A 576,716-nucleotide genomic window follows, 5' to 3' on the forward strand; every position below is an offset into this window, starting at 1 on the left:
TTCCAGTAAATACTTTCAGCAAACATTGAGGCTAAGTAAAGTGAAATATCGTTGGATAAGAGTCAGAAGTATTGTTGATTTAAAGGATTAGTTTTCAATACCAACTAAAAATAGCAATACACTGAAATAAAATTAAAAACTTTTAATCTTAGTTCTATTTAAAATACCATTTTATGTTCACCCATTTATAAGAATGGGTACAAACATGGGAGTAATAAAAACCAATTCAATTAATGAGCTTGTAAATTCATGTAAATTGGGATTTCAAATCCCATGTTCCTTACAAGTACTAAGAATAGTGAATTATTCATTTAGAATTCAGTTATCTATAAGTAATACATTCAATAATTCCATTTTAGCCACTAATTCCATGGCATATCACACAGCCTCCAAATGCCTTTTCCCCCCTAGTGTAAAGTAGAAAAATATTAGTCAAAATCTTCCTTTTAAAAGTTATTGTGCATTTAAATATTCAGACTGAAATTTAACACCAGCATAATGTCAACAGAAAAATCACCATTTGGCAAACACCACCTACTGTCTCAGTCAGGAACCATGAATGCTAAAACTGGTGTGCATATGATGAGGATGTTTGCCTCCTATGGTTAAATACAAAAAGAAAAATTACAGCTTTTCATTGGACAAACCTGGCAGACACCACCTTAACAAAGTAATCAATTAAGGTCACCATTAATGACACACGGATATCATGTGCCTCTTGATATAATGTACTGGGAAGGGTACAATATTACCTCTGTGATATTTTTGCCAAAAAAAAACTATAACTTAAATAATGAGAAAATACTAAACAAACCCAAATTGAAGGACATCCCCAAAATAATTGGCCAGTAGTACTCTTCGAAAGGGTCAGTCATGAAGAAAGACTGAGAAACTGTCGCAGATCAGAAGAAACTAAGTAGACATGACAACTGAATGCATTATGAGATCCTGGATTGAAACCTAGACCAGAAAAAAAAAAAGGACATTTGTTGAATAATTGTAGAAATGTGAATAATATCTGTAGATTAGTTAATAGAGTAATAGTAATACTAATTTCCTGTATATAATCATTTATTATGGTTAAGTGTTAATATTTAGGGAAGTTGGGTGAAGGATACAATGGGATTCTTTGTACCATTTTTGTAACTTTTTCTAAGTTGTTAGTTCAAAATGAAAACTTAAAATAAAAAAATTAACATCATGTGGTCATACAAATAGAAAAACTATGGTACACCTGTTTAGGAGAAAATAGATATATTCTATAAACATTTTATCTTAATTTGTATCAAATATGTTTTAGGAGTAATGGCTAGTTCAAATGTTCAGGTGCCTGTGAGTAATTACCTGTTTTCAAAATGTTTCCTCTTTGAGAGTGGGTTTGGAAGGTAGATTTGTAATAATGAGAAAGGCTGTGAGGACTCCTCAGCAAGGGCAAAGACCACTTGGAAAGACTTCGAATAAGAAGGTGAGGGGGAAACAGGTAGAGTAGTGAGGCAGAGAGAAGGGCGAGTGGGAAGAAGCTTTTCCTGACTCATCTCTTGCTGGTGCTCTGAGTCTGAGCAGGTCCCTACCTATGGGAAACAAATGGATAACCAAGCTTCCCAAATGCAGATTTTTTTTTCAATTACATGATCACATTTTCATGCTATAATGTTAAATAGCTCAGAAATGTACAACGTACAAAGTAAGCTCCCTCCATCCGCTCTCCCAAGCTACTCCTTTCCCCAGAGCATCGTCAGACCTTTTCCAGGGCATTTACATACGTACACATAGATAATTTGGCGCTGTGAATCTTTCTACATAAGTGGGATCTTACTATACTTATCGGTTTTGCAACTTGCTTTTTCTACTTCACTGATTTCAATTGCTTTCCAGAAATGCAAACCGGAGAGCTCCTCACCCCCAACTCCAACGGTCGGTTGTCGCGTCCCTCGGGCCGCTGCTCCTCCCGCCGGGCGCCCCGCCTCCCCTGCGCCAGCCAGCCCGGCTCGCGCCCCCAGCTCCCGCGCGCCAGCCCGACCCTCCCTGCGCGCTCCTTACTGGACAAAAGGGACGGTTGGGGTTCGCTCCAACGGTCCCCGGGGCACGTGCCCCGCCAGGTGGTGGGTGGGGAAAGCGCCACGCTGACGGGCATGTATCCAGCTCCAGCCTGCGTGGGACAGGAGGGGACGCTGGATGAAGGGGGACTTCCCTCACTGCGGAGGGGCGAGGGGAAAGGAAGGGAAGGAGACCGTCGTGTCCTGGACTAATAAACTCTCTGAGCGTGACTGCTCCCCAGAATATACAGCTCAAAATAGCGCTGGGGAAGGAATCAGTGAATCCCTTATAATTCAGACTATGAGTAGGACTCTAAAAACGTAACCTGAGAAGGTTTTAGCAACGTAAAAAAGCCTCAGTCAGAAGAGCAGTCAATAAAGCACGTCACCTCTAGCTACATGACATTATTTTTCAATTATAAGTAGTTTGTGTATACGCATATTGTCCCGTTACTGAATGATTTCTAAGTAAAGAGTCTGTCCTTTAAAATGTCTTTCTCCAATACAAAATAATATATGGTGAAGCAAATAACTTATGATGTATTGCAGTGAAACTCTCACCACAGTCACCAAAAAGTTTAAGAACTGAGCAGAAGTTCAAGATATGAGAAAGTCTGGGTAACTTTGTAAGTAACTCAATAATAACTAGAAAATAAAACTTTCTATTTTAGGTGGTTGTCCTGATACTTTCTAATTACCTTCTTACCTTATGAAGTACTTCTAAAGTTTTCAATAAGTAGATTTAGAAAGCATTAGAGATTAGATTAATTGTACTAAATGTATGTATTAATTTAGAGATAATTACATATTATAAGATAATTTCTTCCCATCCGAGAACATGGGATGACTTTTCTTTTGTGCAGATCTCATTCTGTCTCTCAATAAATGTGCTCTCACTTTGTTCAAAAAAATAAATAAAATAAAATAAAATGTCTTTCTCCATCCATACCCCAACTAATGAAGATGGAGAGTAAAGTCTGCCCAGCTGAAAGCACGAAAATCATTATATCACTTCACCTCCAAACACTTCAAGCATTTTCCCCTTCTCTTTTTCTCTGTGGTATAGCTCTTGCATAGGGTACTAAGTTACTTCCCCACGATTTTAAGGAATGTAAGGAAACTATCAAACTGAAATGAGTACAAATCTGTATAAAACAACTGATGAAGTCGGGCTTGTGAACATGGTACCCTCCTCAAAGAAAAGAGGGCTCATAAATGCTCTAGACCTGATAATCCTTTTACTACCAGCACTTCAAATACAACATAATCCAAAACAGAATTGAGAATCTTTCCCTATTCCCATTCTCCCCAAACCACCTATTCCTCTGCATGCACCTTGTTCCCAGTATCACTTATCTTCCTTATGCAGCAAAGTCAAAGCCAGCCTTAACTCTCTCTTTCCCATGTGCCCAAATTCAACTATCAAAGACAGTCATTTTCACCTCTGTAGTATTGATTACATCTGTCCTCTTCTTGAATGATTACAAGAACCTAACTAATAATTCAACCTCCAGTCTATTCTCCTCTAGTCCATTCATTTAATATGTTTATTTGCACCCAACAAGTGCCATGCACTAGGCAAAGTAGTGGAGATCCAGTGACAAAACTATAGAAGGCAATAAACACTATCTTGTGCTGATCATATTTCTCCCCTGCCCCAAATCCATGAAAGGATCTTTCTTACTCATAGAATTAAGTTCTAAACTTTCTAGCTCACATACAAGTCCTCTATTATTTTAACATCTCTCTACCTTTCTTGCATCATCTCCCACAATCCCACCAGCATCTCCGGTCCCCCACAATGTAGGTAATGCCCAGCACTCTCCTGCCTTCTGGCCTTTGCTAAGGCTGCCTCACCTTTGGGTTCTTTTTCCCTATCTTCTCCTGGCAATCTTACCCATGAAATTTCAGTTACCATTTCCAAAAAGCCTTCTCAGATCTTCCTAGTTGGAATTTTTTTCTCTTCCCTAAGTTCCCATAGCATATCTTTTGTACTGTTTGTCTACTTAGTTCCAGCTTTTGTGTGTGTGTGTGTGTGTGTGTGTGTGTGTGTGTGTGTGTTCTCCACTATGTTGTAACTCCGAGAATACAAGGATCTTGTCTTTTCATATTTGTGTCCTCTTCAGAGAATGGCTGTCTTGTATATAGTAAGCTTTGTACATCATTGTACAATACAATAAATGTTTGTTGAATTGATTTGTAGATGAGATTAGTACCTTTCCTAAATCATGGAACTAGGATTATAGAGTCACAAAAGAAAACCTTAATATGGCTATGCTTAGAATGTAATAAACTCAATTTTAAGAAATTTGTGAGTTAAAAGGTGTAGTGGAAAGCAAAGGTGCTTGGGTAAGGTAGACCTGGGTCTTCCTAGGCCTGCCACTTGCTAATTGTGTGACAGGTATTGAAAATGATATTTTGCCCCTTTAAGTCTCAGGTTCCTCATCTGCAAAATGTGATAATTATTTTCTACTGTACATATTTATGATGAGAATTAAGATAAATCATAGAAAGCCCCTAAAATAATAAATTTTTGTTTTGAGATAAAGTAATGGTACTTAGATGTCTAACTTTAAAAAGTATTTGGCAGAGGAAAAGAATATACAAATCAATTTTCACTGCAAAGTAAAGGAGCTGTTACAGTGGAGGATTACTGGACTGAATGTCAATGTTATGACATAGTATAAGTGTGTTTCATGTTTGGTAATTGCAATCATTGTTGCTTTTGTTGTGGTCATCCATGTACAATGCTTGGTGTCAGTCTATCTATCTCTTGTAAAAATAAAATACAGTGTGTGTGTGTGGAAAAAAAAAAAAATTCTAATATAAGTAATTAAAATGACTAGAAATAATAAGGGAAACATCTCTGTATGCAAGGAAAGTAGGATGTGTGCTTTCAAAAAGAAAATGTATGAGAAAAGGAGATATATTTTGGTTAAAAGAAGGTAATGTTGTCCTAAAGTATAGATGGTTACTTCAGAATGGGAAAGAAAAGAAAAAGGGACAAATTATGGACACAAAAAGTTGAGGAGAGAGGGAGACAGACAAAGAGGGAGAGAGAACAGGGATCTTGTGTGGTCAAACTGGCTAAAAATTGAATTATAACAGTTTTAAAAATAAGCTTTAATACCTATACTGTACTTATATTTAAAACTAAAACTTAATTTTCTTTCATCTGCTAAAAAGAGAAAGCTTCATTATTGGACTAATGTTCTGCTCTTGATAAGCTACTGTGAAAGGTTTCCGTTTTTAAGTAATCTGCCTAGAAAGTAACAATTTTGTGTTTTATCAAAATAAAAAAAAAAAAAAAAAAAAAAAAAGTATTTGGATAATAAATATGTCTCTATAAAGCACTTGGCCAGAGAACACGATCCTTGGGCCCAGATCCTACACATAGTAGATTCTTTTTTTTTTAAAAAACTCAGTTATTTACTTTTTTTTTTAAATTTACTTATTTATTTTTATTTTTGGCTGTGTTGGGTCTTCGTTTCTGTGCGAGGGCTTTCTCTAGTTGCGACAAGCAGGGGCCACTCTTCATCGCGGTGCGAGGACCTCTGACTATCGCGGCCTCTCTTGTTGCGGAGCACAGGCTCCAGACGCGCAGGCTCAGTAGTTGTGGCTCACGGGCCTGGTTGCTCCGCGGCATGTGGGATCTTCCCAGACCAGGGCCTGAACCCATGTCCCCTGCATTGACAGGCAGATTCTCAACCACTGCACCACCAGGGAAGCCCCATGTTTATGCCTCTTGCTGTGGTGTGAGTAATGAAGTCCTTTGTTCTCATCTGAAGAAAAAAAAATTATAACTATGTATGGTGACAGATGTTCACTAGATTTATTGTGGTGATCATTTCCCAACATATACAAATATCGAATCAATATGTTGTAGACCTGAAACTAATATAATGTTACATGTCAATTATATTTCAATAAAAATTTTTTAAAATTTTGTTTAAAAGTCCTTTGTCTCTGACACAGGAGTCTTGTGTCTTTTGCCAGCACCCATTCAACAGTAATAGGCTAATTTATTAGACTGTATACAGGATAAAATCAAATCAAAGACCCATGTGCTTAAGTGAGAAGTTTCATGAGAGACTAAAAGAGCAGAAAACTGAGTCTCCTATAGCCATGGAATTTTTTATGCTTTCTCCTTTGTATCATTTTCATAGTTTGATTTCAAGATATCTGCAGATGGCTAGAAATTTAGATGTCAGAGAAATTTAGTTAACACCCAGGGTTAGTAAAATATTAACAAGATCAAAATTATTATTTCAATCTCTGCAGAATTTATTTTTTTTTAATTCTGAAATTATTTGGATACCTTCATTAAAAGTCAGTTAACTCAATTGTGACAGATAAGAATTTTAAAAGCCCAATAAAATGCATTAAAAGTTTGCATTCTAAATAGATGACACTTGTTCCATGGTTGAAGTTTTCAATGTAATTTCATTTAAGCCATCATATCCTCTTATTATCCTAATTGAAATAATGTGTTCAAAGGACGAAACTGGCCTTTATACTCTATATTTTGATTTAAATTTTTAATTTTATTCATTACATACATTTTAGTAAGAATGAAATAGGTCATATTCAACAAAATCATTTCTACTTGATTTGTTTTTGTTTTAAATTCTGCATTGTTCTACTTAGCAAATTAAGGCATTTCCAAAGACTAAAGCTTGGTCTTTTAATCATTTTAATAATTTATGGAGTGTGGTGATACAGAGTCTTTAAAAGAGGGAAGCATAGTCTTTGTTCAGTGACGGAAGACGTTACTCTCTGAAATCCAGGCTCATCCATCTCCAGTGACATGTGAGAGCTTCACTAATTTAACTTCTAGTTTCTTTCACTATAACTTGACCTTTAGTCTGAACAATTCTTGGTACTGAGAACCAGAAATACCAATAGCTTTATTGATTAAATAAGAGGATTTCCTTCATGAGGATATTAGCCATTTTTCTTAATTTTTTCAGTTGCATTTTTTTAATGGAAATTATTTTTTTTAATATAATGTTACCTTTAAAACATTTATTCTGCACATGAGAAAAATCTCAGGTCTTTTTTTTTTTTTTTTTTTTTTTTTTTGGCATGTGGGAATCTTAGTTCCCGGACCAGGGATGGAGTGCAGAGGCTTAACCACTGGACTGCCAGGGAAGTCACCTCAGGTTTTTTTTTTTACTTAAATCCACACATGGTACTTGGTTTTTAAAAATGTTCATTCAAATACTTAAGCCTATACGAAGCACAACATAATGTCTTTGTTCCCATGTAGGAATTATTAAAGCACTAAATTACATAAGTACTCTAAAAAGCCCTCTTCTTATCTGAAATCATGTGAGGTACTTGGGATCATTAACATCCCAAATTTTACCTTCGAAAAATTAAAGGCAGGATATTATAAACAGAGGGTCTGCCTATTTAAGACTTCACTAGCCCATGGCTTATCATTTGTATTTTTTGTTTGTATAGTTGTATAGTTTGCTTTTAAGGTACTGTTCAATCATCAAAAATACCCATAAGAGTTGAAAGAGTCAACATGTCTGGAAGAATTAATTCAGTAGTATCAAAATCTAAAATTACCTCTCCAGGATGCAACAATGTGCCAAAATAATATTTCATCAAGCTAAATATAAAATCTACACTTATTCTTAAAAAAAAAACTCACAAACTAAAAAAACAAAAACAAAAACCATACTCTTCCAAGCAAAGGATGATTATGATGGAGAAAGAGAAGTAATGTTTAAAAACTACTATCATATAAGAAAGAATTGGGGGTTTTAGTTGACTACAAGTTGGTATGAGTCAGCAGGATGATGTCAATGTGGCTACCAAAAAAATGCAGGTTCTATTAATAGAAATGTAATGTCGGCACAAAAACAGAAATATAGATCAACGGAATAGGATAGTAAGTCCAGAAATAAACTCACACACCCATGGTCAACTAATCTATGACAAAGGAGGCAAGATACACAATGGAGAAAAGACAGTCTTTTCAATAAGTGGTACTGGGAAAACTGGATGGCTACATGTAAAAGAATGAAATTAGAACACTCTCTAACACCATACACAGAAATAAACTCAAAATGGTTGAAATACTAAATGTAAGGTCAGACACCATAAAACTCTTAGAGGAAAACATAGGCAGAACACTCTTCGACATAAATCACAGCAATATCTTTTTTGATCCACCTCCTAGAGTAATGAAAATAAAAACAAAAACAAATGGGACCTAATTAAACTTAAAAGCTTCTGCACAGCAAAGAAAACCATAAACAAAATGAAAAGACAACCCACAGAATGAGTTGAAATGGAGAAAATATTAGCAAATGAAGCGACTGACAAGGGATTAATCTCCAAGATATATAAACAGCTCATGCAGCTCTATGTCAAAAAAACCCAATCAAATAATGGGCAGAAGATCTAAATAAACATTTCTCCAAAGAAGACATACAGATGTCCAAAAAGCACATGAAAAGATGCTCAACATCACTAATTATCAGAGAAATGCAAATCAAAACTACAATGAGGTAACATCTCAAACTGGTCAGAATGGCCATCATCAAAAAATCTACAAACAATACATACTGGAGAGGGTGTGGAGAAAAGGGAACCCTCCTACTCTGTTGGTGGAAATGTAAACTGGTATAACCACTATGGAGAACAGTATGGAGGTTCCTTAAAAAATTAAAAATAGAGCTACTGTATGATCCAGCAATCCCACTCCTGGGCATATATCCAGAGAAGACCATCATTCAAAAAGAAACATGCACCCCAATGTTCATTGCAGCACTGTTTACAATAGCCAGGACATGGAAGTAACCTAAATGTCCATCGACAGATGAATGGGTAAAGAAGATGTGGTACATATAGACAATGGAATATTACTCAGCCATAAAAAAGAATGAAATAATGCCATTTGCAGCAACATGGATGGACCTAGAGATTGTCATACTGAGTTAAGTAAGTCAGAGAAAGATGAATTTCATATGATGTCCCTTATATGTGGAATCTTAAAAAAAAGGGTACAAGTGAACTTATTTACAAAACAGAAGTAGAGTCACAGATGTAGAAAACAAACATGGTTACTGGGGGTAAGGGGGGAGGGAAAATTTGGGAGATTGGAACTGACATATACACACTACTATATATAGAAAAGATAACTCATAAGAACCTACTGTATAGCACAGGGAACTCTACTCAATACTCTGTAATGGCTTATATGGGAAAAGAATCTAAAAAAGAATGGATACACGTATATGTATAACTGACTCACTTTGCTGTACACGTGAAACTAACACAACATTGTAAATCAACCATACTCCAATAAAATTTTTTTCAAAAATAGAAATGTAGGGTTTCCCTGGTGGCGCAGTGGTTGAGAATCTGCCTGCCAATGCAGGGGACACTGGTTCGAGCCCTGGTCTGGGAAGATCCCACATGCCGTGGAGCAACTGGCCCCGTGAGCCACAATTGCTGAGCCTGCGCGTCTGGAGCCTGTGCTCCGCAACAAGAGAGGCCGCGCCAGTGAGAGGCCAGCGCACCGTGATGAAGAGTGGCCCCCGCTTGCCGCGACTAGAGAAGGCCCTCGCACAGAAACGAAGACCCAACACAGCCATAAATAAATAAATAAATAAATAAATAAATAAATAAATAAATAAAAGAATGTACAATGCTACTGGTATGAGAATACATGCAATTAAATTTAAAAAAAAAATAGAAATGTAGTGTCCTCAGGAGAGAAATGTTACTCCTTCCTTTGTATGAGGCAGAACATATCTGCAGATATCACTTTTGAGTATCATACTTTGCAATGGTTATCAATTGTCATAACCAGAGAAACCTCACAAGTATATTAAAGTATCTAAAAATCATGTCAGAAAAAACATCATAAACTAGAAGGTAAATCTGAGAAAAATAAATCCAAGTCTGCCTCCTGGGAAGCCCAACACGTGACACCATTTTCCTCATTCTCTCCTATGCAGTAGAGAAAATAGCCCTTCTCCTAAGGTTAATTTCTCTAGGAATTTTACCATCATCTCATCTCGGGATCCATACTATAGTAGTAGTATCTCCCCAGCCCTCCCTGTCCTACCTTATTTGCAACCTTTCCCTTGGATTCATCCAATAAGCACTGAAATGTGTATAAATCTCCAGCTATTGTTCTAGACTATCCTCCCCACAGCTAAGCTTCTCAAAAGATTTGTCTATACCCCAGTCTCAGTTCCTGACTCCAACTCACTCCTCAACCTACTCACTATTACTTCCCCATTGCTACAGCCCATAGGTCTCACTTTTCATCTACTTGATAAAAGTGAGCAATATTTGAGATTACTCATCATTCCCTCCTACTTGAAATTTTTTCCATTTTCAGCAACACTACACATTCTTGGTTTTCCTCCTTCTGAGTAGTTACTACTGGTTCATTCTTCTTACTATGCTTTTGAAATGTTTAAGTTTTATCAGTGGCATGCTTATAATCAGCTGGGAGGCAGGGAGAGACCTAAGATTTGAAGTTTTTGCCAATTTCTGTGGTGTACATACTTCCACCATTGCCTATTTCAGGTTACCAACATGACATCATGCAGAGCAAATTGGCTCATGGAGCAGTACAGACCAGCTCCAGCCCACCACTAACACTGTACCTACCCTCCGTGGGTAATCTCAACCTTGTCCACAGTGTCAGTGACCCATACCTAATCCAGACCAATATGTTTCACAGGCACCTCAAACTTCTAGCTGGTCTGAACTAATGACCTTCCCCCCAAATCTTGGCCTCCTCCAATATGCACCAACTTAGTGAATGTGCCATAATCCATCCAGTGATATAAGCCAGCATTTGAGGGGTCAGCCTTGACATCTCATTCCTTCTCCCTGTTCAATCCATCACAAGGTCCAGTCAATTTTACTTCCTAAATTTTGCTCAGATCTTCACAGCCATCATCTTAGTCCAACATACCATAAATTCCTTTTTTTTAATTGGAAAAAAAAAGATGGTAAAAGTCACAAGAGTAAAGTAAATGGGAAAAAAAGACTAAAAAATTACAATGAATTTGATGGTCTTCCCCTAGTTGGATGTATTTCCATTGAAAACATACAGATAGTTTGGAATCTTAATCTATAAATGATCCCTTTCAGTTGCCCTCTTAGAAAAAGCACGCATAAGTTTTAAGAGGTCTTGATCTGCTAATATCAAGAAATGAACAGAGCAGCTTATGGATCATCTGCAACGTGACAAGTGAAACCTGGGACACAGAAGATGAGAGAAAACGGATAAAGATTTCCAAAGGAGGAGATAATGAAAGGTCTGGGATTTGAAGCCCTATGGCCCAAGGCTATGTATGAAACTAGGACAGGAACCCACCACTCTGAGATGTCTTCAGCTAAGTTTGTGAGAACCTTCCTTTAAGCAAGCTCTTACCAGAAAACCGTAGAGATTCTGCTGTGACATCCTCCTGCCCCTCCTCCTCGACCTAGTTAACTTCTGCCCTTATTCCAGAGCTCAGTTCAAACATTACTTCCTTTCTTGACTTTTCAGACAATATCCCAACCCCCAATTATTTGATGTCATAGAGCCCTCTTCTTCTCCTGCTTAGGATTTATCATAATTCATCCCACCCCAAATGAAGTGGTAAAATACATGAGACTCAGCTACAGAAGATCATGGACAAGTCATTTAACTTCTCTTTTCCAGGAGATCTTGGCCTCATGTTTCCCAACTATAAAACTGAAAGTTTGAATTAAAGCCCTACCTTTTCTACATAGCTCTGATTTCTGTGATTCCAAGTAAAGGTTATTCCATGAGGTACTATAATGTAGATATTAAGAAAGTGGGCTGTGGAGTCACACTTGGTTCCAATACCCCCTCTTATACTTACTAGCTGTGATATCTTGAGCAATTGTTTAATCTCTCAATTCCAGGTGAAAACATAAGTGATCATGGAACTTTACTTGAAGGTTTCTTATCAGCAGTTAGTACAGGGCCAGGCACATGGTATGTGCTCAGTAAATCTATCATTGTTATGAGTGCTACTGCCACTATAATATGTAGGCTCTAGAGCAGTGCTACCCAAAAGAAATGTAACACAAGCCACTCATATAATTTTAAACTTTCTAGTAGCCTCATTAAGAAAATTAAAAATAAATAGGTGAAATCAATTTAAATAATTTATTTTATTTACCTAATATAAAGAAAACATAATTTCTACATGTAATCCATATAAAAATATTAATAAGATATTGTAAGACTTTTTGTGTGTATTAATCCTTCAAAACCCTGTGCATATTCTACTCTTGTAGCACAGCTCAATTCATACTATCTGCATTTCAAGTGCTCAGTATCCATATGTGGCCAGTGGCTATCATATTGCACAATGCAGCCTTGGAGAGGTCTTGCAGCTCTTCCCCTTTTCCCCCAGGTTGTTTAATCTGAACTACTCCAGCTTCCTCAACCAATTATTCATCCATTGGGTACTATTCTAAATACTAAAAGTAATAGTTTAATTTCATGTTTCATTCAATATAATAGAAAATTCCCTTATGAGACTGATTAAAGGAACAAACTATCAAGGGAGACTGTTAAATCTCCTGTATATAACATTAAAATTGCATACTTTATATATTATAATGTAAGTATGATGTCCTGAAAGAAAATAAATTAGAAACCATACGCATTCCCTTTCTAATCAATTTTTTAATGCCCCACATCAAAACTTTAAAATTACAGATTGATCTTCTGCATTAACACAGCCAGGCAGAAAAAATCAGAGTAGATATTCTCATGATAATCAATTAAACTAAAACAAACTTTGTCTTTATTATGCCTAATCTTCAGGTATTTGACGTAGCTCAATCCAATAAGGATGTATTTGCACTAAATTAAAACGAAACTTGTCTTTCCTGAAGGTGGCACTGTGAACAAGAAAAAGTAATTAATTCACTAAATTCTTCAGGAAATACAGGACTATCTTATTAGGTTTAAAAAAAAAGGCAACAATATGCATCCTGGTGCCTTTGATTTCTTTTTTTTTTTAATGTATTTATTTTTGGGTGTGTTAGGTCTTCGTTACTGCACGCGGGCTTTCTCTAGTTGCTAGCTGCAGCGAGCAGGGGCTATTCTTCGTTGGGGTGCACGGGCTTCTCACTGCGGTGGCTTCTCTTGTTTAGGAGCACGGGCTCTAGGCGCGTGGGCTCAGTAGTTGCGGCTCGCAGGCTCTAGAGCACAAGCTCACTAGTTGTGGCGCACGGGCTTAGTTGCTCCGCGGCATGCGGGATCTTCGCGGCACCGGGGCTCGAACCCGTGTTCCCTGCATTGGCAGGCGGATTCTCAACCACTGCGCCACCAGGGAAGCCTCTGCCTTGCATTTCCTAATTGCCGTTTTCTTTTCACTTTGATTCCTCAAATTTATTGTCTATTGTAGCTGCACCCATTGACTTTTTGACTAAGTTTTTAGATTAAGACATTGTCTTCTTGAAAAAAACTAATGGCTAGAATTTATTGAATGCTATGTTCAGCCACTGTACTACAAACTTCAGCAGTGGACTAAAGAAAGGAGCTATTTTAAAAGAATATTTAACTCCCACAACTCCAAATTACTTGGTTTTGCTAGGGAATTGAAGCGTTTATAAACTTGTTTCTCTGCTTTTTTTTTTTTTTTTTTCTGGGACAACATGTAAGGAGTCAAGGTATGATGTTTGCCTTTATTAACTGGAGACTTGACTAAATACGAGCCTTTATTTTGTTACCTGCTACCAAACAAAAACAAAGATCTCATCAAGGACGTTTTCTGTTTCCTGTTAATAAACGCCAACCAACTCACACCAGAATCAGACCTACTTTAGCACTGTACAAGCCATCTAAATTATTTTGTCATCAAATGTAAGAAGTTGTGATTCAAACAACCTTACTGCTCAAAAGGCTGGTAAAATTTACAACCGCCCTCAAAGTTGGAGAGCATAATTTGACGACATGAATTGGCTGTGTGCCATTCTTAATTTTTCTTGAGATTTCACAGCTTTATCTCCTAGATATTTAGTTTTTTAAAATACCCAGAAAACTTGAATTGTATCACTATGGTGGAAAACTTGCCCCTCAGCTGCAGCACAAGAGGGTCAGATCATCACACTTAAATGAAACACTTCCAACTATGCTTATCCAATAAGTAAATATACCTGTGTAAATACAGAAGCATTTAGTTAACATTTCGTACAGTTCAAATTAGCAAGTGGGTCATAATTTCAACACAATTGTGTTTACATTTCAGTAATATTATACACAAGGACCTGATATACTAGAGTAAGGCAGCAAGGAAAAGCTTAAATTATTCTTCATAGGAATAAGAAACACACAGTAGCATACTAGCAATATTTACAGAGTCACATGGCTGGCAGTTCCTTCAGAAGCTTATGAAGATTAACATAGTGACTGTAAGCAGGGCTAAACTCTGGTTGCTCTCTATTTCTTTGAGATGTCATGATTATGTTCAAATCATGTTCAATAGACAGCACACACTACAGGGTAAACAGAGAAGTGAGATCATTTCTGCCCTCTGAAAGCTCTCAGACTAAAAGTAAAGAGGAGACATGGACAATAATAATTCTAATATTGACAGACTGTGAGAGTGACATAGGAAAATACAAGGTGTTGTGGGATATTCTTTTTATATAAATAAATATATAGTCATCTGTAAGCTTCCTCTTCTTAAGGTTAAATAATTTCAATTCCTGTTTCTCAATGCTTTGTTTACTGTCTTCTGAATCCTCAGCTTTCAATATTTATCTTAGATTATAGAACTCAAAACTGTACCACCACTATAAAGGCCTGAAAGGCTGAATTTTGGAAGAAATGCCTTACTTCCCTTAATTTCCTAGCATTTTGTTCACTTTTGAGATCATTGTAGAAATGTGCATGATCCCATGCAGATTTGTTAAATATCCAGCCACAGGTTGTTGGTTAAATAAATTACTCCACATCTGTATAATGAAGTGAAGTCGTTAAAATATTTCAGAAATAAAAATCATAAAAGAGTCATCACTACTACCACAATGTTCATTGCAGCTCTATTTACAATAGCCAGGACATGGAAGCAACCTAAGTGTCCATCGACAGATGAATGGATAAAGAAGATGTGGCACATATATACAATGGAATATTACTTAGCCATAAAAAGAAACGAAATTGAGTTATTTGTAGTGAGGTGGATGGACCTAGAGTCTGTCATACAGAGTGAAGTAAGTCAGAAAGAAAAAAACAAATACGGTATGCTAACACACATGTATGGAATCTTAAAAAAAAAAAAAAGGTTCTGAAGAACCTAGGGGCAGGACAGCAATAAAGACGCAGACATAGAGAATGGACTTGATGACACGGGGAGGGGGAAGGGTAAGCTGGGACGAAGTAAGAGAGTGGCATGGGCATATATACACTACCAAATGTAAAATAGATAACTAGTGGGAAGCAGCCGCATAGCACAGGGAGATCAGCTCTGTGCTATGTGACCACCTAGAGGGGTGGGATAGGGAGGGTGGGAGGGAGATGCAAGAGGGAGGAGATATGGGGATATATGTATATGTATGGCTGATTCACTTTGTTATAAAGCAGAAACTAACACACCACTGTAGAGCAATTATACTCCAATAAAGATGTTTTAAAAATTAAAAAATAAAATTAAAAACAAAAAAGAATCATCACTACTGTTAGGTAGGAGAAAAAACAGGTGTACAATGGGATGATTCCTGTTCTTTTAAGTATATATTTGTATGTATATATGTAACAAAAATGTCTGAAGTCCCCATCAAAGTGGGGAAATATGTGTGTTTTACGTTACTCTTTTCACTTGCAGTCATTGATTTTGTAACAAGAAAAAAAATAATAATAAAATACTTCAATTTGTAATAAAATTCTCAGAATTAAAACAGATTTTAAATCTTGGTTTATTAGCATGAGGCCTAACAAATCTAAAGAAAAGAAGTGTAAATTGCTTTTTATGAGAAAATTCTTATTTTTTTAGGACTTATAAGCTACCTTTAGAATAGGCACAATATACATGCTAAATCGTAATAAAAATCAGAACCCTACTGAGGAGTGGGCAGATCAGGCTGCCTCAGTAATGCTATGTAATGGCAAAAGAAAAAGATACTATTGTAGAGTTGCCTTTCCTTTGGATTCCACAAGCTTTCTTTGGTTTTTAAGATTTCTCTTTTAACATGGAAATTTTCTTGGCTGGGTCACATTATTCAGTGTTATTTATTGACATCTTAGCAGAAATTAGGTAAAAGTAAGAATCAAATAGGGTTAAACAGGGATGAGACAGAGTGACAGACACCAGGAGAGTCTCGAGTGCCAAAAACAAGCTGCTCAAAATTTTACTGAGGCAGAAAGAATGTAAATGTCCCGAATACTTGTGTTATCAAGTGAGAAAATGTATGTAGGGTACTTTAAAAATGTTAGAGCTCTCTACCAATAATAGCTAACATTTACTGAGCTCTGACATGAGCTCTGTAACTAGTTCCGGTTGTACCATTGGGTTTCGCATAAAACCTGTGTACTCCGCCGGTGAGTGAAGCAGCCCTGCCAGTATCTCCATTTTCCAGCTAGGAAACTGAGGCATGGAGAGGTTAAATAACGTGCTAGATTCCACAGCTAGAAATGGTCAAGCCAGGATTAAAACCCAAGGGCTCCAGAACAGCTCTTAACCACTCAAAATTTTTGCTTAAATGTTAGTGTTAAGGTTTTCTTGCTACTTTCTTCAAAGACACTATTTTTGGTGTGTTTTAACAGCTGCATTTGCATAGCATAAAATTCACCGTTTTAAAGTGTACAATTCAATGATTCTTAGTATAGTCACAGAATTGTGCAGCCATTACCACAATCAATTTTAGAATATTTTAATCACCTCCCCCCCAAAGAAATCCCTTACCCTCGAGCAGTCGCTCTCCATTTCCCCCTTTCCCCAGCCCTAGGCAACCACTAATCTATCTTCTGTCTCTATGGATTTGCCAATTCTGGAATTTCATATAAATAGAATCATTCAATATGTGGTCTTTGTGACTGGCTTCTTATATTTAGCATAATGTTTTCAAAGTTTATCCACACATTGTATCATGTATCAGGACTTTATTCTTTTAAAGTTTTTTTTTTTTTTTTTTTTTTTTTTTTTTTTTTTTTACTTGATTTTATTTATTTATTTATTTATTTTTGGCTGTGTTGGGTCTTCGGTTCGTGCGAGGGCTTTCTCCAGTTGCGGCAAGCGGGGGCCACTCTTCATCGCGGTGCGGGGACCGCTCTTCATCGCGGTGCGCGGGCCTTTCTCTATCGCGGCCCCTCCTGTCGCGGGGCACAGGCTCCAGACGCGCAGGCTCAGCAATTGTGGCTCACGGGCCCAGCTGCTCCGTGGCATGTGGGATCTTCCCAGACCAGGGCTCGAACCCGTGTCCCCTGCATTAGCAGGCAGATTCTCAACCACTGCGCCACCAGGGAAGCCCAGGACTTTATTCTTTTTATTGCTAAATAATATTCAATTGCATGGCCATACTATATTTTATTCATCCATCAGATGACAGACATTTGAGTTGTTTCCAACTTTTGACTATTATGAATAATGCTGGTATGAACATTCATGCAAAAGTTTCTGTGTGGACATGTTTTCATTTCTCTTAGGTAGATACCTAAGAGTGAATTTTTTGGGTTATATGATTACTCTATGTTTAACTTTTAATGAACTGCCAAACTGTTTTCCAAAGTGGCTGCACCATTTTACATTCCCACCAGTAATATATGAGGACTCCAGTTTTTCCATAGCCTCACCAACACTTTTTAACCTGTCTTTTTTTTTTTTTTAATCATAGCCTTCCAGTGAGTATAACATGGTATCTCATTGTAGTTTTGATATGCATTTCCCTGATGGCCATGCTTGGATTATTTCTAAAACTTAAAAAATCAAGCCTTCAACCAATAGTTAACATGGCAAAGACTCTAGCCAAGGAAAGGTCACACTTAGACAATAGGATCCTGGTCTCATTCATCTTGGAGACTTTCTCGGCACAAAGCACCATTCTTTACACAGCAGAGGTGTTCCATGACTGTTTGCTGAGTTGCACGCCCGATGTTCTTTTGTAAGTCAATTGCACTTTCCTACAGACTTAATTTTAAATGGTATTTAACTTCCAAAATTAATCCACAAAACCTTTTAAACCTATAATGTAGCAGAACCACTGTATTAATAATACAAGTCTGAGTCCTGGGTGCTGACAGAGCGATGTAGTACAGCAGAGAGTGAGACTTTCTTAAACCTCTCCTCCTGTGGTCAGAGGGCCAGACCTATGGGGAAAAGCTTTTACTTTTTTACTGATACACACATAAAGGGCACTAATCTTAAGTGTATAGTTTGATGATTTATTTCGCACGAATACACCTGTGTAACCATCATTCAGATAAAGACATAATATTTCCACCACACCAGGAGGTTTCCTCATTCTCTTTCGCCAGTCAGTACCCCTCACCAGAGGTAACCACTACTCTGACTTCAAAACCTGCAATTAGTTTTATCTAGAAAAACTTTTTATTTTGAATTTATCTTTGCCACCCTCCCACCTCCAATTCTGGACCACTTTCTCTGGTACTTTGTGGGAGAGAATGGTCATGCTTTTCACAGCTCTGCCCTGACCTGTCCTGGGTCCAAAGTACTCCTGGATCCAAGCAACCTGTCTCCCTCCTCTTCAGTCAAACTGCTCATTCTTTCGTTGATACAGCTTTTCTCCAGTAGACTGTGAGCTCCTCAAGGAGAGGAGCCTGTGCACCACAATGACTGAGCCTGCGCTCTAGAGCCTGCGAGCCACAACTACTGAGCCTGCATGCCACAACTACTGAGTCAGTGTGCCACAACTACTGAAGCCCGCGTGCCTGGAGCCTGTGCTCCGCAACAAGAGAAGCCACCGCAATGAGAAGCTCTCGTACCACAACGAAGAGCAGTCCCCGCTTGACGCAACTAGAGAAAGCCCACGCACAGCAACGAAGACCCAACGCAGTCAAAAATAAATAAATAACTTAATTAATTTAAAAATAAACCTTCAAAAAAAAGAAATGAGAACATTTAAGGTCCATCTGGACTCCTTGGGAGCCAGGACAATGGAGCCTTCAGCCAACTTTCACAGAAACCATTTTAAATAGAGCTTATACAGTTGACCCTTGAACAACATGGGTTTGAACTGCACAGATCTACTTATATGCGGATTTTTTTCAATCGTAAATACTACAGCATTAAAAGATCCACGATTGGTTGAATAAGATGCAGAACTACAGATACAGAAGAACCACTGATAGGGAGGGCCTACGATAAGTTATAGGTGGATTTTCCACTTTGCAGAGGATTGGCACCCCTCACCCCTATGTTGTTCAAAGTCACCGTATAGAGGAGAGAAACCTTTCCTCCTACATCACAAATGCAACCACAGCTTGGCACTTCCCATGGGAAGCAGCCCTTTATCTCCTCCTTGTATGCTCTGCCCATAAGCACTGAGAGATGCATATATTTCTAGACACCTTGTAACTGGAATTCCCTCTACTGTGTTGAGCATTGATCAATCAGAAAGATAAATATTCAGTATTACATGGACCAGATTCTGTTGCCACCGAATGGCCGTCCCACCCTCCACCTTCCTTGCTAACATACCCGATTTTATTCACCTCCTTCAGAGCAGCTTCATCCTTCAGGAGAAACCAAAGTTATCCCGAGTATGACTCTTTTTCAGTCAAAGGCAATCCTGGTATCTCCATTGCCATTACCAATAAATGGTTTAGAAATGGATATGAGATGCAATTCCAGCCAGGGGGACGTGAAGGGGCATGTGGGAAATACGTCTTTGCTCATGAAAATAGACATGTGTAGTGGATGCTGGGTGCACCACCCAGACCCCCCTTCAGGACAGAAGCTCTTACTCCTGCAACTTCCAAGAGGTCTATGGCCAAGGTTAAGCCCGCATCCAGTGACTGGTCCACGTAGAGGCACATAGGTCCAGCCTCTTGTCTCAACTTGGGAAACTCAGGATTCAACCAGCTCTAATGTGCCCTGTGGAGTCAGCTGAGGTCTCTGCTGCAGCTGCATCTTGGCTCAATTTTCTCTTGCTGGCCAGTCCTGTCTGTCATCCGTATCAGGTCCTGTTCCTGAAAGCAATCACCCATAACCTCCCTGAATGCAAATTTCCATCCCAGGAACTGCTTTAAGTCAACGTGGGAGAAGAAAGTTCCCTTTTCACTAGAAGATGTTGCTTTCTGCACGTGGAACTACAGAGCCCCAAGGGGACCATGAAGGGAACCATCTTAAGAAGACAAGTCAACAACCTGAGGATGATGGAGCAAAAAGATGGACGAGCGAGAAGACAGCTGTCTATAAGCCAGGAAGTGGGGCCTTACTAGACATCAGATCTGCTAGCGTCTTAATCCTGGACTTCCCAGCCTCCAAAACTGTGAGAAATAAATATTTATTATTTTTTTTAAAAAAAGAGAAGAAATGAGAACAGAATCAGCCAGCACGACAGAGTTTAATTAATGGAGTCTCTGTAGTTGAGGTAGAAAGTTCATATTTGAAAGACTGAACTTTAGGTCACTGTGAATAGATTGCAAATTCTGCAGTTAGCATATCACTTCAGATACAAAGAACTAATCAATTTCACATGGACTGGTGTAGACAAGGAATGATACAAAAGAGGGAGATTTTTAAAAAGAAGAGTCTGGGTCAAGGACAAGTTACATGAAACAGTCTGGCCCAGGGCTTCGTCATCACCCTGCTGAGAAATGACTAATTCTTTTTTTTTTCTAACTTTTAAAAATTTAATATGTGTGTGTTTTAACTTTTTGTTTGACATAATTTCAAACTTACATAAAAGTTACAAGAATAATAAGAGGGGGCTTCCCTGGTGGCGCAGTGGTTAAGAATCCGCCTGCCAATGCAGGGGGCACGGGTTCGAGCCCTGGTCCCGGAAGATCCCACATGCCGCAGAGCAGCTGGGCCCGTGAGCCACAATTACTGAGCCTGCACGTCTGGAGCCTATGCTCCACAACAAGAGAGGCCGCGATAGTGAGAGGCCCGCGCACTGCGATGAAGAGTGGCCCCCACTTGCCACAACTGGAGAAAGCCCTCGCACAGAAACGAAGACCCAACACAGCCATAAATAAATAAATAAATAAAATTTAAAAGAAATAAGCAAAACATTCTCTCTATAAATTCGATCTTTAAAAAAAAAAAGAATAATAAGAACTCTTGTTTAACTTTTATCCTGATTCACCAAATTTAACATTTTGCCTTATTTTCTTTATCATTCTAGATAGATAGATAGATGATACATAGATAATAGATAATAGATAAGTGTATAAATATAGATATGTGTATAGTTTACTTTTCTAAACCATTTGAAAGTGGTGCATACCTCATGTCTCTTTTCACCCTTCATATTTAAACATGTATTTCTTAAAAACAAAGAAATTAACCTACATAATCAGGGTATGGTAATCAAATTCAGGAAATTTAATACTGATACAATACTTTTATCTAATATGCACCCCTTACTCCACTTTTATCCATTGACCCAATAGTGTAATTTATAGTACATTTTTCCTCCAGTACAGGATCTGGTCCAGGATCACATATCGAATCAGCTGTCGTGACTCTTTAGTTTCGAGAAATGAGTAATTCTTTTTTTTAAATATTTATTTAATTTACTTATTTATTTTCTTTATTTTTTTGGCTGTGTCGGATCTTAGTTGCGGCATGCGAGATCTTTCATTGTGGCGCGGGCTCTTCGTTGTGGTGCGCAGGCTTCTCTCTAGTTGTGGTGTGCGGATTTTCTTTTTCTAGTTGTGGCACTCGGGCTCCAGGGCACGTGGGCTCTGTAGTTGTGTTGCGTGTAGTTGTGGTACCCAGGCTTAATTGCCCTACGGCATGTGGGATCTTAGTTCCCCGACCAGGGATCGAACCCCCGTCCCCTGTATTGGAAGGCGAATTCTTTACCACTGGACCACCAGGGAAGTCTGGAGTAATCTTAACTGCAAACACACTCTGCAGCTGTAGGCCCTTCATCATCTGAGAGCTGTGCATATACTTTTTTGCAAATGATATCTGATTCATTTCATAGACTGTGGAGTCTCTTCAATCGGTCTTCTCTATAACTTCTCAAGGTAAAACAATCTCTTCAGGTATTTTTAAGGAGAAGCACTCTGAATTAGTAGAGCCAACAAATATTCATAGATACCATTCTGGGCAAGATCTTATGTTCAGCCAAAATCTCCTCACTGTAACTGTACCCCCCAAAATTAATTAAATAAAAACAAGTCTAAGCTAAGAGACAGTAAGACCTTTTAATAAGCCACTATTTACCTGATTCACTGAAAAATCTCCTGTCAATATTACCTACTGTATTAGAGTCCATAAACTGGTCTGATAAAATGTGTTACCAATAAATATAACACATTTAATAGAGTAAGGACACTTATTCTATTGCATTTTGACATTCTTAGTTTTAATTTGTCATTCTGAATTGATTTAGTAGTTCCATTTAGTTGATAGGTTTCCAATCTAGCTATAAAAGTTCTCCCTCCAATATAAATCTATTAAACATTTTTGTGCCACCGTGTAGCTAGCTTTAGGGTGCTTTAAGTACTTAGTGCAGAAGATAAAATAACTTCTTGAGTAAATCATTTTCTACACCAAACCCAGATACAAATGCCATTCTCCTGTTATAGATGTGATTTTAGATGCTCGAATTTCTTTATGTTACAACTATACAAAGATTTTTTTTCTATAATATAACTGTTTTCGTTATTCATTTAACAACTTTGAATTCATTTAAAAATTTCCGTAAAAGTAAGATTAACACATAACTCCATTTCCTCAACCTCGTTCTTCATGCCAAGCTCCCCCTCGGCCACTCATCCTCTTCTCTCCATTCCCTCCAAGTAGCAGAGCTCTCCATTCCTGTTATACACGCATCATGGTTGAGCCACTTGCTGTGGAGTGTTTTTACTTTTAAGAATAAGTATCGCCAAAACTTTCTAAATTTAAATGCAAACATGTCTTGCTTTCAATACAGAAACAAGAGAAACTAAAGGTAACGTTTCTCTAAGTAGTAACACCTGTAAGTTCTTTATTTGTTGCTGGATTTGCAGTTTACATTTTGTTTGTGCAATACTGGTGTTCATCTTGCTTTCAAAGTGATATTCTGATTTTTCTTTCTAGTTTTTGCTAAGTGGTGGTTTCCAAAGCATTGCAGAAAAATCTAGCTTTAATTTCTTCCCTCTGGACAGAAGTGTGTTTAAAGTTCACTATTCAAAGACAGGGGAAAGTTAAACTAGAGGACCAAAAGCAAGAAACAAATGAAAAAGATTCTTTTTCTTAAAAGTCTTAAAATTTACAGAGACAAACCTAACAAGGCCCAGTGATGTGAGGGCAAAGCTAGGAGTCAACTGTAGAGGCAGCTCATTCATTGGTTTGCTCTGAGAACTTAGTAATGGCATTTAACTATTTTGTTCCTTCATCTCTAAAATAAAGTTAATAGTGTCAGCATGTAGACTAAATCATTGCAAAAATAAATAATAAAAAGTTATAGAGAATCTTATTGTAAAGTTTTAGGTAAAAGCCAAATGTTAGTCAAAATGAAAGCAAATATAATGAACATTATTCCACTCAGATTTAGATTTAGATTTAGATTTAGAAATAATACTGAGTCTTTTAGAGCAAGATAATTTTTATTAATTTTGTTTGTTTAACTTGAAAAGGAAAGAGCTGATAGATGATTGAATGGGTAAATAGGTAGATAGATGATATATAGATAGATAACATTGATAAAAATGATATTGTGGAAAAGAGACAAATTTCTCATGCAGAAAAACTCCAAATAATTTATGTAGATATTCCACCCCAAAGGAAGGAAAGCATAACTCCCCATTTCTTAAGCATGGGATATACATAGTGGCTTTCATAGTGAGAAGAAGAAAGAGTAATTTTATAGTGGAGAAACCTGACAAACACTCCATCAGCCAAGTGATAAAGTCAACATCAATAGTCATAGATCATATTGATAGAATGTACCCTTGATATGATAGGATGAAAATGGCACTTTGTATTATCTTCCTCCAAAAAACACAACCCTCCCTCCCACCATCACAAGAAGAACATTAGATAAATTCCAGTAGTAGAGGGGCATGCTAAAGTATACCTGATCAATACTCCTCAAAACTGCCCAGGATATCAAAAGCAAGAAAAAGTGTTAGAAACTATCACAGCCAAGATAACATGGTAATTACCACAACAACATCAGCCACCTTAATTGACATTTAAAGAAGACTACACCCAATAAATTCAGAATACACATTCTTTTTAATGCATATGGTACATTCACCAATTTAAACCATAAGCCAGGCCATTAAACAAATATCAGTAGATTTCAAAAGATCAAAATCTTACAAAGCATGTTCTCTAACCCAAGCAGAATATTGACATCATCACAACTAGATAAAGTAGAATCTTTGAAGGTGAGGCCCACATATTTGGTACTTGTTTCAACCACCCCAGGTGATTCCAATGAGGGCCAGTGTTGAAAACCAACGATTTAGATATGGCAGCAACTAGCGCGGTGAAACAGCCAAACGAGATAAAAATGGCTGTATCTGGTGAGTAGAGTGGGAATGGGAAGATGAGGAGAGGCAGATCATCATTTTTCATATAAGTTCTTCTCTATTTAATTTTTTTAATCACGTGTATGTTTGGCTTTGATAAAATTTCAAATTTAATACTTACAATTCTCTTCCTCAGAGAGGCATTCCCTGAGCTCCCTCATGTAAGTGGATTCTCTGCTATTATTCTCTATCTCTGGACTCTCTCTTCAAGGTACCTATTCCAATTTTAAATTACTTTTTTTATGTGTTTACTGTTTATTGAATATCTCATTCTCTAGCTTCTGAGCTCCACAGGGAGGAGATCCACACCTGTTTTATTCACCAATATATAACCAATACTTAGCACAGAGTAGGTATTCAGCATATATTAGTTAAATTAATGAATTATTAAATGGCTGGATTTATCTTTCTTTTTTACAATAAACATATATTACTGTCATAAGAAGAAAACTAATGTATTTTTAATATAAATAGTTATATAAATCAGAATGAATGTGGTAAGCACATTCATACTTACTTAAATTCCTTTCCTAGTTTAGTCAGTTAAAGATGAAGAGATTCTCACAAAGAAAAAAAAAAGATAAATTTATGAAGTGTTAGATGTGTTAATTAGCTCAATGGGGGAGAATACTTACACAATGTGTAGCCACGTATATCAAATCACCACAATGTGCACTTTAAATGTCTTACAGCTTTGTCAATTATACCTCAATAAAGCAAAAAAAAAAAAATTTTTTTAAATGAAAGAAGAAATACAATGCACTTGCAAGGCTCATTTTACGTTTTCTAAGGTCCTTATGCTTTTATTTTATGATCTCTTACTCATAAATATTTTTATAAAATCTAAAGATTTGCAGGGAAGATGGAGACACTTAGATTAAATTTTCATGTTTAGAAGTAATTCTATATATGTGTTGCTTTTGAATAGTAGTTTGCTATTTTTCTACTTTTAGGGAAAGATTAGTTTATGGTTTGTCCAAAAAAAAAAAACACATTTCTCTCACTCATTTCTCTTTTCTGCTCTATGTACCTAATCTCTAGGGACACTAAACTGACCTAGGTTCATGGGAAGGATGACAGCTGTTTCAACCTAGTGACCTTTGGAAGACATTTCTCTCCCTCCTACCCATTCCTCCCGCAAATGTAGTAAATGGTGAAAGCCAGTCAACAGTAAATTTTTTAGATTGTTATGCTTCTTCAAATGTTATTAATATTCACAAGAAGAGGATGCCTTAATTTTGGTCACAGCTTTATAAATGTCCTTTTATTTACACCAAATTGTGAGTAGGAGGCATCAAAGTACACAATGGATTGGTTTTTGGGGTTTTTTTAATTTTTTGTTTATTTATTCTCTTATTTTATTTTATTTTTTTTATTTTTGGCTGCGTTGGGTGTTCGTTGCTGTGCGTGGACTTTTCTCTGGTTGCGGCGAGCAGGGTCTACTCTTTGTTGCGGTGCTTGGGCTTCTCATCACGGTGGCTTCTTTTGTTGTGGAGCACTGGCTCTACGCATGTGGGCTTCAGTAGTTGTGGCTCACAGGCTCTAGAAAGCAGGCTCAGTAGTTGTGACGCACGGGCTTAGCTGCTCCGCGGCATGTGGGATCTTCCTGGACCAGGGCTCGAACCCGTGTCCCCTGTATTGGCAGGCAGATTCTTAATCACTGATGGGTTGGTTTTCGTTTTGCACCAAGTATGCAAGTCCCCTCCAGTGTGATGATGAGCAAGCATGTTTACCATCCACACTGTGTCTCAAACCAAATGCATATTCTTCTGTCAACAAAAGCCACATTTTGTATTTTGTGATTTAAAAGTTGAGCAATATATTATACCCTTTGGAATTAATTGAAATCTAAGATTTACAATAGGCTGAGAAGATTTAATTGCATAAAGATAATATTCACAAAGATCAATAACAATTAAAGCTGTGGTAGTTTTAAAAGGTTATCATTTTCTTAAAAAACAAACTCTAAGAAAGCAAAAAAAAATTTAAGTTATAGAAACAATATAGTTAATAATATCATAAGGTTTCTGACTATTGTAATTTTTTTAAGAGGACTTTATACTGCAAGTGTTCCTGCCTTTAGTGTAAGTAGGAATATCTGTTGGTTTCCCCCCAGAGCCTTGAGATCACTGAGGAAGAATTGTTTTATCCGGGTATCAACAATTCCTTGACACTCAGCCGTAATCCAAAGGTCTCCCTCTTCTTTGTACTCAGAAGAAGGAGAGGGGTTGTCCGCTCCTTAGCTGTCAGTGTCTTTCTACCCTATACCTTTCCCCACCCCCTGAAGTGGCCGCTCCTTTACATGAAGAGCTTCGCTGGCTTCTCTTAGACAGGGCATCTCCTCCAGGAATCAGAACTCACTTCACTGATGGTCACCACCTGGAATGCTCCACTATGGACCTCTTCCCTGAATGGTGCCTACCCCCAAAGTTTTGATGTTACCAAGTTTTGGATCTCCTCCCCAGCATTTTGCCATTAAAGTGACTACTAGTCTCTAAACCTAAGTTCCAAGGTTGAGTTTTCCCAGGAAAGGGAATTCTGATTGGCTTATTGTACATCAAGAATCTCTTGGGTCTAAATATCAAGATAATAAAACATTTTAACAGCATAAAGGACAAAACCCACATAAGTTATATTTCAATAAATACCCCAAAAAAGCATTTGACAAAATCCAATACCCGTTTATTAAAAATGTTCAGTAGGGCTTCCCTGGGGGCGCAGTGGTTAAGAATCCGCCTGCCAATGCAGGCCACACGTGTTCCAGCCCTGGTCCAGGAAGATCCCATATGCCGCGGGGCAACTAAGCCCGTGCGCCACAACTACTGAGCCTGTGCTCTAGAGCCCGCGAGCCACAACTACTGAAGCCCGTGCGCCTAGAGCCCGTGCTCCACAACAAGAGAAGCCACCGCAATGAGAAGCCCGCGCACCACAACGAAGAGTAGCCACCCCGCTCGCCGCAACTAGAGAAAGCCCGCGCGCAACAACAAAGACCCAATCAATGCAGTCAAAAATAAATAAATAAATAAATTTAAAAAAAAAATGTTCAGTAAAGTACGAATAAAGGGAACCTCCTTAACCTGATAAAGGGCATCTATGAAAAATCCAGATTAAACATCATACTTAATGGGGAAAGACTAAATATTTCCCTCTAAAATCAGGAAAAGCAAAAAGATGTCTGCTTACCCCACTTCTATTCAACTTTGTACTAGAGGTACTAGTGAGGGCAATTAGGCAAGAAAAATAAATAAAAGATATTCAGATTGGAAAGGAAGTAGTAAAACTATCTTTATTTGCAGGTGACATGATCTTGTATATAGAAAATCCTAAGGAATCTATTTTTTTAAAAACTATTAGAATTAATAAACTAAATTACCAATATTATAGGATACAAGATCAATATACAAAAATTAGTTGTATTTCTATACATTGGCAATGAAACTATTTGAAAATGAAACTAAGAAACCAATTCCACTTACAATAGCAAAATGCTGTTACAAAAATAAAATGCTTAGATAAAAATTTTGCAAAAGATGTATAAGACATACACTGAGAACTACAAAACATTATTGAAAGAAGTTAACAAAGATCTAAACAAAGGGGAAATATCCATGTATCAGAAAATTTAATGTTGTTAAGATGGCAATATTCCCAAATTGATCTATACGTTCAACACAACCCCATCAAAACCACAGCTAGCTGGGGTTTTTCCAGAAAATAATAAGGTAGTGCTAAAATTCATTTGGAAATGCAAGAGATCCAGAACTGACAAATCCATCTTGAAAAAGAACAAAGTTGGAAGACCTCACACTTCCTGATTTCAAATTTATGTCCAACTGATTTTAAACAAGGGTGTCAAAACAATCCAATGGGAAAAGAATAGTCTTTTCAACAAATGGTGCTGACATACCTAGATATCCAATGCAAAAAGAATGAAGTTTGAATACCCACTGTGTACAAAAATTAATTCAAAATGTATCACAGACCTAAACTGACAGATAAACTATAAAACTCAGAAGAAAATACAAGAGTAAATCTTTGGGATTTTTGAGTCAGGCAATGGTTTCTTAGTTATGACACCAAAAGTACAAGTGACAAAACAAAAAATAAACAAATTGGACTGCTTCAAAATAACATTTTTGCTGCAACTGGTAGCATCAGGAAAGACAAACCAGAAAGAATGGGAGAAAGTGTTTTAAAGTCATTTATCTGATAAGGGACTTGTATCCAGACTATATAAACAACTCTTACAACTCAACAATAAAAAGAGAAATAATCTAATTTTAAAATGGGCAAAGGATTGAAAAGACTTTTCTCCAAAGAAGATATGATGACCGATAAGCACATGAAAAAATGACGGATAAGCACATGAAAAAATGTTCAACATCATTAGTCATTAGGGAAATGGAAAGCAAAATTATAATGAGATATTACATCACACCCACTAGTGTGGCTATAATCAAAAAAGACAAACAATAACAAGTGTTGGTAAGGATGTGGAGAAACTGGAACCCTCATACACTTCTGGTGGAAATGTAAAGTGGTGCAGCTTTGGAACAGAGACTTTGGAAAATAGTTTGGCAGTTCCTCAAAATGTTAAACATAAAGTTATCATTATGACCCAGCAATTCCACTCCTAGGTATTTCATTTCCAAGAGAAATGAAAATACATATATGTCTACACAAAAACTTGTACATAAATATTCATAGCAACATTTTCCATGGTAGCCACAAAAATGTCCATACAATGGAATGTTATTTGGCAATAAAAAGGAATTAAGTACTGATGTGTGCTATGACATGGACGAATTTTAAAAACAGTATGGTAGGTGAAAGAAGCTAGGACTTCCCTGGTGGCACAGTGGTTAAGAATCCGCCTGCCAATGCAGGGGACACAGGTTCGATCCCTGGTCCAGGAAGATACCACATGCTGCAGAGCAGCTAAGCCCGTGCACCACAGCTACTGAGCCTGAGCTCTAGAGCCCGCGAGCCACGACTACTGAAGCCCGTATGCCTAGAGCCCATGCTCCGCAACAAGAGAAGGCACCGCAATGAGAAGCCTGCACACGGCTACGAAGAGTAGCCCCTGCTTGCTCACCACAACTAGAGAAAGCCCGCACACAGCAATGAAGACCCAAGGCAGCCAAAAATAAATTTTAAAAAAAGAAGCTAGTCACAAAAAAATACATATGATCTCATTTATATGAAATGTCGAGATTATGAAAACTATAAAGACAGAAAATAAATTAGTTGTTACCCAGGGCTGGAGGATTGGGGAGGAAAATGAGAAGTAACAGCTAACAGGTATAGTACTCCTTATAGAAGGGACTTTTTAAATTAGGTTGTGGGGATGGTGGCAAAACCCTTGAATATACTAAAAAACATTAAGTTGTACATTTCAAATTGGTGAATTATATAGTATGTGAAATATATCTCGATAGTTCTGTTTAAAAAAAAAGAATCTCCTTGTTGGTGATGTGGATGATGAGGGCAAGAGGAGGGAGACAACCTAAACTAAACAGACCCAGCCCTGTGTACTCAGGTCTCTTCCCAGAAAAGGGGCGATCATGATGAGTTTGGAAGCACCCCAAGAGGGATTTTCTACATTAGGAATTTCCATTATAAACAAATAAATGAAAGACAAATCTTGAAGCCTTGAGAGTTAGGCATGATCTTACACAAGTGCTCAAAGCTATCATTATCCCTCACAGAACATGGTATTTGTATTTGTTTTAAACCATGGCATGGCTTAGAAATAATTGAATTTTCCATATCTTATACCTAAATGCAATTTCTAATTATTACTTGACTGCCCATATAAATCCTAAGTAAATCTGTGGTGTTTCTTTTCCCTTACATCAGTGCAATACCAATAAATGTAAATAGTTGTCATGTCTGATTTACCTTGTTTTGTTAAGCAGCTAAAAGTAAATATTGAAAACAGTTGTTAGTTATGCAAGTTTGAACAGGTGTTTGCCTAAAGGAAGGCTATAGGTCTTTAAGTGTAGGAATGATTGAATCAAATCAAATTATTACTACCCTAACTAGGCTGATTTCCTTACATTTAATGGTACTCAACTTTAACTGCCGTATTTCATGTAAGTTTTCATTACAAACGGTCTCAGATCAATTTTGGATGTAAGTGGCAATAAAATATAAACAACTAGATGAAAATAATATATAGAACCTCAATAAATTAGTGAATTAAACTTCACTCCAGACAGAGAGAGGTACTGGATGAAGATGGCATTCCTTAATATGAAAATGGAATTTCTCAGAAAAAGATCTGTTAGGTACTTGGGATGGCAAGAAAAACTCTGTTAACCCAATGAATTAGAAAAAAATGTAGAACTTTTAAATAGCATTTTTAACAGGCTAGTGGTCACATTATAAGGATGCATTTTTAGGCTTGGGCAGAGTCGCAGGACATTGAGATGTGCGTGAAATGCTCTCTTCTCAAATCAGTGCATCTTTTCCCAACGGGAAATTTTTGCACAGCATCAGGACAAAGATGCCTCCAGGACCCTGGCAACTTTCCTTCTAACTCAGTCTGAGGTACCTTGAGGCAGGGAATTCCACTGGGAAACAAGAACTGGATTTATTTCCCTGTTTCTTGATTTCCTCCCCACGATTGTCTAGAAGGGTTAAGAAACTGTTGTGAATGTCTTCAGCACTCATTAATAAAGCTGCTCTCTAGCTTCCTCTATTTGACAAATAGGCTCCAGAATTCAGCCGTGAGCAAGGGCACCATTTTTGCTCTCTAGATAACCCATGCCCACACTTTTGACATCTAACTCGTGCCTATAGCTTTACTTCTTGGGCAATTTTCTCCAGTTGGAAGCAAGAGAGAGATACAGCAGAAGGGAAAGTCAGAGAGCTTCCAGTGGGAAGGATTTGACACACGTTGCTGGCTTTGATATATAGGGGTCCAAATGCAAGGACCAGAGTGACATCTGTAGGAGCAAATGTGGTGGCCCCCAAGCTGTAAGCTTATTCAGCTTTCTGCTTTCCGGAGAACTGCTTGTCTCTCTCTTGGTATGCACTCCTGACGCTGCGGTATTGAGCGTAAAAAAGGAAAATGGCTTGCGGCCAGTTTCGCTCCAGGTGCCTGCTCTGCATCTAAGAGCCCCTGGTTGTTCCCCAGAAGAAGGACGTGCTGCCCTGAGGGGGAAGTCTGTATCTCCAAAGAATGGCCCATAAGGCATGCTGACCATAGATAGTGGTGCATAGATAGTGGCGACAGAATTATGCGGAAATACAAGGTTTACTGATTTATTGTCTGATATTCGTTCCGTACTAAACCTATATATACATTCATGCTCTTTGAATAAACTTGCCTTGCAACCATCAGTTGTCTTGGCCCTTCTGACCCCATACTGGTGCTTTTCAGTTCCTTACCCCTCACCGCCAGGAACTTCTAGCTTTCTGCAGCCGGTCTGCGGCAAGTGGCGCCCGCACAGGGACCTGAGTGCGTGAGGCATTTCGGAAGATTTCAGGTAAGTAGAACTCTCGAGTGAGATAGTGTGGCCACAAGAAATAATTTCGTTTTTAGGACGGTAACTCGAGAAAGAGTCAGAAGTAAAATAATATGGGACAAAAGGGCTCTAAAGAGCGTGATTTATTTGCTCAGGTTTTGCTTTCAATGTTAAAAGCCCGTGGAACTAAGGTAACTATCTCACAACTTTTGGAATTTTTGCAATTAGTATATGATGCTTGTCCTTGGTTCCCTGAAGGAGGATCAGTGGACTTAGCAATTTGGACTCGTGTAGGAGATGAGTTATCTAAATATCATGAAGTACATGGACCATCTTCTGTTTCAGATTCCATTTTTAGCTTGTGGAATTTAATAAGAGATTGTTTTAATCCAATTTATGATTCAGTTCCAAAATTAACAGCTAAATCTGTAGAACATATTGCTGCAGTAGCTACTGCTCCTCCGTTGCCACCGAGGATAAAGAGTGTTAATTCACTTGATGATGATGACTTTTCTTTTGATTTAGCGGGTGAAGAAGCCAAATATGAGGCTGAAAAATATCCTGATGAAAATATTCTTCCGCGGTTACAGCAATTACATGTCTCTGTCCCTATCCCTCCTAAGCTTAGTCCTTTACAACAAGCAGTACGGGGAGCTCTTAATAGAGGGGAGGATCCTTTATTCTGCTGCCCGGTGGTGGAACGACCTAATCCTCAAAATCCACAACAAAATAATCGGGAATATCAGCCTCTCTCCTTTAAGGTTTTGAAAGATTTAAAAGCAGCCTGTGCACAATATGGGCCTATAGCCCCTTTCACTATTACTATGTTGGATACTATTGCAACAGAAGCATTGCCTCCAGCAGACTGGAAATCTATTGCTCGTGCTTGTCTCACTGGTGGCGACTATTTACTTTGGAAATCAGAATATTATGAAAAGGCTGCTGAACAAGCTGAAAGAAATACTGCACATAATGTGCTAGTAAATTATGAGATGTTGATTGGGGAAGGACAACATCAGTTATTACAGGATCAATTAGCTTTCCCTTTTGTGGCTTATGCTCAGATCAATCATATAGCTCTACATGCATGGAAACATTTACCTGCCTCCACTAGGACTGAAGACCTTGCTAAAATAAGGCAAGGGGCAGATGAACCTTATGCTGATTTTGTGGCTAGATTATTACAGGCTGTTAATAGAATTATTTCTGATGGTCCTTCTGGAGAAATTATCGTCAAACAATTGGCTTTTGAAAATGCTAATAATATTTGTCAAGCAGCTATACGTCCATGGAAAAGGAAAGGAAATTTAGAGGATTATATTCGAGTTTGTTCTGATATTGGATCATCTTACTTACAGGGAGCAGCTATAGCTGCAGCCCTAACTAAGGCAGGATTTGGGCCAAATGCTAAAAGTAAAAACTGTTTTAAATGTGGGAAGCCAGGTCATTTTGCAAAAAATTGTACTGTTGATACTCCTAATATGCCTGTCGTAAATTCTATGCCTCAGGGTAAATCTCCTCCTCCCACAATTTGTCCCCGATGTCAAAGAGGACGGCATTGGGCTAAAGAATGTCGATCAGTGACTCATAAAGATGGAACTCCCTTGTCGGGAAACTTCCGGAGGGGCCTGCTCCGGCCCCGTCAAACAATTGGAGCAATGTCAATAATCCCCTCACAACCTGCTCCACCGCCTCCAGCTCAGACCTTTGTTCCTCAGGGAATGGAATCTCCTCCCTTCAAAGGGCCACGCCAAATAGTGCAGGACTGGACCTCTGTGCCTCCACCCAATTCTTATTAACCTCGGATATGGGACCCCAAGCCCTTCCTACGGGAACTTTTGGGCCTTTACCCCAGGGAACGGTTGGTATAATCCTTGGAAGAAGTAGTATGTGTATGAAAGGCTTAACTATTATTCCTGGGGTGATTGATGCTGATTATGAAGGGGAATTAAAGGTTATGGTTCAAACATCAAAAGGATCTTTTCTTATCACGCCCGGTATGCGAATAGCTCAGCTTCTATTAATTCCATACATACCAGAAGGAAAAATTTTACAACATAACAAAAGAGGAACTGGGGCTTTCGGTTCCTCTGATGCAGTTTACTGGATTCAACAAATTGGTAGGGAAAGACCACAATTGGTATTAAAAATAAATGGAAGGCCTTTTTCTGGGTTATTAGATACTGGTGCTGATGTTTCTGTTATTTCGTTTATACATTGGCCAAAAAATTGGCCCGTGCACCAAACCATTACACAGTTGCAAGGTATTGGCCAATCTAATTCTCCACAACAAAGTTCGCAATACCTACATTGGCAGGATGCTGAAGGTAATCAAGGAATATTCAAACCCTATGTATTGCCCGGATTGCCAGTTAACCTTTGGGGAAGAGATATATTACAACAAATGGGAATCCTATTGCTTAGTCCCAACCCTACTGTAACTAATATGTTGTTAAATCAAGGGTATGATCCTAGGAATGGTTTGGGAAAAAATCAACAGGGAAATAAATTACCCTTACAGACTGATAATAAACGGGATAAAACAGGCTTGGGTTTTTTCTAGGGGCCTTGGATTCTCCTCCACCACATGCTGACCCTATAACTTGGATTTCTGATAATCCTGTCTGGGTGGACCAATGGCCCCTTTCTAAGGAGAAATTAATGGCGGCCCATAATATAATTAATGAACAGCTTGCTTTGGGCAGACTAGAAAAGTCTAATAGCCCTTGGAATACTCCTATATTTGTTATAAAGAAAAAATCGGGAAAATATCGTTTATTGCAAGATTTACGTGCTGTTAATCAAACTATGGTAATTATGGGAGCTCTGCAACCAGGTTTGCCTTCTCCTGCAGCCATACCTAAAAATTATATGATTATTATTATTGATCTTAAGGATTGCTTTTTTACTATTCCTCTATTTCCGGCTGATAAGTTGCGATTTGCTTTTAGCTTACCCTCTTTAAATTTTATAGAACCTATACAACGTTATCAATGGAGAATGCTGCCTCAGGGTATGGCTAATAGTCCTACTTTATGTCAACAGTTTGTAGCTCAAGTTATTGCCCCTGTTCGTAAACAGTTCCCTCAGATATATTTTATTCATTATATGGATGACTTATTACTTGCTTATTCTGATAAACATATTTTACTTAAGGCTTATAATTCCCTTCAAAGTCATTTGTCACGATCAGGACTAGTCATTGCTGCTGACAAAGTACAGATGAACCCACCTTTCTCATATCTTGGTAAGTATATCACAAATTATAATATTACACCTCAAAAGATAGAGATACGGACTGACGTTCTTAAAACTTTAAATGATTTTCAAAAGTTATTAGGAGATATTAATTGGCTGCGACCTTCTTTAAAGTTAACTACGGGTCAGTTACAGCCTCTTTTTAATATCCTAAAGGGAAGTCCTGATCCTTCTTCCCCTCGTATTTTAACTTCTGAAGCTCAACAAGCACTCAAGCTTGTAAACAAAGCAATACAATCTGCTCAGCTAACTAGAATTGAGCCTTCTTTACCTATACTATTAATAATCTGTGCTACGTCACATACCCCTACCGCCTTATTATGGCAAGAAACAGGAATTCTTGAATGGATTCATATGAAAAATACGCCTAATAAAGTCATTACACCTTATTATGAGTTAATAGCAACCCTTGTTCAGTTGGGTCGTAGAAGAAATATTCAGTTGGTAGGATATGAACCAAATTCTATTATTATACCTTATACTACTTATCAATATTCTTGGCTATTATTTGTCTCTGATATTTGGGCTCTTGCTTTTGCTGGATATTCAGGAATTATTGATAATCATTATCCTTCTAATAAGCTCCTTCATTTTGCTACTCAACATCTATTTATTTTTCCTAAAACTATCTGTTCAACTCCTATTCTCAATGCCCCAAATGTTTTTACTGATGGTTCTGCCAATGGCATCGCTGTGGTTATTTCTGATGACTTACTTCATAAAGAACAAACAGATCATACCTCTGCCCAACGAGTTGAATTACATGCGATTTCCTTGGCTTTTCAAATCTTTTCACACCGTTCTTTTAATCTCTATACGGATAGCCATTATTTGGTTATTATTTTGCATAACATAGAAACTGCTATAATTGGCAATACTGTTGATTCTCAGTTGTTTCAGACTTTCTTTCAACTACAAAAGATTATTCGTCAGCATGACTTTCCTGTAGCCATATTACATATTCGAGCCCATTCAGGTCTCCCTGGCCCATTGTCTTTGGGAAATCAATTGGCTGACGAAAATACAAAGATTATAGCCTTAAGTTTATCTCAACCTCAGGATCTTGCTACTCAATCACATAATTTACATCATCAATCTGCTGCTATGCTTCAAAAACAATTCTCTATTTCTAGAGAAACAGCCCGATACATTGTTAAGTCCTGCTCTAAATGTTTACCCCACCTTCCTGTTCCACAATTTGGAGTCAATCCTCGGGGTTTACTCCCTCATCATCTTTGGCAAATGGATGTTACTCATATTCCCTCTTTTGGTAAATTACAATTTGTTCATGTAACTGTTGATACTTACTCTAATTTTATATGTGCTACGCCTTTGGCTGGGGAATCTACTAAATATGTAATTACTCATTTATTTCATTGTTTTGCATCTATGGGAATTCCTAAAGCTTTAAAAACAGATAATGCTCCAGGATATACGAGTAAAGCTTTTGCCAATTTTTGTGCAACTTTCCATATTTCACATAAAACAGGCATTCCCTACAATCCTCAGGGTCAAGGTATTGTAGAACGTGCCAACCAACAATTAAAAATTACATTACAAAAAATAAAAAAGGGGGAATATGATAGATCTCCTCAGATTATGCTTAATCATGCTTTATTTATTTTAAATTTTTTAACTTTAGATGCATTTAGTCACACGCCTTATGAACGATTGTTTACAGGTCTTTCTGGAACCCCTCCTGAAAAAGCGCTTGTTAAATGGAAAGATCCCATGACTAACCTTTGGCATGGACCAGACCCTGTTTTAGTATGGGGCCGAGGCCATGTTTGTGTTTTCCCTAGGGAGGCAGACTCTCCGCGGTGGCTCCCGGAGCGCTTGGTTCGACATTATCATGCCATCACCAATAAACACCCTGACTCGAAGAATGCGTCGCCTGAGGCTCTCGCAATCGACCACAGCACACCCCAACCGGTTCCCCCGGCGGACGAGAAGAATGCGGCGACGGAGTAGGAGACAACTTGTCAGGGAGGCGAGGGGAGATCGAAATCAAATTACTTGGTATCAATTGCAATGTTTAGTATTTCAAGCACGTAGGATTATGGAGGAGAGTGCTCATCCTCGCTCTCCTCTTACCTTTTTTTTAGCCATGATAGCTGTATTGGCAGCCCCACCTATAGAGGCTAAATCTTATTGGGCTTATGTACCCGATCCTCCTTTATTACAACCTGTTACATGGTCTGAAGCTGACCTTCCAATTTTTTATAATGATTCTACTTTTGGAAGAGTGCTAGGAAATTTGCCTATTACTAATACTTCTGTTAATTACTCTAATTGGTTTAATACTCCCCCTGTTTGTTTAAGTCCTATGAGTACCAATTCGGGTTGTGTTAAGGCTGTTGCTTTAGAACATGCTATTTCTTATCAAACCACTGTAAATTCTCAATTTTTTACTCATTTACGTAAAAATTATAAAGCTGTGGGATCTAATATTTGTCTTCCTTGCAAACAGACTGTTTCTAGACGAGAAGATTTATCCACCTTTGTATTTTGGTATAAGGATAACGTTCCCATTCACATGAATGCTAGAGTAACTAAGCTTGCTTCTAATACTTCGTTGGATCATTCTCTATGCATATATCGCTTGAGGATTGAAGATACTGGACATTATTTGTGTATTGAAACTACCATAGGTAATCAAGGGACGTTATTAGCTGGACATCAAATTACGGTCGTAAAGACTGTCACAGGACTACAATTTCCTGCTTTTATGGCTTCTGAATTCCCGCAGTTTGATTTTCCTGTTTGTAATGATACATGGACTAAAGCCTCTGTTTGGTGTACTTTAGATTATGATAATGGCACTATACTAGTTTCTTCTGTCCCCGTTAATAATAACAGCCTTGTTTTTTACAAGCAATGGGAATTCTGGAAACTTGCCTTATCCTTTTCTTATAGACCGGTGATTACTTGCGTTGCTCCTCCTTATGCTTTATTGATTGGAGATTTAATTGTAGAAAACACTATGAATCCTATAGGTTATAATATTACTTGTGTTAATTGTATCTTTAGTAGTTGTGTTTTGCCCGTTAAAGGATCTACATCTGTTATGATTATGAAGCAACCTTCTTATATAATGTTACCTGTTAATTTGTCTGAACCATGGTATCATAACACTGGCATGCAAGCCTGGCTGGAATTGACTGAAGCATTAAAACGACCAAAGAGATTTATAGGTGTTCTAATATGTGCAATCCTAGCCTTAGCAGCTTTAACTGCTACTGCGGCCACTGCTGGGATTGCTCTTTCACAAACTATTCACCAGGCTCATTATGTTAATCAGTTATCTAAAAATACTAGTGTAGCATTAGCCCTACAAAGTCATATTGATACCCAACTAAAAACGGAAGTAGATGAATTAAAAAATGTTTTAATAGGAATAGGGGATCAAGTTATGGCTTTAAAATTAAAAATGCGTTTGATTTGTCATGCCAAATATACCTGGATTTGTGTAACTCAACATTTATATAATGATTCACAATGGGATTGGGAAAAAGTAAAAATGCATATATTAAGTGTATGGACTGATGGACACATTAGCCTTGATATTCAAAAGTTAAATGCCGAAATACAAGCTATTCAAGAGGCCCACCTGGACGAAGATGGACCCCAGAATTTGATTCAAGGATTATTAGATCAACTACAAGGGCTAAACCCGATACAATGGATTCATGGAGGGCTCTCAGGCCTGATATCAATTGGTGTACTACTTTTATTGGTGATCGGTTTATTACCTTGTGTTGTTAGATTTGTAATGGGGCGCTTCGCTGTCTTGCGTCAGGATGTTCATGGCTTAAAGCTTCATTATCAAGCTTTAAAAAATAATAAAAAAGGGGGAAATGTGGTGGCCCCCAAGCTGTAAGCTTATTCAGCTTTCTGCTTTCCGGAGAACTGCTTGTCTCTCTCTTGGTATGCACTCCTGACGCTGCGGTATTGAGCGTAAAAAAGGAAAATGGCTTGCGGCCAGTTTCGCTCCAGGTGCCTGCTCTGCATCTAAGAGCCCCTGGTTGTTCCCCAGAAGAAGGACGTGCTGCCCTGAGGGGGAAGTCTGTATCTCCAAAGAATGGCCCATAAGGCATGCTGACGCATAGATAGTGGTGCATAGATAGTGGCGACAGAATTATGCGGAAATACAAGGTTTACTGATTTATTGTCTGATATTCGTTCCGTACTAAACCTATATATACATTCATGCTCTTTGAATAAACTTGCCTTGCAACCATCAGTTGTCTTGGCCCTTCTGACCCCATACTGGTGCTTTTCAGTTCCTTACCCCTCACCGCCAGGAACTTCTAGCTTTCTGCAGCCGGTCTGCGGCAAGCAAAGACAAGTCCCTGGCTTGCAGCAAGCCAGGAAATGGGAACCTCGGTCCTGCAATCATAAGGAACTGGATTCTTCCAACAATCAGACTGAGTTTGGAAATGGAGTCCTCCCAGAGCCTCTAAATAAGAACCCGGCCAACACCTTGATTTCCAAGAAATCCAGAGCAGAGAACCCAGCTTAACCATCTCTGACCTACAGAATTGTGAGATAATAAATTTGCATTGTTTTAAGCACTAAGTTTATGGTAATTTGTTATAGCGGCGATAGAAAACTAATACAAACAGATAACTATAGTGTTCATCATGTAACAGGTACTGTGTCAAGCATTTGAGATGCATCACCTCAATCAATCACACAACTTCTATAGTCCCAGTTTCAAAACTGAGGAATTCGGCCAGCTCGCAGACTCAAGTCACCCAGCTGGCCCATCCCAGCAGGGCCAGGATAGCAACCGTCCATCTCTATGTGACTCCAGAACCCTTGACCATTTCTATACAATGGTCAATTGTTGCTATTCAATAATAATATGTAGGGACTTCCCTGCTGATGCAGTGGTTAAGAATCCACCTGCCGGACTCCACTGGTGGCACAGTGGTTAAGAATCTACCTGCCAATGCAGGGGACATGGGTTCGAGCCCTGGTCCAGGAAGATCCCACATGCTGCGGAGCAACTAAGCCCGTGCGCCACAACTACTGAAGCCTGCGCACCTAGAGCCTGTGCTCCGCAACAAAGAGGAGCCACCGCAATGAGAAGCCCACGCACTGCAATGAAGAGTAGGCCCTGCTCGCTGCAACTAGAGAAAGCCCAAGCACAGCAACGAAGACCCAATGCAGCCAAAAATAAATAAATAAATAATAAACAAATAAATAAATTTATTTAAAAAATAATAATATGTATAGAGGATCCAAGTTTTAAATATACACAAACATACTTATGCATTCACATATGTATATACATTAAAAATTTCTGAAAGGAAATATACCAAAATATTCAGAATAGTATCTTTAGTTGGTAGGATTACCACTTGTTACTTCACTGTACTTTCATTACCACTCGTTACTTCATTGTATTTACAATGAGTATATTTTCCTTGCATAAAATTTTTATTTCCATTTTTTTAGTTAAAAGATGAAGATGAAATTTATTAAGGAGAATCCAACCAGAGTACCAATCACTTCCTTCATCTTATTCCCAGAGGCTCCCACACTCAAAGACTCTCATCACATACCCAGGCCTCAGGCTCCAGCTGCAGCACCACTCTGAGTGCTTCCTTCCCTTTCAGGCTCCCAGGTCCCCAAGGGAGGCCGAGAACTATCCTGGGCCCTCTCTCAGGATGGAAGCCCACCTCACTCCCTGCTGGGGAGGCCAAGCTCTGGTGTCAGGGTCTGAGGGACACATTTCTCCTGTCTTTTCTCTTTAGGTTTCCCTATATTACCGAGACCAACTAAACCTCTGTGGCAGATACTGTTAGTTAGATAGGGTAAGAGCTTTTCCCAACTCCCTTCTCCCTTGCCTACCTCTCACTATAGTGGCTAGAAGAGTGAGAAACTAGATTCCCAGCCTCCCTTGCAAGTAGGGGTAACTGTGTGGCTCAGGTCTGATTATGAGACTTGAGTGAAAGTCCACCTGGGGGTTTTCTGACAGAGTTTTTGTCTTCCCTTTCAATCTGTGAAAACTTGTACTCTTTATTTTTATCTTGAATGAAGACATGATGTCTGGAGCTACAGCAGTAACCTTATGGTCATGAAACATTGAGCATGAGGACAAACTGCTAACAAGTTAGGGGGGCATAAAGCAGAAAGATAAAGTCTGGTTCATTGAAAGCATCATTAGCAGCTGAAACAACTGTTAGCAACTCCTGTCTCAACTTATTATGTGTTAAAAATAAACCCTTATCTTAAAAATCGAGTAAACTCCATTCCTATCTCAACTGCCTGGCACAGACTTTATAGTACTGGTGCTCTTTTCTGTGAGACGCAAAGATCAGAGAGAGAGAACAAGGGAGAGGGGAGAAGGAAGAACTAATTTGGGGAAACCTGTTTGTGAGTGCTTTCAACATGTAGGTGGCTTCAAGCCCCTAATTTTGTCATGTCCCATAAATCCCTATGCTGAAACCAAGACATCATGCTTATTGCTTATGACACAGATTTCATCCCACAGTGTCTACTTCAAGGAGGACACAGTAAGATTAACAGATTAGATTCAGTCATGTGACCTACAGGATCATGCAGCCGATGATTCTTGCTCCAAATAATCTTTTTCATGAATAACTAATAAAGTGGAATGCCACAACTTATCCCTGTGGCATACTAAGGGCCACCTGGAGCAGTCTGTCTACTCCAAGCGCCAGCACTGAGAGGATACATTGTCTGGAGACTTTAACAAAACAATAAAAAAAACAACTACAAGTCTTTGATGTAGGATGGGCAATTCTAAATATCTGGGATAAAATGTTCCTATCTGAAGAAGTGTTTTGTTGGCTGGTGTAAGTTCTAAATTCTGTGGTCCTTGTTGAATTTTATTACTATAGGTGGAAGCTTCAACTTAACACACTTTCATTTCCTATCCTCTTATAAACATTGACAGTTAATCGGGATAATCCCCATCATACAGTCATTGCTCAAAAAACAGGGACTCAATTACATGTCTTCAAGAGAGAGAGTTCCTAATGTTTTGAGCTCTGTGAGCTTGCTTTAGTCAAAGCTCATGTCATTCATCCCTGCGGTATTGCATTTTCTTGCATTTAAACAGGAGATTAAAATTGAACATTGCTGGCACAGTGAGTGACTAAGCAAAGAAACGTAACTTGAGTTATTTCAATTCTCTCATTTTAAGTGAACGGTTGGAATTTTCACATGTATGTAAATTTTTAAATAGTGACAACCAGTGTAGAGGGGGCGGAGTCAAGATGGCAGTGTGTGAAGACAACGAGTTAGTGTCTCCCCACAACTAGGGCACCTGCTGGCCACTGGTAGGGGACCCTGACGCCCAAGGAGATGGGAGAAACCCCCAAGTGAACTGGTAGGATGTGTGGGGACAGAGAGGGGAGGAGAAGTGGAGGCCAGACAGGATCGGCGCCCCTGAGGCCAGGGAGATCAGGAGAGGTAGGTGGGAGGGGCCCTCCAGGAGGAGCAGGAGAGGAGCAGAGGGCAATCGCCTGGCCCACTTGGGCTGGGGAGCGTGCTGAGCTCCCAGGCCAGTACCCCCACTCCAAAGCCCCCTCCAGGCCGTGTGGGTCCTGGGGGCATAGGAGGGAGGTGGGGGAGATCAAGAGAGGCAGGTGGGATGGGCCCTCCAGGAGAAGTGGGAGAGGAGCAGAGGGCGTTTGTCCTGCTTACTTGAGCCCATGAAGCCTGCTGGGCTCCCAGGTGAGGTCCCCTGCCCTCTGAGACCAGAGGTGGGGGGCACGCCTGGGCCCCTTCTGTTCCTTGAGCCTAAGCCCCACCACCCACAGCCCCCAGGGTCTTTTCCAGCCCTGTGGGTCCTAAGCATAGGCCCCGCCCACTGCCCAAACCTCGCCCTTGCCTAGGCCCCACCTTCCACAGCCAAAGCCTTTTGCCCCCTTTTTTTTTTTTCTCTTTTCCCTCCTCCTCTTTTTTACTATTATGGTACTGTTGTACCTTCTGGTTGTTGATTCATCTATATGTTTATTTTTATATTCTTATCTAGCATATCTGTTAGTTTCCTAGTCTAATTTTATTTTTTACTTTGTTTTTGTTCTCTCTCTCTCTCTTTTTTTTTTTTTACCACCCCATGCGGTTTGTGGGATCTTGGTTCATGAGCCAGGGGTCGGGCCGAAGCTCCTGTAGTGGGAGCTCCATGTCGGAACCACTGGGCTAACAGAGAACCTCAGATCCCAGGGAATATTCATCAGAATGAGGTCTCACAGAGGTCCTCATCTCAGCATCAAGACCCAGCTCTACCCAACAGCCTACAAACTCCAGTGTTGGAAGCCTCAGGCCAAACAACCAGTAAGACAGGAACACAATCCCACTCATAAAAAAACAACAACAAATGAGATGGCAAAAAAAATACGTCACAGATCAAGGAACAAGGTAAAAACCTACAAGACCAAATAAATGAAGAGGAGATAGACAATCTACCCAAAAAAGAATTCAGAGTAATGATAGTAAAGATGATCAGAATCTTGGAAATAGAATGAAGGCAAGGATTGAGAAAATACAAGAAATATTTAACAAAGGTCTAAAAGAACTAAATAACAAACAAACAGAGATGAACAACACAATAACTGAAATGAAAAATACACTAGAAGGAATCAGTAACAAAATAACTGAGGCAGAAGAACGAATAAGTGAGCTGGAAGACAAAATGGTGGAGATAACTGCAGAGGAGCAGGATAAAGGAAAAGAATGAAAAGAATTGAAGACAATATCAGAGACCTCTGGGACAACAATAAATGCACCAACGTTCAAATTATAGGGGTCCCAGAAGAAGAAGAGAAAAAGAAAAGGTCTGAGAAAATATTTGAAGAGATTATAGTTGAAAACTTCCCTAACATGGGAAAGGAAATAGTCAATCAAATCCAGGAAGCACAGAGAGTCCCATACAGGATAAACGCTAGGAAAAACACACCAAGACACATATTAATCAAACTAACAAAAATTAAATTCAAAGAAAAAATATTAAAAGCAGCAAGGGAAAAACAAAAAAAATAACATACAAAGGAATCCCCATAAGGTTATCAGCTGATTTTTCAGCAGAAACTCTGCAGGCCAGAAGGGAGTGGCAGGATATACTTAAAGTGATGAAAGAGAAAAACCTACAACCAAGATTACTCTACCCAGCAAGGATCTCATTCAGATTTGATGGAGAACTCAAAAGCTTTTCAACCAAGCAAAAGCTAAGAGAATTCAACACCACCGAACCAGCTTTACAACAAATGCTAAAAAAACTTCTCTAGGTGGGAAACACAAGGGAAGAAAAAGACCCACAAAAACAAACCCAAAACAATTAAGAAAATGGTAATAGGAGCATACATATCTATAATAACCTTGAAGGTAAATGGATTAAATGCCCCAACCAAAAGACACAGACTGGCTGAATGGATACAAAAACAAGACCCATATATATGCTGTTTACAAGAGACCCACTTCAGACCTAGGGACACATACAGACTGAAAGTGAAGGGATGAAAAAAGATATTCCATGCACATGGAAATCAAAAGAAAGCTGAAGTAGCAATACTCGTATCAGATAAATAGACTTTAAAATAAAGACTGTTACAAGAGATAAGGAGGGACACTACATAATGATCAAAGGATCAATCCAAGAAGAAGATATAACAATTATAATGTTTATGCACCCAACATAGGAGCACCTCAATACCTAAGGCAAATACTAACAACCATGAAAGGAGAAATTTACAGTAACACAATAATAGTAGGGGACTTTAACACGCCACTTACACCAATGGACAGATCATCCAAACAGCAAATAAATAAGGAAACACAAGCTTTAAATGACACAATAGACCAGATAGATTTAATTGATATTTATAGAACATTCCACCCAAAAGTGGCAGAATACACTTTCTTCTCAAGTGACCATGGAACATTCTCCAAGATAGATCACATCTTGGGACACAAATCAAGCTTTGAAAAATTTAAGAAAGTTGAAATCATATCAAGTATCTTTTCTGACCACAACACTGAGATTGGAAATCAATTACAGGAAAAAAACTGTAAAAAAACCAAATACATGAAGGCTAAACAGTGAGCTACTAAATAACCAAGAGATCACTGAAGAAATCAAAGAAGAAATTTAAAAATACATAGAAACAAATGACAATGAAAACATGATGACCCAAAACCAACGGGACACAGCAAAAGCAGTTCTAAGAGGGAAGTGTATAGCAATTCAATCTCACCTCAAGAAACAAGAAAAATCTCAAATAAACAATTTAAACCTATACTTAAAACAACTAGAGAAAGAAGAACAAAGAAAATCCAAAGTCACTAGAAGGAAAAATATCATAAAAATCAGAGCAGAAATAAATGAAATAGAAAAGAAGAAAACAATAGCAAAGATCAATAAAACTAAAAGCTGGTTCTTTGAGAAGATAAACAAAATTGATAAACCCTTAGACTCATCAGAAAAATAGGGAGAGGATGCAAATCAATAAAATTAGAAAAGAAAAAGGAGAAATCACAATTGATACCGCAGAAATACAAAGGATTATAAGAGACTACTACAAACAACTATGTGCCAATAAAATGGACAAACACGAAGAAATGGACAAATTCTTGGAAAAGGTACAATTTTCCAAGACTGAACCAGGAAGAATTAGAAAATATAAACAGACCTATCACAAGTATTGAAATTGAAATCATAATTTAAAATCTTCCAACAAACAAAAGTCCAGGACCAGATGGCTTCACAGGAGAATTCTATCAAACTTTTAGAGAAGAGCTAACTCCGATCCTTCTCAAACTCTTCCAAAAAATTGCAGAGGGAGGAACATTCCCAAATTCATTTTATGAAGCCACCATCACCTTGATACCAAAACCAGAAAAATATATCACAAAAAAAGAAAATTATAGACCAATATCACTGATGAACATAGATGCAAATATCCAGAACAAAATACTAGCAAACAGAATCCAACAGCACATTAAAAGGATCATACACCATGATCAAGTGGGATTTATCCCAAGAATGCAAGGATTCTTCAATATATGCAAATCAATCAATGTGATACACCAGATTAACAAATTAAGGAATAAAAACCATATGATCATCTCAATAGATGTAGAAAAAGCTTTTGACAAAATCAACACCCATTTGTGGTAAAAACTCTCCAGAAAATGGGCATAGAGGGAACGTACCTCAACATAATAAAGGCCATATGTGACAAACCCACAGCAAGCATCATAGTCAATGGTGAAAAACTGAAAGCATTTCCACTAAGATCAGGAAGAAGACAGGGATGTCCACTCTCGCCACTCTTATTCAGCATAGTTTTGGAAGTCCTAGCCACGGCAATCACAGAAGAAAAAGAAATAAAAGGAATACAAATTAGAAAAGAAGTAAAGCTGTCACTGTTTGTGGATGACATGGTACTATACATAGAAAATCCTAAAGATGCTACCAGAAAACTACTAGAGCTAATCAATGAATTTGGTAAGGTTGCCAGAGACAAAAGTAATGCACAGAAATCTCTGGCATTCCAATACACCAACAACGAAAAATCAGAAAGAGAAATTAAGGAAACAATCCCATTTACCATTGCAACAAAAAGAATAAAATACCTAGGAATAAACCTGCCTAAGAAAGCAAAAGACTTGTACTCAGAAAACTATAAAACACTGATGAAAGAAATCAAAGATGACATAAACAGATTGAGAAATACACCATGTTCTTGGATTGGAAGAATCAACATTGTGAAAATGACTATACTATCCAAAGCAATCTACAGATTCAATGCAATCCCTATGAAACTACCAATGGCATTCTTCACAAAACTAGAACAAAAAATTTTACAATTTGTATGGAAACACAAAAGACCCCGAATAGCCAAAGCAATCTTGAGAAAGAAAAACAGAGTTGGAGGAATCAGGCTCCCCAACTTCAAACTATACCACAAAGCTACAGTAATCAAGACAGTATGGTACTGGCACAAAAACAGAAATGTAGATCAATGGTACAGGATAGAATGCCCAGAGATAAACCCACGCACATATGGTCACCTAATTCATGACAAAGGAGGCAAGAACATACAATGGAGCAAGGACAGCCTCTTCAATAAGTGGTGTTGGGGAAACTGGACAGCTACATGTAAAAGAATGAAATTAGAACACTCCTTAACACCATACACAAAAATAAACTCAAAATGGATTAAAGACCTAAATGTAAGACCAGACATTATAAAACTCTTAGAGGAAAACATAGGAAAAACAGTCTTTGACATAAACCACAGCAAGATCTTTTTTGACCTATCTCCTAGAGTAACAGAAATAAAAACAAAAATAAACAAATGGGACTTAATTAAACTTAAAAGCTTTTGCGCAGCAAAGGAAACCATAAATAAGACAAAAAGACAACCCTCAGAATGGGAGAAAAATATTTGCAAATGAAACAACAAAGGATTAATCTCCAAAATATACAAACAGCTCATGAAGCTCAATATCAAAAAAAAACCAATCCAATTAAAAAATGGGTGGAAGACCTAAATAGACATTTCACCAAGGAAGACATACAGGTGGCCAAGAGGCACATGAAAAGATGCTCAACATCATTAATTATTAGAGAAATGCAAATCAAAACTGCAATGAGGTATCACCTCACACTGGTCAGAATGCTTATTATCAAAAAATCTAGAAACAATAAATGCTGGAAAGGGTGTGGTGAAAAGGGAACCCTCCTGCCCTGTTGGTGGGAATGTGAATTGACACAACTGCTATGGAAAACAGTATGGAGGTTCCTTACAAAACTAAAAATAGAACTACCATATGACCCAGCAATCCCACTACTGGGCATATACCCTGAGAAAACCATAATTCAAAAAGATACATGTACCACAATGTTCACTGCAGCACTATTTACAGTAGCCAGGACACGGAACCAACCTAAATGTCCATCAACAGATGAATGGATAAAGAAGATGTGGCACATATATACAATGGAATATTACTCAGCCATAAATAGAAATGAAATTGAGTTATTTGTAGTGAGGTGGATGGATATAGAGTCTGTCATACAGAGTGGAGTAAGTCAGAAAGAGAAAAACAAATACCGTATTCTAACGCATATACATGGAATCTAAAAAAAAAAATGGTACTGATGAACTTAGTGACAGGGCAGGAATAAAGACGTAGACATAGAGAATGGATTTGAGGACACGGGGTGGGAGGAGGAAGCTGGGGCAAAGTGAGAGTAGCATCGACATATATACACTACTGAATGTAAAATAGTTAGCTAGTGGGAAGCAGCAGCATAGAACAGGGAGATAAGCTCGGTGCTTTGCCATGACCTAAAGGGATGGGATAGGGAGGATGGAAGGGAGGCTCAAGAGGGAGAGGACATGGGGACATATGTATGCATATGGCTGATTCACTTTGGTGTACAACAGAAACTAACACAGTATTGTGAAGCAATTATACTCCAATAAAGATCTATTTAAAAAAAAAAAGAGAGACAACCAGTGTAAACTGCAAACTATTGATATAATGATTTTCTTTAGTTAAGTGAACATTTTGGCTTGTGCATGAACTATTTTTATGAATTTGAATCTTTATTATCAAAATTTAGTATCTTTTTAAAAATCTTTTATTTTTATATAATTTTTAAAAATTACTTTCCACTTACAGTTATTACAGAATATTGGCTTTACTCCCTGTGCTGTACAATACATCCTTGAGCCTATCTTACACCCAATAGTTTGTACCTCCCACTCCCCCACCCCTATATTCCCCCTTTCTCCCTCCCCACTGGTAACTACTAATTTGTTCTCTATACCTATGAGTCTGATTCTTTTTTGTTGTATTCACTAGTTTGTTGTATTTTTTAGATTCCACATATAAGTGATATCATACAATGTTTGTCTTTCTCTGTCTGACTTACTTCACTTAGCATAATGCCCTCCAATTACATCCATGTTGTTGCAAATGGCAAAATTTCATTGTTTTTAATGGCTGAATAATATTCCATTGTATATATACCCCCACATCTTCTTTATCCATTCATCTGTTGGTGGACATTTAGATTGTTTCCATGTCTTGGCAATTGTAGATAATGCTGCTATGAAAATTGGGGTGCATGTATCTTTTTGAGTTAGTGTTTTGGGGGTTTTTGAGTATATACTCAGGAGCGGAATTGCTGGGTCATATGGTAGTTCTATTTTTAGTTTTTTGAGAAACCTCCATACTGTTTTCCACAGTGGCTACACCAATTTACATTCCCACCAACAGTGCACAAGGATTCTCTTTTCTCCACATCCTCGCCAAATTTGTTATTTTTGTTCTTTTTGATGATAGCCACTCTGAGAGGTGTGAGGTGATATCTCATTGTGGTTCTGATATGCATTTCTCTGTTGATTAGCGATGTTGAGAATCTTTTCATGTGCCTGTTGGCCATCTACATTTCCTCTTTGGAAAAATGTGTATTCAATTCTTCTGCCCATTTTTTAATTGGGTTGTTTGTTTTTTTGATGTTGAGTTGTATGAGCTGTTTATATATGTTGGATATTAATCCCTTATTGGTCATATCATTGCTCCAAATAATTTTAAATTCTTTAAATATCATTGTACTGCCTAGTTCTCCTTTAGGTTAAACATAGACACAAAAATATCATTAGCTAATATTATAAATTAATGATACCATAATTCTTCAACTGTTACATATTATTCTTCTAAGTGACCTTTGAGTTAATTAGGAGAATTAGGACTAGATCCTGATCTCTCTGCCCACATTAGGGGCCAGTTGAATTGAGCTTCTTTAACACATTTCATAAGTAATTTTATTCAGACTCTTCACACTTCCCTTCAACAAGTCCTTCATTGAAGGTATTCATTTCATCATTGAAGCTACCTTCTGGGTCATCTAACATCATTTTTCAAAGCACATTATTATCACTTCCAACTTTTTGAAATATAGCCCTTGTTTGAATGTAGTATGGTTTTTATCATTAAAAACTTAATCCTAAATCACAAGAATTATTTGCATAACATCAGGTAAATTGGTTTTTGCTTTTTTTAACCTTTTTGAAGTGATCTTTAAAAAATTTCTTTACAACAGTGGTCTCAAAGGTGGCCCTAGACCCAGGCATCAACATCACCTGGCAGCTTGCTAGAAATTCACATTCTCAGGCTTTACCCAGACTCACTGAATCAGAAACTCTGGTGATGGGGCCCAGCAAGCTGGGTTTTAATAAGCCCTATAGATGATTCTGATACATGCTACAATTTAAGAACCACTACTTTAGAACAACATCTAAGTGTTGCAGTTATGAGGTCATTTCTTTAAAAAATAATTCAGTTAAAGTGTGTGTGCCTCTTTTTTAAAACTGATTTTGCTGCTATAGAAACTGTTTAGAAACACTCCAACCATGTTATCTAAAATAATAATTCCTGTCACATCCTATCCCTAGACCCTGCTTTATTTTCTATATAACATGTTAATTATCAGACATTATATACTATTTGTTCAGTATCTGTCTCCCCCACTAGAATGCACGCTTCATGACAGCAAGGAATTGGTTTTGTTCATGACTATCTCCCGAACACTTTGAACAGTGCCTGGTCCTATTTGAAATGAAGGAATTATTGGGATAATTTCAGGCTAACATGTCTTCTTGAGCTAGGCTAGATTACATAGCTGAATATAGGCTCAAAGAATCATGGAGAAAATGGCTAAGATTTGGTTTAAAGTTGCTCTCACTGAGGTTTCCTACTAAATCAGCAACAAGCAGTACAAAGAATTCGCACCATGTAAGGAATGTAAGGACATAAATCAGTGGGCACAGCTCCCTTCATTGCTAGTATAAGCACTCAGTCATTGGATGGTTAGCTTCCCAAAGAAGTGAGGAAAACACCAGGTCAAAGAAGCTCTGGTTTGTGGGCTCATTCAGCATGGGGAAGGCCATAAAACCACCTACTACCACGCACAGAAGTCTTGATAGCTCTTGTAATTTTTTAAATTCCAGGCATAAGACAAATAGAAAAATACATATAGATAATTTTTTAAGTTTTCTGTCATTGAAGCCAATGCATTATGAAGATACTAACTGAGGAGTGGAGAGGAAAAGAACTTTTAACAAGCTGATTGTTTCTTGAAACAAGGGGTTTTGTTTTTGTTTTCTGTTTCTTCTGATGCTGAACTGTAGTAACTTTATATTTACGCTGATGAAAAGATTATGGGGGCTTCTTTGGTGGCCAAGTGGTTGGGAATCTGCCTGCCAATGTAGGGGACGCGGGTTCGAGCCCTGGTCCGGGAGGATCCCACATGCGGTGAAGCGGCCAAGCCCGTGCACCACGACTACTGAGCCTGTGCTCTGGAGCCCGTGAGCCACAACTGCTGAGGCCCACGTGCCTAGAGCCCATCCTCCGCGAGAAGAGAAGCCACCGCAATGAGAAACCCACGCACCGCAACTAAGAGTAGCACCCACTCGCCACAACTAGAGAAAGCCTGCGTGCAGCAATGAAGACACAACACAGCCAAAAATAAAAATAAATAAATTAAAAAAAAAAGAATTCTGAACCATCCAGTGTATTTTGTAAGAGTCCATTTGTTAGACCAAGTATGAGGAAATGTGCTCTATTTTATCACTTTCTTGTTTGTTTTCAAAATGGCCATTTAAATACAGATAACAGTTACACAGGACAAACTGGAGAAGCAGGTTCCGACAGACTGCCCAGCTCACCTGTTACCTGATCTCTCCATTCAGATGGCATTCGGATGGCAGAACCAGCAATGCGGTGTAACAGGGTTGGACACTTGCCCATGCTGAGCCCCCAAATGCAAGAAGCAGCCCTCTTGTTGAGAACTGTGGAGTTTAGGACAAATCACGACTTGACATACTCTATTAACAAAACTTCACAACAGAGTAGAAAAAGGAAGCCCACGCAAAAGGGGATAAAGAAAAGGCAAAGCGAAGGCACCATATAACACCTAAGTTTTTCTTAGAAGATGAAGCCAAGAAATATAAAACATGAATGTGTACCCCAGTTTTATCCATGGAATTCAAATAGATAGTTTTACTTTTACCAAGGTTTCCACACTTGGTTTCTGCCCCCCAAAAATATGAACACCCTAAAATATGCACATTCTTTTTCAGGTGGGATGTACCATTTTCTTAAAACAATGTGTGTTTCTTACTAAGTTTGCTTTTTCTGTGGTTATTCTGTCTAGACAAATAAAACTATACATAATTAATATAAACATTTATCATAAATCTTACAAAATTATGTAAATGATCATTACAAACAAACGTGTTTAGCACCTATTTTGTCAATAACCCATCGACTCTGAGAATCTTCACTTTCCTCTGTTTTATTGCCTGCCCTAAGACAAGGTTTAGGAATTCCTAACCCTAACCTCTCCTAATTTTTTATTCTGGCAGCTAAAATGAAAGATTCCAATCGTAACAAAATTAAGTGATCAGGGGAAGTGAGTGATGTATTGAAACGTTCACCCAGAGACCTGGCCTCTGGACCTACAATCTTTAAAAGACTAGCGAGAGCACTTGGAAGGTTCCCATGACGCTTCTTTTTGTAGAAAATTGCTTAACTTCTTAGAGCCTCCTTTTGCTTCGTATGAAAGTAGGGCATTATTATAATTATAAAATACCTAAGTGGTTTTTAGGTCCCTTCCAGCTCTAAAAAGTACGTAATTCAAAGCTGCTAAAAACAAATACTTTAAAAATTGACTGTGACATATAAGTGTATGTATACACATACATATGCAAGCACACACACGCACATACACACACGGTTTCGCTGTGAAAAGGGGAGGGACTAGACAGTATTTTGTACCAGAATTTTACAGTGCATCAGTATCAAAACGTTTTTGTTCCTGAAAAAAAAGTCTCAGGCTGGCGTCGGCCCTGCAAGTGGAGTTCTTCTGAGAAACCAGGTTTCAGCTACTCCCGTTTAGCCTACAGGGGCTTCAGTTTGGATAGAAGGCAGTGTTTCGGAGGACCACATCCCAGCTCAACTGGGGACCCAGCGGAATTTGTAACCCCCGTTGGCTGTCCGGATGGTGAAGGCATTGCCCTGGGGGAAAGCGAGGGTACGGATGGTGCTATGGCTGCGGATGGAGGTGCTGAAGGAGCCGCCCTCTTCCAGCTCACTGTGGCTCAGGTTCAGCGCGCTCCGGCTGCAGTCTGTGCGCAGCCCCCGGAAGGCGCCGTGCAGGTTCCCGGGCCTGCCGTCCGTGCTCGGGGGCTCGGGCTGCAGCCGAAGCCGCTTGGGATCGCGGCTCTGCAGCGCTTCATCGCAGCGCTCAGAAATCTCCCTCAGGATGGCGTCCACTTCCGCGCAATCCTGCCCCGCAGCGCTGAACAACTCCTCCAGGCTCCTTTTGGAAGTCGCCTTGAGCAGGATAGGCTCGGCTGCCACCCCGCAATCCCGGGACTGTGTGATCATCAGCTTCTACAAAAAGATGGGGAGGAGCGCCGCCCTGGAGCCAGCCGGACTCGCCTCGTGCTGGGCGCTCAAAGGAGACCTGGGCGCACGTCGAACTGCGCGACTCGGCCGACTTAGGCAACACCTGCAAGTGACTCAGCGAGCTCCCAGCGGTCCTCTCCGTTCCCCGACCCCCGCCGGCTCCCAACACCAGGAGCTGGGTGGGAGGTGCACAGAACATTTCCGACTTCCTGCAGTGTTCTACACGCGCGCGCCCCACTTACATCCAACACCGAGGCCAGGTGCCGTGTCCGACTGGCGAGTTCCTTCAGTTGCACGTTCCGCTCCTTCAGTGAGGCGATCTCCTCCTGTTTCTGGGTCAACGTCACGTGCAGCTGCAGGCGGAGACCCAAACATTCAGGGATAGGCTACCGTGCTCGGTCTCGCCTGTACACTCTACATAAATTGAACCCAGATCCTAACGTCTAATTAGAAACTGGGGCCCCAAGGACGTTTACACTGGTGAGAATGATAATTTTATTTATTTATTTATTTATTTATTTTTACAGAGCACTTAGACAAAATGTTTCTCAGTTAATCCTCAGTGTAGCGGTGAGGAGTGCTGACTTGGGCAACAGGCAGATACAGAAGTTCAACCTTCCTATAAGTCAGTTTCCTTATCTGTAAAATGGGGCTGGTAAAAGTATCTAGCTCAATGGCTGTGAGTAATTAATGAGGAAAGTAAATTGGTAAGCACAATACCAGGCATATAGAAAGCCTTCAGTAAATATTGGTGGCCCTATTAAAAATCTGGTGGGTAAGATTATTCCCACTTCGTGACGTTGTAAACTGAGGTAGAACCAGTGGAGCAACAGCAGCTACGTAAACTCGTCCACTGGTTCTAACGTCCAAGGGGGCTCATTCCCGCTCCTGCAACTCCGCTTCCTCCCGGGGCCCCATGCCCTGCCCCCGCCCCAAGGACTCCTGGACGCCAGCCCAGTGTCCCTACTTGGTTATTCTCCACGAGTGCGTCCCCCAACGCCCTCTGATTCTGGTCGGCCACCTCCTTCCAGTACTGCTCTGGCGGGGGCACGTCGGGAGGGCGCAGCGGCGGTGACTGCAAGGCTTGTGGGGAGAGACAGGGACCAAACGGCAGTACGTCGCAAGGAGAGAAGGGGAAGTCTCCGCCCGCCAGGGGAGGCGACATCAAAGAGGATGAGTCTGATGAAGAGGAAGAGAGGGAGCTGGGTTTGCAGCCTCAGACTCGTGCCCGGCTAACTGCAGGGACAAAATATCACGCGGGTGTAGGGTTTACGTGATTTTTCTTTATTAATAAAGCACCCCTCACTCTGCAATCCCTACGATCCCCAGGCTCTTCCTGATATCCTGTACATACACAGCAGGCGCTCAATAAATGCCTGTTGAGATGATCTGAACTGAATTTCCACGGTGGCCAGGGCAAACTTGCCTGAAGTCACACAAATGCCCTACTCTGCACACTCCTGTCACTCAGCGTCTTCCAGCCCACATCACAGCGTAGGGTTCTCTCTCCCAGAACTCACACGGGCAAACTGAGAAAGCGCTATAGATGCAGCGACTCATCTTCTCCATTAGGAAAAGGGGGGGGGGGCTAAATATGGATGAGCCAGACGCTTTGATGAGTTGCTGGCGAGTCGTTGACAGGTACAGGGTTTACCACTTTCAGGACCGAAGTAGTCAGATTTGAGGGGTAGAGGACACCCCCGCCGTTATTTAACTGCAAAGAGATTGCACTTGCCTGCAATGAGATCATCCACGGTGTCTCTGAAATCCTGCAGATCGAAGTCCGCTGCCGTTTGCAGGGAGTGGTTCTGAAACAAACCAGAGGTACAAACTAGTTAATGTTGAGTCTGGCGGGTCTGGAACACTTCCTAGACCGACAGTTAACCTCCCGGGCTCGATGGCAGGTGTGCATGCACTCGCGTTCGCAGCAGAAACTTGTACCTGAAAATCAAAGCCCTGCCCGAAATACGGAATCCAGCAGGCCTGCACTGCCATGGTGGGTAGAGGGACGCACGAAGCGGGGACCCGGTCGCGAGGGTCCTGCCGGGCGCTGAAACTGCGCGCTGCTGCGTCGCGCCTCGGTCCTGCTGCGCGCAGCACAGCCGCCCCGCGCCCGGGCTCTGGCAGCCGGCACAGTCCGTCGCCGCCTCATTGGCCGGTCACCAGCCAACCAGGCGCGTTGCTAGTGCGCCCGCAGACCTTCAGCCCCGACTTACCTCCCACCGGCCAAGGAGCCACAGCTCTAAGAGCTGGGAGCCTGGCGTACGCACACACCGTCCTTCCTCCCAAGACCCGCCAGCGTGCAGCGGCATCCAAAGCAGTAACTCGAGTCCACATATCCCGCCAGGGCTCAGTCACAACTAAACCACCTCTCCCCATACAGAAAGAGAAAAGGTAGGCTAAGATATGAGGGGCCAGGGATGCTATGGAAAGTGCTTCTGTTCAGCACGCAGCAGGCGTGGCCCCTCTTGCTCTTCTGTTTCTCAAAAAGTCGGAGTTGACTTTTCCCTTACGGCGTGATGCATCACCAGCATCTTGGACTGGACACTCTCCTCGGTTCCTGCAACGTGCCTGGGTGCGTGAGACGGAATGAGACTGTAAAAGGCTGGTGACCAGGAAACTTCTTATTCCCTTAATTCGTGGACAGAGTTGACACAAACTTTTACATCGAGTCTCTCTGTTAATTCTCACACCAATGTAGGAAGCAGGCAGGGCCCAGGAAGTGACTCCTCCCATGATGGAGAAGCTGAAGCTCAGAGAAATCGCGTTGTCGAAAGCCACCCAGCTCTGAAATAGTGAAACTGGAGCTTCTGCCCCAGAATGCTGGTGCCTATTTCAGTCCTCTTTCCTCTATACCTCATTGCCTCTAGCTTTTATTTCTCTTTTAGGAAAGCCTGGTTTCCAATGAAGACAGTTCTGGGAAGGGGAAGGAAGCCTCTCAAGGAGCATGGTGTGATGGGTGCATCCAGTATGCCCATCAGAAATATCTATTCTACTGATTCCACTATTATCAATTTTTTTATTCCTTTGGGTTAATCATATTCTTCTCCCAAACACCCTTCTTTACTATTCAAATACTTCTGAGAAGAGGAACTTATTCTGACTCTAACTTCAAAGAATGTGCAAGTATCAGTTTCCTTCAGGGAGGAGAGCTTCAACCAGGGAGACCTCTAGCACCAGTTGAGAAATGAGGCTGTAAGGGGAAGGGAGCTTAGAAAGGAAAGACTGAGGGCCCCAGACAAATCCTGAAGCACAAGTTCTTCCCTGGTTGAAGGAGTCAGAAATGAGACATTTCCCAAGGGCTAAAAGGTCTCCCTCTCAGTAGAGAAAAGCCTTTACCATGAGGAGACTAGAGGCCAACTCAGGGACAGGCACCCAGGAAATGCTTCCTCCTGTGCTATCCCAGGTCTTAGCCCATTCTGGACCTCAAACACTTCTAGAGCACTTCCTCTCTCTGTCCACTTTCCCCAACAGGAAGGAGAAATGTAACCAGAGTGTGCACTGGCCAGGGGGTTCCCCCACAGAATCTTCCCCTAGGGATATATCTCCTTCTGTACCAGTTCTGACTTCCCGCGGGAAAAATCCTGGACCTCTTGCTTGGGCCATCAGGCATGAGCTCTGTCCTTGAAACTTTGAATCCTATCTTCCCAATTAGGTAAAAACCTGGCATTTCTCCAACACAAACAGCAGCCAAAAAACAAAAACAAAACAAAACCAAAAAACAACGCAGAGCATGATGTCAAATTTAAGTTCTGTATACATAAGCAAAAATTCAGCAAGAGCCTGCTTGGTTTTGTTGTTGTTGTTGTTTGGTTTGGTTTGGTTTGGTTTGGCTTTTTTCTTGCAAAATAAACATGTTGGAGTAAGGGCGTGATGTAGCCCTCTGGGTCCGTTGAAAGATGCTTATGTATTGTCTTTTTTCATTTGAGCATCCAGACCCTAAAAGAACAGGAGAATGGCCTTTGCAGGGCAATTCCCACTCTTACCTGTTGCCTTTACAATCTCTGCTCTCAGTTGCCACCTACCCTGAGTCTCCTTAGGCTCTATCCCAATTCTAAGAGGCACTTAGAGAGGCCCTGGGAAGCTTTGCTCCACCACACCAACCCCAGTTCTAGGAGGTGGTCATTTCCTCTGGAGAGTTCTGTACTTGGTCTATTCCCCGTGGAACCTCATATCCCCAGCACGTGCTGCCAGGAACCTGGAACTGGCACCCTTCCTGGAGGTTGCATCTAGCTATTCATATCCATTCATATGCATCGATGGATGCATTCATATCCATCGATGAGGCAGGCTTCTGGCCTCCCAGACACCAGTGCTGGGAGGCGCCATCATCTGGCTGGGGAGTCTCAGCCCTGGCAAGTGGTAGAAGTGGGATGCAAGTAAGAAGATAGGTTTTTGGGGGGAAATGCCTCTTTGCCCCATGGGAGTAAGTGACAGCAGCCTTTGCAGGGGGCGACAAGGACTTTTATAAAGTACCCAACTGCTGAAGGGCCATCTCTGTAGAGAGCAACGTTTTCAGTCAGATTTCTTCGAGTCATTTGTCACTCTTCCCACTTCCTCCAAATGTAAATTCTCTTCGTTTTTTCCAGTCTTGATCGAGAAGTTATTTCCCGATCTCCACACTCCTTAGACATCCAGGGAATGAAAACGGTTAATGAATGGCCTGGAAAGGCATGTTGGGAGAACAGAAAGGTGCCCAGAGAGCAACGTTGCTCCCATCTACCCACCTGGTCCCTCAGTGCGCAACCTCCACGTTGCTTTATCGCAGTTCCAAGGAATAGATGGGGAGGGGAATGGGAGACCCGTCTGGCAGGGGAGCCCTCCAGATGAGCTTCCCTGTCCAGAGTTGGTCAAAACAGTTCTGAGAATGCGGCCACCGTTAACATACTAGGAGGGAGGAGGAAGTTCTAATTCTAGAGGCTTGGATTTCTGCAGGACATCTCCCCCCGCTAGCCAGATGTGTCTGCGCTCCCCACCCAAAAGGATTCTTTGAGGAAACTCGAGAACTGACTCCCAAATCGAAGTTTGGGCTTCGAGAGGCCGCGAGTTTCCGCCAGGAGAGGTACCTGTGAGGCGGCCGAATTACCACTAGGCGGCGCGTCGGACCCGAGTAACGAGGAGCAGTCAGCGAGGTCCTGCAGGTCTATGGTGGTGAGGGCTGCGCGGGGAGAACCGGAGACACGCGCCGGGCGAACCCTAAGCCTCCCCGCAAGGGCTCGCCGCTGGCATCGCTGCCAGGACTCCGAAACCCCAGGGAGAAAAGCTATTCTGAGCCCCGCGCGCCCCACCCACCTCGCGCGGGGAACCCGAGGGGTCGCGCAAGGACCACCGGTATCACCTGGTAGCGCAGCGGGATCGGCGTCTGGGGGATCCTCGTACACCGACACCGGGCTGCTGCCGCTGCTACCGAGAAAGAGCTTCTGCCCAGGGGCGAACTAGCCGGGCACAGAAACGGTGAGCGCGGGTCAGCCCTCACTGCCGGGAGCGTGAGGACCCTGCCCGGCTCCGTCCCGCGGCCCCACCTTCCTCTCCAGCTTCCCGGGCTTGCCGAACGGCCGGCCTCGCGGATCCAGCATCCTATTGGGGCAAATGCTGTCGAAGGCTCGGCGACCCGCCGCGGTGCCCCCGCACGCCTGCATCCTGCCTCCCCGCCCGCTTCAGGCCTGGAGCCCCGCGTCGACTGCTCGGAGGCGGCGGCCGGACCGGGATGGCGACCCCACACCCAGCGCTCCCGAGGCTCTGAAGCCGGCCAGAAGTCGGGGAGGCGCGTGGCCGGGGTGGGGCTAAGGGGCGACTGTGAAGGTGCGGAGGGAAGGCGGGGTGGAGTAGGAGGACCGCCGCGCGGGCGGGGCGGCTCGCGCCTGAGCGCCAGTGGTGGCGCCTTCAGCCCGGGACAATCTGTGCGCGGGCGGAGGCGTTAAAACCCAACCTGGCAACGCGGCTTCCCCCGGGAGCCGCGAGCGCGGGGCCCGGGCCCGCGAGCGCTCTTTTGGCTCGCGTTGGCGCCGCAGCCTCCCGGCCACGCCATAGGAAGGGAGAGGAGGGGAGGACAACCCCTACTGGTCCCTAACGCTGGGTACCGCCTTTCCGCGTACGGACAGCGGGAATGTGGAAAAGTTAACGATTCTTATTTCATTTTCTTCCCACGCCAGCCACAAGGCACGAAACAAACTTGGAGTGTCAACTGCCAAAGTCAGACCCCGGCGTTTGCCCCACCATGTAAGATTTGCTGGGGATGTATTGTAGAAGTCCAGCAGGGACTCCCCAGAACAGCCCCAGATTACGGAAGTCCCCTCCCCCAAGGCTAGAGAGCCCTCCTGGTTTTGACATCCACTTGGTCTGATGCCTAGAGCCCCGCTCCGTACCCCTACCCGGCACTTTCTCAGGCAGCAGCACCTGAGCACAGCCTTTAAAAGAGAGGGTCACACATGTCCACAGTGGACAGCCCCAAATCCCCTAAAACCCGGTCTCTTCCCCGGAAGCCTCAGCTGCCGCTCGAGGCATTTGGTCACTCTCTGTACAACCGGCCTTGCTTGCTCAGCCGGGGTCTTGGCTCCTCTTCCCAAGCCGGAAGCCTCTCCCAGGAAGGGGCATCTCTAGATCCTTGGGTGAGGGGTCTCTTTCAGGACCACTCTCATATCCATACAGTTTGAACAATCATCTGAAATTGAAATCTTTGTGACCCCCTATTGGGCACCTTAAATTGGTGCCTTATACCTCATAGGAGTAGTGAAAAATCCTTTTTTATTTGCACCTATTATCTGGATTAATAAACAACATCCCCCTAACACTGATGGAAAGCAATCCAATGATATAGTTAGAATAGACTTAGAGACTCTCTGAGCCATCTATAGATGCAGGAACCAGTGAGGTCAGCCAGCTAGAGTTGGTGTGGTGTCGCTGATGGTGAGGAAGAAGCTCTGGCTTTAGGGTCGGAACCCAGGCTCCACCAGATACCTGAACCCCAGTTCTTTTGGAAAAACATAGCACTAACTTCAGAGGAGTTGCTGTGAAGATGAGATTGTTTATGTAATACGACTGGTGCTTGGTGTGGATAAATTAATGTTGCTGTTTTGAGGCGCCTTTTCAGCTGCACCTCCAGCCTCCCACAGCCTCTTGCTGGCTTTGTCTCTTACTTCCTCTGGTTCCTGAGTAGCCTAGCCACTAGTCAGCCCATTCCCCATCCCTATCCTTAATGACTTCCCAGTCTGTAAAAGGAGTAGGGAAGCTCTTAGCTGAGTTTTGGGGAGATCTTTACACATGGCAAGATCCAAAACAGGCCCATTTTCCATCAATGAGTTCCACACGGCAGTAGGAAAATACGGGCATTGTGCATAAAAATGTACAATAGATTGTCTGTGGCAACAGGAGCTGGAATAGCATGATTACATGATTCCTGGTCTGGATGATTCTGGAACCAAATCACCCATATCAATCTTAGCTGAGTAAAGGCTGGTGAAGACAACTCCCCCCAAAATCACTCTTTTGCAGAGGTACCCCATCCCCTAATAGCCAGGCTGAGAGCTCCAGATATTTTGGAACTTGGAACAGGTGATATGATTTTCCTCCTTTTCACCATCACAGACCAGCATTTCCTCAAACAGCTCGGGGATCACCACTTCCCTCTCCCTGAGCCAAGGAGGAGAAAGTTCCTGGAGAGCTTAGCATATCAACATATCAGGAGAGTAGGGTTCGTAAGGCGCTCCTGTCTCTGGAGAGTACTTGGGTGCACAAGAAGTGCAAGGAAGTTTCTCTAAGTATGTTTTGAGTTTGCTTTTTATCTGGGCCATTTGTCATACATGTAGATTTATTCTAAATGCAGTAGAACATGACTGAGTTTATTCCACCAAAACTTTATTTTTTCAACCATACAGAAAATTTGAAAAACACAGTACAATGAACAACAGTAACATTAACATTTTCCTGTATTTGCTTTCTATTTTTTCACCGAGTTTTTTTTTTTTTCTGTGTAACTCCTCCCCAAACCCCATCACTGTGCAGGCTGCCACCAGCTTTTTTTTTTTTTTTTTTTTTTTTTTTTGGCTGCGTTGGGTCTTTGTTGCTGCCCGCAGGCTTTTCTCTAGTTGCCGAGAGCGGGGGCTATTCTTCGTTGCTGTGCGTGGGCTTCTCATTGCAGTGGCTTCTCTTGTTGCAGAGCACGGGCTCTAGGCACGCGGGCTTCAGTAATTGTGGCTCGCGGGCTCTAGAGCGCAGGCTCAGTAGTTGTGGCGCACAGGCTTAGTTGCACCGCGGCATGTGGGATCTTCCCGGACCAGGGCTCGAACCCGTGTCCCCTGCATTGGCAGGCGGATTCTTAACCACTGTGCCACCATGGAAGCCCCTAGCCTTCTTGAAGACTTGCTATGTGCCAGGCAGGACCTGTGCTGAGGGGTTTGTAGAGAACATCTCATTAAATCCATACCTCAACACTACCAGGTAAATGCTACTGTTACTCTCATTTTTACAGGAAAGACTTAAGCACAGATATGTGACTTGCTTAAGGTCACACAGCAAATTGACTCCAGAGTCCAAGTGTTTAAGCACTACTTTATACTACCTCATAGCAATCTCATAATAGCTTCATAATAGCCCCGCTATCAGTTGGCGGTTGGGCTCAGAGAGGTTAAGAAATTTGCTGGAGGTTACAGATTCAGGGTCTACAGCAGATTCACAACAGTGAGAATGAAGATGATGGGACAGCTGTGGAGTCACAGAACTCCAGCAAGCCTCCGTCGCATTTCTTGACTCACTTTTCCCATCTGTAAAATGACTCCTGTAACATGACCGGAGGCAAGGACTGTACTGGCTCTCCAAATATGTTCTCCATAGTCCCTATTAAATGGAGGGCACCGAACAGATCACTTGTCCCACGCTTACCTTGGGAAGAGAGTTTTTTTTGTTGTTGTTGAGCATTTCCAGAAACCTGTAAGTGGAGGAAATTGAGCATGTGGCAAAGGGTGGAACTCTGGACTCAGATCACCTGCCTTCAAATCCTGGCTGCTCCACTGTTGCTTAACCTCTCTGTGGCCCAGTGTCCTCTGTAAAATGGGATAATAGACTCTGCCTCGTAGAACTGTTGAAGGATTGAAATAATGAATGCTGAACACTGTGCCTGGTACATGTAAGCACTCAATGATAGCCATGGTTACTAGTGCACCATTGTTACCATGGGCTCACACATAGTAGGTGTAAGACAAGAGAGAACTGTTCAACCATGTGATTGCAGGATAAATGGACTCAATTTGTAATGGCCATAACTGCCTGCAAAGCCTTCATTTTCCCACATCTGGCAGTTGTCAGGGTAACTCTTGGTTGCCCCAGCTAGTGGGAGTGTGCAGTCCCCAAAGCTTCTCAGCCTGGGATCTTCTGCACCAGCAGTGTGCCCCCTGGCCCCGCTAGACAACATCGACTGCTGTGGGTTCTTTTCAGCCTCACACCCCACCTCGCCCTTTGAACCTCTAGGAGTGAGCAGTCCTCAGCCTCCTAACAAGGTCACCAGTTACAGGCCAACAAGTGACCCTGACTCGTCTTGTAACTGGAACCTCGGTCTACAGGAACCTCTCCAGACCTGGTGTTCCCAAACAGAGATGCCTGGGGGGAGGGAGGAGCCCTCCATGGTTACTGACCGCCTCTATTCCCAGATGGCCTTCACCTTCCCTCTTCGTGGACAAACACTCGCATTGGTAGTATTCAGACAAATCACCGCAGACAGCCTGTTTACTGGGGAAAGACTCCTCTCTTCTCTCATGCGCTGTTAGCAAAATAAATAAACAATGAAACGCTACAATCGTACACTATTTACAACCTGCAGGATGACCTGGTGACCAAGTGGGAGGCCTGAACCCCTCTCTGTGGGCCAATACTGCATTCTTTCAAAGCAATGGGAGAGGTCCAGCAGCCAGGCCAGGGGATCAAAGGAGACCAAGGGTCTACTTCATTTCAAGCTCGGGGACAGGCTGCACTTCTCGCAGATCTGGAGGGGCAGCATGTGAGTCAGGGACGTTCTGTTTATGGCCACCAGTAGCTGCAGCTTGCCCAGGCAGTCCTGCAGCGCCGCCTCGGGGTGCCCGCCCAGGCGCAAGTCCATCGGGCGAGGGAACTGCAGCATACGGTCTGCCAGCGCCAGGCAACAGATGGCCAGCAGGGAGGGGGTGTAGCTGGTGAAAGCGTAGTCAGCCAGGCTCAGCTCCGCCACCCCGCGCGCCAGGGCTTGCGCTTCCAGGGCTTCGGAGACCTCTGCTTGCCCGGCCTCCACGCGTGCGTGCGTGAAATGCTCCAGGAAGAAGCTGATGGTCGGCGCGCCCAGGCTGAAGTGCAGTTTGTGCAGCACGATGCACTCGAGATTGCAGAGCTGCTGCCGGGAGAAGGCGCCGCAGCACAGGGCCAGGAGCTGCTTCACGCGCGGCGGGTGCACCTCCACCTGTAACACAGGGGCGCTCATCCCTCGCTTCGCAGCATCCAGGGCTGGAGGCCCACCCAGTCTCACACCCGGGAGAAAACCAGGACTTCCCCCATCCCTTCCAGCGAGATATTTGGGGCTTCGCCTCTCCATACTTCCACCGTAATCATCTGGGGTGTCCTTCCAGCGCAAAGCTGAAAACAGGTTTGAGAAATTTTGAAGATTTTTTTTTTTTCGGAGACTAGAATAGAGGGGCTACAGAGAGCTGTTGACACGTGGCCTATTTCTTTGGGGGCTGGGTGAAAGGATTGTTCGTTTTGGGGGGAATTCTGTAGTTAAGGCTGTGGGGCATGTAAGTTTGCAAAATGAGTTCAGGGAACCCAGCACTCAACCGTGTGCGCTGAAGAGCCGGGCGGCCAGAGAGCGGCCGGGAGTCTGGCTGGCCCCCAGACGCCGCGTGGAGGTACCTGTTTGCAAGCGATGAGCAGGGACGTGACCCCGAGCAGCTGGAAGCAGTCTGCAGCCACAGGCGTGGTGATAAGGAAGCGGTCCAGAGTGTTCACCGTCAGGCACAGCGACTCGAAGGAGAGGCCGAACTGGCGGTGCACGGGGATTAGCCAGCTGAGCAGCTTACAGCGGGATTCCGCCGTTACCTGCCGGAGGGAGGAGGGAGGCGGGCCAGCTGAGCCTAGGGCTGAGAGCGGCTGTGGAAGGGACAGGGCACGAAGACCTAGGGAGCGTCCCCGGAGGGAGGCAGGAAAGAGGCAAAACCTAAAGGCGCTGGAAACGGAAAGAGGTGGGCAGCGCTGCTGCGGAAAGAGCACAGGCAGGGCTAGGAGCCAGGACGCCGGGATTCGTGCCTGGCGCCGTGCCGAGCGCGGATACACGTTACCTCGTGTAATCCTCTCAGCAATCAGCGGGGGCAGGGAGGTCACCACTTTGCAAATGCAGAAACAAGTTTAGGATCGTGAAGTAACTTGCCAGAGTCGGTAGGAGTCTGGACTCGAACCTAGAAACTGTCTTAACTAATCTGCATTCTACCGTGTCCCTGCTAAACAGTTTGGAGACTTCGGGCAGGTCACTTAAGCCGTCTAGGCCCCGCTTTTCTCCATCTGTGAAATGAGGCTGGTGGCCCGGCCCTCCAAAGCCCCTTCCCGCTCGGACCGGGGGTAGAAGCCGGGCTGGCGAGGGCCGGGGCGCCACGGAGGGCAGACAGAGCAGAAAAGGAGAGAGCCCGGGAGAGGAAGAGGAGCGGCGGTGGAGAGCTGGCTCTACCAGCGCCTCACTTGTGGCTGCCGCGCCAATGACTCCCGCGGGTGGTAGTGGCTTTCCCGCGCCTTGCGGAAGGCGTAGCAGCTCTGACCGTAGTCGCGGAAGGTCTGTAGATCTAGCTGCACCAGCTGCTGGGCAGGACCGGGTAGGGGGCTGCAGCCTCGCGCCGCGGGGCTGTCTGCGCCATCCGAGCCGGAGCTGGGGGACTCGAACAGGTCGCAGACGCCAGAGTCTCCGGGTAGCGGGCACGGGTTCAGCGGCTGCAGCGGCTGCTTCCTCCGGAGGCGTGGGCGCCTGCTCTTCTTCACCGGGGCACGGAGGTTCTGGTCGTCCCGCCTCCCAGCCCGGGCGGCGGGGCTCATGGGGCTGGTGGGGCAGGGCGTCACCATGATGAAGCCGGGTGGCCGTTCTCCGACTCCCCGGCTGCGGTGGGGTGGACACTCGTGCGCAAGAGTGCGGAGAAGGCCAGGCCTGAACCGCGGCGAGCCCATAAGTACTCTGCCTGCAGGTTGCCTCAGCCACACCCCCGGCTTCTCACTGGCTGAGCCCAGAGCGGCACGAGAACCGCGCTTTCCCGGCTAAAGACCCGCTCCCGAGCGCGCTGCTGGCACACTCAGCTACCCGGGTCTGCAAGGCGGAGGAGGAGCTACAGCGCGCAGGGCGCACTCGCGTTGCTCGGCCCGCTCCGTGTGCATCCCTTGTTACCCGGGCAACTGAGCTCGGGTTGCGGCAGGAGCTGAGCGCGCGCGGCGTGGGGTAGCGGTGGGGTGGGGCGGCAGCTAGGCCAGGTGGACGCCGGATCCAGATGAGGGCATCTAACCGCGCCCGGGAAAGCGATTCCCCCGGGGGGCATCTCCTCGTCCTTGGCCAGATGGTTTTGACAAGTGCGAGCACCTTCTATGCCGGCTGTAACCAGGTCGGTAATTTTGTAAAGGTCCGCTTCCGAGCTCCAGACGAAGGCTCCAGCTAGAATTCTGTCAGCACAGACGTTTTCTTCAGTGACCCATACGAACAATAATAATTCAGTTGCGTTTGTGATTTTCGTTTTAGGCAGGACCTGAGGAGCCAGTATCCCTCCTTCCGCCGGGCTGGGGAGCACAGCCTCCGCAGGTTCCTCCGCAGATGCTGCTGCGTATCTAGGGGCCAGTCCAGCCAGCCAGCCGGTATTCGTGCTCCAAACAGAAGACTGCCCGAGGAACCTCCAGCAGCAGGTCTGCAGCCCTGTGATATTTTCTCCGCACTTTCCCCTCAAACCAAGTAAGCTGCAGCGGTTTAAGAACTTATCATTGTTGGAGGGTTGCATTTCTAGCTTTATTAAATTGCTCACCGCCTGCTATGTTCTAGGTCATTAGCTTCTGACCCACTGCCCCGCGCGGCCCAATCTTTCTCGGTTATTCCCTGCTTCCTGTTTCCGCTCCTTCAAAGTGGAAGTTTCCTTTGAGGAAGCTTCCCTCAGAAGCCTACGGAAGTAGAGCTGGAGGGGGGGCGGTGAGAGACTGGACTAGACCTGGCAGCTTCCTGTTCTAGGAGAAGCGGCAGCCCTTCTCCGGCCTGAGTGAATCTCCCTCGGGCTCAGACCCTTCAGGAGAAGGGGCACAAGTAGCATCTAGTCAGCCATACAGGCATCTCCCAGCGGCAGAAAGCCCGCATACCCTCCGGCTGATGAATTTTGCAGAGGTGCTCGAAGAGGTGAGTTACTAGGTGCTGTTTGGCGAGCAGGTTCAGCCATTTTTCATTCCAGAAGAAAGCTGACAAATATATGTAATCAAAATCTAAATCCTTGTCCCCAGAAATTTAGCGGAGTGTGGGGTGGTGTCTTCTAGAGATTCAGGTACAAGAGAAGGGACAGATTTCGGGTTCCAGTCAGTGTTACTCCTGTTTTCCTGTAATTCTGAGCAAGGTCTTTAGTCTTCAGACCTAAATAATGTCATTTATAACATGAGAGATTAGCTAAGACTTACCTGTATTTCAAAATACAGATGCCAGGCCTCCCTGTCTCCTCTCAGGCAATTGTTGGGAAACTTTTATAGGAGGAGCAATTAAAGCTGTGGAGTGGAGTCAGGTATCAGACTTATTCTTTGAGAGGGTGTCTAGGTGAGGAGGAAGGACCTAAGAATTCTGATTCTTTAAATTGGCTCAGATGGCCATGTGGTATGGTGGGAAGAGTGCACAGTCAACTCCTCGGGTTAAAATGGTCGCTCTCTTTGATTGGTCATCTTGGGCAAGCTGCTTACCTTCTCTGAGCCTCTGTTTCCTCACCTGTTATTTGTGGATATTAATACTTGCCTTAAGAGTCAAGTGAAATAGGTGTGAAAACTCAAAGTCCTTTTTTGAATATAAAATAGTGGGGTCACCTTAAAATTGTCATTGGGGAGTCGATATTATCACACTGGAGATATTCTGAAAAGCAGTACCATCATTTTATCCACCTGTGGACATGAGGCTAGTGGTACCTTGTTGAAAAGGCTTTGTCCTCCCAGAGAGTTTGCCTGCTGTTAGAGTTAACTCGTAATAGGGGGTGCCTGAGCTTTGGCCTGATGGCTCTATTCCTCAGTACTTGTGGAATGCCTGCCATGCCAGGTCTAAAACAGTTAGCAAGGCTGCCTGGGCCCTGCCCTTGCAGAGCTATCACTGTAGTGGGGGAAACAAAACCACTTGTCATACTTTTTAAATTACTGAAGTGTGGTAAGGGTTATGATGGAGGATCTCCCGGGTGTGGGGTTGACAGATGAAATACAGGACTCCAGTTAAATTCAAAAGTCAGATAAATAAGTGTTTAGTATCTCAAATATTGCATAGTACCTATTTATACTAAAAACTCATTCGTTGTTTATCTGAAATCCAAATATTGCATGGGGCATGCTTATGCTAGAAGAGTATTTATTGTTTATCTGACATTCATATTTAACTGGACCTCCTAACCTCTGGCAGTCCTACCTGGGGCCTTGGGGGCCCATATTAGAAACAACTGGCCTGGACTGGAAGGGCTTCCCAAAGCAAGTGGTGGTTAAGCGAAGATAGAAGGATGGGGGTGGAAAGAAGATAAGAGTGAGATTTGGCCGCAAGTATTTAAAATAGAGACACAGGATGTGGGAAGGTCTGGAAGCATGATTCCTGGGACGTTCTAGGGCCTATCTGATGCAGAATGGCTGGAACACAGAGTTGGGGGGGGAAGGGAGGAGAAGAAACAGGGGAGATAAGAGATAGTAGCTAATATATAAAACTTCTTATGTGCCAGGGATTGTGTTGTGCTTTTTATATGTATATATTATACTCACTTTATCTTCCCAACTCTATGAGATGGATTCTATTATTATCCCCATTTTACAGAGAAGAAAAACTGAGGCATAGACAGGAAAAGTAATTTGCCCAAGGTCATGCAGATAGTAAATGGCAGAACTGGATTCAAATGGAGACAACCTAGCTCTTTGCTCCATAATCACCATGCTCTACTCCTTCAGTAGCAAGATCGTGCAGTTCCTTGTAGGCTACATTAAAGGTTTAGACTTTACCTGAAGCGACTGAAGATGCTTGACCAAGGGAGAAACACGATCTGTCTTTTGTTTTAAAAAAATTACTCTGATATGTGGAAAATGGATTGGAGGAAAAGAAACTGGAGGCCTTTAGGTACAGTATTTGTGGTTCAAGCTAAGGGCATTTTATTTTCCCTATGAAGGGTCTTTAAAATTAATTTCTGTTTTTTAATCTTTCTGGGACCAGGGCCCAATGCACCTTAAAGGCACTAGGCAAACCTAAAATACTTTAAAAATGTAAAACCTAATTAAACCCAGGCTGCTATGATGAAAGCTGCTTAGCCACGATTTGACACTGCTTATTTTCAGGTGTTGTTTATGAAATCTGCAAGTGAGTATTAATATAATGGAACCAACCTTGTCTTGTTTTTTATTTTTATTTTTTCCAGTTTAGCACTTTAGCTTCTGTCAAAGCCCCTACCCTCATGCTGCCCCAGGTCTAGGATTGGGGGACTGAAGTAGGAAGATCGCATTTCCTGACAGTACCTTGTTTCAGCAAACAAAGCAAGTGGGTTGCTACTTAGATATGGACAACTTTGTTGGCACCTCACATGGTCTTTAAACTCGGTTTTGATGTCACTAAAAATACTTGCTTAAGACTCTATTTTCTATTAATGTATTTAAGTGCCCAAATTGAGAAGTATTTAAGGTACTTGAAATCAGACAAGTTTTGCTGGTATTTAGTAAACAAAGGGCAGGAATTTTCAGCACATTTTAAAAAGCCAAACATTTTACTTACACGTCTAAATGTCCACAGGCATCCACACCTGGGGAAAAGGCCATCTCTTTGTTACCTGCCTTCCTGGTGCTCTGCCAATTACCAGTTCATTAAGGGTTCAGTACACATGCTCAAGTGCATTGCTTCTCCCTTAGTGCATATGTGTACTTTTTCTCCCAACTCACATCCACCTGTGGCAATCTGCCTGGCACAGGTGGTAGCATGTAATGGTTAAGAGCTTTGGCTCTGGAGTCAGACTCCTTGGGTTTTAAGCCTGGGTATGCAGTACACAAGCTCCGTAAACATGGGCAAGTTACTCAACCTTTTTATTCCTCAGTTTCCCCAGCTGTTAAAAAAAAAAATGAGGTAGTAAGAGTATCCCATAAAATTGTTGTGCGGATTAGATAAAGCATATAATGTGCCCGCATAGTACTCAATATGAGTTACGTGCTGCTATAATTATTGAGTTTTTCCAGCTGAGGTATGTGGGTTATTTTGCCATCCAGGGTGGCTGAGGAAAATAATACCTGTCATCCAGTTTGTTGATACGTATAATATATGTATTACATATATATAATATCTCATATGTATCTGAATTATACGTTGATATATGTTTATAGCTGTAAGGAGCAAGGAGGCTATTCATACTACAGTTCCACTGGACTTAATTTGAGATGTGAGGCGGGTCTTTGGAGTGTTGAACTAAAGATATAGCCCTACAAATAAGCATTACCTGGGCTAACATTTAAGAAGTTTTATTTCTGTAAAGTGTATGTCTTTTTGCCACATTCAGATGCTGAATTCCAGCTATGAGAAGGAAGATGTAATATTGGGTTGGGAGGTTCTCCAGCAGCAGCCTGTCCTTCCAGGGCCTGGATCAGAAAAACTAAAATAGTAGTAAGCACAGTAGCATAATTATGCTTGAGGCCAACCCAGGCCCCAGCTCTCTTGAAATCTAGGAGACTAAGTGACTTGCTTCAGTGAGCCTTCAAAGCATTTCCTCAAACTGTGATTGTAGTCTGATACTCACTCTGCTGTTTTCCTTTTAGATGGTGGGGTTGCCCATGTAGACTCAGGGGTATCAGGAGGGAACAGCCCTTCTAGCACTGTGGATATAACATTTAGGGTGTTGACATTTACTTATGAAACAGTCAAGATGTTGTTTTACTATCAGACTTGTTTTAGGAATGTATTATGTAGCTTTATTGAGCTACTACCAGTATATAGAGAGCAGAGTCTTACCTGAAGACTGAGGTCATTCCTGGTGTTGTTTGCTTGGAGAAAAGGTGTGCCTTCCCCAAAAGAAACCACAATAAGGGGGAAATTTTTGGTAATCTGCAAGAAGGAAATGTTTCTCTCTTGTGCTTGTCCCCCCAGGTAGTGAGGTGTCTAAGGAGATTTGCTCATGATGGTAGATATTAAAGTGGCATGCCTCAGATTTTGTGATATTCTCAGAATGGGTAATTATGACACAAAACCAAGAGACTATAAAAGAAAAGATTGATAAATTTGATTATGTAAAAGTAAAAAAATGTTTTTACAGGGAAAGATGTATTTTCAGTCAAAACTGGAAAAATACTTGTAACTTATGTCACAGACTTGAGCCTAATTTTCTTTTTTTCATGTTTTATCTGTGTTAGCTGTTTCTTTCCTTTTTTCTTAAGCCCAATTTTCTTAAAATCTAAAGAACTTCTATAAAATCAGTAAGAAAGAGTGGCAATCTAATAGAAAAATGAGCAAATGTTTGAATAAATAGTCCACAGGAAAATGTGTCTCATACGAAAAGATGCTCAAATTCACTCATAATAAGAAAAAATGCAAATTAAAACCATCCTGAGATATTATTTTGCACTTAATCTGATTGATAAAAGTCCAAACCTTTGATAAGAGGATATAGGGAAATAGGGCCTCAATATATTGTTGGTGAGAGTGTAAATTGGTACAACCATTTTGGAAGACAATTTGGCAAGATCTGTAAACATTTATAAAAGGATACTTATTGCAGTATCCTTGTTAAAAGCAAAATATTGATTTTCTTCAATAAGGGACATCTAAAAAAACAGAATATTGTGTAGCCATTAAAAAGAATGACGAAGAAGCAACATGGATGCAACTAGAGATTATCATACTAAGTGAAGTAAGTCAGAAAAAGAAAGACAAATACCGTATGATATCAGTTATATGTGGAATCTAAAATATGACCCAAATGAACCTATCTATGAAACAGAGACAGAATCACAGACATAGAGAACAGACTGGTGGTTGCCAAGGGGGAGGGTATTGGGGGAGGGATGGAGAATGGGAGGTTGGGGTTAGCATATGTAAGCTTTTATATATAGAATGGCTAAACAACAAGGTCCTACTGTATAGCACAGAGAACTATATTCAGTATCCTATGATAAACCATAATGGAAAAGAATATAAAAAAAGAATATATATATATATGTATAACTGAATCACTTTGCTGTACAGCAGGAATTAACACAACATTGTAAATCAACTATAGTTCAGTTTAAAAAAAAGAATGAGGAAGATGTTTATGGACTGATAGAGAAGATTTTCAAAATAGAGTGTTAAATAAAACAAGAAGAGGGAGAGGGACTCTTTACTGTATACCTTCATCTAACTTCTGAATTTTGAACTATGCATATGTGTTATCTGTTTTTAAATGCCATTTTTCATATGCAGATGAGCTGAAAGTTAGAAAGCAGGGCCCCTAGGAGAGGCCTGAAAAGTGGCAATAGCTCTCATGTGGACATTAGAAAAGAGTGGGTAGAATAAAACAGGACCTGGGTACTCTGGGAGCAAAGTTGTATTGCTTCATATGTGAGACTTTTGTTTTGGAACTTGGTTTATATCAGGGAACAGAACTGACAAACATCCCTGCCTTCATGGAGCATATATAGGGTGGTGGTACAGGGAGAAACAAACCATATAGGCACTGGGGCATTGAGAGTCCTGGCATGCAGGTTGCAGGATTAAATAAGTTGGTCAGATAAAGCTCACTGGGAAGTTTTGAGCAGAGACCTCTAGGAAGTGGGGGAGTTGGCCAGGTGGGCATCTGGGGGAAAAGCATCCTAGCCAGATAAAATAGCCAGTACAAAGGCCCTGAGGCACGAGCAAACCTAGCGTGAGGAGGAACAGTGAGGAGCCCAGTGTAATGAGTTGGAGTGAGGGGATTAGCAGGTGAGGTAAAAAAGATAATAGAGGCACATCTTGTAGGAGCCTGTTATTGCCAGCATTCGCTGCGTTCTTATGCTTTGTTAGGCTGCACTTTTATTTGCTGTAGCATTTAATCATCACCTGAACCGTATGAGCTAGATACAGTTATCGTCCCCATTTTACAGATGAGAGACTCTTTAGAGAGGTTAAGGAGCTTGCTTGAAGATTCACAGCTAGTAAGTGGAATACCAGGCCTTAAACCTGAGTCTGTGATTCTAGTCTGGACCTTTATCCTGATGCTGTTCTGTGTTTATGAAGTGCTAAGGGAGAACTAAGGGAAGGCTTTGAGTGCACCCTTGGGCCACTGCGTTGAAGGAGGACAAAGCTGAGGGGATAGAGCCCCCAGAAGAAGGAGGTGCCCACAGGGTCAGAGCTAGTTGCACTTTCTCATGATAATCCTTGGAGGCTCTGCAGTCTGGTTTAGCAGGCCAGCCAGAATTGTCTTGCCCAAGTATGTGCCTAGAGGTTCAAGCTGAGCTAGAACTGAGAGCTTGGGAAAGGAAGCAAGGCTTTGAGGCCAAAGGAAGTGTGAAGCCATTTGGAGTGTGATGAGCACAGACTGTGTCTGATTCCTGTGACTCAGCCACCTCTTAGGAGGTGATCGTGTAACGAAGTGACAGTTCACTTAGCTTCTCAGAGAAAGCACGGGTACTGAAAAGATGAGTTTAAATTGTCTGGAGAGGGAATTCCCCGACAGTCCAGTAGTTAGGACTCCTTGCTTTCACTGCCGAAGACCTGGGTTCAACCCCTGGTCGGGGAACTAAGATACTGCAAGCCGCGGTGTGGCCAATAATTAATAAATAAATAAATACAGAAGTTAATTGTCTGGAGGGTGTAAGTTCTGCTATCTAGTGGCCTTGCTAGGAGTAGGAGGTCTCAGAAAGCAGGCTGACCTGAGGAGTGAGGGAAGTTGGCACCTTTGTTCTTTAGCCGAGACTTATTGCCTGTTAAAAAGTGCAGCTTTCTTCCCACCTTCCATTCCTGGTGCAAACAGTGTTTCACGTGAAGCAGCAGATCAAAGACAATCACTAAAGGAAACTTTTACTTTTTTATTTTTAAAAATATTTATTTGGCTCTACCGGGTCTTAGTTGCAGCATGTGGGATCTTTGTTGTGGCATGTGGGATCTTTAGTTGCAGCATGTGGGATCTTTAGTTGAGGCATGTGGGATCTAATTCCCTGACCAGGGATCGAACCCCAGCCCCCTGCATTGGGAGCGTGGAGTCTTAGCCACTGGACCACCAGGGAAGTCCCTAAAGGAAGCTTTTAAAGAGTTGTCTTGTTACTTGAATATAACTGTACCTGAACACTGTAGTTGTCTGTCTCTGCTCCTCCACAATCATTATTTAATGAATACCTACTAAGTGCTGGACATTGCTCTAGATCTGCAGCAGTGGTAAGACACACAAGGTCATATAGAGGGAGGAGAGGGGAGGTTGAAAGTAAAACAATAAAATATAAACGATAGCAGGCCATGGTAAGTTCTCTGCAGAGATTTTAAAGTGTGCTGGCTTAGAGTGTGAATGGGTGGCCACTTTAAACTGGATGGTCAGGAATGCCTCTTTGAAGAGAGTTCTCACTTCATGTGTTGCTAAGGTCAGGATATCAGTCTTTTTCTTTTAATGTTGTGCAAATCCAGTGCCTAAGTGGGATTTCTCATAATGTTGCGTAAATTGCTAGGCCATTGTTTGGCAGCAGTGTTTTCTTGGAGAGGGGTGGAGGTCCTACAAATGTTTAGATAATGATATTTAAATCCTCCTAAAGTAGTTATGTTGAGGCGAACTGCAAAGGAGTGAGAGTGTGAAGTAGACTTACTGTATACGATGGATTTTTCCCAACCAAGTGCGAGATAAAGCTAGTACATCTCTGTGTTTATTAGTGTTATTTTAAATGATGAAGGTCTAGCTTGCAGAAGGGTCTCCTTCTGCCCAGTGGGGCGTCCTATGTTAGCATAACGTCAGACTTCTCTGTTAGATAGGGGCAGATCTATCATATCTTTTCTTTCTCTACCACATAGAAAACAAAGAAGGCAGCAATTAGTATCTTCAGTCCATGGTAAAACAACCCCCTGTCCCAAACATAAAGCAAAGCTGGTCCTATTGAAAAACAACAAAGGGGAAGGCTGAAGGGCACAATATGTAATGCGCCTACTTGGATGTCAAATCACAGGGTGCAGATCAAAACAGAGCAGCTGGTGAGGGACGCCTGGTCATATGTTTCTTAGAATTCATGAGAAAAGGCACCAAGGGCCTGCAGTTAACAAAGGCACTCAGCATGGAGCAGGTCCAGCTGCCCTACTGGGAGGCACCAGCCAGTCTCTGAGTGTGTTCAACTCTGCGGATTTGAAATGAATGGACGGAGTGGTTGGATTTTCTCCGCATGAGGCAAGTCTGGGTGTTAAAGTTATATCCTTCAGGAACAATGTTTCCTAGTACTTTTGGAGACTGACAAATTTTCATTTTTCTTCAGCATTATAACCTGCATTTCTGTATGTTGATTATGTCTGCTCTTTCTGCATCGGCTTGGAGTTATACGTGTATGAACCATTTGTGGAGAATCTGGTTTTTGTTCCAGACATTGTGCTCTCCTGTATTTTATGTTGTAACATCAATTTGAAATTCAAAGACCAATTGGAGGTTGTCTTTTTGGTGATATTCACAATACAAGTTTAACATACAAATATGGAAACTGTAAGTAACCAAAGTAACATGTTTAGAGAATGCGCCTGACTTATTTTGGAGATGTACAATCACTCTAAAATATCTAGGCATTCCAGGAAGAGCAGTGACAGTAGCATGCACCCCTTGCTCCAAGATGGCAATCAGATACTCACCGGAATACTTTTCAGTTCATCCACCAGTGTTCATTCAGTGTCTGCCCTTAGCCTGGCCTCGTGCTTTTTCATTAATAACATTTGTTGTATGTTCCTGACGAGAAAAGTAATGTCTGTTTATTGCAATAAAATTAGAAAAATCTCATAATGAATAGAGAATTTAACAGTTACAGTTTTATAACAGAAAACACTGACATTTCAGTATGTATCTTTCAGTTACCTGTGTGTATATATCCAAACACATACATGCAATACATACATATATATGTTTTTGTATATACTTTTTATTAACAAAATTAAGCTTTTCATATATATAGTTTGGTATCCTAGTGTATTCGTTGCCCTAACAACTAAATCTAATCTTAATGGCTTAACAGAACGAAGGTTAATTTCTTGTTTTTAGCACAGTCTTGCAGGTCAGGCAGCTCTCCTGGTCAGCTTTCCTCTAACACCGAGTTGGAGATAGATTGATCAGAGCTGCTTCTGGTTTGCAAATCACCATCTTTGGAGCTCTATGCTTCCAGCCCTGTGCTTAGGAGAGTGAGCTTGGCAAATTTGCAGTGGTTCTTTACTGCCTAAGACTAGAATGTGATTCATGATTTTTGCTCACATTTCCATTGATGAGAAATCCAATCACATGATCCCTGCATAACCCAAGGGAGGCTGGGCTGTAGTCTTCTCGTAAGCTCAGAAAGAGGAAGGAGTTCAGCCAACATATCACACTGTCTCTGTCCTATCTGCTTTATCTCACTTAACATTGTATCATGGCATTTTCCCCAAATCATTAAATATTCATCAAGATCATGATTTTATTAATTAATTTATTTATTTATTTTTGGCTGTGTTGGGTCTTCGTTTCTGTGCGAGGGCTTTCTCTAGTTGCGGCGAGCGGGGGCCACTCTTCATCGCGGTGCGTGGGCCTCTCACTATCGCGGCCTCTCTTGTTGCGGAGCACAGGCTCCAGACGCGCAGGCTCAGTAGTTGTGGCTCACGGGCCCAGCTGCTCCGCGGCATGTGGGATCTTCCCAGACCAGGGCTCGAACCCGTGTCCCCTGCATTGGCAGGCAGATTCTCAACCACTGCGCCACCAGGGAAGCCCCAAGATCATGATTTTTAATAGCCTCAGAGTTTCCCATCAAATGGATATGCCATTCTTTACTTAGTTAAAGTATTCCAGGAAGTTTTGTGTACAGTGACATACAACCCTCACTCCAAAGTGATTTCCTGAAGCCAACTAATCTAAGGTTTTGGACATTTAGTTTTTTGGCATTTATTTAGAAATGTTAGGATACTAATGTTAAAGATGCAACGGAAAAATTTCTCTCTACATTAGCACAAACTTTTAGGGCCCAAAACCATAAACAGAAGGGCAAAGCTATCTCCTATATCCTCAAATGCCCCATCTTTTCTATAAATAGAGTGTTTCCCTGCACCCTCCCATTTCTCCCTACTATTGTCTCTCTTCATTCACACCCTTTTATTTTCTTCTTTCCTAGGCAGATTCCACCCCCCCAAAACCAACTAATCTTAAGTTTACACTGCTCAGTTTTTCCCCTTTTGCGCTATATTTCAGCTCCCTCCTCAACCCCTCTCAACACTCTCCCTCCTCCAGAGGTGCTGGGCTTGCCAGCTTGTGTTACCACTCCCCTTAGGCCTTTGTCCATAGGCAGCGGTCCCCAACCTTTTTGGCACCCGGACCGGTTTTGTGGAAGACAAGTTTTCCACGGACAGGGTAGGGGGGTGAGGTGTGGGGTGGGGGAATGGCTCAGGCGGTAATGCCAGCAATGGGGAGCAGCCGATGAAGCTTCACTAGCTTGCCCGGCCCGCTGGCCTCCTGCTCTGTGGCCTGGGGGTTGGGGACCCCTGTCCATAGGGACTTAGGATGAATAGAGATAATGTTAAACCAGCTGAGAAAGAGAAAGGGCTTGTGTAACCAAGCAGAATAGGACTTGCTTATTAATAGCTCTCAGCAGACTGTGGTTTGAGGTAAATTAATAATTCCATTTTACAACTAAATGTGAAGTGTGTGTGTGTGTGTGTGTGTGTGTGTGTGTGTGTGTCTCCACCAGTCTCTAAATTCTGTCTTCTACGTAGAAATGAAGTAGGTAATAAAAATAGCCCCGCTGTGACCTTTTGGAAGGGTATAGGTCATTTGTTTTAGAATACTTTATCTCAAAATGACTGTAAGCCAAAATCGATATAGCTTTTGGATTTATCAAAATGGGTTAGTAAAAGATGTCAACTGAAAAAAATGCACGAGCCAAAAGGTGAGAATTATGTTTTATTCAGGGATGTTACAGAGGACTGAAGCCCAGAAACAGCCTCTCAGCTCCGAGGAACTGTTCCAAAGAGGTACAGGAAGAGCCAGGATATATAGGAATTTTTGCTTCAAAGAAAAACATGTAGTCTAACATCAAAAGATGACTGCTAATCACAAAAAAACAGACTTCTCAAGTTAATGATTTTAGTGCTTTTCTATGTATGGGAAGATGCAAGAGTCTGGACTCACTGAAAGTATTCCTTTGATATGCATCTTAACTTCTAGGGCCCGTATCCTGTTTTTCTCCATCCTGAATTCCCCTCGGGGTGCACTGGGGGGGGCGGGGTCAGGGGGCTGGGGTGGCCCTGCAGCAGCTGATGACTTGATGGCGCAACACTCCGTGTTTACTCAATGGCAGGCAACATTTTTTTTTTTTGTCCACAAAGGAAAGCCCAGTGGATTAACACGGGCAGACAACCCTGATTCTGTTTGGCCTTTACTTCAGAGAGTCCAAATACTCCCATTGGACCACAGCTGCCTCACTCACCCGACCCTTTTCTCTTTTGTTTTCTAGAGGCTGAGGTAGAATCTTTTACAAACATATTGACTAGAAAACTGAGGGTAAAGCTCTACTAAGTAGCTGTATGACTTTGTCCTGATCTAGTTGTTTGGACTCCTGGCTAGAGAGAATTTTAGTTTGGTGCCATTATTTACTCTAGTCGAATTCCTATTTGCTCCTAGATTATATTTCCTAGTCAGTGTTTTCCGGGTATGTGAGGTCTCTATGCTAGATTGAATTTTACTTGTTAGACATCTACCCTACCCATGAACCCCATTATATAGCAATTCCCTTTCTATATGGCCTCAGAGATTCATAACCTGAGGGCCAGTCTGCCCAAACCTAACTTTAAAATCTCTTTCTTCATCTCTTTTAGTAGTTCTTTAAGACTATCACCCCATAAGCCCTGCCCTTATCCTGGACCTATTTTTCTTGGTCTTCTTTGGTTTGTCTAACTAATGCATACTTATCAGCTAGTTCTTAAGGCTGGTACTTTGGTGAAGTTGTCTTCTTTACCTATGACTCTAACCTGACACTTGGATTGGTCTCCCTAGTGTCTGAGTGGCTGGACTGAGTTGACAGGGCACTCTTCATTGGAATCTGCCTTTTGTATGAGTCAGCAGAAAATACTTTCTCTGTTTATGTTTCAAATTGTGTCCTCCCTAGTGGACCTGTCATCAGGGTCTGGTTTCTTGTCCAAGAAATACCTCCAATTTTTCTCACCCCAGAGCCCAGTGAATAATTACATCTTTCCTGGCATGTCTGTCTTCTTTTTCATTTGCGTAATTCATTCTGACACTTCTGGAGGAGTGACTCCTTTCCAGCATCTCATTGTATAGTTTTACTTTAGTAAAATATAGATGAATTGATTATTGGAGTTTGTAGACAAGGACTTAAAATAATTATTATAAGTATGTTAAGGAAAACACATGGCATGGATACACAGGACAGACAGAGAAGAATTTCATCAGAGGATTGAAATCTATAAAAAATAATCAAATGAGCATATTATAATTAAAGAACACACTATGTGAAAGTAGCACTCATTTGATGGCTTTAACAGCAGTCTGGATATAGCAGAAAACAGGATCAGTGAACTTGAAGACAGATTCATAGAAACTATCCAAACTGAATTATGGAGAAAAAAGAATGGCAGGAGGTTGGAAGCACAGAATATAAAAACAACACATTTGGGGCTTCCCTGGTGGCGCAGTGGTTGAGAGTCTGCCTGCCAATGCAGGGGACACGGGTTCGAGCCCTGGTCTGGGAAGATCCCACATGCCGTGGAGCGGCTGGGCCCGTGAGCCACAACTACTGAGCCTGCGCGTCTGGAGCCTGTGCTCCGCAACAAGAGAGGCCGTGATAGTGAGAGGCCCGTGCACCGCGATGAAGAGTGGCCCCCGCTCGCCACAACTAGAGAAAGCCCTCGCACAGAAACGAAGACCCAACACAGCCAAAAAATAAATAGATAAATAAATAAATTAAATTAAATTAATTAAAAAAAAAACAGACTGACTTTAAAAAAAAAAAAAAAACACAACACATTTGATACAGAAGTATAGTCTAACAGTCCAAAAAGTCTAACATACATGACATTGGAGCTCCAGAAGGAGAGAAGAGAGGGAAGAGTTCAGAAGCAATTGTTGAAGAGATGATGCTTGAGAAGTTACCAAAACTGGTAGAAGAAATCAGTAGATTCAAGAAGCTCAGTGAATCCCCAGCAGGATGTATGTGTATGTATCCTAGCACTTCATAGTCAAACTGCTGGTAACCAACAGTAAAGAGAAAATTCTCACGAGCTAGATAGTATGGTTGGGGTGAGGGTGGGAAGACACATTAACTTTCAAAAAAACAACAATAATACTAATCGATGTCTTTTCAGTAGAACTCATGAAAGTCAAAATACAATGGAATAACATCTTTAAAGTGCGGAAAGGAAAAAACAAAAACTGCCAACCTAGAATTCTATATTCTGTGAAGGTATCCATAAAAAAAAAGGTGAAAAAAAAAAATGAAGGTGAAATAAAGACATTTTCAGGCAAACAAAAGCTGAAGGAATTCATTACCAGAAGATCTATACCATAAAAAATACTAGCAATAGTAACAATAATCTTTTGGTGTTTAGAATACCTGTGGAAGTAAAATATGTGATAACAGTAGCACAAATGGTGGGAGAGTTAAATGAAGTTAAATGTTGTAAGCGTAATTGTTTTATTTATAACTGTGGGATTTTAATTTATGGAGTTGAACAACATGGAGAAGCCAATGCCATTGAAAAAAAAAATTTATTACTTATATTTCCTGAGAGAAGGGGGCCTGTCATGCCATGCAGGGCCATATGAGGAGCACCAGATTTTCATCAGAAGGCAGAACTAAGAGTGAGGGGAAAGCCTAGGTCAGAGTCTTTACTGGGGTTTCTGTGGGAAAGGCAACCCTCAGAGTAAACAGCATAGCGTTGGCTAGTTTGAATAATTCCAGTTAGCTGTGGGCTACAGGGGTGATCTGTTACTGCCTAGTACCTGGCCTTGGGATGATTTAGTTCAGGGGAAATACTAGCTTGGTCTGCAAGAGTTAGGTAAAGGGGGTCATTGGGAATATAAACTCAGGATCGGTTGGCTTGCCCATGAAGGGCGTGCTCCTACCCAAGGTCTTTGCTGTCTCTAAGAATTGGCTAGCCCCGGGAAGGGCAGTTTCTCCCTGGTGAGCAAGATTTTTTAAATGTCAAAACATTATAAGATACAGAAATAAAAAACATGATTAATACAATCAGGCACTGTTCAGGAAGTGGTAAATGTAGTGATTTAGGGTAGACTGTAAGAAGGCAAGGATGCATATTTAATGTCTAGAGATGTGCTCTCCAATACAGTAGCTACTAGTCACATGTGGCTATTTATGTTTAAAGTTAAAGTAAAAATCTAGTTCCTTAGTCATACAGCCACATTGAAGTGCTCCATAACCATATGTGGCTAGTGGCTACCACAGTGGAGAGTGTAGTTACGGAACAATTCTATCACGATAGAAATTTTTATTGCATTATGCTGCTCTAAGGTAATCACTAAAAGACTAATACAAAACACTTAAGTTAATAGAGTAGATAAATAGAATAACAAAAATACTTGATTAATCCAAATGAAATCAGAAAAGAATAGAAAAAGGAACAAAGAACTGATATGACAAATAGAAAACAAAAAGCAAGATGATAGACTTAACCCCAAATGTAAGTCAACATATACATTTCAGTTAAAAGGGAAAGCTAATAGTACATAAGTCAGAATAGTGGGTCCCCCGGAGCTGTGGGAGGCATTGACGAGGAAGGGGCAGTACAGTACAGTAATGCATTACAGGATATGTAAACCAGTGGCTTGGTGAAGGCAAGTGGGAGGTTTACTTTCTCCAGTTTCCATTCTCTACTTTTTAATAGACTTTTACTACCGTTTATTTTTCATTAAATGTTCTATGAAAAAGTGTCACAACACCTTTTCCTTTTGGGAGTATTAACAGAAGACTGAGTTTATAGAAAAAAATTTCTGTGATTTTTTTATTATAAACACATGCTTCTTGTTGGCTCTGTGGAGAATTTAGGTGGATAACACTGAGACTGAATGGTCAGTCAGTGCCCTCAGCTTTATCAGACAGTCTTATATGGCTTCATTCTTAGTGGGATAGCATTCTACTGCCATGTGAGGACGAAAGGTAACCTGTGATCACTCGGAATTAGACGCTGCTCTGACAATATTTTGTAAATTCATACTAACCTTTCCATGTTCCTAATGTATTTCTAGCCTTCTTTTCAACATCCTATTTCTCATCCAGCTTATCTCCACCTTTTCCCAAATCTGATTCATTCCTTTAGCTTTTTGCTGTATCCTTTTTGGACCTTTGATTCTATTGAGAGTAACAGTCCAGTGCCAGGACTCCAGATCTTCACTCCCAAAACTGCTCTATCCACAATCATCCTTAAAATTTCTCTTTGTTTCACACCTCACACCCAAGCCATCAGCAAATCCTATCAGCTGTATCTTCTAGAATCACTGTTTTTCACCCATATCCAGGGCTACCACCCTGGTCCCAGCCACCATTGTTTCTTATTGCAGTAGCCTCCTAAAGAAACTCTGTTTCCCTCTTGTCCCTTGCCATTTATTTTCTATACAGCAGACTGTATGATCATTCTAAAGTCCAAGTCAAGACTATTTTACTCATTTGTTCAGAACCTGCCAGTTTCTCCTCATTTCACTTAAAATAAAAGCCAAAGTCCTGTAGATCTTTTTTTTTTTTTAACGTCTCTATTGGAGTATAATTGCTTTAAAATGGTGTGTTAGTTTCTGCTTTATAACATAGTGAATCAGCTATACATATACATATATCCCCATATCTCCTCCCTCTTGCATCTCCCTCCTACCCTCCCTATCCCACCCCTCTAGGTGGTCACAAAGCACTGAGCTGATCTCCCTGTGCTATGTGGCTGCTTCCCACTAGCTATCAGTTTTACATTTGGTAATGTATATATGTCCATGCCACTCTCTCACTTTGTTCCAGCTTATCCTTCCCCCTCCCCGTGTCCTCAAGTCCATTCTCTCTGTCTGCGTCTTTATTCCTGTCCTGCCCCTAGGTTCTTCAGAACTTTTTTTTTTTTTAGATTCCATATATATGTGTTAGCATACAGTATTTGTTTTTCTCTTTCTAACTTACTTCACTCTGTATGACAAGACTCTAGGTCCATCCACCTAACTACAAATAACTCAGTTTCATTTCTTTTTATGGCTGAGTAATATTCCATTGTATATATGTGCCACATCTTCTTTATCCATTCATCTATTGATGGACACTTAGGTTGCTTCCATGTCCTGGCTATTGTAAATAGTGCTGCAATGAACATTGTGGTACTTGTCTCTTTTTGAATTATAGTCCTGTATATCTTATTTTAATTTTTATTCTATATTGGAATATACTTGATTTACAATGTTGTGTTAGTTTCAGGTGTATAGCAAAGTGATTTAGTTATACATATACATATATCTATTTCTTTTCAGATTCTTTTCCCATATAGGTTACTACAGAGTATTGAGTAGAGCTTCCTGTGCTAATTATCTATTTTATATATAGTAGTGTTTATATGTAAATCCCAACCTCCTAATTTATCCCTCCCCCCAACCTTTCCCCTTTGGTAACCATAAGTTTGTTTTCAAAGTCTGTAAGTCTGCTTCTGTTTTGTAAATAAGTTCATTTGTATCATTTTTTAGATCCTACATATGAGTGATATCATATGCTATTTTTCTTTCTCTGTCTGACTTACTTCAATTAGTATGATAATCTCTAGGTCCATCCATGTTGCTGCAAATGGCATTATTTCATTCTTTTTTATGGCTAATACTCCATTGTATGTATGTACCTCATCTTTTTTTTTTTTTTTTTTTTTTTTTTTTTACCTCATCTTCTTTATCCATTCATCTGTCAGTGGACACTTAGGTTGCTTCCATGTCTTAGCTATTGTAAATAGCGCTACAGTGAACATTGGGGTGCATGTATCTTTTCAAAGTATGGTTTTCTCCAGATATATGCCCAGGAGTGGGATTGCTGGATCATATGGTACCTCTATTTTTAGTTTTTTAAGGAACCTCCATACTGTTTTTGATAGTGGCTGTACCAATTTACATTCCCACCAACAGTGTAGGAGGGTTCTTTTTTCCCCACACCGTCTCCAGCATTTATTGTTTGTCAACTTTTTGATGATGGCCATTCTGACTGGTGTGAAGTGATACTTCATTGTAGTTTGATTTGCAGTTCTCTAATAATTAGTGATGTTGAGCATCTTTTCATGAGGTTTTTGTTTTGTTTTGTTTTGTTTCTAAAGATTGATTGATTGATTGATTGATTGCTATGTTGGGTCTTCGTTTCTGTGCTAGGGCTTTCTCTAGTTGCAGCAAGTGGGGGCCACTCTTCATCGCGGTGTGCGGGCCTCTCACTATCGCGGCCTCTCTTTGTTGCGGAGCAGAGGCTCCAGACGCGCAGGCTCAGCAGTTGTGGCCCACGGGCCTAGTTGCTCCACGGCATGTGGGATCTTCCCAGACCAGGGCTCGAACCCGTGTCCCCTGCATTAGCAGGCAGACTCTCAACCACTGCGCCACCAGGGAAGCCCTTCATGTGGTTTTTGGCCATCTGTTTGTCTTCTTCAGAGACATATCTATTTAGATCTTTTGCCCATTTTTTTTTTCCATTTTTTGATTGGGTTTTTTTTTTTTATATTGAGCTGCATGAGGTGTTTGTATATTTTGGAGATTAACCCCTTGTCAGTCGCATCATTTGCAAATAGTTTCTCCCTTTCCGTGGGTGGTCTTTGCATTTTGTTTATGGTTTCCTTTGCTGTGCAGAAGCTTTTAAGTTTAGTTAGGTCCCATTTGTTTATTTTTGTTTTTATTTTCATTACACTAGGAGGTGGATACAAAAAGATATTTCTGTGATTTATGTCAGAGTGTTCTGCCTATGTTTTCCTCTAAGAGTTTTATAGTATTCAGTCTTACACTTAGGTCTTTAATCCATTTTGAGTTTATTTTTGTGTGTAGTGTTAAAGAATGTTCTAATTTCATTCTTTTATGTGTAGCTGTCCAGTTTTCTCAGAACCACTTATTCAAGAGATTGTCTTTTCTCCATTGTATATTCTTCCCTCCTTTGTTGTAGATATATTGACCACAGGTGTGTGAGTTTAGCTCTGGGCTTTCTGTTCTTTTCCATTGATCTATATTTCTGTTTTGTGCCAGTACCATACTGTTTTGATTACTGTAGCTTTGTAGTATAGTCTGAAGTCAGGGAGCCTGATTCTTCCAGTTCCGTTTTTCTTTCTCAAGATTGCTTTGGCTATTCAGGGTCTTCTGTGTTTCCATACAAATTTTAAGGTTTTTTGTTCTAGATCTGCAAAAAATGCCACTGGTAACTTGATAGGGATTGGATTAAATCTGTAGATTACCTCAGGCAGTTTAGTCATTTTCACAATATTGATTCTTCCAATCCAAGAACACAGTATATCTTTCTATCTGTTTGTGTCATCTTCTATTTCTTTCATCAGTGTCTTATAGTTTTCAGGGTACAGGTTTTTTGCCTCCTTAGGTAGGTTTATTCCTAGGTATTTTATTCTTTTTGATGTGATGGTAAATGGGATTGTTTCCTTAATTTCTCTTACTGACCTTTTGATGTTAGTGTATAGAAATGCAACAGATTTCTGTGTATTAATTTTGTATCCTACAACTTTACCGAATTTGTTGATGAGCTCTAGTAGTTTTCTGGTAGCATCTTTAGGATTTTCTAAGTATAGTATCATGTCATCTGCAAACAGTGACAGTTTTACTTCTTTTTTTCCAATTTGGATTCCTTTTATTTCTTTTTCTTCTCTGATTGCCGTGGCTAGGACTTCCAAAACTATGTTGAATAAAAATGGTGAGAGTGGACATCCTTGTCTTGTTCCTGATCTTAGAGGAAATGCTTTCACCTTTTCACTGTTGAGTATGATGTTAGCTGTGGGTTTGTCATATACGGCCTTTATTTTGTTGTTTTTTTAAAATTATTTTTTTAAATATTTATTTATTTGGTTGTGCCGGGTCTTAGTTGCGGCAGGCGGGCTCCTTACTTGTGTCTCGTGGGCTCCTTAGTTGCGGCACATGGGCTCCTTAGTTGTGGCATGCAAACTCTTAATTGCAGCATGCATGTGAGATCTAGTTCCCTGACCAGGGAACATACCTGGGCCCCCTGCAATTGAGAGTGCAGAGTCTTAACCACTGCACCACCAGGGAAGTCCCTATGGCCTTTATTATGTTGAGGTATGTTCCTTCTATGCCCACTTTCTGGAGAGTTTTTATCATAAATAAGTGTTGAATTTTGTCAAAAGCTTTTTCTGCATCTATTGAGATGATCATATGTTTTCTATTCTTCAGTTTGTTAATGTAGTGTATCACAACGATTGCTTTGTGGATATTGAAAAATCTTTGCATCCCTGGAATAAATCCCACTTGATCATGGTGTATGATCCTTTTAATGTATTGTTGGATTCAGCTTGCTAGTATTTTGTTGAGGATTTTTGCGTCTGTGTTCATCAGTGATATTTGCCTGTAATTTTCCTTTTTTGTGGTATCTTTGTCTGGTTTTGGTATCAGAGTGATGGTGGCCTCATAGAATGAGTTTGGGTATGTTCCTTCCTCTGTAATCTTTTGAAATAGTTTCAGAAGGATAGGTGTTAACTCTTCCCTAAATGTTTGATAGAATTTGCCTGTGAAGCCATTTGGTCCTGGACTTTTGTTTTTTGGGAGTTTTTAAATCACAGTTTCAGTTTCAGTGCTTGTGAGTGGTCTGTTCATATTTTTTATTACTTCCTGGTTCAGTTTTGGGAGATTGTACCTTTCTAAGAATTTGTCCATTTTATTGGCATATGGTTGCTGTAGTAGTCTCTTATGATCCTTTGTATTTCTGTGACGTCCGTCGTAACTTCTCCTTTTTCATTTCTAATTTTATTGATTTGAGCCTTCTCCCTTTTTTTCTTGATGAATTTGGCTAAAGGTTTATCTATTTTGTTTACCTTGTCAAAGAACCAGCTTTTAGTTTCATTGACCTTTGCTATTGTTTTCTTCATCTCTATGTCATTTATTTCTGCTCTGATCTTTATGATTTCTTTCCTTCTGATAACTTTGGGTTTTGTCTGTTCTTCTTTCTCTAGTTGCCTTAGGTGTAATGTTAGATTGTTTATTTGGGATTTTTCTTGTTTCCTGAGGTAAGATTGAATTGCTCTAATCTTCCCTTTTAGAACTACTTGCGCTGCATACCATAGGTTTTGGATTGTCGTATTTTTGTTTTCATTTGTCTCTAGGTATTTTTTAATTTCCTCTTTGATTTCTTCAGTGATCCATTTGTTGTTTAGTGGCATTTTGTTTAGCCTCCACGTGTTTGTGTTTTTATAGTTTTTTTCTTGTAGTTGATTTCTAATCTCATAGTGTTGTGGGCAGAAAAGATGCTTGATATGATTTCAGTTTTCTTAAATTTACCGAGGCTTACTTTACGGCCCAGCATGTGATCTATCCTGCAGAATGTTCTATGTGCACTTTCAAAGAATATGTATTCTGCTGCTTTTGGATGGAATGTTCTATAAATATCAAGTCCATCTGGTCTAATGTGTCATTTAAGGCCTGGGTTCCCTTATTGATTTTCTGTCTGGATGATCTGTCCATTGATGTAAGTGAGGTGTTAAAATCCCCCATTATTGTGTTACTGTTGATTTCTTCTTTTATGGCAGTTAGCATTTGCCTTATATATTGAGGTGCTCTTATATTGGGTGCATATATATTTACAATCGTTATACCTTTTTCTTGGATTGATCCCTTGATCATTATGTCGTGTCCTTCTTTGTCTCTTGTAACAGTCTTTATTTTAAAGTCTGTTTTGTCTGATATGAGTATTGCTACTTCAGCTTTCTTTTGTTTTCCATTTGCATAGAATACCTTTCTCCATCCCCTCCCTTTCAGTCTGTATGTGTCCCTAGATCTGAAGTTGGTCTATTGTAGACAGCATATATATGGGTCTTGTTTTTGTATCCATTTAGCCAGTTTATGTCTTTTGGTTGAAGCATTTAATCCATTTACACTTAACGTAATTACCGATATATAGGTTCTTATTTCCATTTTGTTAATTGTTTTGGGTTTGTTTTTGTAGGTCTCTTTTCTTCCCTTCCTCTTTTGTTCTCTTCTTTTGTGATTTGATGACTATCTTTAGTGTTGTTTTTGGATTCCTTTTTCTTTTTTGTGTGTATATCTATTGTCTTGATAGAGTTTTGGTTTGCAGTTACCATGAGGTTTTGATATATCTGTCTATATATATACAAGATTGTTTTAAGTTGCTGGTGTCTTAATTTCAAATGCATTTCCAATATCCTGAATTTGTATTCTCCTCATGATTGCTGGTTTTGATATCATATTTGTGTGTGGATGATTTCCTACCTTTAATGTATGTTTGCCTTTACTGGGTGCTTTCCCGTTCATAATTTTTTTATTTCTAGTTGTGGCCTTTTCTTTTCCGCCTAGAGAAATTCCTTTAGGATTTGTTGTAAAGATGGTTTGGTGGTGCTGAATTCTCTTAGCTTTTGCTTGTCTGTAAAACTTTTGATTTCTCTGTCGAATCTGAATGAGAGCCTTGCTGGGTAGAGTATTCTTGGTTGTAGGTTTTTTCCTTTTCATCACTTTAAAGATATCATGCTACTCCCTTCTGGCTGGCAGAGTTTCTGCTGAAAAATCAGCTGATAACCTTATGGGGATTCCCTTGTATGTTATTTGGTGCTTTTCCCTTGTTGCTTTTAATATTCTCTCTTTGTGTTTAATTTTTGTCAGTTTGATTAATATGTGTCTCGGTGTGTTCCTCCTTAGGTTTATCCTGTATGGAACTCTGCACTTCCTGGCCTTGGGTGACTCTTTCCTTTCCCATGTCAGGGAAGTTTTCAGCCATTATCTCTTTAAATATTTTCTTAGGCACTTTCTCTTCTCCTTCTGGGACCCCTATAATGTAAATATTGGTGCATTTAATGTTGTCCCAGAGGTTTCTTAGACTGTCCTCATTTGTTTTCATTCTTTTTCCTTTGTTTTGCGGCAGTGAATTCCACCATTCTGTCTTCCAGCTCACTTATTCGTTCTTCTGCCTCATTTATTCTGCTGTTGATTACTTCTGGTGTATTCTTCATTTCAGTTATTGTATTGTTCAACTCTGTTTGTTCTTTATGTCTTCTAGCTCTTTGCTAAACATTTCTTGTACCTTCTTGGTCTGTGCCTCCATTCTTTTTCCGAGATCTTGAATCATCTTTACTACCATTACTATGAATTCTTTTTCAGGTATATTGCCTATCTCCACTTCACATAGTTGTTCTTTTGAGGTTTTATCTTGTTCCTTTGTCTGGAACATATTCCTCTGCCATCTCATTTTGTCTAACTTTCTGTGTTTGCGGTCCCACAGGCTTCAGGATTGTAGTTCCTCTTGCTTCTGGTGTCTGCCCCCTGGTGGGTGAGGCTGGTCTAAGGCTTGTGCAGGACTCCTGGTGGGAGGAACTGGTGCTGCTCACTGGTGGGTGAAGCTGGGTCTTGTCCCTCTGGTGGGCAGGCCCATGTCAAGGGATGTTTTTTGTTTGTTTTTTTTTTGGCCATACCTTGCAGCATGTGGAACTCCTCCAACCAGGGATCAAACCTGTGCCCCCTACATTGGGACCATGGAGTGTTAACCACTGGACCACCGGGGAAGTCCTCAAGGGGTGTGTTTAGAGGTGGCTCTGGGCTCAGGAAGACTTTAAGCAGCCTGTCTGCTGATGGGTCGGGCTGTTTTCCCACCCTGTTGGTTGTTTGGTCTGAGGCGTCCCAGCACTGGGGCCTATGGGCTGTTGGGTGTGTCAGGTCTTGGCATCAAAATGGCTGCCTCCAGGAGAGCTCATGCCAATGAGTACTCCTCAGTACTGCCACCACCAGTGTCCTTGTCCCCACAGTGATGCATAGTCGCCCCCTACCCAGGAGACCCTCCAAGACCAGTAGGTAGGTCTGGTACAGGCTCCTATGCAGTCACTGCTTTTTCCCCTCGTCCTGGTGTTCACAAGACCTTGTGTGTACCCTCTAAGAGTGGAGTTTCTGTTTCCCACAGTCCTGTGGAGTTCCCATGATCAAGCCCCTCTGGCCTTCAAAGCCAAATGCTCTGGGGGCTCCTCTTCCCTATGCCAGACCCCCAGACTGGGGAGCCTGACATGGGGTTCCAAACTCTCACTCCTGTGGGAGAACCTCTGCAATATAATTATTTTCCAGTTTGTGGGTCACCCACCCAGCAGGTATGGGATTTGCTTGTGTTGCGAATGTGCCCCTCCTTCTTCTTTGTCTTTGGAAGTAGAATATCGTTTTTTGGTAGGTTCCAGTCTTTTTTGTAGATGGTTGTTCAGCAGTTAGTTGTGATTTTGGTGCTTTCATGAGGGGAGGTGAGCTCAGTTCCTTCTACTCTGCCATTTTGTCCTCAGTCCAAGATCCACCTGGTTATGTGGAGATCTTTCTTGAGATTTTGGGTGTTTGAAATATTCTTCCAGCATTCAGTATGTATTTTGTAAGAATTGTTTCAGATGTAGATGTATTTGTAGAAGAAGGTGAGCTCCACGTCCTTCTATTTTGCCATCTTGACTGGAGCCTACAAAGTCCTGTAGATCTTAAAAGTTCTCATCATAAGAAAGAACAAAAAAGGAATAAAGAAAGAGAAAAAAGAAAAGAAGAAGAAAAAGAAAAATATTTTTGTAACTATATGTGGTGATGAATGTTAATAAGACTTATTGTGGTGAGCATTTCACAATATACAATTGACCCTTGAACAATGTAGGGGTTGGGGTGCAAACCATCCGCCTACCCCCTGCACCATTGAAAATCCACATATAACTTTTGACTCCCCCAAAACTTTACTAATAGCCTACTGTTGACTAGAAGCTTTACTGATAACATAAATAATCGATTAACACATATTTTGTGTTATATGTATTATATGCTGTATTCTTACAATAAAATAAGTTAGAGAATAGAAAATATTATTAAGAAAATCATAAAGAAGAAAAAATAGATTTACAGTACTGTACTGTGTTTATTGATACTGTAAAATTACATTGTTCTGTTTATGAGATGAATTGTCAGTACCTACATCAATATTGTCTATTATGATACAAAACACTGTAGATGTTATACATATTACTAACACTAAATATCAAAAATGGAAAGATAATGTGAAAAGGAAATTCATATTTATTTACAGGTATAATGATTCATGCATTGATAATGAAGAAGCAGCAATATGATAGTTCAATGGTAGCCTAGTGTAATTGATACAATTGCTTTGCTATAGCCTAGCCTATACACTAATGAATGAATCATTATAAAATTTTTATGGCATACAGTATTACAGTCATATTCATAATATAGCATTGGAAACATTGTTACTTAAAAAAGATCCCCCTTATCTAATGCTGATACACAGTAAGAAAACTACCACATTGTTAATTTTATATTAAATATCACTCACCTTATGCCTATATAAGGGTAGCCTATCCACTTTAATACTAGTCTTGCACACGATGTTCTACATGATGAATACTTAGGTGATGATGATGATGTCAGAAAAAAGTCTCATACAGTTCTTGCTGTACAGTTATTAGATTTACACATGAAGACACACACATACACAACAGATAAACTTATTAGCTGTATGACATGATGATTATTTACTATTCATTAAGTAGAAGTGGGTCATCATAAAGGTCTTTGTCCTTGTCATTTTCACATTGAGTAGGCTGAGGAGGAGGAGGTGGGGGAGTGGTTGGTCTTGCTGTCTCAGGGGTGGCAAGAGGTGGAAGAGGAGGAGGAGGTGGAAGGGGAGGGAGGAGAGGCAGGCACACTTGGTGAACTTTACAGAATACATTATAATTTCTGACGTTTTTGCTTTTTCATTTCTCTGAAAATGTTTCTATAATATATGGTACCAATCTTTCTTCTACCATTTGCTTTAGTTTCAGTGCCTGTATCACAGAAGGGTCCATGTCATAAAAGGAGTTAAAAGCAATTTTGAATAATTGGAACCCTCTGCCAGATTGTATAATGTCAATTTGTTTTCTGACACTGCTTCTTTTACATCTTCTTCCTAATTGTCTGGCACTGGTTCAGAAGCACTCACCTCCATCAAGTTGTCTTCTGTTAATTCTTCTGGTGTGGTGTCTGTTAGCTCTTGAATCTCTCCAAGATCCATATCTTGAACCCTTCAGCTTCCACTTTTTTTGTCATATCCACAGTCTCTCTCTTTCATGATTTCCTTGACCTGCTATGTAGTAAATCCTGTGGAGTCATGCTCAACATCTGGACACAGTTTTCTCCAGCAGGAATATATTGTTTCAGGCTTGATGCTTTTCACAGCTTTTTCTATAACAACGATGGCATCTTGAATGGTGTAATCCTTCCAGACTTTCCTGTTGTTCTATCAGGGTTCTCTTCCATAGTGTGACAATCCTTTTCATAGAGTACCATGTATAATTAGCCTTAAAGGTCCTTATGATCCCCTGATATAGAGGCTGAATTAGAGACGTTATGTTTGGGGGCAAGTAGATCACTTTGATGCCTTCAATGTTGAACTCATGGAGTTCTGGGTGGCTGGGGGCATTGTCCGATATCAAAAGAACTTTAAAAGGCAGTTCCTTACTGGCAAGGTACTTCCTGTCTTCAGGGACAAAGCATCGATGGAACCAATCCAGAAAAGGGGTTCTGGTTGTCCAGGCCTTCTTATACCACCAAAAGACTCATTCTTTAATTGGATTGTCTTTTCATTACTGACTTGTAAGAGTTCTTCATATATTCTAAATACAAGTCCCTTATCAGAGATGTGACTGCAAATATTTCCTCGCATTCTGTGGGTTGTCATTTAAATACTTTCTTGATAGTGTGCTTTAAATGACAAATGTTTTTAGTTTTTACACTTAGCTCTATGATCTACTTTTAGTTACATTTTGTATGTGGTGTGAGGTAAGGGTCCAGATTCATTCTTTTGTATATGGATATCCAGTTGTCCCAGCACCATTTGTTGAGAAGACTGTTCTTTCCCCATTGAACAGTCTTGGCACACTTGTTGAAAATCAGCTGTCCACAGACAGATGGGTTTACTTATTTCTTTTTTTATTTGAAGTAGAGTTGATTTACAATATCGTGTTAATTTCAGGTGTACAGCAAAGTGATTCAGTTGTATATATTTTTCAGATTATTTTCCATTATAGGTTATTATAAGATATTGATATAGTTCCCTGTGCTATACAGTAAATGGTTGATGCTTATCTATTTTATGTACAGTAGTTTGTATTTGTTAACACATTTTTGAACTCTCAATTCTATTCCATAGATCTAATATGTCTATCCTTACACCAGTATACTGCTCAGATTATTTTGGAATGGTCTTTTCGTTTTTCCTCATTAGCTGAGCAACCTCGGAAAATTTAGTTGCTTAGCGTCAATTTCCTCATTTGTAAATTGGAAATATATTATCCATCTCCCCTCAGGATTGTTGTGAGGACTAAACAAGAATATAATAAAGCTTTTAGTTAAGTGCTTATCACATAATACTCCATTAAAAAAATTTTAATGGAAATCTACTTTCCATTCATAATATTTCCTTTCCTTCTGGCTAATCCCCCCCAATATAGACTATTCCTTATATTTTAAAATGTCTTGTGGGTTAGATTGATTCAGTGAGAAGAGGTGGGCATATTCCTGTACCACCACCAGGATTCAACAACCCCTAAACTGAAGAGCATGCATTTTCTCATATGACTCTCTCCTTATTTTTTATTTTTATTTTAATTTTTGCCACTGTGTATTAAGCTCCAGGGCACCTTCCCACTTTCCCCAATAACCATAGCAACTGGCGTGGTCTTCTCCATCCTTTTCCTGCATCCACACTTATGAACCAACGTGCTGGCTATCCTGCTTCTGGACCTACCTTCAGTGTTTCTTATCTCCATTTTCCTCTCCACCAGCAGGGAAGCCCTTTGGGTTTATTTATTGTTGGAACAATTGCATCTCAGATTTTAAATTATGAAATTCTCTTCCTTAATCAGTTTCCTTACTTTTCACTTACAATGAATTTGGGATTAGATCCTGACCTCTAATCTTTCAGCCTCTCCCTGTTTTCTTGGTCCATGGCCTTTTTTCTGGACCCATTTGCCTGTATGTAAGCATTTTGGTCAACCATTTCAATGAGACAGTCTCTTTCATTCTAAGAACCCAAGGTCACTTGAATGCAAAAAAGCCCTTTATTAACTTTAGAGGCTTATCTCCTCAAGTCACTAAGCATTGCTGGGTGGGGAAAGCCAAAAAGCCTTTCCAAGTTGTTCCCTGTATTCTTCTTTAGTCCTTTCTTGGGCTCCCTCCAATGCTAATATTATCTTTACTCTCTGCTAGTTATTTCTGTTTTGTCTGCAAATCAATGAGGGTCTTTCCTATCCTAAAATATCTCATTCTTCAGCCTCTTATGTGTTCTCTGTTTCTTCATCACATCTGTAAAGAGTATTCTTTACTTGGTGCACCACCTTTTGGTTTGTATTCATTCCCTAAAAATTATGCTCTGTGACTGTGCAGGGAAGAGTTTTTAACATAGCAGGCCTGAGGTTGCTGTCTTTAGAAGGGCCTACTTTGCAGGGTTGGCTTTTGGCTGGAGCCTGAGAATTTGGCTTTTGAAGAGTTCCTTGCTTCTCAGATAACACTTTTGCCTGCTTGGGGCACTGAATGCCTGCTTTCCTTCTGGGTGTCTGGAATTTTGATAGTTATGATTATGGTCTTTGTGCCTGTAACCAGCCCTCAATAAAATCCTTGGACTCCGAGTCTCCAGCAGGCTTCTCTGGGCAGAGACATTGCACAACACGTAGGAGGCCTGTGCGTAGATTCCTCCAGACTCCACGTGATGTGTCTTTTTCCCTTTATGATCCTGTTATATGTCTTTCTCTGCAATAAATGATAGCCTCTGAGTCCTGCAAGTCCTTCTAGCAAACCACCAAATGTGTAGGTGGCTGTGGGACCTCTTATAGTGTCCTTCCTCGCCACCTTTAATTCAAACTGCTCTCAAAAGCTTGATCTATTTATGAAATCTGGAAGTCTTTTCTTAGTTTGTAACATCTGTTGCCAATACTCTTGCTTCCAGAAACTTTCCTTTCTCTACTTCGGTAAGAACGCCCTACCCTGCCTCTCCTCACACCTCATTCATCTTCAGCAGACATTTATTGAATGCCTGGATGTGCCAGGCAGTGGGCCTGGTACACACCAGCGAGTGAGAACAGTCACGGTGCAGCATATGGTCTAGTGGGAGAAGACAAGCAGCAGATGGTACGTTCTGAGAAAAGTACTGTGTTGTAAGAGTGATTAAAAGGGGAGACCTACTTCAGAAGGGTGGTCAGTGAGGAAGTCCATAGGATGGTCTGTGGAGATAGCAAAGGGGCAGGTAAAGTCTATTTGGTAAAGAACCAGAACAGCAGAGAACAGCACATGTAAATGACTAAAAAGGCACTTGGCATCTTCTAGGATTCAAAAGGAGTCCGGTGTGGCTGGAGCACTGTGAGAAGAGGGAGAGTGGAGAGGAGTTTGGAGGGTAGCAAGGTCCAGATCACTTAGAGCTTTGTAGGCATGTTCAGAACTTCATACTTTAGGGGCAGTGGGAGGCCAGTAAAGGGTTTATTCAGCCAAGCAACAGATATCTTTTCAAAAGATCATTCTTACAGTTGTAGAGAGAATGGATTAGAGAGGGGTAAGAAGGGGAGAGCCTAGTTTGGAGATTACTAGTGATGTAGGTGAAAGATGATGGTGATGTGGGTCTGTGTGATGGCTGAGGAGATGGAAAGGAGTGAATGGACTTGGAAGTACGGAGTTCTCCAAGATTTTAACCTTACTTATCTTCTATCTGCTCTCTCCTTTGGTGATTATCTTCATTCCCACATTGTCACCTATCACCTCTGTGTGAAAGACTCTAACCCTATGATCCTAATCCTGATGTGAGCCAGTTTCACATTTTCAAAGGAATGGTTACATTTCAGAAATGTAAATGGCTCCAGAGCCATAATGCTTCTGCCACTTACTATCAGTGTGATCTTGGACCAGTTATTTCACTTCCTCATGCCTCAGTTTCCTCATCTGTAAAACGGGGATAATGCATTACCCACCTAACAGGATTGTTGTGAAGATTAAATGAGTCAGCAAACAAAAAACATCTGGGCAGTAGCTTGCACTAAGTAATCTATCAACATTAGTTCCACCAGCAGGACTCCACAATTTCTCTGTCCCCATGAGTCACAGGTGGAACTGCCTCCAGCACCCAGTCTAGCTCTTTCACCTAACACTTCCATTTCTGTTAATGGCACTAGCCAGAGATTCCTAACCACAGTCACATTTGACTCCTTGCTGTCAAGTAGAAACCTAAAATTACCGATTGCTACTAAGTATATTTTCAGTTTCATCTGCACATAAAGTGAAAGTTACAGCTTCTTTTATTCATTCATCAACAAATACAGTTGACCCTTGGACAACACAGTTTTGAACTGTATTGTGGGTTCACTTATAGAGATTTCTTTCAGTAAATATACTGGAACGTTTTTTCGAAGATTTGCAACAATTTAAAAAACTTGCAGATGAACCATGTAGCCTAGAAATATCAAAAAAAAATTAAGAAAAAGTTAGGTATGTCATGAATGTATAAAATATATGTTAGATATACAAATACATACAAAATGTATGTTAATCGGCTGTTTATCAGTAAGACTTCTGGCCAACAGTAGGCTGTTAGTAGTTAAGTTTTGGGGGAGTCAAAAGTTACAAGCAGATTTTCAGCTGCATGGAGGGTTGGTACTCCTGTGTTGTTCAAGGGTCAACTACATTCACTGAATGCCTACTATGAGAGTCGAGCAATTAGACTGCATTCCCTCAATTCTAATCTTTTGTCCCTCAGATACAATTTGTGCCTTTGGTTTACACAAAAATATACTTTAAGTTCCTTAACAATCTTGACGGAAAATTCCTCTACATAATCAATATGGAGTTTCAAAGATACTCAGTAAGTGAAACAAATGAAACCACTGAAAAATTTCTAAGCATGTTTTACTATCTCAAAGTTACCGACCTTATCAATCCAATTATGGGTAAAAAAAGGGTTCAAGAGCAGTGATATCAAAGCTTATGATTGAGGAAAATGGTGCAAGCTACTCATCCGTGAGTTGACAGTAGCATTAGCTATAGCTGCCTATCCTCCAGTACTATGTCTTTGTACTTAGTGAATGTTACTGATATAGGTGGCATCTATTAATAGTGTATACCTTATTAGGTTTTGACTTTGAGTATCAAATATTAAATAAGTGAAGTTGTTCCTTTTTGTGGAAATTAAATTACAACTGGTTTTGAAGCTCATTTTCTCCTCTGGGTCAAGAAGGTCTAAACTCTCTAGACATCAAGGACTGATAGAGAGGATGAGGTGGGTACAAAGAGAATCACAACACAAAGTTATAGATACTATAGACACAGACCTTGCCCATAAGGCACATAATGATGTATACAACATGGATGATACCAAAGAATTTATTGTAAATGTAGTGGCAAATACATTGAGAGTAATCATCATCAAAAAGAAATTAGAAAATTACACGTTTAAAGTATGTGCTTTTTTCTGCCACCTTTACATTATGGCTAGTACCAACATTTTAAGTACTGAAATACTTAATGGGATGGTCCATTTTCACATAATTTCATGACTTTGCCTTCATCTTAATTTTTAAAGCAGTTGACCATGAATTTCAGTTTCAATTATTCTGTTTTTATCAATTCGGTAATGATCTGTAGAATCTTGTCATCTGGATGGAAGGAGAAAAAACTCCCATGAATAAATTCAGCACTGACTAATTTTCCAATATATACACATGTAAACCACAGATATACTTCATTAAAAGATTCTTTTAAATTAGAATACAGAATTAACAGCAATATTCACTATAAAACCAGAGATGCCTCTATAATATAATTTGTTGCCCTACAAATATTTTTTTAATTATCATTACAGTTGTATTACACCTACTTTGATAAAAAGTAGGCAAAGGCCTGAAGAGATGATGTGATATAACTGTTGGTCCTTTATAAGGAATTATTTCCTTAAAAATTCTTTTAAGACAGAAGTTTCCTAACTTTTTCACCTGGCTCAAATATACTAAAGGTTTTTTGACTCTTCCATATACTTCAGAACGTGTCAGGATTCCAACAGTATGGGCAAGGAATAAGGAACTCTTTATCCATTTCTCCATGTTTAGTCCAAAGGAAACAAAGAAATTTAACTGGGAAGTGCTCTTGGAGAGGTGTCAATGGCAAAGTGACAGACCTCTCCACACAACAAAGGAATCAAACACCAATTAATCTGATGAATAGACCAATAGAGGCTACATTATTTGCTAGAGGTTTTAACAGCTGCTTCCACTTTTAAACAGTTGGTCTGATATTGTGACTTCCTAACTACTCTCTGGATAATTGTAATTATCAGGGCTCCAAGACTGAAATTCTGTATCTTATTAGATACTTCAGTAAGAGAATGGTCTATGTTTCAATGATTGCAATGGAGAATTCTGATAACGGGGCCCATGGCCTGACACTCTGGTTCTCAGAGGCTACAGTGGCATTTAAAAAAAAAAAAAAGGAAAAGAAAGGTCACCTGCTGCAAGGGGAACACGGCAGGTCTAGAAAGAACCATGATTTTTAGTCTGAGGAAGAGTAGAGTAAAAGAAAGTACAAGAGTAACTTCAGTTATTTCTTTTTCAACAGCTTGGTGTTATATCCCAACTTTTCTTATTATAAAGTCCAGAAAGAGGACACTAATGTACTTTATCCTACCCCCTAAGTCAAAAATATATGCTTCATCAGAGGGCAAGTTCTGCTTTCTCTTTTATGGCAAAGAGAAACACTGAAATCATTTTAAAATTCATTTTTCTTAATTTAAAAGTTGAGGTTCAACCTGTCCTTTATATAATGTAATTTTTTCTAAGGCTGAGTTGTAGTGCACAAAGTTCCTCAAGAAAAGAGCTCACATCTCTTAATATGTCAAGACCTGATCTAAGTTTCCAGCAGTATAGGAAAACTAATACAGTTTAGCGCTTATTCATTCACCTTCAGTTATGCAAATAAACATAGAGTGTGAGGCTTCAGGGTAGTAGCACTAGACCAGTAGCTCCCCACCTTGCCTAACTATGAGAATTAACTGGGATACTTGTTAAATATAATCACATTGAACAAATAAATCAATTCTTAACATCATTAAAAGCAGGAAAACCAAACTGATGTGATGCAATGAGAGGAATATAGCACCAACCAAAAAATATTCTTTTCCTGAAAATCTGATTCTAATCAACTCTCTAGATATAACTACCAGTTTACAGGAAATATAAGAAACAGAGGGACTTCCCTGGTGGCGTAGTGGTTAAGAATCTGCCTGCCAATGAAGGGGACACGGGTTTGAGCCCTGGTCCGGGAAGATCCCACATGCTGCGGAGCAACTAAGCCCATGCACCACAACTACTGAACCTGCGCTCTAAAGCCCACGAGCCCCAACTACTGAAGCCCACGCGCCCCAACTACTGAAGCCCGCCCACCTAGAGCCCGTGCTCTGCAACAAGAGAAGCCACCGCGATGAGAAGCCCGTGCACCGCAAAGACGAGTACCCCCCCATTCGCCGCAACTAGAGAAAGCCCACGAGCAGCAATGAAGACCCAGTGCAGCCAAATTCAAATAAATAAAATAAATAAATTTATTAAAAAAAAAAAAAAGAGAGACAGAGAAACACATTAAATCAAAGCATGAAGATGCAACCACCCAAATCCTAAATGTCAGAAATTCTACCAGAAAAATAACCTAGTTTATTAAAAATTTTAAAATGGGGAGGGTAGTAGAGGGGAAGTGTTACAGATTAAAAGAGATTACAAAATAATAACATGGCCATCGGCCTCTCCCACAGAGGAGATTCAGTATGCCTGGAGTAGGTCTTTGGACTTTGTATTTTTAACAACTGCCAGGATAATTCTGATTATTTGGCAAGTTTGGGAAACACTATACCAGACTAAGTGGCAACTCAGGTGTCCACTGCAGATTTCTGTTGAAGGATAATGTACATATTTTATACAGACTAACAGCTCTGCATTTGTGAGAATGGTAGAGAAAACATGCTGGGAACCTCAGAGAAAGTCCCTCTTTCTTATTTTTTATAATAACTATCACTAATTTACTAGTATGTAAACTAGTAGCAAAATTACAAATGCTCAGTTTTATCATCCTTTTTCTGTGAAATGACCAGAAGTTTAGAAGTGAAGCATAGAAGAGGAAGGAGTAAACCAGAAGAATCTTAAGAGAATAACTAGATTGTGAATAATGAAGAACTGTCTGTGTCTGATGGAATTCAGCATAAAATAAATTTTATTAAAGTAATTTTTAATCACATGGAATTTAAGCCTCAGTGAGCTATAGTGTATGCCAGTGTTTAAAAGTATACTGTTTTCTACCTACATTATAATCAAACACTTACTTTCAAGGGACATCTTAGGATTTTCAAGCTTTTTTCTTAAAACAGAATCAATGAGAATTCTTAGCTGCTTGAAAATGACAGCTATCTTAACAGGTGCCTATTGAGAGGAGATAACAAATTGAACAATGTTAATCCCAGGGAGTGGGAATGTGCTTAAGTAAAATCAAAGTAATCATGTATACCTTACAATATGCTTTAGCACATCTTGACTTTAATATAAAACGTTATGGGAAAAATATAAATAAATCACTTCCTGTAGCTAAGATACATAAACTTCAATTTCCTTATTAAGTACCCATAAATTTGATATCTCTTTCCAAAATAAAGCAACCATTATTTCAATTGTTTGTTTTCTTCTCTTACTACAGTTTTTAAAATGGAATTTTTTTAAAAAGCTTTATTGAGGTATAATTTACAGATTATAAAAAATTTACTCATTGTATACAATCCAATGATTTTTAGTTAATTTATAGAGTTGTGCAACCATCACCACAATCCAGTTATAGAACTCTACTACCACCTCAGCCTCTTTGTGAGAACTGCACCTATTTTTTAAGTTGCCTTTAAAATTTACATCTCCAGTTTTAGACAAACAGCTCTCATGGTATATCAGCAGAATGTATTAGATTTGCTTAAACCGGTCAATGTTGATGAGTTACAGAGAAATAGACTTATTGCCGGTAGCACTGGTTGGTCTAATTTTTCCAGAGAAGAATGAAGAATGTGACAATATGCATTTAAGCTATGAATCTGTGTCTCTTTATAGGTGCCACAATATAGCGGAAGGAGCATGAGTTTGAGGATCAGATAGTTCTAGGTTTAAACCTTGCTCTACCATTAACAATCCATGTAACCTAGGTAAGTTATTTAACTTCTCACTGAGCTTAAGTGCCTTGTCTATAGAAAGAAACTATAGAAATTATCTAACAAGACTGTTAGGGTATTAAATTAGGGATAATCCATGTAAAGTTAACTACTGAAGTATACAACACATGGCAAATTATAATTATTACTGACAATAAATGAAATCTGTAATAGCAATATAATTTGATTTTCAAATTAAACAGATTTAAAACCATATAGGCAAGATAAAATAAGTAAGTCTTCTATTTTAAGTCAAATTATTGGAAGAAGTTACGCAAACTCCAATAAAATTTAAAAAAAAAACTACCTCAGTGGTACTGGAAGTAGAAATTTTAATATAATCAATAAGATCAGTTGTAGCATGTACCTGAAAATAGATCCAGCCATCAACAGAGAGAAGACGTTCCCGGTGTTGAACTTCTATGTCACCACCAAAAAGTAAAACTGGAAAAGGGGTTATTAGGGTAGTTTCCCTCAAATATACTCGGGCATACCGTATCTGCATAAAAACAGAGAGGAAAAAAACACTTTACAGCCTAAAAATATAAAAAATTCATTTATCTGTTTCATGTAAGCATTTTTCTATAATTTGCTACTATATATTTTAAGTCAGGTTTTATAAAGCTAGATGTCTACATTCTCTTATGTGCATAATTTGTCAATTTTATAATAATCAGAGTCACCACCTGTGCATTTATACTATTAAAAGGATTTTGAACATTAATTGTAAGGCTGAATTATATACCTTGAACATAAATGAGACTATGAACAAGCAATTTTATGCTAATGCTGTTAAATAATTAATGCAACAATAAAATTATGATTAAGTTTCAGAGTGTCTGGTTTCTAAAGCAAGGTTCAGCAATGGCCATTAGTCAGGAATTTGTCACGTTTTACACATTTAAGTTTGATGATATGCTGGGAGTTATTCAAGCCAATGCTTGAAATTATGGATCTTTATTAATTTAATGAGCTATGACTCAAAAGGTTGACTGTTTTAATTGTAATCTACAAATATTTGCTATTAAATTATCTTAGGTTGCACTGTGACTCAAACTGTTGCCACATCATATATAGTTCTATCCCATCCCTTATCTCCCTTATTTGGAAATGTGGAAAAAAGACATGTTACATATTTTTGTTGAGAAACCATGTACATCTTGATTTCGAATATAAACAAACATGAATAGCTCAATTTAAGAACCAATTACGATATCTGCTGGGCATCCTAATTTCTAACTGATTTCTAGAATAATGCCCTGAATATTGGAATTCAAGAATGAGTACTTTACCTTCTCCTGGTATAAAAGCCATCCATAAGTTTGCAAATCTCGATTTACTGAGGATGGATGTACTTGTGCTTTGCCTTGGGCTGTCTCCACAATGCAAGCCAATTTTTCTGTAACGTCAACTGATTTTGTATAGATTATCTTCCCCACATTGTCATACAGTCCAGCAGTAAGTACAGCTTTAAGAAGGGCAATTTCTTGGAAGGAAAGGATCTGTGAGGCTCTGTTTCCTTCCAAGCCACTGGAAGTTGTAGATGATAAAAATCCTGCTGCCTTAACCAACTTTATTAACTCCTGCTTTACATCCTGGATTGGTTTGTTGAAAAGAGACAAGATCATAATTAAAATAGAGAAGGTGCCAACCAACCTTGTATTTTATATTACTGTTTCCTATCAAAATTGACAGGATGCCAAAAAGCTAAAAACAGAATTACGACATCATCCAGCAATCTCACTCCTGGGCATATATCCGGAAAAAACAAAAACACTAACTCGAAAAGATACATGAACTGCAATGTTCATAGCAGCACCATTTAAAATAGCCAAGATATGGAAAAAACCCAAATGTCCATTAATAGACAAATGGATAAAGAAGATGATGTATGTATATACAATGGAATATTACTTAACCATAAAAAAAAGAATGAATTTTTGCCATTTGCTACAACTTGGATGGACCTGGAGGGCATTATGCTTAGTGAAATATGTCAGACAGAGAAAGACAAATACTGTGTGTTATCACTTATATGTGGAATCTAAAAAATAAAACGAGTGAATATAACACAAAAGAAACAGACTCACAGACATAGAGAACAAACTAGTGGTTACCAGTGGGGAGAGGGAAGGACGGAGGGGCAAGATAGGGATAGGGGACTAAGAGGTACAAACTACTATGTATAAAATAAGTAAGTTACAAGGATATATTGCCAGCACATGGAATACACCCAATATTTTATAATAACTATAAATGAACCATAATCTTTAAAATTTGTGAATCACTGTGATACACCTGAAACTTATTAATACTGTAAATCAACTATTCCTCAATTAAAAACAGCCTTTGTGGAAATTTGGCATGCTAAAATTTTTCATTTTTAGCCTTATTATAAATATTAATATTTGTTAAATATTTTCCTAGTCCATCATATTACTAAGTAAAGCCAGCAGCATAAAGTATATATCTTGGGCTTCCCTGGTGGCACAGTGGTTAAGAATCCACCTGCCAATGTAGGAGACACAGGTTCGAGCCCTGGTCCAGGAAGATCCCACATGCCGCAGAGCAATGAAGCCCATGCGCCACAACTACTGAGCCTGTGCTCTAGAGCTGCGAGCCACAAATACTGAGCCTGCATGCCACAACTACTGAAGCCCACGCTCCTAGAGCCTGTGCTCTGCAACAAGAGAGGCCACCACAATGAGAAGCCCACACACCACAACGAAGAGGGGCCCCCGCTCGCTGCAACTAGAGAAAGCCTGCGCACAGCAACGAAGACCCAAAGCAACCAAAAATAAATAAATAAATTTATTTGTTTAAAAAGTATATATTTTTGTGCATTAGTCTTTGTATAAATAATATCTTGTTAGTTTAGCCAACTGTTCAGATTATGTATTTTATTAATATATCAGTTTATTTTCAAGTTTAGCACCAGCCAATACTTGTGAAGAAATGTCTTAATATATTACTATTCCTCAAGTTCCATAAATATCTAATATTATAGTAAAATTTTAGACGAAAGACGAAAAGACAACCCTCAGAATGGGAGAAAATATTTGCAAACGAATCAACGGACAAAGGATTAACCTCCAAAATATATAAACAGCTCACGCAGCTCAATATTAAAAAAACAAACAACCCAATCAAAAAATGGGCCGAAGACCTAAACAGACATTTCTCCAAAGACATACAGATGGCCAAGAGGCACATGAAAAGCTGCTCAACATCACTAATTATTAGAGAAATGCAAATCAAAACTATAATGAGGTATCACCTCATACCGGTCAGAATGGCCATCATCAGAAAATCTACAAACAACAAATGCTGGAGAGGGTGTGGAGAAAAGGGAACCCTCTTGCACTGTTGGTGGGAATGTAAATTGATACAGCTACTATGGAGAACAGTATGGAGGTTCCTTAAAAAACTAAAAATAGAATTATCATATGACCCAGCAATCCCACTACTGGGCATATATCTGGAGAAAACTGTAATTCAGAAAGACACATGCACCCCAATGTTCATTGCAGCACTATTTACAACAGCCAGGTCATGGAAGCAAACTAAATGCCTATCGACAGACGAATGGATAAAGAAGATGTGGTACATATACCCAATGGAATATTACTCAGCCATAAAAAGGAACGAAATTGGGTCATTTGTAGAGACGTGGGGGGACCTAGAGACTGTCATACAGAGTGAAGTAAGTCAGAGAGAAAAACAAATATCGTATTAACACATATATGTAGAATCTAGAAAAATGGTACCGATGAACCGGTTTGCAAGGCAGAAATAGAGACACAGATGTAGAGAACAAAAGTATGGACACCAAGGGGGGAAAGCGGAGGCGGCGTAGAATGGACTGGGAGATTGGGGTTGACATATATACACTAATATGTATACAATAGATGACTAATAAGAACCTGCTGTATTAAAAAGAATAAAATTCAAAAAAAATTTTTAGTAAAAATAAAAATGAAATCCTGCCATTTGCAGCAGTGTGGATGGATCTAAAGAGTATTATGCTTAGTGAAATAAGGCAGACAGAGAAAGACAGATACTGTATGATATCACTTACTAGTGGAATCTAAAATAAACAAATGTATACAGCAAAACAGAAAGAGACTCACAGATACAGAGAACAAACAAGTGATTACCAGTGGAGGAAGGGAAAGGGGGAGGGGCAAGATAGGGATGTGGAATTAAGAGATATACACTAGTATGTATAAAACAGACAAGCAACTAGGATATATTGTACATCACAGGGAGTTATAGCCATTATTGTGTAATAACCTTTAATGGAGTATAAACTATAAAAATACCGAATCACTATGCTGTATACCTGAAATGAATATTATGTTGTAAATCAACCATACATCAATTAAAACAAGATTAACAGTATGCCAAATTTTTAGTTAACTACAGCCCAAATTACATTAGGGAGGAAGATACTGGAAAGTCAAGGATTAAATGGAGTCATCTGATTCTGTAACATCAACTGATTTTGTATAGGTTATCTTCTCAAGACTTTAGATGTCATAAAATAAGAATGTCTAAAATGTGAGAGCAATAAAAATGTACCTGAACGCATTTTCATTCAGTCTATTTACTTCCACAGTAGCTCTCCTTTCAACATTTTTACTCAATAAGGATGGTCACATAGAGAACAGTAAGGAAGAATTACAGAGGACTCTGATCCTAGACTGCAAGAACCTTCTTCATTTGTCTCTGGGAAACATCTTAATTTCCTGAAGAACTCTGAGAAAGTTTATTAATGGCAACAATCTAAACTTGTTGCCTAAAATCTTTCTCTACCTCTAGTAGTGCCAATCAACTAAAACACTACAGGGAGGATAAGCATTTTAAAGTAAACAGGATACAAGTGATTAAAAGGTGAAGTGTACATTTACGATTTACTTTAGGCTTCTGGTTTGGGACTTAAGGGACTTTAAGTCCAGGAGAGAAAAGGCCAAACAGACAGTTGCTGCCACACCACAAAGCTGGTAAAGAGATTGAAAACCTTGCAGCCCAGGGGAGGTGAAGAAAAGGCTCATAGAAGGAAGGGGGTGGGAGGCAACTTGGAGGTTGGGAGGAAGTGGAGTGGAGATAAAGGAGTGTTGATTAGCTCTCCATATCTTGAACCCCAGTCAGCTGGCCCAGAGGCATCTGTTTCTTCAATTTATCCCTTTTTCTGCTTCAAGAAGGACAAAGTTTATTCCACTTAGCAAAGTCCCTGCTGTCATCTCTGCAGTTATTTTATTTTTATTTATTTTTTCTTGCATTCTTCAAGTCTACTGCATATCTGACATTATAGAAGTACACTGTTAGGCTAATCTAATAATCTAGTTTTTATTCATTAGTTCAAAAATATTGACTAAGCACCTAATAGATGCTTAGGTACTAGGTTCAGCAGTTATTTTAAATTACACACACAAAAATTGGTCAAATTATATGGGAATAAAAATATTTTTTAACCTTTTAAAATATGAGCATAGAATAGGGGAATTATGTGAGAGGTTATGGGAATTGGGTGAGAGGTTATGAATACTTTTATAGCATGTCTGCACTAAACACCATTTCCCTTTAAATGTACTAAACTTGAGACATGTCAATCAATGTGTGGACCTTGTGTGGATCATGATTTGAACTAGCTGTAAAGAAACATTTATGAGATAATCAGGGATATTTAAATACTGTATAGTTGATGATATTAAGGAATTATTTTTTAAGGCATGGTAATGTTAAAGAAAAAAATAGTCCTATACTTCAGAGACATATAACAATCTGACGCCTGGGATTTGCTTCAGAATAATCTAGAGGGCAGATAGTGGATTAACGGGAGTATAAGTAAAACAAGGTTGAGCATGTGTTGATAATTACAGAAGTGGGAAATGAGTACCCAGGAGTTCCCTATACTATTTTGTATGTTTGAAAATTTCCATAATAATTAAAAATAACAGCTGATTATCAGAGTTAAGAAAAACTACAGAATATCCCCAATTCAATTCTATTTTTTAAAATGAGAAACTGAGACTTAATTAACCTTCCCCAAGCTGAGCTGCTGAATAGACAACTATCCTAATTCCCAAGCTAGTGTTATTTCTATGAAATCATGTTGCATCTTTGATCATTTCCTGAATATATTATGATTGATACATACTATTTTGAATCACTGTGTAATACAGGTTAACTGCTGGGATAAACAAAACAAAAAATCACAAACTTATTAATTCAGCAAATGTTTATTAAACCCTTACTATGTGTCAAGCACTATCCTAGGCATTTCTTTTTCCAAATGAATCCTATTGACTATATGACCCTGAATTAAGATAGTTGCATTAAGACTTACCTCTAGGGTTAACAGTGATGTTCTATTAAGAAAGTTCCTCCGGCAGTATGCTATTTCAGAACGATAGCCTCCTTCTTGCCGTGCTTTCTTCCATCTACATAAGTAAAATGACCAAATTTTAATATGTTTCCAAACTCTTTTTCAGATGTACTAACCAAAGCTTTAATTACATTATAATCATATCAAAAGAGGAAGTTTTAGGAACTAGCCAATTGTATGTAAGAATTTCAATTACAATACAGATATTTTTTGTTCATGTATAACAGTAAATTCATAACTTCAAATACAAGGTAATATACACATAATAATACAGAGTACATTCGTAAATTTTAGGATTATAAAAATGTGAATCTTTAAAATGACTCAACTTGACAGATGCAGTAACTAAAAATAAATTTAAATCTTAAATGTATCTTTTTAATAAAAGTCAAAAATAAATTTTTTTAAAAAGTAAATACCCTCAGGTTTGACCTACTGACAAAACCCAGATTATTTCTTTACCCCAGATATGCATTGTAGATCGTCAGATGGTCTGAATCTGCCATAGCCAAAGCTGATTTTGCAAGATCTGCTTCATCTTTTCGACCAATTGGTGTGGTAAAAGGAGACTTCTCTGTCATAACTGCAGCTAGTGTTGCCTATCCATAAATAACCAAAAAATTTGTCATTAAAGAGGTATATATTGAAAGCTGATTTGAAATAGAAAGCAAATCATAAAACAATTGAACTTTCAAGTTGCACGTTTCTTCTTTTCAATTTATCGTGTTCTATAATAGCTACATATTTTCATTTTAATTAGTTACTTTTAGTTTCATTTTATGGAATTTTAAACATTTATCACTTTACTTTTACACCATCTTTGTGGGTAGTGAAGTAATACCACCAGAATCAGAGATTTTAAAAAATGAATATTTATGTGATTTATAGTCTGTCACACAGTTAAAAGAAATCCCTTAACCACAGCTCAGGATCTTGACTCCTAGCCTGAATTTCCATTGTCTGCAATGCTCTTTAAATACTTCTTACATAATCTGGACTACATAACAACCCATTTGTTGTTGTTGTTGCAGCTTTTCAGATCAACTGTCATGGCAGAGGATATTTCTTGGACTCAACACAATTCTGGTGAGTATCTATATCTGATACTAGAAAAAAAGAGACTAGAGTAAGTCATACTCTCTCCATTTCATTTTCAAACAGCCTTGATTTGTAGTCCCAGAAAAGGCCACAACTTGATATAGCTGGAAAGTTGGAATGGCAGAGCAGGCATATGAGCCAAGAGATTCAGAGTCACAAAGTTTGTTAATTCTGAGATAATTTGAGAAAACAGAATTGCTGGTAATTGCTAGCTCAGAGGTAACTCAGAAAAAAGGAAGTTTTGATTCTACTTATGTGTGGAGTTCAAAACGCTCTAAGAATCACTTACTATATATTCAATTAAGTAAATATTTCAAGTGGGATGTTTGATAGCAAAAGTCTAGACAAGCCAAAACCCTTTTACAAAATAGTACCTACAGTACACTTAGTAAATGGATGATTTTCTTGTATATAAACATAAAAAGTTAAATATTCAAAAATTCTCATTAAGCATTTAGATTTCCTGGTTTTAATGTTAGTACAGACATTCTGTTTAGTTAAAAAAAAATAAAAGTTAAAATTTGTTTCTAAACTTAATATGTCCCCAGCCAAAATGATATTTACAGTGAAGAAGCAGCAGTGTTGTTTGTCTTACCACTGGATCAAGACAGCCAAAAATGGCACCAAAAATAAGCATCTTGCCAATTTTGACATTCACAGGCAAAGCTGCAAGGTGTTGGCCCAATGGAGTCAGTTTAGGCTCATTTAGTTCACAAGCTCCAATTTTTCGGAGTAAATTCATTGCATTGCTGATTACTTGAAGTTGAGGAGGATCTAAAGCTTTGGAGAGGAAATCTTCAGGAGAACCAAGATTGCATTTCTGCAGATTGAAAAAGTGATAAATTAGTATGTGATCAGAAAGAATTAACAAAGAGATGGTCAAACTGGAACTAAATTTAAGTAAAATTTTAAGCAAGGAGGATAAATGTCTGTGTCTATTAAGGGAGTAGCAAAGAGGATGAGATCTTCCAGTCCATATTTTTAGTTTCTTCATCTCTGATTTTTATAGAATCAAAAATCTGAGAACTGAAGGATATTATAGATCTGTCAGAGTAGGAAGCCTTTGGTCTAGGCTAGGATTTCTCAAGTCCAGCTCTATTGTTATTTGGGGCCAGATAATTCTGTTTTAGGGGACTGTGCTGTTCATTGTAGAATGTTTAGCAGCATCCCTGGCCTTGACCCACTAGATGTCCATAGCATGGTCTCCCTCTCCCCCCAGTTCTGACAACCAAAGATGTTTCTTGACATTCCAGTTTTTCCCTGGTGAGCAATATCGTCCCCAGTTGAGAACTACTGGTCTAGGTTATGAGTCTATATTTTCATCTAAAAACTATGGGTGCCTATGGCAGACTTAAAGCACAGTGGGTTTACTTACAAAAGATGGGGGAAGGGGGCATTTATTAAAGAAGAGTAAATAAAATACTTGAAAATCTAGAGCAACAGAAGGTAAGATAAGTTTAAGTCTTCGTCCCACCCGCCCCGCCCAGAAAGGGGTGAAGAACAAAAAATTCATCTAAGTTCCTTTGGGAATACCATAATATGAAGACATAATTCCTCCAAAGGCACACGCAAGATTTCAGGAACAGAATAGTCCATAAAGCCTTCAAATCTGAAAAATAAAATAAAATAATACTAAATACATACTATCAGAAATGTCACACTGTACTGGTTTATGTGTTTTTAATTTCCGGGCTATGCCATACCTTTCTCTCGTGTACATTCGGAAACAGAAGCCACCTCTGACGCGCCCAGCTCTCCCCTGGCGCTGCAGAGCACTTGCTTTGCTGACAAACGTCTCCACCAAAGAACTCATCTGACTGCTTTCATGGTACCTAGAGAAATGTTTTAGGAGAGAACATGTAGATAACTGACTGAAATCAAAATCTGAAAAAACTGGAAATATTTGACTCTAAAATTAAGTTGAAGATTAGAGTGCCTCTTAATTATGCAATAAGAATTCTGAGAGTTTGAGAAATGTCGCTGTGAACGTTACAATTCAACGCACCTTTCACAAGATACAGTTCAACCCTGAAAACACCTCCTCTACAGGTACAATTAAAAAAATCAAGAGTTTATTTTGTACTGGATAGTCACACTCACTTCCAAATATTGCTCAAGTTTCCTAATATTAGGGACAGTCTATATAGATTACAATAGACTACTAAGGTGGTCTCCCTTATTTGTGAAATATAAACATTAAAACATTTATAAAGTAATAACCTTTCTGTTGAAGATTCAGTTAAAGTTATCTATTATGTGCCAATTACTGTACTAGGCACTTTCAATTATGAAATTTTAATTTTTCCCATTTACATATGAGGAAACTGATGGTTATAACTGATGCTCATATTACTTGCTCAAGATTATAGATCATAGATTTATAATCCAACTCTGATTCTAAAACTCATGCTCTTTTTTTTGTAATCCCATAAATAATGCTTTTGTAAAACATTAATTTATAAACTAATTTATAAAAATTTATGTTCTGAATATTTTCTCAGCACTTTTCTAAAAGTAGCAATACATTGACATTACTTATGGGAAAACTGATGACATGAATTTTAACATTTATTCTCAGACATTTTAAACTTCCCTACAGTTTCTCTGAGACTTTTTGTGTGGGCAGAATTAGGACATTTGAGATTTTCCTGATATGATTCTGTGATCTAATGCTTGCTTCAGCAGCACATGTACTAAAATTGGAATGATTCTGTGATGTCTCCTAAGAATTCAAGGGTCCCAAGCCCTTTGCAGGTTAAAAATGTTTTGATTTGGAAAATTCACACTTACTTATTTTCTTTCGTTCTTCCGGTATCAATTACAAATACAACATCTGGAATAGTGATACCCGTCTCTGCAATATTTGTTGCTAAAACAATCTGAAAATAAAAAGCCAAAACATTTAGGTAACAACTTTCAGCAATGTGCCATCATTTAAACTCCTTTGGGTAGTTTAGCCAATGGATTTTAAAAAATGAATTACAATTTTATTTACAGAAATTCACAATCTAATTGCTATTACTGTGTAATTTAAATTTGCTCTAATTAATTTTATCACCTTAGCTTATTAATTAAAGTTATAGATTCTTATTCCAACAAAAATACCAGTCCCCTAATTCTAGTCAGTCATCTTAAAAATGACATACATGGAATGGGAAATTGGATCAGAGAATGGAGACTGCTCAGCAGAAACTTCACAGTTAAGTAGAAAAAAAAAGTAATAGTTCTTCAGTAAGAAGAACTGGTGGGTTGTTGCCCTGGCTCTGCTACTTATTAGCTTTGTGACCTGGGCAAGTCATTTTACCTCTCTGGCCTCCAATTACCTGACCTGCAAATTACAAGGTAGAAATAGATGACTTCTTAAGTCCCTTTCTAGCTCAAAATTTCTTAATGGTGATGGCTGAATAGTGCAATCTTCTTGTGGCTTTTTTGTTTGTTTGTTTCTTCTTTTTTTTTTTTTTTCTGTTGAGTCCTTGGAGGTAAAACATTTAGGAAATTCTAGGTCAAATTCAATATATTAGCGCTCTATCTCAATACTGAGTGCTTGCTTTTCTTACTCATTTATCCTAGGAAACAGAACCCAGATTATTAAGATTTAGATGGGACCTAGGTGATCGAATTTTTTAGAGGTGGAATTCTTTTCTTAAGACAAAATGTTACAGGGAAGCCAAATGTTACAGATCAGAGCACACAGCCTCTGAACCCCTGGAGTTTTCAGAGCACAGTTAGAAAACCGTAAGTTTAATCCAGCTCCTGGTTAAAGATGAGAAAGGAAGCTGAGTGGGTTGCCAAAGGTCACAGACATGGCAGCAGCTTAGGGACAAGAACCCAGGCCTCCTGCATTAGAGTGCAGGCTCTTGCTGGGAGCTCTGTGTTCCCCAGAGTTTCTACATTGTGCTCTTTTTTGCCCCCCGCCTAAGAGAGGGTCAAAATCTGAGAAACTCTGTTTGCCAAGTATCTCTTCGTTCAGCATCCGAACAGAGGAGATGATGAAAATACTTAGATTGTTTCCTAACCTAATGGTCTCTGTATTGCAAAAATAATCAGGGATGAGTAGCAAAGAGAACAAAAAAGAATCCTCCCAGGATTCAAGTAGCTCCTGATATCCAACATCCTTTGTGATATCTTCTTTAAGGAATAGTAGTGATTTTTCTTTTCATAAGCAACATCCATGCCATATTTTTAAACTACCACTCCCCTAAAGTTATTAATAACATATAATATAAACATAAACACCTAATATAAATTGAATTTTAATACTGGGTTCACTTTTGATTATGTTAAGCTGCCGACCATCTGGAGTCTGCATGCACTATAAGGCACTTAATATTAACAACTGTCTTTGATGATAAAAAGTCATAACACTTTTATGAAATATTCTCAGTTGGATCACATATAAATTTGCTGTACTGAATTTTACCTTCCTGACTCCTTGAGGAGGAAGTGTGAATGCTGCAGCTTGATCTTGAGTTGAAAGAATAGAATGCAGAGCTATCACTTTATATCTGAAAGTTAAAATCATAGTTCTTAGCAAGAGTTTCTCTTTAGAAGACACTGCAAAGAATAACAAAATTTATTTGCAAATAGAAAGCAATTTTTAAATTTTTTATTATGAAAAATTTTAAACACACACAGAAGTTCTGAAAATGGTACAATGAAACCCCATATATACTCATCAAAGAGAAAAAACTTAAATATATTCTGATGCTGAAGTTATAACCATAACAGCGGTAATAAACTGTATCAAACCAGGCATAGTAAAAAGCCAATTCAATATGCATGGATGGGCTTCCCTGGTGGCGCAGTGGTTAAGAATCCACCTGCCAATGCAGGGGTCACGGGTTCGAGCCCTAGTCCGGGAAGATCCCACATAACCTGGAGCAACTAAGCCCGTGCGCCACAACTACTGAGCCTGCGCTCTAGAGTCCACAAGCCACAACTACTGAAGCCCGCGCACCTAGAGCCCGTGCTCTGCAACAAGAGAAGCCACCGCAACGAGAAGCCAGCACACCGCACCGAAGAGTAGCCCCCGCTCGCCGCAACTAGAGGAAAGCCCACACGCAGCAACGAAGACCCAACGCAGCCAAAAATAAATAAATAAATAAACTTATTAAAAAGAAAAAAAAAGTGCTTCAAAGATATTTAAAAAAGAAAATGTATGGATGATAAACTGCAATGCTGTTAGGGTTCTGCACCATCCAGTGTGCTGGGGAGGGGAGTCACCATCTTACTCTTAACCACAGGATTCCCTCTGCTTAATCATATTGAGAAAATAAAATAAATGTAGAAATAGTACCTAAACATTTTAGTAGATAAAATGCTATAATAGAAATGTTAAAAGAAAATAAAGAGCTTTGCCATGGACAATTTTAACTAAAGGTGAAAAGACTTTGAAAGTTCTGATCAAGAGTTTTAATGTGCAAAAGATTTTTCTGTTTTAAAACTACCAGGAATATAATGAAGATTTGTAGTTACCGTTCTGAAAAAAATCTTCTGTCAGTTGATAAGAGATCATACAACTGTTGAATATGAGCAAGGCCTGGTAAAAAGATCAGTACTGCTCCTTCAACATTTTTGAACTGGGGACTTCTGTCTGAAATTTTTAAAAAGATACAATATTCAAAAATAAGGAACAGCGTATAAGATATTAATAGAACATCTCCAGTTAGAAAAGTTTTATCAAAACAAATGGAGACACATTAGAAATAGATACATACCTAAATATGTAAGAAGTTCCAAAATGAGATCCAGGTTGATTTTATGAGGATTCATGTAGAGAATAGCATGCTGAGTGCGGTTGCTGTACTTTTGGTAAAATGGATTTAAATCATCACTTGTTCCAGTCTGAACTGGGATGTATTCCTAAAAGAAACACAATCAGAAAAAGCTGAACAAAAATATTATGTATTTTTATAAGACAAAGAAGGAAAAAAGGAGCTATTTGCATTCATTCAAATCTGTATTTTTCTCATTGTCACTATTATTTTGTTAAAATATAGCAAGAATACAATTTTTAACAGAATTAAAGTATTACAAAATTTCATCTCTCCTATTAATTTCATTTCATACAGCCCCCTTAAGTATAGCAAACCTTTTTATCTTGGCATGTAAACCCTAAATTAAAAAAGAAATGAAGAAAAACAGAACAATGGATGCATTGTTCTGTGGCAGCTGAAAAGCAGCCTGGCCAAGAGAGGTAATACTAACTTTATTAAGTAATTTACACCTGCCTCATTCCTTCTAGATTCTATTTTGGTTGCTGAATTCCAATCATCTCCTTTGAAATACTACTTTTAATTTTTTAAAGTCTTTCTTTAGTTTCTAATTTCTATCTTTGCAGTTTTAGGGAAAGATTTTAGTTTTTGCTTCCTTGGTTCATCTGCTTAACTAAAGGATAAAGTAACTTCTACTTTGTGCTTCCATTAGATGAATGAAATATTGTGGATATAATGAAAATACTGTGTATAGTACCACTGGCCAAAATGCAGGATAATGTAGCTTTTGTGATATTTCTAAAATTATGTCATTGAAAGTAAATTAACTCTCTGTGAAGATCCGTGCTTGCCCTGGATAGTATAGAGCTAAGGTTGGCTCATGTCAGGACAGAGGCTGCTAGGAAAACCAATGGCAAGGATCTAGATTTTGGTCCTGCCCCATCCTGACTATCTAAGGTGCTGAGATAAAGTAAATATCGTAAGCCAAACACTAGAGTCAGTGAAACAAAGATTTAAAGAAATGACCTTTAAAATTTGCTCATAATCATATCTGTTCTTCTTCTACCAGATTATATTTGAATGCACTGTGTCAGCCATATTTTTAAACTCTTATGGCAGTTTGTTCCCTGGATATCACAATCAGATGTCTTTCAAAAATGTTTTATTTTTACCTGATACTTTTTTATTCCCCCTGCTTTGCTTGTAACATTAATGGTTATTTCTTCTTCCTCCTCCAGAAATTTCTGACAATATTCTGAGTCTTTCTCCAGGACAAAGCCTGTTTCTTCTATTATATCTTCAAGATGAAAAACCTGCATAGATTAAGGCATATAAATAGTGAACTCAAATTCATTTCAGTAAATATCATTTTAAAGAGAACAAGGGATTGTTACCTTTTGAATGTCACCAAATGCTAATTTAGAATATTACGAAAAAAGCTTTTTTCTGCATTTATTGGTAGTGAAGAACTTGGCTGATGTAGATGGATCTATTCCTAGTAGTCTCAGGACAAAGCACATCATGGTGTGTATTTTTTACATGTGAAAACCAATTAAAAGAGCAGCCTTTATCAGCTGAACCAAAAGGGCAAACATTAAGAATAGAAGGAAGCTTCAAAGACAAGCCTAAATTTGAGGGATGGGTGAAAAAGGAGTTCCTTATTGCTAGGCAGCTACCCCCAATCTGGATGTAATGCCTTTGCTATGGAAGTGTGTTTTACGCTGTGTACCTCTGAGGTATGTCGTTCGTCAGCAGAATCCTCCTTCCAGCCCACTCACCCTCAGTCAAGGCAGCACCAGCCATCTGATTCCCAAGGCCATCTCCAGGTCCTCCCTCTCTCTCTCTCTTTTTAAAATTAATTAACTTATTTATTATTATTTATTTTGGCTGTGTTGGGTCTTTGTTGCTGTGCGTGGGCTTTCTCTAGTTGTGGTGAGTGGGGGCTACTCTTCGTTGCGGTGCGCGGGCTTCTCATTGTCATGGCTTCTCTTGTTGCAGAGCATGGGCTCTAGGCACGTGGGCTTCAGTTGTTGAGGCATGTGGGCTCAGTTGTGGCTCGCAGGCTCTAGAGCATAGGCTCAGTAGTTGTGGCGCATGGGTTTAGTCACTCTGTGGTACGTGGGATCTTCCCCGGGCCAGGGCACAAACCCGTGTCCCCTGCATTGGCAGGCAGATTCTTTTTTGTTCATAAATTTATTTATTTATTTATTTATTTTTGCTGTGTTGGGTCTTCATTTCTGTGCGAGGGCTTTCTCTAGTTGCAGCGAGCGGGGGCCACTCTTCATCGCGGTGTGTGGGCCTCTCACTATCGCGGCCTCTGTTGTTGCGGAGAACAGGCTCCAGACCCGCAGGCTCAGTAGTTGTGGCTCACGGGCCTAGTTGCTCCGCGGCATGTGGGATCTTCCCAGACCAGGGCTCGAACCCGTGTCCCCTGCATTGGCAGGCAGATTCTCAACCACTGCGCCACCAGGGAAGCCCGGCAGGCAGATTCTTAACCACTGTGCCACCAGGGAAGCCCTTCAGGTCCTCTCTTGAGTTGCACTACCCTAGGAATCGTTCTAGGCTCACACTTAAGGGCCTGTCTTATGGTGACACTCACTGGTGGGAATGTAGTTTCTGTTTACATATGCATTATAAAGAAAACTTACCTCAACAGGATAATTTCTTCCTGAAATTCTCAGAATAGGGCAGTGTATGAAATAGCTAGAAAACTTTTCACTGTCTACAGTGGCACTCATTAGAATCAAATGTAGATCAGAACGTTTCTGTAAAATTTCCTTCAAGATAATTAGTAGGAAGTCTGACTGGACACTTCTTTCATGAACCTAGCATAAGGGGAACAAAAAAATCATAAGGTCAAGTAATAGGCTAAAACAATCAGACACTCAAATCTACTAAAAGTTAATCAATATTTACATATAGTCAGTACATGCAGAAAGAGAAGCTGTATGTTTCAAATAAGGCAGATCTTCAGAATTGAAAATAAAGTCACCCTCTAAAATTGAAGTCGGTAAAAATCAGCATATAATGAACAAGAGTAGCTATGATAGTAGGACTCTACCTTAGGAGATGTTTGTAAGTGTGCAGCTGATAAGATTAGGGTGTCTCAAATTTCACTTAGAAGCTAGTGTAACTCTTAAAGCACTGCTACTAATACACAACTGAACAGACACAAAACTGCAACAAGACAGATGGTTTATCTACTATGTAGGAAAAAGGGGAATTTGATTAGTAGGAATCTGACAGGTTCTCTATCAACTGTCTGAGAAAAAGGCTCTTATGCCCTTCCAACAGATGCATTTTAGGGACGAGCATTGTAAACCTGCTATAGAGCATAAAAAAACATGGGACATTGTCAGAACTCAGTAACTGCTGGATGTACCAGTCTATATTCCAACTTCTTGTACTGGAGTTATTTCTACTCCATTTTATTTTATGAGATTAAGGCAGCATACAAAAGATAGAATACATCAAGATAACAAAAATTAAAACGGTTTTGATCATTCATTTGCTCGGAAGGGAGGCAACAGCGGTCAAGTGTTCACTACAAACAGTACTAAGCATTGTGCTAGATGCTGGGGATTAAAAAATGACTAAGATAGTCTTTTCATTTCAGAGTTTACAGCCTTGGAAGAGGATACTGTAGAGGATGGTTTGAAATTACATATGAAGGGTAGTTAATTTTTTTTGGGGGGGGAGGGGTCTAATATTCTTTTTTTGTTTGTTTTATATATATATATTTTTTATTGGAGTATAGTTGATTTATAATGTGTTAGTTTCTGCTGTACAGCAAGGGGTAGCTAATTCAGGTGGTCAGGAAGGCTACTAAGAGGTATCTGCCATCTGTGCTGAGAAATGAAATGAGTTTTAAAAAAAGGAGGAGAAAGGAACAGTATGATAAAGGGAGAAAAAGTAGTCATGGGACACAACTTGTGCAAAATCATGGTGGACAGGGGGATAATTATACATTTCAGGAAATGAAGAAACAAAAATGATGCCTTGAGCATGGGATGAGGAACGGGCAAGAGATAGAGCTGGCGAGGTACTCAGTAATCTGCCCATATGAGGTCTTGTAAACCGTGTTAAGGAGTTGAGACTTTATCCTAATGAGTCAGGGTAGTGAGAAAGATATTTCAAAGCAGGGGGATCATGTGGTCTGAATTTTGTTTTAAAAAAGATAACTCCAGCTATAATTGAAGAATGTAGTAGAAGAGAGCAAAACAGAAAGTAGGAAGTTTTATTAGAGGCTTTTGTACTAATTAAAAGAGATAATGGTAGCCTATATGAGGGCAATACCAGTGAATATGGAGAGGTAAGTGAATGTGAGAAAAGTAAAATCAACAAAGTCTAGGTGATTGGATTTAGGGGATATGGGAGAAAGAAGAAGGAATAATCTTGGATGTTTTTACTTTGGTAGTTTGACCAGGATATTTATATCCGAAGCTCAAGAAAGAAAGATTTCCTGATGGAGAAACAGATCTGGGGAACCTCCTCAAATAGATGGTAATTTATACAGATACTGACATTTTTTAAAAAGAAAATTAAAAATGAGGATAAAACATAAAATAGAGCTAATAAAAGTGTATGCTTTATTAAGTACACTTGGAAGAGGTGGGCAAAAAGTTTGGCTGTAAACATACCAGCAGCCAGAGGAAAAGCTACTTAACTCACACACTGACCATAAACTAAAACAAATCGCACAACTATTCCTAATAAGAAAGCCAGAAGTATTATCCTGAGCATCTTCATAAAGAAGGCCCTGAATAACGTAATGAACTCTATGCCAGCATCTCTTACATCATTATATTTAACATGATGATGAATTTCACTGGGTTTTTTCTTACTCTTACTGTACTTCTCAACAAGAGGTTGACATTATCACACTGAAGCACAATTCAGTAAATCACACCTACAGACTGCTAATACTAAAACATCAAAGAAAAGCTCCCTGAAGTTGGTCTAACTTTTAAATTAGGGTTCATTTTGATATATATTTATCAATCAATTTTCTAATAATTTGGGGCTACAAGAAAACTTACTGACTGGCTGATATAAGTATTTCATCTTACCTAGCAGTAAAAATTTCACATTATAAATAGATAAATTAGCATTTTGACTTAAGTTGATTCTTGAGGATATTGATAAAATCTAGGTCTTAGCCATGCACAGCTACAACTGTGACACCCCATTCCCCACCCAACACTGCCAGGAGCAAGTTACCAATGGGCCTGCTCAATCAAGCAGCCATACATCCTCTTTCTTTTTGACATCTTAGTGATAACAGTACAACTCCTTCTCCCACTGAAGATTAAAGACTCCTTAGATAAAAATGAATTCCTATCATTCATCTATTACCAAAATTATTATATTTAAAAACATCTTACCCTAAACTTGTCCAACAACAGGAAAATGGTTAAATAAATTATGGGATATCCAAATTATATACTTCTATAAAGCTATTAAAAAATAGTGTTTTTGTAGACTATCTAATGATGTGAAAGAATTATAAAATAAATATCACACATGCTAAACATACACATATATAAATGCACAAATGTCAATATTAATTTTTTTTCTGGATGAGACTACAGATAATCTTTATTTTCATTTTTGTATCTCTCTATACTTCTAATACTTACTAACCAAAATGAGGAAAATAACCCAATAATCTATGTATGGTCTATTAATTAAAAATCAAAGAATGACTGAACTTTCACTAATGCCTTCTGAACTTGGTGAATTAACAGACATTCATAGAAACTTTACATCAGGGAACATAGAAAAAAATTTTTTTTGAATAATAGAAATGCTGTATATCTTATTTCTTTTTCAAAAAATTATGTACAAAGCAAGTCAGTTTAACATATACTAGGCTAGTATACCATTTTAAATAATTCTAATGTGAAACTTTTGGCATAATTCAATTTTAGTGTGCATTCAAATTTGATTCAAGTAGGGGTATATCTATAGAGAAAATGACATACTGATGAGGATTCCTTGTTTTTTATAAGAATCCGAGAAAATCCTTTAACAAATGTAGTTGAGAGGCAGCAGACTGGTAAGAGATGGCTGCAGATGTACTGCCTGGGTTTGAACCCCCAGCTGTGGAGCTTATTGGCCGTGTGAATTTGAGCAAGCTATTTAACCTCTGTGTGCCTCAACTGTAAAATAGGGATAATAATATCTACTTCACTGGATTGCTGGAAGGACTAATTGAAGTTGTATATATGAAGTCCTTAAAATAGCACCTTGCATATCGCAAATGTTATACAGCATTTGTTAAATAAATCAATTTACAGGAGACACATTTGTTAGAGGAAATTAATTATTATTTGTAGAGGAAATTAAATAATTATTATATGTAAAGTGTCTGGCATTTAATAAGCATGAAGAAAATGTTAGCTAGTTTTAGAAGTAACATCTTTTTAATACAAAAATGTTTAGAATTTTTTTCTGAACATGACTACAGAATCAACTCACCTCATCTACAATAACGTGAGACACATTAGTTAGGAGACCATCTTCTTGAAGTTTTCTTAGCAAAACCCCTGTTGTACAGTAGAGTAACCTGGTAGATTCACTCACTCGAGACTCCATCCGGATCTGATATCCACACAAAGAATTCTGAAGGGAAAACACAAGGCCAAGATTAGATTCTCACAAATGATCTAGGAAACAAGCTTTAAAAAGTACAGGTGCTGATCCTGCTACTATATGGAGCAGTCTAAGTAAATCTGTTTAGTGCAATTTATTACTTTCCCATGGTCTTCAATTATATAAAACTATAAAATTAGTTTCGGCAATTTTAAACAAGAAAAACCTTTTTTCAGTTTTGAAACAAAAAGCTGTTCACCTGCTTTGAGTACCATTAACATTATTACGAAAATATTAATAGATTTAATCAATTTCTTAATAAGTTATCTTGGAGCAAAATATTGAGGTACTGAGGAAGAGAATTTTAGAGAAGCTCCTACAATTTGGTCTACTTTTCTATCAAGATCTCATAAAAGCTGCAACCATTAAAAACCAGTGGTGCCTGATGGGAATCCTGAAGTCACTTCTATTCCCATCACATTTACTTTCTGTCTCCTTCAGTCATTCCTTTGTTATATTTGTAAACATGTCTGCCATGCCCTTAATGTAAATTCCTTATAAGACAGAAATTATGTCCTTTTTCCTCTTACATTTCATGAGAGAAACCAAGAAAAATTGCCAAATAAATTTTTTTTTAATGAAGGGATACCTAACTTAAAGATAGAGACAAAGATGTTAAGTATCATATTTATAAAGAACAATTCAAAGTAAACTGAGTTATATGAACTGGGAATTCATTACATTTGGTTCTAAAGCAATTTTATTAATTCCTATACTTTACAGTCACTCCGGTTAAAGTTTGGCCAGTTTTGTGTATACTTTTATCGCAAAGTGTGTGACAGTGGATATTTAAGTACTTTTTCTATTATTTTTTTATATACAGGATTTGAAAATAGTCTGGCATTTTCTTTTATATTGTTTTTTCCTTCTGTTCACTGAACTAATGAAAATCATTCAGGAATACATCCCACAGAAAAGATTTCCAAATACTTGAGATATCTGATACTACAGTTATACTTGCATGTGTTTATATTCTTTGAATGATCAACTTAGTATGTAATATATTTGAATACTCAGTTATTAAAGTGAATATATTTTTCCTTTTATGTGAGAATTTTAATGATAATTACTGACAATCCTTTTCATATAAAGGAGAGTGGCAGAATATCACATCTAGCCAAGAAAACATGAGAAACACCTGAGATACGCTACTGAACAAACAGCATCAGTCAAAATTCATATACGGCACAGGCTCCATTTGGGTCCCAAGGGCACAGGTTGAGTGAGGTCAGCGCTCTCTGAGGTGAGGCTGGACAGTGTCTCACCTTTCCTCCAGGTCCATTTTCACAGCCCAGTTCATCACACACTCTTGTGGCTAAGCTCACCGCTGAGACCCGCCGGGGCTGGGTGCAGACAATGCTGCATCTACTTGTTTGCCACTCGTTCAGAAGCAGGTCCTCCAACAGGAAATGTGGCACTTGAGTACTCTTGCCGCTCCCTGTTTCACCTGCCACCACCACAGCCCGGTGCCTTCTAAGAGTTTCGACAATTGAGTTCCTGTGTTTGAACACGGGTAACTGTTGCCGTTCCTTTAGCAGTCTCTGGTACTTAGGTGTGCTTTGCAACTTTCTAAAGAGGTTTCTAACCGGCTCCAAATCTTCTGCCTTTTCTGATTCCAAGGACAGTGCAGAAAAATCCTCATCAGAAACTAAATTTTCCCAAGATTCCTCAGGATCTTCAGAGGTTTCTCTCGTATTCTCAGAGTGCTGTTGTTGCTGTTGCTGCTGCTGCTTCAGTTTATTCAGAAGTCTGGCAATGAAAAGGTCACGTGGTTTATTGGTCTCCATTTTATTTAACTGTTCCTTTCTCTTTTCCGCATCACTCCACTCCAGCCAGACATCTCGGTAAGTGGGTGGAAGTAACTGATGAACTGACTATAAAGGGAAAAAACAGTAGTTATGTCATTTTCACTAACTACTGGACACCAAAATTCAATAGGTTAGAACTTAAAAGGACAGCTGCCTTCTTCTTAAAATGTCTCTTAAACTAGTAAGTTACTACTTTAATATAAGATATACATGTATATGATGCAAATTTATAAATAGCATATCATATTCAGGCTTCTAGACTTACTAGCTGTGTGACCTTGGGCAAGTAACTTAACCTCTTGGTGTCAGTTTCTAAATTTGTAAAATGGGGCTAATAATAGTACCTCCCTACAGGCATACTCTGAGGTAAACTGAGTTAATCGTGTAACGTGCTTATTCCTGGAACACAATAAACTATTAAATACATGTTTATTATTTATTCCTATAGTGGTGCTATTTAAATATTCAGATGATCCATAAAGCATCTCTAAAACAAAGTTCCCTCTGAGATTCCAGCAGTTGTATAATATTACAGGTCAAAGTATTTTAAATGAACTCCACTGGATGAAACTAAGTTATCTTAATTCTGTGTTATAAAAGAGCCCACAATTATTTCTGTAACACTGATAGTCACTTCCATCAATTAAGCTTAGCTTATGATACCTTATTCCACAAAATGAGGGAAATAAAGACATTAAGAACTTTTACTGACACAAAATGGAAAAGAATTATTGTTGGAGTTCCACTTAATCAGTGCCTAAATTTTCAGTAGTTCTAATTCCCCATGAAGAAAGACATATACGTTTATTATAAAAAGGAAATGTTGACAATACCCCCCAACCAAAAAAAAGAGCATTGTGTTCTCTTAAAAGTGCTCTCTTCAGTAATACTTTATTTTCATCTTTCCTTAAACTGGAAGCTTACAGTCAACATAACCTAAAAGTGAAAACTGGAACCAGTGTCTAATTTTTTAAAGTTGAGAGACAATATAACGTTAAAGGAAAACAAATGTTTAAAAACTCTCCTTAGGGCTTCCCTGGTGGCGCAGTGGTTGAGAATCTGCCTGCCAATGCAGGGGACACGGGTTCGAGCCCTGGTCTGGGAAGATCCCACATGCCGTGGAGCGACTAGGCCCGTGAGCCGCAACTACTGAACCTGCGCGTCTGGAGCCTGTGCTCCGCAACAAGAGGCCGCGATAGTGAGAGGCCCGTGCACCGTGATGAGGAGTGGCCCCCACTTGCCGCAGCTGGAGAAAGCCCTCGCACAGAAACGAAGACCCAACACAGCCATGAATAATAAATAAATAAAATTAAAAAAAAAACTCTCCTTAATTCAACCACTCTAGCACAACTATTTTTTAACCTGTAAATTAGTATAGCTTACAAAGCTGGACCAAATGGTTCAGAGCCTCTGGTCTAAGGAGAGAAAGACGGAACTATGTTTAGAAGTGAGAGGAAGTCAAAATTATAAATAAGCAGAAACAAGGACTAATCAGAAGAAGCATACAGTAAAGAGAAAATTGGCACAAAGGGCCATAATTAAAAACTAACTTCCACATGCAGATACAGTTTTATGTTGACAAAATATACCCATTACTCCAGAAATGATTTTTGAAACACTTAGGTCTAAAAAGTCTCACCTGCCCTTTCACTAAACGATAAAGAGCTAAAGTAGCTCCCAGGTGCTGAGCTTGCATGCCATCCTCTGTTAAGATTGTAGGGCATACTACCAGTACATCATCTTCAGACTTGATTACCCTTACCCTACAAAGAAGCCAAAAACATTTTAAAATAAAATTGATGAAGTAAAAAAGGTCAGAATTCCATTAACATTGAACTGTAGTTTAATTATTTAAATTAAATATTCCCATGGAAGATATGATACTACATAATGACTTATAAGCACTATCAATCTGAGATGTGGAATTAGCCTCCTAAATATCTACTTAACTCATCAGAAAAAAAAGATTTTCATCTTAGATTTTTCTATAAGTTCATTCAGTTAACCAAAAACATACCTACATTTCCAGTATCTACCTACTGCAACTTTTTCAAAGGAAGGATTTGGACTCTTGGGAAGATTCTTCCTGACCCAATCGATCAGAAATTGTTTGGGAGATTTTCCAGTCCAGCTTCGAGCAGTATAGTCAAAATTTCTTACATCATGAGGTTCTTTCTTTTTCTCTAAAATGATAAAAGATTGGTTCTTTAAAAATGGTTATGTAGTAATATACAGTCTCTTTTGAGAGATTAATGTTCTCTCACTTTTGGGAACAGACTTTTAGAAGAGGATAGGTTTAAAAAAAGACAGACAGAAAGGCCTGCTCTTCTTTAAGTGATGCAAGGAAATCCTCTTGATGGACAGAATCAGTGAAAATCTGGATCTTTTTAAAAAAGTATCTTAAGTTATGTGTTATTGTAAAATATCTATGATATAATCCATGCGATGAATTGTTTAGAATACTCTGAATTACAATGTTTGGTAGACTCTTTTGAAAAGATATAAATCAGATGTCCTTTCTCTGCTTAACAGCTGCCACTACCACCACTGTCAATGGCTTCATGTTGCCTATAAGATAAAGTCCAGATTCTTCACTACTGCCTAAAAGCCCTCTGCGGCCCATCCGTGCCTATTTGTTGTCAGTCTTCCACCATGCTCACTATGCTGTAGCCCACACTGGTCATGAGTCAATTCCTTAAATGCTCTAAGCCTGCCTGGCCCAATACAGTAGCCACCAGCCACATGTGGCTAAATTTAAATTAATTAAAATTAAAATTTCAGTTTCTCAGTTATACTAGTCACATTTCAAGTGCTCAATATAGTTGACCCTTGAACAACACAGGTTTGAACTGTACAGGTCCACTTATATGCAGATTTTTTTTTCAATAAATATACAAAAACACACATGAAGAACATCATGTGTAAGACTTATATTGAAGTGGATAGCCTATCCTTACACAGGCATGAGGTGATAATATAAAATTAATAATGTGTTATTTTCTTTGTTTTATAACTTTGCTTTCAAAGAATTACCTTACCTTACAGAATCCCTCTCTCTCATAATTGGAGAAATTGCATATCAGCCTATCATCATAGGTAAGTGGTTTTTTAAAAAATGTTAACAATGTTTCCAATAGTATATTATGAATAGTACTGTAATACTGTATGCCATAAAAATTTTATAATGATTCTTTCATTAGTGTATAAGGCTAAACTAACAGTGACGTGACGCAGTTGTATTGATTACACTAGGGTACCATTAAAGCAATCGTATTGCTGCTTCTTCGTTATCAGTGCATGAATCATTATACCTATAAACAACTAAGAATTTCTTCTGCACATTGCCTTTTCATTTTTGATGTCTAGTGTTAGTAATACATATAACATCTACAGTGTTTTGAATCATACAAGACAATGTTGATACAGGTACTGACAGATGATTCATCTTGTACATACATAACATAAACTCACAATCTATACAGTACAGTACTGCAAATGTATCATTATGATTTCCTTAATAATGTTTTTCTTTCTCTAGCTTACTTTATTATAAGAATATAGTATATAATACATATAATACATATACGTATATAATACATATAACATACAAAATATGTTAATCAACTGTTATCACTAAGGCTTCCAGTCATTAGTAGGCTATTAGTAGTTATGTTTGGGGTAAGTCAAAAGTTATACGCAGATTTTTGACTGCACAGGGGTCAGCGGCCCTAACCCCTGCGTTGTTCAAGGGTCAACTGTACTCATATTTGGCTAGTAGCTACCACATGGGATAGTGCAGATACAGAACATTCCCATCATAGTGTGTTCTGTTGAATAGTGATGCTCTAAGCTCTTTTCCACCTTAGACTTCCAATGTACTGTCTCCTTCCTTAGACGTTCTTTCCACCAACTCATTACCAGGCTAATACCTAATCATCTGTCAGATCTCAGAGCAAGACCTCAGCAAGGTTTCCCCAGTGCAAATGAGGCCCCCTTATTAGCTCTTATTATTGGAAGCCAGTTTTCTTTCTTCGACAGCACACATCAGTTTGTAATTGTGTTTCTGTGTCTGTTTAAAGCTTACATTCCCTGCTAGACTGTATACTTGAAGAGGGCAAAGATCAAGTTATTTTGCTAATAACTGTACATGTAGCACCTGATATTATGAACAATAAAAATTCAATAAATATTTGTAGAAAGAATGTACAATTAAAAGAACTGACAATTTAGTGTGGGATTCAACTGACTATATTACAGAGTGATAAATATACTGGCTATATCAATAATTTACCTATGAGCACAAAGAAGAGCACACTTACACACCTCTGGTGGCACAGCAGGAATCAGGGAAGGTTTAAAGAAGAGGTGCTGTTTGATTCAAGCCTCTTAGCAAGGGAAAGGTTGGCCAAGAAGGGGAAAACAGGATGAGCAAAGTCATGGAGCCATGAAACAATATATGTTTTAAAGAATGATGTAGCTGGGGCTTCCCTGGTGGCGCAGTGGTTAAGAATCCGCCTGCCAATGCAGGCCACACGGGTTCGAGCCCTGGTCCAGGAAGATCCCATATGCCGCGGGGCAACTAAGCCCGTGCGCCACAACTACTGAGCCTGCGCTCTAGAGCCCGCGAGCCACAACTACTGAAGCCCGTGCGCCTAGAGCCCGTGCTCCACAACAAGAGAAGCCACCGCAATGAGAAGCCCGCGCACCGCAACGAAGAGTAGCCACCCCGCTCGCCGCAACTAGAGAAAGCCCGCGCGCAACAACAAAGACCCAATCAATGCAGTCAAAAATAAATAAATAAATAAATTAATTAAAAAAAAAAAAAAGAATGATGTAGCTGTAGTACATAGCTGGGAGAATAAGGTGGAAAGGCTCTTCAGTGCCATGATACAGGGTTTGAACTTGCTAAGTGATTAAAATTTTTAACAGGAAACTCACATTTTGATCTGTGTTATGGAAAGATAATTCTGGCAGGAGTTTGGAGGAGGGACTGAAGAGAGATGAGGCCGAAGCAAGATGTTTGTAATTACAAAACGCTATACAAGTTATCATAATTATTACTTTTCCAAGACAGTATGTGGAAGCATAACTTTACTGCCATCTTATGTAGTTTGCTGGAATACAAAGTAACAATTTCTCAATTATATAGTCCTTGACATTTTTCTATTTACAAATTATACCCTGGAACACTTTCCCTCCATTTTACCTTTCTCTTCTTCAGTAGCAGCTGTAGATTTTTCAAATAAATTAAAGTTCAAAGCACTTTCCCCTTCTGTGGCTACAGGAGGCTTCTTCCTTTCATTCTGTTGATGTGAAATCTTTATGGCTGGATTGAATACTGGATGGTCTTCTAAAGTTTCCATTTCTACCAAAAAAACCATGATGCTTATTTTTGTTTTATTTGTATTTGTTTTTCATGCCTTTTTACTTTGTAAAAATTGGTTTAAAAAAACAACATTCCTTCTTTTTCCTTGTAGTCAATTATTCAACACTTCCTACTAGGAATTTGTGCTAGAAGTCAGAGGCAATTTATTTTCACATCATATACTAACATTTTCAGAACAATTACTTAACAGATGTAGAAGGCCAGGAAAAACATCTTCACTAGAAATAAATACTCATGGAATTATATCCACCTCTTGTTCTTGAACGGAGATGGTATTTTATGGTATACATCTGAGGTTAACAAACTATGGCCTGCAGGCCAAATCCAGCCCCGCTGCCTATTTCCATATGGCCTGTGGGCCAAGAATGATTTTTACATGTTTAACTGGTTGAAAAAGACAAAAAGATATATTTGGTGCCATGTGAAAATTATATATGAAATTTCAGCATCCATAAAGTTTTATGAGAACATAACCATTTGCTTATGTATCGTTTACGGCTGCTTTTATGCTGTGACAGCAGAGTTAAGTAATCATAACAAATTGCAAAACCTAAAATATTTACTATTTGGCTTGTTGCAGAAAGTCTGCCAATCCCAATTATAAACTGTTAGGAAAGAGCAGACATTAAAAAGAGGCAACCTCCATCCTAGGAAGGCCAATAAAGAAGAGATATTTATACGTCTGAGAATTTTAAAGTGTTTACCTCTTTGAAATTTCCTTATTTTTTCTTGAGCCTCTTTTTGGCCTTGCTTGTTTTTTTCTAATTTAAAGGTAGCTGCTTGCTCCTTTGCATCCAGAAGTTTTGCTGCAAGGTGCAAGTACCTTTCATTCTGTTGTTCCAAATAAGATGATGATAAAGAAATAAAAAGAAGAGCAAGATTAGTTTATCTATTGTCAATGTATTATATCAAAACCTGTGATCTTTTGATCTTATTCTTTGATCCAACAAATCTTTTAGAAATTTTTCATAGAGAAATAATACAAACGTGCAGATTTGCAGGTACATAGATGTTTACTGCAGTACTGATTGAAAAGGAAAACTGGAAATCAAGCGTGGTACATCTCTACAGAGAAAACGAGTCAGCTATAGGGAGAAAAAGTGAGGTAGCAAAAGAATGAGGGTGATCCACATGGACAAACTTCCTTGACATGTTAAATAAAATAAAACAAGCTACAGAATAAAATGTAAGTATGAGCTCATTTCTGTAAAAAGAAAAATTAAATTTTTATATATTTTATAAATACATGTATTTAAAGGATTGCATATGCAATAACAGGATAATACTAATTTCTGAAAGTTACCTTCCCATAATCTTTATCTTATGGAAGATAGCCAGGGACATTAAAAAAAAAGGCCTCTGGGGAAGATGGGTGCCATTAAACTTAAGGACTTAACTCTGCTGGGCAAAAACTGACAGAGTTAAAGCTAAACTCAAATTACTGTTTTTTTCTTTAGGTTAGGTTGATAGCAGATGAGAAGCATTAAAGCTCGGGGTGGAGAAGAAGGCATGTGCAGTGCTGCCATGAAAGACAACCGCTGAGACGAAGGGAAAAGAGACAACTAAGGAAGCACAACCACCTGAATTCTGGGACCATTTTGTGTAGAAGCAAACATCAATACAGTGTAACAGATAGAAGGGTTGGCTATCGCCTCAATTTCACCTAAATCACACTCATTCTTTCCATCTTTCCTATCTATGGCACTGATACCACCATCCCTCCACCTACGAATCTCGTGCTGACTTTGGCTTCTTAACCTTTATGTTCAGTAAATCATCAATTTCTACTGATTCTTGCTTTAAATGTTTCTCTTCCAAATTCCAATTTGGCACCTTATTATTTCACACCTCAGCAAGTGCAAGAGCTGCCAAAATGGCCTCCCTACCCTTTGCAAATCACCTTAAACACTACTAAATTTGCCCTAAAATGTCAAATTCTTCTTGTCGGTCACCTGCCCCCATACTTCTAGCAACTCTTCACAATCAGTAGGAAAAGTTGTCAAATTCATTTTCTGGGCATCAAAATCTTCTAGACTCAGTTTAACTCACCTGTTTACTCCTATTGCTCACCTACACATTTTATCCTGTTTATTGTTTAATACTCAAAGGCCCCTTGCACAATTCCACTGCTGTACCCTTATTCACATATTTCACCCATCTGGGTCATTTTCCCATTCTTTGTTGCCTATGCACACTTCATGCATCCTTCAAGTCCCACTTTTTTCTTTGAAGTATTGACCTAATGCTCCAATCAGAAGAGACCTCTTTCTCTGAACCTCAAAGTAACATGTGTACTGTCCTAAATTATTTTTGTTTATATTACTTTAATACAGGCACATGGTTAAAAAAACTTATGAGGATACAGAGGAGTATAAAAAAGAAGTCTCCCTCCCACCCTACCAACCCCAGTCCTAATCACTAGTAATAGCTTCTTGTGTATCTCTCCCGATGTTTCCTTTGCATACATAAGAATGCAAATATATGTGTGTGTGTATATTGTTTTACTCAAATGAGTTCATTACACTACACATGCTGTTCTGCAACTTCCTTTTTGTCTTTCTAAATCAACTTTATAAAAGTATGATTCACTTCTAATAAAATGTCATTTTAAGTGTATAAGTGAATGTGTTTGACACATGTATACATCCACGTAACCATCATCATAATCAAGACATAAAACACTGCCATCATCCCCAAAAGTTTCCTCATCATGCCTAACAGTCAATCTCTTTCCTCCATCCCTGGACTCAGGCAACCGCTGACCTGCTTCCTCTCACTAGAGACAGATTTTGCATAGATGACTTTTCTAGAATTTAATATAATGAAATTGTTCAGCATGTACTCATTTTTGCCTGGCTTCTTTCATTCTTATATAATGTTTTTGAGAGTTGCTTGCAGTGTTTGGCTGTTATTAGTAAAGTTGCTATGAACATTTGTGTACAAGTCTTTTTTTGTTGACGTTTTCATTTTTCTTGAGTAAATACCTAGGAATGAAATTGTTAGGTCATATGGTAAGTGTATGTCTAACTTCATAAGAAAGTGCCAAGCAGTTTTACCAAGTGGTTGTACCATTTCATTTTATACTCTTACAATCAGTGTATGAGTATTCAGTTGCTTCACATCCTCCCAACACTTGGTATTACTGATCTTTTTAATTTTAGCCATTTTGATTGATATATACATAGTGGTATGTCACTACAGTTTTCATTTTCATTTTTCCCATGACTAGCGATGTTGAACTTATTTTTACATGTTTATTGGCTATCCATATATCTACCTCTGTAAAGTGTCTGTTGTCCTTTTAAAACTTCTTTATAAATTCTAGACAGAAGTCTTTTATCAGATATATGTATTGTGTTATTTTCTTCCTACAACTTGCTTTTTTCACTTAACCTAATATTTTTAGTTTATCTTATGATATGTAAGTTTTCTCTGTCCAGGCAATGGGTTTCCTCTATAAAGGAAGGTGCTTTTTAAAATTATCCAAATAATTTAGCATACTCCTTACACAGAACAATCATTTAAAAATACTTGGTGATTATCTCTTTAAACATGGGAGGAATGTAATTAACATATATTGAGCAGTTATTTTGTGTCATGTTTTTGCCTAAGTGTTATTTTATTTAATCCTCACATAAACGCCTAGAGGTAACTATTTCCTCAATTTACAAATGAGGAAACTAAGCCTTATAAAAGTTAAATATTTTGCCAGGTATATCCAGCTAGAAGCCCAATATAAATTTCTACTCACAGGGTCAAATTTTTCCTCTTCTAAACTTTTAGAAGTCTCACTCTTTTCTTCTTCGTTTTGTTGTTCAGCGTATCGCAAAATCCATTCTTTCATATTTACTTCCAAATTTTTTTCTTCCTTTTTTGGCTAGAAAGAAAAAACAAATATCTGAAAAATCAAAATTAGAAAAAGGTGTCAAAACTATCATCAAGTGTCACTGCTTTTATAATTTCTTTACACTCAGAAACAGTAGACACATAAGCCTCAAAAATCACATTCTTTACTGTTCAGTGAAGGACAAATGAATGGAACTCAACATTAATTAAGTCTAAACTTCCATGATCCGAAGAATACATTTACATAAAGAGGCAAAAAAATGAAAGAACTGTTAAAAACTAGTGTTGTCCTTAAAAACAGTGGTTTTGTGGGGATGATGTTTCCACAGAATTTTGCTCTATTTATTTTTAGGCTTTACTGAGGTATAACTGATAAATTAAAAATTGCACATATTTAATGTACATATTATTAAAATGTTAATTATTTACTGTATATATACATATGTATATATATAGACTCATCATTTTGATGAGTTTGGACATATGCATACACCCATGATATCATCACCATGATCAAGGTACTAAACATATCCATCACCTCCAAAAATTTTTGTGTGTTCTTTTGTGTGTGTGTGTGTGCAGTACTGTACTGTTAACTATAGGCACTATGTTGCATAGCAGCTGTATAGAACTTACCTATCTTGCATAACTGAAATTTTATAACCATTAAGCAACATTTCCCCATTTGCCCCTCCTCCCTTTAGCCCCTGGTAACTACCATTCTATTCTCTGTTTCTATGAATATGACTACATTAGGTACCTCATATAAGTGACATAATGTAGTATTTGTCTTTCTGTGATTGGCTTATTTAGCATAATGTTCTCTAGGTTCACCCATGTTCATAGATGTTTTATGATATGCAGAGTAGTTATGTGTAATGCGTAATGAAGTGTAATGAAGTACACCTTCCAGTATTAATGCCTTTCTGTAATCCCCTTCCATACAGATTTTGAATTGGCCACATGACTTGCTTCAACCAATGGGACATTAGCAAGAGTGATACAAGCAGAGGCTTGACAAAAATTTGTACACTGGTGCTTACTATCTCGAGATACTTGCTCTTGGAAGCCATATGTCAAGTAAGAAGTCTGACCACCCTAATATCACCATGTAAGAGGAAACCTAAGCTAGTCATGTGGAGAGAGAGATGCCTTGCTAGCTCCCAGCTGAGGCACCTAGTCATGTGAGTAAAGAAACCTTTTTGGATGTTCCAGTCTGAGGAGACACCTCATGGAGCAGAAGAACTGCCTAGCTGAGCCCAGTCCAGACTGCAAAATCAGAAGAAATTCTTGGTTTAAGTCACTACATTTTCCGGTGGCTTGTTATGTAGCAATAGATAACTGAAACCGACAGTGATAGAAGAGTTTGGCAAACCCATTAGACATTTTCAATAAGTAAAAACATTACTGTAACCTAATATTTATACCCTTATGAACTATTACATGTGCTTCATTCTGATTTTATACAACTTTAAATGTTTAATTCTTAAATTACCTTTATCTTAGGATCTTCTTCCTGTTTTTTGGTTTTAGATTGCAGTGGAGGTGAAATAGTGGCTTGTATTTGAGGAGACTGGAATTTTGGCCTACTTAGAGGTTGTTGCTCTTCAAATTCCTGACTGAATCCTTCAGGAAGTGCATCTTAAGAGAAATTGGGATGAAAATAAACATGTACATGATACATAAAACACACAAATATTTATTAAACACTCACATAAACCCTGTCTAGACAAAGAGCACCTAATTTTATTCTACTGCTCATCTCCTAGGAATAGAAATCCTATGATGAACCTCGTTTTATTATCAAACCAGTGGGAACACTCTCTAGATGATAACCAGCCCACCTCTAGTTGACCATTTATTTCACCCCCAATATGCTAGACTCCTAAATTTCCATAAGAAAATCTTAACCCTCCCCTCTCTTTGGTTGCCTGTCACAACATGTGACAGTATCCTTAATCAGTCATAGAAGCAATATGCATTCCAGGTTCTTGCCAAAGATTACAACCTTGACCCTCTGCTTAATTAAATATTATTTATCCAAAGCCAGACAGCCCTAATTTCTAAACCAAAACGAGGATACACAGCCTGACAGGTTACAGACAGGCAAACTTTGAGAATCTGCTGTATTATGTGCATTGTAAAATGGCTATCAAAAACTGAAAGCAGCACACAAAAAAATAATTTCTTCTTGCACAGACTACAACCTTTAAGAATATACTAAAAAGACTAGAAAAGTGTAAGAACATTCTAAAAATAAATAATTATAACAGTGAAAAAAATTTTAAGTACAAGTCAAAAGCTTGATACAAATATCATAAACATTGAAATTATTTCAAAAGGTTTTATAAACTGAAAGACATTTATGACAATACTGTTTACCATCTGAAAGGTTTAAACAGAGCCAATCCAAGGCAGAATGAAGATCACCTCCGTGTAAGAGTGTGTTGGTCATGGCATCTTCAATGTCCTTAGTCTTAAATGAAAATGCTTGTAAAGCCATGTATAAATCCTATGAAAGGGAAATGTAAAAAAGTCATTCTGTCAATTTTCTCTTTTTTCATTACTAAGTCTATTCTCCCATTCATTTTAAACTAGAAACTCTGACACAAATTATAACTTCAAAAATATCTTTTTTTCTTTTCTTTTTTCCAGTTAGAAGAGTTAAATGTGCTCACTGTATTGAGAATCTGAGAACTATAGATAAATAAAAAAGGACCAGGAGAAACTGCTCATATTCTCACTATCTAAAGATACTGTTTGCAATGTAGTATGCTTCCTTCCTTTCAGTCATTTGTCTATGATTTTGTAAAAACAAACTTTACTTAACATTATAACATAAGCATCTTCCCAAATTATTAGAAACTGTTCATCAGTTTTAATAGTTACAGAATATTCCACTGGGTAGACATATCATAATCTATTTTCCTATTGGTGACCACTTAAGATGTTTTATTATTATCAGCAGTGCTTCAATGAACATGTTCATACATAAAGCTTTTTATTGTACTTTCTAAAGCATGATCTTTACAGCTGGGCAGGACTGGGTTCAAATCCAGACTCTGCTTACTTTGCTCCTTAGTAATTAAAAACCTCAGGCTATAAATTATGTAATCTTTCCAAGCCTCATTTCCTTCATTTGAAAAATGGGGCAAAATACCTTCCAGGATTGTGTGTCAGAGAAAATGTAAGCAAAGTGCCCACCACAAGTCCAACATAATTTTGGGAATGTAATTTAGTTTTCATATCACTATTTTAATGCATGTACTTATTTTTGGCACAGCTCCTTCCTTATTCTTGCAGATGGAACTAATCTACATGAAATTTCAATGGAAGTTGAAAAGTCATTTTATCTCACATGTGGAGCTGTCTTAAAAATGCTCCACTAAAAGTAAGTAACTTAAAAAAAAGTTTGCAAAATACCTGTAATTTTTTGGCAGTAAGTCTTCCAGAAATCACTCCCTTGTCATTATTTTGCTTTTTATGCTCATTTATCACTCCAATAATTTTTTGCTCTAGTTTGTTATTAATTACCACCTGTTGAGACCAAAAAGGTCATATCAATTAGAAGATGAATTATTAAATAACATTTAATAATTAAATAATTAGAAACAAATCACACAGTTTTCTATATCCCTTCCAACCAAGCCCAGAATTTCAGCTGAAATCAGATACAGTGATTATCATATATTGGAATCCCATTCACTGGACCACAGTCCTACCATATATTTAAGAAAAAATGGGATACGGAAAAAGCAACAACATGTGGCAAGGCAAAAATCCTTTTATAAAGCCTCTTGAAGCCGTATGTCTCAAGACTCTGTCCTTGGACCACCCTTAGATTGCCACCACAAAGACAGATTCCTAAGCCCTATCCTAAACATACTGAATCAGAATCCTTGGGGATGGAACCCAGAAATTTGCCTTAATGTAAACCAGCCCAAGCACATTGCCTGAAAGAATGGATGCTACACTAAAAAGAGGGCAAATCAAGTAGAAGTAAAAACTTATATAAATTGTAATAATTAGATTACACAAATTATTTTGGCTTCCAGAGTTTGTTTTCTATTTTTTCCTATTGGCCATTTTACCTTCTGCTGTTTCCATATGTTTAACCTAAGATTATACAGCCAACTACCTTCAAAAATACCTTCTTTTGATCACATCTTTACTGAATGCTCACTACGAGCAATGCACAAAAACATACTTCAGGAATTCAGTCTAGCACAGGAAACATATATAAAAAGATAAACCGTAACCCAGCATGTCATTATTTAAAAAGATGGAAGAAGTGCTGATGGAACCACCAGGAAAATAACCTGGTGAGTTATGATGGACTTCACAGAGGTTACAAATGGAGAAAGGGAAATAGAGCATTCTAGGCTGAGAGCCCATGGACAAAAGCCTGGAATCGTTAAAAATCATATGGGATTTGGGGGAACAATGAGATATGAACTAAAATTTTAAGTGGAGAAGAGTAATGGAGAGGAGGCTGGAAAAGAATACTAAGTCAGACCTGAAAGGGTGTGTATGATATACTTAGAAGTTTGGACCTTATCCAGCTCTTCCTTAATTTCTTACAGGCTCTCAACAGATGTGTATGATTTACTTTTATTTAATATAGATGAGGAATTATTGTACTACTTACAAAAATTTTAAACACCCCATCATTTGCTTACATTTAAGAGTTTATCTTTTTTTTTTAAGGTAACATATCTTGAAATGACTCAAAACCTTGATACTCACTTTCAAAATAGATTTATCCAGATTTGCAGGACCACCAGAATCATTTGCAGAATTAAAACTATAAATTTTTGGACCTGTATATAACAGACAATAAAGAGTCAAGGTAATTTAATGATTAATATCCATTACACTATTTTAATTTTCCTCTAAAGATCGCTAAACATTAAATATTTGATTTCAGCTCTTTCTTTTCCACTTTACCAAATAACTCAATCTGGAAGTCAGCGATACTTCTGCTAAATTTGCAAAAACATTCTACCGCTTAGCACTCTCTAGGTTAACTAGTTTCTCATAGAGTGCAAATGCTTGGCACTTTGCTGAAGTAAGACCTCTCAGAGGGTATTTGATTCCTGGCAGAGAAGATGGGTAATTTTGAAGAGAAAGCCTCCTCCTAAGGCAAAAAGGAGGTGGGAGTTCCTATCATTCTCTCCTACTGAGTATAAGGTTGCTATATTAGTTTCCAAGGCTGCTGTACAAACTTGGTGGCTGAATATACAGAAAAACTCTCTCTCAATTCTGAAGGCTAGAAGTCCAAAATCAAGGTGTCAGTAGGACCATACTCCCTCTGAAGTCTCTAGATAAGACTCTTTTCTTGCCTCTTCTGGCTTCTGGTGACCCCAGGCACTGCTTGGCTTGTCTGCCTCGTTAAAATGGGTCTTCACATGGCCTTATTCCCTCTGTCTCTCTCTGTGCAAATCTCCGTCTCCTTTCTCTGGACGCTAGTCATTGGATTTAGGGCTCTCCTTAAATCCACGATGATTTCATCTCAAGATCCTTAACTAATTACACCTGCAAAGATCTTTTTTCCAAATAAGATCACATTCTGAGGTTCCACGTGGACATGAAATTTTGGGGGACACTACTCAACCTACTACAGTTGCCAAGTCTGTTCCAGTCAATAGAAATGCTATATATTAACAGTTTTCTAACAATGAATAACCGGGAAGGAATACATTTTATTTTCAAACTTTGGTCTCATGATCTCCTTACTCTCCTAAAAATTATTGAGGATCCCAAATACTTTTTGTTTATGTAGGTTATAATATTGATATTTATCATACTATAAATTAAAAGGGAAATTTTATTTATTTATTTTTAAAGACTTATTTATTATTTATTTTTATTTATTTTTGGCTGCATCGGGTCTTAGTTGCCGCACGTGGGACCTTCGTTGAGGCACACGGGCTCTTCGTTGCGGTGCGCAGGCTTCTCTCTAGTTGTGGCGTGTGGATTTTCTCTTCTCTAGATGAGGCGCGTGGGCTCCAGTTGAGGCATGCGAGCTCAGTAGTTGTGGCACGCAGGCTTAGCTGCCCCGCGGCATGTGGGATCTTGGTTCCATGACCAGGGATTGAACACACGTCCCCTGCATTGCAAGGTGGATTCTTTATCACTGGACCACCAGGGAAATCCCAAAAGGGAAATTTTTTTTTTTTTAAAGGAATTCCTTTATTTTTATTATTTATTTATTTATTTATTTATTTTTGGCTGTGTTGGGTCTTCGTTTCTGTGCAAGGGCTTTCTCTAGTTGCGGCAAGCGGGGGCCACTCTTCATCGCGGTGCGTGGGCCTCTCACTATCGCGGCCTCTCTTGTTGCGGAGCACAAGCTGGATCCAGATGCGCAGGCTCAGTAGTTGTGGCTCACGGGCCCAGTTGCTCCTTGGCATGTGGGATCTTCCCAGACCAGGGCTCGAACCCGTGTCCCCTGCATTAGCAGGCAGACTCTCAACCACTGCGCCACCAGGGAAGCCCCCAAAAGGGAAATTTTAAAAAATATTTATTAATTCATTAGAAATAAACCTACTACATGTTAATATAGTACTTTTATGAAAAATAACTATATTTTCCAAACCAAAAAAATTGTTTTCTACTTTTGCAAATCTCTTAACATCTGGCTTCTGCATTCAGTCTTCTGTAATGTCACACATCATGTAGTCACTGTACACTAGAGAGAAAATGAGCATGAAAATGGCAAATAACATTTTAGAATTACTATGAATATAGTTTGATCTCATTAAGCCTCTGCTAGAAAGGTCTCAAAAATTCCCCAGGATCCCCTAAGCATACTTTGAGAACCACTGCTATATAAAAATAATCCTAGAATCGTACAAAACCTTGTTACTCTGCTTTTATAAACCTTAAAATAGGATTTTTTTCACTTTGAGAAACCTAAACATTAAAGAGTTGCTTATTATAAAGTCCAGGATTTTAGTCTCTGTTGACTTACATTGGGTTGTTCATTTTAAGATGCTAGTTAATATAATGAGGCATTTAAAAAGGAAAACCAAAGTTTTTGAAAATAACTATTTACATTTGAGCAGTCTGAACTAGGAACATTGGTGAGTCCCTGAATTACTTCTGTGCTATCGTTAAGAAGGTACCCAAAGCTACCTAGAATACGTTAAAAGATAATAACAATTCTGGTATAGTATGGTTTTCCTCATCTTTTAGTCTCAGACTTTACCTTAATCCTGGTAACCTTGCTCATAAACTCATGTCAATGGTTATAAAGGAGAGTATATATCAGTAGTCTTTAACCATTTCTGGGGGGTCTTATCAGTTGTAGTAAATTCATTCACAAATTTAGCACACTAATCAGTTTTAGAGGTCCCTAAACCCATGGAGGGGCCCGTTATAACCCTTTCTGAAAAGGTACAGATGGATGAATGTTTCATTACCAAGACAATACTGAGAAACAGTTCAGGTTCCTGTGTTACTGACAGAGGTAAGATTGTAAATTCCATTAGTAAGTGTTTTTTGGTTTTGTTTTTTGTTTTGGCCACGCCACACAGATTACGATATCTTGGTTCCCCAACCAGGAGTTGAACCTGAGCCCCAGCAGTGAAACCTCCGAGTCCTAACCACTGGACCACCAAGGAATTCCCAATTGGTTTTGTTTTTTAAATTAGTGAATTAAAGATTGCAGTCAGCTCTCATTTTTCTCCTCCAACCATTCCACCTAAAACGTCCAACCATTTCACTTCCTTGAGGTCAGCTTATACTGCAAACTTCCAGAGGGCAAATAAAAGATCTAAGTCCCCAGACTATCAGGAGGGGAATGAATAACCATACTGCTATGCATTCGCTGGGTGTCGATCAGGGTCTCTAAAAACGGTATGTTTTCATTTTATTCAATACTCTGAGGAAGTGAAGCAATAATGAGATCTTGCCAGGGATATTACCAATTAAACCAAGTAAACCAGTAAGGCCCTTTCATTTTCAAATTCTTCCTAAAACATGTTCATGTAAGATTTTTAGTCAGCATGAATGAAAACTCCAAAATCTGAAATGCATTTTAAAACAATGATAGAAATCCTAAACTGTATTTACACTTCCTGCCATAATACATACAATAAGCAAAATTCAAAGCTTTTCGTGATGTTATTACTTATTATGAGTATCTATGACTTTGCTCAGAGGCTTGCAGAGGCTACCCAACTCCCTGAGACTGCTCTAATTTTCTATTTAGTGATTCTTTGGTCTTCTCTCCTGTCAGCTGCCACCTTTCAGAATGTCAACCTAATAACTCCCCACCCCCAAATTCTAATCTGTTACCTAGGAAAAAGTGATGGTACCAGAAGAAAATAGATACTGAAACTTGTAAATGAGTAACCCTATTTTCAAATACAATTCTAAGTCAATAGGCCATGGAATAAAAATGGTCCCCATTCTTCTGCCAAGTAATGTGCATAAGATTTATGGCAGCTACCTTTCTTGCTGCTTAGAGACCCTTCTCCACAAGTTTCGGTTTTGTTTCAGATGAAGGGAGTTATTGGAAATCTGACTGGAAATAAGGAAGTTAGTGTGCAGAATGTATCCCTAAGGCAAAAGCACTAAGGGTTTCAAATTTATAATGACTGTTCATGGAACAAAGGAATATACGTAACTGGCTCTCAAAAATATTTATTGCATTAAAGTTGAAGCACAGAAAAACTAAGTGATTTCCTCAAGATGACTTAGCAAGAAAAAAGAAGCATCAGCCAGAATCAATTTCTTGTTGCCCGATACTCTTTCTTATAGAATATATTCCTTTTATACGGTATTGCATTTTACATCCTACAGTGATTGTAACGACCCGCTATCACTGAAACATTCACTTTGAGGTGCTGGTGCTGGTGATAGGTGCACTGAGGCACAGTGGCTCCCTTCTGCCCAACAGTACGCATCTGCAAGGGGAACCAAACCAGCCAAGAGATCCAGTCAGGAATAAATAAGACCCAATCTTGTCCTCATAGAGCTCATATTCTGGTGGAGTAATTAAGCAACTAATTACCCAAATACGCTATGAAGGGGAAGTACAGCGTATCTGGAGAATAAATTAGAGTTAGCTGATATAGTCTAAGCAGTCAGGGTCTGTGAGGAAGTCCATCCATACTGCCAAAACTACCTGACTAATCTTAGCTAAGGTCTCTTCCCCATTTAATACAAACACCAGTCCCCCCTCTCTCACTCCACCCATACAGACTTTCTTCTTGTCTTCCTGCATCATGCCAAGCTTGTTCCCACCTTAGGGCCTTTGCCCTTGTTGCCTAAGCCTCAAACATTCTGTCTCCAGATCTAATAACTGGTTGCTTCAAATCATCTCAGCAGGTTTCCTCAGAAAAGCCATCTCTGTTCTAAACCAAAACAGACCCCACCACCCAATTTATTCTTTACCAAGTCACTGTTTTCTGACGTTCATGGCACTTTTTCTATTTTATTTTGGTGACCCTAAAAATTATTTACAACGGTTTTTATGAACTTATTCATGACATCAGTCCCCTAGTCTTATTTCTCTCTTAAGATTTTAAGTCTCAACTAGGTTTAAGAATTTTCACAAACACAAGCCTTATGGTTGTAAGCACCCTCCACCAGCCCCCAATAACGTAAGCCCCTTGAAAGCAGTGATCTCAGTCTGTTTTGTTCTTGTGGTATCCCCAGTGCCTAAAATCTTGCCTGGCACATAGTAGCTCTTCAAACATTATTTGATAAACGAAAGAAATGATAAAATAGGAGTGGAAGAGTGCCCAGGATTGTACCAAGAACCATTTCGTGGCACCAGTCATTTTCTACTTCTAGATGACAGTCCAATTTTGAGAAAGTACGCTACGTACAATCCTTCAAATTGTTGGAAAAGCCAGAGAGAGAGATGGAAGCAGAGTAAAGCAATTACATTTACATTAGGAACAACAAAGAGTTCAGAGATAATTTTTTCTGTGTACTTTTCCACTTTTTTCTTCCAAGGAGGCCTATTATATGTAATATAAAAATATCCAGACAGAAAAAAAGAAAACAAACAAAATCATGTGGCAATCTTGCTGCAACATTTTATTTATACTGCTATGTATATTGAGTTACGGTTATAAAATATTCTCTACAAATTTGGTAGATAACCTCTCATTTTCTCTCTTTTGATTTCTTGGTCTTAGTAATTCCTCTGAAATTTTCCTTGTCACTTACCCAAGAAATTTTTTGGATGACTATATTCAGAGCATTTGACTAGATACTGAGGGATGTTAATACATAACCATAAAACTGTTCCTACCTCCTACAATTTTATAGGATAGATAAAATGTATAATTGCTCACATAGGCAAGATCTAAACATCAAAAAGAATGATTCAGACAACAATGATATACATGAGCTGTGGAGACAGAAGAATTCAAAAAGTATTTGATATCTGCGGTGGGTATTACAGGATTCTCGTAGATAGCTTTAGGGATAGATAGCATTCCAATGAGAGAAAACGGCAAAAATAAACATGAGGAGGCAGAAAGCCAACAGCTGCATTTGGAGCAGTGAAAATACACCAGATTTGCTAGAGCTGAATATAGGAACTAGGAAAAAGGCTAGAAAGGGGGTCTTAGACAAGCTGAACGGTTTGTATTTTATCACAAAGTCAGTGAAGACGCTGTAGAAAAAACCGGTAAGTGACGTGATCAAAGCAGTGGTTCTGAAAGATCAATCTGATGCTTTATGCAGGACAGACTGGAGGAGGAAAAAAGAGTACAGCTAGGGAAACCCATTAGAAGGCTGTGTTGGTACTCCAGAAATTCATGAGTGCCTAAACTGAGGTGTGAACAGTATAAATCAAAAGTGAAAAGGGCATACATAGAAGAGAAATAAGCAAAGACTGCACAGAGCTTGACAACAGATTGGATGTGAAGAAGAAAGGAAGACATAAAAAATAAATATTGACATTGGATACAGGAATATGGAAAAATAGAAACAAAGAAGTCACAGGAGAAGCTAGTTTGGGGGAGAGAAGTATAGTTCAGTATTAGCCATGTTATTAAATTTGATGTGCTTGCAAAACAGGGCCAAAAGTCCAAGTAAATGTAGAAATGGCTGACTTGAGCTTGGAATAGACCAGGATTGGACATGTTGACTGAGGAGTCATCTACAAAAGAAAAGACAGAAGTAATGGAAGTAGATGAACTCTCCTGAAAGGACTGTAGAGAGAGAATCATACTGTCACAGACTGACACCTTCGGTAATGGTCATATTTTGGGGTTGGGAGAATGGGAAGCCAAAGAATACAACAAATGACTATTAGAAAGTTCAAAGAATTCAGAGGAATATCAAGAAAAGACAGAGAGTTAGAAAGAGGCTGATTCACAGAGTAAAAGTGCCACAGAATACTTAAGGAGAAATTCTATGTACTTGTAATTGCAGGCATAATAGCTTTGTAGTTAAAGGGTTACAATATATTGTAGGGCAATGAATTATTATTCACCTTCTAAGTGAAAGTTTGTTACCTGCCTACTTCTTCAGTCTCATCTCTTTTCCTCCTTAGGCAGTGCTTACATTCTGAGTATCTTAAAGACCCATGCTCTTTCCTGACTCAAGATCTTTGCACAACAGTGTTCCTTACCTCAGCCAGGAATACTACTTCCCCCATTCTGTACAGCGTTAACACCTATTCATCCTCCCGATACTGTCACTTTCTCAAAGAGACTGTCCATTACTCCTCCTTTTCCCCAGTAAAAATGAGATTACGCTGTTAAATTCTCTTCCTTAGCTTTTCTTTGTGGCACTTATCAATCATAAAGCAACGTTTGTGTGACTACTTCATGGCTGTGTGCGCCATTAGATTGGCAAGCTCCAGGAGAGGCGATTTGTCTATTTTGCTCATCCCATCCCTAACTTCATGCCAAATACACAGTAGGTTTTCAACAAATATTTGCTAAACTTACATTTCAGTAAGAACTACAAGCAAACAAGCTAAGCAGAACAAAACACCGTATAACTGTCCAAATCAGCTGTAATAGTGGCCTGCTGATCTGCAGCCAGAACCGGCAATCTCCAGATTGAGTTATCAAACCAAACTGCACAGTAAGCAAAAATGCATTGCTGCGGTAAAGATCGCTGATAATTTTTGCAATAGGTTACCCATATTCGGTGTGTACGTGCTGAAATTCTTAAGTACTGATTTTTTCCATAACACGTGAAAACGCTACATCGTGTCTGAAAATGGTTTGAGAAGCAAGTAGAAAATGGGTCTGGCTCTAGGGCGTTAATAATTCCACACACTACTCTGCATTCGCCTCGCTAGTTTAGATGACGGCTCAGGACGGATCCCCACTGAAACGGGAGCTAATGCAAATTTCTTTTGTTCTCAGGAGATGAAGTGGAGGTTAGGTGGGGGACGCTACCGTCGGAACTTTGAAGGCCCAAGCAGTTCACACCGATCTAAAACAAGGCTACCCGATGGGGAGCCAGCAGCTCCGGGTGTGAAAGATAGAAATTTTAAGACCGAGGGTCCGCCCAGGTGCGAAGGCTTCTCCCTCGGGACTGGCAGTAGCGGTTCAGGAGGAGGCCGGGGCCCGACCGCTCGTACCTTGCTTGACTCGGGGATCCCTGGTGCTAGTAGCGGCGGATGGGGGCGGCCTGACCACAGGCTTCTTGTTTTGGGCCTCCCCGGCAGCTCCGGCCTCGGCGGATTTGGCTCTGGAAGCTGATACAGCGGCCCGGACCGCCGCGGCCCCCGGCGCCTTGTGTTTCTTGTTCTTGCCGCCCATGTTGCAGCTGCGGCAGGAGATTCCTCCCGGTCCAGGTCCCGGAACCACTCCCGCACCGCCTCCAGAAGCTCTTCACATTCCCCGAGTCCCAAGCCGCCACCTTCCGTCCTCCATCCGGGCTTCTAGGCCCTGCTACAACCGCTGCTTCGCAATTGGTCCGACTCACCAAGGTCCCGCCTCCTCTCCGCCCACCTAGGCGTCTGCTGCGTGCCGGGAACCCTCGCCTCGCTCCCTCTTTAGCCAAGGAGCTGCCTGTCCGCCGGTGGTTAAGAAAGGAAAGGTCGGAGGAGAAAAAGGAGGCAGGGAAAAAGTCTCCGGGGCTGCGTGACTCGACTAATTTTGTCTCCCACGGGGCCCTGTTGAGGCTCTGCTTAGCGTCACTGTCGGTGCGGTCGCGGAGCATCGTGGGTAGGAGGGAGATTCGGTCTCGCAGCTCCGAAAGATGGCGGACGCTTTCGGGGATGAGCTCTTCAGCGTGTTTGAGGACGACTCGACCACTGCGCCCGGAGCCAAAAAAGACAAGGAAAAGGAGAAGGGGAAATGGAAGGGGCCGCCAGGGTCTGCGGAAAAGGCCGGGTAAGGAAGATGTCCGAGATGTCTTTTTTTCTTTCTCTCTCTTCAGTGCTGAGGGAAGAAAATCCCACTCTCTTCTGAAGACCACGAGAAGTAGGATGTACGTTAGTGGCGTTGGGAAGTGAAGGGGGTTGAGAAGAATGTTGAGGAGGGAGGAAGAACGTTGGTTTGGGGAAGCTGGGTCTTGGCGTTCTCCGGTGGCCGCAGGCAGCGTGGACTTCTGCCGCTGCAATTTCCCTGACGCGTGCGTAAGGCCTGACTACAACCCCTGCCTGCGCCCTGGGGTCGTGAGGGCAGGTCAGCTGTCTCTGAGTTTCTGTACCCCCAGCTCCAGCACAATACTGGGCACAATACAGGAAACGAATCACCAGTTGAGTAAAGGGTTAAGAAGCTTAGAAAATGTGACTTGGATTGACTCGGAGGGGAAAGGGCAAATAGCAGGAGAAGGGAGAGAGATTCAGTCTCCAAGCTTCAGTTTTCTTGCCCATAATGAGGTGATAGCGCCAACCGCTAGTGTTTTTGTGAGGAGTTAACGAGATAGTATGTGTAAGCGCCTAACAGTGTTTAGCACATAATAGATTCTCAAATGCTGGCTTTCTTTGATTTTATTTAAAAAAATTTTTTAAATTACTGGTCCCTGAAACTTAAAGTAAGATGATTCATTAGTTTACTCTTGACCTTGGGGGAGGATACCCAATGGATGCTTGAGTTAAATTAGACATGATTTTGCTCTCAAGGAACTTTTATTTGAGGTAAGGAGGTGGTACAGATACATATTTTAAAGAGTTAGTAGGAGATTGAAATACAATAAGCTGTATATACAGTTAAGTGCTATAAAAGTTCAGGAAAGAGAGCTATTTGTTATGTCTAGAGAGCCTTACATGCAAGAAGCTATTCTGTGTTGAGATGATTCCTTATTGACGCTGAGAATTTTTTTGATTTGTTTTGTTTTGTAGCACAAATTGGGCTAGGCGGAGTGTTTGCTTAGGGACTACAAGAGATAAGCCTGAGAATATAAATTGGTTTTAGATTATGAAGGGCCTTGAATAGCAAGCATATGAGTTTTGATTTCATTTTAAAAACCCAGGTGAACATGTGTTTTTTTCCTAACTTGGTGACTGGATAGGTAGAGTGATAGTTTAGAAAAATTAATTTGGTATCAGTAGTCAATGTATGGAAAGAGGAAAGACACTGATAGTAAAAACTAAATTAAAAAGTATTTCAGTTATCTAATTATGAGATTATAAAAACCTCAACTCAGGAGGTCACAAAAGGAAGGAAAAGGAAAGATAAAATGTTGTGAAGGAAAAAATTGACAGGCCTTATTTAAGGAGGACAATGGAAAAGGTCAAAAGAGACGTTTTGAACTTGGATATCAGGAAGAAGAAAAATAGGGAAATTTATAGGAGATTTTGATTTCGAAATTAATCTGGCTAGAGACAAAGTGAAGTGATAGTATATCCATATTGAAGTGTCCATTGGGCAATTTTAATCTGGGTTTGGAGAAATACCAGAACTGTAGGTATATATTTGGATGCTATTTCAATTGGTACTGCTTGAAGTGGAGATTCCTGTGGGAAAGTATAGTTTTCCCACATATAACATAGAGATTAGAGGGATATTAGAACAATCAGGAGTTTGAAATGTCACATAAGAGTGAAACAAAGGAGAAAAATAGTCTTCCTCTCTCATTGAGTTAGAGGGTGTAGTAGTCTTGGAGAACTTTTCAGGGAAAATGAGAAAGGAGGACAGGTTCTTTTTATTTTTTTCCAAACAGGAATAATTAATAATTTCTGTAGTTTGAATGGGCAACTATGATGTTATGAAGATGATACATGTATAATTTCCTACTGCGGTAAATATTTTGTTTCAAAATTATTCAGGTAAAATTCACTTTGCAGTGTATTAGGGGTAAGCTGTTTCTGCAACCTTCCAAAGTGAAAATTTGTAGGATATAAAAACAATTTATATTTTAATTTTACTAGGAAATATGTGAACATTGGAGAAAGGAAATACATGAGAAAATATAGACCATGATTAACTTACGGAACTTTGTTTACTACCAACACTTCCAACTAGGCCTAGACGTCTAGGTATTTTTAGGGAAAAATCCAATTTGCCTTATTGTAACTATCATACTGTCATAATTATTTGTATCTAGTCAATATGTATAGCATGATTTCCATCTGATTTGTATAACACAGAAGGGCAAATTCTGGAACTTTAGAGGATCTTGTCTTTTGTATTGATATTTAATACTCTAGACTAAGTGGGTGCTTTTTAAAAAAACTTTATGAGAATTGTCTGGAGAGAGAGAATAATATGAAAAACTCCATGTACGCATAACTCAGCTTCAGTATTATCAAGTCATGGTCAATTTATTCCCACACCCTTTTTTTGTAAATCAAATGCTACTAATCATGTTATTTCCCCCTAAATATTTCAGTATGCATCTCTTGTTGATTATGACTTTTTTTTCCGATATAACTGTCATGCCATTGTTATACCTAACAAAATGTACAATAATTCCTTGATATCATTGAATAGTCAGTCCACAGTAAGATTCCCCAGTTGTCTCAAAGGTATTTTTTTGTAGTTGGTTTATTTGAATCAGGTTCCAGACAAAGCCCTTATACTGTTTTGGTTGTTATATCCCTGAAGTCTTTGATTTTACAACAGTCCCTTTTTTCCTTACGCTATTGATTTCTTTTGGAGGGGTGGATGAGAGGAGAAACCAGCTCATTTGTCCTGTATAGTTTTCCACATCCTGAATTTGCTTTCTTATGCTGTCATTTTACTAGCTTTTTTATCTTCAAGTATTTACTGTAAACTGTCCTTATATCCAGAGCTGAACTATGCAATCTATAGTAGTCCCCCACCCTTATCTGAGGGGGATAGGTTCCAAGAGCCCCAGTGGTTGCCCGAAACCTTGGATAGTACCAAACCCTATATGTAGTATGATTTTTCCTATACATACATACCTACGAAAGCATAATTTATAAATTAGGCACAGTAAGAGATTAACAATTACTAAAAATAAAATGAAATAATTATATCAATATATAAGTTGAGAACTTTCACCTTTTCATTTAAAGTAAGCACTTGACGGCTTCTCTTTGGCATTGCCAGCATCACTACTCTTGTGCTTCGGGGCCATTATTAAGTAAAATAATGGTTACTTAAACAGAAGCACTGCCATAGTACAACAGTGATCTGAAAACTTAGACAGCCACTAAGTGACTTAATAGGCTGGATACTGTTGGTAAAGGGATGATTCATGTCCCAGGCGGGATGGAGCAGGAATATGCAAGATTTCATCATGCTACTCAAAAAGGCATCCAGTTTAAAACTTACGAATTATTTACCTCTGGAATTTTCCATTTAATATTTTTGGACCTCAGTTGACCTTGGGTAACTGAACTCTTGGAAAGGGAAAACACAGATAAGGGTGGACTCCTGTAATAGCTGCTACCTGCCTGTAGCTATTGAGCACTTAAATGTAGCTAATCAGAATTGACATGTTCTGTGAATGTAAGATATACACTGTATCTTGAAGACTTGTTATAAAAAATGTCAAATACATCATTTTTATCTTTATATACTGAAATAATATTTTGTATATTTTGGGTTAAATGAAATATATTAAAATTGGTTTCTTTTTTAAACTATTTTAATATGGTTACTAGAAATTTAAAGTTATATAGGTACTTGCATGTATATATCTTGGACAGCTGCTGATGTCGAGACTTGATTAGATTCAGATTCAATTGTTTAGATAAGAATACGGTTGAATAGAGAGTTGAATATAATATTAAAGAATAATGGAGCTCTTCTGAAGGAAAGTATTCTGCAATGAATTTAGGTTTTAAGCTTCTCAAAGGTATAGGAATGATGTTTCTTTGTTTTATAGTTGTCACCAACTCCTAGTAGGTTTAATTACAATGCTTTGGTTGATGCTTACTAATTCAGACAGAATAATAAAATGTTAGAACTAGAGGGATCATAATTATCATTCATATGTCTTCTTTTACTGAGGGCCAAGGATATTGATCGCTTGTCCAAAGGAGATTCATGTAAGTAATATGGGACAACTGTGAATGCCTATTCCACTAAATGGGGCGTGAGAGGAATTACATATTTCAGGTTTTGCCAAGCATCAAGGAATAAACTTCATTATGGAAAGGTTATTCAAGCATATAGATCAATACTACTGTTTGTTGAGTCTTTTTTTAAAAAATTTTTCTGTTGAGATAAAACATATTAAAAAAAAGTGCGAAAGTCATGGGACAAATTTTCGTAGTGAACACACCAATGTAAGCCCTGTTCAGGACAAAAAAATAGAATATTGCAGAAATCCCTCTTTTTCCCCCAGTAAAGTGACTAACCTCATAACCACATGTGTTAGTTTTTTTTCTGTTTGTAAATATAATGTAAATGGATTCATACAGAATATGTTCTTTTGTTTCTGGCTTTTGCTCAACATTGTTTGTAAAATTCTTAACTGTAGCTCTGGCAGTACCTTTCGAAGTATGATTGAGGTTTGGTGTGGGATCAGAGGAATATTCCCAATTATCTGAAAAGCCTGCTCTTTTTCAACTATAGGAGACTGAATTTTTCTTCACATACTTCAGCCAAAAACTGTATCACAACAAGTTGAATGTAGAGATAGATGAGAGTCCAGCTGCCTTCTATTAAGCCAGACATTAAAGAGACTTGCAAAAATATAAAACAATGCCATTCTTCTCATTAAATTTTTTTTGGGAAAATACTTTTTTTTAGTTTTAATATTTAATATGGTAAACATCAGTAGATAAGACTACATAAACAAAATTCCTTGGAATCCTCAGTAACTTTTAGACTGGAAAATCAAAATCAAAATCTCTCATTTCTGAGATCAGTAATTTTGGAGCCACTGATGTAATATAGTCTACTTTAATTTCCATTTTCCTGGTAATTAATGGTTCTTGAGCTCCTTTTCGTATGCTTATTGATCATTTGGATATCCTCTTTCGTAAAGTGCCTGTTCTAGTCTTTTGCTCATTTTTTTATTGGGTTATCTTTTTTTTTTTTAATCTGTAGCTGTCACTTCCATTATTTTAGATACATATGCCTTTTGTCAGTTATGTGTGTTTCCTCCCACTTTGTCTTTTCTCTGTACTCTCTTAATGGTACCTTTTGATTTACAGAAACTCTTAGTTTCAATGCAGTCCAATTTAGCAAACTTACTTTTTGGTTAACAATTTTATGTTCTGTTTAGTAATACCTAAAGATAATTTTCTCATTTTATCTTCTAGAGTCTTTGTTGTTTTTGCATTTCACAATTAGATCTAATATCCATATTGATTTTTGTGTATAATTGGCATAGGGGTCAGATTGATTTTCCCTATGGTTATCTAATCCACAAAGCACCGTTTATTGTCACTACTTTTGACCAGTGAATCCAACCACATAAAAAAATTTTCTCCCAAATAGTAATATTATGCCATTAGAAAAGCATTAAATGTTTATTGAAAGTGTTCACGTAAATGTCTAATGGTATTTTACAGTTTTTAAGAATGTTATATTAGTAATAGTTACGTTAATGTGAGTTGCAAAATATTTTTAGAACAGAATTTCCAAGAAAATATGAAATGAAAGAGGAGTAGTATTCAGTTTCATTAGTTAAAATAAGAGTATTCTGGGCTTTAGCCACTTTTGATTTGTAATATCTATTTACATGACTTTTTATGTTAATAGTATATATTATACATGGGATAATATTTTACGGAGTCACCCTTAAAGTAAGCAGTGCTATTGCAGAATTCATTCTAAACCGTTCACTTTTCAGAAGACGTTTTGATGGTAAATTACAATCTGAGTCAACTAATATTGGAAAAAACAAGAGAGATGCAGACTTCGAGGGCACAGATGAACCCATTTTTGGAAAGAAGCCCAGGGTAGAAGAGTCAATAACTGAAGACTTAAGGTAGTATTTCCATTGTTATAAATGTTAGTAACTCTTAGGTTGGGTGGTTGCCTGAAGTTTTGAAAATTGCTTGTATGTTGTTACTTTATGAAAATATTTGTTGAATTAGAGAAATGAAAATAAATATTCTTTATATCTTCATATAAACATATAACTGTAGAACAATTAGGTAAGTTTGGGGAAATGGAAAACAATATAGAAAAGAAAGGCTTTTAATACTTTTGAATCCAATTTTAAGAAAGAATCTTGAAGCCTGATTTTTTTAAAAAGAAGAAATGCCATTTCATTTATTCATTAATGTCTTAGAAGAGGATCACTGGAAGAGTGGGATAAAAGGAAAGAATAAAACTGACACAATGGAAGGGAATCCTTGAGAAGGAGCATTAGAAGGAATTAGATTTTCACTGTTGCATGTAGCAGTAGAGTGGCTATGAATCTCAAGACTACTGTCAATGAGGGAGACCCATGGATATGTGTGGCTGAAATAGCTGGGTGTTTCTTTGATTTCAAAAGTTGGAACTTTCTAGAAATTAATTCCAATTTCTTAGGTTGACCTGTTTCCTCTCGTAGCGATGATCATGACTTTGCTTTTCCCTTCTCATTTGCCATATTCTAGGTTGGCACTACAATAAAGAATTTACTCCTATGGTTTTTTTTTGTTGTTGTTGTTTTTTAACCGGTTAGCTGTTGTTGTAGCTAGCAAAAGTAGGTACTATAAATGGTGGTAGATGTATCACTGAAATACTTAAGATGCACTGTTTGTCCGAACTAGTGGAATAGGTTACAAAATAATACTGATAATTTAAAATCATTGTTGCTTATTGTAGTAATTCTTGGGTTTTATCCAAAGTATGGTTATTGATTTAAAGTAAAAAATCAAAAGTACAATCAATAATAGTGGATCTAGTGCAGAAATACATCTATTTTTCTTCAATTTATCCACAATCATGTCTTTTCAGAGTCTAAACAGAGAACCTAGATGAGTATAACTTAGGATTTTGATGAGAAGAGGGAACACTTCTATAAATTATAGCAGCATCTGTATTAGGCTAGTTTATTTTATACTTCCTATCACATAATGGTTTTTATAAGCAGCTTTGTGTTTTGAAGCAGTGATAATGCTTTTGTAGAGGTACTTTTTATCCAAAATAGTTACTGGAACTAAGCTGACATAATTATTTGAATAATCCATTTGGAGTCTGTTTTGTATTTGTAATAAAAGATGCTAACTCACCATTTTGAATTCCCAGCATATATAATTCTCAGTAATTTATTTTAATGTAATTTTAACAATTTTTTTTTTTTAAGTTTGTCAGACTTGATGCCCAGGGTCAAGGTACAATCAGTTGAAACTGTTGAAGGGTGTACACATGAGGTAAGCACAAACAGTGTATGGTAAGTTGGTGTTTTAAGTGGGATTTTGCTTTGGACTATCTAGTCTGATGATTGACAAGCAGTTTAGCCTTAAGGGCTTTGGAAACAATATGTAGTTTCTGTGCAGTCAGCTTACATAGTCTAGTGGAAGGAGCTGGGGGTTTGTATTCAAACCTGAGCTCAGACACTGATACAGCGCTTTTCCCAACTACAGTCTTGGATAAATTTCTTAACCTCTTTGACATTGTTTTTCTAATTTGTAAGTTTAGAATAATGGGATTTACATCTTGGGGTGGTTGTGAAGATTATGTAAGAAAATTAGGTAAGATACCCAGCACAGAGTAGGGTTTTTTTGTTGGTTTTTTTGTTTTGTTTTTCAGAGGAGGAATTTAGTACATGTTTATTCCCATGCTCCTAAAGTCAAGTAACAGTGACATTTTGCAGGTCCCGTGCTTTTTTGTGTTTTGCTCTGATGACTGATATATTGCAGTTTCATTGTCTGCCACAAGATGGTGGTCACTGATAGCTTGTAGTAACCGTTTATCAGTGAGCATTTATAAAAATATGGGACATAAGGAAACTAACACTAGTTCTTTCTATTAAGCCTTCTGCCTTTACCATGTAACCTTATAAGTTATTACTACAGTTAATTGGGGAATCTTATTAAAGACTTTATCAAATAAGCAGAGTAATTCCAAATTAACAAAAATTGCTTTTGATGTAGATCTGGAACCTTATTTTCTTAAACACCTGTTTTTCTACTTGAAATTTCCTTATGTTCCTTTAGAATAGCACTTAGTTTGGCCGGTATGATATCCATTAGATCATTCATTTAACACTTATATTAGACCCTATTTGATGCTGTGGTCTTAAAAAGATGGGGAAAAAACCTCAAACACACACAAATTTTTCTCTCAAGAGGTCAGAAGTTCTTTCTGTCCTCCTTCATGATTATCCTCAAGCCCTCCATTCTGTTATCTCCTCTCACATTTTTAGCAGGTAACCTTACCTTTTACTTTATATTAGAGGTTTGAAGATATCAAGTTGGAGTCACATCCACTCAAAGGACAAGGCACTGCGTTGTTTAGGCTGAGGAGAGTTGTTCTTGGTTGTATCCTATCCTGCCTCCACAAAGACTTGGATCATTCCATTTTCCCTTGACTGTTTCTGGTGTCTCCTTTTCTCTATTTTCCTTTTCTTATCAGCATATGAATATTCAAAAGCTTCTCTTTTGTTCTTTGTTGCTTTTTAGCCACTGTGTTGTGTTTCTTCTTCCCCATTGTAGTCATTCATTCAGTACATATCTTTCGGGTGCCAGGTATATTTTATTATTCACTGAATATAGAGATAAACAAAAAAAGTTATGGTCCCTTTCTTTTCAGAGTTGTTATTGAGCGCTCTGCTTAGAAAATCCCTGCTTAACTTCCTAACTTTCCAGTCATCTTTTAGTCTACTATAGTTAGATTTCTTCTTTCTCCATGTCTTTCAAACTGCTCTGGCAAAAATCACCAATAACTAATTGCTAAGTCTATTTGACTCTTGATTATTCTGTTGGTTTTCTATTTTTCTGACTCCTTAGTCTCTGTAGGCTTCTCTTCTACCTATCTGTTATAAGTTAGTGTTACCCAGACTGTTTTCAGAGAATAAAAACAAAACTCTGATTCTCATACATGTGAAAACACAATTTGTTGTTGCTGCTATTAAATCTCAGAAATGTTAAAATCTAAATTGCTTTGTGTTAATGTTTTTTGTTCATGTCATAGCAAGTATCAGGAGAGATGTGAGGGAGGTGAACCAAGTAACCAGGTATGGCCCCGCAGGTTGATCATACCTTGATGAGGGTCACACCATGATTTAGGGTCTAGTCTTCAGATTTTCAGATTCCGAAATTTGATTTTGTCAGTGCGCCAGAGGTTGTGCTTTTTGGATAGAATCACTTTCATCATACTCATGGTATGGTATAACAAAAGAAGGACATTCCCTTAAATTAATGGATAAGTAGTCCTCTTATTGTCAAACTACCTAGGAGTCAGAAACTACTTAGAAGTTTCTTGGCGTCATAATAAAGGGGAATATGTAGTCTCAAGGGGAAGACTGATGAAAACTATTCCTGTCCCCGGAAGGGTTCATTCATTAATAAAAACAACTCAAATTAATCCTTTCGTAATGTGTGCTGGATAAACTACCAAATTCTACCCCTTTATAGATTCCATTTAGAGTTTCACATTGCTTCTAACACAGTTATTATACTGGGTATTGTTCATTGAGTTTCATAATTTATCGTTTCACTTAATTACAGTCAGGTTCTAGTTATTCCTTTTTGAAACACTACACACATCATCTTGATTGTAATAGAATTGCAAATTTACCAACAATCTCTCAGTATTTCTAAGACAGCTAATCTTACCTCATACTTGTTTGTTGAAATTTTGCTCTTAGAAATTATTTCTAACTTCTGTGTGTACCCTTACTTTGCCCTTGTTGATTATTTATACATTAATTCGCTTACGTATTGTGAATTTAGATATATTGTGAACTGCTCTCCAGATCTTAATCTTCACTGGAGGAAAATTAGTTTCCTGTTGCAGGGAATAATACCATTTTATTCCACATAGTTTTCTTTCATATAGTGGCATCCCTTTTTTATGTCCATTCTGCTTTTTTGAGCATTCATTAATGTCAGGAAGTACATTAGATATAGAAAATACAAAGATAGCTGAGATAGGTCCTAGACCTTAATAAACAGTTTCTTTTGGGAGATAGACTTAAGTGCTTTTAATTAGATTACTATCAGATAAACACTAATAGAAGTTTTTTGAATGTTGTAGCTTTTGCATTTTGACTTTTTCTCAAAGGTGGTTATTTAATTTTACAGTGTCTAAGACTGTCAGAAACACTTTAGTTCATCACCTTTATTTTTCAAACCATCATTGATTAAGGAGTGTTGAATGCATCAATTCTCGAATAGTAAATTGATTTTTTTTTTTTTAACATCAGGTTGCACTTCCTGCAGATGAAGATTATCTACCACTTAAACCTCGCGTTGGAAAAGCTGCAAAGGTTTGTACTTTGGGCAGTACGGTTTGTACAGTTTTGTGAGTCTGTTTTCCTAAAAATCTTAAAGATAAACTTTTAAATGAAATTCTTATACTTCCCAGTGTGTGTGTATATATGTGTATACACACATGTATATGTACAAACTAAGAAGCCGCCACCTGAAGTCAAATATGGTGAGAACCAAATCAATAACCATGCTGAAAACCAAGTATCATGTGATAAGATTTTTAAAAATTAAAATAATTCTCAACCTTTTTAATGAATCTAATGAAAAGTACTGATCTTTCTCTGGAAAAAAATGCATATGTACAATCAGTTTTGCATATAGTTTTGGGAGTTGAACAAGCTTCTAATGAAACTTAAACTCTTTGCTGATAGTAAATGGATTTTGAAACCCTGATAGATGGTGAAAGAGTAATATAAATTTTCCAAGTCATTTTCTTAAGTAAAAAAGGCAGTATGGTGGGGTAAACATGAACTCTTCAAGTCTACTAGATATATTATTCTGCCTTTGCTGAATGAACTTCATTGAGGCCTTGCCTTTTCAGAGCCTCAGAGTTCCCATCTGTGAAAAGAAATTATACTTACGTTAGGGGTTGCTGTGAAGATTAGTATGTGGAAAATGTGTTGCACAGTGCCCACCATAAAGCATGTTCTTGATAAATGGTAATGATTATTGTGTTGTAATTAATATATATGTAAACATATAATAATTGAAAGATCAGATAGTAGAAATAACTTCTATGTTGTCTGGTTGAAGTTTTTTTTTTAATTCTTCCTAATTTTCTCTAGTGGGTGGCATATTTCCCATATAGACTCATAAAGAAATGCTCCCAGAATGCTTCTAGGGGTAGCGTCTCTTGGTTTTAAGTGTACTATGATGTGTCTAGGTGTCTTCATACAGATACTAATTTTTTTTATAGGAATACCCGTTCATTCTTGATGCTTTTCAAAGAGAAGCCATTCAGTGTGTTGATAATAATCAGTCTGTTCTAGTATCTGCACATACATCAGCAGGAAAAACTGTATGCGCTGAGTGAGTAGCTTTCTTTTTAAATGGAATTTTAGGACTGTTAATATTTGCTTTATACTTTAGGTGTTCCTATGTTGGGTGCATAAATATTTACAAATATTATATCCTCCTGTTGGACTCACCCCTTTATCATTATGTAATGCCCTTCTTTGTCTCTTGTTACAGTCTTAGTTTTATTTTTTATTTATTTATTTATTTATTTTTATAAATTTATTTATTTATTTTTGGCTGCATTGGGTCTTCGTTGCTGCACGTGGGCTTTCTCTAGTTGCTGCAGGCGGGGGCTGCTCTTCCTTGCGGTGCACGGGCTTCTCATTGCGGTGGCTTCTCTTGTTGCAGAGCACAGTCTCTAGGTGCCTGGGCTGCAGTAGTTGTGGCTCATCGGCTCTAGAGAGCAGGCTCAGTAGTTGTGGCACATGGGCTTAGTTGCTCTGAGGCATGTGGGATCTTCCCAGACCAGGGCTCGAACCCATGTTCCCTGCATTGGCAGGTGGATTCTTAACCACTGCACCACCAGGGAAGTCCTTACAGTCTTAGTTTTAAAGTCTATTTTGTTTTACATAAGTGTAGCTACCACAACGTTCTTTTGGTTTCTATTTGCATGGAATATCTTTTTCCATCCCTTCACTTTCAGTCTGTGTGTCCTTATATCTGAAGTGAGTCTTCTATAGGCAGCATATAGCTGCAACTTCTTTTTTTATCCATTCAGCCACTCTCTTTTGATTGGAGAATTCGTCTATTTACATTTTATTATTGATAGGTGTGTACTTACTGCCATTTTGTTAATTGTTTTCTGGCTGTTTTGTAGTTTGTCTCTGTTCCTTTCTTCTCTTGCTCACTTTCTAGTTTTAAAATGAAATTTTAAAATAACTTTTTTATTGTACTCTTTAAAAGTTTAAATTTTTTCTATTTGATTTCTGTAAATTTAGACTCTTACCTTCATTTCATTTCTTCTACTTACTTTGGGCTTCATTTGCTCTTCTTTTTCTAGTTTTTTAAAGGAGGAAAGGTGAGATCCTTGATTTCAGACCTTTTTCTAATACAGACATTTAGTGCTGTAAATTTCCCTTCAGTCATGAATATGTATCATGATTCACTAATGCTGTGTTCAGTTTTTGTGCATTTCATTTCAGGTCTTTTCTAATGCTCTATCTTCAGATTCATTAATCTTTGCTTGTTCATTATCTAATCTGTCCTTAATCCTATTCAGTGCATTTTTTTCATCTTGGACATTATAGTTTTCTTTCCTGGAAGTTCATTTTTGTGTGTGTTTGTTTTCCATGTGTCTACTTAACTTTCCTCCAGCTTTTTGAGCATGCAGAATACAGTTTAAAAACTGTTTAAATGTTTTTGTGACTATTACTTTCATTTGTGTTACTCCCTGATCTGTTTTAATTAATTGACTTTTCCCTTCATTATAGGTCAGTATTTTCCTACTGCTTTGCATACGGCTCTGATGGGATGTTTGGCTGTTTTTTAGTTTCATCACTGACTTTTGGCAGTTTAATTATGATGTGACTTTACATAATTCTTCTCATGTTTCTTATGCTTGAATTTATTGGGCTTCTCAAATCATGGGTTTATTAGTTTTCATCAGATTTGGGAAAATTTCAGCCATTTTTTATGTCAAATAGTCCCCCTTCTAGTAATCTTAGGACTTCAGTTGAACTTAGGTTGACTTTAAGTTGTCTCAGAGCCTAGTGACACTCTTATTTATTATTGTTTTTTGGTGTTTATTCTCTGTGTTTCATTTTGGACAGCTCTTAAATGGCTTTAACTTTATTCATCTTTTTTTCTGCAATGTCAAATATGCTTTTAATCCTACCAACTTTATTTCATCTTAGATTTAGATTTTTTTTTTGCTGAAAGTTTGGTTTGGGTCTTTTAATATTTTCCATATTTCTTCCAAACATGCTGTTTTATTTTTTCTCAATTTTCTTGAATATATAGAATATAGTTATACTATAGTAACTTTCACTATCCTTGTTTACTATTTTATATTTTCTGTCTCATTTTTGGATGCCTTTTTACTTACTTATTTTTACTCATATTATAGGTTGTATTTGCCTGGTTCTTTGCTTACCTGATTATTTTTTAATGCCTGCCGGGACATTGTGAATTTTACCTCCTTGGGTGATGAATATTTTTGCATTTCTATTCACATCTTTTTTTCTATTTTTAACATCTTTATTGGAGTATAATTGCTTTACAATGGTTTCTTAGTTTCTGCTTTATAACAAAGTGAATCAGCTATACATACACATATATCCCCATATCTCCTCCCTCTTGCATCTCCCTCCCATCCTCCCTATCCTACCCCTCTAGGTGGTCACAAAGCACCGAGCTGATCTCCCTGTGCTATGTGGCTGCTTCCCACGAGCTATGTATTTTATATTTGGTAGTGTATATATGTCCATGCCACTCTCTCACCTTGTCCCACCTTACCTTGCCCCTCTCCATGTCCTCAAGTCCATTCTCTACATCTGCATCTTTATTCCTGTCCTGTCCCTAGGTTCCTGAGAAGCATTTTTGTTTTATGTTTTGTTTTTTGTTTTTGTTTTGTTTTTTTTTTTTTTAAAGGATTTTCTTATTTATTTATTTATTTATTTATTTATTATTTTTGTCTGTATTGGGTCTTCGGTTCGTGCGAGGGCTTTCTCCAGTTGCGGCAAGCGGGGGCCACTCTTCATCGCGGTGCGGGGACCGCTCTTCATCGCGGTGCGCGGGCCTTTCTCTATCGCGGCCCCTCCCATTGCGGGGCACAGGCTCCAGACGCGCAGGCTCAGCAACTGTGGCTCACGGGCCCAGCTGCTCCGTGGCATGTGGGATCTTCCCAGACCAGGGCTCGAACCCGTGTCCCCTGCATTAGCAGGCAGATTCTCAACCACTGCGCCACCAGGGAAGCCCTGTTTTGTTTTTTAAATACATTTATTTATTTTTGGCTGCATGGGGTCTTTGTTGCTGTGCGTGGGCTTTTTCTGGTTGTGGCGAGAGGGGGCTACTCTTCATTGCGATGCACGGGCTTCTCATTGCGGTGGCTTCTCTTGTGGAGCATGGGCTCTAGGCACGCAGGCTTCAGTAGTTGTGGCACCCGGGCTCAGTAGTTGTGGCTCATGGGCTTAGTTGCTCTGTGGCATGTGGGATCTGCCCGGACCAGGGCTCGAACAAGTGTCCCCTGCATTGGTAGGCAGATTCTTAACCACTGTGCCACCAGGGAAGCCCCCATTTTTGTTTTTTTCTAGATTCCATATATATGTGTTAGCATACGGTATTTGTTTTTCTCTTTCTGACTTAACTTCACTCTGTATGACAGACTCTAGGTCCATCCACCTCATTACAAATAACTCAATATAGTTTTTTTTATGGCTGAGTAATATTCCATTGTATATATGTGTCACATCTTCTTTATCCATTCATTTGTCAGTGAACACTTAGGTTGCTTCCATGTCCTGGCTCTGTAAATAGAGCTGCAGTGAACATTGTGGTACATGACTCTTTTTGCATTATGGTTTTCTCAGGGTATATGCCCAGTAGTGGGATTGCTGGGTCGTATGGTAGTTTTATTTTTACTTTTGTAAGGAACCTCCATACTGTTCTCCATAGTGGCTATATCAATTTACATTCCCACCAACGGTGCAAGAGGGTTCCCTTTTCTCCACACCCTCTCCAGCATTTATTGTTTATAGATTTTTTGATGATGGCCATTCTGACTGGTATGAGGTGATATCTCATTGTAGTTTTGATTTGCATTTCTCTAATGATTAGTGATGTTGAGCATCCTTTCATGTGTTTGTTGGCAATCTGTATATCTTTGGAGAAATGTCTATTTAGCTCTTCTGCCCATTTTTGGATTGGGTTGTTTGTTTGTTTGATACTGAGCTGCATGAGCTGCTTGTAAATTTTGGAGATTAATCCTTTGTCAGTTTCTTGGTTTGCAAATATTTTCTCCCATTCTGAGGGTTGTCTTTTCGTCTTGTTTATGGTTTCCTTTGCTGTGTAAAAGCTTTTAAGTTTCATTAGGTCCCATTTTTTTGTTGTTTTTATTTCCATTTCTCTAGGAGGTGGGTCAAAAAGGATCTTGCTGTGATTTATGTCATAGAGTGTTCTGCCTATGTTTTCCTCTAAGAGTTATAGAGTGTCTGGCCTTACATTTAGGTCTTTAATCCATTTTGAGTTTATTTCTGTGTATGGTTTTAGGGAGTGTTCTAATTTCATTCTTTTACATGTAGCTGTCAAGTTTTCCCATCACAACTTACTGAAGAGGCTGTCTTTTCTCCATTGTATATTCTTGCCATCTTTATCAAAAATAAGGTGACCATATGTGCGTGGGTTTATCTCTGGTCTTTCTATCCTGTTCCATAGATGTATGTTTCTGTTTTTGTGTCAGTACCATACTGTTTTGATTACTGTAGTTTTGTAGTATAGTCGGAAGTCAGGGAGCCTGATTCCTCCAGCTCTGTATTTCATTCTCAAGATTGCTTTGGCTATTCGGGGTCTTCAGTGTTTCCATACAAATTGTGAAATTTTGTTCTAGTTCTGTGAAAAATGCCAGTGGTAGTTTGATGGGGATTGCATTGAATCTGTAGATTGTTTGGGTAGTATAGTCATTTTCACAATGTTGATTCTTCCAATCTAAGAACATGGTATATCTCTCCATCTGTTTGTATCATGTTTTAATTTCTTTCATCAGTGTCTTATAGTTTTCTGCATACAGGTCTTTTGTCTCCTTAGGTAGGTTTATTCCTAGGTGTTTTTTTCTTTTTGTTGCAGTGGTAAATGGAAGTGTTTCCTTAGTTTCTCTTTCAGATTTTTCATCCTTAGTGTATAGGAATGCAAGAGATTTCCTTGCATTAATTTTGTATCCTGCTACTTTAACAAATTCATTGATTAGCTCTAGGAGTTTTCTGGTAGCATCTTTAGGATTCTCTGTGTATAGTATCATGTGACCTGCAAACAGTGACAGCTTTACTTCTTCTTTTCTGATTTGGATTCCTTTTATTTCTTGGATTCTTTATTTCTTTGGATTGCTTTTTTTTTTTTTTTTTTTTTTTATTTATTTATTTATTTATTTATTTTTGGCTGTGTTGGGTCTTCGGTTCGTGCGAGGGCTTTCTCCAGTTGCGGCAAGCGGGGGCCACTCTTCATCGCGGTGCGGGGACCGCTCTTCATCGCGGTGCGCGGGCCTTTCTCTATCGCGGCCCCTCCCGTCGCGGGGCACAGGCTCCAGACGCGCAGGCTCAGCAATTGTGGCTCACGGGCCCAGCCGCTCCGCGGCATGTGGGATCCTCCCAGACCAGGGCTCGAACCCGTGTCCCCTGCATTAGCAGGCAGATTCTCAACCACTGCGCCACCAGGGAAGCCCCTGGATTGCTTTTATAGTGGTGAGTGTGGGCACCCTTGTCTTGTTCCTCATCTTAGTGGAAATGGTTTCAGTTTTTCACCATTGAGGACGATGTTGGCTGTGGGTTTGTCATATATGGCCTTTATTATGTTGAGATAAGTTCCCTCTATGCCTACCTTCTGGAGGGTTTTTATCATAAATGGGTGTTGAATTTTGTCAAAAGCTTTTTCTGAATCTATTGAGATGATCATATAGTTTTTATTCAATTTGTCAATATGGTGTATTACATTGATTGATTTGCGTATATTGAAGAATCCTTGCATTCCTGGGATAAACCTCACTTGATCATGGTGTATGATCCTTTTAATGTGCTGTTGGATTCTGTTTGCTAGTATTTTGTGAGGATTTTTGCATCTATGTTCATCAGTGATATTGGCCTGTAGTTTTCTTTCTTTGTGACATCTTTGTCTGGTTTTGGTATCAAGGTGATGGTGACCTTGTAGAACGATTTGGAGAGTGTTCCTCCCTCTGCTATATTTTGGAAGAGTTTGTGGAGGATAGGTATTAGCCCTTCTCTAAATGTTTGATAGAATTTGCCTGTGAAGCCATCTGGTCCTGGACTTTTTGTTTGCTGGAAGATTTTTAATCACAGCCTCAATTTCAGTGCTTGTGGTTGATCTGTTTATATTTTCTATTTCTTCCTGGTTCAGTCACAGAAGGTTGTGCTTTTCTAAGAATTCGTCCATTTTTTCCATGTTGTCCGTTTTATTGGCATGTAGTTGCTTATAGTAATCTCTCATGATCCTGTGTATTTGTACAGTGTCAGTTGTTACTTTTCCGTTTTCATTTCTAATTCTATTGATTTGAGTCTTCTCCCTTTTTTTTCTTGATGAGTCTGACTAATGGTTTATCAATTTTGTTTATCTTCTCAAAGAACCAGCTTTTAGTTTTATTGATCTTTGCTATTGTTTCCTTCATTTCTTTTTTTTTTTTTTTTTTTTTTTTAAATATTTTATTTATTTATTTATTTATTTATTTATGGCTGTGTTGGGTCTTCGTTTCTGTGCGAGGGCTTTCACTAGTTGTGGCAAGTGGGGGCCATTCTTCATCGCGGTGCGCAGGCCTCTCACTATCGCGGCCTCTCTTGTTGCGGAGCACAGGCTCCAGACACGCAGGCTCAGTAATTGTGGCTCACGGGCCCAGTCGCTCCGCGGCATGTGGGATCTTCCCAGACAAGGGCTGGAACCCGTGTCCCCTGCATTGGCAGGCAGATTCTCAACCACTACGCCACCAGGGAAGCCCACCTTCATTTCTTTTTCATTTATTTCTTTTTTTTTTTTTAATTTTTAAATTTATTATTTATTTATTATTTTTATTTTTGGCTGTGTTGGGTCTTCGTTTCTGTGTGAGGGCTTTCTCCAGTGGCGGTGAGTGGGGGCCACTCTTCATCGCGGTGTGCGGGCCTCTCACTGTCGCGGCCTCTCTTTGTTGCGGAGCACAGGCTCTAGACGCTCAGGCTCAGTAGTTGTGGCTCACGGGCCCAGTTGCTCCGCGTCATGTGGGATCTTCCCAGACCAGGGCTCGAACCCGTGTCCCCTGCATTGGCAGGCAGATTCTCAACCACTGTGCCACCAGGGAAGCCCTTTCATTTATTTCTGATCTGATCTTTATGATTTCTTTCCTTCTGCTAACTTTGGGGTTTTTTTGTTCTTCTTTCTCTACTTGCTTTAGGTGTAAGGTTAGGTTGTTTATTTGAGATGTTTCTTGTTTCTTCAGGTAGGATTTTAGTGCTATAAACTTCCCTCTTAGACCTGCTTTTGCTGTGTCCCATAGGTTTTGGGTCATTGTGTTTTCCTTGTCGTTTGTTTCTAGGTATTTTTTGATTTCCTCTTTGATTTCTTTAGTGATCTCTTAGTTATTAACTAGTGTATTGTTTAGCCTCCATGTGTTTGTAATTTTTACAAGTATTTTCCTGTAATTGATATCTAGTCTCACAGCATTGTCGTCGGAAAAGATACTTGATACGATTTCAATTTTCTTAAATTTACCACGGTTTGATTTGTGACCCAAGATATGATCTATCCTGGAAAATGTTCCGTGAGCACTTGAGAAGAAAGTTTATTCTGTTGTTTTGAATGGAATGTCCTATAAATATCAATTAAGTCCATATTGTTTAATGTATCATTTAAAGCTTGTGTTTCCTTATTTATTTTCATTTTGGATGATCTGTCCAGTGGTGAAAGTGTGGTGTTAAAAGTCCCCTACTATGATTGTGTTACTGTCGATTTCCCCTTTTATGGCTGTTAGCATTTGCCTTAGGTATTGAGGTGCTCCTATTTTGGGTGCATGAATATTTATAATTGTTATATCTTCTTCTTGGAATCCCTTGATCGTTATGTAAAGTCCTTCTTTGTCTCTTGTAACATTCTTTGTTTTAAAGTCTATTTTGTCTGATATGAGAATTGCTACTTCAGCTTTCTTTTGATTTCCATTTGCTTAGAATATCTTTTTCCATCCCCTCACTTTCAGTCTGTTTTTGTCCCTAAGTCTGAAGTGGGTCTCTTGTAGACAGCATATGTATGGGTCTTGTTTTTGTATCCATTCAGCCAGTCTGTGTCTTTTGGTTGGAGCATTTAATCCATTTACATTTAAGGTAGCTATCAATATGTATGTTCCTATTACCATTTTCTTAATTGTTTGGGGTTTGTTATTGTAGGTCTTTTCCTTCTCTTGTGTTTCCTGCCTAGAGAAGTTCCTTTAGCATTTGTTGTAAAGCTGGGTTGGTGGAGCTGAATTCTCTTAGCTTTTGCTTGTCTGTAAAAGTTTTAATTTCTCTGTCGAATCTGAATGAGGTCCTTGCTGGGTAGAGTAATTTTGGTTCTAGGTTTTTCCCTTTCATCACTTTAAATATGTCCTGCCACTCCCTTCTGGCTTGCCTAGTTTCTGCTGAAAGATCAGTTGTTAACCTTATGGGGATTCCTTTGTATGTTATTTGTTGTTTTTCCCTTGCTGCTTTTTATATTTTTTCTTTGTATTTAATTTTTGGTAGTTTGAATAATATGTGTCTTGGCGTGTTTCTCCTTGGATTTATCCTGTATGGGGCTCTCTGCGCTTCCTGGACTTGATTATTTCCTTTCCCATATTAGGGAAGATTTCAACTGTTATCTCTAAATATTTTCTCAGTCCTTTTCTTTTTCTCTTCTTCTTCTGGGACCCCTATAATTCGAATGTTGGTGCATTTAATGTTGTCCCAGAGGTCTCTGAGACTGTCCTCAATTCTTTTCATTCTTTTTTCTTTATTCTGCTCTTCAGTAGCTATTTCCACTATTTTATCTTCCAGGTCACTTATCCGTTTTTCTGCCTCAGTTATTCTGCTATTGCTTCCTTCTAGAGAATTTTTAATTTCATTTATTGTGTTGTTCATCATTGTTTGTTTGCTCTTTAGTTCTTCTAGGTTCTTGTTAAACGTTTCTTATATTTTCTCCATTCTATTTCCAAGGTTTTGGATCATCTTTACTATCATTATCCTGAATTCCTTTTCAGGTAGATTGCTTGTTTCCTCTTCATTTGTTTGGTCTGGTGGGTTGTTACCTTGCTCCTTCATCTGCTGTATGTTTCTCTGTGTTCTCATTGTGGTTAACTTACTGTGTTTGGGGTTTCCTTTTCCTAGGCTGCAGGTTCATAGTTCCCGTTGCTTTTGGTGTCTGCCCCCAGTGGCTAAGGTTGCTTCAATGGGTTTTGTAGGCTTCCTTGTGGATGGGACTAGTTCCTGTGTTCTGCTGGATGAGGCTGGATCTTGTCTTTCTGGTGGGCACGTCCATGTCTGATGGTGTGTTTGGGGTGTCTGTGACCTTATTATTTTAGGCAGCCTTTCTGCTAGTGAATGGGGTTGTGTTCCTGTTTTGCTAGTTGTTTGGCATAGGGTGTCCAGCAGTGTAGCTTGGGTCGTTGAGTGGAGCTGGCTCTTGGCGTTGAGATGGAGATCTCTGAGAGATTTTTGCCATTCGATATGATGTGGAGCTGGGAGGTCTCTGGTGGACCAATGTCCTGAACTCGGCTCTCCCACCTCAGAGGCACTGGCCTGACAGCCGGCCAGAGCACCAAGATCCTGTCATCCTCACAGCTCAGAATAAAAGGGAAAAGAAAGGAAAGAAAGTAAGAAAAAAGAAAGTTTTTAAAATAAAAAATAATTATTAAAAATAAAAAAATTTACAAGTAATAAAAAACAAGAGAAGGAAAGAAGAGAGCAACCAAACCAAAAAAGAAATCCACCAGTGATAAAAAGCACTAAAAACTATACTAAAAGGAAAGAACAAAAAAATAAGCGTGCATACAGAACCCTAGGACAAATGATAAAAGCAAAGCTATACAGACAAAATACGCACAGAAGCATTCACATACACACTCACAAAAAGAGATAAAGGAAAAATATATATATATTGTTGCTCCCAAAGTCCACCGCCTCAATTTGGGATTATTCATTGTCTATTCAGGTATTCCACAGATGCAGGGTGCATCAAGTTGATTGTGGAGATTTAATCCACTGCTCCTGAGGCTGCTGGGAGAGATTTCCCTTTCTTTTCTTTGTTCACACAGCTCCTGGGGTTCAGCTTTGGATTGGCCCTGCCTCTGCATGTGGGTCGCCTGAGGGCATCTGTTCTTCGCTCAGACAGGATGGGGTTAAAGGAGCAACTGATTTGGGGCTGTGGCTCACTCAGGCCAGGGGGAGGGAGGGGTATGGATGCAGGGCTATCCTGCGGCGGTAGAGGCCAGCATGACATTGCACCAGCCTGAGGCGTGCTGTGCGTTCTCCCGGGGAAGTTGTCCCTGGATCTCAGGACCCTGGCAGTGGCGGGCTGTACAGGCTTCTGGGAGGGCAGGTGTGGATAGTGACCTGTGTTTGCACACAGGCTTCTTGGTGGCTGCAGTAGCAGCCTTAGCATCTCATGCCCATTTCTGGGGTCCGTGCTGATAGCCGTGGCTCACGCCCGTCTCTGGAGCTTGTTTAGACGGTGCTCTGAGTCCCCTCTCCTCGCGCACCAGGAAACAAAGACGCAAGAAAAAGTCTCTTGTCTCTTCGGTAGCTCCATACTTTTTCCCAGACTCCTCCCAGCTAGCTGTGGCACACTAGCCCCCTTTAGGCTGTGTTCACGCAGCCAACCCCAGTCCTCTCCCTGGGATCTGACCTCTGATGCGAGAGCCTCAGCTCCCAGCCCCTACCTGCCCCAGCGGGTGAGCAGACAAGCCTCTCAGGCTGGTGAGTGCTGGTCAGCACTGATCCTCTGCGGGAATCCTTCTGCTGCCCTCTGCACCCCTGTTGCTGTGCTCTCCTCCATGGCTCCGAAGCTTCCCCCCGCCCACCCCCCATCTCTGCCAGTGAAGGGGCTTCCTAGTGTGTGGAAACTTTTCCTCCTTCACAGCTCCCTCCCACTGGTGCAGGTCCTGTCCCTATTCTTTTGTCTCTTGTTTTTTCTTTTGCTCTACCCAGGTACGTGGGGAGTTTCTTGCCTTTTGGGAAGTCTGAGGTCTTCTGTCAGCGTTGAGTAGGTTTCTTTAGGAGTTGTTCCACATGTAGATGTATTTCTGATGTATTTGTGGAGAGGAAGGTGATCTCCACATCTTACTCTTCCGCCATCTTGAACGTCCCTTTCTTTTTTTTTTTAAGTTTTTTTTTTTTTTTTTTTTTTAGAAATTCACGTTCTTATATTTATTTATTTATTTATTTATGACTGTGTTGAGTCTTCGTTTCTGTGCGAGGGCTTTCTCTAGTTGCGGCAAGTGGGGACCACTCTTCATCGCGGTGCGCGGGCCTCTCACCATCGCGGCCTCTCTTGTTGCGGAGCACAGGCTCCAGACGTGCAGGCTCAGTAATTGTGGCTCACGGGCCGAGTTGCTCCGCGGCATGTGGGATCTTCCCAGACCAGGGCTCGAACCCGTGTCCCCTGCATTGGCAGGCAGACTCTCAACCACTGCGCCACCAGGGAAGCCCTTGAACGTCCCTTTCTATTAACATCTTGAGCTTTGTTCTGGGGTATAGTTTCTTGGAAAAAAATGTAATCCTTTCAGGGCTTGTTTTTATGATGAGTTTAGGCAGGACTAGAGTAGCATTCAGTCTAGGGCTAATTTTCTCCACTATTTAATATATTTCTTGGTATTCTAGCTAGTACCTTGTGAATTATAAGTTTTTTCACCATGACCAATGGGAACCTGAATAACTCCCAGCCCTGTGAAGATCTGGTTATTTTTAGCTCTGCTTCATTTGGTTGGTTTCCCCCTGGCTTTGGGTTGTTTCCTAACACTTATTCATTGATTATTACTTACTTGAAAACACAGGAGTGCTCAGCAGATGTTCAGAGCTTTCCCTCTGTCCAGCTGTCTTTTCTCTGGTTATTTTCCACTGCAGTGTAGCTGCCATGGCCTCCCCAGGCTCCCACCTCTGTCTGCTTAACTTAGGGAAACCTCCATGGTCCATCTCCTGGAACTGTGACTTGGAAACTCTGTGGACAATAATCTGGAATTACCTCATTTCCTTCCACCTTCTCCAGGATTACTATGCTTTTATTCAGTGTCTGAAATCATTGTTTCATATATTTTGTTAACGTTTTGTAGTTGTTTCAGGTGGATAGGTAAAGCGAGTCCTTGTTAGTCCGTGTTGCAAGTAAGTATTTTCTACATTATTTTTAATGTGTGTTCTCTACTACTGCAGTAGTTATCTAATTTTGTAAATAAATATGCATATATTGCCTGTGTTTTAAATTTTTTGATAGGTATCTTTTCTTCTAAACTGTATTTAAAGGCCACAGTTCTGGAGTCTTGCTACTCAAAGTATGGTCCTGCACCACATACATGAGTATCAGCTACAGACTTATTAGGCAGAATCTCAGGACCCACCCCAAAACTACTGAGTCATAATCTGCATTTTAACAAGATCACCAGGTGATGCATATGTCCATTAAAGTTTGAGAGGAACTGGGCCATTCTGAAAGTGGATTGTGCTCTTTCACGTGGATGGGATTTTGCAATCTGTTGTAGATAGGCTTTTGTGGGTTAACTTTTTTTTCCTTCATATGTGCTGCTGTCACTACTATCTAGTTCGCGAACACCTTCACCATGGCAAAAAGAAACCAGGTACACATTAATCAGTCGTTCCGCATTTCCTTAGCCCCAGTTCCTTTCAGCCACCAGTCTGCTTTCTGTTTGTATGACTTTACCTTTTCTGGGCATTTCATATAAATAGAATCATACAATACGTGGCCTTTTGTTTCTTTTATTTCACTAAGCATAATGATTTTAAGGTTCATCTGTGTTGTAGTATACATCAGAGTCGAATTGCATTTTATGACTGATTAATTGTGTGGTATTAATATACCACATTTTGTTTATCCATTCATCAATTTATGGGATATATGAGTATTCGCAGTTTTTTGGCTATTATGAATGATGCTGTTGGAAACATTGATGTACAAGTTTTTGTTTGAACACATGGTTTTACTTCTCTTCAGTATATACCTAGGAATGGAATTACTGGGTCATGTTTAATTCCATGTTTAACTTTTTGAGGAACCACCAAACTGTTTTCCACACAGCTGCATCATTTTATTTTCCCAGCATCATTTTATGAGGGCTTCAATTTCTCCATATCCTTGCCAACACTTGTTACTACCTTTTTTAAAAAATTGATTATATAGTAAATTTATTTTATGATTGTTTTAAATAAAAACTTTTTTAATGTGGATTTTCAGCATAATACAAGTTAGTCAGAATAATGCAAAGCATTTTTAAAGGTGAACTAATTAGGTTTCTGAAAAGAATTCCAGAAAGAAAAAAAGCACAATGATGTTACTTATTTCTAGACAAGATTAAGGTTCTCTGGGTATTAGTATAATCCTATATTATGTGCATTGTTTCTAGATTCTGATCATGTGAAGTTTATTATTTTTAAATTATTTTTTCTTCCAATTTTATTGAGATACAATTGACATGTAGCACAGTGTAAGTTTAAGGTTTGCAGCATAATGATTTGACTTACATGCATCATAAAATGATTATCATAATAAGTTTGGTGAACATCCATCATTTCATATAGATACAGAATTAAAGAAATAGAAAAATTTTTTTTTCTTGTGATGAGAAAGAACTCTTAGGATTTACTCTTTTAACAACTTTTTAATGTAATCTTCAGCAGTGTTAATGATATTTATTGTATTGTACATTACATCCCTATTACTTATAACTGGAAGTTTCTACCTTTTGGCCATCTTCATCCCAACCCGCCCCCCCACCCCCCGCCCTGACCTGTGGTAACCACAGATCTGATCTCTTTTTCTGTAAGTTTATTTTGAAATGTAATTGACCTGTAACACTATGTTAGTTCCTATTACACAGCATAGTGATTTGATAATTCTATACATTTCAAAGTGGTCACCACAATAAGTCTGGTTACAATATGTCACCATAAAAAGATATTATGTAGTTATTAGACTATATTCCCCATACTGTATGTTTCATTCCCATGACTCATATATTTTGCAACTGGAAGTTTTTACCTCTTAATCTCCCTTACCTATTTCTTTCCTCTCCTCACCATTCTCCCCTCTGGTGACTACCTGTTGGTTTTCTGTTTCTATAACTGTTTCTATTTTGTTGTGTTTGTTCATTTGTTTTTTAGATTCCACATACAAGTGAAATCATACAGTATTTGTCTTTCTCTGTATGACTTATTTCACTTAGCACAATACCCTCTTAGGTCCATCTATGTTGTTGCAAATGGCAAGATTTCATTTTTTATAGTTTAGTAATATTCCATTGGATATGCATATACCACATCTTTATCCATTCATTTATTGATGGGCACTTGGGCACAGGGGTTCCCTTTTGTCCTCATCCTCACCAACACTTGTTTCTTGCCTCTTTGATATAGCCATTCTTTCAGGTGTGAGGTGACATCTCATTGTGGTTTTGATTTGCATTTCCTTAATGACTGATGATATTGAACATTTTTTAATGTGCTCTTTGGCCTTTTTATTTCTTTGGAGATACGTCTGCTTAAGTCTTTTTTTACTTGTTCATTGGGTTGTTTGTCTTATTGAATTGTGGTAGTTGTTTTGTATTCTGATACTAGTTCCTTGTCAGATATATGATTTGCAAAACTTTTCTGTCATTCTGTAGGTCATCTTTTAACTTTCTTGAGTGTCCTTTCAGGTACAGATGTCTTTAATTTGACGAAGTGCAGTTCATCTGTTTTCTTTTGTTGCTTGTGTCATTTTTAAGAAACCGTTTCCTAATCAAGGTGACGAAGATTTACACCTATATTTTCCTCTAAGAGTTTTGTAATTTTAGCTATTATATTAGGTCTTTGATCCATTTTGAGGGTTTTTTATTTTTGTAGGTCCAACTTCATTGTTTTGCATATGGATATCCAGTTGCCTCAGAATTTGTTGAAAGACTGTTTTTTCCCCTCAGTCTTGGCATCTTTTCGAAAATCAATTTGAGTTTGCAGGTTAACTATTAATAATTTATAATATATTTTATTTCTTCATTATGGAGAAATTACAGCTTTCCTATTGAGCAGCTGAATTAGGTATTCTTAACAGTGATCACCTAAAGAGTAAAGAAGATCATAGAGGAAGAAAACTTAAAAATGGCTCCAGTCTCCCTATTCATCATTGCCTTTACCTTGGTATAATGGTGGATATATTTCATGAGTTCTGGAATATTGTCCTTTGGGATAGTCAGGGCCTATCTGGTTATTGTATATTAGTCTTTCCAGACCTTGGCTTAGATGTAACTCAAAATTTTTCTCTTTGCAGGGGAGTTAGACAAGTGAAGCTTTGGATCTTAAATTATCATTCTAATGGCATCAGCCAATTGCAGATGAGTCTTGATCTGTTTCTGAGATTCAAACACATTATGGTCAGGTACTGCCCTAGTTTTGTCCAGTGGAGTAGGACTAATTTTTTTATTGGTCCACTTTTCAGAAGGTGCTGAAGTCAGAAGTTAGTTTCCTCCTAAGGCACAAATATAGAAGAGGTTTCACTATTTTTAGTTCAGTTATTTTATCTCACTTAGAAAAGTGTACAGTAGTTTGGTGCATTATCCATTTAAAGGCAACATATATAGTCATTAGAATTCTGGGCATTAGTGTAACTTTGCTTTCATTTTTCCTACAAAAGCAGACTGATTTTCAGTATGGGAAATTTTCATGTATATGCTGAAACCTGCTCTCATACTCTGGGTTAGGAGAACATAAAGAGATGTTTAAGAAATTCACCAGGTTTATAGACACTTTTGAAAACCTGGTGAGGACTGCTGTGGAAACCAGTCTGGTACTTATTCAAAAAGTTAAATGTAGAATTACTATATGACTCAGTAATTCCACTCCTAGGTATATTACTGCAAAGAATTGAAAACAGATACACAGATACTTACACATGAATGTTCATAGCAGCACTATTCACAGTAGTGAAAAGATAGAAACAACCCAGAAGTCCATCAGTTGATGAATAGATAAATAAATCTGGTTTATCTGTACAATGAAATATTATCCAGCTGTAACAGCAGTGAAGTACTGATACATGCTACAGTGTGGGTGAACCTCAGAAACATGCTGAGTAAAAGAAGCCAGATTCAGTAGGTATGATTCCATTTGTGTGAAATATCCCATATGACTTCATTTATGTGAAATATCTCAGGTAAATTCCTAGAGACAGAAAGATTGGTGGAGGCCAGGGGATGTTGAGAGGAGGGGAGCAAAAAGTAACTGCCTAATGGGTATGGGGTTTTTGGAAGGATGAGAATTATGTTTCAGAATCAGGTAGAGGTGGTGGTTGCACAACATAGTGAATGTACTAAATGCCACTGAATTGTACACTTTAAAATGGTTAATTTTATGTTGTATGAATTTTACCTCAATTAAAAAAATGTGATGAGGTATGTATTTGTATGTACATACCATATTTTATAATTTCAGGGAGTGGTTCATGGATCTCAGATAAAGATTTCCCCTAGGGATTCAAGGACTTAAGGTAAACTCCAGCTTTAGCTGGTAACTGTAGCAAATATAATATTTTATTTATAAATCTGGTGCTAGGGTTAACATTTTGGTACCAGATTATCTATGTAATTAAGTAGTTTTCTGGCCCTGATGGTTTTTTATTTTATGTAAAGCTTTTTTTAAAAGCTTTATTATTATATAATTTAAATATTATTAAACTCACCCATTTAAAGTATACAGTTCAGTGAGTTTTAATAAATTTGTACAGTTGTGCAACCCTCTCCAGTTTTAGACTTCTATACATACAGTTTTGTTATGTGTGTTTGCTTTCAACCTACTCCCACCTCCAACCCTAGGCAAACACTCATCAGCTTTGTCTAAATAGTTTTGCCTTTTCTAGAAGTTTCATGTAAATGAAATCATGTAATGTGGAGTCTTTTGTGTCTTTTTTTTTTGCTGTTTAGAATAACATTTTTGAGGTTCATTCATGCTGCATATATCACTAGTTCATTTCTTTTTATTTATAAGTAGTATTACATTTTATGGATACCTGACATTTTATTTACCTATTCAGTTGATAGACATTTGAGTTGTTTTGTGTTTTTGATCATTTTGAGTAGTTCTGATATAAACATTAATGTACAAGTCTGTGTGTGGACATGTTTTTATTTCTCTTGGGTAGTACCTGTAATTGCTGGGTTTTATGGCAAATATATATTTAACTGTTCAGTAAATTGCCAGACTGTTTTCCAAAGTGGCTGTACCATTTTGTATTCCTACCAATAATGGATGAGGGTGCCAGTTTCTCTATGTCCTTACCACCTCTTGTCATTATCTTTTTTGATTATACCTATTTTAGTGGGTATATAGTACTGTCTCATAGTGGTTTTGAATTTCTACGATGACTAAAAATGTTAAGTATCAATTTCCTGTGCTTATCTTAAATGAAATATCCATTTGTATATCTTAAATGAAGTATCTATTTCAGTCTTTCGCTGATTTTTAAAATTGAGATGTTGGTCTTACTGCATCATAAATAATTCTTTAAACTATCTTAATGGTATCTTTTGTAGAACAAAAGATTTTTATTTTGATGTTCAGCTCAGTTTTTTCTTTTATGGATTGATTGATTATGCTTTTGATGTCAATACTTAAGACATTTTTGCCTATCCCAATATCACAAATATTTTCTCTTATATTTTCTTCTTGAAGTTTATAGTATTAACTCTTCCACTTAGAGCTATGATTTCCTTTGAATTAATTTTTATGTATGATGTGAGGTAAAGGTGGGGTTTAAATTAATCTTTTTGTATGTGGATAATTGTTCTAGTTGAAAAACTTATTTTTCCACTAAATTACCTTTGAATTGAATTGACTATTGAATTCCTAGTGAATTGACTATAAATGTATGGATTTGGTTTTGGACTTCCTATTCTGTTGATCTCTGTGTGTATCCTTCTACCAGTACCACACTATCTTGATTATTGTCGCCTTAAAGTCAGTATTGAATTTAGGTAATTAGAGTCCTCTAACTTCAGTCTTTCTGAAAATTGTTTGGGCTCCTCTAGGTCCTTTGCATTCTTCAATAAAATTTTAAGATTAGTTTGTTAATTTCTACCAAAAAAGACTACTTGCATAGGGATTGTGTTGAATTTATAATTTGGGGAGAATTTTCATCTTAACATTATTATAGACTTCCAGTCCGTGAGCATGGTATATTTCTTCATTATTCACATCTTCTTTGATATCCCTCAGCAGTATTTTGTAGTTTCAGTGTACAGGTCTTACATTTTCATAAATCTCTTTCTAAGTATTTTATTGCTTCATGCTATTGCAAATGGCATTCTTTCTTAAGTTCATATTTGTATTGTTAATGACTTGTATACTAAAGTACAGTTTATTTTATTTTTTTAAACATCTTTATTGGAGTATAATTGCTTTACAATGGTGTGTTAGTTTCTGCTTTATAACAAAGTGAATCAGCTATACATATATCCCCATATCTCCTCCCTCTTGCATCTCCCTCCCACCCTCCCTATCCCATCCCTCTAGGTGGTCACAAAGCACAGAGCTGATCTCCCTGTGCTATGCGGCTGCTTCCCACTAGTTAGCTGTTTTACATTTGGTAGTGTATATATGTGCATTCCACTCTCTTCGTCCCAGCTTACCCTTCCCCCCTGCCCCACACCGTGTCCTCAAGTCCATTCTCTACGTCTGCGTATTTATTCCTGTCCTGCCCCTAGGTTCTTCAGAACCCTTTTTTTTTTTAGATTCCATATATATGTGTTAGCATACAGTATTTGTTTTTCTGACTTATGAAGTACAGTTTATATGCTGATATTTTATCTTGTCACTTTGTTAATATACTTGCTTACTAACAAGTTTTAGTAGCTTTCATATTCCATAAAATTTTCTACATAGGTGGGCATATTGTCTGAATAAAGACAGTTTTTGCTGCTTCTTTTTGATATGTTATCCCTTCAGTTTCTTTTTCTTATTGCATTGGCAATATCCAGTACATTGTTGAATAGTAGTAGTGACGGTAGATATCCTTGTCTGTTCCTGATCTTAAAAGAAGAACATTCAGTGTTTCACCATGAAGTGTGATATTAGCTATAGTTTTTTCCTAAGTCCCTTTTATCAGGTTGAGGAAGTTCCTTTCTATTCTTAGTTGGGAATAAATGAAAAAAATTTAAAAACACCTGTTTGAATGGCTATTATCAAAAAGATGAGAGATAACCAGTGTTGGCAAGGATATGAAGAACAGGGAAACTTTGTGCACTGTTGTGGGAATGTAAATTGGTACAGTCACTATGGAAAGCAGTGTGGAGGTTTCTCAAAAAATTAGAAATAGAGTATAATCCAGCAATCCCACTTCTGGATATATATCTAAAGGAAATGAAATTAGTATCTCAAAGAGATATCTGCATTCCTATTATTCACAATACCCAAGACAAGGAAACAACCTATGTCCATCAACAGATGAGCGGATAAAGAAAATGTGATATCTATCTGTCTGTCTATATCCATATACACACACACTGTCGATCACAATGGAAAATTATTTAGCCATCAAAAAAAGGAAATCCTGCTATTTGTGACAGCATGAATGGACCTTGAGAGCATTATAAGTCAAATAAGTCAGAGAAAGACAAATACTGTGTGATCTCACTTTCATTTGGAATCTAAAAAAGCTGAACGCATTGAAACAGGGAGTTGAATGGTGGTTGCCAGGGGCTGGGGTGGACAGGGTGGAGGAGGTAGGAAGATATTGATCAAAGGAAACAAACTTCCAGTTATAAAATGAGTAATTTCTGGGGATCTAATTTAGAGCATGGTTATTATCTTTAAAAATACTGTATTATACACTTGAAAGTTGCTAAGAGAGTAGATCTTAAATGCTTTTACCAGAAAAAAACCAAAAGGTAATTAGTGAGGTGATGGAGATGTTAATTAACCTTATTGTGGTAATCATTTCACAATATATATGTGTAACAAATCTTACAGTATATAGTTTAAACTTATACAATGTTATATGTCAATTATATCTTAATAAAGCTGGGAAAAATAAGTGTATTGAGGATTAGAAAAGAAGCACTGTATTTTATCAAATCCTTTTTCCATCTATAGAGGCAAGGATATGGTATTTGCTTTTTACTCTGTTAATGTGGTGTATTACATCAATTTTTTGTTAAACCATCCTTATATTCCTGAAATAAACCTGGTTTATGGCACATGATCATTTTATATGATGTTGCCAGTTTCAGTTTGTGCATATTTTGTTCTGGAATATCTTTGAATCTTATCTTCATGAGGGATTTTGATGTGTAATTTTCTTTTCTTACAAGGACTTTGACTAGGTTTGATACCATGTTAATACTGACCTGATAATATAAGTTGGGAAGTGTTCCCTCCTGGTCTGTCTTCTGAAAGGATTTGTGTAGTTTTGGTTATTTTCTCTTTAAATGTTTGACAGAATTTACTAATGAAGCCATCTAAACCACCTAGGCTTTTCTTCATGGGAAGATTTTTTAATTCCTAACTCAGTTTGCTTTCTTCTTGAGACAGTTTTGGTAATCTGTGTCTATCAAGGAATTACTTGAAGTGGAATTAGATTGATTTTAGATTATTCTTCCTGTCTAATGTGTTTAAAACTATAATTTTCTCTCTTAGTACTGCTTTACATGCATCCCATAAATTTTGGTAGTTACATTTTATTTTCAATTCAATTCATTTTTTATTTTCTCTTGGTTTCCTCTTATGTTTACTTTTCAAGCATTTGGTGATTTTCCATACACCTTTCTGTTTTGGTTTCTAATTTAATTTCTTTGTGGTTGGAGAAGATACTTTATGATTTCTATAATTTGATTTAATGATTGATGTGGTTGATTTTGTTGTTTTTCAGTAATGTGTCTCATGTCTTAACAGGCTTCTATTATATTTAACAAATTTTTTTTTTTTTTTAAAGGATTTTCTTATTTATTTATTTATTTATTTATTTATTTATTTTTGGCTGTGTTGGGTCTTCGGTTCGTGCGAGGGCTTTCTCCAGTTGCGGCAAGCGGGGGCCACTCTTCATCGCGGTGCGGGGACCGCTCTTCATCGCGGTGCGCGGGCCTTTCTCTATCGCGGCCCCTCCCGTCGCGGGGCACAGGCTCCAGACGCTCAGGCTCAGCAATTGTGGCTCACGGGCCCAGCTGCTCCGTGGCATGTGGGATCTTCCCAGACCAGGGCTCGAACCCGTGTCCCCTGCATTAGCAGGCAGATTCTCAACCACTGCGCCACCAGGGAAGCCCAACAAATATTTTTTAGTATACTATTTTAATTCCTCTGTTGATTTTTTTTTTAGCTTTGAGTTATGTTTTTAGTGATTACTCTAGGGCTTACAGTATACATTTTTAACTAAATCACAGCCACAATTTCTGTAAAATATTGATACTTTGCTCTAATATTTCTTCCTCCTTTTTTTCTGCTATTTTTGTCACATGTATTTCAACTATATGTTATAAATCCAGTGTAATACAATGTTAAAATAATGTTTTTGCTTTAAACAGTCTTGTTTTTAAAAATATTAATTGAAAAAGAAGCACAAACCCTATACAGTCTTGTATTTACCCACATATTTATCATTTTTAGAACTCTATTCTTTTCTCTGTATTCGAGTTAAAGAATTTTTTAAGACTATTTCTTCTGGGGTTGATGTGTTAGCAGTGAATTTCCTCTGTTTTTATTTGGAAATGTCTTTATTTTGCTTTTATTTTTGAAAGGATAATGTCACTGAATATGTAATTCTGGGTTGACAGTTTTTTTTCTTTCACCATTGGATACTCATTCGGCTGACATTGTTTCATTCTACTCCATTATTTCCCATCAGAAGTAAGCCTTAATTATGGTATTCTCCTGTTATGTTTTGAGTTGTTTTTCTCTTGCTGCTTTGAAGACTTTCAGCAGTTTGACTATGTTTCTAGGTAAGATTCCACAGTTTTTCCTGCTTGGGTTCATTGTGCTTATGGTATGTATAATGTTTTTTTTTTTTTTTAAAGTTGGGCTTATCCTTTTTTATTTATTTATTTATTTATTTATTTATTTATTTATTTATTTATGGCTGTGTTGGGTCTTCGTTTCTGTGCTAGGGCTTTCTCTATTTGTGGCAAGCGGGGGCCACTCTTCATCGCGGTGCGCGGGCCTCTCACTATCACGGCCTCTCTTGCTGCGGAGCACAGGCTCCAGACGCGCAGGCTCAGTAATTGTGGCTCACGGGCCCAGTTGCTCCGCGGCATGTGGGATCTTCCCAGACCAGGGCTCGAACCCATGTCCCCTGCATTGGCAGGCAGATTCTCAACCACTGCACCACCAGGGAAGCCCGTATAATGTTTTTTAAAACAAATGTAGGAAGTTTTTTTATTGTTATTTTTTCAAATATTTATCTTGCGTCTTTCTCAGTTTGGAACTTATGTTTGGACACTTGGGGTTGTCGCATAGATCTTTGAGTGTCTGTTTATTTTTCTTCTATTTCTCTCTTTAGATTTGATAGTTTCTATTGATCTATCTTCATATTTAGATACTTTCTTCTGCCATCTCAGATCTTCTCTTGAGCCACCTAGTGGATTTTTCATTTCAATTATTGTACTTTTCATCTGTAGAGTTTTCACTTGGTTATGTTGTTATAGTTTCAGGTATCTGTTGAGATTGCCTGTTTGTTGAATCATTGTCCTATTTCCTTTAATTCTTAGAACATGGTTTCCTTACATTTTTTGGACCTGTTTGTTATAGCTTCTTTGAAGTCTTTGTCTGCTAAGTCCAACATCTGGGCCCACTCAGTTTCTCGTGACTGCTTCTTTTACTTAAGTATTGGTCACTTTCCTGTTTCTTTTTACATCTTCTAATTTTTTGTAGCATCTGTATATTTTCTCTTTCATGTATGTCTCTTACTATTCGTATTTGATCATGTTTGGACAACTTTTAATTTTTTAGTTGTTTATTTCACGGGGGGCATGGTTGGGATAAATTTTTTTTAAGTAATTAATTTATTTTTACTTATTTATTTATTTTTGGCTGCGTTGGGTCTTGGTTGCTGCACGCGCGGGCCTTCTCCAGTTGCGGCGAGCGGGGGCTACTCCTCATTGAGGTGCACAGGCTTCTCATTGCGGTGCACAGGCTTCTCATTGCATTGGCTTCTCTTGTTGCAGAGCATGGGCTCTAGGCACGTGGGCTTTAGCAGCTGTGGCACGTGGCTCAGCATTTGTGGCTCACAGGCTCAGCAGCTGGGGCACACAGGCCTAGCCACTCCGCGGCCTCTGGGATCCTCCTGGGCCAGGGATCGAACCCGTATCCCCTGCAATGGCAGGCGGATTCCTAACCACTGTGCCACCAGGGAAATCCCATATTTTTATTTCCGCAAATAGGTTATAAGCCTGTTGTGGATAGGAACTGTATCTTAAATAAGGAGGATCTACCATGCTGCTAAGTTTAGTCCTGATTTCGTGGTCTATTTTTAAATACTTAACTCTGCTGAATTTTCTTCAAAAAAGAAAAACTATATTGCATCCTATTAATCTCTGCAGAAGAATTATTGGAACCTGCCTTAATTTCCAGTCAAGGACAGACTTGATGGGACTTCCCTGGTGGTCCAGTGGTAAAGAATCCATCTTACAATGCAGGGGACGTGGGTTCTATCCCTGGTCATGGAACTAAGATCCCACATGCCACAGGGCAACTGAGCCTGCATGCCACAACTACCGAGCTCACACGCCTCAACTAGAGCCTGTGTGCCGCAAACTACAGAGCCCGTCTGGAACCCATGTGCCCTGGAGCCTCCACGCCACAACTAGAGAAGAGAAAATCCACACACCACAACTAGAGAGAAGCCTGGCACCGCAACAAAAGAAGCTGCATGCCTCAGCGAACATCCTGCGTGCTGCAACTAAGACCCAACACTGCCAAAAATAAAATTTAAATTTAAATAATAAATAAATCTTTAAAAAAGAAAAAGTTTGCTGACCAAAAAAAAGGTCAGAGATGTTTATTAAAAAAAAAAAAAAACGAAGGACAGACTTGATAACTAATACATGTGGGGAAAGAATACATATGGATTAACTTATTTGTGAAACTCAAAAAAACTCATTTTCCAGTATTTCCTAAATATTTATACTCTGTGTATGTATAAATTGACAGGCAGAGGCTCTGTAAACTTTTGGAGGCCCATCTAGAGAAACAAAGGTGTTTTACTTCCAAGGAATAGGGTAATAATAACCATTAGTAATCTATTGGTATTAGTAATTAAGTTACATTAACTCCAAGAGACCAGAGTTTCAAACGTTCTTATTCATTTAGACCACTATTCTTCAGATTTATCATCATTATTACTATTATTATAGTTTGTTGAAAGTAAATACAATAAGACATTAATATTCTGCAGAGTCTGTTTAAGATACGTAATTAGGGAAAGTTTGGACACAATTTATATATTAATAGAATTTTTAAAATCACATACTTCTAAAGCCATGGTTTTGTAAATTCTTTATTCTTATTTGTTTTCACATTTTTAGATATGCCATTGCATTGGCCTTAAGGGAAAAACAGCGTGTAATATTTACTAGCCCAATTAAGGCCCTGAGTAACCAGAAATACCGTGAAATGTATGAAGAATTTCAAGATGTTGGTCTGATGACTGGAGATGTTACTATTAATCCTACAGCATCTTGTCTTGTTATGACCACAGAGGTAATTTATATGGCGTCTCAATTTAATTAATTTTCCTTTTAATTAATGTGGCAATTCATTTAAAACAGCTAATGTTTTATTACTTGCTCTATATCGATAAAAATGTAACATTTTACTGTCTGAGTAGATTTACTTGAAAGGGATAGAGTTCATCTTAAAACAAGTTCTAGTAATTGAATTTAGTTGTAAATTACCAATATTTCTGCTATTTGTCATAATATAGATGCAGTTTTTTCTTCACAAAGTATTTTTAAAGGCGTATTGTCAGTGACATGAAAATAATTTGATGGTTTTGTATAATTTCAAGGATTTGAGTACATAGTTTCGAATATGTAGTGGCTCCTTGTTCTGTGTGATTTTTTTTTCTTCTGTATCTGAGTGTTGATACAAATAGATAACTAACTTTTAAAAAAATACCCAGTTATGTTTAGCTTCTTTCCATAATCACAGTTAAGTTTTGCATATCTTCATAACATCTTACACTTTGGACATTGTTAGCTGTCTTTACTAAGTACTTTTGTACATGCTTGAATTATATTCTTGCATTCTACAAAGACATGGTACACTAGAGAGCATAAATTAGCTTCTAGTTTTTAGAGTTACCCAAAAGCATTGCTCACTTTTCATCTTGGTGCCTAAAGTAAGTTTGTTTTCCATTCCCAAAACTTTCTTGCATCCGTGGAAGATTTCTTTAATTCAGAAATCAGAATAACGGTTGCTAGAAAGTATTCATATTGTTAAGATGAGGTAGAAAAAAATGGATATCAGTATAAGATCCATTGTGTTAGATAGAAGATAACTTCAAGTTATTCTCATATTCTAGCAAGTGTAGGTCTTGGCTTAAGTGCTGTACATGCAAGGAAGTGGCTTCTTATTCAAGATAATGGATATGGAGATGATAATTCTCTCCATGGATTATATCTGATTACTTACTTGAGAAATCATTTATTTTGGATTTGGGAAAGGAATATTATGTATTTAAGAAATATGTATCTCCCTAAAATTATTTTAATCGTTCCGTTAAAAAAGAATATCCAAAATTTCTTTTTAGAAAGAAGAGCTTTTGGTATGTCAGAATCCTGCTAAATCTTCTCCTTTTTCTTTAGATTTTGAGAAGTATGCTGTACAGAGGTTCTGAAGTTATGCGAGAAGTTGCTTGGGTCATATTTGATGAAATTCATTACATGAGAGATTCAGGTATATTCTGTAGTGTTGTTGAGATGTGAGCATGTATTTTATTTAAGAATGGCATTAGGTGGGGCGGAGTCAAGATGGCGTACTAGGAGGATGCGGAATTCGCGTCTCCTCACAACTAGGGCACCTACCAGGTACCAGTGGGGGACCACGGACACCTAAGGGACAGGAGGAAACCCCAGTGACCGTGTAGGATGTAGGGCGTTGGGGGAGTGAAGTGGGAGGAGAAGTGGAGGCAGGACAGGACTGGTGTCCCTGAGGGGCGGCTTGGGGAGGGGAAGGGATCCCATGCCCAACAGGGGAAATTGGGGAACCATTGGGAGGGCAGAGGATCAAAAGGGAGCATGTCCAGGTTTCCCCTGCCCAGTTGGACCCCCAGGAACTTGTTGAGATCCCGGGCCTGATCCTCTGCCCACCTAGTCTCCCTCCAGCCACGTGGGTCCTGAGGGAGTGGGAGGGAGGAAAGGGGGAGCAAAAGTAAAGGCCGGACTTCTGGGACGGCACCCCTGAGGGGTGGCTGGGGGAGAGAAGTAGTTTCTACACCCAGCAGGACCCACCCACGATTAGGGGTCCAGCGGCAATGGGGGAGACCCCAGGGGAGATGGTGGGGGAGGTGTGCGAAAGAACAGAAGGGAACGGGGCCAGTGCTTTCCCTGTCCACTTAGGCACCAGGAAGCCTTTTGTGCTCCCGGACCTAATACTCTGCCCTCGGAGCCTCCCATCTACAGCACAGAGCCCAAGCCCTGCCACTACACCCCCACCCAAGGCCCTACTTCTACACTCGGAGAACCCCTCCAACGAACTGGGCCTAAACCCCACCCACACACCCTCACTCAGTGCCCTACCTCCTAACTCCTGAACCCCACACTCCAGAGGCCCTCTTTTCGACTTGCTGCCTCTCCCCTTCTGCACAGGCCCCGCCCCACGCTCACCCCACCACCCACCTAGGTCCTGCCCCACCCTAAACCCTGCCACTTCCTAAGTTCCACCCCCTGCCTAAATTCCGCCTGCATAGCCAAGGCTTTTTTTTTTGTTTTCTTCCCATTTTTTTTCTTTTCCTTTTTCCTCTTTTAGATTGGGGTTCTGTTTTACGTTGTTGATTCATTGCTGTTGATTCTTCTATATTTTTATTTTTCCTAATCTTATTTTTCTAATTTTATTTTATTCTTTATACTTTGTTAGTGATAGCTCCTTTTGGCTTGTTACCCTCCCCCCCCTGCTTTTTTTTCCTTCTGCTGTGGTTTTATTTTACCTTGTTGCAGTTGTAACAATTATAGTTTTATTTTTCCTAATATACCTTTATCTTTCTGATTTTATTTTCTTTTTCATTCTTGATATTGTATTGCTCCTTTTTCTTTCTTTCCTTCTTCTTTTTTTTTTTTTTTTTTTTTCTGCACCACGAAGCTGGCAGGACCTTGGTTCCCAGGCCAGAGGTTGGGCCTGAGCTCCTGTGGTGGGAGCTCCAAGTCCAAACCACTGGACTAACAGAGAACTTCAGACCACAGTGAATATCAATCTGAGTGAGGCCTCCCGGAGGTGCTCATTGCAGCATCAGGAACCAGCTCTATCTAACTGCCTGCAAACTCCAGTGCTAGACTTCTCAGGCGAAACAACCACTAAGACAGGAATACAGCAGCACCCATCAAAAAAAAACGAAAAAAATGAAATATGTTACAGACGAAGGAGTAGGGTAAAAACCTACAAGACCAAATAAATGAAGATGAAATAAGCAGCCTATCTGAAAAAGAATTCAGAATAATAGCAAAGATGATCCAAAATCTCGGAAACAGAATGGAGAAAATACAAGAAACATTTAACAGGGACAGAGAAGAACTAAACAGCAGACAAATAGTGATGAACAACACAATTACTGAAATTAAAAATACTCTAGAAGGAATCAATAACAGAGTACCTGCAGCAGAAGAATGGATAAGTAAGCTAGAAGATAAAATGGTGGAAATAACTGCCAGGGAGCAGAATAAAGAAAAAAGAATGAAAAGACGTGAGGACAGTCTCAAGAGACCTCTGGGGCAACATTAAATGCACTAACATTCGAATTAGAAGGGTCCCAGAAGAAGAGAAAAAGAAAGGGACTGAGAAAATATTTGAAAAGATTATAGTCGAAAACTTCTCTAACATGGGAAAGGAAATAGTCAATCAAGTCCAGGAAGAACAGAGAGTACCATTGGGATAAACCCAAAGAGAGACACACTGAGACACATATTAAACAAACTATCAAAAATTAAATACAAAGTAAAAATATTAAAAGCAGCAAGGGAAAAACAACAAATAACATACAAGGGAATCCCCATAAGGTTAACAGCTGATTTTTCAGCAGAAACTCTGCAAGCCAGAAGGGAGTGGCAGGACATATTTAAAGTGATGAAAGGGCAAAACCTACAGCCAAGATTACTCTACCCAGCAAGGATCTCATCATATTCGATGGAGAAATTAAAACCTTTACAGATAAGCAAAAGTTAAGAGAATTCAAGACCACCAAACCAGCTTTACAACAAATGCTAAAGGAATTCTCTAGGCAAGAAACGCAAGAGAAGGAAAACACCTACAATAACAAACCCCAAACAATTAAGAAAATGGGAATAGGAACATACATATTGATAATTACCTTAAATGTAAATGGATTAAATGCTCCCACCAAAAGACACAGACTGGCTGAATGGATACAAAAACAAGACCCATATATAGGCTGTCTACAAGAGACCCACTTCAGACCTAGAGAAACATACAGACTGAAAGTGAGGGGATGGAAAAAGATATTCCATGCAAATGGAAATCAAAAGAAAGCTGGAGTAGCAATTCTCATATCAGACAAAATAGACTTTAAAATAAAGACTATTACAAGAAACAAAGAAGGACACTACATAATGATCAAGGGATCAATCCAAGAAGAAGATATAACAGTGTAAATATTTATGCACCCAACATAGGAGTACCACAATACATAAGGCAAATGCTAACAGCCATAAAAGGGGAAATAGACAGTAATACAACCATAGTTGGGAACTTTAACGTGCCACCACTTTGACCAATGGACAGATCATCCAAAGTGAAAATAAGGAAACACAAGCTTTAAATGGTACATTAAACAAGATGGGCGTAATTGACATTTATAGGACATTCCATCCCAAAGCAACAGAATACACTTTCAAGTGCTTATGGAACATTCTCCAGGATAGACCATATCTTGGGTCACAAATCAAACCTTGGTAAATTTAAGAAAATTGAAATCATATCAAATATTTTTTCCAACCTCAACGCTGTGGGACTAGATATCACTTACAGGAAGAAATCTATAAAAAATAGAAACACATGGAAGCTAAACAGTACACTAGTAAATAACCAAGAGATCACTGAAGAAATCAAAGAGGAAATCAAAAAATACCTAGAATCAAATGACAATGAAAACGCAACAACCCAAAACCTGTGGGATGCAGCAAAAGAAGTTTTTTTTTTTTAAACGTGATGATCCATTTATTTATTTATTTATTTATTTATTTATTTATTTATGGCTGTGTTGGGTCTTCATTTCTGTGCGAGGGCTTTCTCTAGTTACGGCAAGTGGGGGCCACTCTTCATCACGGTGCGCGGGCCTCTCACTATCGCGGCCTCTCTTGTTGCAGAGCACAAGTCCAGACGCGCAGGCTCAGTAATTGTGGCTCACGGGCATAGTTGCTCCATGGCATGTGGGATCTTCCCAGACCAGGGCTCGAACCCGTGTCCCCTGTATTGGCAGGCAGACTCTCAACCACTGCGCCACCAGGGAAGCCCAGCAAAAGCAGTTTTAAGAGGGACGTTTATAGCAATACAGTCCGACCTCAAGAAACAAGAAAAATCTCAAATAAACAACTTAATCTTACACCTAAAGCAATTAGAGAAAGAAGAACAAAGAACCCTGAAGTTAGCTGAAGGAAAGAAATCATAAAGATCGGAAATAAATGAAAAAGAAATGAAGGAAAGAGTAGCAAAGATCAATAAAACTAAAAGCTGATTCTTTGGCAAGATAAAGAAAATTGATAAACCATTAGCCAGAATCACTAAGAAAAAAAGGGAGAAGACTCAAATCAACAGAAATGAAAAAGGAGAAGTAACAACTGACAATGCAGAAATACAAAGGATCATGAGAGATTACTACAAGCAACTCTGCCAATAAAATGGACAACCTGGAAGAAATGGACAAATTCTTAGAAAAGTATAACATTCCGAGACTGAACCAGGAAGAAATAGAAAATATAAACAGACAATCACAAGCACTGAGACTGTGATTAAAAATCTTCCAACAAACAAAAGCCCAGGACCAGATGGCTTCACAGCCAAATTCTATCAAACATTTAGAGAAGAGATAACACCTGTCCTTCTCAAACTCTTCCAGAATATAGCAGAGAGGAACACTCCCAAACTCTTTCTACGAGGCCACCATCACCGTGATACCAAAACCTAATGAAGATGTCACAAAACTACAGGCCAACATCTCTGATGAACATAGATGCAGAATCCTCAGCAAAATACTAGCAAACAGAATCCAACAGCACATTAAAAGGATCATACACCATTATCAAGTGGGGTTTATCCCAGGAATGCAAGGATTCTTCAATATATGCAAATCAGTCAGTGTGATACACCATATTAACAAATTGAAGGACGAAACCCATATGATCATCTCAATAGATGCAGAAAAAGCTTTTGACAAAATTCAACACCCATTTATGATAAAAACTCTCCAGAAGAGAGGCATAGAAGGAACCTACCTCAACATAATAAAGGCTGTATATGACAAACCCACAGCCAACATCATTCTCAATGATGAAAAATTGAAACCATTTCCTCTAAGATCAGGAACAAGACAAGGTTACCCACTCTCACCACTATCATTCAACATAGTTTTGGAACTTTTACCCACAGCAATCAGAGAAGAAAAAGAAATAAAAGGAATCCAAATCAGAAAAGAAGTTAAACTGTCACTGTCTGCAGATGACATGATACTGTACATAGAGAATCCTAAAGATGCTACCAGAAAACTACTAGAGCTAATCAGTAAATTTGGTAGAGTAGCAGGATACAAAATTTATGCACAGAAATCTCTTGCATGCCTGTACACTAATGATGAAATATCTGAAAGAGAAATTAAGGAAGCACTCCCATTTACCATTGCAACAAAAAGAATAAAATACCTAGGAATAAACCTACCTAAGGATACAAAAGACCTGTATGCAGAAAATTACAAGACAGTGATGAAAGAAATTAAAGATACAAAGGGAGGGAGGCATATACTATGTTCTTGGATTGTATGAATCAACATTGTGAAAATGACTGTACTACCCAAAGCAATCTACAGATTCAGTGCAATCCCTATCAAACTACCAATGGCATGTTTCACGGAAGTAGAACAGAAAATTGCACAATTTGTATTGAAACACAAAAGATCCCGAATAGCCAAAGCAATCTTGAGAAAGAAAAACAGAGCTGGAGGAATCAGGCTCCTGGACTTCAGACTATACTACAAAGCTACAGTAATCAAGACAGTATGGTACTTACACAAAAACAGAAATACAGATCAATGGAACAGGGTAGAAAGCCCGGAGATAAACCCACGCACATATGGTCACCTTATCTTTGATAAAGGAGGCAAGTATATACAATGGAGAAGAGAGCCTCTTCAATAAGTGGTGCTAGGAAAACTGGACAGCTACATGTAAAAGAATGAAATTAGAACAATTCCTAAACCATACACAAAAATAAAATATATTAAAGACCTAAATGTAAGGTCAGACATTATAAAACTCTTAGAAGAAAACATAGGAAGAACATTCTGACATAAATCACAGTAAGATCGTTTTTGACCCACCTCCTAGAGAAATGGAAATAAAAACAAAAATAAACAAATGGGACCTAATGAAGCTTAAAAGCTGTTGCACAGCAAAGGAAACCATAAACAAGACCAAAAGACAACCCTCAGAAAAGGAGAAAATATTTGCAAATGAAGCAACTGACAATGGATTAATCTCCAGAATATACAAGCAGTTCATGCAGCTCAATATCAAAAAAAAAAACCCAATCCAAAAATGGGCAGAAGACCTAAATAGACATTTCTCCAGAGAAGATATACAGATTGCCAAGAAACACATGAAAAGATGCTCAACGTCACTAATTATTAGAGAAATGCAAATCAAAACTACAATGAGGTATTACCTCACACCGGTCAGAATGGGCATCATCAAAAAATCTACAAACAATAAATGCTGGAGAGGGTGTGGAGAAAAGGGAACCCTCTTGCACTGTTGGTGGGAATGTAAATTGATACAGCCACTGTGGAGAACAGTATGGAGGTTCCTTAAAAAACTAAATATAGAACTGCCATACGACCCAGCCATCCCACTACTGGGCATATACCTTGAGAAAACCATAATTTAGAAAGAGTCATGTACCACAATGTTCATTGCAGCACTATTTACAATAGCCAGGACATGAAAGCAACCTAAGTGTCCATCGACAGATGAATGGATAAAGAAGATGTGGCACGTATATACATTGGAATATTACTCAGCCATAAAAAGAAACGGAATTGAATTATTTGTAGTGAGGTAGATGGACTTAGAGTGTCATACAGAGTGAAGTAAGTCAGAAAGAGAACAAATTCTGTATGCTAACACATATATATGGAATCTAAAAAAAAAAATGGTTCTGAAGAACCTTGGGGCAAGACAGGAATAAAGACACAGAGGTAGAGAATGGACTTGAGGACATGGGGAGGGGGAAGTGTAAGCTGGGACAAATAGAGAGAGTAGCACTGACATATATACAGTACCAAATGTAAAATAGATAGCTAGTGGGAAGCAGCTGCATGGCACAGGGAGATCAGCTTGGTGCTTTGTGACCACCTAGAGGGGTGGGATAAGGAGGGTGGGAGGGAGATGCAAGAGGGAGGGGATATGTGGCTATACATATGCATATAGATGATTCACTTTGTTATGCAGCAGAAGCTAACAGCACTAAATCGTACTCCACTAAAGATGTTAAAAAAAAAAAAGGCATTAGGAATTTTGAACAAGTAGTTGTTGATCTTCCATGTGAGTAGAGTTCTCATAAACTAATTTGTGGATAACGTGATGTGATATTTCCAGTAGGATCTCATTCAGTTACAGCTTCTTAAAATAACTTCTGGGTAGAAAATGCAAATTCACATTTTAAAAATGGAATTAAAATTAGTTCCCTTTAAGAGAGAGCTCTCTAGTATAACTAATGTTAAAGAATTTCCAAAATTTGTAGCCTACAAGGTTAACGTTCTTGATTTTTATTTATTTTTTTTAAAAAACTAAGTGCATGTTTATGGGAAAAAATAAAAGGATTATGAAATAAAAATGAGCAAAATATTTATCCCTTTACTTGAACTATTGCATTACTGTAATGGAAAAAGTAAGTTTACTTGGAATTTGGGGTGGAACTTGGAGGGTGAAAGTTAACAAACACATTTAAAAGTTAAATGTTTAGTATGTACACACTTAAAGCTTAGTTTTTATTTGAATTAAAGCAGTGAGTTAACCTGTATTCATAGTGAACGTAATGCAGTTTAAGAAATCATTTACCCTTTTTAAAAATTTCACTTTTGTGAAATTCATAAGATTAGGTTCTAAACAGAGTTATTTTGGTTTTTAAATCATGAATCCTGTATTGATTTGTTCATTTATGAGAGTGAAATTCTCACACGGATTTTTCCTTTTTTTTTTCCATCTGACTTATAGTTTTGTTTATCAAATCTTTCTGTCATCTCTGGAGATGATGATGGTAATTTAGATGAATGATGCTATATGCTGTAGTAATGGTGTTTCTTTGAAATTCGTTACTGTGACTTTCTATAAGCCAACAACTTCTGCTTCTCTAAGTGAGATGGAAATACTATTTCCATTGTCCTGGGACTCTTGTTAGGCTGTTTGAACAGGATTCAGTTTGGCACTGCTTTTTTGCAGGCTGTTATTTCAGAGTACATTGTGTTTATAGTGGTTTAGTCTACTGACTTTCTACTAGATGAATTCATGGTTAGAACTAAAGTAGTTTACAGTAAGGGTCTGTGGCTAAAAATTTCCTTGTGCAACATGGTCTGTATTTCTAATTATTGAGCTTGAGAGAAAATAATCAAGTGACATTGAATTCCAAGGTGTATTTGTATTTTTCAGAGCGTGGTGTTGTATGGGAAGAAACTATTATTTTGCTTCCTGATAATGTTCACTATGTCTTTCTTTCGGCTACTATTCCAAATGCTCGGCAGTTTGCTGAATGGATTTGCCACTTACATAAACAGGTATTTTCTTTCCCTTTTTTGATGTTTTCAATATTTAAAATGTTACAAGTTGGCCTTACTATATCCTGTACTTTCTTTCCTGATGCTGCCTAGAATAAAGAAGACATTTTAATGTGAAACTACTTTTTAAATCGAGCAAGCTTATCAAAATCAACCGACTAATTTTTTTATAAGTGTGAATTTTCTGAGTCCCATCTCAAACCCAATACATCAAAATCTCTGGGAGTAGGGTCTTGGGTTTTGAAATCTTTAACTTTTAAACGCTCCCAAATTGATCATGATGACCTACCAGGTTTGGAAACTACTCTATCTATTCATACAATGAACCACGAGTACACAGTAGAGAATTTTCTCTAAGACCTCGGTACTGGGAAAAAGCTGGGCATTTCCTGAGAGTGTGATTTGATTGTTCTCATGTGAACGCAGACTTTTTACTGACTGTATTTCCTTTTTGCTTTTCTAGTCTAATTTTAGCAGCATTAAAGGACCTTATAACAAGCTTTTGTTCATGTGTACTAAATTTATTCTTGATTTTATTTTTCTGCCCTTATTTTTCCTTTATACCAGAATGCTGACAAATTTATTTTTTATCCATTTATAAGCTCTCTAATGGTATTTTTGTAACATCCATGTTGCTTCTGTAGGATAGAAACACAGTGGATCTTCTGGAGGAGTTAGATCAACCTGCTGTTTTAGTAAGGCTTTGAAAAGTCTCTGTGGGCTAGAAAAGTTCCATTTTACCTCAGGGAGCATTCTGTGTCACCATTACTGCTGCTACAGAGAAATTGAAGTCTTCTTTAATTATGGCATCACAGGTCTAGGGTATGGATCCAAGATCATATGGAAACTCAAATCATGTATTGCTACTTATCCCTGGTTAGGGAATTAGTAAAATTGAACAGATGGTAGTATAATTTGATAGACCTCATTTTTCCCCCTTTTTCTCTTCCTGACTTAAGGGTTTTTTTAAAAAACTTTTTTCTTTTTGAAATGTTGAATTCAAAAGTTTGTCTCCTTAAGGTCTGTTAGGTATGTCATATACATAGTATTATTTTGAAGAAATAAAATACATGGTTAATTACTTTTCTTTGTTTTTACAGCCTTGTCATGTAATTTACACAGATTATCGGCCTACTCCGTTACAGCACTACATTTTTCCAGCAGGGGGAGATGGTCTGCACCTTGTGGTTGATGAAAATGTAAGGGAGTAATAATAATTCTTATATCTATAATATCATACTTTGCTGTTTATACCCATTTTTCTTTAAACTAGAGAAGAATGGCAGAGATCTGTTTTTTTTCTTAAGTAGTTTTGTGGTCCAGAGTTATTGTTGGTTTTTTGTGTATGTATTTTTATCTCAAAAATTATATTTAAGACTCGTATTTTTTAATGCATGAATTAGATTTCCTTCCTTTTCCAGTATTTTTTAAATGCCTTGAGAATAAGGGGCTCTGGACATGTTTCAGGTATCTTATGTTTTGCTTTTCCCAGTTATATTATTATATTAAATTATTTATTATTTGAGGAAGCTTTGTTTTGAGGTATGAACAAATATTTGCATTATGATTAGGTGTTAATGAAGTTACATAGAAAAATTTTGTGATTCCAGGGTGACTTCAGAGAAGATAATTTTAATACTGCGATGCAGGTACTTCGAGATGCTGGTGATTTGGCAAAAGGAGATCAGAAGGGGAGAAAAGGAGGAACAAAGGGTAATTTGGAACTTTGTTTTAAGAGAATTTTACATGTAAATTGTGTTTTCAAATTACATTTTTGGGTTTTTTTTATTTAACTTTTTCGCCTCAGGGAGCTGTATAAAGATCTAGATAGTGTATGATAAAATTGGATGAATAAAGGTTTAATCTCTTTTTCCTCTATGACATTTACTGAGATATAGTTCATATACAATTCACCCATTAAAGTATACAATTCAACAGTTATTAGTACATTCACAGAATTATGCAGCCATCACCACAGTTTTTTTATTGAGATACAATTCACGTATCATAGAAGTCACAATTTTTAAGGGTACAATTAAGTGGATTTTAGTATATTCACAAAATTGTGCAACTACTATCTAATTCTAGAACATTTTCATTAACTCAACAAGAAACCCCATACCCATGAGCAGTCATTCTTCATTTACTCCCAACCTCTTCCCCACCACCCCTCAGCCTTAGGCAATCCCTAATCTACTTTCTATTTCTATTTTCCTTTTCTAGACATTTCATATAAATGGAATCATGAATGATATATGTGGTGTTTTGCAACTTAGCTTGTTTTCAAGGTTCATCCATGTTATAGCATATGTCAGTACTTCATTCTTTTTTATGGTCAAATAACATTCCATTGTATGATTTTAACACATTTTATTTATTCATTCTTTTTTTTTTTTTTGAACCATCTTTTTCCCTTTATTTATTTATTTTATTTATTATTTTATGGCTGTGTTGGGTCTTCGTTTCTGTGCGAGGGCTTTCTTTAGTTGCGGCAAGTGGGAGCCACTCTTCATTGCGGTGCGCAGGCCTCTCACTATCGTGGCCTCTCTTGTTGCGGAGCACAGGCTCAGTAGTTGTGGCTCACGGGCCTAGTTGCTCCGTGGCATGTGGGATCCTCCCAGACCAGGGCTCAAACCCGTGTCCCCTGCATTAGCAGGCAGATTCTCAACCACTGCACCACCAGGGAAGCCCCTATTTATTCATTCTTCATGAACAGTTAGGTTGTTTTCAACTTTTTGATTGTTGTGACTAATGCTGCTGTAAACATTTGTGTACTACAAGTTTTTGTGTGAACGTGTTTTCTCATGAGAATATACCTAGTGCAATTGCTGAGTCATGTGATAATTCTATGTTTAACCTTTTCAGTAACTGCCAAGTTATTTTCCAAAGTGTCTGCCCCATTATACATTGTCATCAGAAGGATATGAGGTATCCATTTCCTCCACATCCTTGCCAGTACTTTACTGTAGCCTGTCTATTTGATTATGGTCATCCTAGTACGTATGAAGTCATATCTCAGTGTGGTTTTTATTTATATTTCTCTGTTGGCTAATGAAGATCCTGTACTTACTGGCCATTTGTTTATCTGTGGAGAAATATCTATTCAAATCCTTGGCCCATTCAAAAATTACATTGTCTTTTTGTTGTTGACTTGTAAGAATTCTTTTCTACTCTGGATACTAGACCTTTATTAAATATCTGATGTGTAAATATTTTTTTCCATTCTGTGAGTTAGGGTTATCTTTATTGTTGGTGTCTGTTGAAGTACAAAAGTTTTAAATTTTGGTGAAATCCAGTTTATCAGGTTTTTTTTTCTTTTGTGGCTTATGCTTTTGGTATCATATCTAAGAGTGCTTTGCCTAACCCAACATCATGAAGGTTTACTCCTATATATTTTTTAAGAGTTTTGTAGTTTTAGATTTTACATTTAAGTCTATAATCCATTTTGAGTTAATTTTTGGATATGGTTTATGTACCTTTTTTGCAGGACCATCAAATGTGTTCAAGATTGTGAAGATGATTATGGAAAGAAACTTTCAACCTGTAATTATTTTCAGTTTTAGTAAGAAAGATTGTGAAGCCTATGCACTTCAAATGACCAAATTAGATTTCAACACAGGTACTATATAATTTCAGTATAGTTTTAATGTTATGTGAAAATTAGTGTAAATATATTTCTGGTAAGACATTTTTGTGTATTGCTAGAATTTGCAGTTCACCTTACAGTTACAGCAGTAGTTACATCACATTTGTAAAAGCTTTAAGGTCCTCAATTTATCATTTCTTTTCCTTTCTTCAGTCTTCTTTTATTGGAAGGTAAGTATAATACATTGTTCTATATAAGACCCAAAGACCCCTAGTAAGAAATATTAGACTCATACCTTCTTATACTGCATTGCCATAGCTCTTTGGTTATTGTGGTTTTCTGTCTGATTACTTAAGGTTAGTCTCTTGGTCAGACTACCTTCTGTTATGTTTCATTCTTCTAGAAATCCAAACAGGGAAGACCTGCCCGTGTACCTAACTGTGGTATAATTTTTGAATAAAGTAAAATAACTTCTAGCAAATGAATATATTATTCTCATGTATTAACTGTAAATGTAACCATTTAAAAGTCACACAGCTAGATAGTAGCATAGCCTAGGCAAAAATTGCAGCATGCCAAATACCAACCCAGTTGTCATTCATTTCAGCCTTTTACATATCTAATCCTGTGCAGTGAGAAGTAAATAATATCTTCAGTTGTGCAGAATCAAATTTCAGTTGTCTTGTTTTCTTTATCAAGGCACAGAACTAATCCCATGATTTTAAAGCTAATTTTTACTTATCCATGGGTAAAAAATAACCAATGACAGATAACCCATATACCCTCCTAAAGCCAATAATATTTTATTTTTTTTGACTGAGTGAATTGCTCTACTTAGAAATGTTTTCTTATAACTACCAGTGCTGTATGTGCTTGATGTTGCAGGGTTTTATATTGATAAAGTCAACAAATATTTATTGACAAATAGTCACTTTATAAAAAGGCAGTGTAATGGTTAAGAGCATAGTCTTTGGAATTGTTCATGTAACAGTTAATACCAATGCCCATTATTTGCTCTATGCCTTACTTTCTTTAATAGTGAGAAATAATAATCCCTGTGTCCTGTAATTTTTTGACTTAAATAGATACCTAGCGTAGTTACTATTACTGCTTTTATAAGATAGTACTTTCATTCGTGGACTAACTCTGCTAGATCTGTTTTGAAAGGCAATGAATTTTATTAAATAATTATGTAGAAAATTTGATCTACTTTACCTTCTGCCTATCTTAAATCGTGAGTCTTTTACTCTTTATAGACTCTTATTCTTTGCTGTGTGTGAAATTTGTTATCACTGACTCATTTAGATACTTATATACACTTGGGTTTTCTCTCTTAGATGAAGAAAAGAAGATGGTTGAAGAAGTATTCAGTAACGCAATTGACTGCTTGTCGGATGAAGATAAAAAGCTCCCTCAGGTGTGTGTTTAATGTCATTAAGTAGACTGTGGCTATTTACAGATAGTATATATTCACTTTGTATTTCCTGGATTTGTTGCTATATTATATATTGCACTGTTTGCACACTGCAATAAATATGTTGCATTGTGCACTGAAATGATACCTTGATTCTTATTTTGAACTTCTAAGAAGGTGACAAAAGGAAACATTTGCTGCCTTAAAGAACCTTTTCTCTGAAAGCTAGCATGATCTGGAAATTACTGCTTCTGTTTCTAATACTACAAAATTTTTAATGCTAATTTTAAGTCAGTGAATTTCTTAATTCATAAGTCTACCAAACAAAACAATAGAGCAAACCTAAGTTTAGTGAGAAATTTGATTTCTACTTTGCTTTAATTAATTAAAGTGTTTTTTTTCTTTTGACTATTAGAATTGCCTTAGGAGTTCTAAAATATACTGATGCCTTGTTGCCACTCCAGAGATTCTGATTTAATTGTCTCGCGTGTGTCCTGTTCATTAGAATCTTTCAGAAACTCCCCTGGTTGGTCTAATGTGCATCCGAAACTGAGAACTAATGCTTTAGCCCAACCTAATACTATATGAAAGTTTTATTTTGTGAAAAGAAAAATTGGAAGGTCATACTCTGCTTACAGATGATTGCTTTGATTTGTGTGGGATTTATGATAAGACTGCAATTGCATGTTTCTTGGTATTTAAAATGGTATTTAATTTATGAAATCTTATAGTAATTTTTCTTTCCAGCTGAATTATTAGTATCTAAGGGCTGAGCCATGTCTTTATACATCTTTGTTATCCTAGCACACTTCTAATAGTAAAATTTAATGGCATTTAATAGTGTTAATGAGAATGAACTCTTCAGTAATTCATTTGTTTTTAGATAAAGTACATATTTATATTAAATATGCTTTACAGTTATTTATTTTCTTCTGGTTTGAGTTGGCCAGTATTTTTTTTTTTTTTAATTTATTTATTTTGGCTGCATTGGGTCTTCGTTGCTGTGCACAGGCCTTCTCTAGTTGTGCCGAGTGGGGGCTACTCTTCATTGTGGTGCACGGGCTTCTCACTGCGGTGGCCTCTCTCGTTGTGGAGCACGGGCTTTAGAGCGCAGGCTCAGTAATTGTGGCTCACGGGCCCAGTTGCTCCACGGCATGTGGGATCTTCCTGCACCAGGGCTCGAACCCGTGTCCCCTGCATTGGCAGGCGGATTCTTAACTACTGCGCCCCCAGGGAACTCCTGGCCAGTATTTTTTAAGTTTATTTCGTGCAGATGCAAACTTTGCTGTCATAACCTTTAATTTTTTTAGAGGAGATGAAGTGATGCTGGAAAATTTGAGGAAGCAAAACATTTATAAAGTTTATTTAAACATGCCTTTCATATTAAAGCTAGGATAGAATTATATTGTGTTTTAAGTTTAATAATTTGTGGGAATATGGGTTTGGTTTCTAGTTTTTCTGGGAAAGTTATATAACATTTCTTTAAACAGCATTCTTTCTTGATTACCCATTTTTCTTAATTTTGTTAGTTTCACATTTTAAAAGTTCTTTTCCTCACGTCTTTTTAAAAATAAAATTGAATCCAATCGCAGGTTGAACATGTACTTCCTCTCTTGAAGCGGGGGATTGGTATTCACCATGGTGGTTTACTTCCTATTTTGAAAGAAACTATAGAAATTCTCTTTTCTGAAGGATTGATAAAGGTATGATTTTATTTTATTTATTATGCCCTAAAATTGTGTTGTGTGAGCAATTTGAAAGTTATCAAGAACACTGTTTGTAGGCAACTTTTTTTTTTAATTGTTACTGTTTTTTAAGTAAGTCGAACAGAATGGCTTAGGTAATGAACTTATTTTTGTATACAGTGTTATACTTCATAAATTTTGGACTATAGGTAAAAGTCATTTGTTTCTCTTCCTAGTTTTAAAGTAAGAAATGGTATCATTACTGAATACAGTGTAGAATTTTCCAGAATGTGCTGTTTAATTTTCAGACCTGAAGTTGATACTGTAAGTGGACTCCATTCTGTATACAGATTAAAAGGACTAGTTTAGAAAAGACAAGGAGAATTGCTGTTTAGACTTATGAAAGAGTTTTTAGGATGTTCTCATTTAAACCAAAGAGAGTCTGATTTAATTTTTAATATTATGTCGATGTCTGTACCCAGTAATGGGATGTTGAAAATGGGAAACAACTCCAAAATATAGTTGTAAGCCTTTATATGACTCATAAATTATTTAATGTTTAAAAATCAGATTAGAGATTTGTCATGAGAACTTCAGCACTAACTAGGATATTTAAAAGAAACTTACTCACCCTAAAGACCATACTTGAGGTATTTTAGGTAAAGAATTGGTCACTATTTGTACCTGGGTCCTGGTAAGGTCCTGTTGATGTCCTCATATAGATTGCATGTTTTGTTGAGACCCATTTGAAAGAATCTTTTAAGTGATACTTGTGGATTGTAGAATTCAAATAGAATAACTGTACATAAAGTGAAAAATTAAAGACCACCATTGCCCTTCACTTTCTAGAAATATCCACTAGGATACATACAAATAATATTTGATTTAGTTTGTAAACAAAAGTGATTATATTACCCATGTTATTCAATTTCGTCATATGCATTGCTATTCATTCTTTTTAACAGATGAATAGCATTCTGTTAAGTTGATGAAATAAAGTGTTTTTATATTGTTACCTATGGATGAAAATTTAGATTATTTAACAGTACTTCAGTGACTTAACTTGTACACATACCTTTGTGTGCTCTTTGTTGGTAAAGTCTTAGATGTGAACATGAAGTGCCACTGATTTTGATCTCCCCTCAGAGATTTTAAAGGTGTCTCTAAAACCACTGCATCATCAATGAAGAAACCAGGAAATGTGACTGTGTTTAGAAAAATATTCTCCAGCTTAATAATGCTTTGTCCATTAGACCAGTAGTAGTCTCTCCAAGTTATCACCACTGGAATTACAGAAAGAAAGACTATTTTCCCTCAATTAAAAAATTTCTGCAATGCAAGGGACATTAAATATTATAAATTTACTATAATATACATAATTATGTGTCAATTTAATAATTTTGTATATAAAATACTGAAATACACCTGGGGTAGCATGTCTTATTTTTGTAGAATTTCATTAACAACTAATTTTTAAAATTAATGATTTATTTATACTTGAGTAATTTATTAATGAAACTAGTTTTTCAGTTTAAAATACGTGTTTAATTGTATAATTATTTATTCATTTAGGCCTTATTTGCCACTGAGACTTTTGCTATGGGGATTAACATGCCAGCTAGAACTGTTTTATTTACAAGCGCCCGAAAATTTGATGGGAAGGATTTCCGATGGGTAAGTAAAATAATTCATATATTGAAATAACTTTTAACTTCAGTTGTTTTACCTAAGGTGATTTTGGCTCATGTAGTCTTTGAGATTTTCAGTTCTAAATACTTTAAAACTTGTACCTGAGCTAATATGAGAAGTTCATCAAAGTTTAATTTCAGATCCTTTGTATTTCTATCCTTTAGCCAAAAACAAAAACCAAAAACTACTTTAGGTGAAAGAGTTTGGTGATGAGGGATAAGTGTGCAGATGAGTCATGAATGCTTTTAATGCATTTAAAATACGTCTAGAATTTTTATTTCTTCAAATTTTAAGTTATTTAAAGCACCTTTACTGTAGTGGCTACAGTTGTAGCTCACTGTTTTACTCTTTAGGTTTAAAATAGAGATTTTTTTTTTAATAGGTTTGCACATATGTCTTTTCTAAGGCAAAAGTTGGGATCATGAGTGAAATGGTGAATTGGAGTAAAAATAAATCCTTAATCCAGAAGCAAGTAATCGCTTCTTACCAAACTTAAACTATGGGCCTAGAGCTATGGTAGATACTAAGAATGCTAAATTTAAAACAAAACCAAACTAATCCCTACTGTGAAGAGACTTAGTGCAGGTGGAAGTTTATTTTATGGGCTCTGAGAAGTATGTATAGGAAGAATAGAACACAAGAAAAGAAGTCACTTGTATATAAGTGGTCAGGGAGGCGTCATAGAGAAGGCCTCTAGGTTTTGAGAAGGCCTTAAAGTTTTGAGAATGCCTCAGAAACTTTCTGTAACTTGTGACTTTTTTAAGTCAAAAGAAGATTATTTCATGTAGAATATAATTTTTAATTGCAACGTGGATAAAGTCTTCCATATGTTTTATATTTTAAGTTAATGTAAATTTTAAAATTCTTCATCATCAGTTTAAAATTACTTAATTCTTTGAATAAAACTGATGCTACAAGAAAACAAATAAATAAGTTTTTCGTGACTTTACATGCTCCTTGGCATCCAGTGGACCCCAGGGAAGGGTATGTAGTAAAGCGGGTAATTGAATTTAAGAAAACAACCATTTCTTGATGATTCAAGATCCTAATTATGAAATCTAAAAATCATAATGTGTCAAAATGTAACGATGACCTTGAGCGCTGTTGAGATTTTATTGGACTGCCTTTTTGAAATGTTCTTTTCTGATCTTTAAGGTTGGTCCCAGGTCGTTAGGTCTGTTTTTGATGCTATCAGTAATATGCCTTCTAGTAGCACAGTGGTTTGTAACTCTTCTTGAGTCAGACATTTTTTGAGAGTCCGAACACGCTGGACCCTTTCCACAGGAAAAAAGTATACATGTACTTAGAGATAAAACTTTGCCCAGTGTTCAGGTGGTTCAGTTTTACCCTTAAAGACTATGCATGGGAGACTTACTAACTTTTCTCCCTTAGGTGGTTCTTAGTGATGAATGGACTCTTCTGAATGCCAAGGACATACACTGAGAAAATAGAAATTGTGCTTTTTGTGTGTGTTGATTTTTATATTAATCTCATTTGGAAATTAAGAAAATTTGTTATAATCAAGACAGAATTGGTATTTAATAGAGTTTGGGTCATTGTTTGCTTTCTTAAACTTTCCTGTTTTCCAGAATATATAGTTCAAAGATATCTTTTATGCCATTGAATTAGCCAGTATTTCTCTATAGCTATTTGATCATTTTGGAGCTAAAATTTAGTTTTGCAACATTATTCTTAAGTGTTTTGCATTTTTGTCTTTTTACTTAAACTTTCCTAAAAGTTCATGTTTTTAATCTTGTTTCCTTTCTTGGAATGTGTAGCTTGTGCTTGTGAACTTTATGATAAGAATAATTTTAAGAATATGTTTTTCACTAGGTTTTCTCCTAAGCTTTTCATTTTTAATTATGTTCATTCAGATTTCCTCTGGTGAATACATTCAGATGTCTGGTCGTGCTGGAAGGAGGGGAATGGATGACAGAGGAATTGTAATTCTTATGGTAGATGAAAAGATGAGCCCAACGATTGGAAAACAACTACTTAAGGTAACAAGTTAAGCTTCTGTGCCTTCACCAGGAATTTGAGAAACATACTTCAGGACCACATTGAAATTAATTGTGTCAGTTCAAGTACCTCTCTGAGTAGATGAGTTAATTTACTGAGCTATCTGGGCTTAGGAAGGTGGAAGAGGGTAACTGCTCAAATTGCTGATACTTTGTACCCTACTTTCTGTTCTAATAGGAAAAGAGTAAGTCGTGCAGTGGAGGGGATGGAGATCTGCAGAGGGCAGAAATGTTTACTTTGCCCTCCAAATTTGAGATACCTCTATATTTGCCCACTCGACTGCACAAACCACTTCTCACCTATCAGCGCAGGAAGTAGGGCAGATATTATCAGTATTATGCACAGTTATCTTCCTATACCTTTGCAAGCCCAGATAGCTTAATAAATTAATTCTATAATCTACCATTCTAATTCATCCTGTTGCGAGATTATAATATCCCAATAATAAATTTAAATTTATAAGCTTTATTTCAAATTAACCTTTTGCTTGCTTAGTATTTGTGTTTTGGATTGTCTAAGATTTTTGTTTTATTTTGAAGAGCTTCTCAAAGAAGTTTGACCTGCCTGATTGCTTTCCTTCTCCTTCTCCATGTATTGATAGTAAGGAATTATTAAGCATATCCATAGAGAACACTGTCAATAAGATAGGAAACTTAACATGAATTAAAGTATAAAATTAACTGCCAGCTGATTAGCTACTTAAAATAAATCTTCGAAACATGTTAAGACGTGCATAGGTCAGTATCTCTGAAATATACTGTGTTCAACTTCTAAGACTTAGAAACTGCATGGAGAATTTGAGATATGGTTGTAGGAAGCCTGGTATGCTGAAGCAAAAATAGGTAAAGTTCTTTTTTCTTTTTTTTTTTTTAAACTTTGGGTTCATTTATTTATTTATTTATTTATTTATTTATTTATTTATTTATGGCTGTGTTGGGTCTTCGTTTCTGTGTGAGGGCTTTCTGTAGTTGCGGCAAGTGGGGGCCACTCTTTATCGCGGTGCGCGGGCCTCTCATTATCGTGGCCTCTCTTGTTGCGGAGCACAGGCTCCAGACGCACAGGCTCAGTAATTGTGGCTCATGGGCCTAGTTGCTCTGCGGGAAGATGTGGGATCTTCCCAGACCAGGGCTCGAACCCGTGTCCCCTGCATTGGCAGTCAGATTCTCAGCCACTGCGCCACCAGGGAAGCCCCTCTTTTTTTTTTTTAAATGTTCTTATATGAGTAAAGACAAAGCTTATCTGTACATATTCATAGAGTGATCTTATGGTGTCTTATTTTCAGTTTTAAAGATTAACACTTGGAAACCCATCTTTAAGTGTCCATATAACTTTAGTTCTTTGTGTAAGGAAAATGGTCAAGACTGAAAATTTGTGTTATTTTCTTTAAATGTTGTCGCATATAATAAACACTAATTTTCTTACCTCGTACTCTGTGTATGGAAATAATTGAGTCAGGAGGTAATATTTTAATGGCAGCATCTGGTTCCTTTAGTACAGATTTTTTCATTCCATTTACTTGACATCTCTAGATTTGTTAACCCTATAAGTGTAAATTTCTATTGTCTTTCATTTCATTTAAAAAAAGCGTTTTTAAATTTTATTGTGGAAAGAACCTTTAACATGAGATCTATCCTCTTAATAAATTATGATGTTGTAAAATATGTTGTTGTTGACTGTTGTATAGCTAATCTCTATTTATCTCACTTGACTGAAACTTGATGCCCTTTAATTAGTAACTTCCCAATTACTCCTCCTCTCAGTCTCTGACAACTACCATTCTACTCTTTAAGTCCATGAATTTGACTATTTTAGATATCTCATATAAGAGGAATTATACAGGATTTGTCTTTCTGTGACTGGCTTGTTTCATTTAGCATAATGTCCTCAAAGTTCATCCATGTTGTTGCATATTGCAGAATTTTCTTCTTTAAGAGTAAATAGTATTCTGTGTATTTACAGTCCTCCCTTGGTATTCTCAGGGGATTGGTTCCAAGACCCCCCACGTATATTAAAATACCAAAATGAGAGGATGCTCATGTCTCTTACATAAATGGCACAGTATTTGCATATAACCTACACACATCTTTCATGTACTTTAAATCATCTCTAGATTACTTATAGTATGGAATACAATGTAAACGCTATTTAAATAGCCTTAAATACAGTGTATATAGTTGCCTGTGCTGCATGACACATTCAAGTTTTCCTTTTTGGAACTTTGCAATTTTTTTTCCCAAGTATTTTCCAAACCACAGTTCATTGAATCCTCAGATGGTGAACCCGAGGACACTGGGGAACGGCTGTATAGCCATATTTTATAGCATCAAATTAGGATACTGTAATACTGAAAGAAGGGACTATTAATAATTATATCAATATATCAGGTATAAGTTGGGGTTGTCCTGGGGTCACTTGGATATAATGTTAAAATGCGATGTTGAGTTTAAGGTGATGGAGAATTCAGATAGGTGTATTCTACAGCAGTTTGAATATAGAAGCAGAGCTTGAGGTTGGAAATAAACATTTGCAATATTGAAGCCCCACATTTCTTAAAGGAGGTAATAGTAGAAAAGAAAAATAATAGAATAGTAAAAAGTTGGTCTGTTTGTAAAATTATGAAGTATCTGAAGTTGTCTTTCAGTCCTCTCTTCCTCAAGAATGTGATTTTCATACTAACTCCACATCTCACTTTGGCCCTATTTTCAAGGAAAGTGCATAAAAATTAAGGTTTTAGGGACTTACTCACTAACCCCCTAGGGTAAATGGCTCTTGATTTTTCAGGAGTTAAGGAATACCACCATTTGAGACTGTTGAAAGTTCTGCTCCTTTTCCTCATAAAATCCTATATTCATACATTTATAATTCTGAATGCAATAAGGCTGGCTTATGAACCTCAATTTAAAAGCCTCTGAATACCCTAACAGTATTTGTGTATTTTGCTATGCCATTTAAAGATTTGCATGTTTTGTGACACTTCTAAATATTTCAGCATGTATCTCCCAAGAATTTGGTCATTCTCATTTGGGCACTACATAACCATTTTCAATCTTAGGAAGTATTTGCATTTAGAAAAAAGTATTGCTGGGCTTCTCTGGTGATGCAGTGGTTAAGAATCTGCCTGCCAGTGCAGGGTACACAGGTTCGAGCCCTGTTGTGGGAAGATCCCACATGCTCCCCTTAGTGGAGCAACTAAGCCCGTGCGCCACAACTACTGAGCCTGCGCTCTAGAGCCCGCGAGCCACAACTGCTGAAGCCCGGGCACCTATATATAACCCATGCTCTGCAACAAGAGAAGCCACCGCAATGAGAAGCCTGCTCACTGCAACGAAGAGTAGCCCCTGCTCCCCGCAACTAGAGAAAGCCCGCAAGCAGCAACAAAGACCCAATGCAGCCAAAAAAACATATTAAAAGAAAAAAGAAAGAAAGAAAGAAAAGAAGAAAGTATTCCTGAAGAAACGTTGTAAGAAAAGTTTAGATCTCAAGGAAGTATTTTGGACATAAACCTTGTTGCAAGTTAAGGTCACACTATTGTAACTAGCTCTTCTTTGGTAACAGCCACAAATAGGAGGAGAAAGGAATTACCAAAGTGTTGACAAAGACTGGTCTGTAAGTTTTGGGGAAACATTTTGGCAGTTTTATGTCATTTCAGGAAGCTGAGAGTTTCAAAATAACTAATTTTTTCTGAATGTCATTCTGAAATAAATTTAGTGTGCTCTATTAGCATAGGCTAGGTTATGCTGCAGTGACAAACCTAAATCTCAGTAACTTAAAGGTTTGTTTCTCTTGTTCATTGCACGTTTACAAAGGTGACTATGCTTATTATTGTTTAGGGATTCAAGCTGATAGAGAAACCACCATCTTGAACATTCGCAGTCACTGTGCCAGCAGGGAAAATGTAGCTTTTCACACCAGCGGTTAAATATTTGACCAGGAAGTGATACATTACTGAAACTTATTTGCCCTCCCCACTGAGGGCAAAATGTGTAATCCTGTCAAGTACCTAGATAAGGCAGAGAGCTAAACATACTTGGCCAACAGTATTTTAACTGCTACTGTCCTAGTTAGTGATTTTTTTCCCCCCTTCACTTTCCCAAAGATCAACTGTTTTATCACTTTGTGTTGGTCATTTAAAGGAAAGAACTTAATACATTTCTGTAGTATTCCTTAGTGAAGACTAAACTGTTATGCGGTTCAGGAGGTTAAAAATATTTTTATGAATTTATTTTTAACATCTACAACATTGACATGTTTTTTTCTCTCAGGGCTCAGCTGATCCTCTAAATAGTGCTTTCCATTTGACCTACAACATGGTTTTGAACTTACTACGAGTAGAAGAAATAAATCCTGAGTACATGTTGGAAAAATCCTTCTATCAGTTTCAGCATTATAGAGCAATTCCAGGAGTAGTAGAGAGTAAGTATAAAATTATCATAACAGCCTCATTTAGCTAGGGTAGACCAAATAGCAAAATTATTGTGTTATTGACTGCTTTGGCCATTGATTTTTTTCTGGTAAGCCAAATCATTGTAACCAACTAGAACATTTTAAAATGAAAGAAAACACTATCAGGACATAATTCTATGGTTAATTCAAATTTAGTATAATTTATTGTTATAGACATATCACATGATAATTCATATTCATGAATAATGATATTCAAAATTAATATAATGCTTTCTAAGTCCAAAAAATAAGTGTTCTATTGTAACTATGTTCAAGTAGAATTGTGTATTGTGTGTTGATCCTTATTCTAGAAGATTGTGGCTGATTATCATATAGAACTGATTAAAATCTAAAATAGAAGCAAAGATTTAAAATTTTGGTTTGGGTAAATCTTGTAAAAATAATGCATAGTTGTAAAGAAAAACAAAACCCAAATTTGGCAAAAGATACAATGGAGATTTAAGACCATTTGTAATCTCACACAGACAGCCACACAACCACAGTTAACACTTCGTGGCTCTTCCATCTTTTTTATTTTTCAAAGTCAGGATTAACAATGTTTTGCTAATAACAATGATGTTATTATAGTTGATATCATTTGTTAAACATTTATCATATGCCTAGCCTTGTGTTAAATGCTTTACATTCACTAACTCACTGATTCTGGCTTTTTAAAATTTAATTTCAATTATTCTTTGAAAGTATGGTTTTTCATAACTGCCTAATATTTTTATTTTATGAATGTACTATGATTTATTTAACAATAAAGGCAAATTTGAGATATCTTTCTATCACAAGTGGATAGGACAGTACCACTCTATTTTATGCACCTGAAAGTAAATGAAGTGTAACAATATACCTTAAAAAAATGAAAAGGCTTGGAACATCCAAGTAAGTTAAATTCTCATTTTTTTTTACCCTTACCTGGATGACATCATAATTATTTCCTCTTAATTTCTTTGGTCTTAATTAAGAGAGCTTCTTCATTACAAACTATAGAGCTGGAAGAAGCTTTGGCATCATTTTACATACATAAAAAAATAATGCATAAGAGAAGTTAAGTCTGTATATAAGGTTGCACATTTGATTGATGGCAGGTTTGACTTGGACTCCTGTTCCTAACTAACCCATGCTGTTTTTATTAAAGTGTGGGTCATCCCTTTTTAATATGACGAGAATAGATGTAGTAACTTCTCCGGCTGAAAAAAAGACAATGATGAAAAAAATCTTGAGCTGGCTGATATTAAGACTTACCTTTGGGCTTCCCTGGTGGCGCAGTGGATAGCAATCTGCCTGCCAATGCAGGGGACATGGGTTCAATACCTGGTCCGGGAAGATCCCACATGCCATGGAGCAGCTAAGCCCGTGCGCCACAATTACTGAGCCTGCGCTCTAGAGCCCGTGAGCCACAACTCCTGAAGCCCGCGTGCCTTGAGCCCATGCTCCGCAACACAAGAAGCCACGGCAGTGAGAAGCCCGTGCACCGCAACAAAGAGTAGCCCCCGCTCGCCGCAACTGGAGAAAGCCCATGCACAGCAACAAAGACCCACCACAGCCTTAGATAGATAGATAGATTAGATAGATTAGATAGGTAAATTTATATATTAAAAAAAGATGTCAGATTTTTTTTTTAATTACTTTTTAAAACATTGAAGTATAGTTCATTTACAATATTGTGTTGGTTTCAGGTGTACGGCAAAGTGATTTCGTTATACACATATATATGTATATATCTATGTTCTTTTTTAAAAATTCTTTTCCATTATAGTTTATTATAAAATATTGAATCTAGTTCTCTATGCTTTACAGTAAAACCCTGTTTATCTATTTTATATATGGTAGTGTGCATCTGTTAATCCCATACTCCCAATTTATCCCTCCCCCACCCTTCCCCTTTGGTAAAGTAAGTTACTTTTTTTTTTTTTTTTAAAGTTTAATTTTTATTTATTTATTTATTTATGGCTGTGTTGGGTCTTCGTTTCTGTGCGAGGGCTTTCCCTAGCTGTGGCAAGTGGGGGCCACTCTTCATCGCGGTGCGCAGGCCTCCCACTATCGCGGCCTCTCCTGTTGCGGAGCACAGGCTCCAGACGCGCAGGCTCAGCAACCGTGGCTCACGGGCCTAGTTGCTCCGCGGCATGTGGGACCTTCCCAGACCAGGGCTCGAACCCGTGTCCCCCGCATTGGCAGTCAGACTCTCAACCACTGCGCCACCAGGGAAGCCCAAGTTACTTTTTAAACTTCACTTTATATTATTCTTTTGTAATTCCATAGAAAATATCCCAGATACAGCAGGGGATAGAGGGAGAATTCTCCAAGTAGTTTCCCATTTATTTAAAGCCCTTAGGACTTATAGCTGGGCTCAGATTATTCGATATGACTTTGAACAAGACTCTGCTACCCACACTGTGAGCTTAAACATTGCCACCAGGACTTCCCTGGTAGTCCAGTGGTTAAGACTTCACCTTCCAGTGTAGGGGGTGCGGGTTCACTCCCTGGTCGGGGAGCTAAGATCCCATATGCCTTAGGGCCAAAAACACCAAAACATAAAACAGAAGCAGTATTGTAACAAATTCAATAAAGACCTTAAAAATGGTTCACATAAAAAAAAAAAATCTTAAAAAAAAAAAAATTGCCACCATTTCTCCATCTCCTGTCCTGTGTCTCCCCAAGCCCCAACTGTTGTTGCTGTTGTTTTCAGTGTGGTTCTGATTTATGTTTTAAAAGGATTGTTAGCATAACTTCTGACCCCTGGTGTTGCTACCATATACTTGAATCTTCTTGCAATTGAATTATCCTTGCTTTGCCTATCTCTCTTTTTATAGGGGCAAGACCTGTTTTGCTAATATTTGGAACCAACAAATAGACTAAATATCAAAAGTATAACAGACTATTTAGTGGAAGAAGTAGGAATTTAAGTGATGAAAGTGATAATTGTGGGGTAGTTGCAACACCTTTAGTATTTTGCAGGGCTGAGCTGTGTGACCAAAGAGCATGTAGTGTAAGAGGAGATGGGTAGAGGTGATAGGGGCTATCCTCTGTGCTTTTAAATTGCAAAATACATCTTGAATGAAATTTATTTCCATTTCACTTATTACTTGGAAGAGTATGATTCCTTTTGCTGTCGATACATAGAATCTTTTCAAGAGACCTGGTGTTATTTTTACCAGCTTAAGTATACCAAAATTAAAATGTAGACTGTTATCTTTGGAAGTACAGAATTAATCTTTATTTTACAAATACACTGCTTTAATTTTTACAACAAACTTAAATGGCTGTCATACATGAGATGTTTTTCATTTTGATTTACTGAATCCACAGTAGATTTTCCAGTGAGTCATAAGAGTAAAAATTCTTGGGGCTTCCCTGGTGGCACAGTGGTTAAGAATCTGCCTGCCAACGCAGGTGCATGGGTTCGAGCCCTGGTCTGGGAAGATCCCACATGCCGCAGAGCGACTAAGCCTGTGTACCACAACTACTGAGCCTGCACTCTAGAGCCCGTGCACCACAACAAGAGAAGCCACCTCAATAAGAAGCCCACACACCCCAATGAAGAGTAGCCCCCGCTCATCACAACTAAAGAAAGCCCACGCACAGCAACGAAGACCCAACGCGTCCAAAAATTAATTAATTAATTAATTAATTATGTTAAATTCTAGGATTTCACTCTTCCTTTACTGGAAAGAAAAACGCAGATTTAATTTTAATCTTTTTGTTTAGTTTCATTAATAGATAATGCCATGGTTAATAGCAGGGGCTGTGGAGTTAGACGTGGGTTTGAATACAGACTACTGCAGCCTTAGTTTGCTCTTTTATGCAATTGGAATAATATCTAGTTCATCCAACTCATGAAAATTAAATGATATCATTTATGTTAAATTCTCAGTAAGTGCTTGTTTTAATTAATGATAGTAATGCCATACATCAGTAAAGCCATTTAAACTTTAACCTTTTGTAAAATTTGCTCGGTACTGGGAGTAGCAGTCCATTTCCCCATCACTCACAGGTCTGTATCTATTGCACGTTTTATATGGTACAAATATAATTTTGGAACCGCATCGCCCCTCTCCCTCAAAAGGGGTAAATTGATTGCAGGCTGTCTTAAGAGTTTATGGGCATATCTCACATGCTGTTTCCTAAGATACTGAGGCTTTCTTATGGCGGTACACTGCAGGAAAACCAGCTTATTATACTGAGGTTCCTCTACTTTTTGATTGGCGTGCAAGATATCCTTTCCTTAATTTGGGAAAAAGCGGGCTGCACCTAAACTAACTTCCTGGAGTAGTATATATCTATATTTAGAGTCCTAGATACAAAACACATGTGATTTCTTAAACTGCCTCTCAAACTTTTGATTCATTAGTTAAGTGGTCTGAGAACAGAAATGATTTGGAGTGGAGGATGGGAGCAGTATTTTAAGCATCAGGCAGAGTCTTTGTGTATCATCTCTCCTGTCAGTGCTTATTTAGTATTCCACTGATACCTGCAGTGTTACTTTGTAACTTTTGGTAAGGCAGCAAGATGAGCATTTCAGTGTATATTTTTCGTTTTCATATAACCTCTTATTGACTTTAGTCTACCAAATTTTTTTAGTCATTTCTTCTTCTGATAATGTTTACTCTCATAACGTGTTAAGAATAGCCTTCTATTCTCAAATGAAAAGAATACAGTTCATGTAGAAAGTAATGCAGTTCATTTAAAAATAACCAGGATGATGCAATATGCCTAAGAGAGTACAAAAGACCAGAAGTTAGAGGTACGAACAGAAAGTGAAGAAAAGATTAAAAATTCCAGAGAACATGTCTCAATACTTCAGCAGACTTTTTGGCAGATCTGACTCTGGTGTCACTAAAAATAAGCAATTAATACAAATAAATAGGCTTAGAGGAGGAGGACATGGTCTGCAAACTCTGGGTCTCCTCACACATCCCTGATAACATTTCAGTCTCTTCCTATAGCTCCTTTTTCAGCCAACTTTTTAAATGTCTAAACGTGTCTTTCTTAAAATGTGGTGCCCAGAGGTAAATAGTATTTTCTATGGGAGGTCTGACCAGGGACAAGTGCAATGGAAGTATTGTTATTGCTCTTGTTGACTTTTCTAAGAAAGAGAGAAGTCAAGTGCAAGGAGAGCTGTAGAGAAGAGTGTCACAGTTGGTGCCAACTGTTGACCCAGTAGATTGCATGCTGAAAGTTCTTCGCACAAATTGACCTAAGCCTCCTTTCTACAAATGCAAGTGCAGGAACTTAATAATAGTATATGTTATAGAGATACATATATCCTATTTTTTAAACAGATGGTTACAAAATTGTGGATTTAAGTTTTTTACCAAAATTATTTATGAAATTATGGTCTTCATCAACAGATGCAAATTTATATGTAAGTATTTACTTTGGAAAGATTCCTGAGCAGCTGGAGATAAAATGAGATGGTTTGTTCATTGTTAAGGATGAGGGAAATCCTGGAACTGGACCTTAGGGTTCTAATGTTTGGTCCTGCTCCCATGTGGCATGTGATTTGGGTCAGGTCTCCTAATTGTGATTCGAGTCCCAGAATAATATAGATATTATAATAACTATTTTGAATACTTAAAAGCATTAGGAGGCTCAGATTAAATAATTTTTAAAACTGCTTTTTCCGCTATGAAGTTCTCACCACATGTGAGCTCCCCTTGCTGTCATACACCCTCAGTTAGCTCAGTCTCTTAGGGTTTCAGCTTGAGTCCAGATGTTCTGTGGAGCTAATTCTTGCTCATTCTGCTCTGCAACCCTCCTCTATTTACTTTTGATAAAAACAAAAATGGTACCAGCCACCATGTAGTTGTTCTCTATCTCTTTATAGGTGGGAAATGCTGTTAAGTTGCCTTTTTTTTTTCTCTTGGAGTGCTTTCTGAATGCATATTGTTTGTTCTATTCTGGTCCACCCCTCATACCCCAAGATTATTCTTTCATACCTCGGTTCTATAAATCTGAACACAAAGGTAAGAAATCCTCAGTGATTGGAAGAAGAGTCAAGAGTTGTCTGGAAGGCATATTCTTTTCCAAAAATAAGTCATTTTCTAGGATTAACAGTGAAATGAGGCAGGAGGAAGTCCTCCTGTCATTGGAAGTGGCTGTACCTTCTGCAGGAAAGGACTCATGGATAAACTCCGTGTTGAAGCCCTGGGGGCCAGGCTATACTGAATACTAAGGATATAAGGGTGTCCAGGCGAGGGTTGGCTCACAGAAGCTTGTAGAAAAACTTGAGGGGCACAGAGGTAAGCTGAGGGCTGGCAAGGCTGGCAAGGGTTCTTGAAGCTGAGTCTGCAGGAAGGAAGTCCCTTGAGGCAGAACTCTCTAGTGGTCAGCTCACAGGAGCAGGATGCAGGGTTACAGTGTGCCAGTGGAAATTAGGAGCTGCCTATGAGGCAGGTGGGTACTCTTCAAGAGGGAAGGAAGAGAAGTGACTTCTAAATACTTTCTTTAATTTTTTTTTCTTTTTTTACTTTTAAAATGGGATACCTCCTAAGTGAATTTTTAAGTTGGTGTCATCTACTTAGAATAGATGCAGAAAGGAAAAGACCTGGGAAATTGGGGAGAGAAACAAACTTTTAATAGTTTTTTGTTTGTTTGTTTTTAATCAGAAGATCATGTTGTTGGTGACGACATCTTTCCCTTCTGTCTCCATGCAGTAGATTGGATTTCTTGCTGTGTATAAGGATGACTGTGTGGGGTGGGAATGCAGCCAGAAGTTGGATATGCGTGGGGTATTAAGGAGGGTTCAGGAATCAAAAACTTTGCTTCTCTTATTCCCATGCCTGATATCATGGTCCTAGGCTATCACATTTACCTCTTTCTTCTTTCCGTCTTTCCAAAAGAATAAACTTAATGCCTAAGAGAGTGCAAAAGACCAGAAGTTAGAGGGAGCAGTCTGTGAGAAGGTTGAAGATGATAATTTTAAAATAATAATAATACAGTAATATTCTTCCTCAGTGTTTACAGTGTGCTATACTGTTAGCTAAGTACTTTCCATATGTTCTGTCAGTCTCTAACTATAGCCTTGTGGGGGTATGGCTACTATTGTTATCCTCATTTTGTGAGTAAAGAAACTAAAGCACACAGGTTAAATACAGGAGTTTGGTCAATGGCATAGAATTGAGAGTCCAGAAATAAACCCATATATCTGTGGTCAATTGATTTTTGACAAGTGCTGCTGTGATAATTGATAGCCACATGCAAAAAAAGTGAATTTGGACCCTTACCTCACACCATATACACAAATTAAGTGAAAATGGCTGAAAGTCCTAAATAAACAGCTGAAACCATAAATCTCTGAAGAAAACATAGCTAAAAATCTACATAACCTTAGATATGGCAGTGGTTTCTTACGTAAGATACCAAAAGTACAAGCAACAAAAGAAAAAATAAATAAATTGGATTTATCTAAATTTTAAAACTTTTGCACTTCAATATATACCAACAATAAAGTGAAAAGAAAACCCACAGAGTGGGAGAAAATATTTGCAAATCATGTATCTGATAAGGATCTAGTATCCAGAATATATAAAGACCACTTACAACTCAACAACAAAAAGCAAACAATGTAATTTCTTTTTCTAAACATCTTTATTGGAGTATAATTGCTTTACAATGGTGTGTTAGTTTCTGCTTTATAACACAGTGAATCAGCTATACATATACATATGTCCCCATATCTCCTCCCTCTTGCGTCTCTCTCCCACCCTCCCTATCCCATCCCTCTAGGTGGGCACAGAGCACCGAGCTGATCTCCCTGTGCTATGTGGCTGCTTCCCACTAGCTATCTATTTTACATTTGGTAGTGTATGTATGTCCATGCCACTCTCTCACTTCATCCCAGCTTACCCTTCCCCCACCCCGTGTCCTCAAGTCCATTCTCTATGTCTGCATCTTTATTCCTCTCCTGGCCCTAGGTTCTTCAGAACCTTTTTCTTTTTTTTTCTTTTTTTTTTTTTAGATTCCATATATATGTGTTATCATACGGTATTTGTTTTTCTCTTTCTGACTTACTACCCTCTGTATGACAGGTCCATCCACCTCACTACAAATAACTCAATTGCATTTCTTTTTATGGCTGAGTAATATTCCATTGTATATATGTGCCACATCTTTATCCATTCATCTGTCGATGGACACTTCGGGTGCTTCCATGTCCTGGCTGTTGTAAATAGAGCTGCAATGAAAATTGTGGTACATGACTCTTTTTGAATTATGGTTTTCTCAGGGTATATGCCCAGTAGTGGGATTGCTGGGTCGTATGGTAGTTCTATTTTTAGTTTTTTAAGGAACCTCCTTACTGTTCTCCATAGTGTCTGTATCAATTTACATTCCCACCAACAGTGGAAGAGGGTTCCCTTTTCTCCACACCCTCTCCAGCATTTATTGTTTGTAGATTTTTTGATGATGCCCTGACCGGTGTGAGGTGATACCTCACTGTAGTTTTGATTTGCATTTCTCTAATGATTAGTGATGTTGAGCGTCCTTTCATATGTTTGTTGGCAATCTGTATATCTTTTCTGGAGAAATGTCTGTTTAGGTCTTCTGCCCATTTTTGGATTGGGTTGTTTGTTTTTTGATATTGAACTGCATAAGCTGCTTGTAAATTTTGGAGATTAATCTTTTGTCAGTTGCTTCCTTTGCAAATATTTTCTCCCATTCTGAGGGTTGTCTTTTTGTCTCGTTTATGTATTCCTTTGCTCTGCAAAAGCTTTTAAGTTTCATTAAGTCCCATTTGTTTATTTTTGTTTTTATTTCCATTTCTCTAGGAGGTGAGTCAAAAAGGATCTTGCTGTGATTTATGTCATAGAGTGTTCTGCCTATGTTTTCCTCTGTGAGTTTTATATTTTCTGGCCTTACATTTCAGTCTTTAATCCATCTTGACTTTTACTTTTGTGTGTGGTGTTAGGGAGTGTTCTGATTTCATTCTTTTACATGTAACTGTCCAGTTTTCCCAGCACCACTTATTGAAGAGGCTGTCTTTTCTCCATTGTATACTGTTGCCTCCTTTATCAAAGATAAGGTGACCATATGTGTGGGTTTATCTCTGGGCTTTCTATCCTGTTCCATTGATCCATATTTCTGTTATTGTATCAGTACCATACTGTCTTGATTACTGTAGCTTTGTGGTATAGTCTGAAGTCAGGGAGCCTGATTCCTCCAGCTCCATTTTTCTTTCTTGAGATTGCTTTGGCTATTCGGGGTCTTTTGTGTTTCCATATAAATTGTGAAATTTTTTGTTGTACTTCTGTGAAAAATGCCAGTGGTAGTTTGATAGGGATTGCATTGAACCTGTAGATTGCTTTGGGTAGTAAGTCATTTTCACAATGTTGATTCTTCCCATCGAAGAACATAGTATATCTTTCCATCTGTTTGTATCATCTTTATTTTCTTTCATCAGTGTCATAGTTTTCTGCATACAGGTCTCTTGTCGCCTTAGGTAGGTTTACTCCTAGGTATTTTATTCTTTTTGTTGCAGTGGTAAATGGGAGTGTTTCCTTAATTTCTCTTTCAGGTTTTTCATCCTTAGTGAAGAGGAATGCAAGAGATTTCTGTGCATTAATTTTGTATCCTGCTACTTTACCAAATTCATTGATTAGCTCTAGTAGTTTTCTGGTAGCATCTTTAGGATTCTCTGTGTATAGTATCATGTGACCTGCAAACAGTGACAGTTTTACTTCTTCTTTTCCAATTTGGATTCCTTTTATTTCTTCTTCATCTCTGATTGTTGTGGCTAAAACTTCCAAAACTATGTTGAATAATAGTGGTGAGAGTGGACATCCTTGTCTTGTTCCTGATCTTAGAGGAAATGGTTTCAGTTTTTCACCATTGAGAACGATGTTGGCTGTGGGTTTGTCATATATGACCTTTATTATGTTGAGGTAAGTTCCCTCTGTGCCTACTTTCTGGAGGGTTTTTATCATAAATGGGTGTTGAATTTTGTCAGAAGCTTTCTCTGCATCTATTGAGATGATCATATGGTTTTTCTCCTTCAATTTGTTAATATGGTTTATCAGACTGATTGCTTTGCATATATTGAAGAATCCTTGCATTCCTGGGGTAAACCCCACTTGATCATGGTGTATGGTCCGTTAAATGTGCTGTTGGATTCTGTTTGCTAGTATTTTGTTGAGGATTTTTGCATCTATGTTCATCGGTGATATTGGCCTCTAGTTTCCTTTCTTTGTGACATCTTTGTCTGGTTTTGGTATCAGGGTGATGGTGGCCTCGTAGAAGGAGTTTGGGAGTGTTCCTCCCTCTGCAATATTTTGGAAGAGTTTGAGAAGGATAGGTGTTAGCTCTTCTCTAAATGTTTGCTAGAATTCGCCTGTGAAGCCATCTGGTCCTGGGCTTTTGTTTGTTGGAAGATTTTTAATCACAGTCTCAGTTTCAGTGCTTGTGATTGGTCTGTTTATATTTTCTATTTCTTCCTGGTTCAGTCTCGAAAGGTTGTACTTTTCTAAGAATTTGTCCATTTCTTCCGGGTTGTCCATTTTATTGGCATAGAGTTGCTTGTAGTAATCTCTCATGATCCTTTGTATTTCTGCAGTGTCTGTTGTTACTTCTCCTTTTTCATTTCTAATTCTACTGATTTGAGTCTTCTCCCTTTTTTTCTTGATGAGTCTGGCTAATGGATTATCAATTTTGTTTATCTTCTCAAAGAACCAGCTTTTAATTTTATTGATCTTTGCTGTCATTTCCTTAATTTCTTTTTCATTTGTTTCTGATCTGATCTTTATGATTTCTTTCCTTCTGCTAACTTTGGGGTTTTTTTGTTCTTCTTTCTCTAATTGCTTTAGGTGTAAGTTTAGGTTGTTTATTTGAGGTGTTTCTTGTTTCTTGAGGTAGGATTGTATTGCTATAAACCTCCCTCGTAGAACTGCTTTTGCTGCATCCCATAGATTTTGGGTTGTCGTGTTTTCATTGTCATTTGTTTCTAGGTATTTTTGGATTTCCTCTTTGATTTCTTCAGTGATCTCTTGGTTACTTAGTAGGGTATTGTTTAGCGTCCATATGTTTGTATTTTTCCAGATGTTTTCCTGTAATTGATACCTAGTTTCATAGCATTGTGGTCAGAAAAGATACTTCAAACGATTTCAGTTTTCTTAAATTTACCAAGACTTGATTTGTGACCCAGGATATGATCTATCCTGGAGAATGTTCCAGGAGCACTTGAGAAGAAAGTGTATTCTGTTGTTTTTGGATGGAATGTCCTATAAATATCAATTAAGTCCATCTTCTTTAATGTATCATTTAAAGCTTGTGTTTCCTTATTAATTTTCATTTTGGATGATCTGTCCATTGATGAAAGTGGCATGTTAAAGTCCCCTACTATGATTGTGTTACTGTCGATTTCCCCTTTTATGGTTGTTAGCATTTGCCTTATGTATTGAGGTGCTCCTATGTTGAGTGCATAAATATTTACAATTGTTATATCTTCTTCTTGGATTGATCCCTTGCTCATTATGTAGTGTCCTTCTTTGTCTCTTGTAATAATCTTCATTTTAAAGTCTATCTTGTCTGATACGAAAATTGCTACTCTAACTTTCTTTTGATTTCCATTTGCTTAGAATATCTTTTTCCATCCCCTCACTTTCAGTCTGTATGTGTCCCTAGGTCTGAAGTGGGTCTCTTGTAGACAGCATATAAACGGGTCTTGTTTTTGTATCCATTCAGCCAGTCTGTGTCTTTTGGTTGGAGCATTTAATCCATTTACATTTAAGGTAGTTATTGATATGTATGTTCCTATTACCATTTTCTTACTTGTTTGGGGTTTGTTACTGTAGGTCTTTTCCTTCTCTTGTGTTTCCTGCCTAGAGAAGTTCCTTTAGCGTTTGTTGTAAAGCTGGTTTGGTGGTGCTGATTTCTCTTAGCTTTTGCTTGTCTGTAAAGGTTTTAATTTCTCTGTCGAATCAGAATGAGATCCTTGCTGGGTAGAGTAATCTTGTTTCTAGGTTTTTCCCTTTCATCACTTTAAATATGTCCTGCCACTCCCTTCTGGCTTGCCTAGTTTCTGCTGAAAGATCAGCTGTTAACCTTATGGGGATTCCCTTGTATGTTATTTGTTGTTTTTCCCTTGCTGCTTTTAATATTTTTTCTTTGTATTTAATTTTTGATCATTCAATTAATATGTGTCTTGTCTTGTTTCTCCTTGGATTTATCTTGTATAGGACTCTCTGCGCTTCTGGACTTGACTATTTCCTTTCCCATATTAGGGAAGTTTTCAACTATAATCTCTTCAAATATTTTCTGAGTCCATTTCTTTTTCTCCTCTTCTTCTGGGACCCCCTATAATTCGAATGTTGGTGCATTTAATGTTGTCCCAGAGGTCTCTGAGACTGTCCTCAATTCTTTTCATTCTTTTTTCTTTATTCTGCTGTGCGGTAGTTATTTCCACTGTTTTATTTTCCAGGTCACTTATCCATTCTTCTGCCTCAGTTATTCTGCTATTGATTTCTTCTAGAGAATTTTAAATTTCATTTATTGTGTTGTTCATCATTGTTTTTTTCCTCTTTAGTTCTTCTAGTTCCTTGTTCAAAATTTCCTGTATTTTCTCCATTGTATTTCCAAGATTTTGGATCATCTTTACTATCATGACTCTGAATTCTTTTTCAGGTTGACTGCCTATTTCCTCTTCATTTGTTTGGTCTGGTGGGTTTTTACATTGCTCCTTCATCTGCTGTGTGTTTCTCTGTGTTCTCATTTTGGTTAACTTACTGTGTTTGGAGTCTCCTTTTCGCAGGCTGCAGGTTCGTAGTTCCTTTTGTTTTTGGTGTCTGCCCCCAGTGGCTAAGGTTGGTTCAGTGGGTTGTGTAGGCTTCCTGGTTGAAGGAACTGGTTCCCGTGTTCTGGTGGATGTGGCTGGGGTGTGTCTTTCTGGTGGGCAGGACCATGTCTGGTGATGTGTTTTGGGGTGTCTGTGACCTTATGATTTTAGGCAGCCTCTCTGCTAATGGGTGGTGTTGTGTTCCTGTCTTGCTAGTTGTTTGGCATAGAGTGTCCAGCACTGTACCTTGCTGGTCGTTCAGTGGAGCTGGGTCTTAGAATTGAGATGGAGATCTCTAGGAGAGCTTTCGCCATTTGATATTACGTGGAGCCTGGAAGTCTCTGGTGGACCAGTGTCCTTAACTCGGCTCTCCCACCTCAGAGGCACTGGCCTGAAACATGGCCAGAGCACCAAGACCCTGTCAGCCACGTGGCTTGTGTTACTGCAGAAATTATCCCAGTCCTCAGAACAGTCTCTCTACAGCTTTGAGTGGAATTCAAACTTCAGTGCAATTCATGTAAAAACAAGCAACCCTAGTTCATAGATCACATTGGTTTCCATCCACAGTATTCAGGGTCCATGGAACTCCTGACCTCCTAGTGTTGGAGGTTCTCCTGCAGAGGCGAGGAGTGGCTTGGCTCACCGTGGGGACAAGGACACTGGCCCTAATTTTTAAATGGACAAAAGATCTGAATAGACATTTTTCCAGAGAAGATATATAAGTACATGAAGAAGATATATAAGTACATCTTTTCATATAAGTACATGAAAAGGTGGTCGACATCATTAGGGAAATGCATATCATAACCACATTGAGATACCTCACACTCCCTAGGATGGGTATTTATTTTTTTTAGGTAATTAACAAAATGGTGTGGTTGTTGTAGAAAATAGTTTAGCACTTCCCCAGCAATTTAAATATAGAATTACTCTAAGACCCAGCAATGCCATCCACTCATGGTATATAAGCAAAAGAATTGGAAATACGTTCAAACAGAAACTGGTGCATGAATGTTCATAGCAGCATTACTAACGGTAGCCAAAAGGTAGAAATAATCCAAATGTCCATCAACTGGTAAACAAAATGGTGTACCCATATAGTGTGATATTATTCCACTATTAAAAGAAATGATGTACTGATACATGCCACAACATGGATGAACTTTGAGAAGGTTATGCTAAGTGAAGGAAGCCAAAGATAAAAGCCACACATTTTATGATTCCGTATATATGGAATATCTAGAATAGGCAAATTCATGCAGACAGAAAGGTTGCCAGGGTCTGGTGGAGGAAAGAATGAGTAGTGTTTGCTTAAAGGGTATGGAGTTTTGGGGTAGTGAAAATATTCTAGAACTACATGGTAGTGATGGTTTCATATATTGTTAGTATACTACCTGTCATTAATGGTGAATTTTATGTGTGTTTTACCCAAGTAAAAATAGTGTTTGTTCACAGTGGGAAAGAGGCATCATGGAATGAGTGAGGAAGGGAAGTCAGCCCTAGATGCAAGAATTGGGGCAGGGAATGGCATCAGAGATAGTTAGATTAACTAAAAGGACAGTTGCTGAAAGGGGCTAGTGTTTTGGCCACTGACTGAGTAGAGAGAGAACTATGGTTGAATTTCCTGTCTTCTGTTTTAGGAGACATAGTCCCAGGTGGTGGTGGAAGCCTGATGACATTAACAAATTGGGTTTTTTGCTGAGTTAAAGCAGCATATTAGGAGATTCAAAATAGTGCTGTCCAGTAGAACTTTCTGTGGAAATACTCTCTCTGTGCTTTTCAAGTACAGAAGTCAACGGCCACATATGGCTGTTGAGCATTTGAAATGGTGCTAGTGCAATTGAAGAGCTAAATGATTAATTTAATTTTAATTATTTTAAATTTAACTAGCCACATAGTGTCTACTGGGTATTATACTGGAAGGTGCTGATATGGAACATTTCTACCATAATACAAAGTTTTACAGGGCAGTGCTTGTTCAACAGTGTAGGTCTAGATTTCTCAGAAATAGTCTTCTCCCCGTATCCACAGGAGAGAATTAACTTACCAGATAAAACCACTCCAGTTCATAATCACTTTGAGGTCACAGTGAGTTGGGGAACTGTGAGAAGAGATAGAGAACGTGAACCTTAATGGGGAAGGGAGAAACTAGACAGCATGTTTTATGGTTTTCTCTGAATCTTTTCCTCAAAGCTTCTAACCTAAGCAGTCTGAATTTTTCCCTGCAATTGTAGTAGGAAAAAAAGATTTATCTTTGGTATAATTTACATAAGATGTATAATTTTGTGATGTTGTGTATGTGTTTTATTTACTTACAGAGGTAAAGAACTCAGAAGAACAGTATAATAAAATAGTAATACCAAATGAAGAAAGTGTAGTCATCTATTATAAGATTAGGCAGCAGCTTGCCAAATTGGGTAAAGAAATTGAAGAATATATTCACAAACCAAAATATTGCTTACCATTTCTACAACCAGGTCGTTTGGTAAAGGTATGTCATTATTTTTTTCATAAATTATTTCAATATTTAGTATGTTTTGGATGAAGATTCCAGTTTTTTTTCTTATCTTGGTAAAATACAGTAGTTTTTTAATCTATATTAATTTTATTCTTTTACCTGTTTCATGTGGCACTAAGGAAGGAGGGGTCATGTGAAGGCCTTTTAATCACTACTGATTTTCATTTGGGGGATATAAATTGAAGTGGACAGTTCTGGAATTAACATGAAATATTTCCAGTTATGAAATGCTGTCCCAGAATAAGGCAGTTTTAAGACCTGGATGAATGCATTAGCTATAAAAGACTTCAGATATTCTCCAAACAAATACACCATATCATTTTAACATTTATTTGCCAACTGAGAGATTCCTGTTATTGCTGTTCTGGAATCCCTTGAAATTTGGCAGTGATTTCTTTCTGTAGGGTTAATTTCTTTTTTTTTCCTTTTTTTTTTAAGTTTAACAATGATCTTTCAAAAAAATTTTTTTTTTTTTTTTTTTTTTTTATTTTTGGCTGTGTTGGGTCTTCGGTTCGTGCGAGGGCTTTCTCCAGTTGCGGCAAGCGGGGGCCACTCTTCATCGCAGTGCGGGGACCGCTCTTCATCGCGGTGCGCGGGCCTTTCTCTATCGCGGCCCCTCCCGTTGCGGGGCACAGGCTCCAGACACGCAGGCTCAGCAATTGTGGCTCACGGGCCCAGCTGCTCCGTGGCATGTGGGATCTTCCCAGACCAGGGCTCGAACCCGTGTCCCCTGCATTAGCAGGCAGATTCTCAACCACTGTGCCACCAGGGAAGCCCTCAAAAAAATATTTTATCAGGAGAACTCAAAGTTTTATTAGCCTGTAATGTGGGCATGATATCTAAATTGACTTTTGGACATAAACATTCCTTTTTACTTGCTTTACTTTCTTTTCAGGTAAAGAATGAAGGAGACGATTTTGGCTGGGGTGTAGTGGTGAATTTCTCAAAAAAATCAAATGTTAAGGTAAACTGTTGTCCTAAAAGTGGAATTGTATGTAAATTTTTAGTGAAATGTTTTTTCAGGCTCAGGAAGTTGATCAGATTAGAAATGCCATTACCAAAAGAAAGAAAGAAAGAAAGAAAGAAATAGCATTACCTTAAGAGAAACTGTAATAAATTCTATATAAGGAATTAATTTTTTGAATAATCATAAATTTTATCCTTAAAGTGGTATGGTTATTTTCCTAACACTATCACAGATTTTAATTTCATGACAGTTTTACATTTCTTCTCTGAGTTCACCAGTCCTTTTTATAAATGTACTATTTAAATTGAATATTAGAAAAAATTAGCATCTGACACTGAAAACTGGAATTTTGATTCAGGTATATGTTAGAGACTTAAAAGAAAGAACTTAGGAAAGCTGGTTAATTTTACTTACTCTCTCTACATGAAGGCAATAATAAAGTTGCTTTTGGTCATTATTTATATAAATACTTTGAAAAGATTACATATACATAAAGTCAAGGATGATTTTGATAATTTGTTACAAAAATGATTACCTCAAAATTAAATCAGGCTTCCCGTCTATTATATTTTCTTTACCTGCAATAGGCACCAACCAACAGGTGCCAGTATATGACCTCAGGCAAGACGTTCTGAATCTTCATGCCTGTTTTTTCTTTTCTTTAAAATGAAGGGTTTGCATGAGATGATTTCATGATTTTGTCATTAACTTCTTTGTCCCGCCTATGTGTAAAGGCACTTGAGAATTAAGCTTTGGGATTGAAAGTTAGTCCTGAAATATGTAAATGAACTTTGCGATACTGTGGAGAAATAATTAAGTTCATAGGTTTGTGATAGGAGTTTTGATTAATGATCTACGATTAATCCCACTGAATAGATTATTACCATTTTCATAATTTACAGGAATTTTTTTCAAAGTATTGTCACACTCATTGTCTCATTTGATTCTAATTTAAGAAGCATTCATTGAGTATAGACACAATTCCTGTACTTACTCATTTTATGAACAGAGGCAAGCAGTTAATGAAAATGTAAGGCAGAATATGAAATGATTTAGTAAAGATATAAGCAAAGTGCATTTGGAGCAGGAGGAGGAAGAAATTTTGTCTGAGCTATTAGAGATGGCACCTGAGAAGGAACAGAATTTAAAATTTTAAATGGAACCTTGAACACTAAGTAGAATTTCATTTGATGGATATTCGCTGGTGGAAGTAGTATGCAGCAGGCACAGAACATTTCAGGTGAAGGGAAGGAGTAAAATCATAAAAAGTATTGAGGTTAATCATGGAAAGTATTTAAAATACAGATTTTGAGTATGTTGGGTCTAGATTTAAATATTTGAAAGCAGTGGCAGGCCATTGAAGGTTAATTGGTTGGTTGATTGGTTTGCTTGGGTTATTTTTTCTTCCAGTTTTATTGAGATACAGTTGACATACAGCATTCTATAAATTTAAAGTGTACAATGTAATGATTTGACTTACATACATCGTGAAATGATTACCACAGTACGTTGAGTGAACACCCATCATCGCATGTAGATACATTAAAGAAATTTAAAAACTTTTTTCCTTGTGATGAGAATTCTTAGGTTTTACTCTCTTAACTTTCATGTATAACAGCACTGTTATAACATTATAATTATATTATAACATTATAATTAACAGCACTGTTGGTTATATTTATCATGTTGTACATTATATCCCTAGTATTTATTTATCTTATAACTAGAAGTTTATATCTTTTTATTACTTTCATCTAATTCCCCCTTCCCCTACCCCTGCCTCTGGAAACCACAAATCTGATCTCTTTGTCTATGAGTTTGTTTGTTTTTGGAGCATAATTGACTGACAACACTGTTAGTTCCTATTACACAACATAATGATATATTTCTGTACATTTCAAAATGTTCGTAATGATAATTCTAGTTGTCACCAGGAAAATATATTACATAGTTATAGACTATATTCCCCACACTGTACATTTCATGCCTGTGACTCATTTATTTAGTAACTGAAAGTTTGTACCTCTTAATCTCCCTCAACTATTTCTCTCCTCCTCCCCTCCCCTTCCCTTTTCTCTGCATCAATGACTCTGTTTCTGTTTGGTTCTGTTTGTTCACTCGTTTTGTTTTTCATATTCCACATTTAAGTGAAGTCATCTAGTATTTGTCATTCTCTGTCTGGCTTATTTCATTTAGCATAATACTCTCCAGGTCCATCCATGTTGTTGGACATGGCAAGGTTTCATTCTTTTTCATGGCTTAGTAATATTCCTGTGTGTGTGTTTGTGTGTGTGTGGGAGAGAGAGAGACATCTTCTTTCCTCTATTGATGGCACTTGCATTGCTTCCATATCTTGTCTATTATGAGATACACAGTAATACTGCAAGGAACATAGGTGTGCATATATCTTTTTGAATAATAGTGTTTTTGTTTTCTTCAAATAAATACTCAGGAGTGGAATTGCTGAATCATTTGGTAGTTTTATTTTCACTTTTTTGAGGAACCGCCATACTGTTTTCCATAGTGGCTGCACCAGTTTACATTCCCACCAACAGTGCACAGGGGTTCCCTTTTTTCCATATCCTCACCAACATTTTTATTTCTTGTCATTTTGATAATAGTCATTCTGTCAGGTGTGAGGTGAATAGCTCATTGTGGTTTTGATTTGCATTACCCTTATGATTAGTGATGTTGCATCTTTTCATGTACCTGATGGCCATCCTAATGACTTCTTTGGAAAAACATCTACTCAGGCCCTCTGCCATTTTTTAATCAGGTTGTCTGGTTTTTTTGATGTCGAGTTTTGTGAGTTCTTTGTATATTTTGGATATTAACCCCTTATCAGATATATCGTTTGCAGATACCTTTTCCCGTTCAGTCGGTGAGCTTTTAGTTTTGTTCATAGTTTCCTTCACTGAGCAAAACCTTTTCAGTTTGATTTAGTCCCATTTGTTTATTTTTGCTTTTGTTTCCCTTGCCTGAGGAGACAGATCCAAAAAAATATTACCAAGACCGGTGTCAAAGACTTTACTGCCTGTGTTTACTTCTGGAAGTTTTATGGTTTCACACCTTACATTTAAGTCTTTAATCCATTTTGAATTTATTTTTGAGCATAGTGTGGGAGAGTAGTCTGGTTTGATTCTTCCACGTGTAGCTGTCCAGTTTTCCCAACACCATTTGTTGAAGAGGCTGTCTTTTCCCCATTGTATATTCTTGCCTGCTTTGCCATAGATTAATTGCCCATATAATAGCGTGGGTCCATTTCTGGACTCTATGCTGTTCCATTGATCTATGTGTCTTTTTTTTACGACAGTACCGTGCTGTTTTGATGACTGTAGCTTTGTAGTATAGTTTTTTTGTTTTGGGGTTTTTTTTAATTTATGGCTGTGTTGGGTCTTCGTTTCTGTGCAAGGGCTTTCTCTAGGTGCGGCGAGCGGGGGCCACTCTTCATTGCGGTGCGCAGGCCTCTCACTGTCGTGACCTCTCTTGTTGTGGAACACAGGCTCCAGACGCGCAGGCTCAGTAATTGTGGCTCACGGGCCCAGTTGCTCCGCGGCATGTGGGATCTTCCCAGACCAGGGTTTGAACCCGTGTCCCCTGCATTGGCAGGCAGATTCTCAACCACTGCGCCACCAGGGAAGCCCCTGTAGTATAGTTTTGAATCAGGGAGTATAATACCTCCAGTTTTTGTTTTTCTTTCTCAAGGTTGTTTTTCTTTCTCAAGCTTGTTTTGGCTCTTTGTGGTCTTTTGTGTTTCCATACATATTTTAGAATTATTTGTTCTAGTTATGTGAAAAATGCCATTGGTATTTGATAGGGATTGTATGGAAACTATAGATTGCCATGGGGAATATGGTCATTTTAACAATATTCTTCCAGTCTACGATCACAATATTCCTTTCCATCTGTTCGTGTTGTCTTCAATTTCTTTCATTACTGTCATGTACTTTCCCTATAGTATAGTATAGTTTTCTTATGGTACCGGTCTTTTACCTCCTTAGTAAGATGTAGTCCTAGGTATTTTATTCTCTTTGGTGCAATTGTGAATGGAATTGTTTTCTTGATTTCTCTTTCTGATAGTTCTTTGTTAGTGTATAGAAGTGCAGCAGATTTCTGTATATTAATTTTGTATCCTGCAACTTTACTGAATTCATTGATGAGTTCTAGTAGTTTTTGGTGGCATCTTTAGGATTTTCTATGTATAGTGTCATGTCATCTTCAGACAGTTAAAGTTTTACTTCTTCCTTTCCAATTAGGATTCCTTTTATTTCTTTCTCTTGTCTGATTGTTGTGGCTAGGACTTCCACTACTGTGTTGAATAGAAGTGGCGAGAGTGGACATCTTTGTTTTGTTCCGGATCTTAGAGGAAATGCTTTCAGCTTTTTTACCATTGAGTATGATGTTAATTGTGGATTTGTCATACATGGCCTTTATTATGTTGAGGTATGTTCCCTCTGTACCTACTTTGTTGAGAGTTTTTATTGTAAATGGGTGTTGAATTTTATCAAAAGCTTTTTCTGCATTTATTGAGATGATCATGTGATTTTTATTCTTCAGTTTGTTAATGTGGTGTTTCATTGACTGATTTGTGGATATTGAACTGTCCTTGCATCCCTGAGATAAATCCCACTTGATCTCGGTTTTGGTCTTTTTAATGTAGTATTGAATTTGGTTGGCTAATATTTTGTTTAGGATTTTTGCATTAATGTTCAGCAGTGATATTAGCTTCTAATTTTTCTTGTGATATCTTTGGTTTTGGTATCAAGGTGGTGATGGCCTTGTAGAAGGAATTTGGAAGTGTTCCTTTCTCTACAATTTTTTGGAATAACTTGAGCAGGATAGTTGTTAACTCTTCCCTAAATGTTTAGTAGAATACACCTGAGATGCCATCTTGCACATCTTCACTTTCTTGGCAATGTTCTTTAAAGCACGAAAGTTTTAAATTTTGATACAATCCAATTTCTTTTGTTGTTGTTGTTAGTTAGGCTTTTGATGTCATATATAAGAAACCACTGCCAACATCAAGATCATGAAGATTTACCCCTATGTTTTTTTCTACGTTTTATAGTTTTAGCTCTTAACATTTAGGTCTTTGTTCTGTTTTGAGCTGATTTTTATATGTGCCTTAAGAATCCAACTTTTTTCTTGTCCTAGGACTATTTGTTGGAAAATTCTGTTCTCATTAAACGATGCTGGCACCCTTGTCAAAACTCATATGATCATGGACACATGAGTTTATTTCTGGATTCTCAGTTCTGTTCGGTTGATCTATATCTTTATCCTCATGCCAGTACCATACTGTCTGTATTACTGTATGTTTGTAGTTAAGGTTTGAAGAAATGGATTGGTAAGACCTCCACCTTTATTCAAGATTGTGTTGTTGGCTATTCTGTGACCCTTACAAGTCCATGTGAATTTTATTATCTGTCAGTTTCTACAAAGATGTTAGCTGGGATTCTTATAGGGATTTCATTTAATCTTTAGATCATTTTGGAGAGAGTATTGTCAGCTTACAAGTCTTGAGTCTTTCGATTGTGAACATAGGAAGTTTTTCCATTTTTTTAGATCTTTTGAAATTGCTTGCAACAGTAATTTGTTTTCCAAGTATAAATTTTGCACTTCTTTTGTTAAATTTATTCCTGAGTATTTTAATCTTTTGATGTTATCATAAATGGAATTGTTCTTTTGATTTCATTTTTTAATATTTCATGGCAAGTATATATTAACACAGTTGACTTTATATATTGATCTTGCATTCTGTAACTTTGCTAACTTTATTAGTTCTAATAGTTCTAATAGTGGGTTCTTTAGGATTTTCTTGTCTGCAAATAGAGGTGGTTTTACTTCTCCCTTTCCATTCTGGATGCATTTTATTTCCTCTTTTTGCCTAATAGGCCTGGCTAGAACCTCCAGTACAATATTGATGGAGCAGATGCCCTTGTCTTTTTCCTAATCTTGAGGTGGGGGGAACATTCATTGAGGTGGGGGAACATTCATTCTTTCACCATTAAGTATGTTTTCTTAAGTGTCCTTTATTGAGTTGAGGAAGTTTCCTTTTCCTAGTTTGTTGAGTGTTTTTGTCATGAGAGTTGGTTTTTGTCAAATGCTTTTTATATGCCTATTCAAATAATCATGTGGTTGTTTTTTATTCTCTTTTGTATTTAATCTGATGAAGTATATTATACTAATTGATTTTCAAATACTAAACCAACTTTGGATTCCTGGGATGAATCATACTTGTTCATTCCCTGTTATCCTTTTTCTGTGTTAATGGATTTGGTTTGCTAATATGTTGTTAAAGATATTTGCACCCATATTCAAAGGAGATAATGGTTTGTAGTTTTCTTTTCTTTTGCTGTCTTTCCCTGGGTTTGGTATCAGGGTAATGCCTGCCTCACATAATGAGTTAGGAAGTGTTCCCCTCCTCGTCTATTTTTTGGAGGAGTTTTTTAAGAATTTATATTGATTCTTTATATATTTGGCTGTGAGGTCACCTGCCTGGGCTTTTCTTTGTGGATTGTTTATTGATTGTTAAATCAGTTTCTTTATTTGTTATAGGTCTGTTCAGATTGTCTGTTTCTGAAACAGTTTCAGTGATTTGTCTTTTTAGGAATTAGTCCATTTCATCTAAATTACCTAGTTTAGTGGTGTACAGTTGTTCATAATATTGCTTTATAATCCTTTTTATTTCTGTAAAGTTGTTAGTAATGTCTCCTCTTTCATTTCTTTTTTTTTTTTAACATCTTTATTGGAGTATAATTGCTTTACAATGGTGTGTTAGTTTCTGCTGTATCACAAAGTGAATCAGCTATATGTATACATATATCCCCATATCCCCTCCCTCTTGCTCTCCCTTTTGCTCTCCCTATCCCATCCCTCTAGGTCACAAAGCACCGAGCTGATCTCCCTGTGCTATGCGGCTGCTTCCCACTAGCTATCTATTTTACATTTGGTAGTGTATATATGTCCATGCCACTCTATCACTTTGTCCCAGCTTACCCTCCTCTTTCATTTCTGATTTTGATACTTTTAATCTTTCACCTAGCTAAAGGTTTATCAGTTTTGTTCATCTCAAAGAATCAGCTCTTGGTTTCATTGATTTTTCTTTATTTTTAAGTTTCATTAATTTCTGCTTTATTTATAATCTTTATCATTTCCTTCCATCTCCTAGCTTTAGATTTAGTTTGCGGTTCTTTGTCCGTTGTCTTTAAGTGGAAGATTAGGTTATTAATTTGAGATTTTCTTCTTTTATAATACATTTATACCAATGTCTTTTATAAGACGTTTATACCAATAAATTTCCATCTGCAAGGAATTTAGCTGCATGAATTTTGGCATATTGTGTCTTCATTTTCATTCATCTCAAAGCATTTTTTAATTTCCCTTTTGAGTTCTTTGACCCATTGGTTATTTAAGAATGTGTTAATTTCCATATATTTGTGAATTTCCTGAATTTCTGTCTGCTTTTGATTTCTAATTTCATTCTGTTGTTGGGAACATACTTGATATTATTTCATTCCTTTTGAATTTAGTGAAGTTTGTGCAGTGACCTAACATGTTCTCTCCTGCAGAATGTTTCATGTGCAGTTGAGAAGAATGTATATTCTGTTGAGGAGAGATGTTCTTTAGGTATCTGTTAGGTCTAGTTTTTTTTAGAGTGTTGTTCAGGTCTTCTATTTCTTTCCTTGCAGATCCTTCTTTCTAGTTGTTTTATGCATTGTTAAAAGTGGGGTATTGAAGTCTCTTAACTATTATTGTTGAAATGTTATTTCTTCCTTCATTTCTGTCAATTTTTGCTTTATGTGTTTTGTGTTCTGCTAAAGTGTGTTTCATCTTATGATTAGTATAGCCCACTTCAGCTTTCTTTTGATTGTTGTTCATATGCTATATCTCTTTCCATCTTTTTTACTTTCAGTCTTTTTCGTATCAGTGAATTTAAGCTATGTCTCCTATGGACAGCATGGTTGGATATTGTTTTATCTAATCTGAAAAATCTCTGCCTATCGATTGGGCTGCTTAACCCATTCACATTTAATGTTATTATTGGTATGACTAGATTGATGGCTGTCTTTTTTTGTTTTCTATGTGTCATTTCTTTTTTTGTTTTTCTATTCCTCCTTTAGTGCTTTCTTTTGCATTGAGTACCTGTTTTCTAATGTGACATTTTAATTTATTTCATGGGCTTTTTTCTCTACCTATATTTTTTGTTATTTTCTTAGTGGTTGCTAGGGCTTTCCATATACATATTAACATAATAGAATAAGCTTCACAATTGTAGGGTTTTGAATGGAAGAGTGAGAATCTGACTTACATTTTAAAAGAATCTCTGGGACTTCCTTGATGGTCCATTGGGTAAGACTCCGCACTTCCAATGCAGGGGGCCCAGGTTTGATCTCTAGTTGAGGAACTAAATCCCGCATGCACGCCGCAACTAAGAAGCCCACATGCCGCAACTAAGAAGCCTGCATGCTGCAACTAAGAGTCCGCGTGCCGCAGCAAAGATCCTGTGTGCTGCAACTAAGATCTGGTGCAGCCAAAATAAATAAATATTTTAAAAAATAATCATCATCATCTCTGGGGAATTCCCTGGTGGTCCAATGGTTAGGACTCAGCACTTTCACTGCTGTGGGTCTGGGTTCAGTCCCTGGTCAGGGAACTAAGATCCCGCAATCCTCGAGGTGCAGCCCAAAAAAAAAAAATTGGCACTTCTGCTACAATTGTCAGTGAATCTCTTCCAAATGCACATCTTTGGATTTAAAATAAATAAATAAATTTTAAAAAAGAAAAAGAAAAAGAATCTCTGGCTGCTGTGTTGAGAATAAATTAGTAGGGAGGCCAGTTAGGAAGCCAGTGCAGTAATCCCGAGTGGTTCTCCCTGCTCCCTGATAGTTAGAACATATGGCCTAGCCTTCCAGTACTGAATGTGCTGCAGAGGCCTTTGTGGTTTGGTCTCCTCAGTGGATTGTTCCTCTGGCTGAGGCTTTAATGTATGCATTCAAACAGTTCAAAAATAATTTAATAGGATTTCCAATGAAAAGCTGTTTCCCTTTTCTCACTGTCGCTCAGACCTACGGTTACCCTCTTCACGTGGAGCCAGGTTGTTTCCAAGTTTTGCTAGTCCGAGCAGTGCTGGAATGACCCTTCATGAGTCATTTCACAAATAGATGAATGTATCTGTAAGATAAACTAATCACTGGAGATTCTGGATAACTGGAGACATAACTTCATAATTCTAATAAATATTCCTGTGTCCCTTTCGATAGAGATTATAGCAATTTACACTTCAACTGGTTTTTCAGGGTGCTTATTACCCTATACAATCACCAGTATGCATTAGCAAACTTTTGAGTACGTTTGCCAGTCTGATGAACGAAAAGTGTTATTTCAGTACGCCATGCATTTCACTTTGAGGGAGGTTGAACATTGTTCAGTGAGTTTGGTATTAATATTTTCTGTTCTGTGAACTTTTTATAAATATTCTTTATTTGTCTCCTCTGATGTTAGTGTTCTTGGTTATTTACAGGAGCTCTTTTTTTTATTAAGGGAAAAAAGTTTTTCTTTAATTCAATAATACCTGTGCATAGTTACTACAAATGAAACAAAATAGTATACAAAAAAAAAAAAAAAAATAGAATAAGCTTCAGATTTATACTAACTTAATTCCAGTTAGATATAGAAACATTACTCTTTTATGCCTCTGTTCCATTTTCCCTCTTTTTGTGGTATACATGTTATAGGTGTTATACCTATAAATGTTACAAACCCAACAATACATGTTATAATTATTACTTTAGATAATGTTATGACTTTTAAAGAAGCTTAGAGGAGAAAGGAGAGTAAGTATATATTTATAACTTCTGTTATATTAACCTTATTTATCATTTCTGGTTGTCTTTCTTAATTCCTATGAATTCAACTTACCATCTAGATTTATTGACTTAGCTCAATACTGCTTTGCTCCCACCTACTTCCTTTGTGCTATTATTGGCAAATATACTACATTTCTGTTATAGGCTCAACAGTCTCAAAAATTCAATATGTACATTTTGTTTTATATAATGAGTTTTTAAGTCATTTAAGAGAAAAGGAAAGAGTCAATTATTTTGTCTTTTATAATTACCATTACCAGAGTTGTTTCTTAATGTGGATTCAATATTACGACTGGTGTCACTTACTTTCAGCCTGAAGAACTTCCTTTAATGTTTTATGTAAAGCTAGTATGCCAGCAAAAAATTCTCAGTTTTTTGTTTATTCGGGAATGCTTGTTTTTGAACGATAACTTTGCCTGCATATAGATTTCTTGGTTAAGAGGTTTATTCTGTGAATGTGCTAACCCACTGCCTCTGGCCTCCATCATTTCTCCTGAGAAGTTTCTGCTATTAACCTTCTTGTAGTCTCCTTGTAAAAAATAAGTCTTGTTTTTCTCTTACTCCTTTCAAGATTTTCTATTTATGTTTGGTTTTTGCATTTTTGCTGTGGTATGTGTATTTGGGCATCTTTTTGCATTTACTCTGTTTGGAGTTCATTGAGTTTCCTGTAGTGTTTTTCAATTAATTTTGGTAAGTTTTCAGCCATTATTTTATTAAATATTTTTTCATTACTTCTTTCCTCTTTTTCTGGTATTCCCATTATGTTTATTTTGTCATTCTTATTGGTGACCTACATTTCTCTGTGGCTTTGTTCATTTTTCTTCCTTTTTTTTTCCTCCCTGTTTTTGGATTGTATCATCTCTTCCAGCCTATCTTCAAATTTGTTAATGCTTTCTTGTACTTCACATATGCTGTTGAATTCCTCTAGTGAGTTTTTCATTTCAGGTATTTATTTCACTTTTGAAATCCAGAATTTCCTGTTGGTTCTTTTTATCATATCTATCTATTGATATTCTCTATCTGATTGTTATTGTCAATCAAATTGGGACATTGATTATTGTCCCTTCCTTTCCTTCTTTAATTATGGTTCCATAGTTCTTTGCGCATATTTATAATGGCTACCTTTAAGACTTTGTTTAATCCAACATGTGGTCACTCTCACAGGCACTTTCTGTTGCCTGCTTTTTTTTCTGTTTTATTCATTATGGTTCATACTTTTCTGTCTTTGTCCATGTCTCATAATTTTTCCTTAGAAATTGGACATTTTAAATAATATATTGTAGCACTCTTGGTACTGGTTTCCCCCACCCCCCAAGCCAGGTTTATTGTTGTTATTTGCTTGTTTATATGTTTAATGAGCAGCTAGATTTTTTGAGTGAAGTGTATTCCACCTCCCTCTTCCCCCTACAATGCTGAACCTTTTATGTTGGCACAGCCTTGGATATGCCCATAGTTACTCTGGGATGACAGTGGTTTTAAAAAGGGTCTCTGTGTCTTTCCCTGAACATACCCTTCTGTTACGCCCCACTAATTGCAGGAGGCTCCTCCTAGCTTCCCCCCCACCTCCCCCCCACCCCAGGTTCTCTCCTGTAAACTAGCTGGCCTCCACATTTTGTCTGTATTTCCAGTGATTCTACAGATTTCCTCCATTTGTGTTTCACCACGGCCTTCACTGTTTTGGAGCATGCTCTAAAGTTTGAACTTCCCCAGCCTCTATTGTAAATGAAATCACGTTCTTTTGGAAGGTATTAAGAGCTGTTTTAAGGCCTGCTTCTCCCCCCAGGCACAATCTCTGAGCCAAGTTCTAAAGCTTGGTGTGGGAACAGTGGTCCACTTCTCTCTGGGTGACACTCCTGCTTTAGGACCTGAGGGCTAAGTGGAGCATAAGAGCCTTACATCTTCTCAGCTTGCCTCTCCCAGCGTGGAATCAATGTCTTGTAAGCCAGGACAAGGGCAGTTGAGGCCCCAGTATTCTCAGCAGTGCTACCCCCAAGATAGTCTCTGGCTAAGCAGTGGGGATGGGGCAGAAAAGGGGAGCCCCCACCTCTCAGCCCCTACAATCCCCTACTTGCCCAGAACTTAGCCCTAGCAATAGGTAGGTGGGAGCACGATAAGAAATGTTGATATCATGCTCTTCCTGGGAAGATAGACCTCTACCTGAGATTTGCAGGCGGAGCAGCCCTCCTGTGTTCTGGGCTTCACCAGTCTGCAATTCTTGTTTTCTTGAGTTAGGAAGGAGTGAGAGGGGAGTGGTCTTGGTTTAGATATCACAAATTCTTACTGAATTTTCATAGATTTCCTTGAATATGTTTCTTCCTTTGCTATATGCCCTTAGAACCATTTCCAGAGACTTTGAATGGTTGGGTTTTTGTAATTTTCTCCAGTTTTGCTGGGGAGCAGGTTTGTGGAGCTCCTTATGCTGTCATGCTGGTAGTTGACAGGTTTTACATTTTTAAAGGAGAAAAATTATAGCGAATATAATTGCATTCACACACACGCACACGCACACACACACACACACACACACACACACTGTGGATAGGTTTCTTAATTATTTGTCTCTACTGGTCCTTAATCCATGTATAAAAATAGTGCCAGTTGATGAGAGTTCTTTTAGGCAAAGATGGAATGGGGAATAGGGAGGAACACATTCATTTTATTCTGCTTAAATTGATGGTGAAACTGATTTTTCCATTGAGCTGTTTACATTTGTTCACTAAAAATATGAAGTACATTTTTATTAATTTTGTAATCTAGGTCAAATACTAATTCAAAGATTTTTGTGGTCAGTTGGGTTTGCTAGAGAGAGAGGCATCAACTTAAAAAATTTGCACAACCTAAAAGCTGAGAATTATGTTTTATTTGGTGGACTTACTGAGAAGCCAGTATATTTGAGGAAAAGTCATAAAATTATAAATCACATCAGTTCATTTAGTCCCATGTAATTAATTCCTGTTGATCTGGATGAAGTCGTCAGGTTTTCTATTAAAGTTTTGTAATTTCTTTCCTAGTTCAGGGGTATGACCTAAAAGTTAAAAGGAACAATATTTACCAAAGATTCCTTTTATGAATCTTCTTTTATGAATCTTCATTTTTAAAAAGCATCAGAGTAAAACAGTGATTGTCTATAAATGACAAGACTTAAAATGGCATGGTTAAAGATCTGATTACAGTGCAGTTGACAAGAAACTTGGGTGTTCCTGTGTCATACAACATTTTAAGATAATTATGAGTTATGACTAATAACATTATACCAGGGCATATCAGATTTTTAGGAATTAAATTTTGGGATATCTACATTAATGACATTTACCTATACAATATAACCTTAGAAGATTTATCTCCAGTAAATGGCAATGCTCCTCAAGTAATTTAACATACCATATAAGCCTAATTAGTTTAACATTCCTTTCTGAGATGTCTCAGAATTTCTTTGAAGCATCCTAGAGTTAGCTGGAGGTCAAAAGAACTTCAGTTAGAATTTTATGTTTGGGAAGTTTGTCAAAAATATCAAAAGGTTTCAAAACACTTGGTAAAATCACTGTGAAACAATACTTGTTCACTTAACCAGAGTGATAAAAGATTTCACAAACAAATACAGATCACTTAAAGGCAAAGAAACTCATACAATCTGTTATCAAAAGCAGTACTCCAAGAAGACTTTGTTCTCTAATAGAGAGGAACCAAATCCAGTGTTGCACCAGCCTACTTTTGATAACAAAATCCATTTATGTAAATTTATGTAAATCAAATTTAATCTAATCCCAGCCTGACCATGTACAAAACTCCTTTTCAGGGTTCCTTTTACAAACCTTCCACAGTTTTCTGTACTCTTATTAGTTTGTCCCTTATTTTTTCATCTTGAAACAACTGGCTCTAGGACAAAACATTCTTTCCCCTTAACAAAATATATTTTCATTCCTCATGCCTTCTTTTGCATACATTTCATTTTCCTTACATACTGAAATGTTTCCCTTACTATCTTTAGTAACTTTAACTACATATTACTATTTTAACCCTTAAAAACCTTAATCTCTAGCAAAAACCAACAAGCAGCAAGTAACTGTGAACTTTTTGTCATACCAGCATTTCCTGGTTGGAATATTCCATAACCTAGAAACATCCATCTTCTCGTAGCATAATTTCTTTCCTCAATGTGGTGTAAGATGTGTCTAATAAACCCAAATTAGTTCCCTCTTGTAAGGAGACAGAGGTAGGTAAATTTAGACCTGTTTAGCAATTAATGTTCTAGTGTTTTATCTTATTTGAAATAACCTGGGTATTCAGTGAATTCCCATCATTTAATTTAACTTAGCAAAATTCAAATTACCAAAAATCTGGAAAAACTATCTTAGAGAGACATACCCAAAGCATAATTATTCCTAAAAGTGTTCACCTGAAAACTCTTACCTCATTTACCTTTATTTTGTAACTTATGAAAATCATACCAAGTTAAATTTTTTCTTGCTGACAAACTCTATAACAGAAATAACATGAATTTATTGGTCTTCAGTAAACCTAGGTACAATAAAAGTCAGACATGTCTGTATTGATATTTCCTAGATCATGTGAACCTGAAATTCATTCTGGCCAGTTTCTTTTATATTTAGAAATATTTAGTTTATAAGCACTTACTTTTAAGTCGATTAAGTAGAACTCTTTTATAAGTTTAATTTTGGTAATGTTTTCCAGAGGTAGAGACATCTCATATATATAATGTACACACATACATATAAACAGACAAAATCAGCGATCTCACAGCTTCACTTTAAAAAGTTAGTTAAGGGGGCCTCCCTGGTGGCGCAGTGGTTGAGAATCTGCCTGCCAGTGCAGGGCACACGGGTTCGAGCCCTGGTCTGGGAAGATCCCACATGCCACGGAGCAACTAGGCCCGTGAGCCACAATCACTGAGCCTGCGCGTCTGGAGCCTGTGCTCCGCAACAAGAGAGGCCGCGATAGTGAGAGGCCCGCGCACCGCGATGAAGAGTGGCCCCCGCTTGCCGCAACTGGAGAAAGCCCTCGCGCAGAAACGAGGACCCAACACAGCCATAAATTAATTAATTAATTAATTAATTGAAAGGTTAGTTAAGAATCAGGTATTAAAATATAAACTTACTAGTTTATAAATAACAGTTGGAATAAGTTAAATTTGCTGAGATGAGTAGGGCTTCACTATTTGTGGAAAAGGCTTTTAAGATTTGTATTTGTCCTTGATAAACTGTTAAGGAGGCTATGAATTAGATTTTGGGTGAGGGAGCCTTTCCAGAGACTTGAGCTTAAAAAGTCCTACCTCCCCCACCCCGTGGCCTTTTTCTTCTAGGTTTCAGGTTTTACCAGACTGAGCTAATTTGACTCACTTTCAAGTCACTGTGGGCTGTATTTACATTTCTAATTTGTAGAGATTTACAGGACAAAGACAGTTGCTTTTAATTCTCTGAAGAACTGGTCTTCTGCCAAAATTATATTAAAGATTGATTTGCCCAACTATATTTTATTTAATTTGCTTTTTTTTAATATCAGAAGATTTCCAACCAAACTGAAAATTGAGTTCTATGTTCTAGAACTTTATGGTTCAATTTTTCATGCCTTCAAAGGCTGGCGTAAGGCATTTAACAAAGACCCTCTTTCTGATTGCATAGGTTAGACCCAGAGCAAAATCTTTATTCTTCTTATTAGCCCCTGAATATTAGCTCCCAGTCTTGTACCATATTGAGGAAAGAAGATGGATATTTCTAGAGTTTATGGAATATTCCAATTAGGAAATGCTGGTATGCCAAACAGTTCACAATTTTACTTGCTGCTTGTTGGTTTTCACTAGAGTTTAAGGTACTTAAGTGTTCCTTTTACTGTGTGGGTTCAGGTAACCCTACTGGTTTCTGTTAGTATGTTTAATTAATATTGTCTGAAGGGCAGATTTATATGCCCTGTCCTGTACTTCCAGGCAGGGGACGCATTCCCCAGTGAAACATGTCTATCTCACAATATAATTAGGCAAAAGAGATGTAACCATCTTATATAAAATCTATTTAAATATACCAAATTTTATAAACTTTATCTCAGTTCTGTCAACTTTTGTACCTTTAACTTTAGTTTGTATTAGGGCACTATCAACATACCTTTGTCTTGTAAGGAGTCCAGAAACTTTTCTTTTTATCCCAACCATTTAATCTTTTTATATAAAAGGCTTTGGGATTCCCAATGAGATGTTGAGGCAAAGGACTCAGGCCCCTTTGTTGATTTTTTTTAACTTGATTAATTGGCCCAAGCAATTGTTGGTCAGTTATCTCAGTGCAATTTTTTCAGACTTTTTTTTACCCCAGACTTGTTTGGAGCCCTTTAATGTTGGGGACCAATAGGGGGGGTTCCTTTGACCCATCCAATCTTAGGTAGTGTTGTATCAGAACCTTTTGTTTTAATCCCATTAACATCCATTTTAAAATAACCATGTAAAAATTTATCCATTTGGGACGAGGCCCTTTAAAATTTCTACCTTTTTGTGAAGAAGTCTCTAGACTTTTTCTTCAGTTTTTTTCTTACTTCCCTGTTAATCAACCTAATTAACATGAATTATCCTAGTGTTTTTATTAGCATCTGTAAGACCCATGAAGGGAAAGCAGAGTGCACAAATAAAGCTTCCCAAGCCATGTTTTCTTTTCGTTTGGGTTAAATTAAAGGAGTTCTCAGGTTAGCCATTTTATCTTTTTCTACCTTCTGATTTGATTTTTTCATAGGTACCAATAGAACAGCTGTTTATAATGAGAGCTCTAAAAATTTACCAGTTTAGAAGTTTCTCAAATTTAAAAGATCCATCATCTGGCCATTAACGAGATATATCTTAATAGGGACTCAAACCAATAAAATGCAAGAGGCATGCCCACATGACAGTGTGAAGCAAGCCACCTAAACAAAATCCAGAAAATTTACTCCCCACAATAGTAAAAGACCTTCGTTGTACAGGCTGATACAAGGAAGGTTAAGATGGCAGAAAGCCCCCTGAAAGTTGGCACAGTCAGACAAAAGATTGCTCAGAATCCCAGTCTGTTCAATGGGCTGCGAAATGTACACCATATGTGTACTTTATGGATGGCAGAGACCAAGTTCTCAGAACACACACACACACACACACTCACACACAGTGCTGAAGAAGATGGGGTAGAACATTTACCTCTCAAAGACACGGAAAGATAAATGCAGGTTCCCACTAAAAGGACTTTTTCTTTACGGTCAGAATTCTGAAAATATGTTTTATCAAGCTGGATTTCTCTAACTTAACTGCATATGCAATAAAAGAGCCCCCATCTTAGTCATTTTCAGGGCAAGATTTCCTTTAATCCCCAATTAAAGTACTTGTAAGTGTAAGTTTTGCATGTACATAAACCTGGTGATTTGTCACTCCTTTTGTTTTGAAAGTTTTGTTCCCTGTTCTGAGGTCAGTTTGTTGAGATAAAGTAGGTAGTGACAATCCTGTGGTGGGCCAGGGTGCTGTTTGTGAGCTTAACTCCTCTAGGTTTTACCCTGGAGCTGTTTTAGCTCTCTTACGTGTCTCAGTTTTTCCCGGCAGTATCCTGAGACCACTGTTGGTGCTCAGATCATGGAGTGACCAACTCTTATGCATATCCCCCGCAGAGCCAATTTTTAATTAAAGTGAGTGGGTTTCCCTGTAGGGGCAGCCGCATATTATGAGGGCTTGCCTCCACCACTCCCACAAGCGTCTTAGTTGCCTGAGAAAGCCATTGCCACCTGGGAGGAGATGTTCCTTTTACGGAGCAGAAAGCTCTCATGAGATACCTCACTTTTATTACAATAAACTGTTAAAGTAGCCAATTCAAGGAAAAATGACAAGCCAGTCTTCTACCTAATAATGCACTCCAACCTTACTCAGTGTCTTTCAGCTGAGCAGAGTCTTCCCAGTGTCTTTCAACGGAGGATAACCAACTCAGTGTCTAAACTAAGCAAAAGTCTTCCCAGTGTCTTTCAGCTGGGGTTAACCTGCTCAGTGTCTAAACTAATCAAAAGTCTTCCCAGTGTCTTTCAGCTGAGGTTAACCTGCTCAGTGTCTAAACTGAGCAAAAATCTCCCCAGTATCTTTCAACTGAGGGTGAACCAGGTACCTCTTCTTGAAACAAAGTTTCAAAGATAACCTGCTCCTCCAAAGAGGAGACTTAGGAGATTCGAGAACCAGGAGATAAACTGGAGATTAAATAAAACGTAGGAGATTCGAGAACCAAAAGAGACTCACCCAAATTTGTCTGGACTCTCCGAGGAGGCAGACAGGCCCAAGTGGCCTCAGCTGGTACCAAGGCTCCGGATCCTCATATAGTTCAGGCAAAGGAGAGAAGTCTGCTCTGGGTCCCTTTGTTAGTCGCCGAAACAGTCGACTGAAAAAAAATTGCACAACCTAAAAGTTGAGAATTATGTTTTATTCGGCAGACTTACTGAGACCTTAAGCCCGGGAAACAGCCTCTCAGATAGCTTTGAGGGACTGTTTTGAAGAGGTAAGGGAGGAGCCAGGATATATAGGAGTTTTTGCAGACAAACAAAAACTAGGTAGTCAGAACATCAAAAGATTACAGTTAATTAAAGAAAACCAGACACCTCAAGTTAATGAATTTAACACTTTTCCATGTATCGGAAGATGCAAGCGTCTGGGCTTATTGAAATTGTTCCTTTGATATGCACCTTAACTGCCCTGTTTTTCTCCGTATCCCCTCAGAGTATACCATTGGGGGTGGCTGCAGAGGCTGATAGCTTGATGGCAGGCAGCCTGTTTATCTTGATCCTGAGCTCCCCTCAGGATGCACCATCAGGGGTGGCTTCAGTGGCTGATGGCTGCAGCACTCTTTGCTCACTGATACGGCAGGTGACATGACATCCTTAGTCCACAGAGGGAAAGTACATACTGATGAAGAAAATATTTTGAAGCATTTTAAGGAGATAAAAATGCATTGTCAATATTTATTTTGTATTTGTTTCTTTACATTCTATAATCTTGAGATTATCAAAATTATATTTCTCTTATGTGAAGGTTGATATTGTTGACCCAGCTTTACCAAAGTACAGAACTAGAAAAAATTTGCTGAGAAAAGTTTTATCATTTTAGGAAATAAATTTAATAGCAAGTTTTCATTTAATGCAACAATAAAGAAAGCTTTCAAAAGAGTTTCCATCGTAACACTTGAGAATATCTCTGTAATGTAAATGGTTTTGGTAGTTCTACAAAGATAATTATGTATGAGATGATAGGGAGAATATTAAGTTTATAAATAAAATCTACAGAATTGGAATTAAAGCCAATAACAGAGTTCTAGATTGTCTAGACACATTAAAGATTCTTCATAAATCTTAGGTTATTTTTGTCCAAATACTCGTATGTCCTATAACACCTTGTAGTTAGTTTATTCATCATATTGTGAAATGCATCTTATTTAGAGGGGTTTTTTCCCCTCTGGAAAGCTAAATATTATAATCACTGATTCTCCTTATGGTTCTTGGCCCCTTGGAAGAGTTAACAGTTGGTCATAACTATTTACCTCATTTTAAAACTCATTTTGTATTAACTAAGAGAGAGATATATATGTGTATGTGGGTATATATATATATACACACACACATAATCTTTTCAGATACAAGTCTAATTGAATATACTGTCTTTGAATCTGTATCAAGCTGAAAAATGTTTGAAAACTTCTTTAAAAATAACCATATTTTGAATAAAAATATGTGCCGAGAAAAAACTAGTTTTCTTTTTGAATTGGAAAATGGAGCTTATGCTTTCTTTGAGGAAATTTGTACTCAGAAGTTTAAGATAATTATGATTATATTTTTGGTTTGTTTTGGAAATATATTGTACTATTCTGAGGCAGATTGATAGTTTTATTACAGAAATAGGTTGTTAGGAATGGATTCATGGTCATTTCTTGACAGTTTTTCATTTTTGCACAGGAACTGTGCAGGCGGGGGTGGGAGGAGAACAAATCATCACTTCTTGCCATGTTCCCCTCTCAATCAAAATAACTCTTCCTTAAGGGGAATCTGCCTACATTGTTGGTGGGAATGTAAATTGGTGCAGCCACTATGGAAAACAATATGGAGGTTCCTCAGAAACTAAAAATAGAGTTGCCATATGATCCAGCAATCCCACTCCTGGGCATATATCCGAACAAAATTATAATTTAAAAAGATACATACACCCCTTTGTTCATAGCAGCACTATTCACAATAGTCAAGACATGGAAACCTAAATGTCCATCAACAGATAAATGAATAAAGTGTGGTATGTATATTGATACAATGGGATGCTGCTCAGTCATTAAAAAAAAAAACAAAAACAAAATAGTGAACAAAATAATGCCATTTGCAACAACATGGATGGAACTAGAGATTATCATACTAAGTGAAGTAAATCAGACAGAGAAAGACAAATATCATATGGTATCACTTATATGTGGAATCTAAAATATGACATAAGTGAACCTATCTATGAAACAGAAACAGACTCACAGACATAGAGAACAGACTTATGGTCTGACTTGTGGTCTGGGGAGGGATGGAATAGGAGTTTGGAGTTAGATGCAAACTATTATATATGGAATGGATGAACAACAAGGTCTTACTGTATAGCACAGGGAACTATATTCAATATCTTGTGATAAACCATAATGGAAAAGAATATAAAAAAGTTTATATATATGTATAACTGAATCACTTTGCTGTGCAGCAGAAATTAACACATTGTAAATCAGCTATACTTCAATTTTTTTTAAAAACTTATCCCTTTATCTAATTTTATGCAAAAGAGATTATTCAAATATTGCATTAAAAAGCAAAGAGGAATTCTTTACTGAAGAAAAAAGTCTTCTATTACTATTTGAAAAATGTTGCTCTCAAACATAAATTGTCATAGTGCAGAAGATGTGATTAGTGTTAGGTCTTTGAGAATCATGTTTTTATTAGAGAATATAAAAGACTAAAAGACTAAAAGACTTTTAATGAAATGATATGAAACCACAGAGTAGAGGTGCCAGTATACTAAGCAATAAAATAATCTGCTCTGAATATATTTTTCATCTTGTTTAATTAAGGTTATTTGAAGATACATACTCATTTTCTGATACTGATAATTCCTTTTGGTTTCTTTTTCTAATTCTGGCATAACATGAAATAAAATTATAAACCGATCATTAGAAACTTAAAATGGCATATCAGTTGACAGTGATCATAACATTTAAATTTGTAATTATCAAGTAATTTCTGTGTTTTTTCATCCAGTGGAGCATGTTGAAGGATGAAAAGAGACAGGCTTCATTTCATGAAATTAACATTTATTGTGCATTACGTAAGTCATAGTGCTAAATACTGAGAACATAGTTCCTGTACACATGGAACTTAAAATTTGTGTGCCAGTTTTTAAGAATTAATAAACTTCTTTTATCCTGTTTTTTTCTAGCCTAATTCTGGTGAACTGGATCCTTTATATGTAGTGGAAGTACTTCTGCGCTGTAGCAAAGAGAGCTTGAAAAATTCAGCTACTGAGGCTGCAAAACCAGCTAAGTCTGATGAGAAAGGAGAGATGCAGGTTTGTACTTTATTTCTCATTTTCAGATTTCACATATTTTGTACATTATTTATAATCACTAGCTTTCCTGAATGTGATTAGAATGAACATACTGTCATGATTTCCTAATTGGAAGTTTTCAAGGTATGTGAAAGCCATCTAACACCAGTAGGATGATTAATCTCCTTATCAGATTATGGCAAGGTAATTAGTGACAAAGTGAAAGATAAAGAGAATTTAATAATTTAAATTTTCACATGAAGCTGGAATTTACCTGAGCTAAAAAAGATGTTTTATCATTATTTTGCGATTGTATCATTTTACACTTTATTCCATCCATATTGTTTATTACATTCCTGTGAAAATAATGATTGAAAATAATGAGCCAGTGTTTTGATAATGAAAAAGTTCTACCTAAGTTTCCTTAAAATCGTTTAATTTACATGTGCTTTTAATTAAATGCAAAACATTCAGCTTGCCACATGAGATACACATATTACTTAAATGTCTCCTATTTTATTTCATTTTAAAATAATTAATATAGAATAATTGTAGGTAAGCCTTACTGTGGAGAGTCCAAGTATCTATTTGAAGAGTAATATCATACTGAAATTTTGTTATTTTTAAACACTGCTTTAAGTATATGGTGTATTGGCTAGGTCTTTTAGGAAATGTCATTGTAATGATACTTGTCATAACAGGCTTTGGTTTGTGGAAAGTAAAATCTGCCACTGTAGCATCATCGGCTGCTGCTTTGCATCAGTGAAATGAATGTGAGATTCAAAGCTGACAGTATTTAAAAAGACTGTTTATTATTAAACATTTTTAAATAATGATTTAAAAGTCTAGTTATTTATAATTCTGAATACCAGCTAGCCTTTGATCTTTGTTCCTCACTCTTCTAATTTGCTCTCCTCCAGAATTCCACCACCATTGAAACTTACATGATTTACTTTTCCCTAACATTTATTTTGTCAACTGACTGCCTAACTAAAATTAGGCTAAAATTCCCACAATTTGGCATATAGTCATTGTGGCCAAAGGAATCTTTGAAGTTGGAATGGCAAATATGTGGCATGCATCGCAACATTCTCCTTCTCTCATGGCAGATATTAATAATAAGTCATGGGCCCCTTTTAGACTCAAAGCTTATTAGACTCTTGCTGAGAAAATGATCTAATGAGTAATTCATTGGAGTTAGTATTTTAGGTGAAACCTGTTTGTTGTCTGCTGTGTTCTAGGCCCAAATTTTATTAAGCATGAGCATCTGTGCCTGTTTTACTTAAAGATACTGAGAAGCTTTGCAGTACTTAATAATATGATTTTGTTGAGTTCAATAGACAGTCTCTACAGGGAAGTCTTCACTGTACCCTGGGCAAAACTGAGTGTCTCTCCTCTGCTGAATAACATTTTTTTATTCAGTTTATTTCAGCATATGCTGCTAAGGAAATTAAGGTGGGGATGTGTAAGCATGAATTATATATGTAGTCTCTGACTTAAAGGGGTTTAGAACTATGGAGGGAGCATTTTTTGCTCAGAGAGGTGACCATCAAAGATAACGTGTGTGTAAAGTCTTATAAAAGAAGTAATGAGACTTAGGCAAATTTGTAGGAATATTAGAACTTTTTTCAGACAAAAATTGCATTCCCAGCTGTGGAAGCAACATGTGCAGAGTACAAAACATCCCTCTTTAAAAATAACTCCAAGACGAAATTGGGTCATTTGTAGAGACTTGGATGGATCTGGAGACTGTCATACAGAGTGAAGTAAGTCAGAAAGAGAAAAACAAATATCGTATATTAACGCATATATGTGGAACCTAGAAAAATGGTACAGATGAACCAGTTTGCAGGGCAGAAAATGAGACACAGATGTAGAGAACAAACGTATGGACACCAAGCAGGGAAAGCGGTGGGGTGGTGGGGATGGTGGTGTGATGAATTGGGTGATTGGGATTGACATGTATACACTGATGTGTATAAAATTGATGACTAATAAGAAAAAAAAAAAGCAAGTAACTAAAAAAAAAATAGTAAATTTTTATATTGATTACATGTTGAAATGGTAATATTTTTAATATATTGGTTAAATAATATATTTTTAAAAATTAAAAAAAAAACCTCCAAGTTGTTTTGTCTATATGGTTGAATGACAAAGGCATAGAATAAAACAGGGAGGAGAACTATACCTTAAGAAATGGGATATGTATATAATATTATTTGCTTTTGCAAATTAATATTTTGAGTAGGAATCCTGGACACAGGGAAATAACGCCACAGGCAGTTTATAAGGAAATCTCACCTCTCAACTGCCATGATTGTGTAGCACTATTGAGGGTAGGTTTGAACCCAATTTCCTTTACATGAGATATGAGGAGGAAGTGGAATTTCCATAGTTATCTTTCCCTCCTCTAACTTTGAGTGTGTGTAATGTCAAATTTAGCTTTTGATCAGCCTCTGTATAAGACTACTTTCTAAAGTGACTTTTTCTTTTACCTGTGAAATAAATCTTGAATTTATTTTTCCAGAAAAACAAAATGGCTTAGAATATAGCTAGCTTTGGATAACAGTTGATTAGTAGAGGTTAACACTTCCGACAATGTATTCTAAAAATTGCTCTTGTCACTGTGGCTTTGCCAGCTTCAAGTGTTTCTGACCACTGCCCCTTATCACAGCCATTTCATAAGAGTTAAATGAGACTCAGTGTCAGGAAATAAAGACCATGATTACAAAGTCTAGAATATTGATTTCTGTTTTGTTTCTCTAGGCAAAGAATCCTCTAGAATCATTCAGCATTAGATTAAAACATCTATAAAAGGACATAGAATAGAAGGTTACAGATCACAACTATACACTTAGGCTATCTAAAAACTACTTGAGAGTCAAATGCCCTTTAATAGTGGTGATAGAATGAGATTTAGCAGTTTTTTCACTTTAGAAGTTTGCATCAAAAGTGTACTATTACAAATTGAAATCAGATTTTTTTATTTTAAATAAACTTTGAACATATTTAAAATAGCTGATTTAAACTCTATTAAGTGCAGTAGCTGGACTTCCTCAGTGACAGTTTCTGTTGACTGCTCTTTTTCCCTGTATATGGACCATATTTTGTTGTTTCTTTACATATTTTGTAATTTTTTTTTAAATTGCACATTTTATATAATATAACATGGCAACTTTGGAAATTAAATCTAAGTTTCTTTATGTTGCTATTTGTTGTAGTTTGTTTGCTTGCTTGTTTGTTTTGTAGACTTTTCTGAATAAATTCTGTTAATTAAGTCTCTATTTTTTGTTGTGCATGGCCACTGAAGTCCCTGCTTAGTTAGCTTAGTGGTCAGCTAATAATTAGACAAAACCTTTCTTAAATGCCCATAACCATTAAGTCCACCAGTCTCTGCTTAGGGACTCTGCATGCATATTGTAGCATGCCTTTAACACTTAGCCAGAGAGTTGACAGCACTACCTTAGCCTTCACTTCCTGTGTGTTCAGTCTTAAGGACACCCAGAGGTGAGAGTTTAGGGCCTTCTCTTTTTTTTTGGAGTGTGAACACAGCCCTACATATGCATGAGGCCTTCTACGTTTCTAGTTTTCTAGGAGCGCCTTTCACATCTCCCTATGGTCATCTTACTCTCCATCTTTTCTTTTCTTTTCTTTTCTTTTCTTTTCTTTTCTTTTTTTTAAGCTTTTTGGTTAACCTGTTATTTGTCCTGTTATCCACCACCTCAGAAAGTCATGATGTTAAACAATTGCCTCTTACTATTTTTAACAGATGCCCCTAGGGAAAAGGTTGTTTGCACTGGGCAAGCCCTGGGTCAGGTCAAATAATGACCTTCTTGTGAATGAATGAAGTCTTCTAGGGGACCACCAAACAGGTGAAATACTGACAGTTCTCTGGGAATGGCCTATTGAAGTCATTTCAACCCTGTTCTGTCCCTTCCGGTGGCTGCCAGACTCATTTTCAGTGATTGCAGGCTCTTGGTTTTCAAGACTACTGTGGAGCTGAGTGGGAGAGGGAGTAGAGTAAGTTAAAACATCCCAAAGCATCCAGTTCTTTGGTTTTGGGGTTTTTTTAATTAAACGCTCCTTGGATTGGTACAAGCCTTTGTTTAATTTCCAGAGTTCTGAAGAAGTTGATTTTGACAATTGCCAGTATTCTCAACGCTTTTATGGAGAAGAGGATTTTTGGAGGTCTTTGCTCCACCATTTTCACTGGCATTCTTCTGGATAAACTTAGAGAAAGCATCTATTACATTCAATAGATTATTACATTAGTCAGCTTTTAAATTAGATCAAGACACAAATTTAATTTTTGAAAATCTAAAATTTAATAAAAATCACACTGGTTTGAATAACTTTGTCTGCCTTGACTTGATTAAAATTCAGTTGGTTCAAAAAACATCATTCTGATTTAGATGAAAAATTCAAAAATCATATTGTGTTTTAGCTAATAGTCTTAATTGAAGAGATGACATTGGTTGAAATTTACTTAGAGTGTATTGACTTAAAGAATGTATTGACTTAAAATGTACTGACTTCTGATATTATTTACCTTATCATTTGCTTATCTTAAAAGGGGAAATTGATTTATGACAAACTTGCAAAGAAAAAGGTCTAAGAATAAAAATACTCCCTACTGTTGGCATTCTCACGCTTTTCTAATAATTGCCCTCATGATTATTTGGATTTATATAGACCGATGTTGCATCATGATGAGCCTGAATTCTAAGTTCTTTTATAAAGGTTATTAGGTTTAGAAAGTTGAATCAACTGCACAGTGCAAATATTATAGCATGTTTTTAAATCCTTGTGAGTGTAGAGATTTATAATTTCATGGCAACTATTCATTTGGTTTTTAAACATTTAAGTTCTTATTTACAGAACTTAAGTCTTAGGATCTCCCTTTCTTGTACTTAAGGAGACATTTGTAGGAGGGCCTTTATAGTTTCTTTCTTGTCATTAGTGTGAGACTTAGTTGACCATTTCTTGGATGGAACTTATTATGGGAAGCAGCATTAGAAATTGGGCAGTTTCTGTCTTCCTTCTGAATCAAGTCTTCACAGATAGTGTTTATTCTGTTTTCAAGGAAATACTTCTGCATAATGCAGCTTGTGCATAATTCAACTGCAAGTGTGTAAACCATACACTTCTTCTCTAAAGTCAAGTGAATTATTTTTAATTTTTCTGCCATTTTGGATTGTGTACATGTACCTCAGTACAGAAACATTGTGTATTTCTCCCTCTGGATGTTGGCTACCTGGTACATCATTGACAGTTTTTCATGTCCTGAGTCTTCTCTTTCCAGCCAGCCCATGTATCTAGGATTTGTATGGATCACAAACCGGCAGCTCAAAAGCCAATTCAGTCCACATAATGTCTTCTTTAAAAGTGAATTTGACAGTTTGAGAATAAAAATAATGATAGTAAAAGATTATAATCAGATGAAAATAAAATAAGAACCCACAAGCTTATATACTCAGAATAGATACTGTAGAAGGAAAGGAGATGTTAGAAGAGTCAATGTTAGACAACTACCATAAGTAATATTTGACTCAGGCAAGAATAATCCATGGATGCTAAAACTAGTGAGTTGAAAGTTTAATGAAGGGCTTCTCTGATGGCACAGTGGTTAAGAATCCGCCTGCCATTGCAGGGACATGGGTTTGAGCCCTGGTCCGGGAAGATCACACATGCTGCAGAGCAACTAAGCCCATGAGCCACAACTACTGAGCCTGCGCTCTAGAGCCCGCGAGCCACAACTACTGAGCCCACGTGCCACAACTACTGAAACCTGCACGCCTAGAGCCCATGCTCTACAACAAGAGAAGCCACCACAATGAGAAGCCCATGCGCCGCAACAAGAGAAAGCCCACACGCAGCAACGAAGACCCAATGTGGCCATTAATTAATTAATTTTAAAAATGTAAAAAAAAAAAGAAAGTTTAGTGAAGAATGGGGTATTTACAAAGTCTATAAAGAATCTCCCTATAAATTTCTTATAAATTTTTTTAATATAAATTTATTTATTTATTTATATTATTTTTGGCTGCGTTGGGTCTTTGGTGCTGTGCGTGCGGGTTTCTCTAGTTGCGGCGAGCCGGGGCTACTCTTTGTTGCGGTGTGTGGGCTTCTCATTGTGGTGACTTCTCTTGTTGTGGAGCACAGGCTCTAGGCGCGCAGGCTTCAGTAGTTGTGGCACATGGGCTCAGTAGTTGTGGCTTGCGGGCTCTAGAGCTCAGGCTCAGTAGTTGTGGCACATGGGCTTAGCTGCTCCGTAGCACGTGGGATCTTCCCAGGCCAAGGCTCAAACCGGTGTCCCTTGCATTGGCAGGCAGATTCTTAACCACTGCGCCACCAGGGAAGCCCCAGTTTCTTATAAATTTATCTCCCTATAAATTTATTGTGAAAGGGAAAGTAGTAACTTATAGTAGAAAATGCTAGCAGATGTTACTTTAATCAAGTAATCAAAGTTACTGTCACCAATCCAGTAATGTTGACCAATGGACTGAGACCAAAAAAAAAACAAAAAAAATCACTTGTGCCAAAAATACATAACCTGAATCTGATGATTCTTCATGATTACACAAACCTAAACTGAGAATCATTCTACAAAATAACTAGCCTATAGTATTCAAAAATGTCAGTGTCCTGAGAGTCACAGAAGAACTGAGAAACTGTTCCAGATTAAAGAAGAACAAAGCAATATTACAGCTAGGTTCAATGCATGATCCTAGTTTGGCTCCATAGAGTGGTGGGGGAGAAGGGAGGGCAAAAGACATTATTGGGAAAGTAGATGAAATTTTAATATGGACTGTCGATTAGATAATATCAGTGTATCTACATTAATTTCCCTCTTTTAATACTTGTACTGTGGTTGTATGGGTGTGTATGTTTGTGTATATGTATATACATAAATATAGAGAGAGAGAATGTTGTAGCACATGGGGCAAAATACAAATAATTGGTGAATCTGAATAAAGGTGTATGGGAGCTCTTTATCTTATTCTTGCAATTTTTCTGTAAATTTGAAATTATATGAAATGTTAATACCATAAAAGAACAAAAAAAGGTGGAGAGTATTCTAGATTAAAGAAGACTAAGAGACCTGACAACTAAATGTAATAAATGATCCTTGGCTGAATCCTGAAACCAAAAGTAGTAGTAGTAGTATCCTGGCTCCGAACGTAGTAGTGGTGGTGGTGGTGGTGTTGGTAGTCGTGGTAGTAGTGGTAGTAGTCTATAAAGGACATTATTGGATCAGTTGGGGAAATTTTAATATGGACTATATATTAGATGATGTATTATTGTTAAATTTTTATGATCTCATAATATTGTGGCTATGCAGGAGAAGGTGCTTGTTCTTAAAAGATACATGTTTAATTGGGTCCCATTGGTTTATTTTTGCTTTTATTTCTTTTGTCTTGGGAGACTGATCTAAAAAAAATATTGCCACAATTTATGTCAAAATGTTTTGCCTTTGTTCTCTTCTAGGAGTTTTATGGTGTCATGTCTTATATTCAAGTCTTTAAACCATTTTGAGTTTATTTTTGTATATGGTGTAAGGAGTGTTGTTATTTCATTGATTTAATTGCAGTCATCCAGCTTTCCCAACACCACTTGCTGAAGAAACTGTCTTTTCTCTATTGTATATTCTTGCCTCCTTTGACATAAATTAATTGACCATAGGTGTGTTGGTTTATTTCTGGGCTCTCTGTTCTGTTCCATTGTTTATCCTCATTTTTTAAATGGGGAGACTGAAGCTTAAAAACTCTAGGTGACTTGATCAATGTCACACAACTAACTGAAGACTGAATTCAAACCCAGGCAGTCTTGACTCCAGAACCCACATTCAGCCACTATACCATTTTGTTTAGTAAAACACAGTGAATATATTTGTTATCAGCAAGTGAATGACAGTTGTTTTTCCAGTGGTGATCAGTGTAAAGGTAAGGAGACCAATAAGCTGACAAAGTTGGATCTGTGAAAATGTTAACCTCTCCTCAGTTTATAGAGTCTGAATTTAAAGGGAGCAAATTTAAAGAAAGCAAATGGTATTTTTCATGGTGAGGGAAGGGTATTCTTATCAGGAGAAAGCATGGAAGAAAGTTTGAAGATATGTTTTCTTCAAGATTATGTCTAATGGAGTATACTGTTTTCTCTGCTTGAAATACCTCTTTTCAGCTCTTCATTCTGGCCCATCCAGAGATTACATGAGTCTTACGTGGCCAACTAAACCTAAATAGACCTAAATAGGAGTCTTTCCTTCCTCTGTAGTGCTATAGTACCTTTAGGTATTCAAAAAGTAGCAAGTACTGAGGGTGCAAAAATGAATAAAATATGGATTCTGTGTTAAGGGAATCACTTATTTTTATGTACCATTTGTTTGCCTGTTACTTAAAGGTTTGAATTTGTTTTTACTTTTTAAATATAGTTTCTACTAAGATATAAGCTTCCACAGTGATTACTGTCTACTTATTATACCTGTCACATATTGTAAATGCAGTTTCCTTTTAAGAATTCAAGCTAAATTTAAGAAATGGCAGAATTTGAAAACGTTCAATTTTAATTGTAACATATATATATAACTTTTCTGTTGGTAGGTTGTTCCAGTTTTGGTGCATCTCCTGTCTGCTATCAGCAGTGTTAGGCTTTACATTCCTAAAGACCTACGACCACTGGACAATAGACAGAGTGTTTTAAAATCAATACAGGTATACACGTTAATTTTATAAATTAAATATAAATTTTATGTAAATATAAATAGGGTTTATAACAAGGCAGCTGATTTGCTTTTAAATATATTGCTTTCTTTCAGAAAACCTATAAACACTACCAATAGTGGCAGTCATTTTTAACAAAGATAGTGGCAGCAGATCTATATGTAGACTGTCCTCTCTTTGAATCTAGCAACAAAGTCAGGCTAAAGGAGGGCTCACAGAGGAAAACATGGCCACTATTGTATGTTAAATATGTTTTGCTTTATTCGTTATGAATGAAAATAACTATAGGGTGTATTTAAAGTTTTATGTATAAAATCATGTGCCAGGACTTTTAACTACTTTATAGTATAGTTAATACATGGATGAAATAGTTTTATTTTCAATAGGAAAAAATAAGATTTTATAGAAAATTTTATTTTCCAGTAGGAAAATAAAAAGGCACTTTGTTAGTTGGTTTAATTGGTTAATCAATAAATATTTGAAAAGGATTTACTATGTAGTGAAGGCTATGTACTAAAATCTGAGAAAGCAGGATGCTTTCAGTGTACAGTAGGAATTTTTAAGCTGTGGTCCATGGGTGGACTTCTTGAAATGAATAATTCTCTTGACAGTTTTATAAAAAGTTTTTGTGGGTAACTCCCCCCCTCCTTTTTTTTATTTCTAACTGGCCAAATCCTATCTTACCTTTAAGCCCTATCCAAGACCCTGAAAGTCTCCCAGTGGGATACCAGCCTATAGTGACCTATCTCTTCCCTGAACTCACATGTTCATTATATTTAATAGTCAAATCATGTTACAAAAAGTTTGGTGATGGGGATCTGGACCCTTTGAAAGTTTATACCTTTCAGCTCAGTAGTGCCCTCCCTAGGAATCAGCCCCAAAGAAGTAATCAGAATATTGAAAACATTTACACTTGAGATGTTCAATACAGGATTATTTATAATGGCAAGAAGTTACAACAACCTAAATACACAATGATGGGCTTTATCAGTAAATTGTGCTGCATCCAGAACTATTAAACTTTAAATATTAGAATTATTAATAAATTATAATACATGTTTGTACATAGAAAAAACATAAAAGGAAGTATTTAGTTTAGTCTTAACTAATTTTGTATGTAAGATGAAAAATGAATTTTAAATATTTTGTTTCAGGAAGTTCAGAAACGTTTTCCTGATGGTGTTCCCTTATTAGATCCTATTGATGACATGGGCATTCAAGATCAAGGACTGAAAAAAGTCATCCAGAAAGTAGAGGCTTTTGAGCATCGAATGTATTCTCATCCACTTCACAATGATCCAAATTTGGAAACTGTGTATACACTTTGTGAAAAAAAAGCACAGGTATGGCAGAAACTCTTTTATCATAGAATTCTAAGTATTTCACTATATAAGTGAGTATATATTTTTCATTTTCTTTTCCTATTGGTTTCATCAGCTAAAGCAGGAAAATGTCTAGCTATCTTTTAAGTAAACTATCAACTCTTACCAGTAAAAAAAAGTTGATCACTTTAATTGAGATGCCATTCACATAGCATAGCCTCCCCCCGCTTTTAATGCATACAATTCAGTGGTTTTTAGTATATTCACAGATATCTGCAACTATAACCACTGTCTAATTCCAGAACATTCTCATCACCCCAAAAAGAAGCCTCATACCAATTAGCAGTCACTCCCCCTTTCCCTACCCTCCAGCCACTGGCAACTACAAATCTCCTTTCTGCCTCTATGGATTTGCCTATTCTGGAGATTTCATATTAAAAGAATCATACAATATGTGGCCTCTGTGTTTGCCTTCTTCCACTTAGCTAATATCTTCCAAGATTCATCCATGATGTAGCATGAATTTGTATTTTATTCTTTTTTATGGCCGAAAAATATTCCATTGTATATATATACCACATTCTGTTTAACCACTCATCAGTTGATGAACATTTGGAGTTTTTCCACTTTTTGGCTATTATGAATAATGCTGCTATGAACATTTATGTACACATTTTTGTGTGGACATATCTTTTCATTTCCCCTGGGTGGAATTGGCGTAGAAATGCAGGTCAGTGAGTAACTCTGTGTTTAACTGTATGTTTAACTTTTTGAGAAACTGCCAAACTGTGTTCCAAAGTGGCTGCACCATTTTACCTTCTCACCAGCAATATATTAAAGTTCCAGTTTCTCCACATCTTCACCAATATTTGTTTCGTCTGTATTTTTAATTATAGCCATCCTAGTGGTATGAAGTAGTAGTTCACCTTTTTAGGCTAACTAGCTATATTCTCTAACCAGTAAAAGCATTCTTACAGCCATTCTGAATAATGAATTTAGAAAAAGCTTTTTGAAATGAACACATTTCTTTCCACTGTCCACTTCTCTTCAATAGAATCTTTTGTATCTACAAATGTCACTTCCTCCTTGAAGTTTATAACTCCTTGCTATTACGCTTTTTCAGCTTTTATCACATGCTGCTTTTATCATGTTTGTCTTCTTGTCTCACAAACTAGATTTTAACCTCCTTAGGCTCAGGTGTTTCATTTTAGCTTATTTGTACTCTTCCATATTTCCCATAATGATCTATTTTTATAAAGTAGATGCCTAGTATTTATTGAATAAATAATATAAGTAGAAACTTCTTGGCTTAATAGAGTAATGTGTTCAGTTCATAGTTTTGCAGCACTGCCCCTTTCTAGCTTTTTGTGTGCTAACATGATGTGGCCCTGTGCCATGTTGGGCACAGCAGGTGTGTTCTCAGTGAACATGTAGTGCACCATGCTGTGGCCCACCATGAAGGTTTCTTCTCAAGATGAGGAAGCTGAGACACAAAAAGCTTGAGTGCACTCAGTTGTCATCCTGGCCTCATCTATCACCGGGACCATTGCAGCAGCTCCCCTGCCTGCTTCCAGTTACTCCGTACCTGACCACCAGAATCATCCTTAACAGTTTCAACACAGGAGCAGAAAGACTTGAGTTTGGTTGAGTGGTGACTGGAAAGTATCCACGGAGAAGGTGGTTTGAAGCCACAGAGAAAGGCATTATCTGAGCCACTCAAATATAACAAAAAGGCCCTAGTGTCTGGTTGAAAGACTGGCTAAATAAACTTGTTATGAAGACTGCAATACATGGAAAAACTGCTTATGCAGGAACATTAAATTTAAAAAGTAGGACCTGAAATCATTGTGGACTATGATTACAATTTAGCAAAAGTAAAAATGCACACCAGAAAAGACTGAAAGGAAAACCTTAAGTGGTTGTGTTTGGGCAGTGAGATTATAGTAGGTAATCCTACTCCCACCCACCCCCCATTGTCTGTAATGTGCTTATATTGCATTTCTTAATGAAAGAAAACTACAAAGAGTTAACAAATTAGGGGGAAAAAACAAGTTTGTTTTTTTTTTAAATGACCTCCTGACCTCCTAGCGACTGCAGGATAAATTTGACATTCCTTAGCCCTGCCTAGGAAGCCTTCAAAATCTGACCCCTCAACTGTCAACATTTTAAGTGCTCATACCCTCTGTCTGATTCAGCTTTCCCAACTTCTCGGACTGAAACTACAAAGTGAGGCAGTACAAGGATGTTCTTGTAGCATTGTTTGAAAAAGCAAATGAATGTAAACAACCTCAGTGTTCATCAGTAGAAAATTAGATACATGAATTATGCATATCCACACAATGGGTATCAACATGGCCATTAAAAAAAATGAGGTAAATTTTTTTTTTTTTTAATTTACTTATTTTTGGCTGTGTTGGATCTTCATTTCTGTGCGAGGGCTTTCTCTAGTTGCGGCGAGTGGGGGCCACTCTTCATCACAGTGCGCGGGCCTCTCACTATCTCCGCCTCTCTTGTTGCGGAGCACAGGCTCCAGACACGCAGGCTCAGTAGTTGTGGCTCACGGGCCCAGTTGCTCCGCAGCATGTGGGATCTTCCCAGACCAGGGCTCGAACCCGTGTGCCCTGCATTGGCAGGTAGATTCTCAACCACTGCGCCACCAGAGAAGCCCAAGGTAAATTTATATGTACTTTTTGGAAAAGAAATCCTAATTGTATTGAGTGGAAAAGGAAGCTGACCTCACTTCTGTGGGAAGAGCCCCTGTACCTGTGTATTTATTCATTTACAGACATGGATATCTGTGTTCTTTTAAAGTATGTAGAAAAAGATCTAGAACAGCATTATCCAGTAGAAATATAATACAAGCCACTTAATGTAATTTTAAATTCTGTAGTAGCCCCTTTAAAAAAATAGTGAAAAGAAACAGGTGAAATTAATTTTAATAAGATTTTTATTTAGCTCAGTATGTCCAAAATATATTTCAACATGTAATCAGTATAAAAATTACTATGGTAAAAATTTTAAATAGTAGACTGTCTTCTACCAACCTAAAGCTTTATATGCCTCTGGGTACTTAGCACAGTCTTCTATGCTAATACAGGTGCATCTTCAATTAAAGGAATTTTAGAAGACAAATTTTTTTTTTCTGATAGGCCTGATAAATCATGCTAGGTAGTATAGAGTTGTCTAACATATAAAGCATTTCTTCTTATCCTCCTAGCATTATGACAATATATCTGTTCATAGCAATGTAAATAATTGCTAGGAGTTTAGTCTGATAGCCTGGGTTTGAATCCCATCTTTTATCACTCACTAGCTCTGTGATCTTGACCAGTATCTTGATCTTGGTAATCTCTGTCTGCCTCAGTTTTCTCATCTGTAAAATGCACATTTAATATTAGTTACCTACTTTATATGATTGCTGTAAGAATTAAAAGAATGTAAAGCACTTGAAGAAACAGGATTTATAGTTAGCTGTCAACAAATATCAGTTACTGACCACCATCATTGCCTTCAACATTTCTGCTCCTCAGTTGAAGCTTAATAAATCATCTGCAAAATTCCAAAGTCTTTTGAATTTCTACTTCTCAATCCCTAAACTTTTCTGTCCGTGTTTTTCTGAACTTCAAGCCTCCACTTCAGGATCACAGTGTTTTCTTGCTCTTGTACTGTCATCCTCTGTCACAGTTGAAAAGTATGCAATATTTACTGATTAATGGAATTTTAAAACTCATCTACCCTATAGGATGACCTCAAAATAACATTTTCCTTTTAGGCATTCATCTCTGTCTGTAGAATAAAGACCTATTCTCTTTGCTAAATCCATTTCCAGCTTAGGCAGATTTGTTATACAATTTGAGGGCAAAGAGAAGCAACACTTCTCAGGGCATCATCGTAAGGGAAATATAAGTAGTTGAGAGATAAGATTCATATACTCTCATCTTTCTTTCCTTATTCTCTGAGTTACCCCCTCATTCCCTAAGGATGAAAAGCTGGAGTTGGTGTCATTGCTACCTCAGATACATCATTCCTCTTGTGTAATATCCTGGGACAGTAAGAAACTCCTGTGTTCTCCTCCATGTCCCCCGGCCCCAATATAATATTTTTTGTTTCATTTCATGACTAAACACCATTTCATTTTGTTTACCTTATTACTGAACTTCTTTTGTACTTTTATATGCCTTAGATTGCAATAGACATTAAATCCGCAAAGCGAGAACTAAAGAAAGCAAGAACTGTCCTACAAATGGATGAGCTCAAATGTCGCAAACGTGTTTTAAGGAGGTTGGGATTTGCTACGTCTTCTGATGTCATAGAGATGAAAGGACGAGTGGCTTGTGAAATAAGCAGGTAAAACCTGGTTCTAGAAAACTGATTCTAAAATGGGATACTGTTTTTAAAATGAGGGCTATTAATCTTTTGGAAAAGGAGCTATATTAAAAATATAAAGTTGTACAGTGCCTTCCATATTAAAATACAGGTTCTGATCATGAAGTTGAGAAATTAGAAAGGGAGAATAAAAATCTTTTGAATCCTACTAATTAACACAGACACCATTAGTACTTTTGTATGTTTCCTTTTTCTTTATTTTAATGCATTGTGGACTTTTTACATAATTGTAACCTTAGTATATATATGGTTTTTGTATACTTTTAATTATTTTTACAATTATGAACATTTTCCCCCCCTGAAACTTAATCTAATAATCATTATCCTTTTTTATGTAAAGTTTTGGTCTAACAGTAGGGTATTAGAGTATAGCATATTATAGGCCACAGCTTGAAATCAGATATAAACTTTTGTAAATTGGGTATAAGCTGTTGTCTATTTTGGTAATCTTTTACCAGATTACGAATGACCTTAAAACTAAATGAGTTAAAACAGAAGTCATTTCATTCTCTCTGATTGTTTCTATGGGTCCAAAATGCTGGAAGGGCTCTTTAAGATGTTCTGGCTCAGGGTCCCACTTGACTGCCATCATCTTGAAGATACTTATTTTGCCATAGTCATGACCATTATTCTCGATGAGTCCATAAAAGACATCTTGAAACAGTTTTTATGTTCTCACCAAGGCCCTAATGGATGGGGCCAGAGAATTACAAGCCTTGTAGATGGTTTTGTATATTCCTGATGAAGACTTATTCATATTGTTCTTATTGATCATCTGGTTCAGATATGAATTCAGATATCGGCAGGGGCCAAGATTCTGTGGCAAACAGGACAGTTCTAGGCCACCAGAAGGGGGCAGCGACTACCCAGCCCCAATTAATTATTACAGAATAATGTGATATCAGAGTATTCAACTTAGAAAAGTCAAAAATCCAGATTTTTTTTTTTTTGGTGAAATCTCTTGATTTTTAAATGTTCACAGACTAATTCAAAATTATTTTTTTAAGTCCCTGTACAAGCGAAATAAAACGTTTCTTCATGTTAGATTTGGCCTACAGGCTTGTAGTTTTCCTTTAAGCTGTGATAAAATTAAGCTTTCCTACTTTGTACTTAAAGAAACCTAGGCACTATAAGGCTAATCATTTACCCAGGATTAAATTTAGACTGTAACACCAATCTACTGATTTGAATGCCAAAATTAATGTTATTGGAATTTTTTCTTTGTGATGTTATGTAGTATTGATATTTAATAGTTAATATAGAAATTAATTTCTGTTAGATATCTACAGCTAGTTTTAGTCTTAGAAGAAAGAATATTTAGAGAGATAGTGATAACAATATCGCATATCGAAGTACGTTACCTTTCCCCCAAAATTTGCCTTTCCCTCTGGTCTGTCTTGCTGAATAAGACCCAGCCACTAAAGGCAAAAACTGGGGAGTCGTCCTAGATTCCTCCTCTTCCTTCTAGCTCTCTTCTCACATCTTCATGATTGTTTTCTCCTACCTCTGTGCTGTTTTAACTATTCCCACTGACTAAGGTGCATCCTGTTAATAAGTCTCTACAACCCATCCTTTATACCCTTGCTTTCAGAATAGTCTTTCCAAACCATAAATCCTACCATGTCATTGTTTGGTAAAAGTCTCTCAGTGATTCTGTATTGCTTTCAGAATAAATTCCATAATTTAGTGTATTCTTGACTTTCCCTTTCTATCCTGTCTCTTGCCACATTTCACACATGGTGTTTCTTTTATTTAACATGACCTTTTCCTTGCTCCCTGTTCCTGCATAATTTTTTTTTAAGATCTTCTGAAACTTGCTTTGAGTTTCTTCAGTTTGATTTTAGGCTCCTCAACTTTTTTTTGCATAATTGCCTATATAAAACTCTATTAAATTGCTGTCCTGTGATTATTATCTTTCTTATCTGCCTCCCGCATTAGACTATAGAAGTAGTCTCGCCTTATTTGTATTTTTGTCCTTTTGTCTTGACTTAACTCTCAGTTTACCATTAGGAACCCATGTTTAGTTTTTGACTTTATTTTTGAGTAGTTATTACTGTTTATAAACATTGATAGTTCATGACTTTATTCTTTTTTAGAAATCTTATGAAAAATAGGAAATTTGCCCTTTTTTCCTTTTCTTTTTTTTTTTTTTTTTTAAAGAGTAACACCCTTATAGTTACTGGATGGATCCATTAAACCCTTTTATAAATGTAAGATACTCTATGGAACCTTGATTATAGAATTCTAGAGACACCATCACTGTAGTCTTTTTTCAGCTTTCGTTGAACACAGTTGAGAATTCAGAATTTTTCATTTGTCATCCACATGGCAAAGAGAAAAATAACAGAAAACGATGTTTTTGCAATTATTACGCAAATCAGAAAATTAACACAAAGAGACTCGAGGCAAAGTGATGATGGTGAAATTGATCATATAAGCAAAATCTCAGACCCTAGGTAAATTCTCACACTCAAGAGTCAGTGAGTGAATAATATATTTCTAAGAACAAGAAGAAAAATTTAAGATTTTTATAACTTTACTCTCCTTTCTGGTCAACATAAAGGACTTAGTTATGTAATGTTTTGTGATAAGAACTTGGGCCATCCCATTTTGCTAAAACGGACTTGTGACTTTATCTTTCATCTTTTGTATTTGTGGCTAAATTTTCCTTGATACAATTCTTAGTTGGTCAAATACTGAAGATAGTTGTAAATACAAGGAAATTGATAAAAAAACAGATGACGAAGAGATGAAAATAATTCTAATCTTTATAATATAAATCTATTATTTTTATAATATAAACATAAAAATAAACAAATGGGACCTAATTAAACTTTAAAAAGCTTTTGAACAGCAAAGGAAACCATAAGCAAAATGAAAAGACAACCCACAGAATGGGAGAAGATATTTGCAAACAGTTCCACCAACAAGGGATTAATCCCCAAAATACACAAACAGCTCAATAACAAAAAAAACAAACAACCCAGTCAAATGGGCAGAAGATCTAAATAGACTTTTCTCCAAAGAATACATACAGATGGCCAAAAAGCACATCAATAGATGCTCAACATCACTAATTATTAGAGGAATGCAAATCAAAAGTACAATGAGGTATAACCTCTCACTGGCCAGAATGGCCATCGTCAAAAAGTCTACAAACAAATTCTGGAGAGGGTGTAGAAAAAAGCGAACCCTCCTACACTGTTGCTGGGAATGTAAATTGGTACAGCCACTATGGAGAACAGTATGGAAGTTCCTTAAACTAAAGATAGAGGGACTTCCCTGGTGGTCCAGTGGTAAAGAATCTGCCTTACAATGCAGGGGACGTGGGTTCAATCCTGGTCAGAGAACTAAGATCCCACATGCCGCGGGGCAACTAAGCCCAAGGGCCACAACTGCTGAGCTTGCACACCTCAACTAGAGAGCCTGCGTGCTGCAAACTACAGAGCCCATGTGGTCTGGAACCCGCGCGCCCCAACTACAGAGCCCACGCGCCCTGGAGCATGCACGACACAACTAGAGGGAGAAAACCCGCACACCACAACTAGAGAGAAGCCCACACGCCGCAACGAAGACCCGATGCAGCCAAAAATAAATAAAATAAATAATAAAATAAATCTCAAAAAAAAAAAAACTAAAAATAGAGCTACCATATGATTCAGCAGTCTCACTCCTGGGCATATATCATACTCCGAAAAGATACAGGCACCCCAGTGTTCATTGCAGCACTATTTACAATAGCCAAGACATGGAATCAGCCTAAATGTCCATCTACAAATGAATGGATAAAGAAGATAAGGTACATATATACAATGGAATATTACTCAGCCATAAAAAAAGAATGAAATAATGCCATTTGCAGCAACATGGATGGACCTAGAGATTATCATACTAAGTGAACTAAGACAGAGGAGGACAAATACCATATGATATCTCTTACACCACATGGAATCTAAAAAACGATACAAATGAACTTATTTACAAAACTGAAACAGACTCACAGACTTTGAAAACAAACATATGGTTACCAAAGGGGAAAGGTGGGCTGGGGGGTAAGGGCAGATATATTAGGAGGTTGGGATTAACATACAGACACTACTATATATAAAATAGATAATCAACAAGGACCTACTGTATAACACAGGGAACTCTACTCAATACTCTGTAATAACCTATATGTGAAAAGAATCTGAAAAAGAATAGATATATGTATTGATATATGTATAACTAAATTACTTTGCTGCACACTTGAAACTAACACAATGTTGTAAATCAACGATACTCCAATATAAAATAAAAAATTTTTTTAAATCTGAATGTGAAAATGTACAATTATGGAGCAAAGAAGATGGCCTTTCTCTCTTCAGTGAAATTATGACTTGTCATAGTCTTTTAAAATACTGTATTTAGATGATGCAAAAGAAGAACCAAAAGTAAGGGTAAGCTAGAACCTAAAAGAGATGTATTTAAAATCTGGAGTCAGTAATATGTTTTGACAATGCAAGTGTAAGAAGAAACAGAAAAGGATAAGCTAGTACCTATTATAGATATGTTTGAAATCTGAAATTGTATTTACTAGATGGATATACTCCAGATTCATAGATAACAGTCTTGATGAGCAGCAATTTATAACATTCTCAACACTAGGAAACTGTGAATAAAATGTGTATCTGCTATGGGTACATTCTAATTAAGATTTCTATAAAGTTGTTTTTCATTGTCTATTTTTTAAATTATTTGTAAAATAATTGAATTGAGTTGAAAACCATTTAAAAGGTCCTTGGACCTAGGTAATAAATGCTAATGACTAATTTTTCTGGTATTCTGAGAGTTAAGAAATGATTCTTTATTTCAATGAATATCTGCATTTTGGTATTTGCTAGAATGGGCTCTTTATAGGAAACACCCATTTCACGTTTATTATTCATATATTGGTAAATATAAAGACCTGCCATTTCCTTAGTTAAAAATCTTTGTCACTCCTCACTGACTAGTCCTCATGTTCAAATAACATATTTTATTTAAAACTATATCTTAAGGATGTGTGAGTACATGTGTGTGTTTTTATATTCTGACATTTGGAGTTTACTCCCTATTTTTTGTTTGTTTGTTTGTTCATGGTGGTATAGTGCTGATGAGCTCCTTCTAACTGAGATGATGTTTAATGGCCTTTTCAATGACCTATCTGCAGAACAGGCAACGGCACTACTAAGCTGCTTTGTGTTTCAAGAGAATGTGAGTTAATAGATTTAGCACATCTTATTTGTTAATTTACATGTCTTATAATTTAATATTACGGGTATTTTAATTTTTAAAATATGCCTGCATATTTATATATTATAGGTAATGTTATTAGAAATCAATGTAACTATAACCCAAATTTAGTAAGAGAGAAGTAATTAAATGTATATTATCAGAAAAGAAAGTAAACTAGAATTTTATTTATAGACAATCATCATTAATCAGATTCCAAGTTAAAAATTTGTTCTATAACCCAATGCATTATTTGAAGGTCTAGCTTATTAGTGAGACAGTCTAGAAGGAAAAAGAAAAGGTAAAATTAGGCAAAACTAGTAAAAATGAAAAGGGAGTGAGGTTGAATTAATATTCCTCCTCTCAATTTTGGAGAATAACTGTGAGGCAGCTGATTGTACTAGAGGCTGAAGTCTTAGTTTTCATTGGCAGGATTTGAGATAATGGCCATACGATTCTCATCACTGGCTTGGCAGTAATTTTTTCATGTGAGTAGTTAGTTGACTTTCACCAGCTCTTAAGAAATCAAAAAATGAAATGCCGGATGGACCAGAAGGACACTAATCATCGTTTACTTTATTGCAAAAGCCGGTATGATTTATTTTAAAAAGTAAAATGCATGTTTCACATTTCAAATTCAAAACTTTATTCATTGTGTATAAAATTGACAAAATAAGAGTAAGACAGGCACATTTACCTTCTAAAAATAATGTTGCTATTATATAAATTTTTAGAGAACCTTTTACCATATACACTTAGTTTAACTTTTAAAAAAGTAAATTGTGTAAGACAAATTTGTTTTGCAGTTCTGCTGTCGATCTGTTTATCCATTAACTATTTCCTTATTTATTAATCAGATCAAATACATAACTTCTTGGAGGAGGTAGGTATTTTCTCTCAGCTCTCTGATTACAGATCAGAATTACAACTTCAGTGGCAATGATTACAAATAGGACAGTGACCCAAAAATGATTTATGCTCTCGTAAGAATGCCTGCTGTGCACCCATGAAGTAATTTAATTTGCATGTGAGGAATGCATTTCTTTACAAAATATTATGTTTGGCTGTTGTTTTCCTTAGGTTCAAAATTTTATTACATTAATTTCCAAGATAATTGTTTAGAATGTTTGTCCAGTTTTCTTTGAACAGATATAAGGTTAAGAGATTATTTGGGGATTGGTGATCTTCTGCCTGTGTCAAACTTTGTCTTGTGGCTAATTTCTTATACTGTGCTTTTTTTTAATGTGGCAGTAAAAAAAATCCTGTCTTCTGAGAGGCCATGTATGTTTGTTACCTCTTCACCGGAGTTGGGCCTAGCCAAAACACAACTCTTAAATCTTGGGTCAAGATGTCACTAAATGTAGTTAAGATTTGTTTAGTGAAGCCCCGCTATGTTATATGTAGTGTCATCAATTCTTGTGGTGGTGCCTTTCAACATCAAAATGGATAATTGTACTGAAAGTACCGTGGAATTCTGTTGATACTTTAAAAGTATGTTTTCTAGCCAGAAAGGAAGGTAAATATAGGAAGATACTTGTCATAAATGCTGATAACTTCTGTTTTAAAACGTGTTGTTTCTAATACTGTGCCCCCTTATTTTTTATGTCATTAGAAGTAATTTAAAGATTACACAGTGTTTATAATATAAATATCAAGTATCTTACAAATATTGATTAAGCACCCACTGTGCAATGCAGATACCTAGACACTAGAAAGACAGCAGAAATTTTTGCTTTCATGATACTTTCATGTATGCTAGTTGATGAAGATAAACAATAAAGAAATAAAATACACACATTATGACAAAAGGTGATGAGGGTTTTGGAGAAAAGTGAAGCAGAGGAGGCAGATAGAAATTGTTGCGAGGGCTGGGGTTACTGTTTTAAGTAAGGTGATTAGAAAAGGCCTCACTGATAGAGTGCCATTTGTATTGAGACCTAAAGGAGAGATAGGGAGCAAACTGCACTCACCTGGTAGGAGAATATTGGTAAAATGACACGTAGCTTACTTACGTCAGGACCAGTGCCTTCTACTTACAGTGACCAGGAGAGGGGAAGAGATCAGTAACTGTTGATTGTGAATGGACACAATGTCAAAGACATTTAAGTCTTGTGTACTTTTCACTAAACTGAGATGTGGAGTTCATTCACGATACAAATCAAAACCAACTCCTATATAAATACTGATGCTCAAAATAAAGGCAGATCTATTACAACTAACCTATAGTTGCTTTTTTAAAATTTACCTATAATTACTTTAAATTCTGTCTCACACATATATACATACATATCTACATACATACCTTTCTTGTAATAATTTTATTTTTGTATAGTAAGTCTATCTTTGTCAAAATTTGTTCCTTAATAATAACTTTATTCTAATCACAAGTCTATAGGTTTTGAGGACCTTACTCTCTTTGACAGCATAAGAAACTAACACAGAATTCAAGCAGCTTGTCCAAGTTTATTTGACTAGTTAGTAATAGACCTGAAACTCTTATTATTCTAATTGAGAAATTGATAGACTTTCCACTAGTGGGAAGACAATAATAAGAATACTGAAACTCATCTAAACTTTTAAATATTTTAAAAGTGGTTAGAGAGCTAGAAATATCTGGGTAAAACTAAAATTGAGGACATTATTTCTAATGTTCTTTCTCCAAGATTTTTAGTTTCCACAGAGTGAGAGTTGCCTAGAAGCCAAACTGTTTCAAAAATCAAAGTATGATACAACAGTTTATAAATGTTGATGTAACTAAACTACTATGCATGTTTACAATATTTTCTCTTCTTCAGTTCCATTTATGGTCACAGAAAATAGCTAGTTTAGCACACTTTGCAAATTTAGCAGTGTAATATTTTCCTCTGAAATATAAGAGAATAGTATAATTCAGGATGAGAGGAGTGGTAATTTTGCTTACACAAACTAAGTTGATTAGAAACTAAATGCTAATGACTGAGGTCTTATAATTTGAAATTAATGGATATCATGAAAGCTTTGTTTTGTTTATAAAAGCAGATAGTATACACTGCATTTTAAACTTGGGTTTTACATACAATCTTCCTTTTCTTTTATAGTCTAGTGAGATGCCCAAATTAACAGAGCAATTAGCAGGACCACTTCGTCAAATGCAGGTAAGATTTTTTTGAACTACATATTTTATGAATAGTATGTTGTGAAATAAACATTTGTGACAGTCTAATCATAATATTTATTATTCCACAGAGACAGCTTCCTTCAGGATTAAATATATCATTTGATGTTAATCTTGTCATTTACTGCTATTTTGATAACATCATTTGTAATTTTTATTTTAAAAATCAAACATTCTCCCTCACCAGAATGTTGTTATATAGAGTTGCTGTGAGCACAGATTTAACATTGCATAGTGTAGATAGGCTATACCAACAATTCAGTGTCTGCATCGTTTTCCTTGGTGTTAAGAATAGCATCTTGATAGATTTAGTTAGCTTAATTTTTTATACATTTTTCCATCTCAGTTTACAACAAATTTTAAAATCAGGTTTTAAAATCTGTTTTAGCCTAAGAAATGATTTATTTCTGGATCCTCAAAGCCACAGTAGTTTATAGTAATGAATTGGTCTCTTTTATTATTTTTCTTAGGAAGAATGGTTTTATCTGTCTTTTCAACATTAGACAGGGAAAGATGAACTATAAGACACTGCAAGAGAGGAATGAAAAGTGAATCATAAAAGAAGGCCCCTTTAATGGAACATTTAACATTCCTTAATATTACTAAGAAATTTAAACTTCCAGAATCAGGGAAGTCTTAATAGGCCTAGGAGTTTTTGACCTTCTCGATTACCAAGGAGAAAAGAATGAAATCTAACTTCCTATTGTAAGGAAAAGGAAATATTAAGATTTACATTTTTTACTCAGCAGTGGAACAGGCACTGTGGCTACTTAGAAGCAGAGTATCCAAATTGCAGGCTTATTACCTAGGAAGAAAAAGGAACCTTGTAGAATACTGACTTTGGAAACCTAAAGAAGAAGTGATATGGGAGATCTTAAGTAAGAAATTTTAAGTATATCTTTTATCTTCAAAGGAATGTGCTAAAAGAATTGCAAAAGTTTCAGCAGAAGCCAAATTGGAAATTGATGAGGAGACTTACCTAAGCTCATTTAAACCTCACTTAATGGATGTAGTATATACCTGGGCAACTGGAGCTACATTTGCCCATATCTGCAAAATGACAGATGTCTTTGAAGGTATGGTTAAATTTTGTACACATACATTTCTTTCTGATATAAGAAATATACTTAGGATGGCATTGATTTACTAAACAAGAATAATATATTATTTTTAATTTTTGATAATAAAAGGAAATCTGCCTATGTAAATCAAAAATATTCTCCACGAATCCTTTGTATTATTTAATAAGCTCAGTCTGCTCATTATAACAGTTTATGATCCTGTGCCAGAGTCTCTGCAATCACAGATAAGGCCTATTTATGTGGGTATTTTTACTTTTGGTTTTATTCTCTTAGTAATAACCTAATGGCTTGCTATGCAATTCCACCAAAAAATAGCAGAGCTAAAAATGCTGTCTATCATTGCATTTCTAAAAGCAATCAGAACTGTTACTCAACTGAAGAAAAATTTTAAATGAAGAAGTAAAGGTAAAGGGAATATATAAGGAGTAATTATAAGTGAATTACAAAAAGCAAATAATAAGCACAATATTTAAAGAAAACCATATTTAGAAATGCTGTATTCATTGCAAAAAGATTGGCTTAACGCAGATTGTAGATATTTATAATGGTGGATTGTGTTACACACCGATTGTGTGTATACTATGCTTTTTACCCGATATTATTAAAGACTAACAGATTACTGAGTTTATGAATCTCTGCAACAGAATCAACTATGAGCCTTTACTTCACTACATTGAATTTTTTTTTTTAATTTTTTTAAAAAATTTATTTATTTATGGCTGTGTTAGGTCTTCGTTTCTGCGCGAGGGCTTTCTCCAGTTGTGGCAAGCGGGGGCCACTCTTCATCGCGGTGTGCGGGCCTCTCAACTATCACGGCCTCTCCTGCTGCAGAGCACAGGCTCCAGACACGCAGGCTCAGTAATTGTGGCTCACGGGCCCAGTTGCTCCGCAGCATGTGGGATCTTCCCAGACCAGGGCTCGAACCCGTGTCCCCTGCACTGGCAGGCAGACTCTCAACCACTGCGCCACCAGGGAAGCCCCACTACATTGAATTTTAATGGGTTTTAAGGTTTTAAATATTATAGTTTATAGTATATTATTTTTTAATTATGGTGTGCTGTTCTGGTCCTTTCCCTAAAGTTTATTTCTAAGCCTCCATTAAATGGTCATTAGTGTTATGGTCCCAGAATCTTTTTCTGAATACTGTATTCTGTTACCAGGGTGGTCATTATTTATTAGGTAACTACTGTGTGCCAGGAGTTGTGCTAATAAGCATTTTATATAATTTAGATCTAATCACCAAAGTAGCACATCAGAGTAGATATTATTTGCACTTTGTGCAAGGAAACTGATTTTTAAAAGGTAAATAATTTGGTCAAGGTCATGGAGGGGTATGTACTACATGATGGCACTATGATTTGAATTCTGGCCTCTGTGACTACAAGCACATGATAGTTGATAACTTCATCTAAGAACCATAATACCTTATCTTTGAGTTTTGGACCACCTAGAGACTTCTTAAAGACTACCTAAAATTATACCATCTCTATCCACTGAAAATTCATGCTTGTAGGAATGGTAATAAGGTCTATAATAATTGATGGTGGGTAGCTACTGTTGAGGCTGTGAGAAGAGGGAAGCATGACATCCTCATCTCACCTGTGGACATTGCTTAACACGCAGAAACCCAGTTAGATGTATGACAGCTTGTGTGTTTCAGAGACACAAAGGCAATCAAGTACAGCATCACCACTCTTCAGTCTAACTTCTTTTTGGAACATAAGGATGAAACTAATCACTGTTCTGTGCCTAAATTCTACGACTTGTTAATGTAATAGCTCATATTTGTATATCTGCTTCTCTGAGAAGGCAAACACAATGGCGTAAAACAATAGTGGTGTACTGTTTGTTTTGTTTTGTTTGTTTAAGAAAAATGAAGGGACAATAGGCCTAGAAATATAGGAAGCCTTATAAAATTACCTTTGTGGATTATTTTTCTATGTACTTAAATGAAAAAGTTACCACAGTATGGCAGATAAATCCTAAACTGCTAAATTGAAGACAGTCTGTATTTTTTTAAATTTATTTATTTATTTATTTATTTTTGGCTGGGTTGGGTCTTCATTGCTGCACACCGGCTTTCTCCAGTTGCAGCGAGTGGGGGCTACTCTTCGTTGCGGTGTGCAGGCTTCTCATTGCGGTGGCTTCTCTTGTTGCAGAGAACGGGCTCTAGGCACGCAGGCTTCAGTAGTTGTGGCTCGCGTGCTCTAGAGCGCAGGCCCAGTAGTTGTGGCACACGGGCTTAATTGCTCTGCTGCATGTGGGATCTTCCCAGACCAGGGCTCGAACGCGTGTCCCCTGAATTGGCAGGCGGATTCTTAACCACTGCGCCACCAGGGAGGTCCTGACAGTTTGTATTTCTGCCACCTATGAGTTGATGTTTTCCGCAACATACTAGCAATTCCTGAAATCTATTTCAGTTCCTGAAATCTAATTCCTGAAATCTATTTCAATTCCTTGAGGCTATTTCAGTGTCACAGTTTGCTGAGAAATCTAAGATTAAAAATTGAGGGATTCAGTTTATGACTTGAAATTGAGTCTAACATCAACACAGTTTTCATGATACCATTATATCAGCTATACCTTTTCTTTCTAAAATTGGGATAGCTCATAAAAGCAAATTATGTAATTAAACAGCAAAAAAATAACTGAGAACCTTGATTTACTTAGGATATTTTTTTCTCTAGCATACCATGTCTCCCTGCCACAACGTTTTTTTTTTTCCTTTTTTTCTTTTTACTATGTTGTTTAGTTCGTCCATTTCAGAATTGCCATTCTCTCCTCATCTTGTTACTGTACATGCTTTATATAATTGGAAAAATACTATAATCAAAGCTGTAGCCCATAGTATAGTGTGTCTTTATTTTTACAGGCAGAAAATGACTGCATTGGAACTTTTTAATGTGCTCTGGTCAAGTGTCTGATCATGTCATGTCATGAGCCTCAGGAGTAGTTTTAAGTATTTTTCAAACATTAGCTGGAGCTAGTTAACATTGTAATGATTAACACCATATGTTTGGGGGATGTCTGATGTAAGAGAAGAGTTTATACTGTGATTCAGTTGAGGAATTTTGAACACTTCCCATAAATAATTATTGCCTCTGTTATCACCCTGGAAAAAATGATAGAATATAATCGTTTCTTATTTCCATCAATTAAATTTGGATAACAATTAAAAATATATCTGTATGGGCTACAGCTTAGGGTTTCAGTCTACTGATCCATTGTAATAGATCCATTGTAACCTAGACAGGGCCATTACTGTTTATTTCTGTCTATACAAAAACAATATTGTAGTCTTCACTGTGCATGAAGGATTTGCTTTCCACTAAGCACATGTCATCAGGAAAGCTCCTATGATGAATTATCACTTGAAAGTGTTTACTGTACTTCTGCCTGTCATAGGTTTTTTTGTTTTGATTTGTTTTTGGCTGCGTTGGGTCTTTGTTGCTTTGCATAGGCTTTTCTCTCTAGTTGCGGCGAGCGGGAGCTACTCTTTGTTGCAGTGCGTGGGCTTCTCATTGAGGTGGCTTCTCTTGTTGTGGAGCATGGGCTCTAGGCGCGTGGGCTTCAGTAGTTGTGGCACGCGGGCTCAGGAGTTGCAGTTCACGGGTCCTAGAGCTCACAGGCTTCAGTAGTTGTGGCGTGCGGGCTCAGTAGTTGCAGCATGTGGTTCCTAGAGCGTGCGGGCTTCAGTAGTTGTGGCACACAGGCTTAGTAGTTGTGGCTTGCAGGCTCTAGGGCACGCGGGCTTCAGTAGTTGTGGCTCGCAGGCTCTAGGGCACACGGTCTTCAGTAGTTGTGGCACACAGGCTCAGTAGTTGTGGCTCGTGGGCTCTAAGAGCACAGGCTCAGTAGTTGTGGCACACAGGCTTAGTTGCTCCGCGGCATGTGGGATCGTCCCGCACCAGGGCTCGAACCCGTGTCCCCTGCATTGGCAGGTGGATTCTTAACCACTGCGCCACCAGGGAAGTCCCTGTCCTAGGTTTTTAAAGCAAATGCTATTTGGCACATTCCTACTCTCTGCCCCCACCACATGGTCTTCTCAAATGCCTTTCCACTAGCATAGTTTTACCCTTTCTTAGGAGAGGGTACATCAGTGTTAGAAGGGATTTTCCAATGGATTTGTTTTTTTAAAATACTTTTGCTAATAATAATAGAGTAACATTCTATTAGTATGTATCTATTCTGTGTTTAAATTTTGGCACAGTTTTAGTACTAAATGACTTAAGAATTAGTACCTGATACTTACTCATTTAATGAATAATTAACTGAGACCCTAGTGGGATCAGGAATTGTGCTGGGTGCAGTGCAAGCAACAGTCTCTGCCCTCCAGGAATATTTTCAGCCTAAGCTGGGATCTAGTGGTAAATGATTGCAGGAAAATATAATTATGATCCTAACCTCAGGCCTCAATAACCACTTAGATAGGAGTTATTAAATCAGATTCAGGGCGTGAACTGTGGGGAACCACTTTTGTGAATGCCAGAAAGCTGGAGGTAGAAATAAATACCTCTCCAGATAAAGAAATGTGTTGATTTCAATCCTCAATTAGAATGATGTTAAGAACCTCATGAGCCTGATGTTTATAAAATTATCCTTAAAGCATGTGTGCTCAAATGTCCATCAGTGGGTGAATAAATTGTGTTTTATCCATATAATGGGACAGTATTCTACTATAAAAAAAAAGTGAAGTACTGATTCATGCTAAAATATGGATGAACTTTGACCAGATTAAGGGTCTAAGTGAAAGAAGGTAGACACAAAAGCCACCTATTGTACAATTTCATTTATGTGAAATGTCCAGAATAGGCAAATCTGTAGAGACAGAAAGTAGACTTGTGGTTGCCATGGGCTGGTGGAAGGGGGGAGGGGTGTGACTGCTTAATGGATATGGGTTTCTTTTTGAGTGATAAGAAGATTCTAAAATTAGATAGTGATTATGGTTGTACAATTCCAAATATACCCAAAACCACTGAATTTGTACACTTAATTAAAAGGGTGAATTTTATGCCATGTGAATTATATCTCACTGTGAGTTTTTTCCAGAGTGGTGATGTAAATCTGAGGATAAAAACAGGCAGTGACACTGGTGTACATGCTTTAAAGTGGTAAATTTTATGTGTATTTTACCACAATTTTTCTTCAAAAGGCAGTGACTAGTAGGAATTCAGTTCTGCTTTCCACTCTGGCAAGACCAGAAAAAAAAGATTTGTAACAAACCGTTAGGTTGTTACTGTGTATGTTTCTGGTCAGCTTCAGATAGCCTGGGGGGGTGGGTCATGGCTTTGTATCTCTTATCTAACACTTAATCTAGGTGGTCCTGATTGATGAGGCAGAATGATTTCCAAACCTGGGAGTAAGGAGAACCCTTGTATTACAGAGAACTGCAGTAGGTAGGAAGTATGCTGGGTAATTCACTTCTTCACCGTAGGCTTCATTCATCCCCTTTACGCTGCAGGCAGCTATGGACAGTGTTTGTACACACACGGTGATTTGTTGACAAGACTGAGGCCAGCAGCCACAGCCATTTTATGTGCAACCCTGTACCGCCTGGCCTCATTTTCTTAATTGTTCTCATGTCATCTGAAACTGTCAGAACTCATTTTCCAGAAATTGAGTGGGAGTGCTTACAAAGTGTGGCAGTGCGTGCTCGCTGGCTCAGACGTTCGTTTAGTTTCTTTAGCTTATCTTAGCAATATACTTCATGTGGTTTGGCCTCTGATAGCTTTTGCAGATCCTGGCTATTAACATGAGTTTCTCAATTTGTAGAAATACCAAAACAATATCAGGTTATCTGTGATTCCCAGTACACATTTGAAATCAGTCAAAACAGAGTTTGTGAGCCAGGGCACCTGCCTCTCCGATGCCCTGCGCAGCAGAAGATTTATAAAGGATTTCTTTTCAATTCTAAATGACCTGTGAAATACACTCTGTTCCTTTTTAAAGTCCTATATATATTTACATTTTTAACCATTACCTAATTTAATTCTCTTCAAATAGAAGTGTTTGCAAAATACACATTTAATATCTGGCTGCATGAGTCATGCAATATTCATTACTTTCATTACATTCCAGCCCCCACCCTCTCTCTAGACACCCAGAAGTTACTGCGACTGGATTTCCTCTTCCAGTGAGAGCAGGACTGGAGCTCAGCATTCCTAGCACCTGAGAACAGAAATAACGAATATAGCCAACATTTATTGAGCTCCTGTTGTGTTACTGACACTTGTTAAGCACCCTACATGCATTATTTCATTCATTTCTCACAATAACCCCATTAGGTATAGGAATTCTTGTTATCTCCACTTTATAGATGAGTAAACTTAAAGTTTTTAATATGTTAATAGAGAAGATTTGGAAGGAAAGTATTGAGTTTACTTTTGGGAACTGTTGAGTTTGAAGTGCCTATAATATGTCTGGGTGATCAACTTTTTGTTGGCAATAGTATCTAGCTGGAATTGATAGCATTGTTTCATGTTTGTAACAGTTGTTTTTATAATTATGGCCTATTTATAAAAAATAAGTGAGCAGCTTTCATTTACTTAAGTAAAAAGTGTTACAGCAAAAATGAGTGATACGCTAATGACTGAAGTTTGTGAAATAATACCTTTAAAGATAAAACTTAGGGTCTACAAGTGATTATCCTAATACAGAAATATCACACATGGACCATCCAGAACCTTATGTTTGAATCTGGACTGAAGCAGACTCACCAGTGCTCCTACTAGCATTTGCATTAATGGTATCAAAAGATTTTTAAGCAGTAGAGGAGCACCGTTCCTCCTGGGATGCAGTGGGTGGGGGACAGGCTCCTTACCTGCCCTTGTTGTGTTGCTTGTGCCTGCACATGGGTGCCCAATGGCAGAGGGAGTAGGAGCTGAAACACTCATCCAGGGGAAGAGATAAAGAGGTGCTGTCCATTTTTCAAGTCATGAATTTACCAGTGGAGCTAGGAGATGCCCCCTTCTGATCCTACAGTGGCTGGTGTCCATCTGGCAGCCTCCTGTTCCTAGGGAATAGGCTAATCCTCTTCTTACCCATATTTGTAAAGCTGGTTGGTTGTGTTTGCTTCATGGTTTTGCTTTCAGCCCCATCCTTTCCCCCATTGCAACTTCAAGCTGTTTTGTGCATTTTTATCCTGTCTCACCCAGGTAACTGTCCTCCAGATGCCATTCAGACCTGCTTTCTCTCTCATTTTCCTTCTCTCTCTCTCTCTCCCTCTCTCCTTTCCTCATTTGGGCCATTAATTGAGCTTTCTCCTTCCCTGGTTCTATCCACAATTTTCTCAGCCACGGTCACAGCAAAAACAAACTAGTATCTTCAACTTTTATAAAGGTTTTAGCTTGTAAAGGTCCAAGATTCTTCTTCCATGAACTCTTAGCCTCAGAGTTTAAAGGGAAGCCATTGCTGTAAAGGGTGGCTAATACGGTTCTCTCTGCCATTTCCGATGAGGGTATCAGATTTCTTTTCTAATCCTAGATGTAAAACTGTTAACCTGAACCTGAATGGCATTAACCACCTCTAGGGTTTCTCACTTGTAAAATGGTAGTAGAATGTTGGAAGTGGCTAACGACAGTCTCTTCCTGCTTGGAAACAACATCTTCTGTGAAATCACTATTTTTTTCTGTTAAAGGTTGCTAGTAAAAGAAGCAGCATTTGTTCTGTTAATTTTCAAAATCTTAATATAGTTTATTGGTGTCAGAATGAGTTGTCTCAGTAACAGGAAGTAAACACCAGGTAGATATCACATAGCTGCTTCCTCATTCTCTTGGAGACCTGCTGTGGAGAGGACACAGCCACTGCTTACAGAGAACTTTCCTTCTGAAACACAGTTCCTTTTTTCTAGTCATGGAGAGAGAATTAGGAAGCAACTGATATTCTTGTTTTTCCATCTGCCTTATGCACCACCAACCTGGATCAGTCTAATAATTCACTTTCTCTATTCCTATACTTTCACAGCAGAGTTCTGCTGGAGAATAATTGTATGGTTGGTGTCATCAAAAGCCGTAGTCTGTAACCTCAGAATCACATTAAACCTTCCTAGTAATAATAGAAGTAGCAGGAGGAGGAGGAGATTATTGAGCACCAGCTAGGTACACTTTGAACATTCTACCTCACTTAGTCTTTCCCACAGCTTGCTCGTACAGTCCCTCAAGTAGTAGATGCCATCTACTGCTTAGTTTCCTTAGCTATAAAGTGGGAAGAGTAATAGTTCTTATCTCGTATTATGAGGTTAACATCATGCATGTAATCCCTGGTCTGTCCACGTCCAGAGACTATGTCCTCCACGCAGGACTTCTCTCTGGCTCTGAGACTTCTCTTAGAGGCAATTCCAGATCCTCACCGCTCTCCTTAAGCATCTGCCTCAACTTTGCCCCAGATTTCTAGGTGATCACTCCTGCTTCAGAGGAAAGGGAGATGCCACTAGGTCTGTCTTAACCTAGAAATTCATGGCATATATCCTTTCCCTTATTTTCCTCTTAAGAGGAAATTGCACTCAGTTCCAGGGCCGCCTTCCACTGTTTTCTGCACCTTCTCAGTCTTTGAGTCACGTCCTTTCTGCTTCCATTTTAGCATATGAATGTGTTTATATTTCTCATCCACGTCTTCTCCAGCTACCAACATAACATCCAGTGTTTAAGAGCAAGAGCATATATCCTGGTCTTAAGTCCTACCCACTCACTAGATGAATGATCCTGGGCAAGTTACTTAACTGTGCCTGTTTCCTTAGCTATAAAATGGTAATAATAATAGCTCTTATCTCATATTGTGAGGTTAATGTCATGCCTGTAGAGCCTTTAGTACAGTGCCTGGCACAAAGTAGTCAGTAAGTGTTCGCTGCTGCCGTCATTATTTAGGAAGTTATCTTGTTGTCATCGTCATCCTCAGTCCCTCAATCCTTTCACAAGCCAGGCTTGGAAAGAGTAGTCGAGAATAGACCATCTTCAACTCCCTACCTCCCATTTCCTTCTTGAGCCATAGTAACCTAGTCCCCCATTTCACTGAAATTATCACAAGTCATTACTCTGATTGCCGAATTAAGAAAACAGACTCTTTGTGACTGGATCCTACTTGCCAATTTCCACTTCCTACTTCTGGAAACCCATTACTGCAAATTCTTTGGCATTGCCTGGCAATGAAGATTTATAACAGAAGTGAGGAGCTTAGAGTATGACCTGAAAATCTTACTAAATATTTACAATTTTTTCTCGGTTATTTTAAATGTATAAACTGAATTTAATTAAAACTGAAATTTATGAAAGTAGTATTTTTATAGAAAATATAGATAAATCATTTTTGTGAGGCACTATAATATAATATGGTTAAATGCTTAGGCTGTAGAATCTTACTGTCTAGATTTAAATCCTGACTCCATCATATACTCCCGGCTCTGACCTTGGTCAAGTTATCATTTCTCTGAGCTTCTTCTTTTCCCTTTTTGTAAAATAGGGATAACAGTACTTGTCTCATGGAACTGTAAGGGTCAAACAAGAAAATTTACACAAAACATAGATTATAGACCTGCCACAAAGTACTCAGAAAATGTTGGACATCACCCTTTTTTCTCAAAACATGCTCAGCCTTATTTCACCTTTCCTTGATGCCTAAGTCTTATTATAAACATCAATTACTTTACTCTCCTATAATAAGAAAGCCAGGATTATGGTAAGATGTATGGATATGTGGAGGTGAGATATCAGTCTTGACCCTACTTCTCCAAGAACTCCATGGACCTTTTAATGGGAGAAGAGGAAGGACAATAAAGTATGAACTTTGAATATTTTGGTTCAAGGACTGTATTATGACCTTACATTCCTTTAGAGCTTTGCCCCTGTCACAGAATTTGTGCATCTCATATCTCAAGTGAGACAAATCCAGTTAGGTAAAGTAAGCCCTCTGTTTAAATTGCATTTATCATCATTTACCTTACAAATGAGAAGGGGAAATAAGAGTAGAATAAGGGCCTAGATCATAGAGCTAATTACTTAGCTGAATCTTTCCTAGTATCCAAGTCACCATCCAGTCTTCTTTCCTCTAACTCCAGGTGTCTCAGCTCACTCCTTTTATAACCAAGTCTAGATTAGGTGAACATCCTATAAGTAGGAGATGATAGCATCCTTTTAAGAGAGGTATCCCCATTGATCTTTCAGGTTGACATACGTGCTGGTGGTCCTCTTGTTGACCAATCTCATCCCATAAACCTCTCGCTGTGAACTAGCATCTCTGTGTTCTGCTTACTCTGGCCCATAGGTGGGTTCAGAAACCAGGCATGTTGTCCTTACCAGCCCAGGCCCTCGTGCAACATTTTCTCAGAGAGAAAAGGTGCTGTACATGTACATGGGCACTTCCTGCTGAATCCTGATGACTCTCTTAGGTATATGGCTTATATTTTTGCCTTTGTCTAAGCTCAAATTCCCTTCTGCTTTATGAGTTAAATCTCTCTACTGTTTTTCTCCCTTGGGCACATTGTACCATAATGTGGAAGGCATTAAAAGGTAAAAAGGAGCCCTCAACACTGCACATGGAGTATATTACAAGAACTTGATACATGTTAATGAATTCTTCCAGTGTTGCAAGGAGTTAAATAAGGACCTGAAGTGTGAGTTAACAGCTTGCATATCAGAGAGAACTGATATTCCTAATGTATTTCAGACATTAAAAATGAAATCCAAGAGTTTTAAACTTAGGCAGGTAGCACTTAAGAGAAAGGATCCCAAGGCCCCTCCTCGTGCAAGTCTGACAGAAGTGAAACTGTGTTTACAACTTCACCTGTGATGCAAACACTTGTCGCAGACAGGGGGTCACATCCAGTGGGAAGAGACTGATCTCTTTTATGCTTCATTGAGGATGCACTGTGTGAGGAAAGCACTGATGAAAAGAGTCTATTTAAGGTCCAGAAGAATGATTGATTGCACCTTTAAAATGACAAATCTGATCCTGTTAATCCCCGTGCTTAAAAATTCCCTGTTGCATTCTCTTCACAGGATAGTATCCAGAGGCCGTAGTAGGCCACACTCAGGGTCCTTGAATAGCTGCTTTCCTACATTGTCTCAGTGGTCTTCCCTTGTCACTGCCTGACAGGGACCTCATTCATAAGAGACCCAAGTTATATGTCACCTTTGCTACCTTTCACCCATGTTGCTCTCTCCTGTGCTCCCAGGGCATTTTGTTTAGTTACCTCTCTAACAGCAAGTGTCAACACATTATAATAAATCCATGACTCTCTCTACCATTAGTCAAGGATGGGAATTAAACTTTTCATCTTTGTAGCCTTCCTGGTGCCTAGCAGTCACCAGTCATGTTTACTACTGGTTTACTGCAGGAGAAGTCCCTCAAAGTACTATTAGTTAATCATCCCATGTTCACCTTCCTTGCATCTTCACAACAGTTCTGCTATTCCTGATTATTTACACTTTACAAGTGATTTGTTTCCTCTTCTGTCCAGGCAGCATAATTCGTTGTATGAGGCGCCTGGAAGAACTACTTCGACAAATGTGTCAAGCAGCAAAAGCCATTGGAAACACTGAGCTGGAAAATAAATTTTCAGAAGGTCAGTATCCAGCCCATAAGCTTTTTCTAATAATTTAGGCAAATCCTGTTGAGACTTGAGCTCTTGACCACAACCTAGGAGACCATTTTCTGATGCCCTTCACTGGATTGCCATGAAGGGCCATTTCGTAGTGTTCAAAGAAAATATCAGTGTGTGTGTGTTGGAAAAAGTTTGTAAATGAATATATATAAAATCTCAAAATATTTATTGTGCACTTACTGTGTGCCAGACATTGTTTTAAGCACCAGGGAATACAGCAGTGAACAAAAAAGATACAAACCCCTGCCTTAATGGGGCTCACATTCTAGTGCAGGGAGGTGGACAGTAAACAAGTCAACAATTAAAATATATCAGGTAGCAATAAAAACAAAGGAAGAGACAGTGGGGAATTGGAGGATGGATACGATGGCCTAGGGTCCCCTACTCAGAAGGTGGCATTTAGGTCCTTCATAGACACTTGATATACTTAAGCAACAACAAGAGGCCAGTGTGGATGGAGCACAGCTGAACAGTGAGTAGAATAGTAGGGGTTGGAGGAAGAAAAGAAATGGTCATGTAGCTCCCAGCCCTCAGCTTTTTCCTCTGAAATGATTGGAGGTTTTGAACACAGGAGTGGTGTGCTCTGACTTGGGTTTCACAAGGCAGTTCTTGCTGTTGCATCACAGGCAAGTCTGTAGATTAGCAAGGTGGAAGCAGGAAGACCAGATCAGGAAAGAACGGCTAGACCAAGGTGGTAGTAATGGGGGGAGGCATACATGCTTGCAGATAATTTCATTCCATCATCTGAATGCTGGCCAAGAAAAAGGACTATGAATTAAAACATCAAAGAATAGCAGCCACATAGCTGCTCTGAGTTATTAGCTGCTCACAGTCAAACCTAGTGATTCTGCTAGCAACTTAGTATCCTAAGAAGAGGTTTATGAAAACTGGCTTATATTTTCAACATTGTTAAATAGAGGCAGACCTCTTTAATCACTCCACATTTAAGTCTAGTTTTGTAAACTTCTATATGATAAAATTTGTTTGTCCTTAGTCCAGAAAGAATTTCACATGGTAACTGAAATGTAGGGCCTTCCATCGCAGGCTGAAAAATTCATGCTTTTGGGTCAACTAACTTCTTGGACAGCTTAGTCCTTCTGGTCTTTCTGAATAATTTTAGACACCCCCGCACACACGGGGTACTTTAGATTCAAGAGTCATGAGAACAGGGGTCTGGTTTCTAAGTTTCCCATCTCTCAGAGGTGGCTGTGAACTCCTCTAGGTGTCTTTCAGGCAAGCAAGGTTTTGTAATTTCCAGGCTTGCCCTCACCAAATTTAATCAGGATTGTTGTGCTGTCTTCAAAACCCCAGGGGAGGGGAATTACATTCTCTGTGGTCTTGAAATTTTAAACCGTATTTTCTTTTCTCTTAGGAATCACCAAAATCAAGAGAGATATTGTGTTTGCTGCCAGCCTCTACTTATAAAGAGTCAGCTAAAGGAATGTGGGATTTTAAATTGTTCACCACCTGTCTGATGTATTATATTTAAATCAAGCATCATTCTAAGAAAGCATATTACATACACAGTTGTACATAAGCATTACATTTTTTTAATAAAAAAATGTACAGGTGGGGCATTTGTTTTAGTGAATTGAAATTTTTTGTAATGAACTTAGAGCTATTCGATAACCATTGTGTTAAATGTAACTATATACACACAGGTAAAGTGGGCATCCAAGAGGTACAGTAGCAGCAGTCCCCTTAAAGGCTTGTATACTGGGAAGAAGGACGCATCCTCTTGCCTTCTGGTTGCAATCATTTTCCTTTAGAAAGCAGGCCAGCTTCATCTGGGCACTCTGCCACCTTCAAGGTTGGTGACTGTTCCGATAGTGATTCCCTGTCGTTGGTGTTTCATGCAGAGTTGTATGAGAGTCCTCCTCTTTTCTTTCTTTAAAAGGAGAATTTCTCTCCTTGAAGAAATCTGATACATATACAGCCTGTATAGAACAGGTAACATTTAGAATGGGGCAAAGTATTTAATGATACAATTTTAAATAAGTTTTAAAACCATATACAAAGTTGCAATAAGCAGTGTGCAAAAAATAAATATAAACAAAAGGATATACATTACAGGGTACAGGTTAAGGGTACGAATAAATTAGTGGCTAACAGGAATTTTTGTTAAGGACATTCTGAGAGTTGCTCTGTTATGTATTAGGCAGATAGCTTCACTCTGCTAGCCCTTAATGAAAGTGTCATTCCTCATGTAAATCAGTTTGTTTGTTTTTTTTTTTCAATTCACACTAAAAAGAAAACTGTTTATAGCCAGAGCTTTTTACAATTAAAAAAAAATTGAGTAAATTTTTAAATAACTTTTGCAAGGAGTAAGTAACGTAGGTATTATTTGCTATCTATCCTAAAATGACTTTTAATAACATTGGGGTCCTTACCCAGTAGCAATTATTGAGCCACATTCTCTGCCTTAGCATAGTTTTCTCATTGGGACATTTTTTTCTACTTATTTATCCAAGTGTTTCTCAGGCTCCTGCCCTGTATACTTACAACTAATATTGCAGCCAGAGCTCCTTGAATGAGTCCAGTCAACACATCACTCCAGTGGTGTTTGTAATCAGAAATTCGAGAAAGGCCCACATAAATGGATGCGGCAACAAGACCAAATTGCAGTGTAGGGCGTAAGAGTCTTGCCCAGTCTCCCTTCATCCTGGCTTGAAGATAAAGCTAACAGAAAAGATAAGAATAAAGAAAAGAGCTTAACATACCAACTGGAGACTATGTTTTATATTAATTATCACCACATTGCTAAAGGACTGATGTTTAAAATGACAGTCACTAAGTATTAATATTCATTAAATAATTTATTTATTATATATGGAACAGGGCTTTAGGCAAGCATTCTTGTACTCATTAATACCTAAAAATTAATCCCAAAACAAAACCAAAAGGATAAAAAATTAAAAGAATAAAAACTATTGCCCTAGTAACATAATTTATTACTTAGACCACTCTTCAAATTATGAACAAGGTAAGTGTTTCTGACCTTCTAGGATTTCAGGGGGCAGCTCCTCACCTTCCAGTTTGAATTATAACTGTCATTAGTTTAGAGTCTTGAGATCAACTGCTAGCATTCTGAGCACAGGTTGCCCTTACCCTGGGCCAGGCTACTATATTTTCTACCCAGCCTATCTAGGAACTAAGTTTGCTTAATTCACCCAAACAATTTACTTGGGAGCTCCTCTGGCCTCAAATTATTTAACAGAGCAACTGAGACTAAATAAATAATCTGTATTTGTAAGTAAATACAATAATCTGCCTAAGTAAATAATACAGTTTGTAGTTTAGTCCTGATCCAGTAAAGGAGTCTATTCTTTCAATAGCACCTGTACCCTTTAAGTTCTATGACTTTTCTAATCAGACCTGAGAATCTTGCCTTTGCCATGTCAGCCTGCCTCTGACTTCGGGTGCATCCCTAAAGATTGTAATGTAGAATGAATTTGGAATAGTTTCCTATGAACTCCTTTCAGCCAATATAGTCTCATTTTTTTAAAAAAAATTTTTTCCTAACTAACTTCTATCCAATAAGAATATACTTCTTAATATTCATTTTTAAAAACTCTGCTCAGTAATTTATGGCTCATATACTTAAATTGTTTTCTGAGGACTGCATTTAATTATGTGGCTGTACCCAATGATGCTGCCTATTTAAAATAGATACACAAATCCATTTCCAGTTCTTTGGGCACTGCTGTGTGTGTTCAGTTCTCAGCACCTGGCAAAGCCCCAGAGGTTGTCTAATTTTATCAAGTACTTTATAGTATAAACATCTAACCCTAAAAGAGCATACCAGTTGTTTAACTGAGTTGGACTCCTTAGCTGGCTGAAGTGCTACTGGCTTTCTGTAGAGCTCCTCTCCCCTTTTTTTGTTTGTTGTTGTTGAAGCTATAAAAACATAAGGAGTAAGAGGCTTGTCTCAAGATTCTAGAGTTGGGAAGATAGTTGGTTCTGGTTGTAACAAAGTTGACATGTGCCAACTGAAGCCCAATTAGGTACCACAGCCATGCCAGATAAGATTCACCTCATTCGTTCTATTTTAATTGGAAACTTTTTGTTCATTTTAAGGAGGACAGTTCCTTGACTAGGGCTGAAGCCAAGTTTCATATATCAAGTTTAACTGACCCTCTTCTGGTTATTATTAAGCTACCTTTTCAGATGAGGGTTAAAGGCATGGGTTATTCAGACTATAAAAACATATACCTAAGAATTACAAATACTTACATGAATGCAGACATCTTAGGGAGAACTGCACCCATCCCTGCTAGCGACACAGCAATAAAAAAAACCAAAAAGCAAAAAAAACCTCTAAAATGGACGTAAAGCTAGTCCTTACCTAAAGGAAACTCAGAGACAGAACTTTAAGGCTCTTCCTCACTTAAGATTCTAAAATCCCTCTAACAATACTTTCCTTTGAAAGAACCCTGACTTTGACTCTAGGTAGCCTGCAGACATCTGTTAAATAAGTATTAATTTGCCCCAATCTCTTCCTCAACATCCCTGTGAAAATAACATTCACTTATGGATCAGTAATCAAATAAGTTGCAATATACTTGAGGTGAACCCTTTACCCTCTAAGTACTTAGTTTCTTCTTACACGTCTACCCAAGTACAGATGGTCCCCTCGGTGTGGATCCAGAGGTCACTCCCCCTGTGGGAGCTCTGGGATTCCCCAGTTGTGATCATACACCTAACCTTGTGCTCCACTCTGTGTTCTGGCCCTTCTGCTGACTAATGGCCTGAGTGCAGGCTCTGGTCACAGAACAGTTCTCAGCTCTGGGTGAGGTTGGTTAATTGAGTGTGCTTCCTATATGCCTGTTCTGTGTTTCCCTGGGTCCAGGGTACTCAATGCAGCTCTACAAAAGCTGGGCACCACCTCTAGCCCTGCTCTTCCCTGGGAAGACTCTTCCATTTCAGTAGACCCCAAGGCGGTAAACATTGAGTTTCTTGAAACTTGGGTCAACTGAGTTCCACAGTTGACATGCCCTAAACAACTCCAGACCTCGACAACTCCCCTCCCATGTTGCCAGCCAGAAGTCTGTCCTACATGAGCCGGTCCAACAAAGCACACCATGCTGTCTTTCTGGTGGCTCCACTTCCTCATCCTTTCTCAGGTTCTGCAGTGCAAATCTTTTAAGCTCCCACTCTCTGGAGGCGCTAGAGACTTGGCTTCCTCCTACCACTCATTTAACTGCTTTCCAGAATCTTTACCTCTTGCTTATTGTCTCCTTTTCCATTCTTTGACTTTGTGGATTTATAACTTTTAAAATTCTACTCCTTGTCCTTTGAGGGGAGAAGAAAGTATGTATGTTTCATTAAAAAGAAGTCTCCATTCCTCCATCTTTCCCTGTCTCAGAGGAGCTGACTATCTGATGCTCCTCAGCCCTGTTACGTTAGAACTAGATACAGGGACAGCTCATGCTTTAATACCAGAGCTGATAATAAAAAGGCTCTGTAGGTCCCTGCCTTTGCAACCTCCACTGTTCCCCTTCTTCCCACACATGCATATGTTAATCACATGTGCACTAAACCCATTAGAGGTAAGGCATTCAATTGCTTATCTCTTAAGATTTAGAACTTAACAGAACTCCATATCCAATGTTGTATATGGTACCAGACTGGTTCAGTGGCAGCATCTACAACTTTCAATTCTCCCAGGCTTCCCTGGTGGCGCAGTGGTTAAGATTCCGCCTGCCAATGTAGGGGACACAGGTTCAAGCCCTGGTCCGGGAAGATCCCACGTACGGCAGAGCAACTAAGCCCGTGCGCCACAACTACTGAGCCTGTGCTCTAGAGCCCACAAGCCACAACTACTGAGCCCACGCACCCTAGAGCCCATGAGCCACAACTACTGAAGCCCGCACACCGCAACGAAGAGTAGCCCCCGCTCTCCGCAACTAGAGAAAGCCCACGTGCAGCAACGAAGACCCAACGCTGCCAAAAATTAATTAATTAATTAATTATTTTAAAAAACTTTCAGTTTTCCCTCTGGGGGAAACTGCTGATCCACAGACAAAACTGAAGGGGACCACTTAGCCCTGCCTTGTTTTCTGGGAGGGCACTGAGTATTGACTTAGAACAGGCTTGACCTAGAAATCTGCTGGGCTGTAATGTGCCCTCTGGGATTTACGCTGGGAGTAAGGAGTTCTCTATTTTCAGAAGTTGTAGAAATGGCACCTAACGGATACATGATAGGCTACTTGCAAACTAAAGAGGAAGCAAAAGCTATGGTTAGATAAGAACGAGCCATTTAATAGAAAAGAATGAAGCAGCCACGGTGTGGAGTGGCAGCCACACTGTAAAAAACCAGGTGGTCAGTGAGACACATGGAAAAAGTTATGTTCCTGGTGGTGTGCCTGTTCTAATCCATGTATGTCTTTACTATAAACCATCCTCTCCTCTAGGAGATCTACGTAAGTCAGCTGCTCACAACCAAAAGATAAAAAAGATGCAGACCTACTAGAGAACGGACTTGAGGACACGGGGAGGGGGCAGGGTAAGCTGGAACGAAGTGAGAGAGTGGCACTGACATATATACACTACCAAATGTAAAATAGATAGCTAGTGGGAAGCAGCCACATAGCGCAGGGAGATCAGCTCGGTGCTTTGTGATCACCTAGAGGGGTGGGATAGGGAGGGTGGGAGGGAGATGCAAGAGGGAGGGGTTATGGGGATATATGTATATGTATAGCTGATTCACTTTGTTATACAGCAGAAGCTAACACACCATTGTAAAGCAATTATACTCCAATAAAGATGTTAAAAAAAAAAAAGCCAGTTAACAGCCTCCTCTGTGTGTTTAACCAAAATCCTGTTTTGTTTTATTTTTAAATTTGAATTTCTGTGACTCAAATGATAGAGAGTTTTACTTTTTAAAAAGGTACGTTTCAAATGAAAAGGAAAACAGGCTGTTCGTACACCTGGGTTCAAACAAGGAGACAAACTTAGAAAAATAAAATCCCACACCAGAACAAACATACTAAATGTCCACTGAAGGCACCATTACAAGAGAACTGTGGCACTAGGCATGGGATTTACTTCTATGACTTTTTTTCTGCAAACAGTACAAGGGTGTGAGCCCCTAAGCCGAATGACTCATCTATCATTCTCTCAGGCCCATTCTAAGATTCTTCTCTGAACATGCTTCACTTTGGCCTAGCTAACTGACCTGCCCAGTGGGTATTTCATTGGGGGGAAGGGGGTACTGCTTGATGAGAGATCCTAGCCTCTGGATGCCTCCCAATCCTAACATCCAACTTTCTGGTGAAGGAAAAAGCTCCAAAATAGTTCACAACTAGAAATAAAAGACAAGGTGGAAACGGCAGAACAAAAGCAATAACCTGCAGCACTTCACTGAGGTGCTTCCCAGAAGCAAAAGCTTCACGCTGTAATAGTACAGGATTCATGAAGCCCCAGTGCGGGACAGCAAAGGAACAAAGGATGAAAACAAATGCAGCTGGCGAGTTTCGTCACTAGGGCAATCCACAAAACGCCAGTCAGCAGTGGAAGACTTGTAGACGTAAAGAGGCAGGTAGAAAAGAGGGCCTAATCCAGGGATTTACACGGAGCTGGATTTGCAGTGGTAACGAAGTTTTTAAGAGGAGAAGCAAAGGGAATTAACACAAGGGTGAGCCAAGGAGAGAGAATGGATGGGGGAGGATCCCCAGTTAGGTGTCCAGTATAAAGGACTACACCTCCTATGCCTACCTCCCCCACAAATTTGAACAGTGTCCTGAAATGTTTAAGAGAACAGTCATGTTCTATAAAAGGAGCACATGAACCTGCCTGGTGGCATCCCTGCTCTGACATACAGGGAAATGCAACAGGCCTTGGATTTCCAGGAGACACAAGTTGGGAAATGAAAAAGAGTGAACAGGAAAGACAAAGATACAGCATATACTTCACTAGCCTTTACACTCCTCCCTCCCCCCATTTTCATCTATTAAGAGGAGGAGGATAGACAAATACCACAGGAGGATGTGATAGGGAGAGGGAGTTAACCTCAAGGCCCCAAAAGGAAACTGCAGTGAGGTCTATCTATTCCTCCCTGTCTTGAACCTGACCAGTGAGTCAAATCAAGAGCTCAGAGCAAATCAGTTACAACCACTGACTGCAGAGCCCAGTTTCAGAAAGCAGAAACTAGTTTGAAGAGAATTAGCCTTGCGACTCGACCAATATCCTCCAAGGAATGCTCTCACTGAAACCAGGCCTCGCCACTGGCCTTTGTGAAAAGGAAGGTTTCAGGGGTAGTTTTTGCCTCCAAAATGAGCAAATGCCACTCTTCAGGTAGGGCTTCTGGTCAGGAAAACCCCATGTAAATCTTAAGGCTCAAATGCAGGATAAAGTGTCCAATCTCTCTTAGCAAAGTAAAACCTACTGAAAATGGGTTGAATATAAGCTACTATGCCTGATATTTTTAAAGAAATAAAAGCTGCTTAGCTGGGATATTACTAGAGATTCATAAAGGCAATGTTCTTATTCCTTAGGGCAGGAAGGACAGGAGTCAATTTGCTCAAAATAACTAGATATTCAAGCCCAGAGAGGAGCGTTGTAGGAAGAAGCTCCACCGTGCAGGCAGCAAATGCTTCACTGCCAAGTGCAGAGAGGCCTCCCCCAAAACACAGAGAAGCTAACACTTGTGGGCCACTTTATGAAGAGCCTCACGGTATGGGTCACAAAGACAACGTTGTCAGAATAAACAGTGAGGACTTCCCAGTGCACAGGACCACACTGGAAAAAAGAAGGTGTACACATTTTTCCTTTTGTGTAAAAAATTACACTTTTTTAAAAAATAAGGAAACTCAATGTCTATGACACTATGTAAACATTCTTCCATTATTTTATTATCACTGAAGAGTAGGATATCACCTTTCTTTTGCTGTCTAAAACTTCTGAAGAAAAAAAAAACATTTAGCTTCCATTAAAGGATCTAGTTGTACAACCTCATTTTTAAAATTTGATTGTTGAACAAGGTATTTTTTGAAGCTGGTTCATTTTTATTTTGCCTTTCCGAGACTGACCTTGTAACACTTAACTATAAAATGCTATTGCATCATAAAGTCTCTTAATGCAGGCATACCTTGGAGATATTGTGGGTTTGGCTTCAGACCACTGCAGTAAAGTGAATATCGCAATAAAGAGAGTCACATTAATTTTCTGGTTTCCCAGTGCATATACAAGTTATGTTTATGCTATACTGTACAGTCCATTAAGTGTGCAATAGCATTTTGTCTAAAAAAGAGTACATACCTTAACTTAAAAATACTTTATTGCTAAAAAAGGCTAACAATCATCTGAGCCTCCAGCGAGCTGTAATATTTTTGCAACAGTAATATCAAAGATTACTGATCACAGATAAGCACAACAGATATAACAGTAATAAAGAAAAAGTCTGAAATATTTTGAGAATTACCAAAATGTGACACAGAGACACGAAGTGAGCAAATGCTATTGGAAAAATGGCACCCATAGACTTGCTTGGTGCAGGGTTGCCACAAATCTTCAATTTACAAAGAACGTACTATCTGTGAAGTGTGATAAAGTGAAGCACAATAAAATAAGGTACACCTGTACTTTATTCTTAAAATAAGAGGGTTTCCAGCTTCCCTGGTGGTGCAGTGGTTAAGAATCCGCCTGCCAATGCAGGGGACACGCGTTCAAGCCCTGGTCCGGGAAGATCCCACATGCCGCAGAGCAACTAAGCCCGTGCGCCACAACTACTGAGCCTGTGCTCTAGAGCCCGCGAGCCACAACTACTGAAGCCTGCGTGCCACAACTACTGAAGCCTGCGTGCCACAACTACTGAAGCCCGCACGCCTAGAGCCCATGTTCCACAACAAGAGAAGCCACCGCGATGAGAAGCGCGTGCACTGCAAAGAAGAGTAGCCCCCGCTCACCGCAACTAGAGAAAGCGCACGCACAGCAATGAAGACCCAATGCAGCCAAAAATAAGTAAGTAAAATAAATAAAATTTTTAAAATCATATAAAAAAAAATAAGAGGGTTCCCCCCCCCATTTTCAACCACAGTCAAGGAATTATTTTCACATTTTTAAAGAGCTATTTGAAAAAAAAAGAATATGCGACTGAGATTGCACCTGGCTTAGAAAGCCTAAATATTATCTGACCTGTGACTGAAAAAATCTGCCAACCCCTGAATTAGACTAGCAACAGCATGCTCAACACAAAGAAATATACCTTGGTCTACTTATTTTGAAACATTGCTTCTAATACCAAGCCAGGCACATTGTGTTGTTCCACCTTCATCTGATGAGACCTGGCCAGGAGAGCACTGCAGGGCAGGCCTCAGTTTATTCTTCTCTAGACTTTAATTTTACCATCTTTAAGATTCACAGAGTTCCTAAATTTAAATCTCAAATCCTACCTTAAAATTAGGCAGGATTCATGTAGTTTATGGGCCATTTGCCCAATGCTCACATTAATTCACAGTTTGGGAAACAACTTCATGAAATATCAACAGTGCTAGGTAGTGTATGGTCAATGCCAGATGAGGGACCGTACAAATGCTGAGGAAAGTAGGTGGTGTCAGAGGGTCTGAGTAAGACAGAGATGGGGGCAAGCACTATCTAAACACAGAGGTGGGGGCAAGGCCCAGATACGAGGCATTCTGCAGCAGGGAGGGAAGCCAAGCTGAAGCACTGACACTGAGAGGTACTTGGGCTCCTATTGTAGAGTTTCATATAGAAATTTCATAACAGGCAGTGATAGAAACACTCTGGGGTTACAGCCAAAATATGACAGTGCTGGGAAAAGTACTTCAGTGTATTCCTTACTGTACTGGAAAAAGGACAGTCTCATCCCATTCCTCTTTTCCTGAACAATCAAGTAAATTTGGAATCTTTGGCACGTGGCCAAACTCCAGGGGCGTCACTAAGCACATCAACTGGCTACGTGCAACCCTACCCTGCGCTTCCGCCAACCTAGGTGGTTTTCACAGGTCTAACTCCAGGCGCTGTACAGTGTGCAGGGCTCCACTCCCTGCCTGAGCAGAACAATGGTCAGGTATTTTCTTTAAGAGACATTTGTAACCAGAAGTTAATTTCTGGGTGTCAGGAATTGACAGGGAAGTTCTGGCTATCAAAAACTGTCCTCAGAGAGGATTTAAATGACTACATGTCCACCTGAATCTGGGACTGACACATGATGCCAAGATGCCTCGGGGAGCGAGACGAGTCATTGCCTAAGGAATCTGGGGTGGGGGCGTAGTGGTTAAGTGTGGTATATAAATGTGAACCCTGGAAGGCAAGGAGACATCTGTGTGTTCAGGGGCTGAAATAAAAGCTGGAGCCTACATCCACATCAACTAAATATTTCCACTGCTCAGAGTCAGTGAAACGCAGCGCATGGCTGCTCTGGTCTGCTTGCTTCTCCAGAAATTTCCTGGTCTATGACAAACCTATTTGAACTTTTTCTTTTGCATTATACCTTTGCATCTAAATAGCTGATACTGACCCAATCACCAAACTAAAGTTGAGGTAATCTGCCCTCTGCTTATAGCCCTAATTTGCCTCCTCGTTTGCTCCTGGGTGTCCACAGAGTGGGCTGGCCATCAAGGCCCTCTATAATTTCATCCTCTATACGTTAATTTCATATTTCACAAAAGAGCTCAGTAAAAGTTTCTATTTGAGCGAATATACAGATATTTTAAGAAGGGTCAAGAAGCAAAGAAGAAGAGCAAAAATAAATATAAGGCATGGAGTATGATACAGCTGAGAATATTCTTTGAAGTTAAAAACAGTGGGTGGCGGGCTTCCCTGGTGGTGCAGTGCTTAAGAATCCACCTCCCAATGCAGGGGACACAGGTTCGATCCCTGGTCCGGGAAGATCCCACATGCCACGGAGCAACTAAGCCTGTGCACCACAACTACTGAGCCTGCACTCTAGAGCCTGTGAGCCACAACTACTGAGCCTGCGTGCCGCAACTACTGAGCCTGCATGCCGCAACTACTGAAGCCCACGCGCCTAGAGCCCATGCTCCGCAACGAGAAGCCACCGCAATGAGAAGCCCACGCACCACAACGAAGAGTAGCCCCCACTCACCGCAAACAGAGAAAAGCCCATGCGCAGCAACGAAGACCCAAAGCAGCCAAAAAAAAAATAATAATTTATAATAAAATAAATTTATTAAAAAAAACGGTGCAAGTTATATGTCACCATTTTATTTTCAGAGATCTGCATCACCTGACCTTCTTCGAAATAACTGGACGAGGGTCCAGCTCAAGTAGTCAACAAAGCAAGGGAGACTGATTAACAAGAGATTCCCAGAGAGCTTGTAGACCTTAGCAGCCTCCTCCCAAGGCCCCTATTTCCCCATCTGTGAAAGGGTGGCAATCATCCCTCCACTCCTACTTCATGGGAGCTTTCAGAAGGAGTCAAAAATTAAGAGTAGTGTAAATGCAAATCATCATCAATATCAACCAAACCTCAGATTCTTAGTTCTCTCTCATAAAACGGGACTTAAAGATACTGACACACAGGTGAGTGAATAACAAACCACAAAAGTAGCCCTGGTGATGTCTGGCTCTGGGGCATACAAACATTCAAAAGCTGTTCAGTATAGTCACAAACTTTGCTTTGGGAAAAGTTCTCAGGATATATTAATAGCTCTAGCCATTGCCAGCCTTCCCCTTCTCCCCCAGTCCCCATTTCCTGTTTAAAGAGAAAAAAATATGGTGGCTCCCTTTAGAAAACATGGTAATTTTTCCTAGAAAGATAAATGAACAGAGATTGCTAGAACAGTATTTGCTGTTACTACCGTCAAATAAGTCACATTTCCCACGGCACATTTTCAGAAACATTTGGGTGAATATTTTAAAAAGGGAGCTCTAAATTCTGCTGAATTGGTACACTGTTGCTTCCTCACAAAATTAACATAAGATGAAAGCCTTGCAATTTCCAGAAATGTTGAAGAAGCCAAAAATTAGCTCTATTGAAAAGGTTTTGAAGTTTGGGTTTGAATTTTATATAACACATCTGCAATTTTTACGTTTTATAAATTTTACGTTCTTTCATTTTTTGAAATTTTTTTTTCAAATAAAAGGAAGAGGGGCTTCCCTGGTGGCGCAGTGGTTGAGAATCCGCCTGCCAATGCAGGGGACACGGGTTCGAGCCCTGGTCTGGGAAGATCCCACATGCCGCGGAGCGACTGGGCCCGTGAGCCACAACTACTGAGCCTGCGCGCCTGGAGCCTGTGCTCCGCAACAAGAGAGGCCGCGATAGTGAGAGGCCCGCGCACCGCGATGAAGAGTGGCCCCCGCTTGCCGCAACTAGAGAAAGCCCTCACACAGAAGCAAAGACCCAACACAGCCAAAAATAAATAAATAAATTAGAATTAAAAAAAAAAAAGGAAGATTTGGTAAAACTGATGTTAAATTCTCTCTAAATGAAACCAAATAACTCCCAGCAGGCTACTCTTAACAATACACATCGTGAATCTTTAATCCATGTCATGAATTTAATATCATATAGCACTTAATGTGATCAGAGGGGGAAGGGGAATGGGAAACAACAAATTTACACAGCACAACTATATAAAAAATCCACTTACAAAGAAAATCAAGACAAAAATTACAGCTGATCTGTTAAGGTAGAGATCTTCTCCTCTCCCTTCTTTTCCCACCAAATCTTGATAATTTTATACATACAGAGAGACACACAGACACAGAAGACATTATAAAAAATAAAAGTCAATTAAGTTGACTTTTAAAGACCCCTTGTGTGTACCCTAAAGCCTGGTCTTCCACTAATTACTCTCACTACACATTCATCTCTAGTTTGATATGCAAAATATGGGTGCCAGTCTTCTCTAACTCTTCACTGCTGACTTTGTATAATGCAAGTGCAATCAGAATCGCCATCGGGAGACTGTATAGATGACAAGCTCCTGAAGCGGCAACTGGCTCTCCCTGAAGTTAGAACCTTTCTAGTCCCATGGAAAGCAGTCTGGGAGATGTTTCACAAAGTGGAAGGAAAATAAAACCTGCTCAAATAGGAGCAACAACAGCTGCCTTCACATCCAATAATCAGAAGCCCTCACCCCGGCAGCCCCCAGGGAAGGCAGGCTGCTCGGCACCCACGCCACACAGATGACGCCGGGGCTCTCGGTCAGGGGAGGCTGTGAGGAGCAGCAGTCACCTTGGCCTGTGTATCAGAGCAGTGCCCTGCCGAGATTACGCAGAAGCTGTTCGTATGTTTCAGAAAATGTGTCCCAAAGTAAGGGGACACGTCACCTCATTCTTAGCACCAGGCTTGCAGACTTGATGGTTATCGGTTTAGGCCTCTACCACTGTCAGAAAAGTGACAAGTGTCCTCGACCACTTGTCTGCTTCAGGAGTAAAGACTCCCTGTTATCCTGAAGGTTCCCAATTTGCAGCTTGCTATACGCGCGCCTGTCTGCTTCCTCTAAATGCAGGACAAAAAGCTGCTTCAAACAGTCGTGACTGGCTTTGGCAGGAGTACAGACATCCAGCTCTCCTCTGGACTTAGTGCAGCCAGCAACAGCTCACAGCTGACTGCGAGGTGAAGCTGGTGAGAAGGCCAGAGCGGTCTCACAGGAGGGGACACCAAACCTGAGCACATGAAGTGCAGGCAGCACGTAAGCCACCCTCAACAGACACAGAGTACTTACTGCCACGAACAGCATGCAGTACATGGAGAACGAAGAGTGGCCCGAGTAAAAGGACAATCTAGAAGAGAAAGAAGAGAAACATTAATTTTCTCTCCTACAGACCAAGAATATTTTTTATTTCATAAAACTCCTTACCTCCCCAGTGTACACAGCTCCCTCCCCTTACCTTCAGAAATCAGAAGGGTGGGGCAGGGGGCAGTTAAAGAGTCCTAGGAGGGTCTGAGGTCCGATTTCTACTCAGTATCATTTTATTGATACTTTTAGGATGGGTAATGAGTCGCTGAGAACAAACCTGCCAAGCATTTCTGAAGTAATACATGACAAGCCATAACTGGCATAAGTGGCCTAACTTTATTACATAAAAACTTCTGTGACCATGATTTAAGTTTTATTTTCCACTTGAAGGGTTTGTCCCTGAACAGCAGTAATGAATACCTCCTTTGGAACACTCACAAGTTGACTACTTTTTAAAAAATAAATTCAAAAATTTTAAAGTGTTATTTTAGCATCTTGCCTTAGATTTCCCACCAGATTAAGTGCTTTTGTTTGACATTTATTTTCACACTGTGCACGGATAGTCCTGTACCAAATGAACCAGCTCTTTCAATATTATAGTCTATAAACACCTAGGTATCATCTTTCTACCTAAAAATGACAGCATGCTTACAAAACTTAATTCTATTGCACTTAAGAACAAAACCAAGAGGAACCAGGTTCTTAAGTATTTTACTTATTACACCCTACTTGGTTCAAAAGGAATTTGGTTCCCCTGATTCAGAGAGGAGAAAAGACTCCTACAACACATATCAGAAAGTCATGTGTGTACGTTTGGCAACTGAGAGTAAGTAGGAGAGTGGAGATTTCCTATGCAGATACTGATGATGATTCCACCAAGAATTATGATAGTCTCTTTTATAATCAGATACATTCCTAAGAAAGAGAATATTCCAACTTCCTGTGCCAAATAGGATTTACGTAATGAAACTTGATAATTATCCTGGGTTTAATCTATGTAAAACAAGAAAAATAAATCACTTTTAGCCTTCCCAACTACTTGGCTATCGAAAGATCAATACAAATCCTTGTTTTAAATCAGATAATTTGAGCAGAGTTCTTTATATTTTATGGCTAGTTTCAGTAAGTTATATTGAAGAGCCTAAAGTTAATAAAACCCAATTTCAAGGATTGTCAAGTCCCATCAAGCCAACATGACCATGATCACAGAAATGTTCTCAAAGCCAAGCAAGTTAAAAGTTTCACTGAAACTCCATGTTCAGAGTATTCACTGTAGATTGTGCCACAAAAATCATAAAAACCAAACTCATGTAATGGCTTCGAACACCTCTGGTTCATTCACAGGGTGATTTCATTAGTTGAAAACAAAATGTTTTTAGTTGTTTATTCTGAATATGTAAACAGATATTTTATCCAGTTTAAGATCAGCCAAAGAAGTCTGGCTCTGACTTCGACAGACAGGGATTAAAAACATGAAGGGAGAGCTTAGAGACTCAGTCTCTAAGTCTTCACCCACAGTAAGTTATCAAACACATCACGGTAACACTGGCTTTTATTTCCATTCAAAAGAAAACAATAAAACACCGAAAACATGAATTCAAATTATTTTCATATTCCATACAAATCTCTTCATTGAAGTCTCTAGGAGATACAGCTTTTAAGGGCATTTTATTATGTCCATAATTCACAAATGAACAAACAATTGTATGGATACTTTAATAAAATCCAAAGAGTAGTCAAAATGCAGATTGTTTTCATCACAGTGACCTCAACTGAAAAGTTTAAGATTTTGGCCCTGGTCTAAGAACCCTGCTCTGTTCTTAAGATTTTAACCAATCCTAGACTACCATCTCACTTCACTATAGCCACTCTGATCAAAGTAGATACATACAGTAACAATTTAAGCTAGCTTTCCATCAAAGCTTATGAAAGACTATTCAAAAAGAAAATTTACAGAGATAAAAATATATTCTGAAATGCAGCTGTTTGCACTAACTCCAGGGCTAGTAAACAATGAGCAAGTAGACTGGTCTTGACTATGTAACTTGCTGTGAATGGGATTCTATTCCAAACAGCAAACTTAAGATGACTTTTTTTCTTAACATTTGTCAGCCAGGGCATCCCTTTCTCCTGGGAGAACTCATTAAACCTGGTCTGAACCCCAAAACCACAGCCTTAAGAGTGTTCACAGCCATCCGCCCACCCCACCCCCCCAGGGTCTGAGTTCCTACTTCTCAATTCACCATAACATCGACATCAGCATTCAGCCTTACAAACTGCAAAGACAACCAAATCCAGCTTTTATCAGTCATCAGAAGCAATCAACTCACACAAAGTGTTTCTTAATTTTTTAATGGAATTTACTAAGTATTCTGGGGTTCACCAGGAGGTTAAATCACAAATAACCTCCTAGCCACCTCACTGCTCTTCCCCTACCACCTGACTTTTCTTCCTTTCCTCTTCCCAACTCACAAAACAGTAAAAAACACAAAACAGTTACACCTTTAGTTATTCTTTTAGTTGAAAATGTCTTTATTTTGCATTAATTCTTGAATGATGATACCTTGAATTCTAGGTTGATGATTTTTTTCTCATCACTTTGAGGATATCATCATACTATCTTCTGGCTTCTACATTTGCTGTTAAAATGTGAGCCATATGTCTGCCATGCCTTTCTGAGTTATATGTCTTTTCTCTGTAATTGCTTCCTCTACCCCCAAAGTCTTCAATATTCTGCAGTTTTGTTATCATGTCTCTAAGTCAGAATTTCCTTTTATTTATCTGTTTTAGTATTCGTTGGCTTCCTATGTCTGAGGATTTGTATACTTCACCAGTTTTGGATAGATAGGTCTCAATCATTTCATCTTTGAATTATGTATCCTCCATCCTATTATCATTTTCTGAGATTCTGATTCAACATGTTAGACATTTCATTCTATCCCACCACATCTCTTAACCTTTCTTTTCTATTTTTAATCTTAGTCTCCTCAGGTCTATCTTCCCTCTCTTTCACTGTGTCTAATCTGCTTAATCAATCTGGTTTTTTTTTTTTTTTTTTTTTTTTTTATTTATTTTTATTTATTTATGGCTGTGTTGGGTCTTCATCTCTGTGCGAGGGCTCTCTCCAGTTGTGGCAAGCGGGGGCCACTCCTCATCGCGGTGCGCGGGCCTCTCACCGTCGCGGCCTCTCTCGCTGCGGAGCACAGGCTCCAGACGCGCAGGCTCAGTAACTGTGGCTCACAGGCCCAGTTGCTCCGCGGCATGCGGGATCCTCCCAGACCAGGGCTCGAACCCGTGTCCCCTGCATTGGCAGGCAGATTCTCAACCACTGCGCCACCAGGGAAGCCCCAATCTGGTTTTTTTATTTAAATTACTATGTATGTATCATTTATAGAAGATCTCTTTGGATCTTTTGCAAATCTGTCTAGTGAATTTTGATTCTCTTGATCCTACATCATATTTCTCAGTCTCTTCTTAATTTACTTCTATACAGCAGATATGTTGATTTTATATTCTATAGGGTAATTCTAATATCTGCAATCTTTGAGAGTTTATGTAGTTTGTTTTATCTGCTGACTCTCACTTAGAATAGATTATATGTTCATTTATATTAGAGTATGAGCTCATATTCTTGGGACTCTGCATGCAGGGAAGCTTAAGAGTCCTTGCTTTAAAGAGAATTCTTCCAGAAATATGTGTTCTCTTCTGCTGGATTCACTATCAATCCACTTCAAACTTCTCCTTTTTTTTTTTTTCTTTAAGCCACACAGATAGTATGAATTCTGGCCTCAGAAGAGTACAAGTATGATATTATGATTAAGAATTCTTTTTGATGGTTCCTCCTGGGAGGATGTTGCCCTTTGACAGTCCTTATAGTATCCACGGGCCTTCCATTTGTCTTTCTACACTGCTCTGGACTCAGCCTTTATCTCCTGTGCCCCATGTTCAGAGACTATCAAAACTCAGGCTCTAGGCTACCAGGAATTGGCAGGTACTTTCAGGGCACACATCAAATCTACAGCATTAACTGACCCCAGCCTCATAAAAATTCCTTTACTCTCCCACCAGCTCAGCTACTTATTTAAAAGATTTATATGTATTTTAAGATTTATGTATATTTTAACATATAATACAAACATGTGCATATGTATATGTGTGCTATATCATCTAGCATGTTTAGTTGAACTGTATCAGTAAGCATTTCTAATCCTCCATATTGCCAGAAATAGAAGCAATCTTTTTTTTGTTAACATCTTTATTGGAGTATAATTGCTTTACAATGGTGTGTTAGTTTCTGCTTTACAACAAAGTGAATCAGTTGTACATATACATATATCCCCATATCTCCTCCCTCTTGCGTCTCCCTCCCACCCTCCCTATCCCACCCCTCTAGGTGGTCACAAAGCACCGAGCTGATCTCCCTGTGCTATGCGGTTGCTTCCCACTAGCTATCAGTTTTACATTTGGTAGTGTATATACGTCAATGCCACTCTCTCACTTCGTCCCAGCTTACCCTTCCCCCTCCCCATGTCCTCAAGTCCATTCTCTACGTCTGCGTCTTTAGAAGCAATCTTTTTTTAAACAAGACTTAGAACCAATAAAATGTTATCTAAAATAAACTGCTCTACTAGGAGACACAATAGTTTGGCAAAAACAGTTTGTTTTTAATTATAAAGTGGCCAGCACTCACAAATGTTTCCAATTATTACTATTCCACCAGTTCACTGGGTATGCCAAAGTGGCTCTGTTGCAAATTAGGAGAACTTCCTTTTTTCTCCTAAAATTCATCCTAAAATTGCTTCCTAAAGCGTTCTAAAGCAGAAAGGTTGTCAAAAGACTGTTAATGGTTACAAGCTATTGAGTACCTTCTATGTTCAGGCACTTAATAGACAGAATTTCCACTCTTTACAAAAACCGCCATAATAGGAACTGTCAATCCTATTTTACACATAGAGAAAACAGAACCTCCCAGAGGTTCAGCAACTAGCTCAAAAGTCACATCACTTTGAGGTTTAAATCTGAATCTTCCCAACTCTTTCCCACCATGCCATGATTCCACTCCTGTGAATGGCAGGCAAGCCCAGCATCAACGTTAATCCTGCCATCTCCAGGAAGGGAGCACCCATCAGAAAGAACAGGAGTCACTGCTTATACATGGCAACATGTGTGAAGTAAATGTATGAAGAAGAACTTAGACGATCTGTGACAAAATAAATGTCATCTATGTGCAAATAACCATCTTAAGAGAATACTAATTTGTTCTTTGTATACTATAAAGACCATATAAAAGGAAGTCAAATTGCAAAATGGGGCATTTTCTCCAAACGTTATTTCCTGATTATAAAGTTTACATAACAGCAAATTAACTTGAAGGACATGTTAAATTTCCCTTCTGTGATAACCTTTAAACATGGACTGATCTTGTAAAAAAGTTAAAATATGTCCCACACAACAGTACATAGGAGGAATGACCCTTAATGAACAATTTCCCCATATTCATCCTACTTTCTTTCAAAAGGACTTGTAAAACCAATAACTGTTACTAAACGCTTAAGCAATGAGATATCAAGTTATTATCTTAAAAAAACTCACATCTAAGATACTTGGGGACTCAAGTAGGCTATAAAATGGGACAAATTAGTACTTTCATACTCAATTGATACAAGCACACACTTCTAAGAGGGTGGTCTGGCAACATCTATCTAAATGTATCTATCTATATGTAATTCCACTTCAAGGCATCAAGGCATCCTAGAGAAACACAGCACCAGCACAAAGATGTTTGCTGCAACACTGCTGGCAACTCAAGGACCCAAGAGATGATTCTATCACTGTTTTTCTGAATACTACAAATCAGCTAAAAGGAATTAAGTAACTCTATGTGAACCGACAAAAAATTATCTCCAGGATATATTTTAAAATGTCATTTATGTAAACCACATAGAACTATATTTCACATTTAATGTAAAAATACATAGAAAACAACAGAAAGGATACCCAAACTGTTAACAGTGGCTCTGGGGAAAACTATCATATGGGAATTAAAAAAAAAAACTTTCACATTTTACAGTAATGATATTAGAAACACAACCTGTTATTATAGGGATAATATATATATATATGAAAATATTTTAAATGGTAATCAAAGTATCTTCAATATGCTTGCTATAAATTTCCTACAAACCTCTTCCCCACTACACACACACACACACACACACACACACACACACACACAAACACACATACACACACACAAACACACACACCCCACCCCAAACTCCTCTTCCTGAGCAATAGTTTCCCTGAGAGCTTCTCTGCCAACCATGCTACTACTTGGAGTAAAAAAGCAGCTCCCCGAGACTTCCCTGGTGGCGCAGCGGTTAAGAATCCGCCTGCCAATGCAGGGAACACGGGTTCAAGCCCTGGCCTGGGAAGATTCCCACATGCCTCGGAGCAACTAGGCCCATGCGCCACAACTACTAAGCCTGTGCTCTAGAGCCCACGAGCCACAACTACTGAGCCCACGTGCCGCAACTACTGAAGCCCAGGCGCCTAGAGCCCATGCTCTGCAACAGGAGAAGCCACAACAATGAGAAGCCCGTGCACCGCAACAAGGAATAGCCCCGGCTCACTGCAACTAGAGAAAGCCCACGCAAAGCAATGAAGACCCAACGCAGCCAAAAATCAATCAATAAATAAATAAAGTTTAAAAAAATAAACTTTGTCCTTATTTAAAAAACAAAAACAAAAGCAGCTCTCTACCTATAAGTTCATGCCCAGAACCCAGCAGTGACTCAGGCCCTAGAAGCCTGTTTTCACATCTTTCAATCAAATGTTTGGACATTTATGTGTATTTTTAAATATCACAAGTTGTGTTTCCAATAAAAAAAATATGCACATAATTTAAAACCACTGAAATTCAGTATATTAACTCTGGTTATTACAAGTAACAGAGCCAATACACATGTTAGTTTAATACTGAGTGTTTGAAGAAGGAAGATTTTTTAAAGAGATCAGACTATCTAGAAATGCAAGAACTGCAGAGTATCTCTGCTCTAAAGGATACAAAGACAAAGGTAATAAATGGTGGAGGAACATAAGGTGATCCCAACCAATTTAATTTAAATAAAATACAACAAAAAATAATGTAAATTCATCTTATATCCTTGAACCACCCAGAGATTGAAAACTTATTTCATCAGCAGCAAAAACCCTGTCATACATTCCTTGAATTATTTTTACCATGATTTTATTATATTTCTATATAAAGCTATGCCACATTATATGGGGTCAATTTTAACCAAGCCACTTTATACATAAAAGTAATATGCCTATCTGAAATAAGTCACATGTTACTATTCAATTTTACTCATTAATATTAAAGCATCAAACACCACTGCATAGCCACTAACATCAGTTAATCATATACCAAACAATCAAATATCCGCAGATATTAGATCATGAAACTTAAGGGAGAGAAGCCAGCAGGACCACGGAAAATGAAAAAAAGGAGAAAAAAAGTAGCAGACAATTGGTACATGCATAGGGTATTTTTAACTCTTGATTTAATGAACCATTTGATGACTAAAAACAAATGATCATGTGTCTTGTGTCTAGGGAAGAATCTTGCAAAACGCAGGAATCTGGAAAGTAGGAAGTTGCTGAGAACCTTCAGATAAAGGAAAGTAGAACTGTGCGTGTCTTGAAAATCAGGTGACGGGAAGAAATGGTCCCAAACTCTCATCAGGGAAACTGTGTGACTCTAACAACAGATGAGGAGAGAGTTGGTATGACAAAGGGTAAAACATGCATAGGTGCACTAACTAGGGGAAGAGAGGTCACAAGTTTCCTTTGGCATGGGGGAAAATTCATGACCTGGTGCGAAAAGACTCCAAATCACCTAAGCCACCTTATCTAAGCCAGTTAAAAAGGAAACAAGCGGCAAGCGGTAGATTAAACAAAGGACACAGTGTGAAGTATTCCAATGCGGCAACTAATAATACCTTGCCTACCAACCTCCTTTTGAAAACAGTTGAACAAGGAGACTACTGGCTAAAAGGGAAAAGATTTCAGAGTAAGACAGAAGGAAGAGACAGTTCTAAATCACTTTCAAAGTTGTTTATCTTTTTTAAGAGGTAGGATTGCTAGCTAGAGGCAAGATGGAGAGATTTTTAGTTTAAGCCCTCCCCCAAAAAGACAACACCAAGGCCAAGAAAGCCTATTAGCACCTAGCTAGAACGCTCCACTTCCAGCCCTAACACAGAACATGAAATCACCACCAACCCTTGGGCACCAGGGTCAAGAAGGATGAGGCTCAAGACATCAATAAAACTGTCTTTAGAACTGCACCAATGCAGAACTTTAGATCTGAGCTGAAGCAGACACTGCCAGTGGCAAGAGAAGAGACAAAGGCCCACACAGATGTAAAATTATTAGAGCCCAACAGGAAGCTGGCCAGACAGGTCACTCTTGGTTCCTTTCAGATTAGACCAGATTATATCAGTAGAGCTCAGGCTACAGGACTAGCAGAGTGCCACTTAGAGAAACCTTTCTACATGATGGAGAAAAGCAGAAAAGTCACATTTCCTTTAGAATCTCAACTCCTGCTGTTAAGAGAAAAGAAAATTATATCGATTCCTGCTAAAATTACCCATTTTAGTATATATTTAGATTAGAATTAAGTGGAGGAAAGCTAAATATTTTTTACAAGTATAAAAACAGAGTTACTCTCCTGTTTCAAACCCTTCATGAGCACAAACTGCTGAATAACAGACCCTTCATAAGCCCCACCAATCTCTCATCTGCTACCAAACTACTTAAATTTCCCAGCACACACCATGTTTCACACTCTCTGCGCTTATTCGTCCCTCTGCCTGGCCTGGGCTTCCCACTTTTCCTTAATAATTATTATATGAGAGCCACTGTTTCCTCCAAGAAACCTTTCCTGAACAGCTAGGTTGAAGTTACTGCCCTTTCTTTCTCTACAAAGGAGAGATCACCAGCACTCAATGAACACGTCTGTCTTAGCACCAACCTTCTTACAGTAAAATCATCTATAACTGTACTCTCTTCCTCCAATATATCAGATGGGTAGGGGTGGAACAAGACTTTTTAAATAGGAATTTCTGTATTTTTTTTATTACATAAGATATGTTCATTATAAAAATTCAGAAGGTACAGCTAAACAAAAGAAAAATTGCTGGTAAACTCCCATCCTCCCTGGCTGAGATCACATCTTAATTCATCTTGTATCCCTAACACCCAACACCATTATCACGCACAGGGTAGGTGCTCAATTTATTTTTTTAAGCTAAAGTAGAATCTAATCTCTTGAATAATCATTTTTATTTAATTATCCCAGAAAATATTAAATTCTTACACTTTTCATATTTTAAACATTACATACAAATCCACCTTTTCTGCCCATCCCCCCACCATCCACAAGAAGTACACCTCAGCAATCTTGTGTCTTGTTACTTGTACTGAACAAAATGCATAAAATAAAACTAAGGAAAATATGTTATCTTTGCATGATAATTTCATCATGTAATTAAATGCTATGCTTAGCTTAGTCTATGCCAATAAATTGTAGCAAGCCACATACGATAAATTATCTGATTTTAACAGCATTGCCCTCTGCTGTGTTTCCCCTTACAGTGGTTAGGAATTCTGACTTTATCATCAAAGTTCAGGGGAATTAGGAGTTTCAATGTCAAAATGTTACGAGCTTAAACATACAGTACCTAATGCATGTTTCCCAACACATCTGGCAAACATTTTAATAATGTGTGTAAAATGTCCAGAGACGTTTTTTACTTTACAATCAAAAGCAATCAGATTAGTGGAGCAGATGATATCCACAATGATGAAGTGACAGATATATTCTGCTGTAAATAAAAAACAATTTAAGTTTTTTAAAAGCATTCTCAAAGCAAATGTAAGTGGCCAAAACCCAAAGCAAAACAACAAGGGTTGACAAATAAGGAAAAAGATTTCATGTATTGTCTGAATGCTACTTTCCATTGCCTATATGAAGAATTTTCTCAATTTTTAAAAGATTCATTTCTATCCTTCAATAAAACAAAATCTTTAAAACTGCCCAACTTCTTCATAAATTTCCAAACATTACCTGAGAAGAAAAATATTGCAGCTGCAATAGATTACATAAGAAAAAATAAAAGAAAAAGTTAGCCAAGTACATACATGTTAAGCTCATTTATTATATAAATGAATAGTAATGTTATTAGATAATGTTATCTAGTGTCTTCCCAAACCTCACTCTCCCAAAAGAGTAGCATTAAAAATCCCATAGCAACACAAGCTTTTTCTGTCTACTTATTCAATAGAGAACAGCATCACAAGAAAGTCAAGATCCAGGCACCTAGAAGTCATTATGTTACTGACCAGTAGTAACCTGTTAGGAAATCAGCTGGTCCAGGTGAGACTAGTGCCATTTGGTACAGCAAAGTCACAAGACAGAGCAGGGCTTGCTCCTCAAACTAATATTTGGAGACCTTGTTCAAAATGGAGAGGTTATGGGTAGGGCCAATGCTGGGATGCAAGACTCTGCATGTCTAACAAGCTCCCAGGTGATACCCAGCCTGCTGATCAGAGCAGAGAACCACACTTTCAATGGCAAAGGGAGAGAAATGAGAAGAAAAGTAATTTTGACCTCAAGTAGGAATACACTGAGGATTAAGTCAACAGTTTGGGTACTTTTTGAAGATAGTCACATCCAAGGGAATGATGATGCTTTTCCTGTTTTCCATCTTCTCTTTTTATCACAAAACCTACTTAAAACAGAAAAATACTGTGTTTTATTTAAAAATCACTCAAATGCAGATTTCAATTCTTTGAATATGTAGCTAATAAAACCCATACGTTAGGCTTGTTTTGCTGTTCACAAATTCAACTTACTTCCTACCTCTCAATAAAAATATTTATTTGCTATTAGACGAAAATAGCTAAGGGTATCGTTCACATTTATTTTGAATGAAAACTTACACTTTACCACTTGATCCATGGGGTTTATCATTATATTTTAATCTGGAAAAAGTACTCACTAATATATCTATGAAACATTTTTTTTCATATTTCAAAGGTGGCAATGTGGAATTCAAGAGTTCTAAGGAGAAGGTACAAAGCATCAATATGAAGTAATCAGCTGATGACATATTAATATGATTTGGTAGCCTTTTAACATTTCATATAAAGCACTGGTTGATTTATTAAAACCCAAGGATATGTGTCATCTTAATATATCCATTGCAAGACCTACATTCTAATTCAAAAACTGAGAAGAAAATCCAAGGGGTAATTCAAAAAGCTGATGGATTTGTTCATAATTAATTCTCTAAACAAGGATTTAAAAGGGAAGGAGGGGAATAGAATGAAATGTCAAACATCTAAAACTTAAGAGTATTGCTAGTCTGGTGTGTGCTGGGGATAGGATGTTTGATTGTTTTTAAAATAAATTATGGTATACAAATATTTACCAATAAATAGTGGCACGGAGTCACAGAAAGTGAAGAAAGGCTCTTTCATATCTTTGCAAACTTGCACCTCAGCCAAAACAGAGTCACACGTAGACTCAACTCTTTCCGCCTCTCAGGAAAAAGAATGAGGCACCAAGTTAAATCTAAGGGGGGAAAATCCTTTGCTTTTATTTCCACATTAAAACAGGTAAAATTATATGGAATGCATGAATGCAACACAGGCTAAATCAGAATTTTGCATAAAAATTAGGTATCATGTTGTACAACTACATTTTCATTTTCTAATCAAACAGGAAACGTTTCCTTAGCTTTAAATGCCCCAGACTGCCTTTATAATTTAACAAACAAAACCCCAAAAATCAAACAGGTTATACTGAAACTAAGTCTAATAAAATACTGCTTGTATACTCTTAAGTCTCCAGCCTTTAATCATGTTGCTCCCTGGACCTGAGATATATTCCTTCCCAATTCTACACATTCAAACCTTACTCATCCTCCAAAATGCCTCCTCTACTAGAAGTAGTATTACCACCCTCTGATTTCATGTAGCATTTTATCTTCACTCCTTTAAGGCACGTATCACTTTCTATCACCCACACAATCTCCAAACACGTCTCAGCTCCTACGTAGTGGGCACCACAAGAGCAACAGGCACACCTTGGTAGCGCTTACACTAACTAGGACTTACAAGTAATAGGTATTAGTTGAATTCCAGTAACTCCCTGGAATACGCTGAAGCAGTGGTTCTCAGATCAGCAGCCAAAGCACCACCTGGGAACACTTTTTTAGAAATGCAAAGTCTTGAGCTCCACCCCAGACCCACTGAATCAGAAACTCTGAGGGTGAGGCCCAGCAATCTGTTATTTTAACAAACTGTCCACATGATTCCAATGTGGCTAAATGTGAGAAACACAGGGGCAAAAAGAGTCAGGGTGGTATGGGGGTGAAGAAGCAGTCACAGCTACAACCTAAACTGTCAGGTACTGCTTGCTATTCAGAACAGAGGAGGTGGAAAGAGGTGCTGGCCTTGAAGTCACCGCCTATTAAATACACTAATACTAATGCTCTTAGAGTGAAGGATCTTTTAAAATCATCCTCTCTTTCATTCTATACATTGATATTTCCATACAGATATGACTAAAAAGAAGGTTGTTTAGTTTACTGATACACACATGCTTGAGAAATACAGATCAGCCTGAACAAATGAATCTTTTTGAAGGCATAAAGGCTTATCCAGTGATGTTTACAATTAGGCTACACAGAAGAAGCCATTCTCTCAAAGTATAAAGCAGGTTTTACCAGGTACTTAGTACCACAGCCAGCCAGTCTAGTTACAATGGTTTTTCACTATTACAGAAGGCACACCCTCAAACTTCAGCTTTATTTACCTGCATGTGGGCTGCATTACAAAAAGAAAAGGAGGGCTTCCCTGGGGGCGCAGTGGTTGAGAATCTGCCTGCCAATGCAGGGGACAAGGGTTCGAGCCCTGATCCGGGAAGATCCCACATGCCTCGGAGCAACTAAGCCCGTGTGCCACAACTACTGAGCCTGCACTCTAGAGCCCGTGAGCCGCAACTACTGAGCCCGCGAGCCACAGCTACTGAAGCCCGCGCGCCTAGAGCCCGTGCTCCACAAGAGAAGCCACCACAGTGAGAAGCCCGTGCAGCACAAAGAAGAGTAGCCCCTGCTCGCTGCAACTAGAGAAAGCCTGCGTGCAGCAACAAAGACCCAATGCAGCCATAAATAAATAAATAGATAGATAGATAGATAGATAGATAGAGAAAAGGAAAATTATTTCTCCCACTCGACCAAACATATTGCAATTAAACGTCTAAGCAATATAAGCTGCTATAATCCAAACAGAAACAACTTTGTACTGAATATCTGATTCACACAGCCAGAGATCAGTCACTAGGAATTGATCAGGAACACTGAGTTTATTCTAAATAAATATAATTTAAATAAAAGCCAGAAAAAAAGTAAATCTCTCAAAGAAGCCAATAGTTTCTATACTGTATTGTCATAAACAGACCAGCTCACTGTGCACAATCTTAAATTCACCCTACAGGGTGAATATCAGCTCTCACAGCCTGAGATGTCATGCAAGGTCGTGTTCCCATATACAGGTGATATAAAGCAGTGGTTCTCAAAGTGTGGTCCCAAGATCAACACAGCAGCAGCATCTGGGAACTTGTTAGAAATACAAATTTTCAGACCCTACCCCAAACCTTCTGAATCAAACACTTGGAGATGAAGCCCCAGAAATCTGTTTTAACAAACCTTCCAGGTGATTCTAATGAACCACTGATGTGTGAGAGCCACTGATTCTCTAAAGAGAATCTCGACCTCCGAAGGGAGCTACAGGTCTGAACTATCTGGGATCGTCAGTAATTTTTTTTCAAAAACTGAGAGCAATGCTATTCTCATTGGCACAAGCAACAGCAGCTGGAAGTCCTACTGTTACAGTTATAAGCCCCTTTTATTTCATAGTAAATTCAAAGGTATTGATTTTAAACAATGAATAGGACTCTCTGGATATTACAATTATTCCATTCTAGTCCATTATGTTCTCACTTCTATGTTAGGACCCAATGGTCACCACAAATGAAGCCCAGTAAAAGTCCTGCAACATCAGTGATATCAGACAGCACAAAAGTGTACACATGAGCAAGAAGGGAGGAGGGAGAAAGAGAAAAAGAAATAATAGAACAAATGAGAAAAAAATCAAGACCAAAAACCAAAGTTGCAAAAGGGTACTCTCATCCTAAGATGTAACTCTGACTCATTTATAGTCAACAAAAATGACTCATTTTGGGTGCCTATGTTCTCTTCCCTCTATCAAACATTATAATTTTATAATTAAAAACTTACAGGGGGCAGGCTGTGGAGATAAATAAAAGAGCAGATTACACCATACTCCTAATAAACTTATAGACGGTTCTAGACTGAAATGTTTTTGCATTCTTGGCATCCTGACTTTAAAATTCAAGAGAAAAGGAATAGGAAGGTCTGTATCCAACCAAACTATGCTCCACAATAGAACAGCAACACAAAGCCACAGTTATGTACCGAAGTTATACAGCTCTGAAACCAGCAACAACTAATTCATTCTGGAAACACTGATGGAAATCACATTTTTCTCATAAGATACAGTTTTCTTAAAATTTCATTTCTATGTTTGATTTTCCTTTATCCTTGTTTCAGAACCCCAAAACTTACTAACAGATGTTCTTCATTGAAAACTATAGATAATAATTATTTGCGGGACTTCCCTGGTGGTGCGGTGGTTAAAAATCTGCCTGCCAATGCAGGGGACATGGGTTCGAGCCCTGGTCCAGGAAGATCCCACATGCCGCGGAGCAACTAAGCCCGTGCGCCACAACTACTGAGCCTGTGCTCTAGAGCCCATGAGCCACAACTACTGAGGCCACGTGCCACAACTACTGAAGTCCGTGCGCCTAGAGCCTGTGCTCCGCAACAAGAGAAGCCACTGCAATGAGAAGCCCATGCACTGCAACGAAGAGTAGCCCCCACTTGCCGCAACTAGAGAAAGTCCGCGCGCAGCAACGAAGACCCAACACAGCCAACAATAAATAAATAAATAAATAAATTTATTTTAAAAAAGAAAAAAGAGTGATGGGAAGTCTTTGAAGGGTTTAAAAATAATAATAAAATAATTATTTGCAATATACATAGCTTTACAATTTGAGTTATCTAGATATTCATACTGCTTTGGAAGAGATTGTTTTCCTGACCCTTACATAGGACTTTAAGTGGAAAACTGCTTGTGGGTTGATGTAGAAATGTGAAATGATGATAGGTAAAAAACCCACGTGTACTTAAGTCAAAAGTACAATGAGAGTAATAGTACGCATTGGCCAATTTGGGTACACTAGGAAGAGATAGAGAGGATGATACATATGGACTGAAAACTGTAATTCTTTTAATACCATTTTAACTAAATTATATTACTTCAAATTTTGTCCAAGTGGCTTGTATAAGAAAGAAAAATCTCTCAATAACATAGGTCACAAAAAAAGTTTGAGTTAAGATTTATGTACCTGAACCAGAAAAACAATACATGTGTAAAGAATTTGTGTACTTTAAGAAGCATTTACAAAAACATTTTCTGGAGTTTAGGTAAACACTCATCACCATAGTGACTTTCTTAAATTCCCTGGCTGAGAGAAAACATTAGAGTTTTCCTGTCTATTTTCTGTTGGTTAATGTAGGAAAGATATTCTCAAAGACACAGGCATAGTGCTTGATGAAAAAGTACTGAACTAAGAGAATGGTGAAACCTATAAAGAAGCTCAACAAACTCTGAGTAGTACAAATATAAAGACAGAACCATACCTAGACACAAAACAGTAAAATTAACAAAAGCAGTATGAGAGAAAATAATACATCACATAAAGGGGAATATAACTAACAGATTATTTCTCATCAGAAACGATAGAAACCAGAAGACTGTGCAATGACATATTACAAAATTTGGAAAGGAAAATACCAAAGAATTTTATATCCAGCAAAATTATTCTTGAAAAATTAAAGCAAAGAAAAGGTATTTCCAGACAAAAAAAAAAGCTGAGAATTTGTTGCTAGCAAACCTGAGCCACGAAAATACTAAAGAAATTTCTTCAGCCTGAGAGAAATTACACCAGATGGTAACTGGAATTCCAAACCCTCCACTGGGCACTCTGGAAATCCAGTTCTATAAACACAGAAACCTGTATTTTCCTGTATCTTTAAACTCTTCACTGAAGATTCACTACGTCTCCTAATCATTAAAGAGACTTTCACTTAATTTCTTCTATTAAGTTCTTTAAACGTGACTGTTTAAAGCAAAAATTACAACACAATTTTGTTGAGTTTATAATGTATACAGATGTAATATATATGACAGTAATAACCCAAAGCGTGTGGAGGCTGGGGGCACAGAGCTATACTGTATACAAAGGGCTAATTTTGCCATAAGAAAGTCAGCATTGTTTAGACGAACCAAGATGGTGGAGTAGAAGGATATGCTCTCACTCCCTCTTGTGAGAACAGCAGAATCACAATGAGCTGCTGGACAATCATCGACAGGAAGACACTGGAACTCACCAAAAAAGATACCCCACATCCAAAGACAAAGGAGAAGCCACAATGAGATGGTAGGAGGGGCGCAATCACAATAAAATCAAATCCCGTAACTGCTGGGTGGGTGACTCACAGACTGGAGAACACTTATACCACAGTAGTCCACCCACTGGAGCGAAGGTTCTGAGCCCCACGTCAGGCTTCCCAACCTGCGGGTCCAGCAACAGGAGGAGGAATTCCTAGAGAATCAGAGAGTTTGAAGGCTACTGGGATTTGAATGCAGGACTTCGACAGAACTGAAGGAAAGAGAGACGCCACTCTTGGAGGGAACACACAAAGTGGTATGCACATCGGGACACAGGGGAAGGAGCAGTGACCCCGGGGGAGACTGAACCAGACCTACCTGCTAGTGTTGGAGGGTCTCCTGCGGAGGCGGGAGGGTGGCTGTGGCTCACCGTGGGGACAAGGACACTGGCAGCAGAAGTTCTAGGAAGTACTCCTTGGCGTGAGCCCTCCAGGAGTCCGCCATTAGCCCCACCAAAGAGCCCAGGTAGGCTCCAGTGTTGGGTTGCCTCAGGCCAAACAACCAACAGGGAGGGAACACAGCCCCACCCATAAACAGTCCAGTGGATTAAGGTTTTACTGAGCTCTGACCGCCACAGCAACAGTCAGCTCTACCCACCACCAGAGCCTCCCATCAAGCCTCTTAGATAGCCTCAACCACCAGAGGGCAGACAACAGAAGCAAGAAAAACTACAATCCTGCAGCCTGTGGACCAAAAACCACAGTTACAGAAAGACAGGGAAGATGAAAAGGCAGAGGGCTGTGTACCAGATGAAGGAACAAGAAAAAACCCCAGAAAAACAACTAAATGAAGTGGAGATAGGCAACCTTCCAGAAAAAGAATTCAGAATAATGATAATGAAGATGATCCAGGACCTCGGAATAAGAATGGAGGCAAAGATTGAGAAGATGCAAGAAATGATTAACAAAGACCTAGAAAAATTAAAGAACAAACAAACAGAGATGACCAATACAATAACTGAAATGAAAACTACACTAGAAGGAATCAATAGCAGAATAACTGAGGCAGAAGAACGGATAAGTGACCTGGAAGACAGAATGGTGGAATTCACTGCTGCGGAACAGACTAAAGAAAAAAGAATGAAAAGAAATGAAGACAGCCTAAGAGACCTCTGGGACAACATTAAACGCAACAACATTCGCATTATAGGGGTCCCAGAAGGAGAAGAGAGAGAGAAAGGACCAGAGAAAATATTTGAAGAGATTATAGTCGAAAACTTCCCTAACATGGGAAAGGAAATAGCCACCCAAGTCCAGGAAGCGCAGAGAGTCCCATACAGAATAAACCCAAGGAGAAACACGCCGAGACACATAGTAATCAAAGTGGCAAAAATTAAAGACAAAGAAAAATTACTGAAAGCAGCAAGGGAAAAATGACAAATAACATACAAGGGAACTCCCATAAGGTTAACAGCTGATTTCTCAGCAGAAACTCTGCAAGCCAGAAGGGAGTGGCATGATATACTTAAAGTGATGAAAGGGAAGAACCTACAACCAAGATTACTCTACCCAGCAAGGATCTCATTTAGATTTGATGGAGAAATCAAAACCTTTACAGAAAAGCAAAAGCTAAGAGAATTCAGCACCACCAAACCAGCGCTACAACAAATGCTAAAGGAACTTCTCTAAGTGGGAAACACAAGAGAAGAAAAGGACCTACAAAAACAAACCCAAAACAATTAAGAAAATGGTCATAGGAACATACATATCGATAATTACCTTAAACGTGAATGGATTAAATGCCCCAACCAAAAGACACAGACTGGCTGAATGGATACAAAAACAAGACCCATATATATGCTGTCTACAAGAGACCCACTTCAGACCTAGGGACACATACAGACTGAAAGTGAGGGGATGGAAAAAGATATTCCATGCAAATGGAAATCAAAAGAAAGCTGGAGTAGCTATACTCATATCAGATAAAATAGACTTTAAAATAAAGAATGTTACAAGAGACAAGGAAGGACACTACATAATGATCCAGGGATCAATCCAAGAAGAAGATAAAACAATTATAAATATATATGCACCCAACATAGGAGCACCTCAATACATAAGGCAACTGCTAACAGCTATAAAAGAGGAAATCGACAGTAACACAATAATAGTAGGGGACTTTAACACCTCACTTACACCAATGGACAGATCATCCAAAATGAAAATAAATAAGGAAACAGAAGCTTCAAATGACACAATAGACCAGATAGATTTAATTGATATATATAGGACATTCCATCCAAAAACGGCAGATTACACGTTCTTCTCAAGTGCGCACGGAACATTCTCCAGGATAGATCACATCTTGGGTCACAAATCAAGCCTCAGTAAATTTAAGAACATTGAAATCATATCAAGCATCTTTTCTGACCACAACGCTATGAGATTAGAAATGAATTACAGGGAAAAAAACGTAAAAAAGACAAACACATGGAGGCTAAACAATACATTACTAAATAACCAAGAGATCACTGAAGAAATCAAACAGGAAATAAAAAAATACCTAGAGACAAATGACAATGAAAACACGACGACCCAAAACCTATGGGATGCAGCAAAAGCGGTTCTAAGAGGGAAGTTTATAGCTATACAAGCCTACCTAAAGAAACAAGAAAAATCTCAAGTAAACAATCTAACCTTACACCTAAAGAAACTAGAGAAAGAAGAACAAACAAAACCCAAAGTTAGCAGAAGGAAAGAAATCATAAAGATCAGAGCAGAAATAAATGAAATAGAAACAAAGAAAACAATAGCAAAGATCAATAAAACTAAAAGTTGGTTCTTTGAGAAGATAAACAAAATTGATAAGCCATTAGCCAGACTCATCAAGAAAAAGAGGGAGAGGACTCAAATCAATAAAATCAGAAATGAAAAAGGAGAAGTTACAACAGACACTGCAGAAATACAAAACATCCTAAGAGACTACTACAAGCAACTTTATGCCAATAAAATGGACAACCTGGAAGAAATGGACAAATTCTTAGAAAGGTATAACCTTCCAAGACTGAATCAGGAAGAAACAGAAAATATGAACAGACCAATCACAAGTAATGAAATTGAAACTGTGATTAAAAATCTTCCAACAAACAAAAGTCCAGGACCAGATGGCTTCACAGGTGAATTCTATCAAACATTTAGAGAAGAGCTAACACCCATACTTCTCAAACTCTTCCAAAAAATTGCAGAGGAAGGAACTCTCCCAAACTCATTCTATGAGGCCACCATCACCCTGATACCAAAACCAGACAAAGACACTACAAAAAAAGAAAATTACAGACCAATATCACTGATGAATATAGATGCAAAAATCCTCAACAAAATACTAGCAAACAGAATCCAACAACACATTAAAAGGATCATACACCACGATCAAGTGGGATTTATCCCAGGGATGCAAGGATTCTTCAATATACGCAAATCAATCAATGTGATACATCATATTAACAAATTGAAGAATAAAAACCATATGATCATCTCAATAGATGCAGAAAAAGCTTTTGACAAAATTCAACACCCATTTCTGATAAAAACTCTCCAGAAAGTGGGCATAGAGGGAACCTACCTCAACATAATAAAGGTCATATATGACAAACCCACAGCAAACATCATTCTCAATGGTGAAAAACTGAAAGCATTTCCTCTAAGATCAGGAACGAGACAAGGATGTCCACTCTCACCACTATTATTCAACATAGTTCTGGAAGTCCTAGCCACGGCAATCAGAGAAGAAAAAGAAATAAAAGGAATACAAATTGGAAAAGAAGAAGTAAAACTGTCACTGTTTGCGGATGACATGATACTATACATAGAGAATCCTAAAACTGCCACCAGAAAACTGCTAGAGCTAATTAATGAATATGGTAAAGTTGCAGGTTACAAAATTAATGCACAGAAATCTCTTGCATTCCTATACACTAATGATGAAAAATATGAAAGAGAAATTATGGAAACACTCCCAGTTACCATTGCAACAAAAAGAATAAAATACCTAGGAATAAACCTACCTAGGGAGACAAAAGACCTGTATGCAGAAAACTATAAGACACTGATGAAAGAAATTAAAGATGATACCAACAGATGGAGAGATATACCATGTTCTTGGATTGGAAGAATCAACATTGTGAAAATGAGTATACTACCCAAAGCAATCTACAGATTCAATGCAATCCCTATCAAATTACCAATGGCACTTTTTACGGAGCTAGAACAAATCAACTTAAAATTTGTATGGAGACACAAAAGACCCCGAATAGCCAAAGCAGTCTTGAGGCAAAAAAATGGAGCTGGAGGAATCAGACTCCCTGACTTCAGACTATACTACAAAGCTACAGTAATCAAGACAATATGGTACTGGCACAAAAACAGAAACGTAGATCAATGGAATAAGATAGAAAGCCCAGAGATTAACCCACGCACCTATGGTCAACTAATCTATGACAAAGGAGGCAAAGATATACAATGGAGAAAAGACAGTCTCTTCAATAAGTGGTGCTGGGAAAACTGGACAGCTACATGTAAAAGAATGAAATTAGAATACTCCCTAACACCATACACAAAAATAAACTCAAAATGGATTAGAGACCTAAATATAAGACTGGACACTATAAAACTCTTAGAGGAAAACATAGGAAGAACACTCTTTGACATAAATCACAGCAAGATCTTTTTTGATCCACCTCCTAGAGTAATGGAAATAAAAACAAAAATAAACAAATGGGACCTAATGAAACTTCAAAGCTTTTGCACAGCAAAGGAAACCATAAACAAGACGAAAAGACAACCCTCAGAATGGGAGAAAATATTTGCAAATGAATCAACGGACAAAGGATTAATCTCCAAAATATATAAACAGCTCATTCAGCTCAATATCAAAGAAACAAACACCCCAATCCAAAAATGGGCAGAAGACCTAAATAGACATTTCTCCAAAGAAGACATACAGACGGCCACGAAGCACATGAAAAGCTGCTCAACATCACTAATTATTAGAGAAATGCAAATCAAAACTACAATGAGGTATCACCTCACTCCTGTTAGAATGGGCATCATCAGAAAATCTACAAACAACAAATGCTGGAGAGGGTGTGGAGAAAAGGGAACCCTCTTGCACTGTTGGTGGGAATGTAAATTGATACAGCCACTATGGAGAACAATATGGAGGTTCCTTAAAAAACTAAAAATAGAATTACCATATGACCCAGCAATCCCACTACTGGGCATATACACAGAGAAAACCGTAATTCAAAAAGACACATGCACCCGAATGTTCATTGCAGCACTATTTACAATAGCCAGGTCATGGAAGCAACCTAAATGCCCATCAAGAGACGAATGGATAAAGAAGTTGTGGTACATATATACAATGGAATATTACTCAGCCATAAAAAGGAACGAAATTGAGTCATTTGTTGAGACGTGGATGGATCTAGAGACTGTCATACAGAGTGAAGTAAGTCAGAAAGAGAATAACAAATATCGTATATTAATGCATGTATGTGGAACCTAGAAAAATGGTACAGATGAGCCAGTTTGCAGGGCAGAAGTTGAGACACAGATGTAGAGAATGGACATATGGACACCAAGGGGGGAAAACTGCGGTGAGGTGGGGATGGTGGTGTGCTGAATTGGGCGATTGGGATTGACATGTATACACTGATGTGTATAAAACTGATGCCTAATAAGAACCTGCAGTATAAAAAAACAAACAAAACAACTAATACTAAACTTTCATTGGGTTATTTGTATGGAAATATGTTAATATAAATGTTTCAGACATTACATGAAATTTCTAAAAATCTTATATTTGTATTTGTATGGAAATATGTATGGAAATATGTTAATATAAATGTTTCAGACATTACAGGAAACTTCTAAAAATCTTATATGTTCTGGTATAATGTTATAAGTAATAATCCTAGTTATTACTTTAAAATGTATATCTCAGAAATAACTAATTTTCTTGTCAACTGCATTATTATGAACTTTCATCAAATCTTTAACCATGGTCATTTTTAAGTCTTTTGTCATTTACAGACAGTTCTGGTGTACTCTGATGATTTTGCAAATATGTTCCTATAAAAGGGTTTCATCTTCAAGAAATTCATGGAAAAGACTCTGACAAGTACAGGTTTCTGGTAACTGACTGTACTGCTGAACTGAATGAATAAGCATTTTCAGAACTCTAATGAAAAACTGATGAACTCATAAAAGTGCTAACAAAAGATCAAGATGAAAAAAAAATTAATTACATGGGACTGAGTGAACTGATGAGGATGAGTATAATTTTTGTGACTTTCTGTCTGAATTAAAAAAAAAAAAATCCCACAAGGACTCAGAGGCAAAGAATATACAAATCAATTTTCACTGCAAAGTAAAGGAGCTGTTACAGTGGAGGATTACTGGACTGAATGTCAATATTATGACATAGTATGAGTGTGTTTCATGTTTGGTAATTGCAATCATTGTTGCTTTTGTTGTGGTCATCCATGTACAATGCTTGGTGTCAGTCTATTTATCTCTTGTAAAAATAAAATACAGTGTGTGTGTGTGTGTGTGTGTGTGTGTGGAAAAAAGAAAAAAAAAAAAGAATAATGCCAACCCAAAAAAAAAAAAAAAAAAGAGTTCGCATGTGAGGGGCTAAACGAGATTATGTGAACACGTGTGTGCACACTCACGTATGTGTTCGCGTGTGTATGGGAGAGGGCACACCGTGGCTTCAGTGCCATTAAAAAAGCACATGAAGTGGTGATAGTGACGACTGTTTTCCTCAGATTAGGCTGTCTGACGTAATGGGAGATCTTCAAGTGGTGAAAGGAAACAAATGTCACGGGAAGAAGGTTTAAAGTGCAGATTCAAAAGAATCCCAGCACAAGAAAGGCGAAGGAAACCTGCCCCGTGCCCGGCACATTGGGGGCATGCAAAAGCAGTTTCCCACGTGGGGAACGAAATCACAGTAGGGGAGGAAGAGGGAGTGGGGAGATGACATTTGAGGACATACTTATGGACGAATTCACAGTCCAGTCTGAACTGAGTCTTATGTGCATCAGCTGTGATTTGCCAAAGACTTCCTGGAGCAAGCAGATCTGTGATAATGCCTGTTAGCGACCAACCCTCGCAAGATCTTCTCCTTTACCTCTGGTAACCGCCACGTGGGATGCGGTGGAATGTGTCTGTGGAATGTGTTTGCAGACCGGAAAGGGCTGAGAGAGGAGGGCAGATGTGGGAAGAGGCAGTAGGAACCAAGAGTAGCCAGAGCACCGTCCTCAGAGAAGGGGAAATCGTGTGGAGTCAAGAGTCTGAGGATCTTAGCTCCCAGGCAAATGCAGGATGTGATGAGATAAGCAGGGCAAGGCATGGCGAGCTGCAGCCACGTTTTCGGAGGATAATTTGGCAGCACCCGGGGGTGGGGGTGGGAAAGCTAAGAGGGTAGTGGTTGCACCCAAGAAAGGAGGTGCATGAAGAATCAAGGGCCTTGGTCTTGGATTTGTTGGGGGAATTCCCAGGAATTCCTGGGAGGAGCATCCTGGGAGAAAACTGATGCAGAAGGGAAAGTCCAGTCATTCCTTAGGGGTCTGGAGCAGGGATGCACACAACATTTTGGCTCCTGGAAGACAATGGGCATTGGGAAGGGGAATGAGTAGGATTTGTGGGATGATGAGGAATTGAGTGAGGACATAAGAGTTCCATCTAAAATAGGGAGCAGCCCACAAATGAATGGTAAGAAGGGTGTAGGAAGGGAGTGAGGGGTCACAGGCTGAGAATGCTTTTAGGCACAACCTCTGGGTCATATTCATTTCAGTGGCCACCTTGCTGTCCTATTGTAGGATGTTATTTTATGTTTTCAACTCTTATAGAACATTTGGAAATAACACTTGGAAATTGGGAATTTTCCTCCCAACAGTGAAGTAACTCCCAGGTCGCCATAGTCTTTGTATAACATTGGATACGTTTCTAGAGGAGCCTAAAGTCTACAGGAAGAGTGGTGACGAGGGGGAGCTCTGTCTTAAGTGAACGTGAGACGTGGAGGGAGGGCAGGAGTGGAGGGACTGGCTGGGTGTGCATCTGCTTATTTTGCAAAAAGAAACACGGAAAGGAGAAACCGTAAAGTGACATCTCAGATCTTTTCTTAATTAAGGTAAAATATGCATAAAATAGACCTTTTAAGCCATTTTTAAGTGTACGGTTCACTAGCATTAAGTATCTTCACACTGTTGCGCCACTGTTGCTACCATCCATCTCCAGAACTGTTTTCATCCCCCAGACTGAAACTCCGCCCCCAATTAAACAACAACTCCCCATTCCCCCTTCCAGCCCTGACAGTCACCATTCTACTTTCCATCTCTATGAATTTGACTACTATAGGTATCTCAAATAAATGGAATTATATTAAAAAAAAAAAAAAAGTTTTACTGAGCTCCGTCCACCAGAGCAACAGTCAGCTCTACCCGCCACCAGTCCCTCCCATCAGGAAACTTGCACAAGCCTCTTAGATAGCCTCACCCACCACAGGGAAGACAGCAGAAGCAAGAACAACTACAATCCTGCAGCCTGTGGAACAAAAACCACATTCACAGAAAGACAGACAAGATGAAAAGGCAGAGGGCTATGTACCAGATAAAGGAACAAGATAAACCGCCAGAAAAACAACTAAATGAAGTGGAGATAAGCAACCTTCCAGAAAAAGAATTCAGAATAATGATAGTGAAGATGATCCAGGACCTCGGAAAAAGAATGGAGGCAAAGATCGAAAAGATGCAAGAAATATTTAACAAAAACCTAGAAGAAATAAAGAACAAACAAACAGAGATGAACAATACAATAACTGAAATGAAAACTACACTACAAGGAATCAATAGCAGAAGAACTGAGGCAGAAGAACGGATAAGTGACCTGGAAGACAGAATGGTGGAATTCACTGCTGTGGAACAGAATAAAGAAAAAAGAATGAAAAGAAATGAAGACGGCCTAAGAGACCTCTGGGGCAACATTAAACACAACAACATTCGCATTATAGGGGTCCCAGAAGGAGAAGAGAGAGAGAAAGGACCAGAGAAAATATTTGAAGAGATTACAGTCGAAAACATCCCTAACATGGGAAAGGAAATAGCCACCCAAGTCCAGGAAGCACAGAGAGTCCCATACAGGATAAACCCAAGGAGAAACACGCCGAGACACATAGTAATCAAATTGGCAAAAATTAAAGACAAAGAAAAATTATTAAAAGCAGCAAGAGAAAAACGACAAATAACATACAAGGGAACTCCCATAAGATTAACAGCTGATTTCTCAGCAGAAACTCTACAAGCCAGAAGGGAGTGGCATGATATACTTAAAGTGATGAAAGGGAAGAAACTACAACCAAGATTACTCTACCCGACAAGGATCTCATTCAGATTCCATGGAGAAATCAAAAGCTTTACAGACAAGCAAAAGCTAAGAGAATTCAGCACCACCTAACCAGCTCTACAACAAATGCTAAAGGAACTTCTCTAAGTGGGAAACACAAGAGAAGAAAAGGACCTACAAAAACAAACCCAAAACAATTAAGAAAATGGTCATAGGAGCATACATATCGATAATTACCCTAAACGTGAATGGATTAAATGTTCCAACCAAAAGACACAGGCTTGCAGAATGGATACAAAAACAAGACCCATATATATGCTGTCTACAAGAGACCCACTTCAGACCTAGGAACACATTCAGACTGAAAGTGAGGGGATGGAAAAAGATATTCCATGCAAATGGAAATCAAAAGAAAGCTGGAGTAGCAATACTCATATCAGATAAAATAGACTTTAAAATAAAGAATGTTACAAGAGACAAGGAAGGACACTACATAATGATCAGGGGATCAATCCAAGAAGAAGATACAACAATTATAAATATATATGCACCCAACATAGGAGCACCTCAATACATAAGGCAACTGCTAACAGCTAAAAGAGGAAATCGACACTGACACAATAATAGTGGGGGTCTTTAACAACTCACTTACACCAATGGACAGATCACTCAAAATGAAAATAAATAAGGAAACAGAAGCTTCAAATGACACAATAGACCAGATAGATTTAATTGACATTTATAGGACATACCATCCAAAAAGAGCAGATTACACTTCTTCTCAAGTGCACACAGAACATTCTCCAGGACAGATCACATCTTGGGTCACAAATCAAGCCTCAGTAAATTTAAGAAAACTGAAATCATATCAAGCATCTTTTCTGACCACAACGCTATGAGATTAGAAATGAATTAACAGGGAAAAAAACGTAAAAAACACAACATGTGGAGGCTAAACAATACGTTACTAAATAACCAAGAGATCACTGAAGAAATCAAGGAGGAAATCAAACAATACCTAGAGACAAATGACAATGAAAACACGACGATCCAAAACCTATGGGATGCAGCAAAAGCAGTTCTAAGAGGGAAGTTTATAGCTATACAAGCCTACCTCAAGAAACAAGAAAAATCTCAAATAAACAATCTAACCTTACACCTAAAGGAACTAGAGAAAGAACAAAGAAAACCCAAAGTTAGCAGAAATCATAAAGATCAGAGCAGAAATAAATGAAATAGAAACAAAACAATGGCAAAGATCAATAAAACTGAAAGTTGGTTCTTTGAGAAGATAAAGAAAATTGATAAACCATTAGCCAGACTCATCAAGAAAAAGAGGGAGAGGACTCAAATCAATAGAATTAGAAATGAAAAAGGAGAAGTAATCACTGACACTGCAGAAATACAAATGATCATGAGAGATTACTACAAGCAGCTCTATGCCAATAAAAGGGACAACCTGGAAGAAATGGACAAATTCTTAGAAAGGTATAACCTTCCAAGACTGAACCAGGAAGAAATAGAAAATATGAGCAGACAAATCACAAGTAATGAAATTGAAACTCTGATTAAAAATATTCCAACAAACAAAAGTCCAGGACCAGATGGCTTCACAGGTGAATTCTATCAAACATTTAGAGAAAAGCTAACACCCATCCTTCTCAAACTCTTCCAAAAATTTGCAGAGGAAGGAACACTCCCAAACTCATTCTATGAGGCCACCATCACCCTGATACCAAAACCAGACAAAGATACTACAAAAAAAGAAAATTACAGACCCATATCACTGATGAATATAGATGCAAAAATCCTCAACAAAATACTAGCAAACAGAATCCAACAACACATTAAAAGGATCATGCACCATGATCAAGTGGGATTTATCCCAGGGATGCAAGGATTCTTCAATATACGCAAATCAATCAATGTGATACACCATATTAACAAATTGAAGAATAAAAACCATATGATCATCTCAATAGATGCAGAAAAACCTTTTGACAAAATTCAACACCCATTTATGATAAAAACTCTCCAGAAAGTGGGCAAAGAGGGAACCTACCTCAACATAATAAAGGCCATATTCGACAAACCCACAGCAAACATCATTCTCAATGGAGAAAAACTGAAAGCATTTCCTCTAAGATCAGGAACAAGACAAGGATGTCCACTCTCACCACTATTATTCAACATAGTTTTGGAAGTCCTAGCCATGACAATCAGAGAAGAAAAAAAAATAAAAGGAATACCAATTGGAAAAGAAGAAGTAAAACTGTCACTGTTTGCAGATGACATGATACTATACATAGAGAATCCTAAAGATGCCACCAGAAAACTACTAGAGCTAATCAATGAATGTGGTAAAGTTGCAGGATACAAAATTAATGCACAGAAATCTCTTGCATTCCTAAACACTAATGATGAAAAATCTGAAAAAGAAATTAAGGAAACACTCCCAGTTAACATTGCAACAAAAAGAATAAAATACCTAGGAATAAATCTACCTAGGGAGACAGAAGACCTGTATGCAGAAAACTATAAGACACTGATGAAAGAAATTAAAGATGATACCAACAGATGGAGAGATATACCATGTTCTTGGATTGGAAGAATCAATATTGTGAAAATGACTATACTACCCAAAGCAATCTACAGATTCAATGCAATCCCTATCAAATTACTAATGGCATTTTTTACGGAACTAGAACAAAAAATCTTAAAATTTGTATGGAGACACAAAAGACCCCGAATAGCCAAAGCAGTCTTGAGGGAAAAAAACGGAGCTGGAGGAATCAGACTCCCTGACTTCAGACTATACTACAAAGCTACAGTAATCAAGACAATATGGTACTGGCACAAAAACAGAAACATAGATCAATGCAACAAGTTAGAAAGCCCAGAGATAAACCCACGCACCTATAGTCAACTAATCTATGACAAAGGAGGCAAGGATATACAATGGAGAAAAGACAGTCTCTTCAATAAGTGGTGCTGGGAAAACTGGACAGCTACATGTAAAAGAATGAAATTAGAACATTCTCTAACACCATACACAAAAATAAACTCAAAATGGATTCGAGACCTAAATGTAAGACCAGACACTATAAAACTCTTAGAGGAAAATATAGGAAGAACACTCTTTGACATAAATCACAGCCAGATCTTTTTTGACCCACCTCCTAGAGTAATGGAAATAAAAACAAAAATAAACAAATGGGACCTAATGAAACTTAAAAGCTTTTGCACAGCAAATGAAACCGTAAACAAGACTAAAAGACAACCTTCAGAATGAGAGAAAATATTTGCAAATGAATCAACGGACAAAAGATTAATCTGCAAAATATATAAACAGCTCATGCAGCTCAACATTAAAGAAATAAACAACCCAATCCAAAAATGGGCAGAAGACCTAAATAGACATTTCTCCAAAGAAAACATACAGATGGCTAAGAAGCACATGAAAACTGCTCAACATCACTAATTGTTAGAGAAATGCAAATCAAAACTACAGTGAGGTATCACCTCACACCAGTTAGAATGGGCATCATCAGAAAATCTACAAACAACAAATGCTGGAGAGGGTGTGGAGAAAAGGGAACCCTCTTGCACTGTTGGTGGGAATGTAAATCGATACAGCCACTATGGAGAACACTATGGAGGTTCCTTAAAAAACTAAAAATAGAATTACCATATGATCCAGCAATCCCACTACTGGGCATATACCCAGAGAAAACCATAATTCAAAAAGACACATGCACCCCAATGTTCACTGCAGCACTATTTACAATAGCCAGGTCATGGAAGCAACCTAAATGCCCATCGACAGACGAATGGATAAAGAAGTTGTGGTACATGTATACAGTGGAACATTACTCAGCCATTAAAAGGAACGAAACTGAGTCATTTGTTGAGACGTGGATGGATCTAGAGACTGTCATACAGAGTGAAGTAAGTCAGAAAGAGAAAAACAAATATCGTATATTAATGCATTTATGTGGAACCTAGAAAAATGGTACAGATGAACCGGTGTGCAGGGCAGAATTTGAGACACAGATGTAGAGAACAAACATATGGACACCAAGGGGGGAAAGCCGCGGGGGGGGTTGGGGATGGTGGTGTGCTGAATTGGGCGATTGGGATTGACATGTATACACTGATGTGTATAAAACTGATGACTAATAAGAACCTGCTGTATAAAAAAATAAATTAAATAAAATTCAAAAATTAATTTTAAAAAGTCAGCATTAACTTGAAGTAAATTATGACAAAAAGATGTAATCACTAGAGAAACACTAAAAAACAACCAAAAAATTAGACTAAATGTCAGTAGAATACTTAAAATTTTACACTAAAAAATATTTGTGTAATACAGAAGAAAGCAGTATAAGAAGAATAGAAAGAAATCAAAAGAGATGAAAAAAAAGAAATTACACCTGAAACTAATATGATGTTATAATACATTACATGTCAATTATTCCTCAATTTAAAAAAAAAGATAGCAAGATGAGACAAATAGAAAACACAGAGCAAAATGGCAGACCTAAGTCCACAATGGATAATTACATTAAATGTGAATTAATTAAACACTCTAATCAAAAAGCAGGGATTTTTTACACTAGATTAAAAAGTATAAACAAGATCTGACCTACATACTTTAAATATCCAACAAACGCACTTTATATTCAAAGATTCAAATGAACCAGAAGTTTTACTTATGGAAAATATATACTATCCAAGCAATAAAACATGAGAGTACGAGAGTGGCTATATATTATTATCAGACAAAATAGACTTAAGGTAAAGGATATTTCTAGAAACAAAGAGAGACAGTTCATATATACACTAATATGTATAAAATAGACAACTGATAAGAACCTGCTGTATAAAAAAATAAATAAAATTCAAAAATTCATAAAAAAGAGAGACAGTTCATACAGAAAAGGGTACCTACAGCTGGAAAAAAGAACATTTAGAAATGTTATACAACAAAGAGCAGAATCACAAAATAAATGAAATAAAAGCTAACAGAAAGGAAAGAACAAAAACAATCAACAGTTATAGAGATTTCAAACTCCTAAGAATAACTGACAAAACATCTCTGTAGAAAATTCATACAGATATAGATTATTTGAATAACACTATCAATCAACTTGACCAAATTTACATCTATAGAACATTCCTCCCCCAAAACAGCAGAATACACATTCTCTTCAAATGCACATGGTATATTCTCAAGGACAGATCATATGCTGGGCAATGAAATGAACCTCAATAAATTTAAAAGCATTCTAATCATACAAAGTATGTTCTATGATTACAATGTAATTTAACCAGAAATAACTTACAGAAAGAAATAACCCGTAGATCAAAGAGGAAAACACAAGGGAAATTAGAAAATATTTTTAGTTAAATGGAAATGAAGATACAATATATCAAAATTTGTGACATAGCTAATGATCTAGCTTTCTACTTTATGAAACTACAAAAAAGAGCAAATAAAACTGAAAGCAAGCAGAAGTAAATAAAATAGCAGAAATAAAGGAAATTGAATACAGAAAAACAATAAAGTCAATGACCCCAAAAGAAACCAATGAAACTAATAAAAAGATTAATAAAATTGAAAGCTTCGCGCCAGACCACTCCAGAAAAAAGAGATTAAGACACAAATTATCAATGGCAGGAATGTAAGAGGGGCTTGCTCTACACTTCTTACAAACAATAAAAGGACAGTGAGGAGACACTGTGAACAACTTGATGTCAATAAATTTGATAATTTAGATAAATGGACAAATCCTTAAATGGCAAATGACAAAAGCTCATATAAGAAAGAGATAACTAGGACTTCCCTGGTGGTGCAATGGTTAAGAATCCGCCTGCCAATGCAGGGGACACGGGTTCAAGTCCTGGTCTGGGAAGATCCCACATACCACAGGGCAACTAAGCCCGTGCGCCACAACTACTGAGCCTGCGCTCTAGAGCTCATGAGCCACAACTACTGAGCCCGCATGCCACAACTACTGAAGCCCACGCGCCTAGAGCTGTGCTCCGCAACAAGAGAAGCCACCGCAATGAGAAGCCCATGCACTGCAATGAACAGCAGTCCCCGCTTGCCGCAACTAGAGAAAGCCTGTGCACAGCAACAAACACCCAACGCAGCCAAAAACAAATAAATTAAATAAATAAATTTTTTAAAAAAAGAAAGCGATAACCTGATAATCCTACATCCATTTTTCAAAAAAAACATTCCTACAAAGAAAACTCCAAGTCTAAATGTATTTACTGGCAAATTCTACCAAACCTTAATACCAAACATTGATACCAAATCTAGGCAACAACTTTACAAGAAAACTATAGACAAATAACACTCATGAACACAGAAGTAAAAATCATTAACAAAACATTAGCAAATTGAATCCACTTAATATAAAAAGATTTTATATACCATGACCAAGTGGAGTTTATTCCCAGGAATGAAAAGTTGCTTTAATATTCCAAAATTAAAGGGATACATTGTATTGAGAGAATAAAGAAGAAAAACAATATGACCTTCTCAACAGCCATAGAAAAAGCATCTGACAAACCACACACTTATGACAAAAATCTAATAAAGGACATCTACAGAAAACACATAGGTAATATATTTAATGGTGAAACACTGAGTGCTTTCTACCTAAGGTCAGGAATAAGACAAGCATATCTGCTCTCACCACTTCTTTCAACATTGTATTAGCAGTATTAGCCAGTATAATATAGCAAGGAAAAGAAATAAAAGGCAATATAGAAGGGAAAAAAAGAAGTATAACTCTCTTTATTCACAGACAGTATGAAGAGGAACAGAGAAAATCTTGAAGAACCTATAAAAGAAGTTACTCCAACTAATAAGTTACATTAACAAGGTTATAGGATAAAAGGCCAAATAAAACCACATAAAAAAACCAACTTTTTGTTTGTTTGTTTTATTTCTAAACATAACAACTAGAAATCAATTTAAAAATTATTTTAAAACCCTTTCATAATAGCATCAAGAAATATTAAAAACTCAGTGATATATTTAACAAAATGTGTGCACGACATGGACACCAAAATCTAAAAACTATTGCTAAGAGAAACTAAAGAACATCAAATAAATGGAAAGATATACCATACTCATGGATTAAGGACTTAATATCAAAATGGCAGTTCTTCACAAACTGATCAACAAATTAGAAGCAATCTCTATCAAAATAAGCTTTCTCTTCTTCAGCCAAGCCACTAATTATCCCTTCCAACCCAACTCCTCCACTGTACATTCTGGAATTCCAATTCTATGGTTAAAATCCTCTGTATTTCCCTGTGTCTTCAAACTCTTCACTGAAGCTTCACATCTCCTCGTCATTAAATTAAAGAGCCTTTCCCTAGGACACTGCTTGGCCCTGTACTACTATCAAAGCAGAGAATGAGATATCTACATCCCACACCTTAAGAGTCCAGTGTTGGTCTTGATTATCTTCATCATTCCTCAAAGCCATTTCTGGACCATTCTTTCCCTCTTATAAAAAATGTTTGCTTACCCAAGCTCAAATCAACAATACCACCTTCCACTATCTACTTCTCAACCAATTAGCACTTAAGTCACTTTCCCCCCTTCATTAAGACTTTACACCCATATCAGGCCTCATATCATCACCTCAGAGCTTGCCATTCAACAGCCTGTCTATTCTTTGGCCTTGTTATCAACAGGGAGGTTCTATTCCATTGTCAACATTTGTTTAATGTAAGTCTTCCCTGCTAGACTAAGCTCCATGAAGATAGACACCAGAGCTGTCTTGTTCACTGCTGAATGCCAAGCACATAGCATAATGCATACTCTTAAATAAGGTGTTTTTTCATCCCCACTAAATGCAAATACCGAGGGGTACTAGCAGGCCTCTGTGACTTACAAAAGAACTAACAAGGACAATAAAGTGTCTGGGAATCATACACTAAAAAAAAAAATCAGAGGATGTTTTTCTGAGAGAAAGTATTTGTTGGATGAATAAATAAAGGAAAATGGTAACAGCTATCTTAAAATACAAGAAGGTCAAACATATAGAAAAGGAAAGATTGATAATTCTGAGACTTGGGATGAGGAATTGGCTCTGCTACTAATTAGTGGCTTTATTCAATGTTACTGGCCCTCTGTCTGCTCATCTATAAATTAAAGGCATTAGACCTTCTGGATTCGAAAACATTCTCTTTCATTCATGTCTAAACAGTGCTCCTGATGTAGAAAGTAGCCCAACAAGTGTGTTATAAGAAAGCAACCTGAGGACCTAGAGCTATCAAAATATGAATGAAGTTACCTTACAAAAAATATACTCTAAGAATACTAAGAGATCTAGCAGAGCTTCATACCTGGTTGGACTAGATCAGAAGTAAGCAAACTATAACCCACAGGGCAGCCACTGTTTATGTAATAAATAAAGTTTCACTGGGACACAGCTACACCCATTTGTTCAAGGACTGTCTGTGACTGCTTTTTCCTGCTACAAAGGCAGAGTTGGATACCAGTCAACATACGGCCCACAAAGCCTAAAATATTTATTATCTGGCACCTTAAGAAAAAGTTTGCTGACCCTGGTCTGTATGATCTAAAAGGTTCATTTTATATTATTATACACTGAAGATGAAAAGAGTTGCATTAAAATGCTCTTAAATAGAGTATAGGGATAAAACAGGAAAAAAGAGTAAGTAGAGAAAACAGATCAAACATGATCTCAGTTCATCTCCTGGTGATTACACTATCTTCTCTCTCTCTGAGTTAGTGGATGGCTCATCTTCCAATCACTGAAACCTTCTATTCCAAGAATACACAAGATAAAACAAGCATTAAAAATTTAACACGCACCTGCCCTCCTTCACTTTTTGTGCATTCCCTTGACATATGAAGTTTTCAATGTAGCCATCACTGCAGTTGATTTTTGACCAGTCTGGGTCACAAACATCCAAGAAGTGAGGCCGCAGTCTGCCTATCGAATACTTGGCAATATCAGTCAGGGACTGACTAGCAGCTGCACCAAATAAAAATGTTCCAATGGCTTTGTAAATAGTGGCTATGTAGTTATTCCTGATAAAGGAATTCGAGTGCAAGAGGTTAAAGTAAACAGATAGGGTTTCTCCAACAATCATCTGAAAAAAAAAAACAGAAAAATAATATGTTAAAGCAGCAACCAGGCACTTTAAACAAAGTAAAAAATAGAAAAGAAAATGGTAAATCACAATAAAATATTTGTTTTAAAAATACCTCCCCCCTTTTTTCCTTTTCAAATGGAGAACAGGATATCTAATTCTAGACCACAAAAAAAGGTATCAGATCAACTGATACTTTGCTTACAGAGCAATGGCAAAGCCAAAATAATTTCAAAGTCTACCTTGAAACAATAAAACCTTATTTCTTTTCTTATATTCAATTAAACTGAGCCTTAATAAGTAGACAGTGATATATCATGGAGGATAAAAACCATGGTTTTTCAAAGAATACAAACTTCCCAATTAGAATATCCCTTACAATAAGTACTTTTATCTGACAGAGTCTGCATTTGCATCAAACATTCCTTTGAATCAAAAATATTCATCATGTTAAAAAGGGTAAAACAGTCCCACAGAGAGGAAAAAGCCAATATAATAAAAGCAGGGATCAAACACAGAGGCCAAAGGGTACAGAGGGCAGAGATCAGCTGTCAAGGCCTCCCAGTCCTGCCTCTCCGGAGACATTTAGGGCTGGCTTCCTTAACAAGTCTCATTAAAAGACCAAACACACACTTGATGCTCTCCTTCTCCAAGACAACATTTCAAGTGATTCCTTCCTCTTTAATTTTCACTGACTTTTGTAAAATGGGAGTCAGAGGCTTCCCAGATTCTATTAGAGTGTGTGTGTGAGCACGCACCAGTGTAATTATTTTAAAGGCATAAAAAGGTTTTCAAATACTTCCCAAGTTCACAGGCCAATATTCTGAAAAATTTGAAAAAATACTGAATGGCAACATTACAAAAAATTACAATTGCTGATAAAATAAGCCATGCTCTAGCTACCTGAGACCAAAATAAACACTTAAACAAAAAAAATTCTGCTTGCTAATTTATGTTGGGGGTGGATATAAATCACAAAGTTTCACTTAAGAGTTTCACTGCTTCCTCTTAAATTTACATAAACAATTTTACAAAGCATTCAAACATTTCCATTAGTGACGACTAATTGTCTTCAGGGTGAGCCTTACCACAGATGAAATAAATGGTTGCCTCCTGAAAGGGATTTCAAGAACCTGATATCAAAAATTTTTTCCTCATCTGGCTCAAAGGCTCCTAGAATTCCATAATTAGAATGTTATACCTTTGACAACTAGACTATGAACTCTACAAAAGCAAGAATGAATTTTTAGTTGAATAGAAAGCTAGTACCACCATAGTGACCTAAAACAGAGCTGGTGGTCAGTAAATTTCAATTCAAGGTGCTGCCTCTTGGGTAAAAAGTAAACACCCTTAGTTTAAACACGTTAAACCCCACAGAAATATATTCCTCATTGTAATCCTTAATGTGAATGACTTAATCAAACCTTTGCTGAGAACAGGCCTCACAGGAGAGGAAAACCACACGCACTTCTGGGGATACCATACCTCCCCAACTGTGCTTAGGGTTCTCCCCGGCGATTGCCCTAGAGGCCTTGAATTAAAGTATATTACAGTCTCCTCAGGCTGCTAAGGTGTTCCAGCAACTGCCTTGATAGATTAGCAGCAAGAAAGGATATCTCTAATGTTTTGTTATGGAGTTGACCTTTGATAATTTGAAATATATACCAAATATATTAGTCAACCACAATTTGAGCAGTCAAAACTTCCACTTCTCAGCTGTCAGCTCTTCTTGCGTAAGCACTCAACTACTTTCCAAAAACAAGTATTGGTCTCTGTGAGTCTTCCTAGTCCTAATGATCATTGTTTAGGGCCACCTAAACCCTGGTTCCTGCCACTGATGACCGAAAATCAGTTCACTAGGAACATTCAGAGCACTGGGCACAGATTAAAAGTTGATCTACAGAAGTGGTATATGCTGAAACTTAACCCTTAATTCTGGGAAAGGGTGTGGGGGGCTCTAAAGCCAACAAATGCTAGGTCGACTTACATCATTTTTTTATTATATAAAAAATAGACAATAGAGATGTTCTAAATTAATTCTTCTAAATTAAATGCAGGGATGTGTCTGTGCACTGCACTACACATGCAAGACATATTTTCATTTCATTTTAATACCTTATCTTGCCCTTTGAGCCATTTATACCAACTCAGCCTCTGGTGAAGTCCACGCTTAAATTAACTGTGCCCTAATCTTAGAGCTGAGATTACTGGTCACGCATTATTTACTACTCCAAATAAAGACAGGATAAATTATTAAAGAACTAAAGATGATGTTTGGGGAGTAAGACAGAATACTTTGAAGATCAAAGCTAATAATTATCTAAATCAGCGTGATTCAACCATTTAAAACCTATGTCCCAGAGTATTTTCTCACCATCTTCTTTATATCTCCACCAACCAAGATAATTTTATACATCTCTACACTGTCACTACAGTTATGTGTCTTCCACTCAGGACCCACCTTCCCAAAGAACAGTCTAAAATCAATGGCGTACTTCCACTCCTTCCTAAATATCTCTAAATACCTCCATTCCCTTTATTCTACTGAATATCTCTCCAAAAAAGTCAAAATGGTCTCATCAGATCAAACAGATTTTTATCAAACCAAATCTTAACTTCTCAGTAGTATAAGACATCACTGACTATTTTGTCCTTATTGAAATTCTCCCTTGGCTTCTGAGAAACTATATTAATTCTGATTCTCTACCTGGCTCCCTCACTCACTCATATATGTGTGGATCATTTGCAAGTCAAATCAAAGGCCTGGTATGAAGTCCCAATCATAGTCCTGATTTTTTTTTTAAAGAAATAATTTACTTTCTAGAAATTAAATTAAACATATACAAGTCTAACCAAGTGCTGCCTGAAAGAAGCTGAGTTAATGAATAAACTGAAATTATTTTAAATTAGTACATAAAACCACTGCCCTAAGCAGTGTTTGTCTTTGTTGATACAGTTGATATGAAAAAAGTACTTTTACAGCACCTTTAAACAGTCTGCTCTTTTTTAAGAAAACTACACTCAACATACTTGCTGTTTTATAAAGATAACTTTCTCACAGGTGATGGTGAAATCATCAAAACTTCCAAGTTAATAAAATACAAATAACAAGTTTTTGCTAACTGAGTGCCTGTCAGGTTCTGCACCAGCTGTGCAGGCTACACAGCACCCTGTCCTGTTGCAGGCCTCTGGTCTGTAGCAGATTTCTGTAGTTTTGCTTATGCAGCATCCTTCTTACTGAGACACAAAGAAAAGTAGAATTGAAAGACAAGTACGTTTGTAGCAGCGTTTGAGTACTTGAATCCTGTCTGAAATCAGCTACTATTTGCAGAAGAGTCCTACTAAAATTTTTATATTTAAAGAGCTATTCTCTCAGAAACACATACTTTATTTTTTTTTAATTTTATTTATTTATTTATTTATTTATTTACTTAGGCTGCATCGGGTCTTTGTTGCTGTGCGCCAGCTTTCTCTAGTTGTGGCAAGCGGGGGCTACTCTTCGTTGTGGTGCGTGGGCTTCTCACTGCAGTTGCTTCTCTTGTTGCAGAGCACGGGCTCTAGGCATGCGGGCTTCAGTAGTTATGGCACTCAGGCTCAGTAGCTGTGGCTCGCAGGCTCTAGAGCGCAGGCTTAGTAGTTGTGGCGCACGGGCTTAGCTGCTCCGCGGCATGTGGGATCTTCCTGGACCAGGGCTCGAACCCGTGTCGCCTGCACTGGCAGGTGGATTCTTAACCACTGCATCACTAGGGAAGTCCCAGAAACATATACTTTAAAAAAAGACCCTGATGCTCATACTCCCTCTTTAATGGAAGGATCATAGGCTTGGCTTTCTTTCTTTTAATAGTAAAAACACAGTGTAAAGATCTGTCTAGATTAAACAAACCACTGATTTCTTAAAACTTCACTATACTGTAGGAGAGTCACCAACATTACGGCAAAATCTCTCAAGTTTCACTCCAGCATGTAGGACATGCCAGGGTCCATGGCAACAGTGAGGATACCAAGATGAACAAGGCACCACCTCTACCTTCAAGGAGCTCAGAGTCTTGTGAAACAAACATTTGTATAGCAGAGGTGTTCTTTTATTAATTATACACCACAAATTATGAGTTGATTAACTTTTAGTGCTAACAAGGAGCAGTGATCATTCTGCAATAAGACATTAAATTTCTAAATCAAGAAGATTTGTTTTGTTTTTTAATAAACTCCAGAACAGACAAGCCTAGCTATTATCTTTTTGGCCTGTCTCCTGGATGAGACCATATTTCCTGCTCGTAACATAAATCTTATTTCTAAAATTACAAGTTATGGAGCATAAAACTAATTAAAGTCATAGAATCCAAGTCAAGCGATTATAAAAATCATGTAGTCTAATCACTTGGTATCTTCTCCCCAGAGCACATTCTCTAAGCATTCCCACCTGAAATCCTAGAAAACAATAATTACTACAGTGTTTTAGTACCAGTAAAAATTCTTTGTCATGTTCACTTCTAATTATATATAGAATTCGGGCTCCTCTCTCCTATTTCTGCCGTTACCTAAAAATTCTTTAAACTAAACTAAACATGGGTTAAATGAAGTCTTAACACCTGTTAAGACTTTTCTAGAACTCAGTAACTAGAAAGTCAGTTCATATGCACAGTCTCAATAAATTATAAAATAATATCCTAGGTAAAAAGTATGCTAGAAATACATTGATATAATAGTCATCTATTGCATTACTGAAACAACAGCAAATTGGAGCTCTAAAAAAAAATCACAGTGACTTAGAAAGGTTAGCATAAAACCTACACATGTTCAGTAAGGTTCTTCTGATTATACATTGTTGCTCTTTTGGCCCCACTTAAAATAGCTGAGATTATTTTGATCAAATAACATTAAAGGTTAAAAAAACACATTGTTTTAGAGGGTTATACATTCAATCATTAACAGGTTAACACAAAACTAAGCCAATTGCCCAAAAGTGATAAACTTGGAAAAGTGGATTTAACTTACAACGATAATACTGAATGGAATGATTATTCCACCTAATAACGGATAAGGTATGGTGTCTTCTTTGTAAGGGTACTTGATGGACTCATCATTACAGAATAATCCTCGTTGGAAAGGGGTATGCCTTGAAGTAAGAATTGCAAAAGGCAATCCAGCTAGCAAAAGGAATAAATGAAAATATCATTAAAAAGGAATATCAAAACTAATTAATGGCGATAATTATCCCAGAGACCATGTTTAAAAACACATTTGCCACGAAAATAATAAGAGCACATGGAAAAAGGAAATGCAGCAACGCATGCAACAGAAGTTAGAAAAATTATAGTTCAGGGTACAGATCTTTTTTCTACAGGAAACAATGCCTCCAAATCCTCTATCAACCAATTTAACCAAGAGCAACTTCTTCCCTTTGTTTCTGCCCAAATACACTAAACTGATTTTAGGGGGAAAAAATCTCTTCTCATGCTCTTGTTGTCATTTAATCATAGGGTTTTCAACACTATTTTCAAACCATTTTGTCAGGAGCTTTACTTCCAAAAGGTTAAAAACAGCATTTTGACATTCCCCATTTTATCTTGATATTACTACCATATTTGGACAGGTCACGGTCACTGGCTAAGCTATCAGAGTATCTAAATAAAGTTTATCCACTCATTTCTGTACTGTCTACAGCAAGTTTAGAGCTGCTATGGAAAGGAGTCTAAACTTAAACCAAGCTTCTTAAGAAAAGATGGACAACGGAGTCAAGCACAAAAGCACCTAAAAGAGCTCTCTTTTTTTCATCATCAATGTTTTCCCTAAAGATCATGTCTCACACTCATCTCCTCATCTCAAAATGTCTAAACTTTTGTCTAAATCAGAACTTTAAGAATTCAGTCCTCCTTTACTTCATCACTGCACCCAGCATCCTGATTAATACTGACCAGGACTGCTTTCTAAGAGATAGAGTTTAGCAGAAACCCTCAACATGAGTTCTGCTTCAAGACTTTTCCAGGTATGGATGGTTCTCTCCCTAAGTGACCCATTCTCCCAGCAGTAATACCATAACCACTAAGCTAACATACTCACTGTATATTCAGGTGTTCTTTCCATGAAGCTCCAAGTCTTGATGACCATTTACAGTTTCTCATCAACTCTGCTAAGCCGTAAAGGCTCAATGACAACCAAGCTTCTGCCACTCTGCCTGATGCATAGACTACAAGTATCAAATGTGTTCAATCCACAAGGGCCAAATGAAAAGGAGAAGCCCATTACTGGTTCTTTTTATTTATCTTCCTGTTTTTCATTTAGACTCTGAATACATGAACCAAAGTTTATTTTTTTGTGTTAACCAATTTGCCAAGCTGTTAAACCATTAGAAGTCTTTATGATGCAAGCAGTGGCCAAGATGGCAGAGAAGGAAGACCCTGAGCTCACCTCCTTCAACAGGCACAGCAAAATCATGATTATTTACAGAGCAACTATCCATAAGAGTGACCTGAAGATTAGCAGAAAAGATCTTCTACAGCTAAAGCTATAAAGAAGAAACCACAACAAGACAAGTAGAAAAGGTGAAGATGCAGTATCGTCATCATCCATTTTCCCAGTGTAGGCAACCCACAAATGGGAGAATATTACAACTGCAGAGGTTCTCCCCAAGGAGCAAAAGGTCTTAGCTCCACATCAGGCTCCTCAACCCGGGGGTGTACACAAGTAAGATGAACCTCCAGACTGTTTGGCTCTGAAAGCCAGTAGGGCTTACTTCTGGGAGAGCCAGAGGGCTGTGGAAAATAAAGACTCCACTCTTAAGAGAGCACACACAAAATCTCCTATGTTTCAAGACCCAGGGCAGAAGCAGTTATTTGAATGGAGCTTGGGTAGGACCCACTTGCTGATCTTGGAGAGACTCCCAGGAGGCAGAAGGCAACTGAAACTCACTCTGGGAACAACGACGCTGGCAGCAGCCATTTTGGAAAGCTCATCCCACCACCAGGACACTGGTGCTGCTAAGTGCCACTTTAGAATCCTCCCTCTAGCCAGTCAGTGGCAGACCAGGCCTGCCCACCAGACAGCACCAGCCCTGGGATGCCCCAAGCCAGGCAGCTAGGTGGGCAGGAACACAGACCTACCCACCAACAGGTTGACTGCTGGAGAACCCCCTGAGCCCCCAGCCATCCCAGCACATGACATCACCCACCACAGGACCCAGGACCTGGCCCCACCTACAAGTGGGCCACCACCAGCACTGGGACCCCCAGGAACCACTCACATACACACACACACAGCTAGTCATCTGACCCAGCCCCACCCACCCGTGGGCCAGCACTAGCCCCAGTCCCGGCCTCACACACTAGGGGTCTGGCACCAGCCCCGAGGATCTGAGGGGCCCCAGCCCCACCCACCTGTGGCAGACACCACCCCCAGAACCCCCAAGGCCCCGCAGCCACAAACTCTGGGCCCAGGCACTGCCCACAGGGGGCCAACACCAGCTCCAGAACTTTCAGGCCCCACAGCCAAAGACCCCAGGACCCGGTTCTGCCCATCAGTGGGCCGGCACTAGGCCCAGGTCCTCCTGGGCCCCGACACTGCCCACCAGCAAGCCAACCCAAGCCCCAGGACCACCACAGCCCCCCCACAGCAAGTTGCGTAAAGACCCGGCCCACCCACTAGTAGTCTGGCACCACCCCGGACACCCAGGGCCCTGGCCCCGCCCAACAGCAGGCCAACACCAGCTGCAGGACACCTTGGGCCCCTCGGCCAGCCATGTCAGAATCCAGCCAACCACCTGCAGGCCATTACCAGGTTGGGTGGTGGGTGGCCATGCAGCCAGCCAAGCCATGACCCAGCCCCACCCACCACCCAACCCCATCCACCAGCAGTTGGCAGCCTCCACACAAGGCAGGGCCTGGCAGCCAACGGGACCGAGGGCCACCGACGCAAACCAGTACACCCACAATTGTCAGCCAGCCACAAAAGAAGGACCCATGCAGCCCCTATAGAGGGCACCCATAGAACACAAAGCTCTGGTGACCAGAGAGGAGTACACTGCTGGGCCACATAGGACATCTCCTACATAAAGCCACTCCTCCAAGATCAGGAAATGTAACCAACCTACCAAATACACAGAAATAAAAACAGTGAATTACGCAAATTGAGGAAACAGAGAAAAACATTCCAAGTAAAGAAACAAGATAAAACCCCAGAAGAAGAACTAAGTGAAGTGGAGATAAGCAACCTACCTGAAAAAGTTTAAGATAATGATCATAAAGATGCTCGAAGAACTTGTGAGAAGAATGGATGAACAGTTAGAAAATATAAAGAAGAACCAAACAGCACTGAAGAATGCAATAACTGAAATAAAAAATACTCTAGAAGGAATCAACAGAACATTATATGATACAAAGGAACTGGAAGGCAGAATTGTGTAAATCACTGAAACTGAACAGAAGAAAGAAAAAGAAAAAATAAAAACAAATGAGGAGAGTTTAAGAGACTTCTGGGAAAACATCCAGGTCCAGGAAGCACAGAGAGTCTCAAACAGGATCAACCTAAAAAGCAGCCCACTAAGAACATTATAATTAAAATGGCAAAAATTAAAAATAAAGAAACAACATTGAAAGCAGCACAGGTAAAAGCAACAAGTTACCTACAAGGGAACCCCCATAAAGCTATCAGCTAAACTTCTCAGCAGAAACTCTGCAGGCCAGAAGGGAGTGACACAATGTATTTAAAGAGATGAAAAGTAAAAACCTACAACCAAGAATACTCTATCTGGCAAGGCTTTCACTCAGATGTGAAAGAGAGATCAAAGTTTTAAAGACAAGCAAAAGCTAAGAGTTCAACACCAGTACAAGCTTGGACTACATAACAAATTTTGGCACAGCCAGCCAGGATCCTTGCTACTCATGGCTAGCCAGCCTGATCGGGGAATTTTCGGGTAAACCCCTAGAAGTTGCCAGGATCACCTGTCCTGATGACCTTCCCTTCAAAATGGCCCAAAGCCAGAAACTAACACAACATTGAAAAGCAATTATACTCCAATAAAGATATTAAAAAAAAAAAAAAAATTCCCCAAAGCAGCACTGGCTGCCCCAGTGCTTGGCAGTTGGAAAAAGGTATCAACGTTTGGGAGCAGCTGAAAGGCTCCACGCAGTAGGGTTGTTTGGGCAGATAGTTACAAAGTTGGCTGTGCAGTACAGTTTTGTCCTCCGGTTTCTGGCTTTGAAAGTCTTCACAATGGAGCACATTTTATGTGCAACTATGGACCAGGCCGTGTGGCTGACAGTGTCTTGGTGCTCCGCCTGGGTATGAGGCCTGAGCCTCTGAGGTGGGAGAGCTGAGATCAGGACACTGGACCACCCAGAGACCTCCCGGCCCCATGTACTATCAATCAGCAAGAGCTCTCCCAGAGATCTCCGTATCAACACTAAGAACAAGCTCCACACAATGACCAGCAAGGTCCAGTGCTGCACACCCCATGCCAAACAACTACCAAGACAGGAACACAACCCCACCCATTAGCAGAGAGGCTGCCTAAAATCATACTACGTTCACAGACACCCCAAAACACGCCACCGGACATGGTCCTGCCCACCAGAAAGACAAGATCGAGCCTCATCCACCAAAACACAGGCACCAGTCCCCTCCACCAGGAAGCCTACACAACCCACTGAACCAGCCTTACCCACTGGGGGCAGACAGCAAAAACAACGGGAACTGCGAACCTGCAGCCTACAAAAAGGAGACCCCAAACACAGTAAGTTAAGCAAAATAAGAAGACAGAGAAATATGCAGCAGATGAAGGAGCAAAGTAAAAACTCACCAAAACAAACAAATGAAGAGGAAACAGGCAGTCTACCTGAAAAAGAATTCAGAATAACGATAGTAAAGATGATCCAAAATCTTGGAAATAGAATGGAGAAAATACAAGAAACGTTTAACAAGGACCTAGAAAAACCAAAGAGCAAACAAACAGTAATGAACAACACAATAAATGAAATTAAAAATTCTCTACAAGGAATCAATAGCAGAATAACTGAGGCAGAAGAATGGATAAGTAACCTGGAACACAAAATAGCGGAAATAACTACCGCAGAGCAGAATAAAGAAAAAAGAATGAAAAGAATTGAGGACAGTCACAGACACCTCTGGGACAACATTAAACACACCAACACTCGAAACATAGGGGTCCCAGAAGAAGAGAAAAACAAAGGGACTGAGAAAATATTTGAAGAGATTATAGTTGAAAACTTCCCTAATATGGGAAAGGAAATAATCAGGTCCAGGAAGTGCAGAAAGTACCATACAGAATGAATCCAAGGAGAAACACGCCAAGACACATATTAATCAAACTATCAAAAATTAAAGAAATAGTATTAAAAGCAGCAAGGGAAAGGGAACAAATAACATACAAGGGACTCCCCATAAGTTTAACAGCAGATCTTTCAGTAGAAACTCTGCAAGCCAGCAGGGAGTGGCAGGACATATTTAAAGTGATGAAAGGGAAAAACCTATAATCAAGATTACTCTACCCAGCAAGGATCTCATTCAGATTTGATGGAGAAAATAAAACCTTTACAGACAAGCAAAAGCTAAGAGAACTCAGCACCATCAAACCACCTCTACGACAAATGCTAAAGGAACTTCTCTAGGCAGGAAACATAAGAGAAGGAAAAGACCTACAATAACAAACCCAAAACAATTAAGAAAATGGTAATAGGAACATACATATTGATAATTACCTTGAATGTAAATGGATTAAATGCTCCAACCAAAAGACACAGACTGGCTGAATGGACACAAAAATAAGACCCATATATATGCTGTCTACAAGAGAGCCACTTCAGGCCTAGGGACACATACAGACTGAAAGTGAGGGGATGGAAAAAGATATTCCATGCAAATGGAAATCAAAAGAAAGCTGGAGTAGCAATTCTCATACCAGACAAAAGAGACTTTAAAATAAAGACTATTACAAGAGACAAAGAAGGACACTATATAATGATCAAAGGATCAATCCAAGAAGAAATAACAATTGTAAATACTTATGCACCCAACAGAGGAGAACCTCAATACATAAGGCAAATGCTAACAGTCATAAAAGAGGAAATCGACAGTAACACAATAATAGTAGGGGACTTTTAACACCCCACTTTCACCAATGGACAGATCATCCAAAATGAAAATAAATAAGGAAATACAAGCTTTAAATGATACATTAAACAAGATGGACTTAATTGATATTTATAAGACATTCCATCCAAAAACAACAGAATACACTTTCTTCTCAAGTGCTCATGGGACATTCTCCAGGATAGATCATATCTTGGGTCACAAATCAAGCCTTGGTAAATTTAAGAAAATTGAAATCGTTATCAAGTATCTTTTCTGACCACAATGCTATTGACCTAGATACTAATTACAGGAACAAAAACTGTAAAAAATACAAACACATGGAGGTTAAACAATACACTATTAATTAACCAAGAGATCACTGAAGAAATCAAAGAGGAAATCAAAAAATACCTAGAAACAAATGACAATGAAAACACAACAATCCAAAGCCTATGGGATGCAGCAAAAGCAGTTCTAAGAGGGAAGTTTATGGCAATACACTCCTACCTCAAGAAACAAGAAATATCTTAAATAAACAACCTAATCTTACACCCAAAGTGATTAGAGAAAGAAGAACAAAAGAAATCCAAAGTTAGCAGAAGCAAAAAAATCATAAAAATCAGATCAGAAAGAAATGAAATAGAAACAAAGAAAACAATAGCAAAGATCACTAAAACTAAAAGCTGGTTCTTTGAGAAGATAAACAAAATTGATAAACCTTTAGCCAGACTCATCAAGAAAAAGAGGGAGAAGACTCAAATCAACAGAATTAGAAATGAAAAAGAAGTAACAACTGACACTGCAGAAATACAAAGGATCATGAGAGATTACTACAAGCAACTCTATGCCAATAAAATGGACAACCTGGAAGAAATGGACAAATTCTTAGAAAAGCACAACCTTCCCAGACTGAACTAGGAAAAAATAGAAAATATAAACAAACCAATCACAAGTAATGAAATTGAAACTGTGATTAAAAATCTTCCAACAAACAAAAGTCCAGGACCAGACGGATTCACAGGAGAATTCTATCAAACATTTAGAGAAGAGCTAACACCTATCCTTCCCAGACTCTTCCAAAATATAGCAGAGAGCGGAACACTCCCAAACTCATTCCACAAGGCCACCATCACCCTGATACCAAAACCAGACAAAGATGTCACAAAAAAAGAAAACTACAGGCCAATATCACTGATGAACATAGATGCAAAAATCATCAACAAAATACTAGCAAACAGAATCCAACAGCACATTAAAAGGATCATACACCATGATCAAGTGGGGTTTACCCCAGGAATGCAAGGATTCTTTAATATATGCAAATCAATCAATGTGATAAACCATATTAACAAATTGAAGGATAAAAACCATACGATAATCTCAACAGATGCTGAAGAAGCTTTTGACAAAATTCAAAACCCATTTATGATAAAAACTCTCTGGAAGGTATGCATAGAGAGAACTTACCTCAACATAATAAAGGTCATGTATGACAAACCCACAGCCAACATTGTTCTCAGTGGTGAAAAACTGAAACCATTTCCACTAAAACCAGGAACAAGACAAGGTTGCCCACTCTCACCACTATCATTCAACATAGTTTTGGAAGTTTTAGCCACAGCAATCAGAGAAGAGAAAGAAATACAAGGAATCCAAATTGGAAAAGAAGAAGTAAAACTGTCACTGTTTGCAGATGACACGATATTATACATAGAGAATCCAAAAGATGTTACCAGAAAACTACTAGAGCTCATCAGTGAATTTGGTACAGCAGCAGGATACAAAAGTAATGCACAGAAACCTCTTGCATTCCTATTCACTAAGGATGAAAAATCTGAAAGAGAAATTAAGGAAACACTCCCATTTACCACAGCAACAAAAAGAATAAAATACCTAGGAATAAACCTACCTAAGGAGACAAAAAACCTATATGCAGAAAACTGTAAGACACTGATGAAAGAAATTAAAGATGATACAAACAGATGGAGAAATATACTATGTTCTTGGATTGGAAGAATCAACATTGTGAAAATGACTATACTACCCAAAGCAATCTACAGATTCAATGCAATCCCTATCAAACTACCAATGGGGATTCCCTGGTGGCGCAGTGGTTGAGAATCTGCCTGCTAATGCAGAGGACACGGGTTCGAGCCCTGGTCTGGGAAGATCCCACATGCCGCGGAGCAACTAGGCCCATGAGCCACAACTACTGAGCCTGCGCGTCTGGAGCCTGTGCTCCACAACAAGAGAGGCCACGATAGTGAGACGCCTGTGCACCACAATGAAGAGTGGCCCCCACTTGCCGCAACTACAGAAAGCCCTCGCACAGAAACAAAGACCCAACAGAGCCAAAAAAATAAATAAATAAAAATAAATTAAAAAAAAAAAAACAACAACTACCAATGGCATTTTTCACAGAACTAGAACAAAAAATTTCACAATTTGTATGGAAACACAAAAGACCCTGAATAGCCAAAGCAGTCTTGAGGAAGAAAAACAGAGCTGGAGGAATCAGGCTCCCTGACTTCAGACTATACTACAAAGCTACAGTAATCAAGACAGTATGGTACTGACACAAAAACAGAAATACAGATCAATGGAACAGGATAGAAAGCCCAGAGATAAACCCACGCACATATGGCCACCTTATCTTTGATCAAGGAGGCAAGAATATACAGTGGAGAAAAGACAGTCTCTTCAATAAGTGGTGATGGGAAAACTGGACAGCTACATGTAAAAGAATGAAATTAGAACACTCCCTAACACCATACACAGAAATAAACTCAAAATGGATTAAAGACCTAAATGTAAGGCCAGACACTATCAAACTCTTAGAGGAAAACATAGGCAGAACACTCTATGACATAAATCACAGCAAGATCCTTTTTGACCCACCTCCTAGAGAAATGGAAATAAAAACAAAAATAAACAAATGGGACCTAATGAAACTTAGAAACTTTTGCACAGCAAAGGAAACCATAAACAAGATGAAAAGACAACCTTCAGAATGGGAGAAAATATTTGCAAACGAAGCAACTGACAAAGGATTAATCACCAAAATTTACAAGCAGCTCACGCAGCTCAATATCAAAAATACAAACAACCCAATCCAACAATGGGCAGAAGACCTAAATATACAGATTGCCAACAAACACATGAAAGGATTCTCAACATCACTAATCATTACAGAAATGCAAGTCAAAACTACAATGAGGTATTACCTCACACCAGTCAGAATGGCCATCATCAAAAATCTACAAACAATAAATGCTGGAGAGGGTGTGGAAAAAAGGGAACCCTCTTGCACTGTTGGTGGGAATGTAAATTGATACAGCCCCTATGGAGAACAGTATGGAGGTTCCTTAAAAAACTAAAAATAGGGCTTCCCTGGTGGCGCAGTGGTTGAGAATCTGCCTGCAAATGCAGGGGACGCGGGTTCGAGCCCTGGTCTGGGAAGATCCCACATGCCGCGGAGCAACTAGGCCCGTGAGCCACAACTACTGAGCCTGTGTGTCTGGAGCCTGTGCTCCACAACAAGAGAGGCCACGATAGTGAGAGGCCCACGCACCATGATGAAGAGTGGCCCCCGCTTGCCACAAGTAGAGAAAGCCCTCACACAGAAACAAAGACCCAACACAGCCAAAAATAAATAAATAAATGAATAAACAAATAAATTAAAAAAAAAAAGAGTGAGACAGGGAGAAAGACCAGAAAACATTTAAAAAAAAAAAAACTAAAAATAGAACCACCATATGACCCAGCAATCCCACTACTGGGCAAATACCCTGAGAAAAGCATAATTCAAAAAGAGTCATGAACCACAGTGGTCACTGCAGCACTATTTAGAATACCCAGGACATGGAAGCAACCTAAGTGTTCATTTACAGATGAATGGATAAAGAAAATGTCACACATATATACTATGGCGTATTACTCAGCCATAAAAAGAAATGAAATTGAGTTATTTGTAGTAAGGTAGATGGACCTAGAGACTGTCATACAGAGTGAAGTAAGTCAGAAAAAGAAAAACAAATACCGTATGCTAAAAAATATATATGGAATCTACAAAAAAAAAAAAATGGTTCTGAAGAACCTAGCGGCTGGACAGGAATAAAGATGCAGACGTAGAGAATGGACCTGAGGACCAGGGGAGGGGGAAGGGTACACTGGGACGAAGTGAGAGAGTAGCACTGACATATATACACTACCAAATGTCAAACAGATAGCTAGTGGGAAGCAGCTGCATAGCACAGGGAGATCAGCTCAGTGCTTTGTGACCACCTAGAGGGGTAGGATAGGGAGGGTGAGAGGGAGACGCAAGAGGGAGGGGATATGGTGATATACGTATACGTATAGCTGATTCACTTTGTTATACTGCAGAAACTAACACAACATTGTAAAGCAATTATATTCCAAGAAAGATGTTAAAAAAAAAAAAACAACAGAAGAGTTCAACACCAGGAAACCAGCTTTACAAGAAATGTTAAAGGGACTTCTCTAAGTGGAAAAGAAAAAACCATAATTATAAATATGAAAACTATGAAAGGAAAAATTTCATTGGTAAAGGCAAATATATAATAAAGGTAGTAGATCAACCATGTATAAAGCTAGTAGGAAGGTTAAAAGACAAAAGTAGTAAAGTCATCTATATCCAAAATAAGCAAAGCAATATACAAAACAAAAGAATGTAAAATATGACATCACAAACAGTAAACGGGGGTTGGGGGAGGGAGAAGTAAAAATGAAGGGTGGTTAAAAAGCATTTAAACTTAACAGATCAGCAACCTAAAATAATCATATATATATATATATATATATATATATATATATATAGCGCCACATGGTAACCAGAAACCAAAAATCTGTAATAGATACACTGACAAAAAAGAGAAAAGAGTCCAAATATAACATTACAGATAGTCATCAAATCACAAGGAAAGAGAGCAAAAGAAGAAACAGAAAAGAACTACAAAAACAACCCCTAAACAATTAACAGAATGGCAATAAGTACACACATATCAATAATTACTTAAAATATAAATACTCCAATCAAAAGACAGACTGCTGAATGCATACAAAAAGAAGAACTATATATATGCTGCCTATAAGAGACACACTTTAGATCTAAAGACACACACAGACTAAAAATGAAAAGACAGCCTCTTCAATACATGGTGTTGGGAAAACTGGAGAGCTACATTGAGAAGAATCAAACTGGACTGCTCTCTCACACTGTGAACAAAAATAATCAAAATGGATTAAAGACTTAAGTGTCAGACCTGAAACATAAAACTTCTAGAAAAAAACACAGGCAGTAACTTCTTTGACATCAGTCTTAGCAATATTTTTTTGAAGATATGTCTCCTCAAGCAAGGGAGACAAAAGCAAAAATAAACAAATGGGACTACATCAAACTGAAAAGCTTTTGCACAACAAAGGTAACTATCAACAAAACAAAAAGGCCAACTACTGAATGGGAGAAGATATTTGCAAAGGATATATCTGATAAGGGGTTAATATACAAAATATACAATTCAACATCAAAAAAACAAACCACCTGATTTTTAAATGGGCAGAGGATCTGAATAGCCATTTTTCCAAAGACGTACAGATGGCCAACAGATGCATGAAAAGATAGTCAACATCACTAATCATCCGGGAAATGCAAATCAAAACCACAATAAGATGTCACCTCACACATGTCATAATGGCTATTATCCAAAAGAAAACAAATAAGTGTTGGTAAGGATGTGGAAAAAGGGGAACCCTCATGCACTGTTGGTAGGAATGTAAATTGGTGCAGCCACTATGGAAAACCATATGGAAGTTCCTCAAAAAACTAAAAATAGAAGTACCATATGACCCAGCAATTCCACCCCTGGGTATTTATCTGAAGAAAGCAAGAACGCTAATTAGAGAGGATATATGCACCCCATGTTCACTGCAGCATCATTTACAATAGCCAAGGTACGGAAGCAACCTAAGTGCCCATCAAAAGATGAATGGATAAAAGAGATGTGCTGTATATATACAATGGAACATTACTCAGCCATAAAAAAGAATGAAATCTTGCCATAAGCGACAACATGGATGGACCTAGAGGGAATTATGCTAAGTGAAGTAAGTCAAACAGAGAACGACATATGATCTCATATGTGGAACCTAAAAATCAAAACAAGTGAACAAACATAACCAAAGTCATAGATACAGAGAACAAACAGGTGGCTGACAGAAGCGAAGGGGTTGGGGCAAGGAGAGAAACAGGTGAAGGAGATTAAGAGGTACAAACTTTCAGTTACAAAATATATGAGTCACAGGTATGAAATGTACAGTGTGGGGAATATAGTTAATAATTATGTTCTATCTTTGTATGGTAATGGATGACAACTAGATTTATCATGGTGATCATTTTGAAATGTACAGAAATATCAAATCACTATGTTGTATACCAGAAACTAACATAATGTTATAGGTCAATTATACTTCAAAAACAAACAAACAAACTCACCGAGAAAGAGATCAGATTTGTAGCTATCAGAGGCATTGGTTGGGGGAAGGGGAATTAGATGAAGGTAGTCAAAAAGCACAAACTTCCATTTATAAGATAAATAAATGTGACCACCTAGAGGGGTGGGCTAGCGAGGGTGGGAGGGAGACGCAAGAGGGAGGGGATATGGGGATATATGTATACCTATAGCTGATTCACTTTGTTATACAGCAGAAACTAACACACCAGTGTAAAGCAATTATACTCCAATAAAGATGTTAAAAAATAAATAAATAAATAAATAAATAAATAAATAAATAAATAAATAAATAAAACAGCTAGCTAGTGGGAAGCAGCTGCATAGAACAGGGAGATCAGCTCTGTGCTTTGTGACCACCTAGAGGGGTGGGATAGGGAAGGTGGGAGGGAGGGGATATGGGGATATATGTATGCATATAGGTGATTCACTTTGTTATACAGCAGAAACTAACACAACATTGTAAAGCAAGTATACTCCAATAAAGATGTTTAAAAAAAAAAGATAAATAAGTACTAGCGATGTGCAACATGATAAAGATAATTAACACTGCTGTATGTTATAAATTGTTAACAGAGTTCATCCTAAAAGTTCTCATCACAAGGGAAAAAAATTTTTTTTCTATTTCTTTAATGTTGTGTCTGTATGAGATGATGGATGTTCACTAAACCTATTGTGGTAATCATTAAAAAATAAAATAAATGAAAAAAACAAAGAGTAGCATTCTTAATCTTTCAAGAGGAATGAATAAGTTAGTCAGCTACAATGTTAGTATCTAGATACAAGGAGATAAATTTCAAGTTTCCAGTAATATTTTAAAACATTCGAGCACAGGGCTTCCCTGATGGCTCAGTGGTTAAGAATCCACCTGCCAATGCAGGGAACATGGGCTCGAGCCCTGGTCCGGGAAGATCCCACATGTCGCGGAGCAACTAATCCCGTGCGCCACAACTACTGCGCCTGCACTCTAGAGCCCGCAAGCCACAACTACTGAGCCCACGTGCCACAGCTACTGAAGCCCACGCACCTAGAGCCCATTTCTTGCCCGCAACGAGAAATCACCGCAATGAGAAGTCCGCACGCCACGACAAAGAGTAGCCCCTGCTCGCCACAACTAGAGAAAGCCCGCGCGCAGCAACGAAGACCCAACGCAGCCAAAAATAAAATAAATTTATTAAAAAAATATAAAAAATAAAACATTTGAGCACAAACATTTTCACCTCAAACAACAATAAATAAACATCTAGCCAACAAAATAGTTATTAAAGAATAGGTTTATAATGTGGCTAGAACCTGTGAATTTCAGAGAATGAAAAACGGTGCTATAGGAAAGATATCTCTTACCAATAAAATAAAACAAGATAAATAAATCTAATAACTCTTAGCCTGCAGGTTCATGTTAAAAAGTATTGCCTTAGCTCATTTTATTACACTAGGTGGGAAGGAGAAGAGAAAGGGAAGTAAATGAAAGTCAGAGAAAATCCTTACACTTCATTTTCACTATGAATTAGAGGGCTTTTTCCCTTAAGGCTCTCTATTAGCAAATGGAGTAATTAGAATTTAATTTATTCTTGCTTCATGTACCATTTATCTAGTGAAGATGCAAATTAAAAAGGCAAATGGTTGTTGGGTTTTTTTTTTTAAGTCTTTAAGATGCTCACAAGTTTCCCAAAGCTATATTTCTAGTAATGCAACATTAAAAAAAAAAAATTAAACTAGAGCTGACTTTGCTAACTGACCCTTATACTACCTCTCATATCTGAATTCAGACTATCCTCTGATTCACCAAATTGTCTGCATACAGAGGAAGGGCTGAAATGCACAAGCCTTTAATACAAATACCACAGTTGCAGCACAAACCTTTTGCACTTAACAGTACACACCGTGGAGGTGAATACTCAGATCTATAATTTTAATTGTCGCCAGCCCTATGCAATAACTAAACGTTCAGCCTTCAACTCTAACTCAATGAGCAAATTTATTTTGTATTTACAAAGAACCTCCACTTCTAGAATTCATTTTACTTGTAAGAACTCTATATATAATAATGGAAACTTGCAGTGTCTACAATGCATATTTCCGAATTGGTTGAATTTTTCAATTAGCATTTCTTTCTTTTGGAGTAAGAAAAGGTATGTAGTACAGAAATTAAATCCACATATGATTAGTGATTTAGCCAAAACTCAGTAGGCTTTCTATCCTTATTCTCAAGAAAAATTTGTATTAATAGACCCAAATATATTGAAAAATGTTCTTAAGCATACCCATTAACAGTAAGTTGTTTTTTTCCCTTGGACCACAAAAGAAATTACTCAGATTTAGAAAAAAAATTTGTGGGAAACAAAATCACGAACAAGTATAATTAGTCCATTTTTAAAAACAGGAATGTTCAAGTGGGCAAATATTGAGTGAATCCATTGTGCAAGGAATTCTGTGAAATGATACTAAGAATACAAAGTTGAATAAGGCACAGTACATAATTACAGCAGAGAATAAACAGAGATACAAAGAGCTATGAAGTGTCAAAAGAACACGAACTGGTGAGGCTCTAAGTGGTGATATTCAAAAAGGTGTTGGTTATCAGAGTCAGAATCTCAGCAGAAGGGGTCTGGTACAGAGACAGGATTTGGGGATATAAAGCATCCCTGAAGTCACAGCGGTAAAAGAAATTGTGTAAGTGAAAAGAAGTGAAAGGCGAGGCATGGGGCAATAGCAATATTAAAGGGATGAGCACAGCAAGAGGATCCACTGAGGCAGCAGACTTGCTGGGCTGAGGGAAGGTCAGGAGAAAGCGGCATCATTAAGACCAAGTCCAAAGACAGCATTTCAGGACGTGGTGATTGGTCCACAGTGTCCAATGGGTTTTCAATCGCCAAACTTAGCAAAAGTGGTTTCAATAAGGAACAAGGAGTGGAAACCAGACCACAGAGGTTTTAGTAAGAAATGATAAGAAAATAAGCATGAATCTACCACAAATGCACACTATCCTTCTGAGAGTTTAAGTGAAGAAAGAGACTGGGCCTTCTGTGGAAGGCCCTAGAAATGTTTTAAATTAATACTAATATTTGCAATCTCTCATATAAACTCATGAGATGTATTACATCAAAGTCATTACCCAATGCCATTTCATTTTCACTAAATAACTAAACCTGAATGTAGACCCCCCAAAGACGGATGGAGAGGAAGACCAAATCACCAGTTGTTCACTGACCCACTTAGGGTTGGAAAAGATGAGCTAGTCTAGAGTCCTGCTCTGGAAATTTTGGAACTAGAACAAAGACTGACTCAGTCAGAGCTGGCAAACAGGACTGATCAATGCACTAGAAGACTGGCTGGAGAAGAGGCTGAGGATAAAACAGGTCTGCAAAGAAAACTGAAGTGACTAGTCTGACCCGAAAGTGAGAAAAGGTGAAAGCAGCTTTGGTTCCCCGCTACCAAAGGGCTGCACTGATCTTGCTGTTTGGGGGGTTGTTAAAGTACCTTGTATCCTTTCAACAAAACCCAATTTCACTTAAGCTAGTTAGAAAGGGATTCTGCTCCTTGCAACCAACAGAGCCATAACTAAAACAATTATAACCATTCCCCCTACTTTGAGACTATATAGGTTTTTATTGTTTGATTACCCTCTATAATGCTATAATGAACATTTCTAAATACCAATCCTTGTTTGCATTTCTAATTATTTCCTTAGAATATATTTTTTATGTGGAATTATAGCAAAGGATATAACTGTTAAGGTCCTTGACAAACTGTTCCAGAAAAGTTTTTTTACACCACCAATTTATTCTACCAGCCACAGTATACAAATGTTACAGAAATGCAAAATTTTAAAGATATCTGATGCTATCTTTGACATTCACTATAGATTTTAGGGCAAAAGTGAAGGGTTCCATTTACTCTTTCATCTATTCAAATCAAGTACTCTTTTCCTTTTACCTGAAAGATTACATTTCTAAAACAATCCCTTTTCATCATTTGTCAAATGACTGCATTTGTCATACGATGTTTCTCTTAATACTTCAGTTTACAAAATTCATTTCCATTTCCTTCTTTAAAACAACTTCATTGAGGTATAATTTACAAACCAAAAACTTTATCCACTCTAAATACATAATTCAATGACTTTGGTAAATGTAGAGAGTTGTGCAACCATCACCACAATCCAGTTTTAGAACATTTTCCTTACCCAAAAAATTCCCATGAGCCCATCTGCATTCAACCTTTGTTCCCACCACCAACCCCAGGCAACCACTCGCATGTTTTCTGTATCTACACAGATTTGCCTTTTCTGAACATTTCATAAAAATGGAGCCATACAATATGTGGTATTTTATAAGTGGCTTATATCACTTAACATAATATTTTTGAGGTTCATCCATGTTTGTAGCATGCATTTTGTTCCTTTTTATTGCTAAATAGTATCGTATTGTATGTATATGTTACATTTGGTTTATCCAGTCACCAGTTAATGGATACTTGAGTTGTTTCCAGTTTTTGTCTATTATGACTAATATCACTATAAACATTCATGTACAAGTCTTTGTGTGGACATTATTTTCATTTTAAATGAGTAGACTCCTAGGAGTGGAATGTCTGGGTCATGTGGTAAGTTTACGTTTAACTTTTTAAGAAACTGCCAAACTGCTCTTCCAAAATAGCTGCACCACTTTACATTCCCACATTCTGCTTTTTAATATGCCCACGTGGCTAGTCGTATTAGCCCATTTAAGAATCAGATTCTACGCATAGTAAACTCATACTCACCCACAAATAAATATAGCCTCCCACCTTCTACGAGTGAATATTTATAATGGTTCAAAAGAGAATAAGTGATATATAACTCACTGGTTCCACAAACTAAACACACAAGAACTTCTCCATCCTTTTACCACAGACAGGAAAAGACAACATAAGATCAAGTTCGCACAACATCTTCTTCAACTTCCTCTTACACAAATAATCAGGATCTTGAAACCATAATATAAATGCTAACAACTGTTTTAGAAAGATTGGTGATGGAGTGTCCAGCAAAACTGAGAAACTATGGTTAAAAACTTTTTTACACGTTAAGGGAGGAACTCTTCCAGTGAAAACTACACAAATGTCTCCAGGAAAAATGTTTAAGTTTCATCCATGGTGTAGCATAGATTGGTATTGTGTTCCTTTTTATTGCAGAATAGTATGCCATTATATGTATATAAAACATATCAGGTGCCCAGGAGAGAGTGGCATCCGTAATCACAGTCTTAAGAATCCATAATCACAGTCCCTAATCACAGTCTTAAGAATGCAGGAAACTTAAGGAAGATGAAAAAATAATTGTTATTTCTGTCAACATTAAGGGACATTATAATTCAACTAGAGAAAGAGCTCAGAGATTTCTCTAATAAAGAAGCTATTATTCAATTCAATTATTTAACAATTAACTGAGTTCCTACTGCTCTGTACAAGGCACAGGCTTGAGTTGGGAAGGGACTGCAGGTAATGGCACAGGTCCTACCGTGGTCAAATTCTGGATTTATTTTGAAAGTAGCATCAATGGTATTTACTGATGGATGGACTGGATATGAGTGTGAGAAATGAGGAGTCAATAATGATCCTAAGATTTTCCATTTGGGAGACCAAAAGTTTAAAGTTGGATTAACTGAGATGAGGAAGACTAGAGACTGAATAGGGGGAGCAAGGAATAAATCCAAGAGTTCATACTTGGATGCATCAAGTTTGAGTTGCCTATTAGTAGAGATGTCAGGGACGCAGTTGTATGTAAGGTTCACTGGGGGAAAGGTCCAGGCTGAAGATATAAATTTAACATAGAGGTGGTATTAGAGCCATGAAACTGGATGAGATCACCAAGGAATGAGTATAGAGGAGAAAAGAGGACCCAAGGACTGATACCCAGAGAACTGCAAAATTAAAAGGTCAGGAAGAAGAGAAGGAAGTCGCAAAGTAGAATGAGAAAAAGCAGCCGCTAAAGTAGAATTAAAACCAGGAGAGTATAGAAAACCCCAAGAAATCTATCCCAAAACTCCTAGAACTAATAAGTGTGTGTAGCAAGATCACAGGATATAAGGTCAACCCACAAAAATCAATCATACTTCTATATAGTAGCAATGAACAACTGGAAACCAAAATTAAAAACACAATACCATTTATAATAGTTCAGAAAACTGAAATACTTAGGTATAAACCTAATAAAATATAGGATCTGTACGCTGAAAACTACAAAACAGTGATGAAAAAAATCAAAGACCTAAATAAATGAAAAGACATATCATCTTCATGGATTGGAATATTTAACAAAGTAAAGATGTCAATTCTGCCCAAATTGATCTACAACTTTTAATGCAATTCTTATCAAAATTCCAGCCAGATTTTTTCATAGATAGATTGATTCTAAAATTTATGTGGAAAAGCAAGGGAACTAGACAGCTAAAGCAAATTTGAAAAAGAATAATAAACTTGGAGGAGTAATATTTCCTGAATTTTGTTTTAGAAAAATGTACTGTATTTTATTTTTTCCCATTTGATTTTAAGCTACTCAGTATATCTTTTCTTACCACCAATATATAACTACAGTAATCAAGACAGTGTGGTATAAGAGGAAGGAAAGACATATAGTATATCAATGAAGCAAGAACAGAGTCCAGAAATAGACCCACAAGAGGACAGCCAACTAATTTTTTTTTTTTTTTTTTACAAAGGAACAAAAGCAACTCAATGGAGAAAGGAGAGTCATTTTAGCAAATGATGTTGGAACAACTGGTCACCTATACACACACACACAAAAAAAGATGAACCTTGACCTAAACCTCACCCTTTATACATAACTCAACACAAAAGGGATCACAGAGATAAGCAGAACACAGAAAATTGTAAAACTTTTCGAAGAAAACATAGAAAAAAGTCTTCGTAATAGGGTTAGGTGAAGAATTCTTAGACATAACACCAAAAGCAGAGTCTATAAAAGAAAAAAATGTATATTCATAAACTTGATTCATCAAAACCAAAAACCTGGGCTTCCCTGGTGGCACAGTGGTTGAGAATCTGCCTGCCAATGCAGGGGACATGGGTTCGAGCCCTAGTCTGGGAAGATCCCACATGCCGTGGAGCAACTAGGCCCGTGAGCCACAACTACTGAGCCTGCGCGTCTGGAGCCTGTGCTCCGCAACAAGAGAGGCCGCGATAGTGAGAGGCCCGCGCACCACGATGAAGAGTGGCCCCCACTTGCCGCAACTAGAGAAAGCCCTTGCACAGAAACGAAGACCCAACATAGCCATAAATAAATAAAAAAATAAAAATAAAAAAAAAACCAAAAACTTGTGCTCTCAGAAGATACTTTCAAGAAAATGAAAAGATAAGCTACAGACTGGTAAAAAAAAATACTTGCAAATCTCATATTCAACAAAAGACTTTCTATACCAAAATATATGAAGATCTCCCTAAACTACACAGTTTCAAAAAATCTAATCCGAAAATGAGCAAAAGACTTGAACATACACTTCACCAAAGAGGTATGTATGCATGGATAGCAAGCAAGCACATGAAAAGGTGTTCAACATCAGTAGCCATTAGAGAAAAGCAAATGAAAACCCTAATGAGATATTACTACACACTTACAGATGGTAAAAATAAAAAATACTGACAATACTAGTGCTGGTGAAGACGCAGAACATTATACACTGCTGGTGAGAATGCAAAATGGTTCAACCACTCTGGAAAACAGTTTGGCAGCTTCTTATAAATTTAAACATACATTTACCAAAAGACCTAGAAATCCTATTACTGGCTATCTACCCTAGAAAAATTAAAACTTGTATTCACCCAAAAACCTGTAGACACATGTTCATAAAGTCTTATTTGTAATAAGTCAAAAACTGGAAATAACCAACATGTTCCTTAATAGACAACCAGATAAGTAAGCTGTGATACATCCATATATCAGAATACTAGATAGAAAAGAAAAACACCAACACACCATTGATGTACTCAACAACTTGGATAGGTCTCACGGGTGTAACCTCAAGGGGAAAAAAAGCCAATTTAAAAAGGATAAATACTGTATGAATCCATATATATAACATACTTGATAGAATTATAGTAGGTATAGTAGAGAGTAGGTTAGTGGTTGCCAAGGGTTAGGGATTGGGAGAGGATGTGACACAGAGAGATGGTAGGAGGGAGTTTTTATGAGGTGATAAACAATTCTGAACCCTGATTGTGGTAATGGTTACACGAATCTATACAAGTGATAAATTTCACAGAATTATACACATACACAAAAAGAGTGCATGTAAAAACTGGTGATATCTGAATACGGTCTGTATTCTGGTTAACAGTACTGATGATTTAACCATAGTTACGTAAGATGTCATCTTTGGGGGGAGCTGTGTGACGGGTACATGGGAACTCTGAACTATTTTTTCAACTTCTATGAGTCTACAATTTTTTCAAAATAAAACATTTCTAAATGTTTTATTACGGTGCTGAGAGATTCAAGTAAGATTGAAGAGCACTGGATTTAACAACTTGGAAATTGCTGGTGATTGACAGGAACTATTTGCATAAAGGTGGTGATTATAGAGTAGAATGCTTAAAATTCAGATTATGGAGGGGTTTAAGTTATTAGAAATGGCATCAACTAGGATATGACATGGGAGGTAAATGGCTGAGGCAGACAAAGGACAGGATCTCTGAGGTAGAAAAGTTAAGGGAACTGAAAATTTCTTATTAAATTGGAGGGGGAAAAGCAGTTTATTCTTAAAAAATTCCCAAGGAAGCTACTGAAGTATATCAAGTACAATAAACGACCATGCATTCTTCTAGAGTTGCTTTAAGGTCCAGAGAAAAGCATATTTAAGCCCAAAATGAGTAGTAAAGATAGACAATGAGAAAAGATCAGGGAAAGAAATACAAGCAAAGCATTACACTCCTGCATAAATGATGGATAATTGGCAGTGCCTTTCTCCAAAGTATAATACCAAAGTGGTTTACTGTACTGGGAGTTAAATCAGTGAACTCTCTTCTTAAGAACAAGGACAGACTTTGAGATAGGTTAGGTGTTGGCATCAATGAAACAAACCCTCTTCTCATGGCTTTCTGATAAACCAAAAAGCATCCTTTCTATAGTTAGAGAAATATGTATGAACAGATCAAGTGACTTGCATAAGGTCATACTGAATTTCAGGAGTAGAGCTAAGAAACAAGATTCAAATTCAGATTTTCACTCAACAAGTCTAGATCATGATTCAGAAATTCTTCTAGGTGATAAAGTCAACCTAGACAGATAAGCTCCTCTACATGCTTTGGTGGCTGCTATCACACTAACCCAAGTTTCCCACCACTCTCCTCTAATCTAATCTTCACCACCTAGACTCATATTCACAACTTTTAACTGATAAAAGAAAACCAAAACAAAAGAGTTTACTGGATTTACCTACTTTCCATCAAAATAGACCCACGCCACACTGAAAACAATGAGGGACTGTCAAAAAGAATGTGAACAACAGAGGATGCAGACTTGGTAGGGTTAAAATCCCAACTTGGCCTCTTAGTAGCTATAAAAGAGAAATACCTGCCAACCTCAGAGAGTTGTCGTGAGGAAAGAATCTATAACACAGAAGTACCTCAGACACAAAAGACACTCAATAAATGATAGAACAAACACAGCCTTCCATTTACCATATATGCAAAAATTCTAAACCAATGAGTACCCAATTATAATCTTTTCTTAGAGAATAAACAAAATTTTACAGTAAACAAAATGGGTGCCTTCGCAGTTGCTCTTCCCATCTCCTTGTTCAGTGATTTTTCTTACTGGGTCCCACAAAACAGTTACTCTCCACATTGGAAACAGGAAATCTGCTGCTAAAATTACACAAGGGCATACTCCCCCAAGTTACAGAGAAATTAATTTGTCAGAAATTTCATTTTTTCTCTCAAATTTTGATAGCTTCTAAAAGGATGCCTTTAAGTGTATCAGAAGATTAATACTCAAGTATAAGAATGTATTTGATTGAAGACATATGCAATCCCACACATTCTACCGAGAAAATCAGTGAATCACTAGACCATCCTCCCCACTCTTATTGTCCTGCCAGTGACCCCTGCTTATATTTCCCTAGATTTAACAAGATCCCAAATCTAATCTCCTCTCACACTCACCCAGCCCTCTAAGCCAAGACAGCCTTTGGAAAGTCTGATTAAAAAGATTCCTCACTGCTGTTACCTACCCTGGTGCCAGAGATGCAGCAATTGGGACCTGCCTTCTGAAAGGAGGTTACCTTTCTGAACCACACTCTGAACTGGTGTTGACTGTTCATAGTCCAAAAACAGGTGTAAAAACACAAAAATTTTTCTTTCTACAAGTAAACAGAATTTCATTTCTTGTCGTGTTACAAACACAGGTTCACGATAAAGCAGTAAACTGCCATTTTTAAAATGCTATCTCATTCTCATTCTAAATATGGAAGCTTAAAGATAATTGACAGAAATGGTGGAGACCCTTTAAAATTCTTATTTAAAGATGGAGCCCACAATACTTTGGCTAGAGTAGAATATTAAGTGATTTTCCAGAAAGCCAGATATGAAATATAAGCTATTTGTAGCTACAGGGAAACACCAAAACATTCTTTACAGTATAATATTTTTGCTCATACTTCACAATTACTGAATAAGGTAATATTCAAAAATCACTGTACTGCATTGGACATGTTCATCTTTTATGGCTTACATCACTAACCCTGCGCTCCAATCACAAATGAGTTCGTTTCGCATAAACAGTTCTAAGCCTACACTTTTAACCATAGGTCCTGCTTCTCAACAAAAACTAAACTTAGGATTTTCAAATATTTGTTTAAAGTAACCACATAACATGACTAAGAAATAAATAATTTTAAATCAGCTTTCATTAAAAGGCCCATAATCCCTTATTCTAAAACCCAAAGCCCTCAAAATCCTAGTTCTTTCATGACATTTGGCACCAAAGTCTAACCTGAACTTATCTAATGGCAAAACTTAACGTGAACAAATGAAGGAATGACCCCAGCCTTTATTTACCCCACTCATTTTGACTAGTCTTATTTCACTACATAAAAATTAGTGTCTTTGATTACAAGGTACTGTCCTAGACCCTGCTGAGGGCATTACATAAGGTGTATGAATCATATAACCTTTCAAAAATTCAGAAAGTTCTGGCTCCAAGAGTTCCGGATAATGGACTGTGAACCTGTATTTAGATAAAATCTTCACTGTTAAAAGATGCTAAACTCAACCTATTATTTTTCAGAGAGCCAAAAAATTTTTAATGTATTATATAGATCTACTACATAATAAAACTTGAAATGGTAATGGTCCCTTACATAAAATGAACTAAATACATCCCACACATATATTTTCTTAATTATAGGACTATGACAAGATTTCAGTTGCTTGTTTTTTGTTTCATTATAAAAACTGAAAGCTTGCGCTGAATTTTTAAGTACTATCATGTTTTCTAAATTTAAGTCTTCACTAGATATTAAGTCTTATAAGTTAAAAGTATTTTATTTATTTAACTGTCAACCAATTTTGCACTCCTTTCCTTTGGCAAGAACCAATGATCTCAAGGCAAAACAAATACTCACATAAAATGAGTTAACAAATAGATAAATTATATGAAGCAAAGCCCTGAAATTTTACTCTTTACATCTTGTCAAGTAATCCTATTCCTAGCAATGAATGTATAAATTATTCACTAACTATGAGGATAATCATCATTACTAATATTATTTAGACAAAGAGCACTGACATTTCACCAGACTTTGTGAGCAAATTTTTTTTCTTTTCAAAATTTTTAAGATTAATATACTTTATTTCTTAAAGTAATTTTCGGTTTATTAAAAAAACTGAGCAGAGAGTAAAAGATACACTCCCTCTCCATAACTACCACCTTTAATTAATTTCCTCTATCACGAACAATTTTCATTGGTATGGTTTATTTGTTATAACTGATGAACCAATATTGATACATTATTATTAACTCCATAGTTTACATTAAGGGTTATTCTTCCTGTTGTACAGTTCTATAGGTTTTGACAAATACATAATGTCATGCATCCATCATTACCATATCATACAGAATAGTTTCACTTCCCTAAAAATCCTCTGTACCCCAACTGTTCATTCCTCCTCTGTCCTCCCACCAACCCCTAGTAACCACTGATCTTTTTACCATCTCCATAGTTTTGCCTTTTCCAGAATGTCATACGGCTATAATCATACACTAGGTAGTCTTTTCAGATTGGCTTCTTTCATTTAGCAATATGTGTTTAAGGTTCTTCCATGTGTTTTTATGGCTAGATAGCTGATTTATTTTTAGCTGAATAATATTCCATTGTATGGATGTACCAGAGTTTACCCATTCACCTACTGAAGGACATCTCAGTCGCTTCCAAGCTTTGGCAATTATGAATAAAGCCGCTATAAACATCATGTGCTGGTTTTTACGCGGACATAAGTTTTCAACGCATTTGGGTAAATACCTAGGAGCTCCATTGCTAGGTCCTACGGTAAGCCTATGTTTAGTTTTGTAAAAAACTGCAAGTCTTCCAAAGTGGCTTTACCATGTTACATTCCCACCAGCAGTGACTGAGAACTTCTGTTGCTCCACATCCTCACAGCATGTGGTGTCGTCAGTGTTTCAAATTTCAGCCATTCTAATAGATGTGTAGAGGAATCTCACTGTTGTTTTAGTTTACAATTCCCTAATGAAGTGTGATATGGGGCATCTTTTCATATGCTTATTTGCCATTTGTATATCTTCTTCACTGAGGTGTCTATTCAGACCTTTCTGCCACTTTTTGATTGGGCTGTTTGTTTTTTGTTGCGTTTTAAGAGTTCTTTGTATATTTTGGACACAAGTCCTTTATCAGATATGTGTTTTATAAATATTTTCCCCCAGTGTGTAGCTTTACACAGAGCGGAAGTTTTTAATTTTAATTAAGTACAACTTATTAATTATTTCTCTCATGGACCATGTTTTTGGCGTTGTTATCTAAAAACTCACTGCCAAATCCAAGCTGCAAATTTATTTTTAATGACAAAAATGTTCAAGGAAACAATGTCACAAGTTCAACCAATTTATTAGGACCTAAAAAAGTAGAGTATATAATACCCCCAGCTAGAGTTTTCAAAATAGTATTTATGAAAGAGGAAATTAAACTTATGAAATATTAACACAAATGCCTTCACTTCACTTTTACCTAAAGTATAACAGATGACATTCCCAAAGTAAGTTATACTGAAATACTCTGCCTTCAAACTCTTTGGTCCATAACAGAAAAACACAGATATTACCATGCTAGAATTTTCATGTATTCAGAGATGAAAGGTTTATTTAAAAAAAAAAAATATATATATATATATATATATATATATATTTGGCCTATTTTATAAAAAGGAATTAATGAAAAAGATAAATTTGACCTTTTTCATATATTTTAACATAACTGCATATTAATCTCATTACATCCATCAAAAATATTTTTGTTTGGTCATTTTGCCAGTTCAATATTTAACAAATTAAAAAATTATGTCACTTCTGCTTGAAAAAGTGGCAGGGGTAGGGGTGTAACTCTGAGTGCAAGTTTAGATGCTCTGTAAAAGGACTTAATTCCTGGTGGGAGGCAAAATGAACATTTTAATTTCAATTATCTTCTTTTTTTTTTTAATAAATTTATTTGTTTTTATTTTTGGCTGTATTAGGTCTTCATTGCTGTGCGTGGGCTTTCTCTAGTTGTGGCGAGTGGGAGCTACTCTTTGTTGTGGTGCGTGGGCTTCTCGTTGTCGTGGCTTCTCTTGTTGCAGAGCACTGGCTCTAGGCCTGCGGGCTTCAGTAGTTGTGGCACATGGGCTCAGTAGTTGTGGCACATGGGCTCAGAAGTTGCGGCTCGTGGGCTCTAGAGTGCAGGCTCAGTAGTTGTGGCGCATGGGCTTAGTTGCTCTGCAGCATGTGGGATCTTCCTGGGCCAGGGGTTGAACCCATGTCCTCTGCATTGGCAGGCGGATTCTTAACCGCTGCACCACCAGGGAAGCCCTCAATTATCTTCTTATCACATATAATTCACTGATGAAGCTCACTTAGTAGAAAGAGATTTTAGGGTTTCTCAAAAATCAGAATTCCCATCCAGGAATAACATTTAACCCACTTAAATCCTGCAGATTTGTCAAGATACATGCAGTAGAAAAGTTAAAAGACAATGTCTAGTAATTTAATAGAGATGTACTCAGTGTGTGAAACAACAGCTCTTGACCACTTAAGCTTTAGCAAAGGCATTCCATAACATTCCCTGAAACTACTTTTAAAAAGAAGATTTTGGGATTTCCCTGGTGGCGCAGTGGTTAAGAATCCTCCTGCCAATGCAGGGGACACAGGTTCGAGCCCTGGTCCAGGAAGATCCCACATGCCACAAAGCAACTAAGCCCGTGTGCCACAACTACTGAGCCTGCGCTCTAGAGTCCACAAGCCACAACTACTGAGCCCATGCACCACAACTACTGAAGCCCACACGGCTAGAGCCCGAGCTCCGCAACAAGAGAAGCCACCACAATGAGAAGCGTGTATACTGCAATGAAGAGTAGCTCCCGCTCGCTGCAACTAGAGAAGCCTGCGCGCAACACAGACCGAACGCAGCCATAAATAAATAAATAAATTTTTTTAAAAAAAGAAGATTTTATGAGCAGAAATTTTTTCCTATGAATCCTTTAAAAAGCCACAGCATTTAGGAAACCAGCAGTGGAATTCAGTAAGCTTGGTTAATGTGAAACTGAGCTTTAGTTTTCATTATTGGCAGTATATACTCAATATTTATATAACTTTTCTTTCCTTTAGGTTCATCCAATATATTAAAATTTATCAAAATATTTTCAAGCGTTCTGTAAAATGGATGTACAACAAATACTTAATATACCAAATCTATACATTACCTCTTCCAACGGTAGTATAAAAAGCAGTTTTAAACAAAGAAAATGTTTGTGATTATAACAAATTACTTAGGGATGCATCTGGTACTACTTCATTTTGTGACAATTATATAAAAAAAGGGTGCTGGTGGGCTTCCCTGGTGGTGCAGTGGTTGAGAGTCTGCCTGCCAATGCAGGGGACATGGGTTCGAGCCCTGGTCTGGGAAGATCCCACATGCCGCGGAGCAACTGGGCCCGTGAGCCACAATTGCTGAGCCTGCGCGTCTGGAGCCTGTGCTCCGCAACAAGAGAGGCCGCGATAGTGAGAGGCCCGCGCACCGCGATGAAGAGTGGCCCCCGCTTGCCGCAACTAGAGAAAGCCCTCAGACAGAAACGAAGACCCAACACAGCCAAGAATAAATAAATAAATAAAATTAAAAAAAAAAAAAAAAAAGGGTGCTGGAATAAATGCTCATATGAACTGACTGAAGCAGTTATTTTCCACAACAATGTAGACAAAAAATACAGCTCCACATCAGAATAAGTAAATAAGGAAATAAAACTTTTTTCCAACCTAAGAAATTAAGCTCCATAATACCATATTCCTTTCATTCCAGTAGACGTTCCCCCATATTTTAAGATATCTCTAATCAGGATATATATTCAGTATGATAGTGTTCCATTTTTTTCCTGAAAAGCTATTTTAATGAGGTTATCTGATATTAAGAGATGACTTGGAAATACAATATATTTCCAAAGAGCTAAGCTGAATTTTCAAGGTAGTAATTATTATTAAACATAAGTGACAATCTTATTCCATTTCACATTTAGTATTTTTTCATTAAATTTTTCTGTCTATATTTATTAAACACCTATTACATACCAAGCAATGTGCTTGACACTAAGGATACAAGCGGAGCAAAACAGACCATTCTTACCCTAGCAAGGCTTATTGCCTTGTCCAATTGGGGGGAAACTGGGAAAAGGCAGCGCAGCACTTAACGTCAACATGGAAACAAAGGAGTTAAAATATTCAAGTGTGGGCAATAGGCCATTTTGATACCAGCTTTCTGGACTAGTACAGGAAAGGGTGGCACGAGAGACTTGTCATGCCATAAAACCCAACAAACGCCAATGTCCTCCTACAGTGCAGGGCTCTTATGGCCACTTTTGCCATATATAACACTTTACTTATATATTACTTTACAGCTTATAAAAATAAACATATTATTAACCCATCCATTTTTTTTCTTCATAGCAATTTTTTATTACCATTTAAGTAGCTACTCAAAAATTTTTTAAAACACTGGGCCTCATTTACCTCCTTTGGGACAGTCACCTAAAGATATATGATTTTTCAAACTGTATGCCAAAAACAAAGAACTTGAGAAACTCCATATATCCACAGTAAATGATCTCCCTCATCTTCCCAAATACTGCCAAATCTCAAACTTTAGAGATGCAGTATTATATAATAATTCAATCCCCAAAACTTATCCTGTATTGTCTTTTTCCTCAGACATTAATAAAGGGAGTAAAAGTGACTTTAAAAAAGTAATCTGAAAGCAATTAGAATACCAAAAATAGGGGAAAATATTTCTTCCAAGTTGTATTTTATCCTTTAAAACTGTGAATATTATCTACTTAATATAGCACACTAATAATACTTGTAGCAACAATCTACATAATAATCAATGCTAGAAAAATACTTGTGCTGAAATACAAAATCCTGGGGGGTTTTTTGTTGCATTCACACACACCACAACAGTTGAAAAGGATAATCCAAAGTCCATTACTCTAAATTTTGGTTTAAAAGGCTACTGACATTTCTGTGTTTTTTACAATAATCACCAAGAATGATGTCGCTAAAATCCCCAATCAAAAATGGGAGTAATCCACATCCTAGAGTAAGGGAATTTTAATAGGCCAACACTTCATACAATGGAGACATACAGGATTTCAAATAACACATTTTTTAATGAACTTAGAGTAAAGGTTTTTTTGTACATTAAGATATGTTTACATAAATGTTCTTCCATCTATCTATATGCTTTCCTGCATATTGTTTCATAAGCCTGGTGGCTAAAATAGAGGTTACCAGTTATCATGGAATTTACTTCTTAGGAAAAAAGCAAATATTTCCTTAAACTAACCCCAAATTTTCCTTCCGTTTTACTCCTGTAAAAGTGGCTTTAATCAAATTAGGATGTATAGACTGCATGTGGAAATATTTAATATATCTTGAAACATAACTAAATCCAAGTTCTCTTCACCTTCAGAATACTGTGCTAAAGACATCACCAAAAAATAAAAAAATAATTTGCTAGCCAAAAAAGGCAAAATGAACTCAAATATGAACTGAAAAACCAAAGAACAAGGCTATTATTCTCAGCCAATTTGGGGGCAAAATAGGGAAAGAAAAGCTAGTCTGTCCTACTGTGGAAATAAGGCTTCAGAGTTTGCTAAAACAATAAAAAAAATGTAAGTCAACTATCTGGGGAAGGCAACTGACGAGAGACAAGCTGTCGAAAGAGAAGTATGGCATGATCTGCTGGACTCCCAAGACACTCAAGGAGGTAAATCTTTATTCTGCTTCTTCTCATCCATTTCCAACTCACACAGAGAGACACAGGGCAAGGTGCAGGAATCCGAACCAAGGATAGAGAAAGTAAGCACAATATCTCAAGTGCCAACCTTAAGCTAGTTTGTGAAATTTAACCTAGAAGCAAAGTGTCCAGTTATTTAAAGTAATGAAACCCAATATTAACCTACAAACTGATGAATAGTACAACTTAAAAAACAGTGATATAGTTTTGATATATTCTGAGGATCTTCTTTTGCATATGTATTTACATTCTTTCTGATGAGCTGTATTCTCAAATTTAACAAATAAATCTATCTCCTTTTTTGTGGCCTCAATTTCCATTTAACATGATAAAACAAGCATAATCTTAGTTTCAGCTCTGCCGTAAAATAGCTTACTGGGCTTGAGCAAGTATCTGGGCCTAAGTTTCTTCACTTGTCTACTGAAAAGTGTTGATCCAAAATGACTTAAATGAACTCTTCATTCTAAAATAATCATTCTATAATTCTTTATGATGACATCAAGTTATTTGGGGCAATATCTCCCTTTAACTGGAGAAACACTGCCCTGGACTGAAGCAGTGGCTATATTCTTTAAGCAATCATTCACCACACCAACACTGGTGACGACAGTACTATGGATTTACCCCCACCCCAATTCGATCACTTCATAAAACCTCCAGCACAACAAACCCATCACTACCTACTTATTCATTTACTTACACAGGAAATGGGTAAACCAAGCCCCACTGTGTTGAGGACAGTGGTTGTGACGGTACTGTCATGGTACGGATACTGGATGCTGTTGTCTTTACAGAAAAAGCCTCTCTGAAATGGATATATTTGGCCCAAATTTAGAACAGCCATAGGCATGGAAGCTGTTAGAGAAGGGAAAAAAAGACACACATGGTTAAATTCAATTCACTTCATTAGGAAGTAAAGTCTACTGAATGGGATGCAAATCTTAACCGTATTTTGCCCTTTCTGAAAAAGGATCACTATTCCATTACATCCAAGAGTAAAGACTTGAGGAAACCATGCATCATTAGCTTGTCCACATCAGCCCCACCTTTATCAAGTTTAAATTCTCTTACTTGCGTTGACCTCTGATTTTAGGGACAATCAATAAAGGAAACCCCAAGGGAAGACAGCAACATTGGCCCGTGAAAAAATAAAGTTGAGAGAACAGGAAGGTTTTGTATTTTACATGTTGTACGTAATTCATTTTTAACTGAATTGCTCAATACATTAAATATGTTTAAGAAAAAAAGACAAAACTCAGTAAATATATTTAATAATCAATAATACATCATAACAGCCAAATGCAGTCAAGGAGGGAAAAGATACAAAATTCTGTTTCATATTAAAATTTAAATTAATAGGGTTAGAAAAAATAGAAACTGTAAGTATATTTGATAATAAGAACAGAAACAAGCCCTTTGTTTTCTGAAGACAAATTAAAAATGGTTTTTATTGGCCCTGGCAAGGCTCCAAAATCACTTTAACAAGTTATACAGGAATAATGTTCATTTGAAATTTTTCACCCAAATAAAACGAAAGACCAATGAGAAGTTAAATAACTTAAATTAGTAATTTCTTAGTATGTTTAAATTTACCACACTTTTAGGCTTTGTTTTATACAATTCAAACAGTCACGCATCTACTTACTATATCCTTGATACTAGAGTATGCCATACATAGAGGAGACAATTAGTGTAAAACAGGCACTCGGTTCAAGAGCCTAAATTGTACATGCAGCAACAGAATGCATACTCAGGAAGCAGTTTTAAAAGTAATAATACTAAGACAGATTTTTGAGGGATGATGAAATTGTTCTATATCTTGATTGTGATGGTAATTCCACAACTCTAAGTATTTGTCAAAACTCACAGAACTGTACCCAAAAAAAAGTACATTTTACTGTATGTAAATGTTAAAAGGAATACCATAAAAGAGAAAATATGACTAATTTCTAAAATGATATAAAAGGCCCTATAGGAATTCAGAGGTCAACGTGAACTGGAATAGTTAGAAAAGACTATTAGGGCTTCCCTGGTGGCGCAGTGGTTAAGAATCTGCCTGCCAAAGCAGGAGACACGGGTTCGAGCCCTGGTCCGGGAACATCCCACATGCCGCAGAGCAGCTAAGCCCGTGCGCCACAACTACTGAGCCTGTGCTCTAGAGCCCATGAGCCACAACTACTGAGCCTGCGAGCCACAACTACTGAGCCCACATGCCACAACTACTGAAGCCCGTGTGGCTAGAGCCCGTGCTCTGCAACAAGAGAAGCCACTACAATGAGAAGCCCGCGCACCGCAACGAAGAGTAGCCCCTGCCCGCCACAGCTAGAGAAAGCCTGCGTGCAGCAACAAAGACCCAACATAGCCAAAAGTAAATAAATTAAATACATTAATTAAGTTTTTAAAAAAGACTATTAAAGAACAGGCAACTGAGCTGAACTTGAAGCAGCAGGTAAATCATAGGCAATAGGGAGGGCCTCAAGGAGAGCATTTAGTGGTAGAGGGATGCAAGAGCAGCATGAGGTCACACCAACAAGAGTACAGAGAGAAAGAGCAAGAAGTTTTCAAGGTACATAACATTTCATAGCGAACATGTACTGCGTGCTCACACATGCCAAGCACTAGGCTACACAGATTAACTCAATCCTTACCTCAACCTTGTGAAGTAGGTAACATCACTTCCCCCGTTTTTCACATAAAATTATTATGAGGCTTTAAGAAATGAGGAAACTTGCTGGAACTAGTAAGTAGTGGAACCAGGATTACAACACAGGCTATCTGTTCCTAGAATCAGTGTATATATGATGTCTCCCATGGAGGCAAGTGATTCGCTAAATTAACAGAATTGTGACAAGGAAGATGATTGGGGTGAGGGGTACCTGTCCTTTGAAAAAGCTTGTTCAGTATAAAATACATGTTATGTTCATAATAAAAACTCAACGTTAATGAAACAAAATCTTTTCTGCAGATTACTCTTAATTCCACAATTGTGTGGTTTTTAATGGGAGGAAGAGAACCTGAGACTTTGGGGTTTAACAAAAAGAATTATGTATTTAAAATACTGGCCTAAGAAAGGACTTATCCTGTAGGAATAAATAAAATATCACTGTCCTCTTTTGCTCAGGGTTAGTAACAGAGTAAAATAAGGGGTTTTAAAAATTAACTTTAAAAAAAATTAGAAAGGGGAGCATTTAACACAGCTTTGAAATAATCTACTAATTAAGTGTTAAGTAGTATGCTGACAGGGAAAATAGAAAAGGACACATGAAAGAGTGTTTTGAATATGGAAATGACTCAATTTGAGGACTGGTCACAATTGTTGAGACAGACCTGAAGATGACACTTCAGGCTTTGGGAATAGGGAGAATGATGGTCCCATTGACAAAAATGTGAAGTTGGGACGGGCAGCTGGTTTATGATGAAAGAAAATTAGTTGAGTATTGAAAATATTGCCTTTGGAGTAATCTGACACCTTAAAAGCTCAGCCTCATCTTTCACTCTTCTCCATGCAGCTCTTAAGGCTCCGATCACACTGAACCATTTCCTGTTGCCTGAACATACTATGTTTTCAAAATCTTAGGTACCTACCTATATGTTCAGCCTTCTGTTGGGGATACCTGTCCCCTTGTTTCCCTTTCCCTGATAAGTAAGGCACTCCCTACTTATCTGCCCTATGACACCTTGGACACACACCCATTACATAGTATTTTAAACTGCTTTTTTTTTTTTTTTATAGCTACTTTATTTATTTATTTATTTATTTATTTATTTATTTTTGGCTGTGTTGAGTCTTTGGTTCGTGCGAGGGCTTTCTCTAGTTGCGGCAAGTGGGGGCCACTCTTCATCGCGGTGTGGGGACCGCTCTTCATCGCGGTGCACGGGCCTTTCACTATCGCGGCCCCTCCCGTTGCGGGGCACAGGCTCCAGATGCACAGGCTCAGCAGTTGTGGCTCACGGGCCCAGCTGCTCCGTGGCATGTGGGATCTTCCCAGACCAGGGCTCGAACCCGTGTCCCCTGCATTAGCAGGCAGATTCTCAACCACTGCGCCACCAGGGAAGCCCTTAAACTGCTTTTTGCATTTTGTCAGCAACTTGAGGACAAATACTATATCATTCTTGTATCCTTCGGACCAGGCACACAGTTGGCTCTCAGTAAAAATTCACTGAACGGCGAAAGGAATATAATGCAGGATGAAGATCAGAAGTAGAGACAGATGTGCAGATTGTTGGCATTGGAGGTGGTAACTTAAGCCAGGAGAATAAAACAGTCTCAGAGAAAGCCTAAAGTCAAGACTAACAGAGATCAATAAAAACAATCAGGTAAGGACTAATATCCATAGTGAAATCATGAAAAGAGACTGCAGGAGAGAGAGGGAGAGGAGATGATTACATGCTCTAGAGGGCAGGGGCTGTGTCTCTCTCATTCAGCAGAACATATTGACCATTCTTTAAACACAAGAATGAACAATAGAGAAGACAATGTTGTTATACAAAAAGCCAATGAAAGTAGCTTAGAGTATCAAGTCTGTACTAGGTTAAATGTAGGACGTCAATGCTAAAACATCAAGAAGAGTGAGAACAGAGTAAAGACAATGAGGTCTGAGGAAAAAAGGTGTCATATATACTCTGTGAGAAAATATCTTACACCACCTCCACTAACACCACATCTTTATGAAGAAACTTCAATAACGAGCTTCAATATTGGGTTGTCATTGTCTAAGCATGAATCTCTTTCTTCAAGTTAAATATATCACAATGATTTCCTCTATTACTCATATGATTTATATATACACATGCACACATACACACGCACACCACTATGGGCTGAATTGTGTCTGTCCCCCCAAATTCTTACGTTGAAGTTCTAACTCCCAATTTTACTATAATTGGAGATAGGACTTCTAGGAGGTAATTAAGCTAAATGAGATCATAAAGGTAGGGTCCTAATTCAATAAGATTGGTGGCCTTATGAGAAAAGGGAGAGAGAGAGAGAGTTCTCTTTCCACACGCATGCATCCAAGGAAAGGCCGTGTGAGGATACAACACGAAGGCGGCCATCTGCAAGCCAGGAAGAGAACCCTCAAAAGAACCTGACCATGCTGGCTCCCTGATCTCAGAATCCCAGCCTCTAGAACTCTGAGAAAACAAATTTCTGTTGTTAAGCCACCTAGTTTTTGGTATTTTGTTATGGCAGCCCAAGCAGACTAAGGCACACACACACACAGACACACACACACACACACACACAGAGGCATAGCCATCCCCCCAGAGTAAACAGACACCTCTACTCTAAAAAGCAATGAAATATCCTCTATCTACACAGAAATTATTTTCAGTGGTAATTTTTTAGGGTAGTAATAGAGAGTTCTATGTCAAAGTTAGTATTATAGGAAGATTCTTCTCAAAACAAACTCTTTCATAGGACACGTATATTCTTTCCTTTATATATAAAGGATATAGAAACTATTTTTGACACTAATCATAATTCTAGGGTATTTTTCTCTTAATTGAAATTCCCTTAAGAGAAGTCACTTTTAAAAGTTCAATACTGCTAATAAACACATTTGTTAGCTACTGTATGTCTGCTCTTAGCACATCTTCTCTAAGTTATATTGAGGAAGATAGATAAATGAATACCTGGAGATAGATACATACATATATATATATTTATTTCCTATATTCTTCTCCAATTAAGTAATAATTGAAATATCTCCCATTTTATATATAGTACATACTTTCTTAAAGACAGGTTGTTACAAAATATTCCAATGGAATAAATCTAAAATGCATTTTAAAGAGAACCAATGTTAATTTCTAATATGTAGAAGCAAAGGTAAAGAAAAACAAGTCCTAAGTTTACGTTTTAAAAAGAATGAAATATAAATCTAGACATTATTAAAGTAACTATACTGACTTCAGTACCCACTACACCTTTCCCTATTTTCTCAATTTCAGATACCACAGGGAAATTCAAGTGTCCATCTTCTTGAAAATCTCCTCTCATTATTCACTCAGACATTTCAATTCCTATGACACGGCAGCCACAGTGCCAGGAAAGGAAAAATTTTAAAAAGGGAAGGCCTAAAAACACTAAAAAAGGAAAGGAATGAAAAAGACCTCACCACAAAATTTTTAATAAGAGAGAGATAAGCGCTACTGGAAAATAACACAGCTGTAACTGCAAACAGAACTGAAGCTTAGATGACTTAGACAATGTAGCAGTCAGGATCCCAGCAGGAAACAGCACCCCCAAACTGGGGAACTTAAGAAGAGCTTAATAAGGGACTATTTACAAGGTATGGTGAGGGCAAAGTCAAGAGATAGTACAATCTTCTGAGGCTGCAACCACTCCTAGACCTAAAAGGTTCAAAGAGCTATGACCTCTGGGAGAGCCAACATGACAGGAGTTGGCAGGAGGACTCCAGGAGAAGAAACCCCACTCTCCTTCCAGTGCTTCCCATTCTTCAAACCCATCTAGAAGCCAAAGGGCAAAGTGAGCCTCCTAGTACTGAGGACAAGGTAGACAACGACGAGAGCAGGTCCACACGGGGGAAAAGCTATCCAGAACCGGGAGGCAGAAGGTAAGACCCGTCAGGGTCTCAGCATGAAATAGAGTCTAGTAACTAAATGTAGATAACTCAGGAGAGTTTAATAAAGGGACTATTTACAGAATCTATATTCAGACTATATATTAAGAAGTTTGGACTCTATTCTGTGGGTAACAGGAGACACACAACCCAATCTGTGCCTTAGTGGGGGAAAAGACTCTGGGAAAAATTGTATAAAGGAAAAAGAAGTGTGAAGTTAGAATAGAGGAAAGTCCAGAGGCAAGAAATACTAGTGTATATGAGAGATGTTGAGGGCTTGAAATAAAGAAATAACAGTGGGAAAAAGAAGAAGAGACAGTTCTAAAAATGTTTAGGAGATTTTTCCCACAGAACTATGGACCATGTCTCTGTATACGTATATATGGATGTGTGTCTATCTCTCTCTTAAATACACACACACACACACACACACACACACACACACACACACACACCCCACCCCTATCTTCAGCCTTTGGACTCTCTACAAAATACATTTTCCATTTGTCCTTTACCCTGAGTAGATTACTATCTGATAGACTTCCCTCCACAATCCTGCCTATAGTAAGCACTTCAAGGAATATATGTTGAATGAATAAATGAACCAATGAATAAACAAGCATGCAAAAGCCTCTGAGGCACATAATAATAATTTTGTATAACTATAAACTTAGGTCCTGAAAAGTTTTAAGTTATTTTTCTCTCCACAAGACCCAAGTTAAAACAAATAAACCAAGAAAAGAACAAAAAACAAACAAAACTGGTTAACGATCTTAAGTCCAAGAACATGCTAGGGAAGCACTTCCAATTCTATATTCTAACAATTATTTCTCAAGCTTGTTTTCCACTGGGAACACAAAGTGCTAACAAATAAAGATAAAAAGACAGATACACCCACGTTAATTGCTAAAAGAAATTTACAATTCACAAATTCCTGGAATCTTGAAGGCAATTTTTGTACAGTCCAGCATTATCTCCAAGCAAAGCTTAAGACATGGCTATTGCAGAAGCACTTCTCTCAGCAGCACCCCTTACTCTTTTCTCAATGAAAAAAGGAGTTGGGACCCCAATTCAATCTTCTTTACTGATCCACCCAAAACAGAGGTCCACAAATTCCCTGCAGGAAAGCAGAAGGATCAGATTTCCAGATGAAATGAGGAGTATAAAGCAATAATACTTCAAAATAGGACTTTACAAATAATTAACAATCAGCTCTCGATCCATCTTTTCCTAGTATCTTCTCTAGAACCTACAGAAACAATCAGACCTGAAATTTTATCACAAAGCACAAAATAACATATCCTACTCCATAAAAGAAGTGTTGAATTCCTAATCTCAGCATCCATTCTATACATCTTCAAAGTTAGCAAAGGACTTTGTTCCAAGATTCCCATGTAAAACGTTTTCACATACTGTACAACTTTACAGTACATACTATACTGTGCTCTCTCAGTTAAAAGGATAAATCATAATGTGGTCTCTTACCCGCTAGGAAATATCTGCTCTTACCAGAAGCACCTAAAATAGTTGGGGCAGCCTAGCTTACAAGACTCTTAAAATAGCAACCCTGCTAGTCTTGTAGTAATTTATAAACCTGAATCACAAAACACAAATATGATTAAGAGAAAGGTTTGCTTTATAGTGAAAAAACCAGTTAATCATCTTCCACGGCCTTTCTCATATATGTCCAAAAAGACGAACGGAAATTAACATGTATTGAGCACATATAGGTCACTATCATGCTAAAGCAGCTGCACATACACTATAACTGTATATTATCTTCATATAAAACATATTTATGCTTTAGATGTCCTACCATAAAATCTGGGGAAAAAAATTTTAAACCTAATCAATAGCATGAGTATGAATCATATACACAGAAATATATGTATATGTATATATTGTTTAGTAGGCAAACTAATCTGTAAAAACATTATATTTAGTATAGTTTCATTTATATAAAACAAATTACTTGCATTTATGTCTAAATATACATTGGAAAGCCTAGAATATATAACCAACTTTCAAGTAGTTATTTCCAGATGGTATTAATACAAATCAGGTAGAAAACTAATTTTCCACTGTATGTACTTCCATGTTTGAATATTTCATAATAAAACAAAAGATCATGATCATTAATTTTGAATTTTAAAAACACTTTATCACAATGAAACCTTTCTCGCTGTGTTTCCTGAAATTGTTATACATGCAACTTAACTGAAAAAGTCCCATCTATGGTAAAGAGATTGTTTGAAACCAGTGCAAAGGAAAAAGCCTATTTTTCTATTCTGTTTAAAACAAAAAACAAAGTAATAGTAACAAAGTAACAGAAATTATCCTTTGGCTTTTATGCCTGATTGATAGGCTCTCAGAGAAGTAGGCCTACAGTGAAATTATTACTTTTGGGGGTTTTCCTCTCTTGCAACTTTTGAGAACTACAATGATTTACCACATATGAAGTAGGTAGATCATAATAGCTATAAGTTTAGTATCTCCTAAAAAGTGTACAAAACAAATTTCCAAGGCCTAAGATTTTTTGACATTAGAAATTTTGTTACAATACTTTAGGCCCTTCCAGAACATGCTTATCTTATAGGCAGTAGAAATAATCTAGAGGGTCATCAGTTTAGTAGAAGGTCATCAGTTTAGCAGGGGTAATCACATACAAGTCATAATGAATATACTTATTTTAGTCACCACTTCTTGAAAAATCTTATAAAATAATGGTACTCAGGCAGATCATTCTAAAAGGGTGGCACTGTCTTTTTAATTATGTCATAAGCAAAGGAATATTACTCTAGTGGGTCATTCAAGTTTTTGATTTAAACAAAACCTCAAAATTGATTACATATTAATATAAACCGTTAGTCTGATGGAGGAGAGAGGAAAGAAAATAAACAATTTCATTTAGGGCAGTGTCTAATGAAATTTTCTGTGATGACAAAAATAACCAATACAACATGCTGTCCAATACAGTAGCCACTAGTCACACTCGACTAATGAGCACTTGATATGTGGCTGGTGAGAATGAAGGACTAATTTTTTTGTTTTACTTTAATTAATTTCATCTTAAATAGCTACATATGGCTAGAGGCTTTCATAATGGATAATGCAGATTTAGGGGGTTAAAAATAAACTAAGGTTGAGAGCCATCAAATTTCATTAACACTTAATACACAGCAAAACTAACTTTGATTCCCTAACTTAAGAGGAAATAATTATGAAGTACTTGAGTAAACACAGATTTAACTCTGAGCCAATGCCCAGAATAAAATTCCCCTACGTGAATACTTTTGGCTTGCTTCCTTTAAAGAATACTTTTGGCTTGCTTCTTCCTTTAAGAATCTGTCCCTGCTGCATCCCTCAAATTTAAGAACCCTGAATTGGCTTCTCTCTCCAGGCACCTAACCTTCCTATAAGGGGAAGGAAGAGGGCCGGTCAAGTTTGTCTGGGGTACTCTCCTACCTGGCTCACCAACCTCAAATCTTCCCACTCTTCTGTCCCGGGTAAGAAGCCCTTAATCTCTAACCCAGCAGAGTGCCTTCTTGTCTCTGGCTGCCCAAAGCCCGCCTTTACAGCACCCCATCTGCAGAGCAACTACCAACTGCTTCTTCTTACTCCCAGAATTATTCCTACCCTGAATGGAGGCCATGAACACTCGGCTTAGCTGTATACAAATAATACTAATCAAAGGCATGTAGGTTTTTGTAATTCATTCCAAGCAGCACAATACTTATGCTTATAAAATACAATATAGTTTTAAGTTTCACTTCAGTAAAAGCTAAATTCTGTTCTTAGTACATTGCCTGATCATCTGCTTCTAACCTAAGGAATTATAAGGAACACTCAGTCTCTCTCAAATGGGTAGTAGTCATTACTGTTAGAACAGGAAAAAACAGAATTCTTTCCCGGTAGGCTTCTCGAGTTATTCCACATAGTGAAGTCTCTAAAGTAGCAGTTCTTAACTTCTTGGGGTTCACAGACCCCTTTAAGTTTCTAATGAAACTATGGACCCTCTCCTCAAAAACACATGAACTTTTGCCATATAGTTTCACAACCTGCGCGCACACACACACCCAAAAACACTCATCTATGGACACTTCTACTATAAAAGTATATGAAACATAATAAAAATAATTAATATCCTAAAGTTCACAGACCTAAGTGATCAGTAGAATATGACCTCAAAGAAGCTAGAATTAATTCAACCTGATATTCCTACATCTTACCTTAATTCTCCTTCCTCCTTCCCCTCCTCCCAATTTTACCCTCTTCCCATCATCCCTCTTTGCTCTTTATACTTCGTCTCCTTATTTGGGTATATTATAGAACTAAAGTCACTTTTAGTATTACTTACATACTTATTGCAATATTATATTTCCTGTTCTAATTTCAAGAGTCAAAGTTTATTTCTTTAAAGAAAAGTACAATATCTGTTGAATACCTACTATTTGCCAGATATTTGCCTATATTCTATCCCTAACAATTCTACAAAGGGGAAAGAAAGAGTATCCCCCTAAATCTGCATGTTTGAAAACTTCCAAGTCACTAAGTCATAGAAAAGTTAAGGTATAAACCACAAAACAGTTTGATGAGAATGAAAATATGACAAATCAAAATTTAAAGTATAAAGTTAAAATACTACACATGAAAATGTAGTCTTAAATTTATACATTAGAAATTAATGAAACAAACATTCAACACAATAACTTATCTTTTAAAAGCTCGAGAAAGTGAAAGAATATGAGATTAATGAAATAGAAAAAGGAAAAATCAGATCAATTGATCAAAAAATCAGATCAATAAAACCAAATGAGTTTTTTTTAATATAAACTTATTTATTTTATTTATTTATTTTTGGCTGCATTGGGTCTTCGTTGCTGTGCGCAGGCTTTCTCTAGCTACGGCGAGTGGGGGCTACTCTTCGTTGTGATGCGCGGGCTTCTCATCACAGTGTCTTCTCTTGTTGCAGAGCACAGGCTCTAGGCATGCGGGCTTCAGTAGTTGTGGCTCGCAGGCTCAGTAGTTGTGGCTCGCAGGCTCTAGAGCGCAGGCTCAGTAGTTGTGGTGCACGGGCTTAGCTGCTCCACGGCATGTGGGATATTCCTGGACCAGGGCTCGAACCCATGTCCCCTGCATCGGCAGACTCTTAACCACTGCGCCACCAGGGAAGCCCCACCAAATGAGTTTTTATAGGTTGACAAAATAATCAGTCTTGCTCAAGTTTAAGAAAACAAAACACAAATACAGCAAATTATTAAAAATTTTAAACGGCACTAACTGTATCTCTGAGCTAAATTTTATCAGAAACTCATAGATCTTAAGCAACTCACCCAAGAGTACACAGCTCTTGGGTGTGTACTAAGGCAGATACCAGTATTACCCAGTTGGTAAAGAGGGAAGCCAGGACTTTAACAAAAAGTTCCTCTTCTTTTCATATCATACCACCTCTCTTTTAGGAAAGGACACTAACCACCAGGGTCTCAGTTTCTTAGCTACAAATGAAAAAGAAGAATGACATCTCTCCGGTCCCTTTTCAATCCATGATTCGATGAGCTTAAGCTGGTCTGTGTAGAGACAAACAGCTGATTTCCTTCTGTTGGTTAGACTGGGGGTGAAGGTGGAGTTGCTCTGTGTGACCGAGCATATATCTTAATCTACTACACTTGGATTGATTGAGCCATCCTAATGTGTAAGTACACTTTGAAGCAAACTATGGAAGAGAAATAAGAAACCTCAGCAAAACTTACAAGAAAAATAAACAGCAAACTTACAAGAAAAATAAACAGTGAGGGAACTGCTTCTAGGAGCTGATGTTTCACCAGAAAGGTAATGGATAAAACCCATATGTAAGAAATATTCTCCCTTCCAAAAAAAAAATCCAGCATATATAAATTTAACCATGTTTGTTCATTTCTCTACATGTATATTTGGGTCTAACAAGTAAGTCTACAGTTACTTTCGTGAAATTTGCTTCTACAAACCCTTTCATTTTCTCCTTTTAGAAGTCCAAGGTTAAAAGTAAATAAAATTTTTTTGGCTCTTTACTACTTTGTGTTACCTGAGCAGTTTTTAGAAAATTCTATTCATTCCAAATTTAAGGAATGTTCTTTATTTGGTGTCCAATTCAGTTTGAACAAAATACATTTTGGAGAGAAAAACATGCAATATTTTTCTTGCTTTCTTTGGAAACAGGTGTTGCAAATCTTTCCAGAATCACATGAAAAATCTTCCTGCCAATTGACAGGAGTTGTATGTTATTTCTGAACATAAAGGGTTTTCTTCCCCTCCTTTATAAAGGATCATTGATGTCCAAAAGTAAAGAAAGTCATTTAAAATTTTACCAACTTAAGTGAAACTAGTAAGTCTGCCAGATAGGATAGCTTGTTTCCTCTATAGATCAAATGCAGACTCCTTCCTGATTCTTAGTCCTGATCATTTGACAAATGTTTCATGTCTAGCACACAGCTAGACATTCATATCTGACACTCAAGAGAGAATGCAGAGTAAAGATGAATATGTGAAATTTCAATTATAAAGGGGATAGCTGAAGCCATGAGATTTTATGAAGATCAGAGAAAGTGACAACAAGCATAATCTTAGAAAGAAAAAAGAAAGACAACATAACCAACTAATAAGCAATGAACTACCAGGTAAGTAGGGTAAAGAACATGAAAGAATAGTGTCAGGGAAAATGAGGGGGCACTTTTCAAAAATGTCAGTAACAGTTGTTACTTAACTCCCTGACAGTATGCTAGATGGTCTTTAGTAACTTTAAAGAGGAAATGTTATTACATCATTTTGAAGATGAAGAAACCTACCCAAGGCAACTTAGGTTGCAGAATTAGGATTCAAACCCTGGGTCAATGAGGCTATGAGCCTTCTGGGTTCAGATCGTCTTAACAATAGCAGATGCCACTTAAAAAGCTAAGCAGAAAAAGAACACACAAGAGGTCACTGATGAATCCTGATAGAAGAACTGCAGTACTCTGAGTGAAAACAGAAAAACTGCAAAGAATTAGAGAATGAGAGTAAGTGGGTAGAAACTTTTAAATGCCTTGTGATAAAAAGGAAGGAAGGGGGAGAACTTGGTCTACACCTTGAAGGACAAATACGGCAAAAGAAGGTTAATGATTTTTTTGGTCTTCTCTATGGTGCAAAAGATGTGATATAGTGAGCTGATGTGGTGAAATGCAGGTGGTGGGAGAGGAGGACTTGAGAATGAGGATGAATGGATGGAGCTGGATCCATAGGAGATGAGAGGAAATGTAAGCATACATAGACGACCAAGACTATCAACTCATCAAGAGCAGGGTTGGCTAGTGTTGGGTTTTTTTTAGTGTTTCCTGTTTCATTTGTATTGCTATGCAATGTAGTCAGGTCCTGGTTACTCTCTGGGGATGCCATATCCAGTTATTAGTATTGGCTTCACCCTTTCCCCCTCCCACACTCCCCTGGGCCCTTTGGCCCTGATGAAAACAGTGTGGCAAAAGGGAAGAAAGGGGGCTGAGACAGTGTGAGCACCTCTATGGGTCTGGCACCATACTGAACATTTAACAGTAATTTTCATTTAATCCTCAGAATACTAGAACACAAGCTCCAAGAAGGCATGAATATGTTTGTTTTGTTCTCTGATATACCCCAAGCACCTAAGACAGTGCTTAGAACAAGGCAGGCCCTCAACAAATATTTGATGAATGAACAAAGAGTCACCTTGGTATTATTATCCCCATTTTAAAGATGAGAGGATGACTCAGAGAGGATAAGTAGCTTAAAGTCATACATGTAATAAGGGTGAAATTAAAAATGTTTAACAACTAGTACTGCACCAGCACTGGCCACTCAGAACAGATGCCAGTTGGTGCTGGAGGAGCTGGGTTCTGCTTCAACCTTTTAGTTGTGGGATCTTGGGGAGGTCCACGGGAGGGTTGTGGGCAGGGAAAGGAAGACTCATATGTATACTGTCTACCAGCCTTGATGGTAAGTGATGCATCCAGGATTCAAATATGCACTTATCTGACTCTAAAGCCTTCTAAATGAAGTGGGAAACGGTACCATTTGCTTAAAAATGAGGAGAGCAGGAGATAACTGGAGGTTTTCATAGAGTAGAAAAAATATTCAAAATACCTGCAATGGGAAACAATTAGTAATGAATTAAAGATTGATAACTGAGCTCAGTCTGTTGCCAGACAATTTAAAAAACAAAAACAACAGGATGATCCAACTATAATAGGGTAGAGGGAAATGAGGAATAAGAGAAATATGAATGGGCAAAGCGAAACTACAGTATAAGGATTTTCAATTCCAGGTAAATAATTTGGATATGCTTCACAAAGAAATGAAAAATCAACACTGGCTCCTGAGCAAGAAAGGACTTGACGAAAGCTGTACCTCAAGAAGATGAGTTTGTGCAGGGTAGAGGGGGAGAAGGCGAAGAGCCTGGAGCTACATGGGAGGGGTCAGTGGTCGAGAGCACTATATATTTGGGTGTGATTCACAGAGATGGCACTCAAAGTATCCAGGGGCAAGAGTTCAAAGAACAGTGCACCCTCGGCTTTTAGGAACACCTACGTTCTGGTCACTGGCTTGTAGTCGCCACCTCTCTGTGGCTGACATGGTTTTACTATAAAAAGTACTTAGTTATCTTGTTGGTTTTCTGTTTAAGTTGGAACAAAAGGGATAAAGTGCAGTTTAGATATAAGTGACATTTACCAAAGAAGGTTTTTACTCTTTGTGGTTTTCTGTCAATAATTACCTATAATATCCTCAACCTTGGACTCTCTTAGTTCATTAAGACACTTAAAATAAATTTGTGTAAGTACTTAAACAGCTTTAAAAAAAAATCCAGGACAACTACGTGGGCAGTTTATTTTAATATGGACCCTGAGATTTCCACACAAAAAACAAGTTAGCCTATTTATTTATACGATAACAAAAATAAAAAGCAGAAGTTGGTCACCTGTTGTTACTGTCCCAGAAAGGCACACAGTGCCAACTGGCCAGGAACAACATTAATTCCTTCCACCCTCTTATGGTAACAGCTGTTCCCTTTTTTTTTCATGCTGGCAAAGGTCACACTCAGTAGCAAACTTTCCATGCAGATTTCTACATGCAAAAGGCAAGGAGATGGCTGACACAGTAGGGTGTGGGGAGAGACAGCTGATTTTTTTCTATTTTACTTTCTCCTGGGCACTTATCAGGAATCTATTTTGGGCTTCTTTGATATTTGAAGCTATAACTATTAATCATTTCTCAGCCAAAAAAAAAAAACCAAAACATTCTGTTTACATGAAGCTGGACTTGGAGATGATATAAGCACATTTTGAAATAAGCAAAAAACTTCAGCAAAATTATATGGTAACATTTACATCATTAATGGCCACCTAATTAAAAATGCATTATATTAAGTGAAGAGGCCAGACTCAAAAGGCTACATACTGTATGATTCCATTTACTATATGGCATTATATGACATTCCGTTTATATGACATTATAGGATGAAGAACAGACCCATGGTTGTCAGAGGTGGAGAATGGTGGGAGGAGTTGACTAAAAAAGAGAAGGCTGAGGGAATTTGGTGGCGGGGGGGGGGGGGGGGGTGCGGGGAACAGACTAGTTCTGTATCTTGATTGTGTGGTGGTTACATGACTCTAAATTCTAAATTGTCTAAATTCACAGAACTGTATCCCAAAAGAGTGAATTTTACTATATACAAATTTTTTCTTAATGTTGGCTTAAGCCTCATATCACCTCTCTCGACTCCCCTCACTTGTTTCAAACCTCTTGCCAAGCTCCAAACAATGACCCCACCCCCTCCACCTAGCTGACATCTACTTTCCATTCTAGCTTCTTTCTATTCAGCTCCTCCTGGAATCTTTCCTTTGGTGTGGCAGGGTGGGATCCCAGATAGAGCTGAGGCTTTATAGTCAGATACACCTCATTGGGTTTACTCTGGGCATTCTCCCAGTTACTACTTGAGTGAGCATGGGCAAATTATCTACTTATCTAAGCTCAGTTTCCTCATATGGTGGCTGCAAATAAATATAATTTATGTACCTACCTGTTGTAAACTAAGAGCCTAGTAAGATGCCTAGCATATTACCTGGCATATTAAGAGAGCTTAATTAAATGCTTATTCCCAGATCTTTCTCCTCTGCCTACTGCCTTCACAACCACTGATCTCTTTCTGAGTTCCCACGGACCTGATACATACATAAAATTATCACAACACTTAACTGATGTATTGAAATTATTTATCTCTGGCAAATAAAATGGGTCTATGTCTCTCTCTGATCCCTGAATTCACAGAGGCCAGCATGTTCATTGCCTGATAGTTAATAAATTGTTTGAAGAATAGCTTGTCCACCTGATCTGGTCTTATTGTTAAAGAAGGAAGTACTGGAAGAGAGAGAGAAGCAGGCAGAAAAGGCCAGAACACACTGAGATAGTCTGGGATGGGCGACCCGAGAAGGTTTTCCAAAGTTTCTACTAAGATGTTGTATACAGAATTACAGCACAAAAACTGCAAATAACCTAAGTATTAAAAAATGGAGGTAAAGTGGATTATGCCAAATACAAACAATGAAACACACATAACCATTAAAAGTAATTTTGTAGAAGACTATGTTAAAAAGAGTACATGAAGTAATATCCCAACTTGTTTTTTTTTTTTTAGAGCACAGTTTTTTTTGTTTGTTTGTTTTTAAATTCTTATTTTATATCAGAGCATAACTGATTAACAATGTTGTGTTAGTTTCAGGTGTACAGCTAAGTGATTCAGTTATACATATACATGTATCTATTCTTTTTCAAATTCTTTTCCCATTTCGGTTATTAACAAAATACTGAGGAGAGTTCCCTGTGCTATACTGTAGGTCCTTGTTAGTTATCTATTTTATTATTTTTTTTTATTTAAATAGACTTTATTTTTTCCAGAGCAGTGTTAGGTTCACAGCAAAATTAAGTGGAAGGTACAAAGATTGCCCACATACCTCTTTTCCCCACACATGCACAGCCTCCCACATTAACAATAATCCCTCCAAAGTGGTACATTTGTTACACTTAATGAACCTACATTGACAAATAATTGTCATCCAGTGTCCATAGTTTACATTAGGGTTCACTCTTGGTGTAGTACATTCTATGGGTTTGGACAAATGTAGAATGACATGCATCTACCATTACAGTATTACAAAGAGTAGTTTCGTTGACCCCAAAATCCACTATGCTCCACCTATTCATCCTTCTCTCTCCTCTAACTCCTGGCAACAATTGTCCATAGTTTTGCCTTTTCTGGAATGTCAAATAGTGGAAGTCATACAGTATGTAGCCCTTTCAGATTGGTTTCTTTCACTTAGTGATATACATTTAAGGCTCCTCCATGTCTTTTCATGACTTTTTGCTTAGTCTGGATGTACCATAGTTTATTCATTCACCTCCTGAAGGATATCACTGTTGCTTCCAAATTCCAAAATTTCGGAATTCCAAAAATTCCAAATTTTGACAATTATGAGTAAAGCTGCTATAAATATCCACATGCAGGATTTTGTATGGACATAAGTTTTTTACATTTGGGTAAATACCAAGGAGCATGATTATTAGATCCTGTGCAAGAGTATGTTTAGTTTTGTAAGAAACTGCCAAACTGTCTTTCAAACTGGGTGCACTATTTTGCAATCCCACCAGCAGTAAATGAGAGTTCCTACTGCTCCTCTCCCTCACAGTCCACATACTTCTTTTAAATTTCCAGTCATTTCCCTGGTTTATTCTGATTAATTTTCACAAGTGTTATGATAATTTCTTATACTCTTGAAGCCCCTCTTGAGTTTTCCAGTCCATGTGCCACATTGTAGCTAGGTTATCTTTTAACTGACAAATGTGATGAGGCTCCTAAATCCAAGTACTGCCATTAGTAAGTGGTCTCTCTACTCCTTAATATAATTTCGCATCGTATCACAAGACATGAAATGACAGCACAGAACAACGTAAGACATAAAACTGTATGATCGGGGCTTCCCTGGTGGCGCAGTGGTTGAGAGTCTGCCTGCTAATGCAGGGGACACGGGTTCGCGCCCTGGTCTGGGAAGATCCCACATGCCGCGGAGCAACTAGGCCCGTGAGCCACAACTACTGAGCCTGCGCGTCTGGAGCCTGTGCTCCGCAACAAGAGAGGCCGCGATAGTGAGAGGCCTGCGCACTGCGATGAAGAGTGGCCCCCGCTGGCCGCAACTAGAGAAAACCCTAGCACAGAAACGAAGACCCAACATAGCAATCAATCAATCAATCAATCAATCTTTAAAAAAAAAAAAAACTGTATGATCTACTCATCACTCTATTTCATACCAATACCTGCTTAGGAATTGTCTATTCCCCTTAATGAAAATGCTTTTAATTGTTTCCTCCCTCTTTTTTTCTTTTTCTTACCACTATCACTAGGCCTCAACTATATTTTCAATAAACTGCAAGCTACTTGAGGGCAAGAAATGAATCTTGTTTAAAACAGATGCCTAACATTGAATAAAGAGTCTGATGTCTACTATACCTACAGTTTATATTTATTGAATATAAAAATAAATATAAATATGTAAATATAAATAGATTTATTCAATAAATGATATAGATGTATATATAAGCGCATTTGGAAAAATATTTTCTTTCTTCAAAATCAATTTTTAAAAATTTTCCAGTCACGTCCAATAAAATCAACTGCTTCTAAAATTTCAGTTGATTTTTTTGGGACCTTATCAAACTTTACTGTAATATACTGTCTTTTAGATAACTAGATTCAGTTTGGTAAAATTCTATTCCTAATTTTTTCTTAATATTTTCATAAGAGAGAATGGATATATATATGTGGATATATATATATGGATGTTTATATATATATATAAAATGTCCTTGCCATGTTAGTATCAAAGTTATGCTGGATACATACATGATTACAAAGAATGACTTATATTGGTTTGTATGTTGAATTCTGTCTGAAATTTCTTTATTTCTTCAACATTGGAAGAATAGTCTCAGTTAATACAGACTTCTAGCTTAGTCTACAAGGACTTTAGGCAGATTTTTTTTTTTGGCGGGGGTGGGGAGTGTGGGGGGAGGGATCTATCATTTCTTCTGAGAAGTTTCCTAACAGTCTTCTTTAGCTCATTTGAAGACAGTGTATTTCCACTTAGAGCACAGGTTTTTTTAAAAAGTGTCTGGAAAGATATATAACCAAAATGTTAAAAGAGGTCATCTCTGGGTGGCAGTAAGATTAGTAGTGATATTTATATTCTTTTCTGGGCTTTTTAGAGTTTACCAATTTATTACATGTTAATTTTAGAAAATTTGGAAATCACAGAATAATTATTTTAAAAGAAAAAACTAATCTAGATTTTACTAATGATGTTATTCCATATCCAAGACTCAAATGTTGAAAACTGGGGTTAAATGCATTATGCTGAATCCATATAATGAAACACTATGTATTTCCGAAGTACAAACAGCAAAATATATTACAAACTATATACCTTTGGGGAAAGAAACAAGATATAAGAAGTTCCTCCAGTGAAAAAGTTATTTTAACTTGGAAAATCTATGAACATGGGACCTCCCTGGTGGCGCAGTGGTTAAGAATCCGTCTGCCAATGCAGGGGACACGGGTTCAATCCCTGGTCTGGGAAGATACCACATGCCGCAGAGTAACTAAGCCCGTGCGCCACAACTACTGAGCCCACGCGCCTAGAGCCTGTGCTCCATAAGAGAAGCCACCGCAATGAGAAGCCCGCACAGCACGATGAAGAGTAGCCCCCACTCGCGGCAACTAGGGAAAGCATGTGCACAGCAACGAAGACCCAACGCAGCCAAAAATTAATTAATTAATTTTTTTTTTTAAAGAAAATCTATAAACAGATACACAGGAACATTTCATCAAATATTAACTACTGTATCTTTCTTCAAAGGTTTATCCAAAGCCAAAAGATTTCAGAAGACAATATAAGATAGTGGGGCTTCCCTGGTGACGCAGTGGTTAAGAATCCATCTGCCAATGCAGGGGACATGAGTTCGATCCCTGGTCCGGGAAGATCCCACATGCCGCGGAGCAACTAAGCCCGTGCACCATAACTACTGAGCCTGCGCTCTACAACCTGCGAGCCACAACTACTAAAGCCCGCGCACCTAAAGCCCGTGCTCTGCAACAAAGAGAAGCCACCGCAGCGAGAAGCCCGCGCACCACAATGAAGAGTAGCCCCCCCGCTCACCACAACTAGAGAAAGCCAACGCTCAAAAGCAAAGACCCAACGCAGCCAAAAATAAATAAATAAAATACATAAATTTTTTAAATATATGTAAGAGTGAATCAGGGGAAGGTTCCTCTTTGAAACATAGTTTCTACAGAGTTTATTTAGTCTTTAGCTTAAAGAAATTGACCTGTAGGGTTTTATCTCAGTATTATTTAAGCTTATAAGACAAAGTGTCCTGTGTTCAGGTGAGATCACCTGATTAAGTTACTTCTCTCTTTGAACCAATGAGACTTCCAGTCTCAGCAATACCATCCACAAACTTCCCTTAACCAACGAAGTCTCCCTTATTAGCAGCTGGGCAAGAGACAACTTCTCCCATTCAGCAGGAAGACCTATATTCCAAAGAATAAAAAGTGTATGTTTACTATCATACTGATTCTTGACTAAAGCTGGCACTCTAATGTCTTTATAGAATTTCTAGAATAGTCATTGTCTAGAAGGGTATATACATAAATTAATTCCTCTTTAGAGACTGTGTATGGTGGTGGTTGGGGGGCAGATATTAAATCCTTTAAGGAGACTGCTTTAGCAACTGAACTTGTAGAAAAGAAACCTGAGTGACTTGATTTCACCATTTTGGTACAAAATATGCATAAGAAATAATTCAAGAATCAAAACTACAAATAAATTTTAAACAACCAAATAAAATCCAGACCTGAGACCTCAACTGCTTTTAAGAGTTCACATGCCCCCACCTATAAAAAAAAAGTATTGTGTATTTTAAATCTTAAAAGTATTTATGTGGATCCATCATGTCTAGTCTGAAATCATGCCAAATGGCAAGGTTTCAGAAACTAAAATAAAGTTATACTAAGGTGTGTCTCAGAAGGAAAACATAAAAACTCTAACTTTGGCAGGAAGTTACCAAAGTGGCATATCTAAATTAGTAAGCTTTGTTTAAAACACACACACTTTTTTAAAAAGGCACAAAAGCCAAAAAGTTTGGTAAAATTCTTTTTTTAATAGTTATCATTGCAGTAGCAAATGATATATCCGTTTTCCCAAAAATCTATGTTTGTACCACTAGAGTTATTTTATACAGAAGATAAGTTGCAAGAAGGAAGAACTCCCGCAAATTATTCCTTTATGGTTAAGAGCAAACATGCAATGCTGAAACTACACAATAAACAGCAGCTGCCATGGGAAGCAAGAAAAAAAAGACAGGCAGATATTAGTTTGTTGAATGCCTACTAAGTACCACGTACTTTATTTACATAGATTCTCATTTATTCCTAACAAACCTGTGAAGTAGAGAGTATTCGCTCCATTATGCAAGTGAAGAAACTGAAGCTCAACAAGACTAAATAAGAATTCGTGTGACCTGAAGCAAGAATACATAGCAAAGCAGAATTTTGAAACCAAGTCTACCAGGCTTCATATCCCAAACTCCACCACATTTGGTAACAGTTGCTTTGGAAAACAAGGATATCAAATAATCCAGTGTTCTCAGTAAAGAGGGTTCTGTAAGAGGAGTTCAACTATTCCTATACCGTTAACCTAAAAATGGTTCCTCTATCTGGCAAGATCCTTCTTCCCCCATTGAGCATATCACAGGAAACCATGACAACCTATTATCCCAGACTATTGGCTACTACACTCTCCCTTCTAAGTGCAACTTTTTAAAAGAATTACCAATAGCCACAGATTTCCACTTCACCAACTACTCACTTCTCAGCCCACCCCAATTTATTTTTTAACATTTTTTTTAATAAATGTATTTATTTCATTTATTTATTTTTGGCTGCGTTGGGTCTTTGTTGCTGCACGTGGGCTTTCTCTAGCTGCCGCAAGCGGGGGCTACTCTTCGTTGCAGTGCGTGGGCTTTTCATTGCGGTGGCTTCTCTTTGTTGCGGAGCACAGGCTCTAGGGGCACGGGCTTCAGTAGTTGCGGCTCGCAGGCTCAGTAGTTGGGGCACACGGTCTTAGTTGCTCTGTGGCATGTGGGATCTTCCCGGACCAGGGCTTGAACCTGTGTCCCCTGCATTGGCAGGCAGATTCTTAACCACTGCGCCACGAGGGAAGCCTCCAGCCCACCCCAATTTAAAAATGGCTTTACATAAGGTTATCAATGACCTTTGTGTAACTAAACCCAATGGACACTTTCCCAGTGTTATCTTACTTACATTTCAGGAGAATGTAGACATTGTTACCACTCTCTCCTTGAAGCATTCTCTTCACTTGGCTTTCCAGAAACATTCTCCTGGTTTTTAAAGTGTTCCCTCCCTCTCAGTCTTGGTATTTTTCATTTCCTCCAACCAATCTAAAAAGTTGGTGTTTCTCATAGCTCAGTCCTAAACCTTCTTTCCTTTTCACTTTATAACTTCTGCCTGAGGTTTCATCAATTCTCATGACTTCAATTACCATGAATATGCCAATGACTCCCAAAAGTCAGACAGTTCCTCTGAGCTTTCGACCCATTTATCCAAACAAGGACTTGATACCTCCTCTTGGAAAATTCAAAGGCACCTTAAACACAACATGCTGAAAACCCAACTCACTATCTCATCTCCATCCCCCTTCCCATCTCAAATGGGTTCTCTCCTAGTGCTCCCCAGCTCAGTTATTAAAGAAACCAACATCTATCCAATTATGCAAGCCAGAACTTTCAGAACTATCTTTGACATTTCTCTCTCTCTGACTTTCCACTTTCAATGTGTCACCAAAACCTGTCCATTTTACCTCTCAGATACCTCACAAATCCCTTCAAACTTTTCTCCATTTCCACCAGCACCTCTTTACTTTCACTACCATTATCTCATTTGGACGGCTGCAACAGCCTCCTAACTGATCTCCCTAAATCCATTCTTTTCCAGCTTCAATCTATTATTCCTCCCTGCAGCCAAAGTCATCATTTTAAAAAGCTACCCTATCCTCCTTATTCAAAACCCTTTTTATAAACTCTCATAGTACCCATACCTCTCCTTCATAGCACTTATTGGTTCATTTTTATATTTATTTGTGTGATTATATGCATCTCCACTGCCTAAGACAGAGCCTAGCACATAATATGTGAAGAACTAATATTACTGGAATAAACAAATGCCTACTATGTAGTGGACATTGCATCACAGCCAAGGAGAACATACAGATGAAGACCCAGTCCTTTTCAGATAAGGAAACTGAAGTTGTCAACTTGGGTGATTTACCCTAATGGTAGGTGATAGAACTAGAATTCAAACTCAGACCAGTATGTTTCCAATGTCCATATTCTTTAACTTTTATGCATCCTATCAATATAAAATAATTCTGTAAAACTTTTATACATTAGTAAAAATAAATGGAAACTTATTTAGTATCTTGATAACATACAAAATATTTTAATAAAGTTCTGTTGAAATTGCAAAGTAACACCCTACATTTAAACTGCTTTAAAATAATACGACAGTCCATTCCCCTCTTATTTTGAGTAATTATAGTTTGCACAGATATGATGCTAGCCCCCTCAAAAAGCACCCATTCACCCCCTTTATTATACACAGTATTAATATGTCTTTATCTCCTAGAACATAAATACCTTCTTCTGAATTATATTCAGATAATACACTAAAACATGCTTATGGCTAGCCCCTATATGAGCTATAACATTTCTGCCACAATTCCGTTTGATGTACCTGACAGTTCAAAATTTCAAACTCTTCTGCTTTGAATTTACAAAATATTCAACCAAGTTATGCTGTCTTCCAACCTCAATATTTCATTCCTTTTTAAAAAATTTGATTGATTGATTGATTGATTTTGCCACACTGGGCAGCTTGTGGATCTTAGTTCCCCAACCAGGGATCGAACCCAGGCCACGGCAGTGAAAGAGCCGAGTCCTAACCACTGGACCGCCAGGAAATTCCCCTCCAATCTCAATATTTCATTCTTAATTATGAAAAGTCTGAGGACATGAAGTAAGGGTAACTATAACAAAATTTTTCCAGCAATTTGCTTTTTTCCTAGTAAATCCTAAACATAGGTTGAATTATTGTTGATCAACCTAAAGGACAAATTCCTTACTTCAGGAAATTTAAATCACTATAAATGTGACCCTTAGATTTATCCAACTGAAAATCAGAACCTCCACTACAGTCTCTGTACTGGGCAGCAATCTCAGGCCTTGTGAGGTACATCCTCATGATTAATCCTACTGGCCCTCTTCCTCTCAAAGAAGCTTCACCCTCTCCTGACTTCCTCTTGGAAGGTAAAAACAGACTATAGCAATATTTACTTCTTCGTTTTTTTAAACGTTCCTTTTCCTCACTCTCCTCTTTGCCTCCCTTTTTATCAGAAGAAATTAAGTTAGCCAAAGCCAACATCAGGGCCTTTGGGCTACAGAGGCTTATGAGTTTAAAATTTCAGTCACAACTACTCAATGTTTTTAAGTGTAAGTTTTAAATTATTAGCAAACAAAAAATATGACTCTTAAATAGGACTCAATTTTGTCAAGATTTTCTTACAACTTCGGCCATGGTATTTTAATTATGATGTACATACTTCTAATTGGTGGTGGGTTTCCAGGGCTATAGGATAGACAAAATTCCTTAACTGTTCAATGATAGCTATATCCCAATGCCCTACGTAGTAATGAATCATTCTGCCAGCTACAGCTAAACAGTAACATTAAGGTCTCACCATTCCAATCATTAACTGGCTAACAAACTGCAAGACTAGTACTGAGGAAAACAGAAACATAATCCTAGATTATGTTATTATTTTATTTCAAAGAACACCTCTCTCCTATTTACTATTCTGCAAGTCACTGGAATAGAATATAGCACAGGTGGATATAAAGTTAGAAGACATTCCCCTGGCATCTCAGATCTTTGCCAAAAGAATTTGATAGTCTTAGCCGAAGACAAATTGCTGTTCATACAGATGACAGTCTCCTGATACTAAGCAGACGGTTAGAATTGTGGTTTCTTTCTTTTTTCATTTTTTCTTTTTAATTTGATAGTAGGTGAACATTATTCTTTATCTTTTTTAAACCTGAAAATCTCCCTTCACTGAAATTTCAGTGAGTCTGACCAAATTATATTTTGCTTTGGCTTCTCAAGGTAGCATATGTTACCATTTCTCACAATATGGTTGACATAAGAGTAACCAACTAGTTGCAAGATTTCATGAGCCATTTGGTCACTGATAAAGTCATATACCTATGTGTGGCAAAAGAAGAGACTCAAGCAGGGGGCCTACATTACTTTGTATCAGGGCCCATTTTTCTTATATCACTACTTCCTGAATACTTCAATCAGTCTTCAGCTTTTTCCTATTTTCTGCTGACAACACTCACTGCCTTCATGGCCAGGCTAGATTTATAATTGATCTGCAAGTCTGCTGCAGTTGCTCAAAATGTCCCATTTACCATGTGCTCTTTGTTTTCCTACCCTGAGTCCAGTGGTATCAACTGCTCCAATATATTCTGCAGCTACTGACTCTCCTTAATAAGCAAGGTTTGCTCACCCCTATGATCAGGAGAGAGAAGCAAGGCAGACATTATTCTCACTATACTTTACATATAAGTAGACAAAGGAGCCCAGGTGATCTTGCCCATGTGATCAGAGAGAGTAGCAGAAGCAAGACTAGAATTTGACTACCAAGCCAACCTCTTTCACTACCAGACCACACTTTGAACACTTTAAAAAAAGTTACATAAACAAAATTGTTATTCAGTGAAAAATCATCCACAATGTCAAATCCTAATGCAAAAACTTATCTTCTTAAAAGGTAATTTATTTATTTATTAGATTTGATTAGTAATTAAACTATATTCAATGGCAGAACTTAGAATCTCTCTCATATTAATATAGATATCCAACACTAGCTATAAAGTTGAGTATTACCCATAACTTGCCTAACAAGTTTTGATAACATCACAAATTAAGAGCCCTTTTCTCCAACTGGGCCACTGGGTTAGACACAGACAATATTTGAGAAGGAGCATTTTCAAAATTCCTCTCTTGTATCAATGCCATTTTTAAAAAAGTGAAATACAATAAACGTCACTTGCTTCTGCTGCACTGCATAACCATGCTAGGTATATTTTCTAAATCAAATTGGGATGTCATTTGAAAAAGTGTGGTTTAATAGTTTTTTTAAGAAAAATATTATAAAAGTATGACTTTAAATTACATTTAGTCATACATTTAACAAACTGCCTCTATGGAGAAGACTGTTACCTAAAATTAGGACTATCCAAGAACACTGCAGATGGATGTGATCACTATATACATTTATTTTTAAAACTCTATGGAAAGAAAAAAAGGAAAAATTCTTATTGATCAAGAGAAGTTATAAGAACTGGTTATGTTTAGCTGTATTGCAGCTATACTTCAATCTGTATTGCAAGTTATTAGCTTTTGACCAGTTTATATTCAAGAAATAAAATCTTTATGTTTTAAAATTTGAGTACTAAGTGAACTTATGACTATCTCAACCATGCCATTCCCACTTCACACACACCTTTGTTTATTCCTATTTCTAGTCTGCTCTTCTCTCTACAACCACAAACATTCGTTTGGGTACTTTGTCTATGAGCTGTGGGAATACTGCTTACCTAGAAGTAAAACGAGAAGATCTGAGTAAGGTATCTGATTCCAGAAAGAAACAGGTTAGAAGTAATCAAAACATCTCCCATAGTGATCTGGACACTAAAAACTGAAATATGAACCAGGTTCCAATTTAAATGCTGCTTAAACTGAAGCTAGAACTACACTAAATAATGTTCCAAAAGAAAAGTCACCAGCACATGGTATCAAGTTTAAATAACAGACTGGGTCAGTGGTACTAAATTGGTTTATTAACTTAACAATGATAATAACAACAATAGCACAGGCAAGGAATACGCTGAACACTTCACATACACTGTCTCATACATTATCTCATCTAATTTCACAGCACTATGAGAAAGACACTATTATCATCATCTTTTTCCACATTCGATGACAAAACTCATAGAGTTGAAGCAACCTGCCCAATGTCATACAGTTAGTAATAGATGGAGTGAGAATTCCAACCCCAGAAGAGTGGCTGCCTCAAGTCTATTGCCTACTCACTCAGGCAACAAATATCTGAATGCCTACCATGCACCACGCACTTCCTAAGCACCGGTATTACAATGTTTCCACCCAGTAATACAGATGGATTCTGAACTATCTACAGGAATTATTTCCAGAATTTAGCAGTAGCCAAGAGTGATGTTCCCAAAGGTTTACAGTACCTCTGCTGGAAAGTAAAAGCAGTGGTCTCAGGAGAACCTATTTTGAAATACAGACAGACTTAATTCAAATTCCTACTTCTCTCCCCTTACAATGTTCTGTGTACCTCTTGGGGATGGAGACCCTATCTCACTCACTCTTAGTAACCTAAGTGCTGTGACATATCAGGCACTCAACTTACCATACAGTATTGTCATTGTTATGAGTCTGTCTTCCAGAGTAAGCAAGAAGCTATTTGAGATCCATGGGTTTTGTTTTATTTTTTCACCCATTTTTGTATTACCAGTGCTAGGGCATACAATGAGGCTAATACCATAGGCTAATACCATACAGTTCCGTGATGATTCATGAGTTTACGTAAAACATTTACCAAAGGCTCATTTATTCATTCAATAAAGAACGTTTTTCTTCTCTTCTTCTCATTTACCTCAAGCACCTAAGCAGCCAACCCATCTCTCTTCCTGCTGACGTAAATGAACCAAAAGGCAAGGCAGAACCTGGCTTAACAAGCTGCCAATTAACTCAAGAGCTCATCCGCTACACATTTCCTATATGTCATTTTCCTGGGCACTCCACCCTGAAAAAAGACTCAGGAAACATTTCCAAGCAGTGACAACTGAGAACTAAACCATGAGGCTCTAACTATATCTGCTGGAATGAGTTACGAAAGGTGACTCTGAACTCTATACACATGACTCATGTGAAATGCAATGAAGGACAAAGGTCTTCCTTTACTGAGTAGAAATGCCTACGACAACAACGTATTTGAAGAAGAAGTCTGTGGGTATGCTACTGAACAGGGCAAATCAGTTACATCTTCCAGTATGACATACCCTCCTAGCAAACTCTTAGTAGTTATTATGCGTTTGACTTATGAAAACTTAAAGTGCCTCCTTTGGACAGCAGACACACGCTCAAAACATGATGAGCAGAAACTGACTCTGCAGCCACACCATATAGAACATAGTCATAAAACATTTAGGCCACCTAAAATAACCACTGCTTTTACAGCCAATTAATTCCCTCAATCCTTCATTCCTCACCCTCTTCATTTCTCAAATCTGGACCAGTCAATCTGAATTCAAAAGTTATAATCCTTAAAAACGCATTTCCCAATTCCCAACCATACCACTTCTTACCTGAGTTACACTGGGAGTTTCCCAACTACTCTAGGCCTTAGTTCCATCATCTACAGAATGAAGATGAACAAGCTATCCTCCGTGAGCGGGTTTTTTAGAGACCTCACAGCCACACAGGGCCTAGTGAGAACTAAGTAAATGTCAGTTACTATTATTATCCACTCTGACATTTAGAAATAAGTTACAAAATTCACTATTAAGAATATCATGGATACATACTATATTCCAGCCACACCGGCCTCTTTTCTGTTACAAATGCCCTTTGCCCCTTTAGCCCTCAACGCCTGCTCTTCCCTATGCCTGGAATCATCTTCTTGCAGCTCCTCCATGACCAACTTACTTTCATCCTTAAATCTGAAATCAAAAATGCCCTCATCAGAGAAGCCTTCCTTGAGATTGCCACCCCTCAACATCTCACTCTCTTCTAACCTTGTTTTCATTCTTCCATGGCATTCAAACATCTGTAATTGTCTTATATATTAGCATAGAGACCTTACCTATCTTTTTCACAGTGATTATTACAGCTCCTAGCATTGTACTTAGCACATAATAGCTAATAAATAAATAAATGATGTTGCGAAGTCAGATATTTTAAAAACTTAACATTGTGTTAAACACAACATAAAAAATAGTATAAGGTAAACATATGTCAAAATAAATATCTGAGGGAATTCCCTGGAGGTCCAGTGGTTAGGCCTCCACGCTTCCACGGCAGGGGGCCTCGGTTCGATTCCTGGTCAGGGAACTAGGATCCAACAAGCCGCGTGCCACGGCAAGCAAGCAAGCAAGCAAATAAATAAATAAATAAAATCTGATTGGAAAAACAGGGGTAAGAGGGAGAGGGGGTATGAAGAGGTATTACACAATAGCTTTTTCTTTGCTGCCTGCTTAACTGCAGATAGGAATTCAAACAATAGAATTTACACAAATGAGGATACACAATTAAGGTCATTCAAAAAATTTAGGAATATTAAGTCTACTTTTTTACATGGTCACTCAATCATTTCCAAGGCCTGGGCAATAAAAACAGTGAAGGTGACCAGAGTGTGGCTAACTCCATTTTCTTGATTAAGCTGAAATTCAGGACTTAACCACTGTATAAAGTAACAGTTTTTCCATTTGTTTAATTACATTCTACCATAGACTATACAGATCGATTTCTACCATAGCTGGGATTACCTCTACCTGAAGATCATATATGTGGTTTTTACATGTGACTGATAAAACACTACTATTTCAAGATGTTCTGTAAGCTTCAAAGACATTCCATGAGTACTCATGGGAAACGGTTTACAGTTTGTGTTTTTGTCCCTATTACAAAACAATGTTGATGTTATTTTTACTAAAATAATGATGTTGTTATAGTAGGATTATAGATGATTAATATTATTTGACAAAAATATTGTGGACATTAAGTGCAAGGCACTGCTCTAAGCCCTTTATATATTGACTCATTTAAGCCTCACAACAACCATACAAGGTAGGTACTTTTATCATTATACAGCTGAGGCAACAGAGGCACAAAGAGGAAATTTGCCCAAGGTCACACAGCTAGTAAATGGAGCAGCTGGAATGTGAACCTAGGCAGTCTGGATCCAGAGTCTGTCACTAGACTGTGCTATCTAATGTTTTTAAAGAAAAAGTCATTCCCAATGTTAGACTAGTTTCAGTTAAGTAAAAAACAACTCTGAGCCATCTGGGCTTTAAACCTAGACAGTAAGAAGGTTGAAGGGAAGAAGGAAAGCAGGCTGGAGTGGAAAAAGTGAAAATGAAAAATAAGGTAAGTAGAAAAAGAAGAGGGCCAAAAAGAAAGAAGAAAGTTACTTGTAACCACTGCTCATAATATCTGAATGAATGCTTTTTCGGAGAGAAAATAAGAAAAGAGGCAAGACAGTGTCCATATAATCCCTAACTAGCTTATTATATAGACTGTATATTTCCATCTCATATGCTGAATTAAGCCACCCAAATTAGGAGGAAACAAACAATTAACATTCCAAATTCCTTTCCATAAAACTGAAGCTACACGTTAACTGGTTCACTTAAAATGTGGGTGTTTAATGACTTACAACCAACTTCTTTTTTAGCAGGGTAAACAGTAACAATTTAAACTTTAATTTCTTATCAAAAAGAATTAGAATAATTCCACAAGCTAAGTAACACATAGGAAACTTTGGTAGAACTCAGCCAAAAATGACTAAACAAGAAAGAAATTAATAAAGATTTATAGCATGTCCATGAGTTTCCAAAAGGATGTAATTCAAAAAGAATATAAAGGAAAAAATTACTTTTCATAAAAGCTATAGAGGGGAATGCTCTCTGAATATTTCCATACTCTATTCCAAGCAAGGTAAATTTAAGTTTAAAGTCAACTGTATAAAACCAACTAGAGCCAAATACTATCAATTTCCTCCAGGCCTCTGCTTTTGTTCCAAACTAGCCATTTAAAGGTAGAAAAAGCCTTGCAACAGGAGGCCAGTCTGACCCAAGAATATGCCAGTTTGACAAATTTTTGTTCATCTTTTGAGATTCCTTCTCTCTCTCTGTGGCTGAGAGGAAAGAGAACAGTTACATAAAACAGAGAAACAAGCACAGTAAACTTTCATCAGAAGCAAAAGAAGTTTGCTGAATAGAAGTTAACAGAAGTTGAAATGGCAAGTAGGATAGGCACTATGTCCTATTTATTTATTTACCTCTTTGGTATCTAACAGAATGCCCAGCACCTACTAGATAAGAAACAAATACATGAGTGAATTCACCCAATAATGAGTGAATGAACAAATAAATGTTAGGAGAAAAGGGAAGGCTGCAGACTACTTAGCAAGTGAGACTCTTTCATTAAGTATTTGATTTTTCCTTGAGAAAGGGGCCCAGATTCAGGGTCAGGAAAGGGAGCACTCTTGAGGGGTACTACTTAAGGGGCAGGATGATGTCAGCATAATTACTGGAGAAGAATAAGTAACAGGGATTCCACAACCACCTATGGCTGCCAATGTTTTTTGCTGCCACATTTTCCCCTAAATTTATTGACTCTGATTTGGCATAATGATGAGACCACATTTGCAGCATGCTGAGGTAACCATGACCCCCTCCATTCCAAGAAAGCCCATGTTGGGGCCCATGAGTTGCTGTTATCACCTGCTATTATGGGAAACTGTAACTGGTGTCAAGTGCAGAAAGGGAAGTTACCTCAGATCTGTTTGGACATAACATGAGTATTATCAGTAGGGCCCTGGAGAGAAAACAGCACATCCAAATAAGGTTTTCAAGAGAGAATTTAATGAAGGAATCATCTTCAAAAGTATAGGCAGGGTTTAGGGAAAGCAGCAGGGGATGGTGGAATACTCCCACACCAGCAACATGAGGAAGTCATTATCATCTCTAGGCCTAAAGGGGCAAGTAAAGGGTTACCAGAACCCAGAAAGATCTGTAACTGTAGCTGGCTGGCACAGAAGGCCACTGAATAGAAGCTGTGACCTACTCACAAAACACAGAACAGCTCTGGCAACACAAATCCAGCAGGAGTAAACTGGCTCTTCCAGGCCTCCTGCTCTTGTCCCATTGGTCAAAGCCAACCAGAAACCAAAAAGCAAGAGCAGGGTGGAGAAAAGATCTGAAGGGGCAAAAGGAGAATATACAATACAGAAGGATATTCCAAATGACCGCCACCCAGCAAAACATAGGCACATAAAAAGGTTTTGCCAGTTCCACCCAAATCTTCTAGGCATCATGAGAACCTGCAAAAAAGTCATAAACACAGGTACTTATTTGGGTTCCCACTGCCCTATATCAAGTTGAGGAAGAAAAAAAAAAGATTCTAAGAGTAGTCCTAGGTAATTTTTGTCATTTCTGCATCTCTAAGAATAAACAGACAACCCTTTTATCTATAATGGATCACATCTAGAGCAACTCTCTTCTTTGTACTCAAAGGCCATCTATTCCATACCTTCATTATTATACTTATCATGATGTGTTGTGACTCTTGTTTGTTTCTCCCTCATTAGACCCTGAACTCCTTTAGGGCACAGATTGTCTTATTCATCTTTGTATCCCTAGCACTTAACATGAACTTGGAACAGAGTTAGCCTTCAATCAATGTGCACTGAATCAATTAGTGGACTCAGTGTCCATTAACTGGCAGCCCAATGCCAGGGTGCATAAAATCTAGAATGACCCTCAGCAATTAAACACTAATAAGTTTTATTCAGGACATGGTTTAAAACATTGAACAAAAACACAGCTTTCATACCAGCCCACTACCAGTCTCTGTAGAGCAGCTTTTCTCGTGTGCTCAGATGGTATTTATGGCCTTTTCTACAATCATAGAACTCATTATCAAAAGAGCCAGAGAAAGATGGCAAGACCATGCTCCATCTCAGAAAGGAATCAAATACACATCATCTCTCAAAATTCTCACTCTTCTTCCAAGAATTGACCAGATCCACTAAAGGAACTAATAATCTGGGTATATTATGTGGAGGAACTCATGTTTCACAGCAGTGATAACACTGATTTAGGGTAGAAACGCATATACACACGTGCGCGCATGCACAACCCACACCCCCCCACACAAGCATGTTTAACTATCACTTCAACAGACGTCACCTTCTGTAATATTATACAGTAGCCATGTAACACAATCACATAATATCAGCATATCAAATGGATACACTATATGATGTTGGGTGATCATTAACAGAACCTGGAACATATTCACATTATAATTATGAATCACTTCCACATAACCCTGTACTTATGAAGTGCTTAATCATCTTTTCGTTGCTATAGTCAAATCTCACCTGTAGTTCTCCAAAGAAAAAGAAAAAAGTTAATGCCAGGTTGATAACCCTCTTTGAGCTATCACGATTTTAGGCCGCCAATCTCCTGCTGTCAGTAAGGTGAATGAAAACCAAATTTAAAGTTCGGTTTAAAGTGGACCCTTAGACTCCACTAGAAAGGTGAGTTTGCTATAAAAATATATTATCTCCCAAAACTCAGCATGAAAATGCTTTGTATCTCTAGCATCACTGTTCGCCTTCATTGCTGCTTGTAATGGAGTGTTGATACTGTTAAATCTAATGTCATCGTATATACCAAATTAAAATAACACTTCACTTTCTATTTAGTAATAGGGAATTCTGGGCTTATCTTGACAATACACTCAGTTACTTTTAAACTCTAGTAACACAAGAACAGATAAAATGTGTTTCAAATAGATCGGTATAAGTATCTGATACTGATACTAAATGCATAAGTCCCCAAAACAAGTTTTTTCCAAAACCATCAAAAATACTTAAAATCATAAACACAATTTTATCTTTTTTGAGAGCCGTCATAAATTCTGCAACTGTCAGGTCCATGTAGCAATAAAATTACTCTTACCTCTATAGGACAATTATGTGATGTTTCCATCATATTGAAAATACAGACTGCAAGAACCTACAATTTATAAAGTTGTACTGCATATAGGTTCCTCCATTATACATGAATTAAAACAAAACAAAACATAGATTTACCATATGGCTTTCTGTTTAATAACACTGAGCTACCTCAGAGCAGTATTATGTTTCGTCTATCCTGGTTCAGTGTTTAGCCCAAAGAGAAAACAGGACGTTTGTTTCATAAATTACCAACTCCCACAAGGTAGGAAAAGGGGAAGTTTATATATAATTCTGACAGTACACAATATGTGGCAATGACAGAATAATATCCAATATATTAGAATTATCAGTCACTTATGACTAAACATTTTCCTCTCCCTTCACTATAATATAAATGAAGTTTAACAAACCTCCACTAACATTCAGTACAAGTTAAAATACATTTTTAAATATAACATCTTTACCAAGGTAAGCTTTTCACTGAAAATAAATTTGAATATATTTAATGTAATTATGAATATGTCCGGACATCTGAAAGGATCACTTGTGCTTCTATAAAAATAGTGTTCCAAAATCGTGTTTCCCTTTCCTAAACTTAATTCCTAAAATTCACTGTGGAGCTATACAGTAAGTGTCTTTGTAAACAATAAAGATGCTTCATAAAAAAGAGATTTTTCCTCAAAAGACAGGTAACAGAATTTGTAAAATTCGGCAAGACTGCCAGCACCTAAATGGTCAGGTTTGAGGCAAGAGAGTGGAATACCGGATTAAAACCGGGGGAAATTTCCTATCACTGAAAAGCCATTATGCAGACTTGCATCTAGGATGCTAAAGTCACAGCTCTCCAACCAACGCTGAGAACTTGCCAATACCATTACTTCGATACTCAACCATAAGTAGGACTACCCAAACATCGAGCAGGTGTTCTTGTTGTCGTTTTTTCCATAACACATAAATAGTTCAAAGATACTGCCTTACACAACACATACTGAAAAGGTGAAAATCTCTCCTCCCAACGCCTATCCCTTGGCCAAATGACTTCAATTCTTTCTCGTCAAAATAAAAGAGCAACTGGCAACCAGAAGACCCACAACTGAACTCTTCTGTCAGAAAGACAACGCCAAATTTGCTGCAGCCAAAGAAATGTCTAGTGCTCCTTCTGGGCTCTCACAGGAGATGGAAAGCTACACAATGGCAAGGTCTGTGCAGAGAAGGACACAGCAGGTCTGGGGCACACCATCCCCACTCCAGCCCCAAAAAAGCAAGGTTCTTCAAACCTATAGGCAGAAACCTGGCATCATCACACCCACTTACAGCCTGACAATTTACAAGCTGGTAACACCTTCTAATTAGGAGAGTTCTAGTCTTTTATAGACGGAAATTTAAACGGCTTCCCACAAGTAAGATAAACCTGGCACTGGCGCCAGTTACTGAGAACCCCCAACGCATCAAACCTCCTGTTTCGCTACTGAACCTGATGAGCCAGTGACCAGGCTTCCCTACAGCCGAGAGGGGAAGAGCCCACCCTCCGGGCTGGGAGTGGAAGGGGAAACAGAGGACAGGAGAGCAAGGGATGGAGCGCAGAGGCGTGAACAGCTTCCAAGCAGGGTGGGCTCAGCGCACCGCCGGGCGACAAACAGCAGCGGCCACGCGGGAACCGGGGTGCGGGCTGCGAAGCGGGGTCCCCGGGCTGCGGAAGCCGCCCCCAGCGTCTCGCCCGGCACGGCTCGTGCGTCAGGCACACACACACCCCCACCCCACGCCCGCCCGCGGCTCTCGCCGAGTCCCCTCCCAGCGGACACACACCCGCAACCCACCGGTGCACCCACACCCCGGGCTTGCGCGCACACGCCCCTCCGGCCGGCGGCGCGTACGTACCCAGCAACACGCAGAGCACATCGAGGGCCACGTACGGCAGTCGCGTCTTGTCAAACATGGTCTCGGCGCGGGCGGCAGACTAGGCACCCGATTCACGAGACCGGGCCGGGGACTGGCGACGGCTCCTCCCAGCCGGGGGAGAGCAGCCGAGGCCTGACGGAGACCCTGCGGCGTTCTGACGGGCAGCAATGGCGCCCGCGACCCCTTCCCTCGCAGCTCCCGCAACCACTTAGTCGGGGCCGAGAGGCTCGTGTGCCAGCCGCGGCGGGTCCGCTGCCTCAGGCCCTCCTCAGTCGGCCCTGGCCCGCCCCGGCTGCTCGCTGTCCAGGTCCAGGCGCCGTCTCCAACAGGCGGGGCGTCCGGACTCGTGCTTTAAGGATGGGGACCGGTAGGGAGGAGGAACACGGGCTCGGCCCCTCCCGCGGGGCAGCGCGGGACCCGCCTCCGCGCGGCCTCGCGGGCTTGGGGAGCGCAGCAGAGGCGGAGCGGTCAGTGAGGGGTGACGGGGCGGGACCGGGGAAACACCAGGCCGGGGCGCGCCAGCCAATCGGCGCCTCTGGCCCCGCCCCGCCCGACCTGCGCAGCCCGCCCCTCAAGTGGGCCGCGCGGCGGACGGGCGGAGCGTGGGGTCACCTCCCGTGCGGTGCGAGGGGTGTTGCTCAGATACCTTTTCTGCCGGTGGTCGCCTAACCTGGCCTCCGCAACCCTGGCCGCCGGTTATTGCTGACTCGTGGGGAGAGCTGGACCCTCGACCCCGCTGCCTGCCAGCTCTCCTCATGGGGATTGGGTAATAAAGAGGAACGGGGTAGTCAGTGACAAAGACTCTCTCCCTGTCCAAACTTTAGCCAGGCTCCTCTGAGCCATCTACTCGCCTGGGCCTCCATTGAGGCTTTCGAATCTGGTAGGGCAGAGCCCCGTATTAGCGTGAATTCTAAGTCATCCCTGTACCCTTGGTATCTGGTTACTTTTCATATGTGATCAAATTCCTTTATACATAAGTCCTTTAATATATAAGTCCTTGGCCTGCCTTTAAGCAGGAATCCCCCTACCCTTAATGTCTTCTCTTAATTTTCCATCCACTAACCCGCTCACTCTGCTTGTCTGTTGGCTGTGATAAACTCCCAGATGTCTTTGCTGTTTTCGGAGTTGAGCACAATTGCTTTCTCCTGTTGCAAGTTATGACCCCCTATTGCAATAGTTTGGAATAAAGTCTTCCTCACCACTTTAACAAGTGTCAGAATGAGTTTTCTTTATTCCTCTCACCCCTGATTCCAGGAGGACCCTAGCAAAATTTAGTAATCTCAGTTTCCTAACCTGTAAAATTGGGATGTTGATAATCCCTGCTCTGTGTTCTAGTCAAGAAGTGATAAAGCCCAGAAAAAATACATATGAAAGTGTTTTCTAAAAGCTTAAACCCTCTACAGATGTTAACCATTGGTATCTCTCCTCATTCATAAGATGTGAGACAAATTGAAAACTGTTACCTAGTACTTCTCACTTTGCCTGCAAAACAGTCATAAAATCAGTGGAGAGATACTATCACCCTCAGGGAATCTGAATACCTTGCCCCAAGTGATCCCCCAACAAGCAAAAAAATGTATTTGAAGAAGCATGTTTTTCTTTAAAAGGAATGTGAACATTGGATTTCACCTTTTGTCTAAATATCTTCTGAAGCCATTAAACACTTTATACCTGAGAAAGATGTACCACTGTTTATTCTCTGACTTCCCTTACTTCCAGGGTTACAGGGACCCCAAATTGCAAGGCCACAGTGAATTGAACTTACTTGTGGTATGTAAGTGTTTGGCATGTGTTAGCTGAATATCGTGATAGAAGTGTGTTGGTGTACAGGAGGCAAGCAAGGGGACGGGGTGTTCACCTGGGAGCTCTGGAGACTTCACAAGAAGGTGAGAGTTACATTGTTCTTTCCTATCTCTCCCACACCAACAGCCATTTTCTTAGGTGAGAAGCTAGTAAAGAAGACAGTTAATATATTAAGAAATGTTTTCCCTTTGGAGGAGTTACAAATAGTAGCTTTAAAAATAGATCAACAGGAAATTAATTCCCTGGCGGTCCAGTGGTTAGGACTCCGTGCTTTTACTGCCAAGGGTCTGGGTTTGATCCCTGGTTGAGAAACTAAGATCCCACAAGTCGATGAACATGGCAAAAAAAAAAAAAAAAGATCAACAAAGCAAAGTCCATTAAAATGCATTGTCATGCCCTGTGATTTTAAACGGGATCTGTGCTATGTGCAGATTATAAGCAGTAAGTCTTCAGTTGAGAGAATGATTAAGAAATGTCATTTTGCTTTGAGTTGGGGGGTTTTGTTAGTTTTTGGAGAGAGTGTTGTTTATTTGTTTTGGTTTATTATCATGATTGGGTTCTAGTGTGATCACTAGAATTGAGAATGAGTTAAATAACCTTGAAATGATGGTGAAAATAATAAAAAGGAAACACTGATTATATAGTGACACCATTAACACCCCCTTGGGGGTAGGTACTAGTGTGTCCCTGGATAGGACATGAAACCTTAGAGATTTTCTTAAATGCCTAGCAAAGTTTGTCCTGGGGTCTGTATTTTTGTCTCTGTAATAGAGCCATCAAATACAAAAGCAAAATAGAGTGGGCTTGGGAAGAATAGTCCTGAAGAATCTCTGAAGAAGAGAGAAACTAATTTCCTCTCTTCTTTTATTACTAAGCATTTTGAAAAGGAGACTGTAATCTACAACCTCCCTTTTAATTTCTCCCTAAATACTTGTGTAGTCTCACTTCTGTCCCCACTCCTCTACTGGCACTGTTCTTTAACATAGTGTTATTGGTACGTCTCCATCTCTCTGTTCCAACAGTGCTTTTACTTCTTTTTATTTTATAAAGTTTCTGCACAGTAATAAGAATAAATTCCTTTAGAACATTTGTGTTTGTATGTGCTTATGTCCTTTCTCCCCACCTGGACTGAAGCAAATATAGTGTTTATTATACTCAAAAACATTGTGAAACTAAAACAATTAAAAATGTAAGTGTTTGGTTCCCTAGTACATGTGTCTCCCCCCCAAAAAAAATTTCACAATATGATATAATCCTTTTTGTACTTATTGTCAAAGCTATTTATTACCTTATTAAAGTTTTTTATTATGTAACATTTGATACATAAATATATATATATAACATATAAGTAAGTTATGAAGCATAATAATAGACAACTGGGAATCCACTACTCAACTTAATACCTAGAGCATTGTGGTATCATTGAATCTACCTGTGTGTTCAATCCCTTTCTTGTTCCCTGCTTCAGGAAAAGTAACCACTATCCTGAATTTTGTGTTTATCTTTTTCTTGCTTTGTTTTTTCAAAAACACATGACCACACATGTATGTAGCTCTGAAAATATATATTGTTTAGCCTTCTTGTATTTTATCTTTTAAAAACATTATGCCATATATGTAGTTTTCTGCCCTTGATTTTTTTTCACTCATTTTTTACACCCATTCATGTTGCTGCAATCATTGCAGGTGTATCATATAAATGTATCATTCATTCTTCTGACCATGACCATCTGGGTTATTTCCATTCTTGCTATTACAAATAATACTGCTGTGAACATTCATGTACATGTCTCCTGTGTGGAATTGCTAGCTGTGGAACTGCTGCATCATGGGGTATGCAAAAGTCCAACTTCACTGAAAAATCCCAGATTGGATTGCTAAGCGGTTATACCATTTTACTCCACCCCCACCAGTGGTAGATAAGACTCCACATTTACATCAACACTTAATATTTTGAGATTTCTTAATTTTGGGTAATTTAATAGATATAGTCTATATTTCAACATAGACTTAATTTGCATTTCCCTGATCACTAATGTGGTTGTGCATCTCTTCCTAAATTTATTCACCAAAAACGTTTCCTCTTCTGTCAATTGCCTATTCACATTTTTGCCTGTTTTTCTATTAGGTTGTTTATCTTATTTGTATCAAACTATAGAATTTCTTTTTATATTCTCAATAGCAATTCTTGGTGGTGTAAATTTTTCCTTCCAATATGTGGCTTGTCATTTCACTTCCTTTATAAGCAGCTATGTGACAGAGTTATTGTAAATGTAATGTAAGCAGAAGTCTACTGGCAGATTTCTGTGAAAGTTTTTACTTTCCTGACCAAAGAAAAAGGCTGGTTTCGCTTCCCTCCGCTTCCTACCTTCCTTGAACATGGACATGATATTTAGAGTTACAGCAGCCACCTTGTGATCATGAGGGAATGGTCAAGAAGAGGAACATCACTGGTCTTTTTAATCTTGAGCTACTAAAACAACCAGCAACTTGGCTACCTCCAGATTTCTTCTAATCTGAGGGAAAAAAATTGCTTAAGTCTCAAATATTCACAACTGATACAAGGCTCAAGAGTACTTTGATTACTATTTCTGAGAAATCACATATCATACTACTCTAAGAAAGCCTTTTACTTGAGGTAATTTAATTGAATTTCTGGCTTCCTTGAAACCACAAAGCCCTGAATAAAACAATTTTCGTATCTAGAATGGATGTTGAAGAATGGTTTGAGCATAGAGGCAAAACAAGTGACATATTCTGGGGTCTTTGAGTAGGAAAGGCTGTGAAACAAGGAACTCTCATTGAGGACTAGTAGAAGATAAGGTTCTAGAAGGTAGGTTATAGCACTTTGTAGCTTTAAAGTGTGTCTGGAGGTAAAAATACATCACTGAAAATACATAGCGACATGCTTAAAACAGTCATTTAAAACAAGTAATCTAGTAGTGAGAGGAAGTCATAATCTCTGCAGTGGGCTGTAAATTCAAGATGAATAAACCTTATTTTGTAAACCATATTTAATTTCAAGTCCTTTTCTGGGTTTATTTCCATTTTGTTATCTTCTGTGGTTCCTAAAATCTTGCTTATGGCTTCCAGCCCTTTTTCAGCTTTGTTGCAGAGTATTAAGGGGAAAGTCTTCTATTATAATTGAGCCAGTCTACAAATGTGAGGAAAGTACTTGCGAGAGTAATTCACCTCCGTAAAAGGAGGTGAATCCCTAGGATCAGAGCTGGAGGCCTTGTGGGTGGACAAACCAGCTCCACCAAGATATTCTTCCACTAAGACTCTCCTTCAGTGTCAAGCTTGGAGGGCCTGAGTTTTTTGTTTGTTTTTTTAAGAAGACAATATTTCCTTAATCGGCTTATTGTGATAATCAAATATAAAAATGTAGGTGCTATTGCCTTGCAAATGTCTGATCTAGGCAGACACACAATACATATTTTTTCAAAAACAAAGATTTCTGTGAATCCACATCTATTATTTCTGCTTCCCTACCACCCACTCAAACGCAAATTTACCATGGTTCCCTAATCTACCAAAGAAATGGGGCTGGTCTCGCTGAGTTATTCTGGTCTCAGGTTATCACCACTTCCTTTCTCTAGGATGCTCACAAATTATTCCTTTAACCATCTCTTAAAATAGTATATCACCAGAGGTAGAGAAGTTAATTGCCTATAAAATATCTATAGCCTTAAAGACATCGTATATATTTTTCTTAAAAAAAAAATCTTGAGTAGGATTGCCATCCAGTTACTAGTCTTTAATCAGACTCCACCTTCTTCAGCTGTTTTAGAAATCATGCTAAAATTCTCCCTTCTCTCATCTTTTAATTTCTTTTCTGTTCACAACCCCCAGTTTGTGCTTTGTTAAACCTCATCCCTGTATTGATATAACTGGTTAACTCACCTCCTTAAAGCAAAGGGAGTAAGCCTTCTTCACCTCTGTATCCCCAGCTCCTAGAGCTGTACTTGGCCCAATGAAGTCACGTGCAGTTTTTTTTGTTGTTGTTGTTAAATTGCTTGAATAAACAAATGAACAGAAAACAAAAAATAAACAACAGTCTAGGAGAGAGTCAAGCTATGCCCCCCATGCTTTCTGTTGTCATTCTAGCTTTTTCCCCCCAAATTTAAGCTTGTCTGGGGGCAGAGGTGAGGAGTAGGGTTAATTTTTGCTCCGCTCTTCTTACAGGCTCATGACACCACTTTATAAGTATATTTTTGTGTCCTTGATAATGTGAGCTACAGTTGACCCTTGAACAATTTGGGGGTTAGGGGAGCTGATCCTCAGCTGAAAATCCGAGAATAACTTTACTGTTGACCCTCCGTATCCTAGGTTCAACATCCATGCATTCTACCGAATGGGGATCAGGCAGTGCTATAGTATGCATTTAGTGGAAAAAAACGAGTATAAGGGGACCCGAGCAGTTCAAACCCTCGTTGTTCAAGGGTCAACTGTACTTTAAAAAGTGAATCTTTCCTCCCTCCTTACATTTAAAAAAAAAATTAATACTAGTATTTTCCCAGATATAGACAGTTTTATGGTATTTAAAATAAAAGTTCTAAAAGGAGGTCACATGAGACAAACACCTATTCTTATGTCTAAATTAACAGTGGAGATTATCATATTAAGTGAAGTAAACCAGAGAAAGACAAATATACGATACCGCTTATATGTGGAATCTAAAAGAAAAAAGGATACAAATGAACTTATATACAAAACAGAAATAGACCCACAGGCATAGAAAACAAACTCATGGTTACCAAAGGGGAAAGGGGGGAAGGGATAAACTAGGAGTTTGGGATTAACAGATACACATTACTATGTATAAAATAGATAACCAACAAGATATATAGATAGATAGATAGATATCACTTTGCTGTATACCCAAAACTAACACAACATTGTAAATCAACTATACTTCAATAAAAAAAATTTTTTTTAATAGTGGAAAAGAGATTATTTTCTGTAAACAACCCCAGTAATAAATATCATAAACAAAAAAAAAAAGTGGATCTGTCCCCTTCTAAGTGACTGTATTATGGAATACTCCTGATTGGACTGCAAAGGAAACTTTCCCTGCTTTTCTTCCTCATTAAGATCAGAGTCAGAAAAGCATTTCTAGGAACTTCCTAACCCTCAGAGCCACCTTCCCTTTCAGAGTCTCTCACATAACGAATTTCAGCTTACCTTTGGATTTTTAAAACACTGCCCTTTGTAAAATCTATGGCAATGATACTCAAACTTTACACATTAGAATCATCTGGGGCATTGGTTAAATACACAAATTCCCGTCCCCATCCCCAGAGATTCTATGCTAGGATGGAACTCAAGCATTGTTTTATCATGTTTAACAAATGCCCCAGGAGATTCTGATGCCCATCAGAATTTGAAAACCTCGGGTCTAGTCAGTCCACATTTTCACTCTCCAGACAGATTTTAATAAAATAAATTACTTTCTTCAAAGTAATTGCTATGCACTAAGACTGCAGTACAACGTAGTAATTCAACACCTGGGCTCAGGAATCAGGCTCACTGAATACACATGAGCAAATTACTTAAAACTTTCTATGCACCAGTTCCTTATTTGTAAGATGAGAATGATAACAACAGTACCTTCCTCATAGGTTTGTTGTGAGGATTAAATGAGATGATACGTCTAGAACTCTTAGCATAGTGCCAAGGCATATAGTAGGTGCTCAATAAATGTTGGATGTTATTATTCAAAGACTCCTGTCATTTCATCAGAACCAGGTTGATGGTGTATCCTATTAACCTTGGCCTGAGGACAGTGTCCAGGGGCGCTCCAAACCCTTTGCAATTGTATGTTAAATTCTATATGTGAAATTTTGCTGAGAAATGGATCTATAGATAGCTCTTCCCAGATTTTCTTTTTTTTTTTTAAATTTATTTATTTTATTTTTGGCTGCATTGGGTCTTCAGTGCTGCGTGCGGGCTTTCTCTAGTTGCGGCGAGTGGGGGCTACTCTTCGTTGCGGTGCGCGGGCTACTCATTGCAGTGGCTTCTCTTGTTGCGGAGCACGGGCTCTAGGTGTGCGGGCTTCAGTAATTGTGGCATGAGGGCTCAGTAGCTGTGGCTCGCAGGCTCTAGAGCACAGGCTCAGTAGTTGTGGTGCATGGGCTTAGTTGCTTCTCGACATGTGGGATCTTCCCGGACCAGGGCTCGAACTCGTGTCCCCTGCATTGGCAGGCGGATTCTTAACCACTGCGCCACCAGGGAAGCCCCCAGATTTTCAAAAGGGGTCTGTGACACTATACTGAGCTCTAGACACTTGCTGCTCAAATAGTGCCCTCAACTGGCAGTGTCTGCATTACCTGAGGCTTCTCAGAAAGGGACACTCAGATTCCACCGTGGACCTACTGAATCAAAATCTGCATTTCAGAAAGATCCCAAGTGACTCCTGTGCACATTAACGTTTGAGAAGCAATGCTCCAGAAATTTCCCAGGTTTCCCTGATAATGAGAATCACCTGCTATGCTTATTAAATATGCAGATTATCTGGGGTCTTGGAAATTCTGATTTATTAAATCTGGTAATTTTTTAAATTACTCTGTGTGATTGTTATATTTAGGGAGGAAACACTGCTCTCAAAAATGAAGCTAGCAGCAAGTTAAGAATTTGTTAGATAACCTGTTTATAGCTGAACCAGCCTTGCTGCACCAGACTCTTCCCCTTTGCATACAAGAACGGAGGAGATCGAAGTCAATACTTCAGCTGCTTCAAATCCCAGAGGCTTCCCAGTTCTTATCCATATGAATCCTTGTGATAAGTCCCTCTGTTTTCTGTAACCAGCTTGAGTCTATATACCTAGCTTCAAAAAATGCCTAACACAATGCCACTAATTACCATGGTGGATTTTTTGAGGGTTTTGTTTGTTTGTTTGTTTTGGTTTTGGTTTTTTATTGAAGTATAATTGACATACAATGTTAGTTTCAGGTATACAATTCTGTGATTTGACATTTAAATACACTATGAAATGATCATCATGATAAGTCTAGTAATCATCTGTCCCCATACAAAGTTATTACAGTATTATCGACTATATTCCCTATGCTATACATTATATCCACGTGACCTGTTTATTTTATAACGGGAAGTTTTTACCTCTTACTCTCCTTCACCTATTTTGCCCACTTCCCTCCCTCCTCCCCTCTGGCAACCACCAGTTTGTTCTCTGTATCTATGAGTCTGTTTCGGGTTGGTTTGGTTTGGTTGGTTGGGTTTTTCTGGGTTTTGGTTTTTTTTACATTCCACATGTAAGTGAAATCATACGGTATTTGTCTTTCTCTGTCTGACTTATTTCACTTAGCATACTACCCTCTAGGTCCATTACCTTAGGGTTTTTAAAAATAGTTGATACATATAAAGGAATATTTGTAATGTGTGTAAATTGTAAAGCATAAGAAAATAAACACCTTAGGACTCACTACCCAACGTAAGAGCTAAAACGTCTCCAATATTGTTGACGTTACCTGAGTGTTCCTTCCCAATCCCAAACCCCCAGCCTGCTCCATTTTCTACCGCCACTAACCCAGAGGTTACTACATTCTAAATTTTGTCTTTATCATTGCCTTTATTTAAAAGGAAATCATGATGGGACTGAGTGAACTGATGAGGATGAGTATAATTTTTGTGACTTTCTGTCTGAATTAAAAAAAAAAAAAATCCCACAAGGACTCAGAGGAAAAGAATATACAAATCAATTTTCACTGCAAAGTAAAGGAGCTGTTACAGTGGAGGATTACTGGACTGAATGTCAATGTTATGACATAGTATAAGTGTGTTTCATGTTTGGTAATTGCAATCATTGTTGCTTTTGTTGTGGTCATCCATGTACAATGCTTGGTGTCAGTCTATCTATCTCTTGTAAAAATAAAATACAGTGTGTGTGTGTGGAAAAAAAAAAAAAAAAAGGAAATCATGACTTTACCACATATTTGTCCCTGGTTAATATTTTACATGTTTTGAGCTTTATAAAAACAGTATCATATCATGTACATTAGTAAGTGAGGATTTGCTTTTTCACTCACCATTGTTTCTACTGCTTATTCATGCTTCCTGTTGCTACAGATCAGTCATTGTCACTAATGGATAAATTTCTCTTTAGGTGAATATGCCACTCATTATTACTCCATTCACCTATCAACAAACATCTGGGTGGTTTCCTTTGGGCTTTTAAAATGCACTTCGAAAAATACACGTATGAACAGTCTTGTATATGTTTCTTGGTGCACTTTGGCAGGAGTATCTCTAGAGCATTTAATAGGAGTGGAATGGCTAGGGTATTGTGGTAGGCTGACAATGGCCCCCAAAGATCTTGTTAACTTACATGGAAAAAGAGTCTTTGCAGATGTGATTAAGTGAAGGACCCTGAGATCAGGAAATTATCCTAGATCATCCAGGTGGGCTCTAAATGCAATCACAAGTGTCCTTATAAGTGGGAGGCAAAAGGAGATTTGATTCCAGACAGAAGAGAAGAAGGCAAAATTCCCTGTCAACTGTTTGAATCAGTCCAGTGAAACTGATTTTGGACTTCTGGTTCCACAACTGTGAGAGAATAAATTTCTGTTGTTTTAAGCCATCAAGTTTGTGGTGATTTGCTACAGCATCCATAGGAAACTAACACAGGTGTGCATATGTTCAACTTTACAAGATAAGGCCAAACAATTTTCAACCCAAATTAGCAAGTATCCAGAAACTATGATGTGTCAATGTCATGTATCAAATATTAGCTCTAATGGTGGTTCCAGAATTCCTAAATTCTTAAATTCCAGAATTTAAGAAACCTCTCTTAAAGCTGTATTTACATAACACTTTCAAAACAACTGGAAAAAAAAATCAAAAGTCCTATCAGAGAATATGGGTAGAGAGAGTAGGTTGCCATTGACTGGCACACTCCCAAGTTATTATTTTGCTGGCTTGTTAATAACAACGGAGTTCTCTGCTTGTTATATTATTCTCTTATTGTTGGGGACCTTGGAAAGATCATCTTCTTGGCCCCAGGTCAGGGAGGTATAACCAGCTCTCAGATATGTGAATGGGTTTTTAGAATCACTGGCATGCCATGTGTTTACTTGAATGATTTGCCTATTTATGAAGTTATTTTTGTTGTTACACCAAGGGCAGGTATATGTAGGAGCATTTCCCTGATCTCTGTACCTTGCAGAAACAGCACTTCTTTTCACTCAAACAGCACAGAGCCTCCAAGAACAGTGAAGAGGTCAAACTGTAAATAAGCCCTCTGTGCCCTTTACTCCTTGCATATCTGTTTTGATGCAATACAGTTAAGAACTCCCAGTCTTGCCAAACTTCTGACATTCTAGGATCATTATTGCTGCTGCCGATAGTGGCAGCTCATAAGGGGTGAAAGCATGACATATTTCTTAAAAAATGCATTTCCAACAATCAGGAGAAGGAAGGTGTATTAGTTTTCTATTGCTGCTATTACAAATTGCCACAAACTAGTGGCTAAAAACAACACACATATTATCTTACAGTTCTATAGGGCAGGATTCTAACGTGTCTCGCTGGGCTAAAATCAAAGTGTTGGCAGGACTGTGCTCCTTTCTGGAGGCTCTAGGGGAGAATCCATTTCTTTGCCTTCTCCAGCTTCTAAAGGCTGCCCATATTCCTTGGCTCATGGTCTCCCTCATCCCCCCAGCCAGCAACATTGCACCTCTCTGAACATTCTTCAATCGTCATATCTCCTTCTGACCACATCTGGGCGAAGTTCTCCAGTTTCAAGGACACCTGTGATTTTAGTTTGGGCTCACCCAGATATCCCAGGATAATCTCCTCAAAGTTCTTAATTTAATTACACCTGGAAAGTCTCTTTTGTCATATAAAATTACGTATTTACAGGTTCTGGTAATTAGGACATGGATACCTTTGGAGGGGAAGCATGATTCTGCCTACCACAGAAGATTTGTTTAAAGGGGAAAATAGAGAACAAATGCTATGCATACTTAGCTGCAAGTGCTATAGACATATAAGCCATATAAGCAACTTGTTGTACAGAGGGCCTATTAGAGCATTGGAGGTTGAATCGATTGCCAATAACCAATTATTTAATCAATCATGCCTATGTAATAAAGCTTTCATAAAAACTCACAAGAACAGGCTTTGGAGAGCTTCTGGCTTGGTGAACATGTGGAGATTTGGGGAGAGTGGTCCCTGTGGAGAGGGCATGGAAGCTCTTGGCCCTTTGCCCATCCCTTGTCCTATGCATCTGTATCCTTTATCATATCCTTTTATAATAAACTGATAATCCAGTAAGTAAAATGTTTCTCTGAGTTCGTGAGCTATTCTAGCCAATTAATCGAAACAAAGGAGGGGGTATGGGAATCTCTGATTTTTAGCCAGTTGGTCAGAAGTACAGGTAACAAACAACCTGGACTTGCAATTGGCACCCTGAGTTGCAGGGGGTCATCGGAACCTTCCATTTGTGCAGCCAGTTGGTCAGAAGCACAGGTAACCTGGGTGTCTAAAGCAGAGGGTGATCTTGCGGGACTGAGCTCTTTATCTGTGGAATCTGATTCTACCTCCAGGTAGATAGTGTCAGAATTGCTTTGAATTCTCAAACAACCTGCGGGCATCCAAGAATTGGTTGTTGGTATGGGAAGCCTACACACACACACACACACACACACACACACACACACACATTGGAACTGGATCTGGGAAGTACTTTGCAGTTGGATATATTGGTTGTCTTTTGAGGAGCAGAAATTCTTAATTTTAATACAATCCAGACCAATGTGTCAATTTCCCCCTTTATGGTTAGCATTATCGATGTTCTTTCTAAAAAGAAAAAGAAGCAAACAAACCCTTGGTTTATATTTTAATTTTAACTTTGTTTTCTTTTTCAACTTAGAAAAAGATGAATGCTCATTCTTTTCAAATTAATTAATTAATTTATTTATTTATTTTTGGCTGCATTGGGTCTTTGTTGCTGTGCGCGGACTTTCTTTAGTTGTGGAGAGCAGGGGCTACTCTTCGACGTGGTGCGCGGGCTTCTCATTGCGGTGGCTTCTCTTGTTGTGGAGCATGGGCTCTAGGCACACCGACTTCAGTAGTTGTGGCTCGCGGGCTCTAGAGCACAGGCTCAGTAGCTGTGGCACACGGGCTTAGCTGCTCTGTGGCATGTGGGATCTTCCCGGACCAGGGCTCGAACCCATGTCCCCTGCATTGGCAGGTGGATTCTTAACCACTGCGCCACCAGGGAGGTCCCTGAATGCTCATTCTTTTAGAAATGTATGGATAATGAAAAAGAAAAAAAGATGAAAAAATCAACAATAATTCAATACCCCCAAAACAAAGACAATTAGTGTTTATTTTTTTGTCTGTGTTGGGTCTTTGTTGCTGTGCACCGGCTTTCTCTAGTTGCGGTGAGCAGGGGCTACTCTTTGTTGCAGTGCACAGGCTTCTCATTGCGGTGACTTCTCTTGTTGCGGAGCATGGGCTCTAGGCGTGCGGGCTTCAGTAGCTGTGGCACGCAGACTCAGTAGTTGTGGTACACAGGCTTAGCTGTTCCGCGGCATGTGGAAGCTTCCTGGACCAGGGCTTGAACCCGTGTCCCCTGCATTGGCAGGTGGATTCTTAACTACTGCGCCACCAGGGAAGTCCAGTATTTTTTTTTTTAAATTTTATTTATTTATTTATGTATCCATTTATGGCTGTGTTGGGTCTTCGTTTCTGTGCGAGGGCTTTCTCTAGTTGTGGCAAGTGGGGGCCACTCTTCATCGCGGTGCGCGGGCCTCTCACTGTCACGGCCTCTCTTGTGGCGGAGCACAGGCTCCAGACGCGCAGGCTCAGTAATTGTGGCTCACGGACCTAGTTGCTCCGCGGCATGTGGGATCTTCCCAGACCAGGGCTCGAACCCGTGTCCCCTGCATTGGCAGGCAGACTCTCAACCACTGCGCCACCAGGGAAGCCCAGTCCAGTATTTTTAACCTTTAAATAACTCTGTATGGGGACAGATAGTCACTAGACTCATCATGGTGATCATCTCATAATGTATGCAAATGTCAAGTTAATATATAGTAGATCTGAAACTAACATAATATTGTACATCAACACTTTAATTTTTGATTTAAAAAATTATATGTCCTAGTTATTGAGTGAGACTAGTTACATAGAAATTTTGATTTCATGGAATTTTAATAAATAAAAATACTAAATGTACCAACTTACAGTGAAAAATTAACCCATTAATCTCAATACATCTGCTTTCTCCTAAATCTTAATTGTTTTCCCAGTAATACTAGACTTTTAGTTACAAAACTGTGGTAGAAATCTAATGTAACAAGCAACTGATATTTGGTCCACTGGACTGCCAGGGAATTCCCTAGACTATGATCTTACTTTTCAGCAGAAATTTTGCAGGCCAGAAGGGAGTGACACAATATATTTAAAGTGATGAAAGGAAAAAGAAAACCAAAACACAAGACAACAGCAACAACAAAAAAACAAGGACTTCCCTAGTGGTGCAGTTCTTAAGAATCTGCCTGCCAATGCAGGGCACACGAGTTCAAGCCGTGGTCCCGGAAGATCCGACATGCATTGGATCAACTAAGCCCATGCGCCACAACTGCTGAGCCTGCATTCTAGAGCCCACAAGCCACAGCTACTGAGCCTGTGTGCCACAACTACTGAAGCCCATGAACCTAGAGCCCATGTTCTGCAACAAGAGAAGCCACCACGATGAGAACCTGTGCACTTCAACAAAGAGTAGACCTGTTCACTGCAACTAGAGAAAGCTCGTGTGCAGCATCAAAGACCCCATACAGCCAAAAATAGATAAATAAATAAAGTTATATTTAAGAAAAAAGAAGGGGCTTCCCTGGTGGCGCAGTGGTTGAGAATCTGCCTGCTAATGCAGGGGACACGGGTTCGAGCCCTGGTCTGGGAAGATCCCACGTGCCGCGGAGCGGCTGGGCCCGTGAGCCACAATTGCTGAGCCTGCGCGTCTGGAGCCTGTGCTCCGCGGCGGGAGGGGCCGTGACAGTGAGAGGCCCGCGCACCGTGATGAAGAGTGGCCCCCGCTTGCCACAACTGGAGAAAGCCCTAGCACAGAAACGAAGACCCAACATAGCAATCAATCAATCAATCAATTAATCAATAAAAAAATAAATCTTAAAAAAAAAAAAAAAAAAAAAAAAAAAAGAAAAAAGAAGAAGCAATAATGCTCTACCTGGCAAGGTATCATGCAGAGATAAAAAGTTTTACAGACAAACAAAAGCTAAAAGAGTTCAGCACCACCAAACTGGCTTTACAAAAAAATGTTAATAAAACTCAACATCAAAAAAACAAACAATCCAATTAAAAAATGGGCAGAGGACCTGAATAAACATTTTTTCAAAGAAGACATACAGAGGGCCAACAGACATGTGAAAAGATGCTCAACATCACTAATCACTAGGGGAATGCAAATCAAAACCACAATGAGACACTGTTTCACACCTGTCAGAATGGCTGTTATCAAAAAGACAACAAAGAAGTGTTGATGTGGATGTAGAGAAAAGAGGATCCTCATGCACTCTTGGTATTGGTAGGATTGTAAATTGTTATAGCCACTATGGCACAGTATGAAGGTTCCTCAAAAAATTAAAAGTAGAACTGCCACATGATCCAGCAATCTCACGTCTGGGTATTTACCCAAAGGAAAAAAACCCCACTAATTCTAAAAGTTATATATACCAATGTCATTGCAACATTATTTAAAACAGCCAAGATACAGAAGCAACCTGAATGTCCATTGAGAGATGAATGGATAAAGAAAATGTGGTATGGATATACAATGGAATATTACTCAGCCATTAAAAAATGAAATATTTCCATTTGCCACACCATGGATGGATCTAGAGGATATTATGCTAACTGAAATAAGTCCCTGGTCAGGGAACTAGATCTCACATGCCGCAACTAAGAGTTCACATGCCACAACTAGAAGATCCCACATGCTGCAACAAAGATCCCACACATGGCAACGAACATCCAGTGTGCTGCAACTAAGACCCAGTGCAGCCAAATAAATAAATATTTTTTTAAAAAGTCAGACAAAGACAAATACTATATGTGGAATCTAAATAACAAAACAAACAAACAAATAAAACAAAATGAAAAGACTCATAGATAGAGAACTGGTGGTTGCCAGAGGGGAGGGGTGTGTGTGGGACAAATAGGTGAAGGAGATTAAGAGGTACAAACCTCCAGTTATAAAATATATAAGCCACAGTGATGAAGTATACAGCATAAGGAGTATGACCAATAATATTGTAATAACTTTGTATGGGGACAGATGGTTCCTAGATTTATTGTGGTGATCATTTCATAATATATGCAAATGTCAAACCCCTGTGTAGCACACCTGAAACTAACATAATATTGTAGACCAGCTATACTTCAATTAAAAGAAAGGAGATTCCAAAAAATAGGACAGGGAATGGTTTAGCGGGTCTAATATTAGTCAAATACCAGGTGTTAAGATAATAAATGACCTCTGATTATACTTGAATTCAAGATTTGGGGTTTTAAAAATTATGTCTACCTATGTGTTTTTATGTAAGAAGAACTTTTAGTACAATAAGGAAGACAAAATTATATAAGATTCTTCTGAACCTTAAAAGAATTAATAACTCAAGAAAGCCTAAATGGAGTATTAAATCAGAATTATATTAGATTGTGTTCATTTCAAATTTGTTAGAAACTTGAAATATGATACTAAGTACAACAGCATATATGAAATGGCAATATGATTGGCAGTGCTAGAAAATTTAGTTAAAGTAAACCTAATAGGGCTTCCCTGGTGGCGCAGTGGTTGAGAATCTGCCTGCCAATGCAGGGGACGCGGGTTCGACCCCTGGTCTGGGAGGATCCCACATGCTGCGGAGCGACTGGGCCCGTGAGCCACAACTACTGAGCCTGCGCGTCTGGAGCCTGTGCTCCGCAACAACAGAGGCCGCGATAGTGAGAGGCCCGCGCACCGCGATGAAGAGTGGCCCCCACTTGCCACAACTAGAGAAAGCCCTCGCACAGAAACGAAGACCCAACACAGCCATAAATAAATAAATAAATAAATAAATAAAATTAAAAAAAAAAAAAAAAGTAAACCTAATAAAGAAAGCAGAACATTCGCTGAAAACCGCATAGGAAATTGTGTACTCTTATTGAAGCTTGTCAGTTTATCCCCCTTCCAGAAAAAGGTTGGACCCCTTCTTGATTATATTCAAGTTAAGGTGCGAGCCAGATACATCTATCCCTTTCACAAAGTGTTCACAGATGTTCTACTAGATTCTAAAATGCTCTGTTAGATTCTACTAATATCTGTTGGCCAGAACTGGGTCATATTGCCACCTTAGCTACAAAGGATCTGGGAAAGTAGTATTATTAACTAAATGTACCACTTCCCTGAGGGGGGAAAATGGAGCTCTATTTTTAAGAAAGAAGGGGAGAAAGAATCTGGTTAGAAAATTATAACAATGTCACAAAATGTTTATTGTATGTTAGAGTGTCTATCAGAATATGTGTGCATGTATTAATTCAGATGTTTGTGTGAGCCTAATGTGTGTGTTAAGGTCAACAGAATTGGTTATAAATTCATTCAATAGGATTTCCCTGGTGGTCCAGCGGTTAAGACTCTGTGCTTCCAATGCAGGGAGCATGGGTTCCATTCCTGGTCGTGGGAAGTTCACATGCTGCAGGGTGTGGCCAAAAATTAATTTAAAAAAATTCATTCAATGAATATTTGTTTCTTGGGAAAAAAGAGAATTCGTTTTTTGCAGATTTGGCCCTTCTCCTTATCAATATCTCATCTATTATTTTGTTTTATTTCTTGCTTATTTTACACCCAACTGCTGTCTGAGGATGTACCTCAAGGACCACAGTCCTGGGGAAAGGAGAAAGCTGAAGAAGTGGGGCTGTGAGCCTGGATCTGGCTTGGACCTGAGCAGTTTTCTTTAATGTTTTAAATATTAGGTTTCTATATAAAATTTTATTTGAAAAAAGTGTTCCATTTACTCATTTTAAAAAATCCTGGATTATGGACAGTGCTTTACAAAGAGCAGATTAATAAAAGTTTCCAGAATTGCACGGTCCGATACACTTCATGTTTCTGGGAATCAGGCTCTTGATAGAGGTGTGATTTAATGCAGCTTGGAGACATGGGTTTGAACAGGCTCATTAGTCTGCATTTTAAGTATTGTGTTTATTAACTACCGTGGTTTGAAACTATCTGACACCTGTTAGCCAGGAACAATGTATGCATAAACCAGGGGATGAGAAACCAGGGCAGCAAACATTATGATCAGGAAACACTGTGGTTTCCTAGGTTAACAGCTAAAGAACCATTTTAGCTAGAAGCATCCTCTCGCTCTGACATGACTATTTTTTAAAATATTTTATTGAAGTATTAGCAGATGTAAAGTAGTATATACAGGATGGATTTAAAAAATGACTATTTTTTAGACTTTTCACTAAAATCTTAGGTGGCTTAGATGTGCTATCAAGAAATATTTTTTCATCTTTGAAACATTGGCTTATTCCCTTAGTAAAATTATGGAATGTGACTTTTTGTGTCTTTTCCTATCTTTACAGATATAAAGAAAAATTTAAAAATTGCTTATGTATTTGTTTGCCTCAAATAAGACATGTTTTATAGCCACACTGAGTCCCACACAGGATGTGGTTAAAGCCAGCCACTAGCATTAGTAGTTAAAAACAGTGAGGGGTAAGTGTCTCATGTATACAGTATTCATATGGCTTAGAAGTATGAATTCACTGGGTGAGACATTTTGCATTGAATTGATACTTACAAAGTTAATGTGAGATCATGAAATGATATAATCTTTAGTGGAAGTGAAGGATATAATTATATATAATGTAATTATTATTTTACTTTAAAATATATGCACAATGTCCCTTGATCCAACAATTCCATTTCCCAAATAGATGTGCAAAGATAAATATACAAGGATGTCTACTCCATTGTTTACAATATCAAAAAACTAGGAACAACAAATCTTTCTCAGTAGAGATTAGAAACAATACTATGGTACAGCCCATGCAATGGGATACTATATAGTCATTTTAAAAATGGAGTTGATACTTACATCTGGACTTTGAAAGATGTCTAGATATATTGTTATGTGAAAAAAAGCAAATTACAGAACAGAATATATAGTATAAGCCATTTGGTAAAAATATCAAGTGATTTATATATAATAAATAATATGTAGTAGATATATATTAGACAGTATATATCAATATAGATATTGAATATATCAATTACTTTATGTTTTATATAATATATATAATCTTGATATATAGTAGATAATATTATCATCTGTTGTGGGTTGAGACTCTAGGAAATGTTAGTTTCTCCTTTATTTTTTATGTAAATTGTTTATAGAATGTGTGATAATTTATAATACAGTATAATATTATATATATGATTTATAATACAAAATACATAAAATTTCTGCGTAGAAAAAAAGCTGTTACAATAATTGTTTCTAATTCATGGAACTATGAAAGATTTTTAAAAATTATTTGTGCTCTAATAATTATTTTTCCATGTGTATATGCTGTACTTTTTTTTTGCATTTTTATTTTTATTTATTTATTTTTTTAACATCTTTATTGGAGTATAATTGCTTTACATTGTTGTGTTAGTTGCTGCTGTATAACAAAGTGAATTAACTGTACATATACATATATCCGCATATTCCCCTCCCTCTCACGTCTCCCTCCCACCCTCCCTACCCCACACCTCTAGGTGGTCACAAAGCACCGAGATGATCTCCCTGTGCTATGTGCTGCTTCCCACTGGCTATCTCTTTGACATTTGGTAGTGTATATATATCAGTGCCACTCTCTCACTTCGTCTCAGCTTACCCTTCCCCCTCCCTGTGTCCTCAAGTCCATTCTCTATGTCTACGTCTTTATTCCTGTCCTGCCCCTAGGTTCTTCAGAACCATTTTTATTTTTATTTTTAGATTCCATATATATGTGTATATGGTATTTGTTTCACTCTTTCTTACTTCAGTCTGTATGACAGATTCTAGGTCCATCCACCTCACTACAAATAACTCAATTTCATTTCTTTTTATGGCTAAGATTCCATTGTATATATGTGCCACATCTTCTTTAACTATTCATATGTTGATGGACACTTAGGTTGCTTCCATGTCCTGGCTATTGTAAATAGAGCTGCAATGAACATTTTGGTACATGACTCTTTTTGAATTATGGTTTTCTCAGGGTATATGCCCAGTAGTGGGATTGCTGGGTAGTATGGTAGTTCTATTTTTAGTTTTCTAAGGAACCTCCATACTGTTCTCCATAGTGGCTGTATCAATTTACATTCCCACCCGCAGTGCAAGAGGATTACCTTTTCTCCACACCCTCTCCAGCATTTATTGTTTGAAGATTTTTTGATGATGGCCATTCTGACTGGTGTGAGGTGATACCTCATTGTAGTTTTGATTTGCATTTCTCTAGTGATTAGTGATGTTGAGCATCCTTTCATGTGTTTGTTGGCAATCTGTATATCTTCTTTGGAGAAATGTTTATTTAGGTCTTCTGCCCATTATTGGATTGGGGTTTTTGCTTTACTGATATTGAGCTGCATGAGCTGCTTGTATATTTTGGAGATTAATCCTTTGTCAGTTGCTTCATTTGCAAATATTTTCTCCCATTCTGAAGGTTGTCTTTTCATCTTGTTTATGGTTTCCTTTGCTGTGCAAAAGCTTTAAAGTTTCATTAGGTCCCATTGGTTTATTTTTGTTTTTATTCCCATTTCTCTAGGAGGTGGGTCAAAAAGGATCTTGCTGTGATTTATGTCATAGAGTGTTCTGCCTATGTTTTCCTCTAAGAGTTTTATAGTGCCTGGCCTTACATTTAAGTCTTTAATCCATTTTGAGTTTATTTTTGTGTATGGTGTTAGGGAGTGCTCTAATTTCATTCTTTTAAATGTAGCTGTCCAGCTTTCCCAGCACAACTTATTGAAGAGGCTGTCTTTTCTCCATTATATATTCTTGCCTCCTTGATCAAAAATAAGGTGACCATATGTGCATGGGATTATCTCTGGGCTTTCTATCCTGTTCCATTGATATCTATTTCTATTTTTGTTCCAGTACCATACTGTCTTGATTACTGTAGCTTTGTAGTATAGTCTGAAGACAGGGAGCCTGATCCTCCAGCTCCATTTTTCTTTCTCAAGATTGCTTTGGCTATTCGGGGTCTTTTGTGTTTTCATACAAATTGTGAAATTTTTTGTTCTAATTCTGTGAAGAATGCCGTTGGTAATTTAATAGGGATTACACTGAATCTGTAGATTGCTTTGGGTGGTATAGTCATTTTCACAATGTTGATTCTTCCAATCCAAGAACATGGTATATCTCTCCATCTGTTTGTATCATCCTTAATTTCTTTCATCAGGGTCTTATAGTTTTCTGCATACAGGTCTTTTGTCTCCTTAGGTACGTTTATTCCTAGGTATTTTATTCTTTTTGTTGCAATGGTAAATGGGAGTGTTTCTTTAATTTCTCTTTCAGATTTCTCATCATTAGTGTATAGGAATGCAAGACATTTCTGTGCATTAATTTTGTATCCTGCTACTTTACCAAATTCATTGATTAGCTCTAGTAGTTTTCTGGTGGCATCTTTAGGATTCTCTATGTATAGTATCATGTCATCTGCAAACAGTGACAGTTTTACTTCTTCTTTTCCAATTTGGATTCCTTGTATTTCTTTCTCTTCTCTGATTGCTGTGGCTAAAACTTCCAAAACTATGTTGAATGATAGTGGTGAGAGTGGGCAACCTTGTCTTGTTCCTTATCTTAGTGGAAATGGTTTCAGTTTTTCACCACTGAGAAAGATGTTGGCTGTGGGTTTGTCATATATGGCCTTTATTATGTTGAGGTAAGTTCCCTCTTTTCCCACTTTCTGGAGAGTTTTTATCATAAATGGGTGTTGAATTTTGTTGAAAGCTTCTTCAGCATCTATTGAGATTATCATATGGTTTTTATTCTTCAGTTTGTTAATATGGTTTATCATATTGATTGATTTGCATATATTGAAGAATCCTTGCATTTCTGGAATAAACCCCACTTGATCATGGTGTATGATCCTTTTAATGTGCTGTTGGATTCTGTTTGCTAGCATTTTGTTGAGGATTTTTCCATCTGTGTTCATCAGTGATATTGGCCTTAGTTTTCTTTCTTTGTGACATCTTTGTCTGGTTTTGGTATCAGGGTGATGGTGGCCTTGTAGAATGAGTTTGGGAGTGTTCCTCCCTCTGCTATGTTTTGGAAGAGTTTGAGAAGGATAGGTGTTAGCTCTTCTCTAAATGTTTGATAGAATTCTCTTGTGAATCCGTCTGGTCCTGGGCTTCTGTTTGTTGAAAGATTTTTAATCACAGTCTCAATTTCAGTGCTTGTGATTGATCTGTTTACATTTTCTATTTCTTCCTGGTTCAGTCTGGGAAGGTTGTGCTTTTCTAAGAATTTGTCCATTTCTTCCGGGTTGTCCATTTTATTGGCATAGAGTTGCTTGTTGTAATCTCTCATGATCCTTTGTATTTCTGCAGTGTCCGTTGTTACTTCTCCTTTTTCATTTCTAATTCTGTTGATTTGAGTTTTCTCCCTCTTTTTCTTGATGAGTCTGGCTAAAGGTTTATCAATTTGGCTTATCTTCTCAAAGAACCAGCTTTTAGTTTTAGTGATCTTTGCTATTGTTTTCTTTGTTTCTATTTCATTTATTTCTGCTCTGATCTTTATGATTTCTTTCCTTCTACTAATTTTGGGTTTTAGTTATTCTTCTTTAAGTTCTTTTAGGTGTAAGATTAGATTGCTTATTTGAGATTTTTCTTGTTTCTTCAGGTAGGATTGTATTGTTATAAACTTCCCTCTTAGAACTGCTTTTGCTACATCCCATAGGTTTTGGGCCATCCTGTTTTCCTTGTCATTTGTTTCTGGTACTTTTTGAATTCCTCTTTGATTTCTTCAATGATCTTTTGGTTATTTAGTAGCATATTGTTTAGCCTCCATGTGTTTGTATTTTTTACAGATTTTTTCCTGTAATTGATATCTAGTACAATAGCATTGTCAGAAAAGATACTTGATACGATTTCAATTTTCTTAAATTTACCAAGACTTGATTTGTTACCCAAGATATGATCTATCCTGGAGAATGTTCCATGAGCACTTGAGAAGAAAGTGTATTCTGTTGTTTTTGGATGGAATGTCCTACAAATATCAATTAAGTCCATCTTGTTTAATGTGTCATTTAAAGCTTGTGTTTCCTTATTTATTTTCATTTTGGATGATCTGTCCATTGGTGAAAGTGGGGTGTTAAAGTCCCCTACTATTATTGTGTTATTGTCGATTTCCTCTTTTATGACTGTTAGCATTTGCCTTATGTATTGAGGTGCTCCTATGTTGGGTGCATAAATATTTACAATTGCTATATCTTGCTCTTGGATTGATCCCTTGATCATTATATAGTGTCTTTCTTTGTCTCTTGTAATAGTCTCTATTTTAAAGTCTCTTTTGTCTGATATGAGAATTGCTACTCCAGCTTTTTTTTATTTCCATTTACATGGAACATCTTTTTCCATCCCCTCACTTTCAGTCTGTATGTGTCCCAAGTCTGAAGTGGGTCTCTTGTAGACAGCATATATATGGGTCTTGTTTTTGTGTCCATTCAGCCAGTCTTTGTCTTTTGGTTTGAGCATTTATTCCATTTATGTTTAAGGTAATTATCGATATGTATGTTCCTATTACCATTTTCTTAATTGTTTGGGGTTTGTTATTGTAGGTCTTTACCTTCTCCTGTGTTTCCTGCTTAGAGAAGTTCCTTTAGCATTTGTTGTAAAGCTGGTTTGGTGGTGCTGAATTCTCTTAGCTTTTGCTTGTCTGTAAAGGTTTTAATTTCTCTGTCGAATCTGAATGAGATCCTTGCTTGGTAGAGTAATCTTGATTATAGGTTTTTCCCTTTCATCACTTTAAATATGTCCTGCCACTCCCTTCTGGCTTGCAGAGTTTCTGCTGAAAGATCAGCTGTTAACCTTATGGGGATTCCCTTGTATGTTATTTGTTGCTTTTCCCTTGCTGCTTTTAATATTTTTTCTTTGTATTTAATTTCTGATAGTTTGATTAATATGTGTCTTGGAGTGTTCCTCCTTGGTTTTATCCTGTATGGGACTCTCTGTGCTTCCTGGCCTTGATTGACTATTTCCTTTCCCATATTAGGGAAGTTTTCAACTATAATCCCTTCAAATATTTTCTCAGTCCCTTTCTTTTCTCTTCTTCTTCTGGACCCCTATAATTCGAATGTTCATGCATTTAATGTTGTCCCAGAGGTCTCTGAGACTGTCCTCAGTTCTTTTTATTCTTTTTTCTTTATTCTGCTCTGTGGTAGTTATTTCCACTATTTTACCTTCCAGGTCACTTATCCGTTCTTCTGCCTCAGTTATTCTGCTATTGATTCCTTCTAGAGAATTTTAAATTTCATTTATTGTGTTGTTCATCATTGTTTGTTTGCTCTTTAGTTCTTCTTCGTCCTTGTTAAACGTTTCTTGTATTTTCTCCATTCTATTTCCAAGATTTTGGATCATCTTTACTATTATTACTGTAAATTCTTTTTCAGATAGACTGCCTATTTCCTCTTCATTTGCTCGGTCTGGTGGGTTTTTACCTTGCTCCTTCATCTGCTGTGTGTTTCTCTGTCTTCTCATTTTGCTTAGCTTACTGTGCTTGGGGTCTCCTTTTCTCAGGCTGCAGGTTCGTAGCTCCCGTTGTTTTTGTTGTCTGCACCTAGTGGGTAAGGCTGGTTCAGTGGGTTGTGTAGGCTTCCTGGTAGAGGGGACTGGTGGATGAGGCTGGAACTTGTCTTTCTGGTGGGCAGGACCATGTCCGGTGGTGTGTTTTGGGGTGTCTGTGAACGTAGTATGATGTTAGGCAGCCTCTCTGCTAATGGGTGGGGTTGTGTTCCTGTCTTGCTAGTTGTTTGGCATGGGTTGTCCAGCACTGGAGCTTGCTGGTCATTGAGTGGATCTGGGTCTTAGTGTTGAGATGGAGATCACTGGGAGAGCTCTCGCCGATTGATATTACGTGGGGTCAGGAGGTCTCTGGTGGTCCAATGTCCTGAACTTGGTTCTCCCCCCTCAGAGGCTCAGGCCTGACACCTGGCCGGAGCACTAAGACCCTGTCAGCCACACGGCTTTTGGGAAGTCTGAGGTCTTCTGCCAGCATTCATTATGTGTTCTGTAGGAGTTGTTCCACATGTAGATGTATTTTTGACGTATTTGTGAGGAGGAAGGTGATCTCCATGTCTTACTCCTCCGCCATCTTGAAGGTCCTCTCTGTACTTTTTCTTTTTTCTTTTTTTCTTTTTTTTCTTTTTTTTTGGTGGCTGTGCCACACAGATTGCGGAATCTTAGTTTCCTGACAAGGGAGAACCCGTGCCCCCTGCAGTGGAAGCATGGAGGCCTAACCACTGGACTGCCAGGGAATTCCCTCTACTTTTTAATTTAAAAAAAAGGAAGAAGATGGTGGCGAGTCAGGGAGGGAGTTGTTAGAGATTTGATTAGGTCATTTAAACACCTAAACGTCTTCTATCTTTAATTTATTCTCTTTGGTCACTGTTAATGTTGCATTTTCAGAATGCCAAACATGCAGTTAGGTGGATTAGGCTATTTAAGAAGGCCAAAGTAGGTGGGGGAAAGGCAACAGGGATAGATATATAAATTGCTTTTGCTGGGAGGTTTCCACCAAATGTGTTCTTACCACTGTATAAATCACACAAACTGCTGACACTGGAATCCCTCACAGCAGAGGACACTTGCTCCTGGGGCACAAGTCCTCCATTTGCTTGTAAGGAGGCATCAGTGCATCTGACTCCAGGCTAGAGTCAGTTTTAAACAAATAGTGGCTTTGAATTTTCTAGAGCATTAGAGTCTTGAGGCAATAAGTCCTTCAACTCTATGATGTCAGCTTATTTCTCAGAAGAGTTCCCAGCTGAGTTGTTCTGAGAAATGTTGACCGTTTGAGGCAAAGATGTAGGCACCAGCTCCTCACCTCAGAGATCCCTTTTCTGGTAAACTCTCTTGTGGGCAGATTTTAAAATGCCAAGAATATGGGGCAGACTTCAGATGTCCCAGAATTTGAATTCTACAGGTCATGGTCCATAAATGGACTATGGAACAACCCACAGGAGACTGCAACCAGGACCTCTGTTTTTCCAGCACCTACAGCCCTGCTGATTTTCCACCTTTCTAAGAAAGGAGGGATGGGGGCCATGGATCAACAAATGGCAGCCGGATCAAAATCCCATGTCACCAGCCAAGACCACAGCAGGTGAGATTTGCCACAAACCCAGAAAGAATCAGATTTATGGCATTTGAGTCACCAAATAGCAGTGTCATTTTGCAAGGAGTTTGCTGATGGAAATCATTTCATTGATGGAAAATCATCACATTGCTTCACTTCTTTGCTGTTGTGTTTTTAATTGGCGTGCCCTAAGGCTTTGTGGCAGGAGTTGCAGAATACATAAATAAAGTCATTTCATGACATAAAACCTTTTCAAATGCCAGAACTCTGAAAGGAAAGAAGAGTTGATTCAAATGCCACAGAGACAAAAATGTGTTTTTCTGGGACAAAGGAGAATGAATGATTTAAGTTTGTGGCAACTTTTAGTCTCATTCGTACACACACAGAGATAATCTTTTATAAAAATTCTGTTCAGCACTTGGGTACAAGCACAGGGTGTACCCAGGAAGTTCAAATGTCAATGATCATATTAATACCCTTGTTTTCCTCGCTTGCTCATTGCCAAGTGAAACAAGGAATTAAGCACAGTCTCCAGCAGGAAAACAGCCATGAGTATCCTAGATAGAAAAGGCCCCATCAGCTTTTCCATTTCCTATAGGGCAGGGTTCCTTCTCTTGTGAGGATGGCACCTTGGAGAAGGATACCAAGTGTGTCATACTGGCTACTGTCTCATTTCACTGGGTGAAAGAGTTTCCTACACTTCCCTGGATATGATGGAAACAGAAAAAGCACTCCCCAGAAGGTGGTTGCCTGCTCAGCAGTCAGAATAAAAAGAGATCCTGAGGAATGCTACTATCTCAGTGGCTGTGTTTTCTCTCTGGAAATGCAACCTCCATCTGGGGTCAGGTATGGTTTGTGTTGTTTTCTCTGGGAGGGTTTGCACAGACTTCTCCTATCTCTGTAGACAGTTCACAGTCAGTTCTGAGACTGGAGACTAAAGCAGGGATGCTTTGGTCCCAGAGGTATGCAGTTTTCAGCTAAAGTGCCCAAAGGAATGTCCCAACCAGGCGTTTCTACCAATGAGGCAAGCTAAGGGATTCTTTCTACTTTTTGGAACTTCACTGAGCTGTGGAAGGAAGAAATGAGTATGGTTTCCTTTTTTTTTTTTTTTTCCTTCTTTTTTTTTAAAAGCTGAAACAGGAGCAGGATTGTAGCTGTCACAAGCTGACTAAATATTTTTTTTACAGCACCAAAGCCTTTAAAATCCTTGGAACACTGGTGAGAACTAATGTTTATGTTGGGACCTTTACATTAGTTGAGGAGGGTATGTGTGCAAGTTACATATGCACAGTGCCAGCCGCTGCCCAGGGGCTCCACATCTGAGGAGAGTGGGGAGAGGGAACCATTCTATCCATGGTCTGGAATAACTTAAAACTGCAGGGGAAAAGACTTCAGCTCAACAATCTGAAAATGGACGAATCAGAATGAGGTTTGCAGCAAGCCCAAGAATGCCCTTGACATTCAAACCATGCACCCTAGCTTCCCTGACTGCGACGTGTAATTCTACTCTTTCTACCCTGCCTGTGGACGGTCTGTGTAGTGTCAGAATTCAGCCTGTAGGCCTCAAAACCCTGTAAGCATTCTAATTCTTGGATATAAGCCTAAGACACAGTTGCAGAGGATTGATTTCCATCCTCTCCCTTAACAGAGGCCACCAAATTTTAAAACATATAGAAAAAAGGAGGCTGTGTGACTTGAAAATTTTACTTTAATCAGATTTATGCCAGGATGACTTAGCATTTATCCAGTAATTGGTTCCCAAATTGAAGCTTTTTTTTTAAACAAATCTATGGATCAGTTTACTGGAATGTTCACCAGGTGCTTTTTTGCATTTGTAAAATATTAACTTTTCGTAGGGTTGTTGAGCCAGTTTACATGGGAGTTCACACGTGGGAAAGTCATTCAGAGTGTGACTGTAAAGATCATTACCATGCCTTAGAAAAATAAAAGAAGGGTGAATCAGCAGGGTCATCTTTCATGTGGGAAATATGGTTGGCTATTATTGTCAAAGTATAATATTTAGAAAGTGAAAAACATGGCCCAAATATTTAAATGAGCACATGCCAAATGTTTATTTACCTTATTACTTGGGGAGCCATCAAGATGGTAAAACTGGTTCATAAGAGAATTCAAGAGGCTAAGTATATGTAGTTTAGGGAAGAAAGAATTCAGGAATAAGACTGCTAAATTAGATTTTTTAAAAAATGAGAATGTAGGGACTTCCCTGGTGGCACAGTGGTTAAGAATTTGCCTGCCAATTCAGGGGACACTGATTCGAGCCCTGGTCTGGGAAGATCCCACATGCTGCGGAGCAACTAAACCTGTGCACCACAACTACTAAGCCTGTGCTCTAGAGCCCTCGAGCCACAACTACTGAGCCCACACATCACAACTACTGAAGCCTGCGCACCTAGAGTCCATGCTCTGCAACAAGAGAAGCCACTGCAATGAGAAGCCCGTGCACCACAACAAAGAGTAGCCCCTGCTCACTGCAGCTAGAGAAAGCCCGTGCACAGCAACAAAGACCCAATGCAGCCAAAAATAAGTTAATTAATTAATAAATCTTAAAAGATGGGAATGCAAAATGATGCAGCCACTTTGGAAGACAGTTTAGCAGTTTCTCATAAAGCTAAATATACCTTTACCATATGTCGACTGAAAAAAAATGCACAACCTAAAAGTTGAGAGTTATGTTTTATTTGGCAGGCTTACTGAGGACTTCAGCCCGGGAGATAGCCTCTCAGATAGCTCTGAGGGACTGTTTCAAAGAGGTAAGGGAGAAGCCAAGATACACAGGAGTTTTCAGAAAAAAAAAAAAAAAAGGCAGTCTAATGTCAGAAGGTTACTGCTAATTAAACAAAAAACAGGGCTTCCCTGGTGGCGCAGTGGTTGAGAATCTGCCTGCCAATGCAGGGGACACGGGTTCGAGCCCTGGTCTGGGAAGATCCCACATGCCGCGGAGCAACTGGGCCCGTGAGCCACAATTACTGAGCCTGCGCGTCTGGAGCCTGTGCTCCGCAACGAGAGACCGCGATAGTGAGAGGCCCGCGCACCGCTATGAAGAGTGGCCCCCCGCTTGCCACAACTAGAGAAACCCTCGCACAGAAACGAAGACCCAGCACAGCCATACATACATACATAAAAAGAATGTAAGCAGACAAGAATATCATTAAAAAAAATAAATTAAAGAAAAAAAAAAGAACTGTCAACTCTTTCCACTTTAGAAAAAAAAAAAGAAAAAAGAAAAAACAGCCATCTCAAGTTAATGAATTTAGCACTTTTCTATGTATGGGAAGATGTGAGAATCTGGACTTAATGAACTTACTCCTTTGATACGCGCCTTAACTATCTAGAGCCAGTATCCCGTTTTTCTCTCTCCTGAATGCTCTCAGGGTGCACTGACAGGGGCAGCTGCAGTGGCTGAGGGCTTGATGACTGCAACATCCTTTGTTTACTGATATGGCAGGCCGCATTCTTTGTCCACACATATGATCCAGCAAACACAAATGAGAACTTATGTCCACACAAAAACCTGCACACAAATATTTATAGAAGCTTTATTTATAAGTGCTAAAAACAGGGAAACTACCAAGATGTCCCTCAATAGGTGAATGGACAAATAAACTGTGATATAAAAAGAAATGACCTCCAAAGACATGGAGGAACCTTAAGTTCATATTATTATTATTCTTTCATAAGTGAAAGAAGACAGGCTGAAAATGCTACATATTGTATGATTCCAACTACATGACATTCTGGAAAAAGCAAAACTAGAGACAATAAGTAGATCAGTGGTTGCCAGGGATTCAGGGTAGGTGGGGAGGGTTGAATAGGTGAAGCACCGGAGATTTTTAGGGCAGTGAAACTATTCTGTATGATACTGTAATGGTGGGTACATAACATTATGCAGCTGTTAAATCCCTTAGAACTGTACAACACAAAGAATAAACTGTAAGGTAAACTATGGACTTTAGTTAATAATGTATCAATATTGGTTCATCGATTGTAACAATGTTCCACACTAATGCAAGATGTTATTAATAGGGGAAACAAGGGAGGTGGGGTAAAGAGGAGAGAGCATATATTAAACTGTCTGTACTATCTGTTCAGTTTATCTGTGAACCTAAAATTCTAAGAAATAAAGTCTATTAGTTTTTTAAAACTTCAGTGCCCTTAGGGTAATAAAACTATAAACTTTGTGATTCCTTTTTCTATCCAACAGAAATAATTTACAACTCTACTCTGCAAAAATCATTTACCACTTAATCTTCTACAAGTTTATGTCTAATTTCACAGAGTGTAGGCCCTAAGCAATAATAAATAATAAGTTAAACAAAGGTGCATTTCTCTAGAGAAGTATGTAGTTATGTGGGTAGGCCTGTTAGACAATGCCAGTGTGACACTGAAAGGACAGACATACAGTCATCATTTTGCCTTATTTTTAAAGTTTTGAATATTTTTTCTTAACAGTATAACATGTCCTATTTGCTAGAGGAAACAATTTTGCCACACTTTTGGTCAATCTTGCAAATAAATTTCCAAATTATGAGCTAGCTAGTTGTACCAGTCAGGGTCCAATCAGGAGTCAGAAAGCAGAACAATTATTTTAACAGAGAGAATTTAATATAAAGAATGGTTTACCATGTGCTGGACAAAAAGAGAGCATTAAGATATCATAGAAGTAAGTAACTTCAGGAGGTGATTACCATGTTTAGGACTGGAGGAGCAAAAGGTAGAGGCTGGATTATTAAAATTTGGAACCATGGGGGTGGGGCCTGAAGAGATAAGATGCCTCAGGAACTCAGAGGAGAGATCCAGAGGAGTCAGGATCCAGATCTCCGGGAGGGGCTGTGGTTGGATGGCGTGGCACCATTGAATGTGTGAAATGAGGCTGGTGCTGGGAATGCAGACAACTCGCAAACTGGAATCCACTAGAAGGAACTGCCACTGCCAGGGTAAAGAGCTGTTTCCAGGGTGATGCTGATAGGAACAACGAACAAATGGCAAGGAGCCAGTAACTTGTCCCCTTACAGCTTTCTATTTGCAGAACCTATCGGGGAGCCAACTGGCTAAGGAGAGTTGTGGTTTGTAACGCAAAGCAGTGAAGAGTAGGGTGAGTTTGAGGTTGAGACGGTAGCTTAACAACCGGCACAATGCTCTAACTGGAACACTTGTAATTAATATGTTTGCTATTGTGGAAAAGCATCAGTTTTGGGATCAGATGGATCTGATTTTGAATCTTGCGAAAATGTTTACTAGAGTGTTACTTTGGGTAAATTCTGTATTCTACTTAATGTCTCTAAGGCTTCGTTTCCTCATATGAAAACAGGGACAAGAATACTTATCTCAGGAGGCTTTTGTGAGCATTAAATAAGATCATGTATGTACATTACCTGGCATGGTGGCAGAGTCAGGATTCAAACCCAGGCAACGGGGACTTCTGAGCCATTCTTAATCACTATATATACTGGCTTTCCAATTTACATGGAGAACTAACTGGTAAGTCAAAAAATAATACAGTTTGGGGGGTAGGAGGGAAGCCTGTGTGTTACAAAAGACAACATAAGGAACCCTTGTGGTGTTGGAACTGTCTGTATCTTGACTGTGTGGTGGATATGCAAAACTACATAGATGATAACACTGTATAAATAAACACACACACACACACACACACACACACACGCGCGCACACGAGTCCAAGTAGAACTGGATTGTATCAATGTCAGCATCCAGGTTGTTGTATTGTACTATAGTTTTAGAACATGTTACCACTGGGGGAAACTGGGCAAAGCGTACACAGGATCTCACTGTATTATTTCTTACAATTGCATGTGGATCTACAATTACCTCAATTAAATTTTCAATTAAAAATAATAACACAGCTTGTCATTGATGCTAAGACTGCCTTCTATGATGTCCTGCAAGATAAGGAAAATATCAACTGGGGATATATTCATGTCATACTCAACATTTTAAACCATGTTTCTAAGGACATAAGAAAGAACAGTTTGAGGTTTTGATGCCAATGGATTTAACTTTATAATCATAGGTAAAAGCTACGAAAGGAAGTCAAAATGGATTTGGTATTGCTAAGAGAGCACTCTTAAATGGAACTCTTAGGAAGTGTGACTTATGCAACATCTCAGCTTGGATGGAATCTGAACTTTTGACCTGATGAAGTTATCAAAAACACCAGCCAGAAACTCAAGATACTTATCGGACCCTTATCCTAAAATAACTCTTGACAGTCTATCTACTTATCAGACCCCTACCTTAAAACAACTAGTGATTCCTTAAGGACAAATATTTTCATGCCAAGTTGATCATAATTCTCTCCAGGCAACTTTTAACAAACTTGTGGCTTTTTGTCTGTATAAGCCCCTGACTCTTTCTCTTCCGCGGAACACTCCTTCGGAGTTACCCAAATCTGTGTCTCTCGAAATGCAATTCTTAAGACCCCAGATAAACTATTTTCTTATTTGCAGGCTCCTGCATCATCATCATCATCATCATCATTATTATTATTTGGCTGGCAAACTATATTACCTTCAAATGATACCTGGGCTCTATACAACTTAATAAATCAGATATTTTGAAAGATTTGGTACAATATCCCAAAACATAAATGCAAAGCTTGAAGCAACACAAATAGTTTAGTCTCTGTCAAACAATTACTGAAAGTGAAACATAAATGAAACATGCTCCAGATTACCAAAAAATGTTCTTTTCGGTCCAAATCATCCAGAAACTTTACCTAAATTCTCTCCTGTGTTTGGACACAGCCAGTAAACTAAGCTTGGTCATCATTTTGAATGTCAAGGTGAAGTGACATTTCAAAGAACTCCACTGGTCCCATAGATAAGAAAGTTTTAAAAAGTATATGTCAAAAAGATTTTGCCAAACAGCAGAAGTAATAAATGAAATCTAGCTGGTTTCCTGCAGAGCTTTATCTTCTCTTTCTGTGGATTTGTTCTTATGCAAGTTGTGGGGAATTTATTTGGTTTGGGGTGTTTTCCTGCTGTGTGACTGTGGTTGAAATAATAAGTTGTTCTGAATCAGTTGCCTCTTCTCTAAGGCTATCCTGTGATTAACAACATATCTGAACTAATTTCTTTGCTTATGTCAGGCTTACTGGCCCAAGAAATGATTGAAAAGAGTGATAAATACACAGGGCAGGGATTTCCCTGGTAGTGCAGTGGTTAGGAATCCACCTGCCAATGCAGGGGACACAGGTTCAAGCCCTGGTGTGGGAAGATCCCACATGCCGCGGAGCAACTAACCCCGTGTACCACAACTACTGAGCCTGCGCTCTAGAGCCCATGAGCCACAACTACTGAAGCCCGTGCACCTGGAGACCATGCTCAGCAAAAAGAGAATCCACCACAGTGAGAAGCCCGTGCACCGCAACGAAGAGTAGCCCCCGCTCTTGGCAACTAGAGAAAGCCTGTGCGCAGCAATGAAGACCCAACACAGCCAAATTAATTAATTAATTAATTAATTTTAAAAAATGTACAGTGCAGGTTTTAATGGCCAGACAAAAACAGAATTATTCTGAGGACTTATTACTTATCTCTACTGTGACAGATGCTGATGTATCTGTCTTTTCTTTAGGCTTGGAGCATCTCTCCCACCACTAAAACTGTCAAAAGCCAGAAGAGAGGAAGGAATGAAGATAAATCCTTTTCTTGGTGGCTTCATATCACAGTCCCATCTCTTTCCATAGTCAACTGGAAATTTATGATGAATCATGCTCTATGATGCCATATAATTCTACCTTTGAAATACAGTTAATTGCTCAGATTAAAATGTCTATTCCAAAAGGGGGGGAAAAACCCCACCAAATTCTTTTATTGGGTTTATTGAATTAGCGCCTTGTTTTGAACTCTAAACAGTGGCATACTATTATTGTGCTCTGAACAGAGTGGTGTTCCACAAATTCTTGTTAATTATCCGAGATAAGAAGTGAGAAGAAAAAAATCCGCAGATGGAACTATCCCAGTTGGAATTTGATGAAGACATGTGGCTTAAACAGAATCCAACCCTCTTCTTTGAAAATATGTTTCTACTATTGCTTTCCTTTTAATTAAAAATATTCTGTCTGTACAGCAAGAGCTAAAATTTACATCTCAGAATTTCCTAAGATACCTTACAATTGTGGCACGAGGTCAAGCCACCAAGAAAAGACAATGGAGTGAATTGATGAACAGAGGAGGAAGTTGCGTGCGTGTCTGGGCTTCTTCCTCTCAGGCTCCCACGAGCTCTACCGAGGAGAGGCTGCCAGTGCAGTACAAAGGTCTGCCCTTTGCTGCAAATAACTGTGCTATTCTGAGGCCATCAAGGCCTCCGCAAGGCAATGAAGCCAGTGCATTTGTGAGCTGAACTCAGTCATAAACAATTTAAGATTCCAGCAAGGAAGTTTCTAGTGGATCCTGCTAAATCAGGATGAAATCAGTATTGGATTAATTCCTTTATAAAACTATATGTGCTGAGAGTGGGAAAGAGCGGGAATTCTCGATGGCACTTCTGAGTCTGAATCCCACAGAGACAAACTAGTTTGGCCCTGATCCAAGCATGCAAATTTCTCTCTATTCCAAGTCAATTGTGTTACCAATGACAGTTGTTTGGAAGGGTGAGAGGAAGAAGAAATCTATGCATATCCATCACCCCTAGAAAACCAAGTATAAGCCCAGCAGCTGTTTTTTTTTTAACATCTTTATTGGAGTATAATTGCTGAACAATGGTGTGTTAGTTTCTGCTGTATAACAAAGTGCATCAGCTATACATATACATATATCCCCATATCCCCTCCCTCTTGCGTCTCCCTCCCACCCTCCTTATCCCACCCCTCTAGGTGGTCACAAAGCACGGAGCTGATCTCCCTGTGCTATGTGGCTGCTTCCCACTAGCTATCTATTTTACATTTGCTAGTGTATATATGTCCATGCCACTCTCTCACTTCATCCCAGCTTATCCTTCCCCCTCCCCGTGTCCTCAAGTCCATTATCTACATCTGCATCTTTATTCCCGTCCTGCCCCTAGGTTCTTCAGAGCCATTTTTATTTTTATTTTTAGATTCCATATATATGTGTTAGCATATGGTATTTGTTTTACTCTTTCTTACTTCACTCTGTATGACAGACTCAAGGTCCATCCACCTCACTACATACAACTCAATTTCGTTTCTTTTTATGGCTGAGTAATATCCCATTGTATATGTGTGCCACATCTTCTTTATCCATTCATCTGTCGACCAGCAGCTGTTTTTATAGTCAAAAGACAGAATGTTAACTAGTAATCAGAAAGTTAACACAAAATTATCTCAAATTAATCTTTCTTCTGCTATTGCAATCATAATATTCTGGGCCATGCCAGGATATAAGTTGGTAGGGGCAATTGTTGTTATGACTATTTTTCTAGTCAGCACATCTCCTGATGTCCCTATTTTTGCTAATGGTACCATCATTTACCTATCATCCAGCCTTGCAACCTCAAAGACTCACCTTAAACTCTTCCATCAATTGCCACATATAATTAACCAATACAGTCAATCTATTATTTTTTTCTCACAACTTCTTGGGTGGATAGCTCTGGCCTCCCCAGCCAAATGTCATACTCAGTATTGGGCTGGTCCTTCGTTTTGAAGAGCTTCTTTATCAGACTTATGTTCTTTTTAAAGCTTCATTACTTGACACTGTGGCAGAAAATTATGGAATCCAGGCTGTGGTCAGTTATTGATCCTCATCTACGGATCTATACATTCTGGAATCTGGTGGGTTCTATATGATAAATGGCTTCTGTATATGAAACAATTTGATTTTTAGGTGAAAAGTAATGAAATGTGGAACATTTTGCCAAGGGAAGTTTAAGAGACTGACTTGTACTTTGCTATTCAAAGTGCAGTCCACAGACTAGCGTTGTTTCATCTAGAGCTTGTTAGGAATGTAGACTCTTGAGTGCTACCCTGACCTCCTGATTAGAATCAGCATGTTAATAACAAGGTTCCCCTGAGGATATATGCACAGTAAAGTCTGGGAAGCTCTAGGACAATCCCTATCTTGAGATCCAGAATGATTGTACCACAAGATGAAAAGAAAGGGGCAGTGTGAGATAATAGAAATAATTCTGAAGTAGGAACCAGAAGTTGTGTGTTCCATGTTTACAAGTTGGGACCCCGGAAAAATCACTTAACTGTCCTGGGCCTCACTTTCTGATATTTCAAGTGGGAATAATATCTCCTTGCTGTTTCAGGGGGTGGTTGTGAGGTTTGCGAAAAAAATGTGAAAGTGATTTAAAAATCATGTAACGTTTACACATATTTTAGAATCATTTTTAAAATTGCTTTTCTCAGGATCACACAGCTGCTCTGTAGCAGGGCAGGGACCGCAACACAGCTCCCCGACTTCTAGCCCGGTCCACAGCGAGTGAGGCTCCCGTCACCACAGAATTTAGAAGGCCCTTGGCGTTGCAAGAAGCAGCGTTGGAACAATCTTTTAAGAAAAGAATTTGACAATTCATCTCAAGAGTGTTTCAATGTGTTAATACCCCACGACCCTGTGGTTTCTCTACTAGGAACCTAGCTTAAGGAAATAACTGAAAAGAGATGAAGAGTTTTAAGTCATTATGTTCACTGCAGATTTACTTATTATAGAAAAAAAACCCCTGCAAATCTGAATGTCCAACAACAGGGAATGGTCAGATACGTTGTAAGACATCACAGGACAGTATGTCATTCAGCTATTAAAATTTTTGTCTAAAAAGAGTTTTCAAGAACATGAGAAGATGTTTGAGGTAATATTAAGACAAAAAAAGAGGTAAATCATAAAGTTATATAAGTATGATCTCAACTATGTTCAAAAAAATGTGTGTGGGGAAAAGGCTACAAGGAAACACAGGAAAAATCAACTGTGCTTGTTTCTGGGCAGCAGCATTTTTTGTTCTGACCTTCATTTTTTTAGAATGAGACTGATTTTAATCAGTGTATGTGGGCATGCCTAAAATGGATTAGGAGAAGTGACAGTTTTTCTAACAATTTGTGCAATGGAAGTGAAGTTGTGCTTTTTGGTTAGTAACTGTGGCTACTTTTTGAACAGTTTTTTCTGTCTTTGTCTCTGTCTCTCTCTCTTTCTCTCTCAGTTTGAATAAAGCATATGTGCACAAGTTAAAAAAAAAAATTGAAGTGGTCCCAGCAGTACAGTTAGGGAAACTATATAGTAAATCTCCCTCCTACACCATTCCTCGGGCCAATTCCCCATCCCAGAAGCAACCACTGGTATCAGCTTCTGTTTCCTTCCAGAGGTAGAGTATACATTTCTCCCAAAAGGTAGTACACTATAGACTGCTCTGCACCTCTTGTTTCTTTCTTTGTAAACTTTTTGTTTTTAAAAAATTCAAACCTTCAGAAAAGTTGCAAGACTAGTAAGATAAACTCTCGTATGCCTTTCACCTAGATTCATCAATTAATATTTTGCCACAATTGCATTCTCTTTATATCTATAGATAATTTTGATTATCATTATTATTGTTACTATTATATTGCCGAACCATTTCAGAGTGAGTAGCAGACAACTTCATCCCTAAATACTTGTTTGTGTATCTCCTAAGAACAAGGACATTCTTGTACCTAACCATGATACAATGAGCAACTTCAGGAAATTTAATTGTCCCAGTACTATCCTTGGTGACAATTTTTTTTCTCTGCGTATATTGAAACATGTTGTAAGCAGTTTGTAAAGCAACCTATTTCTTTTTTAACAGTAATATAGCATTCCACTGAATGGATGAAGCATCATTTACTTAACCAGTATCCTATTGATGAAATTTCAAGTTGTTTCCAATCTTCCCCTACTCCACACAATATACAAGCTGCAAATTTCTTTGTACACCTATACAAGGAGGTGTGTATCTATCTGATAAGTTTCTCAAGATGAGATTGCTGTGTCAAAGATTATGTACATTTTGCTTTTTGATGGATGTTGCCAAAACATAGCTTCAAACAGGATGTACCACTTGACACTTCCACCAAAAATGCGTGTGATTGCCAATTGTCTTTCATCTAACCTAATGCTGTTTATTATCAAATCATTTGATCGTTGATAACACATATGTGAAAAGTGTGCTTTAATTTTTTTATGTTTCTTATTGTGAGGTAGAAAATATTTCATATATTTAAAATGTAATTGCATTTCCTTTTCTATGAATTGTCCTTTGTTATTATTTTTGACTCTGTCTCAAACTCACGCATAATCCCAAGTTGGGACTCCCAGGAAGCAGTGCTTTTCTAGAAAGCAGGGGTTTTTTTGGTTTTTTTCCCACATAAGTCTCAGGTATCTCCACAGCTTGAGACCCCAAATGTTTGGGGATCCTATTGTCCATTCTTAGCAAGAACTTGACCTATCAATTGTTGTTTAATAAACATTGCTTTCACTGATGAACTGGGTATATTCTCGGCCTTTCATCATCGGTTCTCTGCTTTACTAGAGTCCAGATGGTACCAGTGGATGTATTGGGAAGCCATAGACGTCATCCAAGACAGGTCTAGGTCTAAGTTGTCCATGAGGTGAGAGAGCACCATCTATGCTCTTCTGCAGACCCACTCCCATGATATGAGTTTTCTCAGATGACAAACTGGTCTGTTTGATTTTGTTCTCTGCCTCCAGGCCTGTCCCTCACATTTGTGGAACCTAGGGCAAGAATACAAATGAAGGCCCGCATACAATGCATGCATACAATTATGAAAAATAATAAATTAAGCCAACATGCTGTACACAGCATATTATAACCCCCTTCCTTTACAAATATACCTTCATAATGACCTGGAAGGCTGGCTTCAAGTTTGGCATTATCAGAGTTCTTCAGAGTTCCACACTGGAATGTGGAAAACCAGCCTCTGGTCTATTCCCCATTCCCTTTGCACCCCTTGCCCAACCCAGGTCTCACTCCTGGGATTCTTGCACACACATGTGTGGACACCCCAGTCACCCATACCTCCACCGATCAACACCCGTTGGTCACCTTTTGGGCTTGGAAAGTGCACACTACCAGCTCAGTGACCCTCTGGAGGTCACATTTCGGGAAGAAGGCTGTGCAAGAAGCAGGTGCAGGGGCCTGTTCTAGTTCCCAGATGCTTGGAGCATGATCTAGAAGTGGATGAGTTTGGCTCCTTGGATTTCTGGGCCTGTGGGGAAGATGGTGGCCAGAGGAGGACCACAGCTGGGCCCCCTAGATCCCGTAGCCCAGGAAAGGCCCCTTGACCAGGCCTAAGCCAGTGCCATCTGCCTCCTTGTCTACCTAGTACGTCATCACACAGTGTATTACTGAAGAACTCTCTGTGACTTGGCTTTTTGTATACTTTTGGAAAAAATTTTGACAGTTTGTTGAGTTTTCCTGGTGGCAAGCTTCTACAAGGACTTTGTCATCTTCAGGTTATCGCAGCAAGATATGTAAAACTACAAAGTACTTTATGCTTACTTTCATGTGTATGTGTTTCTAGCACATGTATTCATAGAGATATTTATTGCTGTTGTTGTTCTAACTAAATATACATATTTCCTTTTTCTTACATAAAAGTAATATATGCTTAGAATAAACAATCCAGACATCACTTAAAGGTAAAAAGAAAAATGCAAAAAAACCCACCTATAACCTCACCATTTAGGAAGAACCACAATTTACATTTTGGTATATAGCCTTCTAAACATTTTCCTGTGGATACACACACACATGCTTTTTCATGCAAAGATGAGATTATTCTATTCATGCCGTTTTGTGCTGTGCTTTTCCTTTCAACAATAGTTGACAGATAGCTTTCTATTTCAGTGAATTTAAATTTGCATCATCATTTGTAAAGGCTATAGAATATCTACTATATTTATTTGCTTATTTATTCAATAAATAGTCATATATGTACCAGTCACTGAGATAGGGTCTTGAGATACAATCATATGTAAGCAAGTTCTTAAAAACACAAATTTCCCATAATTCATTAAATTAACCCCCTATAGCTGGACAGTAAAGTTTTTCAATTTTGCTATTATAAAAAGAGTAATGATTAATATCCTGTATATAGATTTTTATGCCCTTGCCTGAATAGTTCCTTAGAATAAATTCCTAGAAGTGTTAATTGCTTGATCAAAAGTAAATATATTTTAAATATTGATAGAAATGCAGATCGACTTTCAGAGAAGTTGTTCCAATTGACATCTCATCAATAGCACTTAGTGCTCCAGATTCTTGCCAACACCAGGTGTTAGCAATTTTTTAAATCTTTGCCAATCTAGTAGGCAATAATTAAGATAAGTGTTATCTCTTTTTCTCTTTCTCTTTCGTAAATTGACAGTTCATATATTTTACCTTGGGATGTTCATCTTTTTCTTAGTGAAGGTAAAAGTAATTATGTACATTAAGGGAATTGTCACGTATTTTACAAATACTTGATAATTTTTTGTTTCTCTTTGGACATGGTTGTGGTATTTTAGCCACATTGAAGTTATTTTTCCCCAAATAGAACTGCCCATAAATTTTTTTTTAACATCTTTATTGGAGTATAATTGCTTTACAATGCTGTGTTAGTTTTTGCTGTGTAACAAAGTGAATCAACTATACATATACATACATCCCCATATCTCCTCCCTCTTGCGTCTCCCTCCCACCCTCCCTATCCCACCCCTCTAGGTGGTCACAGAGCACCGAGCTGATCTCCCTGTGCTATGTGGCTGCTTCCCACTAGCTATCTATTTTACATCTGGTAGTGTATATAAGTCCATGCCACTCTCTCACTTCATCCCAGCTTACCCTTTCCCCTCCCCATGTCCTCAAGTCCATTCTCTATGTCTGCGTCTTTATTCCTGTCCTGCCGCTAGGTTCTTCAGAACCTTTTTTTTTTTTTTTAGATTCCATATTTATGTGTTAGCATACGGTATTTATTTTTCTCTTTCTGACTTACTTACTTCACTCTGTTTGACAGACTCTAGGTCCATCCACCTCACTACAAATAACTCAATTTCGTTTCTTTTTATGGTTGAGTAATATTCCATTGTATATATGTGCCACATCTTCTTTATCCATTCATCTGTCGATGGACACTTAGGTTGCTTCCATGTCCTGGCTATTGTAAATAGAGCTGCAATGAACATTGTGGTACATGACTCTTTTTGAATTATGGTTTTCTCAGGGTACATGCCCAGTAGTGGGATTGCTGGGTCGTATGGTAGTTCTATTTTTAGTTTTTAAGGAACCTCCCTACTGTTCTCCATAGTGGCTGTATCAATTTACATTCCCACCAACAGTGCAAGAGGGTTCCCTTTTCTCCAAACCCTCTCCAGCATTCATTGTTTGTAGATTTTTTTGATGATGGCCATTCTGACTGTTGTATGGTGATATCTCATTGTAGTTTTGATTTGCATTTCTCTAATGATTAGTGATGTTGAGCATCCTTCCATGTGTTTGTTGGCAATCTGTATATCTTCTTTGGAGAAATGTTTATTTAGGTCTTCTGCCCATTTGGGTTGTTTGTTTTTTTGATATTGAGCTGCATGAGCTGCTTGTATATTTTGGAGATTAATCCTTTGTCAGTTGCTTCATTTGCAAATATTTTCTCCCATTCTGAGGGCTGTCTTTTCATCTTTATGGTTTCCTTTGCTTGCAAAAGCTTTTAAGTTTCATTAGGTCCCATTTGTTTATTTTTATTTTTATTTCCATTTCTCTAGGAGGTGGGTCAAAAGGATCTTGTTGTGATTTATGTCATAGAGTGTTCTGCCTATGTTTTCCTCTAAGAGTTTTATAGTGCCTGGCCTTACATTTAGGTCTTTAATCCATTTTGAGTTTATTTTTGTGTATGGTGTTAGGAAGTGTTCTACTTTCATTCTTTCACATGTAACTGTCCAGTTGTCCCAGCACCACTTATTGAAGAGGCTGTCTTTTCTCCATTGTATATTCTTCCCTCCTTAATCAAAGATAAGGTGACCATATGTGCGTGGGTTTATCTCTGGAGAACTGCCCATAAATTTTAATAATGATTGATGATTAATAAGCTTATTGAGTTGAAAGAGTTTGAAGTGATGAGGATCTTTGTGTGTAGAGACACCAGTGTGAGTGTCCAGATCTCCTGATGAATTCTTGGCAGAGTGAATTGAAGCCCTTGGAAACATGCAAGAGGAACAGTAGAATTACCTGAAATTCTGTTCCTTTGCATGGGGCAGCAGTAGTTTGTGTTGAGAGGAAAATGCAAGCTAAATGATTTAAAGAAAGGGAGTGGGAAAAGAGGAAACAACCAGTTTGGCTGTAAGAGGTCTCGGGAGGAAGATGGGGCAGAGAGAGAGAAAGAGATGTAGTGCCTGTGGTGAGGAGTAGAAATCTGAGGAAAGACAAAGAGGTTTACCGATAATTTTTAGGAAGTTTGTTGGTATGATAGCCAGTTCTCACAAAACCTGTGGAACAGAAACCACATTACTCATTCTACTTTGAAGTTGTGCTTGGATATATTTTTGGATACAAGAGTGGGAGATGAACCCCAAGGCAGCTGCTGGTGAATGCATTGCCAGCCCAAGGCACCCAACTGTGTTTAGGGTCCCCAGTGTGGTCACACTGAGGTTAACTCCCCAGTGCTCCAGCCATTGCCACATAATTAATCCAAGCTGCTCATGGTAACTGCTCCCTCACCAGGACTCTGTTCAGGAACTTGTGCCAATGAGATGTCAGGGAATCCTTGCTGGGGCTTTCAGAAAACAGAGGTAAGTGTCTCTCCTGTTGAAAAATAACAGGGAAACATGTTGTCCCAGGTTGTGTGGCCTCAAGGGGAACTTGCCTTAGAGAGAAGCTGAACAGGTAATTAGCAGAGAGACAGACAGAAAGAACTTGGGTCCCTAGTGACATTGTTTTTGTTGTTGTTTTTTATTTTATTTTATTTTTGGCTGCGTCAGGTCTTAGTTGCAGGGTCTTCATTGCAGCGTGTTGGCTCTTCCGTTGTGGTGCATGGGCTCCAGAGCACCTGGGCTCTGCAGTTTGCAGCACATGGGCTCTCTAGTTGAGGTGTGCGGGCTCAGTAGTTGTGGCATGCAGGCTCGGTTGCCCCGCAGCATGTGGGATCCTAGCTCCCCGACAAGGGATCAAACCCCTGCACTGGAAGGCAGACTCTTAACCACTGGACCCCCAGGGAAGTCCCCCTAATGACATTGTTAAGCCACTGAATCCACCAACCCTGAAGTCTGCCCACCCTGTCATATGAGGTAATAAATGTCCTTAATCTTTAAACCTGTGGGAGTCAGCCTCTGTTACTTGCAGCTGAAAACATTCTAATGGACTGACACACAGAATAAAGTGTGAACAAGCTGGAACCCTGGCAAAGTGCTGAATTCCTAAATGTAATAGTCTGGACTCAGTGCAGACCAAATGTTTAGATTGGACCTGAAGTGTTTTCAGTTCCCAGAACATGCTGTGTTCTCTCCCATCTCAGGGTCCTTGCATATGCCATTTCCTCTTTCTCCTCAGTCTGCTCTTTGTGTCCCTGACTCTGGTTCAACTTCAGGCCTCTAGTAGGAAGCAAGGGGTCCAGAAAGATTTCCCTGGCCCGTCATGTCTTAGTGAGTGTTCCTTCCACATGCTCCCACAGAGCCGTGTGCTGTACTGAATTGCCCGTATCTCCCTGTGAAGGCAGGAATATATCTGTGTTGGTCACAGTTTGGATGAACCTTGAAGACATTAGCTAAGTAGAAGAAGGCAGACACAAAAGGCCACCTATCATATGATTTTATTTACACGAAATCTCCAGAACAAGCAAATCCATAGAGGCAGAAAGGAGATTTGTAGTTGCCAGGGGCTGGAGGGTAGGGAAAGGGGGAGGGACTGCTAATTGGTATGAGGTTTCTTTTTGGGGTGATGAGAATGTTGTGGAATTAGATAGTGGTGATGGTTGCAGATATCTGTGAATATACTAAAAACCACTGAATTGTATGCATTAAAAGCGGGGGGGGGGGGAGGCTATGCAATGTGAGTTGCATCTCAATTCAAAAAAAGAAAAAACCTCCACCGTTTTCCTGTTTTAGCTGATGAAACCAGCTAAAAGAAAATGAAAAATATCAATATATACTCATTTATTTAGTGAAATACATAGAATTTTACAATAAAAAATAAGTCATCCTAATTGTAGCATATGTCAGGGCTTCACTCCTTTATGTGTCTGAATAATATTCCATTGCATGCATATATCACATTTTATGTGTCCATTCATCAGTCGATGGATATTCGTGTTGTTTCCACTTCGGGGCTGTGATGGATAATGATGCTATGACCACTAGTATACAAGTTGTTATGTGAACATATGTTTTCAGTTCTCACAGGTTTATACCTAGGAGTGGAATTGTTGGGTCATATGGTAACTCCATGTTCAACTTCTTTGAGGAACCGCAGGACTGATTTCCAAAATGGCTGCATTGTTTTACATTCCCACCAGCAATGTATGAGGGTTGCAACTGCTCCACATCCTAGTAAAGATCCATTTGAGTAAATTTATTTTAGGCAAACAGAATGCTGACCTGGAAGAAATAGGAATGATACACTTCATACTTACATAATTAATGTGCATGAATCAAATGATCAGTAATGACCTTGCCAACCTGCCTTTTGACATCCAAGAGCTCATAAGGAAAAGGCAAAAGAAAAGAAAACGACTGACTTGGGAATGAATGACTGATATTATCTGTTTAAAGAAAAAAAAAGGCATACATATTGGCTAAAGAGCCTACAGTAAATTTAAACTTGAAAGTTATATAACAATGGCCTCCTTAGCTTAAGCCTAAGCCATCCCCTGCTGGGGTTCAGATGTGTCTGGGCCTGTTTGGTGAACTCAGATGTCAGAAACGGATTTTTAAGAGGAAGAATAAACTTGGGAGAGAGAACTAATTTAAGGGAAGACAGACTTAAACAGAAAAGTTTATTAAGGCTTTTGGTGTGAGGCATAGTTCCGAAAACACAGGATTCCCCAAACCCTGGTCTTGCCTCCATGTACCCAGGACTGAGTCCTAGAAGAGAAAGGCCTGTGAGTAAAATTTGAAAGCATGATTTCTATGGTTTGAATGTTTGTGTCCTCCTAAAATTCAGATGTTGAAATCCTAACCCCCCAATGTGATGGTACTAGAAGGTGGGGCTTTTGGGAGGTGATTAGGTCATGAGCTTGGAGCCCTCATGCATGGGATTAGCACCCTTATAAAAGAGACCCCACAGATTTCCCTAGCTCCCTGTGCCATGTGAGGATACAGCAAGAAGTCAGCAGTCTGCAGCGCAGAAGAGGGTCCGCCCCAGAACCCAACCATGATTGCACTCTGATCTTGGACTTCCAGCCTCCAGAACTGTGACAAATAAATTTCTGATATTTATAAGCCCCCTAGTCTGTGGTATTTCTGGTATAGCATCCTGAATGGGCTAAGATAATGATTCTCATTAAAAACTCTAAGAGGGACTTCCCTGGTGGTGCAGTGGTTAAGAATCCGCCTGCCAATGCAGGGGACACGGGTTCGAGCCCTGGTCCGGGAAGATCCCACATGCCTCGGAGCAACTAAGCCCGTGTACCACAACTACTGAGCCTGTGCTCTAGAGCCCACAAGCCACAACTACTGAGCCCGCGTGCCACAACTACTGAAGTCCTCGTGCCACAACTACTGAGGCCTGCACGCCTAGAGCCCGTGCTCTGCAACAAGAGAAGCCATCACAATGAGAAGCCCGTGCACCACAACGAAGAGTATCCCCCGCTCGCTGCAACTAAAAAAAGCCCGCGCACAGCAATGAAGACCCAATGCAGCCAAAAATAAATAAACAAACAAACAAACAAAATCCTCTAAGACACTGGATGAACGATAGTACTGCTTCAGTATTCCATTCATATAGATATATTACCCAAAAGGGAGAGGACTTTCTCCCATTTTGTCCCTAAACTTCATGACCTTCAGAATATTCCTCTCCACAATGGTACACTGAAGGCCCCTGTGTATTGGCAGTGGCAATGTGCCTGGAGGAGTTGTTGGCTGGGGACATTGGAGGCAGCCTTGAGGCACCATCGTACAGCTGCCTGGGGAGTGCAGGCTGGGCAGTTGACATCACTGGAGAGGGACAGGGCAGAGGAAGACAGTGGTGGCAGCCCACGATGGTCCTGCGCTTTTTGGTGAGTCCCGGTGAGATGCTCTCTGGGGACTCCCGGAAGGGGCATTGGTGGGGACTAGAGGTGAGGATAAAAACAGGAGAGACCCAGCTCATCACTATTTGTAAATTCAGAGTGCACAGCATTCTGGCTGGTGTGGCCTAGAGAAATACAGTCTAACCACTATTGAAAAAAAAAGGAAAAATAAGTAAGTAGCTGAGGAATGAGCCAACTTTGAAATGAATGGCTAAAAACACATTGTTCTTCTGGGATGACTGGTAATCTTATAAAATAATAATTTTTCCACCCCAGGAGTCTTTGCTATTTGTGATAGCTGATGTAATAAAGCTGTTTAGTGGCCTTTCCCACCATAGGCTGCTGTGTTGTTCTCACATCTGGGAACTTTCCATTGCTTCAGAGATGAACTTTCTCACAGTTTTCTGTCCCATGGCATCTGAGGTTATAGATGAAAATGTAACTAGTGGTCAATGGCAGGAAAATTAAGCAGCGTGTGTAATAATCAAAAAATGAAGCAAGTTCATTTCGATCCAAGATATTGCGTTAACACAAAGCCAATGCAACAGAACCAGTGAGGACAGCCGCAGCCTGGGTTCTCCCATCTCACGGGGGAGGTGAGAGAACCATCTGTAAATGCTGCCTTCTTGACCTCAAGGAAATGAAACCACATGATCACACCTCTATTTTTCTAGGGGAATAAAATACATTAAGTTCAGGCCAATGCTCTTTTTTGAAGATATCACAAGTTATCATTAGACTCATTTTCCATCAAAGGACACTTTCCAACTTTTAAGACAGAAATACAACAAATCTCACCCGATAAAGTTCTTGGCATGTGTTGAAGCATAAAAACAGTTTGGGGGAGGGTAGGGGAGTGTTGTTTGGGGAGCAGCTGAGGAGTCAAGATCAGAGAAGATCCGTATTCCCTCTGTGTGTGGGGAAGACAGACCAGAGCAATGGTTTTCAAACCGTGGGTTCCATGGGGCCGAACAATACCCTGAAATTACCCTGGGGTGACTGGGGGAGGGGCCACGTGGGTCCACAGCCTCCACAAAAAATCAGACAGGCTGAATCTTGATCTCTTTTGTGTACTGGTTTTTATCTAAAATGTATATTTGAACATAGGGATTTGCTGCCAAAGAAAGGGAAAAGAGAGAGAGAGCCTGCGAGAGAAAGAGACTGAGGTTGAAAACCACTGGGGTTTGCTTGAATCCACTTCTGCAAATGTGATGGTTTCTCAGGAGGGGCCTTTTACCGGAGGAATCCTGCATGTTAATCTCAGTCGCAGCAAACTCGCTTGCTGTTTTCCTTACTCACACCGGGAATTCATCTACTCCTGGCTCCCAGCACATGGTCTTGGCAATACTCATCGTAGCTGCTTTGTTTCTGAGCCGCATGGTGGAAACTGAGCAGAGCCCTTGGCTGGATCCGTCACACCAACCCCTGGCTGACCTTCTGAACTGTACATCTCCGCATACAGAGGAAGAAAACTCAGGAGCCCCGGAGAGGAGAGGGCTGACCAGCTGGTCCTGTCCAGAACTGGGGAAGCTCTGCTCAGGACAGCTGAGATTAAAAGAGAGTCAGGAAAGAGAAATCAGCGATTCCTTTAGGGGCCAGAAAACTTATGGAAATGCCAAAAGATGGCAAATCCAGAGGGCTTGGAAATTTGGTCACTTTAGCACTCAGCTCTCTGACCTTTGGAAATGACACATCGCAGTACTGAGTCCAAAACCAGCTTTGATAGATTTTTTTGTTCATCTTTGTACTCAGGCATTTTAAGATACTGTAGAGAGGTCTTCTGATGTTTTCCACACAGCATAATGGCATAAAACCAGGAGAGGAGCAGCGACAGCCAGAAAGAATTACAAATACAGAATAGAAGACAGAAAAATGTGTGTTGGGGGGAGGCTAGGGGTACATCTGTGGGCTTAATCAGTAACTTAATCTGGCAATGCAAACTTAAGCAGTTAAGAGTAAACAGAATCCAGTTAGGCCCCTGCCTCCTAATGAGCCCTTACCCTACCTTGGGCTTTTGGGCTCCTCAGCCAACAACACGCAGACATGTCAGTTCCTGCTGGCGTCAGTCCTGTCTGGCCTCTGGAACAACGGCCAACACTTGATCATTCAGCATTTCTCAGTCCTGAGCCTCTGAAGGCTACACGTGGCATTATCGAGAGTTCTTTGCTTATTAGTGGGCTTGGAATTTGCCTGCTGCACCCACATCTGGCCCCCAGATGGTGGGATTGACCCAGGTGTGCACTAAGCTGTAGGTTCCCTGTGTTTATGGTCAGTCTGCCTGCCAGGTCCCTGCTTTTTCACTGGGACTGGAACGTGGTCCAGAGCTGGCTGGGGCTGCCATGCCTCCCCTGGTTCCTGCCGGTCTGCTCAGGCCATCTCTTCCCTCTCACTGCCACTCTTCCACCCTGCAGCAAAGTTGAGAAAACAGTACAATGAATAGCCATATATCCCTCACTTGGATTTACTAATCATTAACACTTTACCACATTTGTTTTTCTTTCTTTCTCTTCCTATGCACACAGACACACACACAGTTGTCTTGATAATGTCTTTTTTAAAAAATAAATTTATTTTATTTATTTTATTTTTGCTGTGAGCGGGCTTTCTCTAATTGCAATGAGCAGGGGCTACTCTTCGTTTTGCTGCGAGGGCTTCTCATTGTGGTGGCTTCTCTTGTTGCAGAGCATGGGCTCTAGGCGCACAGGCTTCAGTAGTTGTGGCTCGCGGGTTCTAGAGCGCAGGCTCAGTAGTTGTGGCGCACGGGCTTAGTTGCTCCATGGCACATGGGATCTTCCTGGACCAGGGCACGAACCTGTGTCCCCTGCACCGGCAGGCAGATTCTTAACCACTGCGCCACCAGGGAAGCCCTTGATAATGTCTTTTATGGCTGTATTGTTTTTCAGTTCAGGATCCAATCAAGGATCATGCACTGCATTTAGCTGTCATGTCTCTAGTTTTCTTTAGTCTAGAACAGCTCCCTTGTTTTTTTTTTTTTTAATCTTTCTTTCTTTTATAAAAAAATTTTTATTGGAGGATCGTTGATTTACAATGTTGTGTTAGTTTCTGCTGTACAGCAAAGCAAATCAGTTATACATATACATATATCCACTCTGTTTTAGATTCCTTTCCCATATAGGTCATTACAGAGTATTGAGAAGAGTTTCCTGTGCTGTACAGTAGGTCCTTATTAGTTGTCTATTTTTATATAGTAGGGTGTCTTGACTTGGATATTTTTGAAGAGTTCAGGACAATTGGTTTGTAGAATGTCCACAGTTTGGATGTCTGATTATTTCCTCCCGATTAGATTCAGTGGGACCACAAGGATTTTTTTTCCATCCCCTGCGCTGCTGCACATGCAGCATTTTTGGCAGGAGTACCTTCTAGGTACGACTGCCTCTTAGGCATAGGCTGTACCCAGTGCCCACTTGCTTTCCTCTGTACATCACTGTAACCACCTCCTCACTGTCCCTGCCGGAAGGCGACACAGCAAGGGTGGCCGAACAGCTTGCGCCGGGCAGACCTGGGCTCCCAGGGTCCTGGCAGGGTTGTGCCACCAGACACCACTCTGACTATGCAGCCCGACTGGACTGGTTCCGAAGGGAAATAGCTTAAATGTTCTCCTTTGGCTCCCACTTTCATTTGTCACAGCTGAGCTCTCAGGTATCCTGGGCTCTTAGAACTCTGTCATAGTCCAATGGTGGTTAGGCTGAGGAAACAAACAGGGCAGAGATCCCACAGAGGCAACATCTTAGAGACTCCATAGGATGTAACCTTCAGTATGTAGACAAAAACAACATGTAACCTTCAGTATGTAGACAAAACCTTCAGTATGTAGACAAATGGAAACTCCAGGCAAAGGGCTGCTGTGCTGGGCTTCAGAAACAAGAAGAACCAGGAGAAGTTGGGACCAGATGTCTGTTCGAGTTCAGGGATTTGGCAAGTATCCATGTTCTGCATTAGCAAGAAAACCAAGTTCCTCCTTGGAAAGGAAGCTATAAGTTCAAAAAGTCAAAGTCAAAACCCAAATCCAGAGCCCTCATAGGTTGTAGGAGACCTGGAACCAGGAGCTCCTCCAGGGCAGGAAGCCTTTCCTATTATCCTGTGCATCCCCATGGCCGAGCACCATGCTTGGTGGGTGGGAGACACACAACCCTTGCTGTTGAATGAATGAATGGATGAATAAATAAATAAATATGATTTCTAAAGAAGAAGAGTCAAGTTTAGTATCCAAGAGTCCAATTTAATTGGGAGGATTTAAGAGTCAGTATCTGAGGGTATAGATGGGGAGAGACGGCAGAATGTAGAATTTCGAGATACATACATCAAGGGTAACTGAGTTGAAAAATGGGGTTGAGCCACAGTAAGTTGTTGGAATGTGTTATAATTCATCCTCAGTCGACCTAACTCCAGATTTTTCTTTTGTGATGAGCTCATTGGTGTCCTGGTTTTCTTCAGGCAGAGAGAGACCTTTTGTTCAGCCACTGTGCAGCCAGGAACGTGCCTGCCCCATCAGGCACACAATCTGCCTCTGAGAAGCTGGGAATGGGGCCACAAGGATGATTTTTCCCCCCCTTTCCTGCCCTGCTACAGGTGGCAGAAACAGAAGGTGAGATGTGGACACACTCATATAATATCCAGGCTTTTCAAACTTCATACAGTGACATGCAAGCTCACTCTCTAATATCATAAAAGCTGGGAGGAAAGTCCAGGAGTGGGAATGGAGAAATTCCATGGAAAGAAAGCTCAGGAAGCTCCTAATAAAACATAGCTTAAACATAAAAATTTGGCACTTTATCAAGACAAGGAAAATAGTGAGGGGTCGGTGACTGAGCTACGGACTGCATTTAGCATCTGGAGTGTTGGAAGCTTCCAGCAAGGCCTGCTAGAGTGATAAAGGGGCTCTGGAAGATCTCTTAATGGCTATAAGTGCTGTGCAGGGGGAAGAAGACTTGTCAGGTGATTCAGAATAAAAGTATTTTTAAGTTGAGAAGAGTGCAATTGTATTACCATCCCCACATTTAGAGATGAATAAAAAAGGCACAGAGAAAGGAAGTGGGCTGTTACTGGGCCTCCCATAACTACAGTCCAGCTCAGCTTCCTTATATAGGTTTCTTTTCACACACATGCTGTTAGGTTAGGTTTCTAAAACTCATGGTTTTTATTTATAGGTTAAGCAAACCCCAATTTTTCTAAATACTGAAGACGATGCTGGCCAGAACTTAATTTGGGTTATCACCATGCCTAGCACTCCCTCCCTCCTGCTTTCCTGTCTGAGTCCCTTGAGGAACCTGGATGGCCTCTTCATTTCTATAAACTTTCCCAACTTTCTTCTCCTTTTCCTCCCTGCCTCCCTCCCTTCCTCCCTTCCTCCCTTCCTTCCTTCCTTCCTTCCTTCCTTCCTCCCTTCCCTTTTTTTTGCCAACGTGTCAGTACAGCTGAGCCCTCCTGATCCCTGTTGGCTGCACAAACCCAGCTCCAGTTCTGTCCTTCTTTTACTGGGGAACTGATGTCAGCATGGCTGGATTACAGCCCAGCAACCGTTCTGTTACTAATGAACTGGCAGGGAGAACAAAACACTCTCCTGGAACAGTTTTGTCATCTATAGTTGGAGCACAGAAAACCTTGGGATTTGGAAAAGAACAAATGTCATTCGAGTTTGCTTATTTGCCTTCAGATGTCAGGACCCCCGGTTCACCACGCCCTGAATGTTTGTCTGATTACAGAACTCCTGCAAATAACAAAAGGTTAAAGGAAAACTCCACCCTTGCAGCATTTCCCTTCTCATTTTCCGCCCTCCAGGACTGGCTGGCAGGCTTGGGTCAGGAAAATTTTTATATTTATAGTCCCATAAATAGGGGGGCCAGACTTGGCAGCTTCAAAAGGGCTGAGACAATCTTGGAAAGCTGGGATTGAAAGAGCCCTTAAGGAGCATTAAGGCCAACATTCTTCTCTAAATATGAGAAGCTGAAGCCAGAGAGGTTGCCAGTGTTATGGGTTGAATTGAGTTTCCCCAAAATTCATTTATTAAAGCCCTAACACCCAAGATCTCAGAAAGTAATCTTATTTGCGGATAGGGTCTTTACAGACATATAAGTTAAAGTGAGGTAAGCGGGGTTGGGTAAAGCCAATATGAATGGTGTACTTATAAGAAGGAGAAATTTGGACAGAGGCACGTATACAGGGAGAATACTATGTGAACATGAAGCCAACCATCTGCAAGCCAAGGAGAGGGGCAGGGAACAGATCCTTCCCTCACAGCCTTCAGAAGGAAACAGCCTTGCCAACACTTTGATTTTGGATTTCTAGCCTCCAGAACTGTGAGACAATAAATTTTTGTTGTTTAAGCTCAGTTTGTGCTACTCTGTTACAGCAGCCCTAGCAAACTCTTACATCTGGAATCTCAGTTCAAGAATGGCCTCGCCAGTTGAATCGTCTGAATGCCTCGCCCAATGCTTCTTTGGTCACATTGCCACCTAGACTGGATACATACTATGAAATTACTATTTACAGAAAACAAGAGTGCTTTTCCAGAGGGACAATTTGTCTAAGAATTTGAAGAGCAATGCCTCTGATCTTCCATGCTGGAATCTCTATGTGTAAAAAGAGGCAGGAAGATGCTGCCCACCTACCCCCATCTTATTCAGTTTAAAAAGCTGCTCCCATTTAATTCACATCCTCAGAACCCAGGAAATAGGCATTCTCTTTTTATACGATTGACCTCATTTTTAGTACTTGTCTCAATCTCTTTAAAAAATTACCTGGCCTTAAAAGAGCACAACTAGAAATATGAAAATTATGAAAGAAAAAAATCTCATTGGTAAAGGCAAATATACAGTAAATGCTGTAGATCAACAACATATAAAGCTTGTAGGAAGGTTAAAAGACAAAAGTAGTGTAATCATCCACATTCACAATAAGTGGTTATGGAATACACAAAATAAAAACATGCAAAATATGATGTCAAAAACATTAAATGAGGGGAGGGGAGTAAAAATTCAGAGTTGTTAAAAATTTCAGGGTTGTTAAAATGTACGGCCTTTTTTTATGTCTTGTGGAATTCAGTTTGCCAATATTTTTTTGGGAGGATTTTGCCATCTATGTTCACAAGTGAGAGGGCCTATGAATTGCATTTCTTACACCAAAAAAAAATTACCTAGGCTTTCTCTTTTTGTGAGAATATTCTCAGTTTAGCTACTATCATCTTCTATTTTGTCCAAAGTTGTGTTCCTTATTTGTTATTAATGGTACCTTTGGTTTCTATCAATTTATAATTATGAATGGGCTTGAATTTTATTTGTGTGCAGATAAACCATGGCACTTTATTACTGGAGGAACATATTTGAGGGATGGAGTGATAAGGATAATTTGCAATAAATTTTCACAATAGATTGACATTCTGTCCTCAAAGCAGTTAAAACAACATCATCAAGAACAAAAATAGCCTTTGCTATGATGGCAGGCTCTTTTCCAAAGTGAAGACCCCCAGCAGGGGTATTAGGAGATCGGGGAATTGACTGAAAGCAAGAGGAGTCTCTTCTCTGCACGTCTCGGTGCTGAGAGAGGTGCAGGGGCAGTGAAGCATTTGGACTAAGCTTAGGAACATCCCAGAGAAATCCTGGGGGCCAGGTGAAGAGCCCAAGGACAGGCATTGGGCTCAAGGGGCCAGGGATTTGCCAGCTGGCCCCAGAAGAACATTCTGTGAGAAATCTGTGCCTCTGCTATCACCCCAACACATGGCAGTCAGGCTGGCCTGTGCTGCCAGGGACCAGCCACTACACTGACTTTACTACGTGGCTAGTTTGTGTAAACCCCTGTGTTAGAAAGGGTGTACCCATGTGGGCTTGTGATCAGTGGCTCCCAGAGTTTAGGATTTCATGACACTCTCCCCGCACCCCCTGCCCAATAAAAGAGGGACACTGGCAAATGGTTGGCAGCTTTTAATTCTGGCAGATAAGAATATTATTTAAAACATAGTATCTTCTACCAATATAATTTCATAAAAACATGAACATTTAAACAATTATTTAAATTAAAAAAACAAAACCTAAGAACAGTTACAATCTTTCCATTGTAGCCAAAGAATGTCACCTGCCATTTCAGTAAACAAAGGATGTTTTGGCCGTCAAGCCATCAGCCATTGCAGCTGGTATGATATTTTCATAAGTTATAAAATAAAGGTAAATGAGATAAGAGTTTTCAGGTGAACTCTTTAGGAATAATTATGTTTTGGTATGTCTATCTAAAATAGTTTCTCCAGGTTTTTGGTAACTTGAAACCTTAGTTTTGCTAAATTAACTTAAATGAAGAGAATTCATTTAATAGCCAGGTCATTTTGAATAAGATAAAATACTGGAACATTAATTGCTAAACAGGTCTGCTTTTGTCTTCTTACGAGAGGAAAACTAAAGATGTTTGGGTTTTATTAGACACATTTCTTGCACAACACTGAGAAAAGAAATTATGCTATCAGAAGAAGTATGTTTCTAGAGGTTATGAAATATTCCTAAATTTGCCAACCAGGAAACGCTGGTATGACCAACAGTTAGTTCACAATTACTTGCAGCTTGTCAGTTTTCACTAGAGATTAAAGTTTTTAAGGGTTAAAATTGTAATATGTAAATAAAGCTACTAGAAATAATAAGGGAAACATGTCAGTATGCAAGGAAAGTAGGATGTGTGTTTTCAACAAGAGAAGGTATGAAAAATGGAAATACATTTTCTTAAGGGGCAAGGGTGATTTTGTCCTACAGCTTGTTATCTCTAAATGGAACAGGAGAATAAGAGATAAACTAATACAGACACAGAAAGTTGTGGAAGGTTTGTAGAAAGGGAACCCTGAGAGAAGAGTTTTGTACATGGTAGGCTGGGATTGGGTTAAATATAATTAGGTAAATAAATTTTGTTATTGAGGGTGGGCTGGTGCAGGACTGGAATTTGGTTCTCTCTCTCTGTTAAGAGAAGGAAGTTTTCTTGGAATGTTGAGCTACTTTTAATAACAAACTGTGAATTTATTTGCCTTCTAAATGATCTGTATTTGCCTTAAAAATCTTTTATTGTCACTTTGGTTGAATAAATAAGTATTGTTTCACAGCAACCTAGGATCCTATTTAACCAAGTGTTTTAAAACCTTTTGATATCTTTCACAAACTTCCCCTAGTCAAATTCTAAATAAAGTTCATTTGACCTCCAGCTAACTTTGGGATGCTTCAAAGGGCCCCTGAAACATCCCAAAGGGAGATATTAAATTAACTAGGTTTATTTATGTTAAATTACATGAGAAACATTGTCAAATAAGTGGTGATAAAACCTTCTTAGGCTGGGATGAATGAGAGTAGCACTGACAGATACACACTACCATGTGTAAAATAGATAGCTAGTGGGAAGCTGCTGTATAGGACAGGGAAATCAGCTCAGTGCTTTGTGACCACCTAGAGGGGTGGGATAGGGAGGGTGGGAGGGAGGCTCAAGAGGGAGGGGATATATATATACATATAGCTGATTCACTTTGTTGTACAGCAGAAACTAACACAACATTGTAAAGCAATTATAATCCAATAAAGACGTTAAAAAAAAAAAAAAGAAAAGAAAAACCTTCTTAGGTTAGATGACTTTAATATGTGTATATTCCAAAATTTATGTGGCATTCCTAAAAGTCTGATATGTCCTGGTATAAGGTTATCAGGCATAATTCTAGCTATTATCTTAAAATGTTGTATGTCACAGAAATATCCAAGTTCCTTGTCAATTGCATTATAATCAAATCTTTAACCATGCCATTTTAAGACTTTTGCTGTTTATAAACAATCATTGTTTTACTCTGATGCTTTCATAAAATGAAGATCTTCAAGAAGATTCATAAAAAGGACTTTTTAACAATTATAAGTTTCTGATAACTTTTAGATCATACCACTGAACTGGGTAAGAAATTGAAAACTCTAATGGAAAACCTGATGATTTCATCCAGATCAACAGGAATTAATTACACAGGACTGAACTGATAAATACGGTTTATAATTTTATGACTTTTTAAAAATATACTGGCTTTTAATCTTTGTTTTCTAGAAAACCTTTCCTCTTACACTAATTATGACCTACAACAAACTGATAAAGTATACTTTTGTAAAGAAGATGAAATATTTATCTTTTTCTCTCAACCTGATCCTTCCAGAATTTGGCTTCTCCACCTGGCTCGCCTGTGGACCTGATGGCTTATTGTGACCAGATTACAAATAGTTATACTAATCATTGTTTTTTTTTTTTTTTTTTTTAAGATGAACAAAGATAGTAACATGATAGGTAGCATGATCTTTTTTTTTTTTTTAATTATTATTTATTTTATTTATGGCTGTGTTGGGTCTTCGTTTCTCTGCGAGGGCTTTCTCTAGTTGTGGCAAGCGGGGGGCCACTCTTCATCGCGGTGCGCGGGCCTCTCATTATCGCGGCCTCTCTTGTTGCAGAGCACAGGCTCCAGACGCGCAGGCTCAGTAACTGTGGCTCACGGGCCCAGTCGCTCCGCGGCATGTGGGATCTTCCCAGACCAGGGCTCGAACCCGTGTCCCCTGCATTGGCAGGCAGACTCTCAACCACTGCGCCACCAGGGAAGCCCCTAATCATTGTTTTAATGTGCTCTCTCTTGTTGTTTTCAAATTATTTATGCCTTGTGCCTCTCTCTGTTGCACTATGACTTTATTAATGTTGCTAGCTGTATTACTTATATCCTGTTTTATAAGATTGTTGTCTCTTGCATTACGAGTGTGTAACCTGGCCTCCAACAAAATTAATGACATCTCAAGACAGTTGATCATATATGTAGCTCTATATAGAATAATTATCATAGTGCAATTCTAGGTATGAGAAAAAGCAACAAGGGAAAACATTTCCTGGATTATACTAAACTCGTAAGCCAGGCGATCCAGAGAATTTTAGATTATCAGCACAGTGAGTGGCCCAGAATTTTTGCCTGGTCTGGGAAGACTTCCTAGTGACTTGGGACAAAATTGCTCATGAAATGCCTCCCAAATGTTGGTTGAATTTATGACCAAAATGAGGCCCTGTGGACAAAGAATGTTGCCTTATCAGCAAACAAAGGATGTTGTAGCCATCAAGCCATCAGTCACTGCAACTGCCTCCAGCAGTACACCCAATAAAAGATACTGGCCCTAGATAGTTAAGATGCATATCAAAGGAATAATTTCATTAAGCCCAGACTCTTGCATCTTCTCATACATAGAAAAGCACTAAATTCATTAACTTGAGAAGTCTGTTTTTTCTTTAATTAACAGTAATCTTTTGGTGTTTGACTACCTGGTTTTTTTGTTTGTTTTGCAAAAACTCCTATATAACCTGGCTTCTCCCTTACTTCTTTAGAACAGTCCCTCAGAGCTATCTGAGAGCCCATCTCCTGGGCTTACATCCTCAGTATGCCTGCTGAAAAAAACATAATTCTCAACTTTTAGGTTGTGCTTTTTTTTCAGATAACGCCATCAAACGACGTTTGGCAATTCTGAAGTGACATATTATTTTGAAATAAGGATATATTTATAATTTTTTCAAATGGAAAAATCACAATGTAATATTTTATTTATCACTGCCATCTCTGGTACAGTTACTGGTGCTTGAGCCTGGACCTCTCTGCGGTCCCAGGCTCTTGTGGAGATTTCCTTAGCAAGCCCAGCACCCCCAATGTTTCAGCTAGATGGTGTCAGGTACGATAGGGGTTCCCTACCCTATCTTTTATAGCTCCCTTGTTTCTACAAAAACAGAAGAATCTTTGCATCTCTTTACCGAGTGAAGAATTACATTTTTTTTTTTTTTTTTTAAGGATTTTTCTTATTTATTTATTTATTTATTTATTTATTTTTGGCTGTGTTGGGTCTTCGGTTCGTGCGAGGGCTTTCTCCAGTTGCGGCAAGCGGGGGCCACTCTTCATCGCGGTGCGGGGACCGCTCTTCATCGCGGTGCGCGGACCTTTCTCTACCGCGGCCCCTCCCGTCGCGGGGCACAGGCTCCAGACGCGCAGGCTCAGCAATTGTGGCTCACGGGCCCAGCTGCTCCGCGGCATGTGGGATCTTCCCAGACCAGGGCTCGAACCCGTGTCCCCTGCATTAGCAGGCAGACTCTCAACCACTGCGCCACCAGGGAAGCCCAAGAATTACATTTCATTATTACTTATAGGTAGCTCCTTAAAATACTTTGTTAGCTAGTATCAGTGCTCAAAAAGATATGTCATCCCTCACTATAAAGGCGATGTCCCCTCCTGTCTTAGTCTGGGTTCTCTCAGAAGCAGATTCTGAAAAAAGGATTGGAGTGCAAGTCGGTTATTTGGAAGGGGATCTCCGTAGAGGAATGGGGATGTGAGACAGGGAGGGGAAGGCAGTTCATAGAGAGAAAGCATTCACAAGCCCATTGCCACTGGGGCAGCTGGGAGACTCCTTGGAAACTGCAGAGTACCCCTTGGAGTGTTGTACCATAATTCCCACCTGTTACTGTTTGAATGCTGCTCCTGAGGGCATGGATTGCCCAGCACTTGTCACTTGCCCTGTGCACAAGCCACGTGAGGTTCTGCAACCAGAGCAAAAGTCTTCAGGAAGAGTCACAGAAGCCAAGTGCTTTAATCGTAGCAGGGAGTGCTAGAGAATGTGGGTAGGGCACCAAAGGAATCTGCTATCCCCACTTCGGCAACCTCTGAACTCTTGATATGAAATCATATCACAGACCCTGCCCTTTGATAAAGCAGGAAGAATTATGACTCACCTCAGCCCTTAAAGGAAAAAGGAAGGGCCTTCTTCCCCAAAAAGCCACATCCTATTTTTCCATGGGTGGCCAGACCACCTCCAATAACCCTTGTCTCGAATCTGTGGGTGAGACCACTGACGCACATCATGGTGATAAAATGCGTACGCTCAAGACAAAAATCTTCCACTAATACCACGGGACTTTTACTAACAATGACCTAGACGAGAGATGGCAAACTGATTCCACCTGTGGGTCAACACCGATCAATTGGTTATGGCTGCCAGAGCACTGTGTTGAGAAGAATTCTGAAGCGTGGAGAGAAACAGGGGGTTACGGATTAGGGCAGCTGGGTACATATACATAAGGGGTACCAAAAAAAATCACTGAAAAACTTCAAAATCCTTTCCGGAACGTACTATGTGTGTACATATGCTACTAGAAGGAACATTTTCATAAGATCCTTGGAGGTTGTGTGTGGGTGAGGCACGCAACGGAACCCTCAGAAGGCAGCATGCTCTAGCTACATCTAGAGCAGGGGCTGGGTGGAGGGTAGACGGACAGTTCAGGTTTTATTGTTGACATGGTAGGCAAAATTACATTTAAAAGTCTCTTAAAATGTCCTGAAGTTGCTAGTATCTGGGCCGTCAGAAGCTTAAAAGCCTGTACAGTTAAACCCCCAAATGCATACACGATGCAACTGTTCTACATGGTCCCTAACTGGCCTTCTAAGGTGGCCACAGGGGTCAGGTCTGGTAAGCTGAGGGCTTTTATTTTGATGAGTGGATTGTGTAACCTGGTGGTTGCCTTTAGCTGCCTTCCTTTCTCTTCCCACACCTAGTGCTCTGCTCCTCCTCTCACACTCAATATTGACAAAATGAGGAAGTTAGGCCCCCATCTCACATAACACAGGAAATCACGTTTCAGATAGGTCAATGAGCTAAATGTAAAAGACCAAAATTATTTTAAAAATTTAAATTCGGGGAGTTCCCTGGTCGTCTGGTGGTTAGGATTCGGCTCTTTCACTGCCATGGCCCGGGTTCAATCCCTGGTCAGGGAACTGAGATCCTGCAAGCCTCGCAGCATGACCAAAATAAGAAACAACAAAAAAACAGAAAAACAACTTAAAAGTTTGATAATATCCAGTGTTGGCAAGGATGTGCAGCCATGGGTACAATTTCCTAAGAGGACTATTTCTACTAAAATTTTTACTTCGTTTCTGGTTATCTATCCTGTAAAAATACTAAGTAAATACTAAGACACCTGTACAAGGTTATTCATTGCAGCATTGTTTATAATAGTGGAAAAAAATTGGAAATAACCAAAATATTCCTCAAAGAAATATGGCTAAATAAATTAAGATGCATCCTTATAGAATGTTACACAGCTTTTAAAAAAAAAAAATAAGGTAAATGTATACACAATGACAGGGAAGTAGCTCTAAGACACGTCAAAACTTACTTGAATTCAATTTCCTCATCTGTAAGGTGGAGAGGTTGGACTAAAAAAATCTCTTAGAGTCCTTCTAACTTCACTCTATGAAAAGGGAAGTACATCATATGGCTCAAGAATTTTGTGCTCCTAAAAATAGAATTGTCCCCTTTTCAACTTTTTCCCTGGGAAAATCTAAAATTCACAAAACCAGTAACTCCCTCTCTACTTTTTCTCCTTTCTCAAGGTTAAATCTTTCTTTCTCAATTCAGATGATCAAAATATCTTGGAATCTAAAAGTAAATAATAAAACTCTGAGAGTAAATATGTTCAAACAGCTTTACTAAGTGAAAAACCCCTGAACACATGGGTTTCATAGACAATACACTCCAGGGCCAGCAGTTTAACGGATCACTCTACATCCTCTGGGTAATATTGGTGACATTGATCAGCAATGGCCTGCTTGGCCAGACAAGGGCTGTATTTTTTTATTTTTGTTTTTATTTTTTTTATTTTTAAAAGGCTAGGTTTCTTTTCTTTTTAATATTTATTTACTTATTTATTTAGGCTGTGCCAGGTCTTAGTTGCAGCATGCATGCTGAGATCTAGTTCCCCAACCAGGGATTGAACCCAGGCCCCCTGCATTGGGAGCTTGGAGTCTGACCCACCTGACCACCAGGCAAGTCCTGAGGGCTGTGTTTATATGAGCAGGAGAGGCCTCATACCCAATGACTGGGGTGTCCTGGAGAAAACTGGTTCCAATTAGAGGGGACTCCAAATTTACATGTGTCAAAAACAATCTCCTAGGAACTGATAAAATGGAAAGGATTTAATTTTAAACAAACAGGAAAGATAACCTAAGGAAGCAGAAGTTTCATTCCATTTTGACTAGATTTCCATAGCCACTTGAGAACCTAGAGTTCCTCTGTTGCCCTGGTAGGGAATTTGCTTAACCTTTCTGGGCCCCAGCTTCCCCCTATGGAAAGCAGTTATGGGACTTCTGACTCATCTTTCAGGATCATTTTGAAGAAAGGTGAATATTAGAAAAGACATCTGAAAAAAGAAGAGAACACATCAATCACTGAGGGAAAACCAGGACATAGGGCATAACAAACAATAAATTATCTACTGCCTAAGAAGGTCCTGGAACCAATATAGACAATTATTTTGGTTCTTATTTACAGCCAGAGAGGCCTCTGAAGCTCATTAGAGTCTGGAATTACTTCATACCCTGGGCTGGAAATTTCAAAGGAAAATTTCAAGAAATTCTAAAGGAAACTTCCAAATCCACTAGCTGGTTTGCTCTTCACTAGATGTTAACTGGATTATTTACTTTTAAAAATCAGGCTGAATTTTGCACTGACTGAGCCAAAGTTTGCATCTATCTCTGAGCAGCTCTTGCTGTTGTCAGTGTAGCTTCCACGTGTGGACAGGAGAAGAAAATACCGCCCATTGTCCTACCAGATGCAAATTATGGTCCCGATTCAACAAAAAACATCTGTCCTCCACACAGGGAAAATAAGAACAGACTCTGAAGCCAGACTGATCTTTTTTTTTTTTTTTTTTTATGTGGGATCTTCCCGGACCAGGGCTCGAACCCATGTCCCCTGCATTAGCAGGTGGATTCTTAACCACTGCGCCACCAGGGAAGCCCCCAGACTGATCTTTTGTGACATGGCACCCTGCTCTTGTAGAAATTCACATTGTGATTTGTGATTAGCAAGCAAAAAAAAAAAAAAGATTCTGAAATTCACATGATTTGTAATTTTTCTCAGTTTTGAGGCCTGTGTTAATGATAAAAACTCTATTAAATTTTGATTAGAATAAACTGATAGTTTTTTGAAAGAGACAAAGAATTTTGAAAGAAGAAATTACTTGTCTGACATAGCTATACATAACAAAGTTGATGCTATATTCCATCATTCTCTCTGGACCTTTGAGAAACCAATACCCAATAAAAAGCAGTATCAATAATATAACTGATTTCATAATTTTCTGTAGTCACTGATGATTCTTTCATTGAAGGTATGAATGACTGAGATTAAGTGTTGGTGGACTACATATAGATCACACCCCTCAAATTAATCAAATATATTTGATCCCTACTTACTTGTAATAGAATAATACTATAATATTACTCTTACAGGTCTCAATTCTTTGTCCTCCTACCCCTCTTCCATCATTTCAGCAGCAGTGAGGGCTTTTTTTTTTTTTTTTTTAAGCCTAGAGCTTTAGACTGCTCTGGGATATTTATTTATTAAAAAAATGGTTTTTCTTGGCTGCATTGGGTCTTAGTTGCAGCACACGGGATCTTCGTTGAGGCATGCGGGATCTTCGGTTGCGGCGCGCGGGCTCTTCGCTGTGGTGCGTGGGCTTCTCTCTAGTCGTGGCTTGCGGGTTTTCTCTTTTCTAGTTGTGGCGCGCGGGCTCCAGGGCGCATGGGCTCTGTAGTTTGCAGCACACAGGCTCTCTCATTGAGGCGTGAGAGCTCAGTAGTTGTGGCACGTGGACTTAGTTGCTCTGCAGCGTGTAGGATCTGAGTTCCCCGACCAGGGATCGAACCCTAGTCCCCTGCATTGGAAGGCGGATTCTTGGCCACTGGACCACCAGGGAAGTCCCAGGGCTTTTGTTTTGTACTGCTCCCAAGGTAGGGTCTAAACAGCTAAAATGCAGAGAAAGAAACTGATTCAATGCCTAGCTTTGAGTTTTAAAATCTTGGCTTTGATGATCAAGAGCAAATATGAAGGAGTGTGACCAACTAGTGTACCTTAGTCAGTAAGGAGCACTGATATTTTTTCTTTTTCTTAATGGTAGTTGTTAGAAAATGGTTTTTATTATTTTATGACTGTTAGTCATTTGTACTTCCTCTTTTGTGAATTGTCTGTTTTTATGTTCTTCCCAGTTTTGAACTGGAATCTTAGATTTCTCCCCCTTATTTACTTTCACATTGATATGCCATATATGTAGCCAATATTTTCTCAGTTTGATATTTCTTTTTAAATGTAGCTTATAATTTTTTTGATCTGTAGAGTTTAACAGGTTTATGTAATCAAATCTACACCTTTTTTTCCAGATGATTTCCTCCACGGCTCGTAAACTTAAGATAGTTTTTATCCATACACAGCCAAGAGAAGCATTCACTCATACTTTCTTCTATTTTGTTTGTAGTTTGATTTGTTACAACAAATTATTCTACCAGGTATCTTGTTCATTCCATCAGCAAGTATTTCCTGAGCGTCCATCTGCCGTGTGACAAAGTAACAGGTGTTAAGGATAAAGCAGTAACCAAAACACTTAGAGAGTAACAACTGGCAATTTCCAAACTGTTGAGTAGTGCTGGGGCAATAGGTTTGGCTGCTTTTGGTACAGTATTGAGCCCAGTGAAGTCGGTCAGGGTTGAGAACTACTGGAACCTCTGCAAACCTTAGCTTTTTTATCCCCAGAGAATCCCCTTGAGTTAGCTTGATAAACTAACACAATTCCTGCAGCAGTCTAAATCTGATTAACCATAGAGCATTAATATGCTCCAGGTACTAGACAAAAAGTCATCAGAAACAAAGGAACCAAGAGAACTACTTGAGAAGGACTTAGACAAACAACAAAATACACCTTCACCAAGATTTCGAATCAGGATTCAGAGTAGCAAGGCTGTCGGAGATGATTTAGACTTGGCCTTTGCATAATACACAATTAAAGAAAACCTTAGAACAACCTGTAAATGTGAAAAAAAGAGAACAAACTCAACTGTAATTAAAGACAGCCTCTGAGTGTTTCACCAGCGTCAGGTTAAGTTTGTCATTCAAACTTAACCTGACGCTGCCTTCTGGGCTCAGTCTGTGACCTGGGAGGTGCTGGGCCCAATGGACAGGATTAGAACTGTTTTGTGAGGGCACTGTTTGCTGCTGGGCCTTGAGCAATGGCCTGACCAGAGGATCCCTTTCTGCAGCTCATTCCTGGCCCCAGGACTGTTTCGTCCCTGGAAGCTGTCCCAGTTGGGCCTCATGTCTCAGTGTTTCAGATCTGCTGTCTGCTGGACCTGCTATTACATGACATGCTATCTCCTAACACGGCATACCCAGCATCGCCATTGGACATTCAGCCTTAAGAAATTCCTGGAAAACTGATAAGGAAGGGAGGGGGAAACTGTTTGCAACCTGCTGCTGTGATTTGAAAGTTGGTGAGTATGATGGTTAATTCTGTGCCATCTTGGCTAGGCGGTGGTATCAGACATTTGGTCAAACATGGCTGGATGTTGCTCTGAAGTTCCTTTTAAGATGAGATAAACACTGAAATCAATAGACTCTGAGTAGGGCTTCCCTGGTGGCGCAGTGGTTGAGAATCTGCCTGCTAATGCAGGGGACACGGGCTCGAGCCCTGGTCTGGGAAGATCCCACATGCCAAGGAGCAACTGGGCCTGTGAGCCACAACTACTGAGCCTGCGCATCTGGAGCTTGTGCTCCGCAACAAGAGAGGCCGCGATAGTGAGAGGCCCGCGCACCGCGATGAAGAGTGGCCCCCGCTTGCCGCAACTAGAGAAAGCCCTTGCACAGAAACGAAGACCCAACACAGCCAAAAATAAATAAATAAATAAATAAATAATAAAAATAAAGGAATTCCTTTAAAAAAAAAGTCTTAAAAAAAAAAAAAAGACTCTGAGTAAAGCAGATCACTCTCCATAATGTGGGTGGGCCTCATCCAATCAGTTGAAGGCCTTAAGAGAAAGACTGACATCCTCTGAGGAAGAGGGAATTCTGCCCGCAGGCTGCCTGTAACGTCAGCTCTTTCCTGGGTCTCTAGCCTGCCAGCCTGCCCTGCAGATTTTGGACTTACCAGCCTCTACAATCACGTGAATCAATTCTTTAAGATACCTTCCTATCCATCTATTTATCTATCTGTCTATCATCATCTATCTATCTACCTGTCTCCTATTGGTTCTATTTTTCTGAGAACCCTGACTACTACAGTGAGTAAAGGGCTCAAGTAACCCTACTTTGGGCTTAGACTGAGGAAAGAGCTGAGGAGTAGGATATCTCCTTTACTTTTTATTTGTATACATATAACATAATCATGGTTTTGCCAGAAAAGTCAGGACTAACTAGGACTAAGTAGTCCTGATTTGTATGATGTAATTAAATGCATCAATATTTTGTGTTTCTATGATTTCCAGATGTTTTATCACCCACACTCACTTGAAAACCATTCATCTGACTGTACAAGATTTCTTTTCCCAACCCACTGCCATGCTTCTCTTCTTAAGCTGTACAGCCCCTCAATAGGAGGAGTCTGGCCAATTCCAGGAAGTGTTTTCAGGAATGTAATGATATAATCCCCAGACTGAGCATTTGTACAGTGTATCACAGCTTAATAAGGTGTTTTTACATACAGTGTTATATATTCTTCTAAATAATTATATAAATTAGGTAAAAGAGATATAATTATTCTAACTACCTCCAATTTGGCTAAAGAAGAAACTGAGGGCCAAGAAGTGTGAATGTGGGGCTTCCTTCGTGGCGCAGTGGTTAGGACTCTGCCTGCCAATGCAGGGGACACGGGTCTGATCCCTGGTCCTGGAAGATCCCACATGCCGCGGAGCAGCTAAGTCCGTGCGCCACAACTGCTGAGCCTGCGCTCTAGAGCCCGTGCTCTGCAGCAAGAGTAGCCACCGCAGTGAAGAGTAGCCCCTGCTCACCGCAACTAGAGAAAGCCTGCGCAACAGGAACGAAGACCCAATGCAGCCAAAAATAAGTAAATGAAATTAAAAAAAAAAAAAAGTGTGAATGTGTCATAAACCTAGTCTATTCAGTGATTCTATGGCAAAGCCATGATTAGAAATCAGTTCTCCCATGCCCTCACATAGCACTTTTTCTTACCACCCAAACATGTATCTGACCAGGTAAGCAAACTCTTTGCCAGATTAGAGTGCTAACTCAGCATCCTAAAAAGGAAATTTACTGTCAGTGATTTTTGACAATGAGATGAGAGGAAAGGGAAGCTGGGGCAGTGGGAACCAGGCTTAGCTAGGGCTGAGGGTAGCTGGAGAGCTGGAAGTTCAGGGAGTAACTGGTGAGTCATTTCCATTTTTCTACAAAATGAATTTCTAAAATGTAACAAGGGACTCAAGGCTTTTATTCCTCCTTTCTGCAACTTGTCAAAATAAGTTTAATTCAAATGGACCCTATTCTGGAAAGCAATTCCTAATTACCAAGTCAAAATTAATCATTAACTCTTCTGTGTGCTCATTCACGTATTTTATTATAGGACTAATCATATATTAGACAGGCACCTCTCCCTAACTAGACTACACGTGCCTTAAGGGCAAGGACTGGGTCTTTCTCGGTGCACTCATTCAACTGAGATTGCAGGCACCTCTTCTATTGCAGACAATGTGCTAGAAGCAGTGGGTACAAAGGTGAACTTCCTCCTCTGGATGGTGAAATATACACAGCCAGTGATTACAATACAATGTGGTAAATGCTACAATAAAAGCACGTGTGAAGTGGACAGCACAGAAAAGGGGGCACCTAAACTATCTGGGAGGCAGTTAAGAAGGCTGATTTCCAAGCAGTGTCCTGAAAGATAAACATTTGTCAAGTGTACAAAAGGAAAAGGACACGTCAGGCTCAGGGCACAGCATGTACAAAAGCAGAGGGAATAAGAGAGAATTAGTAGTTTTGTATGAACGGGTGTGAGGTTCGAAAGGTATAAAGATTGTAATAAAAAGCCTTGGTTACCAAGCTAAAGCATTTCTGTTTTATTCTCTAGGTTGGTCCTTCCCAACCTGCAGACCACAGAGTTGTTTCAAAGTTTATAATGTAGACTAAATAAATAGGTCTAAAAGGGGTGTGTGTGTGTGTGTGTGTGTGTGTGTGTGTGCGCGCGCGCAGGGGGTGGGGGGGGCGCTTGTTTAAATGTTTGTAGATACTTTAATAATATATTCAAAGCTATGTATAAGTGGTATAGAAGTTATAGTAGCTTTTGGTTATTATTTTTATAAATCAATAAATACTAAAAACAGAACTACTATTGTGTGAGGGTCCAAAGGATTTTGTTATATTATCAAAAGTTAAAAAGTCCTTATAGTTAAAGTCATGAGAAGTCAGTGAAAGATATTTTCTTTTTTAAGAAAAAAAACCTTTTATTGCTTTTTTTCATAAAACATGATACATTTAAAAACTTTAGAAAATACAGATAAACAAACGAGAAAAGAAACACCCAATAGTCCTAATACCCAGAGATGCCCAATATTCATGTTATATAAACTTCCAAATATATACATATATATACACAAATGTTTTAAATTCTATACATAATTGTACTCTCTCTTGACTTATATTTATAAACATCTTTTTGACACTTATTACATATAGGCATCTGCATCATCATTTTAAATAGCTAAACAGTATTCTATTGATGAGTATTCTATAATTTATCTCCTATTGTTGGACATTTAGGTTGTTTCTAATTCTTCCATTACAAATAGTAAAGAGATAAATATCTCTTTGTGTTTATATAGCCACACCTTCCAATTAGGACATACATCTGGAAGTGAGTCAAAGTATATGAGCATTTTGAGGCTCTGATGCATACTGTCAAATTACCTTCAGAAAGTTTACACCCACTTTTACACCAGCCGCTTGTGTATGAGTGTTCATTCCCATACCTTTTTCAGTGTATAATAATAATGTTATTATTATTTTAGTATTTGACAAGGAGAAAGCATTTTAAATTACTTTTCTACTGAGGTTGAACCTTTTTTAAAACTGCTTCAAGGGATAATTTACACTTCATAAAATTCAATGTAAGTGTACAGTTCAATGATTTTAGTAATTATATAGTTGTGCAACTATTACCATAATCCACTTTTAGAACATTTCTATCACCCTAGAAAATCTCCTCCACATAGCCATATACAGTGAATCCCTGCTCCCACCCCCAGAGGCAACTGCTATTTTGCTTTCTGTTCCTATAAATTTGCCCTGTCTAGACATTTCATATAAATGAAACTGTTAGTCTTTTGCATCTAGCTTCCTTCACTTTCATAATGTTTTTGAGGTTTATCCGTTAGCACAGATCAGTATTTTGACTCTGAACTTTTAAAATCTTCATGTTAACTTGCAGTTGTTCCTCTGAGAGCTGTCTGTTACAAAGGCCCTTGCCCATTTTTCTACTGGGGCACTGAAGGATTTTACAGAGGGATATAATCAGGGTCATGTTACATTAAGAGAATTCTAGCAGCACTGGGAAGGATAACTCTATATTTGCATTTCCAATTCTAGGACAATCATCAATACGTTTACTGCATTGAATTATGCTTTATCTACCTACAATAAAGAACTATAATATGAGCTACAAAGAACTATAAAATTATAAAAGGTATAATTATTTGAATAGTTTCCTCTCCTTAAGGAGTGTCATAAAGTTCTAATTTAGTCTCTTAAAAAAGAGACTTAATTGTGCAAAGTTGATTTTACTTTATTGTAGTGAAAACAGGTCCCTTCCGGGACAAAGTGAAGTATAAATAAATAAATGTCACCTTATTCTAATGTTGCTTTTGGTGGCTTGTTTTCTGCATCAAGAGCCCTTAAAATGTTCCTCATCTCTAAGATTCATTGAATAGGTATTTGACAAACAGTATCTTTGAACTCTATTATTTCTGTAAAGTTAAAAGGAACACCCCCCCCTCCCCGCTGCAAAACCCATCCCCAAGTAAAAACTCTCTAATCTAAAAAAGAAAAATGTCCTATTGTGATCCCATATTAACCATTACTGAATTTGTATCCCATGCTATTTTGCTAAATCCAATTAGACTCTTTCAGAAGTAAAGGCTCAGATCTAGTAAAAGTTGCAGTTCTTAAAGGTGGCAGAGGCACTCAAAGCTTGACATATCCGAGTGCTGAAACTTTTCATTACACCTCCTTCGGTCTTCTAAATCCCGTCCCCAGAGCTGTGCGGATGATTTACCTTAAAGCTAAAAAAAGTTAAAGCAAGGGATCCTCACTTGTATGGGGTTCTTCCTAATTTTGTATGTTTTTCCTTAAGAGGGTAGAACAAATTATATAACTTCAGGCCCCACTAAACCTGGACCTGCCCTGTAACCAATGACCTCTATCCCCCATTCCAAAGGTTCTTTGTAAGTTGGTCCTTTACTTCATGGCTTGAGTATAGATAAATTTCTACAAGCCTTCTTTTATTAACAGACATCCTTTTAGAAAGTTTGTCATGCAGATAATAAAGTAACAACATAAATGATTCACCTAGAACCTCATCACTTCAACAGGTAACCCACATTTATTCTTCTGTGGCCCCTTCCAGTATTTGTCCACATGTCTACATAACTTTGTGTGATTATAATCAAAGTTTTATCTTGGAAAATGACCAGCTGCCGGAGTTCAGAGGGTGGGCAAGGATGCTGACTGTCAGGGCCACATCCACCTTGTTCACCACTGGATACTCTGTGCTTAGCACAGAGTCTGGCATCCGGTTAGTACTTAAATATTGGCCGAGAGACTAATTCTGAACCAGATTGGCCCAATTTTTTTTTTTTTTTTTTTTTGGGTATTGAACTCCAAGTAGAAACGAAACACTCTCAAAAAGTAGCAATTATTGTTTTCCATTAAAGTGGAACCCTGCCTCATTAACTGATTGATTAAACAAGTGTATATTAAGTGTCTGTTAAAACCAAACACAGTTGGATTACTTGGGACATCAAGAGAGACCCAAAGGAGGAAAAATCTGCAGAGAGTGTGCCCTTTCTAATCCCTATCCCAGCCCTGTACTTTATGGCCTGAGATGAATAAGGAGAATGGAGGAATTTTTAATCTTTTAAAAAGACATAGCCTTATTTTATCTTTGCAGAAGAGTTGAGAAATATAAAAAAAAAAAATGACATTGGGGAAAAAAAGGAATTTCACTTAAGGCAGGCAGAAGATAAGAGCTCTCTATTGCCTTAAATGGCTCTGTAAGATTATGATACTAAGCTCTTTGCCAGAAACTGGGCTACACTTATCTGAAGTGCCACATTCATTCTGAAATGCTCTTAGAGGGAGAAGTCACACAGTTTATTGTCCAAAAGGGATGATCATTTTAGGTTTTGGTTAACATACAAAGCATACACCTTTTTTTTTTTAGGATCTAGAACATGAGGGAGGGCATGTAAGACATGCATCGGTCACTTGAGGGACCTGATGTGACACACGCAGAGTCACTTGAGAAGTCTGACCCTGCAAAAGATGGACTCCTTCTACCCTGGGGTCAGTGCTACTAGGCAATGTCATTTCCTGGCAAAGTTCAATTAAACAAAATCCCAGAGTCATTTTTCTTCAAAATAATTTTGATTTAATTTCTTCTTTTATATAAAAAGACAACAAATTACATTTCAGAGAATAGCGTTTAGGTTATGAGGTTCCCGTCAGAGCTGTTTTGCAATACATGTTTACATAATCTGAAGTGAAGTCGGCAGTCGACTGTGAAACTGGGGCCAGCCAGGCTGCCTTGTGCGCGTTCCATTTTGGACAACAAACTAATGTAACATTCTATTGTTTAGGTGTCAGCTAGATTTGGATTTTCTTTTGCACGTTCGAACTGGGATGAGAAAACAAACCACCACCACATCACCACGACCAGATTCTAAAAAGCAACAGGTCAGTCCTTTGTAAAGAAAACAAGCAGCATCAATATTTTCTGCTCTAATCAATGAGCCCAAACATTTGACGTTTTGAATACAGATAAATAAGTCAAATTTTTGGAGAGAAAATCTTATAGAATCTTTCTGTTTGTACTGCCCAATGTGTTACTGATTATTTCCCCTATTGACCAATTGTACTTTGCTGTCCAAGATTCACACAAGTGAATCTTGCAGTGTTAAAATGCAAAGAGAACAATAAACAGTATACAGAGGCAGTTAAATATTTCTTATAAAACTTATCCTAGAGAAAATTTGCCAAAGTAAAAGCAATTACACTTTAGAAGATCCCACTTGATGGTGAATGTGTCAAACACCTACAATTTTGTACAGTTATTAGGAGAAGGCTGAAAATGTGTCCTTGCAGCTTTACCACTCAGCTTCCTTTACCTGCCCTCCCTGAGGATCCCGACTGGAAGGGATCTGTTTCTCTTTGTCTGAAAGTGCCTTGCGTTATAGTCAACTGTAGGCGTAGTTCCTTTACTAGACCACAAGTTCCTTTAGGATATGAGTGATGTCTTATACATACTTGCCTCCTCCAAAGTACCGAACATGGCAGTGCTGGGGGCTCAGGACAGGCTGCCTCAAGATACACCACAGTGGCATAGTGATTATTTTGAATTAAAGTTACTTGAGAAAGAGCTGGTGGAAACAAAAGACATTAAAAAACACTCTGACTTACCCCTTCCCCAGGAAAGCGAGAAATAAATCTCCCAGGTGAAGGTATCCTCCCTATACCAGGAGGCTACAAAGCGTCCTTATCACCCGAGTTAGGGAACTCAAGGCTTAAAAAGCTGTACTATACACAAATGTTGTTACTTCTTCATCAGTTTGCTCCCTAGCATAAGTTAAATCTTCACAAATCTTTCTTTGTCTAAAAATGATATATGAACAGCTTGCTTTGGTCACTTCGGGGGTCCCATTTCTATGAGAATTCTACACATGCAAATTAAATTGTTTTGTTTTGCTTCTTTCTCCCGTTAATATGTCTTGGGTCAATTTAATTATTAGACCAGCCAAAAGAACTCAAGAGGGAATGGGGGGAAATTTCCCCCTCCCTGATAGTAGTTATTCAATTATTTATGGAAATGAGTAAGTCAAAATACAGATAAAAAAATTCTCCTAATGAACTCCAAGTAGAAACCAAAAACTCTTCTGCCTCTACATTTAGTGGCTGTATTGTATTTGCAAAATATATTTAGTGTAAATGAAGTGAATATTTCCCTCTAACACAGTCCCTTTTTGTGGGTAAGTTTATTCTTTTTCCAATACATTTTTTGGGTGTGATGATGAAACTGATTTTGGATGATCATCCATAGGTGTCAAATGTCAAAGCATATTTCTTTGTCCTTTCTGGCAATAGTATTAGCATACCACATATTCATCCAGAGCCTTTCCAAGGAAGAACTCTCTAAACAAGCTATTTTAAATTTTATAATGTCTTCAGTTATGTGTTAAATAAGCTAAATTCAAAGAAACTAAGATTAACCACATCAGAGCAAAAAGTGAAAGAAATTTAATTAGAAAATTCAAAGAGATGACAGCAGAGAAAGTCTAAAATTAATTGTAATATAATCAGAATGAGATCTCATCTCATCATTCTAATTTGTGAGCCAGGACACATGTACACAAAGAGTTTTCCGACCAAGCTAATTAATAGGCCAAAGGAGCTGGTTTTGTGAAGAAAAACCTAAGGAGGCAAAGTCATTCAGCATTCAGCATAAGTCTAACATAGGATTTTGGAAATTCTAAATCAGCAAGTCTCTTAAAGAAAACAAAAAGCAAATATCACGTTGCTTTTTAGTTTAATCAAAAATGCATTCATTTTCATATTCACTTTGATAATTAAATGTGCAAAAATATATCAAATCACTTTTCTATGTGTTAAAACATTCAAGTATATCATTGAAAAAAGGCAATGCAACTTTGTCTCTGAAGTTTTTAAAGACAAGAGAGGCAACTAGAGATAAACAAGGATTAAGCCTGGAAGATCTCTCAAGGTCTGGCTTTTGATTCCTATGTCTCTAACTAAACAAAACTCTCAAATCATAAAGATGCAGAGGCACAGAGACACATTTTCTCCACGCCTTATATTCCTGTTCTAAGAGAGGTTAACACAGGGATCCAGACACGTAATGCAGAATTTTCTAATTACCTAACTTCTACCAGCAGTTTCTGCTAACAACAACAACAAAAAACTTCAGAGAGACTGTCTCTCCCTCAATAAACGTAACTAAGTTCAAGTACATATTAAGGTTTGTAGAGATGAAATGACATAACTTGAAGATTGACTTTAAAATGTTTCAGTGGAAGAGAAAAAAAGGGGGATAGGTGAGCAATGCGGCAAAGTCTTATAATTACTAAATGTAGGGGATGGGTATGGGGGGATTTATCATATTATTTTTTTCTACTTTTGTGTATGCTTGAGAACTTTCATAATGAGACTTTTTAAAAAAGAGCTTTAGGCAATATAGTTCATCAGTATAGGTATGGGTCTATGGACCAGATAGAAAGCTCTGCTAAAAGGAAGAACGGCTGGTCTTGAATCTGGGGCACTTTACCAGGTTTAAAAAACCATTTCACCTGTCTTTCTCAAAGGAAGGAAAATAACACAAATCTACACATTATCTTGGGATGTGTATTAACACAATACACTGTTTAATGGTATCATAAAATTAGAGAAATCTAACTTTTCCAGCTGAACATGGAGGCTATATTACATGAAAGACATGGATTTAGATTTTGGTTTAGCTTTTAGTTTGAAAGAAAAAGAGGAGAGTGCCAATCAAAGAATTCAGATTCCCTAATCCTTTTCTCAGATCCAAGTAGTTTTTCTTTTGGGGATTTAACCTCTACCCTGACAGTTACAGAAGTAAGTTGAGGGGGTCATACTTTGAACAGAAGTAATCCTTTCCTGTGTTGAAGAAATCACTTTCACCCCCCAGCAGAGAATACACTTTTAAGGAGGCCTCACTCTTTCTGGCCCCTCTCTATTCCCTTAACGCCTCATATATCCCTCTCTTCCATGCTTCCTATATTCTTCCTCACTGGTCCTGACATCACATCCTATGCAATCCTCAGGGGTCCAAAAAGCCAAAGAGCCCCCTGGGTCTATGAGGACAATCATACTTGTTCCTATGCAAAATGTGGCTTGGGGAACTGGAACTGGATTAGAAACAAAAGAGGAGTCAGATAGCAACAAACTCTCTCCTAGTTCCTTTATTTTACATAAGTTTCATGACCATGGGGCCTGTGCTGACATTGCTTTTTTTTTTTTTCCTTCTTTCTTTTTTAAAACAGAGATTAAGGGCTCACGTAAGAATTCACTCTACTAACACTGATGTCATGGACACTTCTTTTTTAAAATGAGGTATTTGGTTTACTGTCCAAAACAGTAAAGGTTTGGGCAAACTGCAGAAATGATATAGCAAGTAATAAAATAAAAGTGAATCACTGAAACATAAAACAGAAATGGGATCTGGCAATATAGTTGCTCTGACACTCTGAGAATCATTATTGTAGCCAGAATAAACCCACCCACCCTGCATCTCTAAAAGCAAAACCCAGCATGATTTTTCCTAGGGGCATACATTTCTACTCAGAAAAGACAGTGAGAATGAAGAGATGAGTGAATACGAAAAAGGTAAAGAGATTAAGACCACTCTTACTGCCCTTTTCCCCATTCTAACAAGAATTACTTATTAATGGACCACTATTTCCCTTGGTTTCAAATTACCTTAGGAAAACATTAATAATTACGGCAACAACAGCACTTACAAGTGAGTTTATGTGGGACTGTTGTCAGAGTTCAAAACACCATGAAAGATCTGGAGAAGACAGTTGACTATTTCACATAAAAAACTGAACAATTAGGTTAGCCAGGCCCAAAATAATGATGAAAATGTGAAAGATTAACTTAGGCCATGTTAGACGCTCTTCTTGGTACAGGGAAATTATATAGATGAGAGATGGATATATGAATACAAAGGCCAGGCCACATGCTGCTCCTGAATATCTGCAAAATAAAAGCTTTTGGGTTAATATTCATCCTGCGTTTTTCTGATTTACAATTATGGTAAATATAGTACAATTTAAATCCTCCTCAGTCTGATATTACAATAAAATTGTTTTTGATTCATTTGTTGTTGACATAAAGCATTTGAGTTTAAAACTTATTTTACTTGCTAAGTTAATATAAAATATTATTTCCTGTTCATCTTTATAGCATCTGCTTGACAAAGAGTTTTTTATTCATCTCTCAAATCTCCCTAGTTCCTCTGTATCTCAGTGATTATGGCTACTTCCTCAGAAACATCTGGAGATAGGCTTCCTACCTTTGATCTTTTATAAACTAATTATAAATTCTGAGTTGTTGAAGGACTGCTAGCATCTGCTTAAGACTGAGAGTGCCTCCTTGGCATTCAGCATAATTATCAAAGATAGTAACAAAAATACCTAAACACATGACAGAGGAACCCATACTTTCTTCTCTCCTTCCCTATACTTAGTTTTCTTGAAAACAGGTTAATGGGAACTTGTAAATCCATTATATTCAATAAGCATCAGGCTAAAAGTCTCCCCTTTTGTTTCCTGCTACTTTCTTAGGTAAGGGTCTTCCAAAAAGTGACCCAGTCCTGCTCTCTACAGGTCAAGGAAATCAGATTATTCTAAATTTCAGTTTTCCGTGAGAATCTGAGGTCACAAATATATTCCCAATCTACTCAACCTATCACAATGTATTTGGAGAAAGGATATTAAGGAAAGAGCCATCTGGGATCTAAACTCTTACTTTATGACTACAATTGACACTGAAATATGTTCTTGAGTAGAAAGGGATTAAGAAAGTTAGGACATAGCCTTGACATATTAGAGACATTTGAGGTACCCCAAGAAGTTATATATTATATATTAAAAACAACTTTATTTTGGATAAAGAAAAAGGAATACAGTGGAAAATTATGAGAAAAAGAAAAAGAGAAGGGGAAAGGTAAATAAGGCTAAGGGATAATGGGACTTCTAGAGTCAGGAATAGGCAGAAATGGAAGATAACGAGCACCTTAACTGATACCAGGGAACTACATTTGAATGTTACCGGTTTTAAATACTCACAGGAATTTTATACAATTATATCAAAACAACAACTACAACAACAACAGGAAAAGCATAAAAATAAAGACCAATATATGAAGGGGCAAAGTTCCCTTACAGGCAGTACCTTATGATTCCTCCTATGTTTGGGTAGAAACAGGCCATGAGCACGCCAGCTCCCACAATAACTAGATTAAGAATCAACACGTGGAAAATGCTAAAAGTTGAGAAGAGAGTTTGGAGGAAGAAAAAATATAAAAACAGGCAAATTATAACAATTAATATGAGAATAAAATTCATTATTATCATCTTTAAAATGAGAATGTCTTAAACTTGACAATGAAATTACAGCATAAATAGAAGGCAACAATAGTACTCAATACTGGTGATGGGACAGTGATACTGGCCCTTTTGTGCAATTATATAAATAGGTTAAATTTTGTAGGAGCAAACTGGTAGTGTGTATCAGGGTTCACATTCTTTGACACATAATTCCATTTGGGTGGAAAATCATAAGAAAATAATTGAAAAAGCTATTAACATAAAGATATTTGTGAAAAGACAGAAGCATCCTAGATATATGGCAGGGTAACAATTTACTTGATGGAATATATTAAAAAACATTAAAAATAAGTAATCACCGTTACCTAGATGGTAAAAATCCATCTAGGCAACTTGAGGAAAAGTTAGTTAGATTTTTACTATACAAGAAAGTCTGAAAGCACTTGAAAAAATATCAGAAGGAAATACACTGAAACGGGTGTATTGACTGTGTTATAATTTGGGATTTGGGGTAATTTTTCTTTGTTTCTATATTTAACAAATTTTATGTTTTACAATATTTCTTTGTAAAGTGTTTACTTTTATAATTAGAAAAATAAATTTTATTAAGGGGTAAGGCAAAATGGGCAGGTTTTTATTTTTCAGATTTAGTCATTTAAAGCTATTCAGTATTTACCATGAATAGAATATCTGCTAAATAACTTGAACCAGATGTTAACAATTCAAGGTTTGGGAATCACTTCTGGACACAAATAAACATAATGTAGATGGAATACGATGCTCAAGAAATAACTCCATTTCCCCCAAAAATGATCCTTAAAAGCCAAATTTACACATCAAAGCAACATTTTGAGCCCAAGTTATCAGAGGTTAATTAATCCTAGGTATAGACTACAGAAAGAATTAAAAATAAGGAAAATTATTTACACAAATAAGTGGTTAGTCATCCATCTTGATGAATTACAAAGATATTCAGGCTTCCAGATCTTACTATTTATCCAGAAACTCCAACCTTAAAATTGTTTCAGAGCTTTGAGAGAGACATTGGTTGGACCTTTGTTATTTCTATATTGTAAAAGGAATCAATTTTGTGTATTTTCCAAAGTAGTGGTTCTCAAAGTGTAACCACGAACCCCAGGGAAGTTCCTAATTCCCTTTCAGGAAGCCCTGAGGTAAAAATTATTTTCCAATCAGACAAAACATTACTTGCTTTGCAAAAGCATTGGTGGGTAAACTGCTGCCCCCTTAGCATGGATAGAGGCAGCTGCACCTGTCTGTATTCTATACTGTATTCTTTACTGCCAAACACTCTCAAAAAAAAAAAAAAAAGTTTTATTAAAAATTGTCCTTGATAAAGGAGTAAAAATTATGTTTTATTAAATCTCATACTTCGAACATACATCTTTTTAGTATTCTGTATGATCAAATAGGAAGTATATAATAAAGCACATCTGCTGCATACTGAAGTAAAAAGGTTGTCTTGAGGAAAAGTACTTGTGCAACTGAGCTGGGGGACAACCCCGCCGTTTTATCCGAAGACCGCTATTTTTACTTGAAAGGCAGACAAACTATGGTTCTTCAGACTTGGGTATTTGACAGACATTTTCTTGAAAATGAATGATATGATCTTGTCATTTCAAGGAAAGCAACTGGTAGTTTGTGTTGCCAATGATAATATTTGAGCTTTCGAGTAAAAACTAGAATTTTGGAGAGCTTGTATTTGCCACCATGAGAGCTCGACAGTTTTCCAATAAATATCTAAAGACTTTTGATATTAATGAATGTGGGTTTTGAAGTGTGCATAATGAAGTGTGTCAACATTTGGAAGATCTACAGAACTCACTGAACCAATATTTTCCAAAGGACTAACCCTGATGTTATAAAATCATGCATGGCTAAAAGATCCAAAGTGTAAGATAGACTAATGGATTTTAATGTAACTGAGTTTCAGATTCAACTAACTTTTAAAAAACTACCACTTGTCAAGGTATGGCATAATATCAAAGAAGAATATCCACAATGATCTGAAAAGGCTATTAAAAGTACTCCTTCTTGTTCCAACTATGTGTCTATGGGAGGGTGTATTTTCTTCATATATTTAAACAAAAATTACACATTACAACAGAATAAATGCAGAAGAAGCTAGGAGAATCCAATAATCTACTAGCAAATCAGACATTAAATCAGTTTTAATGTCATTAATCAGTTTTGAAATGTAAAAGAAAAGTTTTTTGAAAATCATTATTTTTCAAAAATGTTATTTATGTTAACAAGTAATGGTTTTATTATTGCTTTTTAAATAAATTAATAAACATTTAAAAAATTCTGTTCTAATTTTTCATACGTTAAATATTGATGGATATAACCCACATAAGCTAAAGTTCCTGGGGGTCCTCAAACCTTAAAGGTGTAAAGGGGTCCTGAAATCAAAAAGTATGCTCCAAAGTATGCAGTCTGTAGAGTACTTGTAACTGTAGGATAAATGATAATATGTTCTTGGTGGCAGGGGAAGAAAAGTAATGTGAACACGAAAGGGAATTCCAGACTTTTTCCAAGAAGAAAAAACATTCTAACAGCCAACATTACGCAAAATAATGGCAGAAAACAGGAATAAGGCATTTACCTAGAATGTTTTTCATCTATTACTTCTTCGTATTTATTTTATTTTGGTGAATGTAAATATAGCAGGGTGTATAAACACAATAGGAATAATATTTACTGAAATCCAATGTGAAAACTGTAGCTGCTATTGTCAATGCTAGAAGCCTGGTAACTCTTGATTTCTGCTTTTAAAAGCTTTTGTGTTTTTAAACCTACATATTTATAACTAATTATTTATTAAATGAGGGGAAAGACTGCATTAGTTCACTTCAAATAAACTGGTTAAGACCACTTGTTTAGCTGGTTACCGTAAATGTAATTTTGTTCAAATTTTATCCAAAAGTTTTCTTCATTTAAGATCATTTATTCCCAATAAAATAGGTCAGGGTTAGGTACTTTTTACTAGAATGAATCTATAATAAAACTTAATTAAGAGTAGGAGTTAACCAGGGGTCCACAAGGAAGTTTCAGGGAAACCTGAAGCAGCATATGGAAACTTCTCTTGGATGAGGGTGACTAGCTTTGAACAGATTTTCAAAAGGACTCACAACTCCTCCATTACCAATAAGAGATTAAAAATTACAGCAGTAGTTACAGAAGCAAATAAGAAATTAAACTTGTTATGTATCTCACCTTCAATCCTAAACAATGATCATTTATGTAAAAATGCATGAATGTAAAATATACAAGTAAATATCAATAACCAACAATTAAAAGAGTTGCTTCTCATTAGCCATACAGGTCCTACATACTATTAACTTCTTGGCGAAGAGTAGATTAATGGCGACTAAATCATAAGATAAATATAACTGGTATCAGAGCTAACACAAATACACAGGAAGGAATTAACTTTAAATCATTCTGGACAAGGGAGAGGCTTCTATTTTTAAAGCTCTTCTGGGACAAGAACACCAAGGATCTATCCTTGGTGTTAGGCAAATTTTTCACTGTTCATTAGGCAAATTTTTATAGCAAAAGGATCAGTCACATTTTAAACTGACCTGTTTGCACAGTCATTTGTTGCTTGGCACATTTTGCTGGTCAAGAGAAGAGCCCTTACCTAGGATAAACGTCACCGAAGATAGGGCCCCACAGCTGGACACGAGCCAAGTAGCCTAGGAGTGGATATACAGTCATCATCTGGAACAGCAGGAATATCCTTGCAATGAAGGACAGGATGTCACTGCTAGGGAAGTTGTCTAAAAAATTCTAATCCAAGAAAGATAATAATGTTACAAATCAAATTCAGTATATACAAATTTATAAAATGGAATTTTTTTCGCTTCGTTTGAACATGGGTGCCACTCAAACTGTGGTTTGTGGACGGGCGTCCATCCACAAACTGTTTGTTAGCTATTATTCTTCAATGAGCTAAGTACAGAAATTGAAAGTAAGTGTTTGGAAACTTAAAGACATTTGACATTAGAATAAAAATGTGGCATTTTACAAAAGTATCAGTCTGCAAATGATTTGATATTGAAACAACAACAACAAAGAAGACCTTGTCCACCACTGATAGTCTGAGAAGTACTGCTCTATAAGGTTCAAGCATAAATTTGTTTGAATAAATTTAAATAGCTAATTCAATGCTACTTCATCCTTAATAGTTCTCTTGCTTTTCCTCCTCTGAAACACTGTAGCACTTTCAAAGTAAGATTACAGAATAAGGTGAGAGTGTATCTATCACCTACTATCATTATTATGTACAGTCTATCAATAAATAGAAAATAATTTATTTCTCCTTCCTTTCATGATTCTTTTCTCCATTTTCGTTAGGCATCTAAGAAAAAAAAAAGCTAATCACTCAGATTTTTTTTTCCTTGCAAATACAAATACCACAGATATTCTCATTCCCAAGGGAGTGGGCTTTATATGGGATTGTTCACATCAGGGGAATTTTCAGCAAACATTTGGCTGCCAAGCCAAAGAACTTCTGGAATCAAGGAAATCAAGAGAACATTTCAAGCTATCATAACAGCAATAACTCAAACCTATTTATCTTATAAAGATGAGAACATTATTACCACTATTATGCTGAAATAACCTTTATAATTCATCTGTAATAAATCATATTATATACTCCACTACACTCTATTAGAGGAATTTCTTCTGCCTAGAAAGAAAATCACCTGTGCATGCTATTTCTTGTGAGAAATTCTTCAGTTACATAAAACTAGAGATTACACTATTCCCAGGTTTATGACAGGCCAAAGCAAAGAAAATATTATTTATGGCAACCTTTTCGCAAAAGAATGTTTCTTTTATTCTTTCTGTCTCTCCCTCTGTCTTTTTAACAGTCAAATAGTCTTTCTTTGCTTTGATACTTGACACATAGTACCAACCTATTATTACGGACTGATGAACTAAGACACCAGTTTATTCAAGACATTTCCAGATCTGGACTTTGGAAAATAAGGGAATTGAATATAGTGTCTGTGGAGGGTTTATAAATTCAAGACTACTGCTAGTACAATTCCCCCCCCACACAGAAATACTATGCATACAATAGGAATCATTTATTTGAGGACCACAAGGTGCCAGCATGCAGTAGGTCTTCTCAGAGTCCATCTGAAAATCTATGGAGCATCTATTATAATATTTAATGGAAGAGGAAACCGAAGCTCACAAAGGAGGGGGAAGGTGCTGAAATTCCCACATGCACGGTAAATAGTAGAGATTGTATTCAAACTCAGGCCTGTCTGGTATTATATTTTGCTACTGTATCACACTGCTTGCTCTGCAGATATGAAGGTGTAAACAATCACACACAGAGAGGGTACACAGTGCCTTACCTGCTCTATACAATCTTTGGATAATGGTGGTGAAGGAAATGAAACAAAAACCAGGACTCCAATATAGAGATAAGTTAATGTCACCAGCATATAAGCAATGGACAAGTCCCTCACCTGTAAAGACAGAATAAAATTTCCACAACGTTGAATAAATGTTTAGTAAGTAAGTATACCTGAATAGGCTAAATAATAAGACTGACAAATAAACATAAGGTTTATCTTTTTGCTCTGTGTGTCTGTGTATACCTCCTGGGTATCCAGTTTGTTCAGAGAAAGTAGTTAAAATAAGATTCATGTACTTTACAATTAGTCTGACAACTTTTTAAAAACTATTCTGGAGTATGTAGAATAAGCTACCTGTTGGCAGACTTAGAAAGTTAACATAAATGGTGATTTAACATGACTGAAATTCTGACTTAATTTCAAAATGTAATTCATTTGCCAAAATATAAAATATTTAACTAAAATAATAAACTAAGGGACAACAAGAAAACAAGAATAGGCTACTTTCTGTATGACTTATGGAATTAAAAATTTTTTTTCTTTTAGTGAATTAACTTGTTAAATCATCAAAGCATGCCTAGACCAAAAGAGACTGGTATATATTAAAATATATTTAATAAAGAAGGAAAGCTAAAGCAGACAATAAACAGGTATTAAAGACACGCTTAATAAACCTAAACAGTAAACAAAAGGAAATCAAAAGGCAGCTGTTCAAACAGCTGCACAATGTTATGATTGGAACCAGTAAACAAATGCAGAACATTAAATAAAGTGGATTGCTTTCTTCCACTGCTGTTCCCACCCTCCCAACCATCCCCATGCAAAGTAAAAAGCTCCAAGATATTTAATGAAGCCAGCTGTCAGATCCAAACAGAACAGATCCCACAGCTTATAAATCTGGTCTCCATCACCACCAAAGTTATGGCCAAATAATTCAGCACAACTAAATTATGGCTATAAGCCTATTCACTTTTCATTTTAAACACATATTACTTTGAAAGCTAAGAAAACAGGTAGAAAAAAAATTATATACAATTTTGCTTTAGTTTGATACCACAGTAAGAAAACTGGACATTTGGTATTAGAGAACATTTCTGATTTTTGGGAAAACGTTCCTCCTTAAATGGGCTAAAGCAACAGTAGAAAGTTATAAACTTAAATGTTGATAAATTCACTTAAAAAGCAAGTAACTAACTATGAGAAATCCAAAGTTAGGTCTAAGATGACAATCAGCTTGAAAACAAAACAGGGATTTCAAACCCTAAATTAGACAGTGGATAGGCTATGGAACTACAGGAACCTGGATTATGGAGATTGCGTCCAGCCTTTTCAGAGTTTCTAATTGTGTAGGGTTGAAGAAGGAGAGGCTGACCAAACCTCCAGGGAAGTTCCAAAGTCTTTCCTCTAGTTCTTGAAGCTCTAGGGCCCATCTCAGGCTAGACTTCAGCCACCCCTTGGGTTGCCTGTTGGTCTTGTGTAGTATACACAGAAATGAACCAGGCAACTCTTATTTTCATATCAAAGGGTAGTAGTCTCCCATTATGACGTTTGAAAGTCATTCTACCCTCAACCTACTCAATGTCACTCAAGAACAAAGAAGTTTTGCAAAACGCAGAATCTTGGAAGGCCAAGAAGGCTGTGTCAGAGAGAGCTATATATAAAAAAGGACAGCTACCGTTTCATGGAGTCTAGCCAGTACACCACATGAGCAACATATTATTTGGGGCAGGTTTCCTGCAAAGATGTGTACCTTAGCAAACTTTGGGGAAAATCTGATGAAGATAAAAAGGCAAAGATGCAAGGGCTTCCTGATAAGATAGTTTCCCCCTTCTGCTTCCCTGTTCTTATAGCACTGCACACATATCTGAAATATAGCATCTACTACCCTATATTGTAATTGTCATTAATTTTTATTATAAAAGAATCTATATATATGATATGAGGATATCAACTGGAAAGAAAATGTTCTCTGACACCCAAAAAGTAGTCAAGGTTAATAGTTCTTCTATCATGCTGGTATTTTAATTTTTCCACATCTAAGTTGGTCCATACTACTAGACTATGAGACCCCTGAGGACAAGGACTGTGTCTTCTTCATCTTTGTATCCCCAATCCCCAGGACAATACCTGACACATAGTAGGAACTCAGTAAATGTAGGTAAAAATAATCATGCTGTCTACAATTATTAAGTGCTTCTAGGTACTAGGCTCTGTGCAAAGCACAGTACATATATTATCTCACTTAATGTAGGTACAATCCTTTTCTTCATTTTATAGATAAGTAAATTAGTGCAGCTAGGTTACAACACTTTTTTTTTTTTTTTTTGGTGGCATTGGGTCTTCGTTGCCGCACGCGGGCTTTCTCTAGTTGAGGTGAGCGGGGGCTACTCTTCACTGTGGTGCGTGGGCTTCTCACTGCGGTGGCTTCTCTTGTTGTGGAGCACGGGCTCCAGTAGTTGTGGTGCACACGTGGGATCCTCCCAGACCAGGGCTTGAGCCCGTGTCCCCTGCATTGGCAGGCAGATTCTTAACCACTGCGCCACCAGGGAAGTCCCTACAACATTTTTCATGGTTACACAGTGAACAGTTGGTGAAGTCAATATTCAAACCAAAGACTTTCTGGCTCCAAATTGCATGCCCTTAGCTACTACAATGGAGAGCTAACCAGTTTCTAATACATTTGTGTCATAGTTAATAAACAATAGTAAAGAAAACGGTGAAAGAGAGGTAACAAGTTTTGAGTAACAAATGATACAATAAAGCACACATATAGATGCAAGAGAAATACTATAATCAGAAAAGTTCTATTTCACAGTAGTATAAATGTACATTCAGTAGAACTAGGTCAAGAGTTACACATCTGGGGACTTACCTGGTGGCGCAGTGGTTAAGAATCTGCCTGCCAATGCAGGGGACACGGGTTCGAGCCCTGGTCTGGGAAGGTCCCACATGCCACGGAGCAACTAAGCCCGTGTGCCACAACTACTGAGCCTGCGCTCTAGAGCCGGTGCTCCGCAACAAGAGAAGCCACCACAAGGAGAAGCCCGTGCACCACAATGAAGAGTATCTCCTGCTCACCACAACTAGAGAAAGCCCACGCATAGCAATGAAGACCAACGCAGTCAAAAATAAACAAATAAATAAATTTATATATTAAAAAAAGAGTTACATATCCGTTTTCATCTGAAAATACTCTAAGGAACAGAAATGATATTTTAATATAAAAAGCAGCTGAGGTTTAGCACAATTCTGGGAAACATGCCACCTATGAAGAGCATGCACACATGTGGGCTTTGCTATTCTCTGGCTTGAACGCAAGCCATCACTATTCTAGGCCTCTTAAAAGCCTGTTTAATGGAAAATGGTGGAAAAAACCATCTTTTAGAAAATGAGGCTCAAAGTAAAAAAATATTTAAAAACAGGCACAAGTGACCATATGAACTGGTAATGTGTCAAGAATCCTACACATTAATAAGGTAACTTATTCTGCCTCACAAATAAGCAGTGGCTAGCAGGGCTGGCAGTAGAGAACTAATGACAGGAAGAATGACAACTGGGACACAAGTGGGTCTGGGAGCACATTCTGTTTCTCAAATACGTTTTATAATCTATCTGTTCCACGTACTGTTCATAGTGAAAATACTATCCAGTGGAGCATTTACTAAGAAAATGACAGACCTATCCCAAACATTTACATAAAAACTTCTGCTGATGTATATAGTTAAGTAAACTACACAGATTCATAAGAAGCAAGAAGTGAATAATAAATTAAGATATAAGGTATCTCAAATAGTTTTTAAAGAAGTAAGCAGGGCATAAAACTAAACAAAGATAGGCAAAACAAAACAAAAAAAGCACAATATAGGTTCTGATTCAAACATGATGAGGAAATTCAAACAAGATGAGGAAATACCATATCCAGGATGGTTATAAAGAATATATATTCTGATGATAAGAAATGAGTTGGATGATCTTCAACTCTACAACTTTTTTTTGGTAAGGTATGCCTTGCTAAAAATAGAAATTATATCTCATTTAGTTATACATATAAAAAATTATGTTTGGTGGAAAAAAACCCATGAAATTAAGTCAAATTTGGAAAACCTGGAAGATCTGAGCACTACACCTGTTTAGGAGCCTCACTGTTCTCCTTCACAAATGTCTTTAGATCCATGTCCAACTATAGTCTATATAGAAGAGAATGAGGCCTTTTTTATTCTTATATCTTCTTTTCTATTTTTAAGCTTTTTTTTTTTTACTGATCTGTGAATGACTAACTCAACATCAACATTAAGAATTCAGAGTTCCTGACAAGCTTCATATTTTCTGACTTAAATCTCAAGAAAATATTGTATCATGATATTAACAAAACATCTGTGAGTCAAATTACTTACTGAAACCTGATTAAAAGTACAATCATTAAATAAATCAAATGACAAAGTTTTTCTCAGAATATAGTACCCATTTAGCTTAAATTATGCAATATATAAGTATAGTTAAAAGGAGAGTGTTTATATTTACAAGTATTTAAAATGTTTAGAATTTTGCTGGCACACAGTGTTTCATAAATACTAGCTTTATCACTAGTAATTATTAATATTTTAAGAAGTTAACATGAAGTATAACTGAATTTTTGAAAGCTTTTTTGGGCCACATTTTGGGCCACATTTCATATACTAGTTTCAATCAATTAAGACAGTAAGAAGACATCATCCATTTCAACTTTTATTTTTAAGCCTTTAAAAAAATATTTTCCACAAGTGACAAAAGTTGAGTTACATTTCATTAGCTGAACCTCACATACTAGTTCTACAAAATGCTAGTCCCAAAACTCAACAGAAACAAGAACTCATTTTATGGTATTTACATATGGAATACGGATTTCAAGGCCCATTGAGTGTTTCTGTAGGAAAGGCAGGCAGGACTCTTCCTATGTCCTTCGGGGACTATGAACAGGAACATTCATCTCTCTACCCAGTCCGGAGCTTCTCACACTGAGGAATGCACACCTTCAGGTAAACTGGTGTAAATTTCCAGCAAAGCTCTTCCTCTTAAGAATTTCCAGGAGCAAAGCTAAGTATGGACAGTCCTCTCTTTTCATGGTACTATGAGACTGTGAAGGCACCTGGACACCTTTTTTGAGGAAGATGCCTTAGCAGCTGCAGCACAGCTGGGGTCGGTCTGCTCCTGCTCCTGCCTCACCGCTGTTTGCTCTCACCCAGGAACAGGTCAGTCAGGAAGCTGCGCTGCAGCAAAGGCTTGCAGATACTGGGAAGACCCCTTTAACACCTCACCAAGGGAGAATTACTCCATCCAGCCACAACATAAAATCTCTGGAGAAGGGATGTGCTGACTCGATCAGAGGCACAAAGGAAAAAAATCTAAAAGTGAAAGGACCAGTTCAGACGCCAACCAAGACTCTGGGAGTCACTACAAGAAAAACTCTTAGAGATGAAGGTTCTAAGGTTTTTCAAAGTTGGTTCCAGATGAAGATCTGTAAGTGATTCATTGACTTGTACAGTCTTTCAGAGATTGTTAAGCAGATTACTTCCATCAGTACTGAGCAGTTGAAGTCACCATTGCAGATGCTTATATCAACTATTTTAATAGATTAATGGTTGTTAAAAAAAATGACCATGCAGTGCAATCATAATAATCAATGGGAAAAATTATGATTGTTCCATGATGCTTCCTCTTTCTCACGGTATAATTGTAAGAGCAAACTTCTTTTCTATGCTTTGGTGAACTGTCATATTCCTTTCTTCTAAGTTTTCATCAGCTTCCAACATTTCATTTTTTGTGCTTTCAATGTCGTGAAGTATCGCTAAGAATTCCTTCAATGTGAAGTTTTTTGATAGTGTTACTTCCTCTGGGACATCTTCATCCTTTTCATCACAACCACTTTCCTCATTCATGTTGATAAGTTCACCTTCCCTAAGTTCCTCTGGCTGCATACCTAGGGTCTCTCGAATGGCAGCAGTGTCAACATTTCCACAGTCAAATATGTTTGATTCAAATTTCATTTCCAGCATTATTACTTTTTGTTTCATTTCTGCACTTTTGTGTTTGTTTGCCAATTTCCTCGATTCTCCATTTTTGTAAAATATAATGTGGGTTTACCACCTGGTGACAAGGAGGCAACTGAACTATCTGCTTTGTCCTCTGGGTGTAACGTGAATAATAGATGGGCAGTGACCAACCTCTGACAGATTTTGAAAGAAGTGGTGTGACTGATAACTGATCATGTTGTGCATCTGTAATTTATAGAGTGATTTATGAACTGAAGGGCTAGCAGTTACTACTTTATGCAAGTACTCATAGTTCAAATCCTGTGGCAACCTAAATTTGAACCATGTGGTTAGGGGGTACTGACATAATTTAACTAAGCCATAGTAACTGAAATTCATGCATATGGGAGCTGTGCAAAGTGAAGTCTGCCTGTAATTTAACTCATTATTTTCAGACTGTTTTCTAGTAAGACAAACTAATTATGAGCACAATAAAAATATGCATGAGTGTTTAAGATAAAACATGAGAGTTCACTGAAATTGTGTTCTTCACCCCTAGATACCCAGGGTATACAAGGTGTTCTTCTCTGTCATTAAGGGGACTTTGGTGGTAAAGTTTGAGAAACACAGCCTTATGGATAGAATGACCCAATATACATGAGAATCCAACTTCACAAAATGTGTTTCTGTGGTACTTGGTCTAAGCTGGCATAGTTGATAAGGATAGATAGGTGACTTGGCTGACACCAAGGTATACACTGTTAATGACATACACTATTTCCTGTAAAGATAAAATAGATATTTTCCACGTATGTCTAAACTTCCTAAACTTGTGGTAGGCAGCTTAGTTCAAGTGGCAATGAGTCAGGAAATTTGTGAAGGAGAGGAATTTAAGAGTAAAGGCCATAAAGTATATCCTCAATTTTCCCTCTACACCCCAAAGTTCCAAATGATTATTTAGGATAAGTAACATTTTCTTCCTATTCCCTCAAAAGATTCAAAACTGTTTATGACAAAAATACAGTAAGACTAAACATTTCCAAAATGAAAACCCTATCTAAAGTGTGAGGGATACAGGGAAAGATAAAAGCTCTAAAAATACATTTGCCTAAGAAAAGTTATAGAAAAAGATAAGAGAACTTAATACTTTAAGTTTTCTAAAAGTCAAAGCAAAAATAGAAACAAGAATAGTAATATGACCCTTATTATCAAACAATGAGTTTATTAAGAGAAACTTTTTCCTAGCCTTGAACACAGAAAATTTTCTCTCCACAGTCTTTGTATAAAGGATGTTGAGCAATTTAACAAAGACTATCCCAATTACAGTTCTTAATAAACAGTGAAGCAACATTCTGCATATGGCTTTCTTGTATTACCCTGAAACCTTGGTAAAAAGCCACTTTTAACATTAAAATCTAGTGCAGTGATGAGAGAAGAGAGAAAGAAATAACTGATGTGGTTCAGTTATATATTTTTCTGAGACTCTAACATTAATATCATAGGAAGAAATCTTGGAGAAGACTTAAGATGTTCTCATTGCAAAACAAATTTAAAGGCACTAGAAAAAATCTGCGGGATACTCTCTCCTGTTAACAGAAAGATCCAGTTTGTAAATGTCAGGAAAGCAAGGGTAAGAGAGGTAGAAAAGCTAAAAACTTCTAGCCCCTACTAAACACCAGGTCATGTTAAACACTTTTCCTATTTTATAATATTTGATTATGATTAAAAACTTGAGAGGCAGGTATCAAATTAGGCTACTTTTATATACAAAGAAAATGAAATTTGAAGATCACCAAGTTAGGAAGTTGGGAAAAATCAAGATTTACTCAATTTCAACACCACTCACAGGTAATATGCCAGTTGTATGTAACCAGGTAACAATAAAGATGAAAATGGAAGAGCTTGACTTATATTCTTGCCCTAATTTGAGACCTAACTTCCTTCTACTTAGTAGAAAGGCCCTCATAATGACTCTGCCAAACATTACTTGAAGACTTCTCAGAATCCCCAGGCACAGTGAACTCTTCTTTCATTTGTAGTTCAGTAACAATTGTATAGACTCCTATTAGAACTTCATCATTTTTGTTTACATGGTTAGAAGCTATCAAACTGAATTCAAATTGTACAAATAAGGCCACAGGTAACTGGTTAAATTTTTCTTCCTTTGGGTTTAGTTTGCTCTTCTTTTTTCCAGTGTCTCAACATAGAAGGTTAGGTTATTGATTTGAGATATTCTTTTCTAATGTAGGTGCTTACAGCTATAAATTTCCCTCTAAACATTGTTTTAGCTGCATCCCATATATTTCAGTATGTTGTGTCTTCATTTTCAGTAATCTCAAAGTACTTTTCTAATTTTTCTTGTGATTTCTTTCTTGACTCATTAGTTATTTAGGAGTATGCTGTTTAATTTCCACATATTTGTCAATTTCCCAAATTTCTTTCTGTTATTGATTTCTAACTTCACTGTGGTCAAAGAACATACTTGGTATGATTGCAGTCCTTCCAAATTTATTGACTTGTTCAGTGACTCAGCATATGGTCTATCTTGATAAATGTTTCATGTGCATTTGAAAAGAATGTGCATTCTACTGTTGTTTGAGAGAAGACTTTTATAAATGTCAATTAGATCAAGTAGGTTGATAATGTTTTTCATGTTTTCTATATCCTTACTTATTTTCTATTTGTTCTATCAATTATTAAGGGAGGGGTGATGAAATCTCTAATTATAATTGTGGATTTGTTTACTTCTTGCAGTTTTGACAGTTGCTGTTTCATTTACTTGGAAACTCAGTCACTTGGTGCATACATGTTTAGGATTATTATGTCTTCTTGATAAATTGATCCTTAAAGATCATCATATAATGTTCCTCGTTATCTCTGGCAGTACTCCTTGTTCTGAAGTCTACTTTGATATTAAAACAGCCTCTCTTGGGGCTTCCCTCATGGCGCAGTGGTTAAGAATCCACCTGCCAATGCAGGGGACATGGGTTTGATCCCTGGTCGGGGAAGACCCCACATGCTGTGGAGCAATTAAGCTGGTGCGCCACACTACTGAGCCTTTGCTCTAGAGCCCACGAGCCACAACTACTGAAGCCCGTGCGCCTAGAGCCTGTGCTCTGCAACAAGAGAAGCTGCCGCAATGAGAAGCCCACGCACCACAACAAAGAGTAGCCCCCACTCACCGTAACTAGAGAAAGCCAGTGCGCAGCAATGAAGACCCAACACAGCCAAAAATAAACAAATACAAAACAAACAAACAAACAAAAAAACCCCAGCCTCTCCACCTTTCTTATGTTTAGTGTCTGCATGGTATATCTTTAAAGTAAATTTCTTGTAGACAGCACATAATTACGTTTTGTTTTTTAATCAGACTGATAATCTCTGTCTTTTAGTTGTAGTCTTTAGACTATTTTTAATGTAATTATCTATACTACTCGGTTTGAATCTATTATCTTTCTGTTTGTTATCTATTTGTCCCATATATTCTCGTTTCCTTTTTCCTGTCTTCTTTTAGATTACTTGGGTATTTTTAAAGATCTTATCACCACTATTTGCTATTATCTATACATCTTTTTTTTTTTTTTTTAGTGACTGCTCTATAGTAAACTATGGCCCATGGGTGAAATCTAGACCACTGTCTGTTTTTGTAAATAAAATTTTCTTGCAACACAGTCACCACCCACTTGTTTACATATTATCATTACTTTCATGCTACAATAGCACAGCTGGGTCATTGTAACCACATGGCCCACAAGGCTTAAAATATTTACCACCTGAATCTTTACAGAAAAGTTTGCAGACCACTGTTTTGTAGTTTAAATTTAAAAATTAATATCTGGTAACAAAAGTCAATTCCTCAGGTAATTACTCACATTGTTTTCTTGGTTCTTGTTGTTCTTCAAGAGGGTGATAATACAATTATGAATAAAGAAAGCAAGGGTAAGCACCCCAGTCAGCTGTGGAAACTGAAATCTTATCTCTAGGAGAAAAAGAGGGGGAAAAAAACACATTAAAACTGACAGTTGGAAAATGAATATTAGTAGCTGAAAGTTGATTACTAAAAATCAGTTGTCTCTGTTTTGTCCAGGGAATAAGAATATTAAAATGTCTTTACAAAGTTCCTCAAGGCTAACATTATACTAACAAATACTTGAAAAGGGAGAGAAAAGGAATCAAGAAATGACTACTCTGTGAAGGTACTTTATATCAGTTATTTCTGTTTGAGGTCATACAACTAGTATGTGGCAGAGCAAGATCAAATTCAGGGTCTGTCTGATTAAAAAATGGGCAGAACACTATGGAGAACAGTATGGAGGTCCCTTAAAAAACTAAAACTAGAACTACCATATGATCCAGCAATCCCATTACTGGGCATATACCCTGAGAAAACCATAATTCAAAAAGAGTCATGTACCACAATGTTCATTGCAGCTCTATTTACAATAGCCAGGACATGGAAGCAACCTAAGTGTCCATCGACAGATGAATGGATAAAGAAGATGTGGCACATATATACAATGGAATATTACTCAGCCATAAAAAGAAACGAAATTGAGTTATTTGCAGGGAGGTGGATGGACCTAGAGTCTGTCATACAGAGTGAAGTAAGTCAGAAAGAGAAAAACAAATACCATATGCTAACACATATATATGGAATCCAAAAAAAAAAAAAAAAGTGGTTCTGAAGAACCTAGGGGCAGGACAGGAATAAAGATGCAGACGTAGAGAATGGACTTGAGGACATGGGAGTGGGAAGGGTAAGCTGGGACGAAGTGAGAGAGTGGCATGGACATATATACACTACCAAATGTAAAATAGACAGCTAGTGGGAAGCCACATAGCACCGGGAGATCAGGTTGGTGCTTTGTGACCACCTAGAGGGGTGGGATAGGGAGGGTGGGAGGGAGACGCAAGAGGGAGGAGATACGGGGATATATGTATATGTATAGCTGACTCACTTTGTTATACAGCAGAAACTAACAAACCATTGTAAAGCAATTATACTCTAATAAAGATGTTAAAAAAACTAAAAAAAAATGGGCAGAAGACCTGAATACACATTTTTCCAAAGAAGATACACAGATGGCCAACAGGCACATGATAAAATGATCCACATTGCTAATCATCAGAAAAGTGCAAATCAAAACCACAATGAGATACCACCTCACATCTCACACAAAATGGCTATCATCAAAAAATCTATAAATAACAAATGCTGGCGAGGATGTGGAGAAAAGAGAACCCTAGTACACTGCTGGTGGGAATGTAAATTTGTGCAGTCAATGGAAAACTAAAAAATAGAACTACCATATGATTCAGCAATTCCACTGCTGGGTATTTATCTGTAGAAAATGAAAACACTAATTTGAAAAGATAATGCACCCCAATGTTCATAGCAGCATTATTTACAATAGCTAAGATATGGAAACAATCTAAGTGTCCATCAACAGATGAATGGATAAAGACGATATGGTATATATATGTATAATGGAACATTACTCAGCGATAAAAAAAAGAACGAAATTCTGCCATTTGAAGCAACATGGATGAACCTAGAGAGTATTATGCTTAGTGAAATAAGTCAGATAGAGAAAGACAAATAGTATATGTTATCACTTATACATGGACTCTAAAAGATAAAACGAATGAATAGAACAAAACAGAAACAGACTCACAGATATAAAGAACAAACTAGTGGTGAACCAGTGGGTAGAAGAAAGGGAGGAAGGGCTAGATAGGGGTATAGGATTGAGAGATACAAAGTACTATGTATAAAATAAATAAGCAATGAGGATATATTGTACAGCACAGGGAGATATAATCATTATTTTGTAATGGAGTACAAATATATTGAATCACTACACTGTACACCTGAAACTAATATAATATTGTAAATCAACTATACCTCAATTAAAAAAAATTCAGGTGTCTGACTGAATTTGTCTGACTCTAAAGTCCTTCCTCTTCCATTACTTGAATTTGCCAGAAAAATACTTAGAAAAGTAATCAGGGAAGGGAGAATTTGTCATTTAACATTCTTCAATGGCTAATCTAAAATGCATTGCTTAAAAATACTGGAAATAATTTAAATGTCTACATAGAGGGGAATGACTAAACTATGATGCAGTTGCTCAGTGGTATATATTATGTAAGAATCATGTTCCAGAGAAGGATTTTATGCTACAGAAAATGTTCATAAGTCAAATAGCATGTATAATACAATTTTACTTTTATTTTAAAAAGTGTGTGTATGTGAAAAAAAAAAAAAAAAAGACTGTAGAGATAGCCACAAAGTGTAAATAGTGGTTATCCCTGGTTAATGGAATTTATTGTAAATTAATCACTTACCTATATTCTCTAAATTTTCTACAATAAACACAATAAATATAAAGTTACTTTGAAATAAGAATAATAAAATAACATTTTAAAAGCACTGCCAATTTTTGTCTTTAAGGTTTGCTAATATAAAAATGAAAAAATTTCTTTTATGTAGAAAAAGACTATGATTTACTCAAAAACAGTGCTGCATCTAGGCAAAGGAGGTGGCAAAGTGGAGGCCAACCCATCACAAGTGATTCCTTAGTGTAAAAAGTAGGAATGAAAAAAAAGCCCCCTGGCTTTTTACCATAATATTTTAGGAAAGGAAGTGAGAACAACTAAGAATCAAGCAGTAGCTCTAAAAGAAATCAGAAAGTAAGATAAAAAAATATTACATACTTTTGTTTTATATCAAGTTTTTTGTCTGCTAGCTTTCATCTGAATTTTTATCTGTGGAAGCAATTCAAAATGTATTTTTCTTAGGAAAAGTCTCTCCTTCTTCTGTCTATAATCTTTTAAAATTTTACATGTCAGCAACAAAGTAAAATGTGGGGGTAATTCCCACTTCCGTTTTTTAAAAAACTCTTAAATTGGGAATAGAAGCATACTTTTTTTTTTTTTGACATTCTGCACAAAGTGTAAAGGGTCTTCTTTTTATTATGTGTTACATAGGCAAAATTATTTAAATCAATAAATTTTTAAGGAATTTCACATGTTCTGATTCTTTCCACTGCCAATCACCTTAGTTCCTCCAAAGTCATAATCTTCAAGATAAGATAGCCCTTTCAAAAAGAAGTTTTACTCAATTCACAGTTATCATGTCAGTCAATCCACAATTCTTTCAGTTGGGCTTCTTTGATCCAGTGGAATATGGATACACTTCAAAATTCCCCACCTGTAATCTCTGGGATCCAATTTCCTCAAGCAATTTACTTTAGGACCATGTTTAGGGTCAGGAGATGGATCTGCCTGGTTCTGAATTTTAGACACCCTCTAAACATGCATTAAGTTCAAATCATATTCACTACTAAGCTATCACACCCTAGAACAGTACAGATCGTTGGGATATTCCAATACCTAAGAAAAAAAAGAGTTTGACTGTTAGGTTTTTCAGTTTATTTAGCAGCTCTGTCTTGTAGTTCTTTCCCACGGATCTAACACATAGTTCTATGAGTAAAGGAAACCACATAGTTACTCTATGAAGTGCTTCCAATGATATAGGTTTATAGAAAAAGCCCCATAGGGATAGACCTCAACAGAAGGATACTTTCTCAACAAGAAAAAGAATGATCATTTCAGATCAACAGTTAGCACTATATTTATATAATTATATAGAGCCCCAAATTTTGGGGAAGATGATAGAATTATTATTTATATATGACAGGCCTAACTCAAGAAATAAGAAAAATCTCAAACAAATGGTCTAATTTTACACTTAAAGAAACTAGAAAAAGAAGAACAAATGAATCCCAAAGTTAACAGAAGGAAGAGAAATAAAGATCAGAGTGGAAATAAATGAAAATAGAGACTAAAAAGACAATAGAAAAGATCAATGAAACTAAGAGCTGGCTATTTTTGAAAGATAAAACAGACAAACCTTTAGTTAGATTAAAAGAAAAAAAGAGAGGACTAAAATAAATAAAACTATAAATGAAAGAGGAGACATCATAACTGATACAACAGAAATATTACAAAGGATCATGAGGCTACTGTGAACAATTATATACCAACAAATTGGACAATCTAGAAGAGCTGGATAAATTCCTAGAAACATACAACCTACCAAGACTGAATCATGAAAAAACAGAAAATCTGAACAGACCAGAGATTGAATCAGTAATCAAAAACCTCCCAACAAACAAAAGTCCAGGACCAGATGGCTTCATTGTGAATTCCACCAAACATTCACAGAAGAATTAATACCAATCCTTCTCAAACTCTTCCAAAAAATAAAAGAGAAATGAACACTTCCAAACTCATTTTACAAAGCCAGAATTACTCTGATACCAAAGCCAGACAAAGACATGCAAGAAAAGAAAATTATAGGCCAATGTCCCTGATGAACACAGATACAAATATTCTCAACAAAGTATCAGCAACCCAAATTAAACAATACATTAGGACTTCCCTGGTGGCACAGTGGTTAAGAAGCTACCTGCCAAAGCAGGGGACACAGGTCCAAGCCCTGGTCCGGGAAGATCCCACATTCCACGGAGCAACTAAGCCCATGCGCCACCACTACTGAGCCTGCGCTCTAGAGCCTGCCAGCCACAACTACTGAAGCCTGTGCGCCTAGAGCCCATGCTCTGCAACAAGAGAAGCCACCGCAATGAGAAGCCCGCACACCACAACGAAGAGTAGCTCCTGCTCACCACAACTAGAGAAAGCCTGTGTGCAGCAACAAAGACCCAACGCAGCCAAAAATAAATAAATAAAATAAATAAATTAAAAAAATACATTCAAAGGATTACATACCATTATCAAGTGAGATTTATTCCAGGGATGCAAGTATGGTTCAACGTGAACAAATCAATCAATGTGATACACCACATTAACAAAATGAAGAATAAAAATCATATGATCATCTCAATGATGCAGAAAAAGCATTTTACAATATTCAACATCAATTTATAATAAAAACTCTCAACAAACTGGGTATGGAGGGAATGTATCTCAACATAATAAAGGCCATATATGACAAACCCAGAGCTAACATCATATTCAATGGTGAAAAGCTGAAAACTTTTCCTCCAAGATCAGGAACAAGACAAGGATGCCCACTCCTGCCATTTTTATTCAACACAGTATTGTAAGTCCTAGCCAGAGCAATTAGGCAAGAAAAGAAATAAAAGCCATCCAAATTTGAAAGGAAGAAATAAAACTGCCTCTATCCATGGAGGATATAATACTATATATGGAAAACCCTAAGGATGCCACCAAAAAACTGTTAGAACTAATAGTCAAATTCAGAAAACTTGTGGGGTACAATTTCAACATACAAAAATCTGTTGTGTTTCTATACACTAATAACAAACTATGAGAAACAGAAATTAAGAAAACAATCCCATTACAGTTGCATCAAAAAGAATAAAATACCTAGAAATAAATTTAACCAAGGAGTTGAAAGACCTATAAACTAAAGTCTATAAGACAATGATGAAAGAAAGTCACAAATGTAAAGTTATTCCATGCTCATGAATTGGAAGAATCAATATTGTTAAAATGTCCATACTACCCAAAGCAATCTATAGGTTCAATGCAATCTGTATCAAAATTCCAATGGCATTTTTCACAGAAATAGAACAAACATTCCTAAAATGTGTATTGAAACATAAAAGACCCCAAACAGCCAAAGCAATCTTGGGAAAGAAGTACAAAGCTGGAGGCATCACACTTCCTGATTTTAAATTATAATACAAGATACAGTAATCAAAACAGTATGGTACTGGCAAAGAACAGACATATAGATCAATGGAACAGAGTGCCCAGAAATAAACCCACACATATACAGTCAATTAATTTACGACAAAGGAGTCAAGAATACACAATGGGAAAAGGACAGTTTCTTCAATAAACGGTGTTGGAAAAATTGGGAGACACATGCAAAAGAATGAAACTGGACAAGTCCGGAGCTAAAAAAAAAAAAAAAAAAAGAATGAATGAAACTGGGCCCCTATATTAAACCATGAACAAAAATCAACTCTAAATGGATTAAAGACTTGAATGTAAGACCTGAAACCATAAAACTCCTAGAAGGAAACATGGGGGGGAGGGTAAGCTCCTTGACATTGGTCTTGGCAGCGATTTTTTGATTTGACACCAAAAGCAAAGGCAACAAAAGCAAAAATAAACAAATGGGACTACATCAAACTAAAAGGCTTCTGCACAGTAAAGGAAACCATTAATGAAATGAACAGGCAACCTACAAAATGGGAGAAAATGTTTGCAAATCATATATTGGATAAGGAGTTAATAACCAAAATATATAAACAACTCATATAACTCAACAGCAAGAAAACAAACAATTCAATTAAAAATTGGGCAGAGGACTAAATACAGGCATACCCTGGAGATATTTTGCATTTGGTTACAGACCACTGCAATAAAGTGAATATTACAATAAAGGAAGTCACACGAATTTTTTGGTTTCCCAGTGCATATAAAAGTTACGTTTACAATATATTTAGTATATTAAGTGTGTAATAGCATGTCTAAAAAAATGCATACCTAAATTAAAAATACTTTATTGCTAAAAAATGTCAAAATCATAGATCACCATAACAAATATAATAATAATGAAAAAGTTTGAAAATTGTGAGAACTGTGAAAATTGTGACACAGAGATAGGAAGTGAGCAAATGCTATTGGAAAAATGGTGCTGAAAGACTTGCTCAATGCAGGGTTGCCACAAACCTTCAATTTGCAAGAAAACGCAATATCTGCGAAGTGCAATAAATCGAAGTGCAATAAAATGAGGTATGCCTATAGGCTGTTATCCGAAGAAGACATACAAATGGCCAACAGGTACATGTAAAGGTGATCAATATCACTAATTATCAGGGGAGCACAAATCAAAACAAATGATAGTGCTTGCTCTGACAGCACATATACTAAAATTGGAACAATACAGGGGCTTCCCCAGTGGTGCAGTGGTTAAGAATCCACCTGCCAATGCAGGGGACAGGGGTTCAATCCCTAGTCCGGGAAGACCCCACATGCCGCAGAGCAACTAAGCCCGTGTGCCACAACTACTGAGCCTGTGTTCTAGAGCCCGTGAGCCACAACTACTGAGCCTGCGTGCTGCAACTACTGAAGCCTGCGTGCCTAGAGCCTGTGCTCCACAACAAGAGAAGCCACTGCAACGAGAAGCCTGCACACCACAACGAAGAGTCGCCCCCGCTCACCGCAACTAGAGAAAGCCCATGCGCAGCAATGAAGACCCAACACAGCCAAAAAAAAAAAAGAAAAAGAAAATTGGAACAATACAGAAAATATTAGCATGGCCCCTGCACAAGGATGACACACAATTCGTGAAGCATTCCATATTTTTTCAGTATCCTGTAATAAGCCATAATGGAAAAGAACATGAAAAAGAATAAATGTGTGTGTGTGTATAACTGAATCACTTTACTATACACCAGAAACTAACACAGCACTGTAAATCAACTATACTACAATAAAAAATTAAAAACAAAAACAAAACACAATGATATATCACACCTGTTAGAATGGCTATCATCAAAAAGATGAGATAACAAGTGTTCTTAAGGATGTGGAGAAAAGGGAACCCTGATGTATTGTTGGTGGGAACGGAAATTGGTGCAGCCACTATGGAGAATGGGATGGTGGTTGCTCAAAAATTTTTAAATAGAACTACCATAAGACCCAGCAATCCCACTTCTGGGTATATATCCAAAGGACTATCTTGAAGAGACATCTGCACTATGTTCACAGCAGCATTACTTACAATAGCCAGGATATAGAAACAACCTATAAGTCCATCAACAGATGAAGGAATTAAGATGTGGTAAACATATACAATGAAATATTATTCAGCCATGAGAAAGAAGGAAATCTTGCCATTTGTGACATGGATGGACCTTGAGGGCATTATGCTAAGTGAAATAAGACAGAAAAAGACAAATAGTGTATGATATCATTTATATATGGAATCTAAAAAAGCTCAATTCATAGAAACAGAAACCAGAATCCTGGTTATCAGAGGCTGGGGAGGTGGGGGAAATGGGGAGATGTTGGTCAAAGAGTACAAACTTCCAGTTATAAAATGAATAAGTTCTGGGGATCCAATGTATAGCATCATGATTATAGTTAATAATACTGCATTACTTGAAAGTTGCTAAGAAAGTAAATCTTAAATGTTCTCACCACAAGAAAGAAATGGAAATTATGTGATGGACATGTTATCTAGTGCTATGGTGGTAATCGTTTTGCAATATATAAGTGCATCAAATAAACATGTTGTACACCTTAAACTTACACAGTGTTATATGTTAATTATATCTCAATAAAGCTGGGGGAAAAAAGAGTTCAAAGTAAGGGAGCTAGAAAGAAAATTTTATATAAATAAATAAATATATATATGAAATCAACATCTTTCTTATATACCTATAATTGCTTAGAAGATATAAAGAGAAATTAAAGCATTCCATTCATAATAATAAAATAAGCATACATATTGTTAAATATTGTTAAAGGTATTCCTAGGCCATAACTAGGAATAACATTAATATTAACATGACAAATTTATATTAAAATATTATAAAACTTCACTGTGGCAGCCATGTAAATGTACTACTCCGATATCCAAGTGAGAACCTGATGCAAGGCATGCAGTGAGCTGATAAACTCCAGCTGCAGCCTCTTTGGGCTGTGCTGACCTAATCAAGAAGTCACACTTTCCCTGGGCAGCTCCTAGCCAACGACTGAGCAAAGCAGAGTACTCGGGCCTGACCACTTTTGCTCAACCCTCGACTCCTCTGCAGGCAATCCTTGACAGAGCTTCACATTGGGTTGGCTAAGACTTTCTTAATCTATTCCTACCCAATCCTCCTCCCTTCCTTTTCTCCTTTTGCAGACCTGAGCTACAATGTGGTCTGATGTAGCTACCTACTCCTGCTCGCCCTCCTCTCTTTCATAAATGCTCCCCTGCAAAATTTCTTGTACTTCTAACTCCATTTTGATGGCTGCTTACTGATATTGGAAGTTGTCTAAGAAAGCAGACAGTGAGATGGGATTTGGGCATGGGATCAGTCATCACCCATCTCTGAATTACCATGTCAGCAATGCTTTAGTGATATCCCAAGGTTCTAACAGTGTTTTCACTATCATTGCTTTTCTGCAGATTCTGTTGATTCAAAGAGGCTACAGCACCTCTGACCTCAACTTACCTTTTATGAGGGTGGTATGTGACTGTAGCAGCTCCATTATGAATCCTATTTTTAGGCAGGGATTATAGGACTACTCTTCCTCTACCTTATTGACCTAGGGACACAGAGCCTAATTCTTAGTTCAGCCAATCCCAAATAAGGGAGGAGGAGGGTCTCATAGCCAACCAGAGAGTTATTTTTAGCTTAAAATAGAAGACTCTTCATGATCTGGCCTTTGCGTCTTTATCCGTGTCTCCTATTACTTCACCAATAAGTATTCTTTCACTTCAGCCATCCAAATTCTTGTAATTTCCTAAATGGGTCACGGTATCTCAGGCCTTAACCGTTTCTTAAACATATTGATCCCTTGACCTAGCATAAACCCATTCCTCCAATTCTTCATTTAAAGAACTCCTTTTGGCCTTAAAATACTCTTATTAAGAACACTTCTCTGATTCTTAATTCTTATTTACATGCAATTCCTCTATACTACTATGTCTCTTGTGTATCTTCATACTGTGATCATTAATTCGCAAAGCAGTCTTACAGCTCAACTGCAAGCTCCCGGACGGCAGTGGGCCATGTCTTTTTGGACAATGCATGACACATAATCAGAGGCGTTCATTTATTTTCATAATAAAGGACTCTTGGCCACGAAAGTGGTCAACATTCTACTTTAATCTGTTCTTCAGAATGATTTTGCTTTTTGCTAAGATTTACTAGTTTTCGATAAGCTCTTTTCAATTTAGCTGATCTTTCCTGTCTTTTGGAGCACTCAACGTCTTTTACTTCTAAGATGCCTCGTGAAGCAACTTGTTAGTTGATTCTTCTCTAATTAAGCCAGGTGATACCACTGTTGTTTCTAACTTGTCAAATTAGAGTGAGTGAATATCCAGCTTTTTCCAATTAACCAACAAAAACTCTGAGTAAATTTCTTGAAAACCTAAGATTATCTTTAACAGCTCTATTGAGATATAATTTACATACCTTTCACCCGTTTAAAGTGTACAGTTAAAAGTTTTTAGAATATTCCCAGAGTTGTACAAGCATCACCACAATACCTTACTCCTTTTTATTGCCAAATAATATTCCATTGTATGGATATACCACATTTATTTATCTATTCATCAGTGATAGATATTTGGACTGTTTCCACCTTTTGACTACTATGAATATTGCTGCTATGAAAATTCATGTACAAGTTTTTGTATGAAAAATATGTCTTTTAAAGAACCCAGACATTTATACCATGATCAATGTGTAGTAAATTAAAGAAGACAGATTCCTTCACGAAGTGGTTTTAAAGAAGCCCCAAACCTCCAATCATTCTCAAACTGCCTACTTTATTCCTCTGAGAAGTCATATTAAGAAAGGAAGTAAGCAGAGGGGGAGAAGATAATTGAATACATAAGACAGGTACTTAGAAAGTAAAAAGAACTCCTATAAATCAATATGAAAAAAATAGAAAATGGGCAAAAGACTTGAAAAGGCACTAGACAAAAGAGGAAATCCAAATTGGCAATGAACATATAAAAAGGTGTTAACTTCATTAGCCATCAGGGAAATGCAAATTAAAAGCACAATACCACTACACACCCACCAGCAAGGCTAGATGAAAAAGAAAACAGAAGTGTTGATGAAGACGTGGAACAACTAGAACACTCAAACACTGCTGGTATGGACGTAAATTGGTACAACCATTTTGGAAAGCTGACTGGCAATATCTGCGAAAGTAGAATATATGCATACCCTTTGACCTACCAATTCCACTCCTAGGTTTATGCTCAAGAGAAAGCAGGCATTTATGTTCACCAAAAGATATGTAAGAGAATGAAGAGTGCTACAATAAACACAATGGTCAAAAATTGGAGACTACTCAAACGTCCCTTAATAGGAAAAAGATAAATTGTGGTATAGTTATAAAATGAAATATTAATGAGAATGAATAAACTAAAAATGCACACAACAATATGGCTCAATATCACAATATAATGTTGACTGGAAGAAGCCAGACACAAAAGAATACATACTGTATATTCCAATTATAGTCAGTCAAAAAACAGACAAAATTAATCTTTGGGGTTAGAAGTTAGAACAGGTGGTTATCTCTGCAGGGAGACAGCAATTGGTAGGGAGAATGAGAGGGACTTCTGGGGTGCTAGTAATTTCTGGTTTTGATCTGGGTGCTGGTTATCTGGTTTGTTCAGTTTGTGAAAATTTTGTGAGACTTTACTTTCTGAAAATACCTTTGTTGTACTCTAACAGTTGAATGAGAGTATGGTGGGATTTAGAATTTTAAGTTAAAATAATTTATTCTGAGACCTTTGATGACACTTCTATTGCCTTCTAACTTTCAGAGTTGTTGTTAAAATGTCTGATACTATTCTGATTCCAGACCTTTTGTACAGACTTGTTCTTTGTCCCTGAAAGCCCTTCTCTTTATCCCTGGTGTTGTAAAATTTCATAATGACGAGCTTTGGTGTGGGTCTTATTCACAATGCTTGGTATTTTGGGCCCTTACATCTAGAAACACATGCTCTTCAGTTCTGGGGAAATTTCTTAAATTATTTCTTTGATAATTTCCTCACCTTCATTTCCTTTCTTCTCTATGAAACTATTTTTAGCTGGATATTGGGCCACCTGAATTAATTATCTATTTTCTCATCTTTTCTGTCCTATTCATTTTTTTCCTCCCTCCCTCCCTCCCTCTTTCTCTCCCTCCCTTCCTTCCTTCTTTCTAACCATCCATCCATCTCTCCATCCATCCACCCATCCATAATTTCTAGTCTTTTGGGGAAGTTAGCTTTATCTTCCAAATTTTCTTTGAATTCTTAATTTCTATTATGTATTTTATTTCCAAGATCAACTCCCCATTTTTCCTTCCTTGCTTGGCATCCAAATAGTGTTTCATGGATATCACTGTCTTTTGTTACTTTGAGGATGTAATTTTTTTGGAATTTTGCTTTTGTTCTGTCTTATTATTTTTCCCTTTAAATTCCTTTTTTATTTTTCTTTTTTTTTTTTAAAAAAAATTTATTTATTTATTTGGTTGTGCCGGGTCTTAGTTGCAGCAGGCAGGCTCCTTAGTTGTGGCATGTGAACTCTTGGTTGCGGCATGCATGTGGGATCTAGTTTCCTGACCAGGGATAGAACCCGGAACCCCTGCATTGGGAGCACGGAGTCTTAACCACTGCACCACCAGGGAGGTCCCCTTTTTTATCTTTCTTGTTTTATTTTTATGTAAGAGGTTTTCCACAAATGTCTAGTGCTCTTTGTATGTTTGTTTATATTTAAAAGTGAAGCACTAAAAAAATGCATACTTAGTGGACATCTAAATGGTCTGATACAAGCAAGGTACCTGCCATTTCTTTGGTAGAACCCGAATATCTGAGACTCTAGGTCTTTCCTCTTGGGCTTATCAGTTTCTCCTGAGAAGAATCCTCTATTATCCTATGCTATCAGCATTCTGGGAACCAAGGAATAAAGAAAAGAGAATTGGAGGGGTAGATGGTGGGGTATGGCCTCACCATTCAGCATATATGCTTTCACTTAACCTGTTTTCAGACTAGAGGTTTATTCCTACCCTTTTGCTGTATTTGGCAAACCCGAGTCCAGAGAGTGTCTGATTTAGTTTCTTCCATCTCTTGCTATGTTGAAGAGGGAAGGGGGATGGATTATAGCTTATTATTCCTGATATAAACCTTCAAGGAATTCTCCCATTTTAAGCCCTTCTCCTTACCCTTGCTTTCAGAGTTAACCAATTTTCTCCAAACACTCAGGTTTTCAAGAATTGTGTAGTTCAAACTGGCCTCCTCTCTACAGGTACTTACATTTCAGCTTTCTCTGCTTTGCTGTCAGTTACCAACCATGTATCAGTTTTTGAGCTTCTAAAAATCTGTTGCTCTCTCTCATTTGCTATTGTCTCTTCTATAGAGTCTCTTTGTATTTGTTTTTTACATTTTTTTTAATGTAAATGTTTTAATGGGATTTAGAAAGGAGTGGATATAAACACATTTACTCTTAATAATTATTTATTGAGCACTCATTATATGCCAGAAGTATTATAGGCCTTGGGGACACAACAGTAATAGAGAAGTATAAAAAACAAAAAAAAACCATTTCTTTTCTCAGAGAGCTAACATTCTAGTTAAGGGAGACAGATACACAGGTAAAAAAAATAATACAGGTATTTCTTACCATCTGAACTTTCACTACTCGAATTCAAGAACCAAACAGATTCGGAAACAGTTCTAGGTAAGTCTCTTGTTATCTTAACGTCTGCTACTATTTATCTGAAACTTAGGAGCTAAGTTGATTAGAATAACAGATATGCCTCAATATTCCAACTAGTCAGAATCAAGAACTTAATAGATTTAGATGACGAGGGATACCTGCGTATAAGATTTGGTAGTGATGAGGGCTCTAAAGAAAATAAGGAACAAGAAGGAGGTGTGAGAATGGGCAGGAAGTCAGGGAAGACCTCTCTAACAATACCAACTATGTAGATACCTGAGAAAAAGACAACAACATTTCATGTACAGGGAATCCTAAGTGCAAAGATTCTGAGCTAGGAGTGTGCTTGGCATTTTTGTGGAACAGCAAGGAAGACGGTGTGGCTGGAGTGGACTGAATGAGTGGGAAAGTAATAGGGGATGAAATAAAAGAGGAAGCCAGGAGTCAGATCATATAGGGCCTATGGACTGTGACAAAGACTTGCCTTTATTCTGAATGAGTTGGGAAACCATTAGAGGCTTTTGAAGGTTGTGTTTCAAAAACACCACTCCATCTGCTAGGTGTAGAACAGATCACGGAGAAGGAGACAAAGTGGAAACAGTGAGGCTAGTTATGAGGCTACTGCAATAATCTGGCTGAGAGATTAGAAGCTTAACATAATTCTTTTTGGTGGAAATGGTAAGAAGTAGTCAGATTCTCAATTTATTTTACAAGTAGAAAATAGATTGTGCAGATATGGGGGGTGGAAAGGAAGAACAGTCAAGTATGACTCCAAAGTGTTTGGCCTGATCAAGTGGTAAATTGGAGTTACCATTTTCTGAGAATGAGAAGCCTGGGAGAAAAGCAGGTTAAGCAGGCTGTTGGGAGGGGGTGGATGAGGAAGAAAACAAGTATTTGATTTGTGTAAATTAAGTATACAAAATGGACATCCAAGTGGAGACGTAGAAGGGGCAGGTAGATATATGAGTATGGATTTCAGTGGAGACATCTGGGCCAGAGATAAAAAAAATTGGGACTAGTCACCATATAGCATGGTGGCTAGATGACATTATTTAGGGAATAAAGGTAGAGAGAAGAGGGGTTTGTGTACTAAACCCTGGATGACTCTATCATTTAGAGGTCAGAGATATGAGAAGGAACAGTTATGTAGAAGAATCAAGAGAGAATAGGGTTTTAGAAGTTAAATAAAGAAAGTATTTTAAGATGGAAGGAGTGAACAAATGTGCCCCATGCTGCTGACAGGTTGAGTAAGAAGAGGTGTGAGATTTGGTCATTGAGTTTGGAAGGATGCAGTCATTGGTCATCAGCCAGTGGAGTGATTGGAGCAAAAGTCTAACAGAAGTGAGTTCAAGGCAAAATGGAAGGAGAAGTGGAGACAGTGAGCACAGACAACTCTTACAAAGGTTTTTCTTTAAAGGGAAACAATAGCTAGAGGGGAATGTGGGGTCATATGCGTTTTTGTTTTTAGATTGGGACATAGGTTTGTATACTGGAAGGAATAGTTCAGTAGGAAAAATCTGATGATACATGATTAAAAAAGAAAGAATAACTGCAAAAGTGAAGTCCCTGAGGAGGCAGGAAAGGATAGGATGAAATACATGAGTAGGTTTTTCTCATTATTTTTCCAGTTACCTGGGAAGAAGGATGATGGGATTTACCAAACTGAAAAATAACTTTTTAGAAACAAGAGTACATAAAGATTCAATTAGAACTAGAAGTTTATGAGAATTCTTCATCAGGACGGTAAAGATTCACACCCTCCAATTCTCTGATTTTTAATTAGCCTTTACTGAAAAAGATTTATGATATATTTTCTTTCTTAAGAAATTCTTCAATCACAATAAAGTAATTTCAGGACCACAGGTATTTACATGAACCTCTTTTAGTCCTCATGATTCTCCCCTCATATCATTTAGAAATGAAGTAAAGTGAAATAAATGGCTTGATATCTATTTAGGTATATTCCCTTTTCCATCTTTTAAGTAACTATTTATACTCTCCATTTCTCCCATATTTATCTCTAATGTCTTATCATTAGCAGAAATGTTCATCACTAAGCCTCAATATAAATCAATATGGATCTACTTTTAGAAAATAATATCCTAGACTATTTTTATTAATCAGTGGAAGAACTAGCTTAAAATTGCTATTCTCATCACTGTCCAATTTTAAATACAATCTGTGAGAGAAGATGCTTTGCAAGCCCCAGTACTTCCTTTATCCTGAATTTACACTGACTTTTTAGTCTTTGTGGGCTTCTAATAGATATTAAAAAAATCAAAGCTGATGCAGCCAGATGATCTGAAAACAAGTAACCATGGTAACATAAATGATACCTTCCAACGACCACCAACTCAGCACACCTGGAAAACTCAGGAATGTTGTAACAAAAGAAACAAAAGGGGTGGTAGACAACTATATTTGCAGGCTTTAGAGACTAACACCAGAAACTGAATAGAGATTTGAATTCTAGACTGCCAGAATCAACAGTTGAAGATTGGAAAGAAAGCAGTCTTTCTAAACCAACAACAGAATTTTGTACTACTTTCCCCTTATTATTAGTTTTTAAGATACGAGTGTAATAGTTACTTCCATTTTTTAGTCTGTCTCCTCATTTAGCATTATCCATTCATTCCTTCATGGTGCTTCTATCATGTCCAAAATCCTCTAAATTTGGGTGAAACTTAAGAAATTGCCAAGTTATAGCCATGGGGAAAAAAAAAAAGGTGGGAAAGAATACTTAATAATCACCACCCTAATTAGTCTGAAAAACAGCAATATTAAAAGAAAAAAACCCATAAGGGGAACAATGATGTTAATTACCAGTATTATTCACATATATTTATCACTGACTATGTTCTAAGTCTCTGAAATTCTAGGGGTATGTTTCCTCAGAGAAAGTCTAGAGAATGAGTTCTTGATTTTTCAATTGCATTGTGACTTTAACTCCCAAGCAGAAATGACAAAGGGTACTGGTTAGACCTAACTGCAAGAAAACCACAGTAATTTCAACTGTACTCCTGTTTTTAGCTTAACAGCATTAATAAAAGTGTTCATCATAAAATCTACCAATACTTGTTTTATAGTAACAATAGTTAACTGAAGATCACATTATTGTAATTTATTAATTCTTTACTTGGGACAAATAGCTCACCTGGGACAAAAAATTCTGTTGGCATAAACCAATGAAACTCCAAATGAAATCCCAAGCGAATAGCCTTCAAGGTGACAAGAAAAATCAAGTAGAGAATGGACACTGTGCCTGTAAGGAAAAATTCAGAAACCATTTATCAAGTTTGTTTTACAGACTATTTCAAAATCAAGTTTTGTTTCTACATTCTCAGCATAGTTTGGAAAATTATTACCTTTGTTGTTTATGCCCACTAAAACCCAGGTAAGATCTAAAGAACAGAAACAAGCTATGTGAGATATCAAAAAACAAAGCAAAAAACTATGTAGTAGGCCTAAGAACTTAGGAGCTGAGTTTAGTGGAAGATACATGCAGAGAGTCCATTATAAAATTGTAAGGTTACATAGGAGAGAAAAAACAACCTGAAACTGACTCTTATTCTTTGTATTGAAAGTATTAGAGGGGAATTCCCTGGCGGTCCAGTGGTTAGGACTTCTCGCTTTCACTGCTGAGAGCCACGTTCAATTGCTGGTCGGGGAACTTCAAGATCCTGCAAGCTGTGTGGCATGGCCAAAAAATAAAGAAATAAATAAAAAATTTAAAAATGAAAAGGAATGGGTAAAATTAACTTTAAAAAAAAGTATTAGGGACAGTCAATAAGTTGGAAAAGTCTGTCAAAATATTTAGTATAAGAAAGAAAGTAAAGAAAGAAAAGTAGTAAATATGAATCATAAACTTATTTGAGAAAGGCAGTAAGCCACATAATCCATGAACAATCTGATCTACTATCTAGATGAAGTTTTGATTGAGCAGTACTACTTGCTAGATGGAAAGATTCCAGATTCCATTCACTGTGTAAAGTAAATGCCCACTTTATGCAGGGTAAAGTGGGCATTCAGAATTTCAGGATTTTTTAGTAGTCTAGATGTTAGAGGATTTAAGGAATTAAGTCCAGTCATTATGGAGTAGAGTCAAGAAATCCAGAAAGGTTTCTAGAGGAATTAGATTCTAATTTCTCTAAAGAAGCTATATGTAGTTTTAAAAGGGAAAGTACCAAGAAAAAGGGCAAAAGAAAAATATCCTTAAGGAGGTAGAGAATAACTAACCTGGTTAGAAGCCTAGTGATTGTTTTGCCCAACTCAGCAAATTCTTCTATAAGTTTACATGCTAACTTTTAAATATCTGTTCCATGGGAAAGTAGGCAAGCAAATCAGGAAACCACAAATGAGCTATATAAGCTCTTACTGTGGGTTTGGAGGTTAGCTGATTCAGGAAGGATGAATACAAGAGGCTAAAGCTTATATAACCACAACTCTTCATTTTCTGTGTGTGTCTGTGGTAGTCAGTCTTACAGTGAATCCTGTTGTGAGGCAGAGGTATAGAGAAATATCCTTACCTCCTCCTTTGGTCTTCTGAAAACCCAAAGCCACCTCCTTGATGTGATGAGTAATCTAATTATTTCATACTCCAGGCCGCCTACCAAGAGGTCAGAACTATAGGGAGGAGGTGAAATCCTATTATCTATTTAGGTTATCAATTCTTTATGAATGATATCCTTGTCTTTAGTTAACCAGATCTGAGCTTTCATAGGGGTTCCTTTTCTAAAACAGGTCTCACAAAAAGAAGTCTGTTTCTTTAAGGAGGCAATAGCGTTCTAAGAAAGAAAAAGCACAGAGGAAGAGAGCAGAAGCAGAATAAACCTAAGGAGCTTCAGCTAGAGAACAATATCCCAGGCTGAAAGTCAAGTGATAATTTTGTGCTATACTCTTAAATAGATACTGTAGGAAAAAAATATTCCATAACCTCCCTTAGTAAGTTATAATATTTCCAACCCTTAGACTTGAGAATTCCTAAAATATCCACTTTGGATCTCTCCTGCTGAAATCGTAGTCTACTTCCTCTAGCTGTTCTCTTAGAGGAAATGAGGGATAGTTGTTCAGTAAGGATAGAATGGAAACCCCAGCAACTCATCCTTTTTTTTCTTTATTTTAATTTGGTTGAACCGGGTCTTAGCTGTGGGAGTTGGGCTCCTTAGCTGTGGCTTGAGGGCTCCTTAGTTGCAGCAGGCGGGCTACTTAGTTGTGGCATGCAAACTCTCAGTTGCAGCATGCATGTGGGATCTAGTTCCCTGACCAGGGATCAAACCCAGGCCCCCTGCATTGGCAGCGTGGAGTCTTATCCACTGTGCCACCAGGTAAGTCCTTTTTTTTTTTTTAATGCACCCAGCAACTCATCTTAAAAAGGGACTTCGACTTGAAATGGTCATCTATATTTTTCTTTTTTTTTTTAAAGATTTTTTTTGATGTGGACCATTTTTAAAGTCTTTATTGAATTTGTTACAATACTGCTTCTGTTTTAAGTTTTGGTTTTTTGGCTACGAGGCATGTGGGATCTTAGCTCCCCCATCAGGGATTGAACCTGCTCCCCCTGCACAGGAAGGTGAAGTCTTAACCACTGGACTGCCAGGAAAGAGCCCATCTATATTTTTCTCTCTTCCAAACTCCATTAAGAAAACCAAAAAGCAGGGTAACATATGCATGAACAAATTAAACATAGATGAACAGGCCTGGAAGGTAACTATTGATATTTCCCCAGTCAGACCATATTTCCACAGACTCCAGCACGTATTCTACTACACAGAGGCTCTATAACACAGTGCCTTGGCTTACCTAGGATATTAAATTTTGAAAAAAATGAAGGAGATTTGAAATTAAGCAGTGGCAGGAGGAGCCCTATGAGGTAAAAGGGCACTGTCTTGGACTTATTCCACCACTTTTCAAACTGCTGGAGTCCCAAGTCATTGGTGTAGAAAATCATAGAGCCATTGTCAGGATGGTCACCACTCCTGGCACTTGGACAAATCACTGCAATAGGGAAGCAACAGATTAGAGAAGGCAACAAAGAACAGAAAATGACTACCCCCAAGACTGACACTTGTTCTGCCAACCTCAATTTTTACCGTGAATGCTAAGTTTCTTTTTTCTGGAAAAAAATAGAGGGTTATATTTAGATATATTATTAATCTTTTTAATTTATTTTTATTATTTATTTTTATTGAAGTATAGTTGATTTACAGTGTTGTGTTAGTTTCAGGTATACAACAATGTGATTCAGTTATTTATATATTTATATATTCTTTTTCAGATTCTTTTCCACAATAGGTTACTACAAGATACTGAATACAGTTCCCTGTGCTATATAGTATGTCCTTGTTATCTATTTTATAAATAGTTATATTAGAAACCTTTTACCTATAAATAATTAAAGGTAGGAGAATGTTAGAAAACTTCGAGGTATAGCCTTAATTTCTACTGGAAATTATAAAATTATCCTACCAAATATCCTTTGGTCCCATTGCTAGAGAGAAAATACTGGGTTGGATGATATTTGATCCTATTTATATAATAATATAAGAAATATCATACAGGTAATTGTTCACTGTGTTAATAACCCACACAAAGGCCAAAGAACACGTTTCTTCTAACAATAAACAAAATCTCTGGGTTTGGAATAAAAAGTGGACACCATCAAAACATCTGCCACGGTATTGCCAAAATCTAATTATTGCTTATAGCTTAAGAATCTTGAATTCCAGCAATCCAGAGTAATTGTCCTGGATGTTTATCACACCTTATAGCAGTTTAAGAGCCCAGATGATATCCAGAGAACTGGGAAGCGAGTAAAACGTATTTTTCCTAACACTGATTTCTGTTAGCAGAGAGAATACAAATCATTCTCACTGTGTTTCTAGTTTTGTAATAGTACTTTTTCTAATAATCAGCTCTTTGTAAAGAATGTTTAATGCTAGTGAAAAATGCTGACAAACAATTTTATTCTCTATCCGTTATTTCGCATACCACAAAGCCAAAAATTTTCTTTCACCTTCTTTCTTAGCACTTTAACATGCACATTTTTCTTCTATGCTCTGGAGAGAAGTAAATTAACTTGAATTTTTCTTGTGCTAATAATTACAGTGGTAAAGAGCACAGGCTGTGGAAGTATATTGACTGAATAAAGAATCTCGACCCTGTCACTTAATAGTTATGTAACCTTGGGCAAATCACTAACTTCTCTGTACCTTGGTTTCTGCACAAAAAATGAGAGAAAAGATCTACCTTACGGAGTTGCTGTAAAATATTTAGAACAATGCCTGCACACAGTAAGTATCCAATAAATGTCAGCTGTAATTTTTAATATTAACTGAGATGGATTGTTTCATACTCTATTTAATACACTGTTCAAAATAAACCAAAGAATCAAGAAGTGCTACTATCAACGTATCACTATGCAAAGTAAACTGACTTTGCTGATGGTGCTCTCCAAATTATCACTGTAATTGTGATATTTATGAACTCAACAATGAACTCTCTAGTGAAGAAATCCTATTAGATATTAATAAACTAGTTTTATCAATTGATATCAGAATAGCTATAGTAAAATGAATTTCTCTTTTAAGACAAGTATGTTACTTGGTCTTCTGAAAATTCTGAGGTAAGGAACAGGGTGCAAGAGATATATGTTTAAATTATAAAATACTTTAGTAAAATACTTTAGTATAATTATTGAAAAGTGTGTATGTGGGTGTTCACAGAAATAAAAGCTGATACTTCACTCATTTTCTAGTGTTAACAGATGACAGGTTAATCAGTTTAATCAAGGGGTAAAATAAGACACTGAATAGAAAACATGGGAATGTACACTTTATGAGAGGAGAAACTCCTGTCTGTCCATTATATCCCAGAGCCTAGAACAGTTCCTCACAGGTAATAGGCTTAATAAATATGCATTGAGTGAATTGTCCTCTTAGTGATCAATGTGTACCTCCATCAAAATGCTATGAATTCAGTATCTTTGAAACTTAAATACATAAAAGCTTTAGGTGATGTTAGTTACACTGTTAACCAGGTTATGTTAGCTTTTCTATTCACTTTTCCTATGATTGCCATATTGGATAAAACCATAGGCCACAAACGTTTATTTTTGATAAATTAATTAAAAGAAATTTTCTAAGAAATTAAGAGGTTTTTTTGGACAAATCTTTAATTTATTTTTCTGTATTTACTAACCTTGGTTCATTATTAGGAAATTTAGGGCACAGATTTGTATATCTTAAATATTACTAACTAAAACAATAAATGTCTAAAACTAAGTTAACAGACTGAGAACTATGGTTCTAGACTTCCAAAACAATTAGCAGTGATATAGGTTCTTCAAAATATGTATTGATCATAGGCAAATATGGATACTATAGATGTGAGCTGTAACTGTGAATTGAATAATATGAACTAAATGTTGTTTAGCTCACATTAACACAAAATTTTGTGGAGTTTTTTTTTTTTTTTTTCCAACATACTGACTGCCAACAATTTAATAGTGGCTTACTTAACATAATGATTTTATGCTGGTCATTTACCTAAAATAAAGTTATAGGTTCTACCTTAAATCATTTTTGAAGCGAGGTGACGAATAAAGAAACAAGCCAAACTTTCAATTCCAAACTACTTACCAGGGTTGCTATCGTTGGTACTCAGTATAGCATCTGTGTCATTAATGTGATGAATAAAGTCTAAAAATTAAGGGGAAAATATAGTTTAATACTGAATGAAAGATGCTAAATCAATCACCCTCTAAAGTCTTTTACCTATAAAAATCTTTTAAGATCTACTGTGTGGTAATATTACCTAGTACACTGAACAAAGGCTACTTCACTGTTAACATAGCTTTACCTTCTTCAGCTTTCTTTACTTGCAGGAACAATGTCATTGGTGTCACAGTCCCACTGTGTTTTACATGATTGAAGATTTTTTTAAAAACTACCCACAAGGCTGAATTTAGTTAAAAGCCCTGGAATAAAGACAATGTGCACAATTTTTTTACATATATGGACACTAATTTATATAAGTATAGTTACATCTTATATAATAAAGTTCTAAAGTCTGCAAAAGGGGTAAAGCCAGTACTCATAACAGCTGAGCTTATCTGGAAAATCACTTAAAGTTTTTACAAAGTATAGGACGTGCTATTATAAACTGAAGGCTATATAGTAATTATTGCTCACAAGTACCATTAAGTAATACTAAAAGAAGTAGAAAAACAAAAAGCTAATGCAGATACCTGAGCATTCATGTCATTCTACAGTGAATGAGAGAATGGGTGAAGAATATGTTTTTACTTGCCTGAGGGAATTTACTTTATTCTGTTTGATGTTAACCTTTTATAACCTTAGTAAGCATTAATAAAAGTAATGTAAAACTTAAAAATAGGATGGTAAAAAATGTTGGATTAAATTTTAAGGTCATAAAGTAAGTTAAATATGTGAATTATTCATCTCCATTGTACGCCTCTCAAGATAGAATGAAAGAAGTAGTCTAGTGCTCTAGGTTTTTACAGTTATCTCCAGGGCTTACTACTGATTTAAGATCGGAAGTTATGAATCTTTAAGGAATTCCTGGTGCCAAAGACTTACATAATGGTAGTAAAACCTTGATACCAAGTATACTGGGTTGAATAGTATTCTCCCCAAATCCATGTCCACCAGGAAACTTAGAATGTGACCATATTTGGAAACAGACTCTATGTAGAGATAATCAAGTTAACATTAGGTTATACTGGATTAGGATAGGCCCTAAATTAAGTGACTGGTGTCTTTAATAAGAACAGGAAATTTTGGACACAGAGACACTGAGGGGAGATGGCCATGTGAAGGCAGAAGCCGAAATTGGAATGATACAGCTACAACTCAAGGAATACCAAGGACTGCCAGCAGTCAATCATCAGAAACTAGAAAGAGGCAAGGAAGGCTTCTTCCCTAAAGGCTTCAGAGGGAGCAGAGAGCCCTACAGATACTTTGATTTTGGACTTCTAGTTTCCAGGACTGTGGGAGAGAACAAATTTCCCTTGTTTTAAGCCAAACAGTTTATGGTAATTTGTTACAGCAGCCCTAATACATCAAGGCTCAATGAGGACAGTGTGAGAAAGAAAAACTCTAGGCCACTATCTCTTATGAAGAGACACAAAAGTTCTAAATAAAATATTACTCCCACTCCTCCCAAAAGTAAACTGAATCCAGTAAGAAAATTTAAAATATACATCATGACTTACAAACTAATTTAAGTTTGTCCCAGAATATAAGTATGATTTAAATATTATAAAATGTATTCCTTTAATTATCCATATTAACAACTTAAAGGAGAAAAGCTTTACAATCATTTCAAGAGATGTAGATTAAGTATTTAATAAAATCCAGCACACATTAATAAAAATGCATAAGAAAACAATAGGCTAGAACATCTCTGAATTACTAAAGGGTACAACCCTTTGATCCTACAACTAATGCAATATGTAATGGTGAAACATTAGAAAGATTTCCTCAGGAACAATATAAGGATGTCTACCAGCACTGCATCCATACAACTTTACAGTTTAAAAAAAGATAAATATATCTATATGTGTATATATGTAAACATATATACATGTGTGTGCATGTGCCTGTGTGTATATATGTATGTATGTACATATTAAATATAAATGTATGCATACAGATATGAATCATTCAAAAAATAATAACTAGAGAGGAAGAACTTTTCACTATTCATAGATGACATAACTACCTAAATAGAAAATCGAAAGTGAATCTACAAAATTATAAGCAATAAGAGTTCAACACATTTACTAGATTCAAGATAAATATTAAAAAATTAATTAGGTTCTTTTATTATAACAGCAACAAATAATCTTAATTTTTTATAATCAAAAACTATATCACAAGAAGCAAGAAAAACTACAATTCTGCAGCCTGTGGAAGGAAAACCACATTCACAGAAAGATAGACAAACGAAAAGGCAGAGGACTATGTACCAGATGAAGGAACAAGAAAAACCCTCAGGAAAACAACTAAGTGAAGTGGAGATAGGCAACCTTCCAGAAAAAGAATTCAGAATAATGATAGTGAAGATGATCCAGGAGCTTGGAAAAAGAATGGAGGCATAGATCGAGAAGATGCAAGAAATGTTTAACAAAGACCTAGAAGAATTGAAGAACAAACACCTAGAAGAATTAAAGAACAAACAGAGATGAACAATACAATAACTGAAATGAAAAATACACTAGAAGGAATCAATAGCAGAATAACTGAGGCAGAAGAATGGATAAGTGGCCTGGAAGAAAGAATGGTGGAATTCACTGCCATGGAAGAGAATAAAGAAAAAAGAATGAAAAGAAATGAAGACAGCCTAAGAAGCCTCTGGGACAACATTAAACACAACAACATTCACATTATAGGGGTCCCAGAAGAAGAAGAAAGAGAGAAAGGACCCAAGAAAATATTTGAAGAGATTACAGTCGAAAACTTCCCTAACATGGGAAAGGAAATAGCCCCCAAGTCCAGGAAGTGCAGAGAGTCCCAGACAGGATAACCCCAAGGAGAAACATGCCAAGACACATAGTAATCAAATTGACAAAAATTAAAGACAAAGAAAAATTATAAAAAGCAACTACGGAAAAACGACAAATAACATACAAGGGAACTCCCATAACGTTAACAGCTGATTTCTCAGTAGAAACTCTACCAGCTAGAATGGAGTGGCACGCTGTATTTAAAGTGATGAAAAGGAAGAACCTACAACCAAGATTACTCTACCCAGCAAGGATCTCATTCAGATTGACAGAGAAATCAAAAGCTTTACAGAAAAGCAGAAGCTGAGATAATTCAGCACCACAAAATCAACTCTCCAACAAATGCTAAAGGAACTTCTCTAAGTGGGAAACACAAGACAAGACAGGGACCTACAAAAACAAACCCAAAACAATCGAGAAAATGGTAATAGGAACATACATATTTGATAATTACTATAAATGTGAATGGATTAAATGCTCCAACCGAAAACACAGGCTCGCTGAATGGATACAAAAACAAGACCCATATATATGGTATCTAAAAGAGACCCACTTCAGACCTAGGGATACATACAGACTGAAAGTGAGGGGATGCAAAAAGATATTCCATGCAAATGGAAATCAAAAGAAAGCTGGAGTAGCAATACTCATATTAGATAAAATAGACTTTAAAATAAAGAATGTTACAAGAGACAAGGAAGGACACTACATAATGATCAAGGGATCAATCCAAGAAGAAGGTATAACAATTATAAATATATATGCACCCAACAGAGGAGGACCTCAATACATAAGGCAAATGCTAACCGCTATAAAAGATGAAATCGACAGCAACACAATCATAGTGGGGGACTTTAACACCTCACTTTCACCAATGGACAGATCATCCAGACAGAAAATTAATAAGGAAACACAAGCTTTAAATGACACACTAGGCCAGATAGATTTAATTGACATTTATAGGACATTCCATCCGAAACCAGCAGATTACACTTTCTTCTCAAGTGCACACGGAACATTCTCCTGGATAGATCACATCTTGGGTCACAGATCAAGCCTCAGTAAATTTAAGAAAATTGAAATTATATCAAGCATCTTCTCCGACCACAACGCTGTGAGATTAGAAATAAATTACAGGGAAAAAAACGTAAAAAACACCAACAGGACTTTGCTGTTGGTACAGTGGTTAACAATCCATCTGGCAATGCAGGAGACATGGGTTCGAGCCCTGGTCGGGGAAGATCCCACATGCCGCGGAGCAACTAACCCGTGAGCCACAACTACTGAGCCTGCGCTCTAGAGCCCATGAGCCACAACTACTGAGCCTGTGTGCCACAACTACTGAGTCTGCGCTCTAGAGCACGTGCTATGCGACAAGAGAAGCCACTGCAATAAGAAGCCCGCGCACCACAACGAAGAGTAATCCCTGCTCTCCGCAACTAGAGAAAGCCTGCGCACAGCAACGAAAACCCAATGCTGCCAAATATAAATAAAATAAATAAATTAAAAAGAAAAAACACAAACACATGGAGGCTAAACAATACGTTACTAAAAAAACAAGAGATCACTGAAGAAACCAAAGAGAAAATCAAAAAATACCTAGAGACAAATGACAATGAAAACACGATGGCCCAAAACCTATGGGATACATCAAAAGCAGTTCTAAGAGGGAAGTTTATAGCACTACAATCCTACCACAAGAAACAAGAAAAATCTCAAATAAACAATCTAACCTTACACCTAAAAGAGCTACAGAAAGAAGAACAAACAAAATCCAAAATCAGTAGAAGAAAAGAAATCATAAAGATCAGAGCAGAAATAAATGAAATAGAAACAAAGAAAACAATAGCAAAGATAAATAAAACTAAAAGCTGGTTCGTTGAGAAGATAAACAAAATTGATAAACCTTTAGCCAGACTCATCAAGAAAAAGAGGGAGAGCACTGAAATCAATAAAATTAGAAATGAAAAGGGAGAAGTTACAAGGGACACCACAGAAATACAAAGCATCATAAAAGACTACTACAAACAAATCTATGCCAATAAAATGGACAACCTGGAAGAAATGGACAAATTCTTAGAAAAGTATAACCTTCCAAGACTGAACCAGGAAGAAATAGAAATATGACAGACCAAGCACAAGTAATGAAATTGGAACTGTGATTAAAAATCTTGCAACAAACAAAACTCCAGGACCATATGGCTTCACAGGCGAATTCTATCAAACATTTAGAGAAGAGCTAACACCCATCCTTCTCAAACTCTTCCAAAAAACTGCAGAGGAAGGAACACTCCCAAACTCATTCTATGAGGCCACCATCACTCTGAGACCAAAACCAGACAGAGATACTACAAAAAAAGAAAATTACAGACTAATATCACTGATGAATATAGATGCAAAAATCCTCAACAAAATGCTAGCAAACAGAACCCAACAACACTTTAAAAGGATCATGCACCATGATCAAGTGGGATTTATCCCAGGGATGCAAGGATTCAATATACGCAAATCAAACAATGTGATACACCATATTAACAAACTGAAGAATAAAAACCATATGATCATCTCAATAGATGCAGAAAAAGCTTTTGACAAAAATCAACACCCATTTCTGATAAAAACTCTCCAGAAAGTGGGCATAGAGGGAACCTACCTCAACATAATAAAGGCCATATATGACAAACCCACAGCAAACATCATTCTCAATGGTGAAAAACTGAAAGCATTTCCTCTAAGATCAGGAACAAGACAAGGATGTCCACTCTCACCACTATTATCCAACATAGTTTTGGATGTCCTAGCCATGACAATCAGAGAAGAAAACGAAATAAAAGGAATACAAATTGGTAAAGAAGAAGTAAAACTGTCACTGTTTGCAGATGACATGATACTATAGAGAATACTAAAGATGCCACCAGAAAACTACTAGAGCTAATCAATGAATTTGGTAAAGTTGCAGGATACAAAATTAATGCACAGAAATCTCTTGCATGCCTATACACTAATGATGAAAAATCTGAAAGAGAAATTAAGGAAACACTCCCATTTACCATTGCAACAAAAAGAATAAAATACCTAGGAATAAACCTACCTAAGGAGACAAAAGACCTGTATGCAGAAAACTAAAAGACACTGATGAAAGAAATGAAAGATGATACAAACAGATGGAGAGATATACCATGTTCTTGGATTGGAAGAATCAACATTGTGAAAATGACTATACTACCCAAAGCAATCTACAGATTCAATGCAATCCCTATCAAACTACCAATGGCATTTTTCACAGAACTACAACAAAAAATTTCACAATTTGTATGGAAACACAAAAGACCCTGAATAGCCAAAGCAATCTTGAGAATGAAAAACGGAGCTGGAGGAATCAGGTTCCCTGACTTCAGACTATACTACAAAGCTACAGTAATCAAGATAGTATGGTACTGGCACAAAAACAGAAATACAGATCAATGGAACAGGATAGAAAGCCCAGAGATAAACCCACACACATATGGTCACCTTATCTTTGATAAAGGAGGCAACAGTATACAATGGAGAAAAGACAGCCTCTTCAATAAGTGGTGCTGGGAAAACTGGACAGCTACATGTAAAAGAATGAAACTAGAACACTCCCTAACACTATACACAAAAATAAACTCAAAATGGATTAAAGACCTAAATGTAAGGCCAGATACTATAAAACTCTTAGAGGAAAACATAGGCAGAACACTCTTTGACATAAATCACAGCAAGATCCTTTTGACCCACTTCCTAGAGAAATGGAAATAAAAACAAAAATAAACAAATTGGACCTAATGAAACTTAAAAGCTTTTGCACAGCAAAGGAAACCATAAACAAGACAAAAAGACAACCCTCAGAATGGGAGAAAATATTTGCAAATGAAGCAACTGACAAAGGATTAATCTCCAAAATTTACAAGCAGCTCATGCAGCTCAATATCAAAAAAACAAACAACCCAATCCAAAAAGGGGCAGAAGACCTAAATAGACATTTCTCCAGAGAAGATATGCAGATTGCCAACAAACACATGAAAGCATGCTGAACATCACTAATCATTAGAGAACTGCAAATCAAAACTACAATGAGATATCACCTCACACCAGTCAGAATGGCCATCATCAAAAAATCTACAAACAATAAATGCTGGAGAGGGTGTGGAGAAAGGGGAACCTTCTTGCACTGTTGGTGGGAATGTAAATTGATACAGCCACTATGGAGAACAGTATGGAGGTTCCTTAAAAAACTAAAAATAGAACTACCATATGACCCAGAATCCCACTACTGGGTATATACCCTGAGAAAACCATAATTCAAAACGAGTCATGTACCACAATGTTCACTGCAGCTCTATTTACAATAGCCAGGATATGAAAGCAACCTAAGTGTCCATCGACAGATGAATGGATAAAGAAGATGTGGCACATATATACAATGGAGTATTACTCAGCCATAAAAAGAAACGAAACTGAGTTATTTGTAGTGAGGTGGATGGATCTAGAGTCTGTCATATGAGTGAAGTAAGTCAGAAAGAGAAAAACAAATACCGTATGCTAACACATATACATGGAATCTAAAAAAAAAAAAAAGGTTATGTAGAACCTAGGGGCAGGACAGGAATAAAGACGCAGATGTAGAGAATGGACTTGAGGACATAGGGAGGGGGAAGGGTAAGCTGGGACGAAGTGAGAGACCGGCATGGACTTATATATATTACTAAATGTAAAATAGATAGCTAGTGGGAAGCAGACACATAGCTCAGGGAGATCAGCTTGGTGCTTTGTGACCACCGAGAGGGCTGGGATACGGAGGGTGGGAGGGAGAGACAAGAGGGAGGAGATATGGGGATATATGTATATGTATAGCTGATTCACTTTGTTATACAGCAGAAACTAACACACCATTGTTAAGCAATTATACACCAATAAAAATGTTAAAAAAAAAGACCCAATGCAGCCATAAACAAACAAACAAACAAATAATTTTTTTTAAGAAGAAAACAGATGAGGGGAACATGAAGGTTCCTTATGTTTTTCTGTTTAATTTGTACATGTTTGAAATTTTCTATAGTAAAAAGTATGTGTATTTGAATATTAAACTAAAACTGCTTTACCAAAGAAAAAATATTTTAGGGTCCTGAGAATAAAATAAGTCTAAAAATAAGATATGTAAGACCTTTATCAATAAAAATTTAAAAGATATTTAAAAAGACCTAAATAAATGGAGAACTATTCCATGCCATGATCATTGACAGTAAGACTCAGTATCCTAATGATATTATTCTCTCCACATTTATAAATTCAATGCAATGCCAATCAAATTCTAAACTCAGTACCCTAATGACATCAATTATGGTAGTGGTTGATACATTAAGTTACACTGACTGATAAATTCAATACAATTTCAATCAAATTCTGATAGGAATTTTTTGTGGAATTTGACAAGATGATTCTAAAATGTATGTGGAAGAGTTGTGGACCATAATGAAAAAGACTGAGTAGTTTGAAAGTAAAAGAAAAACTTCTGAGTCAGAGAGCCACCATAGACAAAGTGAAGATAAGTCACTAACTGGAAGATATTTGCAAACATTAATGAATAAATATTAGTATCCAAACATTACAAAGAGTTCCTATAAATAAATAAGAAAAAGACCAACAATCCAAAAGAAAAAAAATTAGCAAAGGATATAACAACCTATATAATGTCCAATTAAGAAAAGATGTCTAGGATCATTCCTCATGAGGAGAAATGCAAATTAAACCATATCCCGACGGGCAAAATTTAAGTCTGATAATATCAAGTGTGGATGAGGATGTGGAACAAGGGGAAGTTTCATAAACTGTTGGCAGGAGTATAACTGGTATAAGAATGATAAAGAACAATTCCGTAATTTCTAGTGAAGTTGAAAATGTGAATATTCTAAGTTCCAGCAATTTGTCTTATAGGTACATAGTTTGAAGAAACTCTCCCACATATACACAAGGAGACAAACAATGATGTTTAACAAAATCTTGTTTGTAACAGGAAAGTACATAACTGAAAACAAATTAAATAGCAAGAGAATGGGTAAAGAAGTCATGGTACATTCATATTATGGAATAAAGCAGTTAAATTGAACTAGAACAATGTATTATTGAAGATGATTACAGAAAAAAGCAAGTTGCAAAAGCATTTATACAGATTAAAAACATGCAAAATAATATGGTATGTTGCTTATATATTTATATAGTAATATAACAAAAACATGTAGGTACCATTATTTTGTACCAAAATTAGGGAAGAAGGAAAATGAGATTGAGAAGGAGTACACCTGGGGCTACATTTATAGGTCTGTAAGAATAGAGAACTAATGTAAATATGGCAAAATGTTAAGGCATGAAAACTCATTTAGTGGGTACAGTGGTATTTCTATTACCCTTGGCATTTCCTTGGTAGTTTGAAACATTTCATAATTTCTCATACAATAAAAATGATTGTTAATAAAAAAAAACTTAATTAAAATGCTAATTTTATGGTTTAAAATAAAAATAGAATTTATCTCCCTCACTCACCTGCCTCTCAAAAGCTCTTAGGAAAATTAGCTGTTGTAGTTATGTTAGAACTTATTTTGAAATTTGGTTTTCATGTAAATCTAGATTTTAAATACAAAGGGCTTATTTAATAATATATTTCCCACATAAATTCCACTATTCTATTGTTTCCTAATTTTAGATCCTAATATTTTGAAAATACGTGACTGACATTTGTTTCTTCAAGACTCTACCCATAGAATTCTTTAGCAACAAACACCAAGGAACTTCATAAGTTTTTCTGTTACACTAAAATTTTGTGGTAAAAATTGAACAATGCTTAAAACATCTGTTGGAACTTAGAAATATTTTATGTTAATTAGAGAATTTGAAGGAATATTATTTATTCAAAAATTAATTGTTGGAAATTAACATACACATTATATTTGAGATCATAACCATAGAAAACAAACTGAATCAAGTATATCTTCTAGAATTACAAATATTACTTTTTACTTTATTAATCCCAAGTCCAGAATTTAAGGTTGAAACGAAAACATTAGAGTAGTTATTGTATCTGAAAGTAACTGTGTTAAAGCATATGATATGGATACTTACTAAAAATAAACTTTCCAGTATTAAAAAGAAAATTAGACATAAGCACCCAATACACTATCATTGCTCCAATGAGAGACACCAAGGAGAAAAGGAGACTCGACCACTGCCCAAAGGAGCCAAAATAATATCTGCAGACATCTGGATATTCCCAGGTAGTGGTATCCACTGATGCTAGATAAAATATAAAAGAGAAAGAATAAAATTAGATGTTAATCATATATTCCATATTCATAATTTGTGTTCTCCAAATTAAATCAAAACATTTAGCAAAAGGTTATGGGTATTCCACCACCAGGTATTAGACCATATTATGAAATAACAGTAATTAAAACATTATATACAGCAGAAATTAACACAACATTGTAAATCAACTATACTTCAATTAAAAAAACAAAAACAAAACAAAAAATTATAGAACAAATACATAAAAAGAAATGTAGGTGAATGAAATAGTACAGGTAATCTGAGAAGTAGATTATAGTATCATAAAATTTTGTAATTAATAAAAGCAAGTGATAAACCAAGGCTAGAAAAAATCATCAATAAGGGACAGAAGACATTATCCAATATTGGCATACTTAATAATAACATAGAAGAAAGTTTTCTTGAGTCATACTTCACACCACATGCCAATTTAAATTTCAGATAATGAGGGAAGTGGGGAAGGGCAATAGAGTAGTAGAGGAATAAGAGGTACAAACTATATATTATGTATAAAATAAGCTACAAGGATATATTGTGTAACATGAGGAATATGGCCAATATTTTATAATAACTATAAGTGGAATATAAATTTTAAAAATTGTGAATCACTATATTGTACACCTGTAACATATAATATTGTACATCAACTATACTTCAATTTTAAAAAATTTCAGACAATTAAGTTAATTTAAAAATTAAATAACAGGGCTTCCCTGGTAGCGCAGGGGTTGGGAGTCTGCCTGCCAATGCAGGGAACATGGGTTCGAGCCCTGGTCTGGGAGGATCTCACATGTCGCGGAGCAGCTGGGCCCGTGAGCCACGGCTGCTGGGCCTGCGCGTCTGGAGCCTGTGCTCCGCAACGGGAGAGGCCGCGGTAGTGAGAGGCCCACGGACCGCGATGAAGAGTGGCCCCCGCTTGCCGCAACTAGAGAAAGCCCTCGCACGGAAACGAAGACCCAACACAGCCAAAAATAAAATAAATAAATAAATAAAATAAATTTAAAAAAAAAAAAAAAAAAAAAAAAAAAATTAAATAACAGAAAATTTAGATGACAATGTAAAAATAGCACCTGAAAGGTTATCCTTTTCTATCAACTGAAGAAATAGAAATTACAGTGAAAAAGATAGGCAGATAGAAACAAACTAATACGATACAAAAGCCATTCAAATATTGAATAGGAAAGAAATTAACAAAAAATAACAGGTAAAGGGCTAACTGCCTACCTCATATAAAGAATTTAGCATATCTATAAGAGCACCAAGGGACTTGTGGATAAATGGGAAAGGGATATGACTAAATAATACAATTAAGAGAAAATATACCACTGCTTAGTAGAGATGGAATAAAACTGGAGGCAAAGCCTGGTCTGTTGATTCGTACTTGCTAAGATTCAATGAAATAATGTATGTCTATTTAGGTCCTAAACTAAAACAACCTAAAAAGGTATTTCCCTGATCTAACTTATAGAAATGAGTGGAGGTAACACGATGGTACAACTTTGAGAATTCATTACAAAGGACACATTGCTCACATTTTCATACTTAAAATTTCTACTTTTAGGAGATTCCAACATTTAGATCTTTTGGTAGGGATAGGTCAAAACAAGTCACCATGAACTGATAAGAATCATAGAATTCTCAATTTAGTTCTAGCAAAGACCTTATTTTTAAAATACAACTTTTTAAATGATTCTTATGAGGAAATTAGCACCAAAGTAAATGCACTCTGCAAAGAACTAGACTCTCAGAATTTCAAAGGCAGCCACTAAATTCATTAACATATCAGTTCAGCCAAATGCTATGAATCAGAGAAGTAAATCTTTAGACAGAAAATAGTTAACACATTTGTGAAATGTACACATTAGTGATCTACCTCAACATAAATTCTTAATACCCATATCACTCATCTGTTTTTACAGTGGCAAGTTCTTACATATCATAGCTCGTGATTTCACAACTCTGTAGCAGCAATAAAGTGTTAAAAGGCCCATCAGCATGATGACACACATTCCAGTAGTAAACCCAGCCTGTTTAAAAAAATAAAAATACAGAACAACATATATCATCATTTTAGAATAAATTCATATATAACCATATTGTTACCCTAAACAATTATGATTAAAAACCAGACAACTAATGTAAAATTAAATATAAGCATCTAGGGACCTCCCTGGTGGCGCAGTGGTTAAGAATCTGCCTGCCAATGCAGGGGACACAGGTTCGATCCCTGGTCCAGGAAGATCCCACATGCTGTGGAGCAACTAAGCCCGTGCACCACAGCTACTAAGCCTGCGCTCTAGAGCCCATGAGCCACAACTACTGAGCTCATGTGCCACAACTACTGAAGCCCGCGTGCTGCCACTACTGAAGTCTGCGCGCCTAGAGCCCGTGCTCCACAAGAGAAGCCACCGCAAATGAGAAGTCCGCGCACCGCAACGAAGAGTAGCCTCCACTCGCCGCAACTAAAGAAAGCCCACGTGCAGCAATGAAGACCCAACTCAGCCAAAAAATAAATAAATAAAATTAAAATAAATAAATGTAATCATCTATTTTCTTTAATAAATTTTATGTAGATTTATTAAAACCTCTATTGTAAAACTTAAAATACAAAGAGAAAAAAATTCTGGCAAAAAATGTGCTGAAAATTATATTACCTGTTTTATGCCCCAAGGAATACTTAGTATAGATGTTCCCATCATGGTATTCCAGATCATAAAACTGAAAAGCAGAGTAATAGCAGTAAAAATATGACGTTTGACTCTTCAAACATTTTAATTACAACAAAAAATTAAAATAATCAATAATTTTTGTTTATAAAAAGTTTGTTATGCTCCAAAAAGTAGTTTTACTCACATGGTTACTAAACTGGTGTTTTTACCGTATCCTTCAGTGTAACTTTGAAGTTTATAAGCAGAACCTAATGGACTATACACATAGCACTCTTCTGGATCTGGAACTACATGATCTGGAGCAACCTGGTTAAAAAAAAAAAGTACAGAAATGTTAGAACCAGTAAATGTGCAACAGAGGATATTTTCTATGCAACAGAGTACCTGACTCTAGACACATTTCCAAATATCATGAACAATTAAATAGTGTGTATATCTGATTAATAAATATAAAAATTATTTTTCAAATACAGTAGAAGATCTAAAGGAGCAAGAGTTTAAATACTATAAACAATAAACTGTTCATCTCAAATGAGAATGAATTCCTAGAGTATGCAATTGCCAAAATATTCTTCTCTTCATTTTCATGAGATAGGAGGAAGAAGAGCCAGCAAGAGCTAGATTAAGTAATTCTAGATGGATGAGACTTGGGTCTTAAGTGAGGGAAATTTTAAGAATGAAGTGGTCACCAAACTCCTATGTGAAGGTGGTTTTAGCAAAGAGGCAGGTAGGGAACTCAAACTATAAAGAATTGAGGAGTCAACAGAAGGGAAAGAACAGAATAATAAATATAGACTATTCTTCTAAATGCTTTGGTACCAGAAGAAAAAGGTGAGCTAAAGTGGCTTAAGGAAAAGGCAAGGCAAGGGTTCTTAAAGACAGAAGATGTAAGCAAAAGGGAAGGAGCCAATAGAGAGAGGTTGAAAACGAACACAGACAGAACAATTGAACAGATATACATTTTTATACACATAGCTCCCACCTTACCCTGACACATTTCTTTCTAATTCTACATCCCTATTTTGGAGGGAAAAAAAATATGGTTTCCTGATGGAATTCTGACCATCTCCCTGAGAATTGTCCTTTGAGAATATGTAGTCCTTACACATAATATTAAAGGCGTAGGAGCTGACTGGTATAAATCAACAATCTTTTATATCAGTACTTACCACGTAAATCTACAACTCTGTGTTAGGTTTAGCATTCAAGTAAAAATAATATACAACCCCTAACTTCAAGAAGTTTAAATTCCAGTTGGAACACATGTGAAACAATTAGAAAACGCTATAAGAATAAAAATTAAGCGTTCAACTCGAACACAGGAATGACAATAATAATGATAACAACAACAATGGGGACTAGAATAGTTGGGAAACGCCTCAAGAAAGTGATGGACTTTCCATCCATGTGATGAAAGTGATGGATTAGGACTCAGCAGGGAGACAGGATACGAACTGGTGCAAAAAGAAAAAATACCAAATCCTTCTCTCTTTATGCATATGATTGGTGGTGTCTTGTGGGCAAAGAATGTCTTGAATGCCATGCCTGGTGTGGCTTTGGAAACAACTATTTCCTATAGATACAAAAGCATATATGGATATAGGTCTGCTGCCTTCTCTTTACCCTCAGTCCTCTTGGGTCTGAGTTCTGCTGTCTTCTACTATGGAGTAAAAAGAAAAAAGGGGCAGGACCATGTCTGTATCAGGCAGCAGATAAACCATGATATCTAGCAGAGCAAGTTCAGAAAAAGTGAAAATCAAAAGTTATCAGGGATAGGATTAGAAGCTAGAGGATAAGAAATTATTAGGAGAGACAGAAAAATTGGAAGATTGGATCCCACACTCTCGTCAGTGGTCTAGGACAGTGCTTTTCAAACTTGAATGTTCTTGTGATTCACACAGAGAATTTGTTAAAATACAGATTTTGATTCAGTAGATCTGGAGCAAGGACTGAGATTCTGCCCTTTTAACAAGCTCTCAGTGATGCTGATATTGCTGGCCTGTGCAGGCCACACTTTTCTTAGCAAGCATCTAGGAGATGTCAGCAGCCAAATAATTTACTACTCTTCCCCAATTTAGAGTAAAAATATTAACGTAAGTGGGGAAATTTTCAGAAATAAAAAGGTGTAACTGTGTAAAGACCTGACATCTGTGGTTTCATATTACTCTTCCCTAAAAGGTCTTTTAGGAAAAATAATTTTGGGATTCTCAGAAAATGAGCATGGATGTATACACACAATCATTAAAAATGGTCATAACATATTATTAATTTTAGATCACTGTTTATATACTTTGATTAACTAGACTCATCTCACTGTCAGTTAACAAAAGGGATTCAACTTGGTGTACAATGCTGACTTAATTTCCAGGCAAACAACATACACTCAGACCTAGACTGGCCCAGCTGGTATCTCTGAAGTTTGCTTCCGCAAGTACAGTCTCCAGGAGGTCTGAACTAGACCCAGAGATATTAGATTACTTCTACTCCCCAGAAGGCTTAGATAATTCTGATATGGAACTAAGACTTTATCACAACTATTGATGTAAAGACCTAGGGGAAGAAAACGTGAAAAAATTGGGGAAAAAAATTATCCCACCCAGAATATTTTGGAAGTCCCTACTATGATTACACAGAAGGAGATCTTAATAATTCACAAGGCTTAAAATGAGATATCTGTGTTCAAGTGACTAGCCCAGTCCTTGCCCCTCGGTAAACATCTAGAGTGTTGAATTCCCTTCTCCCTTTTCATTATTACCTATAAAAAAATCATTATTTTTTTCTCAGAATGCTTCATTTTTCTTTCAACTTTCAAATTTCTGAATATCGGTAATTCTTATAAGAAATGAAATTACTTATATATTTTTGATCCTAAGATAATAACACAGATTTTATAAGATCAAGAGTCAACAAACCATAGCCCATGGGCCAAATCTAGCCTTCAACCTTATTTTAACAGCCCCTTTGGTAAGGGGCTGTTTAAATGATTATAAAACAGAAGTAGAGAAGAATATGCAACAGTAGGTGGCCCACAAAGCTTAAAATGTTTAGTATCTGCTCTTTGACCCTGGTTTTTGATCTATAAAAGGACATTACCAAATAGGAAAAAATATATATATATGTATGTATATATTTCAGTTTCTCACTCCTGTAGAAAATTTCTAAAAACATTTTTCCCTTGTAGCTTCAAACTTAAAAATTGAATAGACTAACCAGAACTTATTATTTATGTTATTAATCAATGACCTAAACTACTTCAACAGCTTATCCTCCTCAAAGCTCTTAGGATTGTGGATTAGCAGAATTTAACCCAACAAATCTCTAGGCTGTTGTCAACCTAGAGAGATTGTTTCAAATCTCTCTATGCCAGGCTAATAAGAATGAACTAGCCTGAGATGTAAGACGCATTAATTAATATCTTTGACTTTCCATGATGCTATCCTTGGAATATGGCCAGCAAAAAGTTCAACCACTGGGAGCTGCCGTGGCTTATGTTGTTCAGTTCATTTCAACTTAACCTTAGACAATTAGCAATGCTTTGCCCCTTACCAGTGCCTTGTCTGCAGGAGCAGTGAGCCGGCTGTAGTAATGAATCCTCTTGTTCATTGCAGAGGCATGGTCACTAACCCTCTGAATGACATCATTCACACTGACGATGTTTGTGGGCTCTATATAGAAAGGCCTAGAGAAGGGAATATACACTTGACAAAGAACGTTCAGGCAGAAATTCTGGAAGTCAGCCATTGAAAAAAATAACTTCTTGTCCTCCATTAGAAATGGGATGTACCAAGGCAAGGCATTCACTTCTCACTTTTGGTGGGAAAAGAAAATGTCACAAGAGAAGTATTATCCAATCCACAGAATAAAGCTTTTGTTTCATAATGCTATTACTTTAAACACACTTTTTTAAACTTAAGGAATTTTGCAATAGAGGAGACATAACAGAAAGACCTTCAATCAGTTATTAAAAAGAAATATAGCAGCTGGCAGTTTTCAACAATGAAACTCAGACAGACACGGCTTTGAATGTTCTCTCAAAAAGCATTTGGCACTGAATCAGAGAAATTACAAAAATGTTCCTCTAGTTAAGAGTCTCTACTCCTTCTTTACGGGCCAAAGTTACTTCTTATGATAAACACAATTCCTATTTGTTGGTTCATGTACTAAGGATTAGTGATCTCAACCATCTCCCTTATGAAACTTATCCAAAATACTATCAAATAGAACATCAAGACACTAGAGATATTTTGTCTCATTCTACTTTTCTTAGATTTCAGTAACATACCATTATGTTACTATTTATATGTATGCTTTCTCCTCATAACTATGTCCCAATCAACTGCAGATTCTGGTTTTCAATCATCATTTTCAGTCATTAACCCATTGAGTTCCTTACTGAAACTCCCTCCATTTGCTTTCTTTCCATTAATAAACTACCCAAAATGGAAAGATCTGGCACAAGCTCATGAAATGACTGCATTCCTCAGATCCCCTGAAGTCACAAATGACACTGTCTCCCAAATTGTATACAATTTGCTATTTCAGATTATACACAGATCCAAATAAGAAAGGGAAAAAAAGCCAGGAGGTTTATCACTGGTTCCACATAAGTCTTCTATATTTACAGTTCTGAAATAAGCTTAAAAGTTATTAAAGTATGGTAACCATTTTTGGAGACACTGTTAATCTAATCTTGTGGGAAGCACTTGAAAAACCAAGTGACTGGAATTTTAGTTTATGCTATTTTTCCAAATAACTCTGTGATATTAGAGAAATTAAATTTAGCCGTCTCTCTAGTTAGCATACAGAATCTTTGAATCTTTCTTTTATTATTTACTCTCCATCACAGCATCTAAATTTGGTGGGTACTTTCTAGTTCAATCCAACAAATATCTAAGAGCATTTACTAGAGCAAGTATGTGGATATAGAGATCAACATGACATACTACCTATAGTAAGCAATAACTGCTAAATGAATTCATTGGTATCAATAAATCTCAAGGGGATACAATGAAAACGAAAGGGTCGGAGGCCAAATAAACTATCCCTACTTATAAATTTGGTAGGCTGAGATAACTACCTCTCCTTCCAAAGCATTAAGGTGTTCTAAATAATTTACATCTCTACTGTGACACTCAGTAGTACTAAAAAGCAATGTAAAAATATTTATGTCTGGGAGACAGTGTGGGGTCACGCTCTACAGGGCACTCTCTTCTTGTTTTGTAAGTATGATATCCGACAAAATTAAAGCTACAGCTTTAAGGCCAACATAAAGCAGAGATTTAAGCTAATCAAGGATTACTAGTAGAGACTAATAAGTATGATATTGATAGAAAGAGTTGTAGATGTTCTACTTGTAGCTTATTATCTGAAAATTCAATGGTGTTAATATCAAGCACTAAGTTGGCTTGAAGGCCTGTTGAAAAGCAGTCCAGGAAGAGCTACACTTCTTGGCTCCTGGCCTCTTACAGAAGTGTTAACTGTACCAGTTTAGTTGGCTTGGGTACTCAAGAGAGCAGAATGACTCTGAAAGATTTTCTTTTCCAACAGTTTTCATCAAGATGCTGAGTGCCTATTCAAACAAATATTTTGGAATCTTTTCAATGCAGATTCTCTTTAAAAATATACAACCCAGCATATTTTAACTGAATTATTAGAAACATATGCTTAAAGCTTCATCTGAGAAAGCAAAAAATATAAATTATATTTCTAAATTGAACTTTAGTTGGATCTGAGAACACTTTTAAAATTAAAACTATGCAGAGGATAATATTCAGAATAAAACATTTTTTGAAACTTGGGCTTTTTCTTTTGAACACAGTTTCACATGAGTGCTCCCTATCAATGTTACTTCCCATTTGAAATGTAGCTCAACTGTGCCACACTGAAAATAAATCATAATATTTTATGTAGAAGTTATATTTGTCTCACCTTAAAAATATTTATGGTCATGCTACAGAAAAAAAATGCTTTTAACATTCAGCAAAATTTAAAAAAATATTTTAAAATGTGACTCAAAACCCTTTATTTTCATTTAATACACCTATAAACAAAGAAACCTTATTTCTACCTAACACCTTTTCTAGGTTCCACTCCTTAAATTCCTTAAAAATTTTTGGCTTTTAAATCTGTCTCCACCCTTCTACTGACGAGTTATGCTTCTCTGAAGTTTAATAACAATTCCATGAATCTTAAGAAGGTTCATACTCAATATGAAGACCCTTCATTTAAAACTATTCCTTTAGGGCTTCCCTGGTGGCGCAGTGGTTAAGAATCCACCTGCCAATGCAGGGGACACGGGTTCGAGCCCTGGTCCACGAAGATCCCACATGCGGCGGAGCAACTAAGCCCATGTGCCACAACTACTGAGCCTGTGCTCTAGAGCCTTTGAGCCACAACTGCTGAGCCCATGTGCCACAACTACTGAAGCCCACGCACCTAGAGCCCGTGCTCCCCAACAAGAGAAGCCATCTTAATGAGGCCTGGGCACCACAACGAAGAGTAGCCCCTGCTCGCCGCAACTAAAAAGAAAGCCTGCACACGGCAACGAAGACCCAACACAGCCAAAAATAAATTATTTAATTAATAAATTAAAAAAGAAACAAACTATTGCTTTATTCACATCTCTATGGAAGCTGCAACTCTCAAACACCTGCCAGATTGGAGTAGTTTGTTAGAAAATGAAAAAGGAATCAAGTATTCAAAAAATCTTATGCAAATAAACATTCAAAATAATGAACCCACTGTACTTGTTTCTACCTGCTTGGTAAAACACTATGTCTGCCAGGCAGCTTTTCAATAAAGAAGACCGAAAAGAAGTTAATCAAGCCATTGTACCTAGATATTTACTGCTACAAAAAAATATTGGTAACTTGTGGCTTGCCGACATGTTTCTTGCTTCCTCTGATGCCTAAATAACACCCTCTTTCACAAAAACCCTGCTTTACACTCCAACTTCACTCACTGTCTCCAAAGGCTGAGCCTGTATAAGCTCTTCTCTTTCTATTATGGCTAATTAATTTATTGGTTCTCTAGTTTATTAAATATTGTTTAAGTGCCAACCAAGTATTCAGCACTGTGCTAAATGTTAAATGATGAATAGGACATAGAACCTCAAGGATCATAATCTACTGGAGGAGATACATAAGTAAGCAATTCCAATCCAGAGAGAAAAATAGAAAAAGAGAGAAAATGCTTATGAGCAATAATGGGAGTAAGAAGATTGTGTGATGCTGGGTATGTATAGAGTACATAGAAGGGGAAACTAAACCACGTCTGGCAGACCACTGAGGAAGCTATTGTTGAGGTGAATTCTAAAAGATATAAAGGAGTTAATCAGGGACAGGGAACAGAAGGAAAGAAACAGTGCTTCAAAGAATGGAAAAGCATGTAGAAAGAACCCAGAAAAAGAGCACAATATATTTTTTTAAAACTATAAGTAGTGAGAAGAGAAGTAGTAAGAGATGAGGTAAACCTGGGTTAGTACATGGAGGACTTCACATGCCAACAAAGACATAATCCTAAAGGGAAGAACTCTCAGCCTCCTTTGCCGACTCCTTCTCAAACCCCCAACCCTTAAATGTCAGAGTAACCCAGAGTTTAATCCAGACATTTTCTCTTCTCTATCTACACTCAATCTCTCGGTGGATTCATCTAGTTACATAATTTTAAATATCATGTGTACGCTGATGGCACTCAAACTATTATCTTCAGCCTGAACTCCTGATTCATATATCAAACTGCTCTCTGTTACCTCTCCCCCACCCCACCTCTAGGACTTCATTGTCTACCACACAAACCACAGTAGTTTCCTCACCATTCCCGACACACTGCAAGCATGTACCTACTTTAGGACCTTAGTTAATAATTTCAGGTATAAACAAAGGCTCTGAAGGCCTTTTCCCTAAATATTTTCATGGCTTGCTTTTTTACTTCTTTCAAGTCCTTCCTCAAGGTCCCCTTTCTCAATGAGGCATTTGGCTATCCTTGTCACCATATCTAAAATTTCAACCCCTCTTCTCTATCCTTGTCATTTCCTATACACCATCTCTGCTTTTCTGCCTTACATTTTCTCTTTAGCATTTATACTACCTAGCATAATACATATTTTTTATTTATTATTCATTACCTCCAGTAATATAAGTTTCATGAGGGCAGGGATTTTTGTCAATTTGGCCACTACTATATTCCCAGGGCCTAGAATAGTACCCGGCATATCATAGGAGCTCAATAAAATGTGGTGAATAAATGTATTTTGAAATAATTTTAGACTCACATAGAAGTTGGAAAAATAGTACAAAGAGCTCCCATAATATACTTCATGCAGGTTCCCCCCAATGATGACATCTTATATAACCATAGTATGATCATCAAAACTTGTACTACTTTTATAATCAGAAAAAAAGTTAATAAAAAATTATAAGTGTAATGCTTTTAACTTTTCTTTAGTTTAAAAAAATTTTAAATATATATCTGGGGGAGAAATGATGGAGGCAATAATCAAAAGTATCAAATGCTATAAAAAATGAGAAGCAGCAACCTATAAGAAAATCAATTTATTGTGGTATCCTCAAGCAAATTAAAGACTTTTTCAGGGTTAGAGAATGACTGTATCAAGTGCTACTGCTAAGTCAAATGAGATGAGGACTAGTTGATGAAATGGCCACTGGTAACCTGCATGTGAGCAGTTTCAGTGGAGTGGTTAGAACAAAAGCTTGCCTGAACTGGGTTCAAGAGAAAAATGTGGTATGGTGAGCACAAATAATCCTTGCAAAGAGTTTTCCGTAAAGAGGAAAGAGAGCAATGAAATGGTAGCTGAAGAGGTAAGTGTAAATACTATAGGAAATATTTTAAAAGCATAAAAAATATAAAAATCACCTATAATCCCACAACCAGTAATCATTAATAACATTTTACCAACCTCAATCTCTTGGAAAAAAATAGAATGAGATACCACTATATGTTCATCAGAATGGTGAAAACTTAACAATCTCGCAATATCAAGCACAAGTAGGAGGTAGAGCAATGGAAACTCTAGTGGGAATGTAAGTTGGTATAATCCCTATGGAAAACAGTCTGGCACTATCCAGTGAAGTTGATTATACACATACACTACCACCAAGCAAATCCACTCCCAGGTATATATCACAGAGTTCTTGCATATGTATACCAGGAGACACATATATTAATGTTTACAGAAGCATTCTTTGTAAGAGCCCCACACTGGAAACATCCCATATGTTCTAAAGTAGAATGGATAAATAAACTGCAGATACTTACAGAATAAAATGCTACAAACCACTGGCAATGAAAGTAGAGTCATATACAACTTGGATGAAAATTATAATGCTAAACAGAAGTCACAAAAGAATACATACAGTGTGATCTCATTTACATGAGATGCAAAAACAGGTAAAGCTGAATTCAGTATTTAGGGATACACAGACAAAAAATTATAAAGAAAAGTAGGAAAATGATCACACAAATGTCATGAGAGTGATTACCTGTAGGGAGGAAGAGGGATGTGCTTGGTGAAGGACACATGGGGAACTTCTGGGGTGCAGCTAATTTCTAGACCTTGTTGTTGGTTGGATGGGTGTTGGCTTTATTATTTTTTTAAATTGAACGTATGTATCATGCACTCTTCTGTATATATGATATATCATGTGGTAAAAAGAACTTTAAAAACAAATATTAAAGTAACATATTCTTTCAAAATTTAGTAATGAGACCAAGAGGGACTGAAAAAATCTTGTGTACCATACAGAAATTTGCTGGTTATCTTGTGGCAAAATATCTTAAAAATTTGTCAAACTTAAGTATGAAGGCAATACTTTTCTTCTATAAAAAGACAACTGTTCCAAATTTGTTGACCTCTTCTATGATGACTTGTGGCTATCGACAGTATGCTATATAAGTACACAGCAGGTATCAAAAACCAAAATAGCCGCCCACATATCTAATCTATCTCCCTTCAAGATAAAGATATTTTAACAAGGACTGAGAAAGCAGTTGCTCTTAAAAAAACTCACAATATACAGAGAATATTCTGATAATAGATGTTTAAAAATGTTTCCATTGTTACATGATTTTATTGTTGAAAATAATGTCTGTCACCAATAAAAACTCAAAACTGCAGTTTTATAGACATGGAATAATTGGTCGAGAAAAACAAGGACATTCCTGAAGTACTGTATTTAGCTCCCCTCCAATGGAGCTTTCAGACCAGCTAGGCAGCTCCTGCATTCTGGCCAGAAGCCACTGGGTTGTAACAGTTTTGATTTTAATCCCAGTTAACCTGGGAAGGATGATTCTATTAATTTCTCCCCTTCCCTGAGCAAAGAGATCAGCTGCTTTCTGAAGGCTCTCTCTAAATCAATGCTTTTTTTTTTTTGAAGCAGAGGAGAGGTCGGAGGATAGACTGGAGAGAGAACCAAGAAAGGTGAACAAAGCTACTGGTTGTTTGCAAATTAACAGTATTAAGCCAGTAAAAATAGGAGTATTTTGGACTTTAAAAATAACATGGGATACCAGAATACACAAACTAGCACAGCAATCACTAAATGTAAGAACTGAGTCATATCAAGGAGGATAAATTTAACCAGGCAAATTTCAACAAAAACTTCCACATAATTGTAGGATGAGCAGAAATGAATTTCAAATCAGCTTGAATTACTATTGTGGCAAGGTGTTATAAGAGTTTCAAAAATAATAAAGCATATTCTATTTACTGTTAATATCATAAAGTGAAAACAAAAGTTTTAATGTACTGTTAATAGATAAAATTTAAAGTTAATTTTATCAAGATCATTATATCTTATAATTTAAAATTTTCTATTTTTATGTTTTATAATATACATAATTTATAAGTACAGAAGTACATGTATATAATTTGCAAACGAACACACATACACACACATAAATAGATACAGTCCCAAAGTTTTAGGTTGTTATTATTTTTTTAACTGATGAGGATGATATGAAAAAAGTAAATGTTAATAAACACCTGGTTGAAGGTTATGGGTTCTTTATTTTAGAATTCTAAGCTTTTACTAAGCCATGAGTAGACATCTTCATTAATGACATATGGACAAAGAACTTGACCTGAATATTAATTCTCAGGGCTAATTAAACTATATGTTTAATTAAATGCAGATTCTGCTAAGAATGAATTTAAAAATTCTTTCAATGCAATTCATGCTTTCAAATTTTGGTTTTTAAAAACACATAAATTGTTTTAATTCTACTGTCCTGAAAACAAACAATCTCTTCTTTCATGGTCACAAAATGATCAGTAACAGAAATGCAAAGGTTTTTTTGTTTGTTTTGCTTTTAGTATCAGCACTGGAATGAGGCTAAAAGAATTATATAAACATCAGGAACTTTCAACAAAGTTAAGATGCTAAAACACCTGTAAGTAAATACAAACATAACAGTTCTTTAGTTTTTCACTAGGTTGATATAAAACAGTAACAACACCACCATCACCACATCCTATCTTCTATCTAGAAAAAGCAGTTCCAGTGGAACATACTGACTGACATTCCACAAAGGAAGATTAACAACACTTAATTATAAATTATAATTAAGATATACTTAATTATATACTTAGTTATAAATAATTATTTATATTAATTATAAACAAATAAATTACAGAGACACTGTAGGCTTCAACCTGTAATGTCATGCCAATTATTACTCTCCTTCTTACACAAATCTACCAAAAGAATTTCTGGAAAAGAAATGAAATTTCTAGTTTCAAAACCTAGTTATTCCCCATTAAAAAGAAAAAAAAAAAAAAGCAGGGAAGAAGAAAATTGCCAGGCCAGCATTTTAACTAAAATTTCCTCAAAAACTTGAAATGTAATGAAAGAAGGTAAATATTTCAGTAAGTATATATATTGAGATAAATCTTATTTTTAATATATACATGTGATTCTTCGGATGAACACTAAAATTGCTTTCTTCATTATCTTAATTCTGTTATCTAGAAATTGAAAACACAGAAACCAAAATTCATCTACTCTTTAAACAGACTACCAAAGAAAAAGAGCCTCTTTCTTATTCTTCTTCCATAACTTAAGAAAGGGATACTACTTATCATGCGTTAGAAGTCTTTATCGTGGCTCCCAAGAAAGGTAAATGGGCTAAGAGAACTTCTGCTTTGCCACTGGAAAGACAGCAACAAATCGTCTACACAAACTGGCCTTTCAGGTGACCATGGCTGTATTTTCAACCCAGATGGCAAATACTGTAGTAGTCTGACCAGAATCCATTGTTGGTTGTATGACATGTTACTCCGCAAACCAATCCCAAAATAAGAGAATAGACTGATAAAGGCCAAGAGTCCAACGTGAAACCTGCTGCCAACTGGCTCTTACCAACTTTTACATATAGGAAAGTTTTATAAACAAAATATAAGATGTTTTAGTAAAAAAGAAAATAAACAGTGCTAGAAAGGGGATTTTGAAACAGGAACTTTCACATATTGCTGGTAGGAGTATAAAGTGGCACAACCTTTCTAGAAAACAATTTGGCTATATATATCAAGAACCTTAATTGTGCTTTACATCCTTTTATTCTAATAATTATACTTTTGACACTCTATCAGAAGAAATCAAAATATGGTTTAAATACGATATGTAGAAAGCTGCTAATCAAAGCATCATTTAAAATAATTAAAATTGTAAACAGCTTAATAGTTAAACATTGTTAAATTATGATATATTTAAATAATACATATTTATTTAAAATGATATTCAGAAAGAATATGGAAAATTGCTTACAGTTTTTTGGGACATTTCAGTGATTCTTAAGAATAATTTTTATTGTAAAACTTTTTACTATTCCTTGAAACCTGGTACTTTCCCCTTATTTATCACTCTTAGCTTCAGTCACTATCTCTAGAGTTTATGGCAGTTAAACTCCTTGGATGACCTTGCCAAAGAACTCTAGGCTTGCTGCAGGGGCATGAGGTTCAGGGGGAGCCTAGAGATTGTTTTGTTGTCCAAAAGGCTATTTTGATTACAACAACTTCATTAAAAGCAACTGTGAGGGTGGAGTGAAATTAAGGTGAGTGGGCCTCACTTTTTTAACTTCTCTAAAAGCATGGCAAGAGGTATCCCTAGGGGTCACAGCAATAGGAAGTACCAGTCCCTATGGTTGCTTACACCTGAGTCCAGAGTCTCTCCTTGCAGACTAGAGGTTGGTAGTCACGGACATAGGACAAATCTGGTCCATGGCCTGTTTTCATAAATAAAGTTTTATTGGAACACAGCAAGGCCTGTGCAATTACGTGTTATCTATGGCTGCTTTCGCTCCACAATGGCAAAATTGAGTCCATATGCCCACAAAGCCTAAAATATTTACTATCTGGCTCTTTACAGAAAAAAAAGTTTGCTGACTCCTGCCCTAGACCACTGAATGTTCTTACACAGAGCAATGCCTGCACCGAAACCCCCAAAACACCTAGCCATCAGTACCACAAATGACCTCATTCTACTCCTGACTGGGCTTGGCCAGACCCTACAGCATAGTTACTCGCTGGGATATGATCCCATGGGTTCTTTGTAATGCTGGATCAGGATGGGTTAAATCAGTATTTTTTTCCTAATGAAAATTGAGTACTGAGTTAAAAAGAAAAAAAAATATGTGTGTGCGTTTGTATATATACATAAAAAGTCAAATATTTATAACCCTTCATCATAGTGATTCCCCCCCACCTTTTTTTCTGCTGAGTGTCCATCTCCTTCCCCAAAGTGTCTGGCACCAAAAAGAGCTTAGTGAATGTTTACTGACAAAAGGAAGGAATAGAAGAACAAAAGGAAGGGAGGAAGGAAGTAGAGAGGGAAGGACAGAAGCAGAGAACAAGAGAAACAGGTAGGCAGGCAGGCCGGCAACTAGGGAATAGCTTACAGAAGTAACAACAGCACGCAACAGAAATTTAAACTGAAAAAGTAGCACATTAAATTGTATATAGTATATGAGCTCATAAAATATCATAGAAAAGGATAGAAAAAAAATACTAAAATGTTTTAACAACACTTGCCTCTATGTGATGGGAATATATTTCTTTATGCTTTTTTTTCCAGAACATTCTCTATACAAGAACAAAACAAAATAACAAAACAAAACATCCCCTAAATAGAGAAAAAAGATAATTTGTATCATCCTATAGAAGCACAGGTGATTTAAACATTATTTTTAATAAAATGGGTTTTTCATTTTGTATATATTATTTTTATCCTAAATTATAGGAATGCTTTATTTTCTGAATAACTTTTTTTCTCATTATAAAAGTAGTACATTGTTTATGTTGAGGATAATATAGAAGTTATAGAAGAAAATAAAAACCACCCATTAGAAATAATCAGTTAGGGCTTCCCTGGTGGCGCGGTGGTTGAGAATCTGCCTGCCAATGCAGGGGACACGGGTTCGAGCCCTGGTCTGGGAAGATCCCACATGCCGCGGAGCAACTAGGCCCGTGAGCCACAACTACTGAGCCTGCGTGTCTGGAGTCTGTGCTCCTCAACAAGAGAGGCTGTGACAGTGACAGGCCTGCGCACTGCAATGAAGAGTGGCCCCTGCTTGCCGCAACTAGAGAAAGCCCTCACACAGAAACGAAGACCCAACACAGCCAAAAATTAATTAATTAATTAAAAAAAAAAAAAAAAAAAAGGACTTCCCTGGTGGCACAGTGGTTAAGAATCTGCCTGCGAATGCAGGGGCCACAGGTTCGAGCCCTGGTCCGGGAAGATCCCACATGCCGTGGAGCAACTAAGCCCGTGCGCCACAACTACTGAGCCTGCGCTCTAGAGCCCGCAAGCCACAACCACTGAGCCCACATGCCACAACTACTGAAGCCCGCGCACCTAGAGCCCATGTTCCTCAACAAGAGAAGCCACCGCAATGAGAAACCCATGCACCGCAACAAAGAGTATCCCCCCCTCACCACAACTAGGGAAAGCCCGTGCACAGCAACCAAAACCCAACACAGCCATAAATAAATAAATAAATAAATAAATTTATAAAAAAGGAAATAATCAGTTAACATTCTAGTATATTTTCAAATGAGTGTAGACCCACATACGTTCATACAGGTGCACACACACACGAAATTAGTTTTACTTGTTTTTGAACTTTACATAAAGTGGAATCACACAATATGTATTTTTCTGTCTAGCTTCCTTTGCCAACATTATCTTTCTGAGATTCATCCATATTCTTGCATGCAGCTGTAGACTGTTAATTTTCATAGCTGTGTAATATTCCATTACATGAAAATACAATTTATTTAACTATTCCTAGTTGGTGGGTATCTGGGTTGTTTCCAGTTTGGCACTCCTATGAATAACTCATAATCTGTATTTTTGTACATGGCTCTTGGTGAAATGTGCACACATTTCTATTGATTATAAACAGCGTATACTCAATGTTAGCAGATAATTACAAACCCTTTTCTAAACTGATTATGCTAATTTACACTTACTCTAGTACTGCATAATCATTCCCATTGTTCTACATCCTTGCCTTGATTTGTTTTCATCATTGATTGATTTACCTTAGGTTACTGTTTTTTTGTTTTTGTTTTTTTTATATATTTATTTATTTATTAGTTTTGGCTGTGTTGGGTCTTCGTTGCTGTGTGTGGGCTTTCTCTAGTTGCAGCGAGCGGGGGCTACTCTTCATTGCGGTGCGCGGGCTTCTCACTGTGGTGGCTTCTCTTGTTGCAGAGCACGGGCTCTAGAGCACATGGGCTCTAGAGTGCACGGGCTTCAGTAGATACGGCGCGTGGGCTCAGTAGTTGTGGCTCGCGGGCTCTAGAGTGCAGGCTCAGTAGTTGTGGTGCACGGGCTTAGTTGCTCCGCAGCATGTGGGATCTTCCTGGACCAGGGCTTGAACCCGTGTCTCCTGCATTGGTAGGTGGATTCTTAACCACTGAGCCACCAGGGAAGCCCAGGTTACTGTTTTTTGATTTTTAGTTTTTAGTTTCAGATTTTCCATTTGGTTATTTTTTTATTCAATAAATATTTTCCATGAATTTGGTTCTTTTTTACATTTCTAGCCAGTGCCAAAATTCTCAACCTTATTTCAATTTCCCTGAACATACTAAACATAGTCTTTAAAAAGTCTGTTTCTCAATAAATGCTGGAGAGGGTGTGTAGAAAAGGGAACACTCTTGCACTGTTGGTGGGAATGTAAATTGATACAGCCACTATGGAGAACAGTATGGAGGTTACTTAAAAAACTAAAAATAGAACGACCATATGACCCAGCAATCCCACTACTGGGCATATACCCTGAGAAAACCATAATTCAAAAAGAGTCATGTACCAAAATGTTCATTGCAGCTCTATTTACAATAGCCAGGACATGGAAGCAACCTAAATGTCCATCATTGGATGAATGGATAAAGAAGATGTGGCACATATATACAATGGAATATTACTCAGCCATAAAAAGAAATGAAATTGAGTTATTTGTAGTGAGGTGGATGGAGTTAGAGTCTGTCATACAGAGTGAAGTAAGTCAGAAAGAGAAGAACAAATACAGTATGCTAACATATATATATGGAATCTAAGGGAAAAAAAAAAAGTAATGAAGAACCTAGTGGTAAGACGGGAATAAAGACACAGACCTACTAGAGAATGGACTTGAGGATATGGGGAGGGGGAAGGGTAAGCTGTGACAAAGTGAGAGAGTGGCATGGACATATATACACTACCAAACGTAAAACAGATAGCTAGTGGGAGGCAGCCACGTAGTGCAGGGAGATCAGCTTGGTGCTTTGTGACCACTTGGAGGAGTGGGATAGGGAGGGTGGGAGGGAGGGAGATGCAAGAGGGAAGAGATATGGGAACATATGTATATGTATAACTGATTAACTTTGTTATAAAGCAGAAACTAACACACCATTGTAAAGCAATTATACTTCAGTAAAGATGTTTAAAAAAAAAAAAAGTCTGTTTCTGATAACTCCATTATCTGGATCATCTGTCAGTCTTCATTGTGTATCAAGTCTCTTAATTTCTAATCATGTTGTCTCATCCTCTCTTATGCCTAGCTATTTTTGATTACGTACCTGGCATAATACTTAATAGAATTCTAGTATACAGAAAACAGTATAAATAAGTTGAAGCCTAGAATAATATTTTCTTTAGAAAGGGTTTACATTTGCTTTTGGGAGCTTATTTGAGACATTTAGCAGTCCTAGATTACCTTAATCCAGTTTTAGGGATTGAGATGAGTTAAAGTTGAGCTACAGTCCCTGAACAAAGGCCATTCTATTTCCAGTTCACTCATATTTCTAGGCTTATAGACCTTAGGGCCTCCAACCTAAAGTTTGCATGGGGCCTACCTACTATTAGTGAACCCTGGATTCCAGTTTTTCTCCCTCTAGCCTTGTAAAGCTGTTGAAAGCTCTGTCAATTTAATAGCCACCCAGCTAATCAACTGGAATTGGCAGATACCCTTGAGGAAATGCTGGACTCCCCTTTCTTGGTTTCCTCCTTCTTCTTGATCTAGACCCCATTATTCTTCATTGTTTTATCAGTTCTCCCATGTCTTTAGGCAGATTAAAAACATTTTTTTTGGTCAGTTTTTCTAGTTATTCTCAGCAAGATGGTTGGTCCAAATTCCTTAATCTGCCCTTGTCATAAGCAGAAATCCCCCATGCCCTCTTTAATTAAAAAAAAAATTATTAGGATATTAATTCACATACCATAAAATTTACCCATTTAAAACGTACAATTCAATAGTTTTTAGAACATTTATGGAGTTGTGCCTCCATCACCATAATCAATTTTTGTTTTTTGTTTTTTTTTTAGCTCTGCCATGAGGCATACAGGATCTTAGTTCCCTGACCAGGGATCGAACCTATGCCCCGTGCATTGGAAGCAGGGAGTCTTAACCATTGGACTGTCAGGGAAGTCCCACCATAACCAATTTTAGAACATTTTCATCAACCCCAAAAGAAATCCTGGACTCCATTATCCCCCCTCTTCAGCCCCTGGCAGCCATTAATCTGCTTTCGGTCTCTATGACTTTACCTAATTTAGACAGTTCGTATAAATTGAATCAGACAATATGTGTCTTTTGTTGTGTGGTCTCTTTCACATAGAATGGTTTCAAGGTTCATACATGTTGTAGCATATATTGATATTTTAATTCTTTTTTTACAGTCAAATAATATTCTGTTGTATGGATATATCACATTTGGTTTATACATATATCAACTGAAGGACATTTGGATTGTTTCCACTTTTGGCTATTATAAATGTTATGGACATTTCTTTATATTTGTGTGGACATGTTTTCAATTCTCTTGGGTATATACCTAGGGGTGGAATTGTTAGGTCAAACGATAATTCTATATTTAACATTTTTAAGAATTATCAAACTGTTTTTCAAAAGTGGCTATACCAAAAGAAAAAAAAAAGTGGCTATACCAGTTGCAAAAGGAGTCACGGGTATGAAATGAATAGTATGGGGAATATAGTCAGTGTAATAGCTTTGTATGGTGACAGATCGTAACTAAACTTATTGTGGTGATCATTTTAAAACGTACAGAAATACCAAATCACTATGTTGTGTAACAGGAACTAACATAGGCTGTATGTCAATTATACTTCAAAAACAAACAAATTCATAGAAAAAGAGACCGGATTTGTGGTTACCAGAGGCAGAATGAGGGTGGGGAATGCATGAAGGCAGTGAAAAGCTACAAACTTTCAGTTACAAGATAAATAACTACTAGTGATGTAATGTACAACATGATAAATATAGTTAACAATTCTGTGTGTTACAGATGAAAGTTGTTAAGAGAGTAAATCCTAAGAGTTCTCATCATAAGGAAAAATATTTTTTTCTATTTTTTAAAGTTTGTATCTATATGAGATGGTGGATGTACACTAAACTTACTGTGATAATCATTTCATAATGTATGTAACTCAAATCATTATGGTGTATACCTTAAACTTATACAGTGCTGGATGTCAGTTATATCTCAAAAAAACTGGAAGGAAAAGAGAGTGGCCATACCATGTTTCAATCCCACTAGCAACGTTTAAGGACCATGTCCTCTTTTTAAGCAATTATTTTTAACACCCAAATTTACTAGCCTTAATAAAATAGACCAATTATTCTTCAATAAAGCTGAAATAAATAAAATAGAAAATATTTATAAAAACAGGGACTTCCCTGGTGGCCCAGTGCTTAAGAATCTGCCTGCCAATGCAGGGGACACAGGTTCGAGCCCTGGTCCGGGAAGATCCCACATGCCGTGGAGCAACTAAGCCCGTGTGCCACAACTACTGAGCCTGCGCTCTAGAGCCCGCAAGCCACAACTACTGAGCCTGTGTGCTGCAACTACTGAAGCCCGCGCGCCTACAGCCCATGCTCCACCACAAGAGAAGCCACCGCAATGCAAAACCTGCGCCCCAACTCCCCGCAACTAGAGAAAGCCCGTCCGCTGCAACGAAGATCCAACACAGCCATAAATAAATAAATAAATAAATAAGAAAAATAATAAAAAATAAAAATAATTCTCTAACTATAATAAAAGAGAAACAAAATAAAATATAATAAATTAATCTAAATTTTAATATGTAAGTCGTAGGGCATAACAACAAAGACAGAATGAACACCAATGCCTACATCAATTTATAATGAATAAGACAGGATTTAAGAGAAGATTAAGCTATTCTACAGAAGAGGTATAAGAAAATAAAAAATCAGAGGTATTGGTAGATATAAAAACTCGTGTTAGAATAAACAAGTCATATATGAATTTGAGGAAATGCAAATTTCAATTTGATGAAATTCAAATTCAAATATGAGAGACATGAATTGTTGGAATTCAAATTCAAATTTGAGACAAATTACCTTAATTGAAGTAGTGAGAACATGCCAAGATAAACTATAAACTAACTGAAATAGAAGAAATGAGGAAGTGTGATGCTGTTGCAATGAAATCAGGCTTTTTAAATTAAGTGCAGCACCAAAGTAATTTTCTATATTACTGTATAGAAAACATATTTCCTCACTTAAAATGTTGAGGCATTCACTTATCTCTTAATATTTAAAAGATCTTGGGGGCTTCCCTGGTGGCGCAGCGGTTGAGAGTCTGCCTGCCAATGCAGGGGACACGGGTTCGAGCCCTGGTCTGGGAGGATCCCACGTGCCGTGGAGCGACTGGGCCCGTGAGCCACAACTACTGAGCCTGCGCTTCTGGAGCCTGTGCTCCGCAGTGAGAGGCCACGATAGTGAGAGGCCCGTGCACCGCGATGAAGAGTGGCCCCCGCTCACCGCAACTAGAGAAAGCCCTTGCGCAGAGACGAAGACCCGACACAGCCAAAATTAAATAAATAAATAAATAAATAATAGTAAATATATATTAATATTTAAAAAAAAAAAAAAGATCTTGGAAACCATACCTTGTGACAAAGGAATACAGAACAGATTGCAAGAAGAAATCTTAAAAAAAGAAGCCATAGAAAAAATATGTAATAGACTTTTGGAGACAATTTCAGACTAAGACTAAAAAATAATAGGCAAGCCAAAGATACATAATCTCAGTATGTTATTTTTACATCAGTTCCTTATCTTTGGGTTACAGTCATCCATTAGGCTTTTAACAAGATCCATAAATTTCATGTGCTTCCATAACTTTAAAATATTTGATTTTAAGTCTGTTTGTTAAAAGGAGTTTCAATTTTCTTATTGTACACTTGCAATTGGTTTCATTGCTTTTGCAGTAATAGTATAATTACTTGTGAAAGGAAAATCCAAATGGAGTTGGTATTACTGACAGCTCTCGAAAATGGAGCTGGGAAGCCATTAAGGAATTGTGACTTATGCATGTCTCAGCCTGGATGGAGTGTGACCTTTTGACCTTACAAGCAAGTCATCCAGAACATCTGCCAGAAACTCAAGATACTTATTGGATCCTTACCCTAAAATAACTAGTGACAGTCTATCTACCTGTAGGACCCCTATCCTAAAACAACTTGTGATTCCTTAAGGATAAATCACAATTCTTCCCAGGCAATTAACAACCTTGTGGCTTTTTGTCTTTATAAGCCCCTGACTCTTTCTCTTCCTCAGAACACTTTCAGGATTACCCAAATCTGTGTCTCCCGAATTGTAATTTTAAGACCCCCCCCCAATAAACTCTTTTCTTATTTGCAGCCCCCTGCATTACATTTTGGCTTACACACTAAAAGCCTTTTCAACTATATACTTGGAGATGTTATAATACTGAGTAGACAGAGAAAGATGCTAGCCCAACTCTTCATACCCTTTCCTCCCAACAAAACACACTTGATTGGCACTAATGAGCACCAAACTCATTAGGCTCCCTCTTTCTTCAGGCTTGTCCAAATAATGTCAATGAGGGAGGAAGAAAGGGAAGAAAATAAAGCATTAGTTTAGAGGCAAGGAAGGAAACAGCAAAATTAGACAGACCAGAGAGAATAAGGAAAGAAATGGAAGCAACTCAGGTAAGCAGATATGTATACAAAAGGATAGTTAAGCAAACAAAGACATCTGGAAAGAGAGACAAAAGTAAAAGAACCTGTGAACTTGAGAATAAAAAGGTTCTGATGGGACTAGAAATAAGATCCCATTCTAACAAAGTCCATAGTTAGATTTATTTATTTATTTATTTATTTAAATTAATTAATTTATTCTTGGCTGCATAGGGTCTTTGTTGCTGTGCGCAGGCTTTCTCTAGTTGTGGCGAGAGGGGGCTACTCTTCGTTGCGGTGCGCTGGCTTCTCATTGCGGTGGCCTCTCCCGCTGCAGAGCATGGGCTCTAGGTGCATGGGCTTCAGTAGTTGTGGCATGCAGGCTCTAAAGTGCAGGCTCAGTAGCTGTGGTGCACGGGCTTAGTTGCTCCACGGCATGTGGGATCTTCCCGGACCAGGGCTCGAACCCGTGTCCCCTGCATTGGCAGGCGGATTCTTAACCACTGCACCACCAGGGAAGTCCCTTTAGTTAGATTTAAAGCATCTCTGAATCCATGGCCAGGGTTGCCCTCTTCAAGCATTTAGCAAAAAGAGTTCCACTGGAGAAAAATAATGGTGGAGAGTGGGGAGAAGAGAGGTTAGAGAAGTGGACTAAAAAGGGAGAGAAAAGAGGAGAGAGAGGAGAGTAGGGAGAAAAGGAGGAAGGAGAGGGAAGGGTACAGAAGTTGTAATACAATCAGCAAGTTGGTATCAGCTCCATGGCACTGATAAATGGTTAAGGGCCCTGGTCCTGTCTATTTAACACGGATGGCAAGTTCCTCAAAATGCAATTTATGCAGCTCTGGAAACCAACCCTCTTGGGAAAACTACTTTTCTAGATCTGTATAAATCCCCAACTATGAAACTACCAAGCCTCAATAATCACTCCCAATCACTGTTATTGGTCCAGGGCACATTAATAGATAAACTCTTCACTTTGTTATGTGCCCCCCCGACCCAGGACCACAAATACCAAAAAGAATCAATTCAGGCTGCTATTCAGTGATAGTATTATCGACAGATGAAAGTGAGAGAGGCCAGTTTACAGATGTGTAGACAAGTAGACACTGTAAAAAAAAAAAAATAGGGGCCATAAGCATGCTTAGTATGTTTGAAGGGCACCCGGAACTGCCTATTTTCAATGTCTACCTCTACCCCACTGGCTTAGCAGAGTACTTGAAATGTTATCAATTAGAAAAATCTAACCTTTAGGTTAGGCTTTTAGTTAATTAATTAATTAATTTCTTTATATACATTTATTTATTTTACTTATTTATTTTTGGCTGTGTTGGGTCTTCGTTGCTGCACGTGGGCTTTCTCTAGTTGCAGTGAGAGGGGGCTACTCTTCATTGTGGTGCGTGGGCTTCTCATTGCCGTGGCTTCTACTGTTGCAGAGCACGGGCTCTAGGTACATGGGCTTCAGTACTTGTGGTGCGTGGGCTCAGTAGCTGTGGCTCGCGGTCTCTAGAGCACAGGCTCAGTAGTTGTGGTGCACGGGCTTAGTTGCTCTGCAGCGTGTGGGATCTTCCTGGACCAGGGCTCGAACCCATGTCCTCTTCACTGGCAGGCGGATTCTTAACCACTGTGCCACCAGGGAAGGCCTAGGTTAGGCTTTTATATTCTAGGATTCTCCTTATTAAAATGCAAACAGCCATGGAAAAGTAATAGACTAGGTCTTTGACACATCAGATTGTTTGCCATCATAACACCGAAACAGACAAAAGAGCCCTGCACGGATAGGACAGATAAGCACTAGTGAATAAGGGGAGGAAGAAAAAGTATAATTTACAAAGCACTGTCTAGAGGAAATTTTTGAGTGAATTCCCTGAGAAAAACTGGGCACATAGAGAGGAGCAAGAAAGCCCTAAGTCCTGGGAAAAAAGGAAGAGGAAACAGAGTTTGAGAAAATGGAAAAAGGGAAGTTCAAAGCCAAATTAACCACTTCACAGTTTGGTTTCAGGCTGGCTGGGGTAGTCAACTCCCAAAGGTCATAATCCCAGAGCAGCAGCAAAGCATTAAGCAATCCTGAATACCAGGTCTAATATTTGGTTACCAGAAAGTCTGGGAAAAGCAGGAAAACAATCTCTAAGACCAGTGATTGCCAACGGAATATTATCAAATACAGTATAGCAGATTTCTAAACCTTCCTGCCCTGCCACCCACATTCCTCACTCCACCCCAAACCAGGTAAAAAAACTAATAGGGGAGGGGAGGGGAGGAGAGGGGAGCGGAGGCATGCAGAGGGAAAAGTGGATTTGTGTAGTTTGCAAAAGTTCCCCAAATAATCCAAATAATTGTGACATGTATCATTCCTCTACAGTGACAAGCTCCTTCCTTCACCTAAGTCTAATTAGACCCCAGGTCCAACAAAATGATAAGCAGGTCCAGCACGTTATCTTTTAGCCCAAAGCAGTTCTTAAAATTCTTATATTTGAACCGAAACATGACTTTGACTGCCACCTAGTGGAAGAGATAAAGTCAACCACGAACTAAACTGAGGATAAGCAATCTAAAAGTATCAAATGTTGTTCTTTATATTCTAACAGCCTAAGACAGTTTCCAAAAGTGTGGTTATATGTAAGATGATTTTAGGTAGCACAAGGATAAACGCTATTTTAACTACTTGGCATTTACTGCAATGCATATTAGAAAAATGTATAAACAATATTTCATCATTTCACAAATACATGATGAGGCTAAATTAACCCTAATTTTTCAAAGTTAATAAATTAAAAAAATATTAAATTATAATATTACACAGGTGGTACTGGGATATCACCAAAGTCATAAGGTGACTCTAAAATGACTGAAGTTTTGGAAATAGTTGTCTAAGTTGGTTCTTCTAATTGAAGACACTTTTCCCTCACTGTGTCTGATATTTATGTATATAAAGTGAAATAACCCATATTTTAGTAGAAATAACAATGTTTTAAGGTACTCCAGTTTTTTCCTCATCAAATAAGTTTCTGAAATTATTTCACAAGCAAATTAGCATTCAATACTGCTAAACCCCTATAAATATTTGCCTTCCTTAAAACATGCTTACCTAGATAGTTATCCTATGATTGAAAACAGTTGATTCCCTCTCATTTTGACAAGTTTCATTATAGAAAATATATTTCCATTTAATCTACACGGTTAAACAAATTCTCAGAGAACTGTCTGAACTCCTGCCAACCTACTGCAGTGGAATACACTTTAATGACCTATGTTCTATTGTCACAGTGGTCAATTATTTATCATAGAATTTAGAGGTTTCAAGAAAATCCTGAGCATTTAATCAGCACTCATTAGTCCCTGTATTCACTGATACTGGAACATATAAGTGAAAATTACAAGATTCATTTCATCATCTTCTCTGATGGCCACCTTAAATGACAAAGATAAATTTCTCATGTGATAAATTTCACACTGCTCTAGCTGCAAAAAAGACTAAAAAATTAAGTATCTGGAAAATAAACCAATCCTCCTTCATCTCCTGGATTGGAAACTACTTAGACCCTTAACACTGCTGGCAAAGAAGAGGTGGGGTTGTTGAATAGCTGGGTATTTACCGAACAGTAATCTGCCACAGGTCCCACCTCAAGCACTCAGTTTCCTTCTGAGGAGGCAACCATCTTACAGTTTCCTATTTATTCCCCCAGAGTCATTTATACATATTTGCATAATATATAACTTGTTGATTTTGTTTTTACCCAAATGGTAGTATACTATATACACTGCTCTGCACTTCACTTTTTTCATTTAACAAAATAAGTTGAAGACTTGTTCCATTTTGATATGTAATAAAGCCACTTCCTTCTTTTCAATGGGTGAAAAATATTCCATTGTATCAATGTGCCATAATTTATTTATCCAGTCCTGTAAGAAAAGACATTTTAGTCGTTTTCAATCTTTTGCTATTATAAAAAATAGTGCATTAAACAACCTTGTACATATATTATTTGACATTGCAAATTAATGCTTAGAAATGAAATTGTTGGGCCATGTAAACTTTGGAATTCGTTGCTAGCATGTTTTTTGGTGAGGGGCAGATCACATTAATTTTATGGATTAAAATTTAAGAGCATGACATTTTATTTTAGAGTCTTCCCTACTGAGAGCAGTATATGCCTTTTTGTTACATGTCTTATCTTATTAATTCTAATATGCACATTTAATCATTTCTTTTTTTTTTTTTTTTTTTTTTAATCATTTCTAAAATATGGATGCATCTCATAATCCAGGTAACTGTCACCTGTGATCGCTTCAGTCATCAAACCATTTAGGGACCATTTAAGGAAGAAATGTGAGCCACAGTGTCTAGAAAGCTTTCTGTGACACTTTCTGGTAAGATCAGGAAAGTGCAAGCATCAAAACTAAAAAGTGTCAGTGACTAGGAAGAAAATTCTTTCAAGAAATGTTACACTATCAATGTTCTTAGTGATACTAAGAACAATTTTGTGTGGGCAGGAAAAAAACACTGATTTTGATGACTGCAAGTCAAAAAGTGATTCAGAAGAATCAGACTCTATATGCGAAGAATCAGATTTGTAATATCTTAACCGATATATTTTGTTTATATTTTTACTTTTATAATTACAAGAGTTCTTCTAGTAAACATCAAAATAAAATTCTAAGTCCAAAGAAATTGTTGCACCAGAGGTATGGGTAGCAGTTTATGTTAGTATTATATTAAAAACAACAACAACAACAACAGGGACTTCCCTGGTGGCGCAGTGGTTAAGACTCTGCGCTCTCAAGGCAAGGGGCCTGGGTTCGATCCCTGGTCAGGGAACTAGATCCCACATGCATGCCACAACTAAGAGTTTGCATGCCACAACTAAGGAGCCCACCTGCCACAACTAAGACATGGCGAAACCAAATAAATAATAAATAAATAAATATTTTAAAAAAAAAGCAGCACAATTTATAATCAGCATCTCAGATTTGAAGAAATACTCTACATATTATTTTAGGTCTCTCAGTAGTATTTTAAAGTTTCTCTCATATAGATTTTGCACATCCTTAAGGCTATTCCTATGTATTTTGTCTTTTTCTCCATTATATTTTCTCATCAGAATGCTATTTATTTTTGCCTGTTTTGTAAACAACCACGTTACTGAATTGTCTTACTATTTATAATAATTTTTCAGTGGATTCTTTTGGGTTTTCCAGGTATGCAATGAAATAAATTTTAAACTCTAATTATCTTAAACTATCTGCTGGAATTTAAGCTCAATGAAGGTAAGGATTACGTATTACTTTTACTGTTCTATCCCCAGCACCTCGCATGTTACCTTGCACAAATCAGATAATCAATATATATTTGTTAAATGAGTTATATGCATCTTACTTCATAAAACTTACCCCAACCACCCCTGACAGACAAGTGGAGTTTAGTCTAAAAAGTCAGATATAAGTGAGAAAAGAGTATTTATATTTATTCTCTACCACATACAAACATACAGATTCTGTAAGAAACTGGATATTTTATAATCAAAGTTATATATATTTGGTTATAATTAGTTCTATATTAATAATTAAAAATCTTAATTATAAAATAAATATTTTATTTTAAACACTTACCTTTTGGATCTTATATCTGATGAATCAAACTGGATATTCATAGGTCCAGGATTTATTTCATTATCTACCTCAGGGATGAGAAGATGGCTAGAATCACTATCCATATTTGCCATTTTTCTCAGACTCTAAGCACTGAAGAAGTCAGTCCTATAATAAATCAGAAAAGATATATAATTTAAAGTTTAATTTAAACAATATTTTACTATTAATAGGTAATACATTTGCATGCATAAGAAATTGAAAAAACACAGGAATTTGCTGAAGATATCTTAATGAGCTACATGCCTAAAATATTTATATTATCAGAAACTTGTTAAGTTGAAATGGAGTTACTGCTTATTTTTCAGCTTAGTAAAAAAGAAGCAGGGCAATCCATTTCCAGTAATAAAATAGATTAGGCTACTTGGACTCATTTTCCTGCAGAAAACAACTAAAAATACTGGATAAAATATATATATATATTTTAATCGGAGAGCTCATAGCTTCATTTTATTTATTTATTTTTTTGGTCTGTGAAATATATTAAAACTTTGCTGATGACAGTTGGAAATCAAAACATTAAAACTTTTAACATAATAAAATAGCTGTGTTTGTGAAGATTTTTTAAAAGTTTCCTAAACCAATAAGAGAGAAAAATTAAAAAGTAGTGAATATAATACAAATTAAACATCAATTGAAAATAGGAGTCAGTGTGTTAAAAAAAAATTAAGACGTTGGTCAGGTATAAAGGAGGTCATCTTAAATTTCTAATACTGTTACAGTATGTACAGCACAGCTGAGGTAGGGTGATGGACAATATGACCTCTTGAAGCCCTTTACAATCTTTTTGTTGTTGTTGTTATTTTTTTTAAATTTAATTTTATTTAGTTTTTTATACAGCAGGTTAGATACAATATTTTTTAAAAGTTTTTGAAAAGCACCTTTTAGTAAGGAAAAGCAGGCCATTTGTAGGTGAATTTAAGGAACCTAGAAAGTAAGTAGCTCAAAGAAGTTGCTTCTGATCTGAGGGTATTTTCTGTGCCAGGAGAAACTGGGCTGAGGTTTTCAAGACCTTGTGAAGTATTAAGAAAATAGAAGACAAAACCCAAGATTCACCCAAAGTAAGGAACGATTGTAGTAAGAAATCATCTCCTCTCCCTACTTCCCATACAGCTGGGACTACAAAGAACTTTACCATCAGATTAGGAGTTAACAAGAAGTAAAAGTGCCTCACTGCCTCACAAAGGAATAACAAACAAGTTTTCTTTGACACTGAGTACAGCCTGTATGTGTATGTGTGTGTGTGTGTGTGCGCATGCGCTTGAGGGAAATATTATATACCACAAACTGCACCTCATGTGGATTTGCAAGGTGATCAAAGAACACTTAAAGCTGTGAATATACTTTCAGGTTACTTGCTTGGTAGAGCTTATAGGTAACTGGCCGAAGCAAATGTAAATCTTTTCTATGAGGATACAGAAAAGATTGATCCTAGGCCTCAAAAAAGACTTGCTAACAATCTTTCAAGAACAATGAACAGTACATAGCCCAAAATAACCTAGCATAAAAAGAAACAAAGTACTGGGCTTCCCTGGTGGCGCAGTGGTTGAGAGTCTGCCTGCCAATGCAGGGGACACGGGTTCGAGCCCTGGTCTGGGAGGATCCCACGTGCCGTGGAGCAGCTGGGCCCGTGAGCCACAATTACTGAGCCTGCGCATCTGGAGCCTGTGCTCCGCAACAAGAGAGGCCGCGATAGTGAGGCCCGTGCACCGCGATGAAGAGTGGTCCCCGCTTGCCACAACTAGAGAAAGCCCTCGCACAGAAACGAGGACCCAACACAGCCATAAATAAATAAAAATAAAAATGTAAAAAAAAAAAAAAAAAGAAACAAAGTACTATTAGTGAGAACCAGAAGAAACAACAGAAACAGATCCACGAAGGCTTCAACTACAGGGATATCAGAATAAGATTATAAAATAATTATGCTTCCTATGTTTAAACAAATAAAGGAAAAAGTGGACATTTTCAAAAAGTAACAGCATGTTTGAAAAGGACCATAATGAATGTTTAGGCCTAAATAAATAATAAAAAAGAAAAAAAATAATAACACAAAATGTAATAGCCAAAATTTAAAATGCAGTGGATGCATTTTAAAGTTGAAGAGAGGGCGTTGGCAACATGGTAGAATAAGAAGCTACCTTTATCTTTCTCCTTCAACCAGTAAACCAGTAAAACATCCACAACGCAACAAAGGTGCCTCTGCCCAACATACTAGGATGCTGGAGAATCCCACACATCTGTACATCTACGAGTGAGTGGACTGGAACACACAGAGGAGGGGGAACTGAGGGAGGGAGAAACCAAGGGAAGAGCAAAGGCAGTGCCTGTAATCCTACCCCTCTGGCTGCAGCAGCTGAGACTGCAGCCCCAGAGTACCGGGTAGCAGCAGGGGAGGCGGGGCACATGACTCCTGCCTCAATAGCCCTCATGGCCACAGAGGGAGAGACGGAGAACCTTACAACACTGAAAACAGCAAAGGTGCCCATGCAATCCTGGCTCTTCTTCCCTTTCATCTCCCTCCCCCTGCAGTGTCAGAGTCTGCGACTCAGGAGATCCTGGATGCGAAGGAAGAGTCCACCATCCTGGCTGGTGATGCCAGTGACAGTAGCAGAAGCAAGGCACCAACAACCCTGGAGGCACAAGAAGCAATAATGAGGGCCCAGAGTAATGCCACTAACAGAGGTGATGGAGGATGGAGAGTAAGGGCTCAAATATAACCAGAGTTGGCTCAGGTGAGAAAAACCAAAAGATTGTGCTATAGCACCATCTACTGGAAAGCAAAAGAAAGGCCTCAATTTCTAATCTGTTTAACCCGTTATAATCAAGCAAAAATGTAAAAAAAAATAAAATGTGGCTGCGGAGAAACAGCTCATCAGGCACCATGAACCACAGTAACAGTGCACTACAAAAAGAAAATGACATTTTGTGACTTTCTGTCTGAATTATAAAAAGAAAAAATCCCACAAGGACTCAGAGGCAAAGAATATACAAATCAATTTTCACTGCAAAGTAAAGGAGCTGTTACAGTGGAGGATTACTGGACTGAATGTCAATATTGTGACATAGTATGAGTGTGTTTCATGTTTGGTAATTGCAATCATTGTTGCTTTTGTTGTGGTCATCCATGTACAATGCTTGGTGTCAGTCTATTTTATCTCTTGTAAAAATAAAATACAGTGTGTGTGTGTGAAAAAAAAAAAGAAAATGACAGTTCTCCAGAAACCAATCATAAAGTCATGAAATATTGTGATCTAATTGATATAGAATTCAAAATAGCTGTTATGAAGACACTCGACAAGCTACAAGTTTTCTTGTAGAAAGGCAGTTTCAATGAGCTCAGGAATAAAATTAATGAACAGAAGCAATACTTTAACAAAGAGATTGAAACTAAAAAAGACCTAAACGGAAATTCTAGAGCTGAAGAATTCAATAAATGAGATGAAGAATGAATTAGAAAGCACTGGAAATAGAGCAGACCAAATGGAAGAGAGAATTTGCAAGCTTGAAGACAGAAATCTAGAAATGATACAAGAGGAAAGAGAAATAAGATTTTTTTTTAAAATGAGTAAATTCTACAACAGCTATCTGATTCTTTTAGGAAGGGCAACATTAGGGTTAGTGGGTATCCCAGAAGAGAAGGGAACAGAGTTTATTTAAAGAAATAATAGCTGAGAACTTCCCAAACCTGGGGAAGGAATTGGATATACAAATCCATGAAGCTAAGAGAATACCTAATTGCCTCAATGCAAAAAGACCTTCTCCAAGACACATTATATGAAAATCATCAAAAGTCAGTGACAAAGAAAAAATTTTAAGGGCAGCCAGGGGAAAAAGGATGATAACCTACAAAGGAACCCCCATTTTACTATCAGCAGATTTCTCACCAGAAACTCTACAGGCCAGGAGGGAGTGGGATGATATTCTCAAAATACCATGAAAGATAAAAACTTTCACCCAAGAATACCCTATCCAGCAAAGTTATCATTCAGATATGAAGGAGAAATAAAGACTTCCCCAGACAAACAAAAGCTGAGGGAGTTCATCAACACTAGACCTGCCTTATAAGAAATGTTGAAAGGAGCTCTTCTACCAGACACTAAAAGGCAAAAGTACACAGAATTTTGAGTAAGGTGATAAATAGACGAAATCAGAAAATTGCAACTCTTTATTAGAATAGGTTTGTAAACACTTTATTATAGTGTAAAGGTTAAAGGGCGGGAGTAGAAAAAAATTTCAATTTGGTAACAAACTCACAATATAAAAAGGGATAGTTTGAGACAACAAAAACACAAAAGGGGAAGAGGAAAAGGACAGAATCCATATAGGTAAATGCAGCTAAGATGCTATCAGCAGGGACTTCCCTGGTGGCGCATTGGTTAAGAATCCGCCTGCCAATGCAGGGGACATGGGTTCAATCCCTGGTCTGGGAAGATCCCACATGCCTCAGAGCAACTAAGCCCATGTGCCACAACTACTGAGCCTGCGCTCTAGAGCCCGTGAGCCACAACTACTGAAGCCCATGTGCCTAGAGCCCATGCTCCACAACAAGAGAAGCCACCACAATGAGAAGCCCGTGCACCGCAACGAAGAGTAGCCCCCGCTTGCTGCAACTAGAGAAAGGCTGCGCCCAGCAACAAAGACCCAATGCAGCCAAAAATAAATAAATAGATAAATAAATGAAATTTTTAAAAAAGATGCTATCAGCAGAAAAAGGACTATTTTATGTATGACAATTTTATACAAACCCAATGGAAACCACAGAACACAAATCCAGAGCAAAGACATGACACATAAAAAAAGAGGAAACTGAGAAAAACATCATAGAAAAACACCAAACCAAAATGGTAGATGGAAACAGAAGAAAAAAGAAATAATGGAGATGTAGAGTAACCAGAAAACAAAAGATAAAATGGCGATACTGTCTTCATCTATCAATAATCACCTAACTGTAAATGGACTGAATTCACCAATTCAAAAACACAAAGTGGCTGGATGGGATAATTCATCAAGAAGATATTACAGCAAAGTGATTCAGTTATACATATGTGTGTGTGTGTGTGTGTGTGTGTGTGTGTGTCTGTGTGTGTTTACACACACACACAAACATATATTCTTTTTCAGATTCTGTTCCCTTATAGGTTATTACAAAATATTGAGTATAGTTCCCTGTGCTATACTTCAATAAAAAATTAAATTAAAAAAAAATCACAGTTACTAATATACATGCACCTAACATAGGAACACCAAAACATATAAAACAATTATTAACAGACCTAAAGGGAGAAATTGAGAGCAACACAATAATAGTAGGGGACTTTTAACACCTCACTTACATCAAAGGATAGATCATTCAGACAGGAAGTCAACTGAGAAACAGGGCCTTATATGAAATGTTAAACCAGGTGGATTTGATAGATTTGTACAGAACATTCCATCCAAATGCAGAATACACATTCTTCTCAAGTGCACACGAAAATTTCTCAAATGATAGACCATATGTTGGGGCACAAAATAAGTCTCAATAAATTTAAGAAGATTGAAATTATATCAAGCATATTTTCCAGTCACCATGGTATGAAACTAGAAATCAACTACAAAGAGAAAGCTGGAAAATATATGGAGACTAAACAACATGCTATAGAACAACTATTGGGTCAAAGAAGAAGTCAAAGGAGAAATCAAAAATTACCTGAAAATAAATGAAAATGAAAATACATCAAACCAACATCTTTGGGATGCAACAAAAGTGGAACTAAGAGGGAAGTTTACAGCAGTATAGAACTACCTTAAGAAACAAGAAAAATCTGAAATAAATACTTTATCTTTCACCTAAAAAAACTAGAAAAAAGAGAACAAACAAAACCCAAAGTCAGTAGAAGGAAGGAAATAATATTGATCAGAGTGGAAATAAGTGAAATAGACTAAAAAGGCAATAAAAAAGATCAATGAAACTAAGAGCTGGTTCTTTGAAAAGATAAAATAAACAAACCTTTAGCTGGACATAGTAAGGAAAAAATGCTGATAAATAAAACTACAAATGAAAGAGGAGAAATAACAACAGATACCATAGAAACAAAAAGGATTATAAGAGACTATGAACAGTCATACACCAACAAATTGGACAACCTAGAAGAAGGGGACCAATTCTCAGAATCATACGATCTTCCAAGACTGAATCACAAGGAAATAGAAAATCTGAATAAACCAATCACTAGTACAGAGATTGAAACAGTACTCAAAAAAGCTTCCAAGAAACAATAGTCTGGGGCTTCCCTGGTGGCGCAGTGGTTGAGAATCTGCCTGCCAATGCAGGGGACATGGGTTCGAACCCTGGTCTGGGAAGATCCCACATGTCGCGGAGCAACTAGGCCCGTGAGCCACAATTACTGAGCCTGCGCGTCTGGAGCCTGTGCTCCGAAACAGGAGAGGCCGCGATAATGAGAGGCCCGCACACTGCGATGAAGAGTGGCCCTCACTTGCCACAACTAGAGAAAGCCCTCGCACAGAAACGAAGACCCAACACAGCCATAAATAAATAAATAAATAAATAAATAAATAAATAAATACCACCCCCCCAAAAAAAAGTTTAAAAAAAAAAAACAAAAAAACAATAGTCTGGGACCAGACAGCTTCACAGGTGAATTCCATCAAACATTCAAAGAAGATTTAATACCTATCCTTCTCAAACTCTTCCAAAATACCGAAGAGGAGGAAATGCTTCCCAACTCATTTTATGAGGCTAACATCACCCTGACACCAAAATCAGACAGAGACAACATAAAAAAAGAAAAATTATAGCCCAATATCTCTGATGATCATAGATGCAAAAATTCTCAACAAAATATTAACAAACCAAATACAACAATACAGTAAAAAGATTATATGCCATGATCAGGTGGAATTTATTCCAGGCATGCAAGGATGGTTCATTATCTGCAAATCAATCAATGTGATATACCACATTAACAAAATAAAGAACAAAAACCATATGACCTTATCAATGGATGCAGAAAAAGTATCTGACAAGATTCAACACCCATTTATGATAAAAACTCTCAATAAAGTGGGTATAGAAAGAATGTACCTCAACATAGTAAAGGTCATATGTGACAAACCCAGCAGCTACACATACTCCATGGTGAAAAACTGAAAGCTATCCTCCTAAATCAGGAACAAGACAAGAATGCCCCCTCTCACCACTCTTATTCAACATAGTATTAAAAGACGGCATCCATCCATCTCCTTCTTCCTACCTCTCTGGATGCTCCCCCCACCCCTGCAGGCAGCATCCTCAGTCCATCCTCACCGCCCCTGTCCACATGATGGGAACAGTGGTGGGTCTTGCAAGCATGTCCCCGAACTGGCCTGCATCGGTCGGTCGGGGGAGGCGCCTGTTCCACCTAGGCCAGGGGTCTCAGGTCGAAAGGCAACATTCCGCCAGAGGAAGTGGCAAGAGGGAAGGCGGGGGCGCCCCTTGTAGCACTTCCTGCCTTGGTGCACCACGTCTCTTCCACACCCTGCCATGGGCCCAGCGCACAGGCTGGGATGGGGAAAGGGGAAAGGCAAGTGCGGATGGTGGGGGCATTGGAGGGCGGTCCCACGGATCCCTTTCCTGGGGGGAACTTTGGGCTGGAGGGCAGGAGCAGCATGTGTGTGCTGCTGAACACGTCTGTACCCGGGTCCTCTGCCACCCCTGGCATGGGGAGTGGGCCAGGGGGCCTGGTTGGTTGCGGCCTTTGTGCTTTCCCCCTCCTCTAAAAAAAAAAAAAAAGCCCTAGACAGAGCAATTAGGCAAGAAAAAGAAATAAAAGGAATAAAAGAAATAAAATAAAGAAATAAAAGGAATCCAAATTGGAAAGGAAGAAGTAAAATTTAATAGTCTGCAGATGATATGATACTACGCATAGAAAATCCTAAGGACACCACCAAAAAACTACTAGAACTCATCAATAAATTTGGTAAAGCTGCAGATACAAAATTAAGTCTGTTGTGATTCCATACACTAACAATGAACTATCAGAAAGAGAAATTAAGAAAATAACTGGGGGCTTCCCTGGTGGCACAGTAGTTAAGGATCCACCTGCCAATGCAGCAGACACAGGTTTGAGCCCTGGTCCGGGAAGATCCCACATGCCGCGGAGCAACTAAGCCTGTGCACCACAACTACTGAGCCTGTGCTCTAGAGCCAACAAGCCACAACTACTGAAGCCCAAGCACCTAGAGCCCATGCTCCACAACAAGAGAAGCCACCACAATGAGAAGTCTGCGCACCACAACAAAGAGTAGCCCCCGCTCGCCGCAACTAGAGAAAGCCCGTGTGGAGCAACAAAGATCCAACTCAGCCAAAAATAAATAAATTTATTTATTAAAAAAAAAAAAGAAAATAATTGCCTTTACAATTGCAACAGAAAGAATAAAATACCTAGAAATAAATTTAATGAAGAAGTTGAAAGACCTGAACAATAAAAACTATAAGACATCATTAAAAGAAATTAAAGACACAAGTAACTGGAAAGATATTCTGTGCTCATAAATTCAAAGAATTAACATTATTAAAATGTTCATAATACCTAAAGAAATCTACAGATTCAATGCCATCCCTATCAAAATCCCAAGCACAATTTTCACAGAAATATAATAGCAAAAAAAAAAATCTAAAAAATATATAGAACCACAAGACTCCCAATAGCCAAAGCGAACCTAAGAAAAAAGAACAAAGCTGGAGCTATCACACTCCCTGATTTCAAACTATATTACAAAGTTACAGTAATCAAAACAGATGGTTTTGGCAGAAAAAGATATAGATCAATGGAACAGAATTGAGAGCCTGGAAATAAACCCACACTTATATGGACAATATATGACAAAGAAGCAAAGAATATACGATGGAGAAAGGATAGTCTCTTCAATAAATGGTGTTGGGAAACTGGACAACCATTAAAAAAAAAATGAAACTATGCCACTATTTCACACCACACACAAAAATCAAGTCAAAACTGATTAGACTTGAATGTAAGACCTGAAACCATAAAAATTCTAGAAGAAAACACAGGCAGTAGGCTCTTTGACATCAGTCTTAGCAATATCTTACTAGATATGTCCCCTTAGGCAAGGGAAACAAATGGGACTACATCAAACTAAAAAGCTTCTGCACAGCAAAAGAAACCAATAACAAAATGAAAAGACAACCTACCAAGCTGGAGAAGATATTTGCAAACCATATATCCAATAAGGAGTTAATATCCAAAATATATAAAGAACTCTTACAACTCAACAACAAAAAAACCAAACAACCCAATTTTTAAAATGGGCAGAGAAGATAAATAGACATTTTCCAAAGAAGACATACGGGTGGCCAACAGGCACATGAAAAGATGTTCAGCATCATCAATTATTAGGGATTATTAGGGATCAAAACCACAATAATATATCACCTCACACCCATTAGAATGGTTATTATCAAAAAGGCAAGAAATAACACATGTTGGTGAGGATGTAGATATAAAGGAACACTTACACACTGTAGGTGGGAATGTAAACTGGTGCAGCCACTATGGAAAACAGTATGGAGATTCCTCAAGAAATTAAGAATGGAAGTACCATATGATCCAGCTATCCCACTTCTTGGTGTTTATACAAAGAAACACTAATTCAAAAAGATATATGCACTCTTACGTTCATCGCGGCACTATTTTCAATAGTGCAAGAAATATTTCCAAAGTACAGAAACAACCTAAGTGCCCAACAATGAATGAATGGATAAAGAAGGTGTGGCATATACATACAATGAAACACTACTCAGCCATAAAAAGATGAAACCTTGCCATTTATGACAACATGGATGAACCTTGAGGATATTATGTTAAGTGAAATAAGTCAGAGAAATAAATACTGTGTGATTTCACTTATATGTGGAATATAAAAAACAAAACAAATTAAATAAATAAATGAACAAACTAAACAAAAACAAACACATGGATACCAAGAATACTGAGTAGTGGTTATCAGAGGGAAAGGGGCAGAGAGAAGGGTAAAGGGGATCAACTGTATGGTGATGGATGGAAAGTAAATTTTTGGTGGTGAGCACACTGTAGGGTATACAGAAGTAGAAATATAATGAACAATTTTATAAGCCAATGGTACCTTAATAACAAATAAATCTATAAATAATACTGAATAAATAAAATTAGCAACCTTTATTAAAGAAATTGAAGAGAAAATTAATGTACTAGAAGATAAATCAGAAGAAGTTATCCAGAACACGGCAAAGAGAGAGAAAAAAAAAAGGCAGAAAATGTGGAAGAGAGGTTAGAAGACAAGAGATAGAATAAGAAGGTCTAACATGCATGTAATTGGTGAACCGGAAAGAGAGGAGATAGCAGAGGTAATACTGAAGAGATAATGGCTTAGGATTTTCGAGAATTCATAAAAAATAACGATCTACAGATTCAAGAAGTTTAATGAATTCAAGCAGAATCAATAAACAATATGTTACAGAGTTGGAAAAAAAAATTAAAATTCCAGACCAAAGGGGGAAAAGATCAAGTGAAGTTCTTGGAATTAAAGTGTACTAAAGCCCTTGTATTGTCCAGATCAACATTACACTTTGATGTGATGTATGGTGTAATTTTAAAGGTAACTACTCACATAATAGAAAACAATATATAACTTATAACCTAGGAGAGGGAGAAAGGAGAATGTTAAAAAATAAATGACCTAAAGAAAGGTAAGAAAGGAGAAAAAAATGTAAAAGAGGTAGGACAAATAGAAAGCATAAAATAGATAAGATCCTCCCATTCTTTCTTAAACCCATGCTAATCAGGTTATCTTCCCCATCACTACACAAAACCTGCTCTTATTAGATCACCAACACCCTCCATATTAGTAAACTCAATTTCTCAGTCTTTAACTTGTTTGCCCTATCAGAAATATTTGCCACAAGGAATCACTCTCTTCCTTAATAAACTGATTCAACAGGGCTTCAGGTTTTTCTATATCTCTCTGGTCCCTCCTCCTTTTCTGTCTCCTTTGCTCACTGTTTGCTCCTTGTCTCCAGGCTTCTTAAAATTTAGAGTCTCGGGCTTTTCTGGTGGCACAATGGTTAAGGAATCCGCCTGCCAATGCAGGGGACATGGGTTCGATCCCTGGCCTGGGAGGATCCCACATTCCATGGAGCGGCTGAGCCCGTGCGCCACAACTGCTGGGACTGCGCTCTGGAGCCTGCGAGCCACAACTGCTGAGCCCGTGTGCCACAACTGCTGAAGCCTGCATGCCTACAGCCCATGCTCTGCAGCGGGAGAGGCCACTGCAATGAGAAGCCCGTGCACTGCAGCGAGGGGTGGCCCCTGCTCGCCACAACTAGAGAGGGCCCGCGTGCAGCAGTGGAGGCCCAACGCAGCCAAAAATAAATATATTTATTTTAAAAAAAAATTGTAGTCTCAAGGGTCAGTCTTTGTACTCTTCTCTATTTACTTCAATTTTAAGGTAATGTTATCCAATCTCATGGTTTTAATATCGTCACTTGTGTTATACAATTCAGTAGCCACTAGTCACAAGTGATTACTTAAATTTATATTAATTAAAATTAAATTTTTTTTTTTTTTTAAAGGATTTTCTTATTTATTTATTTATTTATTTATTTATTTTTGGCTGTGTTGGGTCTTCGATTCGTGCGAGGGCTTTCTCCAGTTGCGGCAAGCGGGGGCCACTCTTCATCGCGGTGCGGGGACCGCTCTTCATCGCGGTGCGCGGGCCTTTCTCTATCGCGGCCCCTCCCATCGCGGGGCACAGGCTCCAGACGCGCAGGCTCAGCAATTGTGGCTCACGGGCCCAGCCGCTCCGCGGCATGTGGGATCTTCCCAGACCAGGGCTCGAACCCGTGTCCCCTGCATTAGCAGGCAGATTCTCAACCACTGCGCCACCAGGGAAGCCCTAAAATTAAATTTTTAAAAATTCAGTACCTGAGTCACTCTAGCCACATGTGGCTAGTGGCTACCATATTGCACAGTGTAGGTATAAAACATTTCCATTATTGTAGAAAGTTCTATTGATCTAGATAATGACAAATTTCACATTATATTTCTAGCCAAAACTTCTCTCCTAAATTTCAGACTTGCATATCCAACTACCGACTTAACATCTTTTTAAAAATTGAGATATAATTGACATATAACATTATACTAATTTTAGATGCACAACATAATGATTTGGTATATGTATATATCCAACTTAACGTCTTTACTTGGATATAATAAACAAGTGGAACCTGTCTAAAACTGAACTTTTGACTTTTTCCTGAAAAGCTACCCCATGCATTGTTTTCCTGATTTCAGTTAATGGTATTTCTATCCTTCTAGTTGCTCAAGCTAAAATTCTTGGAATCTCTCATAACTTCTTTTTCTCAGTCTACATTCAATCCATTAGGAAATCTTGTTGGCTTTCCTTCAAATATATCCAGACTCTGACTACCATCATTTGTTACCAAGATTTCTACAGTGGAGCTCTCTGTTTGTACCCTTACAGTTTACTCACCACACAAGCAGGTAGAGAGTTGTAGAGTGGTATAGTAAGGAATTTGGCCTCACCCAGTTGGTTGTTACAACTGAGGGAAGTGCTATTAGCACCCAGTGGGTAGAGACTAGGGATGTTGCTAAAGATCCTACAATGCACAGGCTAGCTTCCTACAACAAAGAATTACCTAGCCAAAAATGTCCTGAGACTGAGAAATCTGCCCTAAGGGGGAAAATAGGAGGTTGTGTTAGGGAAAGATAGGAAGGGACCTTATATGGTAATGGCAGTATTCTATTTCTTTAACTTGATTGTGGTTACATGGCCATTTGGTTATAATTATTCAACATATTCATGTTCGATGCACTTTTTTGTAGGATGTTGTATTTCACAATTATTAAAAAAAAGGGAACTCCATAAAATGAAGTAAACAAGTTTTAACACAAAACCAAGTGCTTTATACCTTTTATTCTCAACCTATAAGTTACTATTATTACCTTCACTTTATAGAAAAGGATACAAAGCAAGGAGAAGGTAAGTAATTGATTACAAAGTTAGTAAGTGGCAGAGTTCGAATTCAAGCCTACACAGTTTAAGTCCAGAGCCTGTATTCTTTGCCACTATGCTGTGCTGTTTTTCCTGTTCTTTGGCCTTTCCTCCTCTCTTTTATCTTTCACCTTTACTTCTCTTTCTTGTTACAGCCCAAACTACTCAACAAGTATAGTTTTATTATTGCTGTATTTGTTTAATGGAGTTTAATGTCCACTGATCTTATTTTTCTAATTGTAGCATTTACGGCAAAGTAGAAAGAAAATGGGGTTTCTAAGGGAGAGTCCTATATTTGCCACTCACTACCTGTGTAATTTAAGACTAACCATTTAACCTCCACGAGACTATTTTCCCATTTGCAAAATGGAAATAATAACATCCTCTTCACTGGGGTGTTTGAGAATTAAATGACATGATGCATATTATACTTAGTACTTTGTAATGGGAAAATAAATGTTCAAATGTATTATTATTCCTTTCAAAAACCAAATAAAAATACTTCTTTTTTTAAAAACATATGCAGCCTCTTGAGTTTTTTCCTATTTTTTTTAAATGAAAAATTCTTCTTAGTAACAAAGAGCTAAGCAAATATTGCCAACATGCCACTATTATGTGATAGAGATGTTGGTAACATGTTTTATTCCCCAGCATGTGTTTTCTTTTCTGTTTCTTTCCTTTCCATTTCCCTATTCTGCTCTTCTGTGTTTCTGTTCAACAATTAAGCCAAAGCTCTCATTAACTTAGTTCTACTGAAGATAAATAATGTTAAATAAAAATGTTAAAGTATTACCTTATAAAGTAATAATAGTAATTTTAACAGTAACTTTTCAAAAAAGGCAAAACCAAATACAGTTGACCCTTCAACAATGAGGGAGTTAACTGTGCCTCTGCAGTTGAAAATTGGTGTATAACTTGACAGTCAAGTATCTGCAATTCTGCATCTGTAGATTCAACCAATCACGGATGGTGTAGTACTGTAGTACATAATATTGAAAAAAACCCACATATAAGTGGACCTGAGCAGTTCAAACCTGTGTTGTTCAAGATCTACTGTATTACCATTTCCAATCAAGAAGGGCCTTATTTCTGTATCTTATAAAGAGTATGAACATAAAAATGATGATCTATTTTAAGATGAGACAACTAAAATACTGAGTAATGGTAAACTCTGAACAATATATTCATCCAACAAGTTCTCAATGAGCCTCTACAAGGTACTGAGGTACTGAGAAAAATAGAAAGAAAAAAAAAACTCATGGTCCCTATCCTCAACAAACTTAAAAAATATAATTTATGAAGTCAAGAAGTCAGGTAACTTGTCCTAAATCACTTAAATAATAAAACCTAGCAGGATGCTAATAACCAATTATGAATTTCTGTTCTTCATTTCACTTTTAGCTCATATCTACACCACTTGCTAGTCATGACTCCCAAATTAGCTTTGTAATAGATCAGTGCAAGATTTATTCTTTTAAGGTAAAAAGTTTAGTTGACTGTTTGAAACATAGAGCCATATAACGTATATATTCAAATGTGGAGCATCAGAAATGATCTTGAATATAAAGTGTACACTGTTCAATAGCAATTGTTACTAAAATCTCACTAAGATAAAAGGAACTGTGAATAAGCTAAGTAGTTTCATCCTAACAGTTAGCTGATATGCAAAAACAGAAGCTTGATTTTTCAGTTCCTTTTTTAATGTAATAAAACTGATTAATAATTCAGTTGACTTCTTTGGTCTTAAGTATTAAAACTAAAGGCAGAATTGAGATTACTTTGACCCACTAATTTACAAAACTAGGATTGACAGTCCTATTAAATATCCTTAGTCTAAAACTGTCAATTTCACTAAATAACTTGAAAAAAGTATCCCCTGGATGTAAGGAGTAAAAACATTCTATATAAAATATTAATGAAAACTATATTTTAAATTAAGGTGGATATCTAAGATCAGCAACAACTCAAGGATGCCCACTCTTGCCAATTTTATTCAACATAATATTGGAAGTCCTAGCCACAGCAATCAGGCAAGAAAAAGAAATAAAAGGATTCCAAATTGGAAGGAAGTAAAAAGGTTAACACTTTGCAGATGACATGACACTACACAAAGAAAATCCTACGATGCCACCAGAAAAGTACTAGAGCTCAACAATGAATTCAGTAAAGTTGCAGGATACAAAATTAATATAGAGAAATCTGTTGCACTTCTATACACTAGAAATGAATTACCAGAAAGGGAAATTAAGAAAACAATCCCATTTACCATTGCATCAAAAAGAATAAAATACATAGGAATAAACCTATCTCAGGAGGCAAAACACCTATACTTGGAAAATTATAAGACACTGATGAAAAAAATTGAAGACAACATAAACAGATGGAAAGGTATACTGTGCTCATGATTGGAATTAATATTGTTAAAATGACCATACTACCCAAGGCAATCTACAGATTATTGCAATCCCTATAAAAATACCAAGGGCATTTTTCACAGAACTAGAACAAAATATTTCACAATTTGTATGGAAACACAAAAGACCCCGAATAGCCAAAATAATCTTGAGAAAGAAGAACAGAGCTGGAGGAACAATGTTTCTTGACTTCAGGCTATACTACAAAGCTACAATACTCAAAACACTATGGTACTGGCACAAAAACAGACAAATAGATCAATGGAACAGGATGAGAAAGCCCAGAAATAAACCCATGCACTTACAGTCAATTAATCTGTGACAAAGGAGGCAAGAATATACAATGGAGAAGACAGTCTCTTCAATTAGTGGTGCTGGGAAAACTGGACAGCCACATGTAAAAGAATGAGATTAGAACATTTTCTCACACCATATACAGAAATAAACTCAAAATGGATTAAAGACCTAAATGTAAGACCGGAAACCATAAAACTCCTAGAGGAAAACATAGGCAGAACACCCTCTGCCATAAACCACAGCAACATATATATATTTTTTTGATCTGTATGCTAAAGCAGAGGAAATAAAAGCAAAATAAGACCTAATCAGACGTAAAAGCTTTTGTGCAGCACAAAGGAAACCACCGGCAAAAAACAAAGAGACAACCTACTGAATGGGAGAAAATATTTGCTAATGATATGACTGATAAGGGGTCAATACCCAGAATATATAAACAGCTCATACAACTCAACAAAAAAACAAACAACTCAATTTAAAAATGGGCAGAAGATCTGAATAGACATTTTATAAAGAAGACAAACAGATGGCCAACGTCAGTAATCATCAGGGAAATTCAAAACCACAATAAGATATCACCTAAAACCCATTAGAATGGTTATCATCAAAAAAGTAAGAAATATCAAGTCTTGGTGAGGATGTAGATATAAGGGAACCCTTATACACTGTTGGTGGGAATGTAAATTGGTGCAACCACTGTGGAAAACAGTATGGCAATTTCTCAAAAAACTAAAAATAGAACTACCATATGACCCAGCAATTCCACTCCTGGGTACATATCTGAGAAAAAATGAAAATACTAATTCAAAAAGATACAGGTACCCCAATGTTCATTGCAGCATTATTTACAACTGCCAAGATACGGAAGTAACCTAAGTGTCCATCAACAGATGAATGGATAAAGAAGATGTGGTATATGTATAATGGAACACTACTCAGCCATAAAAAAGAATGAAATTTTGACATTTGCAACAACATGGATGAATGTGGAAGGTATTATGCTAAGTGAAACGTCAGACAAAGACAAATACTGCATTATATCACTTATATGTGGAATCTAAAAAATAATACAAACTAGTGAATATAACAAAAAGGAAACAGACTTACAGATACAGAGAACAAACTAGTGGTTACCAGTGGAGAGAGGGAAGCAGGGAGGGGCAAGATACGGGTAGGGGATTAAGAGTTATAAACTATTATGTATAAAATAAATAAGCTAGAAAGATATATTGTACAACACAGGGAATACAGCCAATTTTTTTTGTTTTTTACTTTTATGCTCGTATCTTTTAAAAAAATACTATAAATCATTATTTTAATTTGTAATTCAGGTATACCCATCCTCCTATGCTGTTTACCCTTTATTGTAACTATTTAGGGTATTATAAAAATCACAATAAACAGCATTATTTTTATGTATGTAACTGAGATATGTAGCATTTAAGATTGAGAGAAGAAATCTAAGGCTAAATGTTTTCAGAGCTCTAGTGGGCATACAGTGGGTAAGGAAAGGTGAACTTTATTTTCTTCGAGGCAAAGAAACTATAGGTGACATCTTAGCTTGCTACCAACCTTTATTCTAAATATGAAGTTTGTAGTTGTTTGTGAGGCAAGGAGATTTTTGTTCAAGTTAAAACAAGGGTTTCTTTGACCTACTGCAAAGTGTAAAGCCTTTCCCTTCAGGGGCTGCCTGTTACCCTGCATATGACAAGCAGTAAGAAGATAAAAGGAGGGGAAACAGGTTCTAGAGTTTGCTAATCTACTGATCTCAGCAATAGATTACGGTATGGCTTGAGAGTCATGAAAATTAGGTTTTAGTCAAGCTGGCCATTAACCGGTTGTCTGGTGGTGAGCGAGCCAGTTTCTTCAACTCGGTGGACTTAAGTTTCCTCATCTGGAAAATGAGAGAATGCGCTTGACTAGCTGCTCTCAAAGGCCCGTTCCAGCTCTATTATTCCAAGACAGGAAGATGTCAAGCCACCTACTATGGGCACTGTCTCTCACAATCGAGCCAGGGAAAAGCGTGACGAGGACTTACCTGTCTCAGCCCTCACCCCATCTGCGGTCCTAGCTCAAGGCACCAAAGGAGCTTCCTCCCCACCTCCCCTCTCTAGCTCTCTCCTACTCGGGATAGAGAAGGGCGCTCCCATTCCCGCAATTCCCCCAATTCTCCTCCTCCCTCCTCCTCTCACTCGGGTGTTCACCCACGGTAACCCTGCCTTTTCCCGAAGGTCCGGCAGACACCGAATCCCAAAGCCCCTCGAGTTCTTTCTCAGCCTCCGACGGAGGCCCTAACTTGCTCTCACCCGAGCCCTGTAGGAACGCGCGCCGCCTCTCCGGACCGGTCTCCGCGGGCCCCGGCTTTGGCCTCACCGCTCCCGCAAGAAGCCACTGTTCCGAGGCGTCTCCCTAAAGAACTTCCCCGGGTAACAGCCGACTCCGTCGCAAGCTCAGCCTTAGCAGCCGCGTCCCTCCTTTCCCTCCGCTCCCTGCCGGGAGATGAGTTTGCAAGACCCGGTACGTGCTCTACCTGAGCAGGCCAAGCCCTTAATCTCAGAGAGCTCGGCGGGAAGGAGGACCCCCCTCCCCCAAACTTCTCAACTTGCTGCAGCAAGGCTTCTCGTCCCCTGAACAGGAACAGGCAGCGGCCTAGGCCGCGGGGGCCAGCGGGGGATAGAGTTCTGAGAGCGCTAAGCCGGCTGCCGCAGTCAAACCTCCCGCCGCCGCGGACTACAACTCCCAGAGGGCTCTGCGACAGCCAACACGCCTCCCGCCGCAGAGCCCAGCCCTACGGCTTCGGAAGGAAGGGCGGCGCAGGTGGGCTAATCGCGTTTTATCTGCAGCCAGACCTTTGCGCCAGAGTCAGTTGCCTGTCTGCCCTTAAGGCATCTAAGAGGAGGGACGCGATCTCCTGCAGTCCTGACCACCCCGGAGGCCACCTGAGAAAGGACTGATGTGACATTTCCATCTAGGGCTGACCTCCCATTATCTGTCTGTCATCTCAGGCTGTTCTGGCTGGTGCTCTGTACTCTCATCACGTGCTTGCACCCTGTGGACACCAAGGGAAGCTGGTTTGAAAAAAAAAATTGTTAGATTTGGTACTTTCTCTCCCTTGTCTAGACATTTAGGTTTGTTTTTTGTTTTTTACGTGTTGGCAGTTTAGTCTCTAGGCTAAAAGAGGGGCTTTGGTAGGATTTTAAGCACCCTCTCCCCATCCCTAACAATTTCTCCGACAGCCACCCCAAATAAACATACAGTCTAAGGAAAATTGGTGTGCTTGTTATAAAAAGTCAGCTTAAGGTAAATCTCCTGAAAAGCATATGGCAATACCTAAGTTCTTCTTACGTAGGAAGCCGGTGGCTTTTTTTTTTTTTTTTAAGCAAAACAACCAGGAAAAATCCAACAATGTAGTGTAATGTGTTAATCCCAAATGAAAGAAGCCAAATTTAGCAAATAGTTAAAACTGAGTGCCAAGCATTTTACATAAAATACCTCATTAAGTCTTTACCGTGATTCTAGAAGTGTATATTATCCCTATTTTACAAATAAGGAAATAGTCCTAGAGAATTTTAAGAGTTACCCAAGGCCAAACGTCTATCAAGTGGCAGAAGATCTGGAATTCAAACTGAGGTCTTCTTCCAAAGCCTATGCTCTCGAACTCTGCCTCTATTATTGAGGGTCTGACAAATGCAAGGCAGGTAATGTGATGAATATTGCCTTTAAGGCAGATAAAAGTTATTTTGCTAATGGTGTCCTTATTAAAAAACTTTTGCAACTGCTTTTTAGCCTGCCTTCAAATCAACAGTACATTCTTTTGATAGCTCCAATGGTGGCAAAATTTTCTTCTTTCTCTGCTTTTCAGGCTGAAAAATATTTTTAGGCAAGGCTGAGAAGCACGAAAGTAGATGGTATGGAATGACGTCAGCGAAAATGGCTGAATAGGGAACTTGAAAACTCTCCCTCCACAAAAGCAACGAATAACTTGGTGAAACTGTCAGAATCAGCTTTTTTTTTGGAACTCTGGAATCTAATAAAAAACTCACAACAACCAGGGGAACACTTAAGAAAAGACTGCTGAATTTTGGCAAGAAAGCTCTGTGATTATCTCCAGCTTGCCAGTGGCCTTGAGGACAGCAGCCCACATTCCTGGTGTAGGTTGCTGGTACCAGAGAGAGTAATATGAACCTTATTCTAAAGGAGTTGTAATTTTGTGTTTTGACCTATCTGGTGGTGTCCTGAAGGTTTGGCTCAGGGCTTACCTTTGTTTCCCCAGCCTTGGAGCCTCCCAGGGCTGAGGCAGGATTGTCGAAAGGATTTAAAGCAAATGTATTAGCCACTGCCACCAGGGTAAGGTGTAACAGTTGGGACAAACAATAAACAGGCCAAAAAGCCTAGGAAGGAAGAGGCTGGGGAAGCAGATACTTGGGGAGTAAGGGGTTTTTGTTTTCTATTTTTTAAATATTTACTTATTTATTTGGTCGTGCCGTATCTTAGTTGCAGCAGGCGGGCTCCTTAGTTGAGGCATGCATGTGGGATCTAGTTCCCTGACCAGGGATGGACCCGGGCCCCCTGCACTGGGAGCACGGAGTCTTATCCACTGTGCCACCAGGGAAGTCCTGGAATAAGGGTTTTCTTGAAAAACTTCCTCCTCTTCTGGGGAATCCAGAAGGCCACATGCATGCCTTGGTCTGGACCCATGCTCAGAAAAGACCTGAGAAGACCCTAAGCTCTCACTTCTGGCTGACCTTCAGACTCTGTACATGCAGGAAGTGAAGGCTAATGCAGAAATGTAAAGTATCCTGCTAAGCATTGAAGGAGTGCCCCAACACAGCTAGCTGACAAAGACTGGGAGAGTTTTTTTGCATTTTGGCTGGTTTTTTCTTTTTCTTTTTTGCTTATAGGCATTTAATAAAGATATCTCTGCTAAATCACTAGCTGACCACTAAGCTAATGGAACAGAATGGTCACACAACAAAGAATACAGACTTTATAGAATTAGCTGACTGGTAGCTAAGTCTAGAATCTTGATCATACTTAAACTTGATTTTTAAAATCAAGCCTTTATAGTTGGTGTTATAGACTTCCCATCACATCAGGAAGCACATTTCTGGAAGTCTTTCATTTGTGATATTAAGACTATTCAGTGGGCTCAAATATTGTCTCTTACAAAGTTCGCCTTTAGGTTTTCACCAGTCATTGATGATCAGTAGCCATTGATGATCATCTTCTAGATCAGAGGTCTGTGTCACCCTTAGTGTCTGAGTAAATTTTTCTCAGTGTCCTTAGTTTCTGTTTACTAAGTGGTTAGGTCCAAACAAATTAATATGTGTTTATTTAAATATATATGGAAATTAAAAGAAAAAGATTTTATTTCATTCTTTAATAACCACAATTGCTTACTAATTGGGTGTATCCACCTATTGGGCACTGCATAACTTCTCAAACCTTGAAATCAATGGGACATCACTGTTTTCATTTCCTCTTCCACATTGGATTTTGCACAACACTTGCTTGAGATCGTAGGAACTGCTGAAAACTCAATTTTGAAAAGATACGTTAGCCAAAAGAATTGAGTTGATCTAATGTTGAAACTGTGAAGTACCGCAAGCGTTCACATGGTGTCTGACAGATGTTGCTGTGTTTTCCTCAAAAATTTAAAATACTCTGTGAAGTCCTTGTGAGTTCCCTGTGGTAACCTTATAGCTTAGGAACTGCAGGTCACTAGCAATTATATTCCTGGCCTAAAGCAAGAACTGACAAACATTTTATGTAAAGGGCCTAGTAGTAAGTATTTTAGGTTTTATAGCCATATGGTCTCCGTTAACAACTACCCAATTCTGCCTTTATGGCGTGAATGCAGCCAACATAGGCAATATATAAACCAATGAGGTGGCTATATTCTAATTTATTTATAGAAACGGTTTTAAACTGGATTTGTTCCCAGAACTGTAGCTTTCTGACCCTCTGGCCTAGAGAACACAGAGTGGAGATTTTCCTTTATTAGCTGGATTCTTCAGAGGAGAGGACTTTCCCCTTTTCTCCTGGATCTGAGCTCACTCCCTTTTTGCATTTGAAGCTCTGCAGCTTTATTTGGGATTTATTTAAAGGT

At 38.0% G+C, this 576,716-nt stretch overlaps 7 protein-coding genes, 1 non-coding gene and 2 pseudogenes across 17 annotated transcripts; 4 read left to right on the forward strand and 6 right to left on the reverse strand.

Annotated features, from left to right (window-relative positions):
* The first annotated feature begins 31,920 nt into the window (after positions 1-31,920).
* On the forward strand, positions 31,921-39,719 carry LOC130707395 (endogenous retrovirus group K member 6 Env polyprotein-like). Of its 2 annotated transcripts, XM_057541689.1 has the most exons (3): positions 31,921-32,189; positions 37,229-37,445; positions 37,897-39,719. In XM_057541689.1, the coding sequence occupies exon 3, from the start codon at positions 37,963-37,965 to the stop codon at positions 39,304-39,306; it is 1,344 nt and encodes a 447-aa protein (XP_057397672.1). In that variant the 5' UTR covers positions 31,921-32,189; positions 37,229-37,445; positions 37,897-37,962; the 3' UTR covers positions 39,307-39,719. The 2 variants fall into 2 exon arrangements, with proteins under 2 accessions (XP_057397672.1, XP_057397671.1); XM_057541688.1 differs by having other exon boundaries at positions 37,229-39,719.
* A 13,713-nt stretch (positions 39,720-53,432) lies between these two features.
* Positions 53,433-59,527, reverse strand: MCIDAS (multiciliate differentiation and DNA synthesis associated cell cycle protein). Its single transcript, XM_007195591.1, has 7 exons — positions 59,411-59,527; positions 59,227-59,323; positions 58,955-59,046; positions 55,624-55,696; positions 54,856-55,067; positions 54,131-54,241; positions 53,433-53,873 (listed from the first exon to the last, which is right to left on the reverse strand). The coding sequence occupies exons 1-7, from the start codon at positions 59,525-59,527 to the stop codon at positions 53,433-53,435; spliced, it is 1,143 nt and encodes a 380-aa protein (XP_007195653.1).
* Positions 59,528-61,954: 2,427 nt separating this feature from the next.
* On the reverse strand, positions 61,955-65,948 carry CCNO (cyclin O). Its single transcript, XM_007195596.2, has 3 exons — positions 65,574-65,948; positions 64,755-64,940; positions 61,955-64,308 (listed from the first exon to the last, which is right to left on the reverse strand). The coding sequence occupies exons 1-3, from the start codon at positions 65,946-65,948 to the stop codon at positions 63,823-63,825; spliced, it is 1,047 nt and encodes a 348-aa protein (XP_007195658.2). The 3' UTR covers positions 61,955-63,822.
* Positions 65,949-97,785: 31,837 nt separating this feature from the next.
* On the reverse strand, positions 97,786-145,435 carry DHX29 (DExH-box helicase 29). 2 transcript variants are annotated; one of them, XM_007195595.2, is made up of 27 exons: positions 145,099-145,435; positions 137,283-137,356; positions 135,960-136,073; positions 134,919-135,048; positions 134,032-134,177; positions 132,442-132,567; positions 129,395-129,521; positions 128,511-128,669; positions 125,322-125,487; positions 124,944-125,067; positions 122,762-123,370; positions 121,323-121,466; positions 117,491-117,667; positions 116,015-116,155; positions 114,846-114,990; positions 114,604-114,721; positions 113,549-113,633; positions 111,919-112,007; positions 110,832-110,960; positions 110,662-110,737; positions 109,724-109,948; positions 108,493-108,629; positions 107,992-108,085; positions 102,935-103,237; positions 102,010-102,141; positions 100,779-100,875; positions 97,786-98,073 (listed from the first exon to the last, which is right to left on the reverse strand). In XM_007195595.2, exons 1-27 carry the CDS (start codon positions 145,277-145,279, stop codon positions 98,027-98,029), a joined length of 4,095 nt encoding a protein of 1,364 aa, XP_007195657.1. In that variant the 5' UTR covers positions 145,280-145,435; the 3' UTR covers positions 97,786-98,026. The 2 variants fall into 2 exon arrangements, with proteins under 2 accessions (XP_007195657.1, XP_057396009.1); XM_057540026.1 differs by lacking the exon at positions 137,283-137,356 and having other exon boundaries at positions 145,099-145,222.
* Positions 145,436-145,520: 85 nt separating this feature from the next.
* On the forward strand, positions 145,521-280,949 carry MTREX (Mtr4 exosome RNA helicase). Of its 2 annotated transcripts, none has more exons than XM_057540028.1 (27): positions 145,521-145,855; positions 151,683-151,817; positions 153,126-153,192; positions 156,189-156,251; positions 157,172-157,284; positions 181,664-181,838; positions 182,945-183,035; positions 191,222-191,346; positions 192,447-192,545; positions 192,957-193,059; positions 194,834-194,965; positions 196,270-196,349; positions 197,939-198,049; positions 199,604-199,705; positions 201,595-201,720; positions 206,002-206,152; positions 221,276-221,448; positions 222,371-222,439; positions 243,758-243,886; positions 252,463-252,573; positions 253,737-253,925; positions 258,088-258,251; positions 263,420-263,525; positions 266,621-266,677; positions 267,611-267,773; positions 279,229-279,333; positions 280,745-280,949. In XM_057540028.1, exons 1-27 carry the CDS (start codon positions 145,722-145,724, stop codon positions 280,795-280,797), a joined length of 3,126 nt encoding a protein of 1,041 aa, XP_057396011.1. In that variant the 5' UTR covers positions 145,521-145,721; the 3' UTR covers positions 280,798-280,949. The 2 variants fall into 2 exon arrangements, with proteins under 2 accessions (XP_057396011.1, XP_057396010.1); XM_057540027.1 differs by having other exon boundaries at positions 145,523-145,855; positions 151,680-151,817.
* PLPP1 (phospholipid phosphatase 1) lies at positions 279,522-401,231 on the reverse strand. 2 transcript variants are annotated; one of them, XM_007195592.3, is made up of 6 exons: positions 400,816-401,231; positions 365,050-365,204; positions 328,914-329,194; positions 294,027-294,084; positions 281,875-282,051; positions 279,522-281,309 (listed from the first exon to the last, which is right to left on the reverse strand). In XM_007195592.3, exons 1-6 carry the CDS (start codon positions 400,871-400,873, stop codon positions 281,178-281,180), a joined length of 861 nt encoding a protein of 286 aa, XP_007195654.2. In that variant the 5' UTR covers positions 400,874-401,231; the 3' UTR covers positions 279,522-281,177. The 2 variants fall into 2 exon arrangements, with proteins under 2 accessions (XP_007195654.2, XP_007195655.2); XM_007195593.2 differs by lacking the exon at positions 365,050-365,204 and adding an exon at positions 334,190-334,341 and having other exon boundaries at positions 400,816-401,224.
* Positions 401,232-468,437: 67,206 nt separating this feature from the next.
* SLC38A9 (solute carrier family 38 member 9) lies at positions 468,438-573,286 on the reverse strand. 6 transcript variants are annotated; one of them, XM_007195597.3, is made up of 15 exons: positions 572,914-573,284; positions 554,805-554,951; positions 531,283-531,415; positions 527,921-528,042; positions 527,722-527,785; positions 527,001-527,094; positions 524,864-525,034; positions 514,836-514,895; positions 511,999-512,193; positions 509,354-509,461; positions 492,634-492,740; positions 482,751-482,864; positions 481,019-481,167; positions 477,203-477,292; positions 468,438-476,002 (listed from the first exon to the last, which is right to left on the reverse strand). In XM_007195597.3, exons 2-15 carry the CDS (start codon positions 554,915-554,917, stop codon positions 475,837-475,839), a joined length of 1,686 nt encoding a protein of 561 aa, XP_007195659.3. In that variant the 5' UTR covers positions 554,918-554,951; positions 572,914-573,284; the 3' UTR covers positions 468,438-475,836. The 6 variants fall into 6 exon arrangements, 4 of the variants coding, with proteins under 4 accessions (XP_007195659.3, XP_057396666.1, XP_057396665.1 ...); XM_057540683.1 differs by lacking the exon at positions 572,914-573,284 and adding an exon at positions 552,932-553,097 and having other exon boundaries at positions 531,283-531,543; positions 554,805-554,937; XR_009007147.1 differs by having other exon boundaries at positions 475,954-476,002; positions 481,019-481,117; positions 572,914-573,286.
* On the forward strand, positions 484,295-488,406 carry LOC103003853 (40S ribosomal protein S20-like; annotated as a pseudogene).
* LOC114235691 (small nucleolar RNA SNORA18) lies at positions 496,206-496,336 on the reverse strand. The gene has a single exon (XR_003621807.1). It is a non-coding gene; the product is annotated as a small nucleolar RNA SNORA18 (small nucleolar RNA).
* LOC114235696 (U6 spliceosomal RNA) lies at positions 500,044-500,129 on the forward strand (annotated as a pseudogene).
* Positions 573,287-576,716: the final 3,430 nt, after the last annotated feature.

This window comes from Balaenoptera acutorostrata, chromosome 2 (assembly GCF_949987535.1).
Source record: "Balaenoptera acutorostrata chromosome 2, mBalAcu1.1, whole genome shotgun sequence".
In the NCBI taxonomy this organism is placed as follows: Eukaryota; Metazoa; Chordata; class Mammalia; order Artiodactyla; family Balaenopteridae; genus Balaenoptera; species Balaenoptera acutorostrata.

Bases quoted from the DNA above. Each gene is read 5' to 3' on its own strand.
- LOC130707395 (XM_057541688.1), top strand. From the start codon at position 37,279: ATGCCATCACCAATAAACACCCTGACTCGAAGAATGCGTCGCCTGAGG.
- MCIDAS (XM_007195591.1), bottom strand. From the start codon at position 59,527: ATGCAGGCGTGCGGGGGCACCGCGGCGGGTCGCCGAGCCTTCGACAGC. The intron at 59,324-59,410 runs GTGGGGCCGCGG...GTGCCCGGCTAG, and splicing joins CCGGGAAGCTGGAGAGGAAG to TTCGCCCCTGGGCAGAAGCT. The intron at 54,242-54,855 runs GTAGGGACACTG...CTCCGCCTGCAG, and splicing joins CACTCGTGGAGAATAACCAA to CTGCACGTGACGTTGACCCA.
- CCNO (XM_007195596.2), bottom strand. From the start codon at position 65,948: ATGGTGACGCCCTGCCCCACCAGCCCCATGAGCCCCGCCGCCCGGGCT. The intron at 64,941-65,573 runs GTGAGGCGCTGG...TCCCTCCGGCAG, and splicing joins CATTGGCGCGGCAGCCACAA to GTAACGGCGGAATCCCGCTG. The intron at 64,309-64,754 runs GTACCTCCACGC...CCTGTGTTACAG, and splicing joins TGCTCATCGCTTGCAAACAG to GTGGAGGTGCACCCGCCGCG.
- DHX29 (XM_007195595.2), bottom strand. From the start codon at position 145,279: ATGGGCGGCAAGAACAAGAAACACAAGGCGCCGGGGGCCGCGGCGGTC. The intron at 114,991-116,014 runs GTAAAAATAAAA...TGTTTCTTTTAG, and splicing joins GGGGAATAAAAAAGTATCAG to GAATACATCCCAGTTCAGAC. The intron at 100,876-102,009 runs GTACATGCTACA...TCCTCTCAATAG, and splicing joins ATGGCTGGATCTATTTTCAG to GCACCTGTTAAGATAGCTGT.
- MTREX (XM_057540027.1), top strand. From the start codon at position 145,722: ATGGCGGACGCTTTCGGGGATGAGCTCTTCAGCGTGTTTGAGGACGAC. The intron at 198,050-199,603 runs GTATGATTTTAT...TTATTCATTTAG, and splicing joins TTTCTGAAGGATTGATAAAG to GCCTTATTTGCCACTGAGAC. The intron at 222,440-243,757 runs GTAAACTGTTGT...GTTTTTTTCTAG, and splicing joins CAAAAAAATCAAATGTTAAG to CCTAATTCTGGTGAACTGGA.
- PLPP1 (XM_007195592.3), bottom strand. From the start codon at position 400,873: ATGTTTGACAAGACGCGACTGCCGTACGTGGCCCTCGATGTGCTCTGC. The intron at 294,085-328,913 runs GTGCGTGTTAAA...TTTCTCTTCTAG, and splicing joins CAAAAAGTGAAGGAGGGCAG to ATTGTCCTTTTACTCGGGCC. The intron at 282,052-294,026 runs GTAAGTACTCTG...CTTTTCTGTTAG, and splicing joins ACTGCATGCTGTTCGTGGCA to CTTTATCTTCAAGCCAGGAT.
- SLC38A9 (XM_007195597.3), bottom strand. From the start codon at position 554,917: ATGGCAAATATGGATAGTGATTCTAGCCATCTTCTCATCCCTGAGGTA. The intron at 527,786-527,920 runs GTGAGTAAAACT...TCTGCTTTTCAG, and splicing joins AACACCAGTTTAGTAACCAT to TTTTATGATCTGGAATACCA. The intron at 514,896-524,863 runs GTAAGTATCCAT...CTTAATTTTTAG, and splicing joins TACTGGAAAGTTTATTTTTA to ACTTTATTCATCACATTAAT.